A 576,716-nucleotide genomic window follows, 5' to 3' on the forward strand; every position below is an offset into this window, starting at 1 on the left:
TGAAAGTGGCGTTTCCTGTTGTTACTACCTTCTCCTGTTGTATGGGGGAGATGGTGGCTCTTACGGTCAACCCCTCAATACGCCCTCCCCCCATGTTTTTTACACCACGTTGTTTAAGGACAATATAACCCTCTGTACTCCCCTCAAATTCTCGCCTAAAGTACCATCCTCGTTCCATATCAACAAACTCTTCCATATCCTAGTATGCTTCCCTAAATCACATACTAATTCCTTCAAAACGCCCATGCAGATGTTTGGTGTTAGATGCATGTTGGCTTTCTATGTCACCTTATGCAATAGCTGTAGTTCTTCGAGATGAGTGTCCCTGTGAGTGCGCCACTTCTCACCCTCCTACCCTTTGCTTCGAAGATATCAGCCTCTAACAGAGAAGGAATGGGAAGATCTAAGCCACACATGCAGTACTTCAATTGACAGCACGTGAGGCAGATACCGCTCATGTGCAGCTTGCATAGAGACTGCTAGGAAACTCTCTGATCAAAAGAGATGGGACAGCACCAAGACTAAGAGTGGAACACCCACAGGGACACTCATCTCGAAGATAACCAGTTGTTGTATAAAGTGAGTAACTGTCCCTTTAGGGATTCTTCTTTCCTCCTCCTTTACACCATATTTTATCCTGGATCTCTATTTGAATAGGTAAAAAGCATTTCCACCTATCTTTAATGACAGCATTTCAGACTAAGGAGTTGTTGTCCTGTTGATCAGTCAGCTTATTAGCATTTTCATCTGTGTGCAGATCTATAAAATTAATGTTTTGTCTACCGCCATTTACAGTAGAATCTCTCTAAACTGTACAAAAAATTGATCTTTTCTCACTTCTCAGCAAAGGTTTATTAATAGAGTATTTCTGAAACCGTATTATTAGTACAAACAGTATTTCAGTATGCTTGTAAAGTTGTTACAGTAGAGTATGGAATATTTGATAAAATTTATCTATGCTCTTCAATTAAAGACTGAAGTATATTTTGTTGTGTGTATGTATGTTCATTTAAGCCCCAACCCTGCCTGATGTGGGTAGATTCTTGTGCCCACACGAAGTCCCAGTGAAATCAGGGACTCCATGTAGTTGTAGATATCTTTCTGCAAGGAATTCATTACAGAATCAAGGCCCCCTACACTAATATTTTCAGATTAGTACTTGGCAATAGGTCTCTGTCATAAGTATGAATGAGTGGAGCTTGATTTATACTTTTCTTATTTTGGCCACAGTACTGACATCTACTGTAGGAGTTTATAGAATATGGAGTCTGCATGAAGAGTTACCATTGTTGTCTTAACAGGAGGCATGGACAGGGCACTGTTTTGGGATGTGTGAGAGAGAAGTTCAGTTGCTAGTTCTGCGAATGGTATGCTGGATGAGTTTGGGCAAGTCTCTCCCTGTGCCTCAGTTTCTCCATATGTAAAGCACATGGAGCGCTAAAGATGAAAATAAGAGCAATGTGATGTTAATTTTTTTTTTATTTTTAATGACAGCATTCTGTGCGAAGGAATTGTTTGTAAAAAACAGGAAGGAAGATAGAGGGTTCTTGTCAGAGAAACAGACTGTTTCACTGATGTCCACTGAGATACACTAAAGAGAGCTCTGAAAACACTGTTGCTGAGATTGATTACATTAATTGCCAGTTGTTATAACCAATAGTTACTTAGAGTCTTTTTTCCTCTTTTCTCCTATTTCTAATATATTGGAAACTTAGAAGTTAAAATTTATTTTAGAATATCTTAGGGGTAGCTGTGTTAGTCTGCAACTTTAAAAACAATTAGTGGTCCTATAGCACCTTAGAGACCAACCAAAATATATAGAATCATGAGCTTTCGTGGCCAAAAAAGTGGGTTTTGTCCATGAAATATCATGATTCTGTATATTTTGGTAAGTCTCTAAGGTGCCACAGGACCACTTCTTATTAAAAATGTTCTTAAAATATTTAATTATTAAAAGATAATTTTTATAAAAAGAAATCTTATATCATCATCATCATCCTCACCCTCATCTTAATTCCCCAAGCCCAAACCAAAAAAAAATCATCTTAACATTTTCTTCCTTTAAAAAGAGAATTTTCTTTCAGGTCTTTGTATCTAACCACACAGTATTTAACATTCTCTGATAATTAAATACTTTGGCATCTAGTGATAACTAATACTATTCATTTTACAGCTAACTTTAAGAATACACACTAAGGTCTTTTTTATGTGTCTCTTATACATTGGGTGGATATATAGGGTGAATGCTCAGGTTTTCAGCTATAGGACCCAAAGGAAACATGTTCAAATACAAATATATACGATATATAAAAGTTTCAATAATCTCTTTCCTGAGCTGTTTTTACATTTATTTTCCCCAGTGAATTTTCTGGGCTGTTGGCTTACATTTAAAAAATGTTCAACATTATATGATGAGGTAACTGGACTAAACAAATGAGGATTTTGTGCCATGTTTGAGATATAACTCCGAATTTAATATTCTGTATTGACGTTTTATGGTTTCCTTGCTGTAGTGAGTATCATTGTGGTATCTGTATTTTGATTTTTCATGACTGGTTTGTCATTTGTTTTTGTGCAGGAGATCTTGTTGGATAATTCTGTGTTGGTAGGTCCCTGAGCCTTGTTAATCCTAAAATTTAAGCAGTTTGCAGTGGTGTTTTTTATTTCCCCCTGTCTCTCTCTCTGTGTCTAACCATTAATGTAAAATAAAATACCTTTAGCATGTCAAATGATGTTCATTTGGTATCACCCTAACTGAATCCCTTCTAACCTTCTGCAGCTGGCAAGTGTGTTTCATTTTGTGCTCTTAATTTTGCATCAGTTTGACTTTAACATGTCCAATGCAGAAATGGTTTAAGTTATTTAGTATGTATTGCTTGCATTGTGTTTGTTACCCCTCTTTCCCTACTTCAAATGTGGGAGAATGAAACACATTAAGAATGTGTGTCTTGCATTTTCCAATAGCCTGCCTTGAGTGCTCTGCCCTCCCATATAAAAATTATCTGGTGAATTGCAATTTGAAGCATGCCAGATTTCTAGGAGACCATGTTGCCTGCTTCAATAAGTGTTGCATTAAAGATTCAATTGCATCCTTTAAAATTTCACTTAAAGTATCTTGCAGAGATGTTAATCGACTCATTTATTTTTAGTAAAAGATTGTTATGCAGAGCATATCTTTGTATTTATTAAATGTATAATTCATAATGAGTTTTGCAGAGTCACATGCATAAGCACGAGACCCAAATTAGTTCTAAATATAACAAAACTGATATTCCACATCATTTATTCTTTGTGTTCTTAATTTTTATTTTTAATCTGATTTTGTGTGACTGTTGGCTTGTCAATAACAAATAAGAAGCATGACTCCTCAGCAAAGATTCTCTGCAGCGGACACTAGGCTCTGGCCTTTTTTCAGTACCTTAGAACAGTGGTTTTCAATCTACGCTTCACAGACCCCTGTGAGTCCATAGACTGTGTCCAAGAGGTCTGTGAAAAGCAGTTATTACCATAGAACAATGTATTTCAGCCAGTGGCCTACAGACCTGTGGGTCTACAGGCAATATCTAAGTTTTCCAAGAGGTCTGTACTTCCACTGAAAGTTTTTAGGGGCCCACAAATGGAAAAAAAAATTGGAAACATTTGTCTTAGAGAAAGGTAGAAGGTTACTTAATTATAAAGGATAACCTCTTTAGCTTTCATATACTTAGACACACATTTATTCATTATAACCTAAGCTTGGATTTTATAAATTGTATAAATGTTGGGGGTATAGTTACCCTGCCCAGCCGCTTGACAAGCTTATTGCATTTGTGGTTTACTTTCAAGGTAGTTTTTAAAATTTGGTGTGGAAGAAGACCTCAGGTGCATGACTTTTTTTTTAAGTTGTTTCCTTGGTCCAGGAACAATTTTTATGTTGGCATCAGTTTTCAGTACAGAAAGCAGAAGCTGATCTTGTAACGTTCAAGTACAGGTTGAACCTCTCTAGTTCAGAACTCTCTGTTCTGGAAACATCAGTCATCCGGAATGATTTTAGTTATCTCGATATCCACTTCTCATGGGTGTGGTCAAGTTTCCCCTGGTCCCATACAATTTGTTTACAGCCATTCTGTGCTGTTACTTAGCCCTAATTTACCTCTAAATGTCTTCTAAGAGCCCAGTAAGCAATATCAATCTCCCATGGTTTGGCAAATTTTCTGGTTCAGAACTGCTCAGGTCCCAAGGTTGCCTGGCTAGAGAAGTTCAACCTGTAATCATGCTCTACGAAGTCATGCTTGAGGAATCGTTCAGGAGAGCTGATTTGTTTGTCCACACAACATGCCCATCTCTAACCCTGACCTGCCCCAAAACAAATGATTATCACATGATTTAGTTGGACTATCTACTGTACATTTTCCAAAGAAACCATATTCAACATCCCTTTTTATTCTTCTTGCTCTTTCTCTTAAATTCTCACTTTCATGCACCTTAGAATTACTTGAACTTGGTTTTCTCATCTGCAGTTGTATCATAATTTTCATGTATCACACCTGGCTCTCTATAACAGTGATACAAGTGGAGTTCATTTGGACTGAGTTTTCATACACCTTGTAATTGTGTGATCAGAGTAAGAATATAATAAACATTCATTTAGATTGTGATTCAACTTCCATTGAAGTCAGTGGAAGTTTTTCCACTGTTGTCAATGAGACATAGATCTGAGAATCTCTCTTTATAATACTGTAAATGCTTTGATAACCACAGTAAATTTGAAAGTTCTCTCAGTGAGATTATTTTACTTCTAATTTTAGATGTACAAAGGTATGCAAAACAGGATAGTTATTTGGTAGGACTTCACAGTCTATTGCATAAAATAATCAATCAGAAAGCACTGGACTACAGCCATGTTGGGTAGCAGCTACAGAGGTTGTGAGCCATCTTATTTCCTTTGTTTCCATATTTCAGGTGAATCTCTGTAGCTCCTATTTGTTGTTGAGACGAGCAGTGCTAGCTTGCCTGTGTCAGCTTGTGCAAAGAGAAGCAGCAGAGGTATCAGAACATGCTGTCGCCTTTGTTAAAGACTGCAGAGAAGACTTCATTTCAGGTATTGTATGTCTATTAAGCTTTGACACATGCTGAACTTGGATTATTAAGCAGTCTTCCTTCTAATTTCAACTCAGATGGCCAATTACTTGTTTTGTAGCACTTTGAAAATCTTTAACTCAAAATGGATTTTCTTGTAAAAGATTGCATTTATTTGGTTATATTTGTTGAAACTTTTTAGGCATCTTCTGGTGATAAAACAATGCTAACAGCTGTGTTGCCAAGCCTCACAGTTTTTGTTATGAGTCTCATAATATTTGGTGGAGGTTTTTTTAAATCCTCAAGTGCTGGATCTCAAAAATATAGCCCCTATGGGCGCAGAGAAGAGCTTGAAAATGTGTCCTAGGTGTACCCTGGTAGTGACCAGAACCAAATAGTAGTTTAAAAAACACATTTTTAAACATTACGGTATGTATACATTGAGGTATATATATTTTGAAATAAGTGCTGTGTAGATACTTCTGTCGAAATAGGGGGCCTCCAGCCTTCCCAGGGTGCCCTGGTGGCTACTCCAGCCTTAACCAATAATATTCCTTTCCCTCCCCAGAGCCCTTAAAGGGGTTGACTGTGGCCACAGTGCCTGTGCCAGCTCCAAGCCTGCCAGCCTAGAGCCAGCAGTCACTGCCCCTGACCTAGTAGCCCCAAAACATGAGCCAGAAAGCCACTGGTAGTCAACCCTCCACCGCTCCCCAGGAGCAGTCTGCCAGCTCCCAGGAGGAGCCTGCCGGGGGCCGGAGAAAGAGGGAGCCTTCCTGGTCCAGGGTTCCTGCTGCATTGTTGACCGAACGTTTAATGGCCTGGCCAGCAGTGCTGACTGTAGCTGCTAGGATCTTCTCTTGACTGCGTGGTCCGGTTGAAAATTAGACACCTGGCAACCTTACTAGGAGGCGAGTGAAGTGGTAGAGATGTAGCCGTGTTAGTCTGGGGTAGCTGAAGCAAAATGCAGGACAATGTAGCACTTTAAAGACTAACAAGATGGTTTATTAGATGATGAGCTTTCGTGGGCCAGACCCACTTCCTCAGATCAAATAGTGGAAGAAAGTAGTCACAACCATATATACCAAAGGATACAATTAATTACTAGGAGGCCATACTTAGGCTTTCAGCTACTGATGAGCTATTCAGATCCATTAATTTCTTGATAAATCAAATGATTATCTCTAGTTGCAAAAATCCTCTTTCTCCTCCGCCCCGTTTTATTTATGCCACGATGTGGCGTATTGATCTTTCTGCACATGTTTGTTGCATAGAATGAGAAAACACAATTACATGACTTGAGATAAGCCTTTACTTGACTAAAACTAAAATCAGGCCTGCCACACCTGCCCTTACACTAAATAAATGTTGCCTTTCTGGTGTAGCAAAGCCAAATTCTCTTATTATTAAAATTCTATGATTTGTGTTCAGTATATTTCATTCTATTAAGCAATATAAACCTCTCCACAAACCTTGATACGCTACCAAGACACATTCAGAGTTAAGAGAGCGTCACAGGTCAACAGCTCCAGAGTTCACAAGTATTTTTTTTTTAGGTGTTCGGATTCTAAAAAGATGGGCATGGCATAAGAAGCAGAGTAGAATAGAAGGCGGTCAGAAGAAGCATTTCCTGTTGATCACAGACTCAAGTTACAATTAATTAAAAATGCCTTCACTTTACATCACTGATACATCTCTTTGTTCCTTCCCAGCCTGGTTGTATTGATGGCATGCATTTCTGTCTTCAGGTCCTCCCTATAGCTCTTTCACTGGATCTCATTGATGTCTAAGGCCATTTTCAACCTTGTACTTTTCTAATATTTGAATTCTAAGCAAACTGTGGAATGACTAATTGCATTAAAAAATCCTTAATAATCAGTGGTATGTTCAAAAGCTAATAAAGAAGGTGAACATACAATAAAAAATTCTTCAGAAAGTAAATATTAACATGGATTTAGGGGTTTTAACAAAGCATTTAGAATAAACACTAACATCTTCACTGCAGTGGGTTCTAGTAAATCAGCTTAAAGCAGCCACATTCACATTGAACATAAGAACATAAGAATGGCCGTACTGGGTCAGACCAAAGGTCCATCTAGCCCAGTAGCCTGTCTTCCGACAGTGGCCAGCGCTAGGTCCCCCGGAGGGGGTGAACCAAAGACAATGATCAAGCGATTTGTCTCTTGCCATCCATCTCCGGCCTCTGACAGAGGCCAGGGACACCATTTCTATCCCCTGGCTAATAGCCTTTTATGGACCTAACCTCCATGAAATTACCTAGCTTCTCTGTAAACTCTGTTCTAGTCCTAGCCTTCACAGCCTCCTCTGCCAAGAAGTTCCACAGGTTGACTACGTGCTGTGTGAAGAAGAACTTTGTTTTATTAGTTTTAAACCTGCTACCCATTAATTTCATTTGGTGTCCTCTAGTTCTTCTATTATGGGAACTAATAAATAACTTTTCTTTCTTCACCCTCTTCACACCACTCATGATTTTATAGACCTCTGTCATATCCCCCTCAGTCTCCTCTTTTCCAAACTGAAAAGTCCCAGTCACTTTAGCCTCTCTTCATCATATGGGACCCGTTCCAAACCTCTAATCATTTTAGTTGCCCTTATCTTAACCCTTTCAGAATTGGACAGACAATTCATGACCTTGGGGAAAGCTAGAAAAATTACTGGGGTGCAGTTCATTTTGGGCAGTATTAAATAATGTGATGTCCTTAGAATTTATTTTGCACCCAGATGTCATGGCATTAGAACTGTAGGCAATCATGTTAAATGTTTCTAGGCCAGATATTTGCCATTTCCAATATATGACTTGTGTAATTAAGTATTATGACTAAATTTCTACATTCCTGTATTATGGCCTTTTGTGATGCCTGTCACTCTGACATTAAGACAGTGTTCTTAACAGACATTAACATCAAAGAAGTTGGCTTGGAAGGGGCATTGCTGAACGTGCTAGACAAAGAACTGGATCAAAGACTATGCCAGGATATCAGAGAGACCCTAAATCATATGCTCACATCAGTGGCAGTAGAAAAGCTCTCATTCTGGTTGAAGCTTTGTAAAGATGTTCTTGCTGCCTCCGCTGGTAAGTGCTAGCATATTCTAATAACTGTGTAATAAAAAAATCTGCATAATGTGATCTCTGCTTCACAGGAGAGAAATAATCAGTCTCCCATCTCTTAGATTAGCAAAAATTATATTGCTGTTATTTATTTTAAATTGTTTGATACTTGAACTTTTTTCCTAGAATGTAAAATTACTTGATTTTTCCTGAATAGTGATAGAAATGTAGCTGTGTTAGTCTGGTGTAGCTGAAACAAAAAACAGGACTGTGTAGCACTTTAAAGACTAACAAGATGGTTTAATAGGTGATGAGCTTTCGTGCGCCAGACCCACTTCCTCAGATCAAATAGTGGAAGAAAATTGTCACAACCATAATTGTAACCCACAAAAGCTCATCACCTATTAAACCATCTTGTTAGTCTTTAAAGTGCTACACAGTCCTGTTTTTTGTTTGATTTTTCCTGACTGCCTTTGACATTCTGAAAAGTCCTTGTGAACAATAATGGTTTCCTTGACTAGTCATATCCTGCTTGATGAAAGGCATGAGCCACAAAGTTAAAATTTTTACAGACTTCGGAGTGGTAGTTCCTGCTGGAATTGTGCAATTTTACTATAGCTCCAAATGCTACAATTGCTGCATTCCCCCAGGACTGTGTGGAACATATTGTCACATCTGAGAGAATGGTTCAGGCTAGTCATGAATTCTAGTGTATAGTGTGGATTCCTTTGCAATGACTCTTCAGTTCCTATAAAGCAACATGTGCTGAGGATCTTATGATATTGGTCATGTGCATGTTATTCAGCTGTGCTTATGCATACTTAAATTCATAGTCCGCGCCCATACAATTAGTAGTGTGTGGTTTTGCTCTAAACAGACATGAGAGAAAATGTCACTAGCAAGATTCTTTCCTGAAATACAAGAGAGAAAATGAACTTTGACAACTTTTCATTCAGACATGCTTCTGCTGTGTTGTCAATTTGTTAGTCGAGTAGCTGTTCTCAGTAAATAAATAAGAGCAATTAAAACCTTGGATACATACCATCTTTTAAATGTTTAGCTGAAATATAGTCATACAAAATTTTCGGCTATCTAGTTCTATATTCTGTTATGCTTCAATGGCATTCAGGTATGGTGTACAATGAAATAGTATTTTATTTTAGAATATTCAATAAAAATCACTTTTCAACCATAATTCAGTAGCCAGTCAATCTTTGTTTTTATAAAAGTCATGATTGATACACAATTTTGATTTTATAAATTTATTGTTAACAAATTTAGGGTTTCAGTATTGAATTTTAGATATAGAACAAGATATGGATTTTTGACATCATGGAGGCTTGGAATAGCTATTAAAAAATTTCAGTTACCTCTGTGCCTAGATTTTAATTATTCCCATAGCAGACATAAAAAGCAGTAAACACTAGGGCTCTGAAGCCCTTTGGGGATCCAGAAGAAAATTGCCTCAAGGTATTGACTCTCTATTATTAAAGGTGGGAATGATTCAGAGCTATGCGTCTAAATGAATCATTCGGAGCAGAATGAAGTAGTTACCCTGTTGAATATTCTGAATGGACTGGATTCCAAGCATGGAGCACAAATGACAAGGAGGAAGTACAAAGAGAGGCTCTTAGGGAATATTGTGTTCAGATAGAAGCTATTCCCCCACTGCAGGGACCTTAAAAGCCACAACATATTTTCTACAGTTTCTAGCACTGTTACACTGTGAGTGGCTAGCACTTACTGGTCAGTGATGTGTTTTGAATTCCTTCAGTAATCAGTTGTGTTCCTTCCCTTTTTGGTATTTTTAAAAATTTAGATTTCACCTCAGTAGCTTCAGTGGATACTACCCAAGAAGAGGAGGGAGCTAAAGACGATGATGTGTTAACCTCTGAAAGCGATGAGAAACCCCACCCTTTCACTAATCCAAAATGGTCCACTAGAGTTTTTGCTGCAGAATGTGTTTGTAAAATTATCAACCACTGTGAAAATGCTGGCAAAGCACATTTTGATATAACACTGGCTCAGGAAAGGAAACAAAGGGATTCAAGAGGTATGTGTTCAATTAACTGAGATGCTGAGAGAATTTTATAGAATGCAAAGAACACAACATTTTTTTTTAACATTTAACTATAGATTTCTATAACTACAGATTTCTTAATAACATCTGTTGCAGCCTTTAATTAAAATGATTAGAAGCCTGCATTTCTCAAGGTACAGAGCAATGGTAAATTAGTCATAATATTAGCATATAATTGCAGTGTTGACACTCACCCAGCTGTTGTAACATGACATGCAAATAGTGAACCATTGTCCCTATAGAAAACATTGGCAGCTAGAAGCGATAACTGGTGCCTGTGTACTGCAACACAATTTTGTAATCTAGGAATATTCAAGAAAACTAGTGTCACTGCTCTGTTTGTTCCATAATCTGCATAATTACCAGTGAACACACCACTAATTTTCTGTGCTTCCCATGATGATTTGAAGATGTCGATCCCTCAAAATCACTATGGAAATTTGCCTCAAATCTAGAGGTTTTTATTTCCTTCAGATTTTTAAATTGCGGGAAAATATTGGCTGATATTGCATGACTAGGGTATAGACAAAAAGTGCTGGTTTGAAAGTTAAGAGAACTCTTAACTGTAGATTCTCTGAGGCGTAAGAGCTCTTTTTTAGAATCCACTATATGGTAGTACTCACAACTGTTATGCTACTGGAAATAAATAAATAAATAAATAAAGCTCCCATGGCATATGGTAAAATAGAAACAATTGCATTATCTTTAATTAAACTTTGAAATAAATTAATTTTTATTAAATGATCTTTTTTTTTCCCCAGATGACTTTTTGGTTTTGCATTTAGCTGACTTGATCCGCATGGCTTTTATGGCTGCCACAGATCATAGTGACCAGCTCCGTCTTTCTGGGCTTCAGACATTGTTAATCATTGTTCGGAGGTTTGCAACTGTTCCAGAACCAGAGTTTCCTGGTCATGTGATTCTGGAGCAATATCAAGCCAATGTAAGAACCTATTGCTTATAAAAATTATATTTTAAGAAATTGGGAATTTGATAATTAAGAGAAGATTTGCAGTAGCTAGCTCTGTAATCAGTGTTCGCTTTGTCCTTGGAACTGTTACACTGATTTTCACTTTGGGGCTGAAATTTTCTGTGCTTGCTTAGACCAAAGATTTTGGGTTTGAAAGTGTACACGTGATCAGTTCATTTCAAATCTAGAGAAATGGTTAAAAAAAACCTACATTCATGTAATTCAACTTGCCATATCTTTACAACTTCTTACTTAATGAGCAGAGTCTTCCATGAAGAAAAGTCACTTCATAGATCTGATGAGTAAATAAGTCTTGCATTGTCCCTTAAATCTTTATTATCCAATCATAACACAAGCAAACAAGGATTCCACTTTCTCCATCACTGCTAATCCTCATTTCTCCAAAAGCCCTGTGAAAATAGATGGGCTTCACAGTGACCTGAAGATCAGTAGAGTTGGGCTATTTCAGACTGAGGATGTGTAAGTTATTTAAGACGTTCTCCTCCCAGGCTCTCTTCTTCTTTAAACTGAGGGATCTCCAAATCAAGTTCCTCTGTTGAATTAGTGTTGCATGGAAGAGGCAGCAGATTGGAAGCCATTTAGGGCTTTGTAAGCTGTAACCAACACCTTTAAGCTCCAGTTGGCAACCAGTAAGCAAGCCACTCTAGAAAACAAAGCACTAGAGAAAGTGTATTAGCCCACTTATAGGTTGCTGTATTCTTGCTTGAGTTTTGGTTTCCTGAAATATTTTATGATTTAGTTTCACAAAGAGGTCTTGAAATAATTTAATTTTGAAGTGACAGAAGTGTGGACTGCAATAATAAGATCTACCAGATGTTATATAGGACACTTAACTACATCATCTGGACTGATAGAAATGGACACGCACAACTTGATATTACCATTTCACCTTCCTGGGTTTCCCTGGTAGTCCTTTAGAGGAGTGGAAGGAGACTTTGTAGACTCTCACATTGACTTATCCAGAAGAGGAACTGGCTATTTGTTCCTGCCATGTAAGACAAGACACTAATACTTAGGCTTGCCAGGTGTCCGGTATTGACCTAAAATGTCCGGTATTTTCTGGCTTTTTTCCCCCTGCCAGGAGGTGAAAATACTGGACACCTGGCAACCCTACAACACGCTCAGCAACTGGGCCCGCTTTTTGCTCAACAAGTTTGGTCTCTCCCTTTCCCTCCCTCCCCCCCCCCCCCAACAGATTTTATTTCCCCCGGTGGGTTTTTTTGGGGGGTGGGTTAGGAGGTTCGGTATTTTTGGTTAAACCATCTGGCAACCCTACTAATACTTTTATAATCAGCAGTATCTAAACCCACAAATAGTGTTGATATGGGCATCTGATCTTCATTTAATAGTGTTAGGATTTCATCTAATGATGTAACCAGGTTTAGCTTTTTGCTATACTTCTGTCTCATAAAACGATAGGTGTCCAGGAGATCTCCAGCCATTAGCTACTCTGAGATTTGTGTCACCACAACCTGTTCAATAATATTTCACTAGAAAGGAAAGAAAATATCTATAGGATAGCTATTTGGCAAGATTTTCAACATCAAACAAGGGCTTTTTGAGTAAAGCCCACACAGAATTCCTTAAAGGAAAACAACACATTGAACCCATTCAGGAAGGAGTAACCCATTTCACTTATAAATCCAGCTCCTCTCTGTTGTCTGCACCAGCCATAATGGACATAAGTGTGAAAAACACAGGCTTTGGCTTGCATTGCTCCCCATGTTTCTGTTACCACAGACAGCTAAATTAGCAGAAACTTCATTTACAACAAATTTGAAGATGGAGACTGTACAGATACTTTGGAAACAAAGAATTCCTGTTTGCATCCCGCATAGCATTACTTAAGACTTCAAAAAAACCTTTGACACACAGTCAGTCACTCAGCATGAGATGTGAACATTTTGAATCATCAGGGAAAATTTTCCTTCTGTTGCCTCCAGTGAACGTAAAGCTCAGCACTAAGGATTGGTGAAATCCATGTGTCTTGATCCATACCTCGTTCTTTGTTAAATGAATGGGATCTGTATTTTGTCTTTCTGACTTCCAGAGGAACACAAATTAAAATCTGTTTGTGCTAATTAATAATACTATTCTGCTTTCTTTTCCTTAAACCCAAGTTCCCCTTACATAAGGAAATGCCACTTCTTATTAAGCGTCTTTAGGTCTATCAAGATTTGGAGTAATGTTTTGTTAGTTTTGGGAAGTTGTTTATTGGGTCGGGAGTTCAAGGAGGGAGAAGCTTTCTTTGTTCTGATGTTAAGATGCTAGCAAACAGAGGAAATAAGCTTCTAATCTCACTGTTGCAGAGAGGAAACAATCTCTTTTATGGTAAAAGCATAATTGTTTTGTCAGATTGCTCCTCAGTCTTGCCCTTTTTCTATCTTCCTCCAAATATTCTTCATGCCCATCAGTGAGGTATCTAGCTACAGAACTAGTCGGTATTTCTTAGACAACACTGTCGTAGGATTCCAAGTAACACCTGGCAGCTAGCTACTAGAGGGAACAATATAGTTCTCCAACAAGAATGTAACTAACTTCCAATCATTCTCTCAAATCATGGTATAGATAGAAATATAGACATTGGTTTGCTCCGGGCACAGAGGAGTGCTCAACCTTTGACCCCACCTCTTTCCACTCCTGCTTCACCCCTTCTGCCAAGTCCCCACCCTGGCCTCACCTGTTTATGCCCCCCACTTGCCTCTTCCCCTGCTGTTCCTGCCCCTTCCCCTGAGCATGCCCTATTCCCATTCCTCCACATCGCAAAATAGCTGATTACGGTGAGCAGGAGGCACTGGAAGGGAAGGGGAGGAGTTGATCAGTGGAGTCATTGGCAGCGGCAGGTAGGAGGTGCTGGGTGGGGGGAAAAGCTGGCTGCCAGTGAGTGTGAAAAACACATTTTTTTTCCATAGGTGCTTTAGTCCCAGAGCACCCATGGAGTCAGCACCTATGGATAAAAGGGAAATTTACTATTTATGAGGAAAATTGAAAAAGGACATTATTTTGCTAAGTGCTGAATAATTTCTCTCTAGGTTGGAGCTGCTCTTCGACCCGCCTTTGCTCCAGAAACTCCACCCGATGTCACAGCAAAAGCATGTCAGGTAAGTGTTTAATGTGAGACACATTCTAAAAATTAAATGCCTCTGTGTGATGGACAGATGCATAGTTGTTGGAGTTTTTTTTAAGGCCAAAAGACTTAGCCCTGTTTTGAAGATTATCATTTATGAAGAAAAATGCCAAAAAATTACCATTATTCAAACAACTTACTTTCCAAAACTGACAATTGCACTGGATTGATTCAGCAGTGATGGCAGGAGGAGTGCTGCGGAGGTGCTGACAGGTCATTCTACCTTGAATAGTCCATTAGAATATATGCTAACTATCTATAATAAACAATCTGTTCTGTTTTGTGCACTGTGGTGCTTGAAGTACCTTTCTTAGACCCGAAAAAGAGCTCCGTGTAGGTTGGCTGTCGGTCCAATATAAGATATTAACACTTAGCAAAATGCTAATGCAGAGCAAAATTGGGGAACAGGAGGGAGGAAGAAGTGTGTGTGTGTTGGAAAAGTGGAGGTCTCAGGAAGGAGGCTTAGGCTCTGAAGAGAGCTTCCTGCATGCTGTGATTGGTTTGCACATTTGGGTACAGTAACCAGAGTGTACTGGTGAATCTGGCTTCAAAAAATTTAAGGTTGATGCGATGTATCTTTGAAACATGAGAAATACCTGTGACAGGTTCTAGGATACCACAGAGCCCTCTGATCCACCAGCCTGGGCTCCCTCTCACACTGTGCTGCATACAGACAAGTAGAAACATACCCAGCTGCAGTTACAGCACGAACTAACAGTAGAAAGGCTGAAGCTAAGGTATCTCTCAGTTCCTCTGGCACACTCCAGATCATAAACCCAAAATTCTATCATCTTGTACTTCAGAGGGAGTTGTACGGGGTAATATCATAGTATTTCCCCACCCTCTCCACTCCCCAGTGCAGCAGCTTCTTTGAGCTAAGATTCCTATGCACTTCACTCCAAGTTCACTAGATTAAAACATAAAATTAATTAGTTACAAGAGGTGTTAAGTGATTATAACAAACAAATCAAAGCAGATTACCTAGTAAATAAATAAAATTGCAAACTAAATCTAAGATACTACACAGATAGGATGTGAATCGGCAAATTCTAACCATAGCTGATACAAGCAGACTGCAGATTCTGAAGACACGCATTGCTTGGAATCCCCAGCACTTCCATACACAGATTAGGAATCCCTTTAGCCTATAGCTTGAGAAGGAGCTATACTGCAATTTAGGTGAGTACAGCTCGCCAATCTGAACAGAGATTCTAAGTTCATCCTCTCTGTCCCAGGTTACAAGTGGGTAGAACCATAAGATTCTCCTTTGTGAGGGTCTGCAGTCGATTGACAGTAATACTTCATATTTGGAAATGCAATGAAAATCAATTTTATTGCCACGGGAATAACGATTACAAAAACCACAAAGAATATGGAACTAAGAACACAGAGGGTATGTCTACACTGCATTCCTCTTTCGAGAGAGGAGTGCAAATGCAGCTGAGTGAAATTGCAAATGAAGTGCGAATTTGAATTTCCCGTGCTTCATTTGCATAATCGCATCTGGGCACTATTTCGAAATGCCCTATTTTGAAAAAAGAAACGCTGTCTAGACGCAGTTATTTCGAAAGAAAACCCTTCTTTCTAAATTACCCTTAAACCTCATTTTATAAGTGTAAACGTACCCAGATTAACTGAATTGCTTCCACAGATGGCATTAACAAAACCAAACTAAAACTTATCTAAGTATACAGATACTAGTTATCTAAGCATTTCATACCCACAGGATCTTATTTTCCCCAAAGGTTGGGCATGGAAGGACTAGCTTCCCTTTCTTGAAAAGCCTTGGAGCACGTGGAGTATGAGATACCTAAAAGCAAGATTTAAACAACATAAAAAGAAGCATGATAGAAATATAAAGATAGAATAGAGTTAAGTATTTGGTTTCTGACCTCAAGAGAATCAGGTTACCCTCCAGAGCAGGCTCTGTCAGTGACGGCTGCAGCAGCCTTGACTTCCCTTATCCCTGGGTCTATTTACCCTTTTGGCACCAAAATGGTCCAGATGTTCAACCCCTTGCCCAGAGTTGGGTTTGATATCCTAAGATTTCTGTGGGTGCCTGTATCTGATTGGAAGAAATATGGGGGTGGCCCATAAATATGCATTAGAGAAGAGTGACATTTTCTTGGACCAAATCCTGAAACAACCAGGAACAGCTGGAACACTGCAGTTAGGTACAGGAAATATGGCACTTTTAGTTTTGTGGAAGTCTAAAATTCAGTTGGTGGAAGGTTTTCAGATTGTGCTTACTTGTTTCAATTATGTAATGGTCCCCCAAATGCATGTCAAGCTAACTACAAAGCCTTACACAATACACATCTTGAAAAATATCAAGAAATAAATCTTAACTTTTCAACTACCATATTTCTGCTAAAGCTAAATCATTCAGAAGAATTAACTCTGTAGATCTCTTGCATTAGTAGCACGCTAAAAAATATTAAAAGGGTAGAAAAAAGTATATTTTAGCAGTCTACAAGCCTGGGTCCAGCACTTCCCCCAGTTCAGTCTTTGTTCCTCAGGTGTTCCAGAGCCACTTATGTGGGGGTGAAGAACAACAGATGACATCACTCCCAGCCTTGTTTAGTGTTAGCATATGGAAGGAAACCTTTGTTTATAAACTTAGTTTCCAGATGGGTTTGTGGGAAAAATACTGCCATCCTAAGATGGAGTCCAGAATCACGTGTTCTGGTCACATGTTCTTATAGAGTGTGGGGGTGAGAACCTTTTTTGGATCGGGGGTTTCTGACCCACAGAAAAATCAGTTGGGAGCCCACACATAAGTGAGAAGCACAAAACAAAACAAAAACCTTTACTGAGCTACCCTCCAAGTAAGAAGGATGGGAAGAGAGAGAGACACTTGCTTCCCTTCCCTCATGCTCCAGCCTCACAAGGAGTGAGAGGGACTCCTGAGATTCAGGACTGTCTTCCCTCCAGGGCCAGACTCTTCCGGGAGCCCAGGGCTAGTAGATTTGGGGGGGGGGAGTGCCAAAAAAGGAGGATTCAATGTGGGAAGGGGCTTCCAAAGTGCAGGATCAGGGTGGGAATAGGGTGCAGGAGCCAGTGTGGGGTGCAGGGTTTGAGCAAGGAAGTAGGGTGCAGAAGCAGGGTCTGGGCAGGAGAGAGAGTGTGGGAAGGGGCGGGGGATTGGGGCACCTAAGTGGTGAAGCTTCAGGAGGAGTACAGGTGGCTCTGCAGACTCCACTACCTCCCACTACTTCCTTTGGCTGTTGCTCCAGTGGGAGCTACAGGGATGGAGCCTGTGAGCACAGGGACATAACTCCCTGCACTGCTATTTCCCCAGCCCTTTCTCCTCCCCCTCCATTCCTCCTAGGCAGAACTCGCAGACTGGTTGAGGCCCATGACTCTTGCCTGCGAGGTTCAGGGCTCCCCATCCTTGCCGTGGGGAGTCAGCCGCTCATGCTCCAGCCACACGTGAGAGTGCCCCAAGCCTCATGGGCCAGATCTAGGCAAGCTCCAGGTTGGATCCGGTCTGCAGCCCATATGTTCCCCATCCCTGTTGTAGAGTCAGAGCAGCTATTACTTTCAAGATATTTGGAGTATTCTCAGGAGATAAGCATCTCTTAAGGTGGTGGGAGATAAGCATCTCTTAAGATCTGTTATTTTCCCTACTGACTCTCTGCTCTGAATAGGCCCTTCCCAACCAGATGTCTAGTCTGAAAGTATCTTGTCTACTGTGTGTTACCCGGGTATAACTAAATTTGAAGTACAGATACTTAATATTTATAACTTCAGATATATAAATGATACATGCATACAAAGGATAATTCTATTCAACAAAGCATAACTTTTCCAGTGACACCTTACGTGACCCATCTTACATAAAATAGTATCACAGGACTGTAAGGAACCTTGAGAGATCATCTAGTTCAGCCCCAATACGCATGGCAGGACCAAGCATTCTCTCTAGACCATCCCTTACAGGTCTTTGTCTGACCTGCTCTTAAAAGCTCCAATAATGGATATTGCCCAGATTCCACAGGCAGTGTATTCCAGGACTTAACCACCCTGATAGGAAGTTTTTTCTAATGTCCATCTTAAACCTCCCTTGCTGCAATTTGAGCCCATTGCTTCTTGTCCTATCCTCAGAGGCGAAGAACAACAAGTTTTCTCCTGCCCGATCTGTCACAATTTTTGTTGGTTCTCTTTGGACTTTCTCCAGTTTGTCCACATCTTTCCTGAAATATGAGGTAAAATTGGACACAATAGTACTCCAGTTGTGTCCTAATCAGTGCAGAGTAAAACACAGATTAAAATTTTGTTAAATTGGAGTTAACTGAAGAGTAAAAACGTGACTATAGTTTATATTTATTTTCAAAAGAAGCACTATCAATCCAGAAAATTAAGTTAAGGTTAAATTTTAAAACTTTACAACTCTAGCAGGGAAAAAAATGAAAAAATCCAAATGTTTTAAAAGTTCATTTTAATCTGGAACTCCAAACACTGTTATGCATTAATCATAATTATATGGTTATATTATAACATAACGATAATGAAGAATTATATTGTATATATTAACTTAATAGTGTGTTTAATATTTTAGCACATATTTTAGGCATAATGAAATAACTTTGTACAAATTACAGTGACTTCAATAACTTTAAACTTTGAATTTCCTTTTTTTTCCTAGGGAAAGGGATAATTGTGACATCCTTCATGTGATTGGCCCTAAATTAGTGATACTCATCATTGTTTTTAATTTGAGACTAACTATACTAACTATGCCAGTTCTGCCTATTTGGTTTTCCCTTTAATATTTTCTTACCCTTTGTTCCTTATTTGCCTCCCCCTTCCATTTTTTTTCCTTCCCTTCTCCCCTGTTTATTTTGGGTCTGCACATCCTAAACTCAATACTGCAGTCATCTGAAGAAGTGAGCTGTGCCTATGAAAGCTCATGATACCATTGTCATGTTTTGTTAATCTATAAAGTCCTACCAGACCATTTGTTGTTTTTAAAGTTTATACTATACCAGACTGGGGGGAAAGCTTATTTAATAACTTTACAAATAAAACTCAACTATTTAAATTGTTTTTTTTGTTCAAGTGATCACATTTTCTATTGTGCATTGCTAGGTTTGCAGTGCTTGGATAGCAAGTGGTGTAGTCAGTGACTTTAATGACCTTCGAAGGGTTCATCAATTGCTCATCTCATCCTTGACGAAAGTACAAGCTGGAAAAGAAGCACAAAGTCAGCTGTACAATGAAAGTGCCTCAACTATGGAGATATTGGCTGTACTCAAAGCATGGGCAGAGGTTAGTAATTTAGATTTATGACAGGACTCTTGGTAACTGTAAAATTAAAGTATTGAGCTGCTCTTTCAGGCATAATGAAATAACTTTGTACAAATTACAGTGACTACAAGTTTGCTATTCTCTACTGCAGCGTTTCCCAAACTACGGGCCATGGCCCGGTACCGGACCTCAGCGTGGCTGCCGGGAGGGGAGCAGAGCGAGGCGTGCTGGGAGGGTGCGGGGGGGACTGGCTGCCGGGAAGCAGAGTTGGGGGCAGCAAGGCTGTCCCGCGGAGATGGGGGAGGCAGGTGGGCAGGCAGTGGAAGCAGGGTTGGGGGTAGCACGGGTGTCCCGCAGAGATCTGGGTGGGTGGGCGGCGGAAGCAGAGTTGAGGATAGCGGGGCTGTCCCGTGGAGATCGGGGCAGGCGGCCGGGCGGCAGAAGCAGGGTTGCGGGCAGCGGGGCTATCCAGCAGAGATCAGGGAGGGCAGGCGGCGGAACCAGGCTGGACGGAGGGTGGGAGGCTGTCCGGGGGAGATTAGGAGGAGGAGGATGGGAGAACCAGGGCTGGATGGGGGCAGCAGAGCTGGACTGGGGAGATCAGGAGGAGAAGGGGGGGCAGCGGGACTGACCCAAGCCCATGCAGACCCTGGCAGATGAATGAGTCTGGCCAGGGATTCCATTTTGCCCCTCCCTCCAGTAGTTGCGAACTGCCTGGCAGGTAGACACACTCAGGCAGCATGAGCACATCTACCAGCCAGGCAATTCGCAGCTAAGGACTGATACACCTAATTATATTAAAACTTACCTAAGTAGAAAATATCAGACATTTTATATTTCTAGTAATTTCTCAATTTGTTTCCGGACAAAACCCCCAAATACCGGTACAAAACCAGACACCTAGCAACCCTGCCCCTCCTTGCATCTTCCCTCCTAGACAGATACCCTACCCCCAATCTGCTCCTGCTCCCGCCTCCTGGAGTGCCCATACGGCACCGGGTCCCCCAAGCCCTGACCCAGGCTGGGCGGAGGATACAGCCAGGTGAAACACTGAAAATGTATTCATTTTTCATTCTTTTTTAATATGCGTTTATATTTTTGGCCTGCAAAAAACAATACTGAAAAAAAACGGGTTCCAACTAAAGTAAAAAGTTTGGGAAACCCTGTATTAGCCAACTTTCTATCCATTTTATCCAATCCATATTCCCATAACTTGCTGGCAAGAATATTGTGGGTGACCGTATCAAAAGCTTTGCTAACGCTGGCACTGGGGGCTTTGGGAGGACCAGAAACAACTTATTTGAATATTCATCATTTGATTAATGAATATGCAAATATGCAAATGAATGTTACCGGTCCTCCAAAAGCTCGTGAATGGATTTACTGGTCCCCGTGTCAAAAAGTTTGGGATCTCCTGCTCTACTGAATTTACACACAACCAAATGCAGGGACACAGGCATATCCAATTTTGATAGAAGCAAAACATACTTTAAAATGAAAATTAAATGTGATCACAGAAGACCATTTTGAACTTTATAGAATAGTAGACTTGTTCTTCAACTGTAGTTGACCTTATAATACATAATGAAATAACTAGCAAGCTGCTTGCATAGAACATATTAATATTCCATACTAATTCCATATCAGTTTTAAATTTAGATGGCTTGGATACTTATGGATGTCCACTTCAGCGATCTATGTTGAATATACATCATTCATCAGTGAAGCTGTAAATTCTGTAACTGGCATTTAATTTGTCACAAGTAGGCTATGTAGGTGAACATGTCTCAGGCAAAGTGAATACATTTTGCATTTTGTGACTGTCTGCAAGTTGAGTTCTGACGTATGTGTGATCTCAGTGAGTTGGTACATATTGGCTCATTTGAACAACTGGCAGTTGTGCTGCCTTCAGAAATGGGAAGCTTTGAAAGCAGCACCACTGAGTAGCAATGCAGGAGAAAAGGTAATAATGGGGTGTTAAGCTTGCAGTTAATTCAGTTGGTATCGACCAAGTTTTCTTCTCCCTTCTCCCCCAATATTAAACAGTCTCTATTTTTAAAACCACTTTTTTGCTTATAACAATAATTCAATAAAATATATTTTAATGTTAATTTAAAAGCGGTGAGAAACAGGAATTCATTTGAAATCTTAGATTATAAATTTAGCATTTAAAATGATGTTAAATATAAAAAAATGTGTTTTTAATTTATAAGGGGGATTGCACGCAAAGTCTTGCTGCCTGAAAGGGGTCACTGATATAAAACGTTTGAGATCCACTGCTTTTAATTTCCTCTCAGAAGTCCCCTTTATGCTGCTCTGGTTTGCCAGATTCTCTGGTCTTTTAAGGGCTGTCTGTCTTCCTGAATTTGTGCCCCAACCCTGAGCTCAGGATGCAAGAGGGAGCTCCAGACTGAGACAGAGGACTGTGCTGTGGCAGAGGGTGAGAGCTCTGGCTGGGGGTGCCATGAATGAGAGGATTGGGGCTCTGCGGTAGGGCCAGGTATGAGGAGGTTGGGTCTAGGTATGTAAAATTTTGTTTAATTGGTGAACAGGTTAAACGTAATGTTGAACCGGTTAACTGCTTATAGCGAGGCTGGGCGAGGGGCTGTGCTCCCTGTCTGTCACAGGTCCTACAGGGCTGCAGAAGACTCCTGCCTGTGGCGGGTAGGGAGCTGCTCCAGCCCTTAGTGGTTAACCTTTTACATCCCTAGTTGGGGCGAAGGAGGGGGGTCCAGGCAGGAGGTTGGGGTGGGGCTGCAGGATGTTGATGGGAGTTAGTGCCGGAGAAGGCTGGGACAGGAGTTAGGGGCAGGCTCTGGGAGGTAATTTGAGTGTAGGAGGTGGTTCAGGGATGGTGCAGGAGGGGATGCAGAGCACTTACAGTAGGTAACTCCTGTTTGGTGGACTCCCTGCCTGCCCTGGACCCACACCACTGCCACTTCCAATAGCGGCCACATCTGGCACGACCCTGAAGCTTCACATTCTGCCATTGCCTGCAGGTACCTCCCCCATGGTTCCTAGCCAGTGAAAGCTACACACGTAGCAACTGCAAACAGCATGTAGACCTTCCCTGATTGCTGTGAGTTGGCAGCGACACTTGCAGCTCCACCACTTGTGTGCTCCAGACTCTGTTGAAAGGAGAAATTCCATTTATATGACTCATCTTCATGGGGGAGGAGGGCAAAATGGCAAATATCTTTGTCCTCTTTATCAACCCATGCTAGTCCATCCGATTTCGATGGAAATTTTTTGTTCGGCAAGACAAAAGTTTTGTTGGCTATCAGCACTTCATATTAAATAAAGTTTCTCACCCATTTGGTTATTTACACTGTTGTAGAGGTTTACAGTACAACCAATTAAATGTTGTCTCATAATATAGGGTGTAGATGTGAGATTAACGCATGCAGCACTCAGAAGAATTCAATAAAATATTGAATAAAATATAACTCATTCTTATAATTCTGATAATTGTTTTAACTAATATTAATACATTTAAGAGTGATACTGACTCAAGTTATGTATTTGGCAGGGTTCCTTCCAAGCATGGGAACCTTGGCATGAGCTGTCACCTGGTCTGACAGTGTCACACTAAGATACAGCCTCTTCCCACTAAAACTTAAAAGGCTAAGTCTAGATACCATAGATGTAAGTTGGAAAAAATAAGTATTGTTTATCCCCATGTTGCAGATGGGAAAAATACGCGAAGAGAGATAAGGGTTCTTAAACTAGCTGGCTATCTATAGGGTAACAAGAAACATTCTGCAAATGCATTAGAAAACAAAAGAGGAAGATCAAGGACAGGTAGGCACATTACTCAGTAGGGCTATGTCTAGATTGCAAGCCTCTTTCGAAAGAGAGCGTCTAGACTGCACGCGGAACTTTCGAAAAAGCAAGCCGCTTTTTCGAAAGAAAGCACCCAGTGAGTCTGGATGCTCTCTTTCTAAAAAGCCTGTTTGCTTTCAAGAATGTCTTTTTTTGAAAGAGCACTTTCGAAAGAAGGTGTTCTTCCTCGTGGAATTAGGTTTACCGCCGTCCAAAGAAAAGCCGCATTCTTTCGATTTAATTTCAAAAGAACGCGGCTGCAGTCTAGACGCAGGTGAAGTTTTTTCGAAAAAAGGCTACTTTTTTCAAAAAAAACCCTGAGTCTGGACACAGCCTAGGGGTAGACACACAATATATTTCACTTTTCACCAAAAAGGCTAGTAGCAATTGGACAGCTAACATGTTGATTGCCAGTGAAAATGAGGTCAAATCTGAGGCTGAATTAGGGAAGAAACAAATGAAAAATTACTTGGTCAAGTTAGATATCTTCAAGTTGCCAGAGCCTGAATAAATATGTCCGAGAATACTCAAGGGCTGACAGGTAGGAACACAAAAGTTATATTACCTCTGTGTTTGGCATTGGTATGACTATTAATGGCATACTGTATCTGATTCTGATGTCTACAGTTCAAGATGAATGATAATAAATTAGGATGGGTACAGAAAAGAGCCATGTGAATAATTAAAAGGATGGAACACGTGTCTTATAGTTTAGGCCCCGTGTCAGTGTTGGTTTTTTCATGGAAACATCGCAGGAAAATGTTTGAATTTCACATACTGACTCTGAAGTCCATTCTTCCTCTCTTCCCCAGCTGCTGTAATTTTTCCAGTAATGGGGAGACAGGAGCAGGCCATTCCAGCTTCTGCCTCCTTGCTGAGGCTGTGGCTACTCCTGGAAAATAAGTAGGCTGATGGGTGGTGAGCCCAGAGGTTGATGTCCCTTCCAGCCCAGACAGGGATCACGACCCAGTTCAATCCACACTAAGCCCATTACTGTCTGTCTGGACAAAGGGGAGAGTGGGGCAGTGTTCACAGTGCATAGCCTCGGGCCATCTTCTCACTAACAAGCCTCAAGAAGGCACTGAATCACCCTGTTGGTGAGACCAGGAAGCTGAGCTCAGAATCCACAACTTGGAACAAAAGTAGGCATGGGGTGGTGCTCCCTGAAGGAGTGTTCGGTGTGGGTGTCGGAGCTGTTCAAGCAGGATAATTGGGATGAGATCAGGATTCATCCCGTTTTATCTCTGCCAGAGCATGACTCCCTCACACACCTATGTGTGTTCCAGGCAGTACATTTTGGTCACAGCTCTTTGCCAGTCAATATTGCATTGTCTCCCCTGGCTTGACTTTCACTGTCAGCCAAGACTCCTAATCACCACAAGCTGTGATCATTTCCCTGCCACACAGCTAGACAGAAAGCTTACTCACCTCTCTCCTCCCCCTTTCCCCCCAGGAGGCCAAATTAGCCCAAAATCATGATTTTTTTTTTCCCCAACAGAAGGGAAGTGGAAGCAGGCATTTCTGCTTCCCTATGCCCACTGTTAGAGAAATCATGGTATTGGGCTAATGTCACGATAACTATGCAGTCTGTTAAATGTTGATTTACACAGGGCCTTCACTTAAAGTGGAAAAACTCAAGCAGCTCAATTGATTTAGCTTTTCCACAAAAAGGTGAAACGGTAAATTGATTACAATGGGGACAGACATTTGATATTTAGAAGGCTCTTCAATCTAGCAAAGATAAAAGATCCATTAGTTGGAAGTTGATGATTTCAGACTAGAAACCAAATGCAATTTTTTTATAATGAGTCAGTAACTGTTGGAACCACTTACCAAGGGTGGTTGTGGATTCTCATAAGTCTTTAAGTTGAGACTTGATGCTTTGATGGAAAATATGTCCTAATTCAACCACAACTCTTAGACTTGAAGCAGGAATTGATTGAAGAAAGCTCTGTGGCTTGTGTCATTCAGGAGGTCAGACTCATTGATCACAGTAATCCCTTTTGGCCTTAAAAATCTGTGACTGTTGCTCTTTGAACAGGTTTACATAGTTGCAGTTGAAAGAGAAAAAAAACAGAGTGACACACACAAGCAAATTTTGAAGATCACAAACTCTACAGATGAAAACCATGGAGCTTTAACTTCATCAGCTAATGGACTTCTGGACCTAGTTCAGGTGGACCTTGGGACTCTAAGCAAACTCTGGCTTGCTGCACTTCAAGATTTTGCTCTCTTAACTTTGCCTTCAGAATATGCCTCTCAACTGCCCGTTGAAGGTATGAAGGCAATTATGTACTTTTATTCATGTTAGATATCATTTGTATATGTGCACTTTATAAAACTCACAGTATATACTTTTACACAAATAAGATGTATTTTAAACTGAACCAGCGCACTATAATTTTGCAGGTATTTACCACAAGATCAGTGACTGATTATAGGATAAAGATTTCTCTGGAATGGAGTAGTAGTAGATTTTTAAGATGAATTAAAAAGACTAAAAGAAGTGTACTTGATTCTCTCTTTTTTATTAATAATTTTATTTATCAACAACAATCCTCTAGGTTAGCTTTGGTTGTTAAACAATTAAGAAATACCATGAAATGTTATAAAACAGTAACACTTTTATAATAATAAAGAATCTCAAAGCTGTAAGAGAAAATGATTTACAGCTGAAAATAGTCACATTATTTAAAACTTCGGGTTTTTTTGCAGGTGGTGCATTCTATACTGCAGAGACAATTGAAAATGCGAGACCACATTATCACAACTCCTGGGCTTTAATTCTTTATGCTACAGCATTATGGCTCACCAGCACAGGTTTCCTTGTGGTAGATGCAGATGAAGGAGTAACTAATCTCTCCAGACCTGTCACCCCAACTACAATGTGTCAAGATTCCACCTCCAGAGCTGCAGTGAAATCTCCTGAGGATGTGAATACTGACAGATTTCATCTTATCTTGGGTTGGTTGATGAGTATGTAATCTGTCTGGAATTTAGATTTTAAACAGTCATTTTAGTATAAATAATACTGTTATTGATACTTGGTAATATTTGCTTGTCTGCTCTTAATTGTGTTGGTGAATAATTGATATATTGGAAGTACCTACGGCAAGAACTGGTTTATAGCTTGGGGACAGAATTGCTGCCTGTCTTTCTTTTTCCTAGAATAATCAGAATCCAATGCAAAGTAAGCAGAACATGTGCCAATTTACTGCAATGCCCAAGAACCTACTAGTCTTTAAGTTTAGGAACAGTTTGTTTTGGTGACAGTGAAAATACAAGCTGACATTACTGACTTGACTGGGGTTACTGTGGAATTACACTTGTTTAATTAGCATGACAATAGGCTCCACAGTTTTAAATTAGCTTTTGATTAACCCATCAAAACGTAGAGCACCTGAGGCCCAACAGAGAACTTTTATTATTTCCTGCAGGTCTAGGGTTAGCAGGCCCAAGATTCATCTAAATTTCTTTGCCACATTTAGCTACTTAGGTGAGCATAGTAAGTTCAAAATAAGCTAAAAAATCAGCCTTTTTGTTAAATAAAAATACTAAGCCTTTGAGCTTCCAAGCTATGATTACAGTTTCCCTGTAAACTCATCCTGTCATGTAAATCAGTGTGTCAGGAGTTCACATGTTACATTTTGAGGTTTTCAGTTGTATCCTAAGTCAAAAATTCTATGGGGTAGTTACAAGAATTTTCCTTGTTATTGGACCCATATCTCAACATTTACATCATCTATCTCTGTGATTTTTGAAGCTGATTGTTATTTATTTCTAGTCTATTGCCTAGAGGCTTCTGTTCATCATCTCAGATACAGGTAGTCCCCGAGTTACGTGGATCCGACTTACGTCGGATCCGCACTTACGAACAGGGCTTTCTCGCCCCGGAGCTCGCAGGCAGCGGGACCGCCCAGAGCGCAGCGGTCCCGCCACCTCGACCTCCGGGGCGAGAAAAGCTGCTCCGGGTGCCCCTGGTCTGGTGGGGACCGTCTCCAGCAGACCAGGGACACGGGGAGCAAAGCCGCAGCGGCGGCGGAGTCCCGCGCCTCCCCGGCTTTGCCAGAGGGGAGAGATGGGTGGATTAGCCCATTCTGTTGTTTTGGTAATCAGTTTGGCCTAATTTCTGAAACACCAATTTTGATGCATAAATGTCTCCACCCTCATTTTCTTGTTCACCAAGCATGATCTCAGCATAGATTGAGTTATATCACATGCCTTTTTGTTTGGACTTACTCAGTTTTTTAGGTTTAGTTTTCTTGCACCTGTTGTTACATTCTTTGTTAAAAATAACTTGACCTACTTTTTGTGGTTCTTCCCAAGCAAGCAAAAAGTTACAGAACCTATTTTTGCAACAAGTCCCTGTCCAAAATGTTTACGGGTGGAGATTAATTTGCTGAGGCACGGAAATATAAAAGATTCATATGCTATTTCCATGTCTGATCAGCACATTGGCACCTTACTTGTTTTGATTTACAAATTTACTTGAAATATGTTTTCAGAAAACATTTTTTGTTTGTTTTCTCATGCTATTTACAGGAATTAGTGTGGAATTCCTCTGCTCACCTCGGTCAGATGCAGCAATGGAAAACATTACTGCTTGCCTACATGCTCTGCAAGCATTTCTTGATGTTCCTTGGCCTAGGTCTAAAATAGGTGGTGATCAGGTAACATGCTAATTTAGAAATTATTAGTTTTAATTCCAGGATATTGTGACTGTGAACTCTCAATTATCCTTCAATGTACAATAAATTTTAGTTTGCTCTTCTGTGGCACTGATTGTATTGTGCAATCCAAGCTGTTGCTTGTGTTCAGGTATAGCATGTTACATTTTCAAAGCATTGTGAAAATTTACTTTCAAGTACTGAATCCGTGATGCCTGTGGGCAGTTTTCCCTGGAAGCTGAGCACTTGGGCAGCCCCCCATAAGAGATTCAAATACCGCCAAACTGAGTAGTAGCGCATTCACAGCACCCATAGCAGGCAGTATGTGCTTCTGTTGGTGGTGCACATCTATATACCTCACTGCCTATAACAACATTTATTCTGCACATGGGTGGAAAAAATTAGAGAAAACATTGCTTGTGGGTAGTAAGTAAAGAGTTAGTGAATATCAAGATTTAGAACATTTCTCTTTCTACAGGAGCTTGGTGTGGAGTTGCTGAATGTTCTCCATAGACTCATACTGACCAGAGAATCAACTGATATTCAGCTTGCCACTCTTGAAGTAGTCCGACAGGTTATTTTTGCGTCTCAAGAACATGTGAGAGAAAAGCGGAGAAGTGCAGAAGGTATACACTCGATTGTTCTACTGTATATTTTCTGTGACCAGACATATTTCATCTATGATTCATAGATTAGTGGTTTTATTTGTCAAAGATGCTAAAAAGTTGTGTTGAGAAGTCACTGATGGGGTGTCCTGCCAGGCATCTTTCTCTGTGCAGTTATGATAACCTTTTGGCTACCTGCATGTGCTCACCCTGAATTCTGCACTAAATCTGCACGACTGCCAGCACAGCAGACTCTGAAAGCTCCTCCTTTCCCCAAAGTCCTAAAAATCAGATAAGAGATGAAGGCACCAGACCAGGTTTATTGTAAGCGAAGCTCAGTAATAGTACCGAGTAGACTTTGCGGATGCTAAGAATGTATGCCCATGACAATGGACTCAGTTCATTCAGTGGTGGGATCTCCGAGGCTGGACAAGGACAGCCCCTTTAAGATACATTTTTATGCACAGATGCATTCAAGTTATACATCACTCCTGACACATCAAGTGCCACCCTCAGATGTACTTAGCTACTAGACATTACCTTGCACATGGTGGTTTGATTAGAGCATCGCTATCTATCATGCTATCATCTTTGACCCCATCCTGAACTTGGGTCAGTATGTCCCTGTTATCTTTGAGGAGTGTTTTAGTACCAAGATGTATCCTAACGAGGTGCTCTGTTAGCATCCCTCTGGAATGTGTTTATAGCCTGTGCATAATACTCTTAGGTATGAGTGTTTCTGCGATATCAGCCCTGTTCTTGCTAAGTTCTGCAAGCAGAGCCTGCCTTGTGCTCACAGCTTAACTTAGCCTTATTCTTGACCATTGTTGCTTAGGCCTGAGGCCTGGCTTCAGGCTGTGATATATGGGCTTATGTTTTAGGCCCTCTTCTTGCTACAGAACTCACTAATCTCATTGATCTAAAGATACTTCAGAAAATCAGGTCAGTTGTAAAATTGCAATACAGGAGTGCAGTACAGGAGTACCAGCTTTTTCCTAGTGTGAAAATATAGACGTTTTAAATAAAGCAACTGTGATTGTTACTTATCCAGCTCCTAGCAGCATTGAGTACAGTTGAAGAATTACGCATTTGCTCCTGGGTTAGATACAACCTGTAACATTCACTATATTTAAATGACAGGTTTTTCTTCCATCTATAGGTGTAGAATGAAATCAAATTTTATTTCCTATAAAAAGAGTACATATGCATAGAATTTTGTACCAAAACATTTTTTATAATTGGCAGTGGAAAGAAACTTCATATTGTAATAGTGTGTTCAAAAATACTGTTTATATTTTCAAAGGTAACTACATATATTGGTAATAGTATATTGTACTACATTTGCTATGAAAAGTTGCCCAGCCTGTGACTTGCTGAATGCAGGACAAGTTGTAAGACCAGGGCAAAAGAATGTAAAAGTCTAACTACGTGCTATTGGAGATAATTCAAACTGAAGCATATCCTAGAAACCACAAATATTCTTTCACCAGTTACTTTTGAGACACCCTACTATGGACCCAAATGTGCTTTTATTTTGACCTTTAATTCCTGTAGTTCTAGATTTGTTATTGAATCTTAGAATTTTTAATATTATAGTAAAACATAGCTCTTGTGTTGTCTTGTGTCTATGCGCTCAAAGTGATTTGCAAACACTGAATCCTTAAAAGCAAACCTGAGACAAATGTTATATGAATTTTATGACTAAATAAAGTGAAGCAAGTGCAACAGAGATTACATTGCCCAAAGTCAGACATAATTTGGTGATATAACCAGAAATTGAACCCATCAATACTATCTGTAGCCCCTTCGCCCATTTCTAACCAGTACTTTTTCTCTCCTATGTTGATGAATAAGGTTGAAGATCTAGTAAATTCAACTATAGAAGAAGTGTTCATACGATCATATTTCTGTTAACTTAATGTATAGGTATAAGTAAACAAAGGCACTTTGGAAAGAGGGAGAAAAAGCATTTTTAAAACAAATAGCAGAAATATTCAAAACACAAGACCTGAGTCACTAGAAATGTAATTATTGTAGTGGTTCTTGCCCAGACTACACTGTCTCTGTTTGTGGAGTGCATCCTCACCAAGAGTTCTTCCATCAACTTAAGAGGGGCAGGGGTGGAGGAGGCGATTCAGAGCTTGGGCTCTCAGCTCCATGTGTAACGCCCTGCTCCAAGTCAGGTTACACCCCAGGCTCCCAAGCAGCTGCCCAAGTGGTCAGAAGTCACCAGGTGAGAGCTTGGGAGCCACCCAGACTCCAGGCACAGAGCTCCCTCCCAGGAGCCAGGCTTTGGTGGGGAGCATTTGTGCAGTATTTGGACTCCTCATGGCAAGCCAGGAGCCTCTAGGTAGAAGCCCAGCTGGCAGTGGGAAGCAGGCAACCTGGGCAGCCGCTGGGTTTGGGGTGCAGCTGATTACCAACCAGCGCAGGCTCAGCTGGGCGCAGAGAGTCTGGGGGGGGGGCAGCCAGACTCTTGCTGGGCCCCCCACATCTGCACCACTTTTTATGTCAATTTCATAGCTCCAGCATGGAGCCATGACATTGACAAGAATGAGAGACAACAGGCAATGTAATAATGCATTGTCTGCACTGACACAGCATTGCCCTATTTACACTGATTGATCTAATTTCTCTCCCTCCAATCTTGTTTCCTCTGCTGACTTCCAGTCCCCTTCCTTGGGCTCCCAATCTAGTCTGTCCCTCTACTTACGTAGCTCTTGGCCCAATTTCCCCCACTCCCTGACTCTTTATGCTAGTCCCCTTGCCTAACCATTCCCAGGGGTCTCCCACAATTCCTTGTCAAGTCTATTTCGTTCCCCAGTTCCCTCCTCCCCCCAGTATATCCCTGTGTCCTTATCCAGCCAGTCATGGCCTCTCTTCCTCCAGTAGCTTCTCATCCCCATGCTCAACCTTTCCCACATCCCCTCCCTCAACTCGTAGCGGTAATTTGTCTGTCTTCCTCTCCCTTCCAGTACAACTCTCATCAGGCACTTTGTCCCAATCTACTCCATTCCTTCCCTCTGGTCTAGCTCTTGTCCCCACTGCACTTGAGTCAGGTGGCTTACTTCTGTATGCTACCTGAATGCAAGTAGAGGGTAATTGAAAGCACACTGGAGAGAAGCTCCATGCTTTCAGTTCCATTGCCTGGCCCCATCTCAGCTCACAGCAACCAGGGCTAGCAATTCCATGAGAACCCCAGCCTTGCCTCTGTAGCGTTAGGGTAGAGCATGTTCTGTCGTTCTCTGGGGGGCATGTGCACAGTTTGGTCCCACATAGGAGCTTTGAGGAGCTGGAATATGCTCAGTGAGGATGGAATCTTCAGACAATGTAACTGCTGTGGTGACTGATGAGAGTGAATGTTCCTTCTGGACTGCATAGGGATATAAAACATTCCTCTCCCCTGTGTACATGGTAGTCAATGCCCCCAGCTTATCTGGCCTCTTCCTAGGCTCCCTAGGCATTCCTTAAGTAAGTCCATCCCTCTTTCCCCTTCTTTGTAACCCAAAGGACCCTTAATAGAACGATGTCCTTTTCTCTTGCTGGACAAATACCACTTTCAGTTGAGGTGAGTGCATCCCAATAAAATTCATTTCAAACTACAGTTGTCCTCTAAGAGAACTGTTAACACTGTGCTGTACTAGTTTCAGAAATGCAAAATTATTCCCTGCTGCTACAACAAAGATTTTGTCAACAAAAAAATACATGCTTAATGTCCTCCTTATATTTTCTTTTCACTATAGTTGATGATGGTGCTTCAGAAAAGGAGACCTTGCCAGAATTTGGAGAAGGCAAAGACACAGGAGGACTGGTACCTGGAAAATCATTAGTCTTTGCAACACTGGAATTATGTGTTTGCATTCTAGTGAGGCAGCTCCCCCAGCTTAACCCTCAAGTAACTGGTAGCCCTGCAGTTAAAGCTGGAAAACCTCAGTTGTTGTCAGAGAGTGGAAGTAGATTGATATCTGCAGCATTGGTTATCCTCTCAGACATTCCAGCAGTCTGCTCCCCTGAAGGTAGGATGTGATACCAGCAAGTGATTTTGCTACAAGGGAAGATAAAATGAAACGAGGAGGAGGAGGAGGCTAGAATAATGTATCATTACTACGTAACTTTCTTTGCTGGATAAATTCTGGGACAAGGTCTTGGAGATTTACCTATGACAATTTTTCAATTGTTTTATTGTACTACAAAGTTTAAAGAAAGCTCATAGATACAGGAGCAGTACTGTGAGAGGATAAAGTAGTTTTCTCTACTTTTCTTTCATCTTTCTTCTATAAAGTAATCAGACATGTTTTATCTCACATAGAAATATGTATGATAATTGCATACTTTCTTTATAGACCCTCCGTTTAGGAATTTATAATAGGGCTGACAATTAACATGTGTTAACGCCTGCGATTAACACAGAACATAATGCATTTATTTTTTAAACACATTAATCGCAGGTGTTTCTGTGGCGCTGCCCCTTTGAAATGCTGCCAGGATGTTTCAAAGGGGCAGCACAGTAGGAGCCTGGAATCAGCTGGAGTTGCCAGCTGACCCTGGGCTCTGTGCAGCCCTGCCTCTTTGAAGCACTGCCCTGGCATTTCAAAGGAGCAGCGTGATGCAGCCTGAGATCAGCTGGGGACTCCAGCTGATCCCAGGCTCCTACTGTGTTGCCCCTTTGAAATGCCAGGTTGGTGTTTCCAAGGGGCAGCGCTGCACGGGCCAGTTGGGCATTCCAGCTCATCCCGGGCTCCGTGCAGCACTGTCCCTTGGGAATACCACCACGGCATTTCAAATGGGCAGCCCGGGACCAGCTCAGCTGCGGCAGTGTTTCAAAGGGGCAGTGCTGCAGAAATCTGGAATCAGCTGGAGTCCTCAGCTGACCCCAGGCTCAGTGCAGCTGCCCCTTTGAAATGCAGCAGCAGTGTTTCAAAGGGGCAGGACCACGGGAGCCCGGGATCAGCTGGAGTCTCTAGCTGATGCTGGGCTCCTGCAGCACTGTCACTGTCCTTTGGAAACATGGCGCCCAAGAGGCAGCACTGCATAGAGCCGGAGTCAGCTAGAATCCCCAGCTGACTCTGGGCTTCTGCTGCTCTGCCCCTTTGAAACACCGCCGCAGCATTTTAAAGGGGCAGCGCACATGATTAATCAGATTAATTTTTTTAATTGCGCGATTAATAGCTATTAATTTTAATTGCTTAGCAGCCATAATTTATAATATAGTCTGAAAAATGTGCTCCAAAGGGAAATGTCATATTATGTTTGTCCAATCTTGTAAATTACAGAAACAAAAAATAGGAAGGTAGTGTTTCTCTTATCTGAACTTCATGCCAGACTTAATTTTTAAGTCACCAAGCCTTGTTAGATTATTTTTAAAATAATGTAATTAGACTAATATGTATCTATCTTGTCTTATTGCCTTTCATTATTTTTTACCTTCATGCTCCTGTAACCAAACTTTCTTCATCGTTGCTGGGTTAGATCTATTTTAAATCATAATTCCCTTGAAACTGAGCCCTGTCACTGTATTTCTGTAAAATATTATTCATGCCTATGGTATTATACAGACTATGAATACAGCTATTCGTATCTTTACGAATTTCACATCTATGAGCTGTGAAAATTGCCCTTCACTGTTGACCTTTTGTGTCATGGTCACCATCCTGCCAATGCAAAAGGATGATGAACTCCTTCTGGAAACAGTCACCAACTCTCATGTTCAATCGTAAGGATTCATGTTGGATAGTAATTGTCTTTTGTTACTTTCAATCCAGTGACTGTCATCTTTCAGAATGTGAGAAATGACCTTAGATATGGCATTGTTAAGGCTCAGGCACTATTTGTGGAATTTCCTTCTGGAGTTTAATTTGCAAATTTTGTATCCATACAGGGCTCTAAAAATGACATTCTGACTTAAAAGGATTTAAGCATTTCTTTCAGTAGCCAATCTGCCTCTACATTTGACATTAAAAATCACATGCTGTTTAAATACATTTTCTGAACCCAAGACTTACAATAAGTAGGCAACTTTTAGAAATGAAAAGTGTTTAGACATACAATAGAAGAAGGGAATTGAAGAAAAGTGATTTAGAAAATAACAAATGCTCTAAGTGTTTTGCTTTATACAGTGACACAGCAAGCATTTGTTTTGTCTCACAGGAAGTGTTTCAGTACTCCCTACTATCCTGTACTTAATTATTGGAGTCCTCAGAGAAACTGCTGTGAAATTGCCAGATGGCCAGTTACCTTTGACAGTTGCTGCATCTTTACAAGCTCTTAAGGGCATACTGTCTTCTCCTATGGCTCGAGCAGAGAAGAGCAGAACTGCTTGGACTGAACTTCTTCGTAGTGCTTTAGTCACAGTTCTTGACTGTTGGGATCCAGGTAAGCAAAAGTGAGAATTGGACAGTGAAAAGTTGCTTGGTGTAGATAAAATTCAAATAGCTCTAGAAGATTGAGATGATGGAAGAACTGAACTACTCTTTTATATAACTTAATGTTTAAGCCCTGGTCTACACTATGGATTTATTTTGAAATACCTCAAAGATTCGCCACCCCTGCTCTGGAGTGTTGCTCTGTTTCGTGCACACACATTTCATAGAGCTGAAACCATGCAACTTGATTCGTTACTTCCTTGAGCTGTTACTGCAAATATATATATCATGTATCTGTATGTGACTGCTCATGTTTTTTCCTGGCCATTTCTAATTTTCCAAGCCCTAAAGTTTCCATCTGTTATGTGAAACTGTTCCACAGCAGAATAGATTTCATTATTGCAAACCTTTCCATGATATTCAACCTAATTTTTCTTTCTTTAATTTCATCTCATCATTTATATCTTGTTACCATTTTAAATAACTCTTAACTTTCTTTGTCCTTGAGTTTTATCTACAGGAACTTGAAGGGTGTGATTGTGTCATCCATTACCACATTTATTGATTTCTTACCAGAGCTCCTGTATGTCCATCTGGAGAGAGCATTTGGTAAAAAGGCCATGTATATAGGAAGTGGAGTAGGCAAATAGGTTATGTTATCAGGAGTGTTGTGAGCAATATATATGAAGTAATTCTTCCACTCTTCTCTGCACTGATTAGGCCTCATTACCAGGCAACTGGAGTATTGCGTCTAGTTCTGGGCACCATGTTTCAAGAGAGATGTGGAGAAATTGGAGAGGGTCCAGAGAAGTGTAACAAAAATGATTAAAGGTCTAAAAAACATGACTTGTGAGAGAAGACTGAAAGAACTGGGTTTGTTTAATTTGTAAAAGAGAAGACAGAGAAGACGTAACAGCTTTCAAATACCTAAAAGGGTGTTACAGAGAGGAGGGAGAAAAATTGTTCCTTTTGCCTCTGATGATAGGACAAGAAGCAATGGGCTTGAATTGCAGTAAGTGAGGTTTAGGTTGGATATTAAGAAAAACTTCCGATCTGTCAGGGGGGTTAAACACTTCAATAAGTTGCCTAAGGAGATTGTGGAATCTCCATCATTGGAAATATTTAAGAGCAGGTTAGACAGACATCTAGCAAGAATGATCTAGATCGGAAGTGGGGAACCTAAGACCTGGAAGCCCCCGGCTTTCATCTCTCTGTGGGCTGGCGCACACAAAATCTACTAGCCTGGGCCCTCCAAGGCTCTGGTGTATGAGGGAAATGTGGAGAATATCTTTGTCCTTCTCAGTCAGAGGCCCTTAGTGGGGCAAGGGGTTGTTTTTGTTCTCACTTGTGTGCGGCCCCCTGACTGATTTTTCTCTGTGTAAGCAGCCCCCAAGCTAAAAAAGATTTTTCTCCCTTGATCTAGATGGTCCTTGGTCCTGCCGTGGGGACAGGTGACTGACTTGAGGACCTCTTGAGGTCCCGTCCAGTTCTAATATTCTATGACTCTATGTTTTAAAATGTGTTCCTTAAAATGTGCTAACACATTTTTTAAATTTTTCTTAGGTGTGACCTGTTTACCCAGCCTAGACATGGGCTTGCAGGTGTGGTAGATAATTACACGCTTAGACTACATACAGACATTTTATTTAAAAAGATTAATTTAATTCCTGAGGCCCTCTGATGCTTTCCCCCGCCCCTGCCCAGAATCTCTTCAGTTAGCAGTTTATTACTGACAAGAGGATTTCCAGTAGAGTGCAATATTTCAAGAGTAGTTATCTCAGAGCAATATTGAGAGGGATTGTTATCCCTCTCTGCTCTGTGATGTTTTGCTTCTGAGCAAGCAGCCTAACATTATACTGTCCTTTTTATTTTTTCATTTCCATTGCTTCCCCGAAGACTCCTGTGTAACTTGCTGTCTTATCACCTCTTCGCTATGTCTTGCTCAACATGACAGTTTTGTTTTTTATCCTCTTCGAATAGTTTGGAATATTTTAATTCCTTTTACATTTCTGAAACATTATTAGCTTGTATTTTTTTCAATCTTATTATTATTTTATTTTCTGACCATGCTTCTCATTTCTGTAAGTCTTTTGGTATCAGTTTTCCTTTCTTCATTGGTGTCACAACACCTCCCAGTTCAGCATTACCTGAAAATGTCTAACAAACAGCTACTCTGTGTTCCAAGTGATTGAAGAAAATGTTAAATACAATCTTAACACTGACTTCTGGGACACCACTTTTCAACTTGAGATATTGTTATCCAACACCCCACTGCATGTTTATGGATTTTTACTGCTCAATGTGTATGACAGCATTCTTCTCCTAGCCAATTTGAGTAAATTGTGACCGTGAGATTTTGTGAGGCAGTATCAAACGCTTTAAAATTCAATTACATCAAAAATACTGTATTACCTCAGCCATTAATTTTGTAGTTCAGTTATGTAATATGATTAAGTTTCATAAAGCCTAATCTTAAATAATAAAAAACCCTGTTCATTACTCATTTTAGTTGATTTCGCTTAATAGTTAATGCTGTTAACCTTCAGTCCACTGTAAAATATAAATTCCAGCAATGGCGAGGAATGTTTTCATATTTCTCTAAGATTTTACCATTACATTTGCAGTTCCTATTAATAACTTCAATCAAATTCCATGCACCTGCCTCAACAAGTGGAAAACTTGATGGAACCAGTGGGGATTAGGGAAGCCTCGGGATGAATATTTGCTGTGGGGAGGCAATACATCCCCTTACAGAGTTTTTACCCACTTATTGGTCAGCCTGGGAGAAAGGGAGTTGATTGGTCAGTCATCTTCCTCTTTCAGTAATTTAAACCCTAACCCAGGGCACGTGGTGCTGCTTTTTGCTACATTCCAGCTCCCATTCTCCCCACCCCCTATTGATGGCTTTGTTGTTGTTCATTGCAAATGCTCTGGGTCTGACCAGTCACCTGAGATCAGGAAGAAATGTATTCTTCCTTTAGGCCGTGTCCAGACTCAGGGGTTTTTTCGGGAAAAGTAGCCTTTTCCCGAAAAAACTTCCCCTGCGTCCAGACTCAAGCCGCGTTCTTTCGAAATTATTTCGAAAGAACGCGGCTTTTCTTTCGATGGCGGTAAACCTCGTTTCACGAGGAAGAACTCCTTCCTTCGAAAGTTCCTCTTTCGAAGGAAGGCGTTCTTCAATGTAAAGAGGCCGTCTTCGAAAGAGAGCATCCAGACTCGCTGGGTGCTCTCTTTCGAAAAAGCGGATTTCCTCTATCAAAAGATCCGCCTGCAGTCTAGACGTGATCTTTCGAAAGAGGCTCTTTCAAAAGATGCTTTCGAAAGAGGCTCTTTCGAAAGAAGCCTGCAGTCTAGACATAGCATTAGGGACCAAATTGGCAGAGGCCTGGGGACGTTGGTTGGTTGGCTGGCTGGCTGGCTGGGAGCACAGTTAAGTTAAATACAATTTAGTAATTAGTAATAGTAATGAGCAAAGATATTAGTTTGACACTATCTGCGGCCTGCTTCCAATGAGATGAAAAGGAACAGTTCCCCGAAGTAAATAAATCTGGGATTTTGTGATGGACCTTATGCTCACATGCACAGAGCCTCTTTTCAGTCACCTGTGTCAGAGGGCTAGGTAGTAGGGCTCAGAAGAGCGAGTTGAGAGGTAGGCTAAGGAAACTCTACCTCCCCGTTCTAGTGGGAGTCCTTTCATGCCCCGCTTAAATTATGTAAAATGTCTGGTATGTAGGTATGGTAACAAAGTAGTGTAGTGCCCTTTCCTTGTGTCAGATTTAATCAAGTTGCAGCCTGCTTCTTGAAATCCATCCCTATGTATGTCTTCATTTGTTGCCATGTCCAGATCCATTGCCAGTGATTTTAGATTCTTCTGAAAACAGTTGCATCAGTACATTCAAAAGAAAAAAGTTCTTATTATAAGATTGACATGCTTTCTCCTTTGTATAATTCCATTCAGACATTATATAGAAAATGCCACATCAAAAATGCTTCATGAGCCCTTTTTACATCATTTTAGAGCATTCGAATTTGAAATATTACTTTTAGAGTATGAATTTATGAGACTGTTTTATCTTTAGTAGATGGATCTCAACAAGAACTTGATGAAATCAGCCTGCTTACTGCCATTACAGTATTTATTTTGTCTACAAGCCCAGAAGTTACTACCATAGAGTGCCTTCAGAAGCGTTGTATTGAGAAGTTTAAAATGGCACTTGATTCAAAAGATCCTGTAGTAAGTACTTTTCTAGCTAGAGGAGTATTTCAAGCTAAAAGTTTTTTAGCACATTTTCTGTTAAGGTTTTTTTCTTATAAAAGCTTTAAAATTGTTGTACATTCCATGGCTTTCTGACTTGGAGTTTTAAGTGTTACTTTGTTTACATTCAGTATTGAAATTGTAACTTTTCCTGTTTAGGTACAGCTTAAGTGCTATCAGCTGCTACTTTCCATCTTTCAGTTTCCCAACAGAGATGTTTCATACCCTTACATTCATTCTTTGGCAACATCTATTGTGAGGAAACTGCAGGAAACAGAAAAAACAAAACCTGAGAGTTCTGCTGAACTGCAAGTCATTCAGGAAGGAATAAAGGTGGTAACTGTTCTTGTTGCCATGGCTGAGGAAGCTCATCGTAAGTCCTGAAATTCCAAATGCCCTTCTAATGTCTTATGTGGCTGTGGGGAATCAACTAAAATAAAATGTATTCCCCCACAACTATAATTTTGAACAAAATTTAATGACTAGTTGCACACTAATTAACCGTGCGGTCACAGAAAAATGTTAACTCTTTTTATTTGAGCTTAGTTACTCATTAGAATTTGAAAATGTTGAAAAATTATTATATTGTATATTGAAGCATTGTTTTTAATTTTCATAGGTGCTTGTTTGGTGACCTGCCTCTTACCCCTTCTTATTTCCTTTCTTTTGGATGAGAATGCTTTGGGGTCTGCCACAAACTCAGCAAGAAATCTACATGAGTTTGCTTTGCAACACGTGATGCAGATTGGGCCACAATACTCATCAGTTTTTAAAAAAGTAATGGCTTCCTCTCCAACTATGAAAGCAAGGCTTGAATCGGCTGTAAAAGGCAATCAGGAAAGCATCAAAGTCAAGACAACACCTAAACATGCAAAGAATCCTGGGAAAAGTTCAAGCATTCAACTAAAGACCAACTTTCTCTGAAGTATTTTACTTCTCAGAAGTATTGTAAGCACTTTGATAACATTGCAAAAAAAAGTCCTGTTTGATTTCTAATTACACTAGTCGGAAAGAGTTGGTTTCAGTCTTAGTTCAGTTTTTATTTGAAATCCAGAGAGGTTTTTTTAAAACAAAATTCTTTAGAGAGTTGCGTTCTGTTAAATATAATTGACTTTTTAAATGTATCTGAGCACTCTCAATAAAACTTAGCAAAGGTAATATAAACTATATATTTACATTCATACAATAAAATCTGTGAGAACTGTGCATTTCTAATATCAATACAGACAAGAAATATGATTTAAGTATATTCAGGGGCCAGCCATTCTCTTTCATTAAATAAACTGAATTATTTTTGGCAATGCCTGTTTAAAACAAAAGTTACTCTGACTACTGATTTCGGATTTAACTGGGGCATAAGTTTACTTGCTGTTCAAAGTCTTTCCTAAGTACTATTTTAACATACTGCATATATTAAATGTCCTTCTAATTCTTAAGATAAATTATTGTTGAGCTCTAATATCCAACTGCATTTAAGATAATATGGACTGCTTTAATTAAATGCTAATAAACTATTGAGCTGTCCAAGATACAACAATATAGCACTCACCGTTAAATTGCAGCTTTACAATGCCTTTTGACTTAGGCCCCAGTTTGTCAGTGACTTGCAGTGGAACTTATGTGCTTACAGCAAAAAGCGCGTGTGTAAGTTTTTGCACAACTGGTGCCTTATTGCTTGGTGTAATGCCTCACTTTTCAGGATGTACTTTTTTAATTTAACTTTGTTATGCTAGCCAGACAGTTAAAACTTACATATTCTGAACAGGATTGCAGTTTGGGTTCACTGTGCCTCTGATTCAGACATCTATCTATCTAGATGCATCTGTTTCATGACCTTTAAATGATTAAGTATCCATACATAACTCACACTAATATACATATCTTTTCAAGGGCATAGAACTAGTGAGAGTCAAAATACAGCAGACTTAAAAAGTACAAAACTGTAATTTTTATCAAGGAACATATTTTAATATAGAACAAAATTCTAATTATTGAAATACAATGGCTATGAAGTATTTTCTGATGGATTGCCTTTTTTTTTCTTTGCTTTTGTGCCAGTATTAGCTCAGTAAACCAAATACTGTCAAAATGAGCATAATATTTCCTTGTTAAAATTTAGACAAGAAAAGAAAAGCATCTACAGAGCTGAGAAACACACTGTGACTCAGGAAGAGTGTGATGTACTGTATTTTATTATAAGATTTGTATATAGATACTATTGTAAATTGTACAGAATTAACCCTTTGACAAATTCTAACAGTTCATTTTTCTAATTCACATAAATAAACTTAATTTTCTTCAGGTGAGTTTGTTTTTCACTTTATCTGATAGAAGGAGTTGGCTTTAAGAGTTATTTTAAAAATTTTGATTGTAATCATTACTCCCAATCCATACAGTGTTCCTCTCAGAATTATTTACTATGATTTAAATTATTAATCTTATAGTAAATATAACTATTTATATTTACTATAAGATGTAAAAATCAAACAGAATTAACAGTGGCTAATGAGAACTGCAAAAACATTCTTGTAATGGGATGAACAGACACTCTCACATTTATGAACAGCATTAACCTGTTCTTGAAGAGGGAATGACCTTGAGGATACAGATTGACCCAAACTTTATGGCCAGGCTGTCAAAGAGATTTTGGTACCCAGCACGATTTTCAAAAGCATCTTTATGCCTAACTGCCTTAACCATCTCTCTGCATCTTTAGGCTCCTATTTCCTTGGAGCCATGGATTAGAATGCCCTCAGACTGGCATTTGGTGATGTCTTTCTTTTTTAAACTAGGAGAACAGAACAGTTTAGGAAATGTAGTTTGTAGGGCTACCATGATATATAGTAGTTCTAGTCAAGGACAAGACATGGTGGTAAATAAGGAATATAGTTGGTTACCCCTACTGGGGGTTTGAGACTTATTTAATGGCTCCTTTCCCCTCTGGCTTATTCTGTCAGTAAAGAAAAATGGTTAACAACACAAAAAAAGCTAAATGTAAAGTCAAGGATGATTATTTAAATGTCTAAATATTAGTACTGTACTTACTGGTGTAGCATATGGGCTCCTAGCAAAATTACCATCACAATGTAAAGACCAACCTATTGCTTAGTTCCCTCTCACCTTCCCCAAGGGAACAAGGGATGTTTTTCTTCTTCCTCTCTCTCTTTTTCTACCAATTTGTCATATATGGTTCTTTAGTGTTACTGTGAGAGAGCTCCATTAAAGAATTCTGTTTTCCTTGAATAATGGTGAGATCTGTGGTCATGCTCACCTATGTCTAGATTTAGAGCTTTCTCAGTATTGCCCATTTCTTGACCTCAAAAACTTCATCTTGGAAGCTGACAGTTTTATATTTCCTGAGGAAAGTAGTTGCTAGGAATATTATTAATTTGGACAGAGGAGTGGGTAGAGAGGGTGTTCTTTTTAAATACCTTGGGCTAATTTCTTGAAGGGCCATAAAGAGTCATCCAGACTTTGAATCTGACATGTTATTTTACAATGTAAAGAGCAGAGCACTAGAGTGATGAGCCCTTTGGCAGAAACACTGCCGAGAAGGCAGGCTGTTGCATTTGGGATATATTAATACTTCCTCCCTTGATTTAAAGTATAAAGTTTGTATCTACTTATTTATTTAAAAAAACTCTGCCTCTGTTAATTATTAGTAACATTTTATTATTATCAGGTTATGAAAATGTTAAGTCTCTTGGCATACTTTTCTTAACTGTTTTTGCATGCTGCATTAGCAGCAATCAAACCTGCCAAAAGGCAAGTAAAAAATAAGAGCATAAAAAGATTGCCCCATGTCTTTCAGAGAATTGGAATGGCATAGTTAACATTTTAATTATCTGTCTGGTGGAGAGGGATTGGAGCTATGTGGTTTGGCATTTGGTGATCACTGTCTTGAAGGCCCAGATGAAGTACTAAATGTGTTATTTTTGGACCTGGTTTACAGTTCTACCATGACAGCTGTCTTCAAGATAAATTGCAGTGTGTTTGGAACCATTTGAAACAGGTTATTTAATCAAAATAGAATTACATTTACACCTGTTTTTTGTGACTTAAATCTGATTGGATCAAGGAAGAAAAAGTTAATTCATTCTCTGGATTCATCCAGACTCTCTTTATACTTTTGAAAACCCCCATTCTTCTGCTATCTCACCCCCATTGCCTATACCTGGAATTAAGAAAAAGATGGAGAAAAAGTAGAAGCATCACTAACTTTTGGCAGCCAGAATTTAGAACAAAAACTATCTGCCAATTACTTTATTCATGTAAACATGAGAAAAGTTCATGAACTGAGTTCATACCTTAAATTGAAATACATTGCATTAAGTAATACATTGCATTAAATAAGTAAGTTCACAAGTTTTCCTTTATATACATTACTCAATCCAGGAATGATCTCTCCTTACTGATTTAGACCAAATCTCGAAGAAACTGAAAGTGTATGCAAGTTTGGTTTATTCAGTGGTAGGTTCTTGGGCATGTTCATTACATCAGTATAAACCTTATGTCCAGGTGGCAGCATTCACAATTGCCAAATTGTGCTTATTCCGTTGGTCAGGTATTTTGGGTAACGTGTTTCTTGTACTCCTCTTTATTTCACCATGATGCCAACCTTTTCAGTAAGGGAAATAAAAAATACCCTTTTTATAAAAAAATAAATCCTGTGTTAAATTAAAATGCATTAATAATTATTGTAAGGATAGATATATATATAGAAAGCGAGAGCTTGGAATATATTTGCCACAATATTGATACTCAGCAGTTTTGTTTAAAGTCACATTTGCCATAGTCTTTTAAGAGTATGATGGAAATGTTTGTAAAGTCTTGAAATTCAAGCAAATTATGTACAATTCTGTTGTTGTCCAAGTGGTCTTCACTGTTTGCATCTCTAGAGTAACTCATCTGACTCTAATTTAGTATGCTTCAGCATGTGCTTGGCTACAAACTGAGGCGCCAGAAATATTGTAAATTGTGAAGGTCAATAAAGCTCAGACTTATTTAGCCTGATGCAACAAAAGACAGGACTCTGTAGCACTTTAAAGACTAACAGGATGGTTTATTAGGTGATGGGCTTTCGTGGGCCAGACCCACTTCCTCAGGTGAAATTGTGGAAGAAAATTGGCATGATCATATATGCCAAAGGGATACAATCAAAAAAAGTAAACACATATAACTCCATTCCTAACTTATTTGTAAACTTTATTTTAATTGTATATAAAATAGAAACAATAATAAAACAAAACGTATGTAAATGCATTCATAAAATGGAATTAGCATATAAAAAATTCAGCCTTCATTTGCAAAACTAAACCAAACCTGAACCTGTAGAGGTTATAGAGGACATCACATATTAAAGTGACTAAATAGATAAATGAAAACATAACCTATGAGTATCAAGGACCAATATATACTAAACTGCAAAAGTATGCAATAGTTTTATGTGTGGCTAGACGTCCTTATATTTTTCCAATTGTTTCTATATAGATAGTCATTTTTGTCATTTAATGCAGTAGTAAAAAGCTCACTAAGTCAGTTTGTGTGTTCTAATTTAGAATGCAAGGCAAAACCGGTTTGCCAATGATGCCTTCAGCTTCCTGAAATATAGCATTAATCTCATAGCAGATAGCTTTCTAATAAAAGGATTTTATACAACAAATATGTAGCTTGAGTTGCTGATCAGTGCACTTTCTTAAGCAGTTTTAGACTTCTCTAACAAACTGAAGTTTTCATCAGGTGGAAAGTTGGTGCCTGGGACATGGAACCTTACCAAGATGAGAACATTGAAAAAAAAATGGAGAACCCTAGAAAATGGCTGGTGTTTAATGTTAATCAAGTATTTAATGTTACCTTGATGTATTTTCACTATCCTTTCTTTTGATACCCCAGAAACAAATTTCATGTATCCTCCATGTTGTCTTTCAAAACATGTCACCTATTCACTTGTCATAACTAATCTGTTCTCATCAGGTGTGAATCTGTAAGTGGGATAAGGAATAAATTAGAGGATATGGATACAGCCCTCCAAAAAATATACGACACCAGTATCTTTTCCACAACAAAGCACCCTTTTTTGGTGGAAACATAAATCTCAACATACAAGTTAAAAGCACCTGAACTGCAACAATGCACAGTTAAGATGATCCTAAATGGCTGATCCCCAATTCAGCTGATCAGTCTTTCAAAGGTTCCCAACAGATTCTGGTAATAATTCTTAGATGTTCTCTAGGTCAAGTTTTATCTTTTCAGTCAGTGACAGATTTCACCACCACCTGCTCTCTTCCACTCGGGGAAGTGAGTTATATAGGCCCATGGTGACTGGGATCCAGGAATACTCCTGATCCAGGAGCCCCGTTCCAGCAAAGTTTGGGGCCAGGTATCTTCCCCAACCCCACCTGCTGCCCCCCGCATGCCTCTCCGAGTGTGTCCCCTGGCTATTTTGGGGTTCATCAAACAAGTGCTTATCAACTAGTCTAGTAATCAATGGAAATTCCATCAACTACTCAACTAGTAAATTAATCACTACGTATCCCTAATGAACACAAGAGGAGTTGTGGTACCCCACAGAATCAAAACCTATATTCTAGAATGTAGAATTTAGTTGTATACTTCTATGTTCCTAGTCTACTTGTTTAATGTCAACACTGATGGAAGAAAACAGATTGATATGATGAGTGCCAGACACAGCAAAGCACTGTCACAACATGCCACGTATTTACATGTGCCAATGTGTCCAGATAATACACAGGAAAGCCTATTACATCTATTTATATATGTTAGAGAATTTGCAGATGAAGGGATTCTATGTCTGAAGGATTTGGTTGATAAAAAGCTGAATCTATTACAGTATTATTAGTGAGGTAAAAAATGATTTAATCGATCTTGATTTTAAGGTACTACATCATATATCCTAAATCACAGTATCTATCTATAAAATAATAATAGGATTTTAAAATCTGTTTTCAAACTGAGTCTAAATATTTTCCACTTCTTATATGCAGTATTGTTGTAGGCGTGTTGATATCAGTTTATTAGAGGGTCAAGGTGGTACATCTACATAGCTGCGTAATTTCAGAATAACTGACATTATTTTGGAATAACAAAGTGCGCCTCTACACAGCAAGCCTTTATTTGGAAGTTATTTCAAGCTGGAGGATTTCTTACTCTGACTTCTGTAACCCTCATTTCATGAGGAGTAAGGGAAGTTGAAGTAAGAGTTTTCTGCTGTATAGATAGTGCCAAAAGCCAAATTAAACATTGGAGTTTACACAGAGCTTGTTAATCATATCACTGACATTGTGATGTGCTTTGAACAGGGATACTTTGCTTTTTCAGAGTTTCAACTGGTATCAGTGCAGAGTACTGTTAATGCTTATTATGACACCAGAGGAAGTGTTTGATTATAGGACTGTTAGGTGTACTTTCTACATTTAGCCCCTCTAGTTTCTTTTTTTTTTTTTTTTTTTTTTTTTAAAGAACAGTACAGAGTTGTCCAAGAGAATTTGAGGCATTTCAGTTGATCCAGGATCCAGATTCTGGATCATGAAACACTTATCCTGATTTACAACTAAAAGCGTGAATACTATGTAATTTGAAAATACAATTGATGATGCCTTAACTCTCATTCCATCCCACATGAAACGTGATAAAACATCAAGCAAACAAGGCTGTAACTAACACATCCATACTTCATGTAAATCTTGACTAAATGAGTATTTAAGAAAGAAACAATTCAAGCTACAGCCACAAGAGTTAGCTAAAAAATATGTACAATTGTTTGCTGGAAAACTCACTTGTGTTTCACTAACTTTCACCATATGGCGTCAGCAAGTGAGTGGTTGTGATTGAAATTGCCCAAACGATAAGTAAAGCTTTTTCTGCCAAAAATTTTCAAATCACTCTCTATGAAACCCTGTTGATTGAACAACAGTTTCCTGTGGTATATGTGTTTTTATTCTGGCAAAACAAAATGGAGGATTTTGGAGTAGACTCCCTAGCTTATCTTAGTAATGGTCTGTATTGCTGTAGAGAAGACTTGGGTGTGACTTGCTGTAGTAATGAGTTTACAGTAAATGTTACTCAATTTGCAGAGGAATCTAACTGTATTAATATGGAGACCAACCAAACTAAGATTAATTTGCTGTTCCTAAAGCAGTGGTTTGCGGTCTCATTTGAAAAGGTGCGTAGAAATGGCACCGTGTTATCTCTGATTCTGGGCGGTTCTAACATAGATGATAAAATAAAGACTGTGATCAGTTGTTCTTCAGTCTTTCAGAACCTTTTTGTGAGCTGGCTGCAAACTTCAAAGACACTCATTCAATATATAATGTATATTTCTCTGTCTGAAATTTTGCACCCAGGAAACTGTCTGCTATCCTTTGTGATTATAAATGATAGATCTCGCCAACAGGACTGCATTTAGTCCAAATCTCTTTATTTGTTTTTAATCCCCGTCTGTGATTCAAGCTCACTGCAATAGAGAGTAAAGCATCACCTCGCTAAAGCAGGAAGTATTAATACATTGAGCCACTGTGCTGGCTGCTGCTGTCTACAGAAAGCTGCTTATATTTGGTACAGAAATAAGAAAAAAATAGCATAGGGATCCAACATTGCTGTATATTTGATTGTCATATTCCCAATATACAGAAATATACAATCTTAAAATGTCTGATTTTATTAAGATAAGGGTGCTGTGGGCATTGTATTATATATTTCTAATCAAGAACACGGCGCATACAAAATAGTAAATGTGGCACAGTAGTACGTGTGCATCCGTTTTCAAATTCTCTTGTTCTGAGACACTGGAGTATGAATCTGTATTTTTAATAGTAATTGGTAAAATCAACTATGTGGAATCTCTTTTCCTTCCCAAGTTTTTGTTGCATAATTGAAGCAGCAAAATGGAGTGTTAAAACCACTAGCGGTACTGTAGTTCATGTGACGGATGACTATCTGTTAAGATTTTGGAAATAGTAATGAATCAGTCTTGGTATCCTCTAAGCAGGGGTCTATGTATGATTTTACAGTTAATGTATTGACAGTCACATCTTAACAGTTTTGGGAGAGCTCAAGGTATAAATCTGAGGATCCTGTTTCATACTCTGTTAGTCAAGATAAAGAGGAAAAACAGATGCAGTTACAGTCTCAGTTCCCCATTGTCTTTATTATTTAAACCAGGAAATCCTGCTCCTACTATATAGTTCTTGTTAAAGTATACATCAGGTGACTGACCCTGTACATAGAAGTCTAATCATTCTTGTGCCTTGGGAGGAAGTGTATAGCCTAATTTTCTGTATGGGCCAATACATACCCGTAAATTGAAATCCTGATGATTTAATTACTGGAATTGTGTAGGTCAATGGGATTACACTGGTGTAACTGAGGGACCAATTTAGATCTCGAAGCTCTCATGACTACTTCCTCTGGAGCTTTACAGGGAGCAGGAAATGCTTTTTTGTCTTGCATACATGCACATGTAAAAGTTATTTAAAAGAACTTCTGAATGTGGACTAAACTTATTATTCATCACTTGTTTATAGAATGAATAATAATAGGGAATGTTGGGCAACATTAATAATAGTTGGTGCTAGTAACTCCCAATTTATAATATTGGGCTAGATTCTGGATGTGACGTTATTACGTGGGAACTGCACAACAGGCAGATGACACTTACCTGATATAAGGCTGCCACAGCCTGCTCCTATTATGGCACGGAGGGAGTATTGAGGGTACAATGGAGTCCACCTCTTGGTGTTGCTCTTTACCCTCTCCCATCCTGCTTGTCTGTTTAGATTAGCAATGGGCAATCAAGGCTAGTGAGTGGGCTGCATGAGTGGATCTTCTTCATCTCAGAGGGCTGTGAGATTGAAATCAGTCATGTGCACTAACCATGTCCCCAAGAACAAAACTAAATATATTAATACATGGCATGCTGAATATTTCAAAACAAGCAGAAATGCTTTAATCATTCATATATTAGTAGATCTGTTGTTAACTTCCAACAGTAATACATGAAACATTTACACTTACTTTACAATATCAAATCACAGTTGATTTGTTGCATTCAGGCTCTGGGAGAGAGCAGGAGGAATGGGGAGGAGGAGCAAATCAGTTGATTCATGGCACTCTAGAAGTGCTGGGAGGGAAGGAGTAGGTAAGTGCAGGCTCCCCAGTGTGTAAGAGGTAGGGGAAAGGAAGCAGAGGGGTCTGTACATGGAACCCCAATGGACCACATGTGTCCAGTGGGCAGCAGGTTGCCCACCACTGGTTTAAACTGTAAGCTTTTTGGGGGCAAAGACTGTCTCTTGTAATAGCTTTGCACAGTGACAAATGCAAATGAGCACTGATTTCAGTTGGGTCTCTTGGTGCTACTGTAATTTAACCAATTCTTAATAATAATTCTCTGACAATTCATCATGGTGTAGGATCCTTTGGGGCCACAGTCCAGGGGCATAAGATGTAACAGTCTCCAGATTATTCTCACACATGCAGGGCCATGACCTTCAGAATCAGGCGATTGTACCTACACTGAAGCATTTCTTGAAGCTGAAATACTCTGAGGAATAATTGTAACACAAAAATAAGTTTTTTTTCAAATATTCCCAACGTCAAGCCTTGCTGAATTCACAGATGCAATACCGTCCTTTTGCCGCATGTGGGTAACATATACAATCTCTCCATCAAAACAGCTATAATACATCTGTAACAAATACTATTTACTACTTTGCAAAGGAACATTGCTCTTTTCCTCAATAAACAAATTAAAAACATACAGCTGCAGTATTAGTTCTTTGTGTTCCTACAGTTCCAAATATGGACAAATGAAGATTTCTAGCAAAACCTATTATAGTCAGGTCAGTAGGAAAGGAACATTATTTCTTCATAAAAGGGGATCCATATGTCACAGGGACTAATAGCCAAACATTTATGGGAGATAGACCAGAAACAAAATGTCAGATCCAAGCACTGGTGAACTTCAGAATAGTTTGGTTCTAGGTTTTTTGAGCCTCTGTTTTGTCCAGATCTTTTAACAGCTGCCTATATGCATTGGACCAAATTCCCTGCTGGTGCACGTTGGTAGGTTCTCTTTTGCTTTAGTGATGCTGCAATGTGGACATAGACACACAATTCTTAGTCATGTTAATAAATTACTTGTGTACACTCACCATGTAATATTGAGCAATGTCTTCACAAAAGTGCATCAGAAAAGAAAAAACTGGGATGAGATTATGTTCACCCGCATGGATGATTAACTAATTCTACAATGTACTGAAAAGTCAGCAATACATACACAATACTATAAAAATATGCATGAAATGTATGAGTAACAATGTAATACTTCTGTATTATCATAAAAATCAATGACTTCCTAGTAAAAATGGGACACACATTAAAAGCTAGATTTTATTTTGAACTTCTCTGAAGCCAGCTTCATTGTTTTATTTGTTGATTATCATAGAACTATAGAATCCTAAGGCTGGAAGAGACCTCAAGAGGTCATCGAGTCCAGCCCTCTGCCCAAAGCAGGACCAATCCCAACTAAATCATCCCAGCCAGGCTTTGTCAAACCAAGACTTAAAAATCTCTAGGGATGGAGATTCCACCACCTCCCTAGGTAACCCATTCCAGTACTTCACCATCCTTCTAGTGAAATAGTTTTTCCTAATATCCAACTGTTGGGGTGCGAACTCCATGACCCAATCGGCGATGGGAGCGGGGTTCCCCCCATTCCTTGTGTTGCCACTCTAGGTGGCGAATATCCCCAAGTTTTTAGCCCCGACCACTGGCCTTTTCTGCTGTAGGGCCCTATGTGCTCCGTGCGTAGCCGCCCAGCTGTGCAGGAGGGTAGGGGGGCCCAGGCCCGCCCTCACTCACGGGCTCCAGCTCAGTGCCCTAAGAACAGGTCCGCCCAGACCTGCTCAGCTGGCAGGAGAATCTTCCCCAAAACCCTCCGGCTCGCCGGGCTTAATTCCAGCCCCTGCCCTGGGCTCCTTTCTACCCTCACTCCTGTGTCCTCCTCTCCTTCCCCTCTTACACCGGCAGTTTTCTCCCCTGGTTTTAAACTTCCCGCCCCCCCCCCTTACATCCACGTCTGTGCGCCCTCCTCCCTCAGGTTCTCGGCACGCCCCTGACGTAATCCTGCCTACGTCAGCACGCCGGCCGGCGTGCCTGCCCCTGCCCCCTGGAGGCGGATAGACCCGCGGCGGCTGTGCAGGGTGCACAGACCCACCACGTTCCCCAGGCGGTGCTAAAAAGCACAAGAGCAACCGCCGGCTCAGTGCAGGTCGGGCTCGCCTCTGAGGGGCAGAGGTGTCCCGCACCGTCACACCAACATAGACCTCTCCCATTGTTACTTGAGACCATTGCTCCTTGTTCTGCCATCTGTCACTACTGACAATAGCTTCTCTCCATCCTCTTTGGAACCTCCCTTCAGGAAGTTGAAGGCTGCTAGCAAATCCCCCCTCACTCTTCTCTTCTGCAGATTAAATAAGCTCAGATCCATCAGCCTCTCCTCGTAGGCCATGTGCTCCAGCCCTCTAATCATTTTGGTTGTCCTCTTCTGGACCCTCTCCAATGTGTCCACAGAATGTAGTGGGGAGCCCAGAATATTCGAACTAACCAGTGTCGAATAAAGGGGAATAATCACTTCTCTAGATTTGCTGGCAATGCTTCTTCTAATGCACCCTAATATACCATTAGCCTTCTTGGCTACAAGGGCACACTGTTGACTCATATCCAGCTTCTCATCCACTGTAATCCCCAGGTCCTTTTCTGCTGAACTGCTACTTAGCCAGTTGGTCCCCAGTCTGTAACAATGCTTGGGATTCTTCCGTCCCAAGTACAGGATTCTACACTTGTCCTTGTTGAACCTCATCAGATTTCTTTTGGACTAATCCTCTGTTCTGTCCAGGTCACTCTGGACCCTATCCCTGCCCTCTGTAGAAGCTGTAGAAACCATTTCATATTTAGCTAGAAGCCATCTTGTATAACAGAAGCCATTTCAGCTTTTCTCTCAAGCACATAGACCAGAGTGAACTTTCTGTCACCCCGTGAGAAGAAGCCTACAGGATGGGCTATTGGTATGTGTTAATTGGGCTGGTTGGGACAGGAGATGCACTCCCTCGTACCTGTCCACCGTCTTGTTGATAAGGCTTTGTTTTTCCAAGTTAAATTGAGGATTTCTGTAATTGGATGCCCTGACGTCAGACTGTTTGGCTAAGGGTATAAAGATACTAGGATTGATTGTATTAGGGAGCCTTACTGGGCCTTGCTTTGCTGGGACCACGTTTGGCTCATGCTGTGCTTTATTAATTAATAAAGCTGTTTGTTAGCTGCCTAAACAGAGAGGAGCGTTTTTTTGCTTCAACACCTCCAACGTATCTACCTCTCCCCACTAGCTTAGTATCATCTGTGAACTTGCTGATGGTGCAATCCATCCCTTCATCCAGGGCATTAATCAAGATGTTGAACAAAAGCAGCCCTAGAGCCCTTGGGGCACTCTACTTGAAACCGACCGCCAGCCGGACATCAAGCCATTGATCACTACCTGTTGGGCCCAACAATGTAGCAAGTTTTCTATCCACCTTACAATCCATTTATCCAATCCATACTTCCTTAACTTGCTGGCAAGAATATTTTGGGAGACAGTATCAAAAGCTTTGATAAAGTCAAAATATATCACATCCACTGACTTCCCCACGTCCACAGAGCCAGTCACCTCATCATAGAAGCTAATCAGATTGGTCAGTCATGACTTTCCCTTGGTGAATCCATGTTGACTATTCCTGATTACATTCCCCTCTTCCAAGTGCTTCATAATGGATTCCTTAAGGATCCCTAATTTTTCCAAGGACTGAGGTGAGACTGACTGGTCTGTAGTTCCCTGGATAGTCCTTCTTCCCTTTTATAAAGATGGGCACTACATTTGCCTTTTTGCAGTCATCTGCGACTTCTCCTGATCTCCATGAGTTTTCAAAGATAATGGCCAAAGGCTCTGCAATGACATTTGCCAACTCCCTCAGCACCTTTGGATGCATTAAATCTGGACCTAGGGATTTGTGTATGTCTAACTTTTCTAAATAGTTCTTAACCTGTTCTTTCTCCACCGAGGGCTGCCATCTCCTTCCCATACTTTGTTGCCTAGTGCAGTAATCTGGGAGCTGACCTTGTCTGTGAAGACAGAGGCAAAAAAAGCATTGAGTACTTCTGCTTTTCCCACATCATCTGTCACTAGGTTACCTCCTTCCTCCAATAAGGGACCCCACACCTTCTCTGATCACCCTCTTATTGCTAAAATGCCTGTAAAAACCTTTGTGTACCCTTCACATCCATTGCTAGCTGCAATTCCAATTGTGCTTTCACCTTCCTGATTACTTCCATGCAGTATATTTATACTCCTCCCTAGTCATCTGTCCAAGTTTTCACTTCTTATAAGCTCCCTTTTTGTGTTTAAGCTCATCAAGGATTTCCTTGGTAAGCCAATCTGGTCCCCTACCTTATTTGCTTACTGCGCATTGGGATGGTTTCTTCCTGTGCCTTCAATAAGTCATCTTTAAAATACTGCCAGCTCTCCTATTATATTCAAGTTGATTAGCACCAGTCCTTTTCTTAGAAGACCTGAAATTCAAATTGTCATGTTTGCAAGAGGCTAGTTATGCAACATGCAACACACCCACTGTATCCATGAATCTCTATTTTTGTAGGCACTCACCAGTTATTTCCAGAAAAAGCATAATATCGGGTATTACATGCACAGTAGCACCATTCATATTTGGTGCCACTCATTTGGATTTGGTTCTTCAAAACTGACCCTTGAAAATCAAAATTTTCTAAAAACTCTTCGGGTATGTCTACACTACCATCCTAGTTCGAACTAGGGTGGTAATGTAGGCAACCGGAGTTGCAAATGAATCCCGGGATTTGAATTTCCCGGGCTTCATTTGCATCTTGCTGGGCGCCGCCATTTTTAAATGTCCGCTAGTGCGGACTCCGTGCCGCGTGGCTACACACGGCACGGACTAGGTAGTTCGGACTAGGCTTCCTATTCCGAACTACCGTTACTCCTCGTGAAACTAGGAAGCCTAGTCCGAACTACCTAGTCCGTGCCGCGTGTAGCCGCGTGGCACGTAGTCCACACTAGTGGACATTTAAAAATGGCGGCGCCCAGCAATATGCAAATGAAGCACAGGAAATTCAAATCCCGGGCTTCATTTGCAACTCCGGTTGCCTACATTACCATTCTAGTTCGAACTAGGGTGGTAGTGTAGACATGCCCTTCTACATGGTCAGTTATCTATATATTTTAGAAATGTGCATCCGTGTGTGTCTGTCCATTTATGTGTCTGTTCGTTCAAGAACTGCTCCTAAACTGTAGGAACTAGGATCACCAAATTTGGTATGCAGCTTCCACCTATCCTAATTTAAAGAAAAGTTAGGATTTGGTTGTATCCAGAAAGTGTCTGGAATAGGACTCTTTTCCATGACATGGAAAGGGAGGGGCACAGAGAAGAGAATACTGAAAGTGGCCATCAGGGGCAGTAAGCATGGGGGAGAACTATACTGCACAGTGGACACTTGCACAGCTGTACCACCAAGAAAGTAGCCATCAGACAGGAGCTCTGCCATCTTGCCTGCCACCAGATTGGGTAAGTAGCCCCCCTCATCCCAAACCATTTCCTCCTCCTGGCTCTTGGCCAAAGTCCATGCTGGTCAGAGGGGTTGGGAGGAGATAGAAGGCCCCGGGTGGCTGGCAGAGGTGGAAGACAGAAGGCTCTGGTGACTGTGGCAGCTGGAAGAAAAAAACATCCCTGGTGGCCAGGGGGAGAGCAAAGGTCTGTCCCGGATGGGTCCTCAGGCTTTGAGACCCGCCTTACCTCCAAGCCCTCACTCTTGCACTTCCCTCATCACCAACCTCCTGTGCTCCCTCCTGATGCACTAGGCCCTGCTCTGAGTCCTGCATCCCCCACATGACCAGGTCCCTGCCCTGAAGGACCCAGGCAATTCTGGGTAAGTCTGCTATAAATTCTCATTAATATATGGGGATTAGTGCATGCAGTGGGTTTGTCACATACTATATGTTACTCTAACTGTTCAGACCATCATATATATTTTGATATTTTTTAAATATTTTTCTATTTTTCAACAAATTCTACTCAAGTAATGAAAAGTGCATAAATATAAACGGAGAGAGAGAAGGAGTTTGGCACCAGTTCACAGATATGTTTTGTATATGAATGAACTGTTCTTGAACTACATCAGTTTCTCAGGTTTTCCCAGCAGTCATGAGTATGGTATCCAAATTTTCCTGTCCTTTGAACGGCACCTAGTTTCAAACTAGTTTTTTATTTCTTTCCCCCCCTTAAGTGCCACAACATAGTTCTGCTCTGTTACAATTGTACCTTTCCACTGATTTCTCTCAAAAATGAATGAGAGCAGCATTTAGCTTCTAGTGTTTAGTGACTGCATCAGTCATTCAAGCTTCAAGGGCCTGAAATCGATTATTCTTTTTTCTGTAGCGTGATCTTCAAAACTGGTGAAGAGGGCATAGTTGCATCACTGAAAAAGCATTTGGAACTAGCAGTTTTTGGGGCAACAGAAGCTGCATCTCCAATAAAAGCTTGAATAGACTGGGGGGAGACTTAATCCTATAATATGAAACAACTATTAACTGATGGAGGTGTTGTCTTTCTTCTTTAACAGTCTAACCCTTTCACATGCCACCAAGATTTATTCATTGCTTGGATTTAGTCATGAGACTGGGAGCCACTGTTCTTCATTGGATTCCAGTCATGAGTGAAAGGAGCAAAATATAAATAAAAAATAACTCATTTCTTGAATGACTTTATGGTTCAGAGTGGTCTCTACTCAATTTATATAATTAAAAAATTGGGTAGAAATTCTAAAGTCTGGGATGTAAATCTCCTTCTATAATCTTCCTTGGATTTAGATTACTAGCAATCCTTGTACTGGAGGGAATTCAGATGTAACCTATTACCTGGGGGTTAGGTCCATCAGACAGATGATCAGGTACATAAAGCCTGTATCAGTAAGTGGGCAGGAGTGAGACTGCAAGAATTAAGGTTATTCTTGCATTTCCCAACTTTTGAATGCTTGATTTTATCCCTTTGACCCTTATCCTACCCACTGATTTGTACAGGATGACTTCTAAATGTATGCAGAGCTCCAGAGGTTTCAATGGGGTTCTGTACAGGTGCAGGGCTCTTAGCAGGATCAAGTTCTTAACATTCTTCTTTTAAGATAGTGGACTTTAAAGATAATAGTATAAAAATAAATATTTGTTACAGTATAATAAAAAGATGACTACTGATCATGGTTATAAGATGATGCCATACCAACATATCAAAATGAGAAGTGTAGGTGGAGTTAGAGACAGATGTTTGAGTTACATGTTTTTAACAAAAACAAAAAACTGTAGAAGGCTTTTAAACAAAGAAAACAAAGGTTCTGAGAATGCTGCTGAGACAGTCTCCTGACATAATTAGAACACAACTTTGTCTTGTAATACAGACAGGACTTAGTCATGAAGCATGATACTGCTGTGTAAAACATAAGACTGTAGGAGGCTTCCAAAAAACAATGAAAACATGATGTGCAATTTATGGTTTGGGCTGAACTACACTATAGCTATTGTGAGGAACTTTACTCAGTGAGAACTAACACTGTCAGCCCAGTAAACAGAATAAAAAAGGTTTTTTTTTAATCTTTTATAACAAATAACACTCTGTTCAAAGCTCCTCTTTTCTATTCTCCATTTCTACCCCCACCTCTTTTTTGTTGTTGACCATAAAGTCCTATGAATGAGTGTTTAATTTATTGTGGGTGCCTGGCCAAGCAAATTGAGATTATAAACTCATTTTTAGCCATGTTCCAAAGTGCAGAAATGTATTTAGTCTTGAAAAAAATATATTATTTTGTGTGTGTGTGTGTGTGTGTGTGTGTGTGTGTGTGTGTGTGTGTGTGTGTAAACATCCACGTGTGTGTGCGTGTGCATGTGTGTTAACTATCTTTACAAAAATTCTATGATATACTTTGTTTTACAGAGGCTGTAAACACTTTTTGCTCTAATACCTCTATCACAGAATTTGGGGAATAGGAGTCTTCTACTCAGTAGAAATCGTTTTCTGAGGAACATCGGCTGTGGGTTGTGGGGGCAGTTGAGTTCTCAACCTGTTTTTCATAGGTCTATATACTCTGTTATTTTTTTCAACTCCCGCCTCCTACCCTCCAGCTGTCCTTAATTTGTAGGAATAATAAAATTATATATAATATTCTACATGCTGACAAAACTCCCTTCTTCTATCTCCATCCTTCCCAAATTTTTCCGACATGAAACCCACTGGAAGAGGGGTTTCACTTTAAAAAAATAAAAACAGACAAGCACTTTCATTACACCAGCTATACTATATCACTCAGACACACATCATGTCAACATGAGTAATCAGAGTGTTTGAGCCACGTCACAAGCAACCTTTCACACAGTTATTGTTACAACAAAATTGCACAAGACAGATCATGGTAAACACACTGTGTTTTAGATCTGACGTATAGTTGCTCTGTAGTTGCCAGAAACATTGCAAACATTAACACTTACTTCAGGAAAGCCAAGACGTTCACATGGCATTCTAAATACAGAGCTTCACCAGACAGGGTTTTATTTATGGAAAAAAGAAAACATTTATTTTCTGGATGAAAATATGGCTTTAGAAAACACTTCAAAGGCAAAGAAGACTAAATAACGAGTATTTGTACAGCAAAACTTAATTAGCTGGCAAAACCAGTAAGTATCTGACCTTGTCAGGCCCCTGTTATTGCTCTGATCTATTTAGTGCAAAATAGTTTGATATATTTAGAAACGTCTATTTCCCACGTGTACAGAGCCGGGCAAGGAAGTTAAAGAAAACACATTTTATATGTTTCTAGGTCAATTTAAAATTTAAATAGGGGAGTTGTTTTTGCTAAAAGAGCTAATGACTAAATTTGTCTTAATGCTGTGTGTCAGGGTGATGTTAACAAAAAGTAGATAAATTATCCTTGTGGCTCTCTCTCTCTTTACTTTCAATTTTGGCAAGGTAACTTCCTATGATCAAGGAATTTTGTCTTCAGTCTAAAATGTTACTAATCTGAAACTTTGTACAGAAAATGGCCTTGATAATAAAAGGCAAAAATAAATTTGTTAAATTGTTTTTTCAGTTGTACAAGGAAAATATGTGTTTCTATGACCTCCCATTGTTTGACCCCACTTCTTGCTAGACGTTTATTTTCAGATAGAATATTTTGTACTTATGGAACACTGTCTGAGTAACAAATAATGTTTCACAAACATTTAGCCTGGTAACAGCCTTCTGAGGTGGTTATTACTACCCCATTATTATTTCATAGGTGAGGAAACTGAGGTACACAAGGGTTTAGTCACTTGACAAGGTCAAAAGGAAGTATGCATCAGCACTGGGATTAGAATTTAGGTATAGTTCCCAGTCCATTTTCCAACTAGAGCTGGGTAAACAATTTGTATTGAACCTTTATTCAGATAATATACACTTTATTTTCTGGTCATGAACATAAAGGAACATTTATAAACTTGCTCATATTTCATAACTGTTTGACTATTTTTTGCAAGCAAATTTCAGCCTGTGGATTCAAACATTTACAAACTGTTCACTATGATTGTTCCTACAAGCCTTTTGATATTCAAGCTATGTGACTTGTTACCCAGTGACGTATTATTTCTGATCTGTGTCTGGATAAACAAATCTTTATAATTCTGCCTTAAATTAGTTTAATGATTAAATAAAGGGCTTGAAATTTACTGAGTAAATATTCATATGAACAGAGTTTTACGCCCAGGAAACTTCACTTAAATAAATAAGTATGCAAAAATGATTGAAGCAAATAAAATGTTTTTACAATCACCTTGAACTAGTTTTGCACTCTAGCCAATTTTATCTCATTTTCTATATTAAAAAGCAATCAGTTTTGAAGATGGAGCACATTTAACTTTTTGTGATATCTGGAGACAGCTTGAAACAATAGCTGAGACTGCTGTCAGCTGTCGCATTTCATTTCAATTGGGTGTTTACTCTGAAGACTAATGAAAATATTTTAATTGTCAGTTGCTGACCAAGGCACACAAATAAAAGTGTGACAGACTTATCATGATACTTTAAAAGAGAGATAAGCTATGCGTAGAGCCCTGAGTGGATACAAGATTTGCATCCACATCCACAAAAATGAGCTATGGATATCCCCACTGATGTCCTAAAATGTACATATCTGCGGATATAAAGTGAATATCGCAAATTTTCAGGGTTCTAGACACAAAATGTTATCTATCTGCATCCATATCCACAAAAATGAGTTGAGAATATAGAGCAGATATCTGCAGATTTGCAGGGCTCTAACTATGGGAGTCTCAACTGGATTAAGTTTGTGTAAGAACCACTCCTTAGTTTTTTTTTAATTGTATTCTAAGGAATAAGAGTCACATGTTTAGAAATACAAAACATAAAAACTGAATATTCTCTGACATATTAAAGACTTGAGAATGAAAAGTTTGGTTGGTGTCTGAAGTAGTACTAAGTCTCTTGGCACTATACTTTAATACATTAAAATAAATACAAGCAAATCAAATTATGAGATATCAGATGAGTTAATGAACATAATCAGGAGTACATGGATTTGGTTTTAGTATTTTAGGAATGCAGGGTTAGAGCCACAAAATGGATTGAGGCTCACATTTGCAATGGCAAGCTTCGTGCCCTGCTGTGCAATGGAAGCCTCATGTTGATTTGGGCAGCCAAACTCCTGATACAAAGCATGGAGAGAGTTAGGCACCTAAGAGCGGGACTCACACAAGTCAGCAAATGGATTGGGGAGGGGATTAACCTAGCCAATAGGAAATGAAGAGGAGAGTGGCGGAGTCTAAGCCTGATCCATCAAAGGGACTTAGGTTCCTAACTCTGGGCCAGAGGGATTTGTTGTTCAAAAACAGAGATAAAATCCAGTTTTTCATTTTACTTTCAAGCAAGACTGTCTGGGAATAAGAATAATTCTAGAGATGGTGTTTCTTAATGAGTGACACAGAGACATCAGCATGTGACAAGTTCTGTGTGACACAGCATGACTCCCATTGGCTTTATGCCCTCTGTATACACCCCATTCTTCTGATTACAGGAAATGTCTATAATATAGACAACAGTGATACTCAAACCTGCTATAATCTTTTCTTACAATATTTATATTATTGAGCCTCATGTGACTGATTTCCTTACCAGACCTTCATGTGATCCCACAAAGAAGAAAACTATTGTGAAGGCTAATTGTGCATGAATATAGAGATTTTTAGTCTTTAACTCTAAATGTGTAGTATTTTGCTTTATGTTTAGAATTAAAAGAAATAATTGAATAACTATTTAGTGTGCACTGAAGAATTTATACAGGAATATTATTTTCCTATGATAATTTTCAGCCTTAGAGTGGAAAGTTTTGGGGCAGCACTGTGTCTTTCTACCTTAAATGCTACTGTATGCTATATAAAGAGTAGTTCTTCAGAGTAGTGTTGTGAAGAATATTAGTTCATGATTGCACAACACTTTGAAACAAGGGCTATAGAAGTACTAAACATTATGTTCTTAAATTAGGATACCATGATTTACCCTATATCTAGGATAGAGTACTTAAAAACACTTGTTATTTTCCATTGGTTATGCCCTCATCATTCAGGCTAGATAAATGCTGTTTAATCCAAGTTAGAATGTACTGGGTATAGATTCCTAGATTAAAAAGTCAGAGGAGACCATTGTTAGCATCTAATCTGACCTTCTACATAAAAGAGGCCATTAGACGTACGGGTAAATAATTTCTGATTGAACTAGGACATATTCTTTAGAAAAACATCCAGTCTTGATTTAAATACTGTCAGTGATGGAAACTCTATCAGAACACTTAGCAAGATGTTATAATGATTCTTAACCCCCACTTTGAAATGTTTGCATCTTCTTTTTAATTTGAATGTGTCTAGAGCTTCAACTTCCAAGCCATTGGATCTTGTTATGCCTTTGTCTTCTAGACTGAAGAGCCCTCTAGTTGTCAGATTTCTGTTCACTATGTTACTTCTAGATTATGATTAACTCACCCCCAACTTTTCTTTTGAGAAACTAAATTGTTGAGTCTTCCACTGTAAAGCATGTTTTCCAGTTCTTTAATAATTCTTATGGCTAATTCTCTGAATATGTTCCAATTTTTCAAAAAATATCAACAGCATAAACCAGCTTAGTCAACATATCACTAATAGTAACCATTTATATGGCAGTGATACCTAAAAGCCACCACCAAGTAACATATAATAAACAAAACTAATTGAAAACTGGAATTGCCATCCCATTTTTATATTTGTTTTTGTCCTGAATCAGGATAAAAAGCTGAAATGATGTGATTCAGACAGTGAGCAGGGTTCATAGGAGTAATGAGGTATTTGAAATGATGGATGCAGTAATTAATGTCAAAATTAAATGTTTTTATTTGGATTGCCAAACTATAACAAAACCTTTCAATTCAGGCAAGTCTTAATGTTATGTCTTTCTCTGTGGGTGAGTTGCCATGGAGCATTATGGGAGATGTAGTTTCATCAAGAAGCATAGCCCATAGGGAGACTGGGGCCCCTAGGAACCTGGAACTACAACTCCCATAAAGGACAGCAGCAGCACAAGTAGATGTAAAGATGAGCATTAGCACAACCTGAAAGCTACATCTACACTGCAGGAATTAGTTGATAGAGAGAATGCTAATGAAGCGCTCATTAGAATTTTTCGCACTGTCATTTGCATATCTCTGCTGATGCTTTTTGCACAAGAGGTTTTAGCACAAAAACAAGCAGTGCGGACGGGTCCATTTTGCGCAAAAAAAACCTTTTGCGCAAGATCCCTTATGCCTCAAAAAAGAAGGGATACAGGATCTTGAGCAAAAGGGGTTTTTTTTTTGCACAAAACGGACCTGTCTACACTGCTTGTTTTTTGTGCAAAAACCTCTTGCGCAAAAAGCATCGGCAGAGATATGCAAATACAGCGTGACAAATGCCAATGAACGCTTCATTAGCATACTCTCTGCTGACAAATACCTGCAGTGTAGACATAGCCGAAATTGTTTCATGTCAATAAACTGACAGTAAACATATTAATTTGCGTTGACCCCTAAACATTTTTGTGTTCATTTTTCCCAATGGAAAATAATGCCAAAATCAATCTTTTCCCTTGAACATTTTGTTTTCAATTAAATCACATTTCTGATAGAAAATGTTTTGCTCAGAATACTTTGACCAGCCCTAATAATAAATGACAGTCCCTGCCTTGAAGAGCTTACAATCCTTCTTCCTCTCCTCATTCAAAAGTAGGGTTGGCACGTCTAAGGGGCAAAAACAAAAACAAAATAATCCACTCTTCTCAAAATCAGGATGTTTAAGGTGATCCTACACCCATAAAACTAAACAGCTGGCAATGTGTACTGAGTGCCCATAGCCTTGGTGTACACTAGGGAGTTATTTCAAAATACCCCTCACCTCCTTATTTGAAAATAATAAACAGTGTGTCCACACTACCAAACCTGTAATTTCAAAATATTGGGCTGGTTATTTCAAAATCTGTACTCCTGCTTTCCTTGGGGAATATGCTTATTTCAAAATAATTATTTCAGGAGTTGTTATTTTGAATTTAGTTATTTTGAAATAATTTCCTAGTGTTGATATGCCTTCCACATTTCAGGGATAAACTACCTCATAAAACGGACAATTCTGAGAAAAACTCGACAGGTGACAGCCTTACTTAAAAGCCTATTACAGAGAGGACAGTTAAACTCTTCAATATGAATATTTCTTTTAGCTCTCTTTCTTCTCTGTGGGAATGCCTACTGATATTAAAGGGAGGGACATAGGGCTTCCACCTTTTTGACCCTACAGTAGTGAGATAAGTCTCTCTAGGAAGTCTGAGAAGAATGAGAGTCTCAATAAGAAGTGTATGTGTACTGTTTAAAATTATACCACAGAAGAGTGTAATTGGGAAAGGGGTGTTTTCTTTAAAGATGCAGTTCTTGGATTCAGGTGACTGAGGCTCTCAGCTTTCATTAAAAGAAAAGTGATTTTTTTTTAAGTGCGAAGGGCTGTGGAGAAAAAGGGGAAAGCTAAACCTGAACCAGTGGGGTTACTGAATGATGGAGATGCTTAAGGAGCACTCAAATATAATAAGGTAATTGCGGAGAAATTAAATGAATTCTTTACATTGATCTTTACGGTTGAAGACGTGAGGAAGAAAGTCAACATGGTTTCTGTAAAGGGAAATCATGCCTCATCAATCTACTAGAATAGGTAGCAGGTTTGAAACAAACAAAAGCTAGTACTTTTTTGCTCAGTCAACTTGTGGAACTCCTTGCTAGAAGATGTTGTGAAAGCCAAGACCTTCACAAGATTTTTAAAAGGGCTAGATAAATTCATCAATGGCTATCAGCCTCTTTTTGTCAGCCAATAATAGGTGATAGGGGATAGATCACTTGATAATTACCTGTTCTCTTCATTCGGTCCTGGTACCTGCCATTAGCCCTTGTTGGAAGACAGGATAGTGGGCTAGGTGGACCTTTGTTCTGAGCCAGTATGGCTGGTTTTATGTTCTTAGCCAGTGTAAGCTAAAGGGTTTGTAAACAGCAGGTGAATAAAGAAAGCCCAAATGAAAAACTTAAAATCATGGTATCTTTTTAAAGTCAATCTCATTAATATTGAAGGGTTAGTAATAGCATGAAAGGAGAGCAGAAGAGTTCAAAAAGGATGTAGATAAGACCACAGAAGATAAATTACAACAGTGGCCGTTAGCCAAGATGGTCAGAGATACAGCCCCCTACACTGGGTGTCGCCAAAGCTCTGCCTGCCAGGAGTTTTGAGGAGAGGATAGGTGACAGGTCATTTGATAATTGTTCTGTTTTGCTCATTCCTTCTGAAGCACTTGGCACGGGGCACGATCCGCACACAGGCTACCCGCTAGACGGCACCTTGGTGTGGCCCCATCCTGGCTGTACTTGTGAAGAGGGCGATAAGGGAGGTCAGGTGTGAGCAGGAAGGGGCGAGACAGCGACTGGGAAACGGGATCTGGGAGCCAAGGCGAGAGAAGAGGGATCTGCGAGGGAGCTACAGGCGGGCTCTCGCGGCGCAGTCCAGCCGGGACAGCTGCTCTCCCTGGGCTTCGCCGCCGCAGCGCCCCCAGCGGCCGCTCTGTGCGTGGCCTGCCTTGCTTCGGGCGCGGGTGCTGAGCGTGACTCCGGGGCTGACTGGCCCGGGCTCCTCCTCCTGTGTCTGTGTCGCTGGTTTCTCTGCCCCCGCAGTCCCGTGCCGGGCGGATCACGATGGATGCGGCTCGCTGCCTCCTGCTCCCGGGCTCGGGCCGCCACCGCCTCGCGGCCTTCTCGCGGGACTAAGGGGGAGGAGGCTCCGGCGCGGAGCGTCCGGGGCGCTGGGTAAGTGTCTGAGCGGGGCAGCGGCGTCACTTCCTCTGCCAGCCCGCAGGAGACGGAGCTCCGCGGGGCTTTCCTGAGCCGCCGGCCGGGTCACCCTGCGAGGCCTCCGGCTTCCCGGGAACTCGAGTGCCGCTGCCTGGCCTGGCGGGGTCGCGCCGCCAGGGCCCGGGAATCTCTACCCGGAGCTTCGCCCCGCCTCGGGACCGGGGAGCGGCCGGGAGAGCAGCCCGCCGGGAGGCGATGCGGTGCGTCAGGTCCCCGGAGAGTGCGGGGGAAGGGGGAAGAGCCAGGCCTGCAGGCTGGGGAGGAACGGGGGGAGCGCCCGGTCTCGTTGCCGCTTGCCCCCGGCAGCCGGAGCGGGACGGAGACGGGCTGCAGGCCCCAAGGATCCGCTCGCCTCCGGGACGGTGGCGGCGGCGGCGGCGGCGGCGGCGGCGGGGGGGGGCTGCGAGGCCGGTTGGTTTCAGACTAGAGGTTTCCTTCTCGCCGCCAACATGTGAGGGGCAGCCGAGCCCCGCAGAGCGTTAGGCGGTTGGGACTTGAGCTGTGGCCTGTCCTCTTCCCGTTCTGGGTCTGCGCCGGGGGACCCTGTGTGTGTCCTTGGCTGCCGTGTGTTTGCCTTTTTGTATGGGGTGTTCAGAGCTGGCTGGGGCAAAGGAAAAGCAGGTGCCTGCCATGGGTACGTCCCAGTGATGCCGTAGGACTCTTGTCTTGCGCAGGAACCTCAGGTCAGGGGTTAGTTCATTATTTTCTGATTCCCTTGCTTTTTTCCTTTCCCTTTTCCAGTTGGAGTTAATTATTGTAGTGTCTTCCACTAGTACCATCCTTAACCTTACTTGTATTTACTGGCTTAGCTTTATTTAGTGTTGGAAGAGAGGATGTGAAATGTATACATCTTGGAGATCACAAATATTGTTAAATCTTTTAATAATATTTTAATGATTTCCGATACAGCAGTATCCGCTCTAAAGAGACTGAGATAATAAAAGTAAAATATGTTTCATGAGCAGCTATTTTGATTATCTAATATTTCTTCTTTCATCAATTTATTCAATTACACAGAGGCTGTTTTTGCTTCAACCCTTTGTTTGATATTCTCTGGGTTTTCTGCTTGGAGGAAGTAGTATTGCTAATTCAGGGTACATCTGTCTTTGTGTGGGAGACAGTATGTTCAGAGACAGCTTTCTGAGTTCCTTTTGTGAGTTCCCTCTTCCATGCATGCCCTTGGTGAGGTTGTTATTTAACTACTCATGAGTAAACCAAGAAATCAGACTTTGCCCTGTGGAAGTTTAAACCTGTATTTCTGGACCCCCCCCCCCCCCAATTCTAGACAACGTAGGGGGGGAATTTTTTTCATCATTTCACTTTTGCCTCCAAGTTTCATAGTGTAACTTAATTTTTGAGAAACAGATTTTAATAGCTAGGGTTTTAATTTTAGGCTTTGTGGCAAATTTCATATGGGTAAATTGTTTCAAAGCCTTTATTGCAACTCAAGTATGAAAATAATATTACAGTTTTGATCTTCAAGGACAAAGTGTATAAGGTAATGTTACTACTTGTTGATCTAGTGCAAGGGGTTTCATAAGAATATACTCTAGGTCAAAAACATCTCTTAAGATACTGATAAAGGCCCTTTCTTGATCCTGAGCTTTCATGTGCTATGTCTTACTGGATCAACCATATATATAGTCACACCTGAAACTGAATTTTTCTAATATTCGCCAATGTAATTTTTATAACCTATCATTTGTTTCTTAAAGTTGAAAACATTTAAAATGCAAGGGTTTAAAAAATCCTGTTTTACTCTTTCCCCCCATTCTCATCATTTACTTTTTATCCATTATGCTAGGAATTTTAATTCTTTACAGTAAAATAGATCTTAAGGCCAGAAGGGATCACTAGCTCATCCAATTCAGTGGTTCTCAACAAAGGGGTAAGTAGAGATTTTTCACAGGGTACATCAACTCATTTAGGTATTTGCCTAGTTTTACCATAGGCTGCATAAAAAGGACTAGCAAAGTCCGAACAAATTCTGACTCTATATAATATACACTGAAATAAAAGTACAGTATTTAAATAGATTTATTTTATAATTATATGGGAAAAATTCCTGAAAAACCACTTACATTCTAATGTGCTGACACGCCTTTTTGTATTTTTATGTCTGATTTTGTAAGCAAGTAGTTTCATGGAGGTGGAACTTGGGGAATGCAAGACAAATGAGGTTCCTGAAAGGTGTATAGTAGTCTGCAAGAGTTTAAGAGCCACTGATTAAGTCTGACCTCAGTACTGTTCAGCACTTGCACACTAAACCCCAACACTGAAAGAAGTTCCAAGTATTACAGTCCAAAAGTGATAAAACTAGCGTTTCTCAAATGTGGCCACCAGGGGCGTTTGTTGTGGCCGCAGCCTCCTGGACAGTGATGCATGTAGGTGTAGGAAAAACAGCGGGACCTCCCCTAGAACTACCAGCAGAAGTGGAGCCCTGCCTCCCTCTGGAGCCACATACATTGGAGAAACAGGTAGCCAGTGAGTTCCCCATTTTCCCAAGTTTCAGCCCTGAAGTGGTAAGCATCAGGCTCTGGCCCTGGCAGTGTGCTGGTGGGTTCTGGCCCTTGGCTCACTATTTTCCATGCATCGCCCCTGGCCTGCTGACTCCCTAGCAATGCTCCCTCTAAATTTTTTTTCCATCCATGTGAGGAATAAATTTTGTTATATGTGCCACAGCATGTGGATGTACAACATTAGTAGAAACACGTGCTGCTGGCCTTGGGAAGAGTGGGCACTCTGTTAATGAGCTGGGCAGCATATGAATCTCTCAGTTGACAGGGAACACTGTTCCCCAGACTTCTGTCAATCTCCCATTGCCTCTAACCCCCACTGTCTATCTACCTTTTCATCAAATGCTTAATGTGTTCCCTGTATTGCCAGGACTGAGTAAGTCTGCTATGAAAACTGATATTTGTAATTCATTTGTTAATATAACATCAGTTTTCACGGCCTCCCAGCTAGCTAGTATATCTGCTGTGAAAAATATTAACAAATACTACTTTTCAGAACAGTGGACTTATTAGCCAACAAGTCTTTTTTTATACAATAGCCAAAATGCACAAGAAACAAAAAGACAAGGGTGTGAAAAACACCTTATTAGTGGGTTTATTTAGTTTAGACCTAGTAAAGAATAGCGACAGTTTGTTTATTATTCAATGCAAAAAAGCCCCTCTACAAATATTTGGGCATGTATATATGCGTGCTTGTTTGTGTTTCTTAAAGTTAATTAAATATTTTAAGAGAAATTGGTGGCTGCACTGTGAGGAGACTAGATTTTTTTGGTGGTAAGAACCCCTGGGCTAGACGACTATGTGCAACAGACAGAATAAGAAGGACTTAGGTGCATAAGTTGATTAAGTGAGATGTACTGAGATGATCCCCAGCAAGTGATATGAATCCCACACTGCAAGGGAAGGCAAAACCCAAGATAGTTGTCAGTCTGGTCTGAGCCCCCATATGATAACGAACTAGACCCTGAGCATGTGAGCAATAACCAATGTCCTAAACACCTGAGAGATTTTTTTTTGTGCCACCTCATAGCACCAGCCTACCCTGTCCAGTGTGCCATCTCTGATGCTTCACAGAGATGATAATTCAATAAAAACAAATCCAGAATATGCTGTGGGTGTGGGGGACTCAAGAATCCTTTCTTGACCCCTGCAAATGACTGAAGCCTTGAAGCATGGGATTACAGGACATACGGCATAAAGTAGAAGAAACCCCCAGGTTTGCTGACATGGGCCCCCACTTCATCATGAGTAGTCCTATTGCACAGTTGCCCTCATAAATTTGTCCACGTCTTTCTCAAAACCAATTAATTTGTTTGCCCCCAGAAATCCTATTTAGGAAGCTGTCCCAAAACCTCACTCCCCTGATGTTTAGAAACCTTCTAATTGGCAGCCTGTTTTTTTCATAGCTAGTTGATGCTAATTTGTCCCTGTGTCATCATTGTCCTTCGGCATAAATAGCTCTTTGCACTCTGTAGTATTTACCCTTCTGAAGTATTTATAGAGAGCAGTCATATTTCCTAAGTCAAATAAGCTACACTTATCCACCTTCTTTTACAAAATAGACCCTCCATTCCCCCCATCTTCCTAAGAGTTCTTCTCTGCACCTGCTCAGTTTAAATTAATCTTTCCTGAACATATGTGAATAATATTATACAAGGTGTTTCAAATGCATTCTCATCAATGCCTCATACAGCGGAAATATCTTTCCTGATACATCTTATGATTACATTTGCCTTTTTTTGTAGTCACATCACATTGATGGCTTATCCTGCTATCAACCACTACTTCCAGGTGTGTCTTCTTTTTTACTTCCAACTGATAAGCCCTCCATCTTATAACAGAAAACTAGAACCTAAGTGCATGATTTTGCACCTTGTGCTTTTGAATTTCATCCCAGTTCTGTTAGTCCAGTCTTCATGTTCATCTAGATCTTTATATAATATTCCGATCCTCCTGTCTTTGTATCTTCAGCAAACTTTAGTTGTGCAGACATACTTTTTGTACTAAAGTCTTTAATAAAAATATTAAATAACATTGGTCCAGAGACCAATCCTAGAGGTGAGGTAGAGCCCTGCATGGATAGATATGTCTGTCTGCAGATGCAGATATCCATGGATAAATATTGTGATCCTCAGGTCTCTACACTCAAGAGCCACTGTGACCAATAGAGAGGAGCATTACTCGGTCACCTGTCTGAATGGGCACGGCTTGAGAAATCTGTTTATCTGCTCGCCCGTGGCAAGTAGATTTCAGCCAGTCGCCCCGTTCAGCGGTGGTACGCGCATGTGCGGTGCGGGGCTGGTGAGTGGATTTCACTGTGGTTTGTCGAGCCCTGTGAATGGGTATTTATCTGTAAAATCTCTTGAAATATAAAAGTATTTGAGCAAAGAGATGCTTTATCATTGGGGAAGTTTGGCCTATCGTTTGAAAAGTGAGATGAGCTGAGTCACTGTTCAGAAAATATGTATCTGAAAAATTAGCTTATAAGAAAATAAAAGTTAATGTGTGAAAATGTGTTCACCTCTCCGCTGTGGGTTTTAATTAAAAGTTGTTGTAGAATCTGAAGCTTGGTTGACTGTCTCTGGGAAAGAAGTTGGTTGTTTTAAGTAGAGCAACCTAATTAGGTTACACTTGTGTAAGTTTAAAAAAAAACAATTGTCATAATGTGTTGTGAGATCTTAAATGATAAAGAAGTGAAAGATCCAATAGATAACTGAAAACGTGTTACAGGAGAAACAAATGGAAAAGGTTAGTATGACAGATACTGATGAGTTGTTTCTTCTTTCCAGGTGAAGACTGCAAAAATCCGAGTCTGACTGGAAGGAAAGTTTAATTGTACACAGGCTATCCTGCCTTGAACACTTTCACGGGTTTTTGGTCCTTATTAATTTAAGTGAAGACCGCTTTTTAAAACCATGGCAGATGTGGACCCAGACACTTTGCTTGAATGGCTACAGATGGGGCAGGGGGATGAAAGAGATATGCAACTAATAGCTTTGGAACAGTTATGCATGCTGCTTTTGATGTCAGACAACGTGGACCGTTGTTTTGAAACGTAAGTACATTTCCGCTCTTTGTTTGCAGGGTCATTCTGCCCTTCATTTGTGGGCTGTGGCAGTTTGAGTTAACAACTTTTCCTTACTAAGTAGGTATACTAGAAGCTCCACAGTCTTGAAAATGTTATTGCTGAATGAAATTCTGTTGCTGTGTCCACACTTAATATTTGAGTGTTGATGACCCATTAGGGATGTTAAATATCGGTTAATTGAATAGTCGAGTAACCTCATGAATTCTTATCGGTTAGTCGACTATTCTCTGGTCTCTGGAGGCAGGGCTGGCAGCCAGCGCACTCTAGCCCCACTCCCGAGGAGTCTCCTGCCACTATATGCCAGGCGGGAGCTGATCCGTGAGAAGAGCCAGTTCAAAAACCAGCTCCCCTCATAGACCGTCTGCCTGTCATCCTGTGCTGCTGATACAGAGGCAGCAGTGCAGAGTGGCAGCAGCCCTTGTTGGGTGGGAGGGGAAGGGAAATGCATGTAGTCTATAGCATTAACCTGTAAGCTTTTGCTTATTGCATAATCAGTCAATCGTCTACACTATTACGTCCCTATGATCCATAGTAATGTAATATCAGCTATATTAGTTTCTGTAAGTTCTGCATAGAACAGCAGTTCCCAACCTTTTCCAGATGGGGACCCATTTTGACAATTCAGGAAGACTTGGTGACTCAAGGCAATTCAAAAACGGGGGGGGGAGGAGAGGGGGAAGAGCAACCTGGGGAGATACTTAGTCACCTTTTTAAAATGTAATGGTGACCCATATTCAGGTCACGACCCATAGGTTGGGAAACCCTGGCATAGAGGTTTGAGAGAGGATAGATGTCATTACATAGACATGAACTAAATTTCATCCTTTCAAACTAGTTTTAAATTTTCAAAATGTGATACTTTCAAACTACTTAATGCACTATTTTTCATTTTCTTCTTGTTAGAACCCTCTTTGGAATATTCTCCTCTTGTGTATCATTGCTCCTCAGATTTTTTTAAACTATTATGTTTTATAGTTCCTAAAATTAGATACTTGAATTTCAGGAAAGGGAGAGAGACTGATGTGTGAAACTACTTTTCAGTAACTAATCTTGAGAATATTTTTAGGGAATAGCCAAGTTTGTAATGTAGACAGCTCTCTGACCTCCAGCATAATGACTCTGCAAACTTAAGCACATGGTTATTGGTTGAACAGCAAATCTGTGAGATGCCAAAGCTGATGTTATGCTTTTAAGACCTTTGATCTGTGAAGAAATTTGATGGTTTATTTCAGGAGCCAGTAAAGAGTGTTTTTTATTTGAAAGGATTGCGTTGAAAAATTCTTTCTTCACTAAATTGACAGTATGAGATCAAATCTTGTGTATTTTCGCGATATAAAGTGTGTGCACTAAAATAAGTGGGAAATTTAACAGTGTGAATTGCTGATGCTGAGCACATCTTAGAAGATGACAGTGAAAGCAGTCTCTGAATTTAGAGAAAGTGATGACGAAGTCAGAAAGATGAAGAACAATAATACTAAAATAATACTTCAGTATCATGATGTAGGCAGAATCAGATCTTTTTTGGAGTAGATTCCAGGGTATAAGGCTAATGACACATTTCTGTGCCAAGTAGTTGAGGTTTTATTGGCTGTAATCCGGGGGTGGGCAATCATTTTTCCAAGAAGGCAAGTCCAAGAATATGGTGTGTGGTTCATGGGCTGTACTTTTACATTCTGTTAGTGGAGAGGGGTAGGTCTTGGATGGCGTTTGAGTGCAGGATGGTGTTCCAGGCAGGGATTGAGGTGCAGGAGGGGTGCTGAGTCTAAGAAGGAGCTTGAGTGCAGGAGAGCAGTTCTGACTTCGTGCAGAAGTGTAGGAGAGGGTGAACAGTCCAGGAGGGAGTTAAGGTTCCGGAGAGGGTTGTAAACTGGGCAGTGTGTTGGGATACTCAAGGGAGTGCTGAGTGCAGGCTCTGGCCAGGGGGTGATTACCATAGGTGGCTCCTGACCAGCACCTCAGCAGGGCGCTCAGGCTTGCAGAGAGTGGCCCCATGCTGCTTAAAATTGCTGGCTGCTGGGGCAGTGTGTGTCTGCACTACTCTTGGGGTAGGGACAGTGGGTGTCCATGCACTGTCAAGTGCTCCCCTGCAGCTCCTATTGGCTGGCCTCAGACAGAAGCTGCTCCAGCAGTAGCTCCTGTCCGTGGAGAGCTTGGTCCCACTGCAGACAAGAGCTGCTGTGCCTCTGTATTTGATGCCTTCCCTGCCCCACCTCTGTGTTGCTGCCTCTGATAGAGACAGCAGTGTTGGTGGGGGCAGGCAGCACTGTGGAGACGGTTGCGGGGCGGGGAGGGAGAACCGGCTTTTAAAGCTGGCTCCCCCCAGCATTGGCTCCTGTTTGCTGCCTCTATATCAGAGGCAGCAAGGGAGTGGGAAATGCAGGTAATTGATGAGATGAATCAATAGACTAGTTGGTTAATCGATAGGCCTTTACTACTCATGCACATCCCTAGCCTGTAGTCTTGGCACTCCTGGGAGCAGTGTGGCATGGGGCATGGCAGGCAAGCAGACTGCTTGTGCGCCGCTGCTGCACTGCGGGATATTAAATGTTTGACAGGCCAGATTTGGCCCATGGACTGTATTTTGCCCACCTCTGCTGTAATCCATGATATTGGCATTTTGCAGATGATGGAATTTTCTTCAGTGATTAGTAACACTAATGTTAGTGAATCACTACTTCATCCTTTAGTGACAGTGATTCAGAGAGAAACTAATAGTTACTGAGCAGCTAGCGTGGCTAGAGTTTCAACCAGGAGGAAAAACACCAGTACCGTAGTTCAAATTGCTAAAACTGAGTCTGATACGAATGCATAGAAACACAGTTCAGTTTCAAACAACTAAGTTTGAGAATATAATTGTTAAAACCAGTTAAATACCTCTGTAACCTAAGGGAAAGTTGCCTGAACTGAGAGAATACTAAGAATTGAAATTTAACCTCTTAAGATTGTGGTTTATATTCCCATGCATCATACCAACTTGACTGACAAATACCTCAAACCCCACTCCTATGAGATAGTTAAGTATAGGTTGGCATTGTATTTTTATAAATGCACTTAAAAAGAGAAAGATGGTGAGTTTATGCAGTCATTGTAGGAAGTCTCAGGGTGTAGCCATTTTAGTCTGTATCTGCAAAAACAAGTAGTGGTACCTTAGAAATACAGGATTTATTAGGACATAAGCTTTTGTGGGTAAAATCCACTTCATCAGATGAATTGGAATGGAAGTTACAGAAGCAAGAGAAGGTATCAGGAAGAAGTTGCTTGTGTTAATGATGGTGGAAGTGGGTCATTTATAGCATTTGACCTGGAGATGTGAATATTCGGGGGCGGGGGGATATTGCCTTTGTAATGCGTTAAGCAGTTGGGATCCTTATTTAGTTTTAAGTTGATATTGTGGAATTTGCAAATGAATTTCAGTTCAGCTGACTCCTTTTGTAACTAGTTTTTGAAATTCCTTTATAGAAGGATGGCTGCTTTCAAATCGATTACTGAATGTCTAGGGAGGCTAAAGTGTTCACCCACAGGTTACCGTTGCTGATGTGTGACTTGTGTCCATTTATTCTTTGGCATAGAAACTCTCCAGTTAAGTCAATATACATAGCAGAGGGACATTGCTGGCACTTATGTTAATGGGTGTGCCAGGTGGATGAGCCCTCTGATAGTGTTTAGCTCCTGTGATGGTGTCACTTATAAAGATATGTGGACAGAGTTGGCAATGGGTTTTGTTGCAGGGATATGTTGCTGGGTAAGTATCGGTATCGGTGCATTGTTCTTGGGGTTTGTTTAGGCTTGGGAAAATATTTTAAACATAATTTCAATATATAATATTTATTTTAAAGCATTTTTAATTATGAATGTAAATATTCATAGGCATGTGAAATTATAATCAGTCAACATCACGTATCAAAATATACAAAGTACATATCCTTAAATCAAACTTGAATAAATTTGTAAGAGCATTTTGTTACTTAATATATCTGTAAATGTATTGATAAAAATCTAATCCTTCCAATCTTAAATATGCTTTTGTTAACTTTTCTGTAACCGTTGAACCACACACTTTTCCCCTGGATACATCTTCACGGAGGGGGTGGAGTGTTCTTACCTCATGTTAACTGACACTTGGTAATGAGTTAAAATCCAAGTACAGATGGGTACCTGTGTAACACATAGCAGCGTACATGGTGTACGTAGCTTTCTTCCACTTTGCTGTAGGGATATTATTATGCAGACAGCTACATGAATAACCAATAAACCTGGGCTTATGGGTAAATCTTGTTGACTATAGGGATGTTACATTTCGATTCATCAGCTAATCGAGTAGTCAATGGAATTTCCATCAACTTTTCAATTAGTTGATAAGGGGGAGGTGGATACTTGCCATCCTGGCTGTACCTCTGCTTTTGGACTATAGCAAGAGCTAGGGATGTGAACAACTAGTCGACTATCTGATAAGCAAATGCTTACCGGATAATAGACAGACTAGTTGCTTCTTCCCTCCCTTGCTGCCTCTATCAGAAAGAGGCAGCAAGGGGAGGAGAGGAGAGAGTGCTTCAAAGCGGCAGCACTGCGTGTAGTCTGGGGCCAGGTCCTGGGTTCCACAAAGCACTGCTGTTTTGAAATGCTGCGTGTAGCCTGGGGCACCTGGGGCATCTGACCCTAGGCACCATGTGATCTGCTGCTTTGAAACACTGCAGGAGCATAGGGCCAGCAGGGGACTGCTTGAGTCCCCAGCTAGCTCCGTGCTCCCCTCAGCGCTTTCACCTTTGAAGTGTAGCTGCAGCCCTGGGGCTCTTTTTACAATTCAAAGTCAGAGACACCCTTATCGACTAATTGAGTAGTTGATGCAAATTGCATTAAGTATTCAGTTTGCTAAATAATAGAAGTTTTACATGCCTAGCAAGAGCCCCAATGGGGCTCCTGCTACATTTCAAAGGCAGAGGCTCAGCATTTGGAACCCAGCACGAATGGGGGCTGCTTGAGTCACCACTTGAACTGTTTTCATGCTGTGCCTTTGCCTCTCCTGCCCCCACCCTCCACTGTGGAGACAGTGCTGGGGGGAACTGACTTGTAAGCCAGCTCGCACCATATCCTGCTCCCCGCCCCCTTACTGCCTCTGATAGAGCCCCTCCCCTCATGGACAGGGGCTGCTGTTAGAGCAGCCTCTGTCCGCAGCCAGCACAAGAACTGCTATGGACAGAGGCAGCTTTGCGGCAGTCCCTGTCTGCAGAGAGGGTCTATTAGAGGCATGAGTGTGTGGGAGGAGGACAGAGGAGGCTGCTGTGATGAGGCAGCAGATCCTGAGGCAGCAGTGCGGGGTGGTAACAGCCCCTGTTTGGGGGGGTAGGGGCGGGCGGGGTGAACTCCCCATGTACAGGAGCTGCTGCTGGAGCAGCCCCTGTTCACGATGAGCCTAGGCCTCTTCGGGGCAACCTCTCTCTTCCCTTCCCCCGCCCCAGTAGCCTATGTCCACAGGGAGCTGGGACCTCCAGCAGACAGGGACTGATGCCACCTCATGCTGCTGTTTTTGTATCAGAGGCAACAGCCCTGGATGACAGGCAGCTCGTTCGTGATGGGGGCTGTTTTTTAAACTGTATCAGAGGCAACAGTGTGGGATGACAGGGGATCCATGGAAGTGGAGATGAGTTGCACTGGCTGCTGGTCCTGCCCCAGGGGACTACAGAATAGTCGACTAACTGCTAAGAATTCATGCAGTTAATTAGATACTGGTTAACTGAATAGTCAGCATCCCTAATCTGAGGACATGAATGGTAGCTCACGGAAGCTAATATCCTAATACCTATACATTCGTTAGTCTACAAGAAGTCCAGTGGCACTTTAACTTTAAATAAAGTAGTTGAAGGGATGATTTGAAATCGCTCTCCTTACCTTCACTATGTTTAGCTCTCCCTTTACTCCACCTCTGTTTACATGAAGCCACTGCAGGGTGTGTTGTTTTCTCTATGGTCTCATTGGGCTGATAATTGGCCAGAGGGATGAGAACAGGTAGAGTTTGAGGCTTTTACTCAGTTTTGAATCCAGTTGGTTGCTATTGGGTGGGATCCTCCTAGCTGGTGTGAAGCAGGATTTGCGAGGGCAGGTTTAAAGTTTCTGCTCTATGACAATGCAGTGAATTTAAAGCCTTGAAATACAATAATCTGTTAGATTAATAATTTAATCTCAGAATTTGAAGATATTTATTGATAGTGACTTTTCAGTTTGTTCTTTGTCCAGAATATCTTACAAGATTGATTTATGTTGAGATACAAAGTGCTAATACCCAGTTAGCCTGATGCTGTTCCTTTTGTTGTTTTATTACATATTATAACTCCTGTTCCCTTCTTTGGACTTCGATGAATATTTTTTCATGGCAGTGATAAAAAAATAAATAACAACCCCTCTCCTCCTGCTGTCACATGCTGGAATGATAAAACATTTATGCTGAATATGTAGCAGCTCATTAAAAGGATGATATTATTTGGGATTCTGAACAATAAAGCTGTTTATCATTCCTAGTTAAAAATAGCGTTTTCTGGATTCATAGTCAGATGTCATCACAGATTTTGGGGAAATTAATTTAACTGTCCTTATGTCAAAGCTGCAGAGAACGCTCTCACAGAATGAGATTTTTTTGTTATACTCTTAAAGCAGCATTAGACCTCTACCTCCATCAAGAATAAAGTATCACCAGTATAAATGGTGTATTGAACAGTACACACTTACAATGTATAGAATCTCTGAATATTTTCTATCAGTCATAGTTTTATTACCTTAATGAATAGTATATGTTAAATGTAATTTTTCCCTCAGAATTTATATTTCAAACTCTTTAAAGATAACACGAGTGCATTTTCTTTCCTGGGGCCTTAGCTTCTCAGAGATCAGGATGACTCCCTTAGTTACAATATCTTCACAACAAACTGCAAAACCCACTTCTTTGACAATACCCTTTTGCACTTAGATCTAAAAGAAAAACTAAACAAATGGAGAGCTTGCTTTTGGTGAAGGGTGATAATATATAATGGATTTGCTTACCATAATTTTGAGACATGGTCAGTTATTACAGATATATGGAACATAAAAGCACCTACATAGATGAGTTCGTATTAAATATTAATACTCTAGGGGAACGGCCTTCATACAGTTTTGAACTATTTGAAATATTTAAATATTAAATATTTAAAATGTTTTGGTAGTCTTCAATGTGCTACTAGACTATTTGTTGTTTAAGTTTTTCCTGTTACAAACTAACTAGGCTACCCTTCTGAAGCTTTAAAAATATTATTCGTTTTCATTAGATATTTAATTGTTGAGTATTAAGTGATATGTAGTCTCTGAAATAGAATTAAATCTTACAATCTTGTGCAGTATGTTATGACAGTACAGTATATTCCAAATAGTGATGTATTCTGTACTCAATACTTATTTTCAGAATTTAATAACAATTTAAGAATTCAAAAAATCTCCACTACTGGAATCATTTTCATGGGGAGAAGGCAGTATAGAAAAGGCACAGACATTTTTCTCTCCATCTTGTGTTTCTGGATCCATGGAGAAGTTTGGGTTGGTGGTCTGCTATTTACGTTAGGAAGCATAGAAAACCTCAACAGAAAAAATACTGGACCAGTATTTAAGGATTATACAGACCAGAGATATAATCAGGAGTTTTTGGGGGTACAGTACGTTTGTAAGTGGACATGTATTATTTGTCAGGGAAAATGATCTTCTGAAACGTTTAGCAGTAGTCAGGTGATTTATGTCTTTGAAAAACAGTTTTCTAGTTTTGGGCTAGGTTATTTACTTTTAATATTGCGTTTATAAGTTACATTTAAGAACTATTGTTTGAATCAAATGCCCTCTCTATAAGGGCCTGTATTTACCAAATAATTTGTTCTGTAGTAAAATGGAAGCCTATTTAATTTTAAGAATTTTCTATTTTAATACACTTTGTAATAGTGTTTACTTTATTCATATAGTTATCTGGCTTCTATACTACTATAAATTGCTCTAGTTACTTGATTTGGATATAACAGATTCTGTGAGGGAGGAAAAAAAGGTAACTGCTTTTTGGTATTTCTGAAAGAGTATTGAGAATATTTTACTTTATTATGGTAAAGGAAATTGGCTAAAGAGCACATCTTAAATGTCAAAGTACTATCAAGTTCTAGCGGTTGACTGAAGTTTTATTGTTTGAGTCTAGGACACAGCAGAATTGATGCATCAGTGATCTGCACACACAGAAAAGAGCATTACAGTAGGCAAAGAGGCATCAAAGAACTGATGTGCTGGTGGCTGTTGTGGAAGAAAAAGTTGCACTTCCCTGTTTTACGGATTAGGGCTTAGTTTATTCCTTCTTCAACAACACAGGTTTAACTTCTAAAATGTATTAGACATACTGATTTTGTAACACTTTAAAAATGCATCTATAGGTGACTGTCCTATGGTGTGGGCACTTATCCCATAAATGAAAAATTATAACATGAATGTAGCCTAAGGATTGTTCCTCAGTATATCCACCTCAATTCTGAATCTTGACCAAGGCATGGCAGAATAATTTCTTTCTTCCATCACTAGTTTTGTTGTAGGTTAGTCCATTGGAGGCAGGCTATATTCCATTAGAGCCCATTCCTTGAAAGTGGTTTGGATTGAGTGGGAAATGAACTGTCGAGTCAGTGATAAGCCACAAGAATGTTGAGATTAAGGAATATACCTGACACGAAGCTATTTACAGAGTGCTAATGAATTAATTAAAATTAAACTAAAACATTGCATAAAAAGTGGAAATTATTCACCATTTAAAAAGGTGTCAACGATATCATTCAAGTTATATACGATCGTAAAAGGAGATGGGCTGGCCGTGTAGCAAGACTGGCCATGTAGCAAAACAGATGGACAGCACGTAAACTTCATTGGTATCTATGAGAAGTAAAAAGAACAAGAGGAAGGCTTCCAGCATGTTGGGTGGATTCTTTATGCATGATTTATGGAAGGACATGGACGAGACCTGCACAAAACAGGACGGCATAGAAAAGTTGCAATCTGCATCGGTGTCGAGACTATTCTCATTGATAAAATTACGTATCTTCCAAGTATTCAAAGTGTAGTACTTTGTACTTGTCTTTATTGAACTTAATTCAATAAAGTTGATTTCAGAGTCACACCCTTTCTCTAATTTGTCAAAATAATTTGGAAGACAGGATTAGAAATCAAGAGTACAACTCTTTTCCAGCTCGGTGTCATCCTCAGATTTTATAAGTAAACTTCCACTCCATTGTCCAGATCATCAATAGAAATATTGAGTAATACTGGACCCAGTACAGATCCCTGTGATAAAAACTAGTGTTAGCCTCTCTATTTGATCACAATTATTGATAATTACACTTTGAGTACAGTTATTCAGTTATTTGTGATCCCACCTTATAATTTTATTTGGACCACATTTCCCTGATTTGCTTATGAGAATGTCACGTGGTAATATGTCAAAAGCCTTACAAAAACCAAGATGGATCGTGCCTACAGCTTCCCCATCCATTAGGCCAGAAAAACTATAAACAAATTAGATTAACAACAAATTATGCCAAGTCAATTTCATGTTGCCTTTCTGCAGTGTTCTCAGACCTCACAAGGGCTCCAGGATTTGCCAAAGATAATTGTTAATGGTCCCAAGGTTACTTTAGCTCAGTGGTCACCAACCAGTAGATCTTGGAACCTTTGACAGGTGATCCTGAGGGATTTGGCTGGGACACTATCAAGTGCCAGCACTTGATCTGCTCCTTTCAGCACTTCTGTGCTGCTCCTGCCCTCTGCCTTGAAGCTCCCCACCACCTCTGGAACCCTCTTGCTAGCTGTTCAGGGCATGGGAAGAAGAGGAGGGGATGCTGATGTCAGGGTGCCCCTCCCTCCACCCTGTACCTCATCTTCACAGAGCGGGGGGGCAGGGATGGAGAGAGTTTGCTGGCTGCATTTGGCAGTGGTGCAGGGCCAGGGTAGGGGTGAGCCTGCCCTAGCCCCCTTCACCACCACCCAGAAGTCATCTGTGGTAAGTGGTGCCTAGCTGGAGCCCTCATTCCTAACCCTGGCCGCAGTACTGAACCCCTCCTGCACCCCAAGCCCCTGACCCCAGTCTGATAAAAGTGAGTGAGGATGGGGGAGGGAGGATGGAGTGAGCAGGGGTGGAGCCTTAGAGAAGGGGCAGAAGGGAGGCGAGGCAAGGGTATTTGGGTTTGAGGTAGATCCTGGATTGGATTTAAATTCAAAAAATCATCTCATGATTAAAAAGGTTAGAGACCACTGCTTTAGCTAGTTTCCTTAAGTCCTGTAAGGTGAATTTTACCAGTCCTTGTTGACTTGACTAGATCTAATTACCTAAATAGTATATAAACTGTCCTTTCTTTGTTGTGGTGTGTATTCTTTCTCCTTTGTTGTTAGTATGAATTATGGTAAGTGTCTGGTGTCAGTTTATCATTTTAGTGAAAATAAAGCAAAATACGCTTTAAATATCTCCACTGCCTTGATGATGTTAGCTCTCCTTCCTCACTAAGTAGAGGAGTTAATTTTCTTTCACCTTTCTCTTGTATTGATCCTGATGTACTTATAGAACCTCATTTTATTGTCTTTTATGTATCTTGTTAGATATGTAACTCATTTTGTGCCTTAGTCTTTCTGATTTTATTTGAACATTCTTATGCTATACTTTTTTACTTGGCAATTTGTCCATGCTTCCAGAATTTGTAGAATTCCTTTTTGATTTTTAGGTAATTTAAAGAGCTCCTGACGGAGTCATGTACTGCATATATAGTAATAGCGGATGGCACTGCAGTAAGTGTAATTGGTCAAGAGAGTTAGTTCTGTTTTCAGACTTTTATATGGAACATGTACCTATGTGAAAATGTTAACCTGTTAACTTGAAACTGTATGAAATATTGTAACGTGGAGGAATTTGTACAGTAATTGATACGTAATTATCTCTTTATGCAGATGCCCTCCTCGTACTTTCTTACCTGCACTCTGCAAGATTTTCCTTGATGAAAGTGCCCCAGACAATGTGTTAGAGGTAACAGCTCGTGCCATAACTTATTACCTGGATGTATCAGCAGAATGCACCCGTAGGATTGTGGGAGTAGATGGAGCTATCAAAGCACTTTGTAATCGCCTGGTGGTTGTTGAACTTAACAACAGGACGAGCAGAGATTTGGCTGAGCAGTGTGTAAAGGTAAGTGTTCTTAGTAAATTTCTGCTTTCATAAAAAGTATGGTTATATAAATATTTTGAAAAAAAATGTGTTTATAATATGAATTTTAAAACAGGAATAATTTGTATACCATAGGATAAAATAGCTTGCATGTATACTTATTGTCTTTGCTGTTGATTTGTTATGCCAATTTCTGAAGTTAATCAGAAAAATCTCAAAGAATATAAAATGTGAAATCAGAAGACATTTGAAAAGTTCATCTGCATATTTTAAAATATAAATGGTTAATTTTTTATTTAATAGAACAGAGCATTTTCAGAACTCCAAAGAGGGGTGGAGGGCTGGATTAGGAGGAAGTTGCCTCAGATCAGGATAAGACAAGAAAATTAAACTTCCTTTTGAAACCTTTTGTTTTTGTATTTTGTACATAATTATTTGCAGACTTCTGCTGCTTGTCCAGTTAACACTGTGTGATATTAAAGTAGTTTTGCAAAATGGTCAAGAAATTTGACTAGCCCAAACAAATATATTAAATTACAAATACATGGAACTGCTGCCTACATAGATTTCCTGTGCACCCCACCTGTATACGTCTTTTCCTTTGGCTTGCAAATGCATATGTGCGCTCAGTGCCCTACTCTTACCCCACAGAGTCCTGACCTGAAAAGGAGTTCAGTATAGTTCAAAAGCTAGTCTTTTTTTCACCAACAGAAGTTGGTCTAGTAAAAGAGATTACCTCATCTAGCTTGATCATTCTGTTCTTAAACCACTTTATTCATCTTCCCATCTGCTAATTCACTGTTCAGCCTCTAACATCTTTTCTCTTAACATTAGATCTAACAACTGTCAGTAGTTTCTCCTCAACACTTGTGTGTCAGTTGGGTCTCCTTAGGGCTGCAGCTAGAGTTAGTCTAGTTAGCCTAGTTGGTCTAGCGTCTTTTCATGATGTGAGGTAACTATTCTGGCTAGTCCACATGAAATGCCTCACTATGTTCTACTGTACCTATTTCCTTGCTTAGAAAGGGAGCACTGGAAATACTGGAAAGTTTGGTTACTGTTGATGGAGGAATTAAATCACTTTTGGTTTGCACATTCAGCCACATGAGATGAGGGAACAGTTGGTTAACCAATGATGTGTACTTCATTACAATTCAGTGTCATTGTATTACAGGTGTTAGAACTGATATGTACCCGTGAATCAGGCGCTGTATTTGAGGCCGGTGGGTTGAACTGTGTGCTGACATTTATTCGTGACAGTGGGCATCTGGTTCATAAAGATACTTTACATTCTGCTATGGCTGTAGTATCCAGACTTTGTGGCAAAATGGAACCTCAAGATTCTTCATTAGAAATCTGTGTGGAATCCCTGTCTAGTTTATTAAAACATGAAGACCATCAGGTAAATCACTTAAATATGGTTACGTCATATTTTGAGAATTAGAGCATATTTATAGTTTGCTGTTAATGTAATGTGCTCAGTAAAGTACAGATTAGATGTTAATTATATTTTGTAGTAGCCTACTTCAGCTGATAAATTAGTGAATGGATGCCATTTTTGTTGGTAGATTAAAAGTATTATAAATCAACAATTTAATTATACTTAACAACTTTGCACCATTTCGGTGTTTCAAAGCAGCGCTGCATGGAGCTGACCCCAGGCTCCATGCGGTGGTGCTCCTTTGAAACTCAGTGGCTGCATTTCAAAGGGGCAGCACCACACAGCTGATCCGGGACACGCTGCATGGAGCCCGGGGGTCAGCTCCTTTGAAACACTGCCACGGGTATGTGAAGAACTGCTGCTTTGAAGTACTCCCTTGCGCATGCGTGCACGCTCTCTCTCTTCTCCTACCCCTCTTCCCCCCCCCCCCCCCTTTGCTGCCTCTATCTGATAGAGGCAGCAAGGGGGGCGGGGAATCGACTACTCGCCTAACTATCAGATAAGCACTTATCGGATAGTTGACTAGTCCTTAACATCCTTACTTTGTAAGCTAATCCTAGGAGATAGGAGCCTATCATCTTTTAATAACAGATGGAATGACCCCTTGCTTTATATCAAATTAGGTATTAGAGGGGTCGCTTAGTGAATACTTAAGCATTTAAAGCACACAAGATTTGAACCCCCTTTGTCCAAGCCTCCATCATCAATTAACTGTTGAGAGTTTCGAATACATCAAGACTGTGAAGCTGTAAACTACATGGACCTGTGGACTAAATTTTATGGCTCATTTTTTTTATTCCTTTTGTCAGAACTATCTGGCAGAAGCATCTCATGCCCTTATGGCATACAGAATAGTTTTAATTTACAGCTATGGGTTCATAATTAAATATCTTTGAGAATTACCTACACTGTTTGAGAGAGACCTGAGGGGTCATAACAAATATGTGCATGTCATAAATTTCTCCAGCAAAGGGATGGGGTGTGCGTGCGCGCGTGTGCGTGTGCGTGTGTGTGTGTGTGTGTGTGTGTGTGTGTGTGTGTGTGTAAAAATAAATATTATATAGGACTTTGGTGGAGAAATGTATATCTTTATCGTTGTTGATACTCTTGTGGTTCAGGTTATTCAAAGCTGGGAACAGTTGATCTGCCACACATGTCAAGGGAGGAGTAAAGACCAGATTAATTTGGCCTTGGAGACAGTACATTCTTGATGCGTTCTCCTATATCACCGTTTTTGTGCTGCTGCTGAGGTTAGATGATCTGTGTTTGAAGTTACAGACAGGGAGCATAAACTACCATACTCTTATGTGGTTTCAGCAGTGACTCAGATCATGTGCTACAATCCCACTTGAGCCCCAAAACATGTTCTCTTCTCAGTGATTCACATAGTACATGGGCAGTCTGGATAACTCTAAAAAGGCTAGAGGAATGAGTGACTAGTCTAGGGAGAGAGGATTCCAGAAAATATTCAGATCAGCAACACGTGCCCATAGCCTCAACCTAGTATGTGAAGTAGTCTATGCCAGATGTCCACAATGTAGAATGAATATGTACGATAAGGGCAGTCACTGTCAACAGAGTGATCTGCTATGGATAGCCATGGTCCCTCAGAAGGAGCAAACTGCATTTCAGTATTCAAATGTGTAAAGGTTAGAAAACTATCAGCATTGAAGATAAAATTTAAGGAGAATCTTTTAGTTTTTTTTAGAAAAACTAATATTTTTAGCAGTGCTGTATTCTTACACCTATTACATTTTCCCCCCTCTTTTTCATATATGTAAATGATGATCTGCGTTTTTCAACACATTGTCAAACTGCATTTTCTACTATGAGATGTAAGAAAAATCATAGCTTTCATTGTTTCAGCATTTCCAGTTGTGGAGATGTTAAAACAATTATCAGTACTTTAAAAATTCTCAAATTTATTTTTGTAGTCTAGGATAGCTTAAGTATTGTACTTACACACTATTTTTTCCCCTTTAAATCACTGTTGCCTTGTGTTTATATGCTGAGCCTCTATTTTCCTTAAGTGACATATCTTGAGAGTCGTATGTATGTTTTCCACAGGTTTCAGATGGAGCTCTCAGATGTTTTGCTTCATTGGCTGACCGATTTACACGTCGTGGAGTTGATCCAGCCCCATTAGCCAAACATGGACTAACTGAGGAGTTGTTATCTCGCATGGCAGCAGCTGGTGGTACAGTATCAGGACCGTCTTCTGCTTGCAAACCATCTCGAAGCAGCACTGGAGCACCATCTACAGCTGCAGACTCTAAATTGAGTAATCAGGTGTCAACTATTGTGAGTCTGTTGTCAACCCTCTGTAGAGGCTCTCCAGTAGTAACACACGTAAGAATCATTTAAGTGCTTCAGTTCTCCATTTTTTCAATATTTTTTAAAAATTTAAAATATTTCTTGATGTACTTTAAAAGCTTTTATTAGTGATAAAAATCTTTTGTGTTTTTTGTATGTAAAGGAAAAAAGATAACATTTCATATGGAAATAAAACCAGGTTCTTATAGTATTTTCTAAAGTCCTATATATTTTTTTATTGTTCAGACTTTTAATTATTTCCAGGATCTTCTAAGATCTGAACTTCCAGATTCTATAGAAAGTGCATTACAGGGTGATGAAAGATGTGTACTGGATACCATGCGTTTAGTAGATCTTCTCTTGGTGCTACTGTTTGAAGGGAGAAAGGCCTTGCCAAAGTCTAATGCTGGATCTACAGGCAGAATCCCAGGATTGCGTAGACTGGATAGTTCTGGGGAACGTTCTCATCGTCAGCTGATAGACTGCATCCGCAGTAAAGATACTGATGCACTAATAGATGCTATTGACACAGGAGGTAGGCAAAATTATTCTGAAGATTGAAAAAGAAAATGACATGAATGAAATATTCAAAGTCTAATGTTTAGAATTAATTAATTAATGCCAGAATAAATAATTCGTATCTTAATACTCTTATCAACAATGGGAGTTGAGTTAGATTGCTCAGTATAGACTGGTTCTTGCTGTTTACAATCCTTACTTGAGGCTAGTTACACAAAAGGACTTGGGTGCCTAACTGCTACCTTGGGTGCTTAAATCTCAGAATCACACCCCACTGGATTCACAAAGTCCTCCATATCTGTCTCTAGGTGGCCACAGGATTCAAAATTGCTCAGTATTTGCAGTAGAAGTTCTTTAAGCCCTTATGATACTACCTCTGAGCATGCACACAGGAGCCCAATGCCATGAGTGTATATGCCAAAGACAGAGTAATTCATAAGCTAGTGAAGATAGGTGTTCTTGTACCTATCTCTGTAGAAGGGCCTGATCCAAAAAGCATAATAAGAATCACTTACCGAATTAAGCTCCATGAGATGAGCTTACACAAAATGGGGACACAGAGGACCATCTTCTTGCAAAAATAGTTTAGGCTCCTAGTACCAACATTGGGTTTGTTAATGAGAATTCCAAGAAAGGGAAGCACCTCCCTGGAGCCCAGAGTTTGATGCCTGTTTCTGAGGCAGTGGAGCATAGCATGTACTCTGAGGCTTGGCACCTTCCACTGGCTAGCTGAGGTGAGAAGCTACATAGTGTTTTGGCTTTTGTGAATCCCTTTCTAACATGCCTGTTTATCCTCACTGAATGTATAGGGGGACTAGGCGTAGAACTCAGACTTTGCAAATCTTAGTAATTTTCTATGCTCCTAAAAAAGGTGGTGACGCTGAGAGTCTAGCCACTTGCTCTTTAGCCTTGGTTTACAACTAAGACTTTGAGAATATTGTCAGAAAACAGAGAATTATTAAAGTTTAGAATTAGATGGTGTTGAATGTATTGCACTTTGCCTTTAATTAGTTCTTTCTTGTACCTAACACTTTCAGCTTTTGAAGTAAATTTTATGGATGATGTAGGACAAACTCTTTTAAACTGGGCATCAGCTTTTGGAACTCAGGAAATGGTAAGTTAAATGTATTAACTGAATTTAGTACATGTTATTTTATTCTTTATGTGAAGAGATGTACAAATCAGGAAACTAGCTTCCTTTTCTTTATAATTTACAGGTGGAATTTCTCTGTGAAAGGGGTGCTGATGTTAACAGAGGTCAGAGGTCATCATCATTACATTATGCAGCCTGTTTTGGAAGGCCTCAAGTGGCAAAGGTGTGAATTGAAACTTCTGTACTATTTAAGGCAGAAGACATCAGTTATACATGTACTTTTAAAATTTCCTGCAAAATAGAAGTCCTATTCATCATGTTGCGTGTCTGCTGTTAAATTTCCTACAACATAGAAGTTAAATTCATTGTGTTGCACTTCTGCTGTTTGTACAGTATAATTTCAGAGTTTTCAAGCACTAGAGTTGCAAATAAGCAGTTAACCACACACCTCATTTGGAACCAGACACACATAGGTAGCAGCATAGACGTAAAAAAGAAAATACAGTACAGTATTGGGTTGAATGTCGTCTACTTAAAAATAGGAAAGATGCATTTTTCTTTTGCTTGGTCAAGTTTCAAAACTATTCAGTCTATGTTCAGTTATACATTTTTGAATCAACAACTATAACATTTTGTTCAGCGTTATGAACATTTCAGAGTTACGAACAGCCTCTATTTCTAAAGCGTTCTTAACTCTGAGGTTCTGCTATATTGGAAAAAACTAGCTTCTGGTGATGTGAGGTCAGCAAAAGAAGTGCAAGTCCAGTTGCACTTGTTTTTACAGACAGCAGTGGTTATCCCATACACTCAGTGTTCTGTTAATCATAAGAAGCCCGGAAATGAGCAGACTGACCGTAGTTACCTGGAAAATGAATTTTATTAGTTTTCTATCTGTACATTTGTGTAGACTCTTCTGCGACATGGTGCGAATCCTGATTTGAGAGATGAAGATGGCAAAACTCCCTTGGACAAAGCTCGTGAAAGAGGGCACAGTGAAGTGGTGTCTATTCTTCAGTCTCCGGGTTAGTGTGAATTATTTCCTGACTCTTCTCTTTTAGTGTTATTGCTTTCGTTTTCCTTCCATTTTCTCCTGTTTAGGCATAGTGTAGTAAAATAGTAACAGTTTGGGTATGAGCATGCAATATATAACTATGTAAGTTGTTCCTCTGAAGCTTAGTTGTACTTCTGGTATGGGACCCTTAATTTGCCTCATACCATGTTGCACAAAATAATTTGTTTTCTAGATGACGTACGTGTATGTGTGCTCAGGTCCCCAACCATGGTTGGAGATGTTTTTGTATTTGTTGGGAAAAGATTGGGTCAGTAAATGTCTATTCCTCAAATAATTACCTTTTGCAGGGGATTGGATGTGTCCAGTTAACAAAGGAGATGAAAAGAAAAAGAAGGATGCAAACAAAGATGAAGAAGAATGCAATGAGCCCAAAGGAGATCCAGAAATGGCACCAATATACTTGAAAAGACTTCTGCCTGTGTTTGCACAAACATTTCAACAAACTATGCTACCTTCCATAAGGTAACAATTATTCATACCAGTTGATATCTATGCATATGTAGTGTCTCTCTTAATTATGCAGACATTTGTAATGTAACTCAACAGAAAACATCAGTAGAGTACTATTTCTTTAAAGCACATAATCTGAATAGTTTGACGTGAAATGTAATGAAAAGCAAAGCGATTGAACAGAATTTTAGCATAGAAGTTCCATGATTTTTTGCTTTGGCCTTTTAAATATTTTCTCCTTTGTAAGGCAAGGTAAGATTTACAGATATTTAAAAAAGTGTATTTTAGCAAGGGACTTAGAGGAGAAGGAAGGGTGAAATATGACAGGCTAAGGGAGAGTGCTCTGACTTTGGGATGCTGTTTGGGAAGAAGTCAAAGAATATTAAGTTTGTGCAATGCGTAGCACAGTAGTTGCCTGATTGTGTCCCTTCTGGGAGAAGGACCAGAAATGATGTCTAGCAAAAGACTAGAAAAGAGCTAGTTCAGAGACTTAGTTTAGAGATCATAGAATGATAAAATCATAGAGCTGGAAGAGACCTCAGGAGTCATCAAGTCCAGCCCCCTACCCAGGGCAGGAACAATTCCAACTAAATCAATCCAGCCAGGGCATTGTCAAGACGAGACATAAAAACCTCTAGGGATGGAGATTCCAACACCTCCTAGGTAACCCATTCCAGTGCTTCACCATCCTCCTAGTGAAACAGTTTTTCCTAATATCCAACCTAGATCTCTCCCACTGGAACTTGAGACCATTGCTGCTTCTTTGCAATCTGTCACTACTGTGAACAGCCTTTCTCTGTCCTCTTTGGAACCTCCTTCAGGAAGTTTAAGGCTGCTAACAAATCCCCCCTCACTCTTCTCTTCTGCAGACTAAAACCCAAATCCCTCTATCTCTCCTCATAGGTCATGTGCTCCAGCCCCCTAGTCATTTTGGTCACCCTCTGCAGGACCCTCTCAATGCGTCCACATCCTTTCTACAGTGGGGGACCCAGAACTGGACACAATATTCCAGATGTGGCCTCACCAAAGCCGAATAAAGAGGAATAATCAGTTCTCTAGATCTGCTGGCAGTGCTCCTTCTAATGCACCCTAATATGCCATTAGCCCTCTTGGCTACAAGGGCACACAGTTGACTCATATCCAGCTTCTCATCCACTGTAATACCCAGGTCCTTTTCTGCAGAACTACTAGTGCAGAACTACTACTTAGTCAGTCGGTCCCCTGCCTGTAACAATGCAGGACCAAGTGCAGGACTTTACACTTGCCTTGCTGAACCTTGTTTTCTTTTGGCCCAATCCTCTAATCTGTCCAGATCACTCTGGACCCTATCCCTGCCCTCCAGCGTATCTACCTCTCCCCCTAGCTTCGTGTCATCTGCAAACTTGGTGAGGGTGCAATCCATTCCCTCATCCAGTTAATTAATAAAGATGTTGAACAAAACCAGTCCTAGAACAGATCCCTGGGGCACTCTGCTAGAAACCGACCGCCAACCTGACATTGAGCTGTTAATCACTACTTCTTGGGTCCAACAGTCTAGACAGCTTTCTATCCATCTTACTGTCTATGTATCCAATCCATATTCCCTTAACTTGCTGCCAAGAATATTGTGGGAGACCATATCAAAAGCTTTGCTAAAGTCAAGGTAGATCACATCCACCGACTTTTCCATATCCACAGGGCCAGTAACCTCATCATAGAAGCTAATCAGATTGGTCAGGCACGACTTGCCCTTTGTGAATCCATGTAGACTATTCCTGATAACTTCCCCTCTTCCAAGTGCTTCATAATGGATTCCTTGAGGATCCCCTCCATGATTTTTCCAGGGACTGAGGTGAGGATGACTGGTCTGTAGTTCCCTGGATTGTCTTTTTTTCATTTTTTAAAGATGGGCACTACATTTGCTTTATTCCAAACATCTGTGACCTTCCAATCTCCAGGAGTTTTCAAAGATAATGGCCAAAGGCTCCACAATAACATTTGCCAACTCCCTCAGTACCCTCGGATGCATAAAATCCGGATCCATGGATTTGTGTATGTTTAGCTTTTCTAAATAGTTCCTGACTTGTTCTTTCCGCACCAAGTGCTGACCACCTCCTTCCCATACTGCGTTGCCTAGTGCATTTGTCTGGGAGCTGACCTTGTTTGTGAAGGCAGAGGCAAAGAAAGCATTGAGTACTTCAGCTTTTACCACATCATCTGAGGTTATGTCCCTTATCCAATAAGGGCCCCACACCCTCTCTGATCACCCTTTTATTGCTAACATGCCTGTAGAAACCTTTCTTGTTACCCTTCAGGTGCCTTGCTGGCTGCAATTCCAATTGCACTTTCGCCTTCCTGATAAGTCCCCTGCATTCTTGAGCAATATATTTATACTCCTCCCTAGTCATCCTTCTTCCACTTCTTGTAAGCTTCCTTTTTGTGTTTAAGCTCACCAAGGATGTCCCTGGTAAGCCAATCTGGTCCCCTACCATATTTGTTTTTCTTGCAGCACATCGGGATGGTTTCTTCCTGTGTCTTTAATAAGTCTTCTTTAAAATATTGCCAGCTCACCTGGACTCCTTTCCCCTTTATGGAAGCATCCCTGGGAATCCTGCCCATAAGTTCTCTGAGAGTCAGTCTGCTTTTCTGAAGTCCAGGGTGTGTATTTTGCTACTCTCCTTTCTTCCTTTGGTCAGGATCCTGAAATCTACCATCTCATGATCACTGCTTCCCAGGTTGTCACCCACCTCTACTTCCCCTACTAGTTCCTCCCTGTTTGTGAGCAGCAGGTCAAGCTGTGCATGGCCCCTGGTTGGTTCCTTCAGTACTTGTACCAAGAAGTTATCCCCAACATTCTCCAAAAACTTCCTGGATGGTCTGTGTACAGCTGTATTGGTCTCCCAGCAGATGTGGGGGTGACTAAAGTCCCCCATGAGAACCAGGGCTAGTGATCTGAAAGCTTCTCTCAGTTGTCAAAAGAAAGCCTTATCTACCTCATCCACCTGATCTGGTGATCTATAGCAAACACCAACCACAACATCACCTCTCTTGCTTCCACCTCTAAACTTAACTCATAGACTCTCAACAGTCTTTTCTCCCTCTGAATACTGGAGCTTCAAGCAGTCATACTGCTTTCTTACATACAGTGCAACTCCTCCTCCTTTTCTTCTCCACTGGTTCTTCCTGAACAGCTTATACCGTTTCATGACAGTGCTCCAGACATGCGAGTCATCCCACCAAGTCTCTGTTATTCCTATCATATCATAGTTCTTTGACTGGACCAGGACTTGTAATTCTTCCTGTTTGTTTCCCAGGTTTCTTGCGTTTGTATACAAACACCTTAGATAGCCAGTTGATCGCCCTACCTTCTCCGTTAGTCAGGGGTACTCCTTTGTTTTTCATTCCTCCTTGTGTTTCTTCCTCACTTACCTCAGGGCTTTGGTCACCATCCCCCAACGAACCTAGTTTAAAGTTCTCCTTGCTAGGTTTGGAAGCCTGCCCGCAAAGATGCTCTTTGCTCTCTTGGTTAGGTGGATCCCATCTCTTCCTAGCAATCCTTGTGCCCGGAACAGAGTCCCATGGTCGAAGAAACCAAATCCCTCTCTCCGACACCACCATTGCAACCACGTATTTACTTCCTCAATTTGACGATCCCTACGTGGACCTTTTCCTTCAACCAGAAGGATGGACGAGAACAGCACTTGTGCTTCAAATTCCTTGATCCTTCTTCCCAGCATAATCTGCTGTGACGTGCTCAAGGTCATTCCTGGCCGTATCGTTAGTTCTTACATGGTGAAGCAGGAAGGGGTAGCGATCTGAAGATTTAATCGCTTTTGGAAGACTCTGTCACATCCTGAATGCGAGCTCCCGGTAAGCAGCACACTTCTCGAGATTGCAGGTCGGAACAGCAGATGGGTGACTTAGTCCCTCTTAGGAGGGAGTCCCCGACCACCACCACCCATCTTCTTTTGGAGGTGGTGGTCGCGGAACCCCCATCCCTAGGACTATGCATCCAGTGCCTTCCAGTAGACGGTGTTCCCTTCTGATTTCTTCCCAGAGTGGTCCCTGCCAAAGCATTCTCCACCGCAGTGCCTATGGAGAGAGCCGAAAGCGGTTACTTACCTCTACGTGAATGGGGGATACCTGAGTTGGCCACCTTCTTCTAGAGGTTACATGCTGCCAGTTCTCTTCCTTGTCCTGTACTGCCCCGACTGTTTGTTCAGCCTGCTGTGCCTGCAGGATTAAACTCTGCCTTCTATCAAGGAAGTCTTCATCTTCTCTGATGGAACGTAGGGTTGATATTTGGGCCTTAAGTCCTCTAATTTTTTCTTCCAAAATGGCGACCAGCTTGCTCTTAGTGCAGATGAAATCCCTTCTTTCTTCTGGGAGGAAGACAAACATGGCATGTACACAACAGCAGACCGATTGCTATCCATACCTGCGTTACTTCTGAGAGATTCCTCAGTTGTTGTTAAATGCCTCCTTGAGGGGCAGGAGTGTAGTGAAAGATTTTAAAGAATGGTGAGTGTATCTCGCCCCTTCCCACTCCCCTTCTGAACTCTCTCTCCAAACTCCCTGTTAGCAGTTTCTGGTCGCTGACTCACTCCTTTATAAAGCCCTGGACTGCCTGATAGCCCCTCCCCTTGATTAAGGCTCAACCAATGAGCAGAGGCTTCTAGATTTCAAACCCTGATTAGAAGCTTACAGCTTCCACATGTCAGCCACAGCATACACTCTGCGGACAGGTGGTGGGAACACACACCCACCCACCTGCTAAACACAAGCTCAGCAAACAGCAAGAAACCCTCAAACACACACTACAGACAGCCACTTCACTTGAGTCCTGTATTAGCGTCCTCCTTCACCAGGAGAACTCCCTCTCCAAACTCCCTGTTAGCAGTCCCTGTTCGCTAGGACTTGTCTTTGAAGGACAAAAGAAACAGTTTTATTTGAAGCAGAAAGTAACTGGTAACAAGCGAAGGTTACTGAAGAAGAGGCTGGATCACAGTTGGAATGGCAAATAAAATTTCAGCCGTAGTATTTAGGACAGATTGAAAAGGATACAGTAAGAGACTGAAAAGCCTGAGAAGAGGTTGTCATAGCCAAGGTAGGACAAATTTATGTATTGGGAATGGAGAGAAGGAAGACTTGTCATACTCTGGAAGAATTGTCAGGATTTATGTTGTTGGTAGACTTAAGGGAAGAGAGCAGTTGAAAGAGATGGTAAGCTTGCAGTTCTTTGCAATGGGGAGAATTGTTGCATTAAGGATGAAGCATTTATGGTAGGCAGGTGTCACTATCTGAACTTCAAATGTAATTCCATGGCAAAAGGGACTAATATAGTCTTTGGTTGTATAAACTAGAAGACTGCGTGCAGTTTTTAAAAGGGATGTTGGAAAAACTAGAAAGGATGAAGACGAGCTAACAAATTATCACAGGGCTGGAGAAAAGGCTATGCAATTAAAGACTTGGACTTGCAATGTCTACAGTGAAATAAGAGTCAGCTGACTTGTGCCCTCAGGCTGCAGGCTCATAAAATTGCAGTGTAGACATTCAGGATCAGGCTGGACCCTGGGCTCTGTGGTAAACAGGAAGAAAATAAGGTTATTAAGAGCTCTTTAATCTAGTGGAAAAAGGCATGACAAATGTGAGTGGGAGCTGAAGCCAGAAACATTTGTAGCTCTCTTTTCTTAAATACTTTTATCACTTGTTAAGATTGTTTGGCTTTGCAAGGAATAATTTGTAATTTTAATTAATTTTAAAGGAAAGCAAGTCTTGCCCTCGTTAGAAAAATGATTCATTTTTGTTCTGAAGCACTGTTAAAAGAGGTTTGTGATTCTGATGCTGGTCACAACCTGCCTACAGTATTGGTTGAGATCACTGCTACTGTTCTGGATCAAGAGGTAAGCTTATCCTTTTTATTATTTATTAGGGATACCTAGTAAGGGTACTGGAAACGGGTACCTGAGAGCAGCCCCCTGCCATGTGCTGTCCATGTGCTGGGGAGCCAGGAGGAGAAGCTGGCCATTGTGCATGGGATGAGACCAGGAGCCGCAGCCTCAAGTGTGGAAGCAGGATTTTGCTTATTGGTTAACTGGTTAAGTTGAAGATTTAACCAGTTAACTGATCAACTGGGATTTTATATTCCTATTATTTATGATAGAACACTGTATTGGCGAAACACAAAATTGCCCCCTTTTAACTTCTTTGTACTGCTTTTATAATGTATTTAATCTCTCTGGGAAATAAATACCAATATTTTGTGATTACTTCATATTAGAACATAGCTAATAGTTTGATGTTTCATCGGATGTGTTTTAATTTTGATAAATCAACAGGCCGTTATGTGAACTGTTTAAGTGGTGGAGCAACAGTGCTTAAAATTTGAAATGGCTTGTCATAAACCCCCTCTCTCCTTTGTTCTTTCCTTTCCACACCAATTTCTTGCAGGATGATGATGATGGCCACTTGCTTGCCTTGCAAATTATAAGGGATTTGGTAGACAAAGGTGGTGACATTTTTCTAGACCAGCTTGCTAGGCTTGGTGTAATTAGTAAAGTGTCAACTTTGGCGGGGCCATCTTCAGATGATGAGAATGAAGAGGAGTCTAAACCAGAGAAAGTAAGTATACAGCAATATCTAGCTATGTCTGTTCTTCAAAGCTATCTTCTGTCTGATCTTTGCAACTTAATGAAAATGTGAAAAAATATATAATTCCAGTAATTGGTGAGAGAGTAGAATTCCAGGCAATGCTGGACCAAATGATAAGTGAAGTACCACAAGCTGTTCTGTTTTGTTAAATTAACATCACTATTTAGTTGAGTAACTGTTACGGCTTCTTCCCCATCCCGGGGTTGGCCCACCACCTCAGTCCTCTTTCCTTGTGCCTGTAAGTCCTTTCCGGTCCGTTAAGTAGCTATAAACGCCTCGGCACTGGCCATGAGGGAAGGGGAACCTGAACTCTCCCTCTCTCCGGGTTCCAGCCCAGGCCCGTAAGAACAGGCGTCAGTGACGCCTTGCTCGACCGGGGGGCGGTCAATACCGCAACTCACTAGCCCTCGGGTCCTCCTTGGTCCCGTCCTTGGCTCCTTCCTTCCCTCGGGTTGTCCGCTGTCTGGTTCTCGCAGTCTCCAGGTCCCGCGGTTGCTTCTACCCCAGTCTGGGCAGGCTGGTGCCACCTGTCTTCCGGACTCTCCTGGCAGTCTGGTTCGCCGGGCGTCCTGTCCCCCTCATTGCCCCCGAGCCTGCCGGTCCGTCCAGTATAGGCCCGAACGGATTGGCACCGCCCGTTCCCGGCACCTTGTTGGCCTCGGTCCCTGCCCCCTTTTTGGGGCAGGAGCCCTTCCTTTTCAAAGCCGGCGCCCGTTTTCCGGGATGCCGGTACATGCGCACCACGGTCCCTCCTTCCCTCTCCCGGCCCTGCTGCAGTTGGCGCCCTGCCAGCCGCTTGAGTGCGGGGTGTGGGGTTTGGCTCTTCAGCCCCCGCCGCTCCGTCACAGTAACGTAATATGCATTTAAACGGGAAATCAAACCCTCTACTTGTGTTCCCATCTTTAAAAATGGAGATAATACTTATCTCTTAATTGTTGTAGGGATTAATTAGCTGATATTCACACAGTGCTCTGTAAAATTACTGAGAAATAACTGATAAGTAGAATTTATTCTATTTTCAGTTGTAGTATAAAAAAGTTGTATCTAAATAGCTAAATTCTAAATCTCACAATAATATAGTAAAACAGAAAACCCCTCAAATTACAGAAAATTTGAGTATGTAAATTGAATACATTAAGTAAATCATCAATTCCCAACTACCATGAAATTAACTACTCATTGCCATCTCTACTAATTTCCAGCACCAATACAACTTTTACTTTGTCAAGGCAAATAATGTTTAGTGATTTTTCTTCTAGGCGATGTAATGTTATACCACTGGAGAACAAATTGAGGGGGGGGAAAAAAGCCATATTGTTAAAACTGGAAGTTTGGGGGGTGAGAGGGAATATTTGTGTGTAAGTATCCTACAAAAAAAGTAGTTCACAAAATTCAGTGCATCGAAATAGTAGATAATAAAGCATTCTTTTGTTAAAGCAAGGTTGAAACTGTTTTGTAGTCTCATATTAAGTTTCTTCTTTGTCAGTATCCTGCACAATACCGCTGTTGTATTATGATGGCTGATGCAATATATATGGTTTTTAATTACATGTAATTTTCTGTGTAATTTATGGAGAGGTAAGGGCTACTTATTCAGATTCTCTCATTAAACTCAAAACTTTTGAAAGCATTATTTCATGGTTTGCGTTTATATTTTGAACTTTGAGTTTGTGGGTCTAGCTTTGTGTACCTTTACAGCAAATTTATTTAAATTACCTCTTTCTGAATTATTTTATGTAACTTTACAGGAGGATGAACCCCAAGAAGATGCTAAAGAATTGCAGCAGGGTAAACCATATCATTGGAGAGAGTGGTCCATCATTAGGGGAAGGGACTGTTTGTATATCTGGAGTGATGCAGCAGCCTTGGAACTGTCCAATGGTAGCAATGGATGGTTCAGATTTATCTTGGATGGAAAACTGGCAACAATGTATTCAAGTGGGAGTCCTGAAGGCGGATCAGATAGTTCGGGTATAATTTTTTCTAATCTTCACTATAAAATAAATCTGGTTTACATTGTTTAATTTGGCTTATTCTTTTTTTTACAAAAAATGGCTTATTAAATAGTAAACAGATAGAAGGTGGTTAGTTAATTGTGAAGTTTTTTGTCAAATAGCTTGAAACTTGACTTTCTTGGTGATTATGTTCAGAAAACATCTTGCCAGGAAAAGTGTATTAACTTATTTTGTTCTGATTGTTCGTGTACACTTCATTGTATCATCCCAATCGGTAAAGCACTTTGTGGTGGCCCTTTCAGAAAAACAGGTTAAAATGTTAGTTAACTGTTTTCTTCTAGTTAGCAGAATGAAATTGCCTATGTTGGAAGAAGAACATAAGAGAGTTTCTCATCAAGGTTGTGAAACATGTCACAACAACTTAATTGGTTGTGGCTGAGGGGACTTTTATGAGACTATATTACTAATAGTCTGAGCTCCAGACCATTTGTTCTGGAGCTATAAGTATTCCACGGTATATTTTCTATACTCTGTTCAGAACATACAACTTCTATAAAGAATGTTGATTGTTGCTTTTATCCAAGAGATAGAAGTAGTCCTCTTTGTTTAATTTTTTCAATAGACCAACAGTTCATACGTTTGTAAATTATCAGCTGCATTGTGGTTTTACACCACTCAAATTTTGAAATTGAATAATGGGGTGTCGTGGTTCAGAATTGAAACAGGATGTAGTGGTGTTATCAGCTTGATGGCTTGAAATGTCAAGGAAGAGGAAGTTAGAGTTCCAATGCTGAAAGCCAATAGAAATTCCAAGGAAAAAAAAAATCTAAACATGAGTTTTAGTTCCTACTGTTAAGGGTGTGAAACCTTTAAACTTTGTCATTTCTTCAAATGCCTTGCCTGGAATGTCAAAGTTAAGATTATATTTGAAAAATAAAAGTATAAAAAAACCCACAATCACTGAAGCAAGCTTAATTTTACTTTCTCCACTCCAAAAGATGGACTACACTGCCCTTGCATGAGACAGGCATTTGAATGAAGGATATCTAATAAAAATGGTTTCGATAATGGAATCCCAAGTTGTAGTCATGTAACTTTAGACCAAGTTTCCCATGCCTTCCCATTTTCCATCAAGAAGAAAAAATTATACTCATGTGGGAACAAAGGGGAAGATAAGTAGATTTGTTTAGGTAGTGCTTTCCAGGTAGCTAGAAAGGTAGCTTTGCTGTCCTTCAGTGTGCTTTCTTCCTTCTGTTGCCCCTTATATCACTAATGATATACTAGTGACTAGAATCATAGGAAGTTTAATAAACTTGTTTCTAGGTTTATAATGTATATGGAAACCATTTTTAATAACTTTTTCTTAAATCCACCTATAAAATATTATAGTGGTATTTGCCTATTTATATATTCTATATAGAGTTTATATTGTTGTATTGTTCACAGTACTCTGTTCTATTGCATGTGGTGCGATGCAGTTTTGGATAGAGAAAAAAACCCTAAAAGTGCTTTTAATGACTTCAGAGAGGTATCTTACTAGGACAACTTCACAGAGCCACATTAGGGCTTTTCTACAGTGGAACTCCCAGAAAAGTTAAGCTAAATTAACTAACATTGTGAAGTTAAAGTATACTAAGCCCCTGTTGTGGCCTTTGTTCACTTATCCTTATTCTTGGGACATACAGCTATGTGAATGTTTAGTTTGTGGTAAACTGGGATGTAAATCTATCCTACATACCATGCAATCATTAAGTGTTTATATGGATCCTGTTGGTATGCACTAACAGTTCCTTTGTGTGCTTTGGTCTATCCCATTGGCATAGATCCAAGCGCATGAAGGAATTGTTGGTGTTCTTTAGTAGGGTCCACATTAACACTTGTGTGCAGCAGGTTGGTGTGAACTGGACTGTGTTTATATCCAAGCTTCCAGCAACTTAAATGTCCCTGTAGATAATTCTTTGAGTGAACTAATGCCATTGTAATTCTAAATTTGAACATTCACACAAGGGTTTAATATGACTTAGCTTCACACCTTTAAAGAAAACAACATATAACGACAGCTATTTGAGATAATTGTTAGGCAGCCTAGGCTGACATTATCCAAAATTATTCACAGGTATACAGAATACTATTCTGTTTCTCCCCTCTTGTTAGTTCCTTGAATTATGCCATAAAACTGCTGGTTATAAGTTTAATATTATTAAACCGACTAAGCTGTTCATATGTATGTGGAGCGGAAGGCCTGAGTAAGTCAGTACAATGGGAGTACAGGTTGAACCTCTCTAGTCTGGAACTCTCTGGTCCGGCATGATTTTACTTAGCTGAATATCTGCTTATCGTGGGTGTGGCCAAGTTTCCCATGACCCATAAAGTTTGTTTATAGCCACCAGTCCTGGCTCTGTTCTGTTATTTAGCTGTTGTTTAGCTCTAATTTACCCCTAAATGTCTTCTAAGAGCCAAGTCAACAGTGCAAGTGTTTGTATGCTGCTAGACAATATTGATAACCCAGCTTCCTGTGGGTTGCCACTGGTCCCAAAGGTGCCAAATCAGAGAGCTTCAACCTGTAGTGATGTTGTGGTCTCCTGGGTCTGCAGTAGCCCTCTTTGTGTTCATTCTGGGTAACTGGCATTTTACTGCATTCTCTCACCCAATCCCTTTTGAATGTAAAAATTGCAAATGCCATTTCCCTTTTAATGTGTTTTTTCTTTTGGAGGGTTGATTTGGACTAAGGATGTTAAAATGCGGTTAATTGACTAGTTGACTAGTCGATAGGCACTTCCGCATTCCTACTTGCTGGGGCTCTTTTACATTTTAAAGGAGGAATGCGGAACTCCACGTATAGCCTGGGTCAGGAGTAAGTCCCGCTGATTCAGGCTGCACATGGCGTGCCTGCTTTGAAATACACAGAGTCCCCAGTGGGGGCTCTTGTGCATTTCAAAGCCATTCCTGGGCTCCGCATGGCACTTCCCTGGAACCCGGGGTCAGCTGGGGTGTTCACGGAGTAAGCTAACCCCAGTCTCCGCGGCTGCCCCTTTGAAATGTGGAGACGGCATTTTAAAGGGGCAGCTGCTGCACAACTTTGAAGTACCCTTTTCCCCTCCTTTGCTGCCTCTATTTCAGCGGGTGGGGGTTTCAAGTAGTTGACTAGTCAAAACATTATCCGATGAGCAAATGCTTATCGGATAGTCAGCTAGTCTTTAACATCCCTAATTTGGACTCCTGTTACTCCTAATTTGGACTCCTGGCTCCTAGAGAATGTAGTATTAACAGTAGTGAAGTAAATTAAATTTTTACAAGGGTAGTTAAAGTTTAACATGGATTTGTTTAACCTTACTTTGCATCCACAGTTACACAACCTAACAAACATATGTCACCCTTGAAAAGCTATGTTGCGTGGTTCTTAGGTTATCATGCAATTAAATACTATTCTTATGTATAAATACGGAGGACGGGAGTTCAAAACATTAAGAGCCTTAATCTAAAATTAAATTTTGCACCAACTTTACTTAAACTCCACCTTTGCTTCTGAAAAAACCCTTTTGCTTGAAATATATTGTTTGAAGTTGAGTAATAGAATATTTATTGTTTTTTATTAATAGAAAGTAGAAGTGAATTCTTAGAGAAATTACAAAGAGCTCGAAGCCAAGTAAAGCCATCTACCACAAGTCAGCCAATTTTATCAGCTCCTGGACCTACTAAACTTACAGTGGGAAATTGGTCACTCACCTGCCTCAAGGAAGGCGAAATTGCTATACACAATTCAGATGGTCAGCAAGCTACAATACTGAAAGAAGATCTACCAGGCTTTGTTTTTGAATCTAATAGAGGAACTAAACATTCATTTACTGCTGAAACCTCTTTGGGTAAGTGTGTGAAATAAACAGGTCTGGGAAGAAATATGTGTGTATATGTGTTAAGTATCAAATTAAAAAAAAATTTAAAATTGGTTTGCAGGATCAGAATTTGTCACTGGCTGGACTGGCAAAAGAGGTAGAAAACTGAAATCCAAGTTAGAGAAAACAAAGCAAAAGGTTTGTGAGCTTGTACGGTTTGCTATATTTCAATTTTTTTAAGTTATAAAGAGATCCATTCTTAAAAGTGAGGTTTTTAACAACCAAATGAGTATTAATTATACTATGGTCATTAGCAGGGCTCTCTGAGTGGTGGTGTACCCCACTCGCCAGCCGCTCAGTTCTGCGCTCTGCTCATGCGCAGATCGTCCTGCGCCGGCTCTTTTGGGGTATAATCTACTCGCCACAGGCGAGTAGATTACATTGTTTGTCGAGCCCTGGTCATTAGTCATTTTTTTCCGTCTACAGTAATACTCTGGCTCTTGTCCAGTCTTTCTACCTGTCTGAATTTATCATTTTGAGAGAAATCCCATCCTCTAAAATACGATACCCTGATTAGTGTACATTAATTAATTGCTGTAGACAAAGATGTCACCTGTCTTTATACATAATTGTGCAGAATGACTCAAACAGAGAAAGTTACAAGACTGTGTACTTTTTCTCAGAAGAATTGTTTTTGGAACTTGGTGTCCCTAATTCATGAATTAATGACATGAAATGTTTGTTCTTGCTTTATTTAAATAAATGGAAATGTTGTCATTGATTTAATTGGTAACAAGTTCAGTCAGAAAAGAACTAATTTTTTTTCCATCTCAAACTTATGTAAAAATGGACAACCTCTGCTGCTCCCCCCCCCCCCCCCCCCCCCCAGTTTTAGGTAAGGTCATCAAATTAAACGGCCTGAATTTCTGGCATCTTGTTTTACTAGTATTATACAGTTAGTGTTGTGTATCTGGCTGCATATTTATATTTTATTATTTACTGTGTTCCAGAAACTAAATTTCTCTTTCTTATAACAAGCGTTAAACTCAGATGGCTGTGACTGAAACTTGTAGAACATGAACCAAATATGCTTGGTAAATATGGTGATGCAGTGTTATATGCCAGAGTCCACAGAGAGCCTGCAGCAATAGCCATTTGGAAAAGTGTTTTCTGCCCACATGCCATAATATGTACCACATTGAAAATTTAAATCTGGAGGAAATGTAAACTAGAACTTGATATAAAAATAAATATTAAATACTGTTCTGTCACCTGGTTGGATGAGGAGCAATGAAAGGAAGACATCTTGGGAGGAAGTGTTGCAGAAATCCAGAGTCTGTATTAAGTAATTGCTGCATAGAATACAAGGCATTATTATGAGGCAAAAAAAAAATTAGGAAAATTTCGAAAAGCAAAATACCTAATTTCCTAAATGTTCACTTAGTGGACATCTTCTCCTGTTGGTTTCAGACTCTCTGAAAAGTTCTTCCTTTGTGTAAGATCACATAAAAATTTTGGTGAGTTGGTTTAGAATTTATGAAGTGGGATGGAGTGTTAGGAAAAACTGGATTTATAATAGAAATTAGTTTAAACCTTGTCTATGATATCAGTGTAGACATAGGCACAGATAAGCAATTCCTATAGGTTTGGTAGCCTTTGCCTATGGTGCAGACAGTCCCAACTTAGTTTTTTTGTAAGCATGTGTGCTTGAGGTTTAGTAACAGGCACTGAGGTTTTCGATTTACAAAATTGTTGTTTATCAAGGCAATGCGATTACCTTTACTCTACCTTTGTGGTTGTGTGATCGATTTATATTCCTCCCCTCTCATCTAACTTGTCGTAGACATCTTGAAAAAAGAAAGCCCAGGTGATAGAATCTTGAATAAAGTCTAGTAGTTTCACATGTATATTTGGGTATTGTACTAAAGCAAATTTATTAGTACAGTTGTCACAGTGCTCCCAAGCCTGTTATCTCCTCCTGTTTTGAATAAAGATGATACTCAGGTATTCAACTACAGGTTGAACCTCTCTGTTCCAGCATCCTGGGGATGTGACTGGTGCCTAACCAGACAATTTGCTGAACTGTGGGAAGTCAATATTGTCTAGCAGCATTACCAACACTTCCACTGCTTATTGGGCTCTTAGAAGACATTTTGTGGGTGAATTAGAGCTATAAATAACATCACAGAATACTGAGAGCTAGGACTGGTGGCTGTAAACAAACTTTATGGGAACATAGGAAACCTGGTCACACGCATGGTAAGTGTCACCCAACTAACTAAAATCATGATAGAACATGGATGTTGCCAGACTAGAGTGTGCCGGACTAGAGAAGTTCAACCTGTAAAGTTGTTTTTATATTTGCACCCTCTGTAAAGATCAAAATAATATATTTGTAGTGGATGTGGAACCATTATAATTTCTTTGCCAAGCTCAGAAAAGTAACAAATTTTTTTTCAGCCATCCATCACTCCTTTTTCTGTCTTCGGCTCCACATGGAGTTTCTCATGACAGAAGTGGAGTGCCTCAATGGTGACAACAAAACCTTCAAGGAGGAGTGTCTGTGGAATAGGCTATGGTGCCTTGTGTAGAAGAGATTTTCTGTGTAGCCTGCCACTGTTGTCCACCGTCTGTGGGCAGAGTAAGGCCCTCCTATTCCACTCCTGGCAGTAAATCTAAATGACTAGGTATGCATACTAAAATAGAAGAACATTCTGATTCTTAGAATAATTTCTGGCAGGTACGAACTATGGCAAGAGATTTATATGATGATCATTTTAAAGCTGTTGAAAGTATGCCTCGAGGAGTAGTTGTAACATTGAGGAACATAGCAACCCAATTAGAATCTTCTTGGGAACTTCATACAAACAGACAGGTAAGTACAGGCTTTCATATCTTAATGTATCTGTCATGAAAAAAGGGAAAGCTGCAGTAGATTTAGACATGACATTTCAGGTTTACAACTTTATAATTTGTACATATTTTGTCAAACATGGTATATGTTGAAATAATTATTGAGTTGCAATATACTAACTTGTCTGATTTTTCTTTCTCTTTGTCTCCAGTGCATTGAAGGAGAAAATACTTGGAGAGATTTAATGAAGACTGCTTTAGAAAACTTAATTGTTCTGTTGAAGGATGAAAACACCATCTCACCCTATGAAATGTGCAGTAGTGGCTTAGTGCAGGCACTTCTTACTGTTTTAAATAATGTAAGTTTACTGAAAATTTGGGGGTGTTCAGAAAAGAATACAATTTACTTCAAAAATGGAACAATTTATAATAAAGGGCAAGATCCTCACCTAGTATAAATAAGCATAGCTTCTCTCTGATTTAAATGGAGCTATAGAGAATTAAGTCAGCTGAAGAGTATATATACAGTAATTCCTCACTTAATATGTGTCTGCTTAACACGTTTTCGCGATAGCACTATTTTTTTTGTAGGGAACATTTTTCGAAAAACACGACCATCCCTGCAATAACACGATTTCCCTGACCGGCAGGCTGGTTGCCTGCAGCTCCGTGGGGCTTCCCCTGCCTCCCTGCAAAAGCGGCAGAGGTTTGCCGCTCGCCGCACAGTTCCCCAGCAACCTCCTCTGGCCGGATGCCTCACTCCCTCTCCTCTGCCCCCCTCTTGCAGTGGGCAGCTGGGTTTTCCCGGCTGGCCGGTTGCTGGCAGCTGCGCCGGGCTTCCCCTGCCTCCTTGCAAAGCAGTGGAGGTTTGCTGCTCTCTGCGCTGTTCCCTGGCAACCCCTCACCGGACACAAGGAGGCAGGGGAAACCCTGTACAGCTGCCTGCAACCGGCCAGCTGGGGAACCCAGCTCCCTGCTGCAAGAGGGGGGCGGAGGAGAGGTAGCGAAGCATCCTGCCAGAGGGGGTCGCTGGGGAATGGCGCGGCAAGCGGCGAACCTCGGCCGCTTTGCAAGGACACAGGGGAAACCCTGCACAGCTTCCGAGGACCGGCCAGCTGGGGAAACCCAGCTGCAGGTCCCCTCCCCGTGCTTCCCTTTCTTTCCCCAAATCCATACACCTCCCCCTCTCTGCTATAACTCAATCCTCTTTCTCCCTCAACCTTATGTCCTGGTCCCAGCTGCTAACAAGTACAGGCTGGAGCCACGAGCACAAACGCAACCCCCATCTTTTCCATTATTTTCAATGGGAAAATAGACCCCACATGACACGTTTTCACTTAGCACGATCATTTTCTGAAATGTATCTACCGTGATAAATGAGAAATTACTGTACTACCAAAACAGAAGGTAGTTGTGTGTAGCTGTAGGTTAAAATAGTTTTGCATATTTGCTTAATTTCTTTCTTTTTGTACTAGTAGCTATCAGTAAGTGTAGACAAATGCTTTTTCAGGGTAAAGTAATAATATATTGATTACATTCCACTATTACAGTAATGTTTCTTTTTCTTATTAGAATGTGGATTTAGATGTGAAACAAGATTGTAGCCAGCTAATCGAGAGAATAAACGTGTTCAAAACAGCATTCAGTGAAAATGAAGATGATGAAAGGTAAAAACAAAAAATTATTTGTGGTGCTTAGTGAAGCAGTAACACAAATTAAAATATGTACATAAAATTTAACACTTCAAGTAAGACCTACATTTGTTCCAGGGTTTTTCATTTTAGCTTTGATCTTCAGTGGTGAAAAGGAAAACTAGTTTTAAGCAACAGTATCTTAATTAAAGAGATGCCATTTATATGCCATTCATAAAATCATAAAGTAGCTTCACAATTATCAATCATATATGGGAATTTTCTTTGTATAGTGGCATAGTCGACTATTTAGCATTGTGGAATTGGGTGCTGTAGATTGACATAAACCTTCTGAAGTATTGTTTTACTTAAATAGCCATTAGAGAAATTAACTTCCAAAGAAGTATTCCCAAAATAAATGTGTGGTAATTAATGTGTAGTGCCTTTTATTCATAGTTATTTAAAAATATGTATGATATTCGTACTTTCTCAGATTTATTTTCATTATTTTTTTAATATTTGTTGCTTTGTGGTGCAATTTGACAATATCTGGTTCATCCCCACTGTTATGTATCAAATCTGTTTTATAGTCCAGAGCTTCAGCATTTTTCTGCAACACTATTTCCTGTATTCCTCTTCTTTTTGCCCCATGGCCTTCCCTTTTCAGTTCTAGTACTTTATTATCCTAGTACCCTTCCACATGCCGCTCAGTTTGGTTGAGTTTAGTTGCCAAAATGTGTAAAGAGTACCTGACATAATTCAATTGATAATGTATCTTGATAATGTATTTGGAGAGGCAAGTGTAGGCTTGTTAAATTGCATTTAAATGAATATTTAATGCTGATAAGGTTCCATAGCAAAAGAGGCAAACCCATAACTTAGAAAAATAGACTTTTTCATTTTTATTTTATACTTGTGCTGCATCAGTATCTAAGTCCCCAGGTGCAGGGATATCAGATAATTTGTGTAGATGCAAGCCTCAGTTTAAGGGAATATAGACACAGCAAAGAAAAACTCATAGCTGGCCCTTGCTACCTGACTTGGGCTCAGATTGTGGGGATGTTTCCTTGCTCTATATATTCCTGGGCTCGGGCTAGAGTCTGAGCTCTGGAATCCTCATTCTTCAGGGCTCCAGCCTGAGCTTGGAAGTCTATAGAGCAGTGAAACAGCCATGGGAGCCCAAGTCAGTTAGCATGGGCCAGCCAGGGTTGGTTTTTTGCCATGTAGACATAGCAGAAGAGAATTCAGAAGGACTAACAGTTTTGAGTAGTTGAAGGAAGGAGGGAGTTAGAGAAAAACCAGGAGTTGGAAGACATGGAAAGAATGTTGACATATAGGTTGAAAGCATCTTCCACTGTAAAGGGGTCTTGAAACATCCCTTCAGTTACAAAAGATAGGGTACCTAAAGAGGCCATATTTGTAAAGGTTTTTAAGGTATTTTTAACTAAAATAATTTAATGTTTTGATAAATACAGATTTATAAAATGGCTTTTAAAAGGAAATGTTGTGGAATAGCATGATGAACTGAGTACCATATGCTTGTGAAGTTTGAACTCTTTTAAAACAGTCTGATTTCACCTTTCTTCCAAACTTTAAAAACAAAACAAAACCACGTTCTCCCCTGAGATTTGAAAATTCAGGAAGTTGTTTTTGACAATGTGAAATGATTTTTGCGACATCTGCTTCCCTTCACAGTCGGCCAGCAGTTGCATTAATTCGGAAATTGATAGCAGTGTTAGAATCTATTGAACGTCTACCTCTCTACTTGTACGATACACCAGGATCTACATATAATCTGCAGGTAACTGAGTATTTCCATAGTAATGTATAATTTTGTTTCATACTGATTTTGTGACTTTACATGAGGCATATTCCTGTGAAGTTGTAAAGAATTAGATTTTTTTAACCTTAAAAATCTGACCTCGTTATTTAATATTCTGCTGCTACTTGTACTACTCAGGTTTTTCAGCAGTTGTGTTCACTTTTCTTGTAGAAAGTGAGAGTACAGGTAAATTCTGATTTAAGTTCCTTGTGTCTAGTGATAGTCCCCATACTTTATGGGAATAAGCTGTACCGCTACGAGCATTTTTACTTTGATATAACTAGATCTCCTCAAGAAGGTTGTGTTGCTTATTCTTGGTGCCAAGGTACTCTGTTATAAAGGACTAATACTTCAACTGTTCCGTTGGTCAACTGTGTAGTAATGCATAAAAGTTACAATAAGATCATTTGTAATTTTCATTTTACTGTTGGTATTGGTATACTACCTAGGAGCCTTAGTCATAAATGAGGAGCATCTAGTGCTGGGTACTGTGTAAACACAAAACGGGAAGATAGTACCTGTCCCAAAGAGTTTATAACTTAAGACAAGAAACAACAGAAGAGCAAAGATGGGGGAGTATGAGTAAACAGTGATACACTGTTGATCAGCATGGTAGACAGCGGTATCAACATACTTTCCTAACTGTTGTCAATGTAATTGTAGGCATTCTGTAAAGAGTTTGAAAGAGCATAATGGGGTAGTTGTATAAATGATTACTGGGAGCTCTTTTCAGGAGGGAGCAGCATGGGAGAAAGCATCAAGATAGTTGTTTGAAAATTTAACAAGTGGGAAATGAAGCCTGGCATTTTTGGTTGATCAGAGAGTTTTATTGTAAAAGATTGCTGTGGTGGAAACACGAAATGTAAATTAATTCAAATTAAAGTACTTCTCCAAAATGAAAAGCCATCTCTTTTCCTACTCAAAATGAGGGTAAAAAAGGAGATAGATCCAATTTCCAGTACCAAAAGTTACAAGTGGGTATGAGAATCAAAATTAAAACCACACTCTACAAACCTTTAGACATGGCAAAACCCCAAACTTTTTTATTCTCCTCTCAACCTCTAGCTTTTCCCCAGGAATTTCTGTAATGCAGACCGTTTTGTCAGTACAAATGTCAGTACCACATGAAAAATTAAAATTGTCTGTATAAGAGATGATGGATAGGCTAGGTACAGGCTGTGAAGGACCTTGAAAGTGGGAGCAAGTGGGTTAAGATTGGTGTGATAGAGGAGAGCCAATGGAGAGATTCAAAGAGAAGGCTGACTTGGTCAAAGTAGTTGGCAAAGAAAATGATCCTTGCAGCAGCATTCTGAATTAATGTAAGCAGGAGAAGATAGCATTTGTCAAGGGCAGAAAAAAGGATGCTGTAATAATTGAGAGGAGATGATAGGATCCACTGAACTTTTTAGTTGTGTGGATGAATTGCAGATGCTGTATTTTAGACACGTTATTCATAAAGAAACTTCAAGATGTGGGAAAAGCCTGGATGTGACAATATAGAGAGAAATCATAGTTGAAGATAATACCCAGGTAATGGGACTGAGTGAGAGGCAAGATGAAGTTATTGTTCCCAGTGTTTAAGAAAAGAGGTAGAAGGAAGAGCTGAGGAGAAGATTGAGAGCTCTTTTACAGCTATGTTGAATTAGAGCTGATGGCTAGACATATGTGACATGTCAGAAAGACTGGCTGAAATTTTAGTTTGGACAGAAGGAGATGGGCCTGGAGTAAAATCTGAGTGCAGCCCTCATAGAAAGTTGGAGGGGGGATGAGGAGAATTCTCAATTAAACATACTTGAAGGTGCTATTAGAGAAGAATGAGAAGAACCAGGATAGTACAGTGAGCCAGAGAAGGACAAGATTTCAAGAACGGTATGATGGACTGTTGAACGAGGATGAGCTTCAGGCACTAGACTTAGATGAGAGATGAAAGTGATGGGTTAGTATTTGGAGAGGCAAGTGTAGGGATGTTAAATTGCATTTAATCAGTGAATCAAGTAGTCGATGGAATTTCCATTGATTACTCAATAAGTGGGTGAAACTGCAGAGCGGCAGCAGGGTTAGCTTCCGCTCCCGGGAGCTAACTCTGCTTCTGCTCTGCCTTTTAAATTCCAGGCTCTTAATACATTTTAAAAGAGAGGTGTGGTGGGGCAAGGGACCAGGCATGAGCCGGGAATCAGCTGTCCTGGCTTGCGCTCAATCCCAGAGGCTGTGCCTCTGCAGCTCATAATAAACTTAAAAAGCAGAGGTGCAGCTTCTGGGACCAGCTCACGCCAGGCCCACCCTGGCAACTCTTAATACATTTAAAAGGCAGACCCCACTTTGGCTACTAGTCCCCTCACGACCAGTCCCATTCTACACCTCGCCCCCTTCTCTCCCCCCCCCCCCCCCACTCCCCCCCAACCTGTGGAGAGGAACCAGTTTATAAGCTGGCTCCTCCCTGGTCCTGCTTCTTCTCCCCCCCCCCCCCCCCGCCTCTTTCTGATAGAGGCAGCAAGGGGGGGGGGGGGACACAACTATTTGAATCACTACTCAACTGCCCGATAAGCATATGCTTATTGAGTCGACTAGTTGCTTATTTTTAGGAATAGAAGGTGCTCTGTGACTTGCATCTACTTTTGAAGAGTTGGTGTGATGAAAAAGCAGTTCCACAGGATTAAATGTCTCAGCTTTACCAACGGTTTTTCTCAATTGCCATTTCTATTCTTGCCATCTTTTGTTTATGAATAATATTCTTTAAACCTAGATTCTCTTGAACTTAATTTGGCAGTGAAGTCATCCTCCTTTCATTTTAAATCAAAACTATTTCTGTGAGAATTTTAGAATGCCATCAAGTCAGCATTTGTAACCAGAGAAAAATTGGAGGAAAAAATTTTCTAGTACAGTGATGACTTCCTGGAAGGCGCTTGCAGATTGCAATATCTTAAGTTACATAGAATTAGATATAAACATCTTGACCATTTCAGATGTCCACTATGTATATACACCAAAAAATGATCCAGTCTTCAACTAAAGAACCAGTAGAATGTGAAAGTTGTTAACTTTGGCTTCTTTTGTAATATTTTCTGGCTGTGGAATTGAGGAAAACTGTAGGGGAAAGAAGGTCTTGTGGCCAAATCCAGATCAGTAAGACATGACTTCTGTTTCTGCCTTTGCTACAGACTTCCTGTTATAACATCTGGGTGCTGCAGTTTCTCCATTTTTGTCTCCATTTCTGTGTACCAGGTGTTGAGTCTTAACTCATTCAGATTTGAAAGTGGTTTTAAGATGATGGATGTACTATGAAGTGCAGAGTATTGTTGCTATTGTTAAGAATAATATTGTTTAAATTACCAGCAAGTAACTAGGGGAAGTTATGAAAAACAGTTCTTTATAAATTAGATATAAAACTTGAAAATAGTTTAAAATCTATTCCTGATTAATAGACTTTACTGTAAATGATTTTTCTGGCATAAGATGGAAAGACAGTAGTGCAGTATGGAATATCTCTTTGCTTACCTAAAACAATGCAAAGTTGAAAGATTTTTTTTAATACAAAAAGATACATGTATTTGTTTCCATTTTGTGATCTAATTATTTTATTAACAAGTGTATGAAAACATAAAAGTAGAAAATATTTTGCTTGAATCATCAAAACTTCATAAAACTGATTAACATATGATTAGAAGTGGCCATTATTAATGTTTTTGATACATTCGAGTTTAGATATTAACAAGAAGATTGAGGTTTCGTTTGGAACGTGCTTCTGGGGAGACTTCTTTGATAGATCGAACTGGCAGAATGTTGAAAATGGAGCCTCTAGCAACAGTTGAATCCTTAGAACAATATCTCCTGAAAATGGTGAGCAGGAACCCATGATAATGGATTTGCAAAGAGTGAAAGCATTATTTCTTGATATCATTTCAACTATTTTTCATTCTTTAGGTAGCAAAGCAGTGGTATGACTTCGATAGAGCTTCATTTGTTTTTGTACGAAAACTACGTGAAGGCCAAACGTTTGTATTCAGGCACCAACACGACTTTGATGAAAATGGAATTATTTACTGGATTGGGACAAATGCTAAGTAAGATTCTTCAGTGTTAATTCATTTAAATTAAGTGTGATATGCTGTAATCACCAGGAGTAAAACAGAAGAAAATACTGTAATAAAATGGAGTTTACTGTGATTTGGAAAAGAACTCTCTCCTATTAGTATTCCTGGATAGAATTAAACTCATGCATATTATACCTGAAGCATAAAAGAGCACTATGAATCTTAGAAGTTGACTTGGAAATTTCAATTTCTATTTTTATCTAAGAGAAATAGTTTTCTCTTTTGAACTCATCATAGTACAGTAATATGAAATCTTTGGATTTGTCTCTTAAGGTACGTCTAGACTACAAGCCTCTTTTGAAAGAGGCATTTTTGTAAGAGCTCTTTCGAAAAAGCCTCTTTTGAAAGGGATCGTCTAGACCAGTGGTTCCCAACCTTTTGGGGCTGCTGTGCTCCTGGGGGTGGGGGCTGCGCATGCGCCGGGCGCCCGGGACCTGGGGCGCAAAAATAGCTCGGGCCAGCTCTGGTCACTAGGCGGGCACACACAAATGCCCCGGCGGGTGCCATGGCACCTGTGGGCACCGCATTGGGGACCACTGGTCTAGACAGCCACAAGACTTTTGAAAAAGTGATCCGCTTTTTTTTAAAAGAGAGCACCCAGGCAATCTGGATGCTCTCTTTCGAAAAAACCCTGGTTTGTGTTCAGGAACACCTTTTTTTGGAAGAGCTCTTTCGAAAAAAGATAGGTTTACCACTGTTGAAAAAACCACTGCGTTCTTTTGATTTAATTTCAAAAGAACGTGACGGCAATCTAGATGCAGATGAAGTTTTTTCGAAAAAAGGCCACTTTAAAAAAAAAAACAACAACAATCTGTAGTCTAGACATAACCTTAATTATTTAATATTTCAGGGTTCTGACTATAATTTAATTTTAATTAAAAAGTTATTTTTGGCAGTCTGTTAAAACATACTGATCTTATCTGTTTTAAAATAAATGATAATGAATCCTGTAATTCTCTTTTCAACATAGAACTGCATATGAGTGGGTAAATCCAGCAGCCTATGGGTTAGTAGTTGTTACATCTTCAGAAGGAAGAAATCTGCCATATGGACGTTTGGAAGACATCTTAAGTCGTGAAAGTTCAGCTCTAAATTGTCATACCAATGATGATAAGAATGCTTGGTTTGCCATAGATCTTGGTCTTTGGGTAGTACCATCAGCTTATACGTTACGCCACGCTCGTGGTTATGGAAGATCTGCACTCAGAAATTGGGTTTTCCAGGTATCCAAGGATGGACAAAACTGGACTACTTTGTATACCCATGTTGATGACTGTAGTCTCAATGAACCAGGGTATGTTGAAAACATTCTAGCTTCCTTTATTTATTTGAATTGTCAATTAAAAATATGCTTTACTATTTCCTAGCATTTAGATGCACACGGTTGAATCTCTAATTTTTAAATGCTTCTTTGGTTATTTTTAAGAATGTTTGTAGTCTACTAACTTAGTTAGGCATTTTTTTTTATTCATAAATATTGAAAAGCTATACTACAGGTTGAATGCCTCTAATCCGGTACACTCTGATCTGGCAAGATCTGTGGGCCACCATGATTTTAGTTATCATGGGTGTGGCCACATTTCTTGCAGTCCCATAACATTTGTTTACAGCCCCCAGTCCTGGCTCTGTGTTGTGTGCTGTTAGCTCTTATTTACCCTGAATGTCTTCCAAGAGCCTACTAAGCAGTGAAGGTGTTGGTAATGCTGCTTGATAATATTGACCTCCCTGTGATTTTTCAAATTTTCTTTTTCAGGACTGGTCTCATTTTGCTGAATTGCTTCTTTGAGATTGTTTATGTATATGAATAATACAATGGTGCTTTTAAAAAAGTGTGCATTCACACTACAATATGAAATGTTGACCATGACAAATGTTTGCTTTTAATATAGCAATAAGATCAGATTGTTGCCTAATTTCTAATGTTTGTCATAGGCAGTAGAAATATATTAGAGCTAATTGTGTTTACTGTTCTTTTTTAAATCCAACACACATTCCTCTTATTCCTGAATAAGCTGATGCCATATAAACTTAACATGCATTGAAGCAACATAATGTGGTTTAGAATAGTTTTTACCAAACTGTGGTCCATGACTCACTGATCACTTGTTGTTGGTTCATAGCAAGTTGGCTTAATGTTTTGTTTTTGACTTGCATTATGTTATGATAGATGCAGCTAAAATAAGATATTCATTTACTTAGTATTTTTTCCTGTAAGCAATTGCTATACTGACTTCAGGAATATTATGCAATTGTGACTGGGAGTCTTAAGTGCTCCGTGCAGTCAAGAGTGGGGGAGGAGAAATATTCCTGAGACTCTTAATATGTCAGTCACTTGATGGACAAAATTAAAATCCAGATATAGAGGATGGCTTTGGTTTTCTTTTGGAAAAAGCAGGTAACACTTGTGAACTCATACCAGTACAAATTTTGAACCTGTACATCTTTTTCTTTTCATACTTTTCATGTTGTTGTCAGAATTCATGCATTTTCAATAAACTATTAGTAGTAAAAATAACTATTACTACTTTTTCTCCCCTCCCCCAATAACCTGAAGATCTACAGCAACCTGGCCTGTAGATCCACCCAAGGATGAGAAGCAAGGATGGAGACATGTAAGAATAAAACAGATGGGAAAGAATGCCAGTGGGCAAACACATTACCTCTCTCTGTCTGGTTTTGAACTTTATGGTACTGTGAATGGCGTGTGTGAAGATCAATTAGGTAAGGAAAAGAATACATCTATACAATTCGCTTTCCCATAAATTGATAGTGAATGCATGGCATGAAGATAAGTGAACACTGGGAAAGTGATAAATTGAACATTGTCATGGACCTTTTAAAAATACTGAGCTCAAAATAAGTGTGCATGCAAATCAGCTTTGCCGTTTACGTATATTTTTTACAATATTGTCTAAATTTTTCTTATTCTGCATTTAAATTATGGTTTGTAGGAAAAGCAGCAAAGGAGGCAGAAGCTAATTTGCGGAGACAAAGGCGGCTAGTTCGCTCTCAAGTTTTGAAGTACATGGTTCCTGGTGCTCGTGTAATCAGAGGAATTGATTGGAAGTGGCGAGATCAGGATGGTAGTCCACAGGGCGAAGGCACTGTTACAGGAGAATTGCACAATGGTGAGCAAGTGCTTATTGAATTTACAAAGGGTTTTAGATAATTAATTTCATGCATTGTGATTATGCATGATTATTGCATTGTGATTATGAAATTATACTTTTGTTTTCTTTGCCACACTTTAAAAGGCTGATGAAATCCTAGTTTGCATCAGGTGAAATATTTCCAGTAGCGATAGGGAAGTGATATTGCCATTATACAAGACTTCATTCCTTATCTGGAATACTGTGTGTAATGCTGGTCTCCCATTTTATAATTCCAAATGGAACAGTAGTAGAGAAGGGGTACTAGGATGATCTAAGGAATGACACAGAGGAGACACAAGGGACTTTGTTTAGTCTAACCAAACAAAGGCTATGGGGAGATGTGATTGCTCTCTGTAAATATGTCAGCGAGATTAACACCAGAGACGGAAGTGGGAATTATTTAAATTGAGGACCAGTGTTAACACAACAAATGTATGAGTGACCATGAACAAGTTTAGGCATGAAATTAGAGGTTTCTACCTATCAGAGGAAAAAAGTTTTGCAACAGATTCCTGAGGGGAGCAATGTGGGCAAAAATGCAAACTGATTTCAGGAATGAACTTGATAAAGTTTGTGGGAGAGGGTGGTTTAATATTGTCTACAATGGCCTGTCTGGGAATGCTAGTAGCAAATACATCTCCAGTGGCTGGATTTGGAACAGTAGATGCAAAGGCTTCTGAGTTACTACAGTGAGTTCTTTACTGAAGTATCTGTCTTATGGGTCTCAACAACATACCCAGGATCTAACTGATCACCATAATTGAGGCTGGGAAGTAATTTTCTCTTGGGTTTCATTGGCAGAGCCTTAAGGACTTGTTGCTTTCCTCTGCAGCTTGGGGCACAGAGGTTACTTGCTGATATAAGTAGAGTAAATTGTGGAGTTTCTGTTACTTAAGTCTTTAAATAATGATTTGTGAACTTCAGTAACTTAGCTGAAGGTTACAGATCAGTTACAGGAGGGTGGGTATGTGGGGGAGGTTCTGACTCCTGCAGTGTGCAGTTTAGAGTAAATAATTACAGTGGTCCTTTCTGGCTTAGAGTCTATGAGAAAATGCTGATATGATCATTATAAGGCACAGATTATTAACAATTTAGAGATTAAGAATTAAATGTCATGATTGTCTTTTCACTGTTTCAGTTCAGTTATAAAATTCTATATTTTTCATTTTAATGCATGAAAATAGTCTGTTCCAATGTATAAGTGTCATAGAAATTTAATTTGCTTGGGAGTGGTGACCGTGAAATGAATATATCTTTAGCAATTTGCCTAATTAAATATACCAAATTGTTGCTGCAAAATCTGAGACATATGATAAACCATTTACAGCATGAAAACTGTTGATTGGTAGAAGATAGTGAACTATGCTTATCTGCATTATCTCAAGATACTTTTCTGCATCTCTTCTAGCTTAGCATTTGCAACATTTTCTTAGCTTGTGTGGGTTTTTTTTTTTTTTTTTAATATTCTGTATCTTTCCTATCTTACTAGCTTCACTGGGATCAGGTCACTTTTTTATATAAAAGCAATTAACTTGATGTTAAGAGGCTAATGTAAGACTATAAAAGCCTTGGAAGGTATAATTCAGAAGGATATAGAGTATTATCCAAGAGGCTCCAGAATAGAGATGATTATACAGGTTGAACCTCTTTAGTCTAGAGCTCTCTGGTCTGGAAACATCAGTCATCCAGAATGATTTTAGTTAGCTGGATGTCCACTTTTCGTGGGTGTGGCCATCTTTTCCGCAGTCCCATAAAGTTTTACAGCCACCAGTCCTAGCGCTCTGTGTTCTGTGCTGTTCTTTAGCTCTGATTTACCCCTAAATGTCTTCCATGAGCCCAGTAAACCGTGCAAGTGTTGGTAATGCTGCTAGACAATATTGACCTCCTGTTATCCTGAAAATTCTCCTGTTCGGAACCAGTCAGGTTCTGAGGGTATCGGACTAGAGAGGTTCAACCTGTACTCTCTCCTTCCTTGTTGTTTTCTCTTTTAAACATTTAATATCACCCTCCCCTCTTCTGAGGCCTCCTGAATATAGGATCACTCCTTCCTTAGTTCTGAATTTTTTGCATGTAAGGTTCATAACCCTTTTAATATTATTTAAAGACACAAATTCCATCGACAGCACACTGCTCTTAATGGATGCAACTGCGCCCCCGGTCATATTCTTATTTGCAACACCTTTCTAAGTATGCTTGGCGAGTAATGTGCATAATACAAAAATTGCTGCTTAGAAGGGTTTATCTCCTTTTGCTTAAAATTAATTATTGGAAAAAAGTGAACAAGTGAAACTACTGCTCATCCTTCTCATTTGATTGTCAAAATGCATAAAACATACCAGCAAATTCTTTATCCATTCATAGTCTTCCTAGACATTGTTGGAATATTGCAAAAAATATTGCAGTGACTTTAGTGGGACTACTCATTTCTGAATTTTAAGCAGATGTTGAAGTGCCCAAGAACTCAGCACCTTTCAGGAGCAAGATGCCAAATGCATAGAAAGTGAACCCTTGCAGGAGCAAGATTTTTCAGTATAGGAAAGATACTAATAACTACAAGTAATACATTTGGTTATGCTTTCCCAAAACATTCTTTCCTGAATCCCATAAGGAAATTCATATTTATTTACCAGTGATGAGGGACTTAGCTCCGTATCTTGTGTGTAGAGTTTGTCAAGAACAGCATATAGAATTCTGAATTTCTAGTGAAGAAAAAGAAAAACTCAAATTCTGAGTCTCACTTTGCATGGCAAGTTATAGTTTGAGGTGGCTTGAAATAGCTTATATAACATCTCTTTAATGTTTATCAGTGCTAGTAAAAACAAAAATACTTAATTAATTGTGGCACTGCTAACATGGTTGCCTATTTTTCAAGTACTCTTTTCCCCCAAAATGTAAGGGTGTGCTATCCTACTTGAAAAATTGCCTGTGAAGTTGTATTTTGTTCTAAAAAATTATGTCTTTTGGGTAGAACTTTGGGCATGCACACAGAAAATGGCATCTAATAATGCTAAAAGTATATTTTAATGGTTAACTTAAAAAAGCTCATTTTTGTGTGTTTGAGAAAATAAAATGTGCATCTGGGCCTGACAGTTTCTAGGTCTTGTTTCTTCCTGATGTGACATGACATAACTTAACTCCTCCCCCCCCCCCCCGCAAACATTTCTGAGTTTAATGGAAAGTATTCATTAGTTGAAGCAGTGCTACCAAGTTTCATTTTAACAGCATATAATGATGCTTACATAAAAAAAAAAACTTTATGAAATATTAAGATTATGATAAACATTTAGACAAGCTAAGAAAAGAAAACATGAGTAACATTTTACCCTTTATTCATGCTGTAGTAAATAGTATTAACAATACTCTGAATTACGGGTTTAGGTGTTTGCTTTACCTTTTGAATTTTCTTATATTACTCTTTTTTATCACAGTCCAGTGATAAATATCTTCTAATAAGAGATTAGAAAAGTTGCATCCCTTATTAGAGTTATTTTGGTTTTAAGTAATAGTCAAGTCAAATATTCTATTAAATTACTATTCTTTTGCAATTGTAGAATCCCAACCTGCTATTCTTACTCAAGCAAGTAGCCCTTATCTGTATAGTGCAGTGGAAGTCATTCAGGCTATTCATGCAAGTAAGGAATGTGGGATTGGGCCCATGTTAATTACTGAACTAAAAAATGAATTTTAAACTTTTTGTATTTTGAATTGAATGCAAGATTGAAAAAATCCCAATTTAATCACTTCATTTTTAAAATATGCATTCTATAACTTGAAGGTGCCAGCACATAATTCCAATTAAGCCACATACATATGTGTTGTAATTTTTACAGTTGCACAGAAATAAATGAAGACATGAGAAATTTTTAACACATAATTGTTTTTTGCTGGCTAAATTTTTAAGGAATGAAATTTCTAAATTTAAGGATGCTGTTTAGCATCCTCTGTTATAGTAAACATTTTATCTTACATATACTTCAAGTCCACTTACATGAAACTTGCATCTATCTTTAATTAAACTAAAAACTTAAAAAAAAACAAAGTAGGAAATGCCTGTAGTATGCCAGACTCCAGCCTGGAGCAAACTTTTCTGGCTGGATTCTCAGACCCTGAAAATAAAGATGAATCAAGGCATACATATACCAACTTTATTTAGTAAAATTATCAAATTATTTAAATTCCACGTTTTTAATTTTAATTGGCCCTGAAGGATATTTACTAATTTTAGTAACTCAGAGTTTCAGCCCTAATGCAAAGCTGATCCCATATTGTGGAGCTACTGTCTGACACGCTCCTGTCTGCTTTCTGCTGGGTCTCACAAACTCCTGTCCTTTCCAGGCTGGATTGATGTCACCTGGGATGCTGGTGGCTCTAACTCTTACCGTATGGGCGCAGAAGGAAAGTTTGACCTCAAGCTTGCACCAGGGTACGACCCTGATTCAGCGGCATCACCCAAACCTGTTTCATCCACTGTTTCAGGCACAACGCAGTCATGGAGCAGCTTGGTGAAAAACAACTGTCCAGACAAGACGACTGCTGCTGCAGGCTCCTCAAGTAGAAAAGGAAGCAGCAGTTCTGTGTGTAGCGTGGCCAGTAGCAGCGACATCAGCTTGGGTTCGACCAAAATGGACCGGAGATCAGAGAGTGTAATGGAACAGAATATAGTTTCAGGCACTGACGTCCACGAGCCAATTGTTGTACTGTCTTCTGCTGATAGCATCCCTCAAGCTGAAGTAGGGTCATCATCCAGTGCAAGCACCAGCACCTTAACAGCGGACATGGGAAATGAAAATGCGGAAAGGAAGTTAGGTCCCGACAATTCCATACGTACTCCTGGGGAGTCTAGTGCCATATCCATGGGAATTGTTAGCGTAAGCTCTCCTGATGTTAGTTCAGTATCTGAATTGACCAATAAAGAAGCAGCTTCCCAAAGACCCCTTAGCTCTTCCACAAGTAACAGACTTTCAGTGAGTTCTTTGTTGGCTGCTGGTGCTCCAATGAGCTCCAGTGCAAGTGTTCCTAATTTATCTTCACGTGAAACCTCTAGCTTGGAGTCTTTTGTACGGAGAGTGGCAAACATAGCACGCACCAATGCCACTAACAACATGAATTTAAGTCGAAGTAGCAGTGATAACAACACTAATACTTTGGGAAGGAATGTCATGAGCACTGCAAGTAAGTAAGATTTTTTTTTTCAGATAATGAGATTAAATGCTTCATGTAAGAAGGGTATGCAAGAATGTGTCTATCCTTGGCTTCCTTTTAGACTTCAAATGTGGTCCATTCTGAATATGGAATGTAACTACATCAGCCCTCACTTCCCAATTCTTCTGTAACTAATGAAGAGATGGTTGTATTTGGAAAATGGTATATGGCTGTTGCTTCACTAATTTCTAACAACTGTAGTGTCAGCTATCCTGGCTCCCTCTGTAGTACTCTCAAACAAGAAAAGAAAAGAAAACTAACAGCAAATGATTTAGGAGGGTGCCTCTTGAGTTAGTTCACGCTTCTGAATTTTAGAATGTTCATTACTCTCACTTAGTGTACCATGTAACTGGTAAATGTTAATTTTGTACATTTGATAACTTATTATATTTAAATTAGGGGGGCTTGAATGTACAGCTTTGTATTAAATTGATCAAGTTCAGAGAAAAAGGAAACCATCCAAACCAGAAAGCAACATTTCAGGTTCATATTAGATGCCATACCTTTTATGTTCCTTTTCCTTGTTTTCTTTTCTCCAAATAGGTGATTGACCAACTACACTCTCCTGCTCCTATTGTGTGTGCGCATCATGTGTATTAATCTGTTTTTTTAATGATGATGTATAGAGAACTTCTCAGTTCCTTTTTGCTACCCATTCTTATGTTCATGAAGTGAGACTAGGAAAAATAATTTAACACTTTAGAGTAGGAGTAAAGATAAAGGGGAAGAGAGGGAAGAGGAGAGGAAGAAAGATTACTGGCTTTTTGTTTAATAGAGTGGAAGAACAGTGCCTCTAATGCTGAACTTTATTTATGCTGGAGGGAAAGATGTTTTGATTTGAAAACAACAGTATTTATTTTAGTAACACACTTGATTAATCTTCCTAGAATTTGGCAGCAGATTAAGAAATATATTGTGGTGATGCAAAGTGCAAAGAAACCCAGTCTTCAACTTGCCAATTGTTTATTTCAGAATTTTAAATCTTTCAAAAAATTCCCTTCCTTCTAGACATTATTTTAAATTTTATAGAAGGAGCAGATGGCGTCTCTGCTACGTGCCATAGAGAGGCACCAAGGACTAAATTCAGTAAGGGAACTAAGTTTAGTGTGATGCGTAGCTAAGTGAAAGGCCTGAAATTCAGATACATTCTGCATATGGGCTTGTTTAGGAATTGTCTGAAGTTACAGATGATGATTGGGTGTGGGGCTCTAGCTACAATTTAAAAATATCAATATTTACCAGTAGTTACTATGCAGTAGTATTTGAGCTAACTAGTTTCTCTACGTTTGTATGTTAACGGTGTAATAACAGCTGGCATGTGCTGACTTTACGGCTTCTACTGTATCTCCTTGCTCTAGTAGAAACTTGCTGTTGCTACTGTGGTTATGTATGAGAAATGTTTACACTATTATAACCTACCTTATCAAGATCTTAATTTTCTTTTAAATTTCATGAGCTCGAAATTTCTCATGCTTGTCTTTAATCCAGAGTGTGTGTGTGAGAGAGAGAGAGAAGAGGTATCGGGCAATGAGAGGTCTCTTTAGAAGACGAGGTTAGCTGTTAAAGTGAAACTTCAAAATTTAAGTTTAGTCCACTTTTTTAAGTATGAAAATAGCTTCTGGTGCTACATCTGCCTGGAACACCTCTGCCTATGTATGTGGGTTTACTATTCGCATTTTCCTATTTGTAATTTTTAGCCTGTTGTGGAAGACTCAAATCAACAAAGGGGAAGTAACTGACTACAGCAGTGGTTTCCAAACTTTTCAGCATCACGCCCCCTTTTTGATTTTTGAGAAACCCTAACCCCTCCTCCCCCCAAAAAAGCAGAAACTCGAGCAAAAAAAAAGGAGGGGGAACTGACCAGGGCCAAAAAAACAAAAATAGCAGCAAAACTTGGAGGGGGGAATTGAGGAGGGAGGGCTGGGTTGCCTCACGCCCCCCTAAAATTTCTTCACCATCCCACCCTCTCCCGGGACATGCCCCCAGTCCACCCATGGACTACAGAATGAAACAGAAGCAGTAACATTTATTCTACCCAGAGCTATCAAATGTACTAGGTATACAAACTGAATTTTTTTTCTAGACTCTTTTTAATGTGATTAAATTGCTTGTGTCACTTGGAAGCAATTTCCAAAATTGCTTTTTTAATAATTAAAAAAATTATTTTCTAAAACTTTGTATTTCACATCTTTTATAGAAATGTTTAAAAATCACATAGCATGCAGAAAGCCATAATTTTATTGTGATCTGAGCCTGCAAATATGCTCAGTGTTCACTTCAAGCATGTGAGAAATCCCATTTAAGACAGTGGGACAGTTCATATGCTTTAATTATGTGCAGAAATGATTGCAGGATTGTGACTTACAGATATATCATACAGTGCTGCATATATAATCACAGTCACCGCATAAATGCCCAAAATTCTGCACAGTGATTTAAAGTAAATATAGCTGAATACAGCCAGTCCCCGTGTTACGAACGGTCAATTTTCAACTGTTTGCATTTATGACCAAACCTCCCATTAAGCGGTCGTAAACATGGTCCCCGAGTTATGAATGCGACCCGCACTTACAAACTGCATGGTCGCAGTGTAACGCAATGGGGGTCCATCTTATGAACATTTCGAGTTATGGCCAAGTGTTTGGTCCGTAACCCGTTCGTAACTTGGGGACTGGCTGTATATGTCAATTATTATTAAGGCCCTGTGTTATTTATGATATTGCAGATCCTGCAATATTGGGCTTCCACTACAGTTTTTATTTTCATTAGCTTCCTTTGCACAGTCCACAGTTTTGCAAACATTTTGAGTATTCATTTAGTATTGCACTAACATTCATTACCTGTAAAATGTAAAGAGTTAAAGTGACTGGACTTGATTTCTACAGCAGTTAAGACCTGTATAGTATTCTGAAGATTATATTGTACCAGTCATGTATTTTGCGTAATGAATGTACTACTGTTGCAGTATGTGTGGTTATTGACAAAAAAATTAGCGGGCCATAACATACTTGAGTGTTTGTTTATATCCACTGAGCATTTAAAAAAAAATTGGTCTACTTTGGCTTTTCCAAATTGCTGCTATTAATAAAAGTCCATTATTACTATTTTGCAATTTTCCATGTCTTGGCTGAGACTCAACTGTAATTATTTGAAGATCTGGTGATTCAAGAAGGGCTTTAATTATTCCATGTTTAAAAGAAAATGCAGTTAGTGTACTTGCAGTGTAAAAAGTGTAAATGCAGTATGAGCCTGCTGTCATAGGTCACTTTTTTTGTTTTGTTTTCAGTCTTCAACATTTTGTTAAAAGGTAAAGAAATATTAAATTGAGAAAATGGTTTTAAGCTAAAATTTTGGCTGAGATTTCCTACACAGTATGCAAATTAGATTATATTTTTCATAGCTCCTGTAACTGAAACACATTGCTCACATTAATGAATAATACGCTACATAAAAGTAAACAAAACACTGTGTGAAACTGTCAGGTTAGGATTTGTGTAGCAGTTATAAAATGCATAAAAATCAAAAGCTACAAAACTATATCCATTTTAATGTTGCTGTCTTTTTGCCATTATCATAATTTCTCTGTATATCTATTAAATGGTATTGATGTTAGTTCGAGAAAAGATTAAATCCCATTTAACTGGGTTTTAAAGAAGATACTGCAGATTTCCAGGGAATTGATATACCGTGAGATTTATTTAATAAAATTTTGTTAGTTTAAATGGAGGTTGTTCCAAACTGGACATGTGATCTATTTAATACCCCCAAACAGCTGCTGTACACCGTTTTCTTTAAGGACTTTTTTTCTCATAGGTCTCCTAGACAGGTAACTCAGGGTAACTTTCAAGCCAAAAAAAAAACCATTTTTTTTCAAACACAGGAGTCATGCATGTAAATTGTACACTTCGAATCATTTATTTTATCTTACCATATCTTTATAGCTTCTCCTCTAATGGGTGCCCAAAGTTTTCCTAATCTGACTACAACTGGTACCACATCAACAGTGACCATGTCTACATCCAGTGTTACTAGCAGCAGCAATGTAGCTACAGCAACTACAGTTTTATCTGTTGGTCAGTCACTTAGTAACACTCTAACTACTAGCCTAACATCAACATCTAGTGAAAGCGATACAGGTCAGGAGGCAGAATATTCTTTATATGGTAAGTTTAATTTTTGAATGAACATAAGCAGACCTCCCCTTAATGATTTTCCTTTTCTTGCTTACCTTTATGATGGTTTTTTTTGTTTATTGTTTTATTTACTGAACAGTGAGAGTTGAGTTGTTCACCTGTCAATAGTTATGAAAGACTGTGTCCATTAAAGGAGTGTTGATGTAGTGGCAGTGTTTCAGAATATTAAAAAAAACAAAGTATAGAATCTCTCTCTTGCAGTCTTACTGATATTTTTTTATTTAGGCATTTAAATACTTTGTGGTGATTTAAAAACATTGGACCAATAATTTTAACATCTAAAACTCAATAAATAGCTTATATTAAAATCAAACATTCTTGTTTGTGTGTTGTATGGGTACATTGCTCCAGATTTTTAAAGGCATTTTTATGCTTAGTGTTGTAGTTACTGATTCAGGATCCTAAATGTCAATTTCAAAAGGGTCTGAATTCCTTTTTAATATGAATTTAAATTCAGTTCCCAGTCAGTGGGAGCTGCAGGAAGCGGTAACCCACTCAGCACCACTTCTTGCAGCTCTCATTGGCCAGCAACATCAATCCACAGCCAACAGGGGCTGCGATCACCTATACCTCTGGAGGCATAGGTAAACAAAGCATCTCTCGACCAGTTAACAGCTTGCCCTTACAAGCCAGAGTTTTCAAATGTCTGAATATTCTTTTTCCATTTCTAATTTTTTTTATGTTTGTGATACTAAATGGAACCGGTGTCACTCAGATATTTACATGTTGAAAAAAATTTTTTGTTGTGATGTGGCTGCGCTTAAAGCACACTGTACTCTCTTGGGAGAGACTGATGTGATTAGTTGTCTTAGAATTTCTTCTTTCTTAGAATCTTTCTTGGGAAGGTTGCAGAGATTATTAGAATAGATGAAATTATTAGTTGTACTCTGGTAGAACCTCCACAGGAGAGGTAAGAAAATATAAAGAAAGAATCAGAAAAACCCTATGTAGTAAAAAACCCTTGTTAATAGACACTAATAGGAGAGCTGTATGCTGATACTGAGGCTGCTTATATATTTTATTTTAAAAAATGGTGTTAACCAATATTATCAAATGAGTCCATTATATTATGCCATTTGTTAGGGGGCTCTGTGTGTGTCATGGAAGTTGTGGAAGTCATGGATTCTGTGACTGTCCTTGACTGCCATGACTTCTGCAGTAGTCAGTGTGACTGACTCTCTAGGGCTGCCTGTGCAGCAGTGTTGGGGACCGTGGGAGCAGCTGCAGCTTAGTAGACCCCAGCAGCAGTCACTGGGCTGCCACAGCAGCTGCTGTCAGCGGCCCCTGGCAGCAGGTGCTCGTGGCCCTGGTCCCTGCCCTACTTCCCTGAGCAGCAGCTCACTCTTCCCCTTTGTGCTCCTCCTCCCCCGAGCTAAGATTGAGTCAATAGTATTTATAGTAAAAGTCATAGACAAGTAATGAGCCATGAATTTTTGTGTTTTGGCCACAATCTGTCCATGACTTTTACCAAAAATACCCATGACTAACTTGTAACTTCTAGTCATTTGTTATGGTTTGGAGAACACAATTAATGTTAGTAAAACAATTTGAAATTAGTTCTGAAAATGAGTTAAAAGTAGTTTAAGATCATAGCCAGTCCCTGAATACCGGTAACGATCTTTGTAGCTTTACTGTCCATGTCTTTGCATAAATATTAAAGACCCACGGAGAAGGGGAAACTGTGTGATTATATATAAATACTATGAAATTCATAATGTAAATTGAAGAAATAAAGGTTTTTCTCCCAATCTTGATCAATCCTGTAATTTTAGATGTGACTTCTAAGAAGTATATATTGCTAAACATTTTTACTGTATCATTTGAACAGACTGTTGTTTACTGTATCCTTTGAACATACTATTGTTTCTTTGCCAGGTGTGCTAATTAGGTGCTTTACATTTTTTTCTTTTCCACATTGACAGTGTGTGTTGGACAAAGTTTTAGCCCTGTCTTCCTTAATAGTTAGAGCTCTGTTTTCATTCTTTTCCTCCTTCTTTTAGCTTTCAAAATTATTTCACTTTTTAAAACACGTTTTTATCTTTTATTTTATATATAGATTTTCTTGATAGCTGCCGGGCAAGTACACTATTAGCAGAGTTAGATGATGATGAGGATCTGCCTGAGCCAGATGAGGAGGATGATGAAAATGAAGATGACAATCAAGAAGATCAGGAATATGAGGAAGTTATGGTACAGTGTATACCTAGATTTACTTTCTATTTAAATCAAATCTGCATATTAAAGGATAGATATAAGATCTAAGCTATGGTGGCAGTGTGAGAATCTAGAATTGGCTTTTTATGCTTAAAGCAGGGGTCAGCAACCTTTTCAAACCAAAGAGCCAAACTACATAAAAATTCACAAGTGGTCAACACAGAGTAGTATAAAAATGCAAGCCTGAAGGGAGGGGTACTTCATACACTGCCTGTTGTTCAAACGGGCAGCTCCCATTGGCCAGCAGCCAGTGGGGTTGTACTTGGGGCGGGGGCAGTGCACAAAGTTGCCTCTTCCTCCTCCTCCACCCCCCCCATGCTTGCAACTGTTCAAAGACAAATAGGGCCCTGTGGCCGCTTTTCTGAGTAGCGTGCAGAAGCAAGGCAGGCAGGGAGCCTGACTGAGGATCCCCACTGGTCTGCTTGCCAGATAAACCAGTGTACCATATTTTGCACAGCCCTGCTGTAGATTTAAGTGTTTCTACAATATTTATATCCCAGTTGATTTGTAATTACAGGATAAAAATGAGAAAGTAATCAGTTTTTCAATAATCATGTGCTGTAGCATTTGTGTATTTTTTTGTCTGATTTTTATAAGCAAATCGTTTTTGAGGGAAGTGAAACTTGGAGATACTCAAGATAAATCAGACTCCTGGAAAGGGGTATAATAGTCAGGCAAGGTTGGGACACACTGCTGTGGTGGGCCAGCATTACAGTAAACGTCCGATAATCTGGCACCTTTAGGACCCAGGGGGTGCCGGATTATCAGATATGCAGAGTACCGGAAGGGGGGCTATGAGGAATCTGGGGTGGGGTGGGGTGGGCGGGTCAGCGAGGAACTGCACAGTGTGGGAGAGGGCGGCGCTGTGGGACCAACCCGGCAGCACCCCAGCTGCTCTGCCCCCGGCTTCCCCAAGTCCACCGCTGCTGAAACTGACCAGCGGCTGACTTGGGGAAGCCAGGGGCAGAGCAGCTCCGATTGTCTGGCTGGCCGGAGCGCTTCCGGGTTCCAGTTGGTGCCGGACAATTGGAGTTTTACTGTACTTCAGATGGAATTACAGGAGTTTGGGAAGAAAAAATATGCATTGTATTTAAAAAATTTTGAACACACACACATGCGCATATCTTGCCTGACCCATTATGGTTGATTCCATGCTCTGGTTTGGCTTCTTGATAGGTATGATGTCACAATATGTATCTGCTTTGGCCTCAGAAAAGGAGGTGGCCAGAATGGATGTTTTAGGAACTAAAATGAGAAACATAAGATGTCTCTGATGGGAGTGGTTCTGAATTTCTTCTTAGTTTTTAATTCGTCCACATCTTTTCAGATATACTGAACACCTACAAATCACCTTGACTTCACTGGAATTCATTTGTGCTCATCACTTCTCTAAAACAGGCCATTTAAATGCTAGGAACGCAACTTAAGGCATCCACGGTTGATAGTTTTGGCCTATTGTTATATTTTTGTAGGTTTTCTTAAACATTTCAGTTATTTTCATGGGAATTTGTGAACAACCTCTTGTGGCTAATTTAATATGCATATTGAAGTGTTTTTAAATTGTCTTTGTTAGTGGATGAGACATTCTGGTAAGCTTGTGCTTTCAGTATAAACTTTGAAACTATTTCTAAATATAGACCAGTAAATGTTTTCCAGTTACTTACGTATAACTCAATCTTAGCTTTACAAGAATTTTAAATCATGGGCAATAAACAAAAGTTCATGGTCTGTGACCTGTCCAAGTTTTACTATAAATGCCCTTGACAAAATGTTAGTTGCTTTGTGGGCCCCAGAGGCTGACTGCTGGCTTCTGCCCCCATGGTGTAGGCTGACTGCCTGTTCTTCTGAGGATCACAAGGACCACTCCTGGGTGGCTGTGGGACTGCAGTTGCTTAGGGTCCATGCCCAGGACTGCCACTACTCCCATGTCCCTAGAGCTAGTTGCCCCAGTAGGCCCTGGGTCTGCCACACCAGCTGCTGCAGCTGTGGAAGTCATGGAGGTCCTGGAAAGTCATGGTATTTATGACTTCTGTGATAAACTCAGTCATAATTGTTTTTCCTATCAGCTTGTATTTATGAATAATATGTTTGGGAGTAGAAGGGAGTGCATTTGTAGTTACAAACAGTCAGTTTGTGTATAGGATTCACAATGTGTATTTAATAGTAGCATTTCCAAAGTGTAGGTTGCAAAGCACTTCATAAAATGGGTAAGTATAGTTAACTCCCATTTTTCATTTGAATAAATAGAGGTTTTGACCTTTCTGAAGGTAACTTGTTAGATGTTGAGACTAGAACCTCAGTACTCATTTTAGTTTGTTTCACCCTTTAGATAACTCTGCCTTATTTTGTAACTAATCTCTTTTGTTTAAATATCAATCAAAATGTTTCTTCTTCGAGTGGTTGCTCATGTCCATTTGAATTAGGTGTGTGTACCACATCTTCCAGAGCGTTTTCCCTAGCAGTACCCATAGCGCCGGCAGGGTGCCCCCTGCAGTGGCGCCGCCATGGTGGGGCATAAATACCCCTGCTGGTGCTGCCCCACTTCAGTTCCTTCTTACCACCCGTGACAGTCGTTGGAGCGTGTCTCTCTCTTAGATCAGTTAATGGTTCCCATTTTTCTCTTAGCATTGTAGATAGTTCTGAATAGTTCACTTAGTTAGATAGTTAGTGTCTCTTTGTTTTTCCTTCTCCCCCTTCGGGGGTGAGGAATGCCAGGACCGCATGGCTTTAAGGCGTGCGCTGTCTGCACAAAATTCATGCCCAAAGGAGACCCTCATGACAGTTGTCTGAAGTGTCTGGGTGAGGGCCATCTTACGGACGCCTGTAAGATCTGCAAGTCTTTTAAGCTGCGCACTAAGAGGGGGAGAGACTCTTGTCTAAAACTTCTCCTCATGGAGGCGGCTTTACAGCCGGCACCGGCTGGGCACTCTGCAGTGCGCAGTGCACCAGCATCCACGCGGGATGCTCCATCCCGGGGCCGGGCCTCGGCATCGAGGGCCCAGCACCGGTCTCATTCTCCGGCACTGAAGAGGTCAAGAACGTCTCCGAGCCGAGTATCCAAGTCGGACGTACATCACGGTGCCGAGTCACCGGTGCACAAGTCCACATCCTCCACGGTGTGGCGTAAGTGAGCGGGACGTCCAGTCCAGGGCAGTTACCCTTGCACCGACCTTCCATGCCAGACACCTTTGAGGCAGTGCAAGACCTCATTAGTGTCTCTACCTCCCCTCCATCGTTGGTTGAGGCGGAAGGGTCAAGGTTGCCTACGCCGAGGCCGTTCTGGCTCCTGCTTCGCCTCCGCACGGGCATGACTGGATGGCTCCAGCCACTTATGCAGCGGGACCGTCCCCTGTGGGACCAGTACGGCTTGCCTCCTCATCAGTGCCGGTCTCCACGCAGGCCGCCAGGCTTCACCTGGCACCCGACTGGGCCCGACCGTCCTCGGTGCTGGAACCTCTCCCAGACCCCATCTTGGCTGCACCGGTGCCGTACCACTCTAGCCATGTGGCAACGTGTACGGCACCATTGTCCTCGACACCAGCGCTGAGGTCATTTATCATCTGCGCCTCCCTGGCCGGAGTCCGACTACTCGTCGGATTCTGATGAGGCATCGTTCAGATCGGAGTCCTCGGGAGCTTCCTCGGCTCATAGATCCCATTCCCGGCACCGACGTGATCGTTCGTGGGTGCAGCAGACTTGGCTGCCTCAACCACAGTGCCCTTTCTGGACACTGTGGTCTTACCACCAGTGGCAGGGGCCTATGCTGCCCTCCTGTGGTGTCAGGAGCCTCGGGCTGCTGAACGCAACCATTGGCATTGTTGTCACGACTCCCTCCTTCCCCCCAGAGGTCGCTTGCCTCGGATGCCGCGGCTTAGCCACAGGCCTCAGTACCGGAGCCGCTTCCACAAGCGGTACCGCCTGTCCAACCGGCGCCTCAACCGGTTCCTACGCCGGGTCCGGCACCGATCCAGGAGTCGTCGTCATCCATCATCTCCTGATGAAGCCTTGGTGGATCTCACACCGGCACTGCCTACTATGGATGCCCGAGCGTATCAGGAGCTGCTTAGGCGTCTGGCCTCCAATCTGGGTGTCCCTGTGGAGCCAGTAGTGGAGGACACGGATCCCATGATTGACATCCTCTCGGAGGATGCGCCCGCCCGTTTGGCTTTGCCACTTAATAAGACCGTGGCCAAAATTACCAATGCTTTGTTGCAGACACCGGCGACTCCGTCTCCTACCTTAAAAGGAGTTGAGAGGCGCTATTACGTTCCCCAGTCGGGGCACGAACACCTGTACTCCCAGCCTGTCCCTGGGTCCTTAGTCGTTCATGCTGCGGCCCAAAGGGAGAAGCTTCCCCAGATGGGGCCGTCCCCAAAAGCTAGGGAGCCCAAGCGTCTTGATCTGATGGGTCGTAAGGTGTATGCCACCGGTGGGGTGCAACTCGGTATTGCTAATCAGCATTGCTAATACCTGGCAGGCCATGGATAAGTTTAAGGACAAGCTGCCTGCCGAGACCCGTCAGGAGTTTGCGGCCAAGACCTCTGAGGGTAAAACCATCGAACACACGGCTCTCCAGGCTTCCCTGGATGCTGTCGACTCTGCAGCCGCACCATGGCGTCGGGTGTGGTTATGTGCTGTGGTGCCTGGCTGCAGGTGTCTGGAATACCTCCTGATGTCCAGACTACTATTCAGGATCTGCCTTTCGACGGCAAGGTGTTATTCTCGGAGCATATGGACTCGAGGCTCTATACGCTCAAGGACACGAGGTCTACTCTACGGTCCTTGGGGATCCACACGCCAGCTCCTCAGTATTGTCAGCTGCCCTACAGGCAACAGGGGAGACCGCAGTCCCAGGTCACCTGTGGGGATTACTGGAGATGTCGTCCTCGTGCTCCTAGTGGGGATGCGGGGGCTGCTGCTAGCCCCTCGGCCTCAAGGGGTCATCAACGTCGCCCGAGAGGGGACAACCCCCGTGGGGTTTGTCAAGGTCCCTCCCAGCAGCACAAGCACCAATTTTGACAGGCTGCTAGAGAGTCGCGCACCAGCCTCCCACCCTGGTCCCCTGTTTGGGGCCAGGTTATCCCGGTTTGCTCAGGCCTGGGCAGAAATCACGACCGATGCCTGGGTGCTAAGGAAAATCAGGAGTGGCTATACCATCCCTTTTCTGGGTTCGCCCCCTTCTAACCCGCCCATCCTGTCCCTCTTCAGGGACATCTCTCACGAAGACACCCTCCACCAGGAGGTGCTGGCGCTCCTCCAAAAGGGAGCTGTGGAGAGGGTCCCTTTCCATCTGGAGGGCAAGGGGTTTTATTCCCGATATTTCATTGTCCCATCTTAGATCTCAGGAACCTCAACAATGCAGTCGTGAAATCCAAGTTCAGAATGGTAACCCTGGCTTCTGTCATTCCAGTTCTACAGTTAGGAGACTGGTACGCAACTCTCGATCTCAAGGATGCTTACTTCCATGTGGCAATAAGCCCAGCCACAGGAGGTTTCTCCATTTTATTGTTTCCCGATGCCACTTCCAATTTACAGTGTTCCCATTTGGCCTTTCAACAGCACCAAGGGTCTTTACAAAATGCACGGCAGTTGTAGTGGCGTTTTTCCACAAAAAAGGGGTACACGTGTTCCCGTACCTGGACGACTGGCTAATGTGCGGTCATTCCTACGAACAAGTCGAGGCCCATGTGTCCCTCACAAGGGCCCTCTTCGTAAGGCTGGGACTCCTGCTAAACGAGGAAAAGTCATTGTTGACTCCCTCTCAGCCCCTAGAATTCGTAGGTGCCCTCCTGGACGCCAGGGTGGCGAGGGCACTTCTCCCCAGAACCAGGTTCCTGTCCATAGTGGAGCTGGTCTCTGAATTAACTCGGTTCCCTATCACGACCACTCGGGTCTGCTCGAGACTGCTGGGTCACATGGCGGCATGTACGTATGTGGTATGCCATGCTCGAATGAGGCTCAGGCCTCTGCAGACCTGGTTGGCAAAGGCATTCAATCAGTCCAGGGGTCTCTGGGACACGGTTCTCACAGTGCCTCCGGAGGTGAGGCCTCCTTACAGTGGTGGACTCAGGAGGCGGTGGTGTGCAGCAGGGTTCCCTTCACCGTAGCTCCCCCCTCGCTTACACTGGTCACAGATGCCTCGGACCTGGGCTGGGGAGCACACTTGGAGTGTCACAGGACCTAGGGTCTCTGGTCCCCTGCAGAGTGGGCTCTGCACATAAATGTCCGGGAGCTCAGGAAAGTCAGGAGAGCGTGCAAGACCTTCCTGTCTAAGCTCTCTCGCCGTTCTATCCTGGTCTGCATGGACAACACGGCGGCTGTTTTTCACCTCAACAGGCAGCAGGGAGCCCGGTCGCCTCCCCTCTGTCGTGAGGCTCTGTGCATAGAGCACGACATAGTTTTGCAGGCAGAGTACCTGCCGGGTGCAAAAACCTGCTGGCCGATGCTCTGAGCAGGTCCTTCGGAGCCCACGAGTGGTCTCTCAAGGACTTGGTTCTTCGTCAGGTCTTCCACAGGTGGGGCTGTCCCCTATTAGACCTATTTGCCTCGGCACGCAATACCAAGTGTCAGAGTTACTGCTCCCTGTTGGGGCTGGGGGAACACTCCTGGGGGGATGCCATGATGGTGATGTGGCCGGTGGGCATCCTCTATGCTTTCCCTCCGTTTCCCCTAATTCTCAGGGTTCTGACCAGGGTCAAGACCGTCAGGTCCACGGTCATCCTGATAGCCCCTCGGTGGCCCAGACAATTCTGGTTCCCTATATTGATGGACATGCTCAGCGAGGAGCCTATAATGCTCCCACCAGCTCGGGATCGCCTGACCCAACTTTGGGACGGAGGGACCCTGGTTCACCCGAATCTCAGCTCTCTCCACCTGATGGCCTGGTTTATCCATGGCTGACCCAACCGGAAAGGGAATGTTCCCAGAAGGTACAGATGGTGTTCCTAAGTAGTAGGAAACCATCTACTAGGTGGTCGTACACGGCCAAGTGGCGGCGTTTCTCGTCTTGGGCATCCAGAAGGGGAGTGCACCCGTCCTGTGCACCTGTTCCGTCCATTCTGGACTACCTTTTTGAACTTCGCTCCAGTGGCCTCTCTACCTCCTCTGTCAAAGTCCATGTGGCATCTCTCCGCCTTCCATGTTGGTTCGGCAGGAGTTTCCCTGTTTTCAGACCCTGTGGTCAAAAGGTTCCTTAAGGGTTTAGATAAGTTGTATCCCTCGGTTAGACCCCCTCACCCCACTTGGGACCTCAACCTCGTGTTGTCTAGGCTTGTGTTGCCCCCTTTTGAGCCGCTGGCCACGTGTTCTTTGAAGCACCTCTCTATGAAGGTTGCATTCATTGTGGCCATTACATTAGTTCGCAGGGTCTCCAAGTTGAGGGCGTTAACTGTAAACCCGCCCTACCTAGTGTTTTCTGACAATAACGTGAGGCTCCACCCTCATCCGGCTTTTCTCCCCAAGGTGGTGTCACCGTTCCATTTGTCCTAAGAAATTTACCTCCCGGTTTTCTTTCCAAAACCCCATGCCTCCCCTCAGGAGCAGGTGCTCCATTCCCTGGATGCTAGACATGCGCTAGCTTTCTATATTGATAGGACTAAACCCTTTCGCAAATCCACACAATTGTTTGTCGCTGTCGCTGACAGGATGAAAGGGCTCCTCATATCGACCCAGAGGTTGTCCAGTTGGGTCGCAGGACATATCAGGGAGTGTTATGCCTTGGCCGGGAAGGTCCTGCCCCGGGTTACAGCGCATTCCACCAGGGCGCAGGCGTCTTCTGTAGCTTTTGGAGCGTAGGTTCCAATCACTGAAATCAGGGCGGCCACGTGGTTGTCACTCCACACCTTTACGGCGCACTACGCACTGGCACAGCAGGACAGGGAGGACACAGGAGTGGGCTCTGCAGTCCTCTGCTCTGTATTGTAAATATGTATGGTTTATCAGTGTCACAGTGCACTTCATACAGTTTTTTTCTGTGTTTGCTTGGTTGAATAAATTTGTTTGGATTGTTCATTTTTCGTGGACTTCTCTTTCTGAGTGCTCCGACCCCTCCTCCTTAAAGTGGGGTTGGCTTGGAAGTCACCTAATTCGAATGGACATGAGCATCCACTCAAAGAAAAGAATGGTTACTTACCTGTAACTGTTGTTCTTCGAGATGTGTTGCTCATGTCCATTCGACTCCCCTCCTACCTCCCCTTTGTCGGAGTGTCCGGCAAGAAGGAACTGAGGTGGGGCAGTGCCGGCAGGAGTACTTATGCCCCGCCATGGCGGCGCCACTCCAGGGGGTGCCCTGACGGCGCTATGGGTACCGCTAGGGAAAACACTCTGGAAGACGCGGTGCGCACACCTAATTCGAATGGACATGAGCAACACATCTCGAAGAACAACAGTTACAGGTAAGTAACCATTCTTTTTTTTGTGGAATCTTGTTTCAACAGGAAGAAGAGGAGTATGAAACGAAAGGTGGACGTAGAAGAACGTGGGATGATGACTATGTACTGAAACGTCAGTTTTCTGCTTTGGTTCCTGCTTTTGACCCAAGACCTGGCAGAACTAATGTCCAACAGACAACTGATCTAGAAATCCCTCCACCAGGTATGTTGCAAGAACATTGAGGATATGTGCACACTGCAGTTCCACACCCATGGCTGGCCCATGCCTCAGCCCTGTTTAATTGCAGTATAGACTTCTGATTTCTGGTATCTGTCAACGTTGCAGGATCCTAGAGCCTGGATTGCAACCTGAGTCTGTGGTCTGCCCTGCAGTTAAACAGCTTCACAGGCCAATCCCCATGAGTTTGTCAGCAGGCATGGGCTAGCCGCTGGTGTCTAATGTGCTCTGAGATTGCTTGTTCACACTGTAAAACAAGGTACTTCAGGTCTCTTTCTATGTGCCCAATAAGCAAAAGAGAGTTGTGGCTTCAGCCTGCAAGAGGTGTACCATACATATCCATCCTTAGTACATAGAAATTGAAAGGAATCTGTATAAGATGATATTAAGACTTAAAGGAGAAATTTAAGTGCATGTGGTAATTTTAAGTGAAGGATGTTGTATGTCCCTTGCAACTCTTTGCTAGTGTGGGAGAACCTGATAGTGAAATGGAATGAAAGAAAATAAGGATATAGATGTGTAATAGTAGTAAATTTTCTTATAAGAGCATATTATTATTGTTAAGTAGTGTGTGTGGAGAGTACTTAAGTCTTATGAATTTCTTGTTTAATTCTTACATTGATTTTTACAAATACAGGTACACCCCATTCAGAACTCTTGGAAGAAGTTGAGTGTATGCCATCACCTCGTTTAGCTCTTACCTTGAAAGTTACAGGTCTTGGTACAACTCGGGAAGTAGAGTTGCCCCTAACAAATTTCCGATCTACCATCTTTTACTATGTACAGAAATTACTGCAGCTATCCTGTAATGGCAATGTGAAATCTGATAAACTTAGACGTATTTGGGAGCCAACATACACGTAAGGAACCTACTATATATTTTGAAGTGTGTGTGTGTGTGTGTGTGTGCGCGCGTGCGTGCTTGCCCAAAATAAAGTCTTACATGGTATTTGTAGGTAATTGAGAAGTAACCCCCTTTTTCCTCCCTGGGTTACTCGGGAGCAGGTCACACTCACAGGTGTGCCGAGGCGCCTGATGATTTTAACATAAAAGGAGATCCTGAGTACTCCAGTGGTGGTGGTGTTTAGTTGGGGAAACCCTATCCACCCCTTTGCTGCTGTCCCTTGCTCAAACATATTATGGCGGTGCCGCCACCTGGCTGGCCTTGTACACAGTTAATGGTGTGCCTTGGAAGCCTCCAGGAATAAAATTATTCCAGCAATAATTTGGATCTAACTCCAGAACAACAATTACAAATCATAAATAGTATATATCTTATAGATTACAGTAGGAAGAACAACCTTTACTTAACAACTTAAACAGAATTTAACAGATTAACAGTGAATAACACTAACAAAGTACATAGAAATAATAGGAACATATCTATCTGGCATTTGCACTGCCCCTATTTATCACACACCAGAGTATGCACTCCTCAGGACTGTCAGGACCATACTCTTGGTTGCATGGGCACGCTTGAAGATTTTGCAGCTGGAGTAGATGGTTCTAGTCTCCTTCTGCGTACTGGGTGCAAAGTAGTACTTCTATCCACAGGTACAGCCAAAGGGCAATCAGAAGCAGCCTGCTTGATTCCAGTCCAAAAGGCTCTAAATTCAAGTCTGTAGCTGCCACCTAACAGCTCTTGGACTGGCTAAAACTCCACAGCAGCCTGGCTCCTCTTTTCCAAAAACAAAGGAAAACGTCCACAGACTGCTGAGAGTCTCTCCCCAGACACATGGAGAGACCCAGGCCCCAAACAGAAAATCACTTCCTTCCTGGTTTCCTCAAGGGCTCATGACAATTTTAGTCTTTGGGGCTAGATTACAGCACACAGGCTCTTTCCAGAAAATAAGCCAAGACACCTTTAGTAAGGGGACTACACCAAATTTTGCAAAAACAAAATTTGGTCACTTAAATTAACTGAAAACACTATTTTTTACACCAGAATATGCTGGCTAAAAGGTTTAAATAATTTTTGTTTTCCATCAGAAAAAAGTCATGACTATTTTTTTTGAATGCTAATCATAAATATTTGCTAACAAAATTAAAAATGAGTCCCCTATTGAACTGTAATTTTAGTGCAAAGAAAATGTTTACTATTACAAATCACAGAATAATTCAAATTAGTTACAGAAAGAGTAATGGAGGCTTTATGACTTTCTGATTCAAATTTACTATAGTAATTATTCAATACAATGAAAAATATTTGAAGTTGAAATTCTACAAATTTAAAACTTCCCTTTTGCAAGCACATAAATAAAAAATTATATTACATATATTTAATTTCTTGAACTTTCCTATAAGTGTAATCTATGCGAAATGACTTTGCCTGGTCAACGATGGGACTCACCTGCTAGTTATAAATATATGAATGCACCTATAATGGTTTTATTTGAGGGTGACTGGCTAAGAAATTGTTGTAACCTTGTATTAAGATCTGACGGCCTTTTTCTTACAAGAAGCAAAAAAATTGATACCATATGGAACTAATAATTTGAGGGAGAGGAGAGGGATTTGCTGTAATGGATCAGAAGATGGTTGATATTTCTTTCTGCTCTTCTAAAAATTAGTGTTTAAAGAGGTGCAGGGAAGTAGTCAGCATTTCTAATAAAACAGGGCTGCTAGAGCCTACTAGGGATGTGAATTGATCCCTGGCCATACTTTGCAATATAGACTGCTATAAAACCCACTTTTTTCTTATGGTCTTTTTCTTGTATTATGTTCCATTGCTTGTGTTATAATTTATCTCAGTTATTTTATTGCAGATTCACTCTGGTTTTTTGTAATGCTTTGTAGAGTTTGACATGGTTAATTTTGTGTAACTTACCTCATTAGTGAAAAAAGTGAGGAGTCCTGAGGTACCTTTAAGACTAACAGATTTATTTTGGCATAAGCTTTTGTGGGTAAAAAACACTTAGAACTATGGAGTGGAAATTGCACAGGTTGGGTTATGTGCGTATATATAGATAAACTAGCATATCAAAAGAAGGAAGTAACTTATCAAGTTTAGGACCAGTGTTAATGAGACCAGTTCGGTTAACATTGTTCCCAGATCTGATAAGTTACTTCTTTTCTGTGAGTATGCACGCACATGTACACTCCCCAGCTTTTTGTGATTTCCGCTCTTTGCATCTGACAAAGTAGTAGTTACCCACGAAAGCTTAGGCCCAATTAAATCTTTGTCTTTTAGGTGCCACAGGACTCTTCATTGTTTTTGCAGATAAAGACTAACATCATGGCTACCCCTTTCACTCAGTGGTGAAATTAGTGTTCATTACAGTGGAGAGATTTCTATTCCATGAGTTGTGAAGTATGATACACTAATAATGATGGGATATTTTTGTATTTTGGTTTTTTTCTGAGTCCCTATCCTAGTAATCTCTTTCACTGACAGTGTATGTTCTTTGATGAGTGTCCATGTGCATGCTCCATTGTAGATGTTTTGATGCCCTGTGCTTATAACTGAAGATTTACAACATCAGTACCCCAGGAGGCGGTGGACATATGGTACTATATTGTGGTGGTGTCAGCATGCAGCTGGCACGCACCATCTACCATCCGTCAGTTCCTTCTCTACTGCCCTAAGTTTAGATCAAAATTCAGCAGCTCTTCTCGCTTCAATGTTTCATCAGATAAGATACCCCTCTTTTATCCTGCTACCCTGGTTTATTTTGATCCATTCCATAACCCATTCCTTTAAAAAAAATCCCTTTTGTCCACTCCACCCCTCTTATCCTTCCCTAACTGGCTTTCTTCTTCATACCTGGTTCCCTTGGTTTCAAAAAATGCCTTACTTGCATGCTGTCTGTTTGGGTCTCAGATGGGCATGCTCACTGCGTCCAATGATTTGGGGAGGCACATATCTTACAGAAATGCTTTCACTCAGAGCTGGTCTTAGAGGTGGGCTGCGACCACATTTTTTTTTTTCTTCGAAAAATTCCCTCCCCCCCCCCCCCTTTTTTTGGCTTGACAAATTTTTGTCATGTGTGTGGTTTTTTTTGTTTTTTTTGTTTTTTGCTTTTTTTTTTAAACCCATCGGGCAAGCCGGGCGGTTGCCTGGAGCTGCCAGTTGGTTAGGACTGGCCCTGTAAGGCTCTACTGTAAGAAATGATCAGTAAGGTCAGTAAAGGCACCGGGACTCCAAATGAAACTTCTTATGGAGAAATCCCTCAGACCGTTTTCAGAACTGGAGTCTCGCACTCCACCTTGCACAGTGATTCCCAATAGCAGCCTCAGATCAGGGTCCTCTTCCACCTTCTCTGGACCCACCAGCAAAGAAGCCTACTAACCAGAAACAGCAGTCTTTTCCGCAAAGTGACTTGCCTTCAAAGAAACAGTCTTCCAAGGCATAGTCTGCCTCGGTACTGATAGTACCATCCTCATCTGATTGACAGGCATCAGGTATGTCCAGACAGACAACTCCCAGGGCACTAAGGCATTGAAACAGCTGTGTCCTCTATCTGACTAAATCTAAGAGCTAAACACTCGCCCCAGCACTGCTGGCAACAAAGGTGACCACAGTGCCGGTACCGCAGCAGTCACTTAAACAACCTCCCAAGCTTTTGACACTGACCGTGACCACCCCTTACTGACATCCTTGCCAAGCTTCATGGTGCTGCACTGGCTTACATCCCACATGGACCTAGCTAAACTTTGGTACCAAGCACTCCATTTTTTGGTACCGATGCTCCCCTGTGCACTGGGGGGCCTAGCAGATAAATGACATCAGCCAGATCTGCTCCTTCTTTTTCAAGCCACAACAAAGAGGAGGAAGACGTAATCAGCTTTCCTTGTCAGCATCCCTCTCTAAAACAGACACCACAGCCACAAACACACAGCTACCAGGGCAAGCATAGTAGATATTCCCATAACTTCCACCCATCCCTCTCCCTATAACTTGGCCAGGATGGGACAAATAAGCCTTGTACAGAGCCCAACAGTCCAATTCTACAGTACCCCAGGCCGTAATCTCACAGTCTTAGTCACCATACGCTCTGCCCCTACCTGAAGCGCAACAAGATGACTTTGCTGACATAGAGGAGGTCCCTGAAGGTGACAACATCACTCCCACACATGTCATCATTGGGAAAATCATGCCTTGCTTTCTAACACAGGGAACAGTTTTAGTTCTTTCCAAGACCTCTTCAAGAGGGTAGCAAATTCACTGGACATTTTACTGGCCAAACTGCCTGAAACCATTTCTTTACTCTGCCAAAACCACGGCCAGATCATTAACAACAACAGTTCTGATATACAGAACATGGTGGCTCCACCTCTCTGGTTTCCCTAAGGAGACACAGAATCACAGATGACAAAATCAAGACCACTGTGTAGCATCCCAACCCTCGCCATTTTGCCAGATGTTTTGAGTAATTGGTCCAGGTTTCAACACCTCCTGTTTGCTACCACTCTACCTTTATAGACCTTCCATACTACCTGGTCTGGAAACATGTTACAACAGACAAATAGGTGCTGGAAATCATTTTCCAAGGTTACTCTACCTTTTTCCTCTCTGCACCACCTACCCAACATCCTTCCTGTGAAATCCCTTTACAACAGGAGAGACAGCACCTGCTTGAACTAGGAACAATAGAGGTGGTTCTTCACAGCACAAGGAATGGGATTCTACTCCCAATATTTTCTCATCTCCTAAAATGACTGGGGAATGGAGGCCCATCTTGGAGTTAGGTCAACTAAACAAGTTTGTAAAGAAATAAGATTTCAGACAAGTTTGGCAAACAGATTTCAGCACTACAACAAGGGTATTGGTTGTGTTCCTTTGACCTACAGGATGCTATTTTAATATTACAGGGCACCTGTACACAGAAGATTACTGTGCTTCACTCTCCACAACCACCATTATCAATACCGTGTGCTACCGTTTGGCCTAGCCATGGCCCCTAGGGTCTTTTAAAAAGTTCTGACAGTAGCAGTCACTCACTTTCAAAAGTCAAGAGTCATGATATTTCCGTATCTGGAGGACTGCCACATAACTACTCTGTTCCTTCAAAAGGCAGTAGTAAGTGCAGATCTCACAGTCAATCTCTTCACAACTCTGGGCTTCCAGATAAACTAACAAAAGTGGCATCTCATCTCTGCATAACAATTGGAATTCATTGGGGCTGATCTGAAATGCAAGCACAAATGAAATTCCCACATCATTGCTTTGTAGCTCTGATTACTCTGGTCACAACTATTATCAAGAGCCCGTAGGTATGAACCAGATGATGTCTGCAGTGGCTTGGTCCTATATGTCAGCAACGATGTTCATTGTAAAATATGCCAGTCTTCATATGCGTTGCCCCAAAGGATGGCATTATACTTGCTTTATCCCCCACAGGTATTCCTTAAGCAAACCCTCAATGTTCCAAACAGTCAAATGCTCTCTCAAATGACTGTTACAGCGCCACAACCTGTGTACAGGAGTGTTATTCCAGCAGGTGCCTTGCACACTTATGCTCACGACAGACACCTCTCTAGAGTGACAGGGTGCACATCTCAACAGCCACACCATGCAGATTTGATGGTCATTGCACAAAACATCATCTCACATCAATGTACTTGAACATTGTGCAGTCAGAAGTGCTTGTGAGCACTTCTGCCAAATCATCTGCAATAGGTCTGTTAAGGTACTCACTGACAGCATGTTATGTATGTTTTATATTAACCATCTGGGAAGGGCATGTTCATACCCCCTATGTGTGAAAGCAATAAACCTCTGGCAGTGGTACATAAATCATGGAACAGATGTCTCAGTAACTTACCTCCAGAACTCTGAACTATATATTAGAATTAAAAAACAGGGACTTGCCAACACCTCTATAAGAGTGCACCTCACTGCAATTTCAAGTAAACATAACGTGATAGAAGTCCAGGGCTCTTTGTGTGCCCAGCCACAAAACACTTTCTGAAGGGACTAAACAATGTCTTCCCTCCCTTAAAATAGCCATGTCCATTATGAGATCTCAATACGGTCCTCCAGATCTTCACAGAGAAGAACCTGTTAAGTCCATAGTCATCTGTTCCTTACTACACCTCTCAGTAAAAGTCACCTTTCTTATTGCAATCACAACTGCCAGGATGGTCAGTGAAATAGCAACCCCAATAGCAGATCCCCCATATAGAGAATACACCCTAAATTTCTCCACAAAGTTGTATCATTCATTCATCTTAACCAATCCATTAACTAACTTGTCTTACACAGCTGGCCTCCACAATCTGGAAGTACAAAAAATACTTTCCTATTACCTAGAAAGGACAGGATGGTTCAGAAAATGCCAGTCTTTCTCTCCATTGCAGAACAGTCAGAGGAAAAGCCATCTCCAGTCAGAGACTCTCACAGTGGATATCACTCTGCATCCACCAATGCTACTCAGAGCAACATTCTTACTCCTCCCTCTGCTTGCACGCACTCCACTAGGGCAGTGGTCACCTCTACTGCATTCTTACCAAGTGTGTCAATACCAGACGTATGTAGAACAGCCACACGGGATTGAGTACAAACATTTACCATGCCATAGAAAAACAGGACACACATTTTGACTTGGCTGTCCTTTCTAATATTTATATGCAACTTTCAAAGTCCCTTCTTCTATAAAAACAAAATCCTTAGTTGTCTACAGTAGAGAATACAGCCTCCTCAAAGAAGAAGAGGCTGTTGCTCCTCTTGTGCAGTAACTGACATTCTTCAAAATGGTTCTCTCTGTGGGTGCTCCACGAGCCTCCCCTCTGCCTCAGTCTCAATTAGGGATGTGAACATGTACATGGTTAACTGATGAGCCTGGACTCTCCTGCCCCTCCCCCCCAGCTGTGGTTACCCACAGCCCTCCACCCCCCCCCCCCCCATGACACCCCTTCCCCACTTTCTCTATCTGCCATTGTTCAGAGGTGGGGACAGAGCTGATGTGCATTGGGAGCTGGATTTTAAGTGGTGCTCATGGAGAGCCAGCTTTTAAGCTGGCTTCCCACAAATACCACCTCCTGTAGAGCTGCCTGCCGCCCCCCTGCCCTCCCCGCCGTGCTGCTGCTTTCCACAGCGGTAGCAGTGGGGGGGAGAGGGAGGCAGGAGGCATTGCAAGTGGGGAGCCAGTTCCCACAGAGCCATGCCCCTTCCGCCTCCCACAGAGGCAGCAGAGGAGGGGATTAGGAAGGAGTGGGGAGCAAGCTTAAACACTGGCTCCCACGTGCTCTCACATGTAAATGTGTAACTGCTGAAAAATTCAGTGGTTACACATTTACAAAAATACACAACTTTAAACCTCCCTGGGTAGGGAAGGAACAGAGGGATGGTTGACAGCATGCACCAGCTGAACACTTGCAATGCTATGAGATGACACTGTACATGCCCTTCCACTGTGTGTGCAGGGTAATACTGCTGTAAATCTTCAGCTATAAGCTCAAGGTGCCATAACACCTACAGTGGAGCACCCACAGGGACAACTATCTTGAAGAACATCAGTTGCTGCACAAAGTGAGTAGCTCTCTTTTCACTTTCTTGGATCCAAGAACTAACAGGTTTCCCTATAAGCTATTTTCACACTGGTTCCCAGAGAGTCATCAGTGCTGTAGTCAGGAGATGTGTTTGTAGCAGGTGTATACATTCCTGAACTACCTTTGATGCTTTCAGTCATATACTTCAGAGTATTTCTTAGGGTATATTCTGGAGGTTTGTTTGCAAAATATGTAGACACATCTGAGCTTCCTTTTGATATACGGGCAGTCCCCGGGTTACGTACAAGATAGGGACTGTAGGTTTGTTCTTAAGTTGAATCTGTATGTAAGTCGGAACTGGCGTCCAGATTCAGCCGCTGCTGAAACTGACCGCCAGTTCTGACTTACCTACAGATTCAACTTAAGAACCCCAAGCGTCCCCAAGTCAGCTGCTGCTGAACTGATCAGCGGCTGATTCCAGGAAGCCTGGGGCAGAGCAACTCTGCCTCGGGCTTCCTGTAGTCAGCGCTGGTCAGTTTCAGCAGCGGCTGACTTGGGGACGCCTGGGGCAGAGCAGCTGGGGTGCTGCTGGGTTGCTCCAGTAGCACCGCTCCTCGGCGCTACTGGACCAACCCAGCAGCACCCCAGCTGCTCTGCCCCAGGCGTCCTGATTCAGCCACTGCTGAAAGTGACCAGCAGTGGCTGAATCAGGACCTGGGGCAGAGCAGCTGGGGTGCTGCCGGGTTGGTCCAGTAGTGCCCAGAGCGGCTCTGCAAGACCAATCGGCAGCGCCCCAGCTGCTCTGCCCCAGGGTCCAAAACAAAAGCCTGGTCTGCTGGGGGGGGGGGGGGGGCACACTAGCTGCACCCCCCCCCCCCCAGCAGACCAGGGACACGGGGAGCAGAGCCGCAGCGGCAGCGGGGTGCCGCGCCTCTGAGGCTTTGCTCTGGCAAAGTCTCAGAGGTGCGGGAACCGCCGCTGCTGCTGCTTCAGTCCCGGTGCCTGTGGTCTGCTGGGGACCGTCCCCAGCAGACCACAGGCACCCGGACTGAAGCCGCAGCCGCGGCGCTTCCCCGCTCTTCTGAGACTTAGCTCTAGCAAAGCCTCAGAAGCGCGGGAACCCGTCTCTGCTGCGGCTTCAGTCCGGGTGCCTGTGGTCTGCTGGGGACGGTCCCCAGCAGACCAGGGGCACCGGAGCAGCTTACGAACGGGGCTTTCTCGCCCCAGAGCTCGCAGGTAGCAATCCGCTACCTCGACCTCCGGGGCGAGAAAGCCCCATTCGTAAGTGCGGATCCGACATAAGTCGGATCCGCGTAAGTCGGGGACTGCCTGTAGTTAGACCAGTGTTTCCCAAATGGTGTTCCACGGAACCCTGGCATTCTGTGAAGTGAAAATAAGGGATCTGTGAGTAAATTCCATTATAATAACATTTTATGATTTTTAAAAAAATTAAGAATTTATTAATTTTATTGAGAACAGTTTTAATTTGTGTTTTCCACGATAAGTGTTCCTCTGTAATGCCATCTTAGCCAGAGAGTGGGGACGATGTCACAACTTAGCGCTGCATGTGCAGTCAGTGATGCAGTCACCTGTTATATACCATATATAACACTGTTATTAGGGGTTCTTCAAAACTCTTTCAAGTTTAAACGGGTTCTATGGCCAAGTAAAATTGGGAAACACTGAGTTAGACTAATTAACAATAGTGAAATTGTGGCAACACAAGATGTTGTATGTGCCAGGGCTACATTGCTATTTGAGCTCACCTAAATCAGGATGCACCAAAGGTACCTCAAATATGTTTATATATATTTTACACCTTCTGATTGAGATGTAGACATACCCTCAAACATGACTCAAGGCATCTTAATGTAGCTACGTTATTTCCTTACCTGTGGATAAATTCTGTTAGTACCATTCTAGAGATTAGCATTTATAGCACCACTTAGGACACTCAGGCCCCATTTAAACAAATGGAGTTTCAGTGGTCTTAAAAAGCAGTGGTCTTAAACACTGTTTCTGAGCAAGAGTGTAAATGTCCTTCTGAGTTGGGGCATTTTACACTTGCTGCCTTGAGGAGGTGCTCCTGCTCCTGCTCCTGCTCCTGCTCCTGCTCCTGCTCCTGCTCCTGCTCCTGCTCCTGCTCCTGCTCCTGCTCCTGCTCTTTCATAACAAGTTGCCTAAAAACCAACCAACTTCCAACAAAATGATTAAGTGTAACTGCAGAATGTAGAGGCTGTATTGACGAGTCCAAAGTAATCAGTAACATGATTTAAATATATTTTGTGCTATTCTGAAAAGCTATTTAAAAATAACACTTATTTTTTCATGTTTAGAATCATGTACAGAGAAATGAAGGATTCTGATAAAGAGAAAGAGAGTGGAAAAATGGTAAGACTAATTTTGGTACTCTTACTAACCATTACGTTGTGTGGCTGTTTGAATTGTAACAAAACAAGTCATTGCTATTTGTGAAATGTGTTTTATAAAATGTGCTAATGTAATTCGTATATATTTAGAAGGTACGGCTGAAAAGTTTTGTAAATGCAAGTTCGTAAAGAAACTGAAATTATAATGCCTGTGAAATTTTTAGGACTTTACAGTCAGGAAAAAACAACTTTTGGTGGTTCCTGTTGTAGGGTTGCTGGTCAATAGAGCATGTGGAACAGTACCTTGGAACTGACGAATTACCAAAGAACGACTTGATAACCTACCTGCAGAAGAATGCAGACTCAGCTTTCCTGCGCCACTGGAAATTAACTGGCACTAATAAAAGTATTAGGAAAAACAGAAATTGTTCTCAGCTCATTGCTGCATATAAGGTCTATTTCCTCATCCAAACTTCTTTCTTTGGTGGGGGGAGGGGCATAGACAGCTATGGAATGGCTGCTTGTTTTGTTTTGCAGCTTTGAAGATGGTTGAGGATGATAGATATGAAATGGTGAGGCTGTATGGTTGATGTGTGTATGAAAATGAGAGGCTGTATGGTTGATGTGCCAACATCATGTTAGTCTTTTCTGGTTCCATTTCTTTTGTATGCCTTTCTGTTAGGAGCATTAAAATTAAAAAGCAATCAGATAATAGACTGGCTCACACAACTGTTTGAACTTTAAAAAGAAAAATAATTATCTAAAAGGCTAAACACAGTAAACATTTTTGTTCATAAAATGATTAATTAAGTTTGATGCATAGCTGTAAAAATACTAGTGTGTATATTTTCATTCTAATAATCCTTTTTACAGGATTTTTGTGAACATGGATCAAAGTCTGGATTGAGCCAAGGAGTTATTTCCACTCTTCAGAATGCTGACATTCTTAGTTTAGGAAGAGAACAACCTCAGGCCAAAGCTGGTAGTGGGCAGAATTCCTGTGGTGTGGAAGATGTTTTGCAGTTACTCCGTATTCTATACATAGTTGCAAGTGACCCTTACTCAACACGAACTTCTCAAGAAGGTTTGTAAGTAACCTAACATGGTTTATTCAACATGTTACTAAAAACAAAATAAACAATTTCTGTTCATATTTTCAGAAGGAGATGAGCAGCTTCAGTTTAATTTTCCACCAGATGAATTCACAAGCAAAAAAATCACCACAAAAATTCTGCAACAGATTGAGGTAAACACAATGAAATACTAATTATATTCTGATCGCTTTGGTTGTATGAATTGAATAGCTGTTTTGGTCATTTAGACTTCTGGATTCTTTTGCCCTTATTTGTCACATAGGTACATTTATTTCCCTATTTTTTAAATAATTAGCCTTTTTTAAAGCAATACATTCTAACCAATCCGGATATAAAATATGGTGGAAAAAGGATGCTAATAATATTAAATATAAATAATATTGAATACCCTCCAGCCAAGAAAAATATATCCGCTAACCCTACTAAAATGGATAATCTCCTAGCTGGCACAGTCAATATATAAGACTGCATTCTTCTTTTGCTTATATTTGTGTAACTTTTTGATGGCATGCCATTGCATAGATACAATTCCTCTGAAGACAAAAGCATTCAGTGGTGTAACTTAGGGAAAGAATCTGGCTTTTGGTATCTGTGTTACTGATGCTATTGAGAACTAGAAAGCTTGATATTTAGATCAGACTGAGCTTGTAAGACTCACACTTAGAAAATCCACCTTTTTGTATGTTGACCGATAAAACTTAATACGGTAGACTTCCGATAATCCGGCACCTTTGGGACCCAGGTGGTGCCGGATTATCAGAAATGCCGGACTATCAGGAGGTACTCTGGCAGGGGCGGGTCTTGTCAGCGGGGAACAGCGCCGTAAGGGCCGAACCCGCCGCCATTTTAGAAGGCAAAGCCTGTGAGCCACGGAAGCAGAGAGGGGGAGAGAGGCAGGCAGCCGCTTCAAGAAGTTCTAGTCAATTACACTGCCGCTGATGGATCAACAGGCTCTCAATCTACCTTTCCCCTCTACTGCCTGGGGTGGGGGGGCTGAACCCTCCCTTCTGTTGCAGGGAGGCAAAGCCTGCAAGCGGCAGAGCCACAGAGGCAGCGAGAGGCAGGGAGCTGTTTTAAAAATTTCTAGTCAATTACACTGCCCCAGGTTGGATCCACAGCCGACAGGCTCTCAATCTACCTTTCCTCTCTACTGCCCGGAGGAGGGGCGTGGGCAGGAGAGGGTAGGGGTCGGCGGGGGTGTGCTGAACCCTTCCTCCTGTTGCAGAGAGGCAAAGCCTGCAAGGGGCAGAACCAGAGAGTGGGCAAGAGGCAGGCAGCCACGTTCGGGAAGTTCTAGTCAATTACGGTGCCCCAGGCTAGATCCACAGCCGACAGGCTCTCAATCTACCTTTCCTCTCTACTGCCTGGAGGCGGGGGGGTGGGGTGCCAAACCTTCCCTCCTGCTGCAGGAAGGCAAAGCCTGCAAGCGGCAGAACCAGAGAGGGAGGGAGAGGCAGGCAGCTGTTTCAAGAAGTTCTAGTCAATTACACTGCCCCGCAATGGGCTCGCAATCTACCTTTCCTCTCTACTGCCTCTTGCCCCCCTCTCTGGCTCTGCCGCTTGCAGGCTTTGCCTCCCTGCAGCTAGAGGGAGGGTTTGGCACACCCCCGCCCCTCCCCCGCCGACCCCTACCTTCCCCTGCCCCCCTCCCCCCTCCAGGTAGTAGAGAGGAAAGGTAGATTGAGAGCCTGTTGGCTGTGGATCCAGGCGGAGTAAGTGTAATTGACTAGAACTTCCTGAATGCGGCTGCCTGCCTCTCGCGCCTTTCGCCGCTTGCTCTAAGGCTTTGACTCCCTGCAACAGGAGGGAGGGTTCGGCACACCCCCACCCCACCAATCCCGCCCCTCCCTTCCTCCAGGCAGTAGAGTGGAAAGGTAGATTGAGAGCCTGTCGGCTGTGGATTGCCGCCTCTCCCCTTCCGCCGCTCACAGGCTTTGCCTCCCTGCAACAGGAGGGAGGGTGCAGCCCCCCCCCCCCCCCGGCCCGCCGACCCCCTACCCCAAGCAGTAGAGAGGAAAGGTAGACTGAGAGCCTGTTGGCTGTGGATCCAGCCCTGGGCAGTGTAATTGACTAGAAATTCCTGAAGCAGCTGCCTGCTTCTTGCCCCCTCTCCACAACCCTGCAACATGACAGAGAGTTTGGCGCCCCCGCCCCTGCCGCTGACCTCGGTCCCCTTCTCCTCTCTCTCTCCTTCCCCTCCTGCCCCCCAGAGGCAATAGATAGAGCAAAGATAAATTGCAAGCCTGTTGCCTGCAGATCCAGCTGCAGTTAGTGTAATTGATTAACAACTTGAAGCAGCTGCCAGAGTACTTCTGGGTTGCAGTTGGTGCCCGACCATCAGACCACTGGATGCCTGACCACTGGAGTTTTACTGTAGTTAGTTTCTGATGCATAATAAAAATGAAAGGTGAAAATATGCTAGTCTTGGAGAGTGAAACACACATCTAATAATTCTGACACTTCTGTGTCTTAAAAATTCTTCAGTTGCTCCGCTCTTTTTCGTGTATGTCCTTTAAGGTCAGTCAAAATTTGTATATGTTTCTGTATTTATTTTTTAATTTCTAGATATCTAGATAATGGCCATATGTTCTATACATGAGTTGCCTCAAGTCTTCAGATTTTTCTTTTTAAGTTTTCATGCTCTTTTAAAGAGCATCCAAGTATTTACACTATCTATCCTCTGCTTAATCATTGATGCAATATTAACAGGGCTCGACAAATCACTGAATCTACTCGCCCGTGGCAAGTAGATTTCAGCCAGTCGCTCTGTTCACTGGCGGAGCATGCATGCGCAGTGCGGGTCTTGTGCAGTGCAGGGCTGGCGAGTAGGTTTCACAGCCATTTGTCAAGTCCTGATAATTAAGCACATTAGGAGAAACTGTTCTTATGGCAGAAAAATGTTGGTCCTTGATGTTTCTTTCCCACCCTTTGTCTCTTGGCATTCTGATGAACTCAGAAGACAGTATTTTTATAGCCAAAAATATTGGGAGATAACACATGAGATGATAATCTGCTTGTCTGCCCTGCTACTCTGACCCCTTTGCAATACCCCAATGTTGATGGATGTCCCAGCAGTTCTTTCTGTTTCTCAGTAACTGGTTTGCCCTCTGATGCCTTTATATCGCACTCAGAGTCCTTGAAACTTCATGAGCCATCACATTCACTGATTTATTTTAAAAATGATTTTTTTAACCTGGGAGAAGTAAAAAGTCAGTTCAGAGGTGACCTTCAGTGTTATGCATCAGTTGATTATGTTGCTTCGAAATGTGATCTAGTTTTTTAAATGATTACTTCCCTGTTAAATTACAGGAACCGTTGGCACTAGCAAGCGGAGCTTTGCCAGATTGGTGTGAACAGTTAACTAGCAAGTGTCCATTCTTAATACCTTTTGAAACTAGACAGCTATATTTCACATGCACAGCATTTGGAGCATCAAGGTAAGACACAAGACCATATCAGAATGAATATATTTTGAGATGCTTTGAATGTTTAATTAGGTTTTACAGTTCACTTTGACCTCCTTTAGCACAAAAAATCATAATGTGTTTTTCTTTGCAGATTTAAGGAGTTTTCAAAATAAATTTAATTTGTTAGAAAAGGGGAAAATTTGAGAGTGTTTAAGATATAATTACAATTATTTATTTATGCATCGTGCCAGGTGGGTGGCCTTTCTGTGGTTTGATATTCCATAGGAAATTTCATTTAGATCACCAGCATGTCAATTTAGTTTGCACCTGTACTGTATGTATCGGGCCAGGTGGATGCTTAATTTCAACACAGACCACATTGGTAAGCATTGTTGTAAGACAGTGTAAACGTTTAAGATACATTTGTGAATTTATGTAATGAAAAGAACGAAGTATCATTGCCACTGTACTAACAGACTAATTTTTAATACTCAGGAACATTCCAACCCCTTAGTTTATGTATGTCACATACTGCATCATGCTACAAAGATTTTATTGACATTAGTTTGGGATGATCTGCACAACTCTGTCAAAGTTTCATCAATAAAAATTGATACCCGTACTATGCCAGTATAGTATCTATCCTCTGCTGCCCCTAGCATTTCCTGTACTGAGCAGAAGAGAAAGAGAAAAGGAGACTTAAGTTCCTTATCAGTTTCTGTTTATATATACTCATAATATTTTGTTTCTTAACATGCTGACATTGATCCTTCAGGGACATAGAGTGAAACAGTGAGACTGAACATTTTCTCTGCCTAATGAAAAAAGCATCCTTTTTTTCTAGCTCCACATTGCCATGAATTCTCAAAGTTTACATTTTGGTATTTTTATAAAATAGTAATATTTAGAACAATGATACGTAGACTAAGGCTAGCAAGCCACAAGTGACTTTTTAATGTGTCTCCAACACCTCTTTGAAGCATGTGATATGAATACCGTGATTGAATTATTAACTAGTCACGATGCTGAAATAATAATTTTTGGTCTGTCATATTGCTGAGAGAAAAATGTGAATCCTATCACATGGCTGTTAATATGCTTTTGTGTGCATTGTTCAAAATGCATGTAATACAAGATAAATGTTTTACTGTGCTCTTGCGTAAAAAGGCATTTTGCAGAGCATACTCATGCAATTTATTCTTAATACTTAATATATCATTCAAACTATGGAAGCTTTCAAAACATTTAAAAAAAATTAAAGTTCTCAGTACCCCTGTGGGATGAATAGATTTATACAAATGTATTTTAAGTGACTTGCCTACAGTTGAAAAAGCAAGCGAGTTAATTAGGGGAGTAGTTTGTTGTTGTTAAAGCAAGCAAATGGGTTAATTAGGGAGTAGTTTGTTTAATTTTATGAGATAATTTAAAAAAAAAGATTTTGGGTAGCTGTTTGTAATAAGATGTTCATGTTTAATTTGTAACAACTTAAAAAACTGAACAGTTCCTGTGGAAAATTTCTTTGTGAAATTTTAAATGTTTAAGAAAATTGTGACAAATTACTTTTTTTTTTTTTTTGTTAATCCTTAACACTTTTATGTTTTTACTTTCTCTCTTAACTACAGGTGGGAATGACAGTGTTTCAACCTTATTTGTGCATTTTCTGGCTTGACAGTTAGTTACAGAATTGGATTGTCACATAAAATACACATCTTTGACGAGTATAATGTGTACTTATTTCCCAGACATAGTTTGAGTTTTAACTTAAGTGTGTGCTTGGAAAATTTCAGAAATAAAGCACTACTATATGTGCAAAGTATTATTACTCTTTATTTACTCCCACTGCAGTTAGTAGCAGTTATACACTCAGATTCAATGTTATAACAGTGTTGTGTTTTGCTATATTGTTCATTTCACACCGGAAGTTGAGGGTGATGCATTATATTAATGCAAAATGAATTGTTACTTATTTGAATTTATAAAACAAGAGGTGTGTATCTAAACATTCTAGGTGCCTCTGAAAATATTTAGAAATGCAACAAATCAATACAGCACATAACATGGCTTAATAGCATGCCTTTCACACTCACTTGTCTCAGGTTTCCCATGAATGATAAACATTAATTTATAATTTTAAGAAATATCTATAATTTTTTTTGTTACCAGGGCAATCGTATGGCTACAGAACAGACGTGAGGCCACAGTTGAACGGACAAGGACCACAAGTACTGTGCGACGGGATGATCCAGGAGAGTTCAGAGTTGGACGCCTCAAACATGAAAGAGTGAAAGTTCCACGAGGTGAATCCCTGATGGAATGGGCTGAAAATATCATGCAGATTCACGCAGACAGGAAGTCTGTTCTAGAGGTAAAATACATCCTCCCTTGCAGAGTAGTTTTAAAAAACTTTTATGGAAGGCAGCTATGATATAGTTCATAGAGTCTGCAACCTATGACTCCAGAACCAAATATAGCTCAATACAGAACCAAATATGGTTCTTCCGTCATCCCCAAAATACATGCGACTTTTTAAATTAAAATGAAAAATTCAAAATTTTAAAAATGTGTGACTTACTCATATAGCTTGAATGTGTGCATAAAGCTGGATTTGGCCAATAAAGAAATATGTGAAAAGATGCAGCAGTATAAGTCCCATTATATAAAGTCTGTGAGTACAATGTTTCATTCAGGCTATTATTAGTGATTATGTCAATGATCAGTAATATTACGTTGTATATTTTCGGGCATTCTTATTCGGCTCTCTGTTGACCACTTGTTCTGAATGTTGATGTAGTTTGACTCTTCGGTTTGAAAAGGTTGCCAACCTCTGATATAGTTAGTGGACAAATGAGTTGTTCATTTCTTTTCTTCTACTATTTCTTTTTATTCTTAATTTTGTGTATTTCAGGTGGAGTTTTTAGGAGAAGAAGGAACAGGCCTGGGGCCTACATTGGAGTTCTATGCACTGGTTGCAGCAGAATTCCAGAGGACGGAACTGGGAACTTGGCTTAGTGATGATGATTTTCCGGATGATGAATCACGTCAGGTATGGATCATTTTTACTTGTGGCTATTCAGAGAAGAATAAATATTACATGGTAATAAAAGTAGCTCTTGCGAGTCTTGAGTCCATCTGTTATAGGCAAGTCTGGTACTACCACTTATTATCAAGGCTGCCTGATACTTCCTGTGATGATGTTACTCTCTTTTGATGCTTATAATTATGTCCAATTTTAACCAAATAGACTGACATTTTCTATGGTTAGAGTGACTACTTTGTATTGATTTGGGGAGGAGAGGGCGGGGAGGGGGACACTTCAGCTAAAATCACTCAGCTGTTTTAGAGAACAAGATCAAGTAAAAATATATTTATTTTGTCCATGCTAAGAAATTCTCCGTGTTGATGAGAAGATCTGATGCCTTCATTCTAGCATTATCTAACTATTGAGTGCTTGATTTTCATACTTGAGCCTTTAATGTAGGTTGTGTGTGTAATTATGTTGATGATGTGAGCTGAGAACATAGGATTCAGATTGCTCTTCTGCTTTTGCTATATTTAGGTTGCTGTGTATTCACAAATACCATTACAATATCTACATTTAAACTGGCAATGAAAACTAAAATTGTATTGGACTTCAAAGTGTTTTACATTTGAGTAGACCACTTCTATAGATTTGTTTAAATTGAAGGATGTTTATAAAATGTTTTTCTTCTGAGAAGGTAAATAGACCAATATAAACATAGTGTATATATTTAAAATTAACTTACACAAAGCTTCAATTTTCCCCCTCCCCTTTTTCCTTAAAACCAGGTTGATATTGGAGGTGGATTAAAACCCCCTGGATACTATGTACAGAGATCATGTGGACTTTTCACAGCACCATTTCCACAAGATAGTGATGAACTTGAAAGAATAACCAAACTCTTTCATTTCCTTGGAATTTTCTTGGCTAAATGCATTCAGGATAACAGACTGGTAGATTTGCCTATTTCTAAACCTTTCTTTAAACTCATGTGTATGGGTGACATTAAAAGTAATATGAGTAAATTGATCTATGAGTCACGGGGTGACAGAGACTTGCACTGCACTGAAAGCCAGTCAGAGGCTTCTACAGAAGAGGGACATGATTCATTGTCAGTGGGAAGTTTTGAAGAAGACTCCAAATCAGAATTTATCCTTGATCCACCAAAACCTAAACCCCCTGCTTGGTTTAATGGAATTTTAACATGGGAGGACTTTGAATTAGTAAACCCACACAGAGCCAGATTTTTAAAAGATATTAAAGACCTTGCAGTTAAAAGACGGCAAATTTTAAGTAACAAAGGCCTTTCAGAAGACGAAAAGAATACAAAACTACAGGAATTAATGCTGAAGAACCCCTCAGGTTCTGGACCTCCACTTAGCATAGAGGATTTAGGGTAAGAGAATTAATTTTCATATTTTTACATACATCTGTGTACACAGTTCTGCATAGTGGAATTACTAATATCTATGTGTACATTCAGAAAATACATATTTCAGTTGCATTTCTGAACCCTGCTGTGATATTTTTAATTAAAAATAGTGGTGCCATCACAGGTTGGTTAATTACATTCTGTATCCTTAAAATCTTACGTAATGTCACCTTGAAAATGTTATTTCAGTTCCCATATTAAATTATTACTGAGGACTATGCATTCCTTCTGTGTGGACCCCAGAACTGACTCCATTTCATTGGTGGATGAAATCATAACTTTATTGGGGTTAGGGATGTAAAATCCTGTTTAATTGGCTAACCAATTAAAGGGGCTGAGTGCGGGGGCTGCTCCGGGTGCATAAAGAGGCTGCCCTGTGCGACGCTGGGGCATCCCCTGCCTGTGCCAGGCCAGGGCACTGCACAGGCAGGGAGCAGCTCCAGCCCTACTAGTTAACTGGTTAAATTGTCAAATCCCTAATTTTGATATGGTTTGTGAAGCTCTTTACTAAGAAAATAAAACATCAAGCATATTTATGATGTATTTTTGAAACATCCTTTATGTAGCATTAACTGGTAATACCTTTATTATAATTGTGTTTTTTAAAAAGCTTAAGACCAAATATATACTGTTTATATTTATTTTGGAACCCAGACTTCATAGTGCTTTACACAGGTTTTCTATGAATATAAATTAACATGTCAGGTTTGTGTGTGAAAGCAGAATCCACAATATTAACACACATTCTACAGATCTCCAGAATCATGTATTTTCAGTCCTGCCACAGGATTGGCACAGGCAGATGCCTGCAACACAGTCATGTTCCCATTGACTGCAGAGAGGTTGCATGAGTGCTAAGGGGGTATATCCATGCTGAGCCTTGTGCAGAGCCAGGCCCTAAATTCCCAGAAACTTGAGTGGCTTCATGCTACTGTTAATATTAACCCTGGAAATATTGGGAATGTTTGTTTCTCTTCATATGATTTTAAAAACAGGTTTAAAAATTCAGTTATAAAGGTATTTTATGTTTAACTGTTGGAAAGTTAGACACTTGTCAAAAGAGTAGAAAAAGTGAACAATATGTGTAAATACAGAAATCCATTGAAACAATCTTTTTTTATCATGTAGTCTATTGCATAACTTTCTGATATGGTGTTGGCATACACATCCTTTTATAAAATGATCCACCAGCTGTTTTCATGGTAATGAGAAAAGACAGTAACCTTTTTTAGATGACAAATCTAATGTTTGCTGCAAGAGCAGCCACTGATTTGAATAATCTATTTAATATGTGTCCTTTTATTTTGCAGTCTGAATTTCCAGTTCTGCCCATCATCCAGAGTATATGGGTTTACAGCTGTGGATCTCAAACCAAATGGTGAAGATGAGGTTAGGAAACAAACCTCCTTACAAGATTTTAACAGTATTCCATCTCAGCAATGTTTAATGTGTGATTGAATCTTGTATATTTTCTCTCTAGATGGTAACTATGGATAATGCAGAGGAGTATGTGGAATTAATGTTTGACTTCTGCATGCAGACTGGCATACAGAAACAGATGGATGCGTTCAGAGGTAACTTTATTATAGCACATTATGTGCACATTTAACTGGATACATTGGCATCCAAAGCCACAATGTTAAAAACAAACTGCTTGTGGTTTTAAAAAAAAAAAAAAAAAAAAAAAAGATTCCTAACCACTACCAGTGTTAGTCAATATAGAAATGGAAATACACATTTTAAACTCTCCAACATATACTATTGTGGCGTATGCTGTAGTCAACATGTATACACACAAGTCCCAGTTCTAAGGCAAGCACCGTCTCATTTAAGAATAGATGATTTATTCAATTTAACCTAAAAACTTTTATTTTTTTAAAAGAGAGATGGCATAGCAAGCAATTGAACTAGGCAGACTGTAGCATTCACTATAATATTGGCCTTAAAGCATTATTAACTCTTGCTTTAAGTTTCATAATCCTATTTCTTCATTGGACTTAAAGAATCATAGTTTAAAAACATTAGTTCTGATTTAATGTTCAGAAGTTGAACTTATTGTAGTTATATTCTTGTGACTGTATCTTTTTACCTATATCTTTATAAATTAAGATGGTTTCAATCGAGTCTTCCCAATGGAAAAACTGAGTTCCTTCAGCCATGAGGAAGTTCAGATGATTCTTTGTGGAAATCAGTCACCATCTTGGGCAGCTGAGGATATCATTAACTATACGGAACCTAAACTTGGCTATACACGAGATAGGTAACTATTTGTCTAACTTTGCTTTTCACATTGCTTAAGAAATGTGTAACAACAACATCTGAATAAAGATTGTAAAATGCGGGGACTGCTGATCAGCGTGAAGACTATGTGGAACAAGTGTCACAGTGATGTACTCTTTGTATTTCTCCAATAGATCATTTTAATTCTGGAGAAAGAGGAGTTTGTTGTGGTAAAAAAGCAGAAAAGTGAGAGTAAAACAATTAAGAGTAGACTGACAGAATCGTGATTCCTTCCCTGTAACCTTTAGAGATTACATAAATTTGATGTAGGCTCATTCTGAGCTTTGCTAGAATATACTGGCTGATGCACTGCTGGTATATTGACAGCGTGAAGTTCATTAATTCTCCTTACTGATATAAAGGATGTGTGACTATCTCTTTGTAGGGAACCAGCATTTAAAACAGTGTCTGTAGAGACATTGGGGGAGAAATTTTAAGCTGAAGCTTACATTTTAATTGAGTTACCAATAATGTGAGAACACAGCAAGTGAGCAAGTTTGTACACTAAAGTTTGAATTCTCAGTTACACAAGTGCCCGTTTGCACAACTCCAGTGATGTGAAATGACTTTAAAGGACACTTTGTGTAACTGAGACAAGGTCCAATGTGTGTGGATTCTGTTAAGAGCAGGCTTGGCACTCTACTTGACTACCACTTTACACATAAGGAATAAATGTAGTCCCATTAATTCCTTCTTCAAGAAGTGATATGTCCCCCATACGTTTTGCCATATAACATTTGGCAAATAAATGAAAAAATAGATTTTCTTTCTTATAAATGTAGGCTGCTTTAAGAAACTAGCATGAATATTTTAAACAGTTGCCATTTAAGTTTGTCTAAAGTCATTGGTTTTAATGTCTCATCTTACAAAACTCGCTTCCGTTCATCACATTTTGTTGATCATATATTTTTATTTTTTTTTAGTCCTGGATTCCTTCGATTTGTGAGAGTTTTGTGCGGTATGTCTTCAGATGAAAGAAAAGCATTTCTCCAGTTCACTACTGGCTGTTCAACACTCCCACCAGGAGGACTGGCTAACCTACACCCCCGGCTCACTGTTGTACGCAAGGTATAGGCTCTTCAGGGTACTTCTCAACTTAAGCTTTTTTCTCCTCACAAAAGAAGGCTGCCACTTAAATAAAACTCATTCTTAGGGTACGTCTAGACTACAAGCTTTTGTCGACAGAAGTTTTGTCGACAGATACTGTCGACAAAGCTTCTGTCGACAGAGTGTCTAGACTACATTCAGTTCTGTCGACAAAGCAAGCTGCTTTGTCGACAAAACCCTGTAGTCTAGACACAACCCTAGATACAATAACACCTTCTGTCGACAGAACTCTGTCGACAAAAGGCGTTACGTCTCGTAAAATGAGGTTTACCAACTTCGACAAAACTGCTGAGTTCTGTCGACGTTATGGCGACAGAACTCAGCGGTAGTGTAGACGCAGGTTTAGTTTTGTCGACAAAAGTCCACATTTGTCGACAAAACTCTGTAGTCTAGACACACCCTAAATCTTATACTTCCTCATCAACATTCACTATTTTGTTAGCCTTTCAGTACTAAATTCTACTTCAGCTCTTGCGTGATTTTGTACACTCACAAGTATTCTCATAAAAAGGAACTAAGGAAATATGTACACAAACTAGGTACACTTTGTCTGTTTGATTACTCTCATCCTTTGGTATTTCAGTATTTTATATATGAGGTAGAGCTGAATGGGAAACAGTTTTCCCGTCTTGTGAAAATTTTCAGAGGTTTCAAAAAATAGCCCAGTGGGTGAGGAAATCACATAAGTTGGATGCTTAGGTTCAAGTCCTTGCTCTTGCCTGATTTAGAGTAGGGACGTGGCTTTCCCACATCCCAGATGTATACTCTAAACTCTAGTCTGTTTGCTATACTGATGTGGGTTTCTTTCTCTTTGTATTTGACAACAAGTTCCTGGACTTGGGAAACATTTCCAAAGAGAGTTACACAAAAAATTACAGTTGTGGCAATTTGAACTTTTCCATATCAACAACAAAACTGTGAAAAAATTCTCAATCAACTCCACCATGAAGTAGATTGTAAATTTGACAAAGGAGAAAGGACCTATTTATTTTTATGTACATAAGTAATATTCATCCTTCCTTATTCTCAGGTTGACGCTACAGATGCAAGTTATCCATCTGTGAATACCTGTGTGCATTACCTTAAGTTGCCTGAGTATTCCTCTGAGGAGATAATGAGGGAGCGTCTTCTAGCTGCTACTATGGAAAAAGGCTTTCATCTCAATTGAACTGCTCTGTGCAACATGGACATGAGAAACTGTTTTTTATATTAGTGAAGCCTCTTGTGTTTGTGTGCAGAAAATATGATCTCCACGCTGTGCTCTGATGAGACTTACCTTTTTTCCACCTGTGAGGCTTTAGGAACACATGGAAAAAGTTTGTTAGCTGCTAATGACAAAACAAATCCCTGTAACTACACAGCCAGCAAGTAAATGACACAGAACACTGTGTGATGCTTCAAGGGCTTGCACGACTGGAAATTAAGGTGGTTCGCTTTGACTGTTCCAAAGAGCAGATCTTAAGATTTTCAGTGTTCACTGATATAAATTTCTAAGTGTATTTGTGTAAAGTTTGTCATTTAATACCTTGTACACTACAGTTGCCATCACCGATCCCTGTTTTGCTGGCTTTAAACTAACTGGTCAAAAACTTGCTTCCTTAAATCTTAGAATTAATGGGCATCACAAGCTTTTTCATTCTTTTTTTAATGGTGCCTGCACTATTGGAGTATTCTAGTGGTTTTTGTTTTCATTTGAGGTTTTTTGTTTTTGTTCTTGCATATAATCATGCACAATCTTTTTTTTTCTCTCTCTCTTTCAACTGGGAATATATTTTAATTTCTTAAATGCCCTGCCTAAAGATGAAATCCTTAAGTGTGGCTTATGCAGCTCAACAATAAAGCTATTAAAAATAAAAAACACTGGTTCCTGGTGCAAGGCACACTTAAAGCAAGTTTTACTATTGGTTGTACTTTCCTTGTATATTATAAACATTTATTTAACTTGTTGCAGTTTGAAATTTAAAAAAATTTCCAATGTGTATGCTCAATAATCATTAAAATGTTTGCAGCGTACAAAAGTGTCTGTGACTATTTCTCTCCTCAAATGTGAATACATAAACTAGACATCTTTATTTTAATTTGATCAACTCTAAGTATCCTGAAAAAATTGGTTTGTTTTTCTAAGTATAAAAAAATAGGAATTGGGGGATAAGAGCAAAGTGGTCTGTTCATTAGCTTGTCTGTTGAATAAGCAATGGTATTCAGATATGCAGGGTAACTTTCTGAGAACCGGCTTGGCACATATCAGTAGTGCTGCACAGTGTCTTTGGTATTTTTCAGATATGATCTGAATGATACTAAGTTTGCATATGGCATCAGAGTGAGTGACTACCCCACAAGAGGCAATTGATTAAACTTTTTTGAGGGTGCAATCGTTGTTGTGATTGAACAATGTATTGTAATTTTGTTGTGATAGTCAGTAACTGCTTACAAAGGTGAAGTAAATGCTTTTACCGGAAGTATCCTGAAACAATGAAAAGCTTACAAGAAAAATGCATGTTTCTCAGTCTTCTCCATGTACAGTGAAACTCCGATGGTTCGGCATCTGATGGTCCGGCACTCCTGATGGTCTGGCACCATCAGGAACCCGGAAGTACTCTGGGCAGCTGGACCATTGGGGCTGCTCTGCCCCCGGTTTCCCCGAGACAGCCGCTGAATCGGGGAAGCCGGGGGCAGAGCAGCTGGAGTGCTGCTGGGTAGGTCCTGTAGTGCTGCCCCTCGGGGCTGCGGGACCAACCCGGCGGCACCCCAGCTGTCCCCAATTCAGCCCCTGCTGAAACTGACCAGAGGCTGACTCCTGGAAGCCCAAGGTAGAGCTGCTGTGCCCCGGCTTCCTGGAATCAGCCGCTGGTTAGTTTCAGCAGCGGCTGACTTGGGGACGCCTGGGGCAAAGCAGCTGGGGTGCTGCCGGGTTGGTCCAGTAGCGCCGAGGAGCATCGCTGCCGGACCAACCTGGCAGCACCCCAGCTGCTCTGCCCCAGGCATCCCCAAGAGCAGCTGGGGTGCTGCTGGGTTGGTCTCGCCGCGCCAAGGGTCGGCGCTACCGGACCAACCCAGCAGCACTCTGGCTGCCCTGCTGCAGGCATCCCTGATTCAGCTGCTGCTGAAACTGACAAGCAGCGGCTGAATCAGGGACGCCTGGGGCAGAGCCGGACTATCGGAAGGGGGGGCTATGAGGGGTCTGGGGTGGCATCCCCTCCCACCCCACCCCAGGCCCCTCATAGCCCCCCCCCCTTCTGAAAGTCCGGCATATCTGATAATCCGGCATCCCCTGGGTCCAAAAGGTGCTGGATTATCGGAATAATAACTGTATCAGTCTTCAACTGGGGTGTTTCCCATCTCCAGATGGTAATGATTTATGAATAGTCTCATGCTTACTGTAAGACTGGATTAGGCTTGGTACTGCCAAGACGTGGTATTGCCAACACATTTTGGAATGAAACACTTTTCCATAAGGGTATGAAAGAGTTTCAGCTGAACACAACTTTCGGGAAAAATCTCGAGAGAGAGAGAGAACTAAACAATGGGAGAGTTGGCAGTTGTGAGACACCTAGACACCTCCTGATTACCACCAGAGGACTGATGGAAACACCTAAGACTGAACATGGAGAAGGATCAGGCCCAAAGTAGGAGGCTGCCAAGTTAAATCCTACTTTTTATTTTTAATGTCACCCTTGTGTTCAACCCAGTGTAAATAATGGTTACTGGGGCAGAAGGTGAGGACTACAGCTATGCATATTTCTTTCACTGATAAAAGAAGCAGACTTTTGAGCTTGCTCTGTAAAAATATTAGTAAGAAGGATTGATTGACCTGGGGGTTCTGGTTCTGTTGGGGCTGTGCTCCTGGACATTGTGTGAAGTCCCTATGACTGAGCCTTCCCCAAGCTGAATTATCTGCTCTGGGCTGTGACCCCAACTCTGTGCCTTTGCTGGGGGAGACCACAGCTTTTGGATCAGCAAGACAGAGTAGTGGAGCACCCGAGAGGGCAAAAAGGTGGACATAGTAGTATGATGAACCCATCAGATGACCATTTTAAGTGGATCTCTGGAACCCATCAAACTTTTTACAGTAGAATCTTGTCATGAAATGTAAGTAATTACTTAAGAGGTGAATAAATAGAAAAAGTAAAATACAGTTGTTGGAGGCTGGGTCAGAGTGCCTGACAGGGAGGGTGCTAGAATGAAAGTGTACAGACAAAACAATTTTCACTTTCTCTATGTAGCTGGCTGTTAATTTACAATTACCAAATGGATGGTGTAAGATCCACTGGGACCTACTTTAAATATGATAGTCTAAAAGGAAATGAAGATGGATAATTTAAATATGGAGGCTTTTGCTTCTCAATACCAGCGTAAACCTAGTTTACAGTACTAGGTGATTAGAAAATTCAAGTAATTACTGAAGTTCTTCTGTGACTTTTGTAAAGGAAGGAGGACAGTTGTCCATGTCACAATATTTTACTTTCAGGCTGTTTTTCTGCTGCTCCTAAAGATTTTTGGATTAATTTGGGTACATCCGGTCAGTATTAGAAAACTCAAATCTAAGGTGCCTCTACTGTTGATTTTAGTGAAGACTTGGATGAGTCATGAGTATACTTGGGGGAAAAATGAATGGTATGCTGTGGATCGGAGGGGGAAAAAATTAGTTTATTGATGCCATTACCAACAATTTTGTTGGCTTTCCCAGCTGGGAGTAAACTGTAATTCTACAGATGTGAAAAAATACTGGTATTACAAACAAGGACACTGAAGTGTAAATGGAAAAATACCATTGTGAAAAGGAAAGCCTTTATTTTCAAGATCCTAAGCAAAATACTAATATGCTACACTAAGAAAATTAAACTACTTAAGTAGCAACTTCCTTCTTAGTATGATAAAGAACAATTAACCTTTGTTTTACCATAATACCACAATAGCATGAAGTGTCCAAATAGTTTAGTTGCAACTTCCATAGTATTCAAAAACCTTATTACAGCTAACTACAGTATTTGAATAAGAATGGCCATACTGGGTCAAATCAAAGATCCATCTAACCTAGTATTCTTTTTATAGTGGGCAATCTGAGATGTCTCAGAGGGAATGAACAAAACAAGTAATCATCAAATGGTCCATCTCCTGTCGACCATGCCAAACTTCTGACAAAACAGAGGCTAGGGACACCATCCCTGTCTATTCTGGTTAACAGCCATTGATGGTCCTTTCCATAAATGTGTATCTCTCTTTTTTGAACCCTGTTATTTTCTTGGCTTTCACAAAATCTTCTGGGAAGGAGTTCCACAGGTTAATGTGAGAGGAAATAATTCCTTTAGATAGTTTTAAACCTGCCACCTATTGATTTCATTTGGTAACCCCTGCTCCTCCTCCTCATTCTTGTGTTCTGGAAAGGAATAAATAACTCTTCTGTATTTGCTTTCTCCACACCTATTGTGAAAATACAAATTTGGCAATCACTTTTATATAAAAACCTACAACACAACTGCTCTTGTGAAGACAATCTAGTAGAAGACTGAACTTGAGATACATACTTATAAACAAATTTGAATAATATTAAATCAAGAATTGAAACAACTTGGAATTATGCTCATTTTCTAACTCACCTTCTCCATATCTCCCTTTTTTCTGGAAATGAATGAGGCCTGGTCTGTACCTAAAATTTAAGTTGACCTAGCTACATCACTCAGGGCTATGAAAAATATACTCTGTACAGTATAGTTAAGTCATCCTCAACTCCACTATAGAGAGAGATTCCACCTTGCTAGTAGGTAGATTTACACACCAGCTGAAAACATTTCCATTGCTCTATTAAGCACCTACAGCACAGCAGCATACTTGCCAGCTGTATTCTTGTAGTGCTTGTATGGCTGTGGGTATGTCAAAATTACAAGGCACCAAGAATATTCCTCCCTTCCCCTCCAAAAAAAATTATAAATACTAACACAAAAAGCTTACTTTTAGCAAGACAAGTGTCAGCTGACATTTACCTCTGAAAAATAAGTTCCTTTTGTCCCCTCACCCCTGACTTTTATCTTAACAGTGGCATGTCATATTTTCTAGGATCAGAGGAGAAAGGAAGAAAAGGGGAAGGTGCATTAGGTATCTTTCAGTGTGTTACAGAAATGCTGCAAGATTTCACGTTTGGCAGTCTCAGTCAATAGTTTTATGGAGTTTTGAGGTTTTCGGAATGCTTTGTAAAATCCATTCCTCAGAAGGCTTGTTTCTAACTTTCTGCCATTTTGTCAAGGACAAGTAGAGGTGCAAGAATTCTGTTTTTGTTGGTTTCCACGATGCAGCCATTTAACACCATTTCATCCAAAATGATGTGCACTCTATCCAAGTTGAACATTATCTAGAAACATTTCAAGTTAAGTTATTTTTACTTACAAGTATTGAACTGCATGACGACTAATTCAGAGGAAAATCTTACCTGACTTGGTTTTAAGCATATCACGTTCAAGTCTGATTAGAATGTACATGTGTAGGTATTTGTAAATCTGCCCTGTGAGATTAGGTTACATTTTGTAGCACTAATACCCGTGTCAAATGTAATGTTTTTCACCTTGTTATGTGTTAGCCACATGTCAAAGTGTGAGTGGGAATGTATAACTGCAGTTGTCTTCTCCATTAGAGAAGTTGAGGCACTGACATTATGCCATAATTTGAATGATTAATCTCCAGGCAAAGTCTTTACTGTAGCCTTGTCAGAGTTCAGTTCCAGCTGATGGATTTTATGGAAAGAATAGTTTAATACAGATGGAAAAATGCAATCAGCAAGATACCTCAAACTTCAATGTGACAATGAATAATGCTAAGGGAATGTCTACACTGCAAATGGGACAGTGCCTACCAGCCAGTGTAGACAGGCATGCTAGCTGTCATTCAGTGAGCACGGAAGTTGCAGTGTAAATTTTGCAGTACAGGTGGTGCCACAGGCTATCTGAACATGCACATTGCTAGTGCACTAGTAGAACTAGCATGAGGGGGAGACTGCCCAGGTTGGGAAGTATACTATCAGCTGTGGTGTAGACCATAAAAGCATATCTGTGTACTCTGCATTTCTGGTAAATAAGATTCTTAGCCTGTTAATTTGTGACTGATACCAGCATTTTCAAGTCTGACTATTTTACATCCTCCTCTCCCCCTTAACTGCTCTTATTTAGTCTAATGGAATGATCAAGTTTCAAACTTACCTACTTCTATAAGGTGATATGCTATTAGTTTCTTGTAATTTACACAGAAAAAGAGTGAAGAGTGATTTCATTAAATTACAATCCTTTACTAAGGAATAGAATTTAATAAGAGTTTCATTTTAAAAATGTTTAATGTACTAAAAACCTTCAATATTTGCCTAGTGAAATGAGGCAGGTGAAAGATGATTCATCTGAAGTTATTTGATTTAGGGATGTTATCTTATAGTTGAGTAAACGATTAACTGATATGCCTAATCTTTACCCAGTAATCCTGTTGAATACACCTCCTCTTGCTGCCTCTGTATAAGAGGCAGCAAAGGGGTAGGGAGTGGGAGGTGGTGCTTGTGAGGAGCTGGCTTTAAGCAGGCTCCCTATGCGTACCACATTCACCTGCCCCGCTCATGCTGCTGCCTCTGATAGAAAGGCAGCAGTGGGAGAGTGAGGGGGGCATGCTGGAGCCAATGTGTGCACTGGCTCCTGCGGGACCCGCTTTCCCTCGTCTCCCCCCCCCCCCCCAAAGGAAGGGGGGAGGCAGGCAGGAGTTGGCTCTGTAGGGGAGCCATCTTAAGAGAGGCAGCAGCATAGGGTGGGGGTGGGGAGAAGGCAGAGGCTGCTGCTGTGGACTGGCCTCTGTCCTGAGCAGGCCCAGGCTCACTACAGGTAGCTGCTGCCACCCCATACTACTGCCTCTGGTTTTTAAACTAGCTCCACTCTTGGACCTGCTCCCAGCTGCCACCCCATGCTGCTACCTCTATTAGAGACATCATCATGGGTTGGCATGGGACTCCCTGGGAGTGGGACCGGAGTGTACTGGCTGCCTTCTCTGCCCTGCTCTCTGGGACTACTGAATAGTTGTGTAATGGCTAAGATTTCACATGGTTGTATGACTATCAATTGCACGATATCCATCATGTCTAATATAAATATGGTCCTTTTGTGCTATCTGAAACTTCTCCATTAACTTCTCTTACCTGCTTCAGCTTTGGCAAATCAATGACAAGTTTAACATTGGGGGGGAGGGGGATCTATACATGCTTTCTATTGTATTCACTGAACAAATGTGATTTCAGAAAAGGGGTTTAAATAAAACATGTTCTGTTTTTCCTATTTCTATTCTATGAAATGGGAGGTTTTTTATGTCAATTTCTAAGGACTATGGCTGCTTCCAGCTTCAGCACCAAACTACAGGGGAAGAAGATAAACCTCTCTTCTGTCTTGTCTCACCTGTTGCCATTCTTCAGTCTTTCACTCTGCTCAACAGACCAATCTTAGCTTCAGCTTTGCTCCCTGTCTTTCTTCGCTGTATGTTGGGGATTGTTTATTGCTCTGGAGCAGAAAGAAACTTTACATGCCAATTTGCAAACTCATCTTTCAACCGTTGGGGGATGATGATGTTTGTTTGGTGTTTTGTCTTTACTACTGGCTCCTTGGAACTTGCTTGCCAAGAATGTTATTTGATAGTATGACCAGAGCTCAAAGAAAGGTGGTCACATATGGTTCTTCTACCCTATATTCACACCATTGACAGCGTACTCACTCTGCCCTAAGTTTTTTTTTTTTTTTTCAAAGGTCCTTAGGGTATGTCTATACTAAAATGCTACAGCAGCACAGCTGTCATGCATCAGTATAGACACTCTGTGATGGGAGGGATTCTCTTGCCACTGTCATTAACTCATCTCCTGGACAGGCTGTGTATAGGTTAATGGAAGAATTCTAACCTCTACCTAGCACTGTTTACACTGGGTTGGTGGTTGGCATACTGACATTTTCAAGTGTGTGGATTTGTTATCCCCATCTCAGTTCAGCTATGCATATGTAAGTTGTTAGTGTAGACCAAGGAGGGTGTGGTTCAGCATCTATTTTGCACTCTTAGTCAATAGCAGGTCCAGATAGGGAAGCTAATGATTCAACCCATGGCTTAGATTCAGTGATGAATGCTGGTCACATGACATCAGAGGCACATTGTGCATAATGTGAGAAATGCAGTCCAGCCCTGAGGGGAGCAACACTTACGTACCTTAATGGCTTGAGGTACATTTTTGTTAGAGATGGAAGTGGTCACATTTTTCCACATCCAACATGCTAGTCCCTCCTTACCAAGCAACATTCCATTGCTACTCTGCCCTCATTCCAGCACCAGATGGCTCACCTGTAGCCTGAACTTGGCTAGCAGCTACCATTCCAGAGAGATTGCATACCTTGATTTAGTAGTGTCCCAAGGGGTGTTCATTCCCGTTTCTGAAGCAAACTCCACACTTCCCTTCACAATTCGCTTCCCACCTCTTTTTCCCATGCTGCTCTTGGCAAACATTCACCTTTAGACAATGAGCAGTCTTGGCTCATTTTTCCTTTCTTGCAAGTCTCACAATGCCTGTCCTCTGCTGTTACATTCTTCCATCCACATACACAGGTATTTCATTCTGCTTATGCCCACGCCATGGTGGGGACAGCTGTCTATCATTGTCCTTGCTCTTCTATACAAACACCCCCCCTTCTACTTGACAAAGCCCAAGGACTACGTCTAGACTGGCATGATTTTCCGCAAATGCTTTTAATGGAAAAGTTTTCCGTTAAAAGCATTTACGGAAAAGAGCATCTAGATTGGCACAGACGCTTTTCTGCAAAAGCACTTTTGCGGAAAAGTGTCCGTGCCAATCTAGATGCTCTTTTGCGTAAAACAATACCGCGTTGTCTACACTGGCCCTCTTGCGCAAAAGCATTTGTGCAAGAGGGCTTTTGCCCGAACGGTAGCACCATAGCATTTCTGCAAGAACACTGACAATCTTACATGAGATGGTCAGTGTTCTTGCGGAAATTCAAGCAGCCAGTGTAGACAGCTGGCAAGTTTTTCCCGCAAAAGCAGCTGCTTTTGTGGAAAAACTTGCCAGTATAGGTGCAGCCAAGATGTAAATCATTGAACTGAACTTTGTGGTTGTTGGGAAGGTGTGGGAGGATTTCTGCTTTTCAGTTTTCCTGACAAATGGCTGACCACACCTAAGCATCCAACTCCAGGAGTGGGTTCATGGCTCTGAATCCTAAGTTGAGGAAGGTGCCTCCTTTCAGGTGGCATTTACATACCTAGGCTCAGATCCACAGGGTCCTAACTTGCACTGATTTCAAAGGATGTTAGGTTCCTAGACACCTTTTTTAATCTGGCCTCTAACACCTTTTGAGTGGTCTCAACTCTCAGCATTTGACTCACCAGCTTAGGCACCTCCTTGTTCAGTGTGCTGCTCCCACTCTTAGGCACCTAGTTCCTCAGGCATCATATGAGTAGTCTGGACTCTTGACTCAGGATTGTGTATTCTACTTGGGATCACAACAGCTAAACACTAGGCAATGAAGTACCTGAGTCCCCCTTGTGAATCCCAACCCTACAGTCCTCTAACATCTCTCTACTTGGTGATGTTATTACCCTTCATTAAGTAATTTCTGGACTAGGTACTGGCATGGAAATTTCAGTGTCTGAAAACAATTTCTGTTTCATGAACATCTCTGCCTCTGGAGGCTATTTTAAAATGATTATATCTCTAATATTAAATAGAATACTGGGTGTACTTGTAAATTCCACAATATTTGTCAGCCTAATGTTGGTACACTAACCCTTGGTTCTTCCTCTGCTCATACCTTCTGGATGGAGGACTGAAAACTAATTCTCATGCACATGGTTTAAATCATATTGGACAGCTGGGACTTTATCGACCAACACATGAAGGTGCCAATGGGTCTTGCTGTCTGTATAGAATCTGTTAGTACTCTTCCTTTCCAAGTGCAAACTAATGATTATCAGTCTCTTAACTATCTAGTCTTTAAGGTGTGAATAGACTATTTGTTGTTTTTCCTGTTACAGACTGGGTCCGCTTTCCCTTTGAAACTTATCCACTCACTGCCTCTTTCTCTCCTCCCCCTCCCCCTTCATTCTTGGTTCTTGACATCCAACACTCCAGTCATCGGAAGAAGTGGGCTGTGCCCACAAAAGCTCATGATACCATCTATGTGTTTTGTTAGTCTTTAAAGTGCTACTAGAGTATGTGTTTAAGTTCATCATTGTGAATTTGCTATGAGAGTCAATACATCATGGCTACGTCTACACTGGCCCCTTTTACGAAAGGGGCATGCTAATTTTAAACTTCATAATAGGGAAATCCGCGGGGGACTTAAATATCCCCCGCGGGATTTAAATAAAGATGTCCGCCGCTTTTTTCTGGCTTGGGGAAAAGCTGGAAAAAAGGGTCTAGACTGGCCCGATCCTCCGGAATAAAGCCCTTTGAAGTAGGAATAAGAGATCCTCTGGAAAAGGGCTTTATTCCGGAGGATCGGGCCAGTCTAGACGCTTTTTTCTGGCTTTTCCCCAAGCCAGAAAAAAGCGGCGGACATCTTTATTTAAAGCCCGCGGGGGATATTTAAATCCCCCGCGGATTTCCCTATTACGAAGTTTAAAATTAGCATGCCCCTTTTGTAAAAGAGGCCAGTGTAGACGTAGCTCATGATTCTAGAGAGGGCTTCTTTATTATTGTGATAACTATTTGAAATGAACCCTATTAGGTTTCCATTCTATCATTCTTTTTACAGTGTAGACAAACATTTATGAATATTTCACCTAAAATATTCATTTAAATAATACTGAATATTTTCTTAATTTCTTAAAGGTGTCCAAAGTTAAAGTTTGAAACTGCCATTTTAGTAAACATTAAAATGTCCGATGGATTTATGTGGAAAATTCCCTGTATCACTGTATGTCAGTTTCCCCAGAAATAAACAAGACTAATCAAAAGGGGACTCTATTTGCTTAACTCAGGAAATTTGTCTCCAGACTCTTGGGTTTCTGGAGATATAGACAAACTTGAACAAAAGCCTATTTTTTCCACAGACTAATATCTTTCATAATAGACTTTGTTTTGTCAATTTAAATTGAAAGAAAGCCAACTTAATTTTAACTCCTCCTACACAATAGCATCTAGTCTACACACAACTGCTGTAATAACACTTTCAATTGTCACTTTTTTAATCCTCAGTGACTCATCGCAGCCAGAAAGTCATTCCTACGCCATCTGAACTACAGCTGTTTAAGAGCTTAATAAAATTCCACCCACTTAAGCTCTTGTTCTATGTATGGAAAAAGTCAGGGATATTACCATGCTAAACAAAACATTTCATTATCAATAGTATTAACAGAGTTGTCCATTCAAATGGTCTATCAGCACATCTGGTTGCAGTTGTTTTAAAAATAGTATTTAAAATATAGTTCTAGGACTATCATGATCTTGTGGATTTTTACTTGTGTGCAGAATGATTAATTCCCAGACTAAAAGTGGAAATGTGTGTCAAACATTATCCAGTCTCTTTATATATAAAAGCTGCTCTCAAAACAAAAGACAATGTTCTTATGACTATCAGAACTTAATGAAACAAAATTCTTGTTTGGAATATCAGCCTTTTAATTGACTAGTAACATCAGTTCTCATTGTTGTTGTATGCAATATGTTTAAGCCCACACAACTTTAGGCACATGAGTAATCCCATGCAAATCAGTTATTGGGTTACCTGTGCTTAAAGTTTTACACACACACACACACACACACACACACACACACACACACACACACACACACACACACACACACACACACACACACACACACACACACACACACAATATTTGCAGGAATGTGACCTTAGAAAATATAATAAAATACTGATGTGATGAAATCTGCCCATTAAAATATGACTTAAATTTTCAGACAGCCTACCTCTTAACTTATTTTAACTTTGGTAGAAAAAGCCTGAATCCAGTCCTTTACTTTTAATGCAAGTAACACTGACTTTTCCTGTTCAGTTTACATGATTAAAAATAGTAACAGTTTGGGGGCAGTAACATTTAAATTTTAGGATTAACTTGGACAGTTTTTTCTTTCACATACTTTTCTTTGGCTAAAGGAGAGTATATGTTGCTAATTCTAGTAGAAACAGCAGGATTTTTGTCATTCCGCTACAATAGTTGATTGGTTAACAGGCTGGAGGGTAGCTAGCCTATGTGCATTATACCTATGTCTATACTTCACTCATCTTGCGCAAAAGCCTATGCAAATGAAGTGTGGATTAGCATATTGCCACACTTTATTTGCATAATAGGGGCTGTTTTTGTGCAGGGGACCACACAACTCCTTTTTGAGCAAAAGACAGCTCTTTTTGTGCAAAACCCCGCTCTTGCACAAGAGCCATTTTTCCTGAAAAATTAAGGAAAAATGGCTCTTGCTTAAGAGGGTTTTTGTGCAAAAGCCTCTTGCACAAATGGCCGCTAACTAATTAGGCAAATAAAGCGTGGCAATGTGCTAATCTGTGCTTCATTTGCATAGGCTTTTGCGCAAGAAGAGTGCAGTATAGACGTAGCCATACAGTCTTGCATGGGACTTGCACACATAGGGTTACACACATTGGTTTTGCTGGGGTTGCTGTAAATCTTAGCTGGCTGCCCTGCAAAGGATTAGTATTTGATTGTGGTTTTGCTATTGGGATATTTTTTGCACATTGTTTGCGCTTCATTGGCCCCCTTTTCTCAAAGATTTAGAGTGGATTTACGAGCAGGTGGCCTAAAGAACAACAGGGTAGGTGGTTAGAGACAGATTTTAGAATATGGTTTGGCTACAACATGCATGCTCCCATCAAGGCTGGTTTCCGTCGATAAAGGTTATATCTCAGGAACTGCAACTTCCCTAGTTTCAGACTGCATAGGGACTTTTACAATACATAAGAATCACTACAAGTACTAAATTGGATTATTTAATATGTTGCCCCAAATTTAAGTCGTTAAAATTGCAGCCAGAGATGTGAGATGCAAACAGTCCACATCTGTGTGTTTCTTTGGGGTCTGATGAGTGTTGGCCTACAGTATTACCTCAAGAGGGCTACTGTTAACGTTCATATATAAAATAGGGATGTTAGTGTATAGTTGAGTAAACGATTAACTGATAAGCCTTGACTACATGTACTCTCCTCTCCTCCCCTCCCCTCCCCACTGTTGCCTTGGTATTACAGGCAGCCAGGAGGAGGGGGATAGAGGGAGCCAGTGCTTGTGAGAAGCAGGCTTTAAGCAGACTTCCCAGGAGCACTGGATCCACACTGCCTGTGATATAGAGGCAGCAGCATGGAGAGTGAGGGGGCTGGCTCTCTCTCTGTCTCTCTCTCTGACACACACACTTCCTTCAAAAGGGCATCCTGCATGTATTGGCTCCCACAGACCCACCTGCCCTCCACTTACTGTCCCCTACAAAGGCAGCGAGGAAGGGCAGGCAAGAGCCAGTGCTGAGGTGAGTCAGCTTAAAAGCTGTTTTTCCCCCAGCATCAGCTCTACAGTGCTGCTTGCCCCACCCCTTGCACTGCTGCCTCTGATGTGGAGAGGTCTGGGGGGGCCGGCTGCGGTGAAGCAACCTCTGTCTACAGTGGCCTGGGCTCACCGCATACCAAGGCTGGTCAATGGCAGCAACCCCTGTCTGCAGGGGCTCCGACCTCTCCGCATACAGGGGCTGCTGCTGCAGCACAGGCTGAGGGAAACTTGTACCCCATGTACAGGGCCTGCTCTCAGCCCACACTGCTGCCTCTGTATCAGAGGTAGCAGCAAGAGGTGGCAAGCACCTGGTGGGTGTGGGGAGCGGTTATTTAAAGTGACTCTCCGCATGGACCAGCTCGCACCTGCTGCCCTGCGCTGCTGCCTCTGATACAGAGGCAGCAGCATTGGATGGCAGGAGGCTCCTTGGAGTGGGGCAAGCGCACTGGCTGCCAGCCCTGCCCCTGGCAACTACTGAATAACTGTGTAACTGCTAAGATTTCATGCAGTTACACAACTATTCAGTTACACGGTATCTAACATTCCGAATATAAGATGGGCTGTCTTATAGTGTTAATATGGCTGACAAACTTGATTTTTCCTGCTTTTTTTTTAAATTTGGTTTTAAAGGTGTAACCTTAATATACATTTAACGTGTTTTACATTTTAATACTGTCATTTATCAGGACTTCTGAGCATTTACTGACAATGTGCTTTTGCAATAGCAGGTAATGTGTGTGCTCAAAGATAAACTGGACTAATTGGAACCGTAAGGCACCCCATGGAATTCTAAACTACAGATTGGTGCTCCTTCATATGTAGCAATTGTTTACTTCATATGAAGTAAACTTCCGAAAATCAGGCACCCTTAGGACTCAGGGGGTGCAGAATGATCAGATATGCCGGACTATCGGAAGGGGGGGCTATGAAGGGGTCTGGCCCCGGACCCCTCATAGCCCCCCTTCCAATAGTCCGGCTCTGCCCCAGCCGTTCCTGATTCAGTCATTGCTGGTCAGTCTCAGCAGCAGCTGAATCGGTGACGCCTGCAGCAGAGCAGCTGGAGTGCTGCCTGGTTTGTCCGGTAGCGCCGACCCTCAGTGCTGTGGGACCAACCCGGCAGCCCCCCAGATGCTCTGCCCCAGGCGTCCTGATTCAGCCACTGCTGAAACTGATCAGCGGATGACTCCAGGAAGCCCGAGGTAGAGCTGCTCTGCCCTGGGCTTCCTGAAGGCAGCCGCTGATCCGTTTCAGCAGCGGCTGAATTGGACAGCTGGGGTGCTGCCAGGTTGGTCCGGCAGCGCTGAGGGGCAGCGCTACAGGACCTACCCAGAAACACTCCAGCTGCTCTGCCCCCAGCTTCCCTGATTCAGCCGCTGGTCAGTTTTAGCAGTGGCTGAATTGGGGAAGCTGGGGACAGAGCAGCTCCAATGGTCCGGCTGCCCGGAGCACTTCCGGGTTCCTGATGGTGCCGGAGCATCAGGAGTACCGGACCATCAGATGCCGGACCATCAGAGTTTTACTGTATATAGATTGCTTGGTGTTAAGGATTCAAACAAAAATGTGAGTGGGAGATACGGGTACTCAGCACCTCAGAGGGAGAGCTCTTACTTACAGTGAATTATAGATTTGGACTGTGATGATCACTAGTCATCTATTTTTCTTTCCTCTTATTTTTCTAAAATTGTTGGATGTTACCTTCAGTTCTTTCTTAGCGTCTTGTTTTCATCATTAAGCAGTGTTGATTGCTTTTTAAAATCAAATTCATGTTAATTTGTATACTCCAGTGTTATCAAGACAGGAAATCATCATGGGCTTTAGCCACGTGCTTCATATACAAACATTCTGAATCTTACATATATGTTTGCTGCCACACACATACACTGTGTATTTCTTTTAACAGGTATTTTGAATTAAATTGAAGAGTCAGCTCATGCTATTGGGCCACAAACGATTGGTGCCTAAGCTGTTTTACATATTACAAATTGTATTTTAATGGGATAGTTGTGCTACATCATCTAGGGTGTTAGTAGTCCAAATGTTTTTCTACCTATTTATCTGCTAGTCAAACTGCTATTAAAAATGCAAATCTGAACGTTCCAGGGTCACCACAAAATTGGTGACAAAATTGGCTTTGTTTTTTCTATACCCTCTAGTCCACAAGAGTTCTTCCTTTCTCTTAGACATGATTTTCTTAGCTTGTGGGAGAAATATTTCAAAACAAAACCTCTCTCAAGAGAGTATACTAAAGAATTAAAGAGAAAAGGCCTAATTCATCAGTGGAGATGCACCAAGCATGAATATGGCCCAATTGTTGTACAAGTAAGATTTGAGAACCTTTTCATAAGTTACTATCAAAGTAGACAATGTATGTGCTCCCTAAACTTCATAAACTCCCTATTCAAATTTTCAGGCAACTCTTTATTGGGCTGGTTTATAGTAGGAAATTTGAACTATTGCTGGAAAAGATTCTCTCGGGCTTTCCATGACAGAGGTGAAATTGGTTTAAGTCCTACTGAAGGATCTCAGCCCCCTTTCTAATCTTCAGGGTACACCAGCATTCCTCAAACCTGTGTAACTATGTGCCCTGTTACCAAGTAGTGCATGCAGCAGATAGCCAGGCATGCATCTCTCTGCCACTAAACTATGCCAACGGTGTGTGTAAATCTGATTAATCTTGTCCATGCATTTCGAAAATTCCTCGTGTGAAAATTCTGACCAACAACAAGTAGTATTCACAAGGATGTTGCACCTTAATTTTAAAATTCAAATTTGAATTTATATTCAAAATGTAGCCATATTGGGCCATAAGTAGACATTCTATATATATATATATATAAATAAAAGAGAGAGAGAGAGAATGAATTACTCAAATTATATGCTTAGCTCCCAAATCAACCACACACACACCCATCCCTCTCCAACAAAGCACTTAAAATAAGCACAGTTAAGTACATACAAAAATATAAGTGCATAATTGTCCATGGACCCTAGACTCCCATTATGATTAATAGGACCATGTTAGGCAGATATTTCCACTGGGCTTTGGTTTCAATGTATGGGAATTGACAGGTGTTATGGAACATAAATTAACACCAGGCAAGTTCCCTAACTGCTATTAGATGGACCACAGAGTTCCTGTAGAGCCTGTTCCCTAGATTATGTACAAGCTTTTAAGAATTTATGGGGGAAACAGATATACTTTTTTGTGACTTTGGTAAAGAAATGTAAGAACAAGTAGATGAAAAATAAAAATACTTATTTGTTATATATTACTCTCTAAATAAGGCATCTAGTAAAAATTGAGTATTTGAGTGTAGAGGGTTAAGTGTATTTAAAGACAAGGTCATCTCAGTCATTGTTGCTTTCATGACCAATACCCAAGATTTCCTGTCAAGGGCATATTCTTCTTTCCATTGTTAGCAATAGCAAACCTCCTTATGAAAACAGGAGCACAGCCCTGTTGCCTAGGCATAATACAAAATGGAGTCTGAGGGGTTCTTTTTCCCTCAGCCGTTTTTCCCGCCAAAACAGGTAGAGGAAGGCTGTGCACCCAGCACCAAAGGCTGTGCACACCTCCCCAATTGTCTGCGTGCGCTCCCATCCTTTGCACACGGCACCCAAGTCTTATGCACCCAGCTCTAGTTCTCTGCACCCCGCTGTCTTCATGGTTTTCCCGCCATAAAGTGTTTATATATCCCTGTCAAAGAGCATTCGTGTTCTTTGGCCCCCTTCATGTCCTGTGTGCATCTGTAATCATAATTGTTACCCTGCGTCATCGTCTACCCGGAGAAGGCCAAGGTTCCAGCCTGCAGTCTGACAAGACTACCCCCTGCTAGTGACTTTAACCGGAATAAAAGAAGCCTTTTCCGCTCCCACTAAGACTTTGGGACTTATAACACTGTCTCGCTTACGGATACTCGGACAGGATCCGGTGCCACCAAGCGTCAGCTCGTAGGAGGCGAGAAGCATCCATCGAGGGATCGCTCCGTTAGTTCTCCCTTAAGGCTTTTCACTAGCCACGAGGTTGAAGGTCATGGACATCGAACATCAATCGCTGCTTTGAATGTAATGTATACCCTTGTGTGTGTGGGACTCTTCTATCTTCTTCTTTTCCAGGGTTAGGGTGGGACTGTTGCTAAGTTGTATGTTATTTGCTGATGTTTGATCTTACCTTTAAAATACATCGTTTGGCCCTAAATTCTTGTTGTTTGGTGATTTCTAAGCCGTTTCCTTGGTGATTAGATACAGGATACCAGGCTGAATCTGGCTTCTGTGGGAGGGCACCTTAGGCTCTAATTAAATTGCATAGCTCACAGCACAGTAATTGTTTACCCCAGCTCTCCGGGTAACAGCCCAAGTTTAGTTCTGTAACAATGGTAACCTTTTTCTAACATGGCTGAAGTCATTACTGTGATGATTTTCTTTGTGATTGGTAAAGCATTTAAAATTTAAAAAAAAATATTGCAACAGAAAAGCAAACCAAAAATAATCCATCACCTCACTTCTCTGTATGAAAACCTGATTATACAATTCTTTTTGTAACCAAGCCCTCTATCTCATTGTAACCAGTCACCTTCAGAAAAAAATTTGCTCCATGGTAGCACTGTCTTTATGTTGCTATTGAGATGTTAAATAAAAGGTTCCTCAGTAGTAGTAGCAACCGCTGTTTCTGCTGTGCCCCAAGAGTGTGCTACTTATTCTAATATTCATTTGTTAAATCATAACATTGGACTGCTTTACCTTGAATGTCTGCCAAACAATACTACAAGCCGTTAAGAATAGGAATACAAAAAATGACAAATGGATTCGTGGTAATACTGAAAAGGATACATCTAATTCACTCTGGAAGAAAAAAAAAAGATAAGCATCAGTTTTAGTTAGCTGATATATGAATTAGCATTTACCTCGTGGTCATTAAGCATTACATTAAGGGATATGGATGCAGTTGTGCCCCTCACTCCCAGCAGAATGCTCCATTCCAAAATGAGTAGGACTACGTTGTCATATGTTCCTTCACTGTCTCTGATCAGGGACAATGTCAGGGGAGAAGTAAGAGAGGGAACAGGGCAACTGCCCTTGGGTCTAGCAATTTAAAAGGGTTCATGGCTCATGGACACTGCTGCCACTACCTCCACAGCTAGAGCAGCCAGAATCCTGGGCCATTTAAAATCACTGCCAGAGCTCCCAGCACCATGTTTCCTGCATCCCGAGCGCTGATGAAGGGCTGGCTGAGGAAGGCTAGTCTCCCTGCTGCGGGCGGGACCCTGGAACCAGCTCCCCTAGGGCCAGTGAAGTGTTTTGTCAGCCCTGTCTGTGGTTAGAATTCTGTCCAAGATGGGTGGAGTTTCCTGGAAGGGGGAGATGAAAGTTGCCACAGTGGCTATGTCTAGACTGCAGAGCTTTTCTGGGATACCAGAGGTCCAAGGAATGCGTCCGCTTTTCTGGAAAAGAAGTCAGAAAAGCAGATGTGTTCTTGTGGCATCCCTGTAAACCTTATTTTACAAGGAAAAAGGGATGTTCCAAAAGTTTTTCCAAAATCTGGCCCTGTGTAGATGGGCCAAATTTCAGAAAAGCCTCTTGTAGAAGTAAATTGTAAAAAGATAGGCAATTTGCAATATGCAAATTTCATTTTTTCTGATTTAACTTTGTAGTGTAGACATGGCTTGTGTTTCCTTATGCCTGGGTCAGGGTCCAATATTCTACTCCTGATTTTTATTCAACTGTCCACTGACATAGTGCGAGGTTTGCTGTGGATTCACGATATCATATGGCAGACACTCAGAGCTCTGATTTATGGACCCTAAAGAAAAACATAATTCAGCCCTCTCCACTGACTGAGTTTGACATCCCAATTTAAAAGCTTTTTGTGTATCACAAAAATTGAACTTTAAGGCTGTGTCTAGACTGCATCCCTTTTCTGTAAAAGGGATGTAAATTAGACACATCGCAATTGCAAATGAAGCGGGGATTTAAATCCCCCCCGCTTCATTTGCATAAACATGGCTGCCGCTTTTTTCTGGCTCGGAGCTTTGCCGGAAAAAAGCGCCAGTCTAGATGGGGATCTTTCGGAAAATAAAGCCTTTTACGAAAGATTCTTTATTTATTTATTTATTTTTAAAGAGGAATAAGGGATCTTTCGGAAAAGGTTTTATTTTCCAAAAGATCCCCATCTAGACTGGCACTTTTTTCCGGCAAAGCTCCGAGCCAGAAAAGAGCAGCAGCCATGTTTATGCAAATGAAGTGGGGGGGGATTTAAATCCCCGCTTCATTTGCAATTGCTATGTGTCTAATTTGCATCCCTTTTACGGAAAAGGGATGCAGTCTAGACACAGCCCAAGAGAATGATCAATTAAATTAATACTTAAGATTTTTTTTCCCTACAAAAAGTCACTAGGCACCCAGAGGCATACATTCCAATCCAGTGTGCCTGATTATAGTTGTGTAGCTAGCATCAAAATCAAGGGGAAATGACAATGGCAAATCCCATAGGCAACCTTGATAAAACTGCTCCTGATTCTGTAAAAGTTCTGTGGTACAGCAGCATAAAGTCTAATAACTGAATTTAAAAATAGAAATTCCCTGACAACAACATAGCACATGCAAGAATATTTAAAATCATAAATCTAAAAATACAAATTTGACAAAATGTCCCTCTAGAGCAAGACAGATGTTCTTTTCTTTCCCACTATTTTTTAATAGTGGTTGCTTTTCTCTTATGTTGTCACCATCACAAGTTAACAGTGCTGCTAGAATTCTGTAAATACTCAGACTTACTGGTAATTTAATACAGTACAGATTTATTCCCTTGGCTCTGGTTTCCACCACAACCTTTAGTTGGACTTACAAGCCTATTATACAGTGACCTGATACTTATTCTAATGTAATATGCTCTGAAAATACAACAATGGTATGCTATGTGATTTCTCTATCCTTATACAGTATGGGTATGTCTACACTACCCCACTAGTTCGAACTAGGAGGGTAATGTAGGCATATGCACTAGCAAATGAAGCCCGGGATTTGAATTTCCCAGGCTTCATTTGCATAAGCGGGGAGCCGCCATTTTTAAAACCCCGCTGGTTTGAACCCCGTGCAGCGCGGCTACACGGGGCTCGAATTAGGTAGTTTGGACTAGGCTTCCTAATCCGAACTACCGGTACACCTAGTCTAATTTACATCCCTTTTACAGAAAAGGGATGCAGTCTAGACACAGCCTAGTTCCACGAGGTGTACTGGTAGTTCGGAATAGGAAGCCTAGTCCGAACTACCTAATTCGAGCCCCGTGTAGCCGCGCTGCACGGGGTTCGAACCAGCGGGCTTTTAAAAATGGCAGCTCCCCGCTTATGCAAATGAAGCCCGGGAAATTCAAATCCCAGGCTTCATTTGCAAGTGCGGTATGCCTACATTACCCCGCTAGTTCATTACCCCGCTAGTTCGAACTAGCGGGGTAGTGTAGACATACCCTATGTCTACAATGCAAAAAGGGAGAAAAGCTAACCTGTGTTAGCTTACAGATTCAAACAGTAGTGAAGACACAGCAATGTTTTGCACTGGATTCCATGGCTCACTCACCACTCTGCTGAAATATCTGTCCAAAACCTCCACAAAATTATGAATTAGCTCATATACAGCCATCTCATTCTGAAATATAAATGGAAAGCAAGTTAAATATTAAATTAATGGATAAACATGCAATTCATTCATGTTATTTTAATGTGAGGTGTGTTTTTTTGAAATGCAGACAGAAAATAATTCAGCGAGTAGCACAAATAAATATACTACCTTAGGCTCTCTTAGTAGTACCTGTAGATATATCATTATTATATGCTATATCTAAGCCAAACCACATGCATAGGTAGTATGTCAGTACAACTCTGACTGACCTAGAAATCATTACAGCAGGGGTGGAGCACTTGAGGCCTGTGGCCCATATGTGGCCTTCCAGCTTGCTTGAATCCAGCCCCTGATGCTCAGGGACCATACCCCTCCCCCACTGGGGAGTCCGCACTGGTGCTCCAGCTGCACCTCTTCTCTCCCCCTCCCCCCATCAACCCCATAGCTAGGCTAGAGAATACAAAATCTACTAGGCTGGGCCCCCCTAGTCTCTAGTGTGCAATGGGAATGTCTCCTCAGTTGGGGTACCACATCAGTGAGGGTTTGAGGGTTCCCCCCCCCCCTCACTTGTGTGCCGTTCCCGAGTGATTTTTCTGTGGGTCAGCGGCCCCTGACCCAAAAAAGGTTCCCCACTCTTCCATTACAGCAATGAGTAGCTAATATCCTTTTATGTTACAAGCTTTTGTATTCGTTTCCAGCAGCACTCGATCTGTACAAAGTATGAACACTAATGGCAGCTGCTTGCTTTTCTGGACCCATTTCTAACCCCAGTAAAATCTAGCACAATGAGTGGTCAGAAAGGCATCTTAGTCTAGGTATCTGGCTTGTCTGTAATGATGCTGATATCTCTTGTGAAACCCCAACTCTGTTTGCAAGGTAATATTAGTATCTTATCAGGAAACAGTCACGTGAAATACAAAGAAACTACTACTTTTCCTACACACCACTTTTTAGGTGATAGAAATAAGGGTGTTTGATAGAATGACATCTTGAAATTTAACAGAAATTGTGAAACTGCATTGTGGAAAGATGGAATACAAGGCTGTAGTGAGGATGTATAGCCTCCCTCAAAGACAGATGCAGAGGGAATGCCACAAGCTGCCTAGTTGGTGGAGCCAGGAGGACCATATCCTGCACACTGGAAGTGGAGGAGTGGAACAGTATAAAAGGCTGGCGCAACAGCTCAGTTGGGGTTGAGGACTGAGTTGCTGAGAGAGACAGGTGAGTCTTCCCTGCTGCTGGAGTGGGATGCCAAGAAGAACCAAGGCACTCAAGGGCCTGCCTGAGCTTCCTGAGACCCCTGACATTCTGCCTAAGGAAGCTAGACAACAGTTTGGTTAAGAGCTGGTCTGATAGAAGGTCAATGTGTTGCAGACGGAGCTCCCCAGTGATTCAGTGGTGGAACACTCTGCCATTATTATTATTATTATTAGGGTCCTAGACTGGTAGCAGTACTCCTCCTCCTTAGTCCATGAAACCTGTGCTCCTCAGAAACCCCTTCTAGACCCTATAGGCCAAGGATGGACAATAATTTGTGAGGGGGGCAGGAGGGAAGATTTTAGCAATTGATTAAGGGCTGTACTTTTCTATGGAGGGGGCTGCAGGGTCTGGGGTGGAGTTGGGGTGCAGAAGGGAGCTTGGCTTAGGGGATTGGGGTACAAGAGAGTGTAGGGTCAGAGGGAATTTAGGTGAAGGGAAGGGATTGTGTCCTGGGACAGGGGATTGGGGTGCAGGATTTGGGGGGGCGGTATGGGTGCAGGATAGGGCTCCGACCTGGTAGAGGAAAGTAGGAAGGGGTGCAAGGTCTGAAAGGGAGTTGTGACCTGGGGGAAGGTGGGTGCAGAGGGTTTGCATGATGACCTTGGGCAGGATGGGGTGGTGACTGGGGCAGGGAGTTGGAATATGAGAGGGGGTGGGTACTAGAGGCAGGCTTTGGCTGGGAGGTGCTTATATAGGTGGCTCCCAGCCAACAGCCCAGCAGGATATGGAGGCAGGCTCTTTGCTTGCCACTGTCTCAGGCTGCTCAAAATGGCAGCTTGCTCACTCCATGTGCCTTTTTGCTCTCTGGATGGGGAAGGTGCTGCTCCCACCCCGGCCCAATCATTGCAGCTCCCTTTGGCTGGTTTCCAGCCAATAGGAGCTGCGATGATTGGGCTAGGAATAGGGGCAGTGCTTGAAGTCTCTGCCCTGCAAGGGGTGTCAGCAAGCCATTTTGAGCAGCCTGAGACTGCAGCAGGTAGAAAATCTGCCTGGGGGTCCCAGTGGGGTGGCTGTAGACTGGATCAAAAGGCTTGGTAGGCCAGATCCGGTCCACAGGGCATTTCTTGCCCACTCCTACCATAATCAGTGATTGTGGCTCCAGCTATGCCTGAGTACAGGCCAGAGCCTTGTTTGTGGTCCCTCCCTGCTTGAAGGCTGGGGCCCATTCAAAAATGCTAATTCCCCTCCCCTTTCTTTGTTCTGAGAGTACTGTGAAGAGGTATGGCCTCCCTCAGAGGTCGATGCAGAGGGATGGCCCCTACTGCCTACAGCAATACAGTCAAAGATCAATTTAAATCACATTGTGCTTACTTTTTTCCCCACCGATTAAATGTAATGTCTTACCTCTGTTTCATTGATTCCAACCACTATGAAAAGGGCTGCATATTGTCGATACACCAGCTTAAAATCCTTATACTCAATGAAAGAGCACTAGATAAAAACACAAATAGTTAAACATTAACTACCACATTAGTCGTAAGTTGTTACTAGACACTATGTATTATTAGGGATGTGCAAATATGTAAATGGTTAACCCATCAGTCTAGGTTTATCTGTTAACCTTCATGGTGATACAGAGGCAGCAGCGTGGGGGGAGGCGGCTCCTTGGGAGCCAATACTTGCAGAGTCCCTCCCACCAGTGTAAATGTGTAATCACTGAATATTTTTATAAACATGTAACTGCTGAAATTAACATTTTAACATCGCTAGTATTTATTAAATATACTGTAATGTATACACACAGGGCCTCATCTCTCATTTACAGAAGTTTCATGTATGTAACTTGTTAACTTCACTGATTTACACTGGTTTCAAGGAGGAAAAAATCAGGTTCACAAAGTACAAAGGGTTTCTCAGTCTTCACCCCATAATGTCCTTCCTGAAGTGAAGAAAAATCAATGAGTTATTAGGGCCTTTCACCTGTGGCTCTCAAATCACTTTACATCAAGGAGAGTTTTATTCACACTCTATACATGGGGAAAACTTGAGGGACACAATGCTAGAATGATTTGCTCACGATTCAACAGCATCCCGATCAGTTGAGCATCCCTTTTCTTTTCACTTACCTCTCCACACAAAAAAGATTTCAAAGACGACAGGAAAAAATCATTGTTAGGTAGAAAGTTATATCTAGTTTATGAATGATGTTAGGGCAATGTGTTTCCATTTCTTGCTTTCTTTCTTTCAATTTATGGGTGCGGAGGGCAGAAAAACATCATTTCTTCATTTATATGTTGTTAAGGCATGAGTCCCCAGCTGGTGGTGTTACACAGTGTCACAAGACCCTTCTTCTTCAAAGGTGAGCAATGTTAAACTTTTTTTAAATGTTGATTATTATTAATTTGAGATCTATTGTAAAAAGCAGTAGAGTTTGCTCTCAACCTTAATCTCTCTAATTAAGGAGAGATTAATTATTGTGGCAAAATTATTTTCAAAACTGGGCAATGGTGCCTTTGCTGAGATTCTGGAAAGAGAGGATTGCCAGTGTGATGTCTGGCCATCTGTGTTCTAGTACTGGTATACAGAGTGTAAAATAAATAAGGGCGGGCAGTAAAAATAAACCCACATTCCATGTAACTGATTTCTCCCTTGATAGGAAATGGATCTGCAAAGCCCTGCCCACTGTGCAGTATTGTCAAATCATGTCACTTTATTGTGAGTCTTGAAATATTTAACTTTTTCCTTTAAGCCTCAACTCTTGGAGCCATGTAATTGCATGTACAGCCAGTCTGAGGTACAAAAACATAGATTTATGACCATTTGTCCTTACGAACAACCTCCCATTAAGCGCAGCCCTGAGTTACGAATGCAATCTGCGCTTACGAACAGCATGGTCCCATTGAAATGAATTGGGTCCAACTTACAAACAGATCGAGTTATGACCAAGTGCTTGGCATGTAACTCGTTCGTAAGTCAGGGACCGGCTGTATATCCCAGCTTTCTTTTTTTAAAAATATAGATACCTTTATAACCCTTGTGGTTGCAGATCTGAAACTCAAATGCTCAGAAACCAGAAGGCAAATAAAACCTCAAGTTTGCTTTTTAGAATTTTATGACTTAAGATACTCTTATGATTTTTAGGGTCTGATTCATGATTTCTGAATCCTTGTGGCTGACATTACTACTTGGCAGAGCTGTGATAATTTCTTTTACATATAGTTCAATGTGCAGGGTCAGGTGACAATAACTAGGCAAGGGAGATTAAGAGATTCTGCTTCATATTTCTTATGTGCTGCCTGCAACCCATCCCACATTTAACTAGGGGTGCTTGTAGGTCAAAGCATTTCAGCTGGTCTCAGTTCCTATAGTCTACTATATATTTGAGAGCATTTGTACATGAATTCTGTCTGTTCAAGAATTCCTGCTAAACATGAAGAGCTTGGACCACCAAATTTGGTATACAGCTTCCTCTTATAATAACTTAAAGTAAGGTAAGGGTGTGATTGTGTCTGGACAATGGGATGTGCCTGGAATGGGATTTTTCCCCCTCAAAACTAAACAGAAAAGAGACAATCACCAGGCATGTGAAAGCAGGTGGCTGGGGATGCACCCCTAAGTCCATATGGAACTGCTCCATCCTTGAGCCTCCCACCTCCTAGGTGCCTCCAGTGAGGGTGGGCAAGGCAAGGAGGCTGAAGCTTCCCTCTTCCCTGCCCCAATTCACACAAGAACATTGCTTGCTGCTTCCCTTCATCAGGGGACGAGGGAAAAATGCACAGTTTGCTGAATTCCTCACTCTGGAGAGCACAGAGGGCAGACTAACCTGGATCTGCCCCCGCCAGGTGACATGCACCTCTCCTCCAGCTGTGCTGCTACAGTTGCAGCGGCCATGGAGAGGCCCTTTTCACTTGGCCCCAAGCTGCTGCAGTAAGAGGCAGTTAGGGTAGTCCTCTCTCCCCAGGGCAGCTCTACCCCAGACCTATGATTTCAATGAAGCATGTGTATTTTAATTTTATTTTCCAAAAACTAATTGAGTTAAGGACCTGAGCAACACTGAGTAAATCTTCTAGTAACATATAAATGAGAGAGAAGAACTATGACGTAGCCAGGGCTTGATGACTAGCTCTACTGCAGTCAGTGGCAAAACTCCCATTGCTTCAACAGGGCCAGGCAGGATTCCATCCAGACTATTTCATGCTTTACACATCAGAACTAACACCTTCAGTTGCACCCAAAAATAGGCTGTCAGTGCAGGCTGCAGATCACATGTTCAATGATTTCCCTGAGGCTACCTCTAGACTGCAACCTCTTCTTTCGAAAAAGTGAGCCGCTTTTTCGAAAGAGAGCACCAGACAGTCTGGATGCTCTGTTTCGAAAAAGCCCTGTTTGCATTCAAGAACGCCTTTTTTCAAAAGAACACTTTCAAAAAAAGGCGTTATTCCTTGTGAAATGAGGATTACCGCCATCGAAAGAAAAGCTGTGTTCTTTCGATTTAATTTCGAAAGAACGTGGCTGTAGTCTAAATGCAGGTGAAGTTTTCAAAAAAAGGCTACTTTTTTGAAAAAACCCTGCAGTGTAGACACAGCCTGAGAGAAGTACCACTATGCTGAGTGGACAGAATTTCTACACTAGTTGAAGCCTTTGAGTGTTCTTTGCACACAGTAGAATATAAAACATACAGAATAATCCAATACAGAGCTAACAAAAGTACAGGAACCCTGTCACTACCCTGTACTGACTCATGAGTAGGAGTACTGGCTCAAACAAGCCCTCTACACTTGTACAACAGGTCTAGAATTCTCCAATATCTCTGTAAAAAAAAAAGAGAGACTTTTGTATTCGGTAAAAGGGAAGATATTTAAAAATCCCCAAAGTAATTGAAGTCCTAGAAGTGAAAACACAATCGTTTTCTTAACTTTGGAGTTGGATAAGCCACACCATTTTTTTAGTCATTTGACCTTGAGAGAGGCTGTGTGGCCAAAATATTTCAGGAATACAGAGAAATTCTTGCACTTCTCTTTAATGCTAGTTTTGTTTCTATTATGTAGTATATGTCAATTTCTATAGAATGTCTGGAAAGGAAATGTCATTCTTGAGAGAAGCTGGTTCTTGCACTACATTTACAATAAACTAACTGTAGTGAAAAAGAACACAGATTTCCGTATGATCATTCATGTCAAGAAATACATTGGCAGGAACACCTCACCTCGCACACAACATTCTAATATTTCTTGAATGTAGTTCACCATGTAATATTCCTTTTTTTGGTTCAATTTCGATCAGAAGAAAAACCAAAACAAACAGACACACAAACAAACATACTTGCTCTTTTGAACGGGAAAGGCAATTTTTGATTACTTCAGCTTCTAGCATTGTCCGCTTAGGAATTTCCACATGTTCATAATACCTGGAGAGTCTTGTTTGGCCTTGTTTGTTCACCATGAGAAAAAACTTTATCATTTTTCTGGTCAGCTGAGAAATAGTCTGTTACAAGATGTAGGTAAGCGGAAACTGTATTTCTGAAGAAAAACAACAGAAGACACATGGGAGTGTTATAACACTTTTGAATAAGCATTTAGTTGGTTTTGACTTTTATATTAACTGGGTTTGATGTCATTGTACAACTGACGTAAGAAAGAAGAAATCAAGTCCATCTTTCCTATCTTGTTGATGTTTTTAATTTGAACTCACTATTGCATGAAACTATTGAACAATTAGAAGCCCTACCAAGATTTTTCTACTGTGCAATAACACCAAAAATCTCAAACTAGATTTTTTCAGATTTTTGCTGTAAAGGCAAATATAATTGTACTAGTATGGAAGAGAAATAGGCTAAGAAAACTTAATGTAAGAATTAGTATGTTAATGTCTAGGATCATCAAAGCCTATGTAGGATTAGTCTGAGTTTAGTATTTGTGCAGTTCACTGATATGCTGTATTTTTTCCTCAACCAAATTACTTTGAAAATGCTTAGTAAATGTTCTTTACTTCTGGGAAATTGCTCTTAAAAGTATAAACCATATACATAGGTGCTATCCTTTTTCTTTGCAGTACAGTATCATAAATCAACATTTGTATGTTAAAGGATTTTAATTATTAGAAAATATAAATATAGGCCAGTATTTTCCTCTGCATTCTGTGCATGCTGGATACTTTGGGTCAAACTCTGGCTAATAACTGAGTCTATGCCTATGCAGGAACAACTTTGGAGCACAGGAAAGCACGGAACAGATGGTTCTTCTGCTCCTGGACTCTTCCAAACATGTCACTCTATGACTGTAGATATTGAGTAGTGGGGGCTTAGGTGACAGGAGCATAGCAACATTTCACCTCATTGGTGTGATGGTCTGGTAGTGTATAGGGATGTTACATTTCATTTAATCAACTAATTTCATTTATTTAATCTATTAGTGAGTATTGACTAACCCCCACTGCGGCTCTACCTTTTAAATGTATTAAGAGCCTGATGACTGGTGCGCAGCTGGGGGGACCTGGTGTGAATCAGGCCAGCTAATTCCTGGCTTGTGCTGGTGTCATGATCATGAGGGTCAGCCAGCAGCATGGGGATTAAGGGATGAATTATACCTAACTCAGGTAGAGTTAGACAATAGGAATGTAGGTAGGAATCTCAAACTAGGACAAAGGAATTTTTGGGTTTCCCTCCTTTGTCTCTGGGTGTAGTTTCTCTCCAGCTATTGAAGGGGACAGGATGTCTCCCTCTAAGAAAATACTCTTCACATCTGTAAGTAGGATAAAGTTTAGATAAATGCCTTAGGTTTTATTGTTTGGGAAATGGGATCTGGTCTGTGCATTTAAAAATGGGTTTTGCTCTCCTTTGTAACTAAGTTCCTGGCCCATGGTAAATTTCTCCTCTGTGAGTATATTATTTTGTTACTGTTCCAGCTAGTCATTACGCTTGCAACAGGAATATTGTGGTGATGATAAAAGTTCTCTCTCTTTTCTTTTTATTAACCTGATAGTGGTTAATTTGTGTGTCCTAGTTTGTACTTTAGGGATGAGATTTCCCAAGTAGTCTCTCCCTGGTTGCTTTATTAATATTTGGGTAGTGGCAGCAGAGATTTTATCCCCAAAATCTAGGTTGTTAAGATTTTAGGGGGAAGTTTTATACCAAAGCCTGGTAGATAAGGTTTGGGGTACTTTTGCTGGCCCCCAGTCCTGCATTTATTGTGCCAGAGTGGGGAAGGAGCCATGACAGCTGGGTTCCCCTGCTGTGCTTCAGCCTTTGAAACGTATTCATTAGCTGATTCCCAGCTCGTGCCTGGTCCCTGCTACCCCCTGCAGAGATGGTGCTGGGGGAACCAGCTTTTAAGTCAGCTCCCCCCAGCAATGGTTAGAGGCAGCAAAGGGCAGAAGAAATGACTAGTTGAGGGACTAGTCAACCATCTTATAAGCTTTAGCTTATTGGATAGTCAACTGGTTGACTAGTCGCTTACATCCCTAATAGTAAAATCTTTGGGAAACAATACTAAGACAACCCACCAACTACTTTGTCTTTTTTATGACTTGCCATTACATACCGTATTTTCCGGCGTACAAGGCTACTGGGCGTATAAGACGACCCCCTAATTTTTTAGTTAAAAGATAGGTTTTCGTCTTATACCCCAGCACCCCTCCGCCTCCCCGGCTTTGCTCCCAGTGTCCCTGGTCTGCTGGAGACGGTCCCCAGCAGACCAGAGGCACCGGGAGCAAAGTCGCAGCAGCGGCGGGGTCCCGCGCCTCTGAGGCTTTGCCAGAGCAAAGCCTCAGAAGCGCAGCACCCCGCCGCCTGGGCTGCCCCACCACCGGAGCCCCTCCGCGGCTTTGCAAAGCCTCAGGAAAAGCCGCGGAGGGGCTCGGGTGGCAGGGCAGCCCAGGCGCGCCTGGGATGCCCCGCCGCCTGTATACCCTACGTATAAGACAACCCCCGATTTTTGGGGGATGTTTTTTAGCATCAAAAGTCGTCTTATACGCCAGAAAATACGGTATATGCACCAGTTTGCCCTGGCATTCACAACTCTAATCCTGACCTGTTGCAGAGGGTGAGAGAAGTGGGGGCAGGGGGATTTGGAGAGTGTGTCTACCCATTACTCATCAGGGCTTCTGGCTCTAAGCGTTGTGACCTGGTGCATGGCATTGAAGTCCCACACAGGTCAGGTCTGGCCACCCCGCTACCATGACAAAAAAGCAGCAGAACCATAACTTTAATAAGAGACATCATGATGTGGCAGAGACCCTAAGAACCAGTTTAGAATGGGGAGCTAGGCTCAGACTTGTGGAACAGCAGCCACCAATACATGGTGTGTGCTCTCTCTCTCTCATATATTAAATATATATAAAAAATTATATTGATAGTTACCACCAACATTCTGATTATGTATCCACTACACTTGAAAGTAGGAATAAGAGATCCTCCGGAAAAGGCTTTATTTTCCGGAGAATCACGTCTAGACTGGCGCTTTTCTCCGGCTTATCTCCAAGCCGGAAAAAAGCGGCAGCCATGTTAATGCATATGCCGTGGGGGATATTTAAATCCCCTGCGGATTTGCCTATTCCAAAGTCTACATTGGCACTCCTTTCCGGAAAAGGGATGCTAATGTAGACACAGCCTTCCTGTTTGCCATTGCAGAGGCATCCTCTATAGCCAGAGTGAGAATCTCTTCCACTGTATATAACTAAAATGCTGATTGACACTTACAATGCTGCTGCGTGTCTATTATTTTTCAGATTACATTAGCAATTTCCTAGATTACAGTATTTTAAGTACTCCGTGGATTCTTAAATTATTCTGATGAAGCTTCTGTACGAACCTGTGTTAGTATTGTTTCCAAGATTAATTACAAATTCAGGTACTGGTTCTGTAACCATTATTCCATCGGAGTAGTGATCACTCAAGCAAATAATCCCATTTTAATCTACAATTACATGCATAGTTCTACTCCTTGTGAATAAAGATTGTAAAACTGGGTCATGATTTCAGAACTTTGATACTGACTGCAGCTATGTGACAATTACCATCCTCATCCTTGTTAATCCAAAATAAAAGAAATGGAAAATAGCTATTATCCACAGTAAAGGGCAACGTTACTAGTATTGTGAATATATCAATATACTTTACATAGTTATCACTGTATCTAAGCACCCCAAAAACAACAAGCAATAGTACGCCTGTGAAAAAGACAAGCAGAAAAAGGAGGAGATTTTTTGTATTATGATTAAGTTGTTCTTAGTGAAGGAATGTGCGGGTTTAGCCCCACTGGCATGGGTATCTCTATGTTCTTGGTGTTTTTTTTTTTGTTTGTTTTTTTTTAAATATTCACAGTTAGGAGAAGAAGTCTCTATGTAGCCAATTCAGCTTTGCACACAAAGAGATTAATCTCAATAACCACTAAACACATTAAATAAATTTAAAGCAAACTGTATTAAACATGGACAGTATATCCACATATGCCATAACTCTGAGGATACAGACTTTTATCTATGATTGATAGATATAACCTAATTATTTCTTGACAGCAATGCCACTTATAAGTATTAAGGTCACCCATATTGCAGGAAGGTAATTTCATTATCCTTAGTGTAGTCTGAGTAATTCCTTAGACACTGCAATTTAGGTTTCTATATGAAATTTATCTTTACTGGTTAGTGTGCAGGGAATGAGGTCATAAAATCTGGAGTGAGAAGTCATCCCCTAATAAGAGAAGATTAATGACCTATCTACAGCTATGTAATTATATATCTATGCAACATTTATAACCTGAGAAGTATGCATTTGTGAATCACAAGGTTGATATATAAAGTGCTGAAATAAATAGCTGGCAGGAGTTGAAAAGATTTAGAAATATTAATATTAATTTTGATGTTGTCCATCAGACAAACGCTTTAATTATAGTGTGGGAAGTTTCTAGGAATATTTCATATCTTTAAAACATCACCATGTGATCTAAATAATTTAATAGATACTCAAAAAATCATGAAACACAAGCTACTAAAGTCAGGAAATTAGACTTGGGCACATGCACGGTACATTCAATAAATCAAATGGCCAACACAGTACACTACCTATTTCAGAAACAATGTCCACAGCAGGGTTACATCACTTCAAAAAAGAAAACAACAACAATACTCGTTTAATGACTGAATTCTTTAACAAGAGCTGTATAAATATTATCCTTAGATAGAAATATCACCTAATACCTGAGACCACAGGCTTCACAATCTCATTATCTTTAGTACCCTCTGAACAAGACACAGCCATATCTTCCCAAACCAGATCTCTTTCAACTGAAGTACAGGGGAGAAAAGGAATATGCAGGAGCATGTCATTTCACTCCATCCCAATTGACAAGGCTGGGAGTTGCATCACTTAAACTTGTGGATGTTCCCCAGATGATTCAAATTTCAAGAGGCCTCCTCCTTTATATTGCCTCCCACACTTACTTGTCCCCCTTGGACAGCATGACTTTTATAGTAGCTATTCTACAAAGCTCTTCCCTAATCTGCACAAGCTTATGAAATACCCTTAATAGGAAAAAAAGGTCAATGGTATAAAAAGGAAACCGTGTAAATTACTGAAAATTCTACAGAAAGATTTCACTAGTGGTGATGACAAACCAGTGAAAACCTGCCAATCTTTTCAACCCATGTAAACACTGCATAATCTGTTTATGCTGGGGCAGCAGGCCTCTTTTGCTGACCTTCCCTGTTTAGAATCCTAAATGAGGTATCTGAAGTTCTGTGACACATGCAGCTTCTCAACTCCACACAGCCTTTTTGAGTGATCTCTTTGGGAAAAAGGAAGGAGGCAATTAGGACAGAGGAGGGCCTAGACTCTAGATGGAAACTCTAGGGACATCCAAGCCAAAGGAGGAAGCTTAGGTAATTATCGTCTGCTGAGTTTGTTTATTATTGTCTGCTGAGTTATCAACAAAGCAATATAAAATGCACACGCATATATAGATATATAAAGTAACTGCAAATGTAGATCCTATTGCAGTCAGGCCTTAATCCTGTTTCTTCACTAATCTGACCTCTTATCTATATAATCCTTGTGAGAAGAGGCAGATCTTAAAACTACTATATCTTTATATGGACAAAATATTATGCTTTTTATATAATCTAAGATCTAGTAATACAACAATGTTTTGGATCATACATCTTTTTAGCCTTACCAATTTTTTAATGTAGTTGCCAAGCTACTCATGTAGGTGAATGCATTTCTTACAATGTGATTCTTACATATTCATATCTGTGTCCTCTGTATACATTCTTATTTTGACTAATCCTGTTTTTATAACTTGGCTTAAGCTAATTCTATGACTCAGTAATAAGACAATTTTATATATGAGGAATCAGATAGTCAAGAGATGAGTAATAATATGCAGAGCCTTGAGCCTTCCATTTCTACATCACTAGATCAAATCCAGCTCATTTCAGTAATATAAAAGACATAACCATATGAGAGCTGTTCTGTATTCTATCTGAAGTAAGTTGTCTGTTTCAGTTCAGTTCCTATTGGACAATTGTTTACATTGCAAAAACTATCATTTCAATTGGTACCTTTAATTAATAAAAATGCCTCATAACAGGAGTACTAGTTATTTCATGTTCTAAAACAAAGTTTTGCAATTCTTTAGGACTTGCTCTTAAAATGTAAAGAGATGATCTATCTGTGAAATAAGAGACTCCATGAATGCTTCATTACAAGACTACTTCACAAAAAAAAAAAGTTCCTTAGTCTATCCCTTTCTCAACTGTTCAACTAAACATGCTTTATCTTTAATACATAAAATCATTATCTTTATTTCTACATTATTCTATTGCTAAAAATTCTTCTTTTAAAACAAAGTTGCCATACCTTAAAACAAAGGCAATAAATCAGTGAGATTCTATTTAGGTGAAGAATTGTATTTCTGAAATACAGTATTTTCCCCAAAACAGCATTGCCACTAACTCATACAAGTTGCATTGGTACTTAACTGCAGGCTTCTGTACAATAGATAGTCACATCAACAGTAATCTACCTGACAGACTCTCCACAATTTATTTTTTATGCGTGTCTGTTTCTTCTTCCATGGAACCACCTTAAAGGGGGGGGGGGGGGGCATAACATGTATGTGAAATGCTAATTTGAAATAATGAAAATTTCTATTTTTAGACAAGTTTTCTAATTATTATGTTTTGGTCCAAATAGCATTGCTTATTTTGGAACCTGCTTTTCTATCCCTTGTCCTGTTGGGCTTCTGGCACTGGTAAGTACTTATTTGAATGAATTACACTCAAATTTGGCTGGTCTATGGGCTAACTAGTAATACATCAATCTAAACAATAGGTCATAATCAGTCACTGTGACTCACGTTATCGAAGAAAAGAAAATCCTGGAACAAGCACAGATTGAGGCTTTTAAATAATTCTCAATTTGCTTAGGGAATGTGTTTTCATTTTTCTTTCTTGGTGTGTGTGTTTTCAGAATGAGTTGGTGTGCTCCTTGACCTCAATAGATTGCTGCTGTTCTCTTTGCTGTGGGCAATTACAGTAATGAGAAGTGGGTGACACTTTAGAATTTCCTTTCCCATTGTACATGCATTCTAGGATCCTCAAGTTTACAACTCTGAATTTCTGCCACTTTCTCCAAGATCTTCATGTACTTTACTATTAGCATGTAACTGCAAGCAAGCAGCATAGGTGGAACTGGGAGATTGTTGCCATGGTGTAAGATGATGGGTATGTCAAAAATCCTATTAACCTGTTACATAATAAAGTCAATGTTTTTCAAACATAAAAATCTAAAGTTTGGCTTTTAAATGCATATTTAGTTGCCTAAGGCTAAGATTTGCCAGAAGTACATAAATCATTGAGGAGTACGAGTCACAAAACAAACATCTGATTGGTTTAGCCCCTTCCATTTTTAAAAAATACTTGTCTTCACTATGGGGATAAATCAACTAAAGTAATGCTACTTCAGATATGTGAATAATATATCTAGAATCAACACGGTTTAAGATTGATTTACTGCGGTGTCTTTGCTGTGCCACACTGCACTGAGACAATTTACTTGGTTCTTCTCAAAGAGGTGTAGTATAGGGCTCAACTGGAGATCACTCAGCAGTCAATTGAGCAGCTTTTCACTAGACCTGCTAAATCAATGCCTGCTGCATCACTGCCCAATGATATGCAGCTTTGAGATCTCCAGTAGTGAAAACAAGACCTTAGTTATATGGTATTTTGGAGTTAGAGCTGTATTTTTATTATGTACTAGGTGGGCACATATACACATGCATGATGATTTGGGAACCGAAAAAGCAGGAAACTGAACAGTTAAAATAAAGATGTATTTTACCTGAAGTAAAATAAAGATGTGTCAGGGCAGTGTTCTCAACCAGTGGTACGAGTACCCTTCAGGGTACTTGAGAGAAGTCTGGAGGGAGATGGGGTACTTCAACACAACTGAAATTTGGAGAAAACTGAATTTTTGTTGTAAGTTTTACAGCGCTTTATTATTTTTGTACTTTTTATACCCAAAAATGTCATCGCCTGCCCAGGTACGATTAAGTTGTTTAAACAAATGTGTTGCAATGGTACAGAAAGATTGTGTGTGTCTGAAAACGGTAGGTAGTAGGGGTACTTCTAATTTTATTTTGTTTTAAAGGGGGTACTTTAAAAAAGGTTCAGAAACACTTGTCTAGAAGACACTAAATGAATGAGAGGGAAGAATGAGTTGTAGCGGGTGTAGAAGGGAAAAGGTCAGAAAGGGCAAGACCGCAGCGAGAATCTGGAAGAAAAAAAAAAAAGCAGATGAAATGGTGAGAGCAAATAAGTTTATACAAATGATTGTATATTAAGAATTCATAGGAAATCAGCCTATCTGGCTCTGATCTTATTACCAAAAGCAAGTAAATGTATAGTGAGGAAGGAGCATTCACATTAATAATCTCCCTTTTTTTCCTGCAAGTCTTCAATCTGACCAGGGAGTAGGACTTCATTATCAAGTCTCTGTAAAGTATCATGCAGCTTTATTAATGTTATCAATTATAGTAATTTGACATAATCACCCTCCTCAAATACTATTATGTGAGTTACAACAACTGTGGGATTGTAGTAACTTCTATGTAGCCTTAGTGGAGGAAAATATGGCCTTCAACTTGTAAATTCTTGATCTTCAAGAAAATCCCAAAACCAAGGAATCCCTATTAATATAGGGAAGTCAGGGAAGAAGCGAGGAGCAAAAACCTCACTCTCCGCTTATTAGCAGCCAAGGAACACTACATGTGAATGGACTGAAACCACACTGAAACCATCAGGATCTCGAAATTATATGCTGCCATTGCTACAGAGTTAACCATATTTTAAAGAGCAATAATATTTCCCACTCTTCACTTGATACTGATAATTAGTGGAAACTTGTTTTGAGATTTTACTGCCTTCCACTTGTCTCAAATTGTAGAGATTAAGTCTCTAAAATAATCCTGTCAATATATTTTTATATTTGACCCTTCACATGAAGTATATCACAACATAGGCACTGACTTTCTAACGTATTGGACAGAGACTCTGTTCAGGATTCACCACTCCACCCCTAACTCTCAGGGGTCACAGCCTCACCCTGCCTTTTCCTGCCCCTGTTGTGCTCCTCACCCGAACACTTTCTGGCCTTGCTCCTCCCTCTTACTTCACAACACCTCCTGCTCTTACCCACACTAAAGCTCTGAATATTGCTATCACTGGTGAAACTGACCGAGTTGTAGCAAGTAGGTAAATTTTAAAATTATTTCCTTAGCATGAAGAGAAGTTCTGAATGAATTAGATAAATAACCATCTCATTGATTCACACATCACAAATCATTCAGAGATTTTTTAAAAGTTGCCTTAAAAAATTAAAACATCAACCAAACAAACATGGTCCCTTCATGAATGTGACAAACATATAAAATGTTCACATTATCAGTTTAATAAGCCTATTCAAAAGAAAGTCTCCTTATATGACAAGTAACAGCTTATATTGTTAAAAAAATAATTTAAAACCCTCAGATTTACTTTTCAATAAATTGACATTTCTGCTAAGATTAAAATACAATATACGCTTTCATTAGTTTGTTTCTACTGCACTTGGCTACATTTCTATCACTAATCTACGTTTTGTTCGTCTTTAAAGTGCTACCAGACTATTTGTTGTTTTTTAAGTTTATCCTATAGAACCAGGACAGCTGTGGCAAGAAGTAAGCCTCCCAAATCTGAAGACGACCTCTGGTGAGAAAGCTCATTTCTCACCAACAGCAATGGAGCCAATAAAAGATATTACCTCACCCACTCTGACTCGCTAACCATCCACTTTTAACGCCAACAAGTGGAGGACTCCCAGTTTCCCTTAGCTACATAAGGACACGGGCATTGTCAAAACTTCTTCCCCAACCTCGCACTGAACGGGACCTTGCTTAGAGTTCGTGCTTTTGCTCTGCGTTTCAGGCGACAGGAGCCTGGTTACATTTGTCCCCTCGCCGCCTCTGGGTGAGGGAGGTGGGGCGGAACGGCAGCGCCACCACCTCGCCTACCCCGGAGCGAAACTGGCCGCGGGGAGGCCCCCAGCCCGGGCTGGGAGCATTGGAAGAATGCGACAGCCATGTGCGGCATCCGCGGCTGGCGCAGCCTGCGAGCCGAGCCCGTTTTAACCTGGCAGACCCGTGCCCCCGCGCGCGCGTGTGTCGGGGGGAGGGGCAGGATGAGGCCCTGCCCCCCGGGCTGCTGACACATCTTCTAAACAAACGGCAGCGGGTCGCAGCTCCCTCCCGGCAGCCTGGGAGCAGGGAACCGCCTGCCGCGGAATGAGGCCGGACGAAGCAGCCCCCGCCCCAGCGACTGGCCTCCAGCAGCGCTCGTCTCTAGTATCGTGTCACTCACTTAGCTCTGGGCCAGGAGCGGCTCGGGGCTCCCTGGGCGGGTCCTGGACACAGACAGTCCCGCCCCCCTGGCTCCTCCTGGGCTCGCAACCTTTGGTGCGCATGCGCACGTCAGCGATCTCGGCGGAGGGTGTTTCCCGGCACACCCCGCGCAGCTCCCCCGCCCTCCCCGCAGTGGGTGGGTGTGAGATGGATCGGAGACTGTAATGGCGGCTGGTGGCGGCTCGGCGCTGCTCTGACACCCGGATACTGCTCGGCGCAGCCTCCCCCTCCTCCCCGGGCCCGGCCCGCCCCCTCTTCCTCCCCCCCCGGCCAGCGCCGCTCCCCCACGCCCCTGTCCCAGCGGGACGCGGAGGAGGAGGAGGAGGAGGGCTCCCCGCAAACAATGGACGAGCACCCCGGAGTCGGAGGCGGGATGGCGGCCGCTCCGAGACCGCAGCAACAGCCGCCGCCGCCGCAGCCAGGAGGGAATATGAACGTGTCGCCTGCAGCGGGCTGCGTGGGGGCCGGAGGGGGGCAGCAACCCCAGGTCCCGGCGGCAGCGGCGGGCCAGGACGGGGGGGACCGCGCGGAGCTGTCCCGGCCCCAGCACTACACCATCCCGGGGATCCTGCACTACATCCAGCACGAGTGGGCCCGCTTCGAGATGGAGAGGGCGCACTGGGAGGTGGAGCGGGCCGAGCTGCAGGTAGGAGGCCGAGGGCCGGCTCCTCTGGGGCACCGGATCCAGTGACGGGGGGCTGAGCTCTAGGGGTGGGGAGCGAGTGGGCCGAGCTGTAGGTGCGGGAGCTGTGGCCAGTGGCGCTTGCCAGTCCCCGAGGCAGCCTGCGCGGGACGGTACCTGTCCGAGGTGCGCCGGGGAGGTGATGTCCATTGGCGCTGGGGCAGGCGAGGGCGCCGCTCGTCACGGCCCGAACTGAGCTCCCTTCCCCGGGGCAGCCATTTTAGTTTCCAGTATGGCGCCCGCCTGGGCTCCTGGCTCGGGAGCCAGCCCCGTTTTGTAGGCGTCCCCCCACGCGCAGCTTGCCGGTCCCGGCGGAGGCCGAAGGGCAGACCGCTGGGGCGCTGCGTCTCCCCGGGGACGCTGGGCCTCCTGGGAGAGGAGGATGCGCTCTGACAGCTACAATAACCTCCCGAACGCAGTGACTGGGGGGCTGCCAGGTCCTGCCCCTTGGGCCGGCTGATCCCACTTTTCTGACTGCGGGTCACAGGGACCAAGAGCCCCCAGGCCTGCAGAGCTCAACTCTCCCATAACCTCTGGGAGTCTAGATCAAGGTCCATGGCCTAAGTGAGGGAGCTTCCCACTCATAGAAACAAGGGAGAAGTTTGGTCTGCCAATCCTTGGAGACTCTATCAACCAAACAGTGGAGGTCAGTCAGAACTATCAACGCCTTAAAAGGTGTAGTTGTGTGTTTATTATGAGCAAAAGCTAAGAAACTGAAAATAATTGTGAAAAAGGTTGCCTATATGGTGTTTGATTCCCAATCCAGTGGAGTTGGTTATAAATATTTCCTGTTGTGCGTGTCTTAGTAATAGGTTACTGGGACAGTAAGTAATAAGTGAGTAATAGGTGCATCTGAGAAGTGGATTTTATCCACTAAAACTTAGGTGAAATAAATCTGTTTATAAGATGCAATAGGACTCCTCGGTTTTGCAGATACAGACTAACACAGCTAGCTCTCTGAAACATATATTTTGTAGTGTTTTGGTTGTAGTATACTGTCCAATTGAAAATGTTCCACTATTCACATCAATTATTGTCATTTTACTGTATTCCGCTTTTGTCATCTAGTTGCTTCTAAACTCACTTTGGGTACACTGACTTTCATTTCCTGAGGTAGGAATATTTAGGACTAGTTGTATGATATTTTCAGTAGAAGGCAGTTGCCTATGGATCTGGTTTCCTCTGGGTGTTTTTTCAGTGCTCATGTTTATATTTTTATAAAACAGTTGTTTGCAGCACTTAGCAACTAAAATTGTATCAAAACATTTGACTTCTGTAAAGGTATATTATGTTACTATAGCTTGATATCACACTGTACTGTAAATATAAAACTGGTCTAAATTTTTTAAAGATATATCGTATTGAAAATACAGTACAGGCAGTCCCTGAGTTACGCAGATCCGACTTAGGTCGGATCTGTACTTACGAATGGGGCTTTTCTCGCCTTTTCTCGCCCTGGAGGATGCAGGTGGCGGGACGCCCAGACGCGCCGCGGTCCCCCCGCGGCTTTGCTCCGCGTCTCCCTGGTCTCCAGACCAGGGAGACGCAGAGCAAAGCCGCGGAGGACCCGGGCAGCGGCACCTCGGCGCGTCTCGGTCCCGCTGCCCACGTCTCCATGGTCTGCTGGGGGGGGGGGGGCACAGCTAGTGCCCCCCCCCCCCCCAGCAGACCAGGCCTTTCTCGGGGATGCTTGTGGTAGAGCAGCTGGGGCACTGCCGGTTGGTCCCGCAGCGCCGCTCCTCGGCGCTACTGGACCAACCCGGCAGCACCTCAGCTGCTCTGCCCCAGGAGTCTCCAAGTCAGCCGCTGCTGAAACTGACCAGCGGCTGACTACAGGAAGCCCGAGGCAGAGTTTCTCTGCCCCGGGCTTCCTGGAATCAGTCGCTGATCAGTTTCAGCAGCAGCTGACTTGGGGACACCTGGGGCAGAGCAGCTGAGGTGCTGCCCGGTTGGTCCCCGCAGCGCTGAGGTGCGGCGCTGCAGAGACCTACCAGGCAGCGCCCCAGCTGCTCTGTCCCAGGCATCCAGATTCAGCTACTGCTGAAACTGATCAGTGGCTGATTCCAGGAAGCCCGGGGCAGAGAAACTCTGCCTCGGGCTTCCTGTAGTCAGCCGCTGGTCAGTTTCAGCAGCGGCTGAATCTGGACTCCAGTTCCGACTTAAGTACAAATTCGACTTAAGTACAAACCTACAGTCCCTATCTTGTACGTAACCCGGGGACTGCCTGTACTGTTAGTGAGTTGTTTGATCTCTCTAGATGTCATATTGATGAACATGACGAATTTTTTGGATATTATGTATGTGAGGCTATATCCCATGGCTTAGTGTTTTAGTCAGACCACTATCATTGGGTTAGGGCTCTCATCATTACTCAAGTTGTGAAGGCATAAACAATGAGAACAGCCCTTATTTAGCAGCCTTAACCCTGCAAACATGCAATTAAGTTGTTCCCTAGATGCCAATATGAGTACTCCACATAGATCCAAGTAACTCTTTGGACAATTGAGATCTGATATGTAAATGTTTAAACATTTATTTCAATAGGATGAAATACAAGTATATAATTGTAATATGAAACAATATAGCATAAGAATTTGTTTTCTTAGGTGCAAATCACTCTTTTGTGTGTGATTTATTCTTCCTTAGAATATGACAGTACATTTGATAAACTTTTTTTTAGTGTTTTCCAGTTTAATGATTCCTTCCTGCTTCAGTTAATTGAATATTAGTGATCCTTTTCAAATGGCACTTTATAAAAGTTAAGTGAAAACCAAATAACTTCATAAAATTAGAACATATTACTTATGCACCTGGTTGAATTTATCATAATTCTTTGCTTGGTGAATCCAGAAATGTTCTCACTAGCAAATTGAGAATTTAGAGTGCTCTTTGTTTCTTGATCTGCTGTACACATAGAGGCATAGGGATGATCTCCCACATCTGCTGAGGGCTCTCTGCAAGTGACAGATAATGGATAACACAAATAAAGGGCAGATTAATGGTGCTTCCCCGCTTCTTTTGTTAATCTAATATGAAGATATAAAACTTCCGGCTCATTTGGTTTGCGTGAGTACAGATAAGAGCTCTCTAGAAGAGACGTTTTCATTTAAAAACATGTTTTCAGTCCTTATATATTGTACTACAGGCAGTCCCCGGGTTACATACAAGTTAGGGACTGTAGGTTTGTTCTTAAGTTGAATTTGTACGTAAGTCGGGTACCCCAGGTGTCCCCAATTCAGCTGCTGCTGAAACTGACCAGCAGCTGACTACAGGAAGCCCAAGGCAGAGCTGCTTTGCCCCGGGCTTCCTGGAATCAGCCGCTGATCAGTTTCAGCAGCAGCTGACTTGGGGACACCTGGGGTAGAGCAGCTGGGGTGCTGCCAGGTTGGTCCCCGCAGTGCCGAGGTGCGGCGCTGCGGGGACGAACCCGGCAGCGCCCTAGCTGCTCTGTCCCAGGAGTCCAGATTCAGCTGCTGTTGAAACTGACCAGCAGCGGCTGAATTGGAGACGCCTGGGGCAGAGCAGCTGGAGTGCTGCTGGGTTGGTCCCGCAGCGCCACACCTCAGCACTGTGGGACCAACCAGGCAGCCCCCCAGCTGCTCTACCCCAGGTGTCGGCAAGAAAAGCCTGGTCTGCTGGGGGGGGGGGGGCTCACTAGCTGCGTTCCCCCCCCCCCCCCCCCCCAGCAGACCAGGGAGACGCGGAGCAGCTTCTCTCGCCGCGGAGGACGCGGGCGGCGGGACTGCCCAGACGCGCTGAGGTCCCGCCACCAGTGTCCTCCGCGGCTTTGCTCCACGTCTCCCTGGTCTGCTGGGGGCCCCCACCAGCAGACTAGGGAGACGCGGAGTGGCTTTTCTTGCCGTGGAGGACGTGGGCTGCGGGATCACGGCGCCTCTGACCAGTCCCGCCGCCCGCGTCCTCCGCAGCAAGAAAAGCCCCGTTCGTAAGTAGGGATCCGACGTAAGTCGGATCCACATAACCCGGGGACTGCCTGTGTAACTTTTGGGCTTGTGGTCACAACTTTTTGGAGGTGAAGCAATATTGTATTGTCTTAGGCCCTGTCTACGCTGCAAAATTGTCAGCCTAATTTATTAGCATACATCTCTCGCAGTAATTACATTGCTTGTGCATATCTGTGCTTTGTTCCTTGTTTTGGTGATGTGCTATCTAACCAGGAGCATGTGTACTGTCAGTGTGGGGCATTGTGAAATGGCTTTTGAAAGCCAGAAACAGTTGATATAAGCAATATACTTGTCTACAGTGACATTTTGTCGACCTAACTACATCAGCATTGACCTTGTGGGTCTCGTTGAGGTGGAGTTAAGTTGGCATAGCAGGCCAGTTATGTTGGTAGGAGCAAAATTTTAGTGTAGACACTTTGATAGGCTAGCATAAGCTACCTTGCATTGACTAACTCTAGCGTAGACCAGGCTGTCAAGTTAAACAGCACTGAGCCATCTTCATTAATTTCAGTAAAGAGTAAACTCTGGGGCTTAATGATGGAAAATGTTTTAAATGCAATAATTTCAGATAATTTAGGTGTGCATTTATACGTATAATTTGTGCATTATGGTATTGTATGATGGGTGTTTGCATGTGTAAATTTCAAAGTAAATGGGAGGAATAGTGTTCATCCTCTTGGGCTTTTATTTATTTGCAGAGATCTTTTTAGAAAAAGTATAACTAGTTATAGCCTGTATTTCTGTATTTCTAAGTTTTATAAAGCCATAAGCATTGAATGAAAAATATTACATACTAAACTCGTATTTATCAGAATGCATACTGCTCAGCGTTGTAGAATGATAATCATTGTTCAGATTAACATGTTTCCTGTTTTTCAGACATTATATTTGCAGTACTGTCTTCAGTTAATGCATTAGTTGCAAAATGTCCATTTGCAAATCTAAGTACATTATAACAATGTTCCCATACATGTAATCTTTATGGTTTTTCAACAGTGGAACAACCAGAATTGCATGCAAATTGTTGTAAAGGAAAACAATATTTTGCTTTCATGTATCCGTTACAGATGCACCTTTTGCACAAAAGCATATATTACTGAAAGGGTTATTGAAGTATGAATGCTGAGAACTTAATACACTGTATTGTGAAATTTCAATGTGCTAATACAATGCATAGTTTTTTAAACTGTGAGCTTTCAAACCAAGCAAAAGGGATGAATATTTTAAATAACTACTAATTTATGCAATTACACATATATATTAATCATCTCTGTGTATAATTTATTCTGGGTGGATGCATGGATTATATGTGTGTACTTTATATGATGAGTTGCATGACTCTTATTTTTGGAGTGCAGATACCCAATATTGCAACAGCGGGTTTCAACACTTGCAAAGTGTGGCAATAATTACTTGTTGTAATATATTGCTGCACACACCTGTCTCTGGTCTGTTACAAACTTGAGCAAGGAGTTATCATCAAGAAAGCTGGTACCTTTTGTGGGCAGAGAAGAATCTTGTAATAGGAAAGATGTCTTTACTTATTTTGTTTAATGTGTGTTGTTTCTTTTCACAAGTGAGTATCTTCACGCATTTGAGGCAAAATGGGAGATACAGGAAGTAGTGAAAAATGTAGAAGGTGCAGAATCACTGACGAATAAAACAGTACTTAAATGCTTTAAACGTTTAAAACTCTTAAAACTTTTAAACTTGAATTGCCTGTTAGCTACTATTTGTTATATTTGAGAGAACTGAACTCCCAGTTTTGTATACCAAAGAGATTTATTTTAAGTTCTTTTATGGAGTGAATTCTCACAAAGAACTTACATACGTTGTAAGTAATTACACAATTATAAAATATGCACAGTATATAAAAGCTAAGCTTTGTATATTTGTATTTTATAAGATTGCTGTTTGAGATGGTATATATTTGATGTTGCTTATGCTAGGGTTGTTAGATAGCATGTAATTGAATAGACATGTATTTACATCAAATTTTAGCGGCTACACAACTATTCAGTAGTCCCCAGGGGGCAGAGCTAGCAGCCACAGTACTCCTAACCCCACTCCTGGGGATCCTGCACTGCTATCTCTCTATCGGAGGCAGCAGCATGGGGTGGCAGGTGAGAGCTGGTCCATGAGGGGAACTGATTTAAAAACCAGCTCCATGCGCAGACTGGGGCCTGCCTGCTGTCCTGTGCTGCTGCCTCCAAACTGTTGAAAAATTCTGCAGTAACACGAAATCAAGTGCACCCTATATGTATTAATGTTTTACCACATTTGAAATTCCAAGTATGAATGCATTCTTAAATAGACTGAAATCTCCTTGCAGAACCATTATTTCTATATAAATAGTAGTATAGATAACCACTACTATGTTTTTGTTATAAAGGTATGTCTACACTACCCCCCTAGTTCGAACTAGGGGGGTAACATAGTCATTCGGAGTTGCAAATGAAGCCCGGGATTTGAATTTCCCGGGCTTCATTTGCATGATGCCGGCCGGCGCCATTTTTAAATGCCGGCTAGTTCGGACCCCGTGCCACGCGGCTACATGCGGCACGGACTAGCTAGTTCGGATTAGGCTTCCTATTCAGAATTTATTTTATTTTTGGGTAGTCATAGTCAGTGAAGCCCCTGTCATCATGGTTTCTGTAGAAGTTCAGTTAGCAGCTGGCGGTTAATGGCTTCTTGCAGAAAGAACTTTGGAATGGCATAGTATTTACCACAGCAGAATTTTACTAAGTAAAATCATGAAAAACTGGTTAACTTTTATCTCATTTTCTGTTTAAAAACTCATTCATTAATGCGTAACATGTTACACTTAGGATTAGTTATACATTCAAGTTATGGTTACCTGAGGCAGAAGATTTGTAGATTAATTTAGGGTTGTACAAATAAAAATGTGAAATTTCAGTGGGTGTCATAGTTTGGGATATTAAGTAGAGGTTAATTGGCTAATCAAATAGTCCATGGAATTTCCATCGACTGCTTGATTAGTTAAGGGAGGGCTGCATCAGGGCTCACTCCTATCTCATGCCACGTCTCAACACAATTTCCCGCTTTGCGTTTTTAAAGGGAAGCAAGCAGGAGAGGACGCTGGCTGAATCCCTGTTCCTGGGTTTCAGCACAAATCACCCCGCCTTCAAACCCTGCTTGCTTTTGCTCTGCATTTTTAAAGGGAAGCTGGTGCTAGTGCTGAAACCTGGGATCAGCCAGCATCCTCTCCTGCCTGCTTCCCTGTAAAAATGCAAAGCAGCCCGGGGGGGGGGGGGTCAGGGAGGGGTGTTTGTGCTTGAGCTTGAGCCCCAGGAACAGGGATTCAGCCTGCGTCCTCTTCTGCCGGCTTCCCTTTAAAAATGCAGAGGGGGGAGAGGGGAGGAAGGAGAAAGGGAAATGAGCGAGTAGTTGATAGTGCTACCGAATGAGTGCCTGCTTATCAAGTAGTCAACTAGGTGACTATTCCTTTACATTCTTAGTCATAGTAATATATGTAATTATAAAATTGGACATGGGAATGTCTACATTTTGGTTCAGTGTTTTCTCAAGGAAGTTATACATGTGACCCATTTCAGTTTTCTATATTATATGAAAAATGTTAAAAAACAACCTTAAATTATGAAAATGATAATAATGGAGAATTGTGAGCTACCGGTCCTGGTCCACTTGGCCACACATCATTCTGTAGCAGAGTAGCTATGATATAGTGGGAAGACAGAGCCTATGCCTCAATTTTGAATCGATATATCCAAAGTTTGAAAAGTTTCTATGCTAGTTGAACATTGATGTAATTATTTTTCCTGGTTTTTAAGCCAGTATTTACCAACAACCTGTCTTAAATTATTTTGTCAGGGCAATTGCGAAACCTTCTTGATAAGACCTAGAATGACTGACATTCTGTGTGTGTTTCTGTGCGAATCCTGTCTCGGTAATAGAAGCATTATTGGGCCACTCAGAGGTGAAATCCCTGGAGAAACTATTGCTTGATATAGGAGTAACCTGTGTAGGGAAGAATTTAGCCATCAGTGAGGAGTCATTAGTTATAGATATTTAACAGGGGTTTGTCATTAGAGACAGGTCCAAAAATGTGAAGTTTGAAACTTGAGACATTTAAAGATAATTAGAATAGGTAGGCTTTAGGTGATGTTTCTGTAGCTTACACAGATTTACTATTAATATTTTGTGAATCTTTACTAAGTATAGTTTTTTAGTATGACAATAAGGTTTTAACGTTGTGGGGCCCTGCTCTTCCAGTTTTCATCAGCTCCCTTAATCTTCTTTCTTCATTGCTTCCAGAATTTTAACCAGCTTATTTAGTTCTTTGAATTATTTTTAGTATTCTCTAACAATATATAGTCTGGGACATAGAGTAATTGAATGGTGATTGGATAGCTAAGATTTGCCTACACAGGGAAGTTGACGGGCATAGCTATTCTAGTATAGCTGTCTTGTGAATACTGTTCCAAAATAAAGTCATAGCATGGAATAATTACTCTGGAATAAAATCACTTTTATCACAGAATAGTGTCCCCTTTGGGAATTATTCTGCAATAACTAAATTATACTGGAATAGTTATATCCGAATAGCTGTGCCAGTCATTTCCCACATATAAACACTAGTAAAGAAAAAATTTATATGGCAGGCAAAGGTATTGATGTTTCCTCTCCTGTGTACATTTCTCTGAAGAAAATCATGTACAGCAGTAATACATACCTCTCTGTCACCCTTTGCTTCCATAATACATTCGCCTACTTCTCAGTTTCACTATGCCAGCATTTAATCACTTCACAAGCATACTCTCCTGGTTAAATATTTGAAATTTTGTCTACTCTTTAATGAAAGCCCAGGGTCAGATGGACTCAAGTTCAGCTGACCAGTTTTAGGGAATTCTGGAATTGACTTGACTGCAGGTTAAACTGCTCCAGCCCGGGCTTGCTGGTCCAACAACATCCATGGTCCAGAATGATTTTAGTTAGCCAGATGTCCACTTAACATGGGTATGGCCAAGTTTCCCGTGGCCCCATAAAATTTGTTTACAGCCATCAGCCCTGCCTCTCAGTATTCTGTGCTGTTATTTAGCCCTAATTCACCCCTAAATGTTGTCTAAGCAGTGGAAGTAATATTGCTAGGCAATATTGACTTCCTGTGGTTCAGCAAATTCTCTGGTTTGGGACTGCTTGGGTCCTAAGGATGCTGTACTAGAGAGGTTCAACGTATACATTGTATTTTAACCCTATGTTAAGACTTTTCTAACCTGTGCTCAAAGTAGGGCTCTGACATCCATGCTGCAGGACACAGACCCAAGTCAAAGTACCATGTCCCAGAATCTCTACTGCCTTCCTCGAAAATATGACCATTCTAGTTCTAGGACTATGTTGCGTTGTGGGAAAACTTTACTGTCTTCCTCTCCAGTCCCCTCATTACCAGGAAGCAGCTCACTTTGCTAAAGGCTTGTTCAGTTTCCTTTTAATTGCAAATCCTTTTAGTGCTTGTAGATGATCATAAAAGAATGGGTTAACCTTGACCTGAGCTGCTCCTGTATGCAAATTGGGGGTGGCTTCCATTTTCAGTACAGTGGATTACAGATTTTTGGGATAGAGAGGACAAGGGAGATTGTTTTGTGGAATTGTAGGATACTTCTGGCTGGTCCTGGGTCCCATGTCAAGCCTTGCTGTATCTACACTGCAAAGCAGTAGTGCTTGGACCCTGTGTCCTGGCTTAACTCTAGTTTGGACCCTCCAATCCTACAGAGTAGTGGGACTCTTGGTTCAAATGCTGCATTGACATGATTGCAGTATATACACCTGGAGGTGGTAGGCTTGAGCCTAGACTAAAGTGTGGGCTTACATTGCAGTGTAGACGTACCCTGAGAGTACTGATTAGCCTTCAGATTCTTCTCACTGAGCATCTGGAAAGAATTCTTTCACCATCTCCACATATGTCACAGTGGAGATAAAAAGATTGTGTCTTCTTTCTTTTGTGTGTGGGGGAGTTCTTCGTCTTCTCTGTCTCTTAGCAAGCTCTAGGAGATGGGTTGTTTTCTGACTCTCCTTAGTAAAGGAAAAAAGAATACAAGGAAATTCTACAGGCTTCTAGTATGCAGCACTCAGGTCAACACCTTCATTTGTTTCTCTCTGTGGGTCCTTTCACTGGCTGTATTAAATGCACAGGACACAAGCAGTACCTGTGCTCAAAGAGTGTTATCTTGATGTCTATGGCTGACCAGTTCCAAGTTAAAAGTATAATAACTTATGATCCTTCAGAGAGAAAATCGGACATTTTATACTAACAAAGGTTAAAAAGTTCGAGAGCTCTTGTTTTTACACTTGAAATATCTGACTTCAGAGCTGTGATGTATTATGGGCAAACCCATATTTTAAAAATGCATGTAATTGCAAACTTTCCCAGTTGAATGCAATCAACTTCTGTAGAATTTTTTTTAATTTAAAAAAGCATCTAATCTTTCATTTAAAAATGCCCTTGTATTGCAAAGATAACTTCCAAAATATAAAGCAAGGTTAAAGCAATGCTACAGTCTTCTGAGTCTTTAGGCATATAGTTTCAGTGCCTCTACTGCTGCTCAATTTTCATGGTTATATTTCATATCCTTGTGGGGAACGATGAAACTTGACAGTTTGGTCTGTTTAATTGTCAGATCTTTAACACCGAGTAACTGAGAACTAATAACTGGAAGTATTCACTTGAGAGGACACAAAATTGAAGGCTGTCCAAGAGGCAGAGTAGAGGAAGCACCTTCTTGTAATAGGGCCAAGAACCTGCTGGCTGCGAGTGTGGAAGCCCACTTAATTGGCTAACTGGTTAGGTTAGGGTTAACTGATTAATCAGGATTTTGATCTACAGGGAAGGGCCACAAAAAATACGTTTGGCAGGAAAAATGCCTTTCAAAGAGAGTCTTAGAGCTCAGTCTGATTAGCTTATGTAGAAGCTCAGTCTGATTAGCTTATGTAGAAGTTTGAGAGGTGACTTGAATAGTGTGTCAGTGCCTGTACAGGGAGAGACTATGACTAAACTATAATACCCTTCTGTCAGCAGAGGGATGTAAATTAGATGTATTGAAAGTGCAAATGAAGCCAGGATTTAAATATCCTGTGCTTCATTTGCATAATGATGGCCGCCGCTTTTTTCAAAACGGGGCTTTTCAAAAAAAACCCTGCAGCTTAGATGGGGCATTTTCGACAGAAATGCCCCATTTTGAACAATCCTGTACTCCTTGGTTACATGCAGGCACACCCTCTTCCCCACTGCCTCTGAATCAGAGGTGGGGGCAGGTGGGAACTGGTCTCCCCCACCTCACGTGTAAACATGTAACTCCTGAAATTTTGAGCAATTACACATTTACTTGAATAAACACATTTTAACATCCCTATTATCAGTGTGGAGAAAAATATTTTAAAAAAATGGATTTTTTTATTTAAATTTGTTTTTTTTTTAAATAAATTGCTTTTTGGGGGAAACACCTATCTAAAGATACATTATAGCTCTGAGGTGTCCAGCCAGTTTGGAAAATGTTGTAGTGAGCTAGCACATTATTCAAGCCAACTAGCCACACACAGTAGGCCACATAGCCACATTATGATATCTCGATTATGTCTCAAAGATAGCACGATTATGTCTCAAAGATATCTCATTGTGGAATAGGTATTATCAATTCTAGTTCTATAGTATGAGACAATATATTAATGTAATGTTTGAGAAGTTTTCTAAATGAGTTCCAATAGTTCATGGATTAGGGACCCAATCTTATGGGGTTCCAGAGGCTTATATATAGATTATTTAGGTTAATCTTTCTGTCCACCCAATGGGACTCCGTGCTCAGTCTAGATAGAAGATACCATCAAAGATGTTAAGTTTTGCAGTTCTCAAACTTTGGATTTATGTCTCCAGAGATAACATGCAAAAATGTTTCAATAATATGTAGAGGTGAGATATAACATGCTTCAACTCTATTGTCCCTCTCCAAATGTGTGTACACAGAGTCAGTTCCTTGCCTCTTCTTAAAAGTGCAAAGTTTTAAAAAGTTCAGTGAATAGAAGATGGTTGAGGGTGGAATAGATCTGCATAAGAAGAAGTCTGGAGATAAATTTGGGAAGGGAGGGATAGGCAGTAGAAACAAGTGAAACTGTCTGAGCAGCGTATTCCAGAAGTCTTGAGGTCTTTCTGAGTGTAACAAAAGACAGGACTGTGCAGCACTTTAAAGACTAACAAGATGTTTATTAGGTGATGAGCTTTTGTGGACCAGACCCACTTCCTCAGATCAAATTGTGGAAGAAAATTGGCATGACCATATATATGTATATATGTATGTAAATTGCCAATTTTCTTCCACAATTTGATCTGAGGAAGTGGGTCCTGTTAGTCTTTAAAGTGCTGCATAGTCCTCTTTTGTTTCAGCAAGACCAGACTAACACAGCTACATCTCTATTACTTTTCTGAGTATAGTCTTCATTGATTTGAGACTTGCCCATACCTTTCTCTCACTAGAAGGGAAAACCTGTAATGGCAGGAGGCCATAAAAGAAACCTAGTTTGGGAATATTTTAATGAAGTTCCTCTACCTGTGTGTAAGACCGGCATGTGTGCAAAATGCAAACAGTGCAAGAAAGAAATTCATGGCCTGGTTGCCTGAATGAAACAGCATCTCAAGAAGGAATCTGTGTTGAAGATGATGAAAGGAATATGTCTGAACATGCAGGATCTTCAGGCTGGTCAACTTTATTTCATGCTTCTTTTGTAAGGATTACCTGTCTTCCTTCTAGACTATTCCTGAAATCTCATGTTTGAGCAAAAAATATAGTTGTTACTCTATGATACTATCATTTTTTTATGCAGTTGTCATAAAAATAAATAGCTGAAAGGCAGATCTTCCTTTTACAATTTCATTTTTAAAGTAGTAGTGAGTGTCCGCAAATGCAATGAGTAATCCTATATGAGCAGTATGGTATTAATAATTAAATAACTGCACTTGACTTATTTTGTTTAGGAGAGCCCATTCTCACCATACAGGATTCTGAAGACTGTCTACCTTCAACATCACCGTCATTTTCTATAGTTTCAGAGTTAACTGCCAATGATAGGGTTTCAGGCACATAAAGGATGTCACATAGCCAGAGTGTATCACCTGTAGCAAAAATGTAAAAAAAAAAAAAATCTCTTCCCTCAACCAGAAACTGGTAGATAAGTTTGTGATAAGAACCAGCAGATTACAAAAAGAAGCAATTGATGAAAAAATTGCCCGGTGTGTTTTTGCAACAAATGCTCCTTTTCACATGAGTCAGAACCCCCTTCTCCATTAACATGGTTCAATCATTAAGACCCAACTGAGCAGATGTAGCAGATAAATTGCTGGATAAAGTATATGAAGGAGAAATTGAGCAGTGTGCAAAAACTCTGGAGAGTAAAATTATTAACTTGAATCCTAATGGGTGGAGCAATATCCACAGTGATCCTGTTATATGGGTTTGTGTGACAACAGAAGAAGGGAATGTCTTCCATACAGAAAAAATTGATACATCATGAAAAATACATACAGCAGAATACTTACAAGAAGTAGCAGTAAAAGCTGTAACAAACTGTAAAAAAAAAAAAAAAAAATCAGGTATGCAGCTTGGTCACATACGATGCTGCAAATATATCCAAAATGAAAAGAAATTTAGAAGAGAGTGAACAGAGTTTACAAGCTAATAACATATGGTTGCAGTGCTCAATTGATGCGCCTCTTAATCAAAGACTTCAGTGTTCCAGAAATAAAGGCTAATGTTATTGAAATTGCAAAATACTTCTGTAACAACCACTTTGCAGCAGCCACTCTGGGAAAAGTAAGAAGAACTAAGCTAATTCTCCCAGAAGACGTGTGATGGTATTCAGTAGTGGACTGTTTTGAACACTGTATCAAGAACTAGCCTAATATGGTGACAGTTTGTGAACAAATCCATGGGAAAAAAAGCTTGTACTGCCACTCTCAACAGTGGGCTTAAGAGAAATGTTGAACAAATGTTGAGGTGCTCTGAAGCCCATTTCTGTAGCCTTGAACAAAATGCAGGGAAACAGCTGTTTTATTGCAGATGCTGCTGAAATTTAGAAGAAAATAAGTGAGATTTTTTTTTAAAAAGTAGTATACAATGCCAGAGTTAATTTACAAGCATTAACAAACAAATGGGATGGGCACTATTGCCAGCTCATTTTCTTGCGAATATTCTCAATGCTCAGTACCAGGATCAAACTTTTACTGTTAAAGAAGAGGAGTTGGCTGTGATGCCCTCCATAATGCCAACAATAATAAACTTCAGAGCTAAAGGTGAACTGTTCAAGAAATATATGTTTGCTGGTGATGTTTTAAAGAAGTTCCACCAGTGAATTGGTGGCAGTCATTTCAACAGTCTCTGAATTAAGTGCTTAAGTGCTAATCTCACTTTTAGCAGCAATAGCTTCTTCTGTTGGTGTAGAAAGAATACTTTTTTCCTTTGGACTAACACTATTTCATTCCAAATTGAAAAATCATTTGGTATCTGAAATAGCAGGGAAGCTCATTTTTTCTTTTTTGGGTTATGAAAAAACAGGAAAATGAAGGTGAAGATGACTGAGTTAGCTGCAGAAGCTAATTCTTTAATTTTTTCATGTTGACCTGGCTGACACAGTTGATGTAATTTTTTTTTTATTTTTAAATATTTCATTTAACTATTTTAGTTAAAACAAACCTGATTTTCAATAACTTGACTGTTTAAATTCAGAAATTCATAGTCTTGTTTTGTTAAAATATTGTGTTTGCCATTGAAGAAAAAAATCAAAAATACATAACATTGTTTTAATAAAACAATTTAAATGTCTGCCTGCTGGTTATCTCCTCCTAATATAGGATGGCAAGAAAACCCTTCAAATATTAATGATTAAGATGTTGAATTGGGGATAGTTCCCTTCCCAATGGCTTCATAAATATCTGCTTCAATTGCTTTTGGAAAATTAAATAACCAAACAACCATCATTTTCTGATATAGCTGTAAAACTAATCTGAACAGTTTTCAAAATACTACACCTTTTTAAACAGTGATTTATGTGCCTTCTAAAAATGAAACCTTTGTCTATCTCTAAGTTGTGAAGGTGAAACAGCCAACAAGAATGAACTTTTATGCAAAAACCATGATTAAAATTGAGCCTTCCTGACTTGTTAATTTAAATAATATTTTAAATCAATTTGATTTAAATCCAATCTACCTTGAGTGTGTTGTCTGATTTCTGGCATTAAAATGAATTGACATGAAATTATATAACACTGTTAATTCTGCCTGTGTTCCCCAACCTCTTCAGTAGCCCCAATTCCATATAAATACATCAGTTTCTTAACTATAATTGTTTAGTGCCTGTAGTGCTTTTTTTATCTGAGCTCTCAAGATGCTTTACAAAATAGTATAAACGTTTTTTTTCTCATTTTACAAATGTAAACAGACACAGAGAGGTGCATTACTTGTTTCAAGTCACACAGCAGGTCCATGGCATATATCTGGAAATAGAATCTGTCTCCTAACTCCAGTCCTCTGCATATGTTTGATGGAGCTGTGCCCTTTTTGGGAAGTATAGTTGGCTGTGAAAAATAACTTAGAACTCAGCTTGTACAGACAATATGCACTTATTATTAGCAGAACTTTTGTATATGTATAAAAAGTCTTATCAGAAGCAAAGTTTGCCTACATTGTAGAATCTTTCAGAGGCCTACATTCATGGCAGAACTGTCATATCAAGATATTTATAAACATATTTAATGGTTAGTGGAAGGGTAATACGAGGTGCCTGGAATTACTTACTTTTTAAACGAGACCTTTAATTGGACAAGCAAAGCAAGGTCTTACGTTCAACTCATTGCCATCTGTTTGTCATGCAGTACATTTTTTGTGCAGGATTTGACCAGTTCAAAAACTTCAGGGAATGTTTGAGGGATTTGAAGAGAGGAGTGACATAGTGTGAGTGCAGATGGGGAAAATGAGTTATACAATATTGGATTGAATAGTAGCGTGAAATGAGAAGCAGATAGGTCATAGACGAAGTTCAGTAGTTCAAGTATGAGATAATGTTATGCATGAGGATAGAAATGAAGTATTGAATTTTTGAAAGATGGTGGAAAAAATTGGCAAGATTCAGCAGTAATTTCAATGTGTGGAATGTTATGATTTTAATTTAATTCAGTGATATTATGTCAGATGGTTAGGCTTAGCTTTATTAATCAAAGATTAAGTTGAAGTTTACTACAGCAAGGAAGAGTACATATCTTATCGACCCATGTGGGAAGTAGCAGTCAGTTTTATGTGACTTTACTTGTAAATGTGAGCTTTACTTGTACATACACAAGGATTGTTTTCAGTAGATGAGGGTTTCACCATTTCTTTGTTACTTCGAAGCTACTATTCTTATTTTTCTTCAACGTGATTTCAACAATTTTGTGAGGCTGACACAATGGTACACAGATTGTGATCTGTTTCATAAATTGGATTGACTATAGCAGTCCAAAAGTCTGCAAAACTTTAGACATGTCCAGTTGTGGCTTGATTCAAAGGACATGTTACTTAAGCATTAATGTTTGCCTTTTCCCCTCTGGAATGTTTCTGTCTTGCTCTTCATGTTTCTGCTTAGTTAGACAGTTTAATACAAGTAAACAATTTCTAAATGTAATCTTTATTTATCATTGACTACTATGTTGTTCTGGGTACATAACATGTTAATTACACATAGAAATATAAAAACAAATTCTGTGATTTGATTAATATATTTTCCTTGTGAGTTGAATGCGTCTATTTGTTGGTAGTTAACAATAAGACCATTTTCCTTCCTGGCTAATAATTAATTGCATTTATGAGAGCTGCTTTCCTAGTATATTTAGTTTACCAGAGTCAGTTTCACAAATCTTGATTAAGTCCATTCCTTATCTTCTGATACACACATTATTAAATGCCTTAGTGATAAACTAAAACTTTACAAGCTGGGTTTTTACGTTTTGCCTTTGGCCTGGTTGAAAAGCCCTATAGGTCCTTGGCTTAGTTCAGTTGATAGGAGGAAGAAGAATTATATTATAGCAGTGTGGACTTCAACAAGACAAGAGTCAGCAGGTGGTTAGGCTGGGAGATACAATGAAGCAAGAAGATGATGTTGGTCAATGTGATGTCTGGGGTCTCAGCACTTTAGCCATTTGCACCTATTTTTAGATCTTAGCAAAAAAGACTATGGGAGCATTTTTTTAAACTTCTATGATATGAAGGATGGTGATGATGTCAGCAACAGCAATGGGGGTAGAAGAAAAAGGAGGAACCTATTTTTTTTTTTGCAAGATTGAAATTGAGCTGGTGATAGGATCTCAAGATCATGTCCAAAAGACAGTCATGTGAGTGGCTAGGCTGGAGAGAGAGAGGAAGGGTCAATCTGATCTTTTTTGACCTTTTACACCTGAGTTAATGAAGCCTATCAGGAAACATGGAGCAATGATGCTTGGAAGGCAGTAGTTCAGAAGACCACCTACTTAGCCATTCATTTCTAATGTTTCCTTTTTTACTCCCAGAGAAAGTAGTCCTGCACGTGACTCGCATCTCAGTACGTATATTTTAAAATTAGCTGCCTATCTCACTGTCATCAGTCTAATATCTGAATACTTAAACTTTTACTTCCCAAAGTAAAGCTGTTTGGTTAAAAAGTTCAAGCAGCAGTTGAGAATTTTCAAGTGGGAAAATAGTTTTATGCTTTTTTCATTCCTTCCATTCCACAGGCTCTCAAAACACTTTATATACAGTATGGAACCACTGAAAAAAGGACAGCCATGAAGTAAATGGTGATAGTCAACTATTGCCCAGTACAATAGTGGAGAAAATGATAGTTTGGATAAGAAAGTTGAGCAAGACCTCCTTTACAAAGTGTGTCCTTGAATCTTTAATATCCATCCAAAGTATTCAAAATCCTGTTTCTGAATTTGTATCTAAAATTTTTCCCACATTGAAGTGCATGGAATGCAGTTGATTTATCTTAGAAAAGTGAAGGACTTAATAAAACCCTGCAAATATTTAAGGCTCAAAATTGTGCTTGGTGCTCTATGTGATGACTTTTTCTGCCACAAGATATGTAGGTTCTAAATTAGACATATGTCGAGCTGTGGCTAAAGAAGATAGAAACTGAGGCATAAGTCACTAAGCTTTTCTCCTCTAATGAGTCTTATGGTGTCCCTAGCCTCTGTCAGAAGCTAAGAATGAGGGACAAGGGGTAGATCACTTGATGATTACCTGTTCTGTTCATTCCCTCTGGGGCATGTGGCATTAACCACTATCAGAAGACAGGATGTTGGGCTAGATGGACCTTCGATTTGACCGAGTATAGACGTTCTTATGTTCTTTTATTCCTGTATCTTTTCTTTGAGAATAGGAAGTCAAATAATGTTTACAATGATAAACCATACTTGCAGCAAATAACTTTTGTAAGTGCTAAATACTGATGTGAAACTGATATGCAATAATATTCAAAAGCAGTTTCATGCTTCTTGTTTAGCCATAACCAAAGATATATGTTTTAATCCTGAATCGAAGACAAATTCTAGAGCACATTGTGCTGCTAATGCAATACGGTGCTGTGGGTAAACCATCAATGTTTATAACCATTTTGCTATCTTGAGGGCATGCATTCCATTTTAGGGTAAGGAGATACTTATTCATTTATGCTCTTTAAAATAGGGCTTTGTAATGCAGCTGCTTGACTACATTCCATCTCTTCCCAAAACATTATAAGCCTTCTCTTCCCAAATTCCAGAGAAGATTTAAAAACAAAATCACCACCACTGCTGATTGTATCCTGGTCAAGTACATAGGTATTTGGATTTCCAAAATATATAATTGATTTTGAGTGTTCATTGTTTCAGTTGTATACATTTGTAAGCCTTTAAAAATTCAGTTAATCCAGTTGTTTATGATTTTTGTTATAATCAAATAGACTCTAATGAAGTAGAAAACTTTTGGGGAGTACAGGAAACTGTTAGTAGTCCAACATCATGAGGTGTATTTGTTTGCCATCCGATCTCTTCCAAGCTTCGCTGCTTAATTCAATTTTCACACTAAATTTTTTCTTAATATTTCTAGTTGGACTTGGGCATTTTGGCAAACTAATTCAAACATTATGTATAAACCACACTGAAAGACCATTGTTATTGCTCAACCAGTTTCTGATTTACTCCTCTACTTTGCAGTGTCACCAGGCTCATTGTTTCAATCTACTCCTTTCCACCTGACTCTAGTTCAGTTCTTGTCTCCTCCGTGGTACCTGTGGGGGAGAGTCATTAGACACATAGGAGAGACAAACTACTTGTGCTTGTTCTATTGCCTAGACCAGAGCAACAGATAAGCAGTAATTACTAGGGATGTAAAATCCCATTTAGTCAGTTAACCAGTTAAACGTTACTTAACTGTCTAACCACTTAAATGTGATCCCTTGGGCTAGAGTGTCCCCCATCTGTGGTGCGGCGTGATGGCCTGGCTGGGCTTCCACATTGGGAACGGGGCTGTTCCAGCCCAGCTAGGCGAACAGTTAACTGGTTAACCACTGACATCCCTAGTAATTACAGGAAACTCCTACTGAGCCCCTGTAATCTTTCTCTGAAGCATTTTCAGTTGCTGCATGGAAATGAAACATGCAAAATCTTATTGAACATAGGAGATGTGAAGGAATGGCATATGTGTAGTCTCATCAGCGCTAGGAGCTGTAAGTATTTAATCGTTGCAGATTTTAACGGCAAATGACTGATTAAGTGTGAGATTTTTCAAAGCCTTATTTAACTGAATTTGGGTAGATTTTCACATAAAAGGCAGGTCTGATACAAAGGCCACCCTCTCCCAATTTTCAAGTCCATGCCCTAAAGCATGGGGTCAATGCAATTTAGCAAAGGAAAGATGATCAGATTATTATCTAATTTAAACTATTTGGACTGAAAGTGATAAGCATCTGAAAAAGGGGTCTTATAATGACATGTTAGGCAATCTTAATAATAATTGCTAAGTCTTGCTGGTCCTTTGCCCCTCCCCTTGCTTCTCAAGGTCAGTTTTTTAAAATGAATCTTACGAGGACTAGTTTCAATCATTCCATTCTAATAATTAAGTTTTTATTGTCCATGGTTCTGTACGAAACATAAAGCAATGCTTCTCCAAAGACTCCTGCATTTACTGCTGTTGTTGCTTAAGCAATCAATGTGTCTCATTCTTTGCCCAGAAAACTTTTCTGATTTAGTAGTATTTAAAATTTTAGAATTTTTGCTCAGAGAAGATTTTGTAAATTTTATGTCCATGTAATGCTGTTAAATTCCTACAGTGAACTTCTAGGATGAAAGTGCAACAAAAGAACTGTATATGGCTAACTTTACATTTAGCTTATTTAATTGCAGTGACAGATTTCTACATTTTCAGGAAAACCACGTGATTTAGTTTCTGGATCCTGAAAATAATGTAAAAAAGTCACTTAAAATATCTCTTAAAGCATGGCAGTAAACAGTAATGGAATTGTACTGTGCAAACACACTTTATAGTGATCTGTTTATAGTTACTTGCAAATCAAAGGTAGCTGGGGATTATTAATGGCTCATTTAAAATATTTGGGCATTAATCATTATTTGGTTTCAATGCTAGCTAATTGAATACATATTTAATGTTCATACTCCTAAAAAAGTTTGTAAACATCCATAATATTATCTTTGTTCATGTAAACTGTGAAGTCACTCAGTAATATGCACTCAGAATGCTTTAATTGGTTAACAGTTGCACCAATGAATGCCTTGATTCATTGATGGTCTGTGTTATTTTGGGTAAGTTAGTCAAGTCTCTACTTAACACACCATCTGATACATTAGGAAAACAGGTGATTGCAAGGGACAGAAATAGAAAGCTTGTTGACTTGAATAGTTAGCAAATTAACTCTACTGCTGAGTAATACTGCATGAGTGTGTGAGTAAGTGGGTGACTTCACTCCATATTTGTCAAGTAATTCTCAAAGGGGAATAATTCAATTACTGGGTGAAACTCTGTGGTCTGTTATGCAGAAAATGAGACTAGATTATTATATATAGATCTTTCTAACCTTAAAAATCTATTCTATCAAAAACAAACAAAAACCCAAACAAACCCTACACTAGGAATGGGCAAAATCAAGTCTGGGGTACAGATTTGGCCCTCCAAGCATTTCTCTCTGGCCCGCCCGGCTGGTCAGCAGAATGTGCATACTCACAGCTGGCAGCATGTGTTCAATTGCCCCTCCATCACCCTGCTTCTTCCTGCAGCCGAGCTGCTACCAGGATTCTCTTGCTACTGAGATACTGCCATTGGTAGAGCCTGAGGTGCAGGGGCCCCATCCTAGCATCCTTTCCTCCCTATCCCTAGGTCCCTGGGTAAACATTTAACCATGTAACTGATTAGGGATGTTAAATTTAGGTTAATGGGCTAATCAAATAGTCGATAAGGGTGCCTCTGCATTTGAAGTGTAGCAACAGTCGTAGGGCTGTTGCTACACTTCAAAGGCAAAAGCACTGGCCCCATGCTCCCCATGGTATTTCAAAGCAGCAGTTGCTCATGGACCCCGGGGTCCCTAGTTGGCCCCAGGCTCCATATGGCACTGCTCCTTTGAAACATCATGAGGAGACCAGTGCCAGGCTCCACACTGCATTTCAAAGTGGCAGCTCCATGTGGAGCCCAGGGTCTGGCTCCGGACACCACATGGCACTGCCACTTTGAAGCATCTCCCCCGCTACCCCCCGTTTGCTGCCTCTTTCTTATAAGGCAGCAAGAGAGGAGGAAATGACTTGTCAACTAGGGTATTGAGTATCCGATAAGCATGTGCTTATTGGATAGTCGACTAGTCTTTCACATCCCTATAACTGATACTGTTTTGATCAGTTACATGGTTACTGTTTTTATACTTTTTTTTTAATAGCCCTACTAACTGGTTCACAAATATTAATTCATTTATCTTCACAAAACACGTAAAGTTATGTAATGGTAGTATTCCCATTTTACAAGAGGGAGCTGAGAGAGAGAGATTAAGACTAACATTGTCAAGTATTCACTAATTTTTGGGCCTAACTTTTCTGGAGCACTTCTCGTTTGTATAATACAGGCAGTCCCCGAGTTACGCGGATCCGACTTACGTCGGATCCGCAGTTACGAACAGGGCCCTCTCCCTGGTCTCCAACAGACCAGGGAGAGGAAGCAAAGCGGCGGAACACGCGGGCAGCGGACAGCCCAGACACGTCTGGGCTGCCCGCGTGCTCCGCGGCTTTGCTCTGCTTTGCTCCCCGTCCCTCTGGTCTGCAGACCAGGGGGACGGGGAGCAAAGCAGTGGAACACGCGGGCAGCGGACAGCCCAGACGCGTCTGGGCTGTCCGCTGCCCGTGTGCTCCGTGGCTTTGCTCTGCTTTGCTCCCCGTCCCCCTGGTCTGCAGACCAGGGGGACGGGGAGCAAAGCAGAGCAAAGCCGCGGAGCCCGAGGGCAGCAGGACAGCCACGGCGCGTCTGGGCTGTCCCGCTGCCCCCGTGCTCCGCGGCTTTGCTCCGGACGCCTGTGGTACAGCAGCTGGGGCGCTGCCGGTTGGTCCCGTAGCGCTGCTCTGGGCGCTACTGGACCAACCCAGCAGCACCCCAGCTGCTCTGCCCCAGGCATCCTGATTCAGCCGCTGCTGAAACTGACCAGTGGCTGACTACAGGAAGCCTCTGCCCCGGGCTTCCTGGAATCAGCCGCTGATCAGTTTCAGCAGCAGCTGACTTGGGGATGCCTGAGGTTCTTAAGTTGAATCTGCATGTAAGTCAGAACTGGCGTCCAGATTCAGCCGCTGTTGAAACTGATCAGTTTCAGCAGCGGCTGAATCTGGACGCCAGTTCCGACTTACATACAGATTCAACTTAAGAACAAACCTACAGTCCCTATCTTGTACGTAACCCGGGGACTGCCTGTACTTCACAAATCAAACCCTATCTCCAGTTGACTTCAGTTCCAGGCAGTTCAAGTACTCTGTACTTCCTCAAATCTGGCTTGATGTGTCTCATTGTGTACCAAGAAGATGGCGACTACAGTTTGGACCTCTCTGGTGTGGAACCTTGAGCGAGGGAATTTGCCAGACCAGAGGAGGTCCCCTGTTACTGACTCCACAGACCACCTTCCCTCCCTACTGCCAGCCCCAGCTGCCTCCTCCCGCTGTCCTGCTGTGGCCCCAATAGCCTGGATTGCCCCAGCCCCACTATCAGGGCTGCCTGTTCCTGGCCCCGTGATTGGGGCTGCCACAGCGGCCGCATCTCCAGCCCTGGCCCTGCAGCTGTTGCGTTTCTGACTCCGGACCTACTACTGGGACTGCCACATCCCTGGCCCTGCTACTGGCACTGCCACAGCCTCTGCTGTGTTACTGAGGATCCGGCGCTTGATGACTGTGTCCAGGCTATCTATGCGATGCGCAGAGGGGACTGTAAAGTTTTCCTAAGAACCAGCTCTGATGATGTCAATGGATGCCTGCCGACTAGCTTTATGATCTGAGAGAGTTTTCTGCATATAAACGTGTTGGTATTTGGAGAAATTCTTTTAAGTTTTATCTGATTTAAGTCAAGGTTGTTGAAGTTGTGATGGACAATTGCTTCACGACACTTCTTGTAAACGGACAGGAGGAGGCCAGATCAACACTTACGTCAAGCACCATGACCTCTTTGAAATGAACATTAGGAATGGCTGGAAACGGTTCATCTGCTAGGTTTTCTGACTGTAGATCAGCTAATCAGACAGTTTGCATTATTGCATACCCATGAATGATCTCTAAAGATTTCTGGCACTCTTATGATATTCTGGAAATGTTATCAGCCTATGTAGATTTGTTTTTACCACAAATATAAACAAAAAGTTTAGGAGGTATTGATCAAGAGCAGGAATCAATCTAGGCTTTGTCGCCAATAGAGATGTAAGATTAGTCTTATCGGGCAGTCAAGTCACTACTCAATGAGTCGCTGTCCCCTCCCTTCCCCTTCGCGGTGTCAGAGGGAGCAAGTGGGGGAAGGAGGGAAGCAGAAGCCCTGTTTTTAAGCTGGCTCCACCCCAGCACCATCTCTGTGGTGCACAAGGAAGGGAGAGACAGAGGCGCCGCAGGGGACCTGGTGCGAGCTGAGACCCAGTAGTCCCGGCTTGTGCTGGGTCCCAGACGGCAGTGGCGTTGCTTTTTTAAATGTAGTAAGAGCTTCTTACTACATTTAATAAGCAGAGCCACAATCCTGGCTCTTGCTAGGTCCTGGACTTACTCTGTTGCAGCTCTGCAATTTAAATGTAGTAGAAGTTGGGCTTCCTGTGCGCCAGGTTCCTATTACATTTAAACTGCACAGCCGCAGCTTATCAACTAATGGTGTACTCGATACAAATTGTATCGGGTACACAATTAGTCAGTTACTTGCTTCTTGACATTCTTAGTTGCCAACACTTCTATAACCTCTTGGTCTTCAGGCCGCTGTTATGCTTGTTCACCAATTCTCGTTTCAAGAAGCTAATGAAGCTAAGATAAACTGTACTTCTACCAGCTTGTCCTAGACGGTAATGGTTTCTGGAAGTAGTTAGATTGTTGTTCTGATTATACATTACCCTTTTTCTGGTTCCTGGCTTTATACCAAAACGGACAATTCTTCATCCAGACTTAGCATCCCTTCATCTGATGTTAGCTGCTTAAATGCATCTGAGAAAATCTATTCTCAAGAAGTTCAGGACATTTTAATAAATAGTAGAAAACTTTCCATGGAAGCTAAATAAATGAATACTTACAGCTCAAATGGAAAAGTTTTGATGCTTTGGTCAGACTATTTCCCTTTTCTAGGGTGATTCTCCCCCCCCTTTTCATTTTAGATTACCGTCTATTCCTAAAATCTTGTCATCAGTTAGTTCCACTAAAGCGAGTCTAGCTTCAGTATTTGCTTGTCTTCCTAAGATTAATAGTTTTAATATAGTCTCATTCTGTTTCAAAATGATTTAAGGATCTATTTCAAGTATTTAAGGATCTATTTCAAGGATCTATTTGCCCTGTGATATCTGAATATTGTATTAAGTTTCATGAAAAGCTTGTGTAGCGTGGCGGGGGCCACTGACCTGGAAGTGGAGGAACCCCTCTGGGAGCTAATTTGGGCGCAGCCCAGCCCTTCTGCGTCACCTGACCGGAAGCCAGGAGGTGTAGCTAGGGCTATAAAAAGACAGCCTGCGAGCTCACTCTGGGCCCAGCCTCGGTGGGAGACAGAGGCCTGTCTAGAGCTCCCTGCCAGAGAGGCTGAGAACTGGCTTGGGATTCCCATTGCCTCTGACACAGAGGCTTGCTTGGAACTGCCTGCTTGGGAGACAGAAGCCCGTCTGGAACCTCCAGCGGACCTACTTTCTGACCCTGAGGAACCATAAGCTGGCTTAGTTCTCCTGGCTGGGGAGACTAAGCCTTGGCCTGGGCCTCCGTGGGCAGTTGGCCCGGAGGCCCTACCGAGGCCTTACCTGACCCTGAGAATGTACTGGACCTCGAGGCCCTACCTGACCCCGAGGACCAGCCCAAGCAACCCTGCCTGTTTTGGTCAGCTTACCAGGCAGAGCACTGGGACCTGCAAGCCGCTGAGGCCTGGGTCATCCCACCGAGCCCCCTGAGGGACGACACCAACCGTGACTCCCTGAGTAACCTGCTGGAGGCCCGGGTACCTGCAGAGGGGGAGACAGGAAGTGGCCCAGGGGATAGCATGGGCTGGTAAAGGCCCTAGGCCAGCGTGTTGTGGGCTGGAGCCCCCGCTGAGCCAGCAGCAGCTGCTCTGTAGCATCCTGGTCCAGGGCTTAGTGTAGTGGGTTGGCATGCGCCCCTCCCCACCACTTAGTATGTGGCAGTCTCCACCTCACCCCTGTGGCAGGCGAACTGCCTGCCACCCTCCTGAATAAGGAGACGCCAAACCTGTGTGTGTTTGTTGCCTCGCCTTGAATCAGGGCCTGACTTTCCCCCTTAACTGAACTGTGTTTGTTTGTTGCCCCGCCCTGCCCTAGGACCAGGGCTCTCTGAACTGCTAGCGTGTCGAGATTGCTTTGTTGCCCTGTCTGAACCAAGTCTGGGCCCTATAAATTACTGTTTCAACTGTGACTGCTAAACTGTTACTTGGCCCACCCTGAACCAGGGTCAGGGCCTTCTTTATTAAGAGCTTATTGCCCCTGCCTGAGACAAGTCCCAAACATACTGAACCTGGGGTTGTTTATTTGTTGCCCACCGTGACCTAGGGCCAGGGCTAACCTGTTTATTTGTTGCCCACCTGAAACAAGGCCTGGGCTCTGGGACCTATAACTGTAGGTTTGTTGCCCCACCCTGACCTAGGGCCCGGACGCCCTAAACTGTTACATTGTGTATTTGTTGGCCTGGGCTCCCGAACTTGGAACTGTGTGTGTGTGGCCCGCCTTGACCGAGGGCCAGGGCCTGTTGAACTGCCTCTGTTTACTGCCTGTCCAGCCCCAGGGCCAGGACTTTGTAACTGGTAAAACAGTATTGAACTCTTGACCTCTGGCCCGGACCTGAAGCAAGGCCGGGAGTTGAACTATTTGCCTCTTGCTCTGTCCTGAACAGGCCGGGTTGTGGGACTGTTGACTTGGGGACTATTTTAAGTGGCTTTGCAGTGGGGTGGACTGGCCGCCCACTGACCTGGAGACCGAGGAACCCCTCCGGGAGGCCTACTCGGCTTGCAGCCTGTTTGAGCTGTTAGCTACCTATTTAGTCGTCTATCCATAAAAACAGTGTTTTGAGCACCAAGTATTTCTGCTCATGGTGGAATTAATGTGTTGATATGTCTTTCCTTGAAGATTTTTCATGGGGATAAGGTTTCATTAAGATCTCCTCTGTGTTTCCTGACTAAAGTTGTGTCTGAGTTTTGTGTTACCTTACCTTTAGACCAGGCCTGGGGAAGTGCAAAAACACATGGATAGGGACAAAAAAGTACCGAGAGATGAACTACTTCAAGACAGACCCAAAAGAGAAAACAACAGAGTTCCACTTGTCGTTACCTACAGTTCACAACTTTAATCGCGTTATCCATAATCTACAAAGTATCTTGGAAAATGATCCCTCAGTCTCGGGCTTTGGAGGGCTCTCAGAGGCTTATAGATTGCAGTTTTGTCTACTTGTTTTTCCCTTTGATATTTTAATACTCTCTGCTCCTTGTTTCCCTTCCCCTGCATCCCTTCTCCTCTATTTATTTTGGGTCTGCACATCCTAAACACAAAATTCCAGTCATCTGAAGAAGTGGGCTGTGCTTATGATACCATCTATATGTTTTGTTAGTCTTTTACCCCTGGGGCTTGGATAACATTCAAATATGGCCTGCTGGTAAAAGCCCCAGTCAAAAGAAAAACAGATCCGCTCCCTACTTCAGGGTCTATCACCTGCGAATTAGGCCCGTAAGAAAGACAAATGGGAAAAGAATAACAGACTCCGATTAAAGAGTGAAAACAAGAAGGAACTGTACTAGGGATTGTGTACAAAAATAGGGAAGAATGGCAGAAGAAGCCTGGCGCAAACTAATAACCATCAACAAAACAGTGACAGTGAACAGTAAAATCCCTCTATATAACCACAGACAGCGTGAACGTAAAGGTAAGTTGTACCTGAATTACAGATGGCTACTTGCTCTTCTTGAACTGGAGTGACAGGATCCAGAGAGCGTTGCTCAGGACCTGCAACCCTTAGGCTGGTTGAGAGCTCTCAGGGAGGTACACCGGGGAGTCTTTCGCAGATGATAAAGAACTCTGGAGAAGATGGCAGGTGCGCGTGGTGTTTGGAGGATGGAAGGTGATAGATGGGATTCCTCTTCCGCTCTCCAGACTGGTCTGCTTCTGGATCAGGTCTCTCAGTATCCACGCGAACACTGTATCGGGTGTACAGCACCCTTCCTGGCCTGCGTCTGAGCTTATATAAACTTTTGGGCGGGAAACTTCTGAGGTGGTTTGCCCTCAGTCCACAAAAAGGCTGGAAAATCCAGTTTGTACTGGTTCTTTTTTACCGCTCCATAGGAATGACCCCTCCCCTTCCCAAAGTCACATGTCTTTGCAAACTCCATTTTGTCCGTATCAACTCCATTTTGATATTTACCTAAACAGCCCAAAACACCCTCAAACATCATCAACCTATTTTACATAATAACTATTTATCATGGCAGGGTCAGCCTACAGTCTATAAAGTGCTACCAGACCACTGTTTTTTAAGTTTAGTAAAGCAATGTCACTGGCAAAGTCAAGATCACTTATCTCATCTCTGCTAATCCATTTACACCATTCATTATGCCTTTTGTTTCCTGTTTCATCGCCAAATGTATTGAGAATTGAAAAAGAAGTGATGATAACTTGTACCTTTTTCTGATACTAGTCATTTAGGCCTGTATCCTATCTTAAAAAATACTATGTTGATCAGCTTGTCTGGAATCTCATAGCTTCTAGCAAAAGGGTCAGCAGCCTTTTCAAGACAAAGAGCCAAACTACATCAAAATTGAGAACAAGTGGTCAACAAAGAGCTGTATAAGAATGCCCACTTGCATGACTGAAAGTATACAACTTAATATTATTGATAATTTACATGATTAATAATAGCATGAATGAAACATTGTACTCACCAATTTTATTTAACGGGACTTCTGCATTTTTCACACATTTCTTTTAAGTTTGAATCCTAACTGGTCAAATTCAGCTTCATGCATGCATTCAGGCTGCCTTCTGTCAATCTTATGGCCAGGGGCTAGAGATGTGGGGGTGCAGGAGTCTGGTTAAGGATGTATGAGGGGCTCAGGGAAGGGGGTTTGGGTGTATGATGGACTCCGGGCACAAGGCTGGGGTGTGTGGGAGTGCAGGAGTGTTATGGTAGGGGGCTGAGGATGTGGGGATATGAGGGGTTCATGGTAGGGGGTTCAGGTGTATGGTGGGCTCAGGGTTGGTGTGTGTAGGGGGGCTGAGGATGTGGGGTTGCAGGAATTTGGGGATGTGGAGATATGAGGGGCTCAGGGCAAGGAGTTCAGGTGTATGATGGACTCAAGGCACAGGGTTGGTGTGAGGGGGTGCATAAGTGATAGTGCAGGGGTCTGGGAACGTGGGGTGCATGAGTTTGGGGATGTGTTGGTAAGAGGGGCTCAGGGCAGGAGGTTCAAGTATGCAGGACAGGACTGTCAGTGAGTGGGATAGGGATGGGGATGCAGGATCTGGGCAGGAGGTTGGATGCAGGAGGGAGCTAAGGGGCAAAGTACAAGAGCAGTCTGGGAGTAGGGTGTGTTGCCAAGGTGGAGGGTGCAGGAGCAGGCTGGGCATACGGTATGTGGCAAAGGTGGAGGATGCAGGATCAGAGTGCAAGTAGGTGTCTGATCGGGGCGAGGAGGTAAGAGTGGGCTGGAGGTAGGCTGTCTGGCCAGTGGGGAGGGGGCAGGAGCAAGGGAAAGTACAGGTGCAGGTTGGGTGCAGGGTATCTGGCTAGGAGGAGGGAGCAGGAGTGGTCTTGGGGGCAGGGTGTCTGGCCAAGGGGAGGGAGCAGGAGCAGGCTGGGGTGTGAGGTCTTGGCGGGGGGTGAGTGAAGGGGTTGGGGGTACAGGGTCTGGGCATGAGGGAGTGGATGGGCTACGTATTTGCTCTTGCGCCACATTGCAGGCACCATGTAACACGACCTTCCACTGCTCCCATTTGCTGGATTCTGGCCAGTGGGAGCAAAGGGGAAGCCTCCAGGAAGTGTGTCCTAGGAGGCTGGTCTCCCAGCCTGCAAAAGGAAACTGGCAGCATGCAGAGCCACTTCTGCCTCCAGTTCTTCCCCACACGCCGGATCTAGTGGGGAGGCTTGGAACTTCCTCCCCTGCCCCCCTGCTGGAAGCTGGTGGTGGTGTTCCAATCTTGTGGGGGGCTGTAAGGCTGTAGTGCTGCTGTAGGAGAAGCTGGGGTTGGGGGATAAGCTGGAGCTCCAAAAGAGCTCTCTAGTAAGCAATATTTGGCTTATGAGCCATAGGTTTCCAGTCCAGCGCACGTTAACAAAACCTTATGCAGTTGGTCAGATAATTGTAGGAGATGCAGCCTTTGTAGAGAAGTACTTGAAGTACTTGATGTACTGCCCACCTTCATCTGTTAACTGTTTTCCTGTTTCTAAGAGTAGAAGACACATAACTCAATGAAGAAAAGGAGGTTACTTAACCATTCTTCGAGGTGTATGCATGCGTGTGTGTGTGTGCGTGCAACAACCCAACCACTTTCCCCTCTATTAGAAGTTCCTAGAAGATTTCAGCTGGCTAAGGAACTGTTTCATTTGTCTTACTCTTATATGCCTTGAGTTGGGTAGTATGAAAACATTGAGTGGGTATGTGTGGACCAACGGGGGAGTTCCAGGTAGGAAAAAAGCTTCAGTCTCTGGTGTTAAGGGAGAATCAAAACCCATGAATGGAAGACATGTAGACAACATGTATCAAAGAACATCAGTTACTGTAAATTAGAAATCTCTTTGTCTATTGGCAAATAGTATTTCTAAGAATATATTTAAAATATGTGTATTCATTCTTTTTTGGATATTTTTAATGCTATGTTTGTGTTTAATACCTCTCCCCATGGGGAAAAAAAAGCTTTCTGAACATGTGGCAAATATGAATCAACTAGCAGATTTACTTGGCCTTGCTTGGGTCTATAACTCAATTAAGTTTTATTACATGTAATTTAAGTTTTTAAAATGTACCATATGTACCATTATTTTTTTGAAACTACATAAGAATGGCCATATTGGGCTAGACCAAAGGTCCATCTAGCCCAACACCTGTTTGCCAACAGTGGCCAATGCCAGATTCCCCAGAGGGAGGGAACACGAGATAATCATCACACAATCCATCTCCTGTCATCCATTTCTGGACTAACAGAGGCTAGAAACACCACTCCTACCCTTCCTGGCTAACAGCCATTGGTAGACCCAACCTCCATGAATCCTGCCAGCCAGCTCTTTTTTGAACCTTGTTAAAGTCCTGGTCTTCACAACATCACTTTTTTTGCATTTTTTTCTGTCTACTTCATGAATGTATTCTTAGTTTTCTATTTAGTCTACTGTATATTTTAGAGGTTGGTCTCTGTCTGATCAGTAACTCCTAAACAGTAAGAGCCAGGACCACTGAAGCAATCCAATTCCAGGGACATTCTGTTCTCCTGGCACAAATCAAGTCCTGACTTGGCTTTAAGTTATGATCAGAAGAAGCTGTATACCAAATTCAGTGGTCTTAGCTCTTACCATTTAGGAGGAGCTCTTGACCAAATAGACAGACAAACTCTCTAAAATATAGAGTAGGTATTTGGAAGTCTGGAGGTTTATGAAAAACTAACTAGATTCATAGTTTTTATAGATTAAGGGTCTGCGTAACCTACAGGAAGCAAATATTTGACACTAATGCTTTCAGCTACAAGGATTGAAACTAAATATTACCAAAACAAACTTCTGTTATTCAGTGAATTAGAATATGTTTATCAGTGCTGCGGGTAAATTGAATAAAGCAAAATCTGCTCTTTTTGTGTTTGTAGGCTCGGATAGCTTTTTTACAAGGAGAAAGAAAAGGTCAAGAAAACTTGAAGAAAGATTTAGTAAGAAGAATAAAAATGTTAGAATATGCATTAAAACAAGAAAGGTATGTGTGCATGTTCATTAAACTTTCATCTGTGCTGAAAGAAATGTTACAAAACAGAGGCTAATTTCTTTACATTTAAACACTAGGTCCAATGTTTAAATGGACAGGGAAAGGACATTGGGAAACTTCAGGGAACTTTAGTAAATTAAAGGAACTCTTCACTTTTTTGCCATCAGTTTGGTCTAAACCAGTGATGAGCAATCATTTTTGACCGGGAGCCATTCCAGGATTTTGGAAAGTGGTCAAGGGCCACACTCTGCCAGGATATTAATGGAGGAATTCCGGGTTATGGGATGGAGGCTGGGTGCAGAAAGGAGTTTGCGGGATGGGACTGGGGTCTAGGAGGGAGAGTGGGGTCTGAGAGTGAGTTTGGGTGAAGGAGGCAGTTATGATCTAGGGCAGAGGACTGGGATGCAGGATTTTGGGATGTGATCTAGGGCAGTGTGTTGGGGTGCCAGATCTGGGAGGGAGTATTTGGGTGCAGGAGGAGGCAGAGGGTTTGGGTATGTGGAGGGGAGGCAGAGGTTGGGGAAGGCAAGGGCAGGGTGCTGGAGACAGGCTCTGGCTTTCTAAAATATGAACTGATCACTTCATTAAGGATGTTAAATAGTGAGTAATTTACTAGCCAAGGAGTCAATGGAATTTCCATTGATGACTCAACTAGTTGATCGGCACTGACGCATTCCTCCTTTGAAATGTACAAGAATTCTGTGTGCAGCCCGGGGCCAGTGGGAAGTCCCGCTGACTCTGGGCTGCATGCAGTGTGCCAGCTTTGAAATATACAAGAGTTCCTAGCGGGGGCTCTTGCACATTTCAAAGCAGAAGCGCCCTCATGGAGTCTCGGAGTCCCCTTCTGACCTGGGCTCCATGCAGTGCTGCTGCTTTTAAATGCCACATGGAGCCTGGGATCAGCTTGGGACTCCCAAGATGATCCTGGGTTCCGGAGAAATGGAGCGGTGGCTTTTGTGCATTTCAGAGGGGCAGTGCCTCATGGAGCCCGGGGTCAGTTTCTTATGGCGCTACTTTGAAACACAGCCACAGCATTTCAAATCAGCAGTGCTGGACGGAGCCCGGGTATGGGCTCTGTGCAGCGCTATTGCTTTGAAATACCTGCTCTTCTCCTCCCCCTTTGCTTCCTCTATCTGACAGAGGCAGCAATGTAGGGGGAGGGGATCGACTAGTCAACTGGACTATCTGATAAGCTTTTGTTTATCAGATAGTCGACTAGTCCTTTACATCCTTACTCTGCATAAGGGTTCCGACATGGCCGTGGGTTGGATTCGGCCTGCTTGGCAGCCTTTTGCTCACCCCAATCTAAACTGAAAAATGGTCTGAGAAATAATCTGAATTTTTAAATATCCTTTTGAAAAGATCCCTAGTACTGAATGCCATTTTTTTCTTAAACTGGCTATTTCACTGACCTACAGAAATAGAATTTGTACTTCTGCGGCTGCCACAATAGAGGTAAAATAATGTTTTCAAAGTTGAATACTTCTGATGTATGAAGATATGTTGGTATAATATCCTGTGTGGATAGATATTAAACGCAAAGAATATTGCCCCATTTACCTTTTATAACACAAGAAAATATAACTACTAGACCAATTCAGTGGAATTATAAGCCTCTGTAGGACTTGTCTACATGGCAGTTTTATCTGATTAATGTAGGACAGTGTTTCTGAAAGAGTTCAGTGGAATCACTTTGAGAAACACATTAACTGGCCACCCCGGTTTGTTTATTTACTGGTTCCACAGCCAAGGAGAGTCGCAGGAAGCGGCGTGGGCCGGGCCATGGCTTCCCACTGCTCCACTTGACTGCAAAGAGCAAAACGGAGCCAATGGGAGCTGTGAGGCTCCATGGCTGCGGTGCCAGTAAATAAACAAATCAGAGCAGGCCAGTTAATGTGTTTTTTCAAAGTGATTCCGCAGAACACTTTCAGAAACACTGATATAGGATATTAATTTAAAGCAGAATAACTATTCTGGAATAATATGTGTAGATGAACCCTGAAAAATCACAATTGACATATGCTCAGTAGGGACTTTGGATTTTTTCATGTTATGGGATGGAATTGGAGGAAATGTACTTCCAGGCGGTATTGAAGGTGGCACATCAGTGTTTGAGATGGACAGTGGGAGAGGCAAGCAGGACGAGATTGGCGTGTATGCTTGTATTGCAATGGGAAGATATTAGAGAGTGTAAAGTTAAGGAGAACCTTAAAGGGAGGAGGTAATAATGAAGATAAGGAAGTTTAGGAGATGTGTTGAGGTCACTTGGGCAGGTGAAGAGGTTAGAGTTGGAGAACAGGTGTGAAACCTTTTGTGTCAATGTTAGGAGAAAAGGAGGAGAGAATGATGGAAGGGATGTATCCGTTCTTGTAAATTTTTCTATATGAATTTGGCAGATTATTATGCAATAGAGGTGGTGAAGCAGGAGTGATAGATGGTCAAGGCGACTCAAATGTGTGAAATTTCTTTAGGGTAGTAGAATTCTTTAGTTAGGAAAATGACAGATTTGAAGGAAAAATTCTTTATTCATATAATTGGATACACAGAAGAGAAATTTAAATTAAGTTGCTTTGATTTAAATCAGTCTTGTTTTGCATTTGTACTTTTTAATGATTTTCATTAGTTGGTAATAGGAGTATGACTGGTTAACTGGTAAGCCTTACCCTTAATGAGTAAGGTTTAAGAGATTTTTTCAAAAGGACCATTAATAACTCAGATTACAGGTGAGGCTTACTAGTTAAGGTTAACTGGTGGGGTAGGAGGTCTGGAGCCACAGACAGTGGGTTGCTCTAGCCACATGGGGGCCCGCCGCAGACAGAGGCTGCTCTGGCCGGGCTGGAGTAGCCCCTATCTTCGGTGGGCCCTGTACCTCACAGGTAGGGGCTGCTTCAGCCGGGATGCTCCACCCACCGTCCCTTTTAATTTGTTAACCGGTTAAATAATATGCTTAATCGGTTAACCCAATTAAATGAGATTTTACATCCCTACTTGGTAACAATTAAAAAGCTAAATTTCGTGGTGTTTAGTTTTATAGTTTAACTTACATTTATCAAGATTGTAATAAAAAAGTAAAACATTAGATTAGAAAATGGTGGTGCATTTGTTTGTTAGATGATGCATAAGACGAAAACTTGCCAAAACACATTTTGCATTTTTCACAAATCAGTTTAACAAAGGAAATACTATACAGGCAGTCCCTGAGTTACGCGGATCCGACTTATGGCGGATCTGACTTATGTCGGATCTGCACTTACGAACGGAGCTTTCTCGCCCCGGAGCTTGCAGGCAGCGGGACCGCCCAGAGTGCAGCGGTCCCGCCACCTCGGCCTCCGGGGCAAGAAAAGCTGCTCCGGGTGCCCCATGTCTGCTGGGGACCGTCTCCAGCAGACTAGGGACACCTGGAGCAAAGCTGGGGAGGCGCGGCACCCCGCCGCCGCTGCGACTTTGCTCCCCGTGTCCCTGGTTTGCTGGGGGAGGCGGTGCAGCTAGTGCACCCCCCCCCCCAGCAGACCAGGCTATTGTTGTGGACCCTGGGGTAGAGCAGCTGGGGTGCTGCCGTGTTGGTCCTGCAGGGACCTACCTGGCAGCCCAGCTGTTCTGTCCCAGGCTCGAGATTCAGCCGCTGTTGAAACTGATCAGTGGCTGATTCCAGGAAGCTGGGGGCAGAGCAATTCTGCCTCCAGCTTCCTGTAGTCAGCCCCTGGTCAGTTTCAGCAGCAGCGGCTGAACCTGGAGCCAGTTCCGACTTACATACACATTCAACTTAAGAACAAACCTATAGTCCCTATCTTGTACGTAACCCGGGGACTGCCTGTATGTAACTAGTAGACTGATGAACTGGTTGTTCGAGTCACCATGTCCTTAAAGATTTGAATACTAAATTTCCTCATGCGCAGTTTTTATCCAAAGATTGGAAAAGGATAAAACTGTGTTGCTTTTTCAATGTTAATCAGTTTCTTAATTTTGAATGAACTAGTCATTAAACTGAACTAATTGAATAAACTGAAGCGAAGGTAGTGGCAACTGCTCTTGAAAACTGGTTCTAGGTGCTTAATGATATCCACCAGTTCAGTGGTTTCACTTTCTTTAAAACTTAGGAAATGTGCTATTGTATATTATCTTTGTTTAATTTTTAAGTTATTTTATAGAGTATTGTAAATTCAGACTTATTAAATATTTTCATAATTTAAGATTTTTTTAAATATGCTATTTAAAAAAAAAATTAAGTTTACATTTAAAAAAATAAATCCTTGATTTTATTTATCCTGTCTGGACTGAACAGCTTGAAGAGTTTTTTTATCCACTGATACAAAATAAAATCCTTCATAAATAACAAATAGGTTCTCAAATGCAATTTCTTTATTAATAACAATTTGGTGTATATTGTGGTATTGAGAAAAGGAACATCAAAGTGTCCTCTTGGGAATGCTTGAGTTTGTGATTCAATGACTTCTTCAGTTATTCATGCAAAAGTATTGACATATACATTCTCTGTCTTTTTGTTAACATGATAGTAGTAAAAAGTGTTTGAGTTTAGGAAATGTCTTTTTTATATTCTGATTTCTTAAAACACTTATGCTTAATTGTTCAGGGCAAAATATCATAAATTGAAATATGGCACAGAACTGAACCAAGGTGATTTGAAAATGCCAACTTTTGAATCAGGTAATTTTTTTTTTGTAAATTTCATGTTTATTTTAATTATTTTGCTATCTGCTTTTTTAGATGTGTTGTTTATGCAACTCCAAATCATCATAATGTGTGCAGTTATTGATAAAAGTTAAATCTTTGAGAACATATGGTTGGTTCCAGAAAACTATATTAGTGAATAACCTGGTGTTTGACAAGTGGCTTATTTGAGCCTTTTTTATTTTAGTTCTCTGCCTCTCTTTCCAAACGATCCAAACGTTGAATGAGGCTTTAGTAGATGATGAAGGAGGTAGCGATTTAACTGTTTTTTTTGCGGGTGTGGGGAAGGGGCTGGTATCTTATTTCTACCACCAGACCGTCAAGAATCTTAGTGTCTATTGGCATATTACACTGTTTTACTTATTTGGCAGGATAAACTTTGTTGGAGACAACTAGGGAGAAAATTGAACAATGGAATAAATATTATATATGTAGAAAATTATACATTACAATTCATATAATTACCATTTTTGTTCTCTATTATTGTATAATAAAATATATAACCAACTTTTTTGCTTTGTCCTGGGACAAGTCATAATTTTGGACGTATTTTTTTAAAATGGACAGGAGTTGTCAACTCAAGAGGAAATGCCCTGATGTAAATCTCTGTGCCCATATTGGCACATGGAGTAGAGTAGACATCACAATACAGGCAATATGTTGATTATCATTTAACATTTCCCCAATTCTGCCCCTTATAGATCTGAAACTGAGGAAGATTTTTCCCTTGATTAAATTTGGCTATTTAAGAATTAAGGATGACTTTTATTGAATGGCTGGCTCCTCCTTGAAATTCAGTTCTTTGGGATGTTGTGAATTTCAAGATACAGAGATGGGAATGAGACATCAGTGCTGATTTAAATCAGAATGGCATGGTTTGTATCTAACAATGGTAACACTGGCGAATACTCAGTCATAAGTCACCTACTGCACCAACAAAGAAAGCAACAGAATGCTGCTAGCCATGACTATAGCCCCCAGCTAATACCTTTCCTACACATCATCAAGGATCTACAGTCTTTCATAGATGACTATCCCTCACTCTCACAGACCTTGGGAGGCAGACCAGTCTTTGTTCACAGGCAGCCCCCCAACCTGAGGCAAATACTCTCCACCAACTTGACACCCCACAACAGAAACACTAATCCAGGAACTAATCCCTGCAATAAACCCTGTTGCCAAGTCTGTCCACACATCTACCCTCATGATACCATCATAGGACCTAATCACATCAGCAGTACCATCAAAGGCTCATTGATGTGTACATCTATTAATGTAATATATACCATCATGTGCCAACAATGCCCCTCTGGCACGTACATTGGACAAACCAGACTGTCTCCATGCAAAAGAATAAATGGACACAATCAGATATTAAGAATGGCAACTTCCAAAAGCCAGATGGTGAGCACTTTGACCTCTCTAGATGTGCAGTTTTGGATGTGCAAGTTGCCATTCCCAGACAGAAAAACTTCAAGAACAGACTGCAGAGTGAAACTGCTGAGCTGGAATTTGTATGCAAATTTGACAGCCTGAACCAAGATCTAAATCAGCACCTGGAGTGATTCTCTCATTACAATAGGTAATTTCCCGTTCAGATACTCGCGTCTTCTCACCACTATTGGAGATTAAACACATTCATTCTGATTTAATTAGCACTGATGTCACGTTCCCAACTCTGTTCTCCCCCCCCCCTCCCATTTTTCTTTTTCTCTTCAGTATCTGAGGAAGTCAGTTATAGCTCACAAAAGCTTATGCTCTAATACAATGTTTCTCAACCAGTGGTACGAGTACCGTTAGGGGTACTTAAGAGAAGTCTGGAGGGTACGTCAACACAACTGAAATTTGGAGAAAACTGAACTTTTGTTTTAAGTTTTACAGCGCTTTATTATTTTTGTTCTTTTTATACCCAAATATTTCATTGCTCGCCTGGCTTTAATTAAGTTGTTTAAACAAATATGTTGTAATGGTAGAAAAGAAATTTGTGTGTCTGAAAACTGTAGGTACTGAACATAAGAACAGCCATACTGGGCCAGACCAAAGGTCCATCTAGCCCAGTAGCCTGTCTGCCGACAGTGGCCAGCACCAGGTGCCCCAGAGAGGGTGGACTGAAGACAATGATCAAGCGATTTGTCTCCTGCCATCCTTTGCCAGCCTCTGACAAACAGAGGCCAGGGGCACCATTTCTATCCCCTGGCTAATAGCCTTTTATGGACCTAACCTCCATGAAATTATCTAGCTTCTCTTTAAACTCTGTTATAGTCCTAGCCTTCACAGCCTCCTCTGCCAAGGAGTTCCACAGGTTGACTACACGCTGTGTGAAGAGGAACTTTTTTTTATTAGTTTTAAACCTGCTACCCATTTGGTGTCCTCTAGTTCTTCTATTATGAGAACTAATAAATAACTTTTCTTTATCCGCCCTCTCCACACCACTCATGATTTTATATACCTCTATCATATCCCCCCTCAATCTCCTCTTTTCTAAACTGAAAAGTCCCGGTCGCTTTAACCTCTCTTCATATGGGACCTGTTCCAAACCCCTAATCATTTTAGTTGCCCTTTTCTGAACCCTTTCTAAGGCCAAAATATCTTTTTTGAGGTGAGGAGACCACATCTGTACACAGTATTCAAGATGTGGGCGTACCTTAGTTTTATACAGGGGCAGTAAGATATTCTGTGTCTTATTTTCTATCTCTTAATAATTTCTAGCATCCTATTTGCCTTTTTGACCGCTGCTGCACGCTGTGTGGAAGTTTTCAGAGAACTACCCACGATAACTCCAAGATCTCTTTCCTGATTTGTCATAGCCAGATTAGCCCCCATCATACTGTACGTATAGTTGGGGTTATTTTTCCCGACGTGCATTACTTTACACTTATCCACATTAAATTTCATTCGCCATTTTGTTGCCCAATCACTCAGTTTGATGAGATCCTTTTGGATTCCCTCACAGTTTGCTTCTGTCTTGACTATCCCAAACAGTTTAGTATCATCCGCAAACTTTACCACCTCACTTCTTACCCCTTTCTCCAGATCATTTATGAATAAGTTGAACAGGATTGGTCCCAGGACTGACCCTTGGGGGACACCACTAGTTACCCCTCTCCATTCTGAAAATTTACCATTTATTCCTGCCCTTTGTTTCCTGTCTTTTAACCAGTTCTCAGTCCATGAAAGGACCTTCCCTCTTATCCCATGGCAATGTAATTTACACAGAAGCCTTTGGTGAGGGACCTTGTCAAAGGCTTTCTGAAAATCTAAGTATACGATATCTACTGGATCCCCCTTATCTGCATGTTTGTTAACCCCTTCAAAGAACTTTAATAGATTAGTAAGACATAATTTCCCTTTGCAGAAACCATGTTGACTTTTGTCCAACAAATTATGTTCTTCTACGTGCCTCACAATTTTATTCTTTACTATTGTTTCGACTAATTTGCCCGGTACTGAAGTTAGACTTACTGGTCTGTAATTGCCAGGATCGCCTCTAGAGCCCTTTTTAAATATTGGTGTCATGTTAGCTACCTTCCAGTCATTAGGTACGGAAGCTGATTTAAAGGATAGGTTACAAACCACAGATAATAGTTCAGCAATTTCCTATTTGAGTTCTTTTAGAACCCTTGGACGAATGCTCTCGGTCCCGGAGATTTATTAACATTAAGTTTTTCTATTTGTTCCAAAACCTCCTCTAATGACACTTCAATCCGGGACAGTTCCTCAGATTCATCACCCACAAAGGACAGTGCAGATTTGGGAATCTCCCTAACGTCCTCAGCCGTGAAGACTGAAGCAAAGAAACCATTTAGTTTCTCCATAATGGCTTTATCGTCCTTGATTGCTCCTTTTATATCTTGATCATCTAGGGGATCCACTGGTTTTTTAGCAGGCTTCCTGCTTCTAATGTACTTAAAAAACATTTTGCTATTTCTTTTTGCGTTTTTGGCTAGCTGTTCCTCAAAATCTTTTTTTGCTTTTCTTATTACATTTTTACACTTGATTTGACAGTGTTTATGTTCCTTTCTATTTATCTCACTAGGATTGGACTTCCACTTCTTAAAAGATGCCTTTTTGTCCCTCACTGCTTCTTTTACATGGTGGTTAAGCCACAGTGACTCTTTTTTAGGTCTCTTGCGATGTTTTTTAATTTGGGGTATACATTTAAGTTGGGCCTGTATTATGGTGTCTTTAAAAAGTTTCCATGCAACTTGCAGGGATTTGGCTCCAGTCACTGTGCCTTTTAATTTCTGTTTAACTAACCTCCTTATTTTTGTGTAGTTCCCCTTTTTGAAATTAAATGTGAGAGTGCTGGACTGCTGAGGTGTTCTTCCCACCACAGGAAAGTTAAATGTTATTATATTATGGTCACTGTTCCCAAGCGGTCCTGTAACGGTTATCTCCTGGATCTGATCCTGTGCTCCACTCAGGACTAAATCAAGAATTGCCTCTGAGTAGGGGGTACTTACAATTTTTTTAAAAAAACAGGAGATACTTTATATATATAAAAAAAAGTCTGAGAAACACTGCTCTAACACTCTAATATATTTATTAACCTTAAAGTGCCACTGGACTCCTTGTTACTTAAGTTATAAATAAAGTTTGGTCTTCCTCTGTGCTGCTCTCTGGAAATTCAGTTATCACCAAGTCTTCAAGGTAATGAATCTTTAAGCATCAGGGTAGACAGTATCTTTCTCTTTTTTAGTATGGCCACATTGTCAGACATTTCTGCTCTTGCTTGTAATGTGGTCCAAGTTAAGTCATTCAAGTTTATTTTTTAACATTTCTTTAAAAGACATTCAAATCTAGCAAAATCAGAAGTCATAGATCTGAATTCTTCTTGGTTCTTTACTCCACAGTTAATAGGCTAGTATAATAGAACATCTGTTAAAGTGGAATGGGCACAAAGTATTGGTTGATGTTGAGAATTAAATCTCTCTCTCTCTCTCTCTCTCTCTCTCTCTGCCCGGTAGTCCAGGGAGGCAGAAGCCGCATGGCTTCCCCCTTCTCCAGCAGGCCCTTGCCGTGTAGCTTTGTGCTTGTGGGATCCATCGCTCCAAGTATGGGGTGCTGGGAAAGTTGCCCCGGTCATGAGCTCACAACAAGCCCCAGGCATGGGCTGTCCCCAGAGCCCCTGCCTGGTGCAGCCGCACACAGGGCCTGGGGCTCATGGCACAGACTACAGGGCCACAAAAGCGAGAGCAGGTAGGCGCACGCGAGTAGGAGCCCCAGGTAGGCACATGCAGGGTCTCTGCCCAAGACAAGAGGTGAGCTCCTGAGCCCAGGCGGGGACCTAGGGAATGCTGGAGTGGGAGCAGTCAAGACAATAGAGGGTGCTGGGAGCTCTAGGTGTTCAGGGGGTTTTGCATATGGGGACATGGGAAGGAGAAGCGTTGAAGGGATGGGGGGGGGGGGTGATCAGGATGTGGGATACTGAGAGAAGGCTCTGGGATTTGAAGAAGATGTGGGGAGGTGCTAAGGGGATGTGGGGCAGGGAGGGGGCTCTGGGATTTGTAGGGGACACAGGGTTTTCTCGATCTTCCCCTATACCCACCTTATCATTGAAGTCATCAAGCACCACTGTGTATGTTTTAGTCTGAAGAATCCTATCAAGTTCTTCTTAGAACCTGTCCACTTCTTCATCTTCTGCAGAGGACTTTGGTGTGTAGGCTATAATTATTTTCATGGTGACCAGTTTGCCTATGCTCATTGTGAGCACTCTGAAACAAGGAGATAAAATTATCCATGAAATAATGTTTCATGCCACCTTTGGGCACACAATAAATCCAACTCCCTGACTTTTCCTTTGGCTGCTGCCAGAAAACATGAGATTCAGGAGTGACGGAGCCCAGGTACAATGGCTCCACTACGTTGCTGAATAAAATAGTTCACTTTAAAAGCACTGGCAAAAAGCGCCATCCTTTCATTTTGCCACGACTTCCTTTTTACTTCTGGTTTCAGTTATGGCAAATACGTCAGTGTGAATATGATTCAGTTCTTCCAGCAATATATTGACTTGCTTATGACTTGAGAGAGATCGCACATTAAGTGTGCCAACATATAAATTAATACAAATGGACGGTCTCAGTAGTGTGAGATTCCTGGCATTCTCTGGCCCCATATCCATCACCCCATTACCATTACCATCACTACAGAAGTGAGGAGGAGCTGCACAGGACAGACGGTCATGCTGTATTCATAGTGTTCATAGTTGCTATGGCCAAATGGTCACCTGGTGGCCAAGCTTCTGGTGATGAACCTCTCCGTACTTTGCTAAGCTGGTCCTCGGATGGTGGACACAGAGGGCCACCATCTGCTCCCAGGGCCATACTCGAAACGTTTCCAGCTTGGTAGAACCTGCCAGAGCTTTATTTTTCACTGGGATAGCCTTCGAGAGCCCAGGGTCAGGTCCACACCATGACGAGGCAATGGAACAGGATTTGTTTCTCTCTTTGTCTCTATGTGTATGTACCTATAAAATAAATAAATAAATTCCTGCAGGACAACAGAGTGATGTCATCACATTATCTGCATCCTGTCTCTGCCCTTAGCCAGCAGCTTTCTCCCCTCTCCCCAGTGCTCTGATGAGGTGGGAGTCGTGCAGCCTCTCCCTTCCTCCTCCTCCCATCTCTACCAGTGAGTGGGATAGGGATGGGGGTGCAGGATCTTGTCGGGAGGTGGAGGTCAGGGTATGAGCTCTGGGTGGGAGGTAAGATGCAGGAGGGAATGAGGGTGCAGAGTCTGGCTAGGAGGGAGGGTGCAGGAGCAGGCTGGGGTCAAGGTATTTGGCCGGAAAGGAGGGTGCAGAATCAGGCTAGTGATAGAATGTGAGGTCAAGGTGGAGGGTGCAGGAGTAGGCTGGTAGGGCATAGCAGCTGGGGATGGCGGTGTTGATGAGTGTACAAACTGCGGAGGAAGTTGGTATGCAACTGCGGAGGAAGTTGGTGAGAAAGGGGAGATGGGTGAACTCCTGCACCTCCCTCTTGTCCAGACACCCTATCAACCACCAACCTGACCTGAACCCTCTCTCCTGGCCACACACCCTACCCCCCCCCCCCGCTCCTGCCCCCTCCCACTGGCCAGGCATCCTACTTCCAGTCTGCTCCTGAACTTTACTTCCCACCCAGACCTCACTGCTTCCTGCACCCCAGATCCTGCATCTCCATCTCTATCTCACTCACTGTCAGTCCTGTCCCGCACACTGAACCCCCTCCTTTTTGGCCCCACGCCGGAGTGTAGAGAGGTCCACAAAATCCACTAACCTTGGAACCCCACTAAATCTGTCCTGAGGCCTTGCACCTCAGTCATCCCTCCCTCCACCTTGGGGCTGGAGCACCAGAGGAGTGAGGTGTTTCAGTTGAAGGTCACATCAGTGAGAACTGGGGGTTTTTGGAGGGCTTATTTTTCCTCTCACTTGTGTGATCCCCGACTGATTTTTCTGTGGTTGTGGCCCCTGACCCAAAAAAGTTTCCCCACTCCTGCCATAAAGAAAGACAATGTTGACTTTTTTTTGTTGGACATAGTATTTTATTTTATTTTATTTAAAATGAAGCCTATCCAAACAAGGCCCCAATCGCGGCCCAGCCCCCATTTGGCCACAGTGTTCTGTTCCTAGACCTGATTCTGGGGCAGGCCCTGCAGTCTAGCCCCTATCTGGCCACAGGAAGAGCTGGTGGCGGCCCCCTTCCTGCTGCGGCATGGGTAGCAGGTGAAGTCACAATCTGGCTTCTGTGGACACAGAAAAGGTTGGGGAGAGTAGTGAGCAGGGGGTGTAGCCCCCTAGTAATATTGTATTCTTGACATGACATGCGTTTTTTCTACATGCAAGATAATGGAATTTATTTAAACGGTATTAATAAAAAGTTAGTGATTTAATTTTTAAAAAATGTATAGTTTTCTTGAAAAAATGTTAAGTTTTTAGTAACCGGTTCCATTACAGTAAGTTAATGGATATTAAATCTTTTTCTTAAGTGGTCTGTGTAGCTCTGTTTAGTAGGGATGTGAATGTTTAACCGGTAAGAGCTATAGCAGCTCCTCACCCACTGAGCTGCTCCAGCCTGGCACAGAATAAGCAGGGAGTGCTCCAGCATAGCCAGAGCAGCCCTTAACAGTGGGAGGTGCTTCAGCCCAGTCAGAGCAGCCGTTGTTGTTGGTGGGCCCAGCCCTGGTGCACCACAGGCAGGGTCATGCCAGCCTGGCCAGAGTAGCTGCTGTCAGTGGTGAGTCCAGCCCAGGTGCAATGCGGGAAGAGTTGCTCTAAGCAGTCCCTGTCCCTGTCAGCAGGGGTTGCTCCAGCGGGCGCCCTCCCTCCCCCCCGCAATTGATTAACCAGTTAAACATTATGTTTAACTGGTTAACCCATGAAACAGGATTTTACATCACTACTATTAAGAAGCCAAAGAATAATAAACCAATTAATTAGCACAAACAGGTCAGTTGCTCTAATGCATGTGCGGGAGGGTTGGCTGAGAGATTGGGTGCAGGAGTGGGCTGGGGCTTGGAGTCTGGCCATGAGTACAGACATGGAAGCAGGGGCAAAACCTTCAGGTGAGCGCTTTCCTGCGCTGTCATTTCCCCTGCCAGGGGAACAGGTAATTGCAGCGTGTGGAGATGCTTCTTCCCTCTGCAGTGGGAAGCCAACCTTGTTGGAGGGAGGGGCATGTGGGGCTGGAGTTCCAGCAAGAGCTCCCCACTTCAGGGGATGGGAGGGGAGCCTGAGGCTGCCGCCTGTACTTTCAGAACCACTGGTCTAGGATTAGGCTTATTAGGCAGATGACCACATTACTAGTCTCCCAGAAAAATTGTGTGTGTGATCTAAAAAGGTTTAAATGAAATCTTCACTCTTCTCTGTGGTCTTGAAAACTGACAGAGTAAATGAGCAACTCTCATGTGTACCTCCTTGCATTTCAGAGGAAACCAAAGATACAGAGGTTCCTACAGTACCTCAGAATAGTCAACTGACCTGGAAACAAGGCAGACAATTATTAAGACAGTAAGTAATATAGTTGAGTATATTTGTAGTCAGCTTTTCTTCTGGAACGTTAAAAATTATTTACATGTTTTCACATTGCCTTATTATGAAATCCAGATGGGCAAATATTGGTTCAGGATGTAGATTGCATTTTTCCTCAAGAGGCACTGGTACAGATAGTTGTGAGAGTGTCACTGTTTTAAACCCTGAGAAATGAAACAAGAAGCAAACCATAGATGGAACACACAGATTTTGGATAGAAGGGATCTTTTCAATAAATTAAATGGTAAAGTCATTTAGGGTTTCATCTTCTCCTGTTAGTAGTGTGGCGAGGTCGTTCCTGCCACCCCTCTCCTTTCGCACCCCCAGTCCTTGTCCCCTTCAGTCTGCTGCCGGGCCACCGGTTTGTCGGCCTCCCGAGAATTTGTTCCCCGACTGCAGTCACGGGACGCCGGGGCCGGAACGTCCTCACCCGCGCTCGGCCCCCTTCGGCCCTCGGGTGTGTTGGGCTCCGCTCCCGGCAACAGTCCCCGAGCTGCCGGGGCGGGGTCTCCCGTCCCGGGGCAGGTCCGCGGCCCTCGGTTGCTCCGGCCGGAGCCTTCTGGCCGCTGCTCCGCTGGGGCTGCCTGCGGGGAAGGAGAGAACTCCGCCAGCTCCCGTCCCCTCCTGGCTCTCTCCCCCCTCTCTCTCCTTCCCGCCACCCTTTTGAATAGGCGCGTCGGGTACGTCCTCCCCTGCTGCGCTGCCGCCGCTCGTGCCCCCCGCGGTGCTAGTGCCTGCCACGGGCGGCGTATCCGCAGCCGCGGTTCCCCGCTCGTCTGCGAGCTTGCTCTGCCCTCCGACAGCCGGAGGGCCAGCTTCCCCTGGGTGCTCCGCTGCCTCCTTGCCGCGCGCTGCCCTAGGGCTGCGGCTGTCAGTGCGGGGAAAGTTTTCCCCGTCACACCCCTCCCCTCCTGGTTCCTCCGTAGTCTCCTCCCCCGCTCCCAGGCCCACGCAGCGTGACAAAAAGTCCGCGTTTGCGTGAGTTTGCCCTGCCTTGTATACAATCGTGTATTTGTATTGCTGCAAAAATAGGTACCACCTCATTATGCGCGGGTTGGACTTGCGCATGTTATGCATCCACTGCAGGGGCGCGTGGTCTGTCATTAGTTGGAACGGGCTTCCCAGCAAGTAATATCGGAGGGCCTCCACCGCCCACTGCACGGCCAGGGCCTCCCTTTCTATGGTTGAATACGCTTGCTCGCGTGGCAGCAGCTTGCAGCTTAGGTACTGGATTGGTTTTTCTGCACCGTCTTGTTGCTGGGCCAGCACCGCCCCCAGGCCCATGCCAGAGGCATCGGTTTGCACCAGAAATGGCTTTGTAAAGTCTGGTTGCGCGAGCACTGGGGCTCGTGTTAGGGCCTGCTTCAGCTGCTGGAATGCCTTTTCACATTGCGGAGACCAGCCCACTTTCTGGGGGAGCCGCCCTTTGTCAGGTCCGTCAGGGGGGCGGCTATCGTGGCGAAGTGTGGTATAAACCGCCGGTAGTATCCGGCGAGGCCCAAGAATTGCCGGACTTGCTTCTTCGTTGTTGGGACCTGGTGGTCTCGCACCGCCTTCACCTTGTCCACTTGGGGTTTTAGTCGCCCATTCCCTACGACGTAGCCTAAGTAGGCCACTTTGCTCTGTCCAAACGTACATTTGCTGGGGTTCGCGGTTAGCCGCGCGTTCTCCAGAGTCTTCAGAATTGCCCGTATGTGGCCCAGGTGGTCTTCCCATGATGTACTGTAAATCACCACATCGTCAATGTATGCAGCAGCGTAGCTCCGGTGCTCTTCCAGGAGGTGGTCCATCAGCTGCTGGAAGGTTGCCGCGGCCCCGTTTAACCCGAACGGCATGGTGAGGAAGTGGTAAAGCCCAAAGGTTGTCGCGAACGCGGTCTTTTCTTGGGACGCGGGTGTGAGGGGGATCTGCCAGTAGCCCCTTGTTAGGTCTAGCGTCGTCAGGTATCGGGCCTTCCACAGCCTTTCCAGCAGCTCCTCCGTTCGGGGCATCAGGTAAGCATCAAATTTGGAAAGGGCGTTGACTTTCCAGAAGTCTATGCAAAACCATAGGGTCCCATCCCTCATGGGCACCAGGACTATCGGGCTACGCCATTCGCTCCTGGACTTTTGGATTACTCCCATCTGTAGCATCTTCTGCAGCTCTTCCTGCACCGTCCCGCATAGCTTCCTGGGGAGGGGCCGGAGGGGTTCCCGCACTTTCTGTCCTGGTGCCGTCTGAATGTGGTGGCAGGCCACTGTGGTGCGCCCTGGCTGTGTCGACAATACTGCCGCGAATGCCCGGATGAGAGCCCGCATTTCTTCCTTCTGCACGCTCGTCAATGTGGGCCCGAGGGACATCTCCTCTTTAGGGGGGCTCAGGTCTCCTCCCCATGGCCCCAACTCGGGTTCCGTCGGCTGGGTAGTTACCAGCATGCTTTCTCGCGCATTCCACTTTTTTAAGAGGTTGACATGATAAATTTGAGTGTGTTTGCGCTTGCCCATCAACTGTATCTCATAGTCTACGGGTCCAACCCGACGCAGTACCTCGTAGGGGCCCTGCCATTTCACCATTAGTTTGGAGTCTGCCGTCAGCAGGAGAAGTAGCACTCTGTCCCTGGGTACGAAGACTCACCAGCCACTTTCAGTCTTTTGCGCAGCTCGAGGATATAGTGGACTGTTCCTTTCATGCGGGTGTCCTGCTCCTCCCACCCCTCCTTCAGGAGGTCTAGGATGCCTCTCGGCTGTCTGCTGTATAAAAGTTCAAATGGCGAGAAGCCGGTTGAAGCCTGTTGCACCTCCCGCACCGTGAACAGCAGGGCGGGCAGGAAAAGATCCCACTCCCAAGGATCTACTCCCACAAACCTTTTCAGCATTGCTTTTAACGTCTTATTAAAACGCTCCCTGAGCCCGTCCATCTGGGGGTGGTAGACAGAGGTCCGAAGCTTTTTTACCTGGAACAACTTGCATAATTCGGCCACGACTCGCCCGGACACGTTTGTCCCTTGGTCTGTAAGTATTTCACGGGGTATGCCGGCGCGGGCAAAAATCTTTACCAACTCCGCCCCCAGCCCTGGGGCCTTGGTGTTCCGCAGAGGTACTGCCTCTGGGTAGCGGGTCGCGTAATCTATGAGGACTAGTATATACTGGTTACCTCTTTTGGATCGCTCAAGCGGCCCCACCAGGTCCAAAGCCACTCGCTCGAATGGGGTGTCCACTACTGGGAGGGGTACCAGAGGGGCTCTGGGCACCCCCCTATTCCTAGCATGCTGGCACTCTGGGCAGGAGGTACAGAAGTCTTTGATCTCCTTATGTACCCCGGGCCAGTAGAATCGTTGCAGCACCCTTTGTGATGTCTTTTCTATTCCTAAGTGGCCGGCCCACGGATTAGCATGGGCTAGGTCTAGCACCTGCCACCTAAATCGCGCCGGGACTAGTAGCTACCAGGTCTCGCCCCTCTCCCCCGGCCGGGCGGTCACCCGATACAGCCGGTCCGCTCTTACCTCGAACTGAGGGTTCTTTCCCGGCTGGGGTCCGGCGGGCACTTCCGACCGGGCTCGTTCCCATGCGTGGATGAGGGAGTTGTCCTCTCGCTGCTCCCGCAGGAAGTCCTCTCCTTCTCCCATCTCGCCCGCCGGATTTCCTCGTGGTGCGGCCTCCCCTGCCTGAGCTTCTGCTGGCCCGCTCCGGCTCCTGGAGTCCTGGGGTGCGGTGGGCGTTGCCCCGCCCTGGGCCTGGCCCCATCGCTGGACTGCCCGCCGGAAACCTGGCCAATCCCATCCCAGGATCACGGGGTAAGCCAGTCTCGGGGCCACCGCCACCCGGCAGCGGGCTTGGCACGCCCCGTCCCGGATATACGCCCACCGGGTAGGGTACCACCGTGTCTCCCCGTGAATGCATTGTACTGTCATGGGAGGACCCCCGTCCCTGCCCTTCGGTATTCCCTCGTCTCGCACTAGGGTTTGTTACAGCCCGAGTCCACCAGGGCCCAGGTCGCCTCTCCGTCTAGGCTTACCTGGATAGTAATCCGGGCCGGCCTACGTCGTGGAGGTTCCTTCTCGGCGGCCGCTGCCCGCCCAAACGAACAGTCCATGAAGGGGCACTCCCGGCAGAAATGCCCTTCTTGGCCACACTCGAAGCACGCGCCCCGCTTTGCACTTTCCACTGGCCAGGATGGTGGTTCCCCAGCCCCTCCATGTGTCGTCGCCTCTGGGCTCCCCGGGCCTCCTGGCCCGGTTCCGCTCTCCCCGCATGCCCAGGAGATGGGGGGCCCTCGCCCCTACTCCACGGCCTTTGGTGGGGCGTGCCCGCCCAGTGGGCGCGGGTCCCCGGCCTGGGGTCTTGGCGCCTTGACCGCTGTCTCCGTCCCCTTCTGTGGCCAGGTAGTTCTCCATGATCTACACGGCTTCTCCAAGCGTCATGGGCTGGTGTCGCTGTACCCACGTATGTCCCTCGGGTGGTAGGATCTGCAAGAACTGGTCTAGGACAATCATGTCCACCACCTGGGTGGCTGTCCGCCGCTCGGGATCCAACCAGTGGGTGGCAGCCTCTTTTAGCCGCTGGACCACCGCCCGCGGGCGCTTCCCTGGTCGGTAATTCTCGGCTCGAAATTTTTGCCTATGGGTCTCGGGCGTCACTCCTGCTTGGTCAAGTATAGCCTCCTTCACCTTATGTTAATGTAGGGCGTCTCGTGCAGCCAATCCCCTATATGCCACCGGTGCGGGGCCCGTAAGATAGGGTGCCAACAACGTTGCCCACTGTTCCTCTGGCCAGTGGGAGGCCATGGCCACCCTCTCACACGTAACTAGGAAGGCCTCTGGGTCGTCCTCGGCCGTCATTTTTACGAGCCACAACGGCAGCGCCAGGGCTGCTCCGATAGCCCCCCCCCAGGGCCGTAGGCCCTCCTGTCCCCGACTCCTGCTGCTTTTGCTGGTGCTCTGGAACCTCCCGCACCAGCTGTTGCAGATCGGTAAGTTGCTGCAGCAGCTGCGTCATCTGCTGCTGCTGCTGCTTCTGCTGCTGGTTTTCGACCAGCCATTTCAGCAGCTCCCCTACCTCCATTTTGCCTTGCTACCGTGCTCCTAATTCGACCCCCTCACCTGGGTTTATAAAAACAAAAACAAATTTTTTTGGAGGGGAGTCACCCTACCGTGATTGTGCCCACATTCTCCACCAGTGTGGTGAGGCCGTTCCTGTCGCCGTTCCTGTTACCTCTCGCACCCCCAGTCCTTGTCCCCTTCAATCCGCCGCCGGGCCACCAGTTTGTCGGCCTCCCGAGAATTTGTTCCCTGACCGCACTCACGGGATGCCGGGGCCGGAACGTCCTCACCCGCGCTCGGCTCCCTTCGGCCCGCGGGTGCGTTGGTCACTGGGCTCCACTCCCAGCAACAGTCCCCGAGCCGCTGGACCGGGGTCTCCCGTCCCGGGGTGGGTCCGCAGCCCTCGGTTGCTCCGGCCGGAGCCTTCTGGCCGCTGCTTCGCTGGGGCTGCCTGCGGGGAAGGAGAGAACTCCGCCAGCTCCCGTCCCCTCCTGGCTCTCTCTCCCCTTCCCGCCGCCCTTTTGAATAGGCGCGCCGGGTACGTCCTCCCCCGCCACGCTGCCTCCGCTCGTGCCCCCCGCGGTCCTTGTGCCCGCCGCGGGCGGCGCGTCCGCAGCTGCAGTTCCCCGCTCGGCTGCGAGCTCGCTCTGCCCTCCGACCGCCGAACGGCCGGCTTCCCCTGGGCGCTCTGCTGCCTCCCTGCCGCGCGCTGCCCTAGGGCTGCAGCTGTCAGTGTGGGGAACGTCTTCCCCGTCTCAGTAGTATTAATTTAATTTTTTCAGCAGCGAATCTTAGATCCTTTCACTTTCTCATAAATGGCTTTTCTCCCCTTTCCTCTTTTTACAACCAATCTAGGTATCTTCAGGAAGTAGGTTATACGGACACAATACTGGATGTACGGTCCCAGAGGGTAAGGTCTTTACTTGGGCTCTCCAGTTCAGAACCAAATGGCTCAGTGGAGACGAAGAACTTAGAACAGATCCTTAATGGAGGTGAATCCCTTTCATCTAAGCAAAAGGGACAGGAAACCAAAAGGTAGGCAAAGAGATGTGAAATCTTGTTATGCTTGATAATTGGCTAACATGTTCTATTTATAAAGTCAACAGGGAGTCTGGTGGCACCTTGGGAACAATATATTGTTAGTCTTTAAGGCGCCACTAGTCTCAGGTGGGCTCAAATTTTTTTTCTTCTGGTCAGTGATACTTTAATTATATCATCCAAATATTGTAGCCATGTGAGTGCATTATAACCTGAAAGTAAGTATATTTTTCAGATGAATCCACTTGTACTGTGAAATAAAATTGCATTGTGATTTTTGTTTCAGCTTTAATAATTTAAATTTGCATTATTAACATAAGGAATGGTTTTAAATTCTGCCATATATGTTCAGAGGTGCTTTTCTCTTCCTGTCATCTCATAGATTTATATGGATAAAGTTTTTCTGGATTTTGTTTGCTGACTTCTTAAAACCTTTATCAGTTAGTTATATTTGACTTAGTCAATACCCTAAATCACTTCTCTGTAAGTCAGCTAGTTAATTTGATCACTTTTTTTGTTCGTTTTTTCACCATAGGAACTCTGGTGATGTTCTTGAAACATTTAATTTCTTAGAAAATGCAGATGATAGTGATGAAGAAGAAGAAAATGACATGATAGAAGATATTGCAGATGGAAAAGAAAAGCATCGGATAAATAAAAAACACAAAGTAAAGATATTTTACTGTTGCATTTTGGTCACGTACATCTGACATATTGAAAGCAGGACTTATGAAATGTAGCCTGGTGGAAGCCCATGTTTTAAATAGACATCAATAAATTATGTTGAAATAGTTACTCTTATTTTATCTGTATGGTATGTAAGTGGACATGTGATATCAATATGTTTTAATGTAGCTCCTATAATATACAGTATTTTTTCATCTTCTACTCCTGGAGATTTTTTCACACCTGCAGCATATCAGAAAAATCCTTCCCCCCTTCGCTGAATCCCTTTGCTTCCTTGCAGATGTTTCAATGGGGAAGCAGAAAGAAGCTGCATGAGACAGTGCTCACTTACCCCTCCTGGCAACTGACACAACATGTCTGTTCAGGCACTTGGGGGGCGGTGGGGGAGAGAGGTAAATCACTGGGGGGAGGAGGATCTGGGAATGCCCTGGCCACCTAATAGCCATAGTCGCTGCTGTAGAGGGAGGAGGAGGAGGAGGACTAAGATAGATTTCCCACTTCCCCTTCCCCTTCCCCTTCCCTTCACATAGCAGATTGGGTGGATCAGATCAAGCCCCAGAAACTTTCTCTGGCTGCAGGAATCTGTGCATGGAGGTATATCTGAAACTGGGGGTGAGTGGGGTTCTAGGAGCAGAGGAGGATCCAGATGCTTGGAGGTTGGGCAGGTGAGGAGAGGAGCTGCCTTTACAGTGACCTTTCCCCCAAGAGCCTCTTCCATTTCAGGAGCCCTCACACACCCAAGCTTTCCCTCAAATTCACCTTCTGCATCAGGAGCACTCCATACCTCCACCCCACTGAACCCCAACCAGTTGCACCCTGACTACCATCCCATCAAGCCATAACGAAAATTTCTACAAAGTTCTGCATATTTGAGTTGTCAAAATAACACACATAACAATATCATCACATCATTTTCAATTATTTGCTATCAAGTATTTTGAAATGAATTATCGACATAATTGAAAACACTGTGATTATATTATGTTAATTTGAAAACAAAAATGCAGAATTTTGCAGAATTTTAAAATACTGTGCACAGAATATTTTCTTTTTTTCTTTTCACACAGAGTCCCTTCTGGAGTAATCTTCACAGATTTTACTAACATGTAATTAGGGCTTACACCATTTTTGTGAGTAGATGTGAGTACAGTAACTAGAATTGATATCAAAATCTTATTTTGCTTTTTGGTTTGCTTCCAGCACTTAGCGATGGAATAATTTTTGTGTTTTGTTACTCCTTGCAGAACTAGTTTTTTAGAACTTACTCTTTCTACCATTCATGACCTTATGACAATGACCTTGGTGACCTTATGACAATGTTCTCTGTACATCCAAGTATATTTGCTGTTCTCAATCTCATTGTCTCTGCCAGCCAGCAGTAAGATAGAGGTTTGTCCTGTTAGGAATGATTAACAGATTTAGTAAGAACTTTCATCTGGTCATAGAATTGCAATGATGAGCTCCCAAGACCCTCATCTATCTGCTTCTCAATTTAGTGATGATTTGTTTACTTTGTGGGTCCTCTGTAATGAGGGTGCTGTGTAAAAGTGTGTGTTTTAGAAAAAGCAAGGATTATCTGTAAGGAGGAGAAACTAAATGCTTTACGGCGAGCTTGGGAGAATATTCTATCAGGCTGCGTCTACACTAGGAATTTTGCCAGAAGAGGCAATGCAAATGAAGCGCAGATTAGCATTTTCTCAAGCTTCATTTGCACAATCTCTTACAATCCGTTTTTGCGCAAAAGGTTTTTGCGCAAAAACAAGTAGTGTGGATGTTTCCTTTTTTCACAAAACACTTATACCTCCTTTTTTGAGGCATAAGGATTTTATGCAAAAAGGAAATGTCCACACTGCTTGTTTTTGCACAAAAACCCTGTGCACAAAAATAGATCGGAAGAAATTATGCAAATGAAGCATGAGAAAATGCAAATCCGTGCTTCATTTGCATTGCTTCTTCTGGCAAAACTCGTCATGTAGACGTAGCCTCAGAGATGCAGGTTATGCCATCCTTGCAGATGGAAATGGTTTTTTCTGCTATCCCTAATGTTCTTGTGAAGTAGCTGTTTCTTCCTGAAACTTCCACCAGTCATTTAGTTTTTGTTGAATTTGTTTTCTTGTGTCAGTGGAATGGAGAGCTTGATGTTCTCACTAAAGTACTTTTCCGCATGATGGCCCTTTGGCTGCATTGTGTCTTGCTTTTTCCTCAATAGCGGGGAGGTTAGAGTCTCTGCTTGAGGTAAACTGAGCTTCTCAGTCTGCCTTGTCAGGACCTTGTTTTTTTTTTTTGGTTAAATGGTAGAAACTGAAATAACTTTAGTTGCACATACTTTGCTTTCTGCATTTTGTGCTTCAAAATGTTCTTCTCTTGGAAAAAAAAGTGCTCTTTAAAATGACCCAATTCCAGTCCTAACTCATTCTTAGACGAGTTTCTTCTTACTGGCAGAAAACTTGTTTACTTCTGTGATAGAAGTAATCTCTATGGAACACAGAATATATGTATTTTTTTTATCCACTTGCAGATTGGTAATGAAGGTTTAGCTGCAGACCTTACAGATGACCCTGATACTGAAGAAGCTCTGAAAGAATTTGATTTTTTAGTAACAGCAGAAGATGGAGAGGGAGCTGGAGAAGCAAGAAGTTCAGGGGATGGGACAGAATGGGGTAAGAAGCTAATAACAACAGGCGTTCAGCACTGTTGGATTACTTACTCTTAACAATACACTTATGAACTATAATACATCTTATTTAAAACAGAATGGATGTGTGGATGCTTGTGATGATCAGATGCTTCCCAAATAGGAGATAAGTAAGATATTGGGTGTTACAAATTTTATCCTACTACATATTGCAGTGCTAACAATTGCACTGTGGCTAACTTATTTCAAATGTGTTTTGTTGTTGAAGTCAGTTTCCCTCCACCCCGCATCTTCTGTATTCTTGATGCTCCTGATTTATAGTCTTGACAACCCCTCCATTCCTTTTTTCTGGATCTGGGGATTAACTTTTTCTTCTTCAGGGTCCAGCCTATTATTATTTTGTACCTGCCTGAGCAAAGTCAGTTCCTGAATCTAGATGTTTTAATTTGGTTTTGGTGTGGAGCTTTAATTTATGTATTGAGACCTGTGTTCAATTAATTTCTGCTATATAGATGAGAAGAATTATTAAATATAAATATAAATAACCTTGTTTCTTGTCAGACTTTTAGAATCTGAGGACTAATTTAATCTTTATTAATAGATTCAGAAAATAGGTAATCTTTATACTGCTAGTTCAGATTTTCTTCAGATAATGAAGTCAAATTACTAAAACCATTCTATGGGCTATAGAAAGCTCTAAATGACTCTCTAACGAAGTTTGAAACTTGTCTGGTATTTTTTTAAGAATGGTGTGTAAAGAAAAATGTGGTTGATTTGGGCTCCAAATATCCTTCAGCCTAATTGTATGGACATCTGTAGTTTTTAGTTGGTAAAAATCACCTCACACTTAAACAGAATTGACAGTCTTTGCTTGGGTAAAGCCCAGGACTGAAGTAACAGTGTTAGAGGTCAGGTCTGAAGAATTATGATGAATAATACAGGGGCTGCTTGTGAAAGTGGGCCCAATATTTGTCCTAATGTGCCATTCTTTTAGTGCGTTCTTTTCATAAACACTAAAATTGACTCAATTTTTAAAAGAATAATACATAACAATTAATTTACCAGATTTATTTCCTTAACTGCCTTTGTGCTAGATTTTTAGTCTAATTTGTCTAAGTGCTTTACTTTTAAATTCTTTGGTGGGCATTCTGAATGGCTGCTACTTAAGGAAACAAGCTGTCTAAACCCCTTACTGTATTAACTAAGAGAGAACAAAATGTCTTTATATGAAGTAATCTTTAAACTGTTGAATCGTTTGTCTTTCCATGTATCAAACAGATATTCCAGTTTGATGGTCTAAAGTTTTATATCAGTACATAATTATACATAATTACATTGTACGTTCAAGAAAAAACATAGAGCAAATTTCACATTTGAATGACTTTATCACAAGATAAAATACATCTTTTATTGTACCACAAAGCTAAAGACCAACAATCAAGTGCACATTGGTGATATTCCGTGTAATTTCTTGAAACTGAGGTCAAGTCTACAGAGAAGATTGACCTCTAGAAGCTAATCTTCTAACGTTTGATGTAATGGGTCTAGTGCAGACCCCCAAATCGAATTCTGAGGGTAGCCCCTGCCGGCATACTGTCCTCCTCATTCTGTGATGACATACTTTAAGCTGACTTGCCTGGTTTAGTTTAGACCAGCCTTAGTGTTTGACTTTCTGACATGATATACCTTAGTCCCAAATTATTGGATTATATTCTACATGATGGAACCTTTGCTACCCCTTCATACTACAGGTTGGACCTCCATGGACCGTCACTGTTGGGACCTGACAGGTCCCAAACACGAGAATTTTCTGGAGCAGGGAAGGTCTCCTGCCACCAGCTCCCAAGCTCATCACCTGCTGCTGGCAGGCTGCCCCATCAGGCACACTGCCTTTCCCTCCCCCACCTGAGAGGGCTGCTTGCCCAGCTGCTGCTGGCTCCTTGGGCAGCTGAAGAGGCAGCTGTGGGGCTCTGGCCCCAGACCTGTGCTCCAGTGGGCTGCTGAACTGCTCTAGCCCTGTGTCTGCTGCAAGGCATACTCTGTGGGCTGATGCCATGCCCCAGCTCCATGCAGGGCTCCTGCCCTGGCCCCATTCTTCAAGAAGCTGCCAGAGGACTGGTCCCATTCTGCTGCAAGGTTTCAACCTTAGTCCTGAGCTCCCGGGGGCTGCCACAGGGCTCCAGGGTTGCCCTGGGGCTCTTGCCCAGTACCAACCCATGTTGCTGGAGGCTGCGCAGGGCTCTGGCCCCAGTCTCATGCTGCCCAACCCGATTGTCCCAGTCTGGCTGGCCCTCCTGCCCTTAGGCTCCTGGGCTCTCTGGTCCAGGAGCATCTGTGGACCAGAGAGTGCCAGTTTTTGGAGGAACAATCTGTACCGCTTTTTATATCAGACATTTTATTAGTGTAGTGACTTTTGCACTGTTTTTATCTTTAACAGGTATTGTGTTTTACATATATTCTAATTTGGTACAAGATTTTTTTTTGTACTGTTTTTGCCTATAACATTATAAGGATTCTGACTTCAGTCTTCCCTTTAATCCAAAAACATGTATCTGCTACCCCCTCAAATTGGAGGTGGGCATATTTTTTGCAGTCTTGCACAATTGTCTTCCTATATGTATCTTTTGAATTGTGTATGCAGACATCCTGCACAGCTGGTGTTGATTCCAATTACACATTGAACCAGTTTTATAGGTACTAATATAGCTATTGACTTGGGTGCAGTTCCTTTTTATTTAACTTGAATAATTTGAGGATAGATTAAATCATGAACTCTTGGGATTAAATAAACATTTTCTTTCATAGTCTTAAAATATTAAAGATTTCCACTTAGTTTTATTTTGTGCAGTTTAAAGGTTTAAAACTTTATTTTGCATGGTATATTACAATATTCCAAAAATGATCCCACTTCAGTACTGTCTGTACCATGAATATATTTAATTTTTTTATCCTTATAAATAGCTTGCATAACCTTATTAGACTTTTTTATTAAGTTAAGATTACTTAAAGCTCCCCTCCCCCAGTTTCTGTAGTGATTCTCCTGGTAGTCTATAGTGATTGCTAGGGAATCCATGGGTTTTTCCCCCCTCCGAAATATTAGTATTATGTAAAACAGTGTCATGTCTTTCTTTACTTGTTTTGCCTCTTTCTTCTAAGCAATCTAAATCAACAGCAATCTGAGACAGGTCTCAGTTTTTTTGCTTGTTTAAATCATTCTTTTCCTTTGCGTCAAATGCTCTATTTTTCCTGTAAGTGTCTTTCACTTGCATGTAGAGTATGTTCATTTATATGTATCTATTATATTTATAGGTTATAATCTATGTATAGGTAAAATTATGAAGTTTAACTTGATTTTTACAGAAGTTCTGTTCCATTTGTTTCTCTTGTATCCCTTATTCCTAGTTTTTATTAACCTTAATTTTTTTTGTTTACTTTTAAGCACATCCTCCTTGCTGCTTTGTTATCCTCATAGCTTACTTTTTTCTTTTTGTTTCATTGGTTGGACATGTACAATCCAGTGGTTTGTATGCCTTATGTATGTACATTCATTTTAGTATATAACACTTATTTCCTTATTGTATTATTTTCCCAGATTTTTTACTTGCTTCCTGTGTGTGCAGGCCTCCAGACCTATGACAAGGACTTGCTTTGGTGTCACTCCAGTTTAGGTGGACTAACTTTTAATTATTTTTTTTTATAATTCTGGGTACAGATTAACTCCAAAGAGCCATAGCTTTTGCCATGTGATCAAGTGGCAGCTATATTCAAGATACATTTTTCTCAGAGGCGTCTTCTGAAAACCAACCATTGGCTTCATCACCCTGTAGCAGTATTTCATGAACATTGAACTCAGTTGCAAACATTGTTCCCTTTTAATTATGTGTTTAATTTTATAGTTATCGCATATTGGGGTTTGCATCCCCCTTTCACGCAACACATTTTGCTAATTGACCTTCAAAATTGTGAAAGATGAGAAAATTCAAGCTATATTAAATAAAGAGGAAGAAAAAGAAATTTACAAAGCCTTCAGAGGGGTGGAGAATGTCAGATGAAAATATTTTCACTCATTTCTTATATGGCAAACATGGTAGTTTTTAATTATAATTTCACATTTGTTTTGTCCAATTGGAGAGAAATGGAGAAAGTAAATATATAAAACATATTGTAAGATTCTTAAGGGGCAGATCAGTCTAATATCTAATTACCACAGGTATATGCATGAATATATTGAAGCTCTGTGAGACAAGGAACTATTCTCTATTTATAGAAGATAAATTGAGGCTCAGAGAGTAAACTTGCCACTTTAGGAAATCTGAAGAGAGGCATGAACAGGGCCCACATTTTGCATCAAGTTTGGTATCTTAACCAAAAGGATATCCTTTCTGGTCTAAATAGGACTGACTAATAACTGTCAAGATTTTCTATGTCTCAATGCTAGCCTATAATATTTTATTCCAAAAAACAGTGGAGGAAAATGGTTGTATTTAAAAATTAACTATTTACTGGACTTCTGTTCTTGAAATTTAGGATTTTTCCAAATATTTTAAGTCCCGAAATGGTGCCCATGCATCATGCGTAACTTGAGGACTTGAATGTGTGGGAAACCTTTGAAAAATTCTGACACAAGTTATTTATTAGAGATACTTCTTTTAATCAAGTGCTCTGTCCTGTCTGTACTTTGTAGTGCTCCTTTTGAACATTTATCCATCCCAGAAATGAGGTGATCAGTTTGTGACATCAGAATCATTCTGTGGAGACTGATACCATAAACATAATTAATTACAAGAATTAATCTACTTCATTTTGTGAGAAAATTGTTCTAACCAGAATACCTTCAATAATAATTGATGAGAACCAAGAAGATTTTTAAAAAACACATTTTTATTTTGCTTTGTGTTTACATATTTTCTCTCGGCTTTAATTTATGCTAAAGTTTTTATTTTAAAATTACATTTACTTTACTTAGCTGCCATTTTCCTTTCTTTCCCTAATTACTGTACTGATTTTCCAATTAAACAGGGATTTGTAAATGTTGGCTAACAATAGTATGGGTTCCTTTTATTTGCAGACACATTTACTATGTTGCAAAAACAAAAAGATGAGCTTTAAAAAAGTTACAATAGAGTCTTGTCTTTCTACTAATTGTAATTCAAGATTAGAAGGAATGTAATGGAGTGTCATACTGTCTTAACTTTTGAATTTTTTTTTATTAACCTTCATATGCAATGTTGTATGTGAAATTGTATGCGTCTTTCTGGTAACATTTATGCATCATGCCCCTATATTGATAAAGCCCTAATATATTGTGCATGTAGGATTAGAGTGTGAGAGGATGCATGGTTGGTTTTTTCATTAATAAAACGGCACTTACATACTTACTCAACTTGCACTTTTATGAATTGTAGAGCATGAAATATATTTATTTGCTTATTCAAAGCTGGCTGAATAATTTCTTAACATTGTCTTTCTAAAGATGCAGTAACGTTAAGTGCGTTAGATACCTTTGTGTATTTGGTAATGTCAATCCATTATTCAACATGAAACAGCTATTTAAAAAAACCTCAAATTGTTTTCTTATTGGTAACAAAATTAGCATTCATGATATTCAGATGTAATTATGGTAAATAATTTAGTGAAAACTTTATAAAATGGGATTTAATGCGATTTACTTTATAAATTGAAACTGACAAAACTAAGACTGCACCTTTAAAATATTCTCAAATATAATCTAAGAACTCTTTATTGATGATTATTTTAAGCTATAACAATCAATTGCCAACAGCTTGCATTGCCAACTGCTGATTTTTTTTCTTTTAATAATGTGCTGCATGTAGACAAAGATGACCTGTCCCCAACTGCTGAGGTTTGGGATGTAGACCAGGGACTAATAAGTAAACTGAAGGAACAGTACAAGAAGGAACGAAAGGGGAAGAAAGGGGTAAAGAGTAAGTGCAGATTCTGAATCTTGAAATGCAGTTCTTTTTATAATTTTGGAGGACAGTTTTTGTTTTTTCATTGAGTATTGTTTTCCATGATGGGGGCAACCAACTTTAACTTTCTACTTGCTAAATCTGATCATTCAAAAAAATATCACTTGTAAGAACAGAAATGTGAAAATGCTTATAAACATAAAAATCACGGGTTAAATAGGAAAAAAGAGCTAACTACCTTAAAATCTAGTACAGTGATACATTTTGAAAAGTCTTGGTTCTGGTAATGCTGTCTATAAAGTTCAGGAAAAGGCAGATAAATTTCTCCATTTGTAAAATTGAAAGATTCTTGAATCGATTTCTTTTTTGAACTTTGCTTTGAGTCATGATTAATTTACATCCCTGGATCCATATTTGTGTCTGTCTGCTAGAAAGCAGCACGAGAATAAAAAATAAGCCTTTAATGCAAGGGAAAGCAAGCATTTTTATGGCTTACTTTACAATATATTTTTGACTTGATATTGAAATTCATTCTTTCATGAAGCTAACATCCTTGTCCATATTAAAATACTGCCATTGGGAAGAAAGAATTTTAGTTCATATCACAAGTTGAAAGTACAAATATTATTATGTGAGTAAATTCTGTCAGATGAAATGAATGATGAATAAGACCTCCACTATGAAATATTTAAAATATTTAGAATTCCAGATTTTAATACTATGAACTATAAAATGATACATAATGCAATAGTATATAGAAATCAATTTGTTATATAAATCTGGTGTATCTTTGGAGTAACTCTATCGGCTGCAATATTTTTACGATATTGTATTTCAGAGCTATATTTGGACCAAAGTAATTTTACATAAGAGTTTAAAAAATTTTTAAAGCACTTAAGTTCTGTGTAGGTTCTAAATAAGAACTTAAATTAGACTGTACATTATTTTGAACATATGTTCATAGATTTATAGATTTCAAAGCTGGAAGTGACCACATCTAGTCTGATGCTAAAACAAATAATAGAAATTCCTTATAATTCCTAGAGCATATTTTTTACACAAACATCCCATCTTAATTTTAAAAATGTCAGTGATGGAGAATCAGTCATGATCTATGGTAAGGTGCTTCAATGTCTAATTACTCACACCATTAAAAATTTATGCCCTATTTCCAGTCTGAATCTAGCTTCAACTACTAGCCGTTTTATTGTATTGTAATTTTTTCTGGTAATTGGAAGTGCCCATTATTAAGTATTTGTTCTCCATGTAGATATTTAACCTGTAATGAAGTCACCCTTTAACCTTCCCTTTGTTAAGGTAAATAGATGGCTAATAGATTTTAAATATAAAGGAAAGTGTTTTTTCTGTAAATATTAAATCATGTAAAATGTTCAGATACTTAATGGTATTCTGGCTTTGTGTGTGAGCTCTAGTGCCACTTAATTTAGTTTGCACATGTTGATTGTTTTTAAAGTCTTGAATGACTTGCTTACGTAATAAGGTATAATTTTGTCAAGGTCAGAGGTAACTTAAATCTAAAAAAGGTTAAGTGTACTTATCTAGGTCCAAACTAAAAAAAGCAAATGGGTATGCACGTGGCATATAAACAGCCCGTTTGGCAATTAGCAGGCTTACGTGAACTATTTTGGAAATAGGTTTACAAATTTATTTTTGACTACCTACGTTGAGGTCTATCCTTAAAAAAAAATTGTCCCTTGTAATTTGGGTTCCTTTTTAACTTTCAGAGCTTTTCCTTCAGCTTGTGTGTACTACCCATAGTAACAAAGTTCATAAAAACACAGGTATCTTTCAGTTTCTCAAAACAATGAACTGATGTAATATAGTTATCTTAAAAATTTCGATTATATGTAAGATAACTGAATAGTAGGCTTTGAATCCTGCCATTTCTAACCCTCCACCTCCAACCCAGTGAAATTCTGTTGATTCAACTGAGTAGTTCCAAGAAGCATCGAGGACAGAGCAACTGTTGTGGAATATAGTAGGAGATGCAACTTCTGTAAGTCCCCAGAAGTTCTTACTCTGGTAGACCCCATATCGTCTCAGAAGGGGAAGAACAATGCAATGAGGAGAGTTTTAAACTAGTTTCTAAGGCAGTGGTCCCCAACCTTTCGGGGCTGCCAGGAGTCCAGGGGCAGGGCCACTCATGCGCCGGGCGTCCATGGGCGGGGGTGCTCACTCACCACGCACCTGGGAGCGGGGCCGCCCACACGCCTTGTGCCCGGGGCAGCACTGCGCATGTGCCGCGCACTGCGGAGGGGCCAGCCCAGATGATTCAGCAGGCGCACATAAATGCCCCGGCGGGGGCCATGGCGCCCGCGGGCACCACGTTGGGGACCACTATTCTAAGGGGTAGCTGACAAGCACACACAAAGGATATTGCTTATTCAGGCAGAGTAAAAGGGGAGGAGTTGCTATTTTATACATCAAGAATATGTATTCTGAGGTCCAGATAGTGGTGGAAGGGAGACTAGTTGAGAGTCTGTGGGTAAAGGTAAATGGGTTAAAAAATGGGGATGGCATTATGGCAGGGATCTACTCTAGTTCACCAAATAGGAAGAGAAGGTGCATGAGGCATTTCTAGAACAAATAACAGAAATATCCAAAACATGAGTTCTGGTAGTAATGTGGGACTTAAACTATCCTGATATCTCTTGGAAAAAATAACATAGCAAAATTCTTAGACTGTATCGGAGGCAACTTTTTGTTTCAGAAAGTGGGAAAAATAACTGGGAGGGAAGGGATCAGCCATTTGAGACTTGATTCTGACCAACAGTGAGGCATTGTATAACAAATCTGGAAGTGGAAGTCAACACTGTCTGTTTACTTCCTCGATGCGGGATGTTTGGGTATCTTCTTTGCCTTCTACTTGTATCCTCAAAGTTAATTGTCAGAGACAGGAAATTCACCTGTGACTCACTTTTTCCTATGTGCTGCTTTCCTGTTGACATGAAGAACAAGGAAGTCAAAGTACAAAAAGTGTTCATCTCATAACACCACCTGCAGAGGAGGAAGCACTGCACGTAGGTTTTATCCCTTCTTATTGCCTTCCTCCTCTGAGTACCCAGTCCATAATGTTCCTTCACTTTACACATTACTAAGGTTCTGAGAGAGAAAGTGCACCAATACAAGCCTGGAAACAGAATTATAGCTATATAGGGCTGAAGGGGACCATAAGAGATCAGCTAGTTCAGTGGTTCTCAAACGGGGGTACATCTACCTATTTCCCTAGTTTTACAACAGGCTACATAAAATGAGCTTAGTGAAGTCAATACAAACTAAAATTTCATGCAATGACTTGTTTTTACTGCTCTGTATACTATACATTCAAATGTAAGTACAATAGTTATATTCCAAATTATTGTATAGTTGCATAGTAAAAATGAGAAAGTAAGTAATTTTTCAGCAGATAGTGTGCTCTGATACTGTTACATTTTGTAAGGATATAGTTTTTAAGTTTCTTGGGTGTATACAAGACAAATCAGACTCCTAAAAGGGGTACAGTAGTCTGGAAATGTTGAGAACCACTGATCAAGTCTATCCCTCTGTCTTGAGGCAGGACTATCCAAGGCAAGTGTTTTGTCTAACCAGTTCTTGAAAATCTTCAGTGATAGGGATTCTAACACCTGCCTTTGAAGCCTATTCCAATGCTTAACTACCTGTATACTAGGAAAGATTTTCTCATATCTAACCTAAATCTATCTTGCTGCTGATTACAACTTCTGTATTTGGTGGAAATCAAGAACAACTGGTGGTTGTACTATTCATTATAGCCCTTAACATATTATCGGATTCCCCCTCAAGTTTTCTTTTCTCAAGACTAAACATATTCAGTTTGTTTAACCTTTCTTCATGTATCTCTTTTTCTAGATGTGATATTTTATATCATTTTTGTTGCCTTCCTCTGGCCTCTGGCCTTCCTTAGAAGTGTAATGCCCCAGACTGCAGATAGTACTTCACTTCAGGTTTTAACAGTGCTGAGTAGAGTCAGAGAATTACTTCCATATTTTAGATACAACACTTGAATCAATACACCCTGGAATGGTATTTGCCTTTTTTACAACTACATGACATTGTTGGCTCACATTCAACTGATGCTCAACTATAACCCTCACTTTTTTTTTTCTTTAAGCAGTACCACCACCTAGACAGTTATTACTCATTTTGTATTTATGCATATGTTTTTCTTCCTAAGTGTAATAATTTATATTTGTCTTTATTGGATTTCCTCTTGTTCATTTCAGACCAATTCTCTAGTTTATCCAGGTACTTTTGAGTTCTAAATATGCTGGTACAATAGGTGCTTGTTCGCAGCACCACTTTGTAAGAGCACCAACTTTAATTTCTACTGGAACAATTCCCCTTATGTGAATTGTCCATTTGGTAATAGCAACACGCCTTAGGCCTTGTCTTTACATACCTGGAAGGTTGAATTAAGATACACAATGCTAGTTAGGTTAATTGTGTAGCTAGGTTAATTCGACCTTTGGCATTGTCTCCACAGTTGGAGGTCAACAGGAGCAAACACTCCCATCAACTTCCCTTACTCCTTGCAAATCAAGGAGTTCTAGCTTTAGGGGCACCCTCAACGTTTGATTTAGAGGGTCTTTACTAGACCCGCTAAATTGAACTCCAGAAAATCGACTACTGCAGCGTTGAACTTTCCAGTAGTGAAGATGTGGCCTAAAAGCATAATGTGTGACACAACCTCTGAGGTGCAGATGGGAGGGTTGTAGGGGTATTGCCTTAGCCAACTCCCTCATCCCCTAATTGTAACTTTCCACCCCCTTCCCGACCCTGGACTTGCTGAGCCACTCCAGGGCACATGGCTCTGTCAACTTCCCTTGCTGACAGAGCCTGTGTGGCGAGCATCTGCAGGAGGGGGCTTGTGGGGAGATTCTGGAAGGGAGTGACTTTTGAGGATTGGGAAGCTGGAATTGGGGGGGGGGGGGACAGCATAAGTGCACAGTGTAAGTTTTGTCTCTTTTTATAAGCATCTGGCTTGTGGGGGCATGGGAATTGCTATTTTTCAGTAGAGAGTTTTGGGGACACCCTCTTTTCTCCTCTCCCACGCATTGAGATGTCCCCTCTACCTTGGTTGTCAGCAGTGGGGTATGGGTGTGCTGTTTTCCATTGGAGGGTACTGTTCTGTCCTCTTATCTCCTCCTGTCTCAGTAGTTCATTCTAGGACCCACCTCTTCTCCACTGCAGGTAGTACATGGTGACCTCCCCAATCATACATCATTTATTAGAATGGTGCATGAAGCTGCATGTGCTTGGCAGCCAAGCTTGCTGAGCTGTTTCCCTGCTGTGTCTCTGTCTCCATTCCCTTTAAATGTGGGATTTCCTTATCCTTATCCCCTAATTCTCCCTCTTCCCCCATATGGCTGCTCCACCTCTCCAAAACACCTTTAAATTTATATGCCATTGGTCAGATTACACTCCTCATAGCAGCATTTGCCATTTAGAAGCATATGTTGCTACTAATGAACATCTGTCAGCAGTATTCCCTCTAATTTTTTATGTCTACGTTAGGAATGAATTTTGTTATGTGCACCAGTATGGACTTAACACATTACCACCATATTGGTGCACATAACAAAATTCATTCTGCAATGGACCATCTGTGGTGGGGATGGGTCCAAAAGATTTGGAGTGTTTTGTTATGGATTCGGATGGGGGCTGTGGCTGCAGGTGCAGGCCCTGGGGTGGGGGGGTGGGACTGGGAATGAAGCATTTGGGATATGGCAGAGGGTTCCTAGCTGGGAGAGAGTTGGGGTGCAGTGGTGAAGGTTGTGGATGGGGGTGCTGGGTCTGGAATGTGTCTAGGAAGTAGAGGTTTGAATATAGGTGCTCTCAGAATTGAGGACTCCCATATTCGTTTCCCCCTCCCCTCCCACACCACTGAAGCAGCTCTGGGCCAGATGAAAAGTATCTCTCTACTGTCTGTGGCAACTCGGGTGAGGCTGGAGGAGAGGTTCTTACAGTTATGTGAGGCTCTCACAGCTACAGTAGGTCCTTGCTGCCAGGGATGGTGGGAGAACTCTAAGAAGGTGCCTCTTGCCTTGCCACCGCAGCTCTATGCTGGGGCTGGAAGAGCACACCTATCCTTGGGCCATAGCAGCTCTGTGTTGGTTCACACTGCTTCCTTATGCCCAAAAGCCTCATTTTGTTTACTGGCCCTGGGATCCCTATCCAAACCAGTATTTGTAATCCTATCTCCACCCCCACCTCCCAGGCTGGGGGGCAGGGGAGGAGGATGCTAGTTATCTGGAATTTTTTTTACCTGGTACAGGCAGTCCCCGGGTTACGTACAAGATAGGGACTATAGGTTTGTTCTTAAGTTGAATTTGTATGTAAGTCGGAACTGGCTCCAGATTCAGCTGCTGCCACTGAAACTGACCAGGGGCTGACTACAGGAAGCCGGAGGCAGAGTTGCTCTGCCCCCAGCTTCCTGGAATCAGCCTGATCAGGTTCAACAGCTGCTGAATCTGGAGCCTGGGACAGAACAGCTGGGGTGCTGCCCGGTAGGTTCCCACAGGACCAATCCGGCAGCACCCCAGCAGCTCTACCCGAGGCGTCCCGCAACAAAAGCCTGGTCTGCTGAGGGGGGGAGGGGGCGGGCGCACTAGCTGCGCCCCCTCCCCCCCCCAGCAGACCAGGGAGACCCGAGCAAAGCCGCACAGGCGGAGGGACCCCACTGCCCGTGCGGCTTTGCTCCTGTCTCCCTGGGGTGCTGGGGGGAGTCCTCCCCAGCACACCAGGGAGACCCGAGCAAAGCCACACAGGCGGAGGGACCCCGCCGCCCGTGTGGCTTTGCTCCTTTGCCCCCGAGCAAACGAGCAAAGCCGCCCAGGCGACGGCTTTGCTCAGGTGTCCCTGGTCTGCTGGGGGGGTCCAGCGGCTTTGCTGGACCCCCCCAGCAGACCAGGGAGACCGGGAGAAGCTTTTCTCGCCCCGGAGGACACGGGCGGCGACACGCCACCCGTGAGCTCCGGGACGAGAAAAGCTCCGTTCGTAAGTCGGATCCGCGTAAGTCGGGGACTGCCTGTATTTTCAGTAATTAATTCAATTTTTGTTCCTGGGAGAAGTATGGTAACTCTTACTATGAAACTAAGTACAATCCCTAATCTGCAAAAATACATATAACATGCAAACAAATGTTTGTGAATAATCCTCCTGTCTATGGCATCTAATTTGTCTTGATATAATAGTCTTTTGAAGTTTCCACATTTCCAGTGTCTCATCTGTTAGTCATTTTCACTTACGAATGAGGAACACCTTAAAAGGATTTACTGTTCTGTTGTCCAAGACTATTTAGAGAACGGTGTCAGATAAGGCTTTTTTCTTTCTCCAATATTCAGCAAAGAATATTTTGTATCATTACTACTTGTAAGTCCGTTTATGTTAATGAGTTAAGGAAGAAGTAAACTAGTTTAGTGAGTAGCTTTGCGTTATACTTTTAATAGTGGCACAGAGTTATCACATTTCTATTTGTTTTAGGCTGTTTTCTTGAACAGACTTAGTTGAAACTGAGAGGGCACAAGCTAACCATAAGTACTATACTTAAGTTTTGAAACTTAAGTTTCAAGTGCTTGTTCCCCATCTACAGTTTCTGAGGGAGAAGGATTGCCCACAATTTTGTACATGTGAAAGTACACTAGATCAAAAAGTTGTCATTGTGTGGGCTATTAACAGAAGCAGCTCTGTTCACTTATAACTAACCTAGATTTCCTATTATCCCTTTTGCTATCATAACTATCTTTCAGCCTATACCAAAAAATATTGTATTTCATTGCTAAATTGGTTACTTTGTCTCCAGTAGAATTACACCTAACTTAATTTAATGATGGAGATTTTGTTTTTGTCTAATTTGATTTTTTTTTACTATCATAATAGAAGGCTAAAATTATAGAATATAGATGAAGTGCTATTGAAATAACTGATTTTGACAAATTATGCCTCTACCTGCATATACTACTGAAAGCAGGCGAGTGTGTTTTATCATCTATGACCACAACATATAATTTTTGGTTCTATTGAAAACTAAAGCTATGTCTGCCCTACAGTGTTAAGTCAACTTAAGCTATCTTGACAGTTGTTGACCCACTGTAATTAAATCTCTTTTGCACATCTACACAATAGGGATGTTAATGAATACATGATTAAGTGATGAGCCCAGGCTGATCGGTTAACCCTCTCATTTACACACAGACCCTGTATCAGAGGCCGCAGAGAGGGGGAGGGAGGTAAGAGCTGGTGTATGTGAGGAACCGGCTTTTAAGCCAGCTACTGTGGAGGCACCTGCTCCCTCCCCCTGCACTGCTGACTCCCACAGGCAGAAGCTGGTGCTCACAAGGAGCCAGCTTAAAAGCCAGCTCCCCACAGGTACTGGCTTCTCTCTCCCTGCTACCCCCCACCCCTGGCGTAAATGTGTAACCGCTGAGAATGTGTTTACACTCACGTGTCACTAACACTAGTTAGAAATACACTGTAGTCCATTTCCAGACTATTTAGCTGCAGTTTGTAGCAAGTTGCATAGTGGGATAGCTAACCATGTGTTTACATAAATAAATGCATTTTAACATCACTACTATACAAAGCCCCTCGTGATGGCACAGTGCATCCACAGTTGGTCTTCTCTCGCATTTTTCTGCCTTTCTTTTTCTTTACCTGTATATTGGATGTGAATATCATGGGGTGTTTTTGGTTTTGTTTTGTTTTTTAAAAATCCTTAATGCCAAAATGTACTACCTATGTAAGGTTGTACATTTTTATCAGCACTATATCCTCTATAGATAGAAATGCTAGTGACAATTTCAAATTAGACTTTTTCAAATGAGAAAATTAATTGTAGACATACTTGAGTCTGTCATGAATGTAGCTCTGACTAATCGTGTTTGGGCGTCAAAATCTTTGCACAAAACATCATTTTAAATTCCTCTTTAAAAAAGCAGTCAAGGAAAGTTAATTGTTTGTTGCACCCCTGTTACAAGTCATCTTTTCCTCTTATTTCATTTGTAAGCTTACTTTGTGTTTGTACTTGAGTTTTTCTGTATTAATTCATGTAGTGTGTTTAAAACTGTTTAATACTGCAAGCATTTAGTTCAGATATATTATTTTAATGGTTGCTATCCATAACTGTTACATATTTGGTTTTTCTTAGGGACTTGAAGTGCTGGGTTTTTTCTTTTCTACAGCAGAATATTAAGCTGTTCTACAAATGTATGAGCCAATTCTAATAAAATGTTTTAAGTTGGTGGATAAAACCATTTGCATTTAGTTTTCAGATTCAGTGTTTAACTGGGTTTCAAAATTTCCAAAAGAACAAACAGTTAAAGCATCAGAAAAAATAACAAATTCTTTTGTTCTTTAAGGAGGTTCCATTAGTAATCTTTCTTGTTTAATTAGGAAACTGGATTTATTGACTTCTGTCAAGTCAAGCGTTAGCAATCAAATGAACCTTTGCTGCTGACATTAATTTACAGGGGTCAACAGGACAAAACTTCACGACATGATAGCTGATCTGGGCGATGATGAGCTACCCCACATACCATCAGGAATCATTAATCAATCTAGGTCACCCTCTTCTAGAATGACTGATGAAGGTTCAAGAGCAGAGGAAGGTACAAAAAATTCAGCTATTTATTATTTTTAGAAGGTTTTAATTTAAAAAAACACGTGCTATCACTTATCCCCTTGAACACTGACTGCTGTTTATAGTTGTCAATAATAGGATATCAGTTTACTTACAAGTCTCCTCACACAAGCTTTTTTTCTTTGCACGACTACAACTTGAAGCTTTTGTGTTTCAGAGAAGTCAGAATCATTACTTACACCTCAAGTGGGGGGTTTTGTTTAGCTTGTGTGAAACTTTCTTAGTTCTGACTTCTGTCAACTCTTATGTCCCTTATTGCAGAATCCCTTTTTAACGTCATTTGATCTGGAAGGTTTATTATAAAACTTAGTATAAAAAAAAATGGTGATTTGCAGTTTTGATACTCCGTTTGTGTTGAAAGATGAAATAATAATATAGTTATTTAAAAGTAGTGAAGTTATTACAAAGGAGATGAATTTGGCGCTCTGCCTTCAAATTCTTTTTAATGCTTATATAGGTAGAGTAACTTTTTAAATCTTTTTAAAACTTCTGATCTATTTTATACTTAGCCAACCATTAACTCCAGATGCAATTGAACTATCATTTTCACCCCACCTCTTGCATACTGGGAAAGTGACTTAAACTAGTTAAACACCGAGACAGTTGTTCACAAGATTTTGTGCATCTGTAATTTTTTTTTAATTATGGCATTCTTACATGCATACAGCATCTGTACTAATGCTGCTTACTTCAGTGTTAATCTGATGCCAAAGGTCACACAGTTAAATTAAAAAATAAGATTATAATCTGTTCTTGTCATAAATATTTAAGTATTTATTGCAAATACTAGTCTTTAGCACATTGAGTAGCCTCTAGTCGCAGTTGTTACAGTTGCCCCAAAAGTGATGTTTTTGTCCTCCCCCAAAATCACCAGTGAAGCACAGCCTCTAGTGTCCTCATGTTTTCCAGTGCCAGTAAGAAGTTTTCCAATTATTTCATTGTAGTTTGCTGAAAATAAAATGGATGATCTTGTATAAGGCAACACATAATTGCACTAGTGTGGTATGTACTTGTACAGTGTAGCAGAAAAAATTGTTTTGGAGAGTGCAGTCACACTGTGCCACTTGTAGCTGTGCATATTGCGACAGTTGTGGCCACATCGTAGCATGTTGTATCACTAAAAGCATGGAGTGTTCTGGCAGGGATCCCTAGCTCTTCTGTATCTCCTGCAACCTCATTCCCTTATGAGAGATTTTTGCTGTGTATATCTGAAGGCATTGTAGAGTTTCTGAATTCCCTCAGAACTGCCCTGTAGCCAAACTACTTGCTCCTTACTTAGATGAGGTACAGTGGTATTCAGCACTCCTCTTCTGCTGTTAGGACAGGATGTTATTCTGCAAAATTCAAAATAATGTTTGGGAAGAGAGAGCAAATCAGATTTTGTGAAGTCTTATTTCAGTCATTTTCAGTCATTTGGGGCCATAGTTCCATTGTTTGGGATGCCATCTATTGTATCTTTATCCAGAAATTCTGCAGTATTCTAGAGAGAGGACTACATATGCGTGATCTCAACTGTGAACCCTGGAATCACCATGATGAAGCAAGGCATGTTTCTTGCTTGTTTTTTTTATTCTTTTGTTTTAGGGAGTCATTGCTTCATTATCAAATACAGAATTGTATTCTGGTTAAAATATTGGGCCCTCAAAACCAGTATTTCCATTTCCATGCCTTTTTACAATGTTTTGTAAAAGTTATGTATTTGCATAGTTCACATGAATTTTTGGATGGGTGGAGGTGGGTGAGTAGTCTTCTTAGGGAAATGCTATACCACCACGCTTAGATTATTAAAATTGTCTGCACTCAGTATGTTCACAAGTCATTAAGACGTTTCTCAAACTTTTCTATTTCATATTTCTCTATTTCATTTTGTTATGTAAGTGTATTTTTCAGCCCATCAATTCATAATACTTGTCAATGAGAGCTGTCAGTGAACATCGCTGTAACCCCATATCTTATTTTTTTCTTACCCTCCTGTGTTTTTTTTAAAACCAAACTTTACAACTTATATTCTCTCAACTAGTTTATTAGTAGTCCTTTTACAATATTAAATAAATATTGCGTAATTCATGTCTACGCCAGCTGGTATGAAACCAGTAGTAGCGGACAAGTTAGTCATACTGTTTGTAGAAGCTCCAGGACAAAATGCTAATCTTCATTGCACTCCTTCTCTCCATGTTCTGATACTTCAATAAATTAAATGAAAACAGCATATTTCATTATCATGACTAAAAAAAAAAATGAATCATTAAGGGCAATTGTCTCTGAACCATGTGGTTTTATGTCACCTAGTTCTAGTAGTTCTGTTTTAGAATATCTACCATTAATCCTCCATACCAGGCCACACTATCTCATTCTATCGAGTTGCAGTAAGCTGTAATATGTCTCTGGTTACGCAACTTTTGTTGCAATACAAAAGACTACTTACAGTAATGTTACACTGGAAACTAGAATTCTAAAAAAGAAAGTTGGTTCTTTTTTTGTTTGTTAGTTTGTTTGGGGGTTTTTTGCATGCCAATAAGTAGAATACTACTCATTCTAACATCTATTTCATGGTACATATAGGCTGTGTCTAGACTGGCCGCTTTTCCGGAAAAACTTGCCAGCTGTCTACACTGGCCGCTTGAATTTCCACAAAAGCACTGACGATCTCATGTAAGATTGTCAGTGTTTTTGCGGAAATACTATGCTGCTCCCGTTCAGTCAAAAGTCTTTTTCCGAAAAACTTTTGCGCGAAAGGGCCAGTGTAGACAGCAGAGATTTGTTTTCCGCAAAAAAGCCCCGATCGCGAAAATGGCAATCGGGGCTTTTTTGTGGAAAAGTGCGTCTAGATTGGCCACGGACGCTTTTCTGCAAAAAGTGCTTTTGCGGAAAAGCGTCCTGCCAATCTAGATGCGCTTTTCCAAAAATGCTTTTAACGGAAAACTTTTCTGTTAAAAGCATTTCTGGAAAATCATGCCAGTCTAGACGTAGCCGTAGTGTCTGAGCCCTAGATACAAAGAAACTTGATGTGATTATATACCAGTTCTCCCCCTCTCCCCTCCCCGCTTCACAAGATGAAGTATAAACAATTGTGCTGTTTGAAAAATATTTCCAGTCACGTTTCAACTATTTTAATTATCTCAATAAAGCTAGTTACATTGATGCAAACTGAAACTTTCCATACTTCAGTGTTTCTCAAAGTGGTCTTTGGATCCACTCTGAGAATGCTGCCAACGGGCCACTTTGGTTGGTTTATTTACCAGCGCAGCAGCCACCGAGCCTCACAGCTCCTATTGGCTCCAGTTCACTGTTTGCAGCCATGGGGAGCCACTGAAAGCAGTATAGCCTGGACCACTGCTTCCTGTGGCTCCCAATGGCGAACTGTAGCCAGTGAGAGCTGCAAGGCTCCGTGGCTGCAACGCTGGTAAATAAACAAACCAAAGTGGCCCGTTGGCAGCATTCTCAGAGTGGATCCGCAGACCACGGTGAGAAGCACTGCTGTAGACTAATACAGTTGGAAGAAACATTACAATTTCCACAAAAAAACAGTTAAATCTTCTAATAATCCTGCATTTAAATTTCTGACACACGTTTCCATTCGTGCTTCTTCTTGGATACTGAGGAGCTAGGCAGACTTTTTTTTCTCTTCTGATTGCTTTTTTACGCAAATAGTGTTACTTATTTGTATACAGTACGCAATGTTGGCTGTTGTGATCATTATAAATAATCTCTTTGGATGAGAAATGTTTGGCTTAAGAATAGACATATTGGGGGGGGGGGGATTGGACTAGCCACAGAGTTACATGCACGTGATTATGTATGTAAATGCAATATTTAATCTGTCAGTTGTTGACTGCATAATGTTAACAACACTGAGTGCAAATATGGCTGGTGCATCCCTTTACTGAGTCTCTGCTATAGGAAATATCATACTAAAGCTTAACTTGTAATAGGAATCAATAGACAATGACTTCACCAGTCCACATTTGTATTTCAGTTGGAGTACAGTTCTATATGGCATGAACAAAAAACTCTGGTAATCTCAATTCCTAAAAAATCATTAATCTTTAAACAGTAATTAATCCATTTTTCTTTGTAATGGACCCCTCTGAAATAATTCAGTGAAGAAAAGTTTTTGATATTAAAAGTTGTTCACCTCTGTTTTGATGATAGTTGTAAGTTCGAGAGTCTTCCATTTATATTTTTTAAAACACTCCTCCTTTCATAATTGTCAAGAATACTGCTTAAATAAAAAAGCGCCACATTTAAAATATGTTTGGGATGGCATTTCAGGTTAGAACTAAAATTTTGTTTTTGGAAAACTAGGTTCTAACTTCTAAGCTCTTTTCACTGTCTTGAAGTTTCAAACAGATGAGTGTAAGTATTGTGCTTGTAGATTTGGGGAGGAGGGAGAATATTCAGAATTTATCTTAATAGTGAGATGCATACCAAAGAGAGCTCTTAAGTACACTGTACATTTGGGAAACAGGGTATCGTCTACAATTCCCAAGTGCAGAGATATGTGTTTCTCCTACTATGATCTCTTATGATGTGCAGCTTACTACTTGGAAGTATAACTGAATGATTCTGTTTATGATGCCATGCCCTTTCTCCTTTTTGCCGCTTTTCCTCTTTGCCCCAAGGGAGGGGTGTAGTAAGAGAACAGACTCTGGACACTGCGGACTGGAATTTTTCAATTCTTCTTATGCAGGCTCAGCAATGGAAGAAAGGCTCTTCAGGGCTTTTTCTTGCCCTTGCCTTTCCCCTCCTATATTCCATGCCCTTTGTAGGGCCGAGACAGAACATGGACTTCAGTGAACAATCCTAATTATTTAAATGATGTTGAGTGAAGATATTGCAGGTTGTGTTTCTCCGTAGAACTTTTGTCAGGTCACCTTAATGCACATTTCCTGGAGAACATGATGGATTTCTTCCTTCTGCTCTTTACTTCTCTCCCCCAAAACTTTTGCTGGAACATCAATATTGGGAAATTCAGAGTTGGTGTTTATTGGAGTTGATAACTATAAACTAAGAATAAAGTTTTAATCTTGTAAAGAAAATTGTACATCCATACACAGTGAATATAATGTAGGACATTTTATCTATTGGGAGTATGACTTCTTTGTGAAAAAAATATATCTGGATTACGATGTAGTTACTCGACGTTTTGCATATGTGAGGTTTCTAATAAAATATTGACAAAAATGTAAATTTCAGAGGAACATTTTGGCTCAATATTTAATGTAAAATGATTGCAGTCTAGACTTAGCTAGTTTCTGTATCTTTAAAAGGGGCGAAGGGAGGACAAAACCACTATATGTAGTTCAGCAAAGAGTTTTGGTCTTCTGTTCAGTCTCTTTTCTGTTAGAGCCAGAAGCAAAGACTTGTTCACTGTTGCCCAAGCAGCAATAATCTAATTAAAACGGGTATAAAAATCGTAGAAGGATAAAGTTATTACTGTTCACTCTATAGGAAAAATGAGAGGATTTAAATCAATATTTGCAAATAGAAAACAGTCTGTAGGGTTTAAAAAAACCCAGATCTCTCTCTCTCTCATGCACACAATTTTACCTATAGGTTGGACCTCACATAACTGGGACTCTCTGGTCCAGCAACATCCAGACCATGGATGATCCTGGACCATGGAGTCTTTGCTGGGAGCCCGGTGGGGCAGGGGACATGGCAGCAGGGCCAGGGACACCGGGCTGGAACTTGCAGTGGGGCCAGGGGCGCAGCTGGGGCTGACATCTGGGAGGGGCAGTGGGTTGGGGGGACAGTAGCAGTGGACCTTCCCTGGTATGGCAAATTCCTTCATTTGGGATCAGTGAGGTCCAGAGGGTGCTGGATCAGAGAGTTCCAACCTGTAGTAAATTTAAATCGGGAATATGTTTGCTATCAGATGTCCTAATTTTTTTCTTTGGAAAATAGTATAAAAAAAATAAAACAACCTCTACCCACCCACATCTCTATGTATAAATCATTCAAATACCTTGCAAGCAAATTGAAATTTGTTTGTGGAGATACAGAAGAAAGTCGTCATTGGTGTTACTTAAGAGTAAAGAGTGTGAATGAATGCTGGAGAAAGTGTTTTAAGTGAATTGAAAATTAACATTTGCTCAAAAGCTGCATTGTTTAAAACTAATTGATAATCAACAGGAAAAATGTGTAAAGCTTCAAATGTTTTAAGGAACATGCAGCTAGCTAACATGAATATCAGTTGTATCTTTTTTTTAAACTTCATCCAAACATTCTTAATACAGTAAAACTTAGTAATTTCAAATGTTATAGGTTCTTGTGTTTTTAAAATCCTGTCTCTATATGTGGTGGATGGTAGGTCCTTTAGGGAAAGGCTTATATGCTGAGTTCTAAAAATACTTGTTTATGGAGGTGAATGTTTGTTTATTGCCTTCATAGCTTAACATTTAGATAATTATTTTTAAATGTGTGTGTATGCTTATGTTTTCTTTTCCATTAGGAGGAGGAGATTTTTCCATGATTTATATCTAGTTAATAACAGTTCAGCTCTTATAAACTGCTCTGCTTTTAAGTGATGACTGATGCAGTTTTTTCATCTGATAAATTTGATTTTTTTTCTCAAGACTTAAACTGTTTTGTTCTTTGTAGCTGAGCCAATAACATTTCCATCTGGAGGAGGCAAGTCATTTATTATGGGTTCTGATGATGTTTTGTTAAGTGTTCTGGGCCTTGGAGACCTTGCAGACTTGACAGTAGCAAATGATGCAGACTACAGTTATGATGTAAGTGAAATTTTATTTTAAAACTCCTTATATATACAGTTGAATATAATCAGAATATTTCAAACTTTTAGAATGGCTTACTTTAGAGACAAAAGCTACTATTTTTTTGTAGAAAGAAATACCTTATAAACTAGCAAAATAACTTGTGAACTCAAAATGAAATGTTTTGTTTTTCTATTAATGAATTTATTATTTATATATTAACTTTCACATTTTTTGCGTAAGTAATATATCTCATTTTCCAAAGACGTTTTAAGGCGAATTATTTAAAAAAAAAAGAGAGAGATTTGCCCCAAAAACGTAACACTAAAATGTTGGTGCTAAACACATATTTTGATAGCACCTTAATTTCTAGATGTTGAGTATTTTTATGTATAAAGTACGTATATAGACGTTTGCAATAGCTTGACTTTGTATTGTTAGTTTTAGATTTACATGGTGTCACACTGCAGAGTGACCTATATTTGTTTCCACAATGCACAAAATTAACTGCTCATCGTGAAACATTTTGAATATGGAATTTGTACTGGTTGGTAATGTTTATGTTGGGTTTGGGGGAGGGCTGGTTTGTATGCTTCCATCTAAGGATGTTAAGAACCAGTCGACTAGTAGATTCCTCCCTCCCTCTCCCCCCCTCCCCCCCGCTGTCTGTCAGACAGAGGCAGCAAAGGGCGGGGGGGAGGAAAGAAGGGGTACTTCAAAGCGGCAGCACCGCACAGCTGAGCCCAGGATGGAAATGCCGAGGCAGCATTTAAAAGCAGTGGAGCCCGGGGTCAACTGGGGACTCTCCAGTTGATCCCAGGCTCTGTGTGGCATTTCAAATCAGCAGTGCACCATGGAGCCCGGAGTCAGTGGTGAAATCTGAGTCCCCTGCTGATCCCAGGCTCCATGAGGGCACTTCCTCTTTGAAATGCACAAGAGCCCCCGCTGGGGACTCTTGTACATTTCAAAGCTGGCACGCCTGTGTACAGCCTGGACTCAGCAGGAATTCCAGCTGGTCCCGGGCTGCACATGGAGTTACGCATTCCTCCTTTGAAATGTACAAGAGCCTCCACTCGACTACTCAACAGTAAAGTAACCAATATTTAACATCCTTACTTCCATCCAGGTAAGTCTTCACATATTGAGGTATATTTTAAATAGTGTTGCATTATGTTTTAGATCAATAAGACATTTTCATGCTTTAATTATTTCCATGACTTTTTCTGGATTCTAGAGTCTCTGCATTTTTGAATATTAAAATATACGTAAATAGTTCTTTTGGAAAGCATAAGTTTTTCTTAAACTTACTGAATCTTATGCATATTTACAAAATGAAAACTGTGTTTATAATATACCCTAGGTCTTAAAGTTCTGTAAGTGTTGGAAGTATACATATTTTTACTTTAAAAAAAAAAATCAGTTTTTCTTTGGTATTAAAATATGAACCTGAATTCAGTCAAATATTTAAATATATTATACCATATTTCAGGTAGTGATGGATATTTTTCTTCCTAAAATGACCATCTGAAACATCAATTGAATTGCTCACAATTCTAATATATTGGACTATAAAAGAGTAATCGTACTTCCTATTCTACAAAAAATAAAAAGGAGTATATAGAGTTTTTGGGGAAAATGGTGTTTATACACACGCTACAGGAGTTCTAGGCTTTAGAGGCTGTTGTACTAATTTATGTGGTAGTTTCTCTTTTCTTTAAACAAATGTTTCATTTATAAAATAGTTTTAAATCAGCATTAACACTGAGAAATCAATCACTAGAAGTTTGGAAAAAAAACAAGTTTAAAATGAAGAGCTGAAGTTGAAATCATTTAAATTTTGGGCTTAGGCCTTAATATAGAAATTTTGTTTGTATATTTATCGCATTTATCAAATGAAGTATAACAGAGATAATACGAAGTAACCGAAACTACTTTATTCAGAAGCTTCAGCAGGTAGCTGAATTAGTCTGTACAGGAAAAAACAACAAATGGTCTGGTAGCACTTTATAGACTAACAAGAACAGGTAGATGGTATCATGAGCTTTCGTAGACACAGCCCACTTTTTCAGGTGACCGGAGTTTTGAGTTTAGGATGTGCAGACCCAAGATAAATAGGAGAGAAGGGGAGAAGGGAAGGAAAAAAAAAGGAGAGGAGTAGGAGACAGGGAGCAGAGGGTATGGAAAATCAAAGGGAAAAACAGGAAGGCAGAGCTGGGAATCAGTAAGCACCTAAAGATTGGGTATCTTATCACAATCTACAGTACACTGAATTGTCAGATTTAGTTTTAGTTTTGTAATGTTTCAGTGAAATCTTTAAAACAAGCAAGTTTCTAAAGAAAAGTTCAATAACTTTAAAGCTTTGAACATTCTGAAGCTGCAGGCCCAGAGACTGAGACAAACCAATATTCTTAACCAACTCTATTTGATTACTTAAAATGGAATGGAAAAGTTCCAATTAATTGACTTAGTTTTTTAATAACTTTGAACTTCTTCATCATAATTCTTCAAACTTCATTTATCCTTTGTTATTTGGAGGAACTTGCTATTGAACTATGTTAATAAAAATGAGTACTTTAATACCATGGTTCCATCTTAGGATGTCTGCGCTTTTATTAAGGGTATTCTATATATTACTCCCATTTTACAGATGGAAAATAGGAGACACAGAAAGATTAAGTGAGGTACCTAAATTCATACATTTGCTGTTGTGGGATTCGATTACAAATTCTTCTTGGAGAAAGTTTCCTTAAGGGAGACTGTTTTAGATAGTATTCACTCCATGCATCCAAGGTTGGAATCTTCTGAATAGCTGTGTCCTTTGGGCTATAACTATATGTTGTTTGCCATTGGTCTCCCATCAGAAGGTAAAGGTAAAGTAGCCACAACCGTCTCCTCTTCTTTGAGTGATGCCTCTAGGGTGCTCCATTGCAGTCAGTTTATGTGTATAGGCACCTTCAGTTGAGATTTTCAGTGGCAGCACTTGTTCTGCCCATACTTGTACTTCAGCCATCCTCATGCAACATAATAGAGATTTTGAAGCAGCACAGGTCAACTGCCCTCAGTTTCTTTTCAACCACAAAGCCTCTAGAAGATGTTCACATCAAGCTTCACCGTTAGCTTAACTTTACAGTTTCCTGACTACTTAAACTATTTCCTGTACTTAATACCTTTCTGTTTCCCAGTTGAGGCATTCTTCTTGGTTTGTTGTTGCCATGATAAGCCAGGATCCCCAAGCTGCTATCCATCAGGTTGACTGTGGAGCCCCCTGGATTGGTGCCAGTGTGATGCACTATATATGACCCTGTTGACCTGGCCCCTCCTCAGTTCCTTCTTACTGCCATTGATGACTGTTGGAACTTTGGCTCCTTTGCTTTGCAAGTGCCATTCATCTCTAGCTATTTGTAGGTTGTTCATTTGTTTAATGAACTTGTGCCAATTCACACCTGAATCATGTCAATCTCAATATGGTGGTTATGGTTCCGGCACACATCAGCCATGCTGTATGGTGGTAGGTGGACTCCCTTGTCAGTCCTCTTCGGCATCCCGTTCCATGTGCCACAACCTATGATGTCATTGGTCACATATGCGTCCGATTTGGGTTGGAGAGTGCACATGGGGACCATCACTATGCACGCCATGGAACTTTCTCTCCACATGAATGTGTGGAAACAATGGGTGGCTTACTTGGTGTGTCAGGCTTTCCCTTTCCCACATTCAGGGTCAGCGCATGACATTCCTGACTGACAGCATGACCGCCATTCAGCACCTGGTCCGCTCTGCCAGGCAGCCCTTCATTTGTGAGACTTCTCCATAGCCCACTCCATTCACCTGGAGGCATTTTAACCACCCATAGGACCAGAACCAGCTGGCAGACTGCCTCATTTAGAGGCTCTGTGCCCACTAGAAGTCTCTCTGGCCGGATGTCCTCTGCAACATCTTCTAGTGGGGTGGGAGGTCTCCGTGGCTAGACCTCTTTGCAACTCACCAGAACTGGAAGTGCTGCTGTTTCTGCTCCTTCTGGAATTTCAGCCCGGGGCAGTGGCACATGCCTTCCTGATCCCATGGCACACCGGCCTAATATACGCTTTTCCTCCATTCCTCTTGATTTGCAAGTTGCTTCTCAAGATCCACAGTGGGAGGGTGGATGTCGTCGTGATCACCCCAGCCTGGACCCATCAGCAGTGGTATCCCATGCTCCTGGTGCTCTTGCTACAGAGGCTGATCTCACTTCCACTGCTCCTGGACCTCATCACGCAGGACTACAGTCACCTGGGTCACCTGAACCTGCGTTTGTTCCATCTCACAGCATGGCAACTCTGTGGTTAAATCCTGTGGAGTGCACCTGCTCAGAGTAGGCTCAGCAAGTTCTCAGTAGTAGTTGAAAACTGTCTACCAGGTTTCCTTACCTCGCAGAATGGAAACAGTTCTTCTGCTGGTGCCTGCAGCGCAATAAGAACATAAAAACATAAGAATGGCTGTACTGGGTCAGACCAAGCATTATTATTAGGCTTGAAAAGTCAGGAACTCAAAATTTAAAAATGTCATTAAGGTTGATCTGACATTAATTCTTCCCCCTCTTGCCTCTGTATTATGAGAGTTCTTCAATCACATGACTAAGTATTATATTTTTCATAGAACCTCTGCCTTATTTAGTGGACAGCATGACCAATCTACTGAAAATGACTTGTAAATTCCCATGAATTACATGACTCCAAGTCCAGTGCCTCATTTGTGACAGAAATTGGACGGTGTGCAGTGATTTGAGGCAGGGGGCAGCAGGAAGAAATAGAATGCCAAAAGCCTTTTATTGTGAGCCTGGAAAACTGGGTTCTGCCTGAGGATGTAAAATTCCAGTTAAACATTAATTGGAATTCCATCGGTGTGGGGCCGGACCCAGCTGGAACAGCCCACAGCATGCGCACCCTGCCACCAGGCAGGGGAGGGAGCTGTTCCAGTCACATCCCTAGCTTTGTCCCAGGTGGTATCACAGACTTTAAACCTCATGTACATGTGACTACTAATTGTGTTCTTTATTTCCTGGGTGTTCAATCTGAGTCACTTCAGGCCCAATTTTGTAAGGCATTTAGACACTAATAATTCTGTATTGAGTGTTTAATTCTGATGGTGTGGAGTAAATAAGACAGGGGTCCACTCATCATGTGGTTAAAGTATTGAGCAGCTTTCTTGCTCACTAAATACAACATCATGTAATCCAAGATGATATACCTACCTTGGAGGGGGGGCTAAGGTTTCATGAGCATCCTTAATTCTGGCACTCTGTTAATTCTGTTTTCTTTTAATTTAGTATTTTGCATCTATGTATATTCTTTTATTTGTATTAAAATAGTACCTAAAGGCTCTATCCATGGTTGAAACCAATTGTGCTAGTGAGTGGTCCAACACATAGTAAGGAACAGTTCCTCTCATTCAGTGCACAGTTAACCTCTGGAACTCCTTGCCAGAGGATGTGGTGAAGGCTAGGACTTTAACAGGGTTCAAAAAAGCACTAGATAGATTCATGGAGATTAGGTCCAGCAAAGGCTATTAGCCAGGTTGAGTAGAAATGGTGTCCCTAGCCTCTTGTTTGTCTGGAAATGGGTGATGGGAGGGATCATGTGAGGATTACCTGTTATGTTCCCTCCCTCTGGGGATCTAGTATTGGCCATTGTTGTCAGACCATTTGTCTGACCCAGTATGGCTGTTCTTATAACTTACAAGCTCAATAGAGAAAAGATAGAAGAAAGGAACTAGCAGTCCCATTTTACAGATGAGGTTCAGAGAATAGAGACTTTCCCAAGATTACATAAGCCTTAAGCTAAGAGAGAAATTGAATCGTGATCCCCTAAGTTCTAGTCTAGTGCTCCAATGTATCTTTCGTCCCTGTAGTTTTAAGAATAGCAACATCTCAACGTATTAAATATAATATTTTTATTATGCAAGGGGGAAATTGGAAATGGTTGATATTATGCATTATGGTGTTTGATAACGAAATATAGACTTCTGTTAAGTCTGAATTTGTATATATTATAATATATTGAATTGATAAGGATAACTTGTTAATTGATAATGTGTTCTTGTTAAGCTGATTTTTTTTTTTTCATATTAGGAAGGTATGTTTCTAACCCCCAATGGCTCTTTAGGATGATGTATGCTTTTTTCCAGTTTTGAAAGTGCCAAAGTAAGATTGAGTGGGAATCATAAAACAGTTTTTAGAATTAGGATTTGGCCCAAGAAAAGGCACTATAACAAACTTTATTTACTTTAGACATCTTTAAAACACTGAATGACAGTTAAGGATTTAGTATTTTAATGTGCCTTTCTTTGGGTATAATTAACTTTTAGAACGTGGGAGTTGCAGTTTGGCATGGTGGAAGTATAGTAGTAGACCTCAAAGTAGCTAGCACTGAGTGGCACCATCTAAAGGCATGTTAAACCGTAAAATATAGGTAGAAATGGTAATCCTTTCCTAATATCTGCTTTTTGGAGTTGCAGTTGTTATTACATGTTGAAGGACTATTCTGAGTGAGACATAACAGGCCATGTAACCGTCCCGTAACTTATAAGGTAGCTTCACTTCACAATCTAAAACTTATATCTTGCATTTCTGGGGGTCACTAAAGTTTTGAATGAAGATTAGTTAAGTTTTGTGTTTTAACTCATTTAATTTTTTTAAATATTTAGATGAATAATATTGAAGTGTTGGAGGAATGATGGCATTTGGTCCAGCTGTTAGCTACTAATGAAGTCCCTGTTTGTGAGGGCAGCTGAGTTTTTAAATCACCTCTCAGGAGACCATCTTTACTGTTCAGGTTCAGGCCCTGATTATTCAGCTCTTTTCTTTTAAGTTATGTTTTCCTTTGAGGGACTGATAGCTTTTATATACTCAGCATATACAGGTTGTATCTCCTTGGTCTGGCACCGTTGGGACCTGATTGGTCCCAAATGAGACAATTTGCTGGACCAGAGGAGGTCTCCCACCACCAGCTCCCGAGCCAATTGCTTGCTACTTGCAGGCTGCCCTAGCAGGCATCCTGCCTCTCTTCCCTCTGCCCCCTCAACCTGGCTGGGCTACTTACCCAGCTGCTGCTGGGTCCCTAGGTAGCAGAGGCTCCAGCTCCTGCCACAGGGCCCAAGCCCCGTGCATCTGAGGGCAGTCACGGGGCTCTGGCCATGCATTCCATGAGGCTGTTGCAGGGCCCCAGCCCCACACTCCAGCAGGCTGTTGCAGGGCTTTGGCCCTGCGCTGCCACGATGCTCATTTCTAGCCCCACACTCCAGGGGCTGCTGTGATGCTCCAGCTCCATGCTTCTAGATCTGCTGGAGGACTTTGGTTGGGGCCCTGACCTCAGCCCTGAGCTCCTGGGGGCTGCCGTACTGTCGCAGACTGCTGGAGGCTGCCCCGGGGTTCCTACCCTGGTCTCGTGCTGTCCCCAGCTGGGTTGCTAACTCTGTTGCCTCACTGGCCCCCCTGCCATTAGGCACCTGGGCTCTCTGGTCCAGGAGCCATCTGTGGTTCTGCCAGATGACGGATATTGCTGGACCAGAGAGTGCCAGATTTTGGAGGTACAAATTGTATCTAAAAATGACACACAACAGTAATTCATTATATTGTATAGCTACAGTGTATAATGTGGCTTTGAAGTTTTAAAATAGGAAAGCAGTATGTTCTTTTGAATTATAGAATACTAGAACTGAAAGAGTCCTCGAGAGGTCACAGAGTCAAGTCCCCTGCCCTCATGGCAGGGCCAAGCACCATCTAGATTATCCCTGAAAGATGTCTATCCAGACTGCTCTTAAATATCTCCAGTAATGGAGATTCTACAGTCTCCCTAGGCAATTTATTCCGGTGTTTAACCACCCCGACACTTCACAATCTAAAACTTGTATATTGCATTTCTGGGCGTCACTAAAGTTTTGAATGAAGATTAGTTAAGTTTTGTGTTTTAACTCACTTAATTTTTTTAAACATTTAGATGAATAATATTGAAGTGTTGGAGGAATGATAATAGAAAGAAATAAAATTCAAAATAAATGTCTATATAGAGGATTTAGATTTTGCCAAATGCTACAATTTAAGCCCATTGCTTTTTGTCCTATTATTAGAGGCCAAGGGAAAAAATGTTTCTCCCTCCACCTTGTAATACTTTTTTAGATACTTGAAAATCCATATAATGTACCCTCTTAGTCTTCTCTTTTCTGAACTAAACAAGCACAGTTCTTTCAGCCTTCCCTCAGAGAATATGTTTTCTAGACCTTTCATCATTTTTGTTGTTGTTCTCTGGACCTTTTGTAATTTTCCACATCTTTCTTGAAATGTGGCATCCAGAACTGGACACAGTTCTCCAATTGAGGCCTCATCAGCGCAGAGTAGAATTTTTCTCCTTTTAATTTCATTCCATAAAAATAATTTGGTTTTTATTAAAATTCTATATACGATCTTGAGTATTTTCTGACCAAGTACAGCTAAATTTTCTCATAGAATAGGTATTAAAATCAGAAGGGATGGTTATGATGGTGGAAATGGAGTAGGTTTAGAAGTTAAAATAAAAGAACAAGTTAAAAATTACCAAGAAAATTAAAAAACTTAAACAACAAATAGTCTAGTAGTATCTTAAAGACTAACAAAACATGTAGATGGTATCATGAGTTTTCGTGGGCAAATCCCACTTCTTCAGATGACCGGAATATAAGAAGTCCAGATCCAAGAATTAATAAGGGAAGGGGGGGGATGCAAGAAAACGAGAGAGAATGCAAATAGTTACAATAGTCAATCTTTCTCTGTGTTTGGCTTATGGAGTTGGTCTGAAACAAAACAGCGACTTGAAGATCCATTAATGAGTGTCCAGAAAGATTAAAGTGTTCTCCAACAGGTTTTTGTATGTTGCCTTTTTGGCTATTTGGTTTGTGTCCATTAATTCTTTCCCATTGGGACTGGCCTGTTTGGCCAATATATATTGCAGTGGGGCATTGCTGGCATTTGATGGCATAGATCACGTTAGTGGATGTGCAGTTAAATGACCCTTTGATGTGGTGGCTGATGATGTTGGGTGCAGTGATGAAATCGCTGGTATAGATGTGTGGGCAGAGTTGGCACCGGGGATTGCAGTGGTGGTTTCCTGGATGATTATGATGGATGTGTATTGTGTGGTTACTGGAAAGAATTTGTTTGAGGGGGTTGTCTATAAGTGAGAATTGGCCTTTGCCCAAGGGCTCTGAGAGTGAGCGGTCATGTTCTAGGATAGGTTGTAGATGGTTGATAATGCTTTGGGAGGGTGTAAGTTGTGGACTGTAGGTGATACATGGAATTCTGTTGTTTTCTCTTCTGGGCCTGTCTTGAAGTAGTTCATGTCTGGGTACTTTTTTAGCTCTGTCAGTCTGTTTTTTCACTTCATCGGGTGGGTATTTCAGTTTTAAGACTGCTATATAGATCCTGTAATTGTCTCGTGTCTGTGGGATTGGAGCAAATACAGTTGTATCCTATGGTTTGGCTGTATACAGTTGTTGCCAGCAAGAGTAAGTCTGACGTTTGACACTGGGTTCTCAAAGTACAAAGACACGCTACACAGGTATCTGTCAAATACAAGCAGTTTATTTTCTGACAGCTATCACCTGTGCCCCTTCACTAAAAGAACAATGTGATAGGAAAAGTGGCATTTCTTACATCCCTTCTGCTAGCCGGGGAACCAGTTTCAGTGGGAGACTGTCTCAGTTTCCGAGGCGCTGGTACCCAAAACCTATTGGTGAGGTCCAAATTGCTGTGCTCTGGTGCAGCTTTAAATACTGTGTGTCTACCTTGTTTGTGGCAGTTTGGAAATTTCCGGGGGTTACTCATTACTTGTTATAGTATGGCTCAGCTATACTGCTTGTCCTCTGACTTTGTTTTCGTGATCAGTACATTTAGGTAAACAAGATTATGTTCCTGCCCTTATCTACAATTCATTCTTGCTACAATGGCGTATGTTCCTAGAGGCTTGCTTCTGGCTCGTCAGTAGTAGGGAAGGGAAGAGAAATGGCAAAGCAGGGGGGAATGCAGGCCTCAACATCCCAATACCTCACACGTACAGAGTTCTTCCCCAATTGACCCCTACAACAGTATATTGGAAAATGTGTCTGGGATTGAAGCAACTCACTTTCTCTCTTTTTCTTCTTCCCCTTTCCTCCCCTTCTGCCCCCCCCCCCCCTTATTTCTTCTTGGATCTGGACTTCTTATATTCCAGTCATCTGAAGGAAGTGGGTTTTCCCCACAAAAGCTCATGGTTCTATTTACATGTTTTGTTAGTCTTTAAGGTGCTACTAGACTATTTGTTGTTTTTTAAGTTTTTACTGTTATAGACTAACTTGGCTACTCCTCTGAAGTTTTAGAAAATGTAGATATCTTCAAGTCAGCAGGGTCTGATGAAATGCATCCTAGAATACTAAAGGAGCTGATAGAGGAGATAACTAAAGGCTCAGCTTTCATCTTTGAAAAATCATGGAAGTTGGGAGAGATTCCAGAATGGAAAAGGACAAACATAATGCTCCTCTATAAGAAGGGAAATAAGAACAATGCAGGAAACTACAGACCAGTGAGTTTAACTTCTGTGCCAGAGAAGATAATGGAGCAAGTAATTAAGGAATTCATCTGCAAACATCTGGAAGATAATAAGGTGATAGGTGATCACCAGCATGGAGTTGTAAAGAACAAATCATGTCAAACCAATCAGATACCTTTATTTGATTAAGGGAGAAGCAGTGGACATGGTATACCTAGACTTCAGTTAGGCATTTGACACAATCTCTCATGACTTTCTTATCAATAAGCTAGGGAAATACAATGTAGATGAGGCTACTATAAGATAGGTGCATAACGGGTTAGATCAATGTTCTCAAGGTAGTACCTTCAATTAGAGTATATAACCCATGTCCATGTATAACCTGCACCCTTGTATTACCCGTGGTTTTTCTGTCCTGTGTAAAACAAAATAATGGATTACCTGCGGATGTGTATAACCCGCAGAGACTTCTGCAGTAGCCCCGGGCACTTGAGCAGCAGCGCGTAGAGAGCAGACACAAGGTGATGGCCATCCTGCTGTCAGCGAGCCGGAAGCCTGTGGGAGGGGAGCCACGCTCATGCCCTGGCCCGCCCCATGCAGCCGCAGCCAGGCGTCACCCACCCTCCTCCAGTCGGGGAACAGAGAGCGCAGTGCAGACGCGCTGGAAGCTCGTCAGGCCCTCCCTGCAGCAAAGCTAACTCAGTTCTAATGAGGGGTGGGCAGAGCCGCTTAGGGCACTGATGCTCCTGGAGTAAAAATCAATTTATATAAGATGCGGACATGTATACCCCGTGGGGGGGCAGGGTTTGTAAAAATATGTATAACCTGCAGGTTATATTCGCTAATTCACAGTAGTTATTAACGTTTCACAATCATGCTGGAAGGGCATAAGAATTGGGGTTCCGTGGGGGACTGTTTTGGTACTGATTGTGTTAAATATGTTTATCAATGATTTAGATGATGGCATAGACAGTACAATTATTAAGTTTGCAGATGATACCAAGCTGGGAGGGATTGCAAGTGCTTTGGAACATAGGGTCAAAATTCAAAATGATCTGTACAAACTATAGAAAAAGTCTGAGGTAAACAGGATGAAGTTTATAAGGATAAATGCACAACACTCCAATTACGAAGGAGCATCAGTTTCACACATACAGACTGGGAAGTGACTGTCTAGGAGGGAGTTCTGCACAAAGGGATTTAGGGGTCATAGTCAAACATGAGTGAACAGTGTGATGCTGTTGCAAAAAAAGCAAACATGATTCTGGGATGCATTAATAGGAGTCTTGTGAGCTGGACACGAGAAGTCATTCTTCTGCTCTACTCTGTGCTGGTTAGGCCTCAATTGGAGTATTGTGTCCAGTTTTGGGCACCACATTTCAAGAAAGATGTGGAGAAATTGGAGAAGGTCCAGAGAAGAGCAACAAAAATGATTAAAGGTCTAGAAAACATGACCTATGAAGGAAGACTGAAAGAACTAGGCTTGTTAAGGAAAGGAAAGGAAAGGAAAGGAAAGGAAAGGACTGAGATGGAACATGATTGCAGTTTTCAAGTATCTAAAAGGGTGTTACAAGGAGGATAAAAATTGTTCTCCTTGATCTCTGAGAATAGGACAAGAAGCAATGGGCTTAAATTGCAGCAAGGGAGGTTTAGGTTGGACATTAGGAAAAAAATCTTAACTGCCAGGGTGTTTGAACAGTGGAATAAATTGCCTAGGTGGATTGTAGAATCTCCGTCACTGGAGATATTTAAGAGTAGGTTAAACAGACATCTATCAGGGATGATCTAGAAAGGGACTGGACTTGATGATCTTTTGAGGTCCCTTCCAGTTCTGTGATTCTGTGATAATCTAATCTGATCTCCTCTATGATGTAGGCAATAGATCATCCATGTCCATACAGCATGTCAACAATTATGGACAGCAAATGTTGGTAATATTTAAGGCATTCTTGAGGTAGGAAAAAGACACAACTAGGAAAATGAATCAATAAGGAAAAATAAAATGTTTCAGATTTTAAAATGGAAGACTCTAGTAACATTAGATTTGAGTAGTATTGTAAACATTTGTCCTATAGCACATCAAAAAGGCTATGTTGGAGTTCAAAAAAAATCTTATTCGGAGTAGGGATGTGAAAGTATAACCATGTGCAAGTTAACCGATGAGCCTGTGCTCATCAATTAACTTTCATGGTTACACGTAAAAGCTGGCTCCCCGTGCATACCAGCTCCCACAAAGCTGCCTCCTCCCTGCGTGTAAACGTGTGACCACTGAATTTTTGTCTGCTGTTGCATGTTTTCCTAAATAAACACATTTTACCATCGCTAATCGAGTTCCTTTCAAGATTTTTAGAAGATGAATTATTGCTTTTTACTGTTGTCATAATCAGTAAGTATTCTTGTCTCTTTATCGATATGGCATTTCGCAAGATACAAAACTGATGCATAAAGTACTAAATTCTATATTTAATAGTAATAACTCTTGTATTCTAGTATATGTGGGTCTAGAAAAATCGGGAATAATTTTAATCCTGTACTCATTATATAGAATTCTCTCTCTAGTGAGCTGAAGCAAAAGCTACATTTACAACCAAAGCAAAACTTGCTCTTGAAGATTTAGGTGGTACTCCGATTTTATTTGGTATCCTGAATACCTTTCTGGAAAGATGGGTCATAAAAGTTAAAAAGGAGATAGTAAATCATTTCCTACATACTAATATGAAATCCCAATATCTTTACTTTGATTTGGTTTGTATACAAATGTTAGTTCTCTTGCTAATTCTGTAGCCTATAGGCATGAAGAATTGTGATGGATACTAGTTCACTGGAAAAGTACTCCAGTGGATTTTTATGTTGCTCATTTATTGGTAAACTTTTTTAAAACATGCAAAAAAAACCAACAACAAAACCCAACCCTAACATTTGGCAGATAGGCTTCCTCTACTAAATTCCTGTGCCTTTTTTGCAGACTCCTTGGTTTTGTCTCAGCATTATTGAGAGAGGTCACAAATTTTTGTTTGGTGTTGCAGAGCTAGCAGTGGAAATTTAATTTTTTTTGTGTATCCAGCAAAATGATACTTACGTAAATCCATGTCCCAGATACTTCAGTCTTCAGACACCAACATACAGTATAGACATTTATACATAAGATCAATAAAGTTACTATATAGATTTTTGTTTGTTTTTAGCTGCCAGCCAATAAAGATGCCTTTCGAAAAACATGGAATCCTAAATATACGCTACGCAGCCATTTTGATGGAGTGCGGGCATTAGCTTTTCATCCTGTAGAGCCTGTGCTGGTTACAGCCTCTGAGGACCATACTCTAAAACTTTGGAACTTACAGAAAACAGTTCCTGCCAAAAAGCAAGTATATGGTGCTTTTCTTTTTTAAAGTTTGTTTTATATGTTGTTGTTTGATAGGTTGTGTGTCTAAAATCTTTTTCTTTACATTTAGTTGAATAGTAACATTTTAACTTTTTATTTTTTTATTTTTTTTATTTAGTATAATCACCTTTCCTGTTGTTTCTTTCAGGAGTGCCTCTTTAGATGTAGAACCTATCTACACATTTAGGGCCCACATGTAAGTGTTTACCAGTTAATACTTCAGAAGCCACTGTTGCCATTGCCACTTGTTATAGATTCAGTCAAATCTTTAAGCTAAAAGGTCATAATTTTATTAATATTACTTATATATGATACCAAATATGTACATCATGCTTTATAATGAAAGGAAAAAAGTCTGTTCTGAGGAATGCATTGTCTAAGATAGGAGTCTGCACTTTTCAAAGAAGAGTACTTTTTTGTGTGTGTGTGTGTTTGTCTTTGACCAGAAAGTTTAAAGAGCTACATCCCATGTAGAGCTAGTTGTATGTATACCCAAACAGAGCAGGCTGTGTGGGGGTTGGTCAGGGCTGGGATTTGGAGTGCAGGAGGGAGTATGGGTCTGGCTCTGGGAGGAGGACAGAGGTGAAAGTAACTTACATTTCTTACAGCTACTGTCATGTCACATCCTCCTCCAGGCGGTGGAGGTTTAGTAGATGGATTTAGGAAGGAAGCTTCCATGTATAGGGAGCTGTGTGAAAAAGAATACAGTGGGCAGACATGATAAAAGAACATGGTTTGAACAAAATGAAGAGAATTGATTGGCTGAAGAGCAACCAACCATGCATAGAGGTTGGAAGGATCTAAATTGCATAGGACCTAGAAAGCGAGAGAGAGAGAGAGCTCTAAATTCAGTGCACAAGGCAACGAAGTGCTTATGAAATGGATCTTTGGTGGGTTAGTTTGGATAATAGGTATCAATTGAGGTAGTTTTTACAACAGAGCTTTGAATAAAATAGAGAGTTGGAGTGAAGCAAATGCCAGGAAATCCAGTTGGAGTACAGTTTCATTAACTGAGATGCATTATGATCAAAACCTGACCAAGATGTCAACCAGAAGATCTCCAGTGCAAAGCCAGACCTTCTTTCCCTTGGGTCTTAAGTTTACTTTGTTTGTGTTTGGACCTTTTTCTCAGTTGAGAGATTATGAAACCTATTCCCACTTCCCAGCATATATCAATCTCAGGTTTTGGGAAGAGGACCTAGTGCAAACGCTTTTACCAAAAGGGGCTCTTGTCCTCCAAAGAGTGATAGTAAATTCATGAATAAAATAAGGCTAGTGCAACCTGTCAGCTGCTTCAGCATTTATAAAAAACCTTTCTGATGGTAAATGACTGTCAAATTATTGAATTGCTGCATTGCTTCAGCCAACTAACCCTGGCTTCTGACTCGAAGAATAAACTAGAGCAGGATTGGCAACCTTTCAGAAATGGGGTGTCAAGATTTAATTGTCTTCATCCCCCTCAAAGCAAGCCCTGCCTCCTCCCATCCTGCCCCCACATCCCTGTGCCACCAACAGGGCAGCAGCGCTGGGCCTCACAGCCCCCTGGGAGCAGCACTGGGGTGAGGGGCAGTTGGGTGGCAGAGTCACTTCCCTGTCTGGCCCAGCCCTTGGCCAGGGGCTTGCCCCTTACCTATAAGCTGCAGCTCTGGGGCTGGAGCAGACAGAACCTTCAGCCCCTGGCCAGGCACAGCAGGGCATTGGGGAAGGGTCTCCCTGCCCAAGGAAAGCAGCCGTGGCTTACCCCGGCCTTGGTTCCTCACAGAGACGGCAGCAGCGTGTGACTGGCTGCGCATCCCTCATCTGCAGAGCAGCCCAAGCCCTGCCCCTTGCCGGAGCAGGAGGCAGAACTTGAAGCTGGGGGATGAGAGTGTTAATCCCTTAGCTCCTGGGACCTACATGCCCCAGGGGCACAGAACCCAGCATAAGGTCTTGTTGCCTGTTCTGCTTGCTGGGCCACTTGGCCTCTATACCATACTGCGTGTGCCACAAAAAATCATCTAACCTGTCGCATGTTGCCAACCCCTGAACTAGAGGAAAGCAAACTAAATAACTCGGCGTGGGGCAGATCCACTGAAGGGTAATTCCTTTTTCTTGGATATGGCAGTTGATTGTGTCCTGTACATTCAGTCAAGAATAACCAGTCTTACATCCAGCAAGTGAAAGCTCCAAAATAACTCTGTGGGGAGAAAGGGGGGATAAAAATGTTTTGCTGCTGAAAATGACATATGCTTCTTTCCCATTCAGAAATATTTAATATTTATGAATGATTCTTCTCCTAGATAGAATAAATGACGTGGTGAAATAAATCTCCTAATCCCATGCCAATCAACGAAGTGAAGGTGGGGGACAAGCCTGTAGCCCACAGGCCATAGCCCTTTGTTAGGTCTGACATGTTTGTGTTCTTGTGAGAGTTTTTCAGGGCTCATAACCGCTTAGACACATTCTAATCTTGGAGGATTTCTGTGCCAAAATATTAAACTATTTTTCACAGAATTTTTAAAATTCTGCACAATTTTTCATATGGCATTAGCCAAAATAGTTCAATATTATCATGCCAGTTTCAATTATTTTAGTAATCTATTTAAACTACAAATACCATGGATGGAAAATGGGAGTGAGGAATATTGGAGAAAATTTCTAAGACACTTTTATCTAAAGTAATGTTGTTAGGTTGAGTTATTAGTCGACAAATATATGCAGCAATATGCTCAGAGTTGCATCATAGGCAACTGAAGGGATGTGAAATTTGGGGAATCAATATCACAGTTTATATTGGCTACGAATGATCTCTGCAGAGGTCAGTAGTAAATAGTTTCTGCAGCACATTTTGATAGGAAAATTTTACAACAGTTAGGAAGCACTATAAGCAGTCATAAAGCCATGTTGTCATTTCCAATAAGGTATTTTTATACAGCTCTGGCAATGTAAAAGTGCCTTAAAACTATTACATCTGTTTTATACTCCTGGGAGAATTCACTTAGAAAGGGAACAATACGCTAACAACTATGAGAAAGTAGAAGCAGGCAAGCTTCTACATTATGCTGTGCCTGTGGGGACAGAGCCTGCCTCCACACACTCTGAAGCCTTGTCCCTCCATGCAATATGCACTGCAATAGAGCCGGAGAGACAGTATGTCTTATTCACTCACTCCCACTGCCGTTAAACATCCTCCTACTCTTCTCTCTCTCTCTCTCTCTCTCTCTTTTCCTCTTCCTCCCTCTCCCCCTCAAGCTATTGACTTACATCTCCACTGGCTGTTCCAGCCTGCCAGGAAGAGGTGAACTCACCTTTCTGCAGGGAAGCAAACAAATCTTTGGATGACATGAATTCTGCTCCCACACAGTGACACAGAATTCCATGGAACTCAGCAGATGAGATCTGGTGAATCTCTTGTGTGATGTTCTCTCTAAGGGTATGTCTACACTAGCCCCCTAGTTCGAACTAGGGAGGCTAATGTAGGCATTCGAAGTTGCAAATGAAGCCCGGGATTTAAATTTCCCACACTTGATTTTCATCTTCCCGGCAGGCCGGTCCGAAATTTACAAGTCCGGACTAACTGCGCGCGTCTACACGCGGCAGGGACCCGGTAGTTCGAATTAAAGCCCCTGAATCGAACTACGTGTTAAACCTCATTCCAGGAGGAATAACAGGTAGTTCAAACTAGGGCTTTAATTCGAACTACTGGATCTCTGCCGCATGTAGACGTGGGCAGTTAGTCCGGACTTGTAAATTTCAAAAATGGTGACCGGCCGGGAAGATGCAAATCAAGCGCGGGATATTTAAATCCCGGGCTTGATTTGCAACTTCGAATGCCTACATTATCCTCCCTAGTTTGAAGTAGGGGGGCTAATGTTGTCATACCCTAAGATTTTCCTTGCATGAGCGGAGTGAGTTTCATTATGTGCACCAATATTGAGGTCATATGCATTTCTGTAGATGTGTGTATTGAGGTCATGTGCACTTCTGTAGATTTGTGCCACTTGTGGTGCTTATATATAAAATATAAAATCTTTAAAATGTTATGGAAGAAAGAATACTAAAACAAGGATAATTAACAAGGTACATGACATGAAATGTTTATTTAATATGAAATCAAATAAAGAAAATACTGCAAAATTTTCAGTAGCCATTTGGAATCTTATATGTATGTATTTGTTCCTTTGAAGAATAAAACAAAATTGTTCATTTTCTTGACATAGTAAAGAAAATTTTTTATTAGTACTGATACATGAAATTACATAGTTGTTGTTCTTTATGCTTGAAATTAAAAGTTGTTAATGGGCTCATTTTAGAGCATTTTTTGTGCTGATATTGCTTCCTGTTATCTAGGAATACGGTGGGTTTTTTTTTGTTTGTTTGTTTTATATTTCAGTTGTTTACATACCTCAAACCTTTCATTCATCAAAGTTGGTGTGATTCAGCTCTGGAAAAGATTGAGGAATGAAATCCTTCTGCATGTTTTACTCATTTATTTTTATTTCTGCACTTAAGCAGTGTCTGAATAACATAGGTGGACAGCAAGCATCAGCATTTTAGCTTTTAAGTTTTCACTGTCTCGTTCTCAGATCTGGATTGCACTCTCTCTTTTATGGGTGCTTCCTGTCTTGTCCTCTGAACAGCAGCCAAGCAGCTGGAGTTACCGGGAGGGAAAAGAGAGGATGCAAAGAAAGCTTTTTTTTAAAGCTGCTCAACAAAATATGGGACTGCTTCCAGAGAGAGAGAAGGGGGAGGAGATAGAGGGCTGCCAGCCTCCCAGGCTTTTTTTTTTAAAGCAGCCCAAGAAAACACAGGTCTGCCACCAGAGTGAGGGAAGGAGAGAGACAGGGGATACAGAGCTGCTGGCTGGCTTCAGAGGCTTTTTTTTAAACCAACCTCCACTCTATTCCCCCCATCAAACCCACCAGCCTACCTTTCCCCACTTCTAGGTAAAGCATCAGAAGCGCTCTGGAAGAAGAACCTAATTAGCGCAGGCACACTGCTGTGCAGCTCAGCTAATGAAGTGGGCGGGTCTTAAATTCTTCCTGTATGGCCGCCTAAAAGTTGCACCTTACAGGGAACTGTTTCTGTGGTTCTCAAACTATGGATCTGTAACCCAAAGAGTCACAATCTTGGGTTTATGGGGCGACCAGTGCTGGTGTTAGACTTGTTGGGGTCTAAGACTGAAGCCTTAGGGACACTGGAGCTTTAGCCTTAGTTATTTGTTCTTGAGCTTTGGTCCCCCCTCTCTTGGGGTTGTGTAGTAATTTTTGTTATCGAAGGGGCTTGCAAGGCAATTACAGGCAGTCCCCGAGTTACGCGGATCCGACTTATACGAACGGGGCTTTCTCGCCCGGAGCTCGCAGGCAGCGGGACCGCCCAGAGCGCAGTGGTCCCGCCACCTCGACCTCCGGGGCGAGAAAAGCTGCTCCGGGTGCCCCTGGTCTGCTGGGGACCGTCTCCAGCAGACCAGGGACACCTGGAGCAAAGCTGGGGAGGCGGAGGGGTCCCGTGCCTCTGAGGCTTTGCTCTGGCAAAGCCTCAGAGGCGCGGGACTCTGCCGCCGCTGCGGCTTTGCTCCCCGTGTCCCTGGTCTGCTGGAGACAGTCCCCAGCAGACCAGAGGCACCGGGAGCAAAGCCGCAGCGGCTTTGCTCCCCGTGTCCCTGGTCTGCTGGGGGGGGGGCCCGCTAGTGGGCCCCCCCGCCTCGATCAGACCAGGCTTTTGTTGTGGACCCTGCGGGTAGAGCAGCTGGGGTGCTGCTGGGTTGGTCCTGCAGGGAACTACCTGGCAGCCCAGCAGTTCTGTCCCAGGCTCGAGATTTAGCTGCTGTTGAAACTGATCAGTGGCTGATTCCAGGAAGTTGGGGGCAGAGCAATTCTGCCTCCAGCTTCCTGTAGTCAGCCCCTGGTCAGTTTCAGCAGCAGTGGCTGAATCTGGAGCCAGTTCCGATTTACATACAAATTCAACTTAAGAACAAACCTATAGTCCTTATCTTGTACGTAACCCGGGGACTGCCTGTAATATCTGAACAGAAAGACTGATGGCTTACTGCTGTGGATAGTTGTCATTGTTTCCTGTTCTCTTTGTGTGTCTGGTTTTGCTTTGTTTATTTCAGGAGGAAAAAAATGGGGGATTGCTAGATAGCTTGTGGATTTTTAATTATTATTTCATAAAATTCACTTTCTCTTCAAAAGTGGCTATACTTGATACAGACTTTTTTCGTTGTTAATTCCCATTGTCTCCTACCTCAAAACAGTAACTGCAGTAAACCTATTGCACCATTATAAATATATTTCCTGAACTCTGATGGACAATTTAATACAGAACTAAAACTGAAACTATGCTTAGTTTTCCATTTTGTGTCTGGGTCCTTCAGCATTTTTATGTCTGAAATAATCTGTAGGCACCATATTGAATTGCAGATTTGTCATAGCAATTTTTTTGAAAAGTCACATAACAGTCATGATAAATTGAATAGAAATTATGGGTTTAAGAAAAAATGGGGAAACTATGGCAAAAGGTCACATTCTGTCCCCTGGGGAAAGGGGTATGTTACAGAGCAAGTCCATCTCTCACATATCTCTCAGTGGTGGCTGCAGCCTTTCATTCTTTGCCACAGCATGCAGGCCCGGTCTTGCCCTCTTACCTGGAATAGATTAAGTTGATTCTTCCTCCCATATAATGGTGAGCCAAATGGTGTGTCTGCCAAAAAATAAAGCGATTTGATTGTTTTCTTCATGGTCTTTGAGAGATGCTCTCCTTAAAGCTCAGCTTCTTACCCAGTGTTCTTGGTCTGTGTGATACTAGGAGTCATCACTTTCCGTTGTAGGATCATAGAATAACAGAAATGTAGGGCAGGAAGGATCCTTTAGAAGTCATCAAGCTCTGTGCTGATGTAGCACCAAGTAAACCTAGAGCATCTTAGACAAGTGTTTGTCCAATCTGTTATTAAAAACCTCCAGTGATGGGGTTTCCACAAGCTCCCTTGGTGGTTTGTTCCAGTACTTAACTAGATTTATAATTTGAAGTGTTTTCCTAATCTTCAACTTAAATTTTCCTTGCTGCAGATTACATCCATTACTACTTCTTCAACTGACATGGAGAACAATTGACCACAAGCTTCTTTATAACAGCCCTTAACATATTTGAAGACTGTTATCTAGATCCCTTCCCCCACATCTTTTCTCAAGACTAAAACATAGTCTTTAATCCAGTTTTTTAAATCCTTTTCTAATAGCTCAGGTTTTCTAAACTTTTATCATTTCTGTTACTCTCCTCTGGACTCTCAGTTGCACGCATAACTGAGTAGAGCAGAACAATTACCGCCTGTGACTCATGAACAACACACCTGTTAGTGCACCCAAAAATAACATTAGTGTTTTTGCAACTGCATCACATTATTGACTCTCATTCAGTTTATGATCCTCTATAACCCCCAGATTATTTTCAGAAGTAATACTAACTAGGCAGTCATTCCCTGTTGTGTAGTTGTGCATTTCAACCAGTTGTGCACCTACTTTACAGTGTTTTAATTTAGATGACGTTTCCTTACCTTGTTTATTGGAGTATCATTTGGGATGGGGTCAAAAGCCTCTCTAAAATCAATATATGTCGCATCTGTTGTTTCCGCTGTCTGCCAGGGCTGTAATCCTATTAGAGAGAGAAATTAGATTGGTTTGGCATGATTTAGTCTTGACAGATCCATGTTGGCTGTTTCTTATAATTGTATTATCCTTTAGGTACTTTCAAATTGATTGTTTCATTTGTTCAGAATTTTTCAAGGTATTTAAATTAAGCTAACTGGTCAGTAATTCCATTGGTCCATTTTGTTCCTCTTTTTTAAAGATCGGTACTATGCTTGCTCTTTTGCAACTCTGGGACCTCTTCCGCCCTCCACAAATTTTTGGTGATAATTTCTAACAGCTCTAAAATTGCTTCAGTCTGGTTCTTTAAGTACCATTGGGTGAATTTCATCTGGGGCTGTCAACTTGTGTAAATCTAACTTAGTTATTTTTTTATAATCTGTTCCACTCTTTTGGCTTTCATTCCTTCCCCTATGTTAATTATGTTGAGTATCAGGTCACCATTAATCCCTCTAGTAAAGGCTTAAGCAAAGAGACATTAAACATTGCAGTTTTCTTGACGTCATCAGTTATTAGTTCTCTCTCTTCACCATCTTCACTCACTCTATTTCCCATAGGTTTGTTTGTAATTCATTGTATCTTAATATAAAGACTGTAGATAAGATGATTATTTCTGAGCAGTGTAAGGTTTTTATGCACTGTCAGTAAGGGTGCAAAGAAAACATTTTTAAGGCCACCATTTTACTGCTTCATTAAGAAGTAAACTGTGCAGAGAGAAATGAATATAAACACATTTTTAAAACACATTTTTAAAATTTTTGTTTCTGCTCTATAAATTAGCCAGTAGTAAAATAAAAATGTTTTTTCTTTTCAACAGTGGACCTGTATTATCATTGGCAATTAGTTCTAATGGAGAACAGTGTTTTAGTGGTGGTATTGATGCGACTATCCAGTGGTGGAACATGCCTAGCTCTAATGTGGATCCTTATGATACATATGGTAAGTGTTGTCTTCTGAGAATGAAAAATTGTCAATATTTAGACTTAGGTGAAACTTCTAGTACTATTATTGCTTGATTCTGAGTAGTTCTGAAAGCTCATGAAGAATTTTTATTTTAAAAAGAGTCACAGGTTACCTGAACTACTACAAACAAATCTTTATTAATGTGTTTTGGGTATGTCTGTACTGCAATCACAGAGTATGATTGCAACTCAAGTGGACATACTTGAGCTAGTTGTAATCTACCTATTCTAGGTACTTGGATCAGTGAAGGTGGAGTAGCTCTGTTTTGGGTAGCTCCACAAGTGCCTCCTTAGGATTCTGAGTGGGCTTGTGTTCTGAAGCAGGCACTGTTGTAGTCTCACTGTTCTGGTAGCCAAGTTATGGTATGTCTACACTACAAAGTTAATTCGAACTAACAGCTGTTAGTTCGAATTTAAATCAAACTAGCGGAGCACTTAATTCGAACTAGGTAAACCTCATTCTACGAGGACTAACGCCTAGTTTGAATTAAGTAGTTCGAATTAAGGGCTGTGTAGCCACTTAATTCGAGCTAGTGGGAGGCTAGCCCTTCCCAGGTTACCCTGGTGGCCACTCTGGGCCAAACCAGGGAAACACTTCTGCCTCCCTCCCGGCCCCAGAGCCCTTAAAGGGGCACGGTCTGTCTACAGTGCTTGTGCCAGTTGCAAGCCTGCCAGCATCCAGCCAGCAGACCCTGCACCTGGCACAGCATGAGCCAGCCACCTGCTGTCACTCAGCCCTCCGCCTGTTCCCAGGACCAGGCTTGTAGCTCCCAGGAGCCTGCCTGGGGCCGCAAGAGGCAGGCACCCGCCTGGTCTAGTGCGGAGATCATGGACCTCATTGAGGTTTGGGGGGAGGCCTCCAATGTCCACGATGTCCGTACTAAGCACAGGAATGCAGCCGTTTAGGGCAGGATAGCTGCCAGCCTGGCCACCAAAGGCCACATGCAAACCCAGGAGCAGGTTTGCATGAAAATCAAGTTGGTCCAGTGAGACCCCCCCCCAACCCTGAGCCCTGAGCTTAGAACTTAAGAACGGCCGTACTGGGTCAGACCAAAGGTCCATCTAGCCCAGTAGCCTGTCTACCGACAGCGGCCAGCACCATGTACCCCGGAGGGGATGGACCGAAGACAATGACCAAGCGATTTGTCTCATGCCATCCATCTCCAGCCTTCCAAAAACAGAGGCCAGGGACACCATTCCTACCCCCTGGCTAATAGCACTCCATGGACCCAACCTCCATGAATTTATCTAACTTCTCTTTAAACTCTGTTATAGTTCTAGCCTCCAGTGGTAAGGAGTTCCACAGGTTGACTATGTGCTGTGTGGAGAAGAACTTCTGCTTATTACTTTTAAACCTGCTGCCCATTAATTTCATTTGGTGTCCTCTAGTCCTTATATTATGGGAACTAATGAAGAACTTTTCTTTATTCACCCTCTCCACACCACTCATGATTTTATATACCTCTATTATATCCCCCCTCAGTCTCCTCTTTTCTAAGCTGAAAAGCCACAGTCTCTTTAGCCTCTCTTCATATGGAACCTGTTCCAAACCCCTAATCATTTTAGTTGCCCTTTTCTGGACCCTTTCCAAGGCCAAAATATCTTTTTTGAGGTGAGGAGACCACATCTGTACACAGTACTTAAGATATGACGTACCATAGTTTTATACTTCCCCTCCTACTTCTTCCTCTGGCTTCCCCCTTCCAGCTCCCTCCTCCCAGGTTTTCCCCTCCCCTCTCCCACCATCTCTCTTCCCCTCTCCCACCTCCTTTTCCCAGTCTCCCCAGAGGTAAAACCTCCCCAGTTTTGTTAAATAAAGAGAGTTTCTATTTTTGAACACGTGTCCTTTATTTTTTACATCAGGAAGGGGGGCTAGGGAGGGGTAAGTAGAAGGAGGTGAGGGAGGAATGGGGCACGAGCCCCCGATGGGGAGGACTGAGGTGGCTCTGTGGGCTCCTCGGGGTGGAAGCTCTCCTGCAGGGCCTCCTGGATCCTGACAGCCCCCCGATTGTGCCCCCCACCGGATGGCAGCCTGAGGCAAGTGCAGCCTGGCTGATGGGGCACTCGGCACTCCAAGACAGGACTGCTTTGCTGTCCTTTATCGAGTTAGACAAGCAAGCAGGGAATCCTGAGAACTGTCTGTCTGGGGTGGGGGTTGGGTCCCTTTAAGCACAGCCCTGGGCTAGCCTGAGGCAGCAGCTCCACACTCCAAGTCCTAACCTGATGCCCTGCTGGCACTGGTTCCGACCAGCTTTAACTTTGGTTCAGGTCCACTCAATGTGGACATGCTAATTCGAATTAGTTTTTAGGTCTAGATGCACTAATTCGAATTATCTTATTTCGAATTAACTAATTCAAATTAAGTTAGTTCGAATTAGTGCTGTAGGATAGACATACCCTTATATAGATAAAAGCTAGTTCAGGTGGGTCTACTTGAGCTGCACTCATACTACATGCTTACAGTATAGATGTATCATTTGTGTTGTGTGTGTTCTTAAGGTGGGATTATGTGCATGTTGTACATCAAATGTATAAGTATGACAGTGTATTCTCATTTTCTGATATGAGAGAATGTAAAGAACAATATCATCGTTTCTTCCACTACAGATACTGTAGTTCATTTTTGTTGTAGAGCTAATGATGAGGTTTTCTGGTGTGGGGCAAGTGCTTAATTTGTGTGCCTTTTGTTTTCCGCCTGTAAAATCAAAGTAATACTTACTCATTTCTTGTGATTCGAGAAACTTTAATAGAAAGTGGCATAGGAGAACAGAACTTTTTTTGGATATTTTCTAAGTTCTGCTAAACCTGTCATTAGAATTATCAAGGGTACATGAAGATATTTTTACCCATCTTTCTTCCTTCCAATTAGAAGGAAATATGCATTTAATACTTTTTGGTTTTGTTTCTTCTGTGATGGTAGTGTTAAAAGCTACATCTGTGCATTCTGTCATCTTACACAAGATCTGTGTAAAATCTACACTGTGCATGTTAGGGATGTTAAAGACTAGTCAGTCGACTATCCGATAAGCAAATGCTTATCGGATAGTGAGTTGACTAGTTGATTCTTTCCCCCTCCCTCCCTCCCCTGCGCCTTTTGCTGCCTTTATCAGATAGAGGCAGCAAAAGGCGGGGAAGAAGGGGTACTTCAAATGCTGCTGCTTTGAAACTCCAAGCTAGCATTCCAAAGGGACAGCTGCTGCATAGCTGATCTACAGCTCAGCTGTGCAGTGGCTGCCCCTTTAAAACGCCGCCTCTGGCATTTCAGAGGGGCAGCTGCCAAGGAGCCCGGGATCAGCTGGGGACTGTACTGTCATGCAGAGCCCAGGATCAGCTGGGAGTCCCCAGCTGACCCCGGGTTTTGGGGAGTGTTGTGCGGAACCTGGGGTCAGCATGCTGCTGACCCCAGGCTCCACAGCTTTGAAATGCACAAGAGTGCCCCCTGGGGACTTTTGTACATTTCAAAGCAGGCACGCCATGTGCGGCCTGGAGTCAATGGGACTTCCCTCTGGCCCCGGGCTGCAGGCAGAGTTCCGTATGGGGCTCTTGTACATTTCAAAGAAGGAATGGAAGTGCCTATCAAGTAGTCGATGGAAATTCCATTGATTGCTCAACTAGTCAATTAACCTCAATGTAACATCCCTAGTGCATGTTCAGTTTAGAAATTAAAACCATTTTAATGAGCAAGCTTTTAAAGAGTCTTATTTTAAAATATAGACAATGTATTAGTTCAAGGTAGTGGTACTATTTTCAGTGTAGTTTCTGGCAACTGTTAACTAGCATGCCTTCCAGCAACTTTTTATGGTTTTGTAAATAGCCCCCATTTTGTGTTGGTACATATTCTGTGTAGAACAGTCTGGACTATTAGGAGAGGTAAAAGGAGTTCTTCCTCTGTATTTATTTATTTTTTTGAAGTGTATTAGTCTAAAATAAAATCCTTCTGCATATTGGACTAATACAGAACCTATTAAAAAAAACAAGCATTCATTTGTGTACAGTGATCCCAATACTGAGAATTTTCCAGTCACAAATTTGTTTCCTAACGCATTCAATGACCATAATTCTTAAAAAAAAAAAAAAAAAAAAAATTACAAAAAGAATCAGTTTCCAAAGGTCTGCAAAAAAAAAAATAAAAATCTGTCTTTCCTGTTGGCTGTGATAGTGACAAGTTTCACATTTAATTTTGAACACTTCTAGGACAGTATTTATGTGCAAATATGGCAGAGTAGACTAAGCACTTAATAAATACAAAGCAACTGAAAATGGCACAATTTGGATAAGTAGTTCTGCATCAAGTAGTTGTCTATATGGCTTCAATTTAGGGGTATTGTGCTTCAAATATGAGAATTTTTTTTATTAGGAGTCCCCATCTGTCTGCTTGTGGAATCTCCTGCCTCATCTGGAGGACATAAAGGTGCAGTTCAGACCAACTGCCACTTTTCCCTCTGCTGATCACATTGGAGATGGAGTATTTTAACAGTCCCATATCCCTATTTTACGTTTGGGTAGTTCAATGTGTTGTAAATAGTGTTTGGTTTTTTAAGTTATCTTTAGGTTCTTTCTTAGTATTTAATGTCAGTATTTTAAGATAGTTTTAACATTAAGTTAGGTTCTGGTATCCCATGGTAGGTTTGAGAGCCAACAAAGCTTCCTGATAAATTTGTGCCTCCTATAATGTTTCAGTGCCAGCCAGAGACACGCATAAGAAATGTCTTTACTGTGTTAGGTATGGGACAAATTCCTAGTAAATGTGCAACTGCTGTTCTTTCAGCAAACTGTCTCAGAAGAACAAGGAAATTAAGCTTAGGATATATCTCCTGGATACATCCATGAGACCTGACACAGAGCCTGGTCTGTCAGATCAGTCTTTCTTCAGTGTTCTGCTGCACTTAAAAGATCTTCAACTGAAAAGGGACATAACTGTCATTTTCTGAATTCTTCAAAGAAAGCAGTCAAGATCACCTCAAGCTGCAGCTTTGGAAGGGACTTCAAGTGCCCTCTGTAGCCCTGGAGCATATCTGTAAGAGCTCAGTACAGTTAAAGAGTGAGTTTTAAGATCATTTGAGGGCTTCAGTATTGTCCTCTGTGTGGGCTCCTTTACTATGCAAGAATTCAGTACTGAGCACGGCACTACCTTAAGGTCAAGAATTCTGCCTTTCTCGTCAGTACCTCATACATCACTACAAACAGATTATACAGCTACAGGACTGCTACCAATTTCTTCGGTTCCCTCACTTATGGTACCATCAGATTTACTGGTATCTAATCACCCAGAATCCTCTCTTCAGGCTCATGCTGACATGCCATTATTGATATTGTGTGTGATTATTATCTATTGAACATCTGACATTAAAATCTGATACTCCTTAATGATGACTCCTCAAGCCTAAACTGGTGTGGGACTCAGAAAAAAAAAACCTGGGTCCATCTATGGATAGCTCCATAGTTAGAATAGAAGCATTGTTTTGGGAACCCCAAGTGAATTTTTCTTAAAGTTTATCAGAGGCTCTGTTACATCTTTCTAGCTTCTTTCTGAACTATGTTTTTCATTAAAAGACTGTGGTATCCTTGCCTCTCCTGTTGTCTATTACCTCCCTGTCCTCTCCTGCTCCCTCATTAAATGAGTAAACAAACACCATAGGATCAGTAATTCCCAAAGCTTGAGATAATGAAGTTTTTAAAAGTATATTGGAGAAGGAGGAGAAGAGGAAAAAAGGACATTTTCCTGGAGCCACTCATCTCAAAACAAGTAACTTCTTCTCAAAGGAAGCCTCCAAGAGCTCTTTCATATCATTAGCTGGGAATAGGCAGCGTGCAGCACCCAAGCTAAGCAACTGGGGCAGGATCAAGCATCCCTAAAATGCTGGTTATGTGAGAGAGGAAGTAAGTGTCTCAAGAGATGGAGAACAAGAAGGCATTCTTTAAAAAAAATGTTTTTGGTGAGGAGACTGGCAGTGGGTATACATACCCTTCTATCCCAGAATGTTTGAGATGTCAAGTTTGTGAAAAGGGTGAGCCTGGTAAAAGCAGCTGTTAGAGCACTAATCTTGTTCCTCTCCCCCAACCACGAAGCCTGTTCCAGCTTCTCTGCTCTGTACAGCTGGATATACATAGAAGAGGAGAGGAGCATCAGATTGCCTGGCCAGCCCCTTCTGTCATCTTAATTTAAAAGAAAATTTGCCTTACTTACAGCTATTTAATTCCATTTTATCATTTGCCATTGCAAACAGCTGAGGTGCCATCAGCCATGAAATTGATTTATATTCTGTTATAAATTAAAAATGAAAATGCCTGCAATCCAGGTCAATGAGTAATTGCTACCTAACTTATTAACTGCCTGGCTTTCAATAGTAATTTTCTGTATATTGACATTCCAGGTGAATTATGTCATAATTAAAGATGTTTTGAAAACAATTATCAATATTAATGTTTTCAGTAAAAGATGTGTGTGAAAACATTCAGATCGATTTTTCTAAAATATTCATTGCATAGGTTGAACCTCTGTACTCCGGCACCTTTGGGACTTGAGCCACGGAAGATCAGTATCGTCTAGCAGCATTACCAACACTTCCACTGCTTACTGGGTTTATAGAAAATATTTAGGGGTACATTAGAGCTAAATAACAACACAGAATACTGAGAGACAGGACATTTGTTATGGGACTGTGGGAAACTTGGTCACACCCATGAAAAGTGAACATCTGGCTAACTAAAATCATGCCAGGCCATGGATGTTGCCAGAACAGAGAGTGCTGAACTAGAGAGGTTCAACCTGTAGTAGCAAGTTTAATAGAAAATAAAGAGATTGGAATTTTGTTTCCAACCTCATCTACTCACTCTAAAACAACTAAATTAACACACACACACAGTGTATTGAATTATAAGTGTCTGCCTTGGATTCAATTTGAATTTAGTTCAGACTTCTATAATCTTTTCATTTTTTTGGAAGAGGGATTTTTTATTGGTCACTGTTTATAATATCTGTATATTATGTTACATACTGAAACTGGAAAATACGTAATAGGTTTTTGAGTTTACTGTAGGAATTACATTGTACCTAAGCAAAAACATGGTTTGTTTTTGTATTTGTTTTTGTGAGTAAAAAGCTTTAACTTGGATTTTTTTTCTTTTTCAGAGCCAAACGTTCTAGCTGGCACATTAATTGCTCACACAGATGCAGTCTGGGGTCTTGCTTATAGTGGTATAAAGAATCATTTACTGTCTTGCTCAGCAGATGGCACTATTAGATTATGGAATCCACCAGAAAAATTGCCCTGCATTTGCACATACAATGGAGAAAAGGGTGAGCGTGATATTTACATGTAAAGGTATTTCTCTTTAAAAATTTGTGTGGTGGGAGGATGTTTCCTCAGTTTGCTGAAACCAAGTATAAACTTGCAGTACTTCTAGGATGAAAGGAAAACTCCTGAAGCTCCCAGGAAATGCATCTGGGTGACCCTCTAAATTGAAGCCTTCACTCTTTTCTGCAGCCAGCCATTCTTCCTCTTCAGATGCTGGCACCCTTAGTGAAATGAGTTCTATACAATCATTAGCTGGTTTTGGCAATCTTACTTTTAAAAATCTCATTTATTGCTAATAAGTAAGGTAGCTTTATTGTTTCTTTTTTCTGCATTTTGTAAAAACCCTAAAAGTAGTTCTTTGAGTGATTACTTATGTGAATGTGCCATGTACACAATAGTTGGAAAGTTTTCCCTGAGCAGTACCCATGGTGCCATTATGGCGGTGTATATGTGCCAGTGCTGACCTACCGCCTGCTCAGTTCCTTCTTATCACCAGTGACTGGCATTGGAGCTGCTCACTCTTGCTTTGGAAGCGTAGCTGAGAGACTTTTACCTCGATAGCCAGTTCATGTTCTTATAGTTCGTTCTAATTAATATAGTTAATGTTACTTACTCTTTCAGACTTGGCTGTTTCTCCCCCACCCTCATTTCATTCCCTGGACAGGGACAAAGGTTTAAATCCTGTACAAGCTGTGGGAAGCCTATGCCTGAGGACAATCCACCCCAGTCTTGCCTCCAGTGTCTGGGAGAGGGACAAACTGACAAGTGGTCCCATTTATAGGCACGTCAATCCCAGGACCGAAAAGGAGAGAGATTATCGTCTCAAGCTCCTTCTCATGGAGGCAACATTAGGCTTCAGCCTAATGACTATCACTGACAACATGTAGCAATGCACCTGCCTCGGTGTGGGGCCCCTCCTCAAGGGCACCATCACCACTCCCTACCTTGTGAGCAGGGTATGAGCAGAAGGCATTGATGCCATTCTTTGGTGCCACACACAAAAAAAAAAAAAGGTGGACCTAGGTTGGTCCCCAGTCAGGCCCTCGTTCAAAGGTTCTGGAAGGACGTGTCCTACAGTGGGACACTTACAGCTGTCACCATGCATCCCAGCGCCATTGACTCAGGGTCCACAAAGGAACTTGTCTAATCTGGTGCTGATGGACTTGTCCTTCAAGGAGGCCTTGGAAGATGGTATCTGTTCGAGAAGAAACAGGCAACCCAGGGGTGGATGGGGTAAACAGAACCACTTTATTGCCTTTGCACGTTTACTTCAGACATTAACACAATGTTTGAGTGGCCCCGAATTGGTAGTAGTAAGAACCTTTTGTCTATTTTAGTATATTAATTCATACGTCTGTCACTACTTTTCCTAAAACCTTATTTAGTAATGTTAACTCCCATAAAATGAATATTAATAAGCAAATAATACAGTTATACCCTCCCTTAATTACCATTTACAACATTTCTAATTAAATCAACACATTCCTATGCTACAAACTAAAAGGTTACAGAGATTACAAGGATTTTAACCCTGAAGATATTTTATACAGTGCCAATCAGGCTAAGCAAAAGAGACAACAAAGTAGAGCAGCTGCATGCTTATCTATTTTTCTAGGCTGCAAAATGAAGGGAAGGAGCATGTCCAACGGCAATGTCTGCTTTGGCTGAAATCCTTACTACCATCCCAGACCCGTATTTATTTTACATATCCCAGCCTGATACATTCTCTCCTTGCCTGATACATTCAAGCTGCTCACAGTCTCATTGAAATGACAGCACAGTCTCCTTCACACCAGTTTTTACGTATGTCAGTGGTACAGGTCACAGCCTCAGCACTAACAGCGGCACTGACAACAGTGGCTCTGGCTCCTGTAACCTTTCCGGCGCTGGCACCTGCTCCTCTCTTACTCCAGCACCAAGGAAAGCCTAAGGCCATGCAGCACCAATCAGTGTTGCTTTGGTACTGATCTCCAGCACTGATGAGTTCTGCACCACAGTGGTCGGCATTGTATTACTCCTCACTTGCCATTGCCAAGAGAATGAAGGGGCTCCCCATATCTTCACAGCACATTTCATGGATCACATTGTGTGTACAAACATACTATGGCCACAGCCCATTCCACAGGGGTGCAAGTGTCATCTGCAGCCTTCCTTGCACGTGTTCCATTCTAAGACATCTGCAGGGAAGCAAAGGGTTCTTTGTTCATACCTCTGTGATGCACTGCACCATCACACAGCACACCAAGGATGTTGTGGTTTTTGGCAAAGCGGTCTTAAGTCAGCAAAGGCAACTACTTGGGAATCACCTATTGGGAGGGACATAAGCAAGCGCTTAAATTAAAAAACAATTATCTACCTCTCCCAACTGTTGTTCTTCAGGATGTATTGCTCATATACATTCTGAATCCTGCCTGCCTCCCTGCCGAGTAATCTGGCAATAAAGACCTTAGCAGGCAGCAGGTCAGCAGCAGCATATAAATAGCAGTGCCATGCCAGGGAGTTCCACAGCCAACCTGAAGGTACTGCTAGGAGAAAACTTACTGACGATTGTGCATGTAGCGCATACATACCTTATCGGAATGGACATAAGCAACACAACTCAAAAAGCAAGTTATGAGAGGTAGGTAATCATTTCTCTCTGTGGTAATTACTCTGGATGAAAAATGGGGAAGATCATTTAAACCTTTTAAACCTATAAAGATCGTAAAGGTTTTAGTTCTCTATCTGATCTTTTTCTTGTCTTTTTTTTCTTTTTAGAGCATGGAATACCCACATCAGTTGACTTTATAGGTTGTGATCCTGCTCATATGGTCGCATCTTTTAGCTCTGGCAGCACAGTCATTTATGATTTAGAAACATCCCAAACACTGGTAATGCTTTCAACACAGATAGACTCTGGTAAGTTAATATGAATTAGTTTTGTCTCATCTGTGCAATTTAAATATGGGCTTTTTCAAAAGCTTCAGTGTGTGATGAGCCAGAAGAGCATTGCTCCTTTTCTTTTCTATATTGCACAGTTTCACATTTCAGTTCTGGTGGGTATTTTTCTTATACTTTGTCATGTGGAGATAGCAAATCATAGAAAGAGATGAGAGAAGCTGGAATGATCTGAGGGATAAGTATGGGTGGTTATTTGTAAAGGGTTAGAGAGATGCTGAAAGAAATAGAACAAAAACATCTAAAACTAATAATGCAGCTAGTCTTTCAAGAATCAGTTCCCTGAATAAAATATGAAGGAACAGATTTTTAATTACATAACATATGGATGAATGTTCTATGTGGGAAATAATGTTTCTTCTTCAAGCGATTTCTCATGTGTGTTCCAATAGGTGTGTGTGCGCATGTCATGTGCAAGATCATCAGATTGTACCCATTGGGTCAGCTGTTGAAAGGCTTGGCTTGGCACCTTCATGGCATGGCATATCTGACACCTGCCCTCTCAATTCCTTCTTACCGCTATTGACGGCCGTTGGAGCTTCTTTGTGGTCTTGCTTCACAAGAGCATTCTTAGTATCTCTTGTTAGTTCAGTTTACAGTTTCTCAGTTTTGTAGTTAGTGAGTTAGCTTGTGGGGTTTCCCTGATTGGGGAATGCTGCAGTGTTACAGGGTTCAAATTAAGGATGTTAAATTTAGATTCATCAACTAATTGAATAGTCGATGCACTTTGCATCGACTATTTGATTAGTCAATAAGGGCACCTCCACATTTGAAATGTAGTAGGAGCCCTGCCGGCTCTTGCTACATTTCAAAGGCGGAAGCACCATGGGGAGCATGGGACCAGCAGGGGACTCAAGCAGGGCCTTCCCAGGGCTCTTGTACATTTCAAAAGTAAAGCGTGCGTAGGGAGCACTGGGCCAGCGGGGTACTGTACTCAAGCAGTCTGCTTTTGTCCTCTGCTTGCCCCATGCTCCCACAGCACTTCTGCTTTTTGAAACGTAGCAAGAGATTTGCTCTTGCTACATTTCAAAGGCAGAAGCGCCGCCAGTTCCCTGCTGTCCCTCTGCCCTTTCCCCTACGGACACTGTCCTGGGGGCAACCAGCTTTTAAGCCAGCTCTCCCCAGCACCAGCTCCTACTCTCCTCCCTCCCTCCCCACTTCCTTTGCTGCCTCTTGTCAAAGAGAGACAGCAAGGGTCGGGGGGAAGCGACTGGTCAAGTCAACTAGTCACTTATATCCCTAGTTCAAATCCTGTGAGAGCTGCAGGAAGCCCATACCCAAGAGTGAGCTGTACTTTTTAAGCCGTAAGTGTCTTAGAGAGAGCCATTAAACTGATAAATGCCCTGTTTGCAAGCACTTGAAGGCCTCAGACTAAAAAAAGAGCATCACCTGAAACTTCTGCTTATTGGGACAGCATTCCTAACTCAACCTATGCCAGAGTTGTCACCGGCTTGAGCAGCATAGGACCCCTTGGTGCCGCCTAAAGATGTCTTTAGGGACCCTCAGCACTGCTTCTGGCCACTGGTAGGTTTAAGCATGCGGCTCTGTTCCCATTCCCCAGTGCTGCACAAGAAGAAGAGTGAGAGAGGCCTGTCCCTAGCCAACTGTCCTCAAAATGACCTTAGTAGGGTATACCGTAAGTCAGGACACCAAAAGGAAGTGCAATAGGCCCCAGCACCTTTAACTATGGCCTCGCCAAGGTGCTCTTTGAGTCCGGTACTCCCCTGATAGGTTGGAATTGCCTAAGGAGTTGGTCCTTCCTTCCATGCCTGGCACTTCTGAGGCTGCTAGGGATTTTATCACTATGCCGGCGCAGTCCCCAATGTGGCAGGTCTGTCACTGGTGCTTTCGGTACTGACCTAGCACTACTTCAGCCTCCGGTGAGGTCCCCAGCACTGCCATCTCTGTCAGCATCATCGTAAGAGGCCTCCTCAGCACCATATATGATGCAGGAAGGCTAGCACCCAGGCAAGCCCACAATGATGCGATGCTGCTCGTTGTTGCCCTGATTTTGCTTCCTGCTAGTGTTGACCTCAGTGCCGCCATGGTTGGGCTCTGAATATTCATTGGGCGAGGAATCCTCCGAGTCTAGGAGAAGCCGGTATCAACCATTTTCCTGGCTCTGCTCCCTAAACCGTAGTTCTCAGGAAGCACTGGCACTAATGCCTCCCTGGCCGACGTAGTAGCAAGTATCAGTCGATTGACCTCTTTGAATCCCATGGATCAACCGCCAAGCCCAGTGGCTTCCCTCTAAGGCAACTTCAATGGCATTCATGTCCCATGCCCCACTGTCTGCTGACTCGGATTGATGCCATTCCCTGGGGGGGAGCATGTGTTAACACGTATTCACATGATGACAAGCATGGCACCAAGACTCCCCTCTCCTATCACCAAGTGCAGCACTTGAGACCTTCCTTGCCACCCCCCAGCACAGTGTACAGCACCAGCCATACAAGCAGGTAGCACTTGAATCTCTCCCCCATCCCCCTCGACAAGAAGGCCACGAGGTCTCAGTGAGTAGCACCTCTGCCACCATGCTCCCTGCCATGGATAACAAGGGCTACCAGGGCCTCCTACGATGAGTGACATGGAACCTGACATCTTCACCCTGAATGGCCCCTTGAGAGTGGCTTTGCTTCTGTTTAAGACAGTGCAGAACATGAAGATTTTATGGTAACCCTGGAGTCCATACCACTGATGGCCAAAGCCGTTGAGGTACTTCATGCCGTACAGACACGCCGTACTTCATGCCTCTTCACGAACCCAATAATGGAAGCAGTGAATCACAAGGGGCAGCCGGGACCTACACCCAAGTCAAAGGGTGCTAAAAAGCTAGACATCTTTGGGCATAAGGTTTATTCCACGAGGGATCTATAATTGTGGGTGGTCAACCAGCAAGAGGTGCTAATTTGCTATTTAATTCCTAGGATGCCCTGGCTAAGTTCCAGGAGCTCCTCCCAGCTGACTCCCACCAAGAGTTTGCATTTTTGTAGAGGAGGGCAAACTGGTTGCCAGAACCTTCCTGTAGGCAGCCTTGGACTGTGACTCGGTGACCCAAGAATAGCTACTGCTGTCACCATGAGAAGGGTCTCATGGTTGCAGGTCTCTGTCATCCCTCCAGAGATTCAGACTACCATCCAAGACCTACCAATAGACTGTGTAGGACTGCCTGCCTGCACAGTCTGAAAGACTGTAGGGACACCTGTAAGTCTCTGGGGGGGGATCCATATCTTCAAGAAAGCCCTTCAACCCTCAGACCTCTGCTTCTACTCACCTAGTGGAATGCACATGAACAATCACTCAAAGAAAAACGGTTATCTACCTTTTGTAGCTGTTCTTCAAGATGTGTTGTTCATGTCCATTCCAAATCCCACCTACTTCCCATCTGTCTGAATAGCTGGGGAAGAAGGAATTAAGAGGGCGTGGGGTCAGCAGTGTCCTACATACTGTGCCATAAAGGTGCCATACTGGGAGTCTCCATAGCCAACCCAACAGATCCTGCTGAGGGAATATTTCTCTAACAGCTGTGCATGTGTTGCGAGCACACAGCCATTGGAATGCTCATTAGCAACAAATCTCTAAGAACAACAATTACAAAGGGTAGGTAATTTTTTTTTCTAACACAAAAGAAAGAAATGTAGAATTCTGAATGTACTTTACAGAATCAGTGTATCTTAATTGCTAAGTCTCTATCCACTGGACCAATAGGTTGAGAACTGTATTTAAATTCAGAGGGGTAGCCGTGTTAGTCTGAATCTGCCGTGTTAGTTGCATCTGACGAAGTGGGTCTTTGCCCACGAAAGCTTATGCTCCTACACTTCAGTTAGTCTATAAGGTGCCACAGGACTCCTCGTTGCTTTTGTATTTAAATTGTTATTGAATGTGGAGGTGAATGGTCTGGGAGGGAGGGAGGGAGGGTGCTGGAAAGTGATGGGAGTGGAGGTGCAGGGTCTGGGAGGTCAAAGGGAGGGTTCAGAAGAGCAGTGGGGAGGGAGGATGCATGAAGGGACAGGGGTGCAGGGTCTGGGCATGAGAGGGATAGGGTGGGGCGCTTACCTGGCTTTGCATCTCCTGTTGTTCTCATTGGCTACAATTTGCAGCCAATAGGAAATGCAGGGGAAAACGCCCTCCCCCCCCCCCCCCCAACTGTGCTGCCCTTCCTCTCCCTGCCATGCATCTAGCCTGTGGCTTCCCTGGATCCGACCCGTAAGTCTCAGGGCTCCTCCCCCAATGCAGTGGATAGGTGATGCTGGCTCTGGCACTCCAGCCATGGGGGGCGGATGGGGGGAATCCAAACCACAGGTTTTCCCAGATCAGATACCCAGATTAAGGAGGTTCAAGTGTACTATGAAATGCAAAGCTAAATCCATTTACTCTCTCTAAAGTATCTTGGATACATATACAGCCAATCCCTGAGTTACGAACACGTTACGGACCAAACGCTTGGCTGTATCTCAGAATGGTCGTAACTTGGAACCCATTGAGTTACATTGCGACAGCGCTGTTCCTAAGCGCAGGTCGCATTCATAACTCGGGGCCTGCATTTGCGACTGCTTTGGTCATAAGTGCAGATGGTCGTAAGTTGAGGTGGCCGTAAGTTGGGAACTGGCTGTAGCCCAATGTCATAATTTTTATCTTTATCATACGCTGATTAGAGTGCGTGTGGATTAGTTCCTGCCCAGTAAAGCCAGAGCACATCACAAGTATTTCTGTCACTATGTATTTTATTTTAAAATTTCTCCATGTTCCTCATTCTTCAAGTTTCATCCAATAGCTAGTAATTCACTGGCTATTTTTAAAAGTGGTGTTCTCTTCAGCAATATTATTTCTTTCTGATTTTTATTTACTATTTAGCCATCAAATATTTTACCTATAACTTTCTGTCTTTTCAGGCTTGCAATCAAATAATCATATTAACAGGGTAGTAAGTCATCCTACACTTCCTGTAACAATTACAGCTCATGAAGATAGACACATCAAGTTTTTTGACAATAAAACGGGTAAGGATACTAAAAACATAGTGTATTAAACTGAGTATTGTTTAAAATAAATCTGGGTAAGTATGGAAGGCAGCTCTCCTCACAGATAAATTTCAACATGACCCAACGTTTCCATTGGTAAATCTTACAAAATTCTGAATCTATGTGAAGGAACATTGTAGGCTCTTTCAGTTATTTACAAGGGACTCATCACTTTAACCAATGAGTGCCAGTACCAAATCATCAAGGGGAAGACTGTTTTTCTTTGATCAATTCCCTTTCTGTACTAGCTTTCCAGTTATGGCTTTACTCCCTTTCACTCAATCTTGGTGGCGGCTTCTGAAAGACAGTCTTTCTTGGTCAAAATTTTCCCATGTTTAAATATTATCACAAATCCAAATTTCAATACTGTAACTTCTCCTTTTATAGACCAATATATATCAGCCTAGATTTTACCCACACTCTTACCAGTTATTGCAGAAATGCAGTGAAGAGCCCAGAATTACCCTAGATAGCTACTTCTGAGGTTGAGAGAGAATACTTTCCTTTTATTCGTGATGGGTTTTGATTGCCATGGATAATAGATCTGCTCCATCATTAAGTAGTACTTTATCAAGTGCCTGCCCATTCCCCTTCCCTTATTCTTTCCCATTCCTTGTCATTACCCTAAAATTAAACGTGTCATCTGTTTCTCTCCTGTTAACTATCGAACCACGTCATTACCTACACATTAGGGATGTAAATCCCATTTAATTAATTAACTGGTTAAACATTAACCAGTTAATTAATTAACCAATTAAATGGGGATGGGCAGGCGGAGCCAGGCTGAAGCACACCCCCCCCATACACAGCAGGCCCTGCGAGTGTGGAACAGCTCCCTGTCTGCGACCAGCCGGGGTGCTACTCCAGCACACTAATTAACCATAACTTGTTAACTATTCACATCCCTACTACAGACTAGGGATGTAAAATCCTGGTTAATCAGTTGACTGGTTACCTGCTCACATCGCTACTACAGACCTGTTGAAACAAGAAATAATTTTTTGTGGCCCCAATTTATTGGGGCTACGAGAGGCCCATTTTAAACTTGTCTACTTTGCAAGTTGGAAGCTCTAGAACAGGAGATAAGATGAGAGAATGGATAGAAAAATGTAGCTGCAGCAACTATGCTAGGGTATGTCATATAATGTTCCCATACTGCAATAAAAAGATTGAGAATCAGTGTATCCTCAACATGCAATATTTGGACTCTGGAAGTTTGGACCCCAGGGCTCGGCGGGTGGGGGGGATTTCACCTTTCTCTGCAGCTTCAGGCATATGCCCTTTCTTTGAACTAGAATAGATGGTGGATACCCTGTAACTTGATATCTCTTAAGATTTGAGTACTCCAGTAGCTCAGCGTGAGATTAGGGGTCTGTTCCAAGAAGTTCCGTGGCCCGTGATGTGCAGGATGTTAGATTAGATGATCACAATGGTTCCCTCTGACCTCTAATGAGGTTGAGTTTATTAGGGCACTATTTTTCTTTTCTTTAGAGCATTTCTCTGCTCTTCCACATTGGCTACCACATATTTAGAAAACTTAATCTTTATGTAAGGAACTATTTGTATTTAAATACATACATTTGAAATGTGTGTCTTTTGATATCTTTTGATATCTTTGCCATCACTTTAAAATAGGAGGGTGGCGCATGGCCTTCCTCTTCTTCCCGCTTCCCATACATGTGTATAATCCAGATAAAAACATTGCCAAAAGAAAAGCAGCCCTTTATGCTTCCAAATTGCCAGCCTGAGTCCCTGCCAAGAGCCTACCTTGAATTGGAAGCTAGAAATCTACAATAATGACCACTCTGTGTTTTCCTTGTGTTTTTACTAGAATGTTCTTTGTGGAAAAACTGGAGCCATCTCTAATCATATCTTGTGTATTTGTTTTACAGCAGTTAGTCACACAATGAAAGTTACTTAATTCTAGCAGGTATGCATGTATACAAGCTGTGGTTCTGAAAGATCATGCTGATGTATCAAAATTAAAATTCCTCGATGTTCCTCATACTGCCCTGCTACAGATCTGTGATGTTTTGCAGACGTTGTGTCCATTTATGTGTAACAGTGTAGTTGTCACCATGTTTACTTAGTCTGGAATTTAAAGTTATACACATGGATGTTAATTCTGGTATGATTCTAACATTCTTTCTTTCAATTTACATTATTCTTTGGTATCTCACATTAAATGGATTCCTTCGAATAATTCTGTCAAAAAATATTAAGACACTTCTTGGAAATTGATACTACTTCAAGTGATTGCTCGTGTTCATTCAGTTTGTGTGTATTCACCACATGAACTGATGCCAGAAAATTTTCCCTTAGCAGTACCCATAAGGGAGCCACCTCAGGCGCTCCCTGGAGTGGTGCGCACATGCCATGGTATACAGGGAGCCTCCAGCCCTCTCCACTCTCAATTCCTTCTTGCTGCCAGTGACAATGCTTGGAACCTGCTCGTCTCAGTGTTAGCTATTGCACATTTCCCTAGTTAGTCTTCATTTTCCCTCTATGTCTATTGTTAGTTCACGGTTCTTAGTCATTAGTGTAGATCCTGTAGGAATTAGGAATGTTAGATATCTCGGACTGTGTAATTGAATAGTTGTGTAATTGCATGAAATTTTTGTGATTACTATTCAGTAGCCCCCAGAGGTGGAACCAGCAGCCAGTGCATTCCTGACCTCACTCCTGGGAAGCTCCTTGCCACCCCGCGCTACTGCCTCTGCTCCCTCTCTTTGGGATGTGGAGCAGCCTCTGCCTGCAGCGAGCCTAGGCTTGGCACAGATAGAAGCTGCTCCATGGGATTCAGAGCAGCCTCTGTCCACGGGGAGCTTGGACCCTGCTGTGGACAGAGGCTGCTTTGTGGCAGCCTCCCCCACCCCCTGTACTGCTGCCACTGATAGAGGCAGCAGTGAGTGGAGAAGGGAGGCTGCACTGCAGAGCTGGCACTGGAATCAGCTTTTAAGACGACTCCCCCAGCACCGATTCCTACCTACCCCCGCTTGCTGCCTCTGTAGGAGGCAGCGCACCAGGGGAGACAGGTCCACTGGAGCCGATATACGCGGGGAGCTGACTTGATAGCCGGCTCTCCCTGCTTATTGACTCCAGCCTCTGCGCTGCTGCTGCCTCTCTATCAGAGGCAGTAGTGCAGGGATGGTGGGACAGACAGATCCGGTTCTTGTGGGGGCCCTGCTTAAAGCGAGCTCCTCATGGGTGCCAGGTCCCGCTCTCTTTCCCCGCTCTCTTCCTCCCCTCCCCACCCACACCTTGCAGCCTCTGATACAGAGGCAGCATGGTGGTATAGTGTGTGTAGTGGATAGGATTAACCTGTAAGCCCAGGCTTATTGGTTAATTGTTTAGTCGACTATAGCATCCCTGGTAGGAACCTAGCTTCAGGCTGTGACATGCCCCGTTCCCTGAGTTTCAAGTCGCAGTTGTAATTGGCTCAAGCCAGTGAGTGTCCCCCGCTGCAAATGTTTGTGGTGCTTAAGAGAGACTCACAGAAGTGATAAGTGCTGCATTTGCAAGTCATTCAAGCCTCCCACTGAGGAGGAGAGGGACATTCATCTTAAGGCTCTTCTAATGGAGTCCACCTTAGCTCCGATGTGTGAACTTTCAGACTTGGCACTAAGCATGGGTGCCACCGGCACCACAGCACTGCTCACCAGCTCCATGCAAGCCTAGGCAAGGGCAAGTCTCCTGGGCCTAAGGAAGGACAAGCCCAGAACATTAATGCTGGTTGATTGTCTTGCTGTGGTTCACAGGTGTTTCAGGCCACTTCAGAGCGAGGGTCCCCCGCTCACTTCCTGCCCAGTCTTGGAGTGGTGTTGAAAAGTTCTGAATGCTGTCAATGCCAGAGGCCTTGCAGGCTGCCCAGGACGTCTTGGGCCACAAGGGGAGGCCAAGTATGTCACTGCCCCAGTCTCCACAGAGGCATCAGTCCATCTCGGTGGAATGTTAACAGCCTCACCTCTGCACGGTAAAATAGTGATAGAAATGTAGCCGTGTTAGTCTGGGGTAGTTGAAGCAAAATGCAGGACAATGTAGCACTTTAAAGACTAACAAGATGGTTTATTAGATGATGAGCTTTCGTGGGCCAGACCCACTTCCTCAGATCAAATAGTGGAAGAAAGTAGTCACAACCATATATACCAAAGGATACAATTAAAAAAAATGAACAAATATGAAAAGGACAAATCACATTGCAGAACAGAAGGGGGATGCGGGGGGGTGGGAAGGGGGAGGAAGGAAGGTAAGTGTCTGTGAATTGCTGATATTAAAGGTAGGGAGAGTGGGATGTTTGTGAGTTAATGGTATTACAGGTGATAATTGGGGAAACTGTCTTGGTGATGGGTGAGAAAGTTCAAAGACTTGTTAAGTCCTTGTTGGCAAGTGTCGAATTTTAACATGAATGACAGTTCAGAGGATTCCCTTTCAAGTGCAGATGTAAAAGGTCTTTGTAGCAGAATGCAGGTGGCTAAGTCATTCGCCAAAGGATTAATGCCCACAAAACAGATATCAGACAAGATCACAAAGAGAAAACAGTTTCTTGCCACTTTAACCAGAAAGGACACTCTCTAAATGACTTAGCCACCTGCATTCTGCTACAAAGACCTTTTACATCTGCACTTGAAAGGGAATCCTCTGAACTGTCATTCATGTTAAAATTCGACACTTGCCAACAAGGACTTAACAAGTCTTTGAACTTTCTCACCCATTACCAAGACAGTTTCCCCAATTATCACCTGTAATACCATTAACTCACAAACATCCCACTCTCCCTACCTTTAATATCAGCAATTCACAGACACTTACCTTCCTTCCTCCCCCTTCCCACCCCCCCGCATCCCCCTTCTGTTCTGCAATGTGATTTGTCCTTTTCATATTTGTTCATTTTTTTTAATTGTATCCTTTGGTATATATGGTTGTGACTACTTTCTTCCACTATTTGATCTGAGGAAGTGGGTCTGGCCCACGAAAGCTCATCATCTAATAAACCATCTTGTTAGTCTTTAAAGTGCTACATTGTCCTGCATTTTGCTCTGCACGGTAAGAAATGCAAAGCCCGCACTCCTGCCTGGTCCCTGGTGGGGCCCAGAGCCACCGAGGAGAGCAGGCCAGGACTCCCCAGGACTTCAGCACAGATTTTCAGAGGCATGCATCTTTCCTGGTATGGACAATACACTTGGGATTGGTATTCTCCAATGTCCAAATGCTGTTTGCAGCTCCAGATTAGACCATCATAGGGCCCCCAGCAGTGGTGCTTCTGAAGATCCATAGTCCCACCAGAACTTCCTCAAGCAGGTGGCAACCAACTTGAACCGCCAAGTGGAGGAACTTGAGGAGCCAGTAGAAACCCTCTTTGAGGTATTAGAACAGTCAGCTCTGTTCAGAGTGGCCTTACTTCTTCATGAGGTGGCAGTCACCTTCCTCCATTCCCCCTATCTCTAAAAGGGCAGAAAGGAAGTACTTCATCCCAGTAAAGGGGCATGAATACCTTTACTTCCACCCAGGCCCCAACTCCCTGTTGGTGGAAGGTGTGAACCACCGGGAGAGGAAAGGGTGACCCTGAAGAGTAAGGACTGGAAGAGACTGGATTTATTTGAGAGCAAGTTTATTCATCTTCCAGCTTACAGCTTCAAGTGGCAAATTACCAGGCTCTCATAGCCTGCTATGATATAAATACTTGGCAAACTATCACCAAGTTTAAGTCCTCCCTCTCAGAGGACTTGAAGGAGTTTCAGGCCTTGGGGAAGGAAATGGCAACAGCTGCTTGAACAGAGCTCCAGGCTGCCTGTGATACAGCAGCTTGCTCCATGGCATTGGCTATATCTGTGTGGAGGGTGTCGTGGCTTTTCCTCTCCCTTTTCTTCTCCAGCATCTCTCCTCTGATGGGTCCTGTTCGCAGAGCAGATGGACACTGAGCTCCATGGATTAAAGGATTCCTCCATCAACTTCTGCACGCCCAGCCTGTATATCCCAGGACTGGTGTAAGAAATTCAGGCCTCAAACCCCATCTGCTCAGCCTTCCCAATCTCGCCAGAAATCAGGGCAAAGCAAATATGAGGGGTTTAGGAAGAGGTAATCCAAGGCTCCTGGATGTTTGCAGGGCCCTCACATACTATGTTGACAGAATAAGGCTATCTGCAGATCTGTAGAGCTCTTTGTCACCTGTGCTGATCAGATGAGGGGGCTCCTGGCATCCACTCAGCTAATTTCTAATAGGCCTATTCAAATGCAAGTGGTTAGCCAATCAGCTGGTGGGTGCTCAGCTCTGCCTGCTAGCCAGGGCTTATTCAACCAGAGCACAAGCCTTCTCCATAGCCTGCCTCACCAATGTTCCTGTCTTGGACATTTGTAAGGCTGCAGCTTGGTCTTCGGTGCATACCTTTGCCACGCACTATGCCCTGCTGCAACTAGCTTGAGAGGATGCTGCTTTCAGAAGAGCTGTGTTGCAGTCAGTATGTCAGTGAACTCCTCCCACCTCCGGGCATACTGCTTGCAGCCATCTACTTTGAATGGACATGAGCAATAACTCGAAGAAAAGACAGTTACCTGTTTTGGTAACTGGTGTTCTTCGAGATGTTTGTTGCTCATGTCCATTCACCTTCCTGCACTTCTTCCCCACTGTTGGAGTTGTCCAGTAAGAAGGAACTGAATGTGGAGGGGGGCCAGAGGCGCCCTATATTGCATGGCAAGTGCATTCACCATCTAGGGTACACATGAACTGGCTCCCCTATGGGTTACTGCTAAGGGAAAATCCTCTGGCACCAGTGCGTACAGTGAGCACACACGCACGTATTGAATGATATGAGTAACACATGTTGAAGAATACCAGTTATGGAAACAGATAACTCTCTTTTTATTTTGCTTTTAGGTAAAATGATCCATTCTATGGTTGCTCACTTGGATGCTGTCACAAGTCTAGCAGTAGATCCCAATGGAATTTATTTGATGTCTGGAAGTAAGTTTTAACTTTCTGTATTGTCTACCAGTTTTGCTGAAATGAATTTTAAAGACTATGAGAACCTAACTTTTTTTTTTAATCTTTCTTTTTAACATAGGCCATGACTGTTCTATTAGATTATGGAATTTAGACAGCAAGACTTGTGTGCAAGAAATAACGGCCCATAGGAAAAAGTTGGATGAGTCAATTTATGATGTAGCTTTTCATCCATCGAAAGCATATATTGCCAGTGCAGGAGCTGATGCCCTTGCCAAAGTATTTGTGTGACGCAACAAAACAAACCTGCACGATAACAGCAGGTCTGCTTGGACAAAAAAAAAGAGGGAATGCTTCACTGCCATCAATGAAACGGCTACTAATAAGACACTACATTTGATCTGCCTGGGCAAAGGCTGTATGTGGGGCAGGTATAAGTTGGTGAAAAGTCACCGCATCTTGAATAATGTCAGGCTTATTAATTTAACTGTAATTACTGTATTTTTTTGAGAAAAGAAAACCAGTATTTGTAGCCTGGACTGAACATGAACTGAGCATATGTCTGTTCTTTAGGTGTCTTTAAGCAAACGTGGAGTCTGATCTTACAAAAGACTTTTATTTTGGACTCTGTGTGCTGCCTTAGGGTTAGGAATGTGGTGCTCTTGTGGAGGGGAAGTGAGCTCCAAGAGTAGCTTTCTTTTCATCTCTTAGTGATCTTCTGTTTATCAGTTGAATGCCACAGATCCCCTTTTAAACTTTTATTTTGCTTTAAAGAAAAGGAAATTTAACTTAAAATATTTTAGCATTAGTTGCACAAAATGTTTGGATAAAATTCTAGTTTTTATAAGTCTTTTTATATATTTAGCCTGTCACAACAGTGCTCAAGATTGTATTGATGATGTTTTTTCTGCATTAAAGAACCCTAAAACACAGAGATCTCACTGACCCGCTGCCGTGTAACCACACTCTTCCCTTCTTTTGCCTAATACAGCTCCGCTAAGTCCTTTAATTAAGGATGCTAATTCATCGTCATTATCATCATCATCATCATCATCGCATAACTGTCTTCATAAATAAAGGACTGTAAAGACGTATGTTTAAATGAAACACAGAGGGGTTGTTAATACCCTCCCAGTGAACTCTTAAAAAATTAATCTTGGCATCCTATCACTATGTGATATTTTGTACATCTTACTGTATTTACAAGTTTATTTATCAAGAATTACCCATCTTGCTAATGGCCTATTGTTATTTATTTCACTTTTTGTTGGTCTTTATATCCTTTTATGTAGTGTGTTAAAGGGCCCTGTATATCTATTATGGCACTCTTTGAACAGTCTAAAATAGACTAAAAATGGGATATTCATGGTTTTTAAAGTTACAAACCAAGAATTTTTTTTTCTGGTTAAGTGTCTGGAGTGAAGTTGATTCCAGAAAAATAATCTTGTTTCAGAACTTTTGGAGTGAAAACTGTTTATTTGCGTTTCAAATAGAATACAAAAGTAGTTGAATCAAGATTCATAAATCTGCTGTGTTTGAACTAGTTATTCCCTGCTTTTAATTTTTTCAGATGTGCTTCAGTTTATGGTGTAACTAAAGATTTTGTTTGTGTAATGCATGATTAAGACAATAAAGTATTTTTTCTAGTCTTCCACAAAACTTTTCTGATCAGTTTGCGGGTTTTGATGAGTTTTGTAAGGTTTCTGTTTTACAAACTATGAATCAGCAAATTTTTAAGATTGTACCACTTAGCAAAAGTACAACAGTTGAAAAATAATGTATATAAAATGCATATAATAAATATTAAATGGTGTACCTGTATGTCACTGTTGGCTACATTATTTTGTGTCGCATATTTTAAAGGTGACATTTTATTCTGCAGTTTACTAAATTAGGAAACAAAGTTCCAAATTTTAGTAAAATTACCTCTTGTTATGCTGTTTAAATTAAATTAACTGCATTGTTTTTGAAAACCTGGTAATAATTGTTGGGATATAAACACATTTTTAGTTAGCAATAACAACACCCCATATAAGAACATAATTCCAAAGAGTAAAACTCATACTGCATTTTTAATAGTTTTTCTGTCAGACTAACTTGAAAAGGACTGTCACACATTTTTAGAGTATTTTTTAAAATTGTAATCACCATGACCTTCAGTTATTTCAAGGAATTGAAGTGAAGGGGTTGGGATTGAATAGATACCCATCTTTTATTCCCAACTCTATTAACTGACTAGTGATGACTAAGCTAAATGTTTGTGAACTAGTTTCACTATCTCTGTCCACCTTGTTTAAGTTCTTTGGATCCTCCAGTGAAGGAGGATGCACTACAGGGGCAAAGTCTTCTTCTGTTAATAGCAGACTAAAGTTGACATGGAACCACTTTCCATGATGACTCAGTTTTCTGAAAACATGTTAGCTGAATGGAAATTAAGTATGAATACTGCATTGTGGTCTTAAACTTTTTTGTAATATTTGTGCATTGCCCAGATATAACTATGCTTTGAGGCCTTGGAAAATGTTCTTATAAGTGGTGACATCCATAGTTCTGTGTGATCCATTCTATTTAGCAGTGAGAAGGTAAATCTCTCCATCTTAAGACAAGCAAATTGGGTCAAAAAACAAAAGAAAACTGATGTGTCATGGAAGACACCAAACAGTAATCATTCTGAAATTAATTTTGTTTTTAGGAGCAATATGGTGCAGTAAGTTACATTGTGTAGAAATTGGAGAATTTTGCCTGTTACCTTCAAGGCGAGGCTTTCAGTAACTGCTTGTTAGGACACTAAGCCTTTTTTAAAAATTTAGCTAATTTGCAACTTTTTTTGATTGTTTCAGTCTAAAGTGTTAACTAATCAACAGATGAGTGTGATTTGAATTTTATTGGAAGTAATTTCATGATCGCCTTTTTCTGAAGCTGAGCATTGTTTCTAGCAGCTTTTCCAAACTGCTGCATTTAAATGCTTAAATGAAATGTGATTGTTTGTTAAACATTGCCATGCATAAACATTTACCTCATTTTCTTTAATTGTATTAAAATTGAAATGGTAAAAAAACCCTTTGTTTTAATCTGAATTTTATTATGGTGGTTTTAGTGTCTTAATGTTATGTTGGACCAAATGATGTATCTTGACTCCATTTACTGAACACCTACCTTACCTCTAGTATCGATTTTATATTATTTGTTTGCCATGCCTAACATTAAATATTCTATCAGTTTATTTAAATTACAGAACAGTTTGTGGTATTCTCAATGGAACAAATTGACACTGTGCTGCAGTAGAAGCTAATTAAAAACAATATCTAAAGTAAAATGGATTTCTGGTTTAAAATGGGTGTACCATAAAGATTGATGTGCTGGTACAGTATTTCTGCAATCCATTCCTGTTTTAAGAATATATCTATTTCCATTTTCTCAGCATGGTATGTATTCCAGGATCACTATCCATCTTGCTACTCATTATAGGAACTATTATGAGCAGATGAATGATCCAGCTAGTCCAGTATTATGTCTGTGGCGCCAATATCAAATACTTTGAAATACATTTAAAATAAAAAGTCGAGCACTACGTCACCTTCATTTGTGAAATTGTAGGGGAAAGCAGGGAAATGTCTTCCTTGTTTTAGCTAGTAATCATCATATGTTCTGATGCCTGGGGATTGACTGCCCATGTCATTGCTGAACACGTGCTGTTCTTACAAAATAGCATTTTGGATTTTTCAAATCTTATTATCTTTATTGCTGTTATCTTTTTCAATATTTTTTTCAGTAATTCTTTGTGACACATGCAATTCCATGTGCCGATGATACTCCTTTATTCACTGTAGATTTATTGACTTCAAAATTAATAGTGCAGTTTTGGCCTACCCATTTTTTAGGTACTTCTCTATCAGCACTTACTTTCTAAACTGAAGTCCATCGAGACCTACCTGGTCACATAATTTTGGCTGACTTCCTTATTTCCAACTGCTGCATTACATAGAAGGCAGCTAAAAATAAATATCTTGTATGTACACAACTGATGTAGTTTAAGGTAAAACAAAAACAAATGTTCTGGTAGCACTTTATAGATTAACAAAACATGTAAATGGTGGTATGAGCTTTCATGGGTACAGCCCACTTCAGATGACCAGAGTTATGAGTTAGGGATGTGTACACCCAGAATAAATAGGAGAGAGGAAGAGGATGGGGGGAGGGAAAAAAAAGAGGGGTGGGGAACAGAGCATCAGTAAGTATCTGAAGATTGGATTCTCAATTAGGAAAGTAAATGGTCCACTTGATAGTGAATTGTATATTAAATGGTTCATTAGACTATCTTTTTCTAGTCATGTGATAAACACTGTGAAAATACAAACTTCTTTATATTGCTTACATATAAATATTCAGTTTCTTACTCTCATTGAAGATCTCTAACCATCCTATCAGGATAGCATATACGACAGCAGAAATATAGTCAAGGAAGATTGGAGGCAAGATGAGGATGAATGGAGGTACGTTTTCCATATTCTGTGTCCTCTACAGTTGATGCACAGTGCAGTCCCTTGAGCTGAAACTAACTTTCTATTCTTGAGAAGTTACCACTAATTCAGAACAAACCGATGATAATGTATATGAACAGAAGTCAGATTATTTTTTAAACATCATCTTGGTATTTGTTTAATTTAGCCCAGTGTGGCCCAAAATAGGCATTTGGCCCTATATAATGATTGTCATCAGCAAATATTCATTATTGCTGGTTTTTAAATAAGCAACACCTCTTACCTTTTCATCTTATGTTTTAATTATTTCTGTTGATAACTTGAGGTGGTTAGAGCAAATTTGGCTAATATAAAAAGTTATGTAATAGATTTACTTGGGAATTTTCAGGAAATTTATTCTGCATTCATAGTAAGTATGGAAGAATGTATGGTAGTCTGGCACATAAAGAAATTGAAACTCTAGTTTAAAAGCAAAATGGCAATGATACAGAGAATTGATTTTTTTTTTTTAATAGCTATAGAACACTTTCTGAAATTAACTGTTGCCACATGCTGAAGATCGTTGTTCTTACAAGGTCAAGTCTCCTTCATATGAACTCACTTTGCGGACTAAGAACTTGCACTTTTTAAAGTAAATCAGAAGGACTGTGTAATTAAAATAGCCTGTTTCCATACTGGCATTCTTCGATGACAAATTGGGTTAGTCATCAGAAAGATAATGAACCAAGCCAGCTGATGCTTGATACCTTGACATCTAGCTGTTCAGAGTCACTGATTTGATGAAATAATGGACCAAACTGGAAAACCAGCCTCAGTGTTGTCTTCATAAAACAATGTGTTCCAGTCTAATATGAAAAGTTATTAGACCCCCCCCCCCCATTAGTAGAAGAAATATTTTACTTGGTTGTGGATGGGTTTTTATCTTTAAACAATAAGTGTTTGACTTGGATAAACATAACGTTTTGTAAATGGAAGAGAAATAGCATCTATTCTATGCTACATTGATAGAAAATACTATACCAGTTGCCCATTATAAAACAATTAGCAGATTTACCTGGCATTGCCCAGGTCTTTTAACTCAATATTTTTAAATACATGAAAAAATATTTTTAAATAAATGGAAAATGTACATGCTTTATTTAAATGATTGTAGTTTTCAAAAATAGAGTTATTTTTATTTTATTTTGTATTTCTTAAAAAGGGATTAGGAATTCTATCAAATGTATATTTGTCTTCATCCCAGTCAACTCTTGCTATGTTTTAACAAAAAGGGCTATCGTCAGTTCGATTTCCAATAATATTCTTCTAGTTTTCAAACCTTAAGCCTTGATTAGCTGTGCCAAAACAGAGCACTACTCCAGATTTCTCCATTTTATCTCTTTTCTGTAAGGTTTATTGAGAAGCAATCCTATTCCAGGTACATTCTGTCTCTCTCGCTCATCTTAATTTATTCTCTTTCAACATTCACTCACTTATGTTGATTTTTAGGACTGTACTTGATTTGGTGGTTCTGTCTTTGGTTTTATGAGGAGCAATTCCATTCCAGGCACTTCCCATTTTCCTGGCATAGCCAAACTCTTACCTTGCTTTAAATTACGATAATAGGAAGCTGTATTCCAAAGTTGGTGGTCCTAGCTCAACTGTTTAGGAGGAGTTCTTGATCAACAGCAAACTCTAAAATAGATAGTAGAAGACAAGGAGACAATAATAGTTCTGTCTCCCTTTTCTCTTACTGTAATGGGCTCTCTTGCAGTGGGATCTTCCTTATGCCTGTATCTGGGGAATAGTACTTCCTGATCTAAAGCCTCTTCTGTCCCTTGTTTGTGAGGCAATCTTCTGATCCTTCAAGGGCTTCTCTGGGTGTTATCGGTTGGTTCTCAGGCCAGATTACTATGGTTTTCTGCTTCCAGGGTTATCAAAGGCTCACTGGAAAGCTGTTCCCAGCAGTCTTCCAATTCAAAACTATGCCATTTTCTCAATGGTGGGTACCAGAACCCAGGCCCTCCCCTTACCTCCAGATTCCAGCTCAGGTTTGCATTACCTGTTTCCCCTTCCCTTTTCCTACTCTATCAGGCTTCCACTCCATTACCCTTCTGGGTAAACCCCTCAGAGCCAGGATCCCAGGGCTTCTACTCTTCTCATGTTCCTTCATGTCCCTCTTCAATCCTAGAGGGTGACTGCAGGCTTGTACATTGAAGCCTCTTTCAGTCCACGGTTTTTTCGCCTTATCAGTGTCACTTGCTTCTTGCCTAGCTGTGCTCCATCCTCAATCTGACCTTGACTATCCAGGCCTAGCTTTTCTTCAAGTGTGACCGATCAGGTTACTTAAGCCATTCTGAGCCACATTAACCTTCTCTTGCCTCATGGAGGCTGATCACCAGCTTACTCCCTGTAAGCTGAGCACTTGGCCAGCCACTCAGGAGTAAGTCAAATGCTACCCAGCTGATTAGCAGAGTTTTCACAGCTGACAGCATGTGTTTCTACTGGTGGTGCACATCCCTACCTGCCTTTGTGCACATAAAATTTATTCTGCACATGGATAGAAAAATTAGAGGGAACATTGATGATCAGGGCTCGCCGAACCGCGGTGAGCCCCACTCGCCAGCCGTGCTGTCCTGCGATCTGCGCATGCGCAGATCGTCGGAACCCGGCTCTTACGGGTTACAATCTACTCGCCACGGGCGAGTAGATTGTATAATTTGTCGAGCCCTGTTGATAATGATAACCTCACCACATTTTCTTAGTTTGATTACAGTGCCATTCTGCATGGCAGTAAACGAGCAATAGAGGCATGAATTGCTTTGAGCTTCCACACAATTCTTAGATAACATTCCTTAACAGAACACACATCTATCTTCTGACCGCTTCCAAAGAAAGGTTGGAACAATTTAACTAACATTCTGCAATAAAAACTTTGACATGAAGACAAAGTATTCTGGGAAATACAGTTGAAAGTTATACAACTTAGTATAAATACAAAATTATCTAGAAGTTATATTAGCTAACAATAAAGTCACTTCTGATCTTTATAACTGTCTGGCTTGCTTTCTTTTTCTTTGTTTTGGCTACTTCAATTCTTCTGACCCTTTTAACTTAGAAGTAACATGTGTAATAGATTAAAGCATTTAAAATAGTTTTCCAGTATCACATAATTAGTATTATAATGTATTCAGTCCTGTCTGACTTTCTTGTTTTGTTTCTCAGAACATAACTGCTAGCATAACTCACTGTTTTAGCTTCAGCAAGGGCTGCTTGGACTTGGCTATTTTGGATCCTGCTTGCATCAGTACATATACTCCCTTACCCCCATATGTTCCTTGTGAAATTCTGTATAAACGAGTGTCTCTAGAAGTCTAAAGTACTTCAAATAAATCTCAGATTTATCTGGTACTTTTAACTTTTTCTACAATATATGACTGCATCTGCTGTAAAGGTATTAACTCTTTCTTTTCTTGAGCAGTTACTAGTTACAGGCAGTCCCCGACTTACGCGGCTCCGACTTACGTCGGATCCGCAGTTACGAACGGGGCTCCCCCAGAGGACACGGACTGAGGGACCTCGCGGTCCTGCCGCCCGTGTACTCCGGGGCTTTCTCTGCGTCTCCCTGGTCTGCAGACCAGGAAGACGCGGAGCAAAGCCGCGGGGGGGGGGGGGGAGCTCGGGCAGCGAGGCAGCCCAGGCACGCCTGGGCTGCTCCGCTGCTGGCTTCCCCGAGGCTTTGCAAAGCCATCAGCGCGCCTGGGCTGCCTCGCTGCCCGAGCCCCCCCCGCGGCTTTGCAAAGCCTTGGGGAAGCCAGCAGCGGGACAGCCCAGATGCCCCATGGCTGTCCCGCTGCTGGCGTCCTCAGAGGCTTTGCTCCCCGTCTCCCTGGCAGGGAGACTGGGAGCAAAGCCGCAGAGGACCCAGGTGGCAGGACCACGGTGCGTCTCAGTCCGCCGCCCGCGTCTTCCTGGTCTGCTGGGGTGGGGGGGCACAGCTAGTACGCCCCCCCCCCAGCAGACTGGGCTTTTCTCCAGACGCCTGTGGCAGAGCAGCTGGGGCGCTGCCGGTTGGTCCCGCAGCGCCGCTCTGGGCGCTACTGGACCAACCCGGCAGCCCCCCAGCTGCTCTGCCCCAGGCGTCCTGATTTAGCCGCTGCTGGTCAGTTTCAGCAGCGGCTGAATCAGGAGGCCTGGGGCAGAGCATATGGGGTGCTGCTGGGTTGCTCCACTCCCCACGCCCTGCCGGAGGGTTCGCCCGGGCCACTTACCACTCCCGAGCCGTCAGCCCCGTCCGGCTGGCGTCCTGGGGGCTCCGGCATCAGACTTCTTGCCCTCCAGCGGGGTGGAATGCTTGTCTACTTGGGTGGCGTTCGGCGGCTCTTCCCTGCGCTACCCCCAGCTGTCTCTCCCAGCCGCTTTTCAAGCGGCCCGGGCAAGGACGCCGGGGACACTAGCCCCGCCCCTCGGGCGTCCACACGCTCCACTGTGCAACGGTCGGGGCTCGGTGCTTCGCCCCCTGCCCTGCGCAGCCGGTATGCTCGCTGGGCTCCCAGCCCACCTGCTGCGGCTGCGTCTGGCCCCGCCCTCTTTGCCGCTGGGCCGGGTCCGTTCCCCCGCGCCGGGTCTCAACCCGACCAGGGCTATTCCGGCCGTCCGGGCCAGCCGCCTGCCCTCTCTGCGCCAGGGGGAGGAGGTGATCCCCCGACCCGGGTTAGTGCGGACCCCGCTGGGTCCATCACACTTAGCATCTGTGGTGCCCAAGACTGTCCTACTATTGAGATATTTCTAAGACCTCTCAGGTCTGCACGTATCACCTTGTCACATTTAGCTTTCCTGTCTGATCACTTCCCTTGGCTATTGTATTACTCTATTGTTTTGTGGTGGAAGGGGGATTGCAAGACATTGCCTGCCTGTTTGAAATTCTTCACTTGTGAATATGACTAGTTGTCAGACATGGAACACTGGATTCCATTAAAGCTGTACACTTGAGCGGCTGCTCGAGAGATTGCTAATCAGGTAGGCGGCATTTGAGATCACCCACAGCTAGATTTTTTGTTTCCACTAGTGGTGTACATTCATGCATGCCTCAATGCACGTAACATGTATTCCACACCTGAATGGGGAAAAAAATCCGTAAATGGATGGAAAAGGTTAGAGGAAACCTTGATGGGACCCCTTGTATCCATTCTAAGCTAATTTGTGAGTTGCTAGTGTAACTACCATTCTGTTGCTAGTTGGTTCATTTTGAAATCTCCATAAGCTTAGAGAAGTAACTGATTTTCATTGTCAAATTTAGTTCTTATCTACCTTTTGCCACAGTCTTTAAAGAATTTCTCAAGCCTGTATGGTCTTTTCAGTTGTGTGCTTTGGAAGAAAATGCACATCATTAAGGTTTTCAGCCCACTGCAGAACAAAATACCTTACACCCTTGACTTACACTTTTAAATATTCAGTTTACTGATACCTATTAGAGGCTAGATCTAACCTCACTGTGGGCTGGGTATAGCCCTTAGTGTACATTCTCTAAAAATACTAACTGGGCAGGATTCTCATGCCTGAGTCTGTGAAATTTGCAGAGCTCCTCTAGTTTTCATGATTGGTTTGAGGGTTTGAATCCTTCTCTTTAATCTTTTTTCAGATTTGGGGATTTCCAGAAGTGGACCTCTTTACCATACCTAAGAACAAAAAATGCCATCTAGTATTTTCAGTGTCTGTGTCTAGGGTGCAGATCCCTGCGGGGGGTGCCTCTCTCTTCATTTAGATGAAGTGGTTTTTTTGTAATGTGTTTCCCTTGCGTCCCTGAATCTCAGTTGTGGACAAAATCAGATAGAACAAGGTCTAATTGTCCTGATGTGGTTTAGACAGACACTGTTTCTCTATCTATTTCACCTAGGTCTTTGTCTGCAGATAAATCTTCCAGTCATTCCTCAGCTCCTGTCCCAGAATGTCAGTAGACAGCTGCATTCCGATCTGAGCATTCTTGGCCTCAAGCCATGGCTCCTCAGAGGTTCATGGGAGTTAGTCTGTCTGTTCTGCAGAGGTATACTGTAGTAGGAAATATTTTACCAGAAAATCTTCAAGAAGTGGAGAAGATTGTCACTAATGTGACTCCAAAATGCTGCCCCTGAAACTGTCTCACTTCTGCTGGCTCTGGAATGCAGTTTCCAGTTGAAGAAAACAGGTCTATTGTTTTCTATTTTCAAGGTTTGTTTGGCTGCATTAGTAGCTTTTCATGCCATCGTTGAGGGTTTCTCAATGTTTGCCCATCCTACAACTGTAAAGTCATGAATGATGTGGATAATCTCTTTCCACCCACAAAAGTACCCATTGATCTTGGGACCTGGATTTGGTTCTTAAAAATCTCTTTTGTTGAACTGATGGTAACCAGTCCCTTAGTAAATCTGTCCATGAAAACAGCCTTCTTAGTGACTGTGACTGACTGAAAGACTAGCCAACCTGTGTATGACCCATAACAACAAGAGTCATTACAATTGTAATCAAGATAATCCACTTTATATCACGAAAATGTTAATTAGGCTAACAATCCTCAATTAACTTTATTTTAATAAGGGTAAAAGAAAAGTTGTCTGATTTACCTATATCTTGTTAGAAGAAACCAAATTAGCTTGTAGATTCTAATTCTTAGTCTTATAATGCTATATTACTATAATCAATTGTCTATAGATCAAGAAAGCTATTCACGTTTAAATGTTGCTCGAGAGATGATAATGTTGTCCTCATATCTCACCGAAACTTGTAATTCCACAGTGTGAAACATCTATAAACTCTCTTGGTAGTATAAAGAACATTACCTTTGAATGGCCTATTTCAGGCCCATATGCAGATTTTTACCCAAAAGGTGCGCACACACCCTCCACCCTCTATGGTCATTCATAGTCTGCCACGGGGCCGATTCCAGACGGTCTGGAAAAGACAAAGGTGGCACGCTGCCAGCCTCCCTCCCTTGTGCTCTGGCCAACTGGGGGAAGCCTGGTATTGACTCCCCCCTTCCTTTTCCAGGAAAGGGGGGGCAGGGCTGAGCCTTGGGGACAGAGCTGGAAGGAGAACATGAGCATTTTTGCCCCCATGTTGTCTTGTTTTGACTTGTTCAGTGTAAGCATAGACAACAGGGCTGGGGGCATATTTTTAATCTTTTAAGACTTTGACAATGAAATATTACATTGTTTTAAAGATGCAAACTTGACCTGGTTTTGTGTTCAAAGGCTGTGTCTGAAAAGCTCTGTGGTTGTCCATTCAACAATAAAGAAAAAAAATGTGTGCCAGAGAACTTGTGAATTCACAAACTGCTGTGTGTGTTTGTATTTAATTGTTTACATTTAACATCCTATTTAGCATGGAATGTTACAATTTTGGTATTAGACTCAACAATCATGGGCAGGTGTTTAACTAATATTGTTTCAGTTTGGGACTTTTTATTAAAAAATAAAAAATACCGATGATGTGCATTCTTTATGATTGCTTTATTGATGTATTCAAAATGTATTACAGGGCATTCAAAATAGAATTGTTTTTGCATTACACAGTTTTAAAATAACTAGCTGCAATCCCAGTATGAAAGTTTATTTGCATTTGTGTATTTTCATGTCAGTAGAGCTAAATGCATAAAATGTGTATAGTCTGCATAGTCTTGATATTTTACTCTGAGTACTGGGGTGATTCATACAGGAGTACCTGAATAACATATATCTCTAGTCATATACAAATTTAAGGATAACAATTAATAGAAAAATACAAGGCATCTTCGCCATTCATGTTTAGTGTAATATATAGCCAGTCATAAGTTATTAAAAATATACACTACAAAAAGCCTGATAAATATGATCCCTTCCCATTTGTAACTGCTTATCATTTTACAATCAAGGGAACAAAATGAGAACAATGAAAGAACCCCCATATTGAGAGCTGAACAAGAAAATTTTGTTTGGTAACTAGCTTACCTCCGATAAATCAGGTTATCAAAAAACATTTGGGTCAAAATGTATTGTCCACTTCTGATGCTTGATAGATGCCTTACAGTGAACTGTTAAATAATTTTAACCACATACATATGTGTGCAATGTAATGTACACAATGTAATGGAAGAGAAATTTTTAAAAAACTGTTTTTCATATTTTAAAAATAACATGAAGGTTTAAATCTGTTTTAAGTGGCTTCATAAATAATTACTCTAAAAGTAATCAGCTGCTGTCTCCTGTACCTATCTTTCTTCCTACTTAACTCCCCTCTACCTGGCTGAATAATTTAATATAGACTATAGATGGTCTGAGCTCATTTTGGATGCCAATCTGTATGTCCTTAATTCCAACTGAAGGCTCTAATCTAGTCTCTATGGCCCTGCCTGGAACTTGGTCCAATCATTCATACTTGTAAAAACACAAGGTAAAATACTACTAAATAAGTACGGTAGCATTTTACTCCCACATGTAAATGATTACTCACTGTGCAAGGTAGTGGGTGAATTTACTGGGAATTTTGCCATTGTATTTAGTAATAGTCGGAAGACAATTTAGCCAAAGCACCAAGCCCCATGTTGTCAGAACTATTTAGGCATCTATCTCCCACTGAAATTAATGAGAGTTAGATGTCTTTGTAACTTCTAGGCCTAAATACTTTATAGAATTGCTCCTTGGGCTTTGGTTTCTTTTGAAACCAGATTTACCAGCCAAATTAGAATGTAATTCGCTGTAGAAGGCTCTCATTCAATAGAACAAGACTGTTTTGCTTTAAACGGATACACATTTTTACAATCCACCCCTTTTAATAGTAGCTGAAGTAGATGTTGCACAAATGGAACACTGACTGTACTTCTGTGAAAACTACAAATTCCCCATCTAGTCCTCTCATCACAATAGTGAGAGCACCTTCTGGAAGAAATGAAGAAACTTAAAAGATATATATTGTGTACAAGGCATTAGAAACCTAAAACTATATTAATTTTCATTTGTGAGGAGACATTCAACAAATGCCAGCCCACAAATATTATCTTGCATTTTCTTTATATACATACAGCTGATACCTGGTACTTTAAGTGTAATGATGTTTGCTTAACTTTAGATTTAAAGTCGGGAGTGTTAATATACATTTAAAAGAATAACTTTCCGCAAAATCCTGTAGTCCCTAATCAAGCAAAATTTGCAGTGAAGTCAGTGGAAGCTTTTATCTGAGTTTAGAAAGCAGAGTGTAACTCCTTGTATCTTATCCCAAGACTTGAACTGTATATTAAAAGAATGGGATATTTGCACAGTAGAAAGACCTTCCCAGCTGTCCTGATCTCATTTCACCAAAGTGGCATCCAACAGCCTTTCCTCTACTGTTTAGAGTCCAAAAAATCTCTACAAATGCCTCTGATAACGTCGGGCACAATCTGCTCCAATCCTGTGAACTCCCTTGTGAAGAAATTGTGTGACTCTTTCGGTTCAGAGGCCATGTCTTTGAGATCATCCAGTGGTGCCCAAGCAACACCAATAGAGAAGACTGTAATACCTATAATGTTATAATAAAAAGAGATAACATGTAAACCAAGATGCTTGTAGATACAAGAAAAACAGTGCTCCAGATTTACATTTGTTAAATTAATTTGGACCAAAACAAAAGGTCATTATATTCAGCCAGCCAAAAACAATGGGTGTGTGTCTAGACTACAGGGTTTCTTCCAAAAAAAGTGGCCTTTTTTCAAAAAAAACTTTCCTCTGTATCTAGACTTCTGCTGCATTCTTTCGAAAGTAAATCAAAAGAACGCGGCTGTTTTTTTGACCGCGGAAAACTTCGTTTTACAAGGAAGAATGCCTTTTTCCAAAAGTGCTCTTTTGAAAAAAAAGGCGCTATGTAATGCAAACTCTGCTTTTTCAAAAGAGAACATCCAGACTGCCTGGCTGCTCTCTTTCGAAAAAGCGGCTTGCTTTTTCTGCAAGTACTGAAGGCTTGCAGTCTAGACATAGCCTGGGGCTTTTACCACTGGACACTGATTGCTAAGTATTTGGAACTATAGGAGATCTTTTGCTTTAATTTGAACATGTTTTCAGCAAGAAGCATGGGGTTATTTATAAGGCTAGTATTTCAGATACTCTTATAATGCTATCTTTGAAAGAAGTAGTGACATGATTAACTTTTGGGCACAGGGAGTGGAAGTCTGATCAGTTGTGTTTTAGACACCCATGTAATCATTGGACTGTAAGACTGAACTATTATTGTGCTCTGTTCTCTCAAATGACAATAGTTCAGAGAGGCTTTTTGGCAAAACCACTGCTGCCACCCCACAGTAGATGATGATGGCAGGAGTCAAGTTTAATACAATACAGGGAATACTTCTTGCTTGAGATGACCGCATATTTTTCTTTCAGACTTTGAATTTCTGATAAGCTGCTTTTATTTATGTATCTAAAATTGCAAAATTTATACTGTGCATAATGAGACAAGAAAATAGCTCATGTGCAATGCCTAGAAAAATACCTGAGACATTGTGGCTGTAGTTTTGGTGAGTAAAGTGCAAGACATTTTCCAGCTTGAAAATAGGATATTTGGTTCATCTGCTGTAATGTCAGCTGCTTCAGATAATTTTCTTTAAAAGTCCCATAACATTATTTATAATAGGTGGGGTTGTTTGGTGTTCAGAGCACAGGAGAGGGAATGGAGAAGTCTAATTTCCATGTTGTGTGGCCCACCCTAGCCAGCACAGATTGCTTGCAGCCAGGTAAACCTCTGGTAAGCTAAGGGGTAGGATATTGATTGTGGGGTGGAAGCAGGAAGCCTGAAAAGGAATTGAGTGTATGACCCAGAGAAGAAGTGTTTTGCTACACAGGGGTTTTTAGGTACAGAACTTGTTGGAGTCGCAGTTGAAGATTTCTGACTAGGGAAGCTGCCTGCTGCTGTTTCTACTATGTTCAAGGAAAGAAGCTTTTATGTGTCTAATTTGTAACTAAGCAAGATTGCATCAAGAATATACCCAGCTCAGATCATTGATTTTTTTTTTTTCATCCTAACAAACAACTTTGAAGGCCTTGAATTGTGGCTAATGGTTTGGGCCAAAGAAGCAACAACACTTAACTTACTGGGATAAAATGATACCTAATTCATTAATATCTACAAACTACTTTGAGCTCTTCCAGGGAGAGAGACTACAGAGGTGTGAAATGTTTCTTTCTTTGGGTTTGTTATTTACCTGCTTTGTGTGCTGAAGCGGCAGGACCTCTAACGTCGTCATAAGATTGACCATCGGTCAGAACAACAAGGAAATTTTTGTTGGGTCCATCTTTCACAGGTCCAAACACGTTTCTGGTTGTGAAAGAAATGGCATCACCAGTAGCGGTGCCACCACTCATGTAACGAATGCCCCTCACAGCAGAGAGAACCTTCTCCTTTGTGGCATAGTCAGTGAAGCTGAATTCCATGCGCTGATCATAAGTGAACTGCACAGCTGCAATTTTGGAACCAATATCGGAGATCTCAAAAGTTTTGGCAACATTACTGATGAATTCAAGCATGAGGCGGAAGTTGCTGTCTCCAACACTGCTAGATCCATCTATCAGAAAAGCTATATTGACAGAGTTGTAGCAAGTTTTGCTACACAACATCTGCTCGTGAGAACACAACTTTTGGACAAGAGGTTTTACATATTTGGTGGTACCAAACCAGGAAGGTATATGGTAAGAGAAGAAGCCATTATTTCTACAGACAGCCTGTCAAAAAAAAAATGCATACAGAGATTTCTGTTGTGTACTATTAAAGGTGTATCTACATACTTTAATTTAAAAGTCTGATAGGAATCTATGGTCTCATTTCCTTCCCCCTCTCCCCACCCCAAATGTTGACCACCTGGAATTCCATTTGAAGTTAATGGGAGCTGTAGATGCTAACGGTCTCTAAGAGTTAGCGGTATTCATAAAAAGATAAAGGTAAAACGCTAAAAGTTTTAATTAGACATTTCAAATGTTCAACAAAGAATTAATGGGATACACAAATACATAAAGCATGAAGGATTCTAGATTTTGCTTTCAGAGTATAATGACCTAATTTACTGTGGAGGCTCATGATTTTGAAAATGCAATTTTGTATGTTAATTATAGATTATAATCAGATGTCTGTATGAAATGACAAACCAGGTTAATATCTACTTGTTACTATTTATGCTAGAGAACAAGGATGGACAGAAAATTGAGAGAGAAAAGTATGTCCATAGATATGTGTAGGAAACCTGGATCTAATAAAACCTTCATTTTTAAATATCCTTTTCAACATTTTAATGAAGAGTCTCATGTAATTGAATGGTATGAAACCAATGGGGCTATATAAAAATTACAGCAAACACCTTGAATAGTGATATCCTTCCTCCAGAGTGCTTAAATCATCCTCTAGAATTCTATATCAAGAACACTTATTCTGTAAGATAATTGAAGAACTCTTTTTAAAACTCCTACAGTGTTTTCAAATGGAGGTCCATAGACCCCTGTGGGTTTGCAAGGGAACTCCAAAGGGTCTGCAGGCACCACTAATCAACTCTTCCTCTTCTATCCCAATGCTGTCTATGCCCAAGGCAGAATCCCTACCTGCTCTGGTCCCCTGTGGCTGCTGGAAGCAGCCACCAGGTCCCTATACTTCTAGATCAGGGGTTCTTAACCTTTTTACCTTCATACCTCCCCTGAAAGTGAACTTCATGTTCACACACCCCTGGGAGCCATTTTGTGCACAGCCTAGCCCGCCCTTCACCTGACAGGAAGCTAAGGGGCATGGGTAGGACTATAAGAACTCTGCCAGGGAGCTCAGTCGGGGCCCAGTCTCTGAGGCTGATGAGGCTGAGACCTGGCCCGGGCCTCCCACAGCTGCCTTCCCTTAGGCCAGCGAAGGCTACCCTCTGACCTAGAGGAACCCAAGGCTCTACTGGTGCCTGGCAATTCGGAGGACCGGCCTGAGCTGAAGGCCCGGCTCAAACCCCGAGGCCTGCCTGAACCCTGGGACCTGGGGAAGCAGCTGGACACTGGATGCAGCTGTCCAAGCTAATTCCCAAGTCCGAATGCTGGTGGCGCTGTGGGGTGAGTGAACCCTGTTACAATGCCTAAATGAATAATATCATCTTTTTACTTTGAACTTTCTCCTAACAAATTTATGTAATATTTGAAGATGAAAGTGGGCAATGCTCGTGTACTGTTATTGTAGTGTGTCATCACATAGGCCTGATTGATTCGCACTGCTATTTTAGTGTGCTGATCTCTAGAAATTAATAAGTTTAATTCATAATATTAATTATGAAGAAATCTAAACTTTAGAATTTTATCCAGTGAGAAGGCAATTGCAATAACTTTTCTGGGAGGCACCTCACACCTCCTCTGTATCCCCTTCACACCTCCCCTGGGGAGGCGCACCTCACTGGTTAAGAACCCCTGCTCCAAGTGGAGGAGTGGCTAGGGATACTCCATCAATGGCCTCTGCCCAAGAGTTGCTTCCATAGTTCCATTGCCCAGGAAATGTGACTAATGGAGGCTGGAGGTGCAAGGGTGGTATGAGGTGTCCCCCTGGCCGCCCCACCTGAGTGCCAGTGCCTCCACTCTCATTGGCCAGAAAATACAACCAATAGGAGCTGTGGAGGTCATGACTACAGGCACATGGGCAGAATGCACAGCCCCCATAGCTGCCCTGAACATGGATAAGCACCACTGGGACCCTGCTTCCCAACTCCCTGCACCAGCCTTTAGCCCCCTCCTGCACCTTAATCCCCTCATCTCGGGCCCTACCCAACAGGCTGCACCCCCAGTCAGAGCTCTCACTTCCCTACCCCAGAAAAAATGAGTAAGTGATAGAGCAGAGGGAGAAGGATTGGAGTGAGAGTGGGTAGGGCCTTGGAACAAGGGTAGGACAGAAGGTACCCAAACGAATTTAAATCAGCGATGCAAGGATCCCTGTTTTAAGTTTGAGAACTAGTGCTCTGTTTCAGAATGGAAGAAAAGTGGTCATTTGAAATATATAATACCTATGAGTGATGAGTAAATAACAACAAGCACATTGAAGACATTCTCTCATACCTTATCAACAAAGCCAACGTCTTGAACCATTCCCTGTTCCTCAGTTGTGGGTCTTGCTACAGACACAATGAATACATTAACACCAAATTCTCTGGCCATTATTCCAGCTTCTTCTATATCATCTGAGGGCCAGCCATCTATAAAAACTACCACGATCTTGGGAATCCCTCTGCGTACTCCATTTTCCAGAGAGAAGAATCTCTGAGCAGTGTGTTTCAAAGCTTTTCCTAGTTTTGAACAGGAAAAAGACAAGCTGATGAAGCTATTTTAAAAACTGGATTTTCTATACATGTCAAATAGTACTGAAATCTATTTTTTCTATAGCAGGCAAACTGAGGGGAACATTAGAGATTGGGAACACTACCCACCTCTCTACAGAGAAATTTACAAACAGCCAGTGGAATGATTTAGTTGATCTGTAGGATACGTAATTATAGATATTCAGACAGAACTTTCATAGCTGTTCTGCCAGAATTAATTTAAGAGTTTTTAAAAATTTTGAATGGTTTTTGTCACGCTAACTTGACAGCGGTAGAACACACTAACATGAGTACCATGAACTTCAAAATCATAACTAAAAACATCCCTATTCTTGCTCCAGGATAATTTCCATTACACTGGTTGGTGATACAGTTGCCAGTTTTGTAATATTTAAAAAACAGACCCTCCAGCAGGTGTGCTGGAACCTCCCCTTCCCTCTGAGGACCTGCTCCTGCCCCTCTCCCTTCCCTCAGTCCTCCCTGCTAATCTACCTTTTTCTTCCAAGGCTCCACCCTTCCTCCTTTCCTTCTAGTTAATGCCTCTTTCCTCTTTCCTTCATCACTGATTGCTTTTCCCCCTTGCCCTGTGTGGGTCCAGATGGATTCATTTGCAAGCCAAGGCTGGAAGCTATAACCACCTGATGCAAGTAGGAGGTGGCCCTGGTTGAGTTGGGACTGGCCTTGGGTGATGAGTCAGTGCCTCCCCCACCCACAGTAACCTGACTGATCTGACTGGACATCATCAGGTCCCCTTTTTGATTGGATTTTCCTGTAAAAAAACAGATACCTGGCCAGCCTAGTTGGAGGACTTAGAGCGTCCTAAACTGTAGAATTTTTCAAAAGGACTTTGGAAGACTAAGAGACAAGTTCCTCTTAGTTGGGACAGTGCAAATTATATGATGGTACTATGGATTGATTTATCCCTATATACATGGGTGGGGAGAAGGCATGGCTGGGGGAGGCAAGCACCGAGCCCCACCTCCAGTCCTGCTGAGGCCCCGCCCCCATGGGGAGGTGGGCCAGCCTGCTGTGCACATGCTTGCCCCTGCCAAACACGGGGAGAGGAGAGGAGCAGGCAGATGCATGCTCACTCCAGTCTCCCCAACAGCAGAGGAGGCTGTGCTGTGCAGCCCAGCCTCTACAGCCCCGGAGCACTGGGGGAGGAAGGAGGGTGCTCCATGTGGAATAACCTCTCCAGCCCCGGGAAGGAAGCAGGGTATAGGGCATGCAGCATGGTCCCAGCCTTCCCCACCCCAGAGGAGGATATGCTGCATGACTTGGCCCAGCCCTGCCTCTCCAGTCCCAGAGCATGGGGAGGATGGGTGCTGGGGACAGCAACACTCCATCCATAATGCCTACAGCAGGTGTTTAGGGGGCGGAGTGTGGCCAGGGCTATGCCTGGTGGTTTGGGAAGGCTACCGGGCATCCATGCCTATATAAGAGGAGGTTACTCACTTCAATAGTAACTGATGTTCTTCAAGATGAGTGTCGCGGTGGGTGCTCCCACGTTAGATCGGTGCGCTGTCACCAAACCCTAGATCAGTGATTTCAGAGCAGTGTCCCTGGGGCCACGCATGTGCATGTCTGGAGCTGTGCACTCCTAGGTAGCAGGCATCGCACATGTGCAAACCTCCCCCGGCCTCGCTCCTCAGTTCCCTTTCTACTCCAGAACGATGCCTGTGAGGAGGCCCAAATTCCGAAGTAGAGGGGAGGAAGAGAGGGTTGAGGAGCACTCACGGGAACACTCATCTCGAAAGAACCTCAGTTACTATCAAGGTGAGCAACCTCCTCCTTTTCTTCAAGAGATATTCCCGTGGGTTACATTAGGTAACTACGTAGCACTTCCTGGTTAGGGAGGTAAGGACTTTGGATCTGGCAGAAATGCAGTGGAAAGGACCACCTTAGTGAGTTTCAGGTTGGAGAGAGGTCCCTGCATAAGTGGGTAGTGCTTTGCAAATGTGTGGTTAGATGCCCATGTAACAGCTGCATAAATGTTTCTTATGGGTACTTTGCAGGGGAATGCTATTGAGGTAGCCACGGCTCTGGTTGAGTGTGCTCTTATGCTGTCTGGAGGGGGCACCTCTGCTTGGGAGTAACAGAGCTTGATACAGTCTAAAATCCAGTGGGAGAGTCTCGGTGATGAGAGGGTGTGGACCTTATTGTGGTTTACTATTGGCAAGAACAGTCTCAGAGATACTCAAAAAGGTCTAGCTCATTGTAGGTAGAAAGAGAGAGCTCTGTGCAGGTCAAGGATGTGCATTTTCATCTAGAAGGAAATGGCGTGTGGTTTGGGGAAGAAGGTGGGAAGGCTGATTGAGGTGGAAGGATAAGTGTACCTAGGGGAGTAATGGTAGGTACGTAAAGTGACCTTGTCTTTTAAAAAGATGATGTACCGGGGGTTAGCCATTAGGGCTGGAATCTCTCCCATCTGTCTCTCCAAGGGAATGGCTACAAGAAAGACGGTTTTCATGGATAAATGTAGTAGTGAGGTGGTGGCCATTGGTTCAAAAGGTGGCCAAGTTAAAGCGTTCCAGTACTCAATGCGGGTCCCACAGTTGTGTTGGATTGATTTCTGGATAAAGTGCCTGAAAACCCTTTAAAAACCTCTTAGTGATTGGATGTGCAAATATGGACAAGTTATCTATCTTAACTTGGAAGGTAGTAATAACTGCAAGATGAACTTTAATGGAACTTATTGCAAGGCCTGCTTGTTTAAAGTGCAGAAGATAATCGAGGATGGCAGGTAAAGAGGATGTTGAAGGTGCTATCTGGTGGCATACACACTGAGAATCTTTTCCATTTTTGAAGGTAAGTCTTATGGGTGCTCTGTGCCCTACAGTGCAGAAGGATGGTTTATACTTGTTGTAAACAAGTCAGTTCTAGCTCAGAGAACTACCCAGGAGCCACATCTTCAGGTGTAGTGAGTGGAGGTTTAGTTGAGTGGCATGAGGGCCTGGAGGAAGAATGTGATCCTGACTGGAGGGTAAGTGGATTGATTGGTGATGCATGGGACATTTTCATTAGAAAAGGGAACCATGGTTGGCCTGGCTATGCTGGAGCTATAAGTATTGGATGAGCTTTGTTGTTTCTTGTCTTGAGGACTACCCTGTTCTGTACCCTGAAGGAAGGAAGGAAGGAAATGCATACATTAGGTGGGATGACCAGCTGACGAGGAAGGCATCTCCCATGGATCCCTTGCTGATGCCCGCCCTAGAACAGAATGGTTGACTTTTTTTGTTGTTGTTGTTGTTGTATTCTGTGGCAAATAGATCTATGGTGGGGTGACCCTACTAGTGGAAAATGTCTCACAATATGTGCAAATTCATTTGCCATTCGTATTCGGTTGGTTGGGCTCTGCTGAGTGTGTCTGCCATTGTGTTCAGGGTGCCCAGAAGGTGCACCACAGTAATATTTATGACATCTCACATATGTATTCCTGATTGTACAGAATTCTAGGACATTTATATGTAGGTTCTTGTCGCTGCTGGACCATGGACCCTGGACTGTATGATGTCGTAGGTGGGCGCCCATCTGTCATCAAGGAGATGGACGGTTCTGACGGATGGAAGGGGACTCCAGAACAAAGGTTGTGTGGACTCAAACACTACTGAAGGGATTTCTTTACCAGTGTTGGGAGGACTGGGATTTGGATAATGGGTGGATATTGGGCCTGTAAACCTGCCCCAGCCATCCCTGTAAACATCTCATGTGAAGATGAGCGTTGCAGACAACAAAACTGCATGCTGCCATACATCCCAAGAGTCAAAAGCATTTGAGCGCTGTTGTGTGGGGGCTGGATTGTAAGATGTTTACCAACGCCACAATTTTTTGGAAATAGTCCACAGGGAGGAATGCGGTAGCCCTCGTTGGGTCGAGGCATACTCCTATAAATTGGATCTTTTGTGTAGACGCCAGAGTTGATTTGGCTTAATTTAATTGCAGGCTGAGATGTTGGAATAGGTGTCTTGTGATTGACAGTGAACGGCAGGAGTCATTGTGTGAGCACGCTTTGAGGAAGCAGTCATCCAGGTAAGGAAATATGACAATGCTTTGCTTTCTCAGATGCACTGTGACAACCGCCAGAACCTTTGAAAAGACACTTAGGGCCGTAGAGAGTCCGAATGGAAGCACTTTGTACTGGTAGTGTTGAGCATCTACAACAAATCACAGAAAATTCCTGTGAACAGGGTGGATGGAAATGTTAAAATATGCATTTTGCAAGTCAAGAGATGAGAAACAATTGTCCTGTTCCAGTGCTGCTACGATAGTGGCAGGCGTTACCATCTTGAATTTTCATTTCTGAACTAATTTGTTGAGGGCACAGAGGTCTAAGGTGGGTCTCCAACCTCCTGATCTTTTTTCTGTCAGGAAGTAATGGGAGTACAAATCTTTGCCCCTAAATTGTGCAGGGACTAGTTCGATCGCATCTATGTGCAAGAGGTGTTCTACCTCTTGCTGAAGTAGAATCTCATGAGTGGTCCCTGAAAAGGGACTGAGATGGGGAATGGAAAGGGGGTAGAGATATGAAGGGATTAAGATAGGTCCTCCAGATAATTGAGAAATGCTATCTGTGAGAGATTATATGTTGCCAGTTGGTAACAGTCGATGATGGAACAAGTTTGCTCGTGATAATGGCTTTGAAATAGGTGAAAGGCTCTCACGACCCTCGACCTGCTGCTCAAATTTGCTTATTGGACTGCTGTGACTGAGAGTTGGTAGGGGAAGGGCGTCATCATTGCATTCGGCCTCTGCTTCTGTTCTCTTGGTGTTGATCTTGTCTGCTGTAAGGAAGGTATTGAGGTCATTTTCTAGGTGCCTGGTTGTGGATCCCTAAAGAGCAAAGCGTTGTTCTGGAATCCTTCGTGGAATGAAGAATTTTGTTGGTGTTGTCTGCAAACAAAAGGAAGATCTTTTACCATAGACTGGATCTCTTTGGGGAACCCAGTCATGAGCCCTTCTCATGACTACTGCTGTTGCTATGGATCATGCAGCTGCATTCTGGCAATCATGTGCCCTCCCATACCGATGCTTTGAACTGTTGTCTTTAGCCTTGGGAATATTGGCCATAAAGTCATTGAGTTTGGTGTAATTTCTGTAGTTATATTTGCTTAATAAAGCAGCAAAATTGGAAATGCAAAATTGTAAAGTGGAAGACTTTGCATCCAAATGAGTCAAGTCTTTTGCTATCACGGTCCAATGGGGTGCACCGAAACTGTTGCTGTTTGGCTTTCTGTTGTGCAACAGGGGTTAACTGGGAGAACAACCTTGTCCTTAGCTAGTTTTTTTTCTGGGGTAAGGGTTGTTTAAAGCAAACTAATTCACTAACTGGAGGAAAAAAATTGGTTTTGAAAGGGAATACATATCCACTGAGGTGGTAGACAAAGAACTGAGGAGCAGGGAAGAAGGTATTTGTGCATGTGCAATGCTTGCCACTTAGGAGTGTACAGCTGCAGACGCATGCATGCGTGGCCCCAGGGACGCTGCTCTGAAATCTCTGATCTAGAGCTCAGCAGCAGCACACCAACCAAATGTTGGGGATGGCTCTCAAAGAAGAGGAGCAAAATTTTGTTTTAGAAACTCCAGGTAACACTGAAGTTTAAGCAGTTTGTAAATCACAAATCAATAGATTTCCAGCTGACCAAAAGTAACTGGAACTTTTATGTGTTGGTCTAGTCAGCACTGTAGAAATATATTCTCCAAGGCAGCTCACTTGAAGTGGAGGGGGGAAACTGAGGGCACCCTTCCACTTTCCTTTATGACTCAATGTGCATATATATTTGAGATATTCTGCTTCTTCTCTTCATACTCCACTTCCCTTTAGAAATGTTGTCTAATGTGATATGATTGCCCCAGACGATGTGCAAGTCATACCAGTCTAAATCTATATAAACTTGCTTTAAGAAACAAAGCTGTTCTCTGTGAAGAAATCATTGACTGTTTAAACAGTGGTAATTACTATCACATTTGTATTGTGTTGGTGCGGTGTTCGAAGGGAAACTTCATCTAAAAACTGGATTTAAGACCAGCCAACATTTTAATATAAAACAAAGTGACAACAATAACATTCTTTGTGTACAATTAGTTCCTATCCATCTCTGATCAGGCTCCCACTCACCCATATTGGAGTTGCCTCCTCTGAAGCCTATCTCCTTTATTGCAAACAAAACATCTTTTGCAGCAGTAAAGTTTTTCAGATAAAATTCAGTTTTTGGATGCTCACTATGTGGAAAAATAAAGCAACCAGTTAAAAAAACAGACATACATGACTAATCTTAAAATAGAACTGAAATGCCATTTAACCTACTAAGGGTGGACTCTAGAGTTCTGAGTTTTGTCAGCAATGGCTAATGATATTAATTCTTAAACCACAGTAGAGACCCTTACTCTTTGCATTGTCTGTGATTATCTCAAAGACAGCAGAAGGAATCAAATTCAGAACAGAGGTCTTAGCAGGTAAGGAGGGGATCTTAAACTTTTGCTAAATATTATTTTTTACACTTATTGTAAATGAAAATAGTTTCAGAGTAATTTAATTTGTATGTATTTTAGATGTGCTAGCTAAGTACCCTTTATTAAAAAGGGGGGGGGGATTTAGCTGCAATGAATTTCATCCCCAACTCCTAATTTAGGATGAAAAAAGATTAAATTAAAAATTAGTTGTATCATTTGAATTTAAGTAGTACCTTTGGTCTCACTGGCAGTTGACAAGTACAACTGTTGGGAAGCAAAGGCCCTGATGCAGTATCAGATGGACAGGCGAGCCAACAGATTCGCCAGGCCCCTGGGCAAACTGGGGCGGCAACTCTGCACTCCCAGAAGGGGCAGGGCTTCAGGCTAAAGGGGCGAGGCCAGGGCAACCAGCCCTCTGCTGCTTGGACCACGCCCCCACTCAGTGCTGGCCAGTGTATGCCACCCACAGCTCCAGTGGCGATTTAAAGAACTCAAGGCTCCAGCTGCCATGGGCTTCAGGCCAGTTGACTTCTTTGCCCCTCATCAGCAGGTCTGGAAATGCATTCCTATGCAGAGTGGGATCTGCAGAAAGGGATTCACTTGCAGGAAGAGGATCTAACCCTGCATCTTTTTAAAAGATACTCTAGAATCACTGAAGAGCAGTTGCTATGATTCCCCTTAAAGGTTTGATTCCCCTTCAATGTACTAATCTCCAGGTGACTTCAGTTGCATTGTTCTGCAGGACATAGTCACAAAACAGCCCAGTAGATAATTAATCCACCTTTGAGGACTGATTCTCCTTTCATCCTATTTTGCAGTGATGTAATCCCATTGAATGCAGGAGAGTTCCTGTTCTTTAGTGAAAAGGACTCAGGCCCTGTCTTAATCTCTCCTCACTATTCTGTCCATTCATTTACATAACACTTTCTCTGAAACAGCTGTTATGGCTATTTATAAATCTCCTGACAAATCCCATGGTTTGGAAGGTAAATTATTATAAATAAATGAAGCCAAATAATAATTCTCCAAGAAGCAAAGGCTTCTCTGCTAATGTGGCCAACAAGTAATGTTGTAACAATTTTCTTTTCACTGAACTAGAAAGGCTGCCATGGTAGCTTATCATCATGTTGGTAAATTGAATTTGAATTTTTTCACCAAAAATTTTTGGATTCCTTTGTTCCGTGTCTATTTTTAATAGTGTTTAGTATCTTTTTAGCATAACAGACACCCAATATCTATCATTGTTTCTTGTTGACTATATTGGTACCTATAATTCAATGCAGGCTTTTCAATTAAAGATGTGGGAAAGTATTTGTCGTTAATCTACCAGATGTTTCCATTTTTAGAGAAAGCTTCCTTTAGCCCAGAAGCCATTGCCAAAGTGACTGGGCTCCGGAAAATAGTCACCTCACAAAATCAGCTACACAGGACTTAAATCAAGATAATATGCAAACAGACTTGTGTGTGTGGGGTGGAGGTATTTTTAAAGAAAAAAAGATTAGGCTATTGGGCTGGCTGTTGCGGGGCCTGACAGTTTTATAATGTAAACCAAATACAATCCAAAGTTAGTCTTTTTTTCACCCTATTTTCATTACCATGTTTGGAAATATCAGTTGCTATAAACTGATCAACCATACTCCATCATGCCTACTCCATTTTTGCATAGTATGGAAAATTACTGGTCATATTATCAACCATAGCCAAGTATTAGAGTCTCCATTCTACTGACATCTTCCTCATTTTTGTTCTGTTTTTTAAGATCAAGGCCAGGGCAGGCAGCAAGACAAACTTCTCCCATCCTTTCAAACCAGCTCACCTCAAAACTAACATGGAGAAACCCTTGCTGGAGATGAGAGGATGGTTTGGTCTCTATGCCTAGTCACACTCTGCTTGTCAATTCGTTCCAGTTGTGTTTTTGTGTACTGGACACCCATCCAAGCAGAACTGGACTCAAACCACTAACATATTTTGAACAAATTAAACAATTAGGTGGCTCCAGCGTTCGTTTATTATATACCATTATTGGAATTAGGTACAAATTAGGGTCTTGGAAAAGAGAGGCTCTGACCAGTGTCCTAGCCCAAGTGATACGCAACCTGAGATCTGTGTACTGAGAGTTGTCCAGAGAAAACTTGCTGGTAATTTGCATAGACCTGCCTGGTATTATGGTGCTTGGTCTACTCTTTGTTTTCCATTGCTAACTCATCTAAAAAACCCTAAATTTTTAATATTGCTTCTGTTGTCATGGGGATATTGCTGGATCATCGATAGAAAAGTATGTGTCTGTAAGACTTGCTCTCTATTAACAATGAAGTTTACATTAGGAACATTTTTAGAGACCCCTGGCCTAAACCAACAAATCCCCAATAATAAATTGATTTTCATTGGACATTTCTCAACTACAACAGTTCCTGGGCAGAATATTATATAACAGACTATGCAGTAGTGGTCTACTGAATAGGACTTTTAATATTCTTCAGCATTCTCATGTTAATAGTTTCTAAAGTTTTCTTGTAATGTTGTAGATACCTGGCTTGCACAACTCCCACATGTGGTCCTTCAGTTCCAATTCCCAGCATCACAGCTACTTTCCCAACAAAGTTCTTCTGCAAATTAAATCTTCGCTGTCCAATATTGTAGCTTCCATCAATAAGAAAAGCAATATCTGCTTTACAGTCTGTGAACGCCCAAAATAATTAGATTAATTGAAATTCGAATAAATGGGAGTTTGCATTGCATGAGTTAGCTATGTGCTTTCCTACCTTTGTTCCCAACTTTTTTCTCAAGAGGTTTTTTAAGTCGTTTACCTAGAATGTAGGAAACAACAGAATTATTAGGCAGCACCTGGCTGAATAGCAATGGCATAAACTGAAGCAAGAAGAGTGCAAGACTTTTAAGACTTTGTATTTGGTGCCATGTAAGAGGTGGCACATATCTGGACCTTCCTAGGAGTATGCAGAAAACAGTGATTCCAGCCCTGCTTCTCCCTCTCTCAGGTGAGAGATAAGTTCCCCATCCTTTTTTTTCATGGTTCATTTCAGCTTCCCTCTACTTGGCCAGAGGTTGACATGGGCACTGGAAAACAGTCAGGGCTACTCCTAGTGGAGAGTAGCAAGTGAATAACTCGCTCTCCTCCCCACAGTCTGTGTTATAGTCCCTTTTGCACAGGTGGGTGGCCACTAGGGGTGTTCCTTCCCCAAGTGTTAATGTGGAGCCAATTGTACCTTTGCAATTGCCCCATATAGGACAGTATGTACATGTACTGCCCCAAGAGCAAAACAGGACTCAAATTCAGAGTTGTGTGCTTCTTAGTTTTCCCTGCCTGCAAGGAAGCTATATCTTGCATCAGATGCATCACCCTTCCCCCAGCATGCTGGTGCAATGACACTAGTTAGTATGTCTCAGAAGAGGGGAAGCATGAGTCAAGGCTCTATCCATTCCCCCATCTCTTCTTGCCTACTGGTGTGGTGAGGGTGTTACATAATGCCCCTGAAATGGCTGGCCTCTCCTTTGCGCTGCCACCGCCACCATGGATAGCTATCGCATTGGAGTAAGAAGTACCTTATATTTTCTTATCCTCCTGTATGGAAGTTCAGAACCAGCTACAGACTGTCACTATGTCATTGACATGTGACTCACAATGACAGAGGGAAAAAAATTTAAAGCCAGGTCCTTTCTCTTTGCCGCTCTTTGAATATAAGATCAAGTTATGATAACAAGAAGTAGCACAACAAAAAATTGATGCTTTTGCTTCCATGAAGAAAGATGTGAAAAGAAAGGAGCTACTGTAGGAGCCAGGAGGAATTCATGATAGTTAGAAGCTCAGCTTGGTAAAGAGTGCACTTTGTTTTGATCTGTAAATTGATTTGCATGAACCCCTTTCATGTGTGCTTCTAATAATTGCCAGAGGAGCATGATGGGTTAGGGGGCTAGACATCTTCACAACAAGGATTCTTTGATGACCAATGAAAATCCTGACAAGGAATGACACCATCCATTATCCAAGAGCACCTTCACACAAGACTTCACATGGTGACCACTGCCAACATACTAACTCCAATGCCAATATTGTGCCAGAATTTTTTATTTTTTTTTACGTTCCTGACTTTGACCAAAATCACGGCTTCTGCTGTTTCTTAAAGTGCAGTAATTGAACTGCAAACATAAGGCTAAGTGTAAAATTTGCTGGGGAAAAAGAAGACATTTAATTTATTTTTATTCATCTCTGTTTTTCATAAACATGCAGACTCTTAATTGGTAAAGCTATGGTAGCCTTAAACCTTAGGTAGTGAGCCTCAATGGTTTTTCCTAAGAGACAAACCTGGGAGAATGAAAAACATTTCTACAGACTTGTGTACTTTTATCTGAGCAGTTGTGTATTGTATTGACTTTGAATACAGTATGTAACAATGATGACATGGTACTGGTTTGTTTCCTTTTCAGTGTTTCTAGATCTGATCTGATCAAGATTCACTACATCTACAGCTAATGACAAGCAGTCTCCAGTCTGTCCTTTACGGTACACTCGTGGTCATGCCCTAAGGAGCTAAACTTCACAGATATACTGAATAAGAAAGACAAGTATCTCTTACATTCTCTCTTTGAAAATAAATGCATTCTCCTCATTTTCAGCTCACTACTTAATGGAAATGAAAAGGCCTCTAAGCACACAAACAACAGGGTTCATTCTTGAGTTGTTTGTATGACTCCATGGTGTTCACCCAAGTTTCTGTCCATTTACCACCAGCATAACCAAGATAGGAATCAACCCCATAGATTACAAATGCTACATGATATTGCCTGTTTAAATATATATTTGAGTAAAAACTAGCGGCACGTGTAACTTATTTAAAAGATGAGTTGATTTTCTGAGTCCTGCCTTTCAGGTAGCCTTTCACCCATGAGTGTACATTTCTCATATAGTCTGGAAAGCTTCCTTTGGGAAGAACATCTATTAGAAAGAAATGTTTCAAACCTGTGGAGGGACGTGATGTTGATGGTGGTCGTCCAACTGCTTCAAGTGCTCCACTCTTGGTCCCTGTATAATATTGAAAAGCTGAATTCATTGGATCGCACTGCAGTCACATTACATTAGAGTGTTTAAAAAGTAATTGAGTATTTGGCCTTATGCCTTCAAATTTGAAAAATGTATAGTCCATAATTACAGTGCATCTAGTTTATAAGGCAGGCATGCTTTATAATTTGTAATAGACTCAGACATCTATGACTTCCACTGAACCCATCTGGATTTGACGTCACTCCGTGCTACTCAGGATCAAGGCCTTAATTTGTAGTGACCACTTTATGGGGATTACTAGTATCTCATAGACTTGGCTGATAGAATTTATATAAACAGTTTGGAAACTCTCCAGAATTTTTTTTAAACTCTTCTGTGAAATAATAGTCCAAAGACTACAAAAGCTTTCTTCTGTCAACATTACTTCTGAAACCGAAGTAGCAATGGATGGCCAATGTTTTGCTAAGGGATATCCTCATATATATTCCATGTGACTGAGTGATACATGTGACTCTGCTTGCCAAAAATCCTTTTAAAAATACCTCATTCCAATACTTTTTAGAGAATGAAAGCAACCAGGCACAATATAGACTACTGCAAATCCGCAGATATAGATGCAGCTATCTGCAGCTCAATTTTGTGGATACAGACACAGATGTGGATACAAAATTTTATATTGGTGCAGGGCTCTCATGATACAGATAGCTGAGACTCTCCTTATAGGTAGTTTACTGTACATACAGAAATTCTGACAAGGAACAAGTTTTTACAGAAAGCCAGGTTTTATCGTCTGCATAATGGGAAGTTAAGGAGGAAAAAACTTGACTGGTGATCCTGGGTTAACTGATTGTACAAGCAAAATTCTCTTTAAAGATATGTGAACCTGCATTGTAGAGGTTCAAAGGAGACACTTAAGCACATTCCACCTAAATGTGGAATCCTAAAGTCCTGATCTTGTGAGGAACTGAACTCCTACTGGAGTTGAGCACAGGCCCCTAAATGGGGGGGGGGATACTATATGGTCTTTCAGATTACATGAGCCCCTGTCTTCATCCAGTTTCTCAAAAAATGAGGCTAGAAATTTTCCTAGAGGTCTTTGGCAAGGTTGCTTTTAGTACCATTTCCCTATGCTGTAGCATTTGGTACACTCAGCACAGTAACAGGTTGTTCAGTGGGTATTGTTGCCTAACACCTCAATGGGAGTTGAATTCACTTGGGAGCATGGGAGCTGACAGTTTTGCCAGGCCCCTGGGCAAGGTGTGGGGGGGATGGTTCCATGCTCCTGGAAGGGGTGGAGCCTTAGGCAGAAGAGGCTGGGCTGGAGACAGACCGTTCTCAGAGTTGCCCAAAGCATACCATGCTATGCCCCCTATTCTCCCCAGGCAGTCCTTAGCGCTGCAAGAAGTGTGCCGTACAGTGCTCTGGCAGTGATTTAAAGGACCTGCAGTTCCAGCCACCAGTGCACTAGCAGTGGTGATGACTGGGAGCCCTGGGCCCTTTTGAATTGTTGGGCCCCAGAGCAACTGCCCCTTCCCTCCTTTCACCCATCAATGGGCCTGGTTGGGAGTAAGGTGCCTATGTATGGTTGAAGATCTCGATCTGAGTAACTCCAATCTACTTTATGTATCAGAATCAGCAGCAATCATTGATTGAATAGTTCTAATGGAATGGAAATTGAGACTAAAACAATGAGAAAAGGAGAAAGTCTTTGTTTCTACAGCACGCTCTATCGTGACAGGCTATTGAAAGGCTTGGACAAATTTTGGTTAACATTGCAAATATACATTACTAAATAATAATAATTTGATCCACTTACCAGCTACTGAGAAAGATGAAGCCCATCTAGTGAGCACCTGAGATTGGATCCCATTGGCATATACAGCAGAGTAGTTCTCTTGTCCTGGCAGAGTCTGGACCCTTACAGTTCCTCCTGCATTGGTGATCACTCCTCTGGGGTAAAAGAGAATGGTCTTACCAGAAGGCAAATTAAATACATTTTTAAAGAGGCAGTAAATAAAAACCCTGAAAGGACAAGGTTCTTAATTTTAAAAATTATTTTATTATTACCAACTACCACTATTATACCTAACTAAGCTAAGTAAAACTATTAAAAAAAAAAAAACCCTAAACTGCTGAGACTCCATCTCAGGCCAAGGTGGTTGAAAAGGAACTGAGGCTGGTCCATGCACACAGCTCTATGTAGCCAGGGGGCAGAGTATGAGGCAGAGTAGAGCACATGCATAGGATGACTGGCACTACTATCTAAAACTTCAGATTGAAGATGCCTGGGGGTGCATGCACATCTGAAATGGAGCACCTCCGGGGACACAGTTCAAAGAAGAACCAGCAGATCTCATCAAAAGAGATATAAAAGAAAATTACAAGGGGAATGTGAGTTCCCAGAACTTCTACTGATCCTGTATGCTGTAGTATTGTATGCTTAAATTGGGAAACCTGGAACAGTTTAAGAGACTTCTGGTAAGGAATCATGAGGAGTTCTCCCGATCCAACAAAGGTATAGGTTGTACTGTACTGGTCTAGCACTAGCGTAATACTAGGAGAAATCAACCAATTCAACAGTCAACCTCACTAGTTACCAGTAGGAAAAAAAGGAAGAGGCATTGAAGGGATGTATCAGAAGACATTATTGAGATATTGACTATGTATTCATCAATAATTCTGGTTAAGAAAAAGGAAGGCGGTATTAGATTCTAGGTGGACTACAGAAAATTAAACAAAACCCAAATAGATAGTACCATGGATGCTACAGCAGGTTCAGCCTGTTTTTTTTAAACCAGATCTTAAAAGTGGGTATTGCCTAATGAAAATGGATTCAAAAGACACGAAAAAATTGCTTTCGCAGGAGGACAAGGCTCACAGCAATTTAAGGATTTTGGCTTGTGTAGTGCACCCACATTTGAAATGTTAATGGAGAGGGTAGTAAGTGGCATGTGTCCCACTCAGCCTGTCTGTTACACTTATATGATACCTTGGTGCATGCTAAAAACCTTTGAACAGGAACCAACCCATTTACAATAGGTCTGTGAGATGCTGAAATCAGTCAATGTGAAACTGAAGCCAAAGAAATGTAAGTTGTTTCAAAAAAGAGGTAATCTACTTGGGCACACAATTAGTGGGGAAGGAATTTTCACTGACAAAAGAAAATTGAGAAGAGTGAGGGAAGATTTGCTATCAGCCTTCAATTTCCTGAAGGGAGGTTCCAAAAAGGATCGAGAGAGGCTGTTCTCAGTAGTGACGGATGGCAGAACAAGGTGCAATGGTCTCAAGTTACAGTGGGGGAGGTCTAGGTTGGATTTTAGGAAAAACTATTTCACCAGGAGGGTGGTGAAGTACTGGAATGGGTTACCTAGGGAGGTGGTGAAATCTTCATCCCTAGAGGTTTTTAACTCTCGGCTTGACAAAGCCCTGGCTGGGATGATTTAGTTGGGGTTGGTCCTGCTTTGGGCAAGGGGCTGGACTCGACCTCCTGAGGTCTCTTTTAGCCCTAGGATTCTATGATTCTATATATGCACACTTGATATTTGCTGATCTGGTCACTGTTTTTATTACTTGGTTAATGAATTTGGAAAGTTAATTTGCATGATAGCTCAAGATTTCCTTTAAAGATTAAATTCGTCTTGTACAGAAGGCCCATGTGGGAGCTAAGCAGTGCAGAAAGGCTTGTACTTTCTCTCCTAAATGAAAAAATACAATTCTTGCTATCAAAATCTAATTTTTATTTTCACACAACCACTGTACTTAACTCTGATGTCAATGCCTTGTGTGCCAATGAGATGTTTTGGTTATACTGGAACTTTATACATTTTCTAGGGACATCTTTCATTCTATTGGCTAACTAATGGTCACCACTAGTGCTGTTATCCCACTAGTGCCTGATAGAAACAACTTATAGAAGTGTTCATCCCTTTCTCTTGACCAGTTGCGCAGCTAGTAAGTCTCAGAGGGGTAGCCGTATTAAGTCTCTCTGACTTTAAAAATAAGTAGTTCTGTGGCCCCTTAGAGACTAACAAAAATATATAGGAAAATATATTGTATTTTAGAAGGTGAGAAAGGGCCTGTTTGACCTTGTAAAATTTTTGCCTGTCTCTTTCCAGAAGGTGTTAGCATATCAAACTGACTTCTGAGACCACTAAGCTATTCTTCCAGGGTACGTCTAGACTACAAGCCTCTTTCAAAAGAGATCATCTAGATAGCCCCAAGTCTTTTGAAAAAGCAAGCCATTTTTTCGAAAGAGCACCCAGGCAATCTGGACGCTCTCTTTCAAAAAAGCCCTGTTTGCGTTCAAGAATGTCTTTTTTCAAAAGAGCTCTTTTGAAAAAAGGCATTCTTCCTCGTAAAAGCAGGTTTACCGCTGTCAAAAAAACCACGTTCTTTCAATTTAATTTCGAAAGAACATGATGGCAGTATAGACACAGATGTAGTTTTTTTCGAAAAAAGGCCACTTTTTTCTTAAAAAACCCTGTAGTCTAGACATAGCAGATAGTAGAGGTGACCTTTCTATATATGTTGAAGAAAAAACATTTTCAACCCAAATAAAACTATCAACACCTGCTGGAGCAACCAGTAACAAACTACAAGAGTGTCTACAATTCAAAGAAAAGGGAAATCACAGGTTTTTGCCTCATAAAAATTGTTTTCTTTTGGATAAACATTCAATCACTTTGGAATTTATGACAGTCCTGCCAGGTTTTTCATGTGAAGCGGGGCTGAGCAGTTCCACAAAGCTCTCTTCAGTCATGCACAAGCTACTTATTTTAAAAAAATTTATTTGAGATGATGTCAAGTGCCTGTTCTCTTGACTGGGCTTAGCTTTGTCAAACTAACATAATGTTCAGATCAATGCAATTGTCTACGGAAGGACAACATTATGCCAAATCGCAGTCCATGCAAGTGGATGGAGATGATGTTCTCATGCAAGGACAGGAAAAAAAACATGTCAAAATGAAAGGAAATTGATACTACTTTTAACTACAGAGTCAGTGTTCCAATGGAAAGACACAAACATCAAGGAGCCAAGAGCTGAAGCTACACCCTCAACAAAAGTGTGTACTCATTTGACTCAGTACAACAATCTTAAAACAAACCTCTCAACATTTCAATGCTAATAATTTTGTTCTTCACTTGATGTTTATGACTACACTGTGAAATATGTTTTCAGTAGTTAATTACAGGTGGCATGTCTGATGGAATCTAAGGATTTAATCAGAACCATAAGCCATGGCAGCTGAATTAACTTGGCTTCCATCTTTCTTTCCCTGATTTCCAGCTGCTAATGCAACTCCTTCCATCTCTTTTCTCTCCTGAGACCACAAGAAGCAGCAATCCTTCCCAACTGCAGCTTCCTGCTGCTGGCCTGCCTGTAGTCTCCATCTAGCCAGCTTGGCGCTGCTCCAGAGGTTCTGTTTTCTGCTTCCACTGCAATCCAGTTGTTTCTGCTGTGACTTAGGAACTAGACCCAGCAGGAGCAGGCAGTGGCCCAAAGTTTCCCAGCAGACCTCACTACCCAAAAATGCATTCCACTGGCCAAACCCTCTGCCAGTTTTCTCCAAGTGACCCCCACAACAACTCAGAAAATTCACATACCTCTTGGGATTAGCCGCTTCCCAAAGCTTCATACAGCTAACTTGGTCAAAGCGTGACATTTCGTGTGACACTGGACACATGGGAGTCCAGTGTCAGACTTGAAGCATGTCCCACCTCTGACTAGGCTTCAAAAGTTATCAAGGGTTTAGCATATATCCTCTAAAAATTAACATATTAGGTCCACAGATGATGTAATTTGGCATCTAGGTCACTATTACCCCAGCTGAGGATATGGCCCACAATTTTGCCTTCAGATTTTTAATCGAATTAATATTTCAAGTGTAGCTTTAACTCAATTCCTCATGCCTAGGCATAATCACCTTCAGTACGTTCCCCTTCACTCCCTATGACAGAGGTATATCTTTTACTGTCTAATCAGAAAAATGTTGACGAAAAGCAGATGTTCTGTATCTCAACAGGAATTAGGGATATTAAAAAGAAAGAAAGTGTTAATAACCAAAATGGACACACACACTCATATCAGTGACTGTACAAGTTGAACCTTCCTAGTCAGGACCTGACAGGTGCCAAATCAGAGAATATTGTAGTAAGTGGGTCTCTTTATTTTTACTTCACCAAGGTGAATACATAGAACAATGTTTGCCATGATGCTTAGTAATGTATGTCTATACTAATACACTCTATATAAGTCTATGCCTACCCAAGGCTTATCAGCTCCCTTCATAACAAAGTGTTAGGCGATGTCTACACTGCTGGCTTTTGCCGGCAAAGTGTGTGCTAATGAAGCACTCATTAGTAACTTCTCGCACCTCACTTGCATAATCTCTGCTGGAGGCTTTTGTGCAAGAAGTTTTTGCGCAAAAACTAGCAGTGTAGATGGATCCGTTTTGCTCAAAAAACCCCCGCTTTTGTGCAAGATCCTTATGCCTCAAAAAAGGAGATCTACAGATCTTGCACAAAAGGGTTTGGGTTTTTTTTTTTTTTTTGCACAAAATGGCCCTGTCTACACTGCTTGCTTTTTGCGCAAAAAACTCTTCTAGTCTCGGGCAGAGATTATGCAAATGAAGCATGTGAAGTTGCTAATGAGCACTTCATTAGCATACTCTCTGCTAGCAAAAGCCAACAGTGTAGACATCGCCTTAGTGTTGCTATACAATTTTACTGCATTAGCACAAGAAAATAAGTAGATAAAGCATAGAAAACATGCTTATGCTTAGCAGCATTACCAGCACTTCCACTGCTTACTGGGCTCTTAGAAGACAATTAGAGATAAAATAGAGCTAAATAACAGCACAGACCACTGAGAGCTAAGACTGGTGGTTGTAAATAAACTTTATGGGACTGCAGAAAACTTGGCAACACTTATGATAAGTGCACATCCATCTAACTAAAATCATGCCGGACCACAGATGTTGTACCAGAGAGTGCCGGACCAGTGAGGTTCAAACTGTATAAGGAATTATTTGGTGCTATAGTCTACAACCATTATACATGTCAAATAGTATTACTCTAGCAAGTAGTCCATTGAAGTAAATCTTTACAGTACATTCTTGTGCTTTACGTTTTTCTGTTTAAAATTCTGTATTGTATTTATACTCACTAAAATACTAATTGTTTGGGTAGCTTCCAAAAAGCATACACAATGCTATTGTACTGCAAGTAAATGCCTCTACAAGCTGGGATCTCAAGAAGAGTTCAGTGCATGGGTGGAGGGCAGCATATTGCCCTTTGCCTGACTTTGGTTGAGAGTGTTGTGCGAGTCTGAATTTCCTCTACACAACCGCCCATGGTCACGCTTTACTAGGTAGAGTGGTAGTCACCCTAAGCAAATAAGCACAAATACCAGAGAAGAAATAATTTATTTAAAAAAAAAAAAGAATTATGTTGATTTGTTTTTTAATGCAAAGGTTGAAGCTGTATTATTCTCCTGAATCTATGACAGTGCCATTAGTACAGAATGTGAGATGGAGCGAGGAGGTTTTTTTTAAAGTTTTACGTACATGGAATTTATAGATTGAGATATGCAGCATTAAAGAAGGGAACTGTGCAGCAAAATAAAGAATAAACAAGTCTGGTTGTGTCTATTCCTGCTCCAATATGATGCACCAGAGACAGCCTCAAACTTCTATCAAGTTTTCTACTGAGCTAAAGTCTTTATTGCTTAGCTGGAAAAGTAACATGTTAAATTATTCTACAGAGTAGCTACTAGAGAGGGACAAAGCTCCACATGTTCATAAGTTAATCTTATGGAAGAAGGAGAGTATACAGAAAAAAACAAAGTATATTAGGATGTGAAAAAAGTCCTATGCCCATACAATATTTCTGGGTTGTAAGAACTGCTGGTCAAGGTTCCCTCTAAGCTGCACTGCAACATGGCCCAACAGCTGTTTAAGCAGTCCTGCCCCCTAAAGGCTCACAGCTCTGTGCACAGAGCTGCTTGACTGGGCGGGCCTTGCCACATAGCTTAGAGGGAACTTTGCCTCTGGTCTTAAGAATCATATTACTGGAAAGAGGCAAAAGAACTTCACGGTTACTTTGTTTAACTTGGGCACTTTGTTAGTATATGATTACAGTTAAGACCCAATGCATTTCTAATTAGCATTAATAACTCCAAGTAATAACATATTGATATATGGATAACCACAATAATTTGGCATTATCAGAAAAATAAGAATTTCACCTTGGGAAATGAGGAATTTTGTTCCAGCTAACCTTTACTACTGAGTGTAGTTAGTTACTTCTTTGAGTGCTCCCACTGATGTCAGTAAAACTTCTCACACTTCAATGTACAGTGGAAAGTCTAGGCAGGATTGGGCCTTTAGACTACAAGTAATGAGTTTTACTATTCAAATAATTTTTGTTCTTCTGAAGTGAGTAGGAGCTGGTTTGTCTATAAACTTAACAAAATAAGTACTTTTTATGCAACTGCAGAATCTTTGACTGAATTCTGTGCTACAAACATTGTTAATCACTTGTACTGGGACAAATCCTTCCTTAAAAGCTTTATAACATCAATGATCACCCAAGTTTTAACTCTGATGACTACACAGTGCACAGAAATGACACCATAATTTGAGTAATTTTGTTTTAAGGTCATAACATGCCACATTGCCTAACTTCCATAATTAATTACTCTTAAAAGAAAACAAAATATTAAAAAAAAAATCAAATACCTAAACATTTCTAACCCACACTAAATACCAGCTGGCCTATAGTGACAATAAAAAATATATTCAAAATCACTTTCTTGCTATCCAAATACACTGACTCAGAGGCAAAATTTTACGGTGACATAAGTGGGGTGGTGCACATCAAGTGTAAATTGCAGTCATGAAAACATGTAAGTGGTAAAATAATGTCAATATTGATTGATTAACTCTGATTTTGCATGCTGCATGCAATAAAATTCACCCTGATCATTTTTGTGCCAGCTTACACCGGGCTGAAATTGACTTTAGCAGTATTGGAAATGATGTGGTATAAGAAAGCAGGAGAGAGGAAGCCTGCTTTTTTATTTTACATCTTCCCACTAGTTACTTTTCAGGCTATATTCTCTTTTCACTTCCACTTCCCGTATATATAAATTATACTCATTACACCCTGGTTGCCAGCCTTTGTCAAGTTATGCTACTTTCCCATTTATACCAGTTTTAAGAGCACCTTTCCCTCATTATTGACACTGCTGAATCTGTCCCAGAGAGTTCATGGAAGTTACATCTACTTACTCTGAGCTGTATTCAGCCTGATGTCTTTTAATGACATTCTTTTGTTTATTTGTTTTGGAGAATTGCCAGGAATATCTATAATTTGGATGGCAGCCAATTGTAACAACTGAAAAATACTGTTCATTTCTAAAATGTTCCCTTGTCATCTTCATTAGTGGTCTTCTATCTTACCTGTGAATGGCAGCTCCACAGATGCTAGAAAGGGAGGCATAAACTGCATTCCCAAAGACATAGAACTGCCACAGTGGACAGTCAGCTGGACAGAGGACATCTGCTCTCTCCTTTCTGAGATCAACTCCCCTTGTAAGGCATGTGATGGTAGTGGGGGCTAAAGAGGAAAAGAAAAATTTCAGCTCTCAGGCTAATTTTCAATCGACCTACCTTATCTCAGTTTAAAGCACACATTTTCATTTGAAATTAAGCTACACCCCTTTGTCTTGTGCTGCAGTCTGGCTTGAAGGATTTGATCACAGCATATATCATGAGAAATGACAAGGAAGAAGACATACTCTTGTTTCACAGTCATGTTGGAAAAGCAAGAACCAACATGAAATGATTGAAAACAATTAACTGCATTCAACAGAGGACAATATAGATGACACTGGAGGAGAAAGGCAACAGCAGTACAAAGAAGCAGCAGCTTTCTCTAGGGCATATGGGCAGGAAGAAGGCTGCTCAGTGTCAGTAAACCTCCAAATATAGACAGAACTGTCCACTAAAGGAATGGGATCAGGGATGTGTTGATTGAGACCAGTTCCTGGACAACCTCTGCCAAGAGATTCTTAGGTGGAAGATGAAGTTTCCCTCCAGGATGGAATTCATAAGGGAAAGTGACAGTGGTACCAACTTCACTTCACTCCCATTGAGACTACCAGAAAAATTGAGGCAAGTGCAGTGAGATTAGCTAGTCATCTGTCTGTACCAACAAGAGTGAATTAATTCTATTATTGCAATACTGCCTTTGTTTAAGGCATGTAGACCATTGCCATGGAGAGTATCAGCGAGACAAGGTGAATGAGGTAATACTTTTTAATAAACTAATTTCTATTGGTGGGAGGTTTGAGCTTTTGAGCTTCACAGAGCTTGTCTTCATGGACAGTATAAAAAGCTTAGTGCAACTAACTGAAACTGCTCTTAGTCAATTGATTAAAACAAAAGTCATCCCAAAATAACAAAGGACACAGTGAAAACAAATCAATCATGTCGTCATTAGACATGGGTAAAATGTAATTCAGCAAATTGAAAACTTCATGTTCGTTTTTGGCTGGGATTCTGAAAAGTACCTTAGTGAGTCAGCTGTGTAACTCCCCTTGGAAGTCTCTGTTTCTTATTTCTGCTTTTTATATTGTTAGTTCAGACATATTATTCTCTGTTTTAGAAACACAGACAGTACATTTTGTATAACAGTTAAAATGTAAATGCCAATCTTCATGATTTATGTTATAAATAAGGCAATCTATTTAAATGTTTAAATAATAAATTTTAAAGGCAATCATAACATTCAGTATACTATTTCCGTTCTATAAACTGTTCCCTGCATAAGATTATTGCTGCAGTAGTAATTGCTTATTTAGTTATTTGATTAGTTTAAAGTTAAACAACCCATTCTCCAGAAAATTTATTTCATGTCCGACAATTTCATGCCACATTCTTCAGGGATGTTTACAAGATACTAGTCTTACACTAAATATATGCCACCTCTCAGAGATTCCCAAATACAGCTATGTACATCACAAGTATGTAAAGCTATTTTCCAGAGAGCTTTCAATTATGTAAGTATAAAAAGGAAAAAGAAAGTTATTTTACAAGATATTTCTATGTAATGAAATGGGTGGTCAAATGATTTAACTGGATGTAGAGGTCTGTTTTAGACAGTATATAGTATTAGCACTTCTATTTTATCTCCATCAATCTCTGCAAAAAAAAATTTCATTAAAAAGCAAAAATATTACTTTGTAAATTCTTGAACTGATGAAGACATTTTTCAAATATGAACCTATGTTATAATTTATCTTTAGAGAATGACACAATAGTTCTAAAATGTGAACGGCTTTCAATATGTGGTATGATGGTAATGCTAAAGTATCATAATGATTACATAAAGGAGCGTGTTTTTAAAACTGAAAATCTCGAAGTCAAAATAGACGCACCTACACTGTGTGAGCAATTACTGTGACTGTATGTGGGAATTTAGCAATTAGTCATGCAGTGATTTTAATGACTTGCCATTTGCAAATATGGTTATGGAACACAAATGTGCATGAGGATCAAGCCTAGTTCTTTTGAGATCTTGGTACTAAAAGTGCAACATCTTTAATTGTTCTATCCCAGGTCAATGTAGTATATACAACGGGTGTGGCCAATGTGGCTTTTTTTCAAGAGCAACATGCATCACTTCTGCCTCACAAATCCAACCCTATTGGATACTAATTTTGAATTTCTAATAGCATATCTTACCCCTGAAATCTTTGCAATGGATTTTCCCCCTTCTCTGTTAACTACTATATTATCAACTATTCAGCCTAAAATGGAGAGATTCTACAAGCATGATCCAAACAGAGTTATAGATTTCAAAGCCAGTAGGGACCATGGTGATAATCTAGTCTGACTTCCTGTAGGCCACTGAACTTCCCCAGTAACTTCCTATAGCATACAAAATAGTTCTTCGCTAACTTCACAATACCCAAACTACGGAAGGTTAGGGTGGGTCTTAGACTAACGCTGTAAGGCCATGTCTATACTGGGAAAGTATTTAGAAATTACTAAATTTGACTTAATCACTTCCAATTTAACAAATTTCAACTAGCATGTCCATTCTGCAGGGAAGCCTCCAGTAATGTGGACAAACTACCTCGGATTTAGAGTCCCAGGAAGCATCGGGGAGTAATTATTTCGAAATAGTGGCACCTGAGCAGCCACACTGCTATTATTTCAAAATAACTATTTCAGAATTAGTGTTACTCCTGATGAAAAGCAGGAGAACAGATTTCACATTCTGTGGCCCATTATTTTGAAATAACAGGCTTAATAGTGTGACCTTCAGGCAGTTATTTCGAAATAAAGTTCTAGTGTAGATCAGGCCTAACTAAGGCCCCTTACCTTGAGATTAGGCTTGGATGAGGAGTGGGGGGCTTGGAGAGTGAAATCTGCATTACACGCATCCTGTAGCAGCAGATTGATTTGTGTCCTGAGGGGTTGAACTGGGCTCCCCACTCTGGGCATCTTGATCTGGCTTCCTGACAGAAGGACTGCTGGACCAGTTTTCAATGCACCAGTTGCAGCGTCACTCACTTTGAAGGCCCTCTCAAACTGGAGATTTTGGGGCAAACTCTCTCTTCTCCTTCTCTGGGACAGCCCTGCCCATATCTCTTCAACTTGCAGCAAAGGTCACGTGTGATACTATTAGTAACAGTGCTTTATCTTGGGCTCACAATGTTTTTCATTAGCCTATTGAACAATACTGCATGGCAGAGAGACCAAGCAGAAAGTTAATTGTTTTTATCTCATGTTCTATTTCATATTTTTTTATTCTAGATTTTTATCAATGCACTTGACAGCAAGGACCTTTTTTTCAAATTAGCAGAAAAGTGCTAGGAACAGAAATGCAGGAGTTGAGAACTTTCTGGATATTCCTGGGTAAAATATCACATTGCACATTTAATCACAGTAGCTGTGTCTATCAGATAGGCATATATTTGTGCATGTGGTTTTGCAGCTGAGCGTTGGCATCTGATATTTTGAAAATTAAACCCATAATAGGAGAGACTTAAAATAGGGAGGGTAGGGAGGAGTAAAATGAGGATTTCTAAGCTTTGTAAAAATCTTTTAAAAATACACTTTCATAAATATCAAAACAAAAAACCTGTTTTTTTAAGTTAACATCTTTCTGTGCCTCCATGGTGCATCTTGTCCTATTTGGATTATAAGTTCTTCAAACCAAGGACTTTTGTGTCATGCATATTTAGTGGCACAGGAACATTTTTAAAAGTGAGGAGGCTGAGCCCCTTTATCTCTGTTCAAACCCACTCCCCAGCTGAGGCCAGGTGCAAGCCCCTGGCACATGGGGCTGGCAGCCAGGACGAGGGATAGGGCTGGCAGCAGAGGCCTCTGGCATATGGGGTTCAAACTGGGACCCCAGAATGCAGAACCCCTGGAACACAGGATGGCAACCAGGATCCTGGCTAATAGATCATGGGATTATTATTTACATCCCTAGCTCCCACTGAAATCAAGTACCTTTGAAATTCAGCCATTTTTTTTTCATTCTCAATTTCTATGTCTTATAAAACAAGGACGAATACTTACCAGCCTCAAAGCAGTGTTGGAAGGGATTCAGTAGTTAGAGTTTGCAAGGAACACTGAACCCATAAGATGATATAAAAATCCTCAGTATTCTCATTAGAGTTCTGACAGTTTCCCTTCCCCAATGATCTCACGTAAAGTTGCCACTGTATGTCATTACATGAGAGCAACCTACATCTGACTGTACCATATTGTCTAGTCTCTGCTTCGTGCCTGCCATTGATATGTATGCATTTCTTACACAGACTCTCCCCCAGCATTCCTTTTCCTAGTTCAGCAAAACTACATCAGTTCTGCTAATAGGAAGAACTCTGCAGTCACAGAGATGGGAGCTAGATTTGTATGACCTAGCAAATGTTCTTCTATTATAACTGTAAATGTTCATTTGTAGATCTCCACCAGTCTCCCCTTGTTATAGTTAACGTTACTGTTATGTTTGTATTGTAGTGTTCTTCTCCAAGACAGCAATTTGGTACTGTATATGCATAATTAGTAATAATTTATAAATTAATAATCATTTTGGCCTGATGCCAGATATTTTACTTTGTTAATTACATGTCTGAATTCAACACTGAGGATAAAGCCTGTTCAATGTATTAAAACGCTTGAAACAAGGAGAGGTTCTTTTAAATATGCAGTGGTTTGACTTACCTGTGCCTAGCTTAATTACAAATGACAGATGTGGTAGAAAAAGGCTAATGAAAATAGTTGTTTCCTATAAGTTACATGCCCTAAGTATTTTTCACTTTATCCTCATTCTATTTCTAAATTAATTTAATAGAACTTTCCCTTACTTTCGTGAAAATATGTTGATACAGGAATTTGAAAATCTAGAACCTAAATCTAATCATGTTGCAAGACAAAAACCTATCTTGCTATTTACCATTATGAGCCCTTTCCTGCCTCCTTTGAACTCCCACAGGCTTCCAGTGGTGATGGGAGTGCACAGTGAATGCGGGATTGGGCCTTAAAAATTTCCAGGAAATGACCACACTCCCACTCAGTCATGGCTTGCAAATACACTCTATACTTCACAGAAACGTAACACCTCAGAAAAGCTTGTGGAAACACAATACATTTATTTCTGATTTAATGATATCCAGGCTGAGGAGATCATCCAATGAGAGAGGTGCCTGCTTACTGGATATCCAGGCTGGGGAGGTCATCCAATGTGATAGGTGCCTGCTAGTGGAATCTCTCATGCAGCAGGTGGGAGAGCTACAGGAGGAGGTGGCTAGGTTGAGGAGCACCCGAATCCACGAGCAATTCCTGGACTGTGTTCTTGAGGAAACAGCTGAGGTAGCTGTTCCATTACACAGGACTGGTGGAGGAGGAGACGGCTCAGGGTGGACACTGGCAGCTGGTTACTTCTGGCAGCAGGCACTGCTCCACCCCTGCTCCGAACCCTCCCGCCGTGGTACTAGGAAACCGTTATGCTCTTCTTTATACAGGAGATAAGGAATCATCCCCTACAACACAGGAGGAGAAGCCTCATACCCCCAAAGCTGGGAAGTCTGATGCCACCACTGCGAATAGGAAACGTAGGGTAGTGGTGGTTGGAGACTCTCTTCTGAGGGGGACGGAGGCACCCATCTGTTGCCCTGACATTTCATCTCAGGAGGTATGCTGTCTGCTGGGGGCCCGGATCCGAGATGTTACGGAGGCATTGTCAAGGATTCTCCGGCTCTGACTACTACCCCATGCTACTCATCCATGTGGGCACACGTGATACTGTGAGGTGTGACACTGAGCAGATCAAGAGTGACTACAGGGCTCTGGGAGTATGGGTGAAGGAGTTTGGAGCACAGGTGGTATTCTCTTCGATCCTTCCTGTTGAAGGTAGGGGCCCGGGCAGAGACAGATGCATCCTGGAGGTGAATGCCTGGCTGTGAAGAAGCTGTCGCCAGGAGGACTTTGGCTTCCTCGACCACGGGATGCTATTTCAGGAAGGACTGCTAGGCAGAGATGGCATTCACCTTTCGAGGAGGGAGAAGACCCTATTTGGACACGGACTGGCTAACCTAGTGAAGAGGGCTTTAAATTAGGTTCGACAGGGACAGGTGAGCAAAGCCCACAGGTAAGTGGAGAACATGGAGCCCTGGGAGATGGTTGGAAATAGGAGGGAGTGTGGGCTATAATGGCAGAGAGAAAGGAGGATCAGGGAAAAACTGGGAGACAAGGTCAAATCAGTATCTTAGGTGCCTATATACAAATGCGAGAAGTGTGGGTAATAAGCAGGAAGAACTGGAAGTGCTAATAAATAAGTACAATTATGACATTGTTGGCATCACAGAAACTTGGTGGGATAATACACACGATTGGAATGTTTGTACAGAAGGGTACAGCTTGCTCAGGAAGGATAGGGAAAAAAGGGAGGAGGTGTTGCCTTATATGTTAAAAATGAACACACTTGGGCTATGTGTAGACTGCAGGCTTCTTTCGAAAGAGGCTCTTTCGAAAGCATCTTTCGAAAGAGCCTCTTTCAAAAGATCGCGTCTAGACTGCAGGCGGATCTTTCGAAAGAGAAATCCGCTTTTTCGAAAGAGAGCACCCAGTGAGTCTGGATGCTCTCTTTCGAAGACGGCCTCTTTACATTGAAGAACGCCTTCTTTCGAAAGAGGAACTTTCGAAGGAAGGCGTTCTTCCTCGTGAAACGAGGTTTACCGCCATCGAAAGAAAAGCCGCGTTCTTTCGAAATAATTTCGAAAGAACGCGGCTTGAGTCTGGACGCAGGGGAAGTTTTTTCGGGAAAAGGCTACTTTTCCCGAAAAAACCCCTGAGTCTGGACACGGCCTTAGAGTGAGGTGGAGATGGAAGTGTTGAGAGTCTCTGGGTTAGGCTAAAAGGGATTAAAAACAAGGGTGATGTCATGCAAGGAGTCTACTATGGGCCACCTACCCAGGTGGAAAAAGTGGATGAGGCTTTTTTTAAACAACTAACAATATCATCCAAAGTCCGAGATTCGGTGGTGATGGGGGACTTCAACTATCCAGATATATTTTGGGAAAATAACACAGCAGGGCACAGACTGTCCAATAAGTTCTTGGACTGCATTGGAGACAACTTTTTATTTCAGAAGGTTTAACAAGCTACCGGGGGGAAGCTGTTCTAGATTTGATTCTAACAAATAAGGAGGAACTGGTTGAGAATTTGAAAGTGGAAAGCAGCTTGGGTGACAGTGATCATGAAATCATAGAGTTCACAATTCTAAGGAAGGATAGAAGGGAGAACAGCAAAATAGAGCCAATGGATTTCAGGAAGGCAGATTTTGGTAAGCTCAGAGAGCTGATAGATAAGGTCCCATGGGAATCAAGACTGAGGGGAAAAACAGATGAGGAGAGTTAGCAGTTTTTCAAAGGGACATTATTAAGGGCCCAAAAGCAAGCTATTCTGCTGTGTCAGAAAGATAGACAATATGGCAAAAGACCGCCTTGGCTTAACCACGAGATCTTGCATGATCTAAAAATAAAAAGGGATTCATATAAAAAATGGAAAGTAGGACAAATTACAAAGGATGAATATAGGCAAACAACACAGGAATGCAGGGGCAAGATTAGAAAGGCAAAAGCACAAAATGAGCTCAAACTAGCTACAGGAATAAAGGGAAACAAGAAGACTTTTTATAAATACATTAGAAGCAAGAGGAAGACCAAGGACAGGGTAGGCTCACTAGTCAGTGAGGAGGGAGAAACAGTAACAGGAAATTTGGAAATGGCAGAGATGCTTAATGACTTCTTTGTTTCGGTCTTCATCGAGAAGTCTGAAAGAATGCCTAACATAGTGAATGCTAGTGGGAAGGGGATAGGTTTAGAAGATAAAATAAAAAAAGAACAAGTTAAAAATCACCTAGAAAAGTTAGATGCCTGCAAGTCACCAGGGCCTGATGAAATGCATCCTAGAATACTCAAGGAGCTGAGAGAGACTCTAGCTATCATCTTTGGAAAATCATGGGAGACAGGAGAGATTCCAGAAGACTGGAAAAGGGCAAATATAGTGCCCATTTATAAAAAGGGAAATAAGAACAACCCAGGAAACTACAGACCAGTTAGTTTAACTTCTGTGCCAGGGAAGATAATGGAGCAAGTAATTAAGGAAATCATTGGAAGGTGGCAAGGTAATAGGGAACAGCCAGCATGGATTTGTAAAGAACAAATCATGTCAAACCAATCTGATAGCTTTCTTTGATAGGATAACGAGTCTTGTGGATAAGGGAGAAGTGATGGATGTGGTATACCTAGACTTTAGTAAGGCGTTTGATACGGTCTCTCATGATATTCTTATCAATAAACTAGGCAAATACAACTTAGATGGGGCTACTATAAGGTGGGTGCATAACTGGCTGGATATCCATACCCAGAGAGTAGTTATTAATGGTTCACAATCCTACTGGAAAGGTATAACAAGTGGGGTTCCACAAGGGTCTGTTTTGGGACCGGCTCTGTTCAATATCTTTACAACGATTTAGATATTGGCATAGAAAGTATGCTTATTAAGTTTTCAGATGATACCAAGCTGGGAGGTGTTGCGACTAATCTGGAGGATAGGGTCATAATTCAAAATGATCTGGACAAATTGGAGAAATGGTCTGAGGTAAACAGGATGAAGTTTAATAAAGACAAATGCGAAGTGCTCCACTTAGGAAGGAATAATCTGTTTCACACATACAGAATGGGAAGTGACTGTCTAGGAAGGAGTATGGCGGAAAGGGATCTAGGGTTATAGTGGACCACAAGCTGAATATGAGTCAGCAGTGTGATGCTGTTGCAAAAAAAGCAAACATGATTCTGGGATGCATTAACAGTTGTGTTGTGAGCAAGACACTGTAGCCAGACACAAAAACCCCATCTTGTTTTTCCACGAGCCCCATCTTGTTTCTCCCCCCCCCCCCCCCCCAGAGAGCAAGAGAAAGGCAGTCAGCCTTTGATGCCCTGGGAACGCAGGTGTGGTGCCTGTCCCTGACTCTACCATAAACAGAAACCAGACAGTAAATGGGCTAGCTGACGACTGGGAGGCCTCCCGTCGCCGTGATGGCTAGTACCAGTAATTGACACGCCTGCACTGTCTCGGGAGAGGAATCTTCGCCCATCACATACCAGAGGTGCCCATTGTCTGCATCTTCCCAGGTGTGAATTATGCTTTGCACCCTTCGTGGGAAACTTGGCATTCAAAGCCATTTTTCCTGATTGGCCACTTGAGACCAGGAAGAAGCCCATGTGACCCAAGGGGTATAAAGAGGGTTGAGTTGCCCACCCAATTTGAGCTCCAATCACCTACACCTGCTGGCAGGTATTGATTGTCTCCCGAGGTCCGTGGGACGCCCAACCTCGCCCTACTTCTTCCCGAGGGATTGAGAGAAAGACGCTGGCCACGCCAAGTCTGGAACGCAGGGGTGAGAATTGTACCTGCAATGTGTTTTCTTTATGTGTACACTCTAATTGTCTCTCTGTTGTAAGTTAGTTACTTTATTATAGTTTTCTTAAAGTCAAACTGCTTCATTTCTATTGTAAATCATCTTTGGTAAGGTGATTTAGCTATAAACTTTGGGAACAAGTGGGGTGCCCTCATTCACTTATAAAATATATATATCTATATACACTGAACCAAGTTTCTTTATTTCTTTTCTCTTTCTTTCTCCTATAAATAAGCCAGTGCGCGTCAAGCTTCTGACTTGAACCCGTGCTGCTGTACCCGAACCGAACACAAACAAAGGAACTTCAGCCGGTCATAAAGGGACAGATATAGGGAGAGCTTGGGCGTTTGGATTTGTGTCACACCCAGGTGGCAAAATTCAGTTGGGGCGCTTCTCAGTCTCCCCGAGGCTGCCCGCTGCGAAGGAATTATGAAATTCTAGCAGCTGAAATCTGAAGCGTAACAAGCTCTCCCTGTACACTTATTGGGGCGCCTTTCAACCTCTTCCAGGTTGCCCACTGCAAGGGACCCCGGTCTCAGCAGTTAAAGTCTTAGGCGTATAGTACACACATAGTATAGGAAGAGCTTGGGCGTTTGAATTTGTGTCACACCCAGGTGGCAAAAATTCAGTTGGGGCGCTTCTCAGTCTCCCCGAGGCTGCCCGCTGCGAAGGAATTATGAAATTCTAGCAGCTAAAATCTGAAGCGTAATAAGCTCTTCCTGTACACACTGGGGCGTCTGTTAGCCTGTTTGGCTACCCTCTGCGACGGGACCTCGGTCCTAGCAGTAAAGTCACGGATGTTAAACTACTTTTCAGGGTGCCCTCCAGCCTCCTAGGCTGCCCGCTGCAACGAGACTTTGTGTCTCAGCAGTTGAAGACTTGGGTGTAACACACACGCACACACTGCCCTGACCGTTGGCTGACAGACACGAGAAGTCATTCTTCCACTCTACTCTGCGCTGGTTAGGCCTCTTTTGGAGTATTGTGTCCAGTTCTGGGCACTCCATTTCAAGAAGGATGTGGAGAAACTGGAGATGGTCCAGAGAAGAGCAACAAGAATGATTAAAGATCTAGAGAACATGACCTATGAAGGAGGGCTGAAAGAATTCGGTTGTTTAGTTTAGAAAAGAGAAGACTGAGGGGGGATATGATAGCAGTTTTCAGGTATCTAAAAGGGTGTCATGAGGAGGAGGGAGAAAACTTGTTCATCTTGTCCTCTGAGGATGGAACAAGAAGCAATGGGCTTGAAGTGCAGCAAGGGAGGTTTAGGTTGGACATTAGGAAAAAGTTCCTAGCTGTCAGGGTAGTCAAACACTGGAATAAATTGCCCAGGGAGGTTGTAGAATCTCCATCTGTGGAGATATTTAAGAGTAGGTTAGGTAAATGTCTATCAGGGATGGTCTAGACAGTATTTGGTCCTGCCATGAGGGCAGGGGACTGGACTTGATGACCTTTCGAGGTCCCTTCCAGTCTTAGTATTCTATGATTCTATGAATCATGATTTAATAGAGGAAGATCTAAGTAGAAAGATAGGAATGGAGGTCTTGCTTCCTTGCAGGGCCTACAAAAGAAAAGGGAGAACCCCTTACAGAGAGATGTTGAATTCTGTCTTCTCTCCTTTGATATCCATCAATTAGCAATTCCATTGATTTCAATCATTCTGTGACCCATGTACTTATAAATGCCAACTAGTAAAAGAGTGCAGAATGGTTGCAGGAATCTCCTGATTTTTGTGCATGCATTCTAGTTCACTAAAGAATGCCATACAAGGACTCACATGAAAGCATATTACATTAGACAACAAATAACTGTGAAATGTGCAGATGCTATGAAAGGAATTATGTATGCAGATATAAGAATTCATATTCTTAACATTTGTATGAAGATGTTATTTTCCAGGAAAGGTGAAAAAGTTATCTGCCAGGCAGGGCATGTTTATCCATCTATCTATTTAAATGTAGATTGAGCACTGTTTCGTTCAGAATGGGTACCCTAGCAGCAGTCTGAACTGAATGTGAATGAAGGATTGAAAGAACTGCCAGGAAGAAAATTACAGTAGAGATAGGAAATAGTATCTTGAGGTATAAAAGAGGAGGTGTTCTTGAGTATATTCAGTGAGACAACAAGACTAAATAGGCACTTTTCATTGAAGAAGAACAAGTACAGCACTTTTGCTTCATAAGCAGAGGGTTTAGGCCTGGATTGTTTGAAAATGCTGGAGAATTTAGTATGAGATACTCTTTGTCTAAAGAGAGAAATGTAGCCGTGTTAGTCTGGTGTAGCTGAAACAAAAGACAGGACTATGTAGCACTTTAAAGACTAACAAGATGGTTTATTAGATGATGAGATTTTGTGGGCCAGACCCACTTCCTCAGATCAAATAGTGGAAGAAAATAGTCACAACCATATATACCAAAGGATACAATTAAAAAAAAAACACATATGAAAAGGACAAATCAAATTTCAGAACAGAAGGGGGATGCGGGGGGGGGGGGGGGGGGAAGAGAAGGTAAATGTCTGTGAGCTAATGGAATTAGAGGTGATAATTGGGGAAGCTATTTTTGTAATGGGTAAGATAACTGGGGTCTTTGTTGAAACCCACGCGTAGAGTGTCAAATTTTAGCATGAATGACAGTTCAGAGGATTCCCTTTCAAGTGCATATTTAAAAGGCTTCTGAAGCAGGATGCAGGTAATTAAGTCATTGAGACAGTGTCCTTTCTGGTTGAAATGGCAAGAAACTGTTTTTTCTTTGTGATCCTGTCTAATATCTGTTTTGTGGGCATTGATCCTTTGGCGAAGTGTCTGAGATGTTTGTCCAATGTACAAAGCAAGTGTCCGTTTGTACACACTTGTGGAGGGAGTTTGCTGGCTGCTTTTGGGAGTGGAGCAGTGCCTGGACAGGGGTGAGCCTACCTTAGCCCCACTGCACCACCGCCCAGGAGACACCTGAGGTAAGCAGTGCCCAGTAGGGCTACGTCTAGACTGCAAGCCTCTTTTGAAAGAGGCTTTTTTGAAAGATACTTTCGAAAAAGCCTCTTTTGAAAAAGAGCGTCTAGACTGCAAGCAGTACTTTCAAAAAAGCAAGCCGCTTTTTCCAGAGAGAGCACCCAGGCAGTCTGGATGCTCTCTTTCGAAAAAGCCCTGTTTGCATTCAAGCACGCCTTTTTTCGAAAGAGTACTTTCGAAAAAAGGCGTTCTTCCTCATGAAATGAGGAGTACGGCCGTCGAAAGAAAAGCCACGTTCTTTTGATTTAATTTCGAAAGAACACGGCTGTAGTCTAGACTCAGGTGAAGTTTTTTAGAAAAAAAGCTTTTTTCGAAAAAACCCTGCAGTCTAGACACAGCCTAGGAGCCCACATCCTGAAACCCTGCCCCAGTCATGAACCCCCTCCTGCACCTCCAACCCCTGCCCTAGCCCTAAGCACCCCTGCATCCAAATGCCCTCCCAGAACCTGCACCTAGAACCCCCTCTACACCCCAAGTATCTGCCCCAGGCTCAGTTCAGAACTCCTCCTGCACTCCAAATCACTTAAATCAAGACTTGAGCCTTCACCCCAACTCTCTGCCCCAGACTGGTGAAAATGAAGGAGGATGGGGGTGGGAGGGAGGATGAAGTGAGCAGGGGCAGAGCCTTGGAGAAGGGGCACAAAGAAGGCGGGGCAAGGATATTTGGGTTTGAGGGAGATTTTGTACTGCACCTAGATTAAAAAAGTGATCTTGTGCTTAAAAGTACTGGAGACCACTTCAATAAGGGGTCAGTTTGTTTGAAAACAGTAGATCTAGTAATTCTGTAGATAAGGGCTGGACACTGCATGGAAAACTCTGAGGGTATGTCTACACTACAGCGCTAATTCGGACTAACTTAGTTCGCATTAGTTAGTTCGAATTAGCTTAGTTCGAATTAACGCATCTAGAACTAAAAACTAGTTCGAATTAGCATTTTGCTAATTCAAACTAGCGCGTCCACATTAAGTGGACCCTGAACCGGGGTTAAGGATGGCCGGAAGCAGTGCCGGCAGGGCATCAGAGGCGGACTTAGAGCGTGAAGATGCTGTCTCAGGCTAGCCGAGGGCTATGCTTAAAGGGTCCCGACCCCCACCCCGGACAGACAGTTCTCAGGGGTGCCCCGCTTGCAAAACAGTCCTGGCTTGGAGTGCCCGGAGTACCCACACTGGGCACATCACAGCACTCGGCCATCAGCCCGGCTGCACTTGCCGCAGGCTGCCATCTGGGGAGAGGGGACAATTGGGGGGCTGCAGGAGAGCTTCCACCCCCGAAGCCCGCAGAGCCAGCCCAGTCCTCCCCATCGGGAGCTTGTGCCCCATTCCTCCCTCACCTCCTTCCACTTACCCTTCCCTAGCCCCTCTTCTTGATGTACAAAATAAAGATAACGTGTCTTCCAAAATGGAATCTGTCTTTATTGAACAAAACTGGGGGAGACTGGGAAAAGGAGGTGGGAGAGGGGAAGAGAGAGGCTGGGAGAGGGGAGGGCAACTAAAATGATCAGGGGTTGGGAACAGGTCCCATATGAAGAGAGGCTAAAGAGACTGGGACTTTTCAGCTTAGAAAAGAGGAGACGGAGGGGGGACAGGATAGAGGTCTCTAAAAGCAGGAGTTGGGTGGAGACGGTGCATACAGAAAAGTTCTTCATTAGTTCCCATAAAGAAGGACTAGAGGACACCAAAGGAAAGGAATGGGTAGCAGGCTTCAAACTAGTAACAGAAAGTTCTTCTTCACAAAGCAAAGAGTCAACCTGTGGAACTCCTTGCTGCAGGAGGCTGTGAAGGCTAGAACTAGAACAGAGTTTAAAGGGAAGTGAGATCAAGTCATGGAGGTTGGGTCCATGGAGTGGTATTAGCCAGGGGGTAGGAGTGGTGTCCCTGCCCAAGGTTTGTGGAAGGCTGGAGAGGGATGGCACGAGACAAATGGCTTGGTCACTGTCTTCGGTCCATCCCCTCCAGGGTCCCTAGGGTTGGCCGCTGTCGGTAGACAGGCTGCTGGGCTAGATGGATCTTTGGTCTGACCCAGCACGGCCACTGTAAGCTCAGGGCTCAGGGTCGAGGGTCTCAGTGGACCCCCTTGATTCTCTTGCACACCTGCTCCTGGGTGGCCAGGCTGGCAGCTATCCTGCCCAAGCCGGCCACTTTCCTGTGCCTAGTGCGGAGATCGTGGACGAGGTCCACGATGTCCGCACTAGCCCAGGCGGGTGCCCGCCTCTTGCGGTCCCAGGCAAGCTCCCGGGAGCCGCCAGCCTGGTCCCGGGAAGAGGGGGAGGGCTGGGGGGCATCGGGTGGGTGGCTCGATCCGTGCCAGGTGCAGGGTCTGCTGGCTGGGTGCTGGCAGGCTTGCATCTGGCACGGGCACCGTAGCCAGCTCGTGCCCCTTTAAGGGGTCCGGGGCCAGGAGGGGGGCAGTAGAGTTTCCCTGGTGTTGGCCAGAGTGGCCACCAGGGAAAGCTGGGGAGGGCTAGCCTCCCACTAGTTCGAATTAAGGGGCTACACACCCCTTAATTCGAACTAGCTAGTTCGAACTAGGCTTAATCCTCGTGGAATGAGGATTACCTAGTTCGAACTAAGCGCTCCGTTAGTTCGAATTAAATTCGAACTAACGGAGCGCTAGTGTAGCGCCTATGAAAGTTAGTTCGAACTATTGTTCGTTAGTTTGAACTAACTTTGTAGTGTAGACATACCCTGAGTATTCAGGCATTGGTCTGTGCCTGCACAGATAGGGTGAAGCTTACAGGGGTCGCAAAAGCAGTGCTTGTGCTTTTCAGAGAACTGACCCGCAGTGGGCAGCTTCATACTAAGGGTTGGCAGTAGTGAGGTGCCTCACAACCTTAGGTACCTTTAGGACAAATCACACATTCCATAGCTCTTCTACCAAATACTTTCCTAAATTACCATTCTTTGTACTATACAGTTCTGCTAGTTAATACTGCAAAAAAATGAACAATTTTCACACTACTTTTGAATTAGTCACCAAATATTTTAAGGGAGTCTATCAAGGTAAAAGCCACAACAAAATGTGGGGCTATGTTGCCCTGTGTTGCTTGGGTATAGAAGAGAGCAGAATCTGTTCCAAAATATTTAAGGAACCAGCTTCTTTGTTAACTTTTATAAACTGCAAAATTAGAGTGAAATAATTTCTAGTCATGTAACTGCTTATGCTGTTTTTTTTTCCTTTTGCCATTTTTGTGCTGTTTGGACAATGAAACTGTTGTATTCAGTTTCCTTTTCTACCTTGAGCCTTCAAACAAGCATGTGTTTAAATTACACACATAAATAGTCCTACAGGTCTTGTCTATGCTGGGAAAATGCATAATTTTGGAAAACATTAACTAACAGGTTTAGACTAATACAATGTTAAACACAATTTTGCCCCGAGCATGGACAAGGATAACTGGGTTTAAAAATGTATTGGATGGCTGTGGCTATACTGTTTGGGTTTTTGTTTTGTTTGTTTTGACATTTCATTTTGTACTGTTTTGTTTCCTTTTTAATAGTGTAGTGTTAACTAAGACCAGCCAACAAATTAGCAACATGCACGGGCATTTCTAGGATAGGGCAGATATGGTCAGTTTCATTTGTGGCATCTAGAACCTAATACAGCTCCCACTAAAGTGAGTTGAAATAGTCCTCTGGTTTTCAATGGGAGCAGGGTTAAAAGGAAAAAGGTTGAAAACACCTAAGTGATTTGGGAGCCTAAATCCTTGACTTTCAATGAGACTTAGATTCTTCAATTATTATTAAAATGAAATTTAAGTGGTTTTAAAAATATTGCCCCAAACCTCTGACAAGCTAATGTCATATTTGTAGGAAGTGCTGGTGAAAAACATTTTAAACTTATTTTCTTTATTTAATTAATACACATTTCTATTAATATTATCTTTCGGAAAACCATTTAAAGCAAACCTAAGCAAGGGAATAAATTAAATTGCCAGTGTCCCTGCAATATAATATTAGTTTCTTTGACAGATACGTTTAATCTACTGGACTTTACCACAGTTAGGAAGAATTCTAAAGAGCTCTTCCATTGTCTCATGCCAGCACAGCAAGCTATTCCCCTTCCTTTAATGTACCTGTGAAAGAAACAGGCAAAATTGACCCTGCTTTAGGATCTGCATTACAGGCTAGTTCTGAGGTCCTGAGTAAATATTTGAATCTAGCAATTGGATACCAGGTCATCATACTAACGTTAAAGAGTTTGCCAAAAATTAAAGCAAACAAATAAAAATAGCAAATGAAATTTTATATTATGCATATAAATTTGAAATTGCTCACCTTTTAGGGGTCAAGATGGTGCTCTGCTTCCTGTGCTCAGGAGTTCATTGCTGAGCAGGAAAGATTCTGGCTTCTTTCTTTTGCCCCTTCACCACTTCTCCCCCATTAATAGAAGGAATGAAGAGAGTTTCATTTGGGAACATGGTTCCCAAGACGTAGTGGTTGTAGTGGTTGTACTCCTTCGCTGCTCATTTCATTCTCTTTCTTTAGTTTTTCTACTTCCATGTGTCCATTTGTGTGTGGCTCTGGCTCCATGGAGTCACCATTCTCCCAACAGCAGCTTCTCTCATCCCTGATACTTGGTGTTATGCTCATTGAGCACTTTCTGTGTGTTTCTTTCTTTTCAAGGTAAAGAGCAGGCTTAAAGTGTTTGCATTTATTCTTAATGTCATGTTCAGAAGTTGTTAGAAGTCAAATCCTTTTTAAGCTCTCGGTGTGTCTCAAGCACACATGACTACATTTGCTGTTCTATTTGTTACACTACAGAGAAGTTTGATAGCTTTGCCTCATGAAAGTTTTTCAACCTATCCTGAACCGATTTTCATAAAAACTGGAAATACCAGCCTTTTCCATCTTCTTCTATGCTTCTCACCTTTAAAAGACAAATGTTGTCTGATAGCTATAAACCTGTTTTCCCCTCAGAGAATTACGTCAATAATATGAAACCAAAAAAATAAACATTCTATATACAAAGCTGCTCATTTTATTTTGTGTGGTATGCTAGCCTCCACTTTTAAAATCTGTTTATTAGCTTTTTCGGGGTGTTTTATTCGTGTTATTAGCAGGTATCTTACCTGTGAAACACCTACTATACTTCTGGTGATAAAGGAAAAAGTTAAAATAATACCAATATTTTTGTGTGGATATTTCCATTTGCAAGCTGTGCTCTGTTTCCTTTGTTTGGGGGAGGGCGAGGCCAGAGGGAAGGAGGACAATATACGTTCACAAAGATATGTTAATTAACAGTTACCCCATCACAAACTCTTCTTTCACAGTCAGAGACATAGTGTGCAGGGAAGGAAAAGCAGGTGCTTATATCCCATTCCGCCTGAAAAGAGCGTTTTTCTCTTCCTGCCATGTACAAACTACGCGTGCACTTCGGAGCTCGTTGGCAATTCAGCTTTGACCTGCAATGCTGCTCCAGTCTTTACGCTGGAGCGGCGAGCAGTGGCTCAGTACAACAGGGAGCGCCTGAAAGGCGTAAAGAGACGCAGCGAGCTTTGAGATGCAACAACCAAAACGCCCTGTGAGGGCTGAGCCCCGTGAACCCGCCGTGGTGGTTTGTCTGCACATTTGCGCGGTTAACCGAATCCGCCAATCCTATGCGAAAAGCTTCGCGCTTTTTATAGAGAGACAAGGCTACTGTGTGCTCAGCCATTCCTGGCTTTGGCGCACAACCGAGCCCCCTAGCCCTCAGCGGTACCCCGAGAACGACCGGGTTCCCGGGACACGCGCCGTGCGACCCTTTCAGGCGACAGAGAAGTGCGCAGCGAGACACGCTTCCCGCGCGCTCGGGTGTGTGGCTGGGACAGCGGGGACTAGTCAGAGCCGCCTCCGCGCGCCGCTGTGGGAAACTTTTTTTTTAAGGCGGGTTCAGTGGGGAAAGCCGAGCGCCAGTCTCTGCTTAGCTACCGGCCCAGCTCCCGGGTGGGGACTTAGGTCAGCCGGTGCGCAGCACCTGCCCGTCCCGGCTGCAAAGGAAGCCCGGGCGCTGAGTCCAAGGGGCTGTGCGCGCACGGCGCGGCAGAGAAATAACCGAGCCGGTCCACTCACCCGAGGAGCCGCCGCCGCTTCCCCGCGCGGAGCTGGCCAGCAGGAAGCCACCTGTAAGCGGAGACACAGAGGGGTTCAGAGCCGGCGGGTGCCCGAGCCGCGCCCGGAGCGCTGGGGCGGGGGGCTGGGCGAGGCGCTACCCACCGAGGAGCAGCAGCACCGGAGCCATGGCGGCCGCGCGCTGGCACCCGGGGAGCGGGGGCAGAGGTTCAGGCCGGCGCCGCGCCTCGGAGTGTCCCGGCACCTGCAGGCGGGAGGGGCGTGGAGGCGGCACGCGCTCACGCCGGGGAGCTGCGAGCGGCACAGGCCTGGCTGGGATGCTGCCGCCGGAGCCTGTGACGGCGCCGCGAGCCCCGCGCGCGCTTTAAACCCTGCCACGAGCGCGTGAGCACTGGGCAGGCCAGGGCTGCCTGGGTGGCCTGGGCGGGCGACCCGGCGGGGCGGGAGCGAGCGCCAGCCTGGCGGCTCCGCGGCTAAGTTGCCTGAGGGCAGCAGCAAGCGGATGCACCGGGCGACGGCCGGCAGAGCCTCTTCCTCTTGGTCCTGCAAACGGGCCGGAAAGGGGATTCCCAGGCACTCGTGTAAACCGGGGCACTTGTGGAGTGACTCCGGAGTCACCCCGGGACAAATGGGGACAGAGCTTTGCCTGGAGAGCTCTATTCTCTTCCCGGGGAGTCGAGGGACACAGGCAGCCAGCTCTGCTGCTGCCCATCCAGGCCAAACCGTGGACGATCGTGTACGAGTTCATGGACAGTCCCTGCCAGTCTGGTGGGCTAGGAGTGTGAGCTGCACCTCGTGCAAGGAGAGCTCATTGTTGAGCAGGAGCTCGCTAGCTCCATTCTCTCGCCTCCCCTTCTCTCCCTGGGATAGGAGGGTGTGAAGTTCTCCTTTGGGAACAGGGGTCTCCAAGTCAAAGCCGTTGGGTTCCTCCGCTGCCCCGCTGATTCCCATCCCGTAGTTTTTCTAGTCATGTATCCACTTGGGTGTGACTCTGGCTCGGTGGAGTCACCATTCTCCCATTAGCAGAGCACCCCTCATCCCCGACACAGCAATATGCGCTGGGCGCTTTCGGTAGGTCTCTTCCCTTCCAGGGCAAAATCGTGGTGACGGAACAGGCTCAAAGCGTTTACACTGATTCTTGTAATCAGACCATGTGCAGAGATTGGCAGATGTCAGCTTCTTAGTTTAATGTCCTTGTGTTTGAAACAGACGCACAAACACACATACATTCACATTTGCCCTCTGCAACATTCTCTGCCTTTTAAAGCTATTGTTCCCTTTTCTTATACATTATTTTGTCTGGTTATTATGATGTTCCAGGCAAACCTTGTGTAACACGAAAAAACTTCAACCCCCTTCCCAACAAACTTCCAAAGATCCTGCAGCACCATAGAGAGTAACAAAAAATGTAGATGGTAACGTGCCCGCGGAAGCTCATGATGCCACCTACATTTTTGCTAGTCTCTAAGGTGCTGCAAGACTATTCGTTATTTTTAAAGTTTTTTCAGTTACAGACTAACGCAGCTACCCCTCTGAAACTTTTGTAACATAACATTTTAAGCAAATGTAAGCGCGCTGGGCTGGTGGTGTAACTCGTCACATTTTGTTTTGAATAGGAGATATTTTACGTGGCTAAAGAAATGGCGGGGACTGTTTGTCTTTCCATAGGACAGTGGCACGTTTTACCCTAGCTCTTTGTACAATCAGAGGTGCATTAAACCAAACTGCAAACTGTATATCTTGGAAATCATTTCAAGCCAGAAGATGCAGCAGAACCCCTAGCTCCCGCAACTATGTGCACAATAGTTGTGTGGATCCGTAGAAGGTGTAGCCTGGAGGAAAATGAACTGCTGATCTCTTTAAATCCACAAGGTAAAAGTCCCCTCACAGCTGCAAGCCTGTTACAGTTATAAGTGGCCGGGCTATTTGCGTTTTTAACAGACTTGTACAAGTGTGACGAGACAGTGCAACCGACCGGCATCATCAGCATTTCACGCAGAACACTACCCTGTGTAGAACAGATTATCGGGCAAATTGACGGATTTTGTGCATATTTGCAAGATTGGCGAAGGAAAAAAACGACTATCCAATAAACATGCATGGTTCGTGTGTACTTGGATTCATATCTGTTTATCTGTGGGGATGAAGTGAGTAGCAGTATATGATCTGATTTAAAAGCACAATCATATGGGATTGTCAATACATCTAAACTCAAACTGCAATTCTAGAGGCCACTTAGTTTAATTATCTTGTTCACGTTAATTCAGCGTATTGTGGCAGTATGGTAGACAGGATTTGTTTGCATTTGGGATGGCCATATTACTTATATATGGAGGCGTGAATACCGTAAGCATATTTTCAGGAATATTTATACGAGTTTTTTAAACAAGCTGACTTCAGCCACATTCCTGCTACTTTAGTGGTTGCCGTCCAAAAAAACTCATGTGGTTGGGTGTTGTTAACGCAATCGTTTCTGAAAAGTGAGATTTAAAGGTGCACCAGTGAGCACTCATAGAAATTAAAATAGTAATTGACTTTCCAGGAGCGTTTGTAGAAGAAAAGTGATTGTAAGTGTTATTGCACATATCCAGTGAGTGAACAGAAATGGCAGTATGTTCCTTTGTGACAAAGCTAATCAACACATCTCGAATTTTGGATTCTGAGTAACCAATTGCAAAATGATTGAATTTTTGTGAAACACATAAAATAATTTTGATCTGAGAAAATGACAATCTGTTCACTGACATTTTGCAAATAGGAAAAAAAGGAAAATGTTATTAGATAAATGATTCATCATTAATTAGTTGTTCAACTCTGCTGTCAGTTGTTATATTGGAATTGTGTCTATTGACTGCCAAAACATGGGGCTGTTTCTGCCATCTGCTCTGATCACTCCAGGAACACATTTCTGTGTTTCCAATATTGCAGCCCTAAATCAGGATGAAGAGAGGGGAGAGGTGGTACTCTACAAAGTTCCACCCACAAAATAAACTCTTATGTGAGTCACCAAAATCAGATACTGCTGATTAGGCTGTGTAGATGGTCAAAATGGACTGGGTTCCTTGATCTTGCCTTCCTCAGATGGAGCTTCAATATGTCGATGGGCTCTGCTAGGCTCTTTCAGCTTTGTTTTTTCTTAGTGAGAAGGGAGGAATTGGTGCTATTGCCTAAATTTATCCATTGAGATGGCACTCTCCAGTAAATAGTACAGATCTGTGAGCTTCCCTCTCTGTTTCCACATAAGAAATTAAATATTTAACCATGTTCACATGGAATATTTAGCCTGTGGCCTTTGAGTTAAATCTGAATTAAGATAATTAAAGTTAAAAGATGACAAATGATGAGCTTTCGTGGGCACAGCCCACTTTTCAGATGACTGGAGTTTTGACTCAACTCCAGTCATCTGAAGAAGTGGGCTATGCCCACAAAAGCTCATGATACCATCTGCATGTTTTGTTAGTCTATGAAGTGCTACCAGGCTATTTCTTGTCTTTTAAGTTTATCCTGTACAGACTAACTCAGCTACCCCCTGAAGCTTAAGATAATTAAGTCAGTTCACATGTCTCTGAGTGATTATTCCAGACTTTTTGCAGATTCTCATACATACTTGTCTCTTTATTACATTCATGTCCACACTACAAAATTAAATAGATCTTAGGCCACCTCTAGACTTACCATGCTGAAGAGTGATCTGCTGGCATTCAGTTTAGTGAATCTAATAAGGACCCACTAATTCGAACAGTGAGGGCACCCCTGTTGATGCCAGTACTCCTCAATTTATGAGGGGTAAGGGAAGTCAATGGGAACATTTGCTCCTATCAACCTCTGAGGACATGGCACCAAGCTTGGCTTAAGGTACATCGAGTCCAGCTACGTTATGTATGTTTAGATGCCATTTTTCCTTTCAGGCAGAATCTGTACTTGCATTTTAATACGGTATTATACAAAGTATGTACGCTGCATGTGCCTCTTTTGTAACAGATAGGAATACAATGTCTTAAGATCTCAGCTTCCTTTTGGCTTTCCCTGGGCTCTGTCATACTTGGGTTTTAAACTCTATCTGCTCTTACTGTCCTCAAGCTTTTATTTAACCAATCTTTTTCTCTTGAAGTAAGGGTTTTACCTGAGGGGGAGGTGGAAACCCAGCTGCAGAAGCATTCTCTTTTATCTGGGCTTTAAAATAAAGCCCAGAAACCAAGGTCTCACGTCTCTAGTCAGGCACTTTGCTGCTTGCCCCCTTTCTCTATTTTTCTCCTTCCTCTTTCCTAATTGTGCATCTCTCCTCTCTGCATTTCTTCCCCTGAAACAACTCCCAATCCTGTCTCCTGGGGCTTTGTTCCCACTAACTGTTCCATCCCCTAAAATGATCAGCAATGAAATGCAAACCTTTATATGTCATCCTTAGACTTTAAGACATGTTTAGGGGATGTAGTCCTTTCAGAGCCAGGAAGTAGGAGGTTGGGAGCGAATTAGGCTCCAGGAGCTCCAGTATAGATTGTGGTCATATCTGTGGGATGAACCATTTGAGGCCAAAACAACTGAGAACCAGCTGTACCATCTTCCCAAGTTAGATCCCAAAAGAGAGGCACCCAAAGAAAGGTTATGTGGACTCCCAATGAGGGCATGGTACCCAAGTAGGGATAAGTCATTTGGTGGGTCCTCTGAGGGCACTGGCAATCTGCATCAGAACCCTAGTATAAGAAGACACTGAATTCTTCTCAATTTAGCAAAGCAAGGACTGACTGCACTTTTGTCTCTGTGTTTAATGCAATCCCAGCCTTTTTTTCCCCCATAGATCATGTCTCTTCATGTCCTTTCTTAAATGGTGGTGTCAGTGCAAACCTGCTTTTAAAAACTCTCTTCAAATGTTGCCTAAGCAGCCCTTGGAATCGTGACTGGCTTCTGATTGCTTATTAGTAGTGCATGAAAATTCTACAGGCTCATTTACATGTGCGTTTTCTCACAATATTTAGAATAAGATGATGCACACAATTTGTCACCTGACAGCAAGGTTTCCTCTAAGGTGCACACCTGCATGGGCACACACCAAGAATTTGAGTCCCACCCACCTCCTCAGCAGGGCCACACAGTGGCTGCTCAGCTGCTCTGGGTGAGGTCTTGAGTGGGGTGGCTGCCCCACTCCAGGAGCAGCTGGGCAGCCACCATGCAGCCCTGGCCCTAGCCACAGCCCATCCCGGGGGGTCGGGGATGAAACTGACAGGTGGGGAGCAGCCATGACTGCTCCCGTGGTCAGGGCCTGAGGCACTGCATGGAGAACGGTGGCAGTTGCTCCAGCAGCCAGGACCCAAGCTGCCATGTGGTGAGTAAGAAGTAATGCCCTGAATTATGAAAGCAAAAATGTTGAAAAAATATTATAGCAGGAAGAACTTTATAATGAATGCTCACATTAATAAAAATACTCTTGTCTTTAACTTGAGTTAGATCAGGCCCATTCAAAGTAAAAGATAGACAAAGCATTAGTGGAGAATCTGTGGAAAACTGTCACCTGTGATTTTAGGTGTCAAGGTGGTTTTAGACAAGAAGATCTCGTCTTGAGCACAGCCTCAGCTTCCAGCACTTACATGGGTTACTATCACATGGAAAGCCATTTGAAAATGTGTCTTAGGAGCAGAGATGATCACACTGCTGATAGTGAACAGCTGAATCCCCCGCCCCCATTAGGTAAGTCCCCCAACTTAGCCTCAGTCTCTACCCCTGGAAAGCTGCAATTTTTACATGCAGCTTCCACCTGTTGCTCTTGCTTCTCCTGGCAGGGTGGAACTCACAGCTCACCAGCTCTGGCAACTGCCACTGAGGGGAAGAGCCCAGCCATATCATGTGACTGAGGATGGCTGAGACACTCTGCCAGAAACCTAGGACTGTACAAATAGTGAACACTATACATCACTATACAAGATTAAATTTTCTCTGGATCCTACATGGAATGTACAAAACTTACCATGAATTAAGCATGATCCTAGCACTAAACTTTGAATGATTAATCTTTCTATTCATGATCCATGCCTAATCCTTGCACTTGTGATGAGAGAGTAGTTTGGCCTCAAGAGTTGGAGAATAAGGTTGTGTCTGGTCTGTAGAGAATATTATTTATATATGGCTCCTGCAGTTTGTTGGGTAATATGGTTTCTGATCACATTATATCCAGGGTGCAGTCTGGGTTACTCTCTGATTTGCGTCCATTTTATATAAATTCAAAAGTAAGAGTTCCTCAGTTCATGCTAAAAGTAGAAGAGCAAACCAATCCCAGGATATTAGTCAGATGCATCTTGTTAATTATCCCTTATGTTAATTATCCCTTGTTTTAGTATTTTTTCATACGTAGCAATTTATATATTTTTTTGGTTAGTAACTGATGGATGCCACTGTGGCACACATCCAAACAAGTGCATATAACATCAATATGGTACACAAAACAAAACTCACTCCCTTCATGGATGGAAAATCTTAGAGGGAACACTGCTTGACAGCCCAATTGGCTAATTTGTATGGTTGTGGTGGTTGCTTTAATGTCTAGTTTGCAAAGCATTCATGCTGTTTTGTGTTTTAATTATTTTGGCATGCTAGTACAATTCTAAACATAAACATGGCTACTCAGAGAAAAATGAAAATATTGATTCAGAAAATATCTTGCACAGCACAACTGTTTATAAAAACATTACTGCAAATTGTCACATGATATAATCGTCTGTGTATTTTTCAGGATTTTAGTTTTATTAACCAAAACTGACCATCAAATGCCTATAATTCATGCAGTGTTGTATATCAATAAAAAAGTATTTTGTGCTATATTGCAAGAACTGTCTGCGTATCAACTATTAATTAGCAAAACTAACAGCAGGATGATGCTAATCTTGTCTTAGTATATATTTTAGAAATGTGCACCTGTCTGTCCGTATGTCTGAGAGTCCATTTGTTCAAGAACGCCTCCTAAACGGTAAGAGGTAGGCCCATCAAATTTGGTATTCAGCTTCTTTTTGTCACAACTTAAAGCGATGTAAAGGTATGGTTATGCCAGGATAGTGGGATGTGCATGAAATTTGATTGTTTCTCATAAAATGGAAAGAGAGGGGTCTGGTAGGTGGGAGTTATACTGCAGAATGATCATAGGGAGACAGCAAAGAGCCAGAGATGGGGATCAGAACTGCTATAACCACATTGGGCCAGCAGGGGGCAGGTGCGGAGAAAGGGACAGCTATCTACTAGGTATTTCAAAGAATTTGTGTCTTTGTGTCAGTCTGTCCCCCAGCTGGGGGGTCATGCACCCCTCCCCCAACTGCGCCCAACAAGCACTTTTCACCTGGCCCCAAGCAGTTGTGGTGACAGTGGGCTGGAGTTGTCCTCTCTCCCCCAGGCAGTCTGCATACTGAACCCTTCATGCCCAGCTTCACCCCAGCACAATGATTTAAATGAAAAAAAAAAAACCCTGAGTAAATCATCTAGTACAAATATATGTATTCTTCTATTAAAGAGAATGTGGGGAGGTATATCTACACTCCTCCCTGGCATATTCCCAGAGCCCAGGAACCTTTCCAAACCTGAAGTCTACACCACAGTTAAACAGCCTCTTAGCCCAAGTCTTGCAAACTCAAGTCAGTTGGCACAAGCCAGCCACTGGTTTTTAATTGCAGTGTAGACATATTCACTGTGGCAATGGTATATGAAGGAAGAAAGCTGGGTTTTATTCCAATCTCTGCCTCTGCTGAATGGCTTCGGGAGGCTATTTCACCTTGCTGATTCTTGTTTTCCCCAGATAATAACTTTCATCTTCCTTTAAGAGCAACAGATGAAAAGAACTGCATATTATATTTTATTAACCTATAGTTTTATGTATTTTGCTGTAATAATGACAAACATGCAGAGAAAGAACAGATTAATAAAAATAGACTAATCTTATTTATGTAAGTGATTTAACAAGGATTAAATGAAAAAATATAAAGATTTGGAATGCCTCATTTTTAGATGCCGAAGTGGAAACACCTCAAAAGGGTCGGATTTACAGAGAATTAGTGCTTAGCACTTTTTGAAAATCAATCCCTTTGAGGCATTTTCTGGTGATCTCCCAAAACCCGAGGCACATCAACCATTTTAGTCATTGTTTATAATGAGCAACTTTGTATTTTTTTTAGAAAATATATAGATTTTCTAATAAAAATAACACTGTGGTTTTACAACCATTTGAAAGCATTTTTCATGCAAATGTGAAGAGCTGGTAAATAATTAGGAAAGACAAGGCCAGCTTACTTCCTGATGCAGCACACTTGCTTCTCTGTTTCATTTTGGATGGCAATCGTGCTGTAAAAATGGGTGAACTGCCAACCTGTGGAAGTTACTTTTTATTCATTAGTGCCGAGAGGCCAGTGTTTTGGAGCACAGTTGTGCTTTGTGAAGTAAATCATGACCTCCAACCATTTAAAATCTTTTCCCAGCAGCTGCTACCCATAGTCTGAAGGTCCATCTCTCCAATCTATTGTCAGGTAGTACCTCTTCTTTTAAGGGTTTAGTAAAGTTTTAGATAGGTGTGTAGTTTCAGGTGAGTAATATACAATATCCCTCCCCCCCCAACATTCTTATAAACATTGTGATAGGCTGTTTTGAATAGAAAGTGCCCTGGCAGAGCTTGCCTCCAGTCCGATTGCTGTTCCTGAATGTAGAGCTTCTGCTATTTCTGGCTCTGCTACTGGTGAATATGCTGTTCCTTCCACTTCCTCTATTAATGGTCATCTGCACATTCTGAGGATAGTGCAGGGGATTGTTCACCCACACTCATGAATATTCTGGCATGAGTTAAAAAAGGACATATACAATTATGAAAATTTACCGAGATTAGCCTTTAGGTATGGAGAGGGATTGCGGAAGGGTAATTCTGTATAGCAAATACCTGATTAGAATTTGGTAAATTATCTTTTCACTCCTTAAAAAGATATGAGGGGAAACCAGAACAAGTGAAGGTAGCTAAGAAACAAGATGAAAAGATGTGTGACATTCTAAGATCCTTAATGGCAGTTCATTAATGTAAATGGAGTTACCATAATCATTGCTCAGGCCAAATGAGGCAAGGAGAAAAAAAAATGGAATTAATATAGGTCCATGTTTCAAAAATGACTACAGGTTGTACCTCCAAAATCCTGCACATTTTGGTTCTGCAACATCCCTGGTCCGGCAGGACTATGGATGCTCCTGGACCAGAGAGGCCAGAACTTAAGGGCAGGAGGGTCAGCCAGACTGGACATCAGGGTCAGCAGCCCAGCTGGGGGCAGCTTGTGACCAGGGCTGAAGCCCCGCAGCAGCCTCCAGCAGCCCCTGGGAGTGTGGGGCTGAGTCGGGAGCCCGGTAGGAGTATGGGATCAGCGTGCCCACAGCGACCCCAAGGAGTGCAGGGCTGGAGCCCCTGTGGCTTCCTCAGCTGCTGTGGGCTGGGGCTGCACAGGGCTGGGGCTGTGTGATGCTGGAATCAGAGCTCCATCCCTGCAGCTTCCCCCAACTGCACGGGGCCAGAGCCAGAGCCTGGCCCACCCAGAGAGCCAGCAGTAGCTGGGTAAGCAGCCCAGCTAGGTTGAGGGTGGGAGCAGAGGGCGAGGCAAAGTTGCCTGCTGGGGCAGCCTGTCAGCTGCGGGTGATGGGATTGGGGTCCAGTGGCAGGAGACCTCCCCTGTTCCAGAAAATTCTCTTGATGTCCTGATGATATTGGACCAGGGAGGTCAAACCCCATAGTGACTTGAGGTGCCTCAGTTTTTGGTGATTTACTTGGGACATCTTGAAGATCTCTGATTTTTGGAGGGTAAATTCTCAGCGCTTCTAAAAAACCAGGCTCAGGTTGAATCACCCAAACATCAGGCTGAAGTCACGCAAAAACTGAGACAGCCCAAATCACTCATCATGTTCTGAAATTATTGTGACTATGACAAAACAATGAAAATATTCTTTGGAAGCAGTTAATTCATTAAGGATTATGAAGGTATAAGGGAAACAATCTTACTGAGATCAGAGGCTGGCAGCTGGCTGATTAACCCCAACTGATGCACCTGGGAAAAGACCTGCATTTTCAGTGGCTGATGCTCATAAAAGGAGAAGCAGGAATATCTGCTGCAATGTCTGCCAGAGGCTGGAGCAATGGCTAGGAAGACCTATTCTAAGAAACAAATGAACAGAAAGTTGACTGGGAAATCCTGTTATCAGAAAGGCTCTGAGATAAGAACCAGGACCTGTTGAGTTTATGAACTGATGGGTGTGAAAGGCTGACTTGGGGAATTTTTGCTCTTGTTTTGTTGAAGAGACTTGAAATAAAAGAAACCGTAACAACCCACCCTACTTTCCTAACTATTTTCCCTGGACTCTATCAAAAGCTTCCAGGCAGAGTTCCACCATGGAGGGCGCTGGCTCAGCATGAGCAAGCCTGGGTTTGACTGGAAGACAGTGCTATAAAGCCCCATCCTATATAAGGGGGGAAAATCTCAAGAATAGTATATTTGCTGAATATTACATAATCACCTAAAAACCCACTTGGTTAGCAGGGATATTATGAATAATTTATCAATTGAAAAATTTGACTGAAATATTAGATAAACAATTTATTTAATTCTAATAAAGAAAAAGAATTTGGCCTGCAACAGAAAACGTCTTTGAATAGCAATGATGAGGAAAAATCGTTACAAAACGTGTTCGTGCAACATTTTATTATTATTTGCTATTGAGATTATAGGAGTACTCGGAGACTCCAGGTAGGATTAGCGCCCCATTGTGCTAGATGCATGTAATCTTGTAGAAGGATGTTGACCTTGCCCAGAAGAGATTATAATCTCACTAAGAAGACAAACACTTTTTTGTGACCATACAAGACTGGGGGTCAGGATATATGGGTTCTCTTCTTGCTGCTGCTATTGACTTGCTGCACAACCTTGGGTATTATGGAGCTATTTTTCAAAAGAATTGCATTTATTTTTTGAGTGCTGCTTTGTATGCTTGGAGTTTTATTTGTACCTCAAGACAGTTCAAGAGCAAATCACTTAGCGCTCAGTCCAGAGTTGAGAGAAGCCAATAGGAGTCTTTCCATTAACTTCACTACTGGGTGTTACATCACCCATAAAAAAAGGTTACATACTGAATAAATCAAAAAATACCTAGCATCTACATTTCAAATATATGTTGGCAAGGAAATAAGGATAGTTGAAGTGAAGTTGCTTGGTCTTTGCCTCTTCTCAAGGAAAGGAATCCTCGTTTTTGCTGACTAAGGATGAGGAGCTGTGGAAAGCTGGTAGCATTTGAGAGATCTACTCTCTGCTGAGGGTGGCCTCTGCTTCTACCTAGGATCCTGGTTCCATGTATATGTGACCACAAGCACAGCACTTGACATGGTTCCTTTAGCGCTGCTTAAATCAGCCTAAAGCAAGACTTTGGCTATGTCTACACCACGGGGTATCCCAGAAAAACTCCAGTGCATCCAGGGAACACGTCTGTTCTTCCGCTTTTTTTTTTTTTTTTTGCAGAAGAGCAGATGCTCTGAAGCCCTGTGTTCCTCTCTTCACAGGAAGAAGGGCTTTTCTGAAAGAGGAGGATTTTCAGAAATTTGGCCCAGTGTAGACAGGCCAAATTTTGGAAATGCCTCTTCCGAAAAAACTATTGGAAAAAGGTATGAAAATTGCAGAGCGCAATTTGCGTACTTTTTTCTGATAGATCAGTGTAAGCTAGACATAGCCTTTTATCTCCTACACATGCATGTAGATTTGGGATTACAAGGAGGAGGCAGAGGGAAGAGTGCCCTGAACCTGGAAGGATTCAGAAATCTATCTTTAATCTGATTTGCTCATCAGCTCTGTTTCAGTGATGGAGATCTGCAAGGCAGCCGAGGGTGAGAGAGAGAATATACAGATATCACCAGCCAACTCTGTAGGTAAGTTGACAGGTCTTCTAAAAGTCATGGCAGAGAGGCTAAGGATTGAATGGACACAGAGACCAAATTGGTGCATGTCATCGTATCAAATAATTCTGCTCTGTAGGAAAAATGAGTGTTTGCCTAAGGTAGAAAGATGTTTAGAGAGTGTTAAGTTTTTTGGAAATGCAGGCAAAAAAGGGGAGTTATTTTCAAGGGTGTCTAGGGAAGCTCTTCATCAGTTCAATTTTTTTGCTTTTTTCCAGGCAGCAAGTTTTCTTGTGGTGCATTAGCAGCAGGGACAAAGGGAACAGTTGCTCCTGCGATTCAGAGGGATCCAGGGCTCCTGAGATCCAGGCCCCTTTGAATCACCACCAGAGCACCGCTCTGCATGGCTCTGAGGGTTTGGGGGACCCCAGCACCATGGCCTGCGTGGTGCTGAGGGCTGCCTGCTCCCAGTCCCTCCCATCTGTCTGAGGCCCCAGGATCTGTGGTGGCTATCAGCCTTGCTGATTAGCAGGCTGTTATTTTTGGTTTTTCATTAGGCCTCCCATTATCACACTTGGCTCTCATTTTTTGAGTACAGGATCTTTTGAAAAAGGTGGGCTTTTTTGAAAGAACTGTATCTAGACAGTGGTTTCACTGTAGAAATAACCCTTTTTGAAAGAATGTGCGGCTGCCATTACGCAAATGAAGCGCGGGAAGCTCAAATCCCAGCTTCATTTGCAATTTTGATCTGTCTAATTTACGTCCCTTTTTCAAAAGAGGGATGTAGTTTAGACATAGCCTAGCTCTCCCTCACCTGCAGTGTGAATTTTTAAACCACATAGAATGGCCAGTCTGTCTTTAGGAAAATACGGGCTTACAAGAGATGGGAGGTAATGGACTGGCTGCTATGAGTACAAGTTTTACACCGAGAGCTGTAATCCAGCATCTAAGAGAAGGTTATGGCTCTGAATTAATAACCTAACCTACTTTTACACTACCACTACAGCCCACTATGAAAAGCTGATTTACAACCAGATACATTGATTTTATCATGTAACTGATTCTTACCTGGGTTTCCAAAACCAGCTCAAGGCTTGGCCCACCCATTTATAAAGCCGTTTGTAGATTCATCGATAGTATAACATTTAAGTGTTTTCTGTAGATCAGACAACTCTAGTTGTGCTCCCTTATTCATTTATATTTCTCTTAATTTCAAAGCCATTCTTATCTGTTGACTCTGCCATATGTGTTTTTGCTTAATTGTGTCAATAGAATTAATTCATCTTTTCTCTATTAGCTGCACATTTTGTATTACCACTTGGTTAAGAAACCTACTGTTTGTTGCACCTGCAGCTCTTCAGGGCTCTTTTTGTTCTGTGTTTGTACTGTGCCTAACACACACTGGGGGGTCATGGTACAGGTTTAGGGATCTTGAATGCTACTGTAATCCACATAATGTTAATAATAAATGACAAATATTATAATTATTATTTATTACCTTGGCTCTTGATACCTTAGGCTATGTCTACACAGCAGCATTATTTTGGAATAACTGATGTTATTCCGAAATAACAAAGAGCGCATCTATACTACAAGCCTTTATTTTGAAATAATGTCGAGCTGAAGGACTTCTTACTCTGACTCATAGTAACCCTCACTTTATGAGGTATAAGGGAAATTGAAGGAAGATTGTTCTTCCTTTGGTTTTCTGCTGTGTAGACAGCTCCAAAAGCCTAATTAAGCTATTTTGACCTCAGCTACACAATTGACGTAGCTGAAGATGTGTAGCTTAATTCGACTATTGTTCTGCTGTGTAGACGTGCCCACAGTGATCGACAACCTTAAAAACTTGGATAGGTAGATGCATTCGTGTTTTATACTTCTAAATGCTATATAAATTCACTGCATATGAGTCTTACAGTAAGGACCTCTCTGACTGCATAAAGAGGTCTTAATATAACTGAGAATTTCGGCCCATAATGAAGAGACTCTACTCCAGTTCCTGAGCAGGAGTAGTGTCAATATGTTATATGTCATATGAAGTATCATATGTCAATATGATAATAATACTTCAGATGTAAGTGGAATATATTTTTGTCTCCAGATACGGTTGAAGAAGTACAGTAAAGTGTCTGACTAAAGATTTAATCCACTGAAGTCCAGGGAAGGACTTCCACTGAGTTCAATGGCATTGGATTAGGCCCTAAGTGCTTCAGACTAGTGATTATTAAATGTGGCAAATCATTGCATGTGTGTGGGGACATGCAGGGTCACGTGGCACCTCCACCACCCCTTGTTGCTACTTGGCCTGTACAGAGCATGCTCGTGCCAACTGAGCATGCTCAGTAACATCTCCTGATGCCACTGCCCTCCATTATTCATGTGGCTGAAATAATGTTTGTCAAATGGAAAAAGACAAGAACAGCAATTGTATTTTTAACTCCCCTAGAAGAGTATTTTAAAAAAGGAAAACAATAACAGCCAAATATTTTCAGAAACACTGTTTTAATCATAAGAAGCCAGTAGTTAAAAAGTATAAAGGGAGACATGACAAAGGATACCGATGATGGAAGCATTAACAAAGTCTGAAGTACATAAAGGTTAATCAGCAAATGGAAAGGGACAAATACTGAGGAGTGTTCTGTGCCTGATGTAAGACTACAAGCACTGAATATAGGTCCCCATCCTGCAATTGGATCCAATGAATTGGACCTCCATTGATAAGGTTTCATGATACTAGAAAAATAGTTAGCAAAATTCTGCTCACATCTATATGAATTCCACTGACTTAATAAAGTTATTACTACTTGGTGTCACTAGAGTGTTAAAGAACAAAAGTAACTCAGATCCAAGTGGTTTTTTTAAAAATATTTGGTGTTTAAAAATATTATCTAATACTATATTATTATTCTTCATTTACACTGTATAAAATTGGTATACCATGAGACCATAGATAGCATACACATCCCTTAAAATAACTTAAGTCAATCTACAATGGTCATTAATTCAGTTTTCAGCATCAGACTAGCAATCATTTAGGAGATATTGGACAACTAAAGAAAAAGCTATTCTGTATTTCATTTGTTCATATTGCTCAAAAAAGACTGAAACATCAGAATATATTTATAAAAATCCTGAATTTTTAGCTCCTATTATACCTTTACAGGCAAAACACATTTTATAAATCACCAACTAAAAGAAAATTAATTAAAGCTAAAATGAAAGCAAATAGCTTTTAACTCAAGACATACATGAATCCTCTAGATTTTTTATCTCCAAGTCTTTGCCTGAAATTTATTCATTTTACATTCCTTCTGCTTTCACCAATTATTTTTGTGTCTATCTACTCATCTTAGAGCTAGTGTCCCTTCCTAGCTTATTTTATGTGAGAGAATCACTGCTTTCATTCACCTAATTTTAGCTGTAACTATAGCATCCTCTATGAGAAACATTTCTGGCTGAGTGTCCTGGGAAGAAAGGGTTCTTGGTCATTTCATTTTTTGTAAATAAAAGAAACATTTCATTCTGTTTTCATTCTCCACTTGTATGTGGGTTACTTGAAAACGGTTGTGCTACCATCTTTAAATTTGTATTACTCAAAGAGATCCCAATCCTGACATCAATGAGAGTTTTGCATGAGTAAGGATTATAATATTGGTCCCGAGGCTTGTATGAGCAGGCAACAGGACTGTCTAATATAAATGAATTCATCTACATTTAACATCTGTAAGAGCCAGTTTTCCTCCTTTTTCAGCAGCCCATAGCAGACTCAGCAATCTTACATTTTCCCCATAGATTTGGAGCTCTAAAGGCATCCGTTTTTATTAACAGTTGTACTCATTGTAATGATGTTACCTCAGCTACAGCTTTATCAATTTTTTCACAGGATCCATATTCCATCTTTAAATTTGCTGTTTATATCCCACAGTACTCCTGCAGACTCTATGCAACTCTTGATTTATTGCAAGTGCCTCTTTCCAGGAAGACTTTTTTGTAAATACTCCTTTTTGACCTTTATTTAAAAAGCAATTTTTAATAAAAGTTTAAGAACATACATTTCCAATCTGACCAGAAATAGGAATATTGTGAATAAGATACGCATTTCCTGTGATCAGTAGTAAAATGTATTCCAGGAAACCACAGTGTTAAAAGATCAAAATTATTCAATGATTTTTTAATGCAAAAATATGATTTTTTTAATGGACTAATACTGAATGCAATTTATTAAATGGCGACTATTGGGCTACTGATGCTATGGATCTTATTTAGACACAAGTCCCATTATAAACAATGAGAGCTGTGATTGACCAAGGGCTGTAAAATCTGGCCTCAGGTTCATGTTGAACAAAACCATAATTTTGGGAACCATAAACTTTTTGGTAGAATTAAAGGCCACTACTAACACATCAATGAAATATTTTCTAAAATACTAGTGGTAGCTATTAAAAAAAAACACTGCTGACAAATAGATCACAAACAAACACTCCTTTGTAACACACATGTTGCAGCATTGTGCTAATAAATGAGACTCAACAAGTAAGTTATTTTTTAAAATTCAGATTTCATAATCAAAAGTGTATTAGTAAAAAGGCAAGGGGTTCTGAAGTTTAAAAGTACACATTTTTTAAAACCTAGCTAAAGAGAGCATATCCTCCAAGGAACATTTAACCAAATGTGCTCTGAAAAGTTTGCTAAGCTAAACATGCAAGTGGATTTAAACTGCTACCAGTGAATATTATATTACAAAAGAAGATTTTAATAATTCATTAGGGGCTTTGAAATGTATTCCAATGATCAGAAAAACACACATTAGATAAAAAATATTAGTTTGAATAAATGAAGTGGATATAAACAAAAGGGCCAGAGTCTGTAGTCCTTCCTCACATTGAGTAACATTAGCGATGTGAGTTATCCCACAGTTTGTGTGAAAACAATTCTACTCAATGTGAATAAAGCTTGCCATATCTGGCTAAAAATTAAAATGCACATTGCATCTTTGCTTCCCAAAGAGAAATGTCATATTGATGCCAGCACTTACTGATAGATCAGCACAGCTTTTAGACAGTGAATGCTTGCTCTTGGAAATCTAATAACAAAATGAAGCAACTTGTTAACCAAGAGGGGATTGATCTCAGTCACAGCTGGAATGTACAGATCTATATCTAACTGTCATTTTCCATTTTCTAAAGGAAAAAATTCTGAGAGCGGGGCACAGAGAGGAGAAGCAACTTCCAAAACAAATGAAAACAAATGAAAACGAAAACCCAGCCACAGTAAATATAGTGTGCTACAATAGATTGCATCTGTCCAGGGGCTCACACCTGCACAAAGCCCTGTGGTGATGGACAAATGGTCGGGGAAGATGGGAGCTGTGATCTCTGAGAGTCTTTAGTCACAAATCTGCATGTAAGTGGCAGCCATGTGATGGTCATTTTGTGCTTGGTTGAGACAGATGTTCATTTTGGCAGCAGTGACTGTAACTGAGCAGCCTTTTTTGGGATCCCCTCTGCTCATCCCAAATGGGGAGAGGGCTAGAAAAGGTGCCCCAAACATAGACTGTCTCATACCCTTCTGACTCGATGGCTATATCCAGTGGAATCACTCAACTCCAGTGTGCCATTGCAGGGAAAAGTCTTGCCCAAATCCTACTAAATCATCTCTTTCCAAGGAACTCATCCCTGAATCATAGTGCGGCTTCAGTGCAGCATGACAGATTCAGGAGAAGTGCAAAGAGCAACACCAGAAACTATTCATGGTATTTATCAACCTAATCAAGGCTGTTGACTCTAACAATTGTAATGCCCTATGGAAGATGCTATGTAGATTTGGCTGTCAACAGAAATTCATTTCCATCACCAGACTACTCCAAGATGGGATGTCTGCCACGATTCTGGGTAAGCCATTCACCATTTACACCAGGATCAAGCAGGGTTGTGTCACTGATTCAACACTTGCCCACAGGATCTACTGTGCCAGCACATCCTTTGGAATAATATTCAAATGAGTCTTCAGTGATAGGGATCTGCAGGCCCTATGGTCTTGGTTTCCAAGGCAGTTGTTATCCTCACCCTCCAGTATGGGTGTGAGACCTGGGTAACCTACAGATGACATTTCAAGTGGCTGGAGTGGTTCCAGCAGCACTGCCTCAGGAGGATCCTCAGGATCAGATGAGAAGACTGACACACTGACATCAGTATTCTTTCTGCAGCCAACTTCATCAGTATAGAAACTCAAGTTGTGAAACAACAACTCATTTGGGCTGGCCGTTGTGTGCATAGGCTTGCCACTCACCTCCCAAAGCAAGTACTCTTCTTTCAGTTAAGTCAGGGAAGAAGGGCTCACGGAGGGCAGAGAAGCATTTCAGACATACTGAAAGTAACCTTAAAAAGGGATGTTTCAACCCAACAAATGCGACTACTTGGCATGGAATGGAACACAGTGGCATACATATATACACACACCGTACATCAAGCCGCAGTTCACTGAGGAGAACAAACATGTTCAAGAGACAGAGAAGCAGCAAAGGCAGACAGAAAGCGCACAGAACCCCAGCCAGAAACTATGTATCCTCCAAGATTACACTCGTCACTTTTGTGGGAAAATCTGCAAGTAAGAATTGGGCTCTTCAGCCACTTAAAATCCCACCAATGAACTGACTAGCAGACATATTCGCATCGAGGGATAGCCAATGGAGATTGTCTTTTGCTTTCAAGATTCCCTTTTCTCAGGTTTTAACCTTTTATTTGTTAAAGATTTTTACAGGAGCCAAATATTTATTAAAGTTTAAAGCATTCCTCAATGTAGTTTTTAAGACCATGCAGATCTTTTTTCTGACCTTGGTCACTGAAGAGACATTAAAGTTCAAATAATGAAATGGGACTTACACATCTCCCTGGGAATCAAAGTAGGAGTAATTAAGTTATAGCCAGGCAAAATAGTTATTTTCCTGAGGAATCACAAGTGATGGTGGTTATGTCACACTATTTAGAACAGAGTACAATGTGGTTTCATATAGTGTCTTTGACATAAAAGATATCCCAAAGTTTAGGAAGCAACAAGTAAACCTCCAGTGATCGAATGGCTGGGTGGGAAACATAACAAAACATATTACACTCAGCAAGAACATATGCCTATTGTGAATTATTTGTAATCTTGAGATGAGGAACATTTATTATAACACTAGGGTTATTCCTCACCAGTAACGTCTGGTCTCTGGCCAGGGCAAAAGCCAAGCAATCTTCTGGCATCTATCCCAGATCAAATGCCAGACCTTCTCACAGAAATGAGATCAGGAAGTGACAAATTAACACTTAAGAAGTGACTTGCTCAATTGAAAGTACACTGGTAGTGTGGGAAGAGCCAGCACAGAGCTCTGGTGTTGCAGGGAAAGGCCAGAAGATTGTGGGTGTGATGATTTGGAAAATTATAAGTGTCTCTTCAGATTGTGAGGTGAGGAAAAAGATGACCTGGTGCATGTTTGTGCGTAGCACATGACCAGGGATTGTTGCAGGTAAAGGTTCAAAGGAGGGTGAAGGAAGTTCTCCTGGGACATTCACCTGTTTGTGTAAGTATCTCAGAATTAGAGCATACATGTGTAATAATTTCTATAGTGGTGGCCTGGAGACTGCATTTCTGAACATGCATGTGATGGGAAGGCAGAAGGGGATTGAACAGTGGTCATGTGTTCCATGAATGTGCAAATACCTGGTGTGGAGAAAGGTGTTAACTGGAGTTGGGAGGACCAGGAAGGCACCTGGGGAGTCTCAGAAGGAGAAAGGAATAGATTAAAAAAGGAAGCAGAAGGTGAGGGAGACAAGAAATATGGCAGAGAGAGCAGGTGGAAATGATAGTTACATTGATGGGTTTAAGACTGCTTGTAAATCCTATGCCAAATACAATTACACCCTTTGAGGCTCCTGCCTTTTTCTTCTCCAAAGTGCCATGGGATCTGGTGCTGACCAGCCAGAAGTTACCAGTGGAGGTAGGCAGACAGAACCTTGGTTTCATGACTTAACTGATGTATCCTGATAAAATGTTAGACTGGATATAATCCCAAATCCTGGTGCAGGCCAAGGTTAACAACATACAAATCCAACATGCCATAGGAACCTCACCCACACTCAAAGAGGGTAAAGCATTGCAGAATCCAAGAGCTAACATTTATATTTTTCTGCATGTGTAAGCTCCCACAGTAAAACCTTGTTTTTTTGGCGCACAGGCTGTCTGCATGGAGTGTTTAGCCAACAGCTGAAAAAAATATGCCTTTCAGCAGTATGTTCACTCAACACCTGCCTTCACTGCAACCCTTTTTGGGTATATGTTTTCTTTTATCTCAAATGTACTGACATTTCTTCTCTCTAATTCAGACTCTACTGTTGAGTGATACCATCCCTGGACTCATGGGCACTTGTACTGGCAATCACTATATTATTGACATTGGAACCAAGTACTTTTGGTATAATTATCTGGCATTGAAAGATGGGAAGAAACTGCTCCAATGAATATCATCACTATCCAGTTGTCTTTGTGGTCAGAGTCTGCTGACTGCAGTGATTAAGTGGATTTTACCCACGAAAGCTAATGATATAATATATTTGTTAGTCTCTAAGGTTTCACAGGACAGCTCATTGTTTTTAAAGTTACAGACTAACACAGCTATCCCTCTGAGATAAAAACATGGTTTAAACTACTTTTTAATCACATTAGTCCTATAGAGCTAAAATAGGTATGGGAAAATGAACTATATTCTTGCTGCCTGTTAGATCTTAAATAGAATAGTTAACTGAATTCCAATTGCAGGAAAACTTCTGCTCTAATTGACACTCTTTTGCAAGTATAGAAAGAATTCAATTCTTACTGAAAATACTAGGAATCTTTACATTGCCATTATAGGAACTAGACCTCAGGAATGTGGTTATATGGTAAGGAGCCCAAACTAGAGTAGGGTCTTCTCAGTATATCCAGACAAATGTTGGGAAACTAACACAGCAGGGCACAGATTATTCAATAAGTTCTTGGACTGCATTGGAGACAATTTTTTATTTCAGAAGGTTGAGAAAGCTACTAGGGGAAAGCTGTTCTTGATTTGATTTTAATGAATAGGGAGGAACTGGTTAAAAATTTGAAAGTGGAAGGCAGCTTGGGTGAAAGTGATTATGAAGTTCATAATCATAGAGTTCATGATTCTAAGGCAGAGAGAGCAGCAAAATAGAGACAATGGATTTCAGGAAGGCGGATTTTAATAAACTCAGAGAGCTGATAGGTAAGGTCCCATGGGAACGAAAACTAAGAGGAAAAATAACTGAAGAGAGTTGGCAGTTTTTTAAAGGGACATTATTAAGGGCCCAAAAGCAAGCTATTTCACTGCATAGGACATATAGAAAGTATGGCAGGAGACCACCTTGAATCAACCAGAAAACCTTACATGATATAAAAATAAAAAAGTCATATCAAAAGTGGAAGTGAGGCCAAATTACAAAGGATGAATATAAGAAAACAACATAGTATACAGAGCAAGTTTAGAAAGGCAAAGGCACAAAAAATGAGCTAAATCTAACTAGAGACATAAAGGATAACAAGAAGATGTTCTACAAATATATAAGAAGCAAGAGAAAGACCAAGGACAGGGTAGGCCCATTGCTCACTGAAGGGGGAGAAACAATAAAAGGTGCTTAATGACTGGAAATGGCAAAGGTGCTTAATGACTTCTTTGTTTTGGTTTCCACCAAGAAGTTTTATGGTGACAGGATGCCTAAGATAGTGAATACTAGTGGGAATGAGGTAGCTTTAGAAGTTAAAATAAAAAAGAACAAGTTAAAAATTACTTAGAAAAGTTAGATGTCTTCAAGTCACCAGGGCCTGATGAAATGCATCCTAGAATACTGAAGGAGCTGATGGAGGAGGTATCTGAGCCTTTAGCTATCATCTTTGAAAAATCATGGAAGTCAGGAGATATTCTGGAAGACTGGAAAGGGCACATATAGTGCTCATCTATAAAAAAGGGAAATAAGAGCAATCCAGGAAACTACAGACCAGTCAGTTTAATTTCTGTGCCAGGGAAGATAATAGAGCAAGTAATTAAGGAATCCATCTGCAAACATCTGGAAGATAATAAGGAGATAGGTAACCACCAGCATGGAGTTGTAAAGAACAAATCATGTCAACCCAATCAGAAAACTTTATTTGATAGGATATCAAGCCTTGTGGATAAGGGAGAAACAGTGGACATGGTATACCTAGACTTCAGTATGGCATTTGACACAATCTTACATGACTTTCTTATCAATAAACTAGGGAAATGCAATCTACATGAGGCTATTATAAGATGGGTGCATAACTGGCAGGATAGCTGTTCTCAGAGAGTAATTGTTAATGTTTCACAGTCGTGCTGGAAGGGCATAAGAAGTGGGATTCCGCAAGGGTCTGTTTTGGTACTGGTTCTGTTCAATATCTTCACTGATGTTTTTAGATGATGGCATAGACAGTACGATTATTAAGTTTGCAGATGATACCAAGCTGGGAGGGGTTGCAAGTGCTTTTCAGGAAACAGTCAAAATTCAAAATGATCTGTACAAACTAGAAAAATGGTCTGAGGTAAACAGGATGAAGCTTATAAGGACAAATGCACAGTACTCTATTTAGGAAGGAGCATCAGTTTAACACATACAGAATGGGAAATGAGTGTCTAGAAATGAGTACTTCTGAAAGGGATTTAGGGTCGGAATGGCCCACAAGCTAAATATGAGTCAACAGTGTGCCACTGTTGCAAAAAAAGCAAACATGATTTTGGAAAGCATTAGCAGCAGTGTTGTGAGCAAGACATGAGAAGTCATTCTTCCGCTCTACTCTGCGATGATTAGGCCTCAGTTTGAGTATTGTGCCCAGTTCTGGGCACTACATGTCAATAAAGATGTGGAGAAATTGGAGAAGTTCCAGAGAAGAGCAACATGTCTAGAAAACAATAGCCCTAGAAGACATGAAGAGCAATAGGTCTAGAAAATATGACCTATGCGGGAAGACTGAAAAAACTGGGCTTGTTTTGTTTAGAAAAGAGAAGACAGAGAGGACATGATAGCAGTTTTCAAGTATCTAAAAAGGTGTTACAAGGAGGAGGGAGAAAAATTATTCTCCTTGGTCTCTGATGACAGGACAAGAAGCAATGGGCTTAAACTGCAGCAAGGGAGGTTTATGTTGGACATTAGGAAAAACTTCCTGTCAGGATTGGGAAGCACTGGAATAAATTGCCTAGGGAAGTTGTGGAATCTCTCTCACTGGAAATATTTAAGAGCAGGTTAGATAGACATCTATCAGGGATGATCTAGGCAGTGTTTGATCTTGCTGTGAGGGCGGGGTACTGGACTTGATAACCTTTCAAGGTCCCTTCTAGTTTTAGTATTCTATGATTCTGATGACTCAGTTCTCTTTGAGTCTTAGCACTTCAGGGGACAGAGGGTGCAGCAGATTGGGGACCATGGCCCACAAAGATCACAAGGTCTGACATGAGTCCATGAACGCCATAAGGTTTTACCCTATCACCTGAGCCCAAAATCCATCACCAAAATCCCTTGTCTTTTACCTCTGGGAACCATTCATTTTATTCTCTTAACCGTACTGCAACTGGCCACAGGGAGTACCAGCAACTAGCTTGGTTTCTCCTTAGCTAGAATCACTTCTGCCCAATCCATGGCAGCACATGCCTTAGCCATATGTCAAAACTTCTGACAGATGTATGCCATCATCCCTGAAAGCTTCCAGCCAATTGTAATAGATGTCCCTCTGCTGTATCAGGGAACCTCATTTCTTCAACAATATTTTGGAGTCATCCCCTTTCCCCCCATTTAGTTTCTTTCTAGTCTTGATCACATGGCCTGGCTCTTGCTCTTGCCTGTCAGGGGCTATGTCTAGATGACGGGGGTTTTCCGGAATATCAGAGGTATCCCGGAAAAACTCCGCCACATCCAGGGAATGCATCTGCTCTTCTGCTTTTTTTGTGTAAGAGCAGATGCGCTCTTTCGGAAGCCCTGTATTCCTCCTCTCACGAGGAAGAAGGGCTCTTCCAAAAGAGGGTTTTTTCTGAAATTTGGCCCAGTGTAGACATATATCATATCTTCCCTTTTTAAATCTCTTTCTGAATTACAGAAATTATTGAGTCACCTGGTGTGTTGGTGTGGGCCTCCTACTATTAAGTTGTTCCGGTGCCCTAAATTCATGAACTCTGAATGGCTGACCTGCAGATTCCTGCTGGACAGTAGAGTGAGTTCCCAGAATTTGTTGCCCAGAAATTGAAAGAGCATTGGCAATGCCATTATGGCATGCATTGCATGAAAACAGTTGTTATACTCCAGGTAATATAAAAATGAAGGCTTTCGTCGGCCTCATTACTTGGGCAGTCTTAGTCAACTTTCTATTTTCAATAAGGACCACAGATTGTTTGCCACAATAGCTCTTTTGTTCTGAAAGTTTTCTCTCCATCTAATAACTGCCAGCAGTAAAGGAAAAAAAATTGAGCAAGGCAAATTCCCCATAATGCCTGAAGCCACACAGTTTTCTGTTTGGCTCAATGCATCCACTCACTTTGAAAGAAAACCCCAAGAACTATACCTTTGTAAGATTGGGGCAGCTCATTCTTGAGCAGTCAGCCTGAACACTATGTCCAATGAGTGCCAGAGATTCCCAGAAGAGAGATATTGTCCCTTATTGAATGTTTCCTCCTGTGTTACTGAGGCAGTTCATCTTCCTCTGCTGGCCCCTTGAAGTTCTCCTAACCATTGATGAAGACAGGTGGCATTCACAATTTATTAAAAGTCCCTTTATTATCAGATCCACTAAGCTGAGAAATAACCACACAAACACCAGACTACCAAAAAAGATAGAGTACAAAATGTTTATCTCTGTAACTAAACAGTGTGTCTAGCCACATCTCCCACTGTTTAACCCTTGAGTGGCTGTCATCATCGTTGTTGTTGTCATCATCACCCCCTGTGATTGTCACCCGGCGTTGCTCAACGCACACAAGTAGGTCTATGGCTTTTATAATGTGTTACACTGACACCCACTTTCAGCCCCTTTTCCTTATCTATGTCTCCATACCTGACTGAAGTTTGGGATGCCCCATTTTTCATGGACTAACTTTTTCCACTTATATTCATTAACATTTATGTCACTCATTTCCCATAACAAACTGTGGTCAACATGTCACTGACACCTTAAGCTGCAAAAATCCCATAGATACTGTAATCAGTTTTAAATGGTACATTGTAATAGGTATTCCCTAAATATCAGCAGTTTAGCTACATTTATTAATGCAGCATTCTGTCTTATGACCTCTTTTGATGGAGGGTCATTGCTATTTTGTGACAACTTCTGCTCTGGAGTCACTTACTGGATAATTGCTTGTGTCAAGTCTATCTTTAGGCCCGATGTCTTGTTTGGCTAAGCTAAATATCTTACATGCCTGAGGCCTGTAGGCCCTATTTTACACCATTAATTAAAACTTATGTTTCATTGCTATTTCCTATCTATGCCTGATATCTCTTATCCTTGTCTACAGTTCTTGATTATCAACTCTGGGAAAAAAATCAAAGAAAGACTAAGGAATCTGTGATAAAGGGGAAGAGACTGGGGAAGTACAATCAGATGAAATATTACAGCAAAGGAGCAAGATCTCTTTCACAGTTAGTAAACAAAGACTTGGTGAAAATTTGGCAAGATGGGCACTGGCCCATCAAAACTACACCAATCAAAGAGGACTCACTCCACTCATACTTAGTAATCTCAGATAAGTCAAAATCTTAAGAAGGAATTGTAAGCATCTGTCAAGATACCTGACAGCTTGGCTGAGAGAAGAGAAGTGAGAGCAGATGTACAAGTTGGAAACAATTTACAAAGCTGACCCTGTTATTAACAGTGAGAGTGAACAGTTTGTTACAGATAAGCCTTTGCCAATAAATGGTTGGGAAGATTACTGCAGTGCCTTAACAGACTGATCCAGACTGTTGTCCTACAGTAACCTGAAGAGCTGTCAAATCAATTATTGTATTTGTAATAGCTCGTGAGATTTCACACAATGGCGTTTTTGTTCAGTAATTTAGAAAGGGATTTAAAAAGGGAAGATATGATATAGAGCAGCAATTCTCAATCAGGGGCCCAAGGCTCCTTGGGGGCGTCACAACAAGAGTTTAGGCATCTGCCAAGTGCGGCAACATTAGACAGTGCTTTTTTTGTAAAAAAAAAAAAAAAAAAGTGCCAGTACTCCGGGCTCTCCAGTACTCCATGCGGCCCCTTTAAGACACGCGGCCCAGCCCATAGTTGGACATTTGCATACAGAGGTGCTGGTACGCTCCATTTTTTCCAGGTAAGCTCTGACTGGAGGTGCCAGTACTGCATCTGGAGGTGCTGGTACTGCATTCTGGGCAATACCATCACAAAAAAAGCACTGACATTAGACTTCCTCAGGGCTGGGGCAGAAAGCTGAAACCCTACTGCATGGGGCTGAAGCCTGGGGTCCTGAACCCAGCCAACCAGGCCAGAAGCCAGCACTGTAGGTTTATAAGGCCTCAGGCAATTGACCTGTTTACTACTCCCTAATGCCCGGACCTTACTTTTATATGCAGAAAACCAGTTAGTGTGGCACAAATGGGCATTTATTACATTTTGTAAGGGGCCTCAGAAAGAAAAAGCTTGATAACCCTGCTATAGAATAAGTCCTCTAGGAAATGAAGGTTTTCCTGTGTATTTTAGAGGCAGTCTTTCATTTCCCATGACATATTTCCTGCTGGGATAGAAAAAAGAAGCCTAGGATAGGGGAGTCACAGGCTGTGGATACACAGAGCAGTAAAGTTTGTTGCGTTCTTCTGTCTGAAGTATATGTTCCTAATAAACTCAAATCTGGTGGAGGTGGAGGCTCAAGGTTATCTTGATACCTGTCTCCTCATCCTAAAGATACTGCAATCTCCTCCCCAATTAAATCTCACTGCGCAGTCCTGGATTAAACTAGGTGCATTTACAAATTGCCCTCAGTCTCACAGGGGGCCTTCACCTCCACCAGATTTGAATTGACTACCCTTCCCTTTGTCATGATAGGAGAGGCAGGTTCAGCTTTGAATCATGTGAAGAGAGCACACAGAAGTTTTGCTCCATCTTTATGATGTGGAGAGAGTGAGTAGGCAGAAGTATTGAGGTGGGCCAACCCCACAGAACAGGAACTTCTGAAGGGTAAGCATGGCGCAGGCTGACTCTTGAATGCCATCACGAAGGGCCTCCCAGTCCTCAGGAGCAAGACACAACCCAACCCTGGTGTTGCTCCTTCTCCAGGGGCAGGACCAACCCTCAGAGTCCTCCACCCTGGGGACAGGACATCCACAGCACTTCTCACTGCAGAGAAAGTGGGGGTTCCAATTTCCTTAGTGCACAGGACCCAAAAATTCTTTCATCTGGCCCTGTGTCTGGAGTCAGAGAAACTGTCCATGACTGCATTGCTGCAAGGTTCATGGATCAGATTTCAAAATCAGGGCCATCGGCATACCTACATTGATACAGTCACCTATACACATAATTCAAAAATGTGTTTTTTTTTCTGAATCACAACATTAACTTAGCACAATGGAAACTGTCTGTGAAGAGGTCTGTTCACTTAGATCCAGTGTTTTTATTAAATTAATAAACCCACACCCAAACTGAACCTGTTTTGAAATAATTCGGCTCTTATATTAGAAATGTCTGGTGTCTTTCATTTCATTGAAGTAACACAAGGCAGAACATTTTTATAGTATTAGAATTGGAAATCTTACCTCAATGTTTTTGCTTATGATATGTTATAGATACGCAGTTTGGGAACAGAAACCTTGCAAGGTTATATGAGGACAGGAAACCCTAATACACTCAACTCACAGTGGACCCACCAAAAAACAAAAACAACCTCTCCCAAACCCAACAACAACAAAAAAAGAACCCAAACCCCCACCACCAACCCTGGCTCTGTCAGAACAAAAGTGCAGTCAGAGAGATTTAGAAACCGAAGTATGAATACAAACTGTTAGACAAAAAACAATACAGAAGCATATGCACCTTATTTAAATGCACATATTAAACAAAGCCAGACTGCAATCTGTGTCCTTCTCCACTGACTCATTTAACCTGAAGTATTCAGGCAGACTAAATTACCATAAACAGAATACTGATTGCAAACATCTGTTACAAACATCTGTTATAAATGAAAAACTGTAATAACTAACGAGATGGATTAAAAATTAAACTTGGTGCATAGTCCTAGTGCCGACCTACTCCAGGGGCAATTTCATACGTCATGAGCTCCTGTAGCCCCCTCTATTGCTGTTTGAATATTTTGAATACTGCAGAGAGAGTTGTGGGTACTCCAAATGAAGCCCGGAATGGCACGAGTAAACAGAGTAGCTACATGTAAATGACTGAGCACAAAACCCTGCTTCGGGAAGGCTGTTTTTGAAAATGTGGCCCTTCCTGTGAAAACCTTTGAGAATTCACAAGAGGTTAATGTGGGTGTCAAGACTATTTCAATAGAGGTTCTCCTGTTATTCAGCAGTTATTAATTGGACCATTATTTTTCATGTGATTAAAAGTAAATAAACACTAGAATTTCCAGTACTCTTAGTAAAGATCTTATTTTATTTGTATATATCCCAAATTAACTCTGTGTGTCCAATCTTCAGCTTCTGTAAACTGCAGTAGTTCCATTGAGTTCAATGGCAGTATATTAATCTACGTCAGCTGGAGATCTTGCTTTGTGTGTTTAAGTTCCTTTTTATATGGCTCGGGCAATATTCTACTCTGACATCCATGGGCAATGGTGTTGAAATCAGTGGAATTACACCAATATAAATGAGGTAGAAGCTATTGTTAGTAAATATGGATTTCAAAAAATATAATCATAACTTGAGGATACTTTTTATTTGCAAAGCAATAACCATATCCACAGCTGAATAAACTTGGATGCTGAAGGATGAGATACTTATAATAAAGTGTGATTTGTAAAAAACTAGTGTTTATTTCTTGGTCACTCATATGACAAGGGTTATATAAGGTTATATTCTTGCCATTTGATTGCTATTTACAGTATATATTGTAAGAAAATTCCAAGGCTGATGGCAAATGCTTTTAGTCACACATACTATGGTAATTTTTGAGTCAACAGGAAGCATCCTCAAGTTATTTTTATTGTACTGAAATTTTAATACAGAAATTCATCTGACTAGAGTGAGAAATTGAGGAGGCATCTGTATTTAGCGAGCAGCATCACGATTCTGAATTGAGTTACCAGTCAGCAAAGAGAGATTACAATAACCAGAGTGAATACAGGCACTTGCCCATTCGCTAGATAGTTACTAAGAAATAATTGAACAAGAATGTAAATATTTATTGTACAGTCAAAATAACTGCTAACCTGTGTACAGTTATTGATGATAACTATAGAGCGATTATGCTAATCACATCGGACAACCAGAGTGCCAGTGACTAAATAACTGGTGTGTATGTAAGTGTGTGGGAGCTGTTTAATCATACATCAGTAGCTGTATAATATACTGGTAGTATACCTTGTCTACTCTGCTGAATTTCTGAAAAACCTTCCACAGACACTCTGGTGCAGCCCTACAAGTACTACCAGTGGTGTGAGTTCTAGCGTAGATCATCTGCTGGGGTTTTCAATCACAGGTTGCTTAGACCTGCTCTAAGCAGCGTTAGCTGAAGCTATGATAAAAATGCTGGTGATGGATTTTGCCTAGCACTACTATTACATTCATAGTATGCACTGACAGAGAAATTAGATAAACACATACATATTCTTGCTGAAAGATGGCAACTACTTTATTTCTTAGAATTCAGAATAATAACATAAGAATCCCAAAGCAGAGTAAGAGAGAAATCAGGCTGCTCCCTAAAATAGAAAGGTACAATGCACACCACCTTTCTCTAGACTGGCTATCTGCAGACTAACTCAGATGATTCAGATCTCATGGCTTCCACACAGCATTCCACAGACTACAAGCAATCTGTCACACTTAACATGATTGCTTGTCATTTTCAATGATATTCCAGATATACCACAGTTACCACTCTTGCTAAGACCACCAGAGCAGCACTGTTGTTAGAGCAACACCTGAGAATTTTTCTAATGTTTTCAAGGTAAATGCAGCCGAACGGAATAAAATAATTGGATTTCAGTAGATTTTTAGATAGAAAATAATAGAAAGATTTCAAATAATATTTGAGCAGAGCAAAAGCAAAAAGTGGCAAATTCAGAGAATTATTATCTTGGTCAAAAATAATAATTCTCTAATACTGCCATTATCATGACACAGTTGCAATGCAAAAAATTATCTCTCAGAAAATATGCTAACACACATACAAAAATGAATAGCCAGAAACCGCAATTATAAAACCCTGCAGCTAGAAAAAAGATATCTTTAACAGCGTAATTTTCTGTTAAAACCAGCACCAGACACTGAGTCCAACTAAAATAGTCAGATTTCAGCCTTGCTAATTAATTGGGAGAAAACTCTGAACCTCATAAAACCTTCTGTGAAGAGCAAGTTTAATAACAGTATTTTCTGTAAAAAGGGATCTGTATTATGTGGTATGGGGATAGCATTAGATCCCATTTTTGTCTTTTAATTTGGGTCTTTTTTAGATTTATTTACAATATAATTTTTTAAAAATATGAGATTAAAGTGTCCCGTTATTATTTTTTAATATATCAGAAAAACACATGGGAAGCTGAAGCAGCATATATATGAGGGAGCATAAAAGAACCATTCTTAGGGGGGTAATATGAGTTCCCCTTTGGCAGAACATTTTCTGCCATATAAACAAAATCTCTCTTGTTTTCAATTCACTGGAATTGAAAAAGGTTATGGTTACATCCCAGGGCTGATGATATAGGCAACTTGCAGATTTAGAAAACAGAGAAGATTTTTCATTTTTAAGACACCTAAAAGCTTGGCCCTGGAATACCACAAGGCCCTTAATACCATGATAATGAAATATATACAGTATATTGATTCTGTTCTCAGTGCAGGGGACCTGATGACCTCTCGCTCCATCTCATCTCTCGGACAGATGCTTTTCTGTTCAAAACTGCTTTCCTCCACTTCATAAAGAGGGTTCATCTAGAAGTTTAATTATATAAGGCCTAAGTGAGCCACAGCTTAACTTCACAGAAGTCAAAGGATATTTTGACCTACATATTTTCTGTCATTTGTTGTACAGAGTTTGTTATATGAACTGTGTTTTGTCAGGGAGGGCAAATAGTTGGCCAAAGCAGTTTAAACAAAACAGTGTTTCCTAATAGCTGGGGTATTACACCAAGTAAATCCAAGATCCCATCTGCCTCTCCAATGGGTTCATCAGAGGACGGAGAAAGGACAACTGAATGGGAGAACGGGAGTGCCTGTACTGGAGAAGGGCCTCTGGGGTGGGAGAGGAATATTCATATATCAAAATATAGTGATACCAACCCTTCCACCTACACTACAAAGCCAGAAACTGACAACAACATTACCATCCTCTCATTAATGATTTACATTATAATTTTGTAATTTAAAGTACACATTTAGGTCTTGCACCCAATCCCATCAGGTCTCCTAATAATAATCCAATACATTGACCTGATCCTGAGGGATTTAGAGATTGCTGCCAGAGTTTCTTATAACAATTTCAGACCTGGCACAGTTTTGAATCACCTAAAAGAGTGTGGAGGTTTTCATAAAAGCCTTGCTTTGTGTCTGTTGTTATTGGGGCCTCACTACTCTGAAACTCTGATGTGGGTATAACCCATACACCTCTTAGATGTGGTGCTCCACCCCTTTTGGTAGTACTGAGACTACTTAAAGAGCAATGTGCCTGCTACAGCCTTATCTAACAGTCATGTGACTTTTGGCTCATACAGTCGAGGCCTATGTACTTAGATCCAGAAGTTCCCTGGTTCAGTCCCCCTGGTGTTAGACTAGTCTCTGTCTGTCAGCAGGACACTGGCACAATAGTTTTCTAGAGATCATTATTGAGTCTTGATGGTTTTGTGATGTTAAAAACCTCATGGAACTATTCCTCTAACTTGGTTAATATCACTCTTCAGTGTTCCTCTTCATTCTGACCCGATCTAATGCTGGTAAAGGCATTGTTGCAATTTATAAATATATACAGAAATAGTTTCAGATTATGCACAGGATTAGTACTTTGCTTCTCGGCCTTTTGGCTAAGATGTGCAAACATGCTCTCGGAGCGCGATTTGCGGAAAGGTAGGGGTCAGGTCAGTAAGCTGTATTGGCGTCATAACGGTTCCCAAGTCAGTACCCTGACATACGCAGGGCGTTTTGTCTTACTGCCCAACGCTCGGTCCTTGCCCGGAAGCCTCGCACATGCTCCAGATAAATTAATATCTGTTCTTATCAGTTTAACTTCAATAGGGCTGCTCCCTGACTTCAGACTAAGCATGTGCATAAGCATTTTGCTAAATCATGGAGGAAAGGCAAGAAATATGAAGTGAGGAATGAGGTTTAATTTAGTGACACATAACTGGCCCTCTGTGTGAATTTCTAGCAATGTTTTCCATGCAGTGGCCTGACATTCTGGCCCATTATTTTAGCATGTCAATTATACATTTCTTCCACTTCTTCTTTGGTTTGTCTTTAAAACAGCAATGTTAGATGTCCATGTTTAGGTGGGTCATCTGACTGCTACAGGTGATGTGGAGTGGGTGGAAGAGATTCCTCCTGGATATGATTTTTTGGGATGTTGATTGAGGAGGTATTTCATATCTTGAAGTCCATTACTGAAGTCACAAATAGGAGTATCTCTCAGTCCCCATTTATGAAGAAACCATGTGATATGCGAATGTGATTCAAAGTGAACCATATTTTCTATTCATGTTGGGAATTTTCCAAAATCACTGGGTTTTTTAGCTGGATCTTTAAGGAGCTATTTATGCTGGACTTTGATGCTCTTCTGCATCACTTGTCACTGATCTTCCAGTGAAAAATCTCAAGTCTTTGAGCATTTGTGCCACAAGCAAGAAAGGTTTACTGGATTTGAGTCTGAATCTCGGTATGCTATGTAGGTCTTTATGTTGTTAGAAAATCCTTGTTGTCTGAAATGCAGTGGAACTCCCAAAGGATTCTTATGTTTCAAAGAATTTGTGGCAGTGGAATGGTGGCTGTGCACCAGTATGGGAGTTCATTTTATTGTGCCTGTAATGATCTGTATAGTGGTGTTAAGATGAGAAATGACAAGTACTGTGTGGGAGCTGTGTGTCCAGTCACGTGCAATATTCTGTCATAGAGTGTATAAGGGCCACTGAAGAGGTCTGTAGAATTTTTACAGCAGCTCCCCAGCCATTCCTGTGAGCTTCTGCATGAGATTTACATGCATCTTTAGTCTGTAATGGATATTTTTCAGGTAATGGTGGTATGTGAAGCTTCGGTCTAATGTTACACCAAGATATTTCAGGGTGGAATTATGTCTTAACTGTCACCATAGAAATTCATGCACAGTTATTGCTGACCACAGAAATGTACATGCTGATTTTACAGGTGCTTAAGTTCAACTGTAACTCCTCTTTAGTGAAGGGTTGTTTTTTTATGTTGGCTATACCCATAAGTTTTGACTAGGTGCTGTAAGACTGCAACTCACATTTTAGCATATCCATGGGATTCAATAAACAAATGTATTGGTCTAGTAAACTGTTCAGTACTAATGTGGTATTATCCCACTAATCAAATATCATAGAATAAGGTAATACTGTAGAATAGAGACTTGATTGTAAACCAGAGATGGGCAATGTAGGCTAGTGAGTGGGCCGCAGGAATGGCCCTCCTTCATCTTAGTGGGCCACAAGATTGTCATAACCAGGACAGCCTCATGGGATAGGCTAGTTTTACTACCTGCGCTTGCATACCCAGAATTTGCCAGGTGTGCCAACTGAGATGTAACAGCACTTTGGATGTAGCCAGACCACACAACTCTCTCACAGTCAATGTCGGGGGCAATCAGCACACACTTCACTTCACATACGCTTGTTTTACGTGTGTGTCACTTTAGTAATACCAGTAGGGAAAAAATGACATGGATGTAAACCAATGGAATCTGGCAAATCTATGCATGGGAAATGGTAAACAAAATGTCTCATGGGCCACACATAGAAACCCAATGGGCTGTATGCAGGCTACAGGTTACCAGCTTTACTGTGATGTTTGCTGCTAACTGATACAGACATTCAAAGACATTTAATATATCAGAGGTCTTAAAAGGTTCATCTATAACACAAGATTCACACTGCATAGCAGCAGCAATGTGGGCCTTGGAATGGCCCTAAGACATGGCTGCTTTTATGCAGGCTTTCAGAAGCCAATAGATTGGAGTTGTGGTTGTCTTATTGTGCATCTGGCATGGCCGCTCTCATGTTACTTTGGCTAAGTGACTGAACTGCTGTCAGATAACAGAGAAGTATTGTAATCATACTGTGCAGGTATGATAAGATCTGCATGGGTTTCCTGCAATATCTCACCTAAAATCTTGCCATGCTCCCCAGTCCATCCTCCCCACTAACATCCAGCTTTCCAAAAACTGTCAAATATACTAGTTCTTGCCAAAGCTATCAACCTAAAAAAAATAGGGGGTTGGTTGACCCAATCTTTTTTTTGAGATCTTACAAGCCAAGAATATTAGGAAACTTTTCAAGAAATCTAAACACCTCATTTTTAAAAAAGCACTCATCTCCAAAATGCTGTGTCCAATTTGCACTAGTCTCTTCATAATAATTCTACAGTGGCATATGATCACACAGGTGAAAGGTAAAGCACCTTGGTTTAGTATTGGCTTATAATGGAAAGTTTTGCTTCAGGTTTAACAACCAACGGATACATTAAATAATTCATCTTCACTGATGTTTTAAATGTTTATCCTTACCATTTTGAACAATTCTGCTTATTGGATGAAACTTAGACTGTTTTGCATGTGTGTAATGTAAATATTTGTGAGTATATTGTTTGACCGTACATGGAACTGAAATACAGTTGACAAAGAGCTTTTGAATTCTCTATACTTGAGGGCTACGTCTACACTGGCCCCATAAAACGGAATAGTCATGCAAAGCAGGTAAGTCAGAATAGGGAAATCCACGGGGGATTTAAATATCCCCCGCGGATTTAAATAAACATGTCCGCCGCTTTTTTTCCGGCTTGGGGAAAAGCCGGAAAAAAGCGTCTAGACTGGCGCGATCCTCCGGAATAAAGCCCTTTTCCGGAGGATCTCTTATTCCGGCTTTCACGTAGGAATAAGAGATCCTCCAGAAAAGGGCTTTATTTCGGAGGATTGCGCCAGTCTAGACGCTTTTTTCCGGCTTTTTCCCAAGCCGGAAAAAAAGCGGCGGACATGTTTATTTAAATCCGCGGGGGATATTTAAATCCCCCATGGATTTCCCTATTCTGACTTACCTGCTTTGCATGACTATTCCATTTTATGGGGCCAGTGTAGACGTAGCCGAGGTGTAATAGAAATATAAAATTTTAGTAGTACATATTAAAAATAATGAGTAGTACTGTGGCACCTAGTATCACAAGCTTTCATGGGCAAAATGGGTGAAGATGAAGTGGGTTTTGAATTGCATGCAGTAAACAGGAAGCCAAATAAGAGGCTTAAGAGCAAAACATGAAGAAAGTGATGTTAGCATCAGTGTTTTGGATGCACCGGAAGGTGGAGAGGAAAAGGTTAGAGAAATCAAGGTGAGTGATGACCAAAGACTTTAGCAGCGAAAATAGTGTGTAAAGGACAGCGTCCGGTGATTTAAAGAGGAAAAGGGGATTCATCGTCTTACTTCAGATGTCACCAGATCTGCACAAAGTAGGAGTCCTAGTACTACGAATGGTTGCAAGCTAGGAGTCATGTTTTGAATTCAAGTGGAGTCTACTATACATTTGCGTTCAAAACACATGGTTTTGTATAATACATGGAAATCTTGATTCCTATGAGCAGCTTAGAAGAAAGCTAGACTTTAATGTAGGAATAACTCAGCTGAGGTGTAGAGTTTCTGGTCACATAAGACAAACTCATTGAAATGCAGTTCAAATACGAAGAAGTTGGTGGTTAGTTTTAAATGGTAATATGTGGCTTCTCAAAAGATTCTGCCTGTTTGTTTAAATAAGGTAATGCATAATTAACTAGGGAGAGGAAGAATAGCTGGAAAGTGTTTATAGTTGGGTTGAGCTCTTCTTCTCCCAGACTGTAAATGAAATAATTTTGTCTTTAAAACAGACTTTTTGTCTAATGAAAGAGTTGTTGTTCCCTTTAAAGAGATCTTATCTAATCCATTATATATTTTCTTGATTTATATAGCATTAGTCACATGTATAAGAACAGCCATACTGGGACAGACCAAAGGCCCATCTAGCTCATTATCCTGTCTTCTGACAGCAGCCAATGCCAGGTGCCCCAGAGGGAATCACCAGAACAGGAAATCATCAAGTGATCCCTCCCCTGTTACCCATTCCCAGCTTCTGACATACAGAAGCTAGGGACACCATCCCTACCCAACCTGGCTAATAGCCATTGATGGACCTACCCTCCATGAATTTATCTAGTTGTTTTTTGAATCCTATTGAAGTCCTGGTCTTCACAAATTCTTCACAATACATGCATTGTATGAAGAAATACTTCTTTTTGTTTGTTTAAAACCTATTAAATGCATCAAATACACCTAATGGTTGGGTGCCCAAAACACAACTTAAAATTGTTTAAGCTGTTTTTAAAATTCCTCTGAGATCAGTTTAGAGCCTTTCAAAGCAAGATGGGGCAGAGACCTAAAGTTTAAAAATGCATAAACTCTATGGTCTCTGTTTTGTTTTACTATTAAAGTTTCTCTCCTGGACTTAATAAAACAGAAGAAAATGTGTAAGACCAGTGCTTTTTTTTGTAAAATAAAAGGAGCTGGTACTCCAGAGGAAAAAGTTGTTGAGCTCTGATTGGAGGTGCTGGTACTGCGTCTGGAGGTGTCAGTACTGCGTACCAGGCAGTACCATTACAAAAAAAGAACTGTGTAAGACTATTAATGACATCAGTGCCAGTTGTTAGTGTCTGATTCCAGGAGCACACTGATGCATGTGCTGTGGAACTACTCTATACATAAAGGTGTTCTTCATAGTTATTGGTAAGGTGGGAAATCCTCTGGATCTCAAGGACTATCAAGAACATTGGCTTCTCCATGATTCCCTGGAGCCTACAAAGATGGGAGGCTTCAATATCCCTATCCATAGTGGACTGGAAGTCTGAATTTTGTGATTTGACTCCCTTGGAAAGAAATGCATACAAAATACTTAACCAACTTTAGCAATTTGAAAGCAGATTTTCTTTATTCTTCAATAAAAATGTGAATGATTCATCATCTTGTAAACCGCAGTATCACACTTCAACCTTATGTACTCTTCAGTCATTAAAGCTTGTGACCCACTTTTCTTCTTGGCATTTTCCTTTCTTTCCCTCTTCAGTTCTTTTTTTGGGGAAACTGCATGTCCTCTTCATTGGTTTGCTTATATAAAGTCCAATAAAAACTTTTAACTTAGAATGAAAAAAATTACTTCACTTTTTCAACTTGTTTGAAGATTTCTGCATCCTGTTTTCAATAAAAAAAATACCATGAGCACGTCTCCTTTGAGTCTTGATAAATAGAGAGACATACTCAGTTGCCCTCTCGTTTTCAATCCTGCCTTCATTTGCCAAGATGCCAATGCTTCACCCAATAGCTAGAGGGAAAGTCTTGGCAGAGCAATGCTATGTTTAAGTCAAATTCTCCCATCATGTCGCCTGGTAGTCTGGAAAGAAATAATGCTTGAAACTGTGTAGTATGCTAGTCCGAGGCTGTTCAACCATAGTAAAGACATATTCTGCTACAAAAATGAGACACAATTTTGAAAACATATCATACTACATCAGCTGCCACATATCTGGTGTCTTGGTGATAGATACAAACCAAGAGCTTACACAACTGATTTCTCAAAATTGAAAAAGTCTGGTTTTCATCATTTTCATACCCCAACCAGAGCAAATTTTGGTATTTATAAAGAGGAGTGAGGAAGCTAAATTACACAACTGAGATTCAGGCTATCAGGGTTTGGTTTCCAGCTATGAAATTATGAAAGAGATGAGCTTTAGCTGGTGAGGATCTGCAGAAAATCTGCTTTAGGTTGCTTAGGAAGGACAGAGCAGACCCTCAATTGCTGTAAATTGACTTCAGTGGATGGTGGAGTAGTTCAACTTTTTGATGACGCAGTTAATCCCAGAACAGTGGGTTAAAGTAGCTTTTTGAATGGAATAACCATTTATACAAAACCTAATTTCTAGCAGTGATTTAGAATCTTATGTGACCATTAGCAGGAAGCATCAGCTAAGGAATGCATCATTCTCCATGAAAGAAGAAAAAAGGGCAATTTAGCCCATGATTCTCAGCAAGAACAAACCCAAGGAATGGTGCAATGAAGCTGAATAGAGGCCTTGTTGGTAAAGTGACAGACACTGCAAATGGGCTCATTTCACTTGTAAACAGAAGACGAGGAAGGATCCAAGAAACAGTCCTACATTATTTAGAAGATTATAGGATTTTTATTAGAGCTGGGACAATTCTGGAAAAATCTACCTACTACCCACTCTGCACCTTCCTTGCTAAGTTTCCCAAGCCAGCCAAATTTATTCAAAGTTAGTGGAAAATGTTAAGTGTGTGTGTGTGTGTGTGTGTGTAAAAGGTGGGTAATTAAGACAACAGTAAATAAATTAGAGCTAGATTATAACTCACCTAATCAGCTCTGCGGTGGATGTGGGGCAAGGGAAATGGGGAGAGTAAAGAGCCTCCCACCCTTCTTGTGACATATATTTGTGAGCCAGAATTACAATGCCAGGCACTCAAGACAACACAAGATGTACAACTACCTTCCGGAAAGAGAATATGGAGAGGGTAGAGAGCCATGGCTCTCTCCCCCCTCCCACACACAAACCATGCACTGAAAGAAGTATGCTGTGTCCCTTAAAGGGATGTCATAGATTATCCCACACAGCTCCAGGGAGATGTGAAGAGCATTGCCTCCTGATACAGCAGTCCAGTTCTTCTCCCGTGCCTGTGGTTGAGAGGAACTATCTAGCCTTCCAGAGTTATTCAAATACTAATGGCAGACAGTACTAATAAACATTGTGCCTAGGCCCTGCTGCTACTAGGCCTTGCTGTTTCCTTTCTGCTACCTTGAGTCTGTCCTTCCAACTACCAATTCGCCAGCTTTTTGAAAAGCGTGCTCCTTATTTCCTTTGAGCCATTTCTCCATCTCCTGTATGTAACTCCTTGAGATCTAAATAGGTCTGCTGGGACCATAGCAAAGGTATCAGCAGGGTTAAAATGCCAGAGTTTGTTTGAACCAATTTAAGATAAGTAAGGAAGTGGAGAAGAAGTAGATACAAACCATTATTTATTACAGGGATGAAATGTACTGAGGTTTGGGTAAGAAATTTCATGTGGTAGCAACATTGCCACAGCAAGTTTCTCTGCCTCGCATCAACCACCTGCTTTTTCTCATGTAGGGTCAGTTGAGATCTATTTCTGTCTCACTCCATATCATGTTTTCAGGGGACGTATTTGACTTGTCCTGTGTCGAAGGGTTGTGTCACTGCTTTGCTATTTTAACATTCTTATTTTTAAAGTACGACAAAAACAAGATTAGAAGATGAACCACATTTCTGAGGGCCTCCTTTTTGTTCAGTATATTCCTGCTTATCCAAAATCCTGCTATCTGAGCCTCTGTATTATCCATATCCTTGCCCCCAGTATGACACACACATGAGATGCATGTCTCTGCCGCCTGTGTCTCATGCTGGGGTACAAGGAATAGATTGGACAATCAAGGGTTTGGATAATAGACCAGAGATACTCGGTCTGGGCTGCAAGGAGGAGTCTCCAGCTGTGGGAGATGCTATCCAGAGGCTGAATGGCACCTGCGAAAGTGCAGGGAGCCTTCTGCAACTCTCCTGTCATGGGAGTGAATGTGTGGGACTGTGACTGCAGAGTTCTTCCTGCACTGCTGGAGGGCCAATGGTGCCTGTTCCCAGCAGGAGCAAAGTGTGAGGGGAGGCTGTAGACCCCATCCCATCCAGGACTGCAGCCTCTTTCCCACACCTTGAGCCTGCAGGGTTGGGTGTTACTAGCCTTGAGGGCCAAATATCCAATGGTTATTAGTTGTCTAAAGATTCAAACAGGTACCTAGTAGGAGATTTTTTAAAGCATCTAAGGGCTCCTATCCTCTGGTAAGTATAGTAAAATGACTACATCTGACTAGCGTGAGTCAACATTGATTTTTTTTCAGATAATTGGGAGTTTGAAAAATTGGGAGGACAGGAGCTGTTCAGCAGTGGTGTGGTCCTGGGCTCACCAGCCTTCTCCTCCTCCTCAGTATTACTGGGGTGGTGGTGCATCCCTATTCTGCCCTATATACTCACTTCCAAGTCAGGCGGGTGCAGAGGGCTCCCTGTGTAGCTTCTGAAAATGAAATTTTGGCTTCTAAGTCACTTAAACATTTTTAAAAATTTTACTCATAGGCACTGGCTTGAGGATGTACAATCTCTGCCTCCTCCACATCTGAAAGTCTTCACAGTGGGACATTCCAGTAGGCCGAGCAGGGCTCCAATCTTGGTAAAACACATGTACGTGTTTGACTTTAGATGCCGAGAGCTGCCTCATTGAAGTCAAAATGACATCTCACCGTTCATAAAGTTAAGTGTGTGGGTAGGTCTTTGCAGGAGGTTTGGCTCTGAACTTGGCATTAGGGTGAGTCTCAGAATTCTGTCTCCAGACATGTCAGCATTGCAAATTCCAGGCATCCCTTCAGAGCAGAGTTTTTGACAGGCATTAAAAAAATATATATTTGTATCTAAATGTCTCTTATTTTCTTCATGGGCTTTGACCTTTTCCTCCTCAAAATATCTATGATAAAAAAAAAGTTTTGTGTCAGTTTCTTATGTTTTTTTGAGCCAGCATATACTCCCTACTCCACCAACTGTGGTTTTAGAGAGTGATTTTTGTTGTATCTGGGTTAGTCTCCCAAAGTATGTCTAGACTACATGTCTCTGTCATCAGAGGCATGCAAAATAGGCTACCCGACAAAGTCAATGAAGTGGGGATTTAAATATCCCCGGCTTCATTAAAATAAAAATGGCCACCACGCTGTGCCAGCTCAGCTGATCGTCAGCACAGTGTGCAAGTCAAGACGCGGATCGGTCAAAAGGAGAAGCCTTTGTTGACCGCTCCTATAAACCTCATTTCACGAGGCATAAGGGAGCGGTCGACAAAGGCTTCCCTTGTTGACCGATCCATGTCTTGACTTGTGCGCTGTGCCAATGATCAGCTGAGCCAGCACAGCGTGGCAGCCATTTTTATTTTAATGAAGCCGGGGATATTTAAATCCCCGCTTCATTGACTATGTCAGGTAGCCTATTTTATATGCCTCTGACAATAGAGGCATGTAGTCTAGACATACCCCCAGTGACACAAGAAGCTTTTGCCTTGCACTCTCTGACTGTTTACAAGACTACTTGGTCACCTCTTGGGGAAAAATAGTCCATCAGAGCCACTGTGGGTGAATTCCCCTAGTGACCCAAAGCCATTTTCACAGAAGGCAAGGAGAGAACTCATGAGCCCAGCAATTCAGGGAGGTTCCATTCTCCTCCTCCAACATGAGAGTTAGGGAAGGGAACAGGGGGACAGAATAGTGCTTCTAGTCCTCCCTCTTCCTTTCTCTCTCTGTGCATCTGGGCTGGACAGAGGCAAAGTGGGGAGAAATGCCCCTGAAGTATCTATCTCCTTCACCCCAGCCCTCAGAGGGAAGCATGAAGAGTGGGAGTATGTGAGAGATCTAAACTGATAAGGTGGGGGGTTGGGTGAGGTTAAGTTGGCTAAGTTGATGAGGCAGCTGACCTGAAGGGGGAAGAGGCAGAATTAATTGCTGGGCAAGCTGGTTATTCAGTGAGTGCTCCTCCAGCAGGGACCATAACCAAAATGTGGGCGAGAGGACGACAGTAATAGTCTCTCATGAGCACACACTGGGCAGGGGGAGTTAAAAAACCAAAAGATAGATAAATAAAATCTCAATGTAATCATAGTGTAGAACTGGAAGGTCTCTGCACTCAAGTTATTTGGATTTGTTTAGTCTGCAGAAGAGAAGAGGACGGAAGATTTGATAGCAGCCTTCAACTTCCTGAAGGGAGCTTCCAAAGAGGATGGAGAAAGGCTGTTCTCAGTGTGACGGATGCAGAACAAGGAGCAATGGGCTCAAGTGACAGTGGGAGAGGTCTAGATTGGATATTAGGAAAAACTATTTCACTAGGAGGGTGGTGAAGCTCTGGAATGGGTTACCTGGGGAGGTGGTAGAATCTCCATCACTAGAGGTTTTTAAGTCTCGGCTTGACAAAGCCCTGGCTAGGTTGATTTAGCTGGGATTAGTTCTGCCTTGGGCAGGGGGCTGGACTTGATGACCTCCTGAGGTCTCTTCCAGCTCTATGATTCTATGATGGTAGGATGAAGTAATAACTAGACCATTCCTGACAGGTGTTTGTCCAACCTGCTCTTTAAAATCTACAAAGTTGGAGATTCCACAACCTCCCTAGGCATTTTATTCCAGTGCTTAATCACCCTGACAGTTAGGAAGTTTTTTCCTAATGTCTAACCTAAACCTCCCTTGCTGCAATTTAGTTCCATTGCTTCTTGTCCTAGCCTCAAAAGTTATCAAGAATTTTTTACCTGCCTTCTTGCAACAACCTTTTATGTGCTTGACAACTGGTATCATGTCCCCCACTCTCTCTCCTCTTCTCCAGACTAAATAAACTCAGTTTTTTCAGTCTTTCCTCATTAGTCACTTTTTCTAGACCTTTTGCCATTTTTGCTCTTCTTCTGTGGCCTTTCTCCAATTTGTCCACATCTTTCCTGAAATGTGGCACCCAGAACCAGACACAATACTCTATTTGAGGCAATAGCAGTGTGAAGCAGAGCAGAAGAATTACTTTTTATGTCTCACAACACTCTTCTTATGACATACTTCTTATGTCTTACTTACAACATTCCTGTTAATATATCCCAGAATGATGTTTGCTTTTTTGCAATTGTGTTACCGTGTTGACTCATATTTATCTTATAATCCACTACAACTCCCAGATAGTTTTCTACAATACTCCTTTCTAGGCAGTCATTTTCCATGTTGTATGTGTGCAACTGATTGTGATATACTTTGCATTTATTGAATTTCATCCTATTTACTTCTTATCATTTAGAATTTTAATCCTAATCTCTGATGCACTTGTAACACTCCCATCTTGGTATTGTCCACAATCTTTATACGTGTACTCTCCATGCTATTGTCTTATGTTTGCAGACTCTTACTGACAAAACTGCAGCTGCCAAGAGAGGGGAGAAATATATTTAAACAATTATTTGTGAAATCAAAGATCTGATCAGGACAATTAGTGGCAGAGGTAGGACTCAGGAGATCTGTACTTCCTACCTTATGGTCCTTGAGGAGTAGCAGCAAGAGGGTTGCTCCAGGCCTTTTGCTGCTTGGTTATAGAGTTGTGGATTTCTGTACAGTTCATCCTCTTCTATGGAAAATGCTTAAGATAATGCTGCTTTCTACTGTGCATTCACCAAGGCATATTTTTAAACATTCATACCTTTCGTGATTTATGGCCAAATTTTCCCAAACTGCCCATAGTAAATGCTACTCATTATAGACAAGGCTTAGTCATTTTGCATGATTCCTACTCCCACACCATTTAAAAAGAAAAAGAACTATTCATTTGCCATGGAATAAATGCATTTACTGGCAACAGAGCAAGAGCCCATAGTTGGATTTTATGGTTAGGATTGTGTCATCTAGGAATAGGGGCAAGCTCAGACTGAAAAGGTTTAAAGTATTGGGAATGTATTGTTACCGGAGGGAACTGGTAAGGCTTTAATAGCTTGAAAAATGTGGTTGATATCACTTTCTGAACAGCTGAACCTGGTCAGGCATTGTACACAATGCATTAAACTTGTGATGAATTACAGCCTGGAGAACTTTACCTAGCAGTACCCAAGAGGCCACACTCACACCTAGCCACCTTAGCTCTTCCGTTGGCCATATAAGGGCAGCACCACCCTGAGCCCCTCACACCAAACATCAGAAATACAGGCTCCGGTGCAAAGGGGCTAAAAGGTGGGTCACGGAATACACATCTGCATCATGTCTCAAAAAATAATGGTTAGAGTTAGGCAACCATTTTTTGTCTGTCAAGTAGATGCAGCTGTGTATTCTACTGAGTGACTTACCAGCAATACTCATTGGAGGTGGGATGTTAACCTGTTAACTAGTAAGCAAACTGAGGCTTACTGGTATGTTTACCAGTTAACTGACCCTTGTCAGTGAATTCTGGCAGTGGCCGGCCACTCCAAGCTGTGAAGCAGCCGGACAGTGGGGTAGCTGGCAGGAGCTCAAGGTGGTGGTCATATTCCTCAGGAAGTCCTGATATGCCTTAAAGTCCTAGGGCATTAGGGAAAGGAAGGTTCCAGCATGATAGAACCATCTAGAGAGGATGAAGAGGTGCTTTGCTGTGCCAGTGGTGGGTCCTGTTATTGCACCATAGGTTCTGGTCAGAATAACCCCATAGGTCCAGGGGAAATAGGCTCAATGACTGTGGGCAGTTGAGGTGCTTTGGAAGCTGGAGCTGCCAGTGATCTTGCCTGGGAGTGGGTGAAAGAGCAGAAGTTTAAGCACTGAGAAGTGTCCCAAAGGTTCCCAGGAAGCCAGCAGGCATATGGGCAGGGCATTAGTGGTCTGTAGGCACTTAGCCAAGAGCCTATGTCCTGACTGCACAACAGATGCTAGTCTTGGTTCCCAGGGCAATTTCTAGTGCCTATCAGACGATGAGGAGGAGGATGAACCTGACCTGGAGCTGGAAGAGCTTGCCAGAGACTCTGAAGCCATTGTTGGAGCCTTAGGGTAGGTCCCCTAGAGCAGGGGCGGGGACCCTCATGCCCAGGGGCCGGAGGCAGCCTCCAGCTTGCCTGGATCCAGCCCCTGAGGCACAAGACCCCTTTTCCCCCTAGCATTGCAGCACCCGCACTGGTGCTCCAGCCCCCCTGCAACCCATGGTAGGGCTGGAGCACAAAAAAGCTACTAGGCTGGACACGCCTAAGCTCTGGTATGTGAGGGGAATGTGGGGAGTGTTGTTCTGCTTCTCAGTTGGGGGCCACAGTGAGGGTTTTTTACTTCTGTGTGGCTCCTGACTGATTATTCTGTGGGTCAGCAGCCCTTGACCCAAAAATGGTTCTCCACCATTGCCCTAGAGGCTCAGTCCAACATTCCAGGAAGAGAGAAACTTCCAAAGGGGTTATATAAATATAAGTAAAGCACATTGTGATTATAGTTGCAAACATATTTTAGAAGGGAGAGAGAAGTAGCAGTGTGCATCAGAGGAAGCTGAAGAGATTTGGCAGTCCCAGCTTTCAGGTAACTTTATAGAAAGGGGAACTTAATTCTATGAAATGCTGTGTCTGCCCTTTCTCTGTAAAGTGTTTTGTGATACTAAATATGAAGATGTACCTTAAACCTTAGTTCTGACTTTGCTGCTGAAACATTGAGCACTGCAGCTCCTCTACTGAGTGTGGTCACGCATTAGTTGTACTCCTTTTTTCCAGGTGATGCCAGCACATTCAATGTCCTATGTCACTATCTTTTATCAGGTTTTGCTGGCTTCCCTTGATTTCTCTTTTCTCCCTTCGGTACTCAATTCAGTGCCTGCTTCCATACAGTGTACACGTCCCCACCACCTGAGCAGTATTTCTTTGATGATACTCTATAACATGTCCTGTTGTGTCAAATTCCTTTCTCTTGTATTTATTATCTAGTCTTGCTATAATATGTGTAGTATCTTCTTCCACCATCTGATTTATATAGCGTCCAGTATACATTGTTTATAGTCATTGGCCAATTCTCTACTCTATGTAGCAGGGATTGGATCACAGCCTTCAACTTTCTGAAGGGAGGTTCCAAAAAGGACGGAGAGAGGCTGTTCTCATTAGTGACGGATGCAGAACAAGGGGCAATAGGCTCAAGTTACAGTGGGGGAGATCTAGGTTGGATATTAGGAAAAACTATTTCACTAGGAGGGTGGTGAAGCACTGGAATGGGTTACCTAGGGAGGTGGTGGAATCTCCATCCCTAGAGGTTTTTAACTCTCGGCTTGACAAAGCCCTTGCTGGGATGATTTAGTTGGGGTTGCTTCTGCTTTGGGCAGGGGGTTGGTCTCAGTGATCTCCTGAGATCGCTTCCAGCCCTAGGATTCTGTGATTCTATGTAGAAGGGTGCTTAGTACAATTGAGTGATATAATCTGACTTTTAGTTTGGAGAGGAGAACTCTGTGTACCAGATGTTGTGCATCCTTCCAAAAGCGGTGTTTGATTTTCCTAATCTTATATGATTGTCTTTGGAAGAGCCACCTTTAAATACCACCACCTTCTCCAGATAGTGGAAATCTTCTGTTTGATTTCTTTTCTATTCATGTACATGTTCGTGTCTGTTATTTCATTTCCAACTTTCATCCTCTCTGCATTTACTTTCAACCCAATTTATCCCACTTCCTGTTCTACCTCTGATGTAAGGGAAACCATTTCATTCAAAGTCATGCTTAGTAAAAGAATGTCATTGACAAAGTCAAGGTTGTGTAACTTGGAAAATATTAGCCAAATTACAAAAATCTTTTGGGAGAACTTAGGGACCCAGAAAAAAATGAGATGATCTCTTTGCTTGAACATTTCCTAATTTTTTTGGCTCACCATAACTCCCAAACAACCCTGCATAGAAGCTCCAAATGGGTACATTGATTTATTCTGTTGGGCTTGGCAAGTACTCGGTGACTTTGACTGGGAAATAATTAAGCAGTTGTTGTTAGAATCATTGAGTTGCTAAAAGCAGTCTCCATGTACTCCCAACAGCTCACAAACAAAACCAGTATATCCCTCTGTCATATAGTGATAGCTCCCCAAATAAACCCACTGCAATTGCCCCATCCCTCATAGCACTCTCTTTGTGATGGGAGGCAAGGAGGCAGATGAAGATCAAAGGAGCCACTCTGGAGAGCAGGAAGGAGGTTGCTAGCGGGGAAGATGGAGAATGGTATGATGAGCAGTCCAATGTATCTTTGAGTAGCCTTCAGGCTACAGAGTTTCCTGGCATTCCACTATAAACATTTTTTAAAAACCCTGAATCTATTCCCAGGGTCATGGGGAAAGGGGCCTTAGATAGTTACTTAAGGGGAAAAAATCTTAAGAAAACACTGTAGTTTTCTTGAAAACAACAAATGTTACAGAGACTAGCTGTTCAAAGTTAAAGTTCCATTTAGATAAATTACCTTCAGTTAACAATTCTACTTGTGAAATAATCAGACGCTGATTTGTATTCATTTTTATTCCAAACTCTTTTGCTAATTTTTGGCTGGTTTCTAACACTATTGCTGCCAATGGTCACTGTTTGCAGTGGTCTACTTACTTGTGTATCACTTAGCTCATAACTACATCATGTTTTATTGTTTCTGCGCTCCGCACAGATGACTCTCAAACTCACAAAAAGCTTTCAATACAGCCACTGAACACTTATATCAGAAATGTCCTGACCTGAGTTTAAATATTTGTCAAAACTGACTAATAGGGGCTCACAGGTATCACAGCAGTAATGTTGATATTTTTAATTTGAATATTTGTGAATATTTATTTGTGATATTTGCCCAATTCTAGTTACATAAGGGCTACGTCTAGACTGGCAAGTTTTTCCGCAAAAGCGTCTGCTTTTGCGGAAAAACTTGCCAGCTGTCTACACTGGCCGCTTAAATTTCGGCAAAAGCACTGACGATCTACTGTCTGAAATCAGTGCTTCTTGCGGAAATGCTTTGACGTTCCCGTTTGGGCAAAAGCCCTTTTCCGGAAATGCTTTTGCGCAAAAGGGCCAGTGTAGACAGGCAGCTAAGACATTTTGCGCAAAAGCAGGCTAAACAGAAAAACGCCCTATGGGCGCTCTGAGGCTCCGTAGCCAGGATCAGCTCTCGGACTTCCTGGTAACGCGAGCCTCCTTAAAGCAGACACAGACGGCTGAGGTTACCAGGCAGGACCCTTATTTGGACCTCAGGGCTGAGGTCTGCCACGTGGCCCCTGCGTCCTCAGCAGCCACCCCACAGCAGGATGGCAGCTCCAGGGAGGCACTAGCCACCCGCACCCCCAGCGCAGGAGGCCCCCAGGGGCCGCAAACGAAGGGCCCCATCCTGGTCCTCAGGGGAGCTGGACAGCCTGCTCGACCTGTGGCAGGAGGAGGAGGCCCTCCACGAGACCCGCTCCCGGCGCCACAACGCAGACATCTTCACCCACATGGCCCAGGCACTCGTCCAGCCCGGACCCTCGAACAAGTCCAGGCGAAAGTCAAGGAGCTGTGCCTGGGCTATGTGCGGGTCAGCGAGGGCCACCTGCCCCCACTACGACCAGCGTGTGCCCCCCCATCACCAGGACCACCGAGGCGGGGGAAAGAGATGACAGCAGTGCATCGGAGGATGAGGCCGGCACTGCCACCCAGCAGGCCCCCTCCAGCAGCCCCGACGTCTCCCGTGCATTCCCCCGGTGAGTGTTGCACTTTGCACTCACAAGGGTGGGGAGCAGGGCGGGGGGGAGCCAGGCGCCCGAAGGGGGGAGGGGAAGAGCATGTCACTCAGGCCACGTGAGCTGCACGCTGTGTAGCATTAGGCAGGAAGCAGCACGTGCAACCACGTGACATGTGGCAGCAGGCCGCAGCAGGCAGCTCCAGGGAACACCTTGGACCGTGCTGCTCACACACATGCGGCGGGACCAGGGGGAAGGGTGGATTCCGGCTGGAACCAGCCAGGGCCCCAGGGACTCAGCCCAGAGCCCACACCTCTGCAAGGGTGCAGCACGGAGAACGGCACACTGTTCTATGCCTGGCTGTGAGGCGCAGCCAGCTGCTCCTGGGAAACCGCAGCGTCACAGCCCTGTGAACGTGGCCCCCACTGAGTTCTGGTGCCTTGGCTGGCTCCCCGAGGGAAGTCCCTACTGCGGCCACACAGGTCCCTGGGCTACGTGTGTGAGGGATAGTGGGAGGGAGAAGGGGGGAAGCGCTCGGGCTGCCCCTAGGGCCACCTGAGTTTTGCTGCAAGGATGGGACACCCCCCCCTTCCCCCCCCTTCCCCCCCCCCCAGTCACTCTCCTGGTTCCGTCCAGGAGATATCCCACACGATGGGGATCTGAGAGCCCAGACAAGCTCTGCCAGATGTGCTCCCAGGCACTGTGTTGTGTGGGGATGCATCTCGCTCCCTGTCAAACACCAGTGATTAGCCCAAAGCCTCACAGCCTCCACCGGCAGGGAGTTCCACAGGTTAACGCAACAAAGCGCCCTCCCACCCTCCATGGGGCCAGGACACAGACCAGTGGTTACAATACATGGAGGACCCTACTCCAGAGGCGGTCCTCTTTGCAAACATACTACACAGGGGGCAGTGGGGGAACCGAGTGGGCTCAAGCCACACTACTGTGGTGTCACCTGGGCTCAGGGGTAGAGGGCATGAGGTGTGGGGACAGTGGCCGGGCTGCCTGACTGACCCATCCTTTCTTCTCTTCCCTGCAGCGGGACCAAGCACAAGCCGGGGACCCTCCAGTTCTGCAGCAGCAGCGGCACCCCCAGCTGCCCAACCACGGAGGCAGGCCATCGAGCGCATCGAGGCATTGATTTGGCAACGCATCGAGGGGGACCTGTAGTGGCTCCAGGAGGCTTCTCCTGCCTTCCAGGAGCTGGGCTGCCTTCCAGGCCCAGTGCATGAGGATGGCTGACTCCATCGCCACCCTCCCCGCCCACATAGCCCATTCCATCCATTATGGCATGGCCTTACCCCATGCCCCCGCCATCCCTCCCCTAGCACTGCCCCTACCCCCTCCTGCAATGCCCCCTCCTGACCATCTCCCCATGCAGCCTGCCCCCCATGTCCAGGTCTGCCCCTGCAGGAATGGTCGCAGGGGCCACCCCTCCCAGGAGTAGCTCCTCCCCCTCCCAGTTGAAGGTCCCCTCCCCCTCCCAGTTAAAGGTCTCCTCCCCCTCTCCTCCTTGTAAATAAAAACATACACGTTTTTCAGTTGAAAACAAAACTGTGTTGGTTATTGTGTTACTCGAGGTAACAGTAATAAATGATTTGAGATGCCAATTAGCCAACTAAATTTAAGAGGATTACAAAATGCGGACACCAAATACTGTATCTATCACCGGTTGTTCCTTTAATTGGTCATTGGTTTGTGGTACATAAATAAATACTGACACTTTTAAGTAAAATTTAAACCACAACTATATTAACTTAGATAACAAACAAGCAAGAAAGGTTAAAAGATGCACACAAAAGAATATGTACATAGTATAGATGCAGGGGACGATTGTAGTGTTGCTGGCAACCTCAATCCTTTGGTCCTTCCGGGCCTCAGGAGAGGAACAGCCAGGAGATCCCTTGAAGACGACTGGAATCAGGTACGCTGACTCGAGCCTTTCGCACGAACTATGAACCTCTTCCTGTTCTTCGGGACAGCTCGGACAGGCGATGGTGGCCTAAACTAAAAGAAAAACCCTAGCTACATCCGACGCACCCAACGAACATGCATGATGACGGCCGATGTGCTTGGAACCGACGCTGCCTGACGAAAAGTCATGTTTCTTCTATGCAGTACATTTACACTTTGGGGGAGATAAGGAGAGGGGCGGGGGGAGGTAAGGAGAGGGGCGGGAGAGAGTTGTATGGGGAGACTGAGGTGACCTTACTATGGGGCTTCTGAGAACATGCCCGTCAGGGCCTTTCGGATGCGCACCCCATCCTTGTGTGCCTGGTGGATGGCAGCTCTGTGGGGCTGTTCAAACATCTGGGCCTCAGCTGCCATCCATCTCGAGACGGGTGAGCAAACAACGGAAGCGGGCTTTTAAGTGGCTGAAGGTGCACGCTACTTAATTTCGGGCCCGGTTCAGGTGGTCGTTGAACCGGGCCCGGTTCTGGTCTGGCTGCCCCGTATGGGGCTGCATTAGCCAGGGCAGCAAGGGGTAGGCCGCGTCCCCGATGACGCAGATGGGTATAGGCACATCCCCGACAGTCAACTCCCGCCGGGGGAAGTAGGTGCCCGTCTCCAGCCTGCAAAACAGTCTGGAGTTGTGGAGGACGTGGGCGTCGTGTGCCCTGCTGGACCAGCCCGCATAGACATCCAGGAAGCAGCCCCGGTGGTCCACGAGGGCCTGGAGAACAATCGAGCAGTATCCCTTCCTGTTCGTGAAATGGGCTGCTCGATGCTCCGGGGCCTGGACGGGGATGTGGGTTGCATCCAGGGCTCCCCGCACAGTTGGGGAACCCGAGGGCAGCGAAGCCGGCCAGCGTAACGTCCACATTGCACAGGGGGATCACTCTGGGGAGCAGGACAACCTACAGAAGGGTGTAGAGAAACACAAGGGAACATATCACATAAGCCAGGAGTGAGTGTGTGCTCCCTTGGCTCCCCCCCCCGGGATTCCCTCTGTCCTCACACACACACACACACACACACACACACACACACACACACCAGAGCCCCCTCACCCCATGGCCTCCCCCTCCCCCTCCCCCACCAGCAGGCCTGTGCAAGGGAGGGATGGCCCAAACCCCTGCGTGACCCAGCCTGGAGTCTTGGCTGCCCCTGGGCATGGAGTGCAGCACCCTCCCCCCCCCACTCCACTCCCCACTCGCCCTGGGACTTACCTCCATGACGATCACACCGATGGTGGATCTTCCCACCCTGAATTGCTGTGCCACCGATCGGTAGCTGTCCGGGGTGGCCAGCTTCCTTAGCGCTATGGTGACCCTCTTGTTCACAGGGATGGGTGCACGCAGCCGGGTGGTGGCTCTCTGGAGCGCAGGGGTGAGCCAGGCACACAGCTCCAGGAACATCCGCTTTCACATGCGGAAATTCCGGAGCCATTGCTGGTCGTCCCATTGCCCAAGGACCAGCCAGGCCCACCAGTCCGTACTGGTGTCCAGTCTCCAGAGTGGCCTCTCCAAGGTGGGGTGGGGATGCCACAGGGAATCCATGGCTTCCTTGGTGAGGGAGTCCAAGGTGGCCTGCGCCTCCTGGTCTTGGAACACGAGGGCACCAGCCTGGAGCACCAGCTGCAGGCACTCCAAAATGGCCGACAGGGGCCAGAGCAGGCACATGGCCACCCCTGGCTCCATGGCAGACAAAGCAAGGCAAAAGAAACCAAAACCAGGAAAAAGCACTAAGTGGCAAAAGGGTGGTGTCCAAAAGGCACAGGGCAACCACCAAAACTGCTAGGGGCTGTCAGTACCTGCAGGAGGTCCTAAACCATGGAGCAGGAGAGAAACGGCTGTCCAGCGAGACCCCTTTAAGCACATGTCTGAAAGGAGCTCCAGCCCTGCCCCCGGAAAGGGCTGGTGCCCTTTTGCCCTCTTCAAAATGGTTCCGGGCTTCTGCTTTTGCGCAAAAACGTGCTGCCAATCTAGACGCGCTTTTGCGCAACAGTGCATCGTTCTAACGATAACTCCGGGACCAATCTAGACGCTCTTTTGCGGAAATACTAGTTAAATGTATTTCCGGAAAATCATGCCAGTCTAGACACAGCCAGAGGAGTAAACAATCAGATGTTTATTGGGGTGAGCTTCCAGTAAGCATGAATCCAGTTGCCTCTCTTCTTTTTTCCTTGTTCCTTTTTTACCCAGCTAACTTCCTGTTTGCCCCCGTATATAGTAATATTCTGTCACACCTTCCCCAGTCATTTTACTGAAATTTAACTAACTAGGCTTAACAGCTGCAACGTGACTATCTATCTAACCAATTATATTCTGCCACCTGGAGATGGCAGGTTTGTATATATTTTAGTGGTGCCCAGAGTGGGTCCAAGTCCTGCCCTCCCCCCCACCTGCCTTGTAAGGGTGTGGGGTGAGGACTCTGGCTCGGGGATGGGGATGAGGGACTTGGGGTGAGGGATGTGCTCAGAGCTGGCGAAGAGAGTTGGGATGCAGAGGTACAAGTTCTAAGGTGCAAATGAGAGATTTGGGTGTCAGAGGGGCTCAGAGCTGGGGTGGTGTGTTGGGGTGCAGGCTCTAGAGTGTGGATGAGAGGTCTGGGGTATGGGAAAGCGATGAAGCTAGTGTCCCCATCTTCCCTTCCTCCTTCCCTTTTACCCCTTTCTCTTCTCTTCCCACTCCCAGCACCATACACACCTCAGGCAGGAAGAACTCCACTTGGTGTTGCCTGGTGGGGGGATGCCATATGCCTCTGCTCATCCTCCCTTGGCAGACATGGCTGCTCCCTATAGCCAGGCAGCAGTGGCCAGCAAAGGAGAGCACTCAGCGCATAGCCGCTTGCTGCAGGAAGGGCAGGGTGCAGATCAGGCAGCCAGCAGGGACGCAAGGAGGATGCACGGGGGGCTGGAAGGTGGGGCCAGTGGAGCGATGTTACCCCCAACATTGGTGTAGTTGGGCTCCCAGGGTCTCAAGATTGGTGGAACCTGGACACCATGGCCCATACAACTTGTTGCCTATGCCACCAACTTACCTGGTTTATGCCCAACAAAATTAATAAATACAGGAGACAGAGACAATTGAAGAACTAGACAGACAAACAATAGGAAGGGGGGGAGCATAATGACAAAAAAATAAGGAAATGAGGCTTTCACAACCCCAACTATTGCTAAGTGGATCCTTGCCAGACAAAAATTACCAACCTAATTTTTCTTTAAAGCGTCTAGGCTCTCCCTTTTATCTGGAGATGAGCGATTCTAACAGCCTCAAAGTGCCTTATTTCAGTGTGACTAGTTTGGGATGTGTGAAGATATGACTCTACATTTCTCAGTTTATGGCTGCTCCTGCTGTTTAGTCCTAAGCCTTGGCTTAAGAAAGAAGAACATAGACTATCACAGCGAAAGAAGGCCCAATGCCTTCTGTGGGGTACTTGATGGGGTGCTGTAAAGGGCCCCTAGTATTGATCCTGAAGTGGCTCATAATTTCTTTGTAAATCCAGCTGGTGTCATGGTCTGATAGGAGATGGGAGAGCAAAGAGGCACCAATGATTGTGGAGGAGCTCCCATGCACTGTCTACACTGCACTCAGAATAAGGTATGCACCTTGCGCTATGCAAATGGCATACTTATTTCGAGTTTATTTCGAAATAGGCTATTTCGAGACAGCCCTTAACCCTCGTGGAAGGAGAGTTACCGGGATGCTGAAATAGCACACCTGTTAGTTTGACATAATGGGTGGCTTGTGAAAATACAGGGGAGCTATTTCGCGATACCTCTGGTATCCCAAAATAACGCTGATGTGGAGACAGAGGCCAAAGAGGACCCTGTGCAGCAGCAGGACCCAGACTCCAAGGCTGGTAAGCTAAATTGCTCCCTCCCCCCAATCAATATCCACTCTCGTGGTGAAAAATCCCTGTTTATAAGATGATGGGTGGTTGAAGTATTGATTTCTTGTGAACCGCATATACACAGTCTGTGATTTGGCTCCTAAAGCTTATTTTTAAATGCGTTTTTGAAAGTAAAAATCCTTAGGCCCTGTGTTTGTGTGCGTTTCCTGGCCTCCGGTCAGGCAGCAAAGGTCCATGGCCCATGTGGTAGTGGGTGTTTCTGAAAGGGTTGTGCGTTAGTAACCTTACAATTGATTGGCTCAGGAAAGTTACTTTTACGGAGCTGTTTTGTCCCTTGGAAGTTTGCAAACTTTGGCCATGCCTATTCAAACAGTGGTGCAGTGGTATATCTGTACTGATACAGTGACTATGCTGCAACACATCTAGTGACGGCACTCACTGGCTATGTCTACACTGGCGGTGTCTTGTGCCAGATATATGCAAATGAGGCTAAGCGTGGACTATCGCCAAGCCTCATTTGCATACCTAATGAGCCACCATTTTTGCAGAAGAGGCTCTTGTGCCAGAAGACGCGTCTACACTGCCCCTTCTTGCTCAAGAAAAATCCTCTTGCGCAATGCTGTTATTTCTAAAAATAATCAGCGTAGCAGCATTGCGCAAGAGGGGTTTTCTTGAGCAAGAAGGGGCAGTGTAGACTCTCCTTCTAGTGCAAGAGCCTCTTCTGCAAGATGGCGGCTCATTAGGTATGCAAATGAGGCTCAGCGATATTCCACGCTTAGCCTCATTTGTATATCTCTGGTGCAAGAAGCCGCCAGTGTAGACATAGCCATTATGCGAACAGGAGAATGCTTCCCTGTCAGCATAATAATATCACCTCAGCATGCTGCAGAAGCTATGTCACTGGAAGAGCTTCTCTTGCAACCTAGTGCTGGGTACACAAGCACCTATGTCATTTGCGGGGTGGTTTATTCACACCACTGAGTTACGCCAACATTGGCTGCAGCATAAACATAACCAGAGGTTACGTCTACATTGGCATGATCTTGCGCAAATACTCTTTAACGCAAGAGTTCTTGTGTTAAAGTATTTGCGCAAGAGAGTGTCTACACTGGCATGTGCCTTTGCGCAAGAGATGTGCTTTTGCGCAAGAGCATTCGTGCCAGTGTAGACGCTCTCTTGTGCAAGAAAACTCCGGTGGCCATTTTAACCATCGGGCTTTCTTGTGCAAGAAATTCATGTTGCCTGTCTACACTGGCCTCTTGCGCAAGAACAGTTGTGCAAGAGGGCTTATTCCTGAGCGGGAGCATCATAGTTCTTGAGCAAGAAGCACTGATTTCACACATTAGAACATCATTGTTCTTGCGCAAGAACTCCCCGCCAGTGTAGACAGGCAGCATGTTTTTGCGCAAAAGCAGGCGCTTTGGCACAAGATCACGCCAACGTAGACACAGCCTAACAGTGTCTGTCCCTGGTCTCTGCCCTCTCCCCATAGAAAGCTATATAGAATAAGCTAGGGGAGGGGGAAGACGAGAAGGAAGGGTCAACTTGTAGTCATGGAAAAACTGTGCAGTGTTCCTCTCCATTTATTTGTAGCAAAGGCTTGTAGAGCTTGGTACCTAGAAACTTTCCAAAATTAGTGTCTGTCCCTGATCTTTGTCCAGTACCTACATTCTGCAAAAGCTTGGGGCTGGGGGTAGGGGGGTGCCAGAGCCAGAGAGAAAATGAAGTGATTAGGACTTGTGTTGAGCTGGACTTTCAGGAAACTTTAGGAAGTTGTGGTGTGTCTCTCCTTCCCTGTCCATTTCACCATTATTAGGCAGGCATGGGTACAGGATTTGCTCATGCAGATGGGAGGAGGGGAGTCATGGGTCAGATCTCCTTTTGCATGAAGTCTCTCCCCATGGTAGCTCACAATGTAATCTATTTCCACTTGAATTTCCTTTCTTTGAAAACACTGAAGTACTCCTTATAACAGAGGTTTCAAAGGAGGTGTGACCTGCATCAGGCACCAAAAAAGTTATGCAGACTTACAATGACAGCATCTGTTTCCATCGTATGGGAAAACAGGTCTCAACATTTTGAAATTAGGAGTTCCTTTGAGCAGCAAATGGTGTTATTCAGTTATGTACTTCGAAACTCATTGTTTCACAAAAGAAGTGCAAATGGGACCTTCACCTATTCAAAGTGAAATCAGAAACCACTGTGTGACATGAGGACCTCAGAGAGTTATAAATTGGATTATGAAGATGCAAAATAGAAACAAGTCATCTATAACAATGCCCTATTACTTTAAAAAAGTCAATCACAATTGATGGATTGGCTTCCTATCAGAGGCAAAGAGTGAGGAGGACAGAGACATTGAACCATGAGCACATAACAACATGGCTCCACAGCAGAAACCCCAATCACAAGCTGTTAACATAACATACATAATAACAGTCTTCCTTTAAGCGGCATGCTAAGGTGAGGAGTATTGACCCGACCCTTGTTCTTATGGTGTATGAATTTCTCTTGTTCTACCTTGCAGCACCTCCCTTCAAGATCTTGGGATAGATCAGGGGCTGCTACTGTGGAGCAATGAAGTTTAGCTCAATGAGGTTTGAGGTGCTCATTATCTGAAGAAATGGGTTTTGCCCACGAAAGCTCATGATACTATATATTTTTTGTTAGTCTCTAAGGTGCCACAAGACTACTCATTGTTTTTGAGGTTTGAATTAGATTATCATTAAAACCCGAGCTATTTAAGATAGCAATGTAAATAATAGTCCATGTTTTGCACATTAGAGATTGTTGGTCAGTGAACCCACCAAAAGATCAAAGGTCCACATGTCACTTTGAGGAAGATGGCACGGTCTTATTGAGTGAAAGGTTTTAAGATGGGATTATGTCACCTATTTATGGAACATTTGGCATAAAGCCCCCTCTGGTAATAGCTACTAAGAAATACCATAGTACAACAAAGCAAGTTTCTCAACATTCATTCATCCATTAGCAAAAGTTAAATAAATTCAGATTTCAGATAAATTTAGTCACCTCCAGTCAAAAGTCCTTAATCTTATTGGAAACAAGAATTTCGGTAACTTTTTTTTTAGGTTGGGACTGGACTACAGGCCACACAGCTTAACTTCTGAACTCTAAATGTTGTGCAGTTTGCAATGGAGGAAATGTCAGAAAGACAACCACTCGGTATGGGGAGATGAGGCTGGGAGAGTGTCAGAAGCTGATCAAGGAGCCAATACATGGAAGGTTAGAAAGGGAGAGAGCAGAGTATGTGTGAACTGAGCTCGTCTCTTGCCTGCTTTCTAGTGTTTGGGTTTGTAAGTGTAACCTTAACTTTTAATTTTATGGCTTTCTAATACTTGCAGATCTTGAGAAAAGTAAAAAGCCCTCAATTATTCTCTTCTTAACTCCAGCTTCATTCAGGTTGTTTTTTCCCCCCATGAATCTATTTTCCTACAGAAGTTGTGAGCAAACCTTTCCCCTCAATATTGGTAATAAAACTGTTTGTTTGCCTAGCATTCACAACCACACTTCATCCTGGAGATGTATGCTTCAGGTGATGGCCCCCACATGATCTAAATACAGTGGAGCCCATTTATATGTACTATACCAAGCGTGCATAAAATGTGCAGCCAACTCCTCTAATGTGGAGCAGAAACTCTTGGCTCCACAACAAATAAGATGTTCTCTTTTCCAAACATTATTAAAATCCAAAATAAACAAAATGGATACTGTGATGTCTCAGATTGATATTAAAACCCCTTGTGTATGTTTACAACATATATTCCACGAGACAGAGCCTATTTTCAAGGCTATTGCCACAATTGACAGTTTCTGTTTGTAAATGTCATGTTATAAATTTATTCAAGACTCTCCTGATGAATCAAGTCACAATATTCCTTTCTATGACAGTTGATACTAGAGTCCTCTACTTCCTGAAATTAGGAGACCTCCTAGAAGGATGCCTGTGATTATGGCAGAGCAGTGATTCATACAACAACAAACGTATCTTGTTTTTAATAGATATTGCATTAGATTTTTAGGATTATTATTTTATTTTTCTGCTTTTGTACTGTAATATGAAGCATTTCCTCCTTGTATTAAATTATGGTGGATATATTTAGGATGAGTGCCAAATGAAGATTTGTAAATGAGAAATTAAATCCATGAGAAAAAAAGTTAACTAAAAAAGAGAGGAGAGAAATGAGGTCAGAAAATGAGAATGTGGTGGGGTGGGATGCCTATAGCAAATTTATAAGCAAAGAGGCCACACTGTCATACTGATAGAGGTTTAGTTTTAACATGGCTTTTTCAATGTGATTTCCAAGAAGTCAGAAAATAAAGAGAATGCGTTTAAAAAAGGGTATGTATGCTCCAAGAATTAATTCAGACTCTGACTATTGTGGCTTAGCAGGAATCTTTGTTTAGGTTAGCCTTGATGCAGAATTTCTTATGCCTGCTTCCCAAGCATCCTATACTGGCTACTGTTTGAGACTAGATGAATCACTGATCTGATTGAACATGGCAGTTCCTATTTCTTGTGTTTCATTAATTTCCTTGGAAGCAGAGGTGAGCCAATGGTGAGCATTCTTGAAAAATCCACCCCTAATATTTAATGTATGCATCGACACACACATTATGTTGTATCAAAACAACCAAGCCATCTGCAAATGCATAGCTTTGAGTTTTCCTTACAAAAAATTAGAATACCGTGAAATGGCATGACTGACAGTTTCTGAAAAGAAATGCAAAATAGACATGAGAGTTACAATTTAAAGTTAATAGGCAAAAAATAACCTGCTTTGACTTGTGACATCTGTAAATCTATGTTGTAAGTATGAACCTTGAGTAGTTTTCATAATTAGTCCCAATAGTACAAATAGGTATTATGAGGATGAAGATTTTTTTAAAAATTGGTGCATACTTGTTAATATACTTTACATGCTGCTAAAACTTATTTCAAGACGGATAAGGGATCTTTCAGAAAAGGCGTTATTTTCTGAAAGATCAGCGTCTAGACTGGCGCTTTTCTCTGGCAAAGCTTCATGCCGGAAAAAAGCGGCAGCCATTTTTATGCTAATGAAGCACGGGAGATTTAAATCCCCACTTCATTAGCAATTGCGATACGTCTAATTTACATCCCTTTTCCAAAAAAGGGATGTAGTCTAGATGTAGCCCAGCTGTATAGAAGCAGGTAGGAGGTCAAATCCTCTCCCTCGCTCTTTGTTTCGAGCTGTGATAGGCCACAAATCAGTGGAAGTATAGTGCTGATAGATGGAATCGAACTTGGGGCTTAGTACATGAATCTCTACTGCATGAGCTAAAAAGCCAGCTGGCTCTCAGCTAAGGCTGCAGAGCAGACTCATTATCTCTGTAAGTGGTCCCATTGTCACGAGATAGGATGGCACACCATACCCAGCAGGTGGGCGGGTTACAGAAACACTTCAGCTCTACTGCAGGACAAGTTGTGGTGAATCCGCACATGAGGTCTTAGCAATGCTGCATTAGGATAGCCTAGGATGGCAGCAGATATAAAGGCCAATTAGTCTCTGAACTTCATGGGCTACTGCCCGGGTTTAAGGTGTGGAGGAAGAAGCTGTAGATCCTTCCACAGACTGTGGATTATAGTAATGGCCACAAACTGGCCATACAAATGCCCTTGTGGTCTGGTGCCAGATTCATTGGACTCCATTTGCATCCCCCCTTCCAAGTAAAGTCCATTTGTTCAGGCTTCATGTGGGAATTAATTAACCTTGAATGGCTTTGTTTCACATACACAGATAAAGCAGATTTCTATTATGAACCATGCCACTGCCTCAGTACAGCCCCGTTTAAAATGAAGGCTCTCAAGAGGTCACCTATAGTTCATGGCATCATCAGTCATCTCACGAAAGCTAGTCCTACAGGAAGCCCATTCAGACACCTGATTGTTGCAAAAATATTTTTGTAAAGGGAACGCTTTTATTCTGTGTCCTAACAATGTTGGTTTTGAATTCAAGTGAAATACATTATTTCGCTAAGGCTGCAGACCAACGTATGAAAACAGATAAGGTTAGCACTCTTTGTTCAGTCTGTTGAAATAAAGCATGTTTTGCTTTCAGAGGGTACCTTATTTTTTCTTAAACAAAAAAAGTCTTCAGCTACATACTTTAAGATTTTAAATATATTTTAAAAATCATTTAACCAGTGTAGCCAAAATAGCTCTGTTCTGAAACATCTCACAGCATGATCTTTAAAACAAAACACCCAGCTACTAAGCTGTTCGATGTCATCTTGAAACATCTGCTGAAAAACAAGTTTACAGTAGATGCATTGTTCTAGGATGAAGGTATTTTTTTCTTCTTTTCTAAAAGGCTTGTTAAGTACCGTGTGTGTCATTCCAGCAGAATAGGGTCCTTTTCTCTTCCCATGGGAGAAAGTTTCCCCTGTGAAAGATTATTATCTTAGAGACACAATAGTCCTTTACCTGCTCTTTGTGGTAACAATGGCAAACTCCACCATAGCTGGACAACTAGATCATCTGCATGCAAATACTAGGGAAAACCCTCACTATAACAGAATTTAAACTAACTTACATGGGAATATATTTCCTCATTTTATTTCTGTCATCATCTGAAAATGCTAATCATTTCTAGCCCAAATCACCTCTTCATTTCTAATATTCTCTTTTCTCTGAAAAAAGCATCTCTTTTTCTTTCTGCAATCCATTCTCCTTTGTCCATTCTCTTGCAGTTCCCCACAGTACACTGGGTATGTCTTTTCCCCCTGTTCTCCACTACTACTGCATCACTCTGAGCTCTTTGTTTCCTCTATAGGCTATGATCTCCCCACAACACTCTCCCAGCTCTTCATGTAAGTAACAAAATAAGTGGTGCATTTCAAGCCACATTGCTTCTCATACTAGAGTGCTGAACCCTCACTCACCCCCTCCAAAAGGGCATAAACACTAACTGCTTAGAAGCAGAGAAAGTAGCTCAATTAATTAGTCTGTGGAATCCTTTCCTATGTTCTTCCTTTCTTAGAGTAAGGATGCCTGCAAAAGGTGGAGGGTTTTTTAGGACAGCTTTCAACCCAAGCAACTGGTTTACACTTCCAACATAAATGACTGCACTGATAGGGCTAAAAGCTTCCTCGTTCAAATATAGAAATTGTGATCAGCTTTGACATTGATAGCATTCTCACAAAGAAAAGGAGTCCTGTGGCACCTTATAGACTAACCAAAGTGTAGGAGCATAAGCTTTCGTGGGCAAAGACCTACTTCATCTTTGCCCACGAAAGCTTATGCACCTACATTTCAGTTAGTCTATAAGGTGCCACAGGACTCCTCGCCGCTTTTGCAGATTCAGACTAACATGGCTACCTCTCTAATACTTGTCACAAAGAAAAGGGTTTTTTGGAGATGGGGAGGTAGCTAATGCTGAAGGAGTCTCATTGGACTCTTCTGCTTGATGAAAGTATAGTGATTGTAAAAAAGCACTGTGGGCAGACTCAAAATTAGTGCTACTGCCATATGCTCACTGGACTATTTTATTAATATCATAATGGAAAATGAAAAATATAATAACTATGCAAAACTAACTAACAGAAATTACATTCTGCTTTAAATATGTATCATAATATCCAAGACCAATCAAGGTTAACAGAAATAACATGTAAAATGATTACACAAACACAAATGTTTCTAGCTTCAGTATCATTATTATATAAGTGTTCCTGAGTTTACCCAATTGACAGGTGTCTTTTATGTTTAAACTTGTCCAATCCTTCAAAACAACATGTGCGCGAACAGTAAGTGAAACAGCTTGTAGTATGGTGTCTCTCCAATGAGAAAATTGACCACACATGAAACATATTTACATCTCTCAAAAAAAAGTCCAGCTACATAGATGCTAGGATGGGGATGGGGATATGGAAAGCATACGCTGCCCCCTACTGGAAAACCCCACATCTTCAGTGCATCCCATCCCATCCCATGAAACATGCCTTTGAGAAGGGCAGTGAGTTTTTGACATCTGGGGTTACCCAGGCAAGCCTTACTGGGTCAGCAAATGATGGAATCAGGAAGATTTAGTCCACCAGGCCAAATAAAAAGGGCTGGCTGCTTCTAATAAATAGCAGTTCCTGGGAGAAGCTGGGGAAGGGATGAATATTCTTCCCTCTAAAGCTGGGCCCACCTTGGCCCTGTTTCTGACAACTGTTATGCTTAGGCCATGGAGAGATAGACATAGGTTGGTCTTTGGAACAGGTGAGCTCAATCCGTGAGAGCTCCAGCTCAGGCTCTGAGGATTTTCAGGTTGCAGCTGATTTTGTCCTATTAGTTTGGTTTTGGAATAGCAGCCAAGATAAGTTTAAAAGTGTAGATGTTTCTAGGGTTGTAAAAGTTTAGGGAACCTAGTAAAGTGCAAAAGGAGCACTCACAAAAGCACAACGTTAAATGTGTGGATAATATTTCTATGCTTTTTAATTTTCATTATTAGGACCCTTCTGATACTATTTGATTGTGATTTGCCATATGAAGTAGGGGGGGGGGGGGGGGAGAGAAGGAAGGAAGAGGCATTGCAGGGCCATGGCCAAAAATGACATTCTCTCTTTGCTTTTCCTGTCAGCAATTAGTGACGATGTCTATTTCTCAAGCCCAAGAGAATTTGATTTTTTGTCACTTTCTGTATCTAGACTTGGGTACGATTTTTTCTGGTGGCTGGCATATTACAAATGTGATTGCAAGAAGTCTTCATGCTTCTTGCTAGACCAGATCGAGGTTGCTTTCACCATAGAAACTAAAGAAACAATCAATTTTCCCCACAGTTCCACGATTAGTACTTGGGACAATGTCTTAGGTCATGTATGAACTTACCATTTAAAGTGAAAAAAGTCCTCCTTTGTACAAAAAATGTGGGAGTGTCTACACTTGCCAATAACTTTTTGAAGCAAAACAAAAATTTCACCACAAACAGAAAACCACCTCCACAAGAGGTGTACAGTTCTTACTGCTGATACTATTGTGGCAATGTGCAAATGAAGACACATTTTTTCTGTTTACACAGCCTCTGGTGACCACTTTGGCCAGCAGCTCTGCTGATCCGATGCCAGGCAAACAGACATGCCCCCATCTCCTGAAAAGCCCCAGGAATTTTGAAATTCCCCTTCCTGTTTTTTGTTTTGCCAAGTGATCACTTATCATCTGGCCAGGCGACAATGGCTGCTGCACAGAGCAAAGGGTCCCCAACTTGGAGCAATGCTGAGCTATTAGAAATGATCAATGTTTTGAGAGAGCAAGCTGTGCAGGGACCCAGGATGTCCTGTAATCACCCCTTACCTACAAAACCTATCCTCAAAGTGGAGAGAGCTGCACTGTTGGATGGCTGCCCTCAGGGCACTGCTCTCATTGGAGATAGAGCACTTGTAGACATAGCCTTAGTCTAGAGTGCTGTTGGCCTGCTCTCCCATGGTGCTTCTAGGAATGGGAAGACTGGAGCTATTGGACCTAAAAAACAAGGGGTGGTCCTGGTTGTCACTCTTGCTCCTATACAGTGCTCTGTTGGCATATATTGGCTCTAAATGAAATGGAAACAACTCTACACTGTCTATCTTCAAAATCCAGCATACAAGCCATATTAGGGCTGGCCCAGGCAAGTGGTGGTAGCTCTTAGTGCTACAGATATTTTAGGCTGCTTTGCAGCCCATAGGGAGCAGTGGTGAGGCTTCTGTAACTTAAGTCAAGTCCAGCTTTATTCTCAGGGTCACTGTAGCCCCTGCAGCAGCCTTTAATCCAAATAGCACAAGCAGAAGAAAGCTTAGCACATAAGAATGGCCATACTGAGTCAGATTAATGGTGCACTGAGCCCAATATCCTGTCTTCTAACAGTGGCCACTACTAGATGTGCCAAAGGGAATGAACAGAACAGGGCATTCATCAAATGATCTATCCCCTGTTGTCCAGTCCCAGCATCTGGCAGTGAGAGCTTTAGGGACAGCCAGAACATGGAGTTGATTGAACAAGCCTCCATGAAAGTATCTAATTATTTTCTGAATCTGGTTATAGTTTTGATCCTACCCAACATCCCTCGTCAAAGTGTTCCACAGGTTGACTGTGTGTGGTGTGGTGTGGTGAGAAGACACAATCCCTTTTGTTTATTTTAAACCAGAAACCTATTAATTTCATTGAGGAACACTTGATTCGTGTGTCATATGAAGGATTAGACGAAGTTACTCATCTTTGTGCAGTAACAATGTTTCTTCGAGATGTGTCCCTGTGGGTGCTCTACTCTTGGTGTTGGGCTTGTCCCGGCATCACTAGTTGGAGGTTTTCAGTAGCAGTTGTCAGCCAGATTGCGCATGCGTGCTCAGCGTCTTTCGCGCCTTTGATTGCGCAGTCCAGCTCCTGCTAGTTTCTCTCACCGCTCGGTTGCCTATAATGAGAAAGAAACAAAACTCCAAAGTGGGGAGAAGAGCGGGATGTGGAGCACCCACGGGGACACATCTCGAAGAAACATCGTTACTGCACAAAGGTGAGTCACTTAGTCTTCTTTTTCGAGTGTTCCCTGTGGGTGCTCCACTCTTGGTGACTGTAGAGTGGTAACCAGACAGCGCTCCAGACTTAATGTTTGTCTGCTATTGATAATATTGCAGAGGCCACAGCAGAGTTTTTGCCTAAACGTTGTACGATTGCATAGTGTCACGTGAAGGTGGTGTTTGATGACCAAGTGGTCGTCCAGCAGATATCTTCCAGGGACACTCTATGGGCAGAGGCTGAAGATGTAGCTACTGCCCTTGTGGAATGAGCTTTTGGTGGTGAGAGAAGAGTTCTATTCCGGATAGCATGACAGGTGGTAATACATGTGCCTATGAGCTTTGCGATACATTGGCTGGAAAGCGCACTGCCTTTGGATCGTTGTGCTATTGACACTTATAATCTGTTCGTTCTGCGCCAGTCCCGAGTTCTATCGATAGAGAACGAGAGTGCTCGGCGCACACTGAGGGTGTGTAGTAAAGCATCCCTCTGCGATGAGTGAGGTTTAGGATAAAAGGATGGTAATACAATGGGTTCGTTGAGATGGAATAAAGAACATACTTTTGGAATAAATGTCGGATGTAAGCATAGTGTAACCGACTCTTTAGTAAACACGGTGGATGGTGGATTTGCCATCAGTGCAGCCAACTCGCTGACTCTACGTGCTGATGTAATCGCTAATAGGAAGACTACCTTCATTGTTAACATATGAAGAGGTATAGTTGCTAACGATTCAAATGGAGGCTACGTTATGGTATCAAGTACTAAATCTAGGTTCCACTAAGGGATAGGTGGCCTCCATGGGGGGGTGAAGGTTTGTCAGTCCTTGTAAAAACCTTTTAGTAGTTGGGTGGAAGAACATGGAGAATCCTTCTATAGGGTGAGGGAATGCACTAATTGCTGCCATACGTACTTTCAGAGAAGAGATCGAAAGACCCAAACCCTGCAGATGGACAATGTAATCAAGGATTTGATGGAATGGAGCTCTTTTGGGGTTAGTGTGATTGTTGCAACACCACTGTGCGTATCTACTGCACTTCACTAGGTACATCTTTTGTGTAGATAATTTCCTACTGTGCAGAAGGATTGCCTTCACTTGTTCCAAACAGAGGTGCTTGTTTGTTTTGAGCCAACCAGGAACCAGGCTGTTAGGTGGAGAGTTCCCGGCTTGGGATGAAGGAGAGAACCTTGATTCTGTGATAGATTTGATGGGGGGGCGGGGGAAGCGGGTAAGGTGGTTTCACCGACATCCTGTGGAGGAATGGATACCAAGGCTGTCTCGCCCACGCTGGGACCAGTAATATTACCCGTGCCGATTCAATGTTGATTTTCTCTAATGTTCTGAGTATGAGTACTGTTGGAGGGAATGCATAAAGTAGTGATCCCTTCCAGCTGATTAAAAGTGCATCCCCCAGTGATCCTTTCCTGATTCTTGCCCTGGAGCAGAAAAATCAGCATTTCCTATTGTGTGGAGTGGCAAATAGGTCTATAAGAGATGTTCCCCATCTGCGGAAAATTTGGTGAAGGATGTCCATTCGTACTTCCCACTCGTGATCCAGTGGGAATTGGAGGCTGAGAGAATCTGCGATTGTATTGTTGGAACTAGGTAGGTATGACGCTGTGATGGTGATATTGTTTTGGATGCACCAATTCCACAGACGGACTGCTTCCGCACACGGGGAGCGTGATCTCGCGCCTCCTTGCCTATTGGTATAATACATCGAGGCAATGTTGTCTGTCAACACCCTGAACACAGTGCCTATGATACGGGTGCGAAAGTGCTTGCATGCATGAAAAATAGCTCTCAGCTCTAAGAGGTTTATGTGGAGAAGTCTTTCAGAGTCTGACCACCTGCCCTGTACCTTCCTCTCATTCATGTGTGCACCCCAACTGATGAGGGAAGTGTCTGTGCTTATTTGGTAGGAAGGTTGCAGCCGATGGAATGAAGCATGAGGTTGTGAGGCTTCATCCACCATGTGAGGGACTTGCGGACGTAGGCTGGAGGTGCTACTATCTTTTGGATGCTGTGTCTTGAAGGTATGTATACGGATGCTAGCCAATGTTGGAGGCATCGAAAATGTAGCGGTGCATGAAGAACTACAAAGGTAGTAGCGCCCATATGGCCCATCAATTTTAGGCAAGCGTGTACTGACACCGTGGGAGCATTGATGAGCATGGTCACAAGGTCTTGTATTGCGTGAAATCTTTCCACTGGTAAGTACGCTCTCGCAGTAATGGAGTCAAGTGTGGCACCTATGAACTTTATGGTCTCAATAGGATCTAAAGTGGACTTTTTTTTGTTGATTATAAGGCCCAGGGAGTTGAAAGTTTGAACGGTCAACATAACCATGAGTGCTGCCTCCTGTTGCATTCTGCCCTTTACGAGGCAATTATCCAGGTAAGGGAATACCATGACGTTCATCCGACGAAGATGTGCCGCCACAACCGCAATTGTTTTCGAAAAAACCCTAGGAGAGGCCGCTAGACAGAAGGGTAGAACGTGATATTGGAAGTGATCGCTTCCTATTGTGAAACGAGGGAATCACCTGTGTGCTGGGTGTATGGCGATGTGGAAATAAGCATCTTGCAGGTCGAGGGCTGCAAACCAATCCCCATTGTCCAATGATGGGATAATTGAAGCTAGCATCACCATCTTGAACCTTTGTTTCCAGAGGTAACGATTCAGTCCCCACAGGTCTAGAATGGGTCTCCATCCTCCTGACTTCTTTTGAGTTAGGAAATAGCGGGAGTAAAACCCCTTTCCTCTGAATTGTTTCAGAACTCTCTCTGTTGTCCCAATGGAGAGAAGACGGTGGGCTTCTTGTCATAAGTGTTCCTCGTAAGATGGGTCCCTGAAAATGGACAGGGTTGGTGGGGTAGTAGGAGGAATGGAGGTAAGTGGAATTGTGAATCCGGATGCCACAAGTTCCAAAACCCATCAGTCGGATGTTATTGCGGCCCACTGATGGTAAAAGGGCCGTAATAGATGGTGGAACAAGGGAGGAATATGATGTTGGTTTATGACAATGTGAGATGTTTGAATGCCCTCGACTGAGGAGTCAAACCTGCTGCTTCACGGAAGGTGGATTAGTCGCTTGTACAGGTTGAGGCCGTCTGCGCTGGGGTCGCTGTTTTGGATGTGTCTGTTCGTATGGGCGCGCTGTTGCCTCTAATACTGGTGTCTGTATCTTCTTGGGTACGGATAATACTCCTTGCACCTAAATGGAGTGGTGTACATCCCTAAAGTGTGTAAGGTTGTACGGGAATCTTTTCCAGAGTGGAGGACTTCATCCGTTTTCTCTGCAAAAAGCTTTTTGTTTGTCAAATGGAAGGTCCTCCACCTTGCCTTGCAGCTCTTTGGGGACTCCAGCTGTGGCTAGCCAAGATGCCCTGCACATGGAAATAGCTGTGGCCGTGGAGCATGCTGCCGTGTCCACGACATCCATTGCAATTTGAAGTCCTGCCCTAGGTGCATTATAACCTTCATGTACCACTGACTTTAAGATTGGCTCCGTGGAATCTGGGAGATAATGAGCCAACTCCGTTAATTTTGAATAATTATTGAAATTATGATTGAAAACTAGGGCAGCATAATTTGCTATACACAGAAGTAGGGTGGCAGAGGAGTAGACCTTCCTGTCTAAGATATCGAGTTTCTTTGCATCCTTGTCTGCACCAATGGTTCTGAATTGTGACGCCTTCAACCTTTGTTGAGCCGCATTCCGAACCAGGGAATTAGGTTGCGGGTGATTAAAGAGAAACTCAAGGCCTTTGGATGGGACGAAATATTTTTTGTCTGCCTGTTTACTAGTTGTGGTTGCAGAAGCTGGGGTTTGCCATATTTCATCTGCGGCCTCCATGATTGCCTTGTCAATTGGAAGAGAAATTTTTTAACGTTGTTGTGGATGGAGATTCTTCAGCAGGTGATATTGCTTGGTTTGCACCTCTGCCAGCTGTACCTCCTGAGACCTCTGCCAGCTGTACCTCCTGACTCATTTGAACAGTTCTTGAAACTGTTTCAGGTCATCTGGGGTGGGGAACATATCCTCAGGGAAGACTGCCTCATCGGGAGAAGATGAAGACTGGTCTGTTGGTGATGTCTGCTGAGGTTGATCCTCAGCTTCAGATATCTGTCCTTCTTTGGGTTCAGACTGTTGTGCCTGAGGACTGATTGAAGGTGCGGGATTGTATTCCTTCTGCTGTGTGTGAGATCCTGCTGGAATGTGTCAATAGTCCAGGGAGTGGCAGCAGCATGTAGGTTGGACATAGGAGCGGGACCTATAGTAACTGTGCAATCTGTGGTAGCGATCATGGTAATGGTCAGAGTAGGCTGGGAAAGAACTATAATTTGATGTCTATAATTATGATGTCTATAATAAACTGTGCAGGGAGAATGCCTTGATGAGCATGGTAAGCGAGGCGAACATCTTGCAGATAATGGAGGTATCTATAATGAGGCGACCTGTGGTGCCTCAAAGATCTGGGACTGTGTCGCAGTAAGATCCCTGAGTGCTGCGGTACTGTCTGCCCCCATGTATGGGGGAATAGTGCCTAGGAGGCGAAGGAGATGGTGCCGGGGAGGAAGTTGGAGATGGAGAGAGAGATGACAGGCGCATGGTTGTTTTACAAGCAGCTTTCCTCGGTGCCGCAACTGCGCCACTGTCTGGCTCGGCATGGTCTCCTTTGTCATGCACTATCAGTGCTAGAGACTGTCGTAATTCCCCGTTGTGTGGTACCAGCAATATACAGTGCCTCCAGGGTAGCTGTTCCCCGTGGTGCCGATGCCTCCAGTGCCGCCAGCTGTGCTGGTGGTGTCGCGCCGTCTCTATGCGCAGCTCTTGGTGCCGGTGTCTGCTGTGCTTCCGGTGCCCCCAGCTGTGCTGGTGGTGCCGAGCTATCCCTGCACTCGACTCTCGGTGCCGGTACCGATGCTGCCCTCCATGCCAGCATGGCACTTGCCAGGGTGGCTGATTTTTTTGCCATAGCTCCGGTAGTCGTTCTAGGGGCAGCGGATCCTGACATGCTCAGCTTGTCCCCTCTGCTGACCCTTGTCGAGGGTGCAGCAGGTAGTGAGTGAGTGGGAGATGCTCTCGCTCTTTTTGAGGATGGCCTGGGGGACAAAGTGCTTCTCTTTTGTGCCCCCATAGCCTTTGAAGCTGGTGGTGGAATGCCGCTTGAAGGCTGCAGGGCTTTATCAAATAAAAACATCTTCAGGCGCATTTCTCTCCCTCTCTCTGTGCCCTGGTCATTAGATTTAGGCAATGCTCACATTTTTGAGGGATGTGAGCTTCTCCCAGGCAGCGGATACAAGCTGCATGCCCATCCAATGCCAGCATAGCTTCCCGGCAGCGGGAACACTTTTTGAAGCCTGAGGAGCCAGGCATGTCAGTTTCACTTGATCAGCGTGAACCCGTAGTCAATTTCAAAGTCCTTGTTTTTAACTAAATAACTAACAAGTAACTAACTACTGTTAACTATTAACCTAACATGAAACTCTATCACTTTAAAAAAAAAAAAAACACAGAAGCTGCTTCAGTGAGGAGAACAGGGAAGCTCCGCCAGCAACTGAGGATGGTTGAAAGGAACTGGCGGGAGCTGGACCACGAGATCAAAGGCACGAAAGCTGCAAGACACTGACAGTGCATGCGTGATCCGGCTGACAACTGCTACTGAAAACCTCTGACCAGTGACGCTGGGACAAGCTCGAGACCAAGAGTGGAGCACCCATGAGGACCACTCGAAGAAACACCACCACTTATACTGCCTCATTCATCTCCTTTCCCTTGGGCCATGTTTTTGATCCTGCATCCTTCAGGAGGTGTGTAACCCACATATCTGGTGTGGCTCGCTATTCCATGTTGGGGCACTTAGACCAATTACAGTGAGAGACAAGAACAAAGGAGCTCTGCAGCCTAAGCTGAGAGCCAGCTGACTTTATCACTCAAGCTGTAGAGCAGTGATCTCCAACCTTTTTACACCCAAGATCACTTTTTAAATGACAGACCAAGCCAAGATCTACCACCCCGCCCCTTCACTGAAGCCCCTCCCTCTTTATTCTCCTCTTTTCCATCACTTGCTATCCCCAATCCTTATACTGCTACTTAAAAAAAAATTCCCACCATTCCTCGCAGCTCCTCATCTGTGCTGTTGCTCAGTGAGTAGCTGCTCCTCAAATGAGAAAATCTAATGTAAATGTATTGCGCAGGCGCACAGTTCAGAGGGGGCTCAAGAGCTACTCTTAGAGCCTCCGAGATCTACTGGTAGATCGCGATCTACTGGTTGGTGACCACGGCTGTAGAGGCTCCTACACTAAGCTCCAGAGATTCTAGGTTCAAATCCACCTAGTGGTGGTTACAGATGCAGCACAGAATCCAGCTGCAGGTCTTATTGAATACTCTCTTGCTTTCTTCCTCACTTCAAAGACAACATGATTTGGGCAGCCATGAGGAGAGACTGAGGGATTTGGGTTTGTTTAGTCTGCACAAGAGAAGAGTGAGGGGGGATTTGACAGCAGCCTTCAACTTCCTGAAGGGAGGTTCCAAAGAGGATGGAGAAAGGCTGTTCACAGTAGTGACAGATGGCAGAACAAGGAGCAATGGTCTCAAGTTACAGTGGGGGAGGTCTAGGTCTATTTCACTAAGAGGATGGTGAAGCACTGGAATGGGTTACCTAGGGAGGTGGTGGAATCTCCATCTCTAGAGGTTTTTAAGTCTCGGCTTGACAAAGCCCTGGCTGGGTTGATTTAGTTGGGATTGGTCCTGCTTTGGGCAGGGAGTTGGACTTGATGACCTCCTGAGGTCTCTTCCAGCTCTATTATTCTATGGTCTGCTAATGAGTTAAACTAATATTTAGACACTCTAAAAATGGATTGTGAGGCGTCAGGGCTTTCAGGGAGTTGTTTCTGAGACACCAAAGGTTACAAAATAATCATATTTAAATACCAAGTAGGGGTGCAATGAGGATGAGACAGAGAGCACTACCTTCCCCTTGACTTCTAACTGGACCTGGAAATTTGGTCCAGCTGCTCCACAATCATGATGCCAATTGGCATTACAACTTTGACTTCCTACTTGCCTCCTCCCTTTGTGGTTCTTCTGATGCCCCAATTCCTAGGGAAAAGCAGAGATGGGGTACCAAGGTGCTACTCTCCAGAAGGGCAGGATCCAGTTTTTTGGTACTTCTTGAAAAAGTGGAAATTCACGAAGAGGTGAGGATCTGGGGCTCATAGAACTAGTTGGCCCATGATTGGAATGGAGCTCTTTTGCCTTTCTGGGTAAGTACTCAGGGCTGGGTGCAAGATGAGGACAGCACAGGGATGGGTGTTGGAGAGGTGGTGGAAGGAGGCATATATGGGGCTGGGTTTAGGGCAGTGAAGGATCAGCTCTGGGTCCCTTATTAGGAAAATTCTTGTAAACTGTGTAGCAACATATCTAAGATGGAATGTGCAATGATCTTGACCTGTGAGGCTAGTAAAATCCACTTTATATTTCACTGAAAATCTTCATCTTCATCTTTGTGGAGTAGTACAAAACATGTGTCTCCCTGTGGCAGTTTAGGAGATAGTGGATCTTGGCCTGTCACTGGCTTCTAGCAGAGCTCAGCATATTTAGCACTAGTCTTAGGCTATATACAGTAAGATCCTGGGTTCTGGACCAGTATGTAATCATACCACAGAGGGGAAAAAAAGGAATACAATAAAATAGGAATAGAATTGGGATCAATTTACAGGACATATTCATTGACAGTCACAGTTTGCCAGGAATAAACAAATACCTTAATTATAGTAATGTGCTATTATTTTTTTTAAAGGAGAAAACTAGGCTTCATGAACCAATTTTCAATTTTGCTACTTTTTTATAGTATTTGGAAAATTGTACATGAGAAGTTTTAAATATATGTGAAATATTAGCTGATTGATGAGGCCAAGGGACAAAGGTCATTTGCTGTGGAAATCTAATCTTCAGTGAAAGAAGTAGTCCTTATTTCACCTTCTCCAGATCAGAGTCATCCTGATCCACTCTGTTTCCTTTGAACTGGTTTTATTTCAAAAGTGGTAAGTTGGTTAGAAACAGGAGAACAAAATGTAGGGTTCTCCTGTGCCAAATGATTATCTCTGGGCACTGAATCCATTTCTAAGCCTGGTGCTTCAGCCTCATAAACTTTGGACACAAAATCTCTCTGTAGGTTTAGGAGCACAGCTGCCTCATTTCTTTGATTGAATATCAATACTGGCATCTGTAGACTTGAGTCCTTGTTTCGGCTGAGACACTGGAAAAGGTTTCTGATGTCTTTACGGAATTTACAGCTCATGCCCATGTAGATGAATGGATTGTAAAAACTGGCAGATTTGGCAAAAAGGCTGGCTAGGATATTGGCGAGTGTTGGCACTTGAAACCCACATGCTGACCACATAGAGATGACTGCATATGGAGACCAAGCCAGGAAAAAGGCAAAACAAATTACAAATGATACCTAAGAAGGAAAAAGAACATGAGAGCTTCAAAACAGCACGTCTGTATGTCATGATTTTAGAACTATTTCAGCTTTTGGAACCTCTTCTGCATTTTGTAACTACTAAAATACCTAATTAGCCAAAAGGCATTTTAATAAAGCCATAACCCTTATATACCAAAATTAAAGGAAGATTCTGCCTCTCTTTCTCTCAGCTAAGCACAATCAATTAAAAAGCTATGGAAGAGTATCTGAGTCTCCTACAAACACAATTGGACTATAATTTTGGTCATTCATTAACTGGAAAATGGGTCTGGAAAAAAGACGACAAATTAAGTGTAAACTTCAATGTACAGGCAGTCCCCGGGTAACGTACAAGATAGGGACTGTAGGTTTGTTCTTAAGTTGAATTTGTATGTAAGTCGGAACTGGTACATATTGTAGGGGAAACTCTAGCCAAACATTTCTCCAGAGCTGTTTTATTCTCTCACACGTCACTTCCCTCAGTCCTTTATTGTCAAGCTGAGGTGTCTGCTGAGAAAAGTCGCTCTGCGTCTCCCTGGTCTGCTGGGGGGAGGAGGAGGAGGCACTAGCTTCGCGTCTCCCTGGTCTGCTGGGGGGAAGCAGCTAGTGCGGGGTTGCCTCACCCCATTTGTAAGTAGGGATCCGATGTAAGTCGGATCCATGTAACCCGGGGACTGCCTGTATAAGAAAAAAGCTTCCATCACAATAATTCTCCCTTTATGTATCAGTTAGGTAGAACACCATTGACATGGTTACAAAGTACATGGACTTAATAGACTTATGTGAGTATTCAAATGTACCAGGTATTTCTTTTACAGATACTATATTTCATAATCAAAGTGATCTAAGAGAATGAAAATAATAAAACAAAACCTGTATGATGGAGACTTTTTTTTGGTTGACTGAAATGATGTACGGCCAGCAAATTGTGTCGTCATTTGAGAAATGTCTCAGAGATTATAAGAACATGCAATGTGGTGGCAATAAGAGCAAAGCAAATCTTTAATCAAGTACAAAAAACATTGAAAAGTCTAATTTGAACCTGAAATACATGAATTTTCAGAGGTTGGGTAGGTTAGAAATGCCCATTCATAAAGAGCTCTTTGCATCAAAGAAATGAAATATAATTTAAAATTTCCAAGACATTTAGTTAATTTATGGATTTTTAGTATGGTCAGCATCATACTATCTTAAGATATTACCCAGATGGAGGTTTCCTTATTTTAACAGTCACACCAATAGAAGAGGGTCTTGATTTTTTTCTACCCTTGCTCCTTGTCTTCAAGGATATCTAGCTTTATTATTCATTATTATTATTTCTCTCTATATATAAAAAAGTTTTTTCTGCTAGATGGCTGAATGTTCCTGCTGGGTGACAGAATGATGTCATCACATCATCAGCATACTCAGCGTCAACAGCAAAATGGAAAATGAAAGTGGCCAGAGAGAATGGATGTAGGTAAGCATAGCAAGCAGAGGGTGCAGCCCCCTAGTTAATTTATTAAATTATATATGCTATGATATATAATTATTTGGGGGATGACGTTTACTAAAGATTAGTTTAAAAAAATCAAAATTTAGTTGTCATGTGTTTGTACCTGCTCCCATCTTGAAGGTGCATTTGGGTTGGTCTTGGCCATACCAATGAGAGAGGCAGCTGGAACATTTGATATGAACCACGGCCATTCTGTGGTATATAGTTCCAGTTTCACTGCTACCATTGATGAAATGGCAGATTCTCAAATTAGGGTGCTTTTTTCCATTTTTCTTGTTTCTATCTTTTCTTCCTTGTGCCTGACCTTCCTGAAGACTGACTGGTTCCTTCAGAACTCTTTGTTCCCTAGATTGTATAGCCTGTCACCATTACTTCTGCCATTTGTCATGGCCTCAAGTGGCAAAAGAAAAAGTACACCTGCAAAAAAGCCTCAATATTCTCTGTTACCATAGGGATCAAGATAGCTCTTGGGCTACCTCCAGACTGCATCCCTCTGCCAACAGCAGGATGCAAATCAAGCACTTCGAAAGTGCAAATGAGCCTGGGATTTAAATATCCCGGGCTTCATTTGCATACTCACGTTCGGGCACTGTGCCAATCAAGCGCCCTTTCGAAAGTGAAAGTAAAGTCTAGCCGCGGCTCTGCTGACAGCGGGGAGATCCTGTATTCCTCTGTCAGCAGAGGGGTGTAGTTTAGACACACAAGAAGCATACGCTAGTTTTGCAGGGGATGTTTCTATAGAAATACATTATTACTGTTTATGTATAATCTTCATAGCCAGAGAAGTGCTGTGGGATCTTATGATTAAATTTGTGGGCCAGTACATGTTAAGCCTCCATACAAACTCTACAAAATAAGTGTCGTCGTTTTTTCTGATATTTCTTATTTTTGGTTGTGGGATTCAATCTTATCTGCACCTACTACCCTTGGCACTATTTACTACATCACAACGGTAGCTTCCAGACTGTTGGTGATATAAATCCAGGAGAATGGAGAATGTACCCAGTTTTGTATACCTACCAATCCAGAGATTCCATGCTTTTGTGGAAAACTTGCATATCTTCCTCATAGTCCAGTGTTAACTTCATAATTTCTGCTTTTGAAGAACTCACTTGAACATGGTGGCAAGTGATTGATAGCAAATATAGTATGTATTGAATGGGGAAGCCAAACATATAGCTAGAATAATAGATTCAAAAGACTGGAAGGGACCTTGAGAAGTCATCTAATGCAGTCCCCTCCTGTCATGGCTAGACCATCCCTGACGGTTGTATGTCTAAGTTGCTTTTAAAAATCTCCAGCCTCCCAGGCAATTCATTCCAGTGATTTATCATCCTGACAGTTGGGAAGTTTTTCCCAATGTCCAACCTAGACCATCTTTATTGCAATTTAAGCCTATTTCTTCTTATCCTAACCTCAGAGGTTAACGAGAACTATTTCTCTTCCTCCTCCTTCTAACAACCTTTTATCTACTTGAAAACTGTTATATCCCCCCTCTGTCTTCTCCAGACTAAACAAACCTAGTATTTTTAATCTTCCCTCATAGGTTGTTTGCTACACCTTTAATCTGGCACCCAGACCTGAACACAATATTCCAGCTGAGACTTAATCAGTGTATGGAAAAGGGAAGAATGATTTCTAATGTCTTGCTTACAACATTCCCTGCTAAAATGCCACAATGTTGTTTTGGCAACACTGTTCCACACTGTTTACCCATATTTTGCTTGTGATACACTATGACCCCTAAAAGCCTTTCTGAAGTACTCTTTCCTATGCAGTCATTTCCCATTTTGTATGTGTATAATTGTTCCTTCCTAAATTTAGTTCTTTGCATTTGTCCTTATTGAATTCCATCTTATTTACCTCAGTCCATTTATCCGATAATTTTGAATTATAATCCTGTCCTCGAAAGCACTTGTAGCCCCTCTCAGTTTAGTATTGTTCACAACATTTATAAGTGTACTCTCTATACCATTATCTAAATTTGTGATGGGAAACTTGCTGGTGAGTGGGCCACATGAGTGGTCCTCCTTCATCCCAGTGGCCACAAGATTGTTGTAACCAGGACAGTTTCTCTCATCGGGTAGTTTTGCAAACTGCATTTGCATACCTAAAATTTGCAGGGCATGCCAACTGAAACATAGCAGTGCTTTGATCAGATGCAGAGGGAGTACATGGCTCTCCCAGTCACTGTTATGTGCAATCAGCACAAACTTCACTTCACATGACCTTGCTTTACAGGTGTGTCACGTTAGTAATACCAATAGGAAAAAACTTATGTGGATGGAAACCAGCAGAATCTGAGAACCCTGTGTGTGTGGGCAATGGTAAACAAAATGTCTCATGGGCCAAACATAGAACCCCATTGGTCTAAATTATTGACAAAGATATTGAATAGAGGTGGACAGAGGGACTCCATTAGCTATGCCCTTTCATTTTGAGTGTGAACCACTGACAGCTGCTCTCTGCAAATGGTTATAATAGCTTCCTCTAGGAAGTATTTCTCTACTTAGATAATGAGAAGGGTATGTGAGACAGTATCAAAAGACTTCCTAAAGTCAAAAGATACCACATCTAATTCTTCCCCCATTTACAAACCTTGTTACTTTGTCAAAGAAAGTTATTAGGTTGGTCTGACAATTCATTGTTGACAAATCCATGCTGGCTGTTACTTATCTTATTATTTTCTAGGTGTTTGCAAACTAATTGCTTAATTATTTTGCTCCTTTATCTATCCAGGAACAGAAGTTAAGCTGAGTGGGCTGTAATTCCCTGGTTTCTCCTTCTTTCCTGTTTTGTAGATTGGCACTGTAATTGCTCTTTTCCAGCTTGACCTTATCTGATTGAAATATTAGTCATAGCTAGAAAGGTTTAATCAGCTCATAGGCTGACTGACCCAGGGTAGACCTTTAAAGACTTGTTGGTAAGTCACATAAACGACAAGTGGGCTGTTACATTAGGTTAGAGTAGAACGTTGAAATGTAAATGTGTACATCTAACCGGGGGTGGGCAATAATTTTTGAAGGAGGGCCACTTCAAATATTTTTGTAATGGTTGTGGGCCACCCCAGAAGAGGCCGAGTCTTGGACGGGAGGGGCAGAGCATCGGGTGGAAGAAGAGTGCTTTTAAATAGCAGGAGTTGAAAGGGCTTGAGCTTCCTCTGCAGCTCCCAGGCATCATGTTCATGGGGGACGGGAGCTGCGAGCCCTTTCAATTCTTGCTATTTAAAGGTCTTGTTGCCAGCACATTGCCTGGGAGCTGAGGATGCTAGAGCCCTTTCAATTGCTTCTATTTAAAGGGCTTGTGCCTTCCCTGGGGCTGTTGAGAGTGAGAGTCCTTTATATAGAAGCAGCTGAAAGGGCCTGCGCGTCCCTGGCTCCCAGAGGGCTTGCACCTACTGGGTGACTGCCAGGCAACCCAGGCATGAGCCCTTTAAATAGAAGCAGTTAAAAGGGTTGTAGCTCCTGGTACCACTAGCACATTGCTAAGGAGCTGGGACTTGCAAGCCCTTTTAACTGCTTTTATTTAAATGGCTCACACCCACAACACTTTGCCTGGCAACTGTGAGGAAGGTGTAAGCCCTTTAAATAGAAACAGTTGAAAAGGCTCACACATCCTGGTGTCTAGGCAACAGCCTAATGCTTCTAATTAAAGAGCTTGTAGCTCTGACATCACTAGTGCGTTGCCAGGGAGCCAGGACCCGTGAGCCCTTTCAACTACTTCTATTTAAAGGGATCACACCTTCCCTGCAGCTGCCAGGCACTACGTTGCCCAACAGGAGTGGAAAAGGTGCGAGCCCTTTAAACAGGAGCAGTTAAAAGGGCTCGCACATCTCTGGCCCCCATGCAATGGGCTAGGGAGTGGGACCTGGAACTGCTGTGCAGGCCAGCTCAAAGCCCTAGGTGGGCTGCATCTGGCCCACTAAGAGGCTTTTGCCCACCCCGATCTAACCTCATTTTCACTGGCATTTGCCATATTACATGTCCAATTCTTACTAACATTTTTAATGAAAACTGATACAAAAATTCATTTAGCACTTCTGCCATTTCCACATTTTCTGTTATGGTTTTTTTCCCATTTAATTTAATAATGTGTATACTTGTGTTTGGTCTCCCTTTTGCTTAAAATGTATTTGTAGAAATTCTTCCTGCTACCCTTTATGTCTCAAGAGAATTTAATCTCGTTTTGTGCGTTGGCCTTTCTAATTTTGAGCCTACACATTTGTGTTATTCTATTTATAGTCATCCTTTGTAATTTGATCTAGTTTCCACATTTTGTAGGACCCTTTTTTTTAGATTCAGATCACTGAAGATCTGAGTAAGCCAGGTACAGTTTCTTGCCATACTACTTCTCTCTCCTGAATAGTGGGACACTTTGCTCTTGTGTCCTTAATAATGTCTTTGAAAAACTGTCAACTCTCTTGAACTATTTTCCCCCCTTGAAAAACTGTCAACTCTCTTGAACTATTTTCCCCCCTTAGAACTGCTTCATATGGGATTTTACTAATCAACTCATTGAGGTTGTTGAAGTCTGCCTTCTTGAAATCTATTATCTGTATTATGTTTTCCCTTACACCATACCTTAGAATCAAGAACTCTTATTTCATGATTTTACCATTTCACTCAAGCTACCTTTCACTTTCAAATTTCTCAGCCAGTTAGTCCTTATTCATCAAAATAAGATCTAGAAAAGCCTTTGCCCTACCAGCTTTCTCCACCTTGTAAAATAAAAAATTATTTCCAATACACTCCAAGAATTTGTTGGATAATCTGTGCCCCGCTGTGTTATTTTCACAGCAGATGTCTGGGTAGTTGAAATCCTTCATCACCATCAAGGATTGGGATGATTATGCTTGAGATAGTTTTGTTGTTTTAGAAAACCTCATCCATCTCTTTTTCCTGGTGAGGTGGTCTGTTAGTAGACCCCTATCATGATATTATTCATGTTTTACCCCATTTATTTTTATCCAGAGATTTTCAACATGTCTGTCTCCTATTTCCATTTCAAACTCAAACCGAATGTATGTATTTCTAATATATAAGGAAGACACTATTTCATTTGTGTCATTTACAAACACTGTAAATGTTAGGAATTGGCTGGCTTAGGGGGTTTAATAATTATCTACCTCCCATCTAGGTCACCAGTTCAAAACTGATCTGAGTCAATGGAAATCAGGTCTGCTCAACAGTCTACGTGAAATGAGGTAGTGGTTTCAATTTGTGTTGCTGAGAGGAGTATGTCACAACTTGTACTCATTAATAACCGTATTGGCAGACTCAGGAAGATGACTGAAAAATGAATGAGCAATGAGACCAACTGTCCTCTCATCTTTAAAAAGATTATTGTATGTCGGTAGGGAAATGTGGTAAAATTGCAATACCAGTGGTGTGCCTGTTGCAGAATTGTTAAAAGGATTTTGGTTTTCTTTTCTGTCAAATCTAGCATTTGTTCTAAAAATTAAATTACATAAAATATGCATGTAACATTCTATATTGTAGGCAAAGATTTATCTTTTACCTGTGTAATATTTCGTTCCATGTGCTGCTGCCTTTGGCTAATTTGTTTACCTCTTGTAGTCCTATGACTTGATTTAACAGCCTTTATTATTGACATGTAACAGAAAATTATGATGGAGACAGGAATAAAGAAGCCACATATGAAGACTCCAATCACATAAGACTTATAGACAACAGAGAATGTTGCCTTGATCCAGTCTATTTCACATGTTCCATATTTGTGATCTGGAAAAATTGAACATAAGTAAGTATGATGAAAATCTTTTTATGTGAAACAATTATGGATTAAACTGATGTGCTCTTTACAAAGCCTTTATAGAGGCATATACAAGAAAAGCTATGTTTTCCTCACTTTTATGCTTGGTGACTATTTAAAACAAAATTGATTCCCCATTTAAGATATACAGACTATATTATTTTTTAATATTAACAAACTTTTTGGAAAACAAAATTCTAATTTACACTAAGGCAGTATGTACTCCATTCTAGCCAATGCCTTAAAGTGGGCATAAATTAAGTTCAAACTACCAGACTGTTCTAAAGGGGACTTCTTCCAAATGAGATTCAGACACATCTGACTTTATGAATAAACTATTACGTACAGAAATGTATATTAATTCCTTGTTTTTCTATTCATTAAGCACACTGCTTAACTATCAAAGGAATGTGGCATTGAGAAAATAAATTAACTATTGGTTTCAGTATTACCTGGTTATTCATTCTCACACAGTCCAGTAACATTCTGTAGAGTTGCACAATGATTACTACTGTTTTTAGTGGACACACATGCTATATAAAATTTTTCTCCATTTGGAAATTCTGTAGAAATGAACACTCACCTGTATAGCTACCCCACCCTAGAAGTGGTGCACTGGCCCAGAAAAGAGCAGTTGCCCATATCACAATCAAAGTCAAGGTAGTATTTTTTCTATCAATTTTGTGAGCTGTAGGTAAAAGATAACTAAATTAATCTCCCTGGAAAATCTGGGATTCATGGTCAAAAACACACACACAACTCAACATAGCTGTTGCTACCATATCTCCTATAAAAAGTGTTTTTCAGCAGTGGGACAATGTTTAGATTTTCATAAAAGAACAAAGCTTAGTATGTTAATGAATGCATCTCAAATTATACTGGAAATGTGAGTTTAAACAAGATAAAAAAGACAACTGTTCATACATTTTCAATTTAGTTCTTAGGCTTGATTTTAATTATATCAAGTAAATAATATTGTCAACACATTTAATAAAAATATACATGTGAGGTGTATATTTGTCAGAGAAGCTAACATACCTTGGTGAGGCTGGCATCCTTTAATGTATCTGATGACACTGATGGCTGTCAGAGTATGAATACTGATTAGACCAAAAAAGAGTATTATAAATCCATCCATCTGACAACAAAAAGGGGTGGAGAGAAGGAGAAAAAAAATCCAAATTCCTGGCATAAAGGGCATATCACAAAGGTAGAACACACAGAAAAAAACACGACACTGAGTATTAATATTGAGTACGTTCCTAATGAGTATTTTCTACAGGATTTTGTAAGATTATTTTAAATATTCACACTGATTCTAGGTTAACTATGTTCTTGCATGCACAGAAACATCTTGCTTAAGGACAGCAATTGAAAAGAATTATTATTTTTTTCCCAGAGGAAAAATCCAGCAGCAAGACTAAAATAAACCCAATTACCAAATTAATTTTTTTTAATAGAAATCCTTACATTCTCCTGTCACTAGATTAGGCTCCTGGTGTTCAGTAAAAGATTAAGACTCTGGAACTGTAAATAATGCAGTTACCTTGCATGTCCATACTGAAGTGATTAGAAAGCCATCATCTCTCAGAATATTAAAAAGCTCTACAATGCCCCTTGAATAGCCAAATAGAGAAATGCCTGCATCTGAGACTGCAAGATTGAAGGTGAGATAGTCCTGAGGATCCAGGGAATGTCGTTGGTTGTACAAGATGAAGATCACCACTCCATTGCCAAGCCAAGAAAGCCAACCTGTGCAATTAAAAGTAAGTTCTGTAGGACAACTGGAGAACAATTTGAAACAAATGTTAATTGGTATTTTGCACTTCCTTTTTGCAGGGAAAACAGGGGCATGTCATTGACTCATCTCATTCATTAAGTTTTATCATTGACTTGGAGTCCCATCAGTTTTGAACTACAGGATAATGACTGTGACAGAACAGGTAAGAAATATATTGAACAATAATGGAAGGAATTTCCAGAAGTCTGACAAGAGCAGAGAGAGTCTCAGGTGGCTGCAATTAGTAAATTAAATCTTCATTGCAAATAATCTCCAAATGAATTTACAATTTGTGATGAAAAGTCAAGAGACTCAAGCAGACAATGTGGTCAGACTAATCTTCCTAAGATCTCTGTTCTTTTGGGAGTTTCCAATAGTGCACACATCTTCCCAGCTAAGTTCCCTGTAAGCTGCGTGGCTGTGCAGCTGTTTTCTGAACCAAGCTCAGAGGTTCAGAACTCCTGTGCAGACAGGGAGCTCAGCTAACGGGGGACCCTTTCGTTGTCCACAAATCAACCAGAGGCCCTTTCTGGTGCAATCAGCTGTGCCTTTTATTGTCAGTACTAATTTCGCACCACCTTCTATTTACAGAGCTTTTATGTTTGCAGCAAACTCAGCTAGCCTCTCTGGTTGGTTGGGGAGCACATACAGTCACTCTCTGGCTCCTCTCCTTTCACTTCCCCTCTGGCTGCCTTATCTAGCCCTCTAGCTAATGAGGCCTACAGCTGCTTCCCATTAGACCCTCAAGCATTGTCTTGATCAGCTGGTTTCCATTGCCCTTTTCAGCTAGTTTGTAGTGACAGAGCTCTGGCTTAGCCAGCAGTCTATCACAGATTCTTTTAACAGATTTTTTTTGTATTATTTAAATTCCATGTTAATTAATTAATACACATCATATTGTATTGCATTAAGGCTAGATCTTTGCTATGTGGTAGAGTTCTGGCTCTTGTGAGGGTAGGGAGAATACGCAGAGCCCCTTTTAACTGTGCTATGAAGATACCAATCCAGGGGCCGATAGAGGTGCTCTACGGATACTGGTAGGGGAAAAACTTCTGGCACCAATGTATGCAACAAGCATGTACACCTGTTGTGAAATGGACATGAGCAAGCACTAGAAGAACAGCCTGTTTTTCAGATTCACAAACAAAATAGCAATTGATCCAAGATCTTGTCCAGGAATTAAGGAACAGAAGCATAACAAATTGCCAACACTGTATTTCCAATTTCTACATTTATGGAGCAGAGAATTCACTGTTGCTAAAAAAAAAAGCTTTTCAGAGAGGAGTTATCTGGAGACTTTTTTTAAACAACTAACAATATAATCCAAAGTCCAAGATTTGGTGGTGATGGGGGACTTCAACTATCCAGATACATGTTGGGAAAATAACACAGCAGGGCACAGACTTTCCAATAAGTTCTTGGACTGCATTGGAGACTTTTTATTTCAGAAGGTTGAACAAGAAGTTAGTTTTAACTTCTGTGCCAGGGAAGATAATGGAGCAAGTAATTAAGGAAATCCTCTGTAAACACTTGGAAGGTGGCAAGGTGATAGGGAACAGCCGGCATGGATTTGTAAAGAACAAGTCATGTCAAACCAATCTGATAGCTTTCTTTGATAGGATAACAAGTCTTGTGGATAAGGGAGAAGCAGTGGATGTGGTATACCTAGACTTTAGTATGGCATTTGATACGGTATTGCATGATATTTTTATCAATAAACTAGGCAAATACAACTTAGATGGGGCTACTATAAGGTGGGTACATAACTGGCTGGATAACCGTACTCAGAGAGTAGTTATTAATGGTTCACAAGCCTGCTGGAAAGGTATAACAAGTGGGGTTCTGCAGGGGTCTGTTTTGGGACCGGCTCGGTTCAATATCTTCATCAACGATTTAGATATTGGCATAGAAAGTACACTTATTAAGTTTTCAGATGATACCAAGCTGGGAGGGATTGCGACTGCTCTGGAGGATAGAGTCATAATTCAAAATGATCTGGACAAATTGAAGAAATGGTCTGAAGTAAACAGGATGAAGTTTAATAAAGACAAATGTAAAGTGCTCCACTTAGAAAGGAACAATCACAGTTTCACACATACAGAATGGGAAGTGACTGTCTAGGAAGGAGTATGGCAGAAAGGGATCTAGGGGTTATAGTGGACCACAAGCTGAATTTGAGTCAGCAGTGTGATGCTGTTGCAAAAAAAGCAAACATGATTCTGGGATGCATTAACAGGTTTGTGGGGAGCAAGACACGAGAAGTCATTCTTCCGCTCTACTCTGCGCTGATTAGGCCTCAGTTGGAATATTGTGTCCAGTTCTGGGCACCGCATTTCAAGAAAGATGTGGAGAAATTGCAGAGGGTTTAGAGAAGAGCAACAAGAATGATTAAAGGTCTAGAGAACATGACCTATGAAGGAAGGCTGAAAGAATTGGGTTTATTTAGTTTAGAAAAGAGAAGATTGAGGGGGGCATGATAGCCATTTTCAGGTATCTAAAAGGGTGTTATAAGGAGGAGGGAGAAAACTTGTTCATCTTGGCCTCTGAGGATAGAACAAGAAGCAATGGTCTTAAACTGCAGCAAGGCAGGTTTAGGTTGGGCATTAGGAAAAAGTTCCTGTCAGGGTAGTTAAACATTGGAATAAATTACCCAGTGAGGTTGTGGAATCCCCATCTCTGGAGATATTTAAGAGTAGGTTAGATAAATGTCTATCAGGGATGGTCTAGAGAGTATTTGGTCCTGCCGTGGGGGCAGGGGACTGGACTCGATGACCTCTCGAGGTCCCTTCCAGTCCTAGTATTCTATGATTCTATGACTCAGCAATGCAAATTACACTGAATGGACTTTTCACATCTCCAAAACCTTAATAAAAGAATCAAAGCCACTTTGAACAGTTTATGAGAAAACTAGAAACAGCATGAGAAGTCTTTCCATCAGCCATCAGTCTAGACAGTCACTCTCCCAAAATACAAAGAGAAAAATGTTTCTAGAAATTTGACTCAAATGTATTGGACTTTTAAATACTGTGGTGTTGCCCCTACCCAGAATTGCTGGAAAGTACAGCCTTCCATTGGGATCTCATAATATATGGTAACTGTGTGAAGATATTGTTTATAGGAGAAGGGAGAGGAATGTCAAACTAGCAGCTTGTTGCCGTTCAGAAAAATTAAATCACATGATTTATGGTGGCACATATACCATATTCTGGCCTTGTCTGAAACTGTTGGGGTTTTAGGAAGGGTACAATTTTAGTGTTACTTCATTATTGTTGCTGGAAATTAAATCCAAATATTTAGCATACATTTTGGGTTTTTTTGCAGAATATACGGGTTTCCATAAATTAGAAATTCTCTGTTTGCTGTTGCTTGCAAAGTTTCTTCAAGTGTAATGGCCTGCGTGTGATTCTCCCAAACCTGATCAAATGGCTGTCAAAACTGTTCCAGTCTGGGACTTCAAAAATTAATACATTTTAGAGATTGTTTCCCCAGCACTACTCTGTTTAAGGAAGACAGTGAAGACACATTAATAGTTATGAAAACTTTGGCATGAAAATAGACTACATTTAAAAAGTATTTATGGCTAGACTAGGTAAAAGAATCCATAGGGGCACATATATTATACATATCAAGAATCCAGGATCAAAATTGGGCAGGTCAAAGTTAATTAAGATTCTAAAAGGCCTACTTGAGGTCATTTTGAGTCTAGCTCATTCATATTTGGCATCGAGGAAGCCATGATGTAAACTAAACAATGGCTTCACACACATTTTGCACATGAAACTATTTATCTTGAGTTAGAAAATAATCCTACAATTCCAATTCACCATTATAGACTGTGTGCTTTTAAAGACAATGAATAGATTTCTCTATTCAGTCTACATAGGAAGAAGACGACCTTGTATATTATTCTTAATTTCAAAATCCTGTTCTATTTTCTGTGATTTTTTTTTTACTCATTCCGTGAATTAAAGTAGATTTAGGTTTGCTATTTTATAAAGCTATTCATGCATGTAGCTATTATTGTACATAATTGAAACAGAATGTAAAAACTACTCAGTTCAGGTTTAGTAGTAAAGCTTTTGGAATCCAAAATGTTTGATTCATATCTCCAGCAATAAACAAAGATCTTTCCTACTTAACAGTATTGTAGGTTTGTGGCTTGTATTCCAGACCAAAAAAGAACAGATGTTTTTGATAATCCTCCCAGATGGTTACAGATAATGTGGAACAATCCCAGCAGTTTTTGATAACTACTTATTCTCAGGGAAAGGAAGAAAATTCGATTTTCTTATTGTGAAATCCTATGTAGTACTATGCTATGAAGCAGCAGTGTAGCACCATGCTATGAAGGGCATGAATGTAAAGAACTGGTCTTCACTTTTCATTCCCTTACCCACTCATTTCAAGTTTCTATTTTACACTACTGAATACACTTTTAAATTAGACTTTCAGACTTTCTGAAAGCTATTAATTTCTCATTTATTTTTAGCTGGATTTTTATAGTGATAAAGTAAACAACTTGAAATATATCCAACAAAATTTAACAGCAGCAACAAATAACAATAAATAAATAAATTATGAGTTTCAAATTGTGAATTAGTCTGTAGATAACAAATATACAAGCATGATGATTGGTAAAGTCTGCTTCCTTTGTTTTTAAATAATTGCAATTTTTCAAATTACCTAAGAGTCAACTTACCCTTGAGAAGGCACAAGTATTCTGATTTACAACAAACTCATAATGAGCAGACTGCATGTCTCTCTTCAGAGCAAACAACAGAAAATAAAATTTGAAACGCAGCATAAACCTGCTTTTTACTTACCCAGCACAAGTAAGTAGACTCCAATGAAGGTTTCCCAATCCTCTGAGACAGCAAACCCAGACTTGTTACTATGCAATAAGCTGGAGCTGTCCATCAGCACCACTCCCTCAGCGTCTGAAAAGTTGTAATTCAGAAAACAGTAGATTTTTTCCTATATATTTTTTTCCTCTCTCTTTTAAATAAGTGTCCCACAGAAATTCCTTTAAGTTTTCTTTATGGTGTAAGATAGCAGCAGCAAACTATGTGGGAAGTGCTACAGAGGAAGCTAAGCAAGAACTGGTCTGACATTTACGGAGCCTCAGCTGCCACTCAGCATCAGTGTAATTAGCAGCATCAAAAGTGCTGAGCTATTTGGTTTAAAGTCTTAGGGTCTTATCCATTCATGGCCCAAATCTGTCTTTCACATAAAGAGCTTTGAAACCGTAAAGGATGAGGTGACTGCATGGAAACTGACTGTGGTAAGGGGCTTGTGCTCTCTCAACCTCAGTTGCCTCTAGAATGAAGGAGGAGACTAAGTGGTTTCCCTGCAGGCTCCCTTGCATTCCTTTTCTGCTACTGATCTCTTTTGGAGACGGGCTGCTGAACAGGAACAAGAAATATTCTAGTGATGCTGGAAAAACCAATAAAATGCTGTAGGAATTTTCACAAAGAGATGCCTCAGTAAAATACAGTAGAATCATAATGTTACAAGCAACAGTTACAAATTGATTGGTCCTTTGGAACTGGAAATACACAATCAGGCATCAGCATAGAGGAAAAAAATGCAAATTCATTGCAGAAACATGTTAAACGTACTCTAGGTTAAAAAAAGGAAAAGTTTAAAAAAAGATTTGACAAGGTAAGAAAACTGCTTTTTTCATTTAAATTAAGAAGGTTAAAAGTGGTATTTTTCTTCTGCATAACAAAGATTCAAAGCTGAAATTAGTCAGTGTTCAGCTGTAAACTTTTAGAAGAACTGTAGCATTTTGTTCGGTATTATGAACATTTCAGAGTTACGAACCTCCATTCCTGAAATGTTCATAACTCTAAGAATCTACTGTATGTGGGTTTCGATACTGACACAGAACGTAAGGTGTGGAATATATCAAACATGAAAATCACACTGTGTGCATTTTGGGGGAACAATACATTTAGTTAGAAATATATTAAAGCTTTATTTAATAATAAAATATATGCACCACTCAAGTAGCAAATCACCAAGTATATACAGCAAAGCTTTAAGGGGCAGCTGTGAAGTTGCTTGTAGATGCTTGGAAGATAGGAAATGAATTTTGCTGAGTATTTGACAACCTGTCCCATGTCTAAAGAGTTAAACATCTCCCTTTTCGAACTTTTTTTTTAAATGAGGGAGAAAAACAAGTTAAGGAGAGAACAGGTGACGACAATGAGATATCCCATATGGTTGATTTCTATTGATCCTGGAGAGCAACCAAAGAGAAATCAGAGATTATAAGGTTGCATAGAGATGAAAAGATATCAGAAAACTGGATACAAGTGAAACCACAACTTTGGTGATTTAGACAGTACTAGTCACTGTACTGTTGGAAGCACGTAGCTTAATCATACTCAGTTTGGCCTGCAAAAAGGGATGGTAATTATAAGGAAGGGTAAATTTGTCTTGGTTAACTGGGTTCTACATAATTAGGAAATAAAATGACTACGTGAATCACTCATGGAACAATAGATAACTCCAGAACGTGTGAAATGGAACTAAGTTTGCCTAAATTGTGGTTTAAATATTGAACAATATTTGAAATTAAAGCTGCTTGACGCATATATATAAATTGAACACTGTCCTAAACAGATTTTAGCCCATACATAAGCAGCTATTCATAGCTGGACACATTCACCCCCACCCCAGAAAATAAGGCATTTGCAGAGTTTACAGTTCCAGTCCAGTGTCTTTTGAAGATACACAGCCACAATTGGATGGTTCAGTCCATAGTTTAGGAGTGCTCCTGGATTATTTGCTAATGCTAAATGTTCACATAACAGCATCCATGAATAATGCTCTTTGCCAGCCACAGATGCTAAGAAGGCTCTGTCCCACTTTGACATATCACCTGGGATCAATTATACATGCCTTTGTTACTTCCTGATGTGAACACAACCACATCAACTCTGCGTGAAACCATAAGGACCGTAGAATGCAAAGCACATATCCTCAACAATCTGGGTTAAATGATCACAAAGAATGTAGCTGAAAAATTCAAAGGTTGTGGGGAGAAGCAATCCTGAAAAATTTACACCTTTAAAACAAGGAATCACACAATCTCACAGTTCTTAAATAAAAATATTAAAATATGCATGCGTGCACACACAACACATGTAAGATATAAGATAGTTGCCTCCTTTCTCCAAAGAACTCCACTCAGGAAGAACCACCTCTAGTTTGATATGTTGTGTACTTATTTCATTTGAAGAAATTGCCTCCTCTCAAGTGCCACTGCTTTGGTCAGAGAGCATTCAATTCTCTGAGGTAGGGTAGGCTGAGAGCTACCTCTTGTAGAAGTATTCTATTTTAGGGAAGTGGCAATATTAATTCAGCCATTACAGGCTGCTCTAATTAAGAAATTCCCCTATGTATTCTGTGGCTAAGCCCACCTGAAAAATTTGCATTAAAAATATTCCCTGAACCAACTTCTCCCATTAAATGCTATAGTTATAATGTATTTCAATTTTAGACTTACACAGTAGTAAGAGCTGTTTTGTGATTTTTGAGTATTCATGAAGAAGTTACATTTTAAACAGTTTTTGTTACAATATCCAATAAAAACATCTACACATTTAATGATACTACAAAAAAAGATAAATATGAGTTAGGAGGAGGACCATGTTTCATGCTGAAATTTTGACTGGACAGGCAGTTAATGAGCAGGTTAACAGCTGAAAAAAAATGTCAGAATCTTAATACACAGCCAAATGAACTGCATTGAAGACTTCTGAAAAACTAATTAGCAAAGAGTTCACAAACACAAAGGACCACATCAGAGACTTATGACTGGAGCTACCTAACATACACAACTACCGGGTAAAGCAAAAGATGGAACAAAGGCAATTTAAAAAAGCAGATGATATTTGTGAAAAAATGAGATAAGTTTTTGTCTGTAATTAAGACTACTGTAGATGCTAGAAGGGGAAGCAAGGAGGCACCAAAGAGGTCGAGGATCTTAAAACTGCTAAAACGAAACAGTTTTTACACAATGCACAATTAGCCAGCAGAAACATTTGCAACAAAATATTGTATCTAAGATTCAGAAACTGATGGGGTATTTATATGGATAAGAATGTCTGAAGTTATAATATTCCTATATATTTTAGAAATGTGTGTGTGTGTGTCTGTCTGTCCATCAGTCTTTGAATCCATTTGTTCAAGAACTCTTCCTAAATGGCACCACCAAATTTGATATGATGCTTCCTTTTATCATAACTAAAAAAGCAGAAGCAAAATACAGGACTATGTAGCACTTTAAAGACTAACAAGATGGTTTATTAGATGATGAGCTTTCGTGGGCCAGACCCACTTTTTCAGATCAAATAGTGAGTCTGGCCCATGAAAGCTCATCATCTAATAAACCATCTTGTTAGTCTTTAAAGTGCTACATAGTCCTGTATTTTGTTTCAGCTACACCAGACTAACACGGCTACATTTCTATCACATATACACCAAAGGATACAATTTAAATAAATGAACACATATGAAAAGGACAAATCAAATTTCAGAACCAAAGAGGAATGGCGGGGGGGGGGGGGGGGGGGAGGAAGGTAGATGTCTGTGAGCTAATGATATTAGAGGTGATAATTGGGAAAGCTATCTTTGTAATGGGTAAGATAACTAGATTGTTTGTTGAGACCGAGGTGTAAAGTGTCGAATTTTAGCATGAATGACAGTTCAGAGGATTCCCTTTCAAGTGCAGATTTGAAAGGTCTTTGAAGCAGGATGCAGGTGAGTAAGTTGTTGAGACAATGTCCTTTCTGGTTGAAATGGCAAGAAACTGTTTTTTCTTTGTGATCCTGTCTAATATCTGTTTTATGGGCATTGATCCTTTGGTGAAGTGTCGGTTCTGAAATTTGATTTGTCCTTTTCATATGTGTTCATTTTTTAAAATTGTATCCTTTGGTATATATGGTTGTGACTATTTTCTTCCACTATTTGATCTGAGGAAGTGGGTCTGGCCTACGAAAGCTCATCATCTAATAAACCATCTCGTTAGTCTTTAAAGTGCTACATAGTCCTGTATCAGAGGGGTAGCCGTGTTAGTCTGAATCTGCAAAAGCGGCAAGGAGTCCTGTGGCACCTTATAGACTAACTGAAGTTAGTCTATAAGATAGTCCTGTATTTTGCTTCAGCTACACCAGACTAACACGACTACATTTCTATCACTAAAAAGCAGAGTAAGGTTTTGGCTATGCCAAGACAATGGGATGTGCTTGGAATTTGATTCTTTCTTATAAAACAGAAAGGGAGGAGTCTGGTAGGAGGGAGTTATATTGTAGAGAAAGAATATATTTAAATGAAGAAAAGGAAAACTTATTTAAGGACCCAAGCAACTCCAGATAAATCTTCTAATAAGAAATATTGTAGTTTTGGAAATTCATTTATTTCAGGGCAAAAGCTGATCTCTAGCATGGGTTGATAGACCGAGGCTATAACCTTCTGTAGAGTTTGTTGTTGCCTCCTTTGAAACATCTGGTTCAGGCCACTGTAGGAGACAGGATGGTAGACCAGATGGACAACTGGTCTGATTCACTATGGCAATTCTTATGTTCATATGAAATGTTTAAAAACATCTAAAACATTTTTCATTTGTTGGTATCACGAAGCATATCCATAAGGTTCTTATGATTTTACTATTTCCCTTTCTTGAGACATTGTTACTGGAATTCTCCTGATTTTCATGATAAACATTCTTGTCTAAAAATGCAGTTTGGACTTCTTCCATTCTTTTATATAAAGATGGCTTTCAAAAGGAGAATATATTTCTTTAAGTTAAGCAATTTTCTCGTAATTTTTCAATTTTTGTTTAAAACTATTATGACAGTTACTGTAACAAGTAGTAAGGGATACGTATGGTACTTGATAAATGATATAATCTGCAGGTAGGTCTTGCTTCTACTACATTTGCTATTGCACTGAAGTCATACACATACCACAATTACATATATTTGCAATCTAAAAAATGTAAAAGGCACCAACCACACACGTTAACAGCAGATAGAATACACATTAAGTTTTATTTTTGAAATGTTATTCTGTTATTCATATACATTACATTAAGTACAGTCTTTCCTTAAAAATTATCAGATTAATGGAACGGTTTAAGTTTTAATGTTATAACAAGTTTATAGGTATGAAGGGGTCATCTGATTGTTGTCATGATCTTTTTCTTCACATTTCCACATTGCCAGGTAGTTTCAAATAATGGTGTTTTTGAATCCTATTTCTGCCCAAGTTGGGACAGCTAAATACAAAGAGACAAAAGAAAAAAATGTCATGTTGCTAGGATTATTCTTTTAGCCCAATAAATTCAGTTTACCAAGCACATTTTGTTGTGTTACAATTTTGCTTACTGTTTACAAACAAAAGCATGCCAGTTAAGAGAAAAATGTAAGGTATAAAATGCATCAGTTTATTTTGCTCTGAAGCTATAATAAAAATGAACGGCTCTGGAATGTCTATTAAACAAAGCCAATCATTCCTAAAACAAAAAATGTATAGTCACACAATTTAGTACAGTGGTATTGGCTTCATAGTGTACACTAAGTTCTCTCATCCCTTTGCAGCAAGTGTATGCTTAGGTCTGCTAGACATGTATTTAAATATCAATTCATTTGCTTTAACAACAATAAAATGACTAACAAAGAAACCCGAAAAACTTTAAAAAAAAACCAACAAAGAGACTGGTAGCACTTTATAGACTAACAAAACATGTAGATGGTATCATGAGCTTTCGTGGACACAGCCTACTTCTTGAGATGACCCTTCTTCAGAAACCTAGGTGATGGGTGCTACTGCAGCACTAAGAAATGTTCAACAGGGTCAGCTTGGCTGGGTAGTTGTGTATTGTTGGAAAGTGATATTACTCTTAAATCTCACTGTCATTTATGGCTGATTCCAAAAGATATGGAGAACCTGCAACACCCACTGAAGTTCATGGATGTAGCACTCTCAAAGTCAGACACTAACTATGCAAAGTTTAGGACAAAGCTTTCAAAACAGTGTCAGATGTTGATGTTTACCCAATTGGAATATTTCAACAGCTAATATGGGCTGACATTTATAACTTGGGCTTCTTATTAGAAGTTTTTACTTTTACCAATTGATCTATATTCAACTTGTGTCAAACTGTGTCTGTGCCCATGAAAGCTCATGATACCATCTACGTGTTTTGTTAGTCTATAAAGTGCTACCAGACCATTTGTTGTTTTTTAAGTTTGTGTGTTTCAAATAGTTCAATTTCTAAAACTGAATCCAATAAAAGCAGTGATGGGATATTAAAGCAATTAACTCGAAGTACTGAAAGTTTAAAATCATGTTAGTGGTAACCTACCTGTTTTATAAACTGGGTAGCATTAAAAAGTTCACTGCAGCCATATAAGACGTGTTTGCCTTGTTTGCCCTATGCAAAGACAAGATAAAGAGAGATCAGTTTTAATAGAAAATATTATAAAGATATTTTGGATAAGATGGCTTTATGCACATTAGGTCTTATCTACCCAGGTACTAAAAGGTGAACATTTAAGAATTAAACTAAACCAAATTAAGGACATTTTAAATCTGAAGAGAATCAATGTAAGGGACTGAGGTAGTTTAACTTAGTATTCCCATGTAGACAAGCCCTGAAATGAATCCACTTCCAAAATGGACTAAGCAAAATTAGTATAAAGCCTTTTAATTTTGGAATAAGAATACTCATATAGGGACCAATTAATCAGACCCAGCTTCTCATACACACCATCCCAGAGTCTAATTACCAGGCCTTTGTTACAATTTTTAAAAGGATATAAAATCTCCATCTAAAGGGCTTCCTTTCTATCTCCCATGGAAAAATCATATATCTCTGTTTTATAATATAAGAAGGCATTGCTCTAAGAATGGTAGCAATGCATATGCATAGCAATATATTACGGTGAAGCCTAATATCCCCTCTCTCAGTCTACAGCCTATTTGCATGACAGGGAAAAGTCTAATTACAACAGTACACTGATGATACAATCTCTTACCCAAGACCAGAGATACCACACTTATGTCAATCCACTACACAAGTCTTGTTCATTTAGATACAGTAACTATGGGTAAAACATTTTCAGTTTGCAATGACTATGAACTGTTTTTGTTCCAGCAATATTTTCCTAATAACATCTAAGTCTGCAAACTCATCTGGACTCTTTATAGGCAAACACAGATTTGAGATCCTCCAGTACTTTCCAGTAACGGTATTGATGTTATTTTGCTTTCTCTCAATTTATATCCAGTTCACAGTGACTAGGAGGATGGGTCTACTTCAGTGTTGTCTCCCACCTATGAAAACATGAAGGTCTACTCTGCTATTAGAAGAGAGGTCTGCAAAACCTCAGGCTCTCTCTATACTGGCAATTGAGGGACAAAGCTTTTGTCTTTCACAGATGCTTAAACTCCCACCCCAAGTCCCTCTAAATGACAAATGACAGAAAAGGCAAACACAGCTCCTGGGGCGGTGGAAGTTTTTTGTTAGCAAATGAATCAACAAACAGCATTTACACTACCCAACTTTAAAGCTGTGTAGTGTAGACAAAGCCTTAGAGAGGCGGCAGCCTGCTTTCTTGCTCAAACATTTTATCATTTTTAAGACAAAGAGATAATGTATTATGTCTTCCTGAGAGAATTAATACTGAATTTAAAATCCAGTACTTTCTTTACTTGTTCAATCCAAGATTTTACAGCCACACAATTATTGGAGATGAATTTCAAGTCAAATAGTTTGACTGCTTTTCACACTAAATTCCAAACTCATCATGGCAATCAAACAAAATCTAAATGTAAAGTCATATGGAAAACCACACTGGATTTAAATCTCCTGTGATACAATATACTATGTGACTTGTGTAAGGACTTAGACTTAATGGCATTCAATCATGTAAACAGGGATATAGTCTTAAGCCATTTTAAGGTACTAAGAGCTTTATTACTAATACTCAATGCATAAGGTTTTGTCTTTTAAACAGATCACCAATATTAGTGATCTGCAAAATCAATGACCAAAAAGTTTTTCAATAGAAAACACAATTTGTCTTTTTATGGTCTTGAAAAGAAACTACGAACAATGCTGTGTTTATGCTAATTAACCTTATGCAATCTTTTCTTCTATTTCCATATATGCATCAGATTACTTTAATTCTCCTTAATCCTCAAGGTCTGATATTAACCTTCTTTTGCAGCTTAGTTAATATTGCTACAGGCAAATCAGATGAGCAAGGCAAAGCTATCCCAGAACCATTGGTTTAGTCAGTCTGCAACTTTATTCTTACATTTCTGGGAGTACTTGACAACAGTGCAGGTAATTCCACAATCACTTACATATACCAAGGGTAAGAGAACTGCTGCTAGCTCTCCCTTTTACCCATCCAGCTCCCCAGCCAGCCCACTACTGGGACCTTGCCATTCCCTCTTCCCCAAAAAGGGATTAAGAGTTACGAAGGAGGGTGCCTTGGCTCCCTGCTGTACCAGTCATGGGAGGAGGCCCCAGGCCTTCCGACAGGGGAGGGAGGAAGAAGGTGGCAACTGCCCCATAGCCTGGGCTTGCGGCCACCATTGCTATAGTAATGGCAGCAGCAGTGGCCGGGAGCCCTGGGTCTTTTAAATTTCCCCCATAACCTCAGGGGGCTTTAAGGACTAGCTGGAGTGGGAGGGCATAGCTGGGTCTGGTTGATGCTTATGGCTGGCTGCCCTCAGCCCCGCCCCTTTTGCCCAAGTTCCCACTCCTCCCAGGAATGCAGAGCCTCCTTCCCCAACTTGCCCAGGGGCCTGGCAATTCTGTTGGCCCCCATTGGAGGCCCAAACCCCACTTTTACTCCCCACATTCTTTACCAGTTCATTTTACCTGATCACTGTATCCCTTTTCACGTTTTACTACACAATATTTGAGTTACACATTCTCACCTGCAGGAGCTTTAGTAGTAGAAAACGGTTTTATTTTTCTAATTCTATCTGCTCCTTGCAAATTAAGGTAGCCACACACAATGATGTATTTATATCAATCAACCATATTCACCAGTATGGCTGGAAAGTCTCACAAACATGCAGGATTGATAGCCTCTCTCATGAGTTGTCTTTGTGGGGGGTAGAGGTAAGGCTATGTTTTAGTCACAGGTATTTTTAGTAAAAGCTATGGACAGATCACACACAACAAACAAAAATTCACATTCCATGACCTATGACTTGTACTATGTACCCCTAACTAAAACATGGTCTAAGAGTGCTGTGCGGGGGTGGCCCTGGACTCCTCCTGGTGCTGGGAAGGCGGAGGGATGGTGGGGCTGGAAGGCTGACTAAGGCTCTGTGCAGTTCTCCTGAAGCGGCTAGCATATCCCTGCAGCTCATAGTAGGAGGGATGCCTGGGGGGGGGGGGGGGAGGTCCTGCTTGTGTTGCTCCCGAAATAAGAGCTGCTCTGTAGCACCCATTGGCTGGGAACCATGGCCAATGAGAACTGCGGGGGCAGAACACAGAGGAGACACATTGGCCTCCCCCTAGCAGTTGATGATTACTCCCCACCCTCGAGAAAAGTGTCACACTGCACCCCACTCTTTTGGCCCAGCCAAGTCCCCTCCAATCCACAATCTGCCTTAACAGTGGCCAGTCCAACTGGCGAAGGGCTACTTAATCTGCCCAGGAAGCCCCATCTGCTGCGGAATTCATGGAAAGTCATGTAGCCTTAGTTATAGGATCTGCTGATTGATATACCAGCTTTATATCTCTAAGAGTGTACTCTGTCTTTCAAGATGGCTGATTGTTCTTTATCACATTTTCATTTGATAACCATAGTAGTATCTGAAAGCATTTGTGGTGATTCTCACTTAAATGTGTTTCCAATTACCACTTTAAACTTAAAATTAAATTTCTGCCAGCACCGCAATCTTGTGAACAGTGACTAAAGCATGGTTTCAAAGAAGCCTTCTTCCAAGGAAGCCACTGTTCCCAAACTCCCAAGGGATTGGCAGCAAGAACTGGCCTACCACTTGGGGTGATAGCTGGGTTTCAGAAATCAGCTGAGAGGAAAATATGTATAGCTCATTTTCTTTTAAAACCTTCAGAGTAAAAGCCCAAGTGATGGTGCTTCCTCCCCTTGATTTGAGGTAAGTAGAAAAGTTAGGAGAATCTCAGCTTTGATTTGAAAACTCGTTTCTAGCTTCTGTTTGAGAAAACAGTCTTGAACAAGGTGTATTGCTAAACTAATCATTATTGTACTCTAGTTCTGCAGAAAGTAACTGGGCTGAGTTCCAAAGATATGCTTTGCCCATTCAAGATACCTTACATAAAATGAGTCAGTTTAGGTTATATCTTAGAACAGTCCTATTTTATACCACAGACCAGCAAACTCATTCAAAAACTTTTGGTGGACCAGCGTGGAAAGATTTGCATACTTATTATGGTAATTTATTTTAAGCGGTCGTGTGTTATTTTACATTACAGCTGTACACACACAATACATATCATTGTGTGGATGGAAAGATCAAAATCATACATTGTTAAACAGATGGCATGCTTTGCAGAATAGTTCTGGTTGCCTCTCCAAAAATGAGTGAAAAAGTGCTACAGCAGTCAGGGCAGGAAAAGAAGAAGAAGAGAGGGAAAGAAAAGAAAAGGGGGACCAAGCCAGGAAGAGGCTGGGCTTAAAGTAGCGGGGTGCTGACCCCAGCTCCTGCTTTGACCCCTCATTCCTTCCCACCCACTTGAGAAGTGGAGGCCCCTGTTCAGTCCCAGTCACTCTGCCAGGGATCGCCAAATCAGCCCCCAGGGCTCATCCCAGCCCAGGTGGCCCTGCTCTACCATGCAGCCCAGCTGCCTCCAGAGCCGTCCTGCTCTGCCATGTGGGCAGGTTGTCCCCAGAGCAACCCTGCTCTGCCATGCGGCCCTGCTGGACAGGACACCTGGCTGCCGTGGACGTGCTTGTTTCTCAGCAACTTGTGGGACATGACTGATCCAGTTGAGATGCACATTCAACAGCAATGCCTATATTCCAGGAAGTCAAATGTGAATCAGTACTGTTTTATTTTAAATTTCCTTTTCCAGACTGAAGCAACTGTCAATTAGTTCATGTCTTTGTAGCATATAGTACAGATGGAAAGCTATCCTATCCTATCCTATCCTATCCTATCCTATCCTATCCTATCCTATCCTATCCAGTTTGTTCTTTGGCAAAGGAAAATATCATGCTGCTTTTCACAAAATCATACAAACAATCCAATAAAGTTTACTGGGTAAATGACTTCAGTAAATTCTTTAGAATTTGTCTACACTACTAAGTTTGGTCACCAAAAACTGCCTTTTGGTGACAAAACAGTAAGTGTGTACACACCGCAGTGCAACTTTTGTCAGGGGAAAATTCCTAGTTTTGTGACAAAATACTTCCACCCTACAGAGACTTTTGTCTTTTCCATTTCATTCATTATTGACAAAGTCAGTGTAGACACTACATCTGCCTTAATCACTTTATTTGACTCCAGAAAGTGTCTCATAATGCTCATTCTGACTGCTCTGATCAGTAGTTTGAACTCCACTATCCTGCAGCCAGGTAAACCATCTGCCCCTCCCCTATACAAGCTCAGAGAATTTTAAATTCCCTTTTCTGCTTGCTGATTCAGCGTGGAGAGGTTTCATTGAGTCTTTCCAGGTGACTAAAGCTAACTATTGCACCAAACACTCTCCTATTTGGACCGCTGCAGAGCTGGTGGATCTGATAAGCAAATGAGGAGAGGAGGCTGTGAATAGGGTTGCCAGGTGTCTGGTTTTGAACCGGACAGTCCAGTATTTGAGCTTTTCTGTTCGGGAAACAAATTGAGAAAATATAAATGAGAAAATATAAATGTCTGGTATTTTCTAAGTAAGATGTAATGTAGGTGGTGATGTAATAGCAAGCATGTCTGGTATTTTTGTTGAAACCATCTGGCAACCCTAGTTGTGAAGTCCCAACTGCACTTGAGCTGTAGGAACTGGGATACCAATGGGCACATATCTTAAGGCTTGCATGAAGAACAGCTACAAGAGGGACATGCTGCAGTGCAGAGTGAAGATAAATGAGATGATGCAGATAGACCATAAGGTGAGAGGGGCAAACCCTCGCTCTGGTATTGGCACCTAAGGCCTGTCATTTTTATATATAAGGAGCTGGACTATCTTTGATGGTAACCCCCACCCCCACCACAAAGTGTGCTTTTGATAGGCACAAGGCAAGGAGGCAAGAAGACTAAGCCAGAAGATGAAGTTATGGATGAAGAGGTGGAGTTATTCTTCCAAGGTGAATTAACATCAACACACTTACGGATGTACTGTTAATCTCCATGTATATTTCAACAGTCAGTTTGGTGTTTGTAATATATTCATGATTTGAAACATTAACTGTCACCCCAAAATGAGGCTACTGTAAAACAAAATGCCATTATCTGCAGTCCTTGCTCTGAATAGATTACAAGTCCAGAATCATTCGCAAAGCGCTGTTTGCTAATAAGCACTTCTATGCCTGCAGATTAAAGTTATTAGAGAGTATTTCTGGTTGGTAGCTAATCTTTACTCACAGGTGGCTACAACTGCTTTAACTACTACCAATACCTAGTACTTCTGACAATTACTAGGCAATAAATATTCTTTTAATATTGACGTAAATGAAAACTGCACTGTGATTCAAAGCATCCACGATAATGGTCAGCAGTTAGTTGATAACTCTTGACAACATTGTCTGTAATCAAGATTTAAGTAATTCCTCTACTATTATAGTTACTCTTTGAGCCTTTGCAGTTGTAAAAAGGTCAACATTTAATTCAAACAGTAAAGAGAAACAAAGTTAATAATCAATTCATCATCTTCACAGATTTAAATGTTTCTATTATGTAAAATATCACTCTAGGTGAAACAATGTGCCATTATGTAGCATAGTACTCATAATTCTCAGCTATACTGCAAGTTTAGCGGTAACAAAACTGCACTTAGAGCTAATAAGCATTCAACATTTTAAGTCTAAAAACCAAATTTTCTACTTTGTATAAACTAAGGATTTCAGATGAATTTAATGTAACAAGCTCCTACAAGATTGGGAAGGTAAATTACATAGGCTACAATTAGTTATAATCAATTAATTACAGGATATAATTGGCAAAATGTACTTAACCTTTATGTAATCAACAAGATTTTGATATTCAATGTAGTTGCCTCCTCCAATCACAAAAACAATTGCCTAAAATATAAGCACATAGAAGAGATAATTAGAATATGCAATCAATTTCCTTTAGTATATTGAGTTTAAGGTAAACCAATTTTTAAAACAGCAACTCTTTTTTTTTAACACGGTGATTTCAAAAGCAAAAAATAAAGTGATAAATAATTTTGTCTCTCTGATATTCTTACAAACCTAACTCTACATAAGTATCTATTACTAAGGGTATTACTTGAATTTCCAATACTATAATTACTGTCATTTAGGGGACAGAAAATCACAGATTTCAAACACAAAACAGGATTGTAAAATTTTCCTCATCTAATTTTGCTTTTCATATGCTTTTTCACATTTCAAATATGTCTTGATAGAAGAAAATGGACGACTGTGAGTCAAGGAGTTACTAATTTCTACTGATATAACCTTTCACAGTACCAAAACAATGATTAAAACTATTTTCACTAGCTAAAAATTAATTTGATAGTGATGTCTATATTCTATCACTGCTGTTACTTTTAGAATTTCAATTAATATTAGTAGGTTCAATAACACCAAACAACTACCTGTTCAATAAAACTGCTAAGGTGGATGAACTAGTAGCCTTTTTTTCCTATTCATGAATGATCAAAGAACGGATTGATTTTTAATAATTTGTTCAATATTCAAAAATATCTGAATAATTTATGTGAACATAGCCTGTAAGTTATATGCAACATTTTCACTTTGACAATTTACTATTTAATGTATGGTTAGTGAAGTCACATAGTATTGTTTTTGGTCTCCAAGTGAATATAAACCAAAAGAGAAGAAAAACCAAAGACATTTCAAGATGGCCGTGTAAACATTTTCATCACAAATCTTAGCATTAATTATTAATGTATTGTAATAAATAATGAGTTTTTTTAGAATAATTTCTACAAATATTTGTGCAAAATGAATTAAAAAGGCAGCAAATAAATAAAATTTGAGTTATTATTGGAACTACTGTTTATGAATACTTTTTTGCAATATTGAGCTCTGTAAGGACTTACGGACAACTAAACTTAGAAAGGCAGTGTGTTCTAAAAGACTAAGTATGGGACTGGGAGTTTAAAACTGCTGTGTTCTAATTATGGCTCTACCATTAAATCCCTAATGATTACCTTGCAAGGGTAATGTAAGAGTAGTTAATGCTTATAAAATCCTTTGAAGATGAAAGAAGCGCTTCAGTATAACTGCTAAGTATAATTAATAATGAATATAATTAGATTAGTGATTTCGCAAACAGAATCTCCCAGTTTCTGAAGTCATGATCATAAAGCGATGGAACTTTTAAAAATGCTGTTAAAAGTATGTAGACCCTGATTTGAAGAACACATGATTTCTGCATAACTTACCTCCTGGAATGGATTTTTGTTTCTTGGAACTGAGCTGTAATAAAAATGAACTGCATTATAATGAAATCATTATGGTATTAACATTGGAAATAATGTCTAGATAGATGGTATTTCTGAGCCATACTGGGAAACACAACTGAGGAATAGACTGTGGTTGAGTTAGTAGGTCACACTTTTTGAGCAGCTGTTTATGATGATTTATACATTCAAAATATACCCAGCCAAAGGTTGGGTGAATGTAATCAGGTTTGTCGGTGCAGAGAAGAGAACACAAAGAAATAAAGGGGTGGACTTAAAAACCAAAGGCAGCAACTTGATTAGCCTTCTAAACTTTAGGGGTGTGTGTGTGTGTGTGTGTGTGTGTGTGTGTGCGCGCGCGCGTTTGCATGACAAAGAGAAACCCTCGGGGATTTACTTCAGTTCAGTGTGTATGTTAAGTGGCCTGCAAGCCAAATAACCAATATTCATGGCTGGACCCCTTTAGCTTAGGATACAGCCCACTTCATAATCTTCTTACCCCCACTCTCCAAAAGAGGGGATGAGGATAAACGTGAAGGGTATCTCCTTTTTTTTGCTACAGGCTAATAGTCCCTACAAGTTATCTCTGGGGCTCTTGCTCAAGTTGATCTGTGGGAATTGTCTCTTTGAACTTCTTATCCACACAGATCATCAACAGCACAAGCTCCGCTTATAAACTTACAACTTTTAAATTCCTGTCCTTACTCTTTGTTGTCTTGAACCTAGCCTCCAGACTGCTGCAAGAAAGGTAAAAACAACTGCTAGACACCTTGTGACTCTTGCCATTGGGGAAAAAACCACTCCTGATCCCTAAATGTCAGACTCATAGCATGCTGGAAAGGCAGTGCAAACTATATTTTCATTACAATATAGTGAAAGTGGGGCTGCTACATGTTCTGAAGGCTTCAGGGACAGGGAAAGGTGGGGAAAGCACACAAGATTATCAACTCTATCTCCTCCAAGTTCCTAGACAGTAGGCAGCTGGGAAAATGAAGATATATTTTTTCTTTTCTGAAGCCCCTTACATGTACTTTTTGAGGGAGGGTGGAGGGAAGAGATGGCTCTGGAGCATCAGAGACTATCCTACTTTTTCTCACTCTTATGTCCCGAGGGCTTAACCAAACATTCCCCTTGAGGACTCACATGTAAGCTGTGATACGAGGACACAGTTCATGGAATGTTGACCACATGAATTGCCTATCTTTCAAATATTCATTTTCAATAACCCCAGGGCTCTAATTATGTTTTGAATAAATGCCCTTTTTTACAACAAGGGTACAATAACCCTTCTGTCTTTTGATATGGATATATGCAAAACACCACAGACAGGAACAAGAGCCTTATCCAAAGTCAATGGAATCACAAACATGCAGATATTGTAGTTTTTAGAAACCACAGTTATAAGGATTCCAAGTGAGGTTTGAGGAAAGAAATATCAGACAAAGCAAGATACAAGTATAAAGGAAGCAAAGAATGAATTGATTTCTCACTCACGCTTCAGAGGTAGCCGTGTTAGTCTGTACAGGATAAACTTAAAAAACAACAAATGGTCTGGTAGCGCTTAATAGAAAACATGTAGATGGTATTATGAGCTTTTGTGAGCTGTTGCTCTTTGTCTGTGTAGATTCTTGCGTTAGTACCCTTCCTATGTAACTGCTATCCTATGATCCTTATCTGCTTCTTTTAACTATCCAATCTTTAGGTTACTAGTTCTGCCTACTTGTTTTTCCCTTTGATATTTTCATATCCTCTGCTCCTTGTTTCCCCACCCACTTTCTTTTTTTCCTTCCCCTTTCTCCCCTATTTATTTTGGCTCTGCACATCCTAAACTCAAAATTCCAGTCATCTGAAGAAGTGGGCTGTGCCCACAAAAGCTCATGATACCATCTACATATTTTGTTAATCTATAACGTGCTACTAGGCCATTTGTTGTTTTTTAAGTTTATCATTTTTTCTATAATTCTTTGCAATTTCCTTAAAATGGTTGAATAACAGTTCAATCAATATTGCCATTCTTCATTCCTGTATACTGGAATTAATCCTTTATTACAGTTGACATTCTGGAATGAATGCAGTAGCCTCTTTATTCTTAGTGTTGCTAATATAATTCTCCCTTATTTAAATATGATCTTTAAAGTCATACATATTCAACTTTACTCTTCTGGTCAAGCCTCACAAATACTGATAGAGGAATAATGTTGGAAGAGAAAATTAGCTTTTCTGTGAATGGATTAGTATAAAATAATTATTGTATACATTTAAAAGGAATAGGTAGAAACTCCAACAGTCCACATAATAGAAGGATATGTTGAAATGAAATTAGTCTTGTGTTAAAGAATATCTCAAAGATATATTAATAACAGCCTTTCAGTAATCATACTGCTGAATAAATTTTTAAGTTGAGTTTTCTGGCAGCTACCTGGGTTGGTTTCTTGAATCATTTTCAGCTGTTGAAATAATAGTGTTTGATTTGTGCAGCATTGTTCAGAAGGCAAGCATGAGTATAAACAAAAGCCTCTGCAGCCATACTTATTCTGCTGCCTCTGTTATTCTACTTGGTTGGGTAGTCAAGTCAATACTTGACTAGTCGCTCCCCACCCCTTGCTGCCTCTCTCAGTGGTTCCCCTCTGCACCATCCCCATGGGAAGGTAGGGGAGGCAGAGGTGCAGCGAGGGACTGGGTGCAAGCTGATCTCAGACTCTGTGCCTCTGCTTTTTAAATGTAGGAAGAGCTGCCAGGCTCTTTCTACATTTAAAAGGCAGAGGTGCAGCACGGGACGAGGAACAAGCCGGGAATCAGCTGTCCCAGCTCGCACCAATGTCCCAGACACTGCACCTCTGCTTTTTAAATGTAGTAAGAGCCACCAGGCTCTATATTTAAAAGGCAGAACTGCACCGAGGTTAACTCCTGGGGCAGTGTGAGTGGGGACTGCTCAGTCTCAGCTTGCACCACCCCAGGGAGCTAACCCCACTGTGGCTCCTACTACATTTAAACTGCAGAGCTGCAGCAGGGTCGTGAGCGCCCCCCCCCCCACACTTTTCAACTAATTGAGTAGTCAATGGAAATGTCATCAACTCCTTGATTAGCAGATTATCTGCATTTTAGTTTTCCTACTGAAGATCATTCCTGCATGCGTCATGGAATGAAGAAAAGAGACAAGAAGTTGTTTCCAAAAATTAATTTTTCTGAATTATATGCACAAAATCTTGCATCTGCACTGCATGTTGCAATATGATGATGCATGAAAGCACATACTTTCACATACAAATTGTAGTATGATTGCATAGAAGCTGTGATATCGGTAGGTGCAAATTCGGTACTAAAATCAATGTATTTTTTGTTTCAGCCAAAAATAATAATAATAATAATAACAATAATAATAAGAAGTTTGGCTTGATTTTAATAAGTTAAACTATTTTTTCTTATGCAAAACTGCACTCAAACCAGATGTTTCAGAGTAACAGAATAAAACAGTCTGAAAGATGTTGCTATATTTAAAAAAGAAAATAAACAGTGCTGCCAATTTTTACTGACAGCTTTCAACACTAATTTTTAATCCTTAAAGCTTCTTCTGAAAGCTCATGTACAATGTATAAAACAGATACTTATACGCTGAAAATCATTTTTCATTATTGTAAATGTGCTTGTCAGGAGTGAAGAATACTGGAAAGAGGACAGCAAAACTCTTACTGAATGCAAATGGCCAAGGACAACATTGGCCCTGCCTTCCCTTTATTATTCCAATGATAAATCCCACAAAACAAATGACCTTGATGTATTCCCAGAACCAAAATGGATTTTTTTAAAAGTACATTAAAACTAAAGATCTCTCTTTCTAGAGAGTGTTATTGCTGAGATTAGCAGCTACAGATATTCATAAATGTAGCAGTTCAGGAAACAACTTATGACATTTTTGCTGCAAGTTCTGCTGTTTCTTCCTTTTTTCTTTTTGAAAAAATTGTCTAGACAATTCTCCATTTCATTGAATAAACAAGGAATCTCTATCTTACTGTCCTTGCAGTTTACATAACTACTGTACAATTACATCAAATTGCAGGTTAAAAATGGATGGAAATATTTACCTTTTTAGTAACAGGTTAGGAAATTTAAGTATATTGTTAATGACCTACAACTTAAGAAGTTAGAGATGAAAAATTCTGAGCAAAAATAATATTTTTGTAAATGATTCTAATACTCCAGATTAAAAAAGTATCACAAGAATTACTGCTTAAATGTTAGGCTTCCTTCATCTGTGCAGGTTATTTGTAACATATTAGTTGTGTTCTCAGGTGAGGGGAATAAGTGTTTTAAATGTAGTATCACAAAAATCTATGACCGCGATAGATAATCAATAAGTAGGAAAAAGCTGAATTTAAAATGACAGAAAAGTGTACCAAAACAATAAAATTGATAGTGAACAAAACACCCAGAAATAGTTTTAAAATATACATCTTCCATCCAAAAAACAATATACTTGTGATTTAGAGCATTATGTAAGTGCACAAAAATATAGACTATAACTGCAAAAGATTCTGTAGATTTTAAGAATACTTTTCTATAAATTAAGTTAATGGAGTTATTTTAAAAATGAGTAGTCCTGTAGCACCTTAGGGTATGTCTACACTACAAAGTTAATTCGAACTAACAGACGTTAGTTCGAATTAACTTTGATAGGCGCTACACAGGCAAACCGCTAGTTCGAACTTAATTCGAACTAGCGGAGCGCTTAATTCGAACTAGGTAAACCTCATTCCACAAGGACTAACGCCTAGTTAAAATTAAGTAGTTCGAATTAAGGGCTGTGTAGCCACTTACTTCGAACTAGTGGGAGGCTAGCCCTCCCCAGCTTTCCCTGGTGGCCACTCTGGGCACCACCAGGGAAACTCTTCTGCTTCCCTCCCGGCCCTGGAGCCCTTAAAGGGGCACAGTCTGGCTACGGTGCCCGTGCCAGGTGAAAGCCTGCCAGCACCCAGCCAGCAGACCCTGCACGTGGCACGGCACGAGCCAGCCACCCACTGCCACCCAGCCCTCCGCCTCTTCCCGGGACCAGGCTGGCAGCTCCCAGGAGCCTGCCCGGGGCCGCAAGAGGCGGGTGCCCACCTGGTCTAGTGCGGACATCGTGGATCTCATCCACGACCTCCGCACTAGGCACAGGAAAGTGGCCGTCTAAGGCAGGATAGCTGCCAGCCTGGCCACCCAGGAGCAGGTTTGCATGAAAATCAAGGTGGTCCAGTGAGACTCCCGACCCTGAGCCCTGAGCTTAGAACGGCCATACTGGGTCAGAACAAAGGTCCATCTAGCCCAGTAGCCTGTCTGCCGACAGCGGCCAACACTAGGTACCCTGGAGGGGATGGACCGAATACAACAACCAAGCCATTTATCTCGTGCCATCCATCTCCAGCTTTCCAAAACAGAGGGCAGGAACACCATTCCTACCCCCTGGCTAATAAGCACTCCATGGATCCAACCTCCATGACTTGATCTAACTTCTCTTTAAACTTTGTTCTAGTTCTAGCCTTCACAGCCTCCTGCAGCAAGGAGTTCCACAGGTTGACTATTTGCTTTGTGAAGAAGAACTTTCTGTTGTTAGTTTGAAGCCTCTTACCCATTCATTTCATTTGGTGTCCTCTAGTCCTTCTATTATGGGAACTAATGAAGAACTTTTCTTTATGCACCCTCTCCACACCACTCATGCTTTTATAGACCTCTATCATATCCCCCCTCAGTCTCCTCTTTTCTAAGCTGAAAAGTCCCAGTCTCTTTAGCCTCTCTTTATATGGACCTGTTCCAAACCCCTGGTCATTTTAGTTGCCCTCCCCTCTCCCACCCTCTGTCTTCCCCTCTCCCACCTCCTTTTCCCAGTCTCCCCGAGTTTTGTTCAATAAAGAGAGTTTCTATTCTTGAACATACGTGTCCTTTATTTTGTACATCAGGAAGGGGGGCTAGGGAGGGGAAAGTGGAAGGAGGTGAGGGAGGAATGGGGTCCGAACCCCCAATGGGGAGGACTGGGGTGGCTCTGCGGGCTCCTCGGGGTGGAAGCTCTCCTGCAGCCCCCCAATTGACCCCACCCCCCCAGATGGCAGCCTCCGGCAAGTGCAGCCGGGCTGATGGCTGAGTGCTGTGATGTGCCGAGTGTGGGCACTCAGGGCACTCCAAGCCAGGACTGCTTTGCAAGCGGGGAACCCCTGAGAACTGTCTGTCCGGGATAGGGGTTGGGTCCCTTTGAGCACAGCCCTTGGCTAGCCTGAGACAGCAGCTCCACGCTCTAAGTCCTAATCTGATGCCCTGCCGACACTGCTTCCGGCCATTCTTAACCTCGGTTCAGGGTCCACTCAATGTGGACATGCTAGTTCGAATTAGCAAAACGCTAATTCAAACTAGTTTTTAGGTCTAGATGCACTAGTTCGAATTAGCTTACTTCGAATTAACTAATTCGAATTAAATTAGTTCGAATTAGTGCTGTAGTGTAGACATACCCCTAGAGACTAACAATAATATATATTATCATGAGTTTATATGGGTAAATCCCACTTCATCAGATGAGCTGGAGTGGAAATAACAGAAACCAAGATATATATGATAGCAAAAAAAGTACCTGTCAATTGTAAGACCAGTACTAATGAGGCTAATTAAATGGGTTGGAAATGTCCCATTCTTAGCCTTTTGATATAAAAATGAAGTTGTTAAAGCCAGAGGGCACTGTTTTATAATGGGGACATCCAGTTAATGTCTTTGTTCAAACCCAGGGTAACAGTGTCAAATTTGTAGATGAATACCAATTCTGAATTCTCTTTCAGTAATTGGCTGGTGAAATTCCTTTGTAGAAGAATGGCTACTTTTAAATCCATGATTGAGTGACCAGGCAGGTTAAAATGTTCCCCTATAAGTTTGTGTGTGTTAACATTTCTGAATACAGTTATGTTATGAATTAAGTACAAAACATGTACTAGCAATTCCAATATATAGAAGGTAACAAGAAAAAAAATCATGGCAAACTTACCTGTCACTGCCTCGCAACATCTTGGGGTCAAAATACCTGTAGTCATCTGTTTCCTATTAAAAAGAAGGATTATTCAAATCAGTACATTTTTATCTAAAATACCATAACACTTTTGATTTTTGGGGGGGTAAAAGTTTTCATTAAACCATTTTCAAATTAAAGTATTTTTACATTTAGAAGCTACATTATATAAACAAAGTTAATTATGGGACTCATGTATTTTCAAGGTTTGCATTTCATTAAAAAAAAAACATGGTATAAATTCTCATTCTCCTTTGGCTATAAAGATGCTATGAAGGGTGCTAGGAAGCTCAGTCTTTGTTTTTTACTCATTTGAACGATCCAAAATACACAGGTTGCATAATATGTCCCAACACCAAAAGCAACATGCAAAAAGAAAAATGAAGGTGTGACTAGCCTTAGAGGTCACATACTATAGTTTGTTCCAGAAGTTAAAAATGTTCTTGGTCACAATAGGATCTACTATCTATTTATAATAATAAAAAATCATTGTGGCACTGAATTTTAAAATAGAGTATAGATCAGACCATCAAGTTTCCATTATGAGACTTATGCTTGTACAATTTCATGGTATGATTTATAGCTACTATTAAAACAAAATTAAGTTTTGGTACAAATAAGGGTTTTGACTGGTTGAAGTTATTATAGGAAAGGATATTTTCTTCATTCAAAGCATTTCCACACCATAGCCAATGTTTTTATTGGCAGTGAGCAAGACTTTTGCCAAATCTCACAGGGGAAAAAAGAGAAAAACAAAAATTCTACTTAACTGTTTTTGACAATTAATTGGCTTTCGCCAATTTCCACACTAGCTTTCATCCTGATACTGCAAAGTTTAATGTGTAGATAGAAAACTGTGCCAGGAAGGACCCATTAGTTTCACAGAAGCAACATACAAACATAGCAGTCTACCCATATGGTGGTACACATTTCAGGATTGGGTTTTCCAAGTCTTGTTGATTCACTAAAGCATAACAATTCCTAACTCCCTCCTTCCCCCCCCAAAAAAGATAATTACACGAGCTTAAAAAAGGGCATTTTATTCTTAAGAGTAGGGCTCTCAAAACTCAGTTGAGATCTAGTGTCACAATGAGCTTCTATACAGAGGTTTAATATATTCTACTGGGAATATTAGCAGCATGTGAGGAAGCTGGCAAGATTTTATGATTCTGGAAGGCTTATATACAGTAAAACTCCAATAGCCCAGCATCCAATTGTATGGCACTCCTGATAGTCTGGCATCAAAATGGCAAGAACCTAGTGAGTGAGCTTCGGCAAAAAATGAGTCACAAGGCAACAGCGGCAGCAGCTGAACCAAGTAAAAAGGGTAAAAAAGGATTAAAAAAACTAAAACATCACAGTATATTGTATACAGTATGTACAATAAAAAGTTAAGAACACTTTATATACAGTATATAATGTATACAGTATATATATATATATATATATATATATATATATATATATATATATATATATAACCATCCTATAATACCTCCTGATAGTCTGGCATATCCGATAATCCGGCACCACCTACGTCCCAAAGGTTCCGGATTATCGGAAGTCTACTGTACCAACTTTAAAGTAACAACATTCTCTATTAATATTTGTCAATGCCTGATTTTAAAATTGAAACTTCAACCTTAAAAAAAGAATTTCAGGTTTGTGCTAATTGGAACTAATTACTGATTAATGTTAGGTAAAAAAAGCATACTTAAAAATCAATGTATAAAAATTCTCAGTGAGCTTATTATTGCTGTATTTGTAGTGTGGTGTTCTAAGATAAAATAGCTGATGAAAAATCAAACATAAAAAACAAGCTGGTGAACTAGAAACTGGCTGGCTAAAATAGTTTAAATATTTACTTGAATATTGCTGAAATCAGATCATAGCCCGAGAAAAACATTACTTACCCTGTGCACTAATTGTGACTCTTTGAGATGTGTATTCCTACAGGTACTCCACTGTAGATGTGATAGTGCCCCTAAACCTAGCATCGGAGCTCTTTAGTAGCAGCTGCACCATGCACTCCACATCTCATATTGTAAGAGGAATCGATATAGCACTGTGTGGTCCAACCATCCTCTGTTCCTTCTCCACTGCATAGCCTACATTTGAACTTTAAAGCATAGGGGAGGAGGCAGATAACAGAGCACCCACAGGGACACAGCTCAAAGAACCTTACTTACTGCACAGGATAAGTAACCTTCTCTTCTTTGAGCAGTGTCCTGATGTGAGCTCTACTGTAGGTAACTGCAGAGCAGTGCCCCTAGAGGGAAAGCTGGAGCTTCAGAGTGATGCATACCAAAGATGACCATACGGTGTGTCCTAGTAGGGCATATGATGCCTCATTGTGGGAAATGGCATAGTGTTGGCTAAAAGTATCTGTGGGCACCTGGTGATATCAGTAATCGACATGTTTAGAAAGGCAACTGAAGCAGACAGCAAATTAGCGGAGTGTTCACTTGTTTATCGGAGCATCTGCAAACATGGCCACTTGCAACTGCCAGTAATCAAAGTTTTCCGTTAAGGGTGATGCTGAACAGTTAACTGGTTAACTTTTCACATCCCCACTCACCAGAGGCTAGCCCTGGCAAACCACATCCGTCCCATGGGCCGCTTATTGCCTAAACCTGGTTTAGATACTTGTTTCTCTAAATACAAAGTAGAATTAAGGAAGTTAAAAAGAGGTTAGTTGGCTCATCATGAAGTTGATACAATATTTATCGACTACACGATTAGTTAATGAGGGCTGCTCTGCAGAACTATAACGTGGGTAGCTCCTGGAGCCGGTGTGAGCTGGGACTGCTCAGTCCCGGCTCGCACAGGCTCTGGGACCACTGCACTTCACTAGGCCCACACTACATTTAAAATGCAGAGCTGCAGCACAGGCAGCTCTCGCGCAGGCCACTTCAAACAGGGGCTGCTTCACATCATAATAACTGCTGTAGCCATCGTATAAGCCAGAGTCCACGGTGTCTAAGGTTGCTTGCAGCACCATATACGAAGCTACCTTACCCTCTTCAGACAGGGCCCCAAACTCCTGTGTAGACTCCTGTGGAAGGAGATCTTTAAACTTGTCTCTGGCAGACGATGTGTTATAAGTATCTGCTCAGCATCGCTTGCTGACTGGTGATGCGCAGTTGTAGGCCCCCAATGGAATAGGTCTTCCTGCCCAGCAAATCATGGTTTTATGGGTGCTTGCTCTTTAGTGTATGCCCAGGCAGACCCTGCCTCTCCTGCTGCTTGGACCACCAGGGAGCCTAGGGCATCATGTGCAAAAAGGTGTTTATGTTGCAACTGCAGGACAAAATAGCACCTTTCTATCCCTTTTTGGGTAGGTGATATGAAGGCAGGTGTTTGCCACAGAGTTTTTACAATTTTTGCCACTGTCGTGTTGAGTGGTAAAGCAATCCTGGCAGTGGCATCTGCCATTAATATGTCCATCATCGGGTCTGAGTCCTCCAGAACCTCCTCCACTTGCACCACTAAAATGGCTGCAAGCCAGGGAGAAGATCCTGGTGTGCCCTGGCATCCAGCACAGGCATGGGCCAGTGCCTTGTCCGGCGACAAGGAGGAAGACTCCATAAACTGGCAGCTGTTCGTAATGTGCCTCTACCACCTGCAGTGGTGGCACAGCCGAGGGTGGAGCCTGAGCTAGGTTACCCTCATCCTCCACTGGGGGAAGAAGGGTGGTTTCACCATATCCTTTTAAGAGGAATGGATTAGATCTATATGAAGAGGCCTTGGAACAAACAGGCTCAGTCTCTAATTTGGATGAGTAGTCCGAGGCTGACCATGGCAGTACCAATGACGGTTCCGGAGAGCGGCCTGATGAACCTATATTGAGCCATTGCTGCCAGTTTCCCCAGGTGGGTTGGTGTTGGTATTGATTATGAAGGCGGTGCCTTGGTTGGCAGAGAAGCAGCCTACACTGATGGTATCCGGAGGTGCAACTTGGACCAATACACTCGGTGCTGAGGGGTGTGACATTGCTGCAGAGACAGGATCTAATAGAAGTGGTTGCTCTCAGTGCCAGGCAGTCAATGCTGGCATTGGTGTCCAAGCTGAAATCCGCCCATGCCAAAATCTGAGGCTGTACCAGATAGCAAGATAACAATGGTCGGACTGGTTCTAACCCCATCAAAGACCTGGGGTGCATGGCGTCAGCCCCTGGATCTGGGCCTGGAGAAGATGTGAGCTCTATGAGTTCACAAGCCAAGTCAAAGGTTTCAGGGGTTGACAATTGCCGGAACTCTTCAGTCTCGATGTCTGGCACTGGACTCTCCATGCACATCAACCTCAACTGGTACCTAGCCAACATGGCAGCATCCTGGCACATTGCTGCAGATGAGTGCCCTTCCCCATGGCACACAATGACTGTGTTTTGAAGGGGATCACCCCTTGTGCTGCCTCTTCTTCCTCAGTGTTGGGGACTGGGATTGGTGCCTCGGGGCCGAAGACTTGGCCGGTGCCTCGGCATGCTTTGGTGCTGCTGCTGAGTTCCTGCACCGAAGTCGGTGCACTCTGTACCCCCGGTGCAATGTCTGGTGCCACGAGTTGGAGAGCAGCCTCCAACAGAATGAGCTTCAACCAGGAATTGCATTCTCATTTGGTTCTTGGTTTGAAGCTCCTATAGATCTCGCAGCTGTCTATGAGATGGTCCTCTCCTAGGGTATGTCTACACTACCCCGCTAGTTCGAACTAGCGGGGGTAATGTAGTCATCCGCAGTTGCAAATGAAGCCCGGGATTTGAATTTCCAGGGCTTCATTTGCATGAAGCCGGCTGGCGCCATTTTTAAATGCCGGCTAGTTCAGACCCCGTGCCGCGCGGCTACACGCGGCACGGACTAGCTAGTTCGGATTAGGCTTCTAATCCGAACTAGCTGTACGCCTTGTGGAACTAGCGGGGTAGTGTAGACATACCCCTAGACACTTTAGACAAGAATCATGTGGGTAGGGCATAGGTTTCAAGCACTGAACACATGGCTTGAATTTGTGTGGACTGGGCGTCCCCTCCACAGGAGGGGAGAGATAAGAAGGGGGAACTCCCCTAAAAAGAACGACAAACTATTAACAACTATTTACATTAAACTAAGAACTTCAACTAACACTATCTATAGAAGGCTAAGGGATAAACTATCTGCATAGTCAAGCACTCCAGCTAAGGTCACGGGCGGTAAGAAGGAAATGAAGGGGTGGAGGACCAGCAGGGGTATATTTGTGCCGATGTAGTGGCACCACTCCAGGGGGCTGCCTGGCTGGCCCAACGGATACTGCTAATTGAAAAAAGCTCCAGGATCCCTGCATGCAGCATGCACACACTTAACCGGAATGGACATGAGCAAGTACTTGAAGAAGAACATGTTTTAAACCATATTACCTTTTCTTAAGATTAATATTTTAACAAACTTTGTAACACAGATTACACTTGCAAACATTAAAGCAAATTATCCCGAAACAATGAAAAGTAGCTACTGTGCACTAAGATACATACATTATCAAGAATTCACAAACAAAATCCTGAAGTTATGACTGTTCATTTTCACTTAGTGTAATATGACAAATGCAAAAGTGTTTTAAATCCTATTTTTGATCAAACAAATGTTAAGACCCAAGACAACAGAATAGATCACACTAATGTTATCAACAAACAAAGTTACTGAACTAATGTGCTAAAATATTCTAAGGAAGAAGTGCCATTATAGTCAACCAATCCAGGCATAAATTAAAAACATTACAGAGTAGTTTTATTGCACCTAAGGATTGCTACTCAGTTCCTGTTTCAGTTGAAAGGACCAGAAACCACAGATGGAGCTCATTTCTCCTTCATAGCTGTTCCTTCGGGAGAGGAAAAAGAGCAGGGAGCAGACTATTTGAGCAACATATAATATCATACTGATGTGGACTTAAGAGAATTCTATCTATTTTGCTCAGCAGTGTTCTGAAAGTCCAAATGGGAAAAAAATTGCACTCTGAAATGTATTCCAGGATAATTTTAAACTACAACTGACAAAGTAACTTGTGAATACTGGAAGTAGAAAAGCTTTTACATTTCACATTACTTTAATGTAGCATTTTATATTTTGCATGTTATTTGAATGCAGCTATATAATTTGCAACAATTAATGTATAATTTCTATATGAATAGTATTTTATTTGTTTTCCTATACAAGACATTTATATCTATATACGTTTCACACAAATACTCTGGGGCCTAGCAGGTAAGAACCCAATGCACTACAAAGGAGTTTCCTCAAGTTCTGTGGAAAAGGCCAACTTTTCAGCTTTCTTTTCTGTATCTTATCTTTTGCTAGCAGGGCAACTGGCTATTTTTGCCTGTTTTGGGGATAGGAAGGACTCTATGAATAATGGCCATACAGGCAGTCCCCGGGTTACATGGATCCGACTTACATCGGATCCCTACTTACAAACGGGGTGAGGCAACCCCGCACTAGCTGCTTCCCCCCAGCAGACCAGGGAGACGCAAAGCTAGCGCCCTCCCTCCACCCCAGCAGACCAGGGAGACGCGGGGCAGCTTTTCTCAGCAGACACCTCAGCTTGAGAATAAAGGACTGAGGGAAGTGAGGTGTGGGAGAATAAAACTGAGCTCTGGAGAAATGTTTGGCTAGAGTTTCCCCTACAATATGTACCAGTTCCGACTTACATACAAATTCAACTTAAGAACAAACCTACAGTCCCTATCTTGCACGTAACCCGGGGACTGACTGTACTAATGTAATTTCATATTTCCTTCCAGACACAATTTTACTTTTCTACAATTTTCTCTCCTATTGCAAGCCCAAATATTTGACATTCCCCAAAGTCTACTTCATGCCCCTCTTTTAATTAGCCAAAAGGGAGTACTTGGTCAGCAAACTACCGTCTACCTTTCACATAAGGGTTAAAAGAATTGCTCTTTAGGGCTTGCCTGGCTTGAAGAATGAGATTTCTGACATTGGTTCTGAACCCTAATCTCCAACATCGAAGCAGATCATGTTGCAATTCTCCAAGTGAATGAATCAACAATCCCTATGTCTTAATATGATCTAATGAGAATGTCAATCTATGCCTTGAAATTATCTTAGTGATCTTGGCTATTCTCCATGACAATACAATGTGAGAATACCAAGACAGCAACAATAAAGAATATGAACTGCAACTTTTTCCAGATCAGTTCTTAAACTTATAGAGTGAGGAAGCTGAATATTTATTCAGAACTTTACAGTTTTTGTTTTCATTTATGGTCTGTGAGCCTCATTTCTTAATTCAGGTTCTCCACTTTTCTGCTCTGAGTAACACCTTCTAGGAGATTACAGAAAAATTCCATGAAGTGTTTTGTCTTTAGAAGTTACTAAAACATAACCTATATCTTTCATGAGAGACAACCTTCTAGCTTGGCTTCATTCACTGAGTGACAGCCAGAGAATTGGCTTTTATTGTTTGTGATTTAGCTGTCAATTATATTTACAATGGGCTAGTTTTTGTATTCAGTTATTTCCAGGTTTGTTCTAGTTATTTCCCTGCACATCCCCACCTGATTGACATTTGTGAGAGGAGAAAGGTTACAGAAAAGTAATATGATGTTATTTTCCTGGGTTTGCCTAACTAACCACCCTGTGCAAGAGGTGGAGATGGAATGGTGGTTGGAAGTGGCCCAGTTCTGAGCATCCCAGAACCTGTCAGCTAATTAGTTGAGAGGGACAATGTTTCTGCAAAGGGTAAAGCAACATTCTACGTTGGATTTTTTAAAGCACATGGTTGTTTGGGAAATCTGGTGTATTCAATTTACAAAAATGTGGTCTGATATCTCTAGATAGGATTACTTTGCAACATTTAGAGGACATGAAGACTAACACCGACAAAGAAATACCTCTCATCTCATCAGTTTGAACAATGTTTTTTATGAGATATCAAAATTGTATAAATGTATATTTCTCTCTCTTTTTTAAATAAAATTCCACTGGGCTTAATAAGAGGAAAAAAGTAGAAATACACATTTTTTTTTGAAAACACTAACATTTCCTAAAGTAGTTGGCCTGTAAAAACATATGGTATATACAAAATAGAATGGTATGGTATAGAAGTTCAATTAACATTGGTGAGTAATACAGGACTCTGTCAAATTCATGTTAGCACAATACAGAAACTGAATCACACAATATTATCACACACTACTTATATACAATAATGGCAGATTCCATGTTATGGAATTTTTTTAAAGCAAATACTGCCACCAGTGAGAGTCATTCTGGGAATAGCAAGGCAAAGAGGCAAATTTTATTTTGCCCTTTGAATACTGTCATCTATGGGCTTGTTCTCATTTTTTCCTAGTTCAGAACATGTTGAATATTTTTCTCCTTCGCTTTACTCCTTTCATTTTTGATTGTTAGCTTTGGTTTCTTTATCTCAGTCTCAGCATCTCTTTTAATTTCTCTCTAGTCACTATCTTTATCTTTACTTTCCCCCTCTTTCTTCTATTGACTTTTACCTCTATTCTACTGAATCATCATGCCTTCTCTTCCCCAAATGTTCTAATTATCCCCTCTGCCAATCAAAAAAGGGGCTGCTGGTGGTCAGAAGTTATGGTGGCCAATGTGTTCAGGCAGGAACTAACTTGCAAATTGCTTTTGGACTTGGAAAGGTCAGGAATTCCAGTCACCATCAGAGGAAAGGAATGAAATCGAACCACAGGAATGTACTCTCTCTTTCAAGAATGAAAGGCCTCTTACACATTGTTAAAATGTTGTCTCTCCTTTCCTCCACTCATCACAAAGCTGGCCCTGCATTTTCTTTTTCCCTGTAACAGTGGGTGTATTTTGGGGAAGCTTTAGCCCCAGGATCCAGGAATCTGTGCTACTAATGCAACACTGAAATCTGTAGTTGCCAAATTGGTAGATATGGTTACCGTTAGATCTATGAATGGAAAAAATTAGCTACACTATTCCAAGGAAAAACCCCACCTATGTTAAAGAACATTGAGGTTTCAAAATTAAGCACTCAAAGGTTAGGAAATGTCACCTGTGAAAACTTAATTTGGCTCCCTTGTGCATATGTATCATAATATTGTCTTTAAATACATCACAGATTATTGAATATGATCAAATTCTTTTTTGACTCAGGACCCCTATAGAAACAACACAATTGTGAAAAAATGTGTACTTTAAATCAGTATACAAAGAGACCAGAATTAATTGACACTTCATTATTAACACTGTGTAACAGAAATATTATGTGCAACACAAATGAAAAGATCTGGTTTTACATTTCTCTCTGCCTAAAATTAATACAATTATACTCACAGGATTTGATTTCATCTCCAAAAGGTTGTCTAGGATACGTGTGACTGGTAGATTCTGTGGAAGAGAATTTGAAACTAGTTGCAATAATGTTTACTAAGAAATATGCAAAAGCTATTCTGTAGTTCAATTATATTATGTACAATGTTGAATTTTGTAATTTACAGCACATTGAAATCCGTTGAGTTGCTTTACTAGAAGGTTATGTGGGGAAAATAACTGTTCTATGTTATTTTCTATACGGAATAGTTAATAGGTCCAGAAATTTTAAAATAAATGTCAATCATATTTTCAAAAAAATAGGTAAAATTGCTTTTTTTTTAAAAGAGTAACCGTACTTGCAGTATAAATGATTTAAATTAAAATAAAATGAAACAAAGAACTAAAATAAAAATTGCCATAGAAGAGTATAGTGCAGCTCCTCTAGCAGACTGTATTTTAAAAAAACATGCTCCTTCCCTTTCTTTTGCCTCCAGCAAAGAAAAGACTTAAATTTCAATATATTTCAGAATTCCCACCCCCCTACACAAATCATAACATTTACACAAATACATGTACCACATTCTTGAAACTGTTTGCCAGACCATAGGCCTATTGAGGTTGATCGTATTTAGCTGTTTTTAAGCAGTGCAAGGTCATGCTTTATAAACTTGATTTGTTTAAAAAAATCTGCAGTTCACTTCTCTAGATATACAATTTTTTTCAAAGAATGTGGCTGAATCCTTAGCTGTAATCAGTAAACTGAGGCAGGAGCTATAAAGAATCCATTTGCAAAGTTCTGGATCCTAGGGCCAGTTTTATCCACTGCATAGTTTAGGGCAGTCCTAGATTGCAAGTAGGCAAGAGATAACCTTGGCTTAACCAGGAAATCTTCAATGATCAAAAAGGAGTCATATAAACAAAAGATGAACATAAACAACACAAGCATGTAGGGGCAAAATTAGAAAGACGAAGGCACAAAACAATCAATCTAGCTAGAGACATAAAGGATACAAGAAGACATTCTACAAATATATTAGAAGCAAGTGGAGGACCAAATATAGGGTAGGCCCATTCCTGACAGAAAAAATGGAAATGACAGCGGTGCTGAATGACTGTTTCAGTTTTCACCAAGAAGGTTGTGTGAGTGGATGACTAACACAATGAATGCCAGAAGTTAAAATAGGAAAAAAAAAGTTAAAAATGACGTAGGAAATTTAGATGTCTTCAGGTCACCAAGGCCTGATGAAATGCATCCTAGAATACTCAAGGAGCTGATAGAGGAGGTATCTAAGCCATTAGTTATCATCTCTGAAAAGTAGTTGGGAGATATTCCAGAAGAAACTCTCCCAAAAGAAGTTAGGAGAGATTCCAGAAGTAAAAAAGAACAAATATAGTGCCCTTTTATAAAAAGGGAAATGAGGACAATCCAGGAAACAATAGACCAGTCAGCTTAACTTTTGTGCCAGGAAATATACTAGAGCAAATAATTAAGGAATTCATCTGAAAACATTTGGAAGATAATAAGGTCACAGGTAACAGTCACCATGGATATGTAAAGTACAAATCATGTCAAATCAACCTGACAGGTTTCTTTGACAGGATAACAAACCTTGTAGATAAGAGGGCAGTGGTAGACGTGGTATACCTAGACTTTAGTAAAGCATTTGATACGGTCTCACCTTATGATCCTATCAAACTAGAGAAATACAACCTACATAGGGCACTATAAGATGGGTGCATAACTGGTTGGATAATCATTCTCAGAGAGTAGTTAATAATGGTTCACAGCCATGCTGGAAAGGAAGAACAAGTGGGGTTTCACAGGGGTCAGTTTTGGTACCAGTTCTGTTCAAAATCTTCAACGATGATTTAGATAGTGGCTCAGATAGAACATTTAAAAGTTTACAGATGATACCATGTTGGGAGATGTTGCAACTGTTTTGGAGGACAGGGTAATAATTAAAAATGATCTGGACAAACTGGAGAAATGGTCGGAGATAAGTAGGATGAAGTTTAATAAAGACAAATGAAAAGGACTTCACTTAGGGAGGAACAATCAGTTTCACACATACAAAATGGGATGAGATTGTCTAAGAAGGAATACTACAGAAAGGGATCTAGGGATCATAGTGGACCACAAACTAAATGCGAATCAACAGTGTGACACTATTGCAAAAAAAAACCCAAACATGATTCTGGGATGCATTAACAGGAGTGTTGTGAGCAAGATATGAGAAGTAATTCTGTTCTACTCTGTGGTGATTAGGTCTCAAATGGAATATTATGTCCATGTGGAAGTCTGAAAGAAATGGGATTGTCTAGTTTAGAAAAGAGAAGACTGAGAGGGCACATGATAGCAGCTTTTAAGAACCTAAAAGGATGTCACAAGGAGGAGGAAGAAAAATTATTCTCCTTAATCTCTGATGATCGGACAAGAAGCAATGGGCTTAAATTGCAGCAAGGGAGGTTAAGGTTGGACATTAAGAATAAGTTCCTAGCTGCCAGGGTGGTTAAGCACTGGAATAAATTGCCTATGGAGGTTGTGAAATCTCTATCATTGGAGATATTTAAGAACTGGGTAGACAAACATCTATCAGGGATGATCTAGATGGTGTTTGGTCCTGCTGTGAAGGAAGGGGACCCGATTTGATGACCTCTCAAGGTCTTTTCCAGTTCTAGTTTTCTATAATTCTATGATTATTTTGGCTTGAAGTAGTCCCAGAAACTGATACAAGGTTAAGGATGGCAACAGCCCCCCTCCACTTTGGCACAACCAGAATTTTCCTGAGGAGGGGGTCCAGAGCTTTCCCTCTACTGTATCTATACCCAGCCCTGAAATCTTCCCTGTCACTTCTTCACACCTAGACCTGAACTCTCTCATGCTACCTCTGCAATCAGAACCATGCTCTCTTAAAGTGCTACATTGTCCTGCATTCTCTTCACTGCACACTGCTTCATAATACTCCCCTCCCGCTGCCTTTCACTCTTTCCCACACATTATCCAGTACCCAGCTCCAAACTCTTATACAGACAAGCTAATCTCCTTGTAAGCTGCGTGCCTGCATGGCCAGGCAACTGTTTCTTGTGCTCTGCTCAGAGGTTCAAAGATCCCGCGCAAGCAGGGAGCTCAGCTGACCAGCGGAGAGAGGGGCGTTGTCTTGCTGAATAGCAGCTAAATAGAGTTGCTTCATGCTTGAAACTGAGCAGCTCCCAGAGCACATAAAAGGAGATAAGGGGAGAATAATAGGCTAGATCAGTGGTCCCCAACGCGGTGCCCGCGGGCACCATGGCGCCCGCCGGGGCATTTGTATGCGCCCGCCGACAACCCGGGCTGGCCCCGCCCCCCGGCGCACTGGAGGCACCGGCCCCAGCCCCGGGGCACATGCGGGCACGCGGCGCCGGTGCCGGCCCCAGGCGCGCAGCTCGGGCGGCGGCGCCAGCCCCAGGCCCACAGCACACGGGGCTCGGGCGGCCCTGGCCTTGGCGTGCCCCAGGACGCGCGGCCCCACCCCCAGGCACCCGGCGCGTGAGTGGCCCCGCCCCCGGGCGCCCGGGAGCCCATAAAGGTTGGGGACCACTGGGCTAGGTGGAGGAGGAGGGAGAAAGGGAGTGAGTAATTGGCTGAGGAGGAGGCAGGGGGATGGGAGTTTGGAGAGTCCCATCTGCACTAGGTGAGAGAGGCAGAAACTCAGCACTTTCAAGCCTCTTGGGAAGGGGGAGATAAGGGGCTGACTGCATAGGTTAGGTGGGGGAAAGTGTTGGGTGCTGGTATCTGTGCAATGAGGTGGAAGCTATGGGGGGAGGAGTTTGTTTGAAATGTCCCTAACTCACTTGCTGCAGTCCTCTCTCGCTGGCTGGGATGTGGAGGGGAGAGGGAGAGAAAGCAGGCATCATGGGGTGTGTGTATGTGTTCCAGGAGGACATTTGCAAGATTACATTTCAAACGAAGTTTACATAGGTCAGGGTGGGCAATAATTTTTAAAAGGGGGCCACTTCATAAATATCTGAAGTGGCCCGAGGACACCTGAGAAGATGTGGGGCCTAAGGCAGAAGGGACGGGGCCAGGAAACGTCTCGTGCTCCCCCACCCTCCCCGGGGTGGGGAAGTGTATGAAGTCTCTCTCGGCCTCCTAGAGAGAATCATCTGCTGTTTTAAAACAGCTGGAGGTTCCTTCTAGGTATCACAATGGGAGGAGACCTTGTGCACTCCCCCGTCTCCAGGCCAATCAGGTCCTGGGGGTGGCGAGAGTGTGCAAAGTCTCTCATCCCCTACCCCTGCTCTGCCAGGGGTGTGTGGCAGCTAGAGAGAGGCTGCCAGCTGTTTTAAAACAGCTAGCGTTTCTAGTTGCCATGCACCCTTGGTGGGGGGAGGAGACCCCATACGCTCCTCTAGCTCCAGGTCTGGATTGGCCTGGGGTGGAGGAGGAGCAGAGTGGCCATGGGCCGGATCCGTCGGCTTGGCAGGCTGGATCTGGCCCAAGGAGACCCCCTTTGCCCACCCCTGACATAGGTGTTAATGGCTTAAGGTAAGAAAGAAAAAGATTCTTTTAACAGAATTTTTTTTGAGTTTTGCAGATGTCTAAAATTCCAATCTTAATTATTTTTTTAAAATCCTGTGTTACAATTTAAGACATGGTTTGTTGTATTGCATTAAGGCCAGATCTGTGCTATGAGGTAGAGTTGTAGCTCTTATGTAGTAGTAGTAGTAGTAGTAGCAGCAAGTACTAGGTGTGATACTAGTTGTTTTGTAGGATGAAACCTTATTTGCAAACTCTTTGAAACATCCATCTGTCTACAAACCCTGAAGCCACGTGTTAATTTTTTGTGGAGCTTCTATTCTGAGTTTTGTTAGTCTCTAAGGTGCTGCAGGACCATTTGTTGTTTTTTCAGTTACTGACTAAAATGGCTATCCCTCTGAATCTTTGAGTTGGTGACACACAGAAGATGAAAGTTTCAAACCAGGAGAACTTGTATCTGCTCTTACAGCATGGATCTTAAACATTCCCCAGATAAACTGTATAAGTCTTAGTGAATGCCTTTTACTTTACTTTCCAGTATCAGTAAATATTGTGTTAGTCATGCTCTCCTTGCAAATATTATTTCTAGTTGACTCACAGATTTCTTTAGCATCTTAATGCTGAGCTATGTGTGGATAATATGCATTTTGGTGTGTTTACTAGCTTGAGTTCTTAGAAAGGATGATGATACATGTACTCCAAGGGTCGTAATAATTTTCTTTTGTACTTCATTTCATATTAAATATTATAAGCCCTGCTCCTTGTTAATTATCCTTTGTTTTAATATATTTTTCTTCCACAACATGGACTGCTTATGTGCATGTGCATTTTGTTTGTATTGGTGGTACATATCCAGATACTACCTCAATATTGGTGTTGCACATAAGAAATTTCTGCCCACCGAAAAGAAAATTAATCTTGTCAAGGATAGAAAATGTTAGAGGAAAGATTGCAGATAAGTCCTTCCATGCTCCTGTTTCCCTCCGTGTGCTTCTCCCCAGGGTTTTTCAGTGCCCACAGGTGCTGAAAGGAGTACAAGAACGTGTGTGTGTGGGGGGGGGGGGGGGAGGAGGGGAATGCAGGTGCATAGATTTGTCATGCCATACAAATTTATCCCGGTTCTCCTGTGTCATGAGAGAGGGTTGGCCAGGACATATTTGAATGATTGGTTTGAGAGCTAGTACAAAGGTTTGCAACACTGAATTTGATCTAGAAGGCTCTCTGTCATTCCAGCCTGGATTCTGTTAAACACCTCAACTCCAACTGCAGCCCCATGGCCATCCCCCTTCCTTCCTCTTGTTGTATCCCTGCTCCATGGAGTTAAAAAGGGGACAGTGGAATAGAACATCTTCTCATGCCAGAGAAATCCTCATTTGCCATCTTAGGATAGCCTTGTGACAAGGAAAAGGCTGACATCTTCTGTTAGGAATTACAACATTTAACAAAATATATTATCAAGTTTATGAAAGATATTTATTTCTTAATATTGGGTTCTTTCATCAGTTATGTCACAGATGTTCTCTGTATAAAGAACAAATTTATATGAAACTTCTGTCTGAAACACTGGCAGATGATATAAAAACCAAGCGAAGACAATGCTGATACAATAGATGGTTAAGACATTTATGAAATGTGTGCTGCTACTGAGCTTCTCCTATAGGCCAAACTGGTTGAATTTCAGGAAATGTGTTCAGCCAGATGAAAGATATCATATCCAAATGTATTTACAAAGTTCTTTTCTAATGGCCAACACAAACAGAAGTCTGGAAAAGAAACTCAATGAGCTGCTTTAATTCTACTTTCCTGGGACTAGATAAGAAAGAATTTAAATATAATCATGCAAATAAGATCCCAGTAATCTTCCTGATAGACCTTTGACACTAGTCCTAATTCTATTTCAATGGGAGTGTATTATATAATGAGCTACATTTATGTATTCAAATATTAATTTTCTTAATTTAACTCATTTGTAAAACATCCACTGAACTTTTTACCATTACTCTACTATTGCATCATTATCTTTACCATATCGAGTAGAAAGCTCTCAATAAAGCCAGAGGGTTTAATTATGTATTTATTAATCATTATATTATTATACAATATACCAAATGAAATACCAATTGAACAACATAGGATGTTCTCAATGAAATCTACGATCCTTAGCCAGTCAATATTAAACAATTCAAGTTTTAACTGTACTTATTTTCTGTAGTGCCAAATTTGCCATAAACACATCACAATATACTGTTGGCAACATACATGTGGCATATAAAATGTACTACATGGTTCTGCACTTTAACATGTAATTTTGACTGTGTCATCTGCATTCTGCTCAACAGTCCCTAAAACTGAGGCATAACGAATGAAACAGAGGCAATGAGACGGGCAGGAGCAAGTGACAGGGAACTAGAAAAATGGGACAAAATATTTCTTCTTTAAACTAAGTAGATGTACAAAAGCTTCAGAGGGGTAGTCAAGGTAGTCTGTAACTGGAAAAACTTAAACAACACATAGTCCTGCAGTATCTTAGAGACTAAGAAAACATGTAGATGGTATCATGAGCTTTTGTGGACACAACCTACTTTTTCAGATGAATGCAGTTATTAAAGGTCCAGTTTCTAAATAAATAGGGGATGGGATGGGATGGGAGGGGATGGGGAGAAGGAGAAAAAAAGGGGGAAGAAATGGTGAATTAGGGTGTCCATGCCACATGAAGCTGATAGAGAAAGTACTAATTGTTCTTAAGTACCTATTGTATCATTAGGATGTGGAATGTAGTAGGTCATCCAGCCAATGTCTTTGTTCATACCTCTATGATAGGAATCAAAATTGTGAATGAAGTTAAGTTCTAAGGTTTCCCTGTGGAGTTGACTTGTGGAATTGGCCTGGAACAATACAACGACTTTGAGATCCATTAATGAGTGCCCAGGCAAGCTAAAATGTTCCCCAACAGGTTTCTGTGTGTTGCCTTTTCAGATATCAGATGTGTGTCCATTAATTCTCTCTCGTAGAGACTGTCCAGTATGGCCAATATACATGGCAGAGAGGCATTGCTGGCATTTGATGGCATAGATCACATTAGTGGAGAGGCAGTTAAATGAGCCTATGATTTGGAGGTTTATGTGGTTAGGTCCTGTAATGATATTACTAGTATAGATGTGTGGGCAGAGTTGGCACTGGAGTTGACTGCAGAGGTGGATTACTGGATGAGTATGATGGAGGTGTGTTGTGTGGTTACTAGAAAAAAATTGTTTAAGATTAGGGGGTTGTCTGTAGGCGAGGACTGGCCTGTCCCCCCCATTTATTTAGAAAATGGACCTTTAATACCCCCATTCATCTGAAGTGGGTTGTGCCCATGAAAGCTCATGATTACCAGCAACCACAGGACATACCACACTAATACCAACCCTGGTACCTTCCCTTGCAACAAACCCCGTTGCCAGCTTTGTCCACATATTCACTCTGCTGATACCATTATTGGACCTAACCAAGTGAGTTATAAAATCAAGAACACATATTCCTGCGCATCCAGAAATATAATTTATGCTATCGTGCCGAAAGTGTCCGTCTGCTATGTACATTGGACAAAAGTCTCAGACACTTTGCCAAAGGATTAATGCCCACAAAACAGATATCAGACAGGATCACAAAGAAAAAACAGTTTCTTGCCATTTCAACTAGAAAGGACACTGTCTCAACGACTTAACCACCTGCATCCTACTACAAAGACCTTTTAAATCTGCACTTGAAAGGGAATCCTCTGAACTGTCATTCATGCTAAAATTTGACACTTTACGTCTGAGTCTAAACAAAGGATCTTGTTATCTTACCCATTACAAAGACAGCTTCCCTAATTATCACCTCTAATATCATTAGCACACAGACATTCACCTTCCCCCCCCCCCATCCACCTTCTGTACTGAAATTTGATTTGTCCTTTTCATAAGTGTTCATTTTTTAAAATTGTATCCTTTGGTATATATGGTTGTGACTATTTTCTTCCACTATTTGATCTGAGGAAGTGGGTCTGGCCCACGAAATATCATCTAATAAACCATCTTGTTAGTCTTTAAAGTGCTACATAGTCCTGTATTTTGCTTCAGCTACCCCAGACTAACACGGCTACATTTCTATTACTATTCTCCATGTTTTGTTAGTCTCTAAGGTTCTGCAAGACTATTTGTTGTTTTTTAAAGTAGAATGTACAGTAAAACTCCATTAGTCCGGCATCCAATGCTCCGGGACTCCTGATGGTCCGGCACCATCAAGAACCCGGAAGTGCTGGGGCAGCCGGACAGGCTTCCCCCATTCAGCTGCTGCTGAAACTGACCAGCAGTTGAATCGGGGAAGCCGGGAGCAGAGCACCTGGGGTGCTGCCGGATTGGTCCCGCAGCGTCGTCCTTTGGCGCTGCGGGACCAACCCGGCAGCACTCCAGCTGCTCTGCCCCAAGAGCAGCTGGGGTGCTGCCGGGTTGGTCCCACAGCCCGTAGGGGCAGCGTTACGGGACCAACTGGGCAGTATCCCAGCTGCTCTGTCCCAGGCGTCCCCAAGAGCAGCTGGAGTGCTGCTGGGTTGGTGCCGTAGCGCCGCCCCTTGCCGCTACGGGACCAACCCGGCAGCACCCCAGCTGCTCTATTGCAGGCATCCCCAATTCAGCTGCTGCTGAAACTGACCAGCGGCGGCTGAATCAGGGACGCCTGGGGCAGAGCCGGACTATCGTAAGGGGGGGCTATGAGGGGTCTGGGGTGGCATCCCCTCCCACCCCACTCCAGACCCCTCATAGCCCCCCCTTCTGATAGTCCGGCATATCTGATAGTCCGGCACCCCCTGGGTCCTAAAGGTGCCGGATTATCGGAAGTTTACTGTAGTTTGTGAACATTTGCTACTACAATTTTATAGCATCTAGAAAACAGTGAATCCCAAAGTTAAAGATACAACAATGTTTTTTCCAGATTTTAATCTTTTTATTGTCATGGACCCCAAAATTTTAAGAACTACCCATCTGAAGGAAAAAGGAATGAACAAAGTGGTAAAATTTTAAGTAAGAGATTGGAAGTCTGGAGATGGTAAATGCTTGCTCTATAATTGAACAATAACAAAGTCAAACTAAAATAAAAACATGGTAATCTAAGGCTAGGAATATAGTAAAACAAATTCAAGAATGTAGCCTTATACTGTCAAAGGGTGAAAAAAACAAAAATGCACTCAAACATATGGTGCTGGAAGAGAGGCAATAATTCCATTTGGAGATTTGCTAAGAGAAGGAAGATCAGAGGTGAAGGCTAGTCCCATGGTTAAAGCACTAGCCTAGGACTTGAGAAACCTGTATTCAATTCCCTGATCCACTAAAGAGACTCGTGGGTGATGCTAGGCAAGTCACTTATACTCTCAGTGCCTCACTTCCTCATCCATAAAATGGGGACAATAGCACTTTCCTCCCTCACAGGGAAGTTGCGAGGATAAAAACATTAAAACAATGAGGGGGTTATATAAATAGCTGCATTGCTTTCTGAGGAACAAATGGCAGAAAAACATTTGAGGGAGACAGAAAGAGAACCAATCCCACTGGAATGGACTGATAATGATACCAATACAAAACAAACATGAAAAGGCAAGACTTAAACTGAGGTTTAAGCGGTGGTCTCTTTTGAGGAAATATATTCTGTACAACTCTCATAAGAATATTTGATTTTGATACAACTTAAAAGACATGGTTTGACAATGCTCAAAATTCCTCAAACTCCAAGTCAAATGTTTGAGATTGCAGGAGTTGGAATTAGAGGTGCAGGTTTATAGAGTTTGGTTAAATGGCCATCAGCACCCCCCGCACCTCCATTATAAAAATTGTTTGAGTGCCTATTTTGAGAAAAAAAAATCTGAAGTGGGTTTGATATCTGGACATGTGAGTTCTGTTCCCAGCTATGCCTCTGACTTCCTGTGGGTATTTTTTAGTTTTAGTTGTGCTTTTAACATCTTACCAAATCCTTCTATTCCTTTTAAATAAGTATTAAAATTAAAAAGGAAAAACAAAAAGTTTAAGAACAAAGGACTTATTAATTATTGTCTTCACATTAATTTTACTAATATTAAAGCAACTTTTGTGAATTTTTTTGTTATTTTAGCTCACTGTTATTTAAATGACACTAAAGATATTAACATAAAAGTTGTAAACAAATTCCTGCTTAAGACAGTAGTTAGGCTGCAAAGTTAGGTTTACTGTAACTCTTAAGTGAGGTAATTTTATTAACTCATGTTTTCATTTGATTACATTTAAATTTGTTGTGCTAGGGATTATTTTTTACCACTGAATAATATGGATGAGTTAAAACTTGTAATTTACTTTTTAGCAGGTGCAGAGTCTTTTTTTTCCAAACACCATAAGTAAAGTGGGATTTTTATTATTATTAAATATTTATAATACAGTAGTACGCAGAAGCTGTGGTCAAGATCAGGAGCCAGGTGCTGTACAGAGATAGATAAGAGGGCCAGCTCTGAAGAACTTGCAATCTAGGAGGGCAAGTAGCACATTAATCTTGGGAAAAAGTAAGGCATATATACAGAATTATGGTATAGAGATTCACATTTACTTTACTTTTTTTGGCTTTATAATTATTTAAATATCAACTTTCATCAGCTTCTCCTGATCCTTGTCATTCCATGTGGCTGATTTATTTTATGTGTTGTGGCAGAAGCAGGTCTTGAGGGGAAAAAAAGGACAGTAGCCTTACAAGTCAATTCAAGGGTGAGGGTGCTAATTATTAGTAAACATTTATTTTATGGCAATGTCCAATCCCCATTATATTGGGAACTGGACATAAGTAAGAAGTCATGACTGCTCTGGTGGGCCTTCAATCTAGAAGATCCCAAAACATATGCACATGTTGATGAATTGGCACAGCTTCATTAATTACATTGTGTTGTTTTTATTTTACTTTTCAATGTTTTAAATTGGGAATGCAGGTACGGTGAATGGCAGGAATGGGGAAGTTTAGTAGGAGTAATGGAGCAGGAAATGGAAGAGGGACAGTCATAGCTTATCACTTGCCTATCCAGAACTGGACAGCTGTATAGATTATATCATAGAGCTTCCCATTCAAAAGGGGCACATGGAAATAAATGTGCAGATTTTTGTGGGAGGTGCAGACAAGGTTGTTCTCACTTATGAAGCAAGAAGCTGAGGTGCGAGAAGGAAGCATAAGACAAAAACAGAAATGCGAAAGTATGGGAGAGAACTGAAGATGTGCAGATATTATAATGATGAGCAGGATATAAGAACCTATATGTAGAATAGAATGCCTTGAAGGTTAGGACAAGAAGCATGAATTCGATTTAGTGGAAGAATGAAAGTTAGCAAACGAAGATGATCTTAGCAACTATGCTTGAGTAGACTGGAAGGTAGAGATGAGGTTGTAAGGGAGAAGTGGTTGCAGTAATCAGGATGAGATGAAGGCCTAAGAAAGAGTTACGATGAGCTCTGGGAGAATTCCAGCAATGACTGAATTGTCAATCTCTTACTGAAAGAATATACATCAGAAAAGGAAATTCCAAGGCATTAGTTAGATACAAATTAAATTTAAAAGACGTTGAACAAAAAATGTCAAATCCATGCTTCCCAAGAAAAACCGTGCTTCCAAAGAAAAAAAATGCTCATATTAAAACAAATGCCACAGACAAAAATTGCAGCATGTTTAAAAACTGCAAAAAGGCATCTTATTTGGCTATCGGAAGGAGCCTTAACGTATATAGTACTGGGCACAAGCGTTAAAAGCCAGATCAGAAACCTTATAAACTTGCATTTTATAGCTTCTCAGTCAATCAATGAATCAGACAACAAATTCTGTTTCAATTTTGTTATCAATAAAGCTATTAGATTTTAAAGCCAGGTATGTGTAGAAGTTTATGTAATTTCTCTCAATGAGAGTCAGTCACCGTGGCTCTCTCATAAAGTATCATTATTAGATACTATTGGAAGAAATAAATGTTTTAGAGAGATCTTCAGCAAACAATGTAAAGCAGCACTTTAAAATATTTTGTTAATTATAAATATTTTATGATTTCTTACTGGCATAACCTCTTCACAATCACATTCCAGCAGAATTAACCTCATAAAATGCTTTATCTTAAAGCTATAACAGTTCTTTGTGATAGCTGATATTTTTGACGCACAAAAGGTATTCTGATCATAAAGCAACAGTATGAAAAAATACTTATAATCAGAATAGAAGTCAAACTTATTTTTTTTCCACTTTTGCTCACCTATTAGATGAGCCTTTTCAAAGACCTTCTATTTGAAAAAAAGTTTTAATTTTATTTAGTTTTTAGTTCTTGCAGAACTAAAGTTATTTAAAACATAATTTGCATTACTAATTTAGTTTTATTGAAATGTGTTTATTTCATTCATTCGTTTATGGTCCATCATTGTTAATGGTATATTGCACCATTTTCATCATACAATGTTCGGGACATTTTAAATTAATGTTTCTTAAAACAATTTAATCAATCTACACCCCCCCCAGGAGTTGACTTTTAACTTGTGATAACCTTACATTGAGTTTAAGATTTCAGCCAACAAACCAAATTTACATAGAAACTACATAAAGGCATTATTATATTTTATGAACCAACTCATGATTAGCAGAATCACAAGTGAGTTATACTCAGGGCTCGCCGAACCGCAGCAAGCCCCGCTCGCCAGCTGCGCTGTCCGGCAATCTGCGCATGCGCAGATCGTTCTGTGCATGCGCAAATCACCGGAACCCGGCTCTTCCAGGTTACAATCTACTCGCCATGGGATTGTAGATTGTATAATTTGTCGAGCCCTGGTTATACTATACAATATTTTTCCTCTTAAGTGAAGCACAATGTTGTAAGATAAGCCACTGAGGATAACACACTAAAGTGGCACTCAGGAAGCCTGGCTTCTGTTCTAAGGTCTGCTGCTGGTCTGTTGGATGACTTGGTGCAAATAATTTAATTTCTGTGTGACTCAGTTTCCCCAAAATGAGGATACTGATATTTGATCTCCTTTATAATGCACTTTGAGATCAACTGTTTAAATGCACTAGATAAGACATAGGTATTGTTATTACAAACTTGTTACTCTTTTCCATCCTACAGGTCCTTCAAGGCTGAGGTTGTTCTGTATTTTCAATGCACTAAATTAAGAAGGGCTTTATAGGCGAATGAACAGAAGGATCAAAATAGTGTTACACTTTCAATAACTTTGGAACAGTTACTGTCAATGACAAAACATGAGATAATCTAAGGAAAAGAGCAAAAATGCATATATTCTCTGTGTTTATGTGGGTTTTGGGTTTTTATTAAAAAAATACCTGAAGAGACATATATACTGTTTTAACCGTGCTTAAATTAGTCTGCAGAGGGAACTGTTGGACTCAAGATATTTATTACACTTTTTGGGGAGCATATTCCTACTGAAAATAGGGCCTCACAGAGATCACTCAGGATATTATTCATGGACAATAAAATTCTCAATAGTGAGAAAGAATTTGTTTACAAATTAAAAGCTACGAATATTTTAAAACATACTTATAATATATACACATGGAATCTTAGAAAACATCTACAGGTTGAACCTTCCTCGTCCAGCACCTTGGGGACCTTATTGGTCCTGGATAAAGGATTTTGCCAGACCGGGGAGGTCATTTCTGGACCCCCTGCCTTGCCAGCCCGTGAGGCTTCCTGGCCTCCCCCTTCCCCACCCTGCAGCAAGCCCAGCTGAGCTGTGCACTAGCTCCTGGCTCCCACCACAGCCAAGCTGGTGAATTGTTTTTCTGAAATGTGCCATCAAAGCAGTCTAAAACTATCATTAATTGTACTTTATGCTTAAACTCACTTGTTGTTTCAATACCAAATTCTTCACTCCTTCCATCACAAATTGTGAGCCAGTATTCATAACACGTGAAAACAGGCTGAAAAAACAAAATAAAGACAACACAATGTATGAATTTCTATCTTTCAAAAATGATCAAACTAAGAATGCTCATTGTCTTGGCTTCATTTTTACTTAATTGAGAAGGTCTTTGAGCAAATTTGTGTTCAGAATTGTCATGTTACAAGGCTGCAGAAGTTTCATATATTTTTCATATATTTTAGTGGTTCTTGAATCTCAAGCTCCTATAAAAAAATTACATCAAGCAGAGAGGGTGAGACTGAGATGCTTAGCCTGCAGCAGGGGGTGTGGGAATATGGTAACTAGTGTCCTGGAAGGATTAATACTGGGATCAAACCTATTCAACATATTCATAAATGATCTAGAGAAAAGGGTAAACAGTGATGTGGCAAAATTTGCAGATGATACAAAACCGCTCAATATAGTTAAGTTCAAAGCAGACTGTGAAGAGCTTCAAAGGGATCTCACAAAATGAGGTGATTAGGCAACAAAATGGCAAATGAATTTGAATGCTGATAAATGCAAAGTAATACATTTTGGAAAACAATTACAACTATACATCCAAAATGATGGGGAGTAAATTAGCTGTTACTACTCAAGAGAGAGACCTTGGAATCATTGTGAATAGTTCTCTGTAAACGTCCACTCAATGTACAGCAGCAGTCAAAAAACCAAATAATGTTTTGAATAATTAAAAAAGGGATTGAGAATAAGACCGAAACTATTTTATTGCCTCTATAAAATTCATGGTACGTCCACATCTTGAATAGTGTATGCAGATATAGTTGCCTCATTTCAAAATAGAGATGTTGGCATTGGAAAAAATTCAGAAAAGGACAACAAACATTATCAGAGCTTTGGAAGCACTGCCATATCAGGGAAGAGCTAATAGATTGGGACTTTTCAACTTAGAAAAGAGACTAAGGGAGGATATGATAGAGATTAATTAAATAATGACTGCTGGGGAGAAAGCAAACAAGGAAAAGTTATTATTTACTTGCTCCCATAACAAAGGAAAGTAAAAGGTAGCAGATTTAAAAAAAACAAAAGGAAGCATTTCTTCACACAACACATAATCAACCTATGGAACGCCTTGCCAGAGGATATTGTGAAGACCAGGACTTTAACAATGTTCAAAATAGAACTAGATAAATTCACTCAATTATTACATGTTCTGTTGATTCTCTCTGGGGCACCTGGCATTGGCCACTGTTGGAAGACAGAACACTGGACTAGATGGACCTTTGGTCAACTCAGTATGGCTATTCTTATGTTCTAATTTTTTTGAACCCTCTTCCTGTAGCATCGTGGTTCATAGGGTCGGCAGTGGAAAAAGAACTGAGCCCTATTTCTAGGTCTAAATGATGGGCAGTGAAACTTCCTCTGAGGGGCAGGCATGCATATCCCTGGTGAGCGACAGTAGCTCTAGAGCCCTGCAGGAAATGGCAGAACTTAACCTTGTTTTGGTTAAAGACCCACAATTAATTGAAGAGGATGCCCTTGATGGTTTTCTGGACTTTCTTAGGAAAAGTTTGATGCATGGGCCATGAGTCCTCGTGCATGACAACAGAGCAGCCATATATTTGGAGGAGAGATCAGTGGCATTGACTATGGATTGGAGAACATTTTGGCTGCATCTATCAGAACTTAGAAATGAGCTCTGTCCTGTTGTCTTGCCTCTGTCCTGTTGTAGAAAGCTATCAGTAAACACAACAAAGATAGTATAGTTCAGGAAGTTGTATTTAGCTATTAGTGCCTGGCAACTGGCTATCCTAAACTGAAGACTAAAAAGATGACGAACTTTTCTTCTCAACATATGCAGGTGTTTGTCCTTTTTATTCGTAAGAGTAGACTGTGGATGTTGCTATCACTACCAGGGCCTTTTAGAAGCAGCCTGGACCACCAGTGAGTTAGGAGTGGGTGAGAAAACAAAAATTCCACCCCTTTTCTGGGACTTAGTAATGCTTCTGTGCAGGAAGGCTGAAAGAATTGGAGTTGTTTAGTTTAGAAGAGAGAAGATTGAGGGGGGACATGATAGCTGTTTTCAGGGATCTAGAAGGGTGTCATAAGAAAGAGGGAGAAAACTTTTTCATCTTGGCCTCTGAGGACAGAACGAGAAGCAATGGGCTTAAACTGCAGCAAGGGAGATTTAGGTTGGACATTAGGAAAAAGTTCCTAACTGTAAGGGTAGTCAAACACCGGAATAAATTGCCCAGGGAGGTTGTAGAATCCCCATCTCTGGAGATACTTAAGAGTAGGTTAGATAAATGTCTATCAGGGATGGTCTAGACAGTATTTGGTCCTGCCATGAGGGCAGGGGACTGAACTCGATGACCTCTCGAGGTCCCTTCCACCAGTCCTAGTATTCTATGATTCTATGCACTCTTGAGGAAATGCACTCTTGAGGAAACGCATATGGCAGGGCAATGCCAAACTGTCCTAGGCAATTCCAGCATAACTTCATTAACAGGGAGAGCTATTCTGTTGCATCTGGATAAGTAGAGGATGTCTAAGAGTCTGTACTGGGAGTCATAGATCTCTTCAAAAGGAATCTGTAGTTGTCCAGTAACTCTCTGACGATGGTCCTGGTACTGTCATCAAGAAAAAACGAATTAGGGGTCATCATTTTGTATGGAGACGAGAGTGGTAATCTTTCTGGCTCTGACAGAACTGCCTGATCTAGTGTGTAATTCTCCTCCTTTGCAGGATCAAAGGACAGAACAGAGAATACTTTAGAGGGGAAGCAAGCGATGACTCCCTATCAGACTAGATCAACTCTGCAGGGGGCAATTGACCCTAAAGTCCCTGATATGGCTGTAGGACAAATCAATACCTGGTCTTGGAGGACCCCTCATGAGGGGATATCGATAGCTCTGAGTTAGAAGAGATAGAGATTGGTCCCAAACAGGTGCAATCTTTTGGGCAATTGAGGATACACAGGTTATGGAAGGAAAAGGTTCACTGGGTGGTGCAAAATCTTCCAATGAAGTACAATTTTAGTTCCAGTAGTGGTACTCTCAGGTTACGTCTACACTACAAGTTTTCTCGGCAAAAAATATACTAATGAGGAACTCATCTGTATGAGTCACAATCTTATTTGCATATTTTCTGCCGATCTGTTTTTGTGCTGGGGTTTTTGCGCAAAAAGAAGCAGTGAGGATGTTTTCTTTTTGTGCAAAAACCTCTTTTTTCTGCAAGATCCTTATGCCCCAAAAAAGGAGGTTTACTAATCTTGCAGGAAAAGGGGTTTTTGCGCAAAAAGAAAACGTTCACACTTCTTGTTTTTGCGCAAAAACGGATTGGCAGAAAATATGCAAATGAGATTGCGACTCATGCATATGAGTCCCTCATTAGCATTTTTTTGCCGAGAAATCTTGTAGTGTAGATGTAGCCTCAGCGCTGTTGAAGGAGAGTTAGATTCTCTGTTTGGGATGGGTGAAAATCTCCTTCTAACAATGGTTTTATCTCTCTGGAGATGGGGGAACACAATGAAGGAGGGCAATCCAGATCTGGGAGAGTGAAAATGTCCCGTGGAGTGGCAACAGATTCAGATCTCTCTGGTGTGAAGCAGACTGTACTTGTTCAAGCCATTGGTGCTGGAGCAGACTCTGTAGTCTATGCTGTGAATAGGCAATGCTCATAATGATTGATCTTCATTGGTTCTGTCAGACCTCTGGGTTTGGTAAATGCTGACAATGATGGTACTGATGGATCCTTATCCATTAACAATGTAGCCCAATCATTATGGGCTTTCTTGTCATGCCTCTGGGACTTAGGATGTACTAAGTCTTCATGAGCTGAGCTGATGTGCTTTCTTAGTGCTGAATTTGACTTCTTTGAAGTGGATTTAGAGGAAACTAATCTCAGGCTTATGAGATTTTCTTGAATTCTTAACAAGATCCAACTAGAAAGTCTTGGGGGTGGGTTCTCTTGCGCCAGAGTCAGATTTTGCAACAGCAGGCACACTCCTTGCTGAATCAGAGTGCTGTACAGGGCTAAGGGTTTCCCCTGGTCTGGGTCCAATTCAGGCCTCATGACCTTCTCCATGAGGTATTTTGGGAGATAAAGTTCTTGCTCGTCTCAAATATGATGGGGAAACAATTGGGAGATCCTGTATCTTGCTGTGAAGTGGGCTTTCTGTAGGCAGAATAGACAACGGTGGTGGTCGTTGCTGATTGAGGATTATGGGCAGGAAGCGCAATTTGAAGCGTGAGTCCTGGGCATAGGCTGATACCTGAAGGGGTGGGGGTATGCTGATGAGGAGAAAGTGTATCCCCAGAAAAAAATCTAAAGAAATCTATAAAACACTACATTTTAATCTGTAAAAACTGTACAAGATGTTAATACTATTTACAAAACTAAATCTAAGGTGTCATTTTCTAAGCCAAAAGCTATGAACACTGGAGGTTCTGACCCAAACCACAGAACAAGGAGAAGAAGCTGGAGATACAGTTATTCCACCTAGCCTTTTAGCCCCCTGGATGGCGGCACATGTGCAGACTAACGAACACTAACTTTAAATTTTCCAGCTCCAGACACATGCGTAAACCCACACTGAAATACATAGGATTCATCATTCAAAGGAGAATTAAAAGATTTAGCTTATATTTTTTAAAACTACATATAACTAAATTAATTTCAACTGTAGTTTCAGCTTTATTAGGTGGAATCTGATAAAAACAGTTGCTTTAAAGCTTATTTATTACAGAACGCTCTGAGTGCTTATAAAATAAATCAAAGAATAAAAGGTTTACTAGGAATTTTGGTAGATGAATTAAAAAACTTACCCCATTGGTTTTGCTGTAGCATTTCCATAGCTGGTAGGAGCTGAAGCCATCTTGGCAAAAGCCCTATGAAACAAATGTTATAATCAAGTGCTTAATTTGTTTTCATTGTTATAATATTACATCTTCTTTTCCTATGAAGACCACCGTGGAAGACCTTTGGGTCATCTGAGAATGGAAATGGCTCTGCCTCTAAAAATTTGTCATCAGGTAATAGCACAAACTATAAACATCTCTCTCCCTTTATTAAAAAATGAATCTATCTCTTTCATAATTGTGACAAGGGCCCCTCTTATCCAGGCTACCGCCAGGGCTTGCCTCTCACTCCCAACCCCAGAGTTTGGGGTTTGTAGCAGGTCTTTGTGGTAGGGAGCCTGGCCACACCTCCTTGGACTCCCTCCCTAGCTGTTTCTGTTCTAGTGCTGGTATGAAACCTTTTTGGGCTGCCTTTCCCCCCCTCTGCAGCAGGCTCTCTGGCTTGACCTTGCCCGATAATATTCTATCTTTTGCCAATCTAAAGCCTATAGCTATGAGTTACAGTTAGAAACCCAAAGGAATTAGCGAGTAGTACCTAGAATTCAGGGTCAGGACAGATAAAAGATAGATTTCTCTTATTATAAGATCTAAGCTCTAATATTTCATAGATAAAGAAGCAGGTTGGTCCACGAGACTGAACTAAGGATATAAAAACCCCAGGAATTCTGAATTTGAACTAGGCTCTACTGAATTGCCATCAGCAAATTACTTAATTTGTATAAAGAAAAACTTATCAAACATACTGTTCAAAATCAAGTTTGATACCATTCTCACATATTAGAATTTGGTTTAGAAGTGTTCACATGTATTGTCAAATTAATGAGAATCAATGAGAGCAAAATTATGTAAGAACCACAATTTATCAGATGTAAAAAGTAATTATTTCCACAAGTCCTGCTTGCAGTAGTTGTTTATGTATCTGTTTTCAACTTCCCCCCTTAATGTCTACAGTTCTATGGAGAGAAAAAATTAACTTACTTCCATTGTTTTATGTAGTTCAAGGGAGTAAGATTACATCCTGCATCCATCAATGCTTTTTTGTATTGCTCCAAATCAGCCTGAAATCATAAATAGAAGAACTGCAAATGCTTTGCACTATTCTAAATCAAACTAGCCTTGCACAGAGAAATGGCAAGCAGATACTTTTCTCCTCTAAACATGTTCAATAAGCAGTATGAATGCAAGTTATTTTTGTTATTGAAAAGACAATTTAAAAAATTCAAACTAACTTTAGAAGCTGGCAAACAAACACTATGTGTAGAGTTGGTTAAGACTGTACCAGTACACACCCTTAAAATTTTCACTTCCATCTCCAATGGACACCCAAAAGCAATACATATTCAACTTAATCAAGCTTGCAACTTGCAAGCCTGAAATTCAAATCTAACCATGAGTGTCCTCATATGTTTCCTATCAATTATATCAAGGCATATCTAAACCGATTCTTTGCATTTGTGACATTATTTTGTCTGAATTAACTAATACAATTTTGTACTAGGGTGCAAGTTTGATAGGAATTTCATGCAACTAGCATACCATTTCCCTCCACAGATCAGCCATACAGCTTCCCAGCTGGAATGAATGGCTTTTTCTTGATCTTATTCAATACCCTCTGAATCCATAGTATCAGAATTAAGGATGTGAAGGAGTAGTCGAGTAGTTGACTACTCAATAAGCAGAAGCTTATTGGGTAGCACTATCGACTACTCAATCATTCCTCCCACCCCTGCACTCTTAAAGGGACAGAGAGGAGCCAACGTCCAAAGACGCTGGTTCATTCTCTGATCTCCTGCCAGGTCTCAGGACAATCCTCACGCTGCCATCCTACATTTTTAAAAGGGACATAGCAGCTGACCTCCCCTACCCTTCCTAAGTTGCCCCTCTGCACTTTTTAAAGGGATGCAGCAGTGGCAGCCTGTTCACTTGTCTGTCTCAGCACAAGCTGGCTGCTGCTGCTGCTGCAACCCTTTTAAAAATGCAGAATTACAACATAAGGGTTGTTCTGAGACCCAGCAGGGGACCAGAGAATGAGCCGGCATCTTTGCACACTTTTAAGTGCAAAGCGGAAGCTGGGAGTTGTGCTCAGATGCGGCCTGAGCCGGAAGTGAGTACTTTTAAGCACCCTTAACAACTAATTGAGTAGTCAATGGAAATCGACTACTTGACTAGTAAATGAATTGATACTTAACATCCTTAGTCAGAATATATGCACAGAAAAAAACCTTTATCCAAGGAATGATAAAGGCATCTCTGAAGGATTGATGACCCAGACCTGCTCTTCAACAGAATTCCTTGCATTTTCTGTTGACAGCGGTCACAAATAGGTCCACTTCCAGAAACTCCTAGGTATGGGAAGTGTGTTTGAGGATTTGAGGGTCCAGCTCCCACTTGTAATATAGGGACCAAAATGTCCTTTCAGATTGTCAGCACTTATGTTTTGCATGACTGGAAGATAAGAGGTTAACATGAAAAAGTGGCTAAGCCTGAGTTTCACTGCTTTGTTGCTGTTGCAGAGACGGAGGTATTGCATCTCCCTGACAGTTTACATGGAACACACAGGCAACATTGTCTATTATGACTTTCACAATGTGGCAGTTAAGTAATGAAAGGAAGTGGATACACATGTAAGACTGCTCATAATTCTAGAAGGCTGATATGTAAATGACTCGAGGCTACCATTTGCCTTGGAAGGTATGTTCCCCAAGGTGAACTGCCCATCCCACAAGTTGTGTGCTCAAAGCTATGGTAATGAGGTTGCGGAAAGGAACTCTTACACGGATTTTGGACAGGCCCTTCTACATATCCAATGACTCTAGCATCCAATGAGAAAGTCACCAACACCAACCTGTCTAGACTGTGCTTGATCCAAATTGTTCTGAGATAACCCTGGAAGCAGTGAAAATGTAGCTTGGTGTATTGTTTTATAAAAGTACAAGTTGACATAGCACTCCGAAGCTGAAGGCTTATTTGAATCTTGGCAATAGGTCTTGTCAGTGTCATAAATCTATTTACAAGGCAGTAAATGCTGATGTCACTGCATTCAGAGAAACTCCTAGAAAATCTACTCGTTGAATGTTAGTTACAAGGCACTTTCAATATTGAGTTGATGGCCTAAGCCGTGGAAAAGGGACATGGCTGTCTGTATCACAGAGAGGATTTGGATGTAGGACCTGCTCTTGAAAAGCCAATTGTGAAAGCAGAGGAAGATGATTATTTCCTGTCCATAAAGGTGAGTTGCTATTAGTGCCAGGACTTGGGAAAATATTCTTCAGGCTAAGCCCAGCAGGAGCTCTTGTTATAGATGATGATCCTGGCTGACTGTGAAACAAAGAAACCTCTTCTGAGAGTGGTGAATGGTGACATGAAAATGTATATTGAAGTTCAAACCAATCCCCAGAAACTAAATATGGAATTATAGTTTTGAGTTTCCATTCTGATTTTCTATGATTTCACAAAGTTGTCTAGAAATTTGAGATCTTTTTAGAATCCAGAAAATACCTGGAATAAAAACCCTTTCCTTTGTGCTGGACTGGAATTTGTCCCATGGATGTTATATGGTCTCTTATATCAGCAAATGTTCATGAAGAGTCCAAAGAAGGAACTCTATTATTTCATGATCACTGTCCCCTATACTGTCTTCCACTTTCAAGTTCTCAACTAGTTCCTCCCTATTTGTTAAAACCAAATCCAGAACAGCTTCTCCTCTGGTATCTTTTTCAATCTATACATGAGAACATCACCTCAATCTATTCCCTTCTTTTTTCATAAAAGGGCAAAAACAGCATAAAGAGACCCTATAAGCCCTGAATATGGCCGGGGAGATTTCCTCTGGATGTCAAGCTGAGTAATATAGCGGTAAACCTGCCTGCTAAGGATTCCTTTGCAAGCCCCAGTGAAAGATGTGTGCTGAGAGCTGCAGCACTCAGTACAGCAGAGATTTGGGGCAATGCTGTGGTTTGTAGGGTATAATTAAGGTTGTCTAAATTATGCTTGGAATCTGGCCAGACCATGGAGCAACCCAGGATCAGAAGTGTACAAGGTAGCTTAAAGTCACCATACGCCTCCACAACTGCTGGGCTGTGGGTTTTGTGCTGAGCCTCAGACATAGCGTAAGAGCATAGGATTTTAAAATGTCTTAAAACAATAGGCTGAGACTTTCAAAGGAGCCTTGGGAAGGCAGACACTCAAATGGCAATGAAATTCAAGCTGCCTAACTACCCTGAACTGTTTTGAAAAAAACCTTAACTTTAACTATTTCATTATTTAATGTTATATAAAAATCGAAAATTAAAATTTAACAAAAATATTATTTGTAATTCAGGCTGGATCTATTTTAAAACCCAGTCATACTGAAATTCGATGCAGTAGATTTTAATTACATTTATTTCACAGGAGCTGTATGATTAAATCCTGCATACTAAGAATTAGTAAATGTGTCAGATAAAGATTTCATAAATAAACAGCATAATACTAGATTGTACTACTTAGAACAAAAATTATTTAATAATATTCTTACACAGATTGATTTCAGAGGAAATATATGCAAAAAAAAAAAAAAGTTTCCTGAATTACTCAGGGATCACCTCAATATTCCAATAGCAGAAATTGTACCAAATGTTGCTGGAGTAAACTTGATTTAAATATTTTGAAAAGTGATATTCTTACTATTTGAAGCATATACACATTATCGTGATCCAAGTGTTTAGCTATATTTCATAACTGGGCAGAAATATCCCTGGTAGTAATAAATAATTCTTTAAAACTTTAACTGTAAATAAACTCAATCCTACAAGACTATACTGTATTTTTTTAAAGTAGATGTTTGACAAAGGTATTCACAAATATTGCACACAATTATTTATTTTTATTAAGATGCAAAGAACATACCTCTGAGGGTGCCTGCACTGAATTTATGTAATAGATAAGAAACAATCGCATCTTGTCTTCCGGAGTGCCTGCTGTGGAGGAAAAAAAGAAAGAGTTCCTTCTTTTCAAATCAAGTTATAAACTACACTAATACTATTCTGTATTTTATATACTGAATCCATCTTGCAGAGCAATTAGCAGCTTGCAAATGCTCTATAGTAAGGGTATCCGCAAGGTGTGCCGGATTCAGCCCAAGGCGCTTGGCAGGCCAGATTCGGCCCACTAGCCACCTCTTACCACCTTGCTCTTTAAAAAATAATATACATTTCATATAGACTGGAAATAGTACTACAGCACATTTATAGAAGTAAAACAAATTTTAAAAGTGTTACAAATTTGCTGGTAGGTTAACTACCAATTATGTATACGTATGTGCCAATTCTCAAGTCCACTGCAGTTTTCTCTGGGAAAAATTACTGACACTATGGAAGTTGATAATAAAACACCACCTGGATAATGCCTTTATGGATACATTATTATCAATTGCACTCAAATGCAAGTCTTTGAGGGGGAAAATAAATGATACATGGTACAAACTTCTTCCTTCCCCAACGTTTGTCAGTCATTGGTATTTCATTTCAAGCTACCTGTAAACTTAATGCACATTGGATTCAAGTCTTAGCATCTGCATCATCTCCACATTTTTGTGCATATATTATCTTTTAAAATCACACATCTAGCATTTATTAGCATAAGTTATTTATGTGCACAAATATGATTATTTTTGAAGTACAGTTTAGGAATCCCCATCAGTGACCGGACCTCAATTGTATGAGACACTGCAAAAAGTTCCTGCTCCAAAGAGTTTACAATCTATAGATAAGACATGACAACATGTGAATATGGACAGATAAGGGATAATAGGAATAGATTATAGCCTAATTTCTTTACCTCAGCAAGTTAAAGCATGGCAAAGTGCTTTACAGAAAGACATATTACCGGTGCTCATTATCAAAATGTAGTTCCAAAGTATCTCTGATTCCAACACTCCCTCCCCCTGGTGACACTCTAATAGCGTTGATATCTGGCTGCTCAAAATCAGCAATCAGGTGATCTGCCTCTATGCTCCACTCCGGGGAAAACTTTTCACTCTTAACTCTCACAATTATGATGCAACACACAGAAGGATGCTATGGAAATGGGTCTGTTTTCCTTGTTTAAGGTCTAATTTACCATAAAGGCAACACCAGCATGCTTTTAATCTGCCATTTGACATTCATTCTCCAGCAGATCATCCTATTGGTGAGGTGTGTTTTGCTGCTGTCCAGGCTTCATGAGCCACGGGAGTAAGGGGTTTCCCAGGATCACAATGGGCATTTCAACATCCCCGCACTAGAATCTTCATGGCCTGGAAAGAAAGTCCATGCTTGGATCTTTCCAAACAGAAGATGTGTAGATTCCTGAAGATGTGTATGTCATTCACTTACTCAGACTTCCCTCCATTTACATCAATGAAACATCCATGGTAATCTACAAGCACTTGCAGTTCCCTTTTCTACTAATATATTCTGTCGCAAGATGGTATGGGGCCAAAACTGGGATATGTATGCCATTTGACACTCTGCTGCAATTAGAGAATCCCACTGATGCAAAACCATCCACTATTTCATATACACATTACCAAGAGTCATAGTCCTTTGTAACAGAATGCAATTAATGGCTTTACACAATTGCATTAACACTGCCCCAATGGTGGACTTCCCAACTCCAAACTGATTTGTGACTGACCAGTAGCAGTCTGGAATTGCCAGCTTCTCCAGTGTTTCTCCATGTGTTTCTTCACTGTGAAGGCAATTGTCATGTGGCGTCCTTGCATCACAGTGCTGGGACGAGCTTCAAACACAGTTCCTGGAAGGTGTCTTTCCCTATCCAAAAGTATTGCTGTAACTGCTCGTCATCCCAATCCTACATAACAATGTAATCCCACCACTTACTGCTTGTTTCCTGAGCCCAAAAGCAACAGTCCACTGTCTGTAGTTGCTCTGTAAATGCTAAAAGTTATCTGGTGGTGTTTCTTGCCCATGGCATACAGCTGGCAACTCTGATCCTGTTCAGACTGGAAATTCATGATATACTGCATGACCATCCACAATATGTTCATGACTATGATCACAATAGGAGAGTGCAATGTGGGATTCATTGTTTCAGACAGAGGTGGCAGGCACAGTAAGCAGTAGTTGAAAAATATAATGAAATACTGATGGAACATGCTGGAATGATCGAATGGATAACACTATATCATGGGAGGTTAAGCACGCATCATAATACACTGCAATCCACTCTGCCTTCCCACAACTCCTAGGGTACATCTAGACTACGTTCTTTTTTTCGAAAGGAGATATGCAAATTAGTGCCAAATTTGCATATCTTGGTCTGATCGCTTTTTTTAAAGTGTTTTTTTCCTAAAGTGAAAGCAGGTTTTTTTTGAAAGAACCCTGTATGCCTCATTTTTTAAGGAAGAAGGTTCTTTCGAATAAGGGGGGGTTCTTTGGAAACTCCCCCATCTAAACTGCTTTCACTTAAAAAAAATGCTTTTAAAAAAAGCAATTGGAAGATATGCAAATTAGTGCTGAATTTGCACGTCTCCTTTTGAAAAAAGAACGTAGTCTAGATGTACCCCTAGCTACAGAAGATGGTTAGTAGCACAATGTAATAGCTACCCACAGTGCATTGTTCTCCCCATTGATGTTAGAGCACCAACTGTGGATGTGCTCTGCCAACATTCATAAGTGATGCAATTATACTGGTTTTTGATCACTTGTCGAACTTGCGTTGCCTGTGTGGTGTAGACAAGGCTTCAGTCTCATTAGCTTTCCCTGACCCAATGACTATTCATTATCATTAATCCTGGTAATGCATAGTAATTCATGATTACATGAAATAAACCAACAGGCTAAGATGGAGTGACAATTCCTCTTTAGCTATAGCATTCACCTTAGATTTGGGACATCCAAGTTAAAGTACCTGCTCCAATTACTATTTATACAAAATATAACTGCTCCAGTAGGACAGACTGAGAAAGGTGCACATCAGAATAGCCCACTGCATAAAGCATTACTGCAATGTGATACACCACCTCTTCCTACTGCTGTTTTCCTTTTGAGTTTAGTTCCTTCCTTATCAGGTGCTGAACTGCAAACTTCAAAAGAAGCTTTTGCTGAAGCACTACAGGTCGAAGCTCTCTAGTCTAGCACTCTCTGATCTGGCAACATCCATGGTCCAGCATGAGTTTAGGTTTAGTTTATTTTTCATGGGTGTAAACAAGTTTCCTGTGGTCCCATAAAATGTGTTTACAGATACCAAGTTCTGGCTCCCAGTGTTCTGTGCTGATATTTAGCTCTAATTTATCCCAAATATAGAAGTGTTGGTAATGCTGCTAGACAATATTGACCTCCTGGGTCTTATAAATTCTCTGGTTTGAACCAGTGAGGTCCCAATGTTGCTGGACTGGAAAGGTTCAACCTGTACACTCTCACCAGTTATCACTTTATAATCCATAACTCGACTCCACTGAGATTTCCTCACTAACCCCTTAGCAATCTGGCTTCTCTTTGCACTAAATATCGGCTAATTGAATTATAGATTAACTTCATGAATTCTTATCAGTTAGCCGACTATTCTATAATCCTAAGGCAGCCCGTTTGCAGGGAGAAGTCTGAGCTCCCGGACCTGGCACGAGCTGAAAGTGAGCCAGGCTGACTGCCAGCCTGGCTCCCAATACACTTTAAGTGCAAAGCCGCAGCGGGGGTAGGTCCAGGGCCCAGTGCAAGCTGGGACTGAGCTGGGCTGCTGGCCAGCTTGCTAAAAAATTTACTGGCAAGTGGTGGTGGGGCAATGCATGTAGTCTATAGCATTAACCTATGAGCTTTTGCTTATCGGTTAATCGACTATATTATTATAGCCCTACTTTGCACCAATGATGTACATAACCAAATGTTTCCCCTGTGGAAGCATTTACCCGTTATCATCCATTGGTTGGCAATATACATATATATATTTATACACACACACACACACACACACACACACACACACACACACACACCTAGGAGCACTTTCTCTTCCTCATTCACAGTGCCTAAGTTGCATTTGCCTAAACACATTTCATTTTTTTGGCTATGCAGGACACTGCTTTCCACCTCACTTTGCTCTAACCACTAGTTCCCAACCTTTCAGAGGACTGTTCAGATTCAGCTGCCAGGCTTGAGGAAGGCAAACTTTTGTCATGGGGTGAGATGTCCTCTCACTGTTAGCAGTAGTTGCTGGTAGGCATACAGCCCAGACTCACCCCTCCTTATCACTAGTATCTTACTTATGTCCTTGGACAACTTGATCTTGACACACACACACACACACACACACACACACACACACACACACACACACACACACACACACACACACACACACAAAACACCACACCCTTAATGCTTGCATTGCCCTAGTCACCTTGCACTAGACCTATATAATGTGTCAGTTGGCATGTCTAACAGTGTAAGACCACCTTTTTTCAGTTGAACTTAGGGCTTCACTATGCTACAAAGTTAAGTGAACATAAGGCAGCTTATGTAGACCTAACTACAGATGTGTACATAGAGCAATGCTAGTCTAATGCTCCTGCTACGCTGACACAATAAAAATAAATCTTGATGAGAGGCATAGAGCTTATGGTGATGTAGTCAGAAAGACACAGAATCAGGGTAAACATTGCATTGCTTATGTCATCCTAAGTAACCTTCACAATGCACCATGACAACTCTGTTCACCATTTTGATCCCTGCTGCCCTCCAGTCAAGTACCCAGGCATATACCCCTCCCCTTCTATAGCTCAAGAAAATTTTGAAATTGCTCTGTCTGTTTGGTATGGAGAGCTCACATAGCAAATGCGCTTCTTCCTGGAGTACACAGGAGGTGCTGGATCTCCTAGATCTGTGGAGTGATGAGGCTGTGGGTCTGTGTCTAGAAATGAATAAATTCCCTAGCTGTTGTAAAAACCTCTTCTCATTACACATCTAGTGTATTGTATATGCACTTGAGTAATCTGACTGATCATAATGTGCTATAGAAATTTACTCAATGAATGGGCCTACTTGATTCGTTATCAAAACTCAAAGAAAGTTAGTTAATACCAAATTCAGATTTGCAGTACTTACCATCAGGGTCAGAAATCATGTCCAAGAGAGATTTATCAAGAGTGGACTTGCTCATTATTTTTTCCTCATACTCAAAATACACATCCAGTTTCCGTGCCTGTTCAAGAATAAGTGTTATAAATAAAATGATTCAACTGTGAATATATACTTCTCTATTTTAACAGACAGATTAATTGATTAAAGCTACTTTCACATTATTCACTTTTCCTACTTGGTGAAGGAAAAAAAAATCAGTCAATCAGTGATCTAAACACAAAAATACTCCTGTGCCACCTTAGTGAAGAAAATGAACCAATCCTCTCAATAATCTTGTCCAGTATCAGTATTACTCCTTAGAACCAATATATTAGGGTACAGAACACAAAAACTTAAAAATAACCAAAAACTACTGGGTTGGGCAAAATCCAGACAAACTTAAGCTGGACAATAGGAGTGGATCAGAGAGTGCACTGTATTGTTACTTATGGTGCTTTATCACAATCATCTCAAACAAATCTATCAGAATGTTGCAATATATCATTGTGAAAGATTAGGTTAAATCCACAACACACTTTAAATGAGTCTGTCAACAAAGCAGTTATCTAGTGTGCTATCCACAGGCCTGCCAAAGGGGGGTGGGAGAGAGAAGGCAATTGCCCAGGCAATTTGAAAGAACCTGGAGTCCCTGGCTGTTCCCACTGGCAGTGCAGTAGGAGTAAGGCAAGCTATCTGCCCACCCTTGTTCCACACTGCTCCCAGGGTGGCCAACATGTCCCTGCAGCCCTGTGGGGGGGGAGTCTCTGTGCCCTGCCCTGACTGCTTACTCCACAGCTCCCGTAGGCTGAGAACTGTAGCCAATGGGACCTGCGGAGGCAGTGAGTATGGGGCCAGCGCAGAGACATCCTGGTCCTCCCACTAGGAACCACAGTGAAAGGGGTGTGCTGGTCACTTTCAGAAGCAGTCAAGGTAAGTGCTGCCCCCCTATCTCAGCCCAGAGCCTGAATCCTGAACTCAAACTCTCTCCAAGAGCCCAACCCGTCACTCCCTCTGCACCAAAACTTCCTCCCAGAGGCTTCAGTCTCAACCTCCTGTCTCAGTCTGGTGAAAGTGAGTAAGGGTGGGGAAGAGCAAGTGACAGAGGAAGGGGGAGGGGGAAAGGAGGGAGTGAGGCCTTGGCGAAGGGGTGAGACAGGGCATGGCCTCAGGGAGGTGGCATAGTGGAGGGTGGGGCAAGGGTCTTTGCATTTGTGTAATTAGATAGGTGGCAGCCCTACTTGGCTTGGCGTGGAATTGCTGTCAGTGGACCTGGCTATCCAGATAAACATAGGAAGTCTCTAGACAGAAAAACATGAATTCCCGTAGTCTTCCATATAAATCATGAAGGCTAGCATTAAGAAAATTATGTCACCTGACCGTATATCAAGACTTCATTAATATTCAGGCACAAGACTTGGAAATAATGTTGTTTGGCTTCATCTGGAAAAGGTGTTTCTCACTATTCCAACACCAAGTCTTTATATAATCATTAGGACAAATTCTGGTTATCCTTTCTTAGGGAAAAACAGGCACCCACCACTTGCACTGAGCAATGCTAGTGTCCCATGGATAAAACTGTATGTTTTGTGATCATGTCATTAAAGAAAATATCACATATTAAGAATGAATAGGAAACCATACAACCAGCATTTTGAAAATTGAAAATATCTTCTGAGCTATGCTGTGTATTTTTAAAATGGAAGTGTTTGACTCAGTCCCATCACTACAGAGAAGGGCAGGCTGCACCATCTTCTGCCATTTTCTCTGGAGCCCTACTATCAATCTATATACAAACTTCCCCATTGAAATTAACATGTAAAAATAGATACCAAGATATGACCTCATATTAACACAATTAATTAATAAAGTATCTTCTTTGATAAGGGCTGAGAGTTTTCAAATGGCAATTTAATACTTTCTATTATTCAGAATGAACATTTTATTCTTAATGTTATTAACGTCAGGCTATCTTCCTTAAGTCTCCAGCCTCTAAAATGAAAAAATAACGAAAGCAAAACAAGTCTTCATTTGTTCAGAGCTTCAGCAATAAATATTTGCCAGTCTACTCTGTGAAGAACTGATGCATTCTTTCCAACTTTACACTAAATACTCAGATGCTCCAGAAAACTGCCAAGACATCAGAGCAGGTGATTAATTTCTGGTTTCCTCTTGGTGTGTTTTAGAAAATGATCCAAGGCAATGGGGAAAGCAGCTGTAACTGGACATCATAATCATGAACACTAAATATCATAAAAATTAAACTCATGAAGTATACTAGCAAAGAAAATGTGAGCTATACATTTCGGACTGTATAATTATTCAGAGGAGTTTTCAAACTGATTTTCATTAAATAAATATTTATAGTAGATTAAAGATGAAACAAATTCTGTCTCCTGCATCTTATTTTGATTAGGTTTAAGATATTTAAACTTAACACAGACATTTATCACTGCCAGTTATTTGGAGAGCAAGGAAACGGCTCCATCTGGATCTAACAAAAAGGACACACAGAAAGAAGTTTCATCAGTAGATTGATGATATTGCATGTCATGATATTATTTCATGAATATCTCCAGCAGCTGTGCATACAAAAGAAGGCAGTAAAAAACTTGAGATTCTTGAAACCTCATACCTGAGAACCCTTTAAGAAGAAAATAAGTCATCTATCATCATTCTCTGGGAGCTTACCAACAGGAGAGAGAGGGACCATCCTATTTCTACTTCGAAGAAATTACACAAGTCAATAGCACATAACACAGAATTAGCAAAAACATGTGATTTCTGTCCATTGCCATGAGGGGAGAATCAACAGACTAATGTTATTTCCATTCTACATCCCTCTCTGAAAGCTGGTTGATTTCCAGAGAAACACAAGATGTAAAATGCCGTTGGAACTGGCTTGCCACCACCTTCTCAATTATCCTTCCAATAAAAAGGAAGTTTTTAACAAGACGATCATATGAAAAGTCAACGTTGCAAACTATCATTTTCTATAGAACTACTGTACTGCTTTTCAATTATTGAGTATGAAAGCTGGCATTTAAGACTCCATGCCAGTTTTTGCAAGAAAACATAATATAGGTCACCTGGTTAGTTGAACCAAATTCAAAGAAACATTAAAAAAAAAATCAACCTAGCAATAACTAATTCATTTATAGATATGATATTTAATATAACTTGAATATCAACTTTCACTCAATGTTAGTACAGGGAGTCACCACAATAAATCCCCCCGGTATACATATGTTTTGCACTGAAGTTGTTGACACTTGTGTTATAACTGATGCGTTATAAGCCCTCCCATTCCCCGCTCTTAAGTGTCGCAACCTCCCCCATATCAATTTGCGCAAATGAAAGTAAGCTGCAGGAAAAAAAATTCCTCACTTTAAGTTGTTTCGCTATAAATCCGTTATCTGAGGAGTCTCTTGGGAGAAATCCGTAGATTGACTGGGGACACTGAAGGGGTCTCCCCTAGAATCTCATCCAGCTCCTCATGGAAGCAGCATGTTTGCAGTACTGACACAGACCGTCAATTTGCCTCCTTTGTCTTCTGGCATGCCTCCCTGAGCTCCTTTATGTTTATGCTGCACTGGTGGGTGTCCCTGGTGCATCTTTTCTCTGCCATGCCCTGTGCAATCTTGGCATAGATATCAGCATTTCTTTTGCTGTTTCATAGTGCTGCTTGAACAGATACTTCTCCCCACATAGCAGTGAGGTCCAGGATCTCTTGCACACTCCACGCTGGAGCTCGTTTGCGACCCTGGACATTCATAGTCAAGTGTGCTGCTATGTTGGCGAAATAGGAAATTAAATTCAGATTTTCCTAAGCCTTTTCCTATGCACCTGGGGAGCAACAGAGTTGAAAGTGCTAACCAGAGCAGTCACACTGGGGCACTGTGGGACACCTCCCAGAGGCCAAAAACATTGACTTTCACAGCACTGCATTTGCACTACTCTAAAGTTGACCATGTAAGGTTGAATTTACCATTACTCCTCATGAAAAGCAGGGTTACTGAAATTGACTTTAACAACCCTTGAAGTTGGCAGATGGCTTGGTGGTGTGGATGCGGTGTTTAAAAAAAAAATCAACCTAATGCAGCTAAGTTTGACCTAAATTCCTAGTGTAGATCAAGAGATTGTGGATTCTTTATAAGGCAGTCTTGAATTTCTTTCTGTAGGGATTTAATATAGTGGGCATTATGACCTTGTGTGACCTTGGCTAAGGCATTGAATTTTTTAGTAGATACTGGACCTCCCTGGTCAGTCACCCTCAGGATCTGACCGGTCATGGATGAGGGATTTTGACAGACCAGGAGAGGTCATTTCTGGATCCCTGGTTTGGCCAACTCCCCACATCTTGCCAGCCCCACTGGACAGCCATTGCTGCAATGGCTCTGGGACCCACTGTGTGGCCACACATGCCATATTGGAGTTCTGGGACCTACTGAGCAGCTGCACGCACTGCACTGGAATTCTGGGACCTGCTGGGCAGCTGTATGCGCTGTGTTAGAGCTCTGGGACCCGCAGGGCAGCCATGCACCACAGCTCCCAGCCCCACTGGGCAGCCCCACTGCCACATATTGGGTGTCCCCACTGTCAGCTGCCCAATGCCCTGCCTGCCCCACAGGGATGCTTGCCACTGGCCATCCACCAGGACTCTGGTCCTGTACCACCCATGACAGACCATGGATGTTGCCGGACTAGAGAATCCCAGTTAAGAGAGTTTCAACCTGTAGCAAATCCCTAAAAAGTTTTTTGGAATGTATTTTGGACTTATAGCAAGGACAGCCTGTAGAAGCAAGCCTCAAATCACTTTACCCCTTGTGAGGCAGGTAAGTGTATGGGATAACATTTTCTGAAGTGCCTAAGAAACATGGTACCTTACTGACTTCAATTGGCCCAGGCAGATGTCATAGGATCAGGAACCAAGTGATTCAGTCAACTCGTCTATGGCAGAAACAGGACTAAAACCAGTCTCCTGAAGCATTGATCCACACCTTAACCACTTTTATCACCACCTCTCTATAGGTCAGTTTATGATATAGTTATGAACTTCTTTCATATCAGCACTTTTGGATAAAACACATAATATAAATTTTTTTGAGAAAATTAATTAATTAATTAATGACCTAATCTTAGGGGCTAACTAAAGCATAGCAAACACATGCTTTAAAATACAGCCAATCCCTGACTTACGAACGAGTTATGTTCCGAGCGCTTGGTCGTAACTTGATGTGTTCGTAAGTTGGACCCCATTCATTTCAATGGTACCACGCTGTTTGTAAGCGCGGATTGCCGTTCGTAAGTCGGGTCCATGCTTAATGGGAGGCAGGTCGTAAGTGTGGTTGGCCATATGTCGATCCATTTGTAAGTCAGGGACCGGCTGTATCATTTGTACATGCTTCTTCCCACATTAACATTTCAACCCTAGAACTTACCCATCACAGATAAATGAACTAAATCCGTGAGCAATTCTGACTCAAGATTGCCATAATACATTTATTTTACCCATTTGTGCAAACACATTGAAATTAAAGTTCCTCTCACTGTTACATCTTTCAAGACCAAACAATGTCATACAACATGCAACTCTTTCCAAGGTATTATTTTTAAAAGACATGTCATTCTGATGTGTTTCTCCTGTTTTATGTAAAGTAAATCATATAATGGTTTAACAGAGATAAGATGACTTATAAAGGAGTTCTATATTTTTATAAGTCGTGATACCTTTATATGCTCCAAAACAGCAGTTGCAACATTTGTATGAAGATCAATGAGCCTTTTCTTTTCAAGTAATTCGGGAAGAGAACTGAAAAAATTAAATATAAATTAGCCTGTTGAGTTGCATATTCTAGTAGAATTCCATATTCATTATAATAAATGTATAAGTTATACTATGGTGAAGATTACAAACTGAAAAACAAAGGAGTCAGGAAATACAAGAGTTAAGGTTCTCTTATATCAAAGAATCCTGAGGCACCTTGATCTAACAGATTTATTAGGGCTTTTGTGTGTAAAACCCATTTCATCAAATGAATTAGAATAGAAGTTAAAGAACCGGAGTTATATATAAGGAAGTAGTTACTTGTTTTAATGAAGCTAATCAAGTCAGGATAGAAGTGGGTCATTCAAAGCATTTGGTATGGCGATGTGAATATCCAGAGAGGGGAAAGAGATAATCACTTCTCACAGAAACATTTACAATATATTAAATGTGGGTAATTTAAATAGCTGTTGTTTAGTGATAGAAATCAACTAATGTATTATATGGTACAGGAAAGTAATACAGCTAAATATAAATGTACTGTATACATCTAGGAATAAAGAATGTTCCTTAGTAGATCATACTAACAAGATGGGGGAACACTAGTCCAGGAAATTAGGTTACTCTGAAAAAGGGGATTTTTGGGGGCAAGATAATCAGCCGAACATGAACATGAACGTATGACAAAAAGGGCTAAAATGATCCTTGGATGCATAACCAGGATTATCTCAAGTAGAACTAAAGAGATCATATCACCTCTATATTTGGCACTGCTAGTTCTGTATCTAGTTCTGGTGTATACAATTCAAGAAGGACTGATTAGAAACACTGTACTGGTGATTCACAGACATGTTGAAGGTGCCGGGTACTGGAATCTGAATAATCACTTAATTAAAGAGATAGCCAGTAGAGATCAGGATCTAATTATCAATAGGAAGTGGGAAGAGTATGTAGCCTCACTGCAAGCATAAATTTAGGTCTCCACAGGAGCCCATTCTTGAACTGAGAGCACATGAGAGAGCAGAAGCAATTGAGTGAGATGTCAACATAAGGAAAAGTTTGGCTTCTAAGAGACAAGACCAAGGAATAACAATCAGAAAAGCACTGACTCCCCCAAAAACCTAACTTACAGAAGAAACAAAAACCCTGCCCCCCCACCTAACATACATACCCTAAAAGGCTACATTAAAAAAAGGCACAAGAATTCCCTTCCTCTCTCAAACACTGTAAGTATATCAGCAGCAGAGCAGAAGCCCCAATTTATCGTGCTGAGTGCAACATGTATGAATACCTGTCTTGGAGGCAAGTGATGAATGTATATGTGCAGTGCAAGCAGTTCAAAGCACACAGAATACAAGCTCATGATCCCAAAATGGCAGAACTGGAGGAGCAATGAGACAGTGGGATACCCAGAAAAGACAAAGTACAGTGGTCCCACTTCCAGTTCAACAATCCCTATTCTCTTACGGAAAAGAAAAGTCTTGGGGCAGGAGACCATTAAGCTGGAGCAGAAGGAAACAATCCCATAGCTGAGATCCATATTCTAGATGTAATGATATCCTCTGGCACCAAAGATATCCCTCTGGGGGAAGGGTCTCTACTTATTAAGAAGAGACAGGCAACAGTAGGGGAGATCCGATTACTAGAATCACAATTAGTTGGGTTTATGTTGACCATGAGAACCGCACAATGAATTGCCAGCTAGATGCAAAAATAGCGGATCTCATGAGACACAGACAGCCATATAGGTAGCACTGGGCAGGAACAGGTGACTGCTGCATGTCACTATCAATGACTTGGGAAAGATAGGAGAGAGGTACTAGATACCATAGTTAGGGTGCTAGGTAAGACATCAAAGTTCAGGACCACCACAGCAGCATTTTCTGAATTGCTTTCATTTCCACAAGCAGGGCCAATAAGACAGGCTGGACTGCAAAATCTCAGTGCATGGGAGAGATGATGGTGCGACGAGGAGGAAGTTAGCTTTATTAAGAACTGCGGAATCTTTTGAGGAAGAAGTAGCCTAAACAGGAGGGACTGGCTCCACATAAATCATTATGGAACCAGACTGCTGGTATATAAAATTAAAAAAGCTTGTAGTGGATCAAGATCTGGGAGAGAGCTGAAAAGTGCAGAGAAGCATACTGTTCAGGCAGATATCCCTCAGGAATTTTCAATGAGGAATTCTATATCCTGTTGTACCTCCTCCCCTCCCCACTCCCCTTCCATGGCTGTGCTCTCTCAAGTTGACAGGGTCATGGACAGGTGCTTCTTACCTAATTCCAGGCTGCTGTGATGAGAGAGGGCTGGAGTTGTCCTCTCTCCCCAAGGCAGCTTGCATACTGAACCTCTCTTCTCTAGCCCCACCCCAGAGCAATGATTTAAATGAAGAAAAACAAAACTCATTTGAGGTTAAGAACCTGAGCAAAATTGGATAAATCTTCTAGTAGGTCCCATAATTGTATATGCATAATTGGTATTACATTTACTTTGCATTTGTCAACATTCAATTTCATCTGCCATTTTATTGCCCACTTAGCAATTTTGTGAGATTCCTTTGTAACTCTTTGTGTCAGCTTTGGACTTAACTATCTTGCGTACTTTTGCACTGTCTGCAAACTTTGCTACTTCACTGTTTAACTTTTTTCCAGATCTCTTATGAATATGTTGAACAGCAACGATCCCAGTACAGATCCATAGGGAACTGCACTATTTGCCTGTCTACATTCCGAAAACTAGCCCATTATTCCTGTCCATTTTTTTCCTTATCTTTAAATCAGTCACTAATCCTTGACAGGATTCCCTCTTATCCCCTGACTGCTTGCTCTGTTTAAAAGCCTTTGGTGAGGGACCTTGTGAAATTTAATATTTTTGCAATTTCATATTTGAGTTCCCTCAAAACTCTTGGGTCTCCCTAAGCATCTAAGTACCTGTTACTGGGGGTAACTTCATACTTAAATGGAATTCCTAGTGATTAATCTTATTATTTTGCCAATAGTTGTTAAAACTACAACAACTGTTAATTACACTAACTATTCAAGTATGATAAACTAGCTTAACAACTAGATGTACAGCGTGCAGAGTAAAGTGTGTTGTTCAGTATCAAGCCCATAGGTGATAAAAAGGAAGTTAAGGAACTTAGAGGTAGTTGGGCCCACTCTACCCTTTTAATCCTTGGGTAGGGGCATGGCATGTGATGATATCTTAGTTCCAATGGATTCTACTAGCCAAAAGGATCCAATCTCAAACAAATGGACTGCATGGGCTCTGGAAGTGGAATCCTTGCAGATAATCACTGAAAGAAGAACAATTTTCTCCTAAGTTTAATTTTTGAGGTTCTGCCATACTGAGCAATAAACACAAACATTTTTGCATAACATTGTGAAAGGTATTTTGAAAGTTGGTAAAATCATCAGGAGATATTAAAATCAGAACAGCAGAAAACTAACTAATGGAAAGCTATTTTACCTACACTACTAGTGCTTTATAAATTACTTACCTAACAGCTGAAGTTAGCTTAGCTGTATTATCAGAAAGCATACTTATTGCTCCTTCATCCTCCCCTTCAATTCCCTGTAGAAAGAATTTCATAAACGTATAACCATGTATATTCTAGACAGAAAACCATATTTATAAATATGGTTAATTTATTTCTTCTCTATTTTCTCACACTGCCAGTGTCTTCAGAATAATAATGCTATTGGGCACATCCACAAATAAGTTATTGGCCAAAACATTTTAATTTATAATTATTAAGTAAAATGTTTAGGAGTTAGAAATACCATATTGTTCAGATGTCATTTGAAATAAAAAGGAAGGTGGGCTTCCTAAAGGCCGTAATCCATTTTAGATAATAATTCAAAGAATTTCACATGAAGCTAACAGAGAACTCTCTCACTGAGTTGGATATGGTGCTACAGTAAGAAAATTAACGAAGTGTTTGGATCAAGGCCAAAGTCTGTCACCACCTTTTGAATGAATTTAGGAAGGGCTATTTTCAACATGTTTGTTTTCAAACCAGATAAAGAGTAAAAGTGCTATGCATTTTTGGAGGGGCTCTTAACATATGATCCTGTTTACCCCATATTACAATTTTTTTTCAAATAATTATTTAAGTTTCTTTAAAAGCACTGACCTCACAGTGTTTATAACTGATTATTTACAATAGACGTTCCATAACTCTGAGTCACTGCCTACCTTTATTAACCCACTCTTCTGAGACTCATTAGGAAATGCTGCAATGTTATCACAATAAATTTAGGCACACAATCATGTTTATTATTTACAACAGTGTATTCATTTAAGAGAATAAAGTGAAATTTCACAATGGCCTGAAATCTTCCACGTGCATTATCATTTATTAATTTAAATGTTCTTAAAACCTGGTTTTAAAGTATATCTTATCTAGCTGTATGTTAAAATGTTTATTTTCCCCCAACTCCATGGCATCTTTTGCCCTATCATCATTTTATATGCAAAGTGCTTCCCTTCTAAGAATGTGTCAGTCCAGCTAGCAAGACATGGCATGAGCTAAAAAGAAGGAAGTGACCTACTAGAATTGGAAACTCTTTGGGATTTGTGGTTCCTAGGTGGGTTCCAAGCATGGGTGCACATTTTTGCCATGTGCTGGAGCTGGAATTGTTCACAGTAGGGTCCACTGACCTGCGCATGCGTAATGCATGGTGTATCTGAAGCTTTAAGAAGTTGCATGGGTCAGTGTTGCTTCAGTTCCCTCTTATCAGGCAGTAGAAGAGCTCAGAGCAAAGGGGAAGAAGGGAAGCACTGGAATCCAGATAGGGACCATATACCTCAAAGAACTTTCAGTTAGAGCAGTGGTTCTCAAACTTTTTGGCCTGTGGCCTACCTGGCCGAATGCAAATCTTTCTGTGGACCACCAGTTGCTAATGGAAACTTGCCATTAATTACATAATTATGCCCAAGCCATTTTGCTAGTGCTGCAGCTAGGGAGAACAGTTTAATTTAACTAAGAAGAAAGGATATATTAATTTAAGTTATAAAACAGATTATGTGCTTTAAGTTTCTCATGTTAGTTTATCGAACTTCATTTTAAATAAAATAAAATATTCATTTTTGTCCAACACAAAAGGTTTCAATGTTCTATTTATGGTAAGGATGAAGAACCATTTTTGTAGAGGCCACTGACCTACAGAAAAATTAGTTGGGGAGCATACAAGTGAAAACAAAACCCCTCTCCAAGCCCCCTCCCCCCATCCTCATTGATATGGCCCCCAACTGAGACCTCACTCTGGCACTCCAGGTCCATGGGGTGAATGGGAGGGATAGGGAGGACAGAGGTTCAGGGCTTCCCATGGGCTGGATTTACTCTTCCGGCGTTCTGAGGTTAGTTAATTTTGTGGATGCCCAACTAGGCTCTGGGGTGGGTATAAAATGAGGGGTTCAGTGTGCAAGACAGGGCTGCCAGTGAGTGGGATGGGGATGCAGGATCTGGGCAGAAGGTGGGGGTGAGGGAGCAAGGTCTGAATGGGAGATAGGGTACAGGAGCAGTTTGGAAGTAGTGTGTCTGACCAGGGGGCAGGAGGCAAGAGCAAGTGAAGGTGCAGTGTGTGGCCAGGAGGGAGGATTCAAGAGCAGGGTGGGGGTAGGGTGTCTGGCCAGAAGGGAGGGTGCACAAGCAGGCTAGGAGAAGGGTGACTGACGGGGGAGAGAGAAGAGGAGAGGAGAGGCCGCAGGAGTGGGCTGGGGGTTGAAGGATAAGGGTTTATGGACAAAAGGGAGAGTGCAGGAGCAGGCTGAGGGTGCAGGATCTCAACGGGTGGCCGGTAAAGGTACAGGGTGGGAGCACTTGCTTTTGTGCCCCGTACTGTTCCCAGGCATTATGTCCCAGGCCCAGCCTTCCACTGCTTCGATGAGTCACAACTCTGGCCTATGGGAGCAGTAGGGAAAGCCTCCAGTCTGCGAGTTGCTGTTTCCCCAGGCAGGGGCGGGGGAGTGGCAGCATGTGGAGCCACTTCTAGGTCCACTTCTTCCCCACGAGCCAGATGTGGAAGGGGGACTTGGGGCTTCCCCCCTCAGAGGAAGCCAGTGTTGGCACTCCAGCCAGGCAGGGTGCAGAATGTTTGCACAGGTGGAGCAGCAGTATGGGCTCTCTGGCTGTGGGGAGATGGAGGGAGGTTGGAAAAGGGGGGGACTGAGCTTGAGCTGCGGACCATCTGGAAGGCAGCAGTGGACCATTAGTGGTCCAAGAACCAATTTGAGAACCACTGAGTTAGAATAAGTAACCTCCTCTTTCCTTCAAGTGATGATCCCTATGTGGATTCCAAACATCAGAGAGTAGCAAGCAAGACTCAGATAGGAGGTGTGCACAAGAGCTTGGAAGACGTGCAGAGAACATGGTGGCCCACTCAGCATCCACTGATGTGGTGGGGGCAATGGCATAATGTTTGGAAAAGGTGTGGACCGAGGCTCATGTGGTCACTGCCAGATGTCCTGCCATGGGACAGAAAGGTGGATGTAGCAGCATGAGTCTGCATGGAGTACAGGAGAGCATATAGCAATCTGTGATGCAACCAGAAATTCATTTGGAGAAGCAGTGTGATGAAAGGGCAACATTCTGCAATAGGGGAAAAAACCCCCAAGGAGATGTCCAAAAGTGATGGGTGTCCAGGAGGTGAGAAGCCAATGCCCAACAAACATCTATGGTGTGAAAAGCACATTCCTGGGGGAGGCAGTTGGTTTAGGGTAAAAGATAGGAAGGTAAATATAATGGAGGTGATTTTGGGATGGAGATGTAGGAAGATCTTGTCCTTGTGAAAGACTGTAAAAGGGTGGTCCACCATTCTGGTTACTAGTTCACTAACTTGTCTAGAAGAGTTGATGGCCACCAAAAATACTGCCTTCACAGAAAGATGCACAAGAGAGCAGGTTGTGAGTGGATCAAATGGCAGTTTGGTGAGGGCTAAGAGGATGAGCTTAAGAACCCAAGGAGGAGTAGGCTTCTGGATGGTGGGAAAGGTACCGAGAAAACCACAAAGGAAACATAGGTAGTGGGGTGAGTGACAAAGGAGAAACCATCCACAGGAGAAAGGAATTAATGCTGCCAGGTGATGATGGGAGTGCTTTTTGTGCACATGGCGGGCTTCAAATGAGTGTATCAGTGCTGGGTGGGAAGGTTCCAGAGACGTTCTCATCACTGGCACTGAATGCCATTCCAGTGAATCTGTGGATCTCAAACCTGTAGCACAGATGGGAGCAACACCTCTTCTATGGGGTGTTTTCGGAGATGAAATTCTCTGGCCTCCAGTGTGTGTAGCAGGAATGATTGGCAGATGGAGCACAGTAAGTAATGTGAGCCTCGCCAAGGTAATAAAGACAACATTACTTAGTGCTCACAGAGGAGGAGTGTGGGCATGAAGTGCAGTATTTAAACCCAGCTTGCTAGGCCATATTCCCCAAGCAGTGGAGAACTGCAATAGAAAGTAATCAACCAAATGAACAGACAACTACTAAAATAAAGAAAAATGGTGCAACAGACAGAAGCAGCTTTTTTAGCAAGCTAAGAGCACTGAGGAAGAGGGGTTCCGCCTGGCCAAGCAGTGGTAAGAGAACTGGAGTCACATCGACCTGCACAACCTCTTACAATTTCAAATGTGTCACACAGCCAATGCATGTGCTGGTCAACAAACACTACTACGAACAGTTCTGGCTTCGCAGATGGTGAGCATCTAACCCCAATCCACATTGGGACCATCACTCGTGGAAGAACATTTGTTGGTGCAGATGATTTCAAAGCATGAAGCAAAGCCTTCCATGAGTATTCTCATACTTTATATAAAGTTAAACAAAAAATATGTATGTTAAACAAACCTTACCATAATACTTTTAAGCCTCTTGACTTCATCTTCTTGGGCTCTGTAAGATTCTAGCTCTTGCTGAACAGATTCTGCTACCTCTGGGAAAGGACTAAAGCAATATTATATATCAGGTTCTGTTAAACAGTCAAATTTAAGCAGTTGAGCCATTTGGCTTGTATGCTCAAAATAACTGTCAAAATGCCTTTTGGAAATGTTTATGAAGCACCAACACACTACTATAATAATGAAACCTCAAATACACAGAAAATAATTAATATGCCAAAGTAATCAAATATATGATTAAGCTTTCAGTACAAATATTCATTACTTTTTATGTGCTTTATTAAATCCACTTATAAAAATAATATGTAGTGATGGCACCACAAATGCATACTCTGTATATAGCAAAAAATATCCCCCCGAAGTCCTCTATTTCTTTATGATTACAAAGAAATAAAATGACTAGCATACCAGATCCACAAACATCAGTTTTTTCAAATTGTTATATAGATTCAATATATTTCCACAAAATCTTAAAAGTAAAGCTACTGCAATAGGTAAAGACTAATATAAAGCAATTCTTCAACTATTTTATCTCCATGCACTACATCTGTAGGAATTAAATCTATTAGCTGTGAAGATTCCAATCCTAAGGAATTTCCTTTTCATAAACAATAAAGTATTGGGTCTCAGAAGTATAATCGTGTTAGTCTGTAACTTTAAAAACAACGAGCTGTCCTGTGGCATCTTAGTTAGATTCTAAGGTGCCACAGGATTGCTCGGTGTTAGTAAAGTTCTGGAATATCCAAATGAATCGAGGACATCTTTCCTTAAATCTAATAATCTTTAATATGACCAGAATATATAATATAACAGAGTTTGTTCCGCTAGAGCTGGCTGCAGACAACTTGGCTTTCAATTTCCATTCTTTTATAATTTGGTCACAAAGAATTCTTTCTTAGCATGTCAAAAGCACTCTACTGCTCTGTTTGTCAATCACAGAAAGTAAGAGTGATTATGTTTAATTTAGTATTTTCCATATTACTGAAGAACTCCATTCTTATCCAATCTTATTTTTTCCTTTAATTGAGAGCACATTTAAAGTTTGTTCATAAATGAAATCTTATTCCACAGATACATAAGAAAGTAGGCTAACGGGGACTTTACAATTAAATAAAATGTATGTACTAAATTTGCAAGCAAATTTGTCACATGTATACTTTATACTTGAAGATTCAAAGTAGCTGTCAAACATCCTTAAACTGAGAAAAATTGCTAGTGAATCCCTTAAAATTAGATTAATTTCTTTACACTATTTACATAGATTGAACTATACCAGACATACCTAATTTTATGAAAATACACAGACTTCTTTGCGTAGAGTAATGTGGCTTACAACTCCCATTTGCACAAATGCTCTATCACACTTCTTCAAAGACATGGAAAAAATATTAGTATGTTAAGGGTAATTATTCAGTAGAAACAGATTCATTTACATATAATATCTGGAATTGTTCAGCTCACCTGCCTTTATGCTTTTGCCAAAATTTATCAGCTGGAGTTAAGTCATATGATTTTTTATTCTTTTTCTTTGGTCTAGCCCCTGCTGGAGAATTTTCCATTCCTGAGGATTCTTCTAGATTAACTCTGTTCAAGTGGAAATCCTAGAAAAGGGTAATCTTAATTAAACATTCACAATTTCTATCAACATTGATAATCAAAAGTATTTTTACCATTAACCTACATAACTAGAAGACCTTTGCGTATTATTTATTTTGAACTCCTGAGATAGATCTTCAAAATGAAACAGACATTTCAAAGCCTCTGTGAAAATCTCTAGGTGTGTGTATAATTTTTTTTCTTTAAAGAAAGATTATACTTTAAAAATCTACTCCAGTGAGCAAATATTTTATTTTACTATTTATTCTAGTACAGCAATTCTCAAACTGTGAGTTGTGACCCATTAGTTTTTCCATGCTGCAAAAAGCCCCACAAGACGGGCCCAGATGTGATCACTGGGAGGAAAATTCTAGGGTTACACACAATATTTTCAACAGTTTATTCTGTTTGAATAGTCGGTATGGAAACAGGAGAGATTCTAGCCCCCAAACTACAGATGTCATTCAGAGGACACAGCTGGCATTTTCCCACAAAGCCTCTTGTAACTCATTCTCCATTCCCTTGCTCGTATGGCATCTCTGCAGTGACTATGATGTCTGAATGGCTTGTCCCTGTTTGATGAGGTGGAAGTAGACAATGTCGGTAGCACATGAGCACACTCACTCCCTACAGAAAGTTCACGATCAAAATGGGCATGGAGAATGAACTGCCTTGTCATACCTTAAAAGTCTTGTCAGAACACTGTTGAGCTATAATGGCCTGCCAGTGTGAAAATGAATGCTTGCTGCTGCTCACATCTCACCTATTCTATTCAGAGACCTTAGTCTCAATAGCTACTAGTCAGGCACAATGAGGACAATTCAGTCAAAATGACTAGATTCAAATTATAAAACTCTGCACATGTGTGTGCAGTTCCAGGCATCTGCCCTTTGAATGCCTGTATTTTATTAATCTGATTTATATAAAGGTACTTGCACAAACTTTTTACATTAAAATTACAGCTATACCATAAATTGGATGGTCTCAGTTAGCATGATGTAATTCAAAGAAATGTGGTACTTCACCAGCAATTACAAATAATCTTTCCCCCTGTATATGTTAAAGAAACCATGATTAGTATTTAAAAATGATGTAACTGGTAATTTAGTCAGTAAGTTTTCTTGTCACAGTTGAACATTAAAATACCAGAATAAAGACTCAGTCATCAAACACTAACTTAGAAAAATAACTAGAAAAAAAAGAAAGTTAATTTTAATTTTTGTTTAGAACAAGTTTGAGATACTAGTGTTAACTTTTAAAAGTTAAATATCCTTTTATACATATTTTAATTTTGTTTTGCTGTTTTGTCTTCAATGAGAAGTAATGTCTTTGAATACTTTTGGAAAGTTAGCAGACTTATTTTGGAATAATTCACTATGAACATTTGATGCTTTGAAAATACAATTGTGCAAACAACTTTCAATTTGTTGGCAAATCTGAAAAAAAATTGAGTTCACTGCCACAGTTCTTGAGTGCCTATGTCTTTAAGTCACCTTATCATGCCCTGCTTTTGGAAAGAAGGAGTTTTTCTTATGGCTGTTGCATGCCAACTTCTCAACAGAACTAACTTTTTAGCCACTCTAGCACTCACCTCTGGGCTATGCCAGCCCTAACTTTGCCTTGAATATTAACAGGTGCATCCCAATCTGAAAGTCCCTTTAAATCATTCCCCTGTGACATCCAGTCCTTGAAACAGGCCACTCTAAGAAATCCCAGATTTACTGCCCCCAATCTCAGATCCACCAGTGTGACCCAGTTTACCAGTTTTACTTTAAACAACCACTCCGCTAACCACACAGAACTTATGATAAAACAAAAATAGACTTAAGAATAAAGATTTAACTAAAAATGAGACAGTGGTAGAAACCTAGGATTACAATACAAATCATAAAACATAATCCTGGGCCAACATTTATCAGTAATGATCTTTCCTTTATAAAGCCATAGATTTCCCACCCTAAAATTTAGTTTATTGCAAACCTGGCTGGTTTCTTTGTTTTGATTCTAATGTGTTTCAATTATTTGTTGGTTCCTCTGATGGTTTTTCATTCAAAGTTCTGGAAGAGGCAAAGCTAGTCAAACTGAGCCTTGCACTACCCTCAGTGGCTTATTAGGAAGGAATAACAAATTGCTCGCTTGGATGGGCCATCCCCAAGTTCTGTCACTTCTAAGGCACGTACTCTAAGGCCTGGTCCACACTCAGAAGTTAGGTTGGTAAGCTACACAGCTCTCCTGAACACCACAGTTAAACTTACCTACCTCTGGAGGTAGGCAGCACTACGTCAATGTGACCTAGGTATGGCATTTCAGTGAGGTGAATTACTTACACCAACAGGAGAAGCCCTCCACTGGGGTAGGTAATATCTTCTCTGAAGTGCTACAGTAGCACAGCTGATTTTTAAGTGTAGACAAGCCCTTATTCTGTAAAGCATACTTTCAGTATCAACATGTTATCCCTTAAATATTATCCTTACATACATCCTTCAAGGATTATGAGTTTTGACAAATTACAAGCTTTCTATAGCACCTCAGATGATATCCATTATGGATAAATATCCTGCAAAATACATGTTTGTTTTTACAAGTCTGAGGTGACAGTTGTTTACAAACAATGGGACCCTTTGTCAAGGAATGTCTGTTTTACATTCACCTCTAAACGAAATAAAAAATTCCAAAATATTCCAGTGAATCAAAAGTCAATAAAAATCCTTTGGAGTTCATCAACACCTTTTGTTTGACCTAAAAGTAAAAGCCATAAAAGCGAAGGAAATGAAGGGAACCACCACCTCTATTATAACTTTCAATAAAAGCAGCATTAGCGTTTTCAAGTGGGTTCAATTTCCTTCTCCACCTGATGTGGAGAAGGGATTTGGGTTTCCCATACTGAAGTATAGTGCCCTTATCATTGTGGCAGTATGATGCAGGTGCCTCAATCTCTCCTGTTAAAGTTGTTCCACGGTAGCTAAATAAAGAGTTATTCGAGCAAGGCCATGAACTTGAGCCTCCCATTGTCTAGTGAATGCCCTGACAACTAGGCTAAAGGGCAGTCTAGGTTGGGCGTGTCAGTCTTTCATGGTAAAGCTGTTCCACTTGGTATAAAATACCTGAACAGAGACCGGGACACAGAGAATGATTGTAGCCTTGCGTGTTAAAAGAAGATTAATGACTTTTGGAAAGAGTAGTTTTAATTATACTGGAAAAGGTAACATGTGAACAAGAAGAATTAATCTTGTGATCTGGCTTTTTATTCTGTATGGGAAATAAAAAAAAAAATCAGCATTTCTCTAACTCCACCACCATAGCACATCTTTCTCTTTCCCTTTCTACTTCATCTTCTAGTCTCTGCATTTCCTTCCTATTCCATTTGTAAAGCCCGCATTTGCTAACTCTGAGTTCCTTCTTTTTTCAATTTCTCTTCTGTCATTTATTTTTGTGCCTGTTTGGAATAGAGATCTTGAAGTAATTCTAAGCTGTTTGCCTCTGCAAGTTCTTCACATACTTGCTGCAAGAAGAAACTGACATGTACTACAAAGGAAAACAAAAAACTTTTTTAAATCAGTCTCTCTTTTACAACATACACAAAAATAGTTTACAGAGGAAAACTGACCAAAGTTAACTATTAACTACAGGGATCTCTGCTGAAAAACAAAAATCAAGCAAACCCTTGAGCCTTTTTCTGAAACTCCATTTTTCCTGGTGATCCTAATGGAACAGACCAATCCACTTCATTAGCAAATTTCCCTATTCCTCGCTTTCTAGGACTCTATCTGACATTTACAAAGATAAATATACTCTCTGTTTTGTTCAAAAACAATCACATCTTTGCTGTGAACCAAAAACACAACACAAAACAATCAATTTCTTATTCAAATACTTTCCAAAGAATTAGTTTCAAGTGTTTTAAACAAGAATTCTAAAATAATTGTAACTTGGCATTAATCATTCACTAGCCAATATTCTCTATCCATCACACATTACTGGAACAAAGGAACATTTTTTTCCTGTGTTACCATCTTATTTACTTTTGTTTTCATCTAAATAGCTGTTATAATATTTTTATCTTCAGTGTGCCATGTTATAAACAGACTGTAGTCTACATGGAAGATGTTATTTCTAATTCTCTCTTAAGAACATATTATGCTTTTTAAAAAAATAGGCATTTGTTATAGGGACCAGACTGATTGTATTAAAACATCTTCATATTTTTGTATATTTTTCATGTAAATTACATTACAGATTTGCAGAAATTATACTATATAACTAGATATTCTTTCAGAAATTAAAGTACAATTAAGGAAAGCTGTGAAGAATTAATTTATGAGAACCATGTGTCCTGGAGTTACAGAACAGATTTTGTAAGTTTATACTTCTATTTTCACCTAATTTCACCTCAACTGGCCTCAGTATCCATAACGCTTGAATACGTTTCCTTCCAATTTTTTTATAGATACAATTCATTCTCAAAGCCCATTTTTATGGCTCATTTTCTTAATATTTTAATCACTATGGTTCCATTCCTGCAACAAATGCCGTCTAAATAGACACCTATGCATACATATGGGCTACGTCTACATTGGCCCCTTCTCCGGAAGAGGCATGTTAATTTCCAGCTTCAGAACAGGGAAATCCGCGGGGGATTTAAATAAACATGGCCGCCACTTTTTTTCCGGCTTGCGGAAAAGCTGGAAAAAAGCATCTAGACTGGCGTGATCCTCCGGAATAAAGCCCTTTTCCGGAGGATCTCTTATTCCTACTTCAAAGTGTAAGAATAAGAGATCCTCCGGAAAAGGGCTTTATTCCGGAGGATCGCGCCAGTCTAGACGCTTTGTTCCGGCTTTTCCCCAAGCCGGAAAAAAAGCGGCGGCCATGTTTATTTAAATCCCGCGGGGGATATTTAAATCCCCCGCGGATTTCCCTATTCTGAAGTTGGAAATTAACATGCCTCTTCCGGAGAAGGGGCCAATGTAGACGTAGCCATGTTGCTTATCTAACTTCATGATTGTGGTGATAATTATCAGAGGGGTAGCCGTGTTAGTCTGGATCTGCAAAAGCGACAAGGTATAAATATGCAGGCCAGAATAAGGCTAGAGATAATGAGGTTAATCCTGCCTCTTGAAAATTCCACTACATGCATCTGACAAAGTGGGTCTTTGCCCACGAAAGCTTATGCTCCAATACATGTGTTAGTCTATAAGGTGTCACAGGACTCCTGGTTGCTTTTGCATAATAATAATAGTCACTCATCTATCCATATCTACCTACTAGTACTGAATCTGTCAATAATCTAAACAAAAAGAACTCTATTATGGTTGCAGCTGCTTCCATTATTTCACATTGAAACCTAAACTGTATGTTTGAGTCAGAGTGATGTTTGGGCTTATTGGGTGTGCATTAGGAATGTTAACTAGTGAGTAATTGTGTAAACGTGTAACTGATGAAATTTTAGTAGTTACACGTTTACATACTAGGGGTGGGGTGGGGTGGGGTGGGGGAGGAGGCAAGAGTCGGTGCTCACAGTGAGCTGGCTTTTAAGTCAGAAATCCCACAATCACCAGTTCTCGCCTGCCTACCTCTGCTGCCTCTGATAAAGAGGCAGCAGCATGGGAGCAGGTGGTTCCATAGAAGCCGATATGCATGGGGAGCCGGCTTGAAAGCCGCTTCTCTTGTGTACCAGCTTCTGCTTGCCTCCCATTCCCCACACCGCTTCCTCTCTATCTGCGGTGCTCATGAGGAGCTGGCTTTTAAGTTGACACTGACTCCCTCTTACCCTCCCATGCTGCTGCCACTGTGGGATACCAGAGGGAGAGAGGGGGAGGAGGGGAGGCGGTGCGGAGGCTCCACAGATCTGGCAAATTCAGAGAGCTTAAAAGCCAGCTCCCCATGGCACTGGGTCCCACCTCCCCCCTTGCTGCCTATGATACAGAGGCAGCAAGGGGGCAGCGTTTACTTGTTAAGATTAACGGATAAGCCCAGGCTTATCATTTAATCGTGTAAACAGCTACACACTTACATCCCAAGTGTGCATTTGTGAGCATGGCTACTAAATTGTGTGGGCTATAAAAAGTGGCTTAGTCTTTGGGCTTACTGTTCTCTTTTAACAGAGCAGCAGGATTCAGAGGTGGCATGAGGGAAACTAGCTGTTCCGGGTTCCCTTTACTTACTGGGTATTGTGAATGTCAGAAACACAAGATAAACCCCCCATCTAAATACCTGCATCAAAAGGAAGATAAGATAACACAGACCTCCAAGAACATTTCAGCGGGCAGAGAAAGACACTCCCCCCAATTTAAATAGGAAAGATGATCAGAAAACACATTTTAATACCTGTTGATTTTGGGGAATAAGGACAATTGGTGGGCATAACATGGAAAAAGAAACAGCTGCCTAAATGGGAAGGAAGTGATCTGGGAGAACTTTAGCCAAACTCTAGTCCCTCTGGCTGCAGGTATTATCCATGTGTCTTCAGATTTAAAAAAAAGAAGAGGTTGTGTATGCCCTCTCTTCTCTTCCCACTGCAATTAAAGATATTTTAAAGGCTAAAACACTGAATGAAGCTTGTTCCTGTTTTAGGAAGAAGGCACTCTAAAGCTCCCCAAACCTTCACTAAAAATATTGTTAGTTGCACTCATATTACTGGTGTAATAGTAAAAGTTCACTACTTTTTCTTAAGAATAAAAGGGAAAGGGAAAGTCGTTCTTATCCATAATATATGTATTCTATTTGGCTGTTGTCATATCAGAGAACAAGAGCATGAATTGAAGTCTCAGACTGCTAACACCAAGAACAAACATTAGGTTACTGAGACTAGATACATTTTGTGTTGTTTCTCTAGATGCAGTCTGTGTATGGAGAGGCTCTCTTAGTATGTAATTAACATGAATAATGAAAATTTAGAATCAGGCATGGGGATTAAGAGGTTATATTAATACATTATCTCTACACATTCGTATAAGGCCTTTGCTCATGGTTTCCATAAAAACATTATTCTGATGGACAACTTCATATGAGTGAATAAATTAAAGGAAAAAGGGAGAGAACGATTACTTCATTAGCAGAAAATTCACATACCATTGCTGTTCAACGGGTCCCTCTCTGGGATTACTTTAGCAGCTTACCAATTACTCTAAAGTTTCCCACTCCTAGGTTGTTTATTCAATCAGAACTTGCCCTGATACATACACGCACACGGCACACTAATCTCCCGACACCCTCAACTAGAATAGATTTTCACCAGTATAGAACACTTCAGATGAGCCTGTTTATTTGTAACATCAGGTTTATTATTACCTAAACAGACAACACACTCAGATTTGTGGTTAAGCTGGCCTTTAGATTACCATCCAGCAGATTCCCTAGGCTCCTGTAGTTGAGAGTGAAATGAAAACTGATTTATCTGAAAGTACAATTTATGTAATCATCAACTTGGTAACTATGTTCCTGTTACAGCTTAGGGTCCTTTCAACAAAGTAATTCTAGACATTTCATAAAATGTTGTGCTCATTCTATGAAGAGCTTGACACACATTTTTTTTCAACTGGATACTGCGCCTGTTTTGAAATTAAACTTTCCCCTGATAGGAAACTAGAAATCACTCATGCTTCCAAGGGGTGCTCATGATACAAACTAGGCATCATTTTTAAAAAGGTGCACATTTAAAATATGCTGATGTTTATAAACAATCCTTCAGTCTCATAAAGATAGTTACTATCCATCAGCTGAAAAGCGCACATGCAACATACACAGATCATGCACAATTCTCTGTGCACAGTAGAATTCGATGAAAAAGATTTTAAATGATTAAAAAAATGTGGTGACGACAATTTTTAGAAATTGCATATACCAGTCTATAACTCTCAGTATCTGGGCATGTAGGCATGTATACTGCAATTTATCATGACTACAGACAGAAGGTGCATATCACAACCTCAGTAACAAATACAAAACACTCTCAGAGAAGTTACACAAAAAAATCACAAATAATTCATTTTAACTCATGTTAAAATGAACTGATATTCTGCCTGATATTTTTCTGTTCAGTTAAACTTATGTATCTATATTTCTATGTCTATATTTATTTCTCAATTTAGTAACAAGATTACCTTCCATACAAATGAATTTCCAAAAATAACACGCAACTGAATTAGGAAGTGGGTTGCATATAATTTTCCCCATTAATAATGGAGTTCTAAGACATATTAGATCAGTCGGTAGTTTATAGAAGCATGTACCCAAAAAAAGCTTTCATTGCAAGTTGTTTTATAAAATCAGCTGTAGCAAAAGTAAATGTTCTAAGTTCCGTAAGACTTTCAAAACAAAATAAATATTTATAAAAGTTCTCTAGGCAAGTTCATTTACCAGATGATATTTCTCTATATAGGCCATCTGCACCATCTTGTGGAGTAGAATGGTAAAGAAATAAACCTCTTGAAAACTCAAACTGATACCAAGATCTATTTTAAAACTTAAAAAATAGTATAAAATATTTACATTTCAGAATAGATAGAATCAAACAACAATAATTTGTTAATTTCATAAAACATCCAAACAGCAAGATAGCAGCCACTTCCTATCATCACAATTTAGTGTTATAAGAATGTGTCTTTGTAGATGGAATGAAAGAACAGAAGAAGTTGTGCCCATTAACGCTCATGATATCATCTACTTTTTTTTGTTAGTTTCTAACTTGCTACATGACTATTCATTGTTTAAGTTTTTTCAGTTACAGACTAGCATGGCTGTCTTTCTGAAACATAAGATTTGTGTATATGATAATTAAAGAACAAACTTCAGGTATTCTTATGCTAGAAAGTGATGAAAAAGAAAATCAGTGACAAAACTTAGATCTGATTTATGACTTTTTTTTTCATTAAGAGAAAGAGCTTACACAAAAAGTATGAAATTACAAACTTCTGAAAAATAGCCCTGCATAACTCAATTACCAGTATCTTAATAACCAGAGCCACATTTTAAATGTTAAATGTTTAAAAAGGTCCTGCAACATCAAAACTCCCAACCATTCACAATAAATCTTAGATTTTGATTAAGGATTTGCACTAAATCTAAGAATAAACTGCAATTGTACTTTCAATGGTAAAAATGAAATTTATTCTCTTACCAGTACATCATGCACTAAGGCCTGATATGTCCAAGTATGGTGTAGAGGAGTTGCTATATCTATGTTTCTGTCAACAAGGACTAACAAAGGCCTTTGGAAGCTGTAAATAAAAGACACTGTGTCAGTAACACTTTATACACATTCAGAAGAGTCTCTCAGACTCTTCAGAAATATCAGATAGCATTTGGAGTTTTCTACACTGCCGGTCTCCTTAAAATCATACTGAGACCTTAGTGGTTCAGCAGTCAAATTAGCAATCAACATTACTACAGTACATATTCAAATTTAAACAATATGATAGGGGAAAGCGGCGAGGAGTCCTGTGGCACCTTATAGACTAACTTAAGCGTAGGAGAATAAGCTTTCGTGGGCAAAGACGCACTTCGTCAGATGCATCTGATGAAGTGGGTCTTTGCCCACGAAAGCTTATTCTCCTACACTTCAGTTAGTCTATAAGGTACCACAGGACTCCTAGTCTGAATCTGCAAAAGTGGCGAGGAGTCCTGTGGCACCTTATAGACTAACTGAAGATGCATCTGACGAAGTGGGTCTTTGCCCAAGAAAGCTTATTCTCCTACACTTCAGTTAGTCTAATAGGTGCCACAGGACTCCTCGCCACTTTTGCAGATTCAGACTAACACGGCTACCCCTCTGATACTACGATAGGGGAAGTATTCAGTTTACATATATTATTCCTCACATCAAAATGACTGACCACGTATTATGATTTTATCAGTTACAACTGGTTAACATATTAAATAATCAGAATACTTTTACTAATTAAATCACACTGTTTTAATGCCATGTACTGCAAAGTGGCACAGGAGACACATTAAAGAGCCACTTGCAGCTCAGGAGCCTGAGTATCACTGCTTTAAATATTATTGTGCAAATTGTGCATACTACTGTGCTGAATTTACAACTTTAGAGATTTAGTCTTAGGATAAAATGACTGAGATAATTCACAAACATAAGATTCAGACAAAAAAAATTCAGCAATATTAAAAAAAAAAGACCAAGTTAAATTAATATTCTAATAATCCATTTAAAATCCCAAAGATATATAAAGCTTCATTTTTCAAAGCAAAAACCAAATCCTAAAAGATAGGTATTAAAAAGAAACTTTCTGTATAGGCAGATTATTTCATAATTTTCTATTACAGAGTATATTTCACCTTTCTCTGAAGCATGTTGAGGCTGTCCACTGCTAAAAATTGGATACTGATTAGACAGACTAGTGGTCTGATGTGATAAATCAACTCTCACACTCTGTACTAACTAAAGAGCTACCACACACAATTGTTAAATCCAAATCAAATATCCAGTAACAACCAGCCTTGTTAGTTAATAGCTTAGTCGCAGGGATTGATGACTGATTATTGAATAGAGGCTGTAATGGTATCAACCGGTTATAATCACCATCTACCAATGGACAATAAATATTCAGGATGATTATATTAGATTAATCAGTGGCTTCTGAAACCACTGACTCATCCACAGAAAGAAAGCGGTGAAGTGAATGGATAAAAAGATTTCTAGCCCCCACACTCCATAAAGGAACTCACATCTGCAGTCTCTCTCAGGGGGCCATGACATCAACTCTCCTGTTTGATTTATATATGAAGCCAAAAAGGCTGTGTCTAGAGTGCATCCCTTTTCCGTAAAAGGAATGCAAATTAGACACATTGCAATTGCAAATGAAGCGGGGATTTAAATCCCCCTGCTTCATTTGCATAAATGTGGCTGCCGCTTTTTTCCGGGTCGGAGCTTTGCCAGAAAAAAGCACCAGTCTAGATGCGGATCTTTCGAAAGATCCCTTATTCATCTTAAAATAAGGAATAAAGGATCTTTCGGAAAAGGCTTTATTTTCCGAAAGATCCGCGTCTAGACTGGTGCTTTTTTCCGGCAATGCTCCGAGCTGGAAAAAAGCGGCAGCCATGTTTATTCAAATGAAGCAGGGGGGATTTAAATCCCCGCTTCATTTGCAATTGTGATGTGTCTAATTTGCATCCCTTTTACGGAAAAGGGATGCAGTCTAGACACAGCCAAAGAGTGTATGACTTTTACTCATACATTGTCAAAATGGTTATACTCAAGCTCTCAGACTAAAATTATCAAAAGTGCTTAGGTAGATTTAAACTCCTAAACAGGTGTTTGTTCCTATTTCTGAAAAGGAGACTTCAGCACCTTTCACATCCTTTTCAACAATGTAAGTGATGTAACAGTCATTATTTCCAAACAAAAAGCAAAAGAACGTAAGAATAGCCATATTGGGTCAGACCAATGGCCCATCCAGCCCAGTATCCTGTCTGCTGACAGTGGCCAATGCCAGGTGCCCCAGAGGGAGTGAACCAAACAGGTAATGATCAAGCAATCTCTCTCCTGCCATCCGTCTCCAACCCCTGACAAACAGAGGCTAGGGACACCATTCCTTACCCATCCTGGCTAAATGTCATTAATGGACTTAAATTCGTGGAGGTTATCTAGTTCTCTTTTAAACCCTGTTATAGTCCTAGTCTTCAAGAGGCAAGGAGTTCCACAGATTGACTATGCACTGTGTGAAGAAGAACTTCCTTTTATTTGTTTTAAACCTGCTGCCCGTTCATTTCATTTAGTGGTCCCTAGTTGTTATATATTGAAATAAGTAAATAACTTTTCCCTATTTTCTCCATACCATTCATGATTTTATATACCTTTATCATATCCACCTTAGTCTCCTCTTCTCCAAGCTGAAAAGTTCTAGTCTCTTTAATCTCTCCTCATATGGGACCCATTCCAAAACACTCATCATTTTAGTTGCCCTTCTCTGAACTTTTTCTAATGCCTGTATATCTCTTTTGAGATGAGGAGACCACATCTGTACACATCTGTATTTTCAGATGTAGGCGTATTATGGATTCATATAAGAGCAGTAAGATATTCTCCACCTTATTCTCTATCCCTTTTTTAATGGTTCCCAACATCCCGTTTGCTTTTTTGACTGCTGCTGCACACTAAGTGGACGTCTTCAGAGAACTATCCACGATGACTCCAAGATCTCTTTCCTGATTAGCTGTAGCTAAATTAGCGCCAATCATGCTATATGTATAGTTGAGGTTATTTTTTCCAGTATGCATTACCTTACATTTATTCACATTACATTTCATTTGCCATTTTGTTGCCCAATCACTTAGTTTTGTGAGAACTTTTAGAAGTTCTTCACCGATTGTGTAGCACTGGAATTGGAATTTTGTAACTAATAAGTCAGTTATAATAAAGGTACGTTATAACAAAAGGTTTGTATTAAACTTAAATACAAGATGTAGGCCTCAGACAGGGCTAGGCAGCTTTGTTAACTTCGCTCCAGCTCTGTTTGATGTTAGCATGTTAAAGTGAAAGGATGGAATATTGTAATATATTGTGATGTTAGTGTTAAAAAGAAGTTTAATGTTGAAAGACTTTGTAAAAGTGGCTAGAAATACCCCTTTGTTCCATGCTGCAATTCTGTAAACTTATTGTTTGTGTGAATATGAGAGACAATGTTTTAGGAGAGATAAGTGTGAAGGCCACTGCGTGTCCAAATGGTCAGAGGAGGGGCTGGAAAGTCAGTCAGGCACCAAACAAATCATCAATTAAGTTGAATACTTTGAAGATGGAAATTGGACCGGAGCAGAATCAACTAACCCTGACGTTAATGGCAACCTCCCTTTGACAGGGAACCAATAACAACTTTCACAAGAAGGGCAACACCCCGGAGGAGTTGTCAATATATGACTGTGAGAACAACTTCTTCCTGATAAGCACATGTCCTAGGAAAATTGATTGTGATGCTGAATGACTGATTAAGGCCTGATGAGGCAAAATGCATAGAATTGCATGAAAGGAAAGTCCTATAAAGGATGGGGTGTCTTGTATGATTCTTCGGATTCTGTCCTGCTAAGATCAAGACCAAGAGGGGCATCAGTCCGGACTGACACGAACCCGGCTCCTTCCTTGCACCCAACCTATCTGGCCAACAGGTTGGGCTGAGCAACAGATTGGTAACTATTCCATCAGCAGGATGTGTGTTTGTGTGTAAATGCATATGCTACTTTGTTATATTGTCAATAAATGTGGCTTATCCCCCTGAAAAAGATCCTGTGTGCTTCTTTTAAACATAACATCTGCTCTGGTCTTAAACTATCTTGAGCAGTTTAGTATGGTCTGCAAATTTGCCACCTCACTGTTTATCCCTTTTCTCCAGATAATTTATGAATAAGCTGAATAGGATTGGTCCTAGGACTGACCCTTGGAGAACACCACTAGTTACCCCTCTCCATTCTGAAAATTTACAATTTATTCCTACCCTTTGTTTCCGGTCTTTTAACCAGTTCTCAATCCATGAAAGGATCTTCCCTCTTATCCCATGACAACTTAATTTACATAAGAGCCTTTGGTGAGGGACCTTGTCAAAGGCTTTCTGGAAATCGAAGTACACTATATCCACTGGATCCCCCTTGTCCACATATTTGTTGACCCCTTCAAAGAACTCTAATAGGATTAGTAAGACATGATTTCACTTTACAGAATCCATGTTGACTTTTGTCCAACAATTTATGTTCTTCTTGTGTCTGACAATTATATTCTTTACTATTGTTTCTACTAATTTGCCTGGTACTGACGTTAGACTTACCGGTCTGTAATTGCCAGGATTGCCTCTAGTGGATTGGCATTACATTAGCTATCTTCCAGTCATTGGGTGAAGAATCTGTTTTAAAGGACAGGTTACAAACCATAGCTAATAGTTCTGCAATTTCACATTTGAGTTCTTTCAGAACTCTTAGGTGAATGCCATCTGGTTCCGGTGACTTGTTACTCTTAAGTTTATCAATTAATTCCAAAACCTCATCTAACACTTCAATCTGTGACAATTCCTCAGATTTGTCACCTACAAAAGATGGATCACGTTTGGGAATCTCCCTAACATCCTCAGCCATAAAGACTGAAGCAAAGAATTCATTTAGTTTCTCCGCAATGACTTTATCATCTTTATCACTGGTTGTTTAGCAGGCTTCTTGTTTCTGATTTACTTAAAAACATTTTGTTATTACCTATTGAATTTTTGGCTAGCTGTTCTTCAAATTCCTTTTTGGTTTTTCTTATTAAATTTTTATACTTAATTTGGCAGTGTTTATGCAACTTTCTATTTTCCTCAGTAGGATTTTACTTCCACTTTTTGAAAGATGCCTTTTTATCTCTCACTTATTCTTTTACATGGTTGTTAAGCCACGGTGTCTCTTTTTTAGTTCTTTTACTATGTTTTTTAATTTGGGGTATACATTTAAGTTGGGCCTCCATTCTTTTACATGGTTGTTAAGCCACGGTGTCTCTTTTTTAGTTCTTTTACTATGTTTTTTAATTTGGGGTATACATTTAAGTTGGGCCTCCATTATGGTATCTTTGAAAAGTGTCCATGCAGCTTGCAGGGATTTTACTTTAGTCACTGTACCTTTTAATTTCTGTTTAACTAACCTCCTCATTTTTGCATAGCTCCCTTTCTGAAATTAAATGCCACAGTGTTGGGCTGCTGAGGTGTTCTTCCTACCACAAATGTTAAATGTTCTTATATTATGATCACTAATTCTAAGTGATATAGTTACCTCTCGGACCAGATTCTGTGCTCCGCTCAGGACTAAATCAAGACTTGCCTCTCCTGTTGTGGATTCCTGTACCAGCTGCTCCAAGAAGCAGTCATTCAAGGGATCAAGAAATTTTGTGTCTGCATTTTGTCCTGAGGTGACACGTACTTAGTCAATATGGGGATAATGGAAATCTCCAACTATTACTGAGTTCTTTATTTTCATACCTTCCCTAATCTCTCTTATGTGTGTTAGGAGCAAGACACAAGAAGTCATTCTTCTGCTCTACTCTGAACTGATTAGGCCTCTGTTGGAGTACTGTGTCCCGTTCTGGGCACCACATTTCAAGAAAGATGTGGAAAAATTGGAGAAGGTCCAGAGAAGAGCAACAAGAATGATTAAAGGTCTAGAGGATATGAGCTATGAAGGAAGACTGAGAGAATTTGGCTTGTTTAGTTTAGAAAGGAGAAGACTGAGAGGGGACATGATAGCGGTTTTCAAGCACCTAAAAGAGTGTTATAAGGAGGAGGGAGAAAAAATTATTTTCCTTGCCCTCTGAGGATAGGACAAGAAGCAATGGGCTTAAACTGAAGCAACGAAAGTTTAGGTTGCACATTAGGAAAAATTTACTAACTGTCAGGGTGGTTAAACATTGGAATAAGTTGCCTAGGAAGGTTGTGGAATCTCCATCTCTGGAGATATTTAAGAGCAAGCTACATAGACATCTATCAGGGATGGCCTAGATGAGTATTTCTTAAACTTTTTAAGACTGAGAAACACCTAGGATTTTTTGTTGAGAAGAGAAAAAAAGGTGGGGGGGGAGAAGGGTAGGGGAGAAAGTTATTGAGAAAAAAAGGCGCCTGCCCCTTTAAGGGCGGTCATTTTGAACTCTGTTCTCCGCAGCGCAAACAGTTTGAGAAACACTAGTCTAGATGGTACTGGGTTCTGCCGTGAGGGCAGGGGACTGGACTAAGTGACCTCTCGAAGTCGCTTCCTGTTTTAGTGTTCTTTGATTCTACTAGGTGTGCAAGGCTTTTTTAAAACTAACATAACCATTCAAAGCACAGGACTTGGTAGTGATGAAGGACTTCAACTATCCAGGTATCTGTTGGGAAAATAATACAGAGGGACACTGATTATCCATCAAGTTCTTGGAATGCATTGGAGACAATTTTTTTTTTCACAAGGTGGAGAAAGTTACTAGGGCAAAGGCTATGCTAGATCTGATTTTGACAAATAAGGAGGAATTGGCAGAGATTTTGAAAGTGAAAGGTAGCTTGAGTGAAAGCGATCATGAAATGATAAGAGTTCAAGAACAAACCACATCAAACCAACTTGACAGCTTTCTTTGATAGGAAAGCAAGCTTTGTGGATTGGGGGGGAAGTAGTAGAGATGGTACATCTACATTTTAGTAAGGCTTTTGATACAGTCTCTCATGACCTTTTCATTAACAAACTAGGAACATATAACCTAGAAGGAGCTATTATAAAGTGAGTTATATAACTGGCTGGATAACTGTTCCCAGACAATAGTTATATCTGTGGTTCACAGTCATGCTGGAAGGGCATAACAAGTGCGGTTCCACAGGGATCAGTTCTGGAATCTGTTCTGTTCAATATCTTTATTAATATTGGAGATAATGGCAGAGAGATAGAAGTTCTGAGGATGACAACACGATGGGCTGGGCTGTAAATACTTTGTAGGATAGTAAATCAAAATTCTCTGGACAAACTGATCTGAAGTAAACAGGATGAAATTCAGTAAGGAGAGATGCAAAGTACTCTACTTAGAAGAAACAGTGGGTTGCATGTATAAAAACATCTTAGTAAGGAATACTGCAAAAGGGATCATAGTGGACCACAAGCTCAATATGAGTGACACTATTGTAAAAAAGTAAACATCATTCTCAGATGTCTTAAAACTACTGTAAGAAAGAAACTAGAAGCAATTCTGCTTGAAACCACACTGATTAAGCCTCAAACTGGATTAGTGTGTCCAATTCTGGGCATGTCAGGAAAGATGTGGACAAACTGGAAAAAGTTCAAAGAGCAAGAAAAATTATTAAAAGTCTAGAAAACGTGCCCTATGAGGGAAGATTGAAAGACTTGGGTTTGTTTAGTCTAGAAAAGTCATACTAAGAGGCACTTGATAACAGTTTTCAAATATCTAAAAGGTTGTTACAAGGAGGAGGGAGAATTACCTCTGATGATAGGACAAGAAGAAATGGCTTAAACTACAGCAAGGAAGCTTTAGGTTGGACATTAAAAAAGCTTCCTGTCAAGGAGATTGAACACTGGAATAAATTGACTACAGAGGTTGTGGAATCTCCATCGTTGAAGATTTTTAAGGGCTGGGCAAACACCTGTCAAGGATAGTGTTTGGTCCTACCATAAGTGCAGGGAATTGGATTTGACCTCGAGGTCTCTTCTAGCCCTATGATTCTATTTTATGCAAGATGCTAATGTGAGTTGTTATAAAAAAAGATTACAATTTACGAATATGATTATCGTACTTGCATGTACTCATCATTTGATATGTGAAATTAGGAACACTGTCTATGTAGCTATTACAAATGTGTTTACACCTGGGGAACAGGTAGGCAAAAGACTGTCAGTCTACATGGCTGGCTGAGAAGGGCCATTAGGGAGAACAATAAATTTTGCTGAACTCCCACTGGGGAGCCTTCCTGAGGAGATGACAATCTCTGACTTATGGCTATTACGACACAGTGGGGTCATATGACCACGTCATCTGGTACTCCGTCTTGGAATACCAGTGTTTTTCCACAGAAAGGCACGGGAACCAATCTTGAAGACAATGGGGTCTTGCCATATGTTAAAACTACTTAAGGCAGAGGAGTGACCTCACCAAGGTTCTTCGCTGCTTCCCCACCAAAAGGAGACTCTTGGAGACACCTGAGGAACAAGGACTGAACAGGAAGGAAGCATTGGACCCAGCCTAGAGAGATTTCTAGCCTATGAATGGAACACCTGGCATTTCAAAGCTGAAAGCCAGCACAGTTTGCCCCTTAATATGCAGACTGCATAAATCATCATTTAGGGTGAGGATTTGCTATTCAGATCTTATCTGTGTTGTATACTGATCCTACTTTGAATGTTTTATTTATCTGAGAAGGTAATCTGTTTTGATCTGTTTGCTTTCCTTTATAGCAGGGGTTGCCAACCAGTTAGACATGAAGAACCAAAAGAGCTGTGGATAGTAGAGCAAGGAGCCACACATCTCTCCCCCACAGCCAGGCACCCCCAGCTCTCCCCACTCTAACTCAATGCTTTCCCTCTCCCACCACAGCCAGGCACTCCCAGACTCCTCCCATTCTAACCCAGTGCCTGGGTCTCACTGGAGCTGCCACCCCCACAGCCACACACTTCTCCCTCCAGGAACTGGGGTGCGTGCACAAAACAGGCATGCATCTCCAAACGAACCGTAACCCTGAGAGCCAAATTTCTGTGAGCAAAGAGCCTCATGTGGCTCAAGAGCCACAGGTTGGCCACCTCTGCTTTATAGTCACTTAAGATCTATCTTTTGTAGTTACTAAATTTGTTATTGTCTAAAATCAATGTGCATGGAAGTCATAACTAGGGGCAAAAATTATGTATATTCCTCTCCAAATTAAGGGAGAAGCTGAATTTCACAAGATTCACTGTGGAATGCAAAATGATGTAATTTTGAATTGGGTTGAGCAACTAGATAATTCTTTAGCTAAAGCTTGCCCATGAAGAGCTGATCTCAGAATTTGCACATCGCTGAAACTGGGAGTGACTCGTATGTGTGCTGGAGGGGGCTTGAGAGCCTGTTACTACAGCACAGTGTACAGGGAACCCAAGATGGAGGGAAGGGGGGGGGAGGGGTCAGGCAGGCTCAGTAATACCTCAGTTCCTAGGAAAGGAGGGAACCCACTACATTATTTTTCCTAATATTTCTGAAGACTTCATAAAAGCAAGATACTCTAAGGCACAAACCATGTCTCTGTATGTGCCTGTACAATGTCTAGCTCAAGAGACTCCCAAGCTCACTAGGACCCTTTAGTGTTAATGCAATAAATACATAAAAATAATGAAAAATACAGTAGCACACTACCTGAATTGTCCAGCCCCAAGCGTATCGCCTGTGAAAAGACTGTTTCTGGCATCTCTTAGGTTCTCTCGGAGTTTCTTATCTAGTTTCTAAAAAATGTAAAGTATCTTTTTACACACCTGTGAGATTAGCGATTATCTCAACCATTTTATACAATAGACAACATTTAAGACAGATGTGAGCTTTTACTGATGTCAAGACAACAATTTTCTAAATTTTAGTATTTCTGTTACTCATGCCACAGCTTAAGTCACACTAATTTTTGACACATTTATCTTACTTGCCATATTGCTATCTTAACAGTTCCGGGCAAATTCCTGATTTTACTACTAATCCAAAACCATCTTCAGTGGAGATTCTCTCTCTAAGCACATATTAGTTAGGTTTAAAAAAAGTGTAGAGAGTCATGCAGTTTTCAAAGTCAGACACTTGAAAGTTAGAAAATGCTGGATTTAAGATTACCCATGCAAACTGAATTCTGCCTCCTTTGTGTCCAACTTGTGCACTGCATGAAGCAGGGCTCCTGTGGAAAAAAATGTGATTATGTAATTAAAGACTGTATTATAATGCACATGTACAAGAAGAAGAATTAAGTTTGCATGGACAACTGTAAATATGGCATTTTCCAGCTTTCAAACAGGGTATGTGTTCCCACTACAGCCTGCTACTTTGTATTTACAATGTTATTGTTTTGGCATTCTGCCAAAAAATAGTCCTATGGACAGGAAATGAGAGAAAAGAAATGCTGATTTTTAATAGTTTCTCTTTCAACAAAAGCTGAATGAAAGGAATTTCGTGGGACAAACAAAAGGCAATTCTCTAGCCTGAGACCTGTTTTCTGTTACAAATATTAAAGATCTGCTACTGTAAATAATTGGGAAACTTAATAAATTATGTTAATAGGCTGATTTTTTCCATAGACTTTTCATAAGCCAAATGCAGATACAATCTTTTACCACAATTTTATCATTTATAATAATGTGTCTAATTAGGTCATATAAACCATATTTAAACAGGGATATTGTAGTTCAAATTAAAGTTATATTAGCTTAAAGGGACAAATCTTTTCCATTACTAAGCAATATTTCAGCGAATGAAGGCAGCTTTCTCTAAAGTTATCAACAAAGCAATAATCTACTGTACTTATTCTCCAATTACTTTGTTTACTATTAGCTCATTCCCCAATTTACACACACAAGAGCACTTCATTCTATGATCACTGCACAAATTCTGCTGGATCCCGAGAGCCAAACAAACTCATAAAAACTATAACCATGAACTAAAAGGTATGACTACAATTATTTACACATACATTTTACAAAATTCTAACTACTGTCTGAAACAGTAGCCAGGGATATATTCCTTGAGTGCTGTATCTAGTGGAAAAGGAGACAATGAGGGTCTGTTTGGGCTAGAGAGAGACATGTGCACCTCCACTCATCAGAACCTGTTTTCAAAAACATCTCTGGATGTGTGACACATGGCAGGGCTCTTTGGAAGAAAAACCAAGAAGGAGAACCTAGACATTTTCTTTCCGTTTTCTTTCTGATATTATAGTCACATTTGTAAAATACAGAAATAAAAAGCTAATAGGATATTTATTTTTAAAAATCAGATATTTGATGTTTAAAATTCTTACCACTGCCACCATTTCTGCTGCAGTTCCTCTTGAACATCTGATTATAGGAATAGCCCCTATTAAAAGATACATTTACTTCCATTTACATTACAATTTCCAGGTCATAAATAATTATACTGCATAGTTGTGGTTTTAATTTTTTTAAAGCAACTGATCTGGGTGTCAATTTTTCAAAATACACTGTCTGGGGTGGGCAATAATTTTACAGGGAGGCCACTTAATGAATTTTGGTAGGTAGCCGCAGGTTAGTTCCATTCCCAGAAGGTGCAGGGCTGAGAACTAGCCTTCCCCCAGAGTTTTCTGGGGCCAAAGGCTTTGAATTAAAAACACAGCAAAGGGCTCGCGGCTCTCAGCCCTGCCACTACTAGGCTGCCTGGCATTGCTGCCAGCATAGCATCACAACCAGGAGTTGAGAGCCATTTAAATAGGATCTGGCTGCCTGAGCCATCACCTAAAAATTCGGTATAATCGGCAGCAAGATATAAACAGAAAGCTGCCAGATGCAGTCTGAAGGCCAGATAAAAGTTTTAGGAGAGTTGGATCACAAAATGGTTTATATCAATACATTTAAACAAAGTATTATAAAATCACAGTAAGAATGATAAATATTTAAAACCATGTTAAAAATGTATACTAGCAGTACATTGAAAAATCTATTAAACAACTAATAGTCTAGTAGCACCTTAAAACTAACAAAACATGTAGTGGTATCATGAGTTTTCGTGGGCGCAACATCTGTGTCATCTGAAGAAGTGGGTTGCATTCACGAAAGCTCATGATGTCATCTATATATTTAGTTAGTCTTTAAGATGCTACTAGACCATTTGTTGTTTTTAAAGTTTTTCCTATTACAGACTATCCTTCTGTAGCAGTACATTGAGAGTCATAGGGACTGTTACCTAAAATATTTAAAAAACTCAAACAGTTCTCTTACTATTCCACATGCTACTATTAAAAGTTAAGAATTTTTACATTATTTATGTTGATCATTTACTTTTTTCATTTCTCTCTCATTAGACAATCAAATAGATTAGTCAATTTTGCTTTTGCGTAGTTGTTTTTGCTTTTGGGTCACAGGGTCTCTTCTGTTATAACAATACAGCAAGAGCTGGGCTACAAACTCACTGCAGGGGAATATTTATTTTTCATTTGGATTTTCAGGCTTCACCTGTACTACAGTGAATTTTTAAATACAGGTTACTTGAAATGTTGAATTTTTAAGGGATTCTACTAGATACACTTTACTTCTTGCCACAAACTAGAGCATTCAACAGGTTCAAAGGATCTTCCTAATTCTGAGTGCCCCGGGGACTGCTAAACTCTCCTCATCAAGAAAGTTGCAGTTTTAAGGCAGTGAAAAGGGAAGTAAGTCTGAGAACTGTCAATTTAGCACATCAGGGCTTGTAATTTTATACATATTAAATGTTACGCATGCAGTTGCTATTAAAATGGACATGTACACCCTTCAACAATATATCTGATAGTTATCTTGTATGTTATTTAACAAAATTACTGCATATTAGCAAATATTCAGACAGACAATCTCTCAAAATTTCAGAATAAGGGAGATTTTAAATTGTTGGTTGTCATCAAGATTGGCTGTCTATCATGGCAAAAATGACCATCATTTTATTATAAGCAAAACAGAAGCCAGGAAACATAATATTTTATTTTATAATATGAATGATTTATAATATTTAACTAATATTTTCATAAAATTAAAAACACTCCATGATCAAGCTAGTTATGGTGTTATCACGAATTTTTACAAAAAATATAAAGGGTGTGAATTTCAAGTGTGTTCATCAGGCACCCAGCTCTTTTCCTACTATGCAATTTCCTGAATGAAGCACTGAGGCAGAAGCATTTTTACTGCTGACCTAAAAAGCAGCAGATTTGTGCCGACAATAAGCACTTTTGAAAAGTCCACCTTAAAAGTTATGGTTTGTATCAGAGGTTATGACTATGATATACAGAGAGGTTTAGAAATAGTTAAAAGTTGTTGTGAGCAAGGTTCCTTGTAAGCTGCACACCCAGGCACACAGCCCTTTTCTGAGCCCCATACAGAGGTTCAGAGCTCACCATGCAGGTAGTGAACTCAGCTGATTGGCTGGGGAAGGGGTGAGGCAGGGCACTCGCCCTCTCAGAGGAGTAGGAGCAGCAGCAGCTGCTGCTGCTACCTGCTATAAATGGAGAAGCTGGCTCCAGCCTCTACTCTAGAGCTGGGCAAAAGATGATCTGAAGGCTGGATCCGGCCATGAAAGCCTCAGCTAGCTCCTTGCCCGCCCTGCACCTGCTCAGCACTCTGGAAAGGTGAATTCAGGGCCATGTAAATGTTTCTGAATGCTGAAAGCCTAGAGTGAGGAGAGACAAGCTTCTCATGCTGCCCCTGCCCCAAGTAGCTCCCACTGAACAGTTTCAACCAATAGCAGCTGCCTGTTTGCAGAACAGTCAGCATGTGATGTGCCCCTCCTCCCTTGGGCTCACAGCATTTAGCTTAGAGCAATAAACATGGCTCCTGCAGCTCACCTGAGCGCGTACAGAGGCTGAAGGACAGGGACCCTGGATAAGGAACATGATGGGCTGCTGGCTGAAAGGCCGTATCTCTAGAACCCCCAAGCCTTTCCTCCCCCAACCCTCTGCCCTCTTCTTTCCTCCTACCCAGCATAACCCAAACCTTCTGCACCCCTGCTCCAGTCCCCATACACCTTCCCAGACACTGCATAACCTCATACACCTCCTCCCCAGGTCACAAACCCCTCTCAGATCTTGCACCCCAATCTGCTATCACTGGTCATAGTCCAAATCCCTGCACCAGATCACAACCCCCTCCCAGGCCCTGCACCCATTCCTTAGCCCAGTCCACTGACCCAGGTCATGATCCCCTACTTCACCCAAATCCCCTCCCACATACCACACCCCAATCCCTTACCCCAACCTGCCTTCTGCACTCAACCTTTATCCTAGACCCCCGTACCTCCTCCATTAATAAAATGAAAGAGTGTGGCCCTCAATCACTTACCAAATTCTTGGAGTGGACCCTCATCAAAAATTATTGCCACCCCTGTGTTAAGATTCTTTTAACAGAAGTGTTTTGAGTATTGCGGATATCTAAAACTCTGCTCTTAATGACTTTTTAAAATTCTGCGTTACTAATTAACACATAGTAAACTGTATTGTATTAAGGCCAGATCTTTGCTAACCGGTAGAGTCTTGCTCTTAGAGTCAGAAGTCGCAAGTACTAGGTGTGATGCTAGCTGTTTTGTAGGATGAAACCTTATTTGCAAGATCTTTGAAACATGTTAGAGTACACATGAACTCCAAGTCTCAGAGGGGTAGTTGTGTTAGTCTGTAACTAAAAAAAAACCATAAACAACAATGGACCTGTAGCAATTTAAGCCACTATCCACTTTAGCCCAGGGTAGTGTTAATTTTATTTTTATTTAATTTCAAATTAAACAATCATAAGCATTGCTCCTTGTTAATTATCCTTTCTTCCGCAGCTATAGACTATTTAAAATACGTATTTATATCTATAGTTTTTGTTTGTACTGGTGGGTGCACATCCACATACCACCTCAATATTGAAGTTGCACATAAAAAATTTCAACCCTCCCAAAAGAAATTTCAAACTGCCCAAGGATGGAAAATCTTAACGGGAATGCTGGTTGTGAGCTAGGACTTTGATTTAAAAGAATATCTAGTTTTCAGTGAACAATATTAAACCAACACCTCATGATTCCTAAAGCACCTTTCATCCAAAGATCTCAAAACTAAATTTTTCAGACACTAAGACTCCACTCTTATATCAGGTGGGAATTACTCCCTATTCAACACTTTTTTCAGAGCAACACAGGGGTTTAGTGACAGACCATAACTTACATATCAAGCACAATCCACAAATCTTGCATTGACCCTACTTCCTCTCCTGTGATGCATATGTGGAAGTTTAGAGTCTTACTATATGTAATTGAAAATGCTGTTCCCTGTAAGAGACCTGCAAACTGAGAAATATACCAGACCGTATAAACTTACCAAGTGTAACAAAAAAGCAGAAGAGACTGTCAACCACAGTGTCCATAATGGCCTCCATTTCAGTGTCTGTTATATCTGGTCTGTTAATGGCTGAAATATTGTAAAACAGAGGGGGAAAATGGACTTACAGTCTAAAGCAATCTCTATAATATACAAAATTCGCAGAGAGGAAATCTCTTACAGTAGCTAAACAGAAATTATTAGTCATCAACACTGAATAAGTGACCAAAGAAAGAAAGCCGTGATAAAGGCCCCACATAATGTTTCCATCCTGCTGTGAATTTTTCTTAAAATCACGAACAATGGAAAAAAACAAATAAGAAATTAGTTTTACTGGTTAGATCAAACCAATATTCTTCAATCTCCTTCTACATCTCTCAACCAGACCTGACATTGTAAGTATTGTAACTATGAGGAGATGGAAAATCAAGCCAATATGTTGTGGTGATTATGGACTAACATCCACTTGGAAACCAATTTTCCGAGGTGGAAGCCACTGTGTCATCTAGAGAATAAAAATTCAGTATTTGTATAACTATTACACCGTGTTATTTTATATATGAAGGAAGTTCCAACTAAATGGTCTGTAACATATATAATAATTTCTCCATTAATACTTTAAAAACATTTTACTATCAATTGCAATCTGCATGGCAATTTTCTGATCCAGGGATAATTATGATGTGTTTTTATATACGTATGGAGATACACATATACACAAGTTTAAAACACAAATAAACCTTCCCTATAGTTGCTCTACAGTAGAAGTAATAACATTTAACTTTAACTATTATTTCTGGTTCTAATATAAACTATTAGACAAGCCAGGCTATCAAGTTCTGTTCTGTTTGTTTAGGATACTGTGGTAACCATCCTCATTTTGCACAACTAACCAAAGTTGGTTATGTGTATATTTTTTTTGGTGGGAGAGAAAAAGATGAAGTTAGTTTATTCTTGAGCATAATATCTTAATAGAAATCTATGAATATTACAGCATTTGAATTTTGAAAAACGTATTTGTTTAAAAATTAAACAAAAACTTGGGTGGATCTATGCTAACAAGCTGTCAGGGAAAAAGTATGTACTGACTGGGTCATTACTTAGATGACCCGAAGTATCTCTGTCATAATTATAAAACTCTCTTCTCTTATATTTTCAACCTCCTTAGAAGATCACTTGGTACAAGGAAAAAGCAAAGCTAAAATATCTGCATCTCAGATTTTTAGGTGCTTCTGTTCCAAAAAGTGATGTTCTTTGTAACTAATACTAGAATAAATATGCAGCATGCACATGTTAACAAAACTAATTAAAAATGACTCTCTATATTCCAATACTCCACATCTTTGAGAAGAGTCATGTAAGTTGATGGGAAAGCATCTCCCATTTACGAACTCAGCAAAGATACCACAGTAAATTGACCTAAGATATGTCAACTCCAGCTACATTATTCATGTTACAGGAATAGGGTATCTTAGCTCGACTTACCCCAGCAGTGAAGACAAGCCCAGGTTGTCTATGGAAGGAGTTATTCAAGAATACCTGTTCCTGAATAACTCCATATATAAATAAGCCCTGTGAGAGTGTACAAACCTATATTCTAAAACCTCAACATTAGATGTTGCTATTTGGAGCACTAATTTCAAATGTATTTATTTATTTTTAGAAATGTTCAATAGTTTTTAAAATATCTAAATTTGAGACAAGTACTTTTCTGTCATTTAAGCCCTCCCACATATTTACACTCAAGATCAGAATAAACAAGTGGTTAAAGCATTGGATTTAAGATCCTATTAATATGTATCTGTATGATTTCTGAATCCTACTTCTAGAACATGTTTGTGAGGTCAGATTAACTCATAATAGACGTCTCTTCTGGGCTTAAAACAGATTAAAAAAATTTAGATTTATATATCGGCTAAATTGAAAATCTTCAATTACAGAACAGAATTTGTTTAAGATTATCATTAGACATTTTGATTTCAGAGTAAGATTACATTTTCAATTATAACAAATGTTACATAAATGAAATTTTACCTACCACGATATGAGATGAGCTCCTTATTTTGATTGCACAATATAAACATATCATCTTCCAAAGTAATAAAATTGAGATATTGATCGAAGACCTACAAATTAAAGGACAAAAAAATGTGGTAACTTCATGGAGTTTAGTTCCACCAATGGCTTTTACTCAAGATGGTCAGGAATCCAAACCCATCATTGGGATGACCCTAAATCGTTGACAAGCAAGGAGAGGAAAATAGAGGTGAATGACTAACTGGCCTGTTCTGTACACTACTGTGAAGCTCTAATACTCGAGGTATCAGAGACAGGATAATGGTCTAGCTGGATAACTGGTCTGACCCAGAATGGCAGTTCATATGAAAATCATTACAATACGCTAAAAATAAATTGTGAAGCTGTCTTGTCTTACATATATACATATTAATGACCTATTAGAGCTTTAATCTGAAACCGAACAATAATCAATTTCTATCTATAGTAACTACAGCATAATTTATAAGGTATGATATTCAAATAAAGAAACTGAGTAAGATACAACTACAGCTGAATTATCTTAGAGGATGATGTTCAGAACAATTAAGAGAAAACACGTTTTAAATACTTCTATTTATTAGTAAAAACTATAATATAAAGATTTGGCTTTACCCTTTGTTGAAATGCTTAGCACTCAATCTGGCTGAGTTGAAAGATGTTCAGCTTCACAAAATGATGAAATAATTTCAACATTACCATGAGCTTGTTCTACAACACCTTTTGTTTATTCACATGGTCAGAAAAAAAATACAATACACAAATATCTGTGTAATGCATAAAAGGGCGGAAACAGATACTGGAGCACAAAGCCTATGTAGATAAATGAATTTATATGAACTGAGGCTGTGCCCTGGGGAGTTTACTGGTATTTCTTATTTGAGCTGAAGTAAAAATGAGATAACTTTCCCACTCTCCAATAGTAAACTATAAAAATAAGATGATAAAGTGAATAATGTAATCTGAAATTAAAAAAAAATTCTTCAGAAATATACAACTTCAATATGTCTGCTGCACATGTAACAAAGATGTTGGAGTATCTAGAAGATGTCAGTCTTTACTCTTAAGTTTCCTAGTCTTATAATTTAGCAGACAATTTTAAATAGCATTTGTACATAGACTGCCTAATCTAGTGGCACATTCTCCATTTGCAACAAAGATTGCAATCACAAGTTATGTATGTCAGTTTGGGAGCAGAAAAATGGAGCTAAAAGGATATATAATATTAGGACAGCCCAAATGAAATCAACATTTACTTTTCATTACCAGGGCTCGCCGCAGTTCGGCGAGCCCTGCTCGCCAGCAGTGCTGTCTGGCTATCTGCGCATGCGCAGATCGCCTGAACCCGGCTCTTCCGGGTTGCAATCTACTCGCCATGGGTGAGTAGATTGCATTATTTGTCGAGCCCTGTTCATTACAGTTTTAATGCTAAATGCTTTGTGAAACATTAAAACCCAAAGCAAACACAGAGTGTTTGAAAGAGAAGGTCCTTTAATATCAAAGCCTACAGAAAATTTCTTACCTTTGCTACTTGTGTTACTGCACTAGCCCCTAGGGCAGCATTTGCAATATCTTCCAGTTTACTTCTTGAAATGGCAGATATAAAATTTAAATAATATGATTCATAAAGCTGATTTCGAAGATCCTGAAAGGAAAAATTTGTAGCTTTTACTCTGAATAGGTACTAAAGAATATCTTGCTAAAAACAAAGTTATTTCTTAAAAATCTGAGTCTTTATTATGTAGTGTTCTAGTTATCATTGAAATTAAATGACTCTAGTGTGCTTAGATGACTGTGGACACATAAAAACACTGTACTGCATATTAACTGAGATTGCTATGAAATTAAAGAAATAAAGTTCTTAAGTTTGCTTTAAAAATAATATATTTTCAGGTAAGTAGGAAAAAAGCCCTAATGAAAAAAGACATGAATGTTGTGTGCAAAGGATGTATAGTTAAGAAAATGTAATAAAATAAAAGGCTTCAGTAAAAACACAAAACAAAAACAAAAAACAACTTGTCTTAATAAAAAGCAATCACAAATCTTCTCATTGTCTGCAGATAACCAAGAAGGGGAAAAAAGTAAAACAGGAAGACCTTGGAGAAAGAGAAGTATCAAAGTAACTACTTCAAATTTAGGTTTTTACTAAAGGTATTAATTTAGTTAAAGCACAGAAAGAGCTATGAATCTGAAGATTCTTTATCAAAACCACACCAATTTTGAAGAGATAAACCAGGATGAAAGAACTATTCTCTGGTTTGGTCCATCTATGAGTGATCATATACTCACATACGTGTTACTCTATTGCTCTCTCTCAAAATTCTGGGAATTCTTAAAACAGTTTCACAAATAACAATTTGGATACAACAGTATTTTTATAATAAAGAATTTCTCTTTGTGGCAAATATTAATGTATGGAGTATGTTAAAATTTGAGAAAAGGTGCACTCAAACTCACATAAATGTACTGTAATATGGACTTAAACTTAAAAGTGTACAAAGTAGCTACCTGGCACATTCTGTCAATATTTTCTTCTGTTGGCATTACGAAGTATATTGCTGGAACATCTGGAATAGGATCTCGATCAGAATGCAAAAGCCTAAAGGAAAAAATCAAAACTAAATTAGCTTTCTAGTTACTGTTACTACTATTCTTATTCTCTCAAAACTATGAACATCAGAAAACAAATGCTTTGGATGATCTAAATTTCTAGAATTCCTCATTACGTCTTATGAAGCTTGATTTAAGCAATATTCACACACGCAATTGTAAATTATTTCAAAAATTAAAAAAAAATTACTTTCTAGACAAACAATAATGTAACAATTAAAGAGATTCAGGGTAGTAGATGGACACTGCTAAGCTCTCTCGCCCTCTGCTATGGAGGGTAAGTAGTAACTGAGAGATGTTAGGGCGCACTTAGTCCTTTATGAGAGCCAGAAGGAAATGCAAGCCACATATGATGCATGCACATCCTTAATATACCCTTGACAAAAATATCCTCTCTCGTAAACATGCAAACTTGCAGTGGGATCAATGGGGATAAATACCTGAAGAAGAATATTGAGTTATTTTATTTTAAAGTATTTATTTGAGAGGCAGCTCATCTTCAACTGTGTAGTAAATTCTTCTGACTAGTTTTGATAACTTTGCTCATCCTTTAGCCACAATACTCCACTGATTTTGAGCAGAGGTAAGAAAGGAATATTCAGTTAAAATTTTAAGAGCATCTTTGAACTTTGTGTACCGATTCAATAGATTTTGTATGTAATTTCTTAGAATATAAACATCTGGAGTTTTTATATATGGTTTGAAGTATAAACAAACAGATATAACAAAAGTATTCACAAAGTACTCACAAATGCAAGGTGATGCCCATGTCTCTCAGCTCTTTCACTGATAGCAAAGGAGAGATGATATCTTGGCCAAATCTGTCATAAATGAGAACCTATAAAGCACAGAATAGAAAACTGTAAAATATTTATTAATATGAAAATTTAATTAGAAGTTGTGATTTCTTCCATTCCTATCATTACTGTTTACTAAAGAGACAATAAAGCAGGACAACACTCTAAGTGATCAGAAAAAAAAATAGAGACATCTTGCTAGAATCAGTGCTTCATGACAGTCAAACAGGAAAGTAAGTATTGTGACATGCAAAGTGTCACAAAAAGAGGAACTCCACTGACCTGAAAAAGAGAAAAAACTGAGGAAAAAAAGAAGGAAAATACCATTTGGGGGAATTAAAATTATTCCAGAAATGCCATAATGAAAAAAACAGCAAAGCAGCAATCATGGGCTCTAACTGAATTAGATTTCCTATTTAAACAATTCATGTCTAATAGGTTTTCCTAGAACTTTATTTAAATACTGTCTACCTTAGGATGCTGCACTTTTAAACATGTATCTTTTTCATCAACTAAAATGTGTAATTTTCCATATTAACAGCGCACAGGATAAAAACCCTTATAGAGGAAGAGAATTAAAGTACAAAAACAGCACAAAGACTATTAACAACACAAAGGAAAAGAGCATAGCCACTGTTTAAAAATAACTAAGTAGTCTACTTAGGTTGCTCAGTTTTTCTTGTTCACATCTTAATTATGTTTGTCTCTGGAAATGTGGCATTAAAGAGGTATATTTTTGTAACAAAATCTTCAGAGGATAATTGGTGAAAGTAATCAAACTGTGCACAAAACTAAAACTAAAACTTTAAAAAAGGAAACAAACACTTTCAATGATGTGTTACTATCTCGTCCCCATCTGTTCTTTTGCTTCAGTACTATAGTTTGTTTTCAAATGTAAAGAAATTAAATTATTTTAATAATTTAAAGTGTCAGCTCAATGTAAAGATAAAGTGCCTATAAAGATTACTTTTCTCAAGGCACGAAAAGTGTCAGAAATTGCAGATTACTACTACAATATGTCAGAAATATGTCTGATGTTTACCGAACAGTTGCAAGTTTTTTACCTCCAATTGGTTAAAATCTGATCATCTAACCTTTTGGACGTGCTTCAGAATAAGACAAATAGGTTATCTTACCTTCCATACAGGCTCTCCTGTGCTGTTTTTAATAGGAGGAACATTAAAATTCAACATACGCTTCAAGGCCACTGAAAAATAGTGAGATTAGAATATCCAATTACTACTGTGCTAGTTTTACTTTTTAACTTCATAACTGTTAAGACAAAATATGTACTGTTGAGACAAAATATGTTTCCAAAGATGATAGGTACTTTGGGAGGTTAGTTCAGTACTGGTTTTGACCAAAGGTCCAAAGCAAGACAACACAATCTGCATGTTTCCCCCAAAGACTCACTGACTTTAAAGTCACAAGGGACTATCAGGATCATCTAATATGACCTCCTGCACATGAAGTCCTCAAATCATGATTTAAACACTTCCACCAAAATCCAGAAAATCCACCATTTACACTAATTTAAACCTGCAAATGACCAATACCTCATGCTGCAGAGAAAGGGGAAATCCCCCCAGGGTCTCTGCTAATCTGACCTGTGGGAAAAATTCCTTCTCAATCCTAAATATAGCATGAAAACATGGGCAAGACCCACCAGCCAGACACTTAGGAAAAAATTATCTGCAGTAACTCAGAGTCCTCTCCAACAAGTGTCCCATCACCAGCCTTACAATCTTTGAGTTAAGTCAAGAATAATAGCTCTCAACACGAAACTATTAAGTTCTATTAAGTTCAAATAGCTATTGCTGACAGAAAATTAAAAAAGAGTCTTTAAACCTGAAAATAGAATTTATTTTTCTTATCAATGGGACAAAATGTAACGTAGTGACAATTTAGTTTATTAAAATATCTGCCAGAATGTTTCCTATACCTCAGCTCAATTCTGTCCAGTAGACCTCTAGATTCCCAGGCTCTTAGCAAGTTTGCATCTTTTCAGAAGGAAAATTATTTTTCTATCATTTCCTATAGCAGGAAGAACACAAAACATAGGGCCGAAACGTTTCTGAAGACTAACTCACAAACAGATGGTGGGCACTGCCATACTGAAAAGTGGGAGCATACCTGAATGTGTACGCTTTTAAAGAACATAAGAATGGCCATACTGGGTCAGACCAAAGGTCCATCTAGCCCAGTAGCCTGTCTGCTGATAGTGGCCAGTGCCAGGTGCCCCAGAGGGGGTGGACCAAAGACAATGATCAAGAAAACTGTCTCCTGCCATCCTTCTCCAGCCTTTGACAAACAGAGGCCAGGGGCACCATTCCTTACCCCTGGCTAATACAGGCAGTCCCCGACTTACGCGGATCCGACTTATGTCGGATCCGCACTTACGAACGGAGCTTTCTCGCCCCGGAAGTCGGGGCGAGAAAGCCCCGTTGATAAGCTGCTCCGGTGCCCCTGGTCTGCTGGAGACCGTCTCCAGCAGACCAGGGGCACCGGGCGGGTTCCCGCGCTTCTGAGGCTTTGCCAGAGCAAAGCCTCAGAAGCGCGGGAACCGCTGCTGCTGCCCCTTGAGACCCGGTGCCTGTGGTCTGCTGGGGACGGCCCCCAGCAGACCACAGGCACCCGGACTGAAGCCGCAGCCGCGGGGGGGTCCCGCGCCTCTGAGGCTTTGCCAGAGCAAAGCCTCAGAGGCGCGGCACCCCGCTGCCGCTGCGGCTCTGCTCCCCGTGTCCCTGGTCTGCTGGGGGGGGGGGGCGCAGCTAGTGTGCTCCCCCCCCCCCCAGCAGACCAGGCTTTTGTTTTGGACTCTGGGGCAGAGCAGCTGGGGCGCTGCCGATTGGTCCTGCAGCGCCCGTGGGCACTACTGGACCAACCCGGCAGCACCCCAGCTGCTCTGCCCCAGGTCCTGATTCAGCCGCTGCTGGTCAGTTTCAGCAGCGGCTGAATCAGGACGTCTGGGGCAGAGCAGATGGGGTGCTGCTGGGTTGGTCCAGTAGCACCCCAGCTGCTCTGCCCCAGGCGTCCCCAAGTCAGCTTCTGCTGAAACTGACCAGCGCTGACTACAGGAAGCCCCAGGCAGAGTTGCTCTGCCCCGGGCTTCCTGGAATCAGCTGCTGATCAGTTTCAGCAGCAGCTGACTTGGGGACGCCTGGGGTTCTTAAGTTGATTCTGTATGTAAGTCAGAACTGGCGGTCAGTTTCAGCAGTGTCTGAATCTGGATGCCAGTTCCGACTTACATACAGATTCAACTTAAGAACAAACCTACAGTCCCTATCTTGTACGTAACCCGGGGACTGCCTGTAGTCTTTTATTGACCTAACCTCCATGAATTTATCTAGCTCTTTTTTAAACTCTCTTATAGTCCTAGCCTTCACAGCCTCCTCTGGCAAGGAGTTCAAGTTGACTATGCGCTGTGTGAAGAAGAACTTTCTTTTATTAGTTTTAAACCTGCTACCCATTATTTTCATTAGTTCTTATATTATGAGAACAAGTAAATAACTTTTCTTTATTCACTCTCTCCACACCACTCATGATTTTATATTCCTCTATCATATCCCCTCTCAGTCTCTTCTTTTCTAAACTGAAAAGTCCCAGTCTCTTTAGCCTCTCCTCATATGGGACCCATTCCAAACTCCTAATCATTTTAGAAAAGGTTCAGAAAAGAGCAACTAATACCAAAATATCTTTTTTGAGGTGAGGAGACCATATCTATACACAGTACTCAGGCATATTATTCACATAGCTGAAGTTGCATACCTTAGGTAGACTTACTGAAGTGGTACAGATTTAGCCTAAGAAAAAAGTTGATGCATTAGCCCTATTATCAATAGTAGTCTCCCTAATGTTCATCCTATTTAACTTCATTTTTTTCCCTATCTCCTTGACTCTCCAGGACTCATATACTTCCCAGGTGTTTTGTTTAATGCTAATAGCAAATACATGCACCAAAGACTCATATTTCTGTCTTCACACCTTGTTTTCAGTCTGCTCTTGTTACAGAGTCACAACAAAGAGAAACAGTTTCCAGAAGTCAACAAATGTACTAACCACTTTCTTTTGCATAATTTGTGCCATCTCACCCATTCACTTGTCTACTTAGTTTGCAACAGGAAAGCCAAAGTCTGGGGATTTTGTTGCCCTGGGCTCTATGTAATTATGATTTTTTACATTCCAGAAGTCTCTGCAGTGCAGTCCTCTATCACAGTAATGGTTCCAGAAAGCCCATTCTCAACTATTTCCAGACATTCTACTCGCCCGGATCGAGTAGGACTAGTCAGGTGAGCGCCAACTCGCAGCAGAGTTGGGGCCTCTTCTAGGAGAGCGGATCTGGGGCAGGCGGAACTCAGTGGGGCGCTAGGGGCTTGACGAGGTGGGTCAGCTGATGGCCAGTGGCTGGGGCTTCTGGGCGAAGTCGTGCGAGAGCCCCCCCCCCCGCGGGCGGGGCTTCAAAGGGGTGGGTGGAGCAAGAGTTGACAGGCCCCCCCGCAAGAGGAACGCACGGACGGGGAGGGGGCGCTTGTTACAGGCCCCGCGCTGCTACCCTTTGCCCGCGGGAGGGTGAGTGAATCCCGTGCTCCCGCGGCCGGAGCGCTGGGCAGCACAGCTACCAGCCGCTGCACATCTTCCTGTAGCCGCAGCCAGGTGCGGCCCCGAGTCTCCTGCTCACGCCCCCGGGCTGGGGCGGCAGCTGCGGCGCGAGCCTCCCGTGACACGGCTGCGCGGCAGGACTAGACAGGAGAGCGCCTCACCTGTCTGCTTCTCCCGGATCCCGGCCGCCATCTTCACGGCCAGCCCCGCCCACTTTCGCGTACGCACCAGCCGGCGACGTGGCGCGTCTCCTCAGTCGAAGCAGAGCGGGGGGCGGGGACAATTGGCGCGCCGCAGCGTCACGCGCCGTGCCCTGCCCCTGAACAGCAAGCAGAGCCAAGGGGCGGGGCTTGGCGGCGGTAGCTTCTGCGACTGGATGGTTAGTGAAAAATTATGTGACGTAAGCACTACCGATAAATAGGACTTGTGCGCAGCGGGTGTTAGGTAGTTAAATACTTTTGAACACCTTCACTGTAGGCATTTCAGATCTGCCACCGTGCTCCTGTTACTACGGGAGCTGCTACACTAGGAGTGGCCAATAATTTTTGATCGGGGTGAGCCTGCCAAGAATTGGCACACTCTTCAATTATATTAATGGAGGAAGTGCCGGAGGACCACCAAGGTGCAGGAGGAGGTAGAGGATCCAGGAGGGGATATGAATGCAAGAGGGGCTTCTGACTTGTGCAGGAAGGAGTGTATGGTGTTAGAGGGGGTTGAGCCCTAGGGCAGGCAAGCAGGAGGGTGTGCAGGTGGGCTGTGACCTCAGATAGAAGATTGGGGTGCAGAGCAGTTGAGTTACTTAGGGTGGGGGGGGGGGGGGAAGAGAGGAGAATAGGGTTGCCAGGTGTCCAATAGTGGCAGCTTATGTCCTGTAAAAAAATCCAGAAAGTACCAGGCATGTAAAATGTATTTTCTGATTTTCTTGGACAGAAAAGTGCTTAGGACATTCTTCCCCTGCCACTTTTGGTAGGGGCAAGGAGGAGTATGATTCTGTTTTTGTGTGGTTGGTTTTTTTTGGGGGGGGGGGGGAGTGCTCAACAGCTTTGGTCCCCATCTTTATTTTTATTTTTTGCTATACCAATTTTTTTCCCCCACCCTGTTTGGTATTTTTTGTGAAACTATCTGGCAACCCTACAAGAGAACAGAAGGTTGGAGAGAGGGGCTGAGGTGCCAAAGGCAGGCTCTGGCCTAGAGGTGCTTACCTAAACAGCTCTTGGCCAGCAGCCCAGCACTTCCCTCAGGCAGGCTCCCTGCCTACCATGCTTCCATACAGGGCTCAGAGCTGCCCCTCTGGCGGCCATGTGCTGTTCTGACTGACCATATTTTGCCTGCCCCTGTGCTACACCCTGGATGCCACAATCACTTCATTTTCTAAATGAAGTTTAACTGCTTTTGAAGAAAATACACTTTTAATACAATTGCTTACTAACTGAATCAGTTATTTTATTGCACTTCAAAAGATTTTATACACATGACAGTTGTCTCCCACAATTAATGTATTTATTTCATGGAGTAACATT

The 576,716-nt window shown here is 41.4% G+C and overlaps 7 protein-coding genes across 34 annotated transcripts in view; 3 read left to right on the forward strand and 4 right to left on the reverse strand.

The window, feature by feature from the left end:
* Positions 1-41,585, forward strand: part of HEATR5A (HEAT repeat containing 5A) — a 125,651-nt gene extending 84,066 nt beyond the window's left edge. For 10 of the 13 annotated variants that reach the window (XM_075926962.2, XM_075926964.2, XM_075926967.2 and 7 more), the window contains 16 exons: positions 2,579-2,605; positions 4,942-5,080; positions 7,970-8,149; positions 9,945-10,178; positions 10,967-11,148; positions 14,229-14,297; positions 19,415-19,594; positions 25,437-25,671; positions 26,111-26,359; positions 27,938-28,065; positions 28,541-28,688; positions 32,411-32,683; positions 34,815-35,039; positions 39,109-39,263; positions 39,444-39,657; positions 39,904-41,585. In XM_075926962.2, coding sequence (XP_075783077.2) covers positions 2,579-2,605; positions 4,942-5,080; positions 7,970-8,149; positions 9,945-10,178; positions 10,967-11,148; positions 14,229-14,297; positions 19,415-19,594; positions 25,437-25,671; positions 26,111-26,359; positions 27,938-28,065; positions 28,541-28,688; positions 32,411-32,683; positions 34,815-35,039; positions 39,109-39,263; positions 39,444-39,657; positions 39,904-40,208 — 2,943 coding nt within the window. In that variant the 3' untranslated portion in view covers positions 40,209-41,585. The remainder of the gene's footprint in view (positions 1-2,578; positions 2,606-4,941; positions 5,081-7,969; positions 8,150-9,944; positions 10,179-10,966; positions 11,149-14,228; positions 14,298-19,414; positions 19,595-25,436; positions 25,672-26,110; positions 26,360-27,937; positions 28,066-28,540; positions 28,689-32,410; positions 32,684-34,814; positions 35,040-39,108; positions 39,264-39,443; positions 39,658-39,903) is intronic. The other 3 variants (XM_006116364.5, XM_006116365.5, XM_075926969.2) reach the window with 3 other exon arrangements.
* A 16,311-nt stretch (positions 41,586-57,896) lies between these two features.
* On the forward strand, positions 57,897-159,854 carry HECTD1 (HECT domain E3 ubiquitin protein ligase 1). Of its 7 annotated transcripts, none has more exons than XM_075926972.2 (42): positions 57,897-58,083; positions 70,144-70,409; positions 81,417-81,651; positions 82,802-83,029; positions 85,136-85,417; positions 85,628-85,916; positions 86,938-87,014; positions 87,118-87,216; positions 87,901-88,015; positions 88,353-88,527; positions 94,259-94,397; positions 94,945-95,115; positions 96,894-97,116; positions 100,700-100,963; positions 101,055-101,131; positions 103,674-103,808; positions 103,999-104,145; positions 105,359-105,453; positions 107,113-107,218; positions 110,942-111,076; positions 111,161-111,300; positions 112,301-112,624; positions 113,885-114,051; positions 114,282-114,458; positions 118,818-119,654; positions 123,626-123,847; positions 125,934-126,067; positions 134,527-134,683; positions 135,336-135,558; positions 145,465-145,519; positions 145,768-145,950; positions 146,371-146,581; positions 146,658-146,743; positions 149,901-150,028; positions 152,162-152,363; positions 152,904-153,041; positions 153,806-154,413; positions 155,760-155,838; positions 155,930-156,023; positions 156,559-156,709; positions 157,653-157,797; positions 158,867-159,854. In XM_075926972.2, the coding sequence occupies exons 2-42, from the start codon at positions 70,270-70,272 to the stop codon at positions 159,002-159,004; spliced, it is 7,731 nt and encodes a 2,576-aa protein (XP_075783087.2). In that variant the 5' UTR covers positions 57,897-58,083; positions 70,144-70,269; the 3' UTR covers positions 159,005-159,854. The 7 variants fall into 7 exon arrangements, with proteins under 7 accessions (XP_075783087.2, XP_075783091.2, XP_075783085.2 ...); XM_075926970.2 differs by lacking the exon at positions 57,897-58,083 and adding an exon at positions 64,422-64,793; XM_075926973.2 differs by lacking the exon at positions 57,897-58,083 and adding an exon at positions 64,423-64,793 and having other exon boundaries at positions 85,646-85,916.
* Positions 152,243-198,031, reverse strand: AP4S1 (adaptor related protein complex 4 subunit sigma 1). 6 transcript variants are annotated; one of them, XM_089778449.1, is made up of 8 exons: positions 197,893-198,011; positions 194,498-194,604; positions 191,221-191,257; positions 186,484-186,680; positions 182,566-182,652; positions 179,920-179,988; positions 177,178-177,189; positions 162,463-164,182 (listed from the first exon to the last, which is right to left on the reverse strand). In XM_089778449.1, exons 4-8 carry the CDS (start codon positions 186,619-186,621, stop codon positions 164,054-164,056), a joined length of 435 nt encoding a protein of 144 aa, XP_089634575.1. In that variant the 5' UTR covers positions 186,622-186,680; positions 191,221-191,257; positions 194,498-194,604; positions 197,893-198,011; the 3' UTR covers positions 162,463-164,053. The 6 variants fall into 6 exon arrangements, with proteins under 6 accessions (XP_075783101.1, XP_089634575.1, XP_089634576.1 ...); XM_089778450.1 differs by lacking the exon at positions 194,498-194,604 and having other exon boundaries at positions 197,893-198,016; XM_089778448.1 differs by lacking the exon at positions 191,221-191,257.
* STRN3 (striatin 3) lies at positions 197,245-321,309 on the forward strand. 4 transcript variants are annotated; one of them, XM_006116372.5, is made up of 18 exons: positions 197,245-197,739; positions 229,287-229,390; positions 233,991-234,064; positions 242,993-243,074; positions 248,968-249,147; positions 249,686-249,818; positions 252,356-252,497; positions 258,307-258,417; positions 267,909-268,046; positions 274,682-274,815; positions 288,515-288,690; positions 288,860-288,907; positions 297,151-297,272; positions 304,428-304,595; positions 307,351-307,491; positions 312,423-312,530; positions 319,423-319,509; positions 319,610-321,309. In XM_006116372.5, the coding sequence occupies exons 1-18, from the start codon at positions 197,437-197,439 to the stop codon at positions 319,777-319,779; spliced, it is 2,421 nt and encodes an 806-aa protein (XP_006116434.5). In that variant the 5' UTR covers positions 197,245-197,436; the 3' UTR covers positions 319,780-321,309. The 4 variants fall into 4 exon arrangements, with proteins under 4 accessions (XP_006116434.5, XP_075783093.2, XP_075783094.2 ...); XM_075926980.2 differs by lacking the exon at positions 197,245-197,739 and adding an exon at positions 198,012-198,421; XM_075926978.2 differs by lacking the exon at positions 258,307-258,417 and having other exon boundaries at positions 197,246-197,739.
* Positions 321,310-331,349: 10,040 nt separating this feature from the next.
* COCH (cochlin) lies at positions 331,350-378,495 on the reverse strand. The gene is made up of 11 exons (XM_006116378.5): positions 377,912-378,495; positions 377,768-377,818; positions 359,173-359,329; positions 351,528-351,661; positions 349,670-349,732; positions 347,457-347,501; positions 347,224-347,371; positions 344,360-344,463; positions 337,985-338,211; positions 335,131-335,647; positions 331,350-333,455 (listed from the first exon to the last, which is right to left on the reverse strand). The coding sequence occupies exons 1-11, from the start codon at positions 377,934-377,936 to the stop codon at positions 333,280-333,282; spliced, it is 1,647 nt and encodes a 548-aa protein (XP_006116440.1). The 5' UTR covers positions 377,937-378,495; the 3' UTR covers positions 331,350-333,279.
* A 70,991-nt stretch (positions 378,496-449,486) lies between these two features.
* LOC102461144 (opsin-5-like) lies at positions 449,487-460,194 on the reverse strand (the record flags this gene model as incomplete). Its single annotated transcript, XM_089778261.1, has 5 exons — positions 449,487-451,078; positions 458,094-458,317; positions 458,932-459,036; positions 459,387-459,486; positions 459,895-460,194. Coding segments are annotated over 5 exons (1,197 nt in total), but the record flags the coding sequence as incomplete, so codon positions are not given.
* A 9,973-nt stretch (positions 460,195-470,167) lies between these two features.
* On the reverse strand, positions 470,168-575,503 carry SCFD1 (sec1 family domain containing 1). Of its 2 annotated transcripts, none has more exons than XM_075926991.2 (25): positions 575,358-575,503; positions 571,734-571,804; positions 570,550-570,638; positions 569,699-569,789; positions 568,713-568,835; positions 567,174-567,261; positions 565,136-565,225; positions 561,101-561,156; positions 559,465-559,550; positions 549,769-549,868; positions 540,519-540,658; positions 539,013-539,103; positions 534,662-534,735; positions 531,126-531,207; positions 525,384-525,480; positions 520,192-520,259; positions 516,283-516,362; positions 515,272-515,334; positions 510,428-510,503; positions 496,076-496,129; positions 486,753-486,805; positions 479,735-479,768; positions 478,314-478,379; positions 471,503-471,571; positions 470,168-470,413 (listed from the first exon to the last, which is right to left on the reverse strand). In XM_075926991.2, the coding sequence occupies exons 1-25, from the start codon at positions 575,386-575,388 to the stop codon at positions 470,390-470,392; spliced, it is 1,896 nt and encodes a 631-aa protein (XP_075783106.1). In that variant the 5' UTR covers positions 575,389-575,503; the 3' UTR covers positions 470,168-470,389. The 2 variants fall into 2 exon arrangements, with proteins under 2 accessions (XP_075783106.1, XP_075783105.1); XM_075926990.2 differs by having other exon boundaries at positions 520,192-520,262; positions 575,358-575,502.
* Positions 575,504-576,716: the final 1,213 nt, after the last annotated feature.

Source organism: Pelodiscus sinensis, chromosome 5 (genome assembly GCF_052426305.1).
Source record: "Pelodiscus sinensis isolate ZL-2025 chromosome 5, ASM5242630v1, whole genome shotgun sequence".
NCBI lineage: Eukaryota > Metazoa > Chordata > Testudines > Trionychidae > Pelodiscus > Pelodiscus sinensis.

What these genes read in the sequence shown, in the direction of transcription:
- SCFD1 (XM_075926990.2), bottom strand. Translation starts at nt 575,388, where the DNA reads ATGGCGGCCGGGATCCGGGAGAAGCAGACAG. An exon ending in ATCTTGTTGATTACATAAAG is followed by an intron (nt 471,572 to 478,313) that starts GTTAAGTACATT and finishes GTCTTTGCATAG; the next exon opens with GGCAAACAAGGCAAACACGT. An exon ending in CTACCCAGTTTATAAAACAG is followed by an intron (nt 470,414 to 471,502) that starts GTAGGTTACCAC and finishes CTTTGTATTTAG; the next exon opens with CTGTCCCAACTTGGGCAGAA.
- STRN3 (XM_006116372.5), top strand. Translation starts at nt 197,437, where the DNA reads ATGGACGAGCACCCCGGAGTCGGAGGCGGGATGGCGGCCGCTCCGAGA. An exon ending in GGATAAATAAAAAACACAAA is followed by an intron (nt 249,819 to 252,355) that starts GTAAAGATATTT and finishes ATCCACTTGCAG; the next exon opens with ATTGGTAATGAAGGTTTAGC. An exon ending in AAAACAGTTCCTGCCAAAAA is followed by an intron (nt 288,691 to 288,859) that starts GCAAGTATATGG and finishes TGTTTCTTTCAG; the next exon opens with GAGTGCCTCTTTAGATGTAG.
- COCH (XM_006116378.5), bottom strand. Translation starts at nt 377,936, where the DNA reads ATGGCTCCGGTGCTGCTGCTCCTCG. An exon ending in TCCGGTGCTGCTGCTCCTCG is followed by an intron (nt 377,819 to 377,911) that starts GTGGGTAGCGCC and finishes CTCCGCTTACAG; the next exon opens with GTGGCTTCCTGCTGGCCAGC. An exon ending in TTCATCTTTCTCAGTAGCTG is followed by an intron (nt 349,733 to 351,527) that starts GTAAGTGGATCA and finishes AATATTATACAG; the next exon opens with GGACCAAGAGTGGAGCACTT.
- AP4S1 (XM_006116375.5), bottom strand. Translation starts at nt 186,621, where the DNA reads ATGATAAAGTTTTTTCTCATGGTGAACAAACAAGGCCAAACAAGACTC. An exon ending in TTTCCCGTTCAAAAGAGCAA is followed by an intron (nt 182,653 to 186,483) that starts GTATGTTTGTTT and finishes GTTTTTATCTAG; the next exon opens with TGCTCTTTCATTGAGTATAA. An exon ending in TTGGAATCAATGAAACAGAG is followed by an intron (nt 179,989 to 182,565) that starts GTAAGACATTAC and finishes TTTATATTTCAG; the next exon opens with AATGAGATGGCTGTATATGA.
- HECTD1 (XM_075926972.2), top strand. Translation starts at nt 70,270, where the DNA reads ATGGCAGATGTGGACCCAGACACTTTGCTTGAATGGCTACAGATGGGG. An exon ending in GCTCTCCAGTAGTAACACAC is followed by an intron (nt 85,418 to 85,627) that starts GTAAGAATCATT and finishes TTTATTGTTCAG; the next exon opens with ACTTTTAATTATTTCCAGGA. An exon ending in TACTGCTGAAACCTCTTTGG is followed by an intron (nt 100,964 to 101,054) that starts GTAAGTGTGTGA and finishes ATTGGTTTGCAG; the next exon opens with GATCAGAATTTGTCACTGGC.